The following is a 576,716-nucleotide window of genomic DNA, read 5'->3' as shown; positions in this document are numbered from 1 at the left end:
GAGGTGTGGTGGTTTGTGCTAATGCAGAATTAAAGCTCCCAGGAGATGCAGAGAGCGAGGGAGAAAAATAGAGAGAGAGAGTTAGACAGACACTGGGACTGAGACTGAGAGGGAGGAATACATCAGTGACAGATGAAACGGAGGCTTGGGGATGCCGAAGGTGCTGGTGAAGAGGTATGCTTGCGGGGGAAGAGGTACAGTAGATATTGATGATCTAGGCTCTCTGGCTGATGGATTGAAAGAGGAAGTGCAGTTTGCTGGCTGTGTGTCTGAGGTCGGGACGGGAGGAACAGCTCTCCGAGAGGATGCAGAGCTGACTGGCTGAAACCAGCCTGCAGGAGTGGAGTGGGAACATTAAAGTGATGTCGTCTCTGTCTGACATTATCTTGTCTCATCCCAGATTGACATATGAACAATATCTCCGAAGAGATGCTGATGTTTGGACACTTCCTGCTGTGGAATGTCTTTCTGGATCGTTTGTCATTTTTATGTGCCTGGGTCCACTGGGAAAGATCTTATTACTGCAGTGGTTACAGAAGGAAAAGATATTTTCTCTCAGGTGAAATACGGTGGCAGTTTCATATTTTTGCACATTAGAGAATCTCATATATTTTTGATTAGGGATATAAAAGAAAAATCTTCATGGCTCTGATTTAGAGAGCTGTTTCAATTTACAGGGTGCACTTAGCTTCCAAGATTACAAAGTAATTAAATTTTCTTTCATGCAGTCATAGTAAAAACCAAGCTTTCCAACCTCAAATAAAATTAAACATACTAGAATAGAGGTGCAAAGATTTGTCAATTAATCGATTGGTCAATCAACAGAAAATGAATCAACAATTTTGATAACAGAATAATCTTTAAAGAGAAATAATGCCAAATATTTGATGGTTCCAGCTGTTCAAATGTAAAGTTTTGCTAATTTTCTCTGTTTTATATCATTGTAAATGGATTATCTTGGATAATCTTGGACTGTTGGTCGCACAAAAGAAGACATTTGTTGACTTTCCTTTGGGCTGTAGGAAATTGTGTTGGGGATTTTTCCACATTTTTAAAAATGTTTTATAGGCCCAACAATAAATCAAGAAAATAATCAGCTGATTAATTGATGGATAATATTAAAAAATAATTGTAAGTTGCAGCTCTAAACTAGATATCTACATCTAATGTTCAGTTTGAAAATATTATTGAACAGAGAAAAGGCCCCACCCAGAACTTTGCAACCACTGAATAGGAATCTCTGCTGATCTGCTTTATAAGCTCTTAACCCAAATTACCTGCTCCACTGAATTGTTAAATATTTGAGTCAGACTGTGTGGGAGTAAATGGCTGCTGGGGTCTTGACATGTACACAGCACTTAATGAGCCTGTGACAACCCTCCAAAAGCTCTGTCTCCCTTGCTTGTCAGCAGAAATGGTGCGGTCCGCTGATTACAAATTAAAGCTCTATCTACCTGAGGTGGCTGCTTCCATTAGGCTGTCCTAGGGCCAGTTAATGGCGGCTGCAAGTCCCACTGGGAGCTGCCCCCTTCGCTGATTTTTAATCCTCCTCTCGCTATTTTCTGCTTCTCTGCCAAACCCCACCTTTATCTCCATTCCTACTCAAGCCCTCTCTCCTTTCTTACAGAATTTCACCCCCTGCCATGCTCTCACTTCCTCCTCAGGGAAGGGGTTAACAAGGCCATCAGAGAGTAGTGAGAGCTACATCTGAGAGTTGATCACATTACTGTGGCGTCTGCCAGTCTGCAGGGCAGAAAGCGAGACATAGAGAGAAAGAGAAGAAGTGAGTGAGCAGGGAATATGAGTAAGGAAGAGGATTTGGATTAATCATACTGTACACCGTACCCTACCATGGATAAGCTCTTTCACAGTAAATCTAATTTCTGGATTTGCTACTGTAGCCTGCTACAAATCATGAATCAATGTGGCACACTTCTGCTCTTCAGGCTTTGGGCCCTGGATGATGGATTATGCCACAGTATGACAGTCAGCATGCAAATCTCCACTATGAGGCAGTGTACCTTGACAGAACACAGCAGCCATGTGCAGAAGCAGAATATTTCCCAACCTGCCGTTTGATGCAGATATTTTTGCCGTTCTCCCAGCTGGGACTGCTGCTGAACTCTGGGCTCATATTACACAGTAGTAGTTGCCAAAAACACAGGAATAAAAAAGAAATCAAGGTTAGACAAGGTTGGTCGTTCTTTTCTTTTCTGTTTTTTCACCGTCCGCCCTTTGGGGCTCTTTGGAGCTCTTTACTGAGCAGGGCGCAGGTTGCCAGATACAGTTAGTTTAATTTGATGCCAGCTGAGCTTTGCTTCAGTGTTATTAACTTTTTGGACCATAAATGGACAGTCATATTGGTCTGTCATGCTATAAGCTTAACCCTTGACTATTAGGTTCTATCCATAAGCCACAGACAAAGAAGATAAGAAACAACCCAAAGATTCTCCACACAACTATCGTAAATCCTGGCTTCTTTGCTTTCTAAATGATCTGGTATTCATAAACTAATCTCAAATGTTTTTTGGTGTTAGCCACAGAATAGCTGAGAGGCAATAGGGCGTTGCTCTGGCTACATTAATAAATAATATACCAAAATGAAATGCATAGCTAATGGTGTGTGGAGAATCCTGTGGGGACGGCATCATCTTGCCTGTTAGGGAAATTAGGCCAAATAAGGACACATCCATCCTGCTCCCCTCGTGGCCACAAAATGCCTACAAAACCCAGGGAAGTTCAGCTCCACAAGACATCCTTTGATGAGGTTTTCTTTTTGGAGGACTTAATGAATAATTATTCCTCCTAAAAATCTGGATATTTACATCAAGGACCTCCTGTGGAGTTAGAAGTGGGTTAATGATTTTTCATCTTTTTGTGTGTTAGTAGGTAATGGTAATGAGATTTTCTTTATGTGCGTATGTTTTAGCAGTGCACTCAGTACTACTAAAAACAGACTTGTGCCATCAATGACCCATGGGGTCTGATGTAAAAAATAAATAAACAAATAAATAAAACCTTCAGCTACAAGCTCAACATTCGTTTCAGAACTTCTGTAAGTGTAACACACAGCCATGTTTCAATTCCTCTCCACAGCTTACAAAGAGAAGATGAAGGAGATGTCAGTTCTCTCGCTCATCTGCTCTTGTCTCTACCCCGAGACCCGCAAAAACATCATGGGTGACTTTGAAGGTAAGTGAATATTTTTTAATCTTCTTCATCAAACATGCTTGAATGAAAAGTCATATGGAGACAACAAAGGGTTTTTTAATCTGTCTTTCTCATTAAATGCGCACACATGCAGACATGGACATCAAGCCCATTAACAAGCGAGCCTCAGGCCAGGCCTTTGAGGTCATCCTGAAGCCGTCCTCCCCTGTGTCTGACGTTGCCCACTGCGTCACCAGCCCCCCAAAGAGGGAACTTTCCCTGGAGGACATCCAGAAGAAACTGGAGGCAGCTGAGGACCGAAGGAGAGTAAGGATGTTTCCAATCATTTTCATTGCACCCAGCTGCCACGCATCACTTTGCTTCAATAATTGCCAAGAGCCACAAAAGGTTGGAATAAATATTTTGTGATACCAAAGCTAAACCATTTCCGACCCTTTACAAAAGAAGCCTGGCCAAGTTTATACAATATTTCTGGTGTGCTGTCATAACTACTTTAAATTTAATTTGATGTCGGGATGTTTGGTCAGTTGTGCATCACCTTGACTACTGCAGATGCAGGGGAAGTGAGATGCAATCAGACATTGGCTGTCTCATTGATTCAAATGTCAATACAGTCAGTCCAGCAGCTGACAAATCCAGCAACCCACCAACAAATCAATAACCTAATCAATAACATAATTTGACTGATTTTTTTAACACCAGATGTCCAATACTGCAGGTCCAACATACAGTTTATTACATAAATTATAGTACATGCCAGAAGAGAATGAAAGTGGTAAGGAGAGAATTTCTCTTATATCCAGACATTTTTATGCTTAACATTATTACATGTGTGAGTTAGCTGCACCAGCTGTGACTCGTGCTTAAATTTTAAGAGCAATCAATGGGTGGAATTCAGTAAATCAGTCTCTCGCTATCGACCCTTGCTGATTCATTCTCTCTGCTGCCCATCGCCCTTCCCCCTCCAGTCCCAGGAGGCGCAGGTGCTGCGGGCCCTGGCTGAAAAGCGGGAGCACGAGCGTGACGTGCTGCTGAAGGCCATGGAGGAGAACAGCAGTTTCAGCCGCATGGCCGAGGAGAAACTCCAGTTGAAGATGGAGCAAAATGAGGAGAACCGGCAGGCTTACCTGGCCGCCATTATGGAGCGCCTGCAGGAGAGGGTAAGGAGCAGGTCACAGCCATGATTTCAGATAGACTGAGGTTATAAATCCAAGTCCACACACCCCCAGAACATTTTGACCAGAAAAGGTCTGTTAACTATCCAGTTATCTGTTTTATTACATTAACACAGGACAGTAGGTTCCAAATGTTGTTTCCAAGCCTAAATTAAAATACTGGTAACAAAATCTTTACATTTATTGGCATACATTGTGTCTAAAATATGCTACAATAATGCTAGCTTTTAATAGTGATTGCTAAAACCCCAAATCTCCAGAATGTCCTCAATTGTAGCTACGGTTCTGGATTAGGTTGCAATAGCTATTTGTAAATTCATCAATAAGTTACTACTTGCTAGTTTCATCAATAGTGATTTACTACTGTAAATTGGTTGAATCATTAAAACTTAAAATGCTAGGCTAAACTTTAGTAATGTATAATTTGGTTGCTAGAAATAATCTTCAGCATCTGTCCACTTCATAAACAGGAAGTCACTGTAACATCAAAATCTGTAACATAACTGCTGTGCTACTAACTATGATTGTTTTATTATAACATATCTAGGATAGGATTCAGAGTTAATAATATTCATTCAATTTAGAATGGAATTATCTTCTAATTATCATGGAAATACATGTCAATGTTGAAATATAAAGGAGTTAGTGTTTAACATGTAAAGAAATCAGGCATCATGTGAGCTGTGTTTCTAGCAGTGCGCTGTGCTGCTCAGGCATTCCTACAGGGAGGGGGGGCATTGTTAGGAGGGAGCCTCACTGCCTCTCTCCTGTGAGGGAGCATTCTCCTAGGCATACGCTCTGGTGAGCAAAGGTCATGATGACATCCGCTTTCTCACTGAGTTCAGCACACAAACCAAACACGCTCACTTGATTGCAACAATAATATATCTAATTGAGTGACACATGCAGTATGGCAATAAAGCTTTTATTTTTTACAATCTGCTGCAGCGATAAATACACCATCATTGCTAGGTTGAGCCAATTTGCATTGAATAGGGCAGAATAATGGTGTCAAAAGTTATAATGTAATAATAATACAGAGTTTGATCAGTTGCTCCCTGGGATTTATAATAAAACTCATATTGGATTTAACCTTTACAGTGTTTCAGTAAAGGGAATTTAACAGTGTGTGTGTGTGTGTGTGTGTGTGTGTGTGTGTGTGTGTGTGTGTGTGTGTGTGTGTGTGTGTGTGAGGACCTCAGGATATCTGGCCCAGCTAAAAGTTTCTCAACCACAGAATGAGTGGGAAATATCCAATAGTGCTAACGTATCTTACGCATTTTATTAATTAGTTTGATAATACACTTTTACACTTTAGGAGACGATATGGAAAAATAGGAAGCCTAGAGTGATTTGGAAAAGACAAAGATGCAATCTTGAGCATGGAGGATGGGAGAAAAATAATTATATGAGTAGAAAATTATGTAATTTGTCTGCAAAGGTCAAAGAAGAGAAATAGTGAAGTGAACAAGAAACAAATGCCAGGAAAGGGCCTACAGGAGAGAAAATCTTAAAAAAAAATCAATCTGTGTTTGTGTTTTCTCTAGGAGAGGCATGCTCAGGAGGTGCGCAGGAACAAGGAGTTGAGAGAAGAAGTGACAGCGTGAGAAGCCCCAACAGGTTCTACGTCCCACCCCAAACCCCCCCACTTCCCGACCCTGAGGAACACCCTTTTCCCCACCTTATCCCACATGTCCCCACCTCTCCACGCCCCCTGCCATACTCCCCCATCCTACTATGAAACTACCACAGCCTGATACGCCACCCCGAGACAGTGGGAGGTTCAAATGGGGTTGGGGGTGGACAAAAAAAAAAGCAAAAATAATTTAAAAAACGGATGAATTAATGTCTCCCACCCACTCTTCCCAAAAAAGAATGTTGTTGCTCCGTTTCAAATGAGAAGAAAAGAAAAAAATTGACAAACGACAGTGGGTATTGGTTTTTGTAAATACTTCTTTTTTTGTTATATACAGTACGATACAAGCAGCAAAAGTATTGATTGCAGTGTGCCATTTTTCTATATAAGTTTCCTCTCCTTGCATATATATGGATGTAATAATTTGTTCATTTTCATGTTTGTTCATTTCTGCCTGAGAATCATTTCAGGCGTAGGTGTTTGTTGTGAGTTTGCCAGCTAGCTGATGTTTGCTGTGACTGGCTGCGTCCTCACTAGGCCCGCATCCTGGCTCCGTTCCCACGTCCCTTCAAGTGGGCACTTACTCATTTGACACTGCCGATCTGGACACAAAATTGGATCTGTGTTTGGTCAGAGTGATTTTCCATCCAGTTTATGCCAATGTTCCAATTAGTGAGGGACATGTGCAGGAAAGTTGGCAGAAGGAAAGGGGACAGTTTGCTTTCTGTGGGGACTGCAAGCCATCGCTGCACAGCCACTCCTGTGAGGTAGATGGTGACTGTACCACAGGAGAACACTATAGCATTTAAAGAGCCCTTCCTCCTCCTCCTTCCCTCCATCTGCAACCTCTTCATCTCTCCACATACATACATACTGTAGAAGCACTCACTCACACACTCTCCACATGGGCAGGCATTTAGCCAATCATAGCACAGAGCTCAGTAGGAGTTCGTTAAATTCTGTCCATCTGGCACCGGAAAGCTCACATAACATCCCTGACTAATGGCGGACCTCTTATATTCCTCAGAAACCGGCTTCCAATCACATTTAAATCACGTGTCACCGTAATATACAACACAACTAAGGTTAAAGTGTATTTGAAGAATGCTGGAGCGCAAAAACTTCACCTGAGATAAGACTTGTTACTGTGAATCTTATATCGGAGAAAACACAAATAGATTCCACCTTTCTCCATTTCCATAGAAGCTAGAGTGGTGCTCAGCATCGTCAGCGCCTACTGGAATCATTGCACTTCACTCCAAGACACTGTATGCCACTGATAGGTCGGCACAAGAAAGATATTGAAGCCATAACCGGTATCGCTGCAACAAGTGTGATCCATGAACACAGTATTGCCATCTGTAAAGGTGTATATGAGTGTATTAAAGTATCCAAATAGTTTGTAACCAGGGGTGCTGAAGCCTGAGGTTGAACCCTGTCGAATCCACACACACAAGGTAGGCCCATAGATGTGTGTGAGTGTGCGTGTGTGTATTTCAGAAAGGGCGGGTAGAAAAAAGAATGTTTGTGCCATGTGATATTGACCCGGTAAAGTTCAAACCAACACCATTACAGTGTGTAACAGCTGCACAAGTACACCACAGAATACAGTGACTATCCTACCTGCCTCTCTCTTGATCTCTCTTTCTCTCCTCTGTCCATTTGTGTGTTTCCCCCTCTCCACATATATCTTTGTGAGCAAGCAGTGGTTAATAAAGATTTGGGGTTCAGTGAATGAAATTGGCTTTGAGAGTGACTTCTTACAGATACATTTCTATGAATTAAAAGGGATACAAATGTATTGTATTGGGCAAAAGACGGGTTAGACCCTGGACAGGTCGGCAATCCATCGCAGGGCCACACATACACAAGCAACCAGTCACACTCACGGACAATTTAGGGTCACCAATCAACCTAGTCCACATGTCTTTGGAAGCCGTAGCACCCGAAGAGAACCCACGCAGACACAGGGAGAACATGCAAAGGACGGGTTTGATCCCACAAACTTTTTGCTTAGCATAAAAATGACAGTTTCATGGCCCTGACTTTGTAGATGAGGGCTCACTGATAAAGTTTTGCACAGTTCCTGTGATTCCATCGCAGGGCCACACATAGACACAAAAGATTGGTTGATTCCATTAAATCCCTGGAGTATGTTTTACAGTGCAGTAACAGTTTATTTTGCAGATTCAAAAAAAGATCATCAGTGTACAAAATAAGACAAAGCAGCTCCCCCTTAGGAAGCTACAACATGAAAATACTACTTTCAAGTAAATGTATCAACAATAATAAAATACACATAGTAATACACCACTTTCAATTGTTTATAGGTGTCATTCTGCATTATTAGTACTAATACGCTACACGTATATTTATTCAAGTGAAATTTTTAATGCGGGACTTGTGTTATTGCTACTTTTACTTGGGAAAATAATCTCAGCCACCTGACCCTTCACAAGTCTTCCTGTTACATGGTCATTACCATTTATGGCCAGCTGGGGGAGACAAAAGACAGGTTGTCTCAACTGAATATCTACTTGACCTTGCGGTTTTGCCTGCAGTAAAGCTTGCATCACCACCGTGGGCCCTGCATCATCCTAAGTAATAAACAAAAAAGGTTAAGGAGAATGATGAGAGAGATCAAAGGAGAAAGAGAGGGTGGACATTTTGGAGGATATTTTGGCGGAGAACTAAACTTTTTGGTGCAGCAGAAGAGGGGACGGCATGTAGGAGAAGAGAACAGAAGGTGCAGCTGGTGCGAGCTGAAACGATGGCAAAGGGACAAAACTGTTCTCTGCACACTTCCTCTCTCACAGTTTTTCAGTCCCTCTTTCCTTTGATCCCCCTGTCCCATTTTTTTCTTCCCCCTTTCCCTCCATATCCCATTCTATGCTCCATCCCTCCTTCCTTTCCTTCTTCATCCTCTTCCAACCTTCCCTCCCTCCTTTTTTCCTCCTCCTCTAGTTCCCACGCAGCACATGGGGCCAGCCGGGCTGCTATTGTCCAGGATATCCCCTCCTTGTTAATGGTTTCCTGTGCACACACAGAGGGCTGCTGAGAGAAACAAGCAGTCGCATCTGATATCAGGCGTTGCCACGTACTGCGAGTGCACACAGACACACACACACACCCACACACAACTGTAGGCATCAATAAGCAAACAAACAATACATGCACACACAAATACATTCAGTCCAACATGCACACTCTCAAACACGTTTGAACAATCAGACATGCAAATAACACATAATAATGCACATAACAAAGACGCTGATAAAGCCAGGTGATTTATCTGGACTTTTATTACAGGGAAGTTGTCATTACCACCAGCAACAACTTTGAAAAGCTGAGAAATCTGATTTGTCCGTGCTTGCTTGTGCTTTGTACAACCATAAAATATACAAACTCTCACTTAGGTTCACCAGGAGACACCAACATATCAGGTGGAAAGCAGCAGTTAGTCTTTCTAAATGAAAAAGAACTGAATTGTATTGCCTTGCGTTACCGCAACTGTTGACAGACTCCCTCTTGATAATTACAGATTGATAATGTTGCTACTTTAAGCAGGTACAAGAAAATAACTTAAAAGAATTGCCCATGCATCAGTTATAACAGAAATGAAATAAATGTGGGAAAGCTGGTAGAAACTGGTTAAACATATGTGAAGCCTCAGTTGTTGACTAAATTTACTTTAGAGAGGAAACATAACTTGAGGAAGCAAGCTTAAACAATGAAGCGTCATAGGAACATTAGAGGCTGTGGGTAAATCACGGTTAAGTTTATTTCTACCAAGCTGGTAGCTAACTTCTGTTCCCGGTATTCAGGCAAACAAACACCTGGTTTCAGTTATTCCACCCCATAAAATGCTATAAAAAGCGGGTGACTCTCAGCTACCTCGAGCCCTCCTTTCACACCCCTCTCTCTGTATGTAACCAGGGCCCCCACACTGGGTGTTTCAGCGCAGGGGGAAAACAAAGAGAGGGGCAGTTTCGCCCAGGAACTTGACAGGCGGCGACTGCTTGACCATCTGGAAAAGCCATTCCTGATAGGCTTACAACTGTGGGTGAAACTTCTAAAGAGGTGGGCAGGAACCGAGATCAATCACAATAAATCACTTTTGTTGCTTTAAGTCGTAGTCTCCCTCCTCACAGTTTTTTTTATTATACAAAACACAATACATTAGCAAGAAAATAAAAAACATATAGCTAGGTGTATCCTCTGTGGGATGTCAACATCATAGAAAAAAATAGTACTTTCTTAGGTGGGAAAGTCAAAAGTCTTGTCCTTGAAAGTCCAGCTCAGCTGGGTGGGAAGTTGAGTCTAGATTTTGCTGAGGTTTTCACTTCAGTCAGAAAGCTCCTATCTCCATCCCCCAGGGTCTGTAGGGTTTGCCCACACTGGATGTAGGGGCTGGAGGGCTGATGGTGGTGGAATGGGAGATGAGGGGGAAGGCGCTGAAGTGGAAGGGAAACGCTGAGAGGGAGGACAGAAGAGGAGGGGAGAGCTTGGATGCTGATGAGGGGACCAGTGCGGGGTGCGGGACGGTGGAAGGGGCGGCAGTTGTAGGGGGAACCCGGATCGGGCCTTGATCTGAGTGGGGGGTGACGCTGCCGTGAGTCTCTGCAGCCGATGAGGACGATGAGGAAGAGGTGGAGGAAGAGGTGGATGAAGTGGATGCAGATGACAGAGGAGTTTGTGGGCTGCTGGTGGCGCTGCGTGGTAAAGGCGCCAAAGCTGCACCCTGTTGGTGCTGGAGTAGGAGGGGGTGGGTCAGATGGGCGGGAGGGGATCCAAACGCAGAGCCCCACGCCAGGTGACTCAGGCCAGAGTGAGCCTCCCTCTGACTGGCATAGTTGTTAAGGTGGGAGACCAGACGGAGACGCAGAGGGTCTGTGCTGTCCAAGCCTTCGATTATGCTCAGATAGCGGGCCGTCTCAGCCAGACACTCCCTGAAACCTAAACCACGGTAGTCCATCGCCAGGGCATGGGCGTCAAAATAACCTAAGGGGAGGCCAACAAGACAGCAGATTAGTTAAAAAGAGTCATCTGACCTGCACACTACCAAAACAAGTTTGTCCAGAACTTAAAGGGCTGTCTCTGAAATTAACCAATATACCCCTGGCTTTGGGATGGTGACAAAACAAGACAGATATAATTGGCAAACCAGCCAGACCAGTTTAGGTTTGCAATCTAGACATTTCTTTTAACAATTCATTCTTTTTTTCAAGAATGTGAACCAAATGGACAGAAACTATTCCATGTCCAGCTTTTGCCCTCTTAAGCATATCAACATGACTCTACAACAAGTAAAAGGTGTTGTAACAATGAATAGATCCCAGACAGACCTTTGCCTCCAGCTGCATGAAGCATCTTCAGATGGTCGACAGTCATCTGCAGAATCTCTGCTTTCTCCAGTTTGGCTGAGCCCTTCAGTATGGAGGAGACAGAAAGCAGCCAATTACATATACATAATCCACAAAGAGCATAAATGGACAAAGTTTCACATTTTTGGACTTCCGTATAAGTGACATTAAAGTTGCGTTGCTACCTGTTTCTCAAAGGCGCTGGGAACCAGCCTGCGGAGCTCGCTAAGGCTGTTGTTGATTCTGTCACGGCGCCGTTTCTCAATTATCTGCGGAAAGACAGAAAAGATGTTATTGGTTATTTTCAGACTGTGTGCATATGACCAAAAAAATCATTTTTTTATTAATACAAATGGACTTACTCCTCGGCGTCTTTTCCTCGCCTGCACCTGAGTTGATGTTGTTGGAGACAGAGACCCTATGGGAGAGCTGATGTTCCTTAAAAAAAAAAGATTAAATACGGAAGCTCAATCAATGTCCCAATTCATTTTTCGATTTGAATTAGGCCTATACATAGACTATTAAATTAACCTTTTGTCCATTTCGGCTCCGTTACGCTGGACGACTTTTTAAGAGGAATTTAAAAGAAAACAGGTCCCAAATGACTTACCCATTCTCGTCCGCGCTCTCCTTCTCCACCTCAATAGTCTCATCCAGCTCGCTGTCCGAGGAGCTAAAATCGTGATTCCTTTTCATTTTGACAATTGTCCACAATAGTCCTTCAGAGTGCCTGCTGTGACTGCGTCTGAAGCGCGTGTGTCCAGTTTCGCCCTGAGTTCCTGCGTTTGAAGCGCTCAGCTTTCCCACGGTGTCATTTCAACTCTGGAGCCGGCCAACTGGGGCGGGAGCTCTGGCCGAAACAGCCAATCATCACTCGGCAGTGGGTTTGAGTGACAGCGCAGTTGGCCCAAGCACATACCAGGGCGCTTTGACAAGTCAGAGAGGAGAAAAAAAAACAAGACACCTCACTCTGTGGGTGTTACGGAAGAGAGATCTGGCCTCCGATTTCTAATTTTGGCCACTCCTTAATTTTAGTAAGAGCAAACACACAAAAATAATTCGTTCTATTTTATCTTTTATATAAAACAGCAATTAAGTGGGCCTAATGACTATAGGCTACCTATCTATCCTCAATGTCTCAAGAAATGTGTCTCCAAAAATGTTGTTGAAGTTCTGTGACAGTTAGGCTATACAAAAGTAGTGTAGGCTGCAATCCCATCACAAAGTCCACTCAGTATCAATATTGCATGACCTTCCTTTGCAAATTTGTCATAAATAAATAATAATAAATAAATAAAGTATATCTTCTTCTTGTCATCCCCCTTCATCTTACCTTTTAAAGTTAAGCTTTCGGTGGCACTGACCATGTTTGTAGAAATTGGTGGAATTTTGTTTTCTGGATGTTTCTAATTGCTCAAATGGAGCTATAATATGCCACGACCAGACAAAGAAGATGAATGCATGGAGATATGTTGTGTTATTTTCCCTTAGATGTAGGCTTATTGAGCAGGTATACATCCTGCACATAATAGCCTACTACCTTCATTGGTTAAGTGAAGTCAATTTATTTGTAGTTTTAGTTCTTTTTTAATTCATTAGCTTTATATAATGTCCTCCTTCCATGTGGTTGTCACCTTGGCTTTGCTCTTCTGCTGACAAGTGAAGCGTAATGGGTTTTTGTGACTACATCGGAGTGATTCCTCTTCCACCACATAGAGGATCTTTGGAGAAACTTTGACAGTGGTCCAATGGACTTTCAGTCCGTGACTCTCACCCCACTGCCGCCCCCTCCTCCCCCATGTGTGTCCCGGTGGTGATGAGGAGTGGCTGGCCGGCTGTCAGCACGCGCTAGCCGTGGGAAAGTTCCCTAACCGGCGCTGATAACCAATCAGAGGCCGACGGCCGTCTCCGGCGCTGGAATGAATGGAGCAATTGGTCGGGGCGACGGGCGGTCTGCGAACGAGCGTGTGAACCTGTAATCCAATACTAACTCAGCCCGGGAGGAGAGACAGGGAGCACTGCCGCAACCAGAGGAAGCCACCAAGTCTAATCTTACCCCACAGAGAGACCTCATGCACGGTAAAGACGCTGTGGGGACTTCAAGGACTTCAACAAAAGACCATAGCGCAATCAAAGCCGTCCTCGTCCATTTCCCCTGGAGTTTCCACATCAGCACCACCACAAGTCTAGTGGCTCCTATAATGGTCACACTCCCCAAATAATTTGACAGAGCGGCCAGTGTGTGTTTGTATATATGGAGGGCTCATGTTGCTGCATGTGGAGCTGGAGCTCTTCAGTGGAGGGTCTCCTGTAGAGACTGGATGGTGCCATATTTAAATAACACTGCCATTCATTAGAAAAGGTCAATATTACATGGGCTTTTACATAACTTAAATCAGTAAACATATAAAACCAGTTTGTTACTTTAAAGCACCTTGCCATTTTGTTTTTAATTTGACATTATTATTATTATTATTATTATTATTATTATTATTATTATTATTATTGTCATGGGTCTCTTAAATATTTATTTGTAAAAATATGTGAAAAAGTATAATTGTTTTGTAATTATGAGAGTTTGAGTATCAGCATGTTGTGAGAACAACACAGTAATTTTAGTTCAAATAATTAAAATCTTTGCAGGAAACTGACGTTATTGTCTTTGGTGTGACATAGTAACAACATCTTATGTACATTTCAATAAAAAGTTGCACAAATATTTCATTTAAAAAGGCATTTAAAAATGAACTGATTGTGTTGTATGGGAGTTTCTGCCCATTGGTGTCTTTGTGTCGTTGTGTAATTTAAAGAAAAATTAGGTTTTAAATGGATATGTACATCTACATCTATGAATCTATTTTGCACCCTCAATTTCTTTGTAAATTTTCAGTAAGCGTGTGTGTGCATGTGGCCCATTTTAGCTCGCTGTTTTAGCAAGCTAAAAAAGTACCTAAAATTACTATTTTCAAAAAATCTAAGTTTCTTTACAAATTCGAACAATTTTTATTTGAAAGAGCTTGGGAAACATCTTTCATTACCATTTTACTTTGTTGGTAATGTTACTTTTAATTGCTGTAATGATGAGTGAAATTTACTAGGTTATGCTCATTTCTCTGATGTACTTCATGTAGGCTGTACCCCGCCCACTGTAAAATTCTCAGACCAATCAAAACTATACTTTTTGTCAACTTGTATTGTAGCAACATTCAAGATCAGTATTTGTGATTGGCTGCACATTTTTAGAGTGCTATAAAGCTCCAACCTTATTTGGCCCATTTTACCTGATTGCCCATTTTAGCTGACTTCACCATATGTGATTATTTTATAGCAGTAAGGGCGCAGTAGATTTAAAGTTATATGAGCTGTCCTGCTTTGAATGAGGTGTTTTATTTATTTTTACTGGAATAATTTGATATTTGGGCAAATACTCTTGTTTTTTTCTTTCTGGCAGAGAAGATACCCCTCTCATTTCTGTGCAGTAAATATGAAGCTAATGAAAGCAGTAGGTTAGCTTAGCTTGCAGTTTGGAAGCAGAAAACAAGAGCTTAAGACCCTCACAACTTTTTAAAGGAATACAACTTTTTAAAGGAATAATTTGACATTTTGGGAACTATGCTTATTTGCTTTCTTACCGAGACTTAGAAGATCGATACCACTCTCATGCCTGTAGCCTACAACTATCAAGCTACAGCCAGCAGCTGGTTAGCTTAGTTTAGCATAAAGATGGGAATCAGCTAGTCTGGCTCTGTTCAAATGTTACAGTAAGTGTCTACCAACGCCTTTAAAGCTCAATAATTAACATATAAAAGTGTAACAACAACATTTCGCTCTTGTAGCCTACATGATGTGCTGAACCAGCAGAGACTACCATTGGTTAGACAGAGCCAGGCTAGCTATTTCCAGTATTTATGATAAGCTAAGCTAACCACCTGTTGGCTATAGCTTCAACAGGGCCTGCTTACTGTGCAGACATAAGAGTCGTTCAATCTTCTCATATAACAGTCCACCACAATGCATATATAATAATTATATTTTACATATATACATATATATATAAGTATTTCTTCAAGTTGTTGCAGTTTTATTATGCATTTTACAATGCTGCCAAGACCTGTTATATATAATAATACAGCTATACTCTTTGCAATTTTACCTTAATTAATAAAAACAAAACATTACAGCACATTAATGATAATCTATTGAAATATCCCTTGACATAAAGTATGTTATGTCTATTTATTTAATAAATTATCACAAATGTAAAATAACTTTGTATTTCATTTCATTTTAAAATTTCATTGTAAAATCACTTACCCCACCCAAAACTGAATTTGACACCATTAACAAAATGAAAGCTTTCAGTTTTACAAACATGGACGTTGTTTGCAATCCACAATGAAACCACTTAGTACAGGCAGCATACTGACATTTCATCAAACTGCTGAACTGTCTGAAAAGAGTAACTGTGTTTAAAAATGTCAGTGAAGGTAATATTTTTAATAAATATTGCTTCTTGTGAAATATCCCCTCTAGGCAACAAAACAGAAAGGCTACGAAAGGGTGAAAGGAAATATGCACTATGATCATGTAGTGCGGAAACACAGAATCATGATTCATCAGACATGAAAATATTTCAATATGAATTAGATATACCACCATTCAATCTCTGAGTGAATATACTGTTTCTGTTTATTACCACCCCCCCCCCCCCCCCCCCCCCACACACACACACAGTAATATAGTAATCCTTATCAGTGGGAAGCAACCAAAGGCGCAATAGTCATCACAGAGAGAGGAGGGTGCCTTGTTTGGTTTATATGAATGAGAGGAAGCACTTAGGGCTGTTTTCATCTTATTGTTGTTGTACAAGGCTACACTTGTACCAGGACAGACACACAGATGCACTCCCACATTCATCGAACTGATTATTGGTGAGTTCTGTGTGTGTGTGTGTGTGTGTGTGTGTGTGTGCGTGTGTTTCGGGAGTGGGAGAATGAGAGCTGTGTTCACATGCATCCGAGTTTTCGCAACCTGAAGCCTTTGTCACAATAAACACAGGTGTGAGTCCACATTAGGTGCTGACTCTGTGTGTGTGTGTGTGTGTGTGTGTGTGTGTGTGTGTGTGTAACTAGGGGGAGTTTGGGGTGGCGGAGGAGGGGGTGAGTACTCTTGTTGTATTTCAAGTTCAGCCAGAGTTCCCACGCTGTTATTTTCTGCACGGCTGTCTTTGTTCTACCGGTCTCATCACATGTTGTGATTAGTACGGCCTTTCAGGGGCCGCCCTTTGAAGGTGAGGGCCCGCAACACAACATCATCCACCCCTCCTCCTCCTCCTCCTCCTCCTCCTCCTCCTCCTCCTCCTCCTCTCCCACTGCAAATCAGGCCACCAAACCAACTCAAACCCCGGGCCAAAATAATCAGGGTTGAAATGACGGTTCACCTCCATTGCTCTCTCCACTTTTTCTTCTCTCATGTCTAATTTCCTGATGTCACATATTTTCCTCTGTCTTGTTTTCTTGAATTGTATCCTCACTCTGTCTTCTCTCCCTCTCAATAAAGTACTTTGCTGTGAGATAGAGCTCAAAAAGGTAATTTTGTCTTTCCAAACCGTGTCTTCAGCTGCCAAATGCTGAATACACACGATACACACTTGGTTAAGGGTCAGTTCAAAGGGGAGATGTGTTTTTTAGAAATTAAATGTTGGATCGTCCTGAAATCTTGGCCAGAAAACGATGCGTTTCCATGTCCTCTGCCTGCTCGCACTGTACAATCAAAAAGGGTTTTGCATTTCAGTTTACTAGTCAGCCACAAGTGCATTTTCTTCAGCAATAACATGTCATCAGTGGAAACATAACTTGAGTCTAGACTGTTGTACCAGAAGGAAATGGTTGGAGTTATGTGTGCACACACACTTTGAAGTAGTTTTAAAGGCAGATATCACCAATAAATTCACAATATTGCACATATACTAGTGTATTCACCTTTGCTGTACATGCTCACACAATAGTCCACATATCCTCAGGTGTTTCGTTGTATGGGTTTGTTTTGGTTTGACTTCCTGCAAAAAGCCTATGTGGATCCACAAGACTTCAGTAAGTGTAAATTAAGCTGGGCTGCAGTGTTGACAGAGTGACATTGATGAATGATGTTGATATCATGTTCAGGAGCTCTCAGTTAGTTCTTAACCAAACAAAGTCATGCTAAACGGTTTACTACTTAAAATGTTCTTGACGGTGTCTGCCTCATGAGGGCGTTAATCAGTGCAAGCAAACATTTCCATTTGATGTTGAGTCACATTTCATGTCAGCTGTAATATTAATAGATACAAACATATCGCTCATTAATCGGGTCGATTATATGTATATGTACAGAATAATATATTAATTATTCTACTTGTCTTGGTCAAACTGAGGGCAAACTGTAAATCGGGTACAAAGGAAATGAATGTCTTGAGAAATAAATAGAACTGTTCAACATGTGAACAGTGAATAAGAGAGTGAATAAAAGAGAGAAATCAGCACTTAAAGTATCGGTTAAACTTACTCACTACTTCCTCCCCTTTGGTCAAATGAATAAGATCCTGAATGACTCAGCTGATATTAAAGGATAAAGCTGGTGTTTTTTTAGGTTTCAAGGTACAATGTAGTTTATTTGTCATTATACAACACAAGGTTGTATAGCGAAAGAAAGTTTGCAGTCCCTTCATGCTACACACACAGAACTTAAAAGATTAAATGTGTATCACAATATGGTAAAGTATAAAATAAAACAACATAAAACAATAAATGCACATATACAGTTATGTATACACAAATGTAGGCTATATTTTATGTGTTTGTAATCTGCCTCTCTCCTCTACATCACCATGGCATATTCTTACCATGTCCAGCATAACACATTGTGAATTCTCTTTATAGAATCACAAATTTCTCCTCAGGGCTTTACAATCTGAACAAAACCTCTATTCTTCAAACCTTTTTCATTGTAAAGGGGGAGAAACCTCATGAGGAGCAACAGAGGAGGGATGCAGATGTCATACATTCAGAGTATTTTATTTGTTTATTGATTTATATTGATTTGTTACATGTTCAATATGTCTGTAAACATAACATTTCACTGGCCAACCCTCATTATGCAATAATGACATCTGCCTGGAAACACATTTGGCCTTTTAAAGCTCATTGTCAAATACATTTTTGTCTTTTGATTTGGGTCACCATTTAGAGGTCTTTAAATGGCACAACATCCCCACAGATCCCCTCCAGACATTTCAGAAAAATATCAATAAAATTATGAACATTTTTTAAAAGCATACTTCATCTCTGACTGGAAAACCCATAATCGAGGAACATGCTTTTTCATTTTACAAGTTTAACTTCTGGACACAAGATGTCCTTGAAAAGTCCTTTCAAATGAATGTGTGCTGGAGGCTTCAAGTTTTCACATCACACTTGTGTAAGTTTCATATTGGACCATAATTGGCCTCCAGTTGTGATGCCATGAAGTCATGCTCACACACATAAACTTAGATTTAAGGTGAGCCCAGACCAATGCCAAACTTTCCTTCTTGATGAATGTAAAAACAGCCTTCCCGTGTAAAACTCTCTCTGCACAGGGAAGCTCAAACATCCAAGTGAAGCTATAATAAGCAAAATACATTTTTGAGTGGAGGGGGACATTAAATATTTTTCTGTTACATACTTACAAACCCAATACTAGAGTTTTTGAAGGTGAGTCACGGTGACACATTGAGAGCTGCGGCGTCTGCAGGTCAGCCACAGACAGATGTTCGTCCGTTGGAAACAATACGGCGAGCCGCTCTCTGCTGAAACCCCGTGGAGGGTGAGCCTTGTTATTGTTTATAAATAGAGCTGTGTGGAGGCCAACTTTGTTTCCCCTGACAGGGAGAGGAAGCGACGGCTAATTCTGCTCCAGACGTGTGTGACCGGACCATTGTGCCTTAGAGAGAGAGGGGGTGAGGGACAGAGAGAGAGAGACATTGTTTATCTGTGCGTCTTTAGGAGGGTGGGCTGTTTGTGAAGCAGGGGTGAGGGTTTGTGTGTGTGTGTGTGAGAGACACCCTAGTATTGTCCTTTAGGGGGGAGGGGGGTTGAACGTGGTTTCATTGTTTTCATTGCGCTTGTCTATCACTGACAGGCTCTCTGTGAGTTTTTTAAGGGATCCTTTCCCTCACATGGGTTATACACAGAACACATTGTGTGTGTGTGTGTGTGTGTGTGTGTGTGTGTGTGTGTGTGTGTGTATTGAGGAAGTGAAGTTGACCCACTGACACTCATCTCTGTCTTTTCTCCCCATGGGAAGTGTTTGAGTGCCTCCCTCTGTCTCCATCAGTCACACACACAGAAACACAAAGAGAGGGGAGAACCCGATTCTGAGTCGATGACACAAGACAAATGTTTTATTCTGAAGATGTAGATGTTTTGCTGCCGAAATCCTATTGGTGTTTTTTTCTCTTTCTCTTTGTGGTCTGACAGATTAATTATTATATATTTTTTTTATGTTTTAGCAGTTGTTAAAATCCATTTCAAAGTCAAATTCTTGAAAACAATGCAAAGTTTAGTATTTTCACAGGCTGGAAGAATCTTATTTCTTTCCTTTGAAACTTGACTCAAAGTTTGCTTTCTGTTACACCTGAACTTAAGCTTTTAAAAAATGTGTCTTATCATGAATTGCTTTTTAAAGCAAAGTGTAACACAATTCTGTCTCCTAGGAATAACTAAATCTGCAACAGTAAATACATTTTGAGAGAAAAGCAAAGCAATCTAAATAATGTTTTGAACAAATGTTGAACCTGTCTGCAGAGCTGCAAAATGTTCAAACAGAATGTATCCCCAAAACATTTGTTTATAGCATATTTCTTTTTTTCCTCCTTACAATATTTATATTATTATATTTATATATTCATGTTATATATTATACATGCATACAACAAAACATGGTCTTGCTCCTTGTAGACTTGCAGACACTGAAATGCATCAGCTAAAACAAAGAAAAACTGTAATGTAGCTATAGTAAGTAGAAGATAGTGAATAGCGCTGTACACTGTAAATGTAAAGGATAAAGATGGTGTATTTCTAGGTTCATATTACATGCAAATACCATCACTGAAAAACAATGTGTCATTTTGTCTCTTATAGTTCTACTTAAAAAAAGGAGGTACATTTCCTAAAACAGCTGGGTACTTTACTTGCTACATTTGTTGGGTGGAACAAATACACTACAATACCCATGTTCATTGTAGTGAAGGAACATGTCACTGAGTGTAACATCATGTCTCACTGATGTGGTTTTAATAGTATTTGGACAACAATGGAGATATATTGCACAGAGGAATAAGTTACATCATGCTTTGGTCTGTTAATGGGATTTGCTGACAAGCAGAAAAATGTCAGCCATATTCTTTCAAAACAGAATACTGTACATATAAAACATGCTGTTTGCAGTAGAGTAGCTGAGTATGACTGTACAGCTTCAGGAAAATAGCTGTTTTGAGCCTGGATGTGAGGGCTCTGAGGCACCTGTAACGTTTCCCAGACGGCAGAGTTGATGCACATATGTTGCAGGGATCATGTCTGTGATTTTTTTGGGCTACTGGATACTCCTGACCTGAACACATAATGCAATTCTCTGATCTTCTAAATGATCCGCAAATCCTCAGTCTGGTACATTTGATATCTAAATTCAACAGGTGGAAGGGAGGCAGAGTTTGGTATTTGATTCCCATTTTCTGCATATGGTCAAAAACTGTACCTGCTGGTGAATATTCGCAGGATGTCATTATCTGAACTGCCTGACTTTAATCTGGAGGTAAAGCGGGAAGTGGAGCGGCTGGTTTTGTGGGCTTTGGGTGTGACTCATGTCTAGAGTCGGTGAAACTCCTGGTGGGTGGTCACTGTGAGGAGAGTGAGAGAAAGTCATAGAGAACAAAGGCATTCATTTAACTTTCATCTCAGCTTGAGGTAATTATTCGCTTTGATTTTGACCCCGGTCACACTTTCAAACTGGCCTTGTGCCTCTGGCAAACTGTGAATTTTGTACTGTTTTGACATTTTATATAATGAAGAGTATATAGGACAGAGTGGCAGCTAAGACTTGAGAAAGGAAAAACCTGCTGGCATGCGACAGAAGTAGCGTAAGAAGTTCATGGTTTGTGCCTGAAGACTTACTCAGATTGCTCCAAATTTGATCCTTTGATATGGCCGCAGAGTGATCTGACATGAAGTTATGTCGAAATGTGAGGCAGAAAAAAAACATTGGTCTCATACAATTGCAGAATGTGCACACACACACACACACACTCCAAATGCTCACAAACGTCTAATCACTCATCTTTACTCACTAATTCGATAACGAGCCTGCACAGTTGAAACATGTTTTAACGTTTGACATTTGGCCTCAAGAAAAAAAGAAGAGAACAAAATGAGCCTCCCTTCAGTATCTTTGCAGTCTTGGGAGAGAGCAGCCCCCCTCTTCCCCCGCACTGCTGTGAGGGGTTGCTGGTCCCCTGACCCTGGTAATGACAGTGGGTCAGGAGTCAGGTTTTGTGAAGGAACCGTCTACGTCTGCAGAGCGCGTGAGGAGCGCCTGGGAACCAGAGCTCGCCGTGTGATCCTGTGAAATTGATCTCTCCAGAGGGGACCAGTGGTGTGTATTTATTTTTATGTGTGGTGGTTGTGTGTGTGCGTAGGAGGGAAGCAACCGCGACAGGAGACACACCAGCGGAAATAGTAGATCCCAGTGGTTGGCCGTGACCAGGGTGCCCTGTCTGCCTGCCTGTCTACAACAGGAATGATAGGAGAAAGTGAAGGGAAGCTTCAACTAAGTCGAAGAACTTTAATACCCAAATTAACATTTCTTATAGTTAAAATTACAAAATAAATGCAGTACAAGGGTATTAATCTCAAACAGCCAATAGAGCAGAGAGGAAAAGTTTGACATTTTGGGAAACACGCTTATTTACTTTATTTACTGAAAGTTAGATAAGAAGATTGATACCGTTCTTCTGTTATACGATAATACTGTATGTAGCTTGAGCCAGCAGCCATTTAGCTTAGCTTAGCATTCAGACTAGAAACCGAGGGAAACAGCTAACGTGGGTCTATCCAAAGGTAACACAAGCCACCCTAAAGCATCTCCTAAGCTCACAAATTAACCGTGGTTTAATAAGGGGGTTAACTTCTCTTTCCGGTAGCAGTCACTTACTGGCGGACTTCATTGCTATTGGACAGAGCCTGGCAAGCTGGTTCTCCCTGTTCTAAGCCTAAATGCTAAGCTAAGCTAACAGGCTGCTGACTGTAGCTTCGTAATGGACAAATATATGAGTGGTATCAATCTTTTCATCCAACTCTCAGCAAGAAAGTGAATAAGCAAAAACTGCCCAAATTGCTGAACTTTATTCTTTATATATATATTCCTTTAAGTAGACTTTCCTGGTACAAAACACGTACAATGACAGACATTCACGTAAGTAAATTTTTGGGTCTTTATTTATTTATTTATATGTTTTCTGTTTCAGGCTTTTTTCAACATTTCAGCCAATATAACAAAATTTAAAATCTACAATTCCATCACAACTGGGATAACAGCTGCTAAAGAAGATCATGTATATGATCAAAAGCTGTAGAACAGCTACCAATAAAACTTGTGAGATTGTTTTGTGAAATTATCTCTAATTTAACTGAAGCAAAACATCTGCGTACTTCCCCTTTCACCGTCCTGATGTACATAAGTGCATAAAACTAATAATGGATGTAGCCTTCTTTGTGCTTTAGCACTTTAAATGCATGGTCTAATCCCATTAAGCATCTTTACAGTGAGTTTACATGAAGAGTGTAAAGAGAGCAAGAGACACATGAGAAGAGTGTGTGTGTGTGTGTGTGTGTGTGTGTGTGTGTGTGTGTGTGTGCGTGTGTGTGTGTGTCTGTACTATCTGTGAGACAGACCCCTCCAGTGAAGGCCTGGCTTCACTTTCATCTTCAGCATCTGCTATTCTTCTTAGAGCTCTCGGGCCTAACCTCCACTGTCTGTCTGCTCTGCCTATTTAGATGCGACCACTTCAGTCATATCTGCAGGCTCGTTATGGCAGCTACAAAACCAATCCCTCCTTGTGCTTATTCAATCACAGAGGGATCTTGTGAGCTTTTTATTGTCTGCTCCCTCTCAGAGGCTTTGCGCAGACATTTTGAAACAATCAGATGTATTATTTGGGACTTGTTATGTCTGATCCCTCCGCTGTACATGGGACCGGCATGGAAATGCGGCACACCCCGTTCAGAAATTCCTTGAGGTTTAGCAAAAATTTGTCAGAATTCACCATATTTTTTAAGCAATGCCATAAATGTCTTTGAGAATTGATATCAACTGTGTGATGTGAAGGGTGCTGATGGTCGTCACATCAAACAGACCAACTGGGAAAGATTTGCACAGTGACTTTAAGAAACAATGCAAAGGAGGAGAAATTAGTCAGAATACAACTGTGTTTTTCTTTGTGCACAATATGATACAATTTCCTGTATATATGGGATAACAGAAATATCTTTATTGATATTGTGATACTGACTTATGCTGTGTGAGATTTAGGATAGCTGTCAAATATGGTAACTGTTGTACTGCATAATAATTTTCTCTTTTCATGTTGTTAAATTGATTTATAACAATAATATATCAAAGCATAACAAATGATGCTTTGATATATGGTTTTATTTTATGTGCATTTATTTCTTTGGTTGATTACTATAGGAGGACGGTGATTTCCATGATTTTATGGATATATAAATGTAATTTGAACTTTGACATCAATAAAATGTAATGTTTCTGTCATAACAAGTCATCTCTTGGCCTCCAATTAATGAAAAGGATTGCTTAATTAAACGAAATGACAAAACATAATGTTGATGATATAATGGAAATATTTTAATATAATAAAGATTTTATATAATCTATATATATATATCGTGTTTAGTTTGCAGATGACATGCTGTTGCGTTGTTGGCCCCACAAGTCAAATCCAGCTTTGTGGGAAGTCACACACTCAGCAGGCTGAAAGAGTATGACTTACGTGTTGTCATTACATCAGTCAGAGGCCTGATTCAAAACATTAATTAGACAGACTTCCCCGGCTTGTTTGCTTTTGGATTTGTGAGTGACGTTTGTGTGCATTTGTGTGCATACATGCGTGTGTGTATTTGGATGTGCGCACACATGCATGCTCTTCTGTGCATTGTGAGTGGTTGCTATCATTTTTGGGTTTGGGTTCGCTTACCAAGCTTTGGCTTTTCTGTGTGTGTGTGTGTGTGTGTGTGTGTTTTGTTACAGAGTGGTTAGCGCAACGCTGATTGCTGTTTATTTGGTCTGTGGGTTGACACAGAGCCTAGCAGTCAGGAGCGCCACTGACAGCTCTGTTTTTATTGGGTCCCTGTGGCCGTACCAACACTAACACTGGGGTCGCGCTCTTCCCTCTGTCCCCCGCACCCTGAGACTTCCTGTCTGTGCTTCGAAATAACATACAGTAAATCATCATGATTGCAACAAAAAAATTCTAAAAGTAATAGGGGAAAATATATATATAACAATTTTGCCCAAAAAAGAATGTTAAACTGAATCACAGTGTCACTGAGACATGTTAGACCTCGTTTCTTTAATCCCCACAAAAAACAGCTGTTGCGACCTGTTAAGGGTCTTTATGCTAAAATAATAATCAATTATGTTTTGGGCTATTTTTGCTTTTATTGAGGAAAGTACAGCTAAAAAATAGGCAGGTAATGCGTGAGAGAGAGAAAGGCAGACATAAAGCAAAAGAGCCAAGGGTCTGACTCAAACCCGGCCGCTGTGGCAAAGACTTACAGCCCTGGTACATGGTGCACAGACTCTACTGAGTGAGCTAACCCAAGTCCCTTATTAGTTAGACTAACAGACTGCTAGCTGTATCTTTAACTTTACTGTACAGATGTCACTGCATTAATCTTCTCATTGAACTCTTGGCAAAAAAGCGACTAAGCATATTTCTCAAAATGCCAAACTGTTCCTTTTAGAGTATTTTACAAAAGTAGAAAAGCCCTTATTATGTTTTTACCTGATTTAAAAAATAATGTTGAGGGGGAAAATTATTTTGTTGTGCAATCTTTTTTCATTACGTACACGTGAATGAATGCATGGATAAGTATAACATGTTGTAGTTAGACAAAACAAAACAATATTGCAGCTAAATTTAGTGAATTTAAAAAGCCACCAAAACGCGATGGCTGCAAGATGACAAATAAAGGATAAAACACAATCATGATACTGATTAAAACAGCCACATTAAAACACACAAAGTGTTCAATTTGACTTTAAATAAGTGGCTATGAATTGTTTTGTTCACAACCTGTTTGACTGTCTGGGCGCCCAACATGGACTGTTATTACAACCAAAAGGAACGATTTCGGAAACTATGAAAGCAAGAACCAGGTAGTTAAAGACTTCCATTTTCCTTTAACAATTTCGTTTGTAATTTCTAACAGTCTGCTAGTTTTGGATTGATCAAATCAGTTCCTTGATTTTCTGGCAGAAGCTTCTGTGTGCGGTGAACCATCATAGCTCATAACTTGACATGTTTCAGCCCCTGCACACACAGATGTAAGACAAACCCACTTAAACATGCTGACATGCTCAAGATGGTATATGGTACATGAACACTTAGTCAACCATGTAACGTGACCCTGTCTCAGCCAACACACACACACTTGAACACATACACACTGGTAAAGAGGTCACCGCTTTACCATCTGGTGGTTGGATCCCCATCACACACACACACACACACACAGTCATACGTCATGATATAATAACCTTCACTGTCCTACGCAATGGACCAACCTAGCCACTGACACACTCACATCTGACATCTCCCTTTACTGAGAAGAAGTGACGAGAGTACTGCAGGGAGAAGGGGTGTGGGGTGGGATGATCGAGATGGGATGGCTGTGGGTGTGTGTCCCTGCTGTAACGGCTGCTCCCGGCCGTCCACACAGCTGTCTGCTAGACACACACACACACTGAGCGGCTGTGAGAGATCCCCCCCACGACTGCTTCCCAGGCCTGTGACGGAGAGAAAAAGGAAAGGAGGGGAAGTGGCTGGAAAGGGTTACATACACAAACACACACCAAAAACCATTTGCATACATACACACGCACAAAAACATGTTATCTTAAAAATGCTTTGGTGGCAGATAGCTGAAGAACATTGAATTCCACCTGCTTAGTAAAGTTTAATCCCATTAGAGAATTTTGTCGTCTGCATTTGACCGACAGCACACCTCCTCAAAGTTAACTGGTTTACAACATTTTGGGTATTGTTTTGCCATTTTGAGTTGTATCAAAGTAATTGCTGAGGTTTGTGAAATCTGGGAACACTGCAACATCTGTATGGTGAGGGACCAAGCAAAAATAACATGTGGTCAGACAATCAGACTCGTCAATGAGTCATCAGTTATGCAAAATCACAGTTTTTGAAGGTAAAACCAGAACTGAGGGAACAACAATGGCTAATCACAAGCTGCAATGGAGTAGGAGTAACTGTAATGAGCCCAAAATCGGACATAAATACAGAGGAGTCTGTAGCGTTTCTAGATATGCTGGTTGGTTGACTAACCTGCGTAACGTGTTATCATGTGCAGTGGACGAATAGACTCTGCCAATACACGACGCACACAGCTACAGAACAGTGTGTGGCGTTTTTACTAGAGCAGCTAACAATGAGAGCTTCAGTTTACACGCTGTTAGCAAGTCAGAGAGACCCAAACAAACCCACGTTTGAGAAACCCATCTGAGAGACGCTGGACAGTGTTTGCTGCAAGATTATAATACCGCGGTTAACCGTACTTGGTTATCATGGTAAATATACATTAATAATAACCGTCATTTTACCATGGTGTTCAGTAAACGTAATCGTTTCATCTCTAGTCTGGTGTTTTTATGTTGCTGGAAAAAGAGGTTGAGGTGGATGGTCGGGCGCACTACTTTGACTTTAAGATTGGAGATCAGTGCTTCTGCTAAACATGAAGGCAATCTTTCTCTAATTATGTCCATGACCATGATCATTCATTAAATGTAGTTAAAGTTGCTTGAAGTGAACCATAGCTTTAGCATAGTGAGCGCAGATCTGAAAATGCATTTTCAAGGACAGTGACAAACAGCATATTTGTTACACTCTAAAGGAATTACCTGTCCCAATAATACCATAACACTTCAACACTTGTCGGCACAGAGCAAGCGGGGTCTCTACCACTCTGTCACCAGGAAATTGTTTATAGTTAACAAGAAACAGAACCACAGTCTCAACAGGAAGGAATGGGCAGACATATTTGGTGAAACCAAACCTCATGGGTAGCAGGTCAACTTTTAAGAAGGAAGTGTCCATTTAATGCATCTTCTTCTCAACAGATCTCAAATCACAATTCTCAAGAAAAAGTGTCAGACGGCAACATCCGCATGGGTTGTCCTGACAAGACAAACAGATTTGTTACGTAATTGGTCACATTCCTTTAAAGAGTGTTGTTTTTGCTTCTAGAAATGTTTTGATTGCAGAAACTGTGCTATTTTAGTTATTTGTTGAGGGCCTCATGGTATTTCGGACGTGCCATGTGAAAACACGCAGCGGACTCAGGAATATTCCCCATGTTTATGTTTGTATCGGGTGCTTTACGCTGTGTTTGTTATCCCTGCAGATGGAAATAGACAGAGGCTGGAGTTTCACAGGCACAGGAAAGGCTTTGTTGGCAAGCAGGGCACTCAGACCTGTCACTGCAGGCGTTAGTATCTGGAAATATGCATTAATATACTGTAGCCCGAGTCCTTGATGATGATTAGGTTCAGTCAAGAGGTTCTGCGCGTATTCAGTGGGTTTTAATGAGAGACTACTGTAAAAAACAAAAAGAAAGAAAGAGAAAAATTATCAAAGTCACTTGACAGGATGAGGCTCCATGAAAATCCAAGTTGTGACATCCCTGCAATGATCCCAGACCCCAGATTTAATGCTTGGTGTTCACCACACATATTTGCTTTGTTGCTTTGTAGCTTTTTCACGATTCTCATGAATATTTGGGAGCATGCCGTTTAGGCGACAGCGGGTTCCTCTCTGTGTATGTTTGCGTGAGTGTGGTGGGGTGCGAGCGAGCACTGTTGTGGTTATCGACGCATACTTCTTCTGAAGCACAGCATTATGAGCTGGGCAGAAGTTAAGAGGGTGGTGGTGTGTTTGTTGTGTGTGTTGAGAGTGTGGGAGCGAGACAGAGAGGAGAGACAAAGACACAGAGACAGAGGGAAAACAAGGAAGCGAGTAATAGGCTACGCAGAGAAGACTTAAAGGTTAACAGAGACAGACAAAGAACAAAGGGAGGGAGACACTCACGGCATAACATAATGATTGCATGTGTGTGATTTTGGATGGCAAATAAGAAAGTTATGAAGAAAGAAAGAAAGAAGGAAAGAAGGTTTGTGTGGAGTGGACAAAGTAAAACAAGACAGAAGGGGCATCTGCCTGTGTGTGTGTCTGTGTGTGTGCGTGATACGCTGGCAACCTAATCCAGTGGGAATGTAGAGTGAACGTGGGCTGCACAGAGCCATATACGTAACAACAGGAGACCGTACGCACAATCACTGTCTTAACCCAAACTTTGCTCAGAGGCACACATACACATTCACACATGTAACTAATGCACACGCTTTATGGAGGAAACATAATGCTGACCGGATTACTATCTTTAACATAATGAGGAAATATTATTGATAAATGTATCTGGAAAGTTGCGAAATGCTGATGTAAAATGTTGATACTGAATGAATATATATATAAAAAATTTACTTGTCAACAAATTTATATGTTTCAATATCTTCTGGTAGCAACCACAGCCTAATTAAACTTTTTTATGGTTGTGTTTAGGCACCTGCAGCACTTGGTTAAGCTAGGAAAAGATGACTGTCTGGGGTAAGTACTGATTGCACTTCTTAGCAGCAGTATTGATCATCAATTTGATCAGTCAATGAGTTTGTGGTCTATACAGTACTAAAATACAAGAGATAAAAGATTAGAGAAAAGTGCAGACATTCACACATACACAAATAGACAAAACAAATGAACCATCACCCAATCTAATCAATTTCAACCTTATACCTAACACGCATGTATTTTGGTGTTACACTGGACCAGTAATACTGGAAGGACAATTATGTTAACATGGGAAGAACATGACTCCACAGCCCCCAGTTGGGACTTGTGAGCTTTCCACCCATCCAGAACCTTATATTAAGACTAAATAAGAAACTGTTCAAGCGAAAATAAAAATAATAATCATAATCGGTTGCAAACCTAGTAAATAAACACGTGTCTCTGCTCACATAATGAGGCAGCAACAAGCGCACACTTTCCCACATTTCTCACATTGCAGATGATGTAAATTTTCATCTTGCACCCATGCAAGCATTTGGCCATGAAAGCCCATTTAAACCGTTTAAAGAAATGACGTTTGATTTACAAAATGTTATTTTAACAAAGTAGACTGTGTTGACGCTCAACTTAGTGCTCTCACTAATTTACAGTAATTTCTCTAAGTGTGTGTGTGTGTGTGTGTGTGTGTGTGTGTGTGGGTGTGTGTGTGTGGGTGTGGGATCCGTAGCAGCAGCTGGTGGATTATACAGAGCTGATGTGTCCCTCATGTCCTTCAGAAGCTGTCGTCATGCTTCCTGTATTTTGGCCAGTGGTTCATGATGTCACTTCCTGTGCTGGATAGCGTGTGTGTGTGTGTGTGTGTGTGTGTGTGTGTGTGAGGGTGTGGACCATGCAGGGAACCAGCTGCAAAGGGCTCCTAACTGTCTGTCCCAAATGAATGTACCTCACACAGAACAAAGGACAGACATCATTACAGGAATTATACACACTGAGTCATTGTTTCTCCAGCATTAGGAGATAATTGTTATCACTCGTTTGCCATGTTGACAGAAATGTGTTCCTGTCTCAAATATCCTTAGCTAATGAGAGCAGGAGGTGGATGATGGACGTCAGTTAGGCCTCATTATGCGGCATTCAGACCAAACGCAAATTTAATCCACGCAACGCTCTCCTCACTGGACATCGCTGGAGTGTTCACACACAACGCGATAACGCAAATAAACACAACTCGTCATTACTACAGCTGTATGAACCCAAAGTAAACATTTTGCTGTGATTAAATAGCAATAAACAGATCAAACTGATGCCGAAATAACTACAATATGATGCAGATTTGTTAAACATATGAATTCTTGCTTTGTCAGGTCTGTCAGCAAGACAGCAGGGCAACAACTTTTAAAATGTTTGTTTTCTGAATGGAGTTTGGATCGATCAGGGCTATGCTATGCTAACTTGGTCACAGTTAAGCACAACGATAGCTGGAATAAAGTTACAGACACATTTTTTCTGAACTCACCAGGTAGTTCAACCTCCTCGCTTTCTTTTCTCCCAGCAATATCCAGTTTTGTCCGTTTTTTATAAATATGAAGTAGTGCCAAATGACGCTAACAACTGGAACCGGATGTGCACGGAAGCTAGCTGCTGAGAAGCTCGAGTGAAGATAAATCAACACTGTAATCCCAAAAACTAAAGTAAAAAGCTAATTTAATAAAAGCAGTTTACTCTGAGCTCCTCCCTCGAGCAAACGGCTTAGTTGTCAGAGCATAATCCAGTCCGACCCCGGGTGTTTATTTGTCCAAAAGCTGGAGCGCTGCTCCCTGCTTCTCTAGCCCAAGTTTAGCAGCTCTCAGCCATCCAGCAGATTTTCAATCGCCCGCTCTGCCTCGCCCTCTCCACACAACGCTCTGAAGCTGTCGGTGACGTACGGACAATCTCAACGTTGATAGGCTATCGCGACTCAGTGTAATACCAGTTTCTCGCTTGAGTTGAAAATATTCAAGTCACGCGAATTCCTTCACGTTGCCTTCGTTTCGCGCGGCCCGACAGGAAATTGCGGCTCTACGCGTCTTTACTTTGTAAGTAAACTCACAGCCCCGAACGCTCGCTTCACTTTTGGTCTGAAAGCACCATAAGTCATCAGGCTTTTTATCCTTTAACGCCATTTATTTCAACCCCGTAAAGTCAGATTTTACCTATTTATGATACAATCATGGGGACCATTAGAGGGTCAGTGGAAGCTGGCAAAGGCCACAAAAGAAAAATCTCAACTGCAGTCAAGAGGTTTAGAGGGCATCACAGTGTACAGTTACCATCTAATCTGAGATCATATGCATATAAGACAACATTTACCACACACACCTTATATAAAAGAACTAGCAAAGGATGAAGTATTTAGCAGGGTTATGAGTATATCACAGTTTTTATGTTCTCTCTCTGTTTCAAAGGAAAAGTATACATACACTGTATACTTCTAAGATGCTGACTTGATTTAAATTTAGTTTCATATCTTTTCTCACTAAATCTTTGTGATTTGTCTTTGCCAGTGTTTTGGTTAATTTTGTAAAAAGACAAAAAGCAGAGTTTAATGTAATCTGAAGTAATGAGGTCAAAATGAAACACCAAAGTCTTGTTTACATTTTGGATTACCTTGTCATTTGCAAGTGCCTTCATCATTTCAAGGGTGTATATGTGTGCGTGTGTCTGTGTGTGTGTGTGTGTACTTTATGTCATGCCTTCTAAATGATATATTAAGTTGAGGAATATATTTTGAAAGATGCTGGAACGTATTGAAAATGTGAGGTTTGATGGTTATTTGAACGTACTGAAAATGTGAGGTTTGATCGTTATTTAAGGGTTAAGTATCAAAAAGTAATTGCACATAAAAAATGGATACAGTATACAGTATAGCATAAAGAGCAAAGAGCTGAGGAAATCAAATTACATACTGAGGTGACAAGATCCTGATGTACAGTAAGAAATGTTGCTGACTTATTATGGCAAATTAACACTAAGTACGCAGTATAATGTAATTATTAGACAAATGTTTCACAAATATGAGATGTTTGTCTGGTTTGGTAGTGATACCATGATGAAACAAAATGGCAGCTTGGTTGAATGTGACATTAGTTTATACAAAAAAGTAAAGAATGATATTCAGATTCTTAACAAGAACATTAACTGAAAACCAAACTGCTTGGATCAAAAGTCTGTGTTTATGAAGAAACTGACATTTAACATTCTCAGAAAAACTGTAAAATACCAGAATTAAAATCTGTCAGCAGTCAAACCAATTTTAACATAGTTTACAAAACTGATGGTTTATAAGGGTAAAATGAGAATTTGGAGTCAGAGGAAAACACTAACTCTAAATATTTGGAGGCAAATTTGTAATCACATTGTCAGTTCAACATTATAACAAGATGAACAATCCCCTCACTCTCTGCTGAATGTGGATTGTTGCATTGAATCTTCAATAAGCAATTACTACAGTTATTAGCTGGTCACTACTGTATGATAGTTGTAATTAAAGTTGCATTGTTGTCAAGTCTGATCTAACTTCTAAGTTTGTATTGTACATAAAGGAAGACCAGAAGTTAATTTGATATGAACAATTCAAAAGCAGATACAGGGGGATCAAGCAGGCAGTTTTTCTTTGTTTTTCGTTTTGTTTTTTTATATAAACTCAAGCTAAACCTTGAATAAAATTGTACTTTAATCACCAGAAATTGGATTATTAATGTGACCATATTCATAGTTGTGTCTGGAAACATAATGATTTCCCTTTTTATAGAAAATAGTATGATAATTCAAGATTTCTGCAAGAATATGTTGTTCTGTGAAGGAAGCAAAATGCACAAATGATCTTCTTTCCCATATGAATCCGTGTGGGGTTGTTCTTTCATTGTTTTGATTTCAAATCGAAAAATAAAAAGAAGTCGTTTTTTGGTTTTACCACAAAACTGAAAAACAGGTAAACAGAAAACAAAAAAACATACATCTGTTTTTGTTTTTCTGTTTTAAAATATGTCCAATTAGTGTAGCTTGGTGTGTTACACTTGAGAAACCTGCAGCAGATACACTTGGGCGAGGGTGGTGCCTGATTAAATAGGAGGCTCACCATTCAGTTTGTAACTCACTAGCAACTGGGACAAGAACAGGAAGTTCTTGTCTTAGACTTGTCTTAGTTCTTAGAGAACTTCTCAGAAGTTCTATAAGAATCCTCCAATTTCTTCAGTATCAAATTAATTCAGTGATAGTTGTCAGTACATCCAATGGTACACAGCAAACATGAACTGTTATTAGTTAATTCAGCGAGCTGTATATTAATTCAGCGAGCTGTATATTAATTCGGCGAGCTGTATATTGACGAATCATACACGGATCAAAAGGTTCGGGTAATTTTTGTTGAGCCTCTCTACTCTTTCGACCTGACCTTTATTTTTTGTGAGACGGAAGAGCGCTGCGGAGAGCCTCCAGCTGCAGTAACACATGGATTAGGCCATATGTAAAATCAGGAGCATCGGACTTCATTCAGCCAGAGGGAACGACCACTGACTATCCAGGGCGTTGGGTCCACTGGCAACACAACCCATAGTAGGTCTACCGGAGAGGGTGCTGGACCGTACAGGGTGAGGGAGAGGAGGTCACAAGAGCGACCTGGTGCGCTGCGGAGGGTCGGTGATCATTCCCTCTTGTTAGATAAAGCCCGACGCAGACCACGGCTGTTGCAAACAACAGGAGCACGTGTATAGGCAGCCAATTAGTTTGAAAACCAGTAGGGATACAACACTGGTCAGAGATAGAACAAAACGCAGCAGCTTTGTTTTTCCGTTTTGGTTTTAAAACTGAAGAACAAAAACAGATGTCTGTTTTTTTGTTAACCATTTTTCCATGTTCCCGTTTTGGAAAAAATAAGAACGACTTGCTTTTTATTAGTTTTTTCCAATTTGGTTTGGAAAACCATACATGTCTTGGTAGACAGTTACTGTGTTACGGGGGAGCTGTGGCGGCAGCGCCGGAGCTTTTGGACAAATAAACAGCCGTAGTCGGACTGGACCATGCTCTCAAAATCATGCAGGACGAGGTCAGAGTTAATTGCTTTTATTGAATTAACATATTACTTGTAATTTTTGGAATTAAAACGTTGATTTATCTTCACTCATGCATCTGTTTCCAACTTCCACTGTTGTTGTTAGCGTCGCTGGGTACACAGAACTCTGTAATGCTACTGGATATTTACATAAAAACCGGACAAAACTGGACATTGCTTGGTGAAAAGTTAGCAAGGAAGTTGAACTACCTGATAAGTTCAGAAAATATTTCTGTTATAGTTTCTGTTGCTTGATTCCAGCTATCGTTGTAACATTTCAAAAGTTGTTGTCCTGCTGTCTTGCTGACAAAGCTTGAATTCATATGTTTAACAAATTGGCAAACATGTTGTAGTTAATTGGCATCATTTTGATTCATTTATTGTAATTAAATCACAGCAAAATGTTTACTTTGGTTTCATACTGCTGTAGTAATTGTGTTAAAAGTGTTTATTCGCATTATTGCATTGTGTGTGAACATTTAGCAGGTATGAATACACTGTAAGTGTAATGTTGATCCATGGACCCTGGGAAGCCCAGACATTTGAGACCATCCATCCATCCATTCATCTCCCTGATCATTTCTCTTCCATCCACTTTTCCCCTCATCTATTCGTTCTTGTTAGTGTGACCCCATTTCAGAGTCTATGGTTGGCAGCCGTGCTGCTGGGACACGTGGTTCATTGACGGAGAAGGTCTGGCAACACACTCTGTCTTTGCTCACACACCATTTATTATCTGGACTGGGAGACTCCCAGGACCCAGAAGCTTGTGCTCACATGAACACTGACACACACACACACACACACACACAGAGGAATATAAGCAACATTCAGTGTGAGAACTTCAGCGAGGTCTCTTCACCCGAGTCACACAGATGTTCCTCTTGGCACCTCAGCAGGTTATGGTGGGGCGGCTCAGGGGGCCTTTCTGGGATCTGGGGGGGTGCCGAGGGCCAAACAGGGCCCCAGAGTCTGGATGAGAGCTTCCTTTGTGGGACACAAAGCATTGTCTGTGCTGGGAAAGGCCATGGGGATGGGAACACCGCCCAGAGCTGGACACTGAGCAGCGATTCTAGCTCTGTGAGTGTGTGTGTTTATGTCAGACAGACAAGGAGAGTGAGTCTGAGTGTGGGAGAGAGTACGAGAATGTGTGTCCTCACATATGACACACAGAGAGGCGGGCGCTGTGTGTCTGTGTGTGTGTGTGTGAGTGTGTGTGTGTGTGGGAGATGCTCCAGATTGCTCCATGTATGATTAAGATACATAAAGTAAAGTTGTGTGAAAATCTGTCTGAGACTGAGAAAGCAGCTGGAAGCACAACATCGAAGCGTTGCTACTACTTTTCTCTTTAGGGTCTCATCAAGGCCCAGTGGCACAGCAACATTCATCCGTGTGTCTTTGCTAGCCCCTTCCCTATTGGAGGCCTTTTAACCTCCGACCAGGCCGTCTTTGTAAATTAGAATTGGTTCTTAACTCACCTGCCTAGTTAAATAAATGTAAAATTAAATAAAAACAGCTAGCGTACTAACAGTCAAGACACTAGCCAGTTGGGAACATGCTAGCACTCAGCCACCATAGCTCCCTGCTTTGTGTCTTTTGTCTCCTCCATTCGTGCATCAGGAGTGTAGACTATATCATTTTATTCAATGAGAACTTTGTTAAAGGAGGATAAAAACTCCCTCAGCCAGCGAACTTTCTAACTGTGAGTTAGCCAAGAGCTAACTTTTAGCAGAAAGCATGTTAGTTTAACGGTTCTCCCCAAGGTTGTATACTGCAAGGTACAGACTCTAACCGGCAACCTTGCGTACAGGAGGCTGACACGCTAACGGGGAGGCTAAACCCATGGGCACCAGTGTTGATCACTAGTTCATCTTTCAAGATGTCAGGGAGTGAGGTTTACTCACTTCACAGCCATGTGGCTACCATTACATTAGCTTGGTTGCTAATGGGACAAAAAGTTCAGGCAGTTTATTCAAAAGACACATCAACATCAACTCCTGGATTTGCTGTCTGCAAACCATTCCTGTTTCGTGGAGCTGTTAAAACTTAAAGACAAAGGAGCTTACATAAAAGTGGATGGGGTAAACACATCGAATAAGCTATAGCTTCCTCCATTGTGGATTCTGACAAACCTTTGATGGCTCTCCCTTCCATCAGAGGTCAACACTGTCAAGATAGCTTGATGGCGCCAATTCACGCTAGTTCACAAATGTTGAATTTGGTACAGATTGACTTTGCCCCCACAAGCAAATCTACTGATCATGGCAAAATGGTGTATCCAGGTTTTGCTACTGGGAAGAGAAAACTACAGCAGGAAATTTTACTTTTTGTATTATCTCAAAACTGCCATCCAAAAACTCTAAACAAGAAAGAACAATGAGAATTACTGTTTATATGTTTACTGCCCTATGAGCTTTACAGCACACTGAGTGCAAAAAGATGGTCACTTGAGAAATATGGAAGCGATAAAAGGTTTTCATCAGAAACAAACATTAACATCAAATCAGCCCTGGGATAAAGCTGTTACCATAGCAACCAACAGTCTAACAAGCAGCCCCACCCACCTTTTCTTTCAAATATGATAAGATATGGTGCTGATGAAGGACCAGGAAACACAGTGGCTATTTTAAGCCAAAAGAGCAAGCTTGCATGTGTGCGTGAGTGTGAGTAACGGGGGTAGAGTGGGGGTTTTAGGGACGGTGGGAATGGATGAGGAATGTCAGAAAGCCAAAGAAGGGGAAAGAATGAAAACAAAAAAGCAAAGAAGTGGTTTATGCCCACAGAACAAAGATGGAGAGAGGGTTTTTTTTATAATTGGCCTTTTCCTTTGGGTCCCAGACTCACTGGCTGAGAGGAGGAGACAGGGGGACAGAGGAGTGCATGTAGTCTCTCTTCAACACACATACACATACACATACACACACACACACACACACACACACACACACATACACACACACACACACACACACAGACCACAAAGACAGTCGAAACTGCAGAGGACTCCAGGAACATATTAGGAGAGTTTGGGATTGAGGTGATGTGGGAACCTCGATAAACCATCACCGTCTAATTACTGTTGCCACAGCTCTTTTACTGGCCAAGTACATTACCCCAAAATCAAACACACGCACACACACACAAAGTAACTCACAAAGTACCATACACTCCTGAGATCTTACAAAAGCTTCTGAAAACACACACACAACGCTCTACTTCAGCACATGAGAACATCAGAGCAGGTTGGCTCTAGGCCCTGAAGTTCTCAGTGGGTAGCTGTGTTTTACATAAGACAAGCGTGACCCTCATGTACCATGGAGAATGTGTATGTGTGTGTGTGTGTTAGTGTGTCCACTTTGCAAACCACCCTGGAAAGCCCCGCTCCTTAAAAGCCATGTGGGTCTGCAAACCCTGCAGAGCTGCTGTCTCATAGTTTATTCAGCTATTTCTGGGAGCCCGGTTACACCAGTATGTAAGAAAACTGAGAGAGTTTGTGCAGAGGTTTACTCTCTCACAGGGAGGTTCAGGAAAGTTGAATGTTTTGGTTGTGTTTTTGTTTTTTGTTTGTTTTTTTCACAATGTTGCACCCCAGAGTTTAGAAAAGGCATAAAATATCTATTTTACTCTCGTGAAGTAGAAATCCATGTGTTTTTATCCACTGCAGCCTACTGCTCCTCCAACATAGATTCATATTCCAAAATTATGATTCTTTTCTTTTTTTTTAAAGTGTCAATAATGAAACACTTTTAAACCGTTTTAACAGTTTACAGTGTAGGAAAATCAACCTCACATTACAACCAAGAATGCATCCGTCTCTCTAAACATTCCAATTTACCTACTCTGTCTGTGGCCCCAAGCTCATTGACTGTAACTCAAATTATTCATCTTTAAAAACAGGTCCAAACAGGTCCAGGGTGGTAGTCTAAGTGACTACATGGAGCCCCCCAGGGCTTGTTGAGGCTGTACACCCCCAACTGAAACCCCAGACTTGGAGAGAAATCTATTGTGGAGACAACATTACCGTCATCAGAGTGATAACAAACAACCCTGTGTTGTAAAATGACAAATAAACTAACCTTGAACTTTGAAAATACATACTTTCATTATCAAAAAAGACAGAATTAATTTCCAAAACTGTATTCTTACCTAACGTTACTCAAACTCAATGGAGTAAAATGTGCATTTGTTGGGGACTACTTTCAGCTGTGAATTAACACAGATTTCATGCTCTATGAGTATTTAGCTGAATGGAATATGTGTGATGGACTCAAAATACACTACAGTCTTACAACACATTGTATTTTTAATATTTTTTAGACAATGAATGAGGTATATGAGACGTATATGAGAGGACTTAAAGACATACAAAACAGACATACATGTTAGCAGGATCAATTCATCATTGATTTGTTTGCTTTTGCTGTTTTTGTTGACAATAACAAAAATATAGAAAATTGCCATACTATTTACCAATAATTAAATAAAGTAAAACTTTGTGTTAATACTTCCAGTACAGGTCTACTAAAATGTAGCAATTTAAGGAGGTGTTAATGCCAATAGTGACACTAATCAACATGATGTGTCACCATTGTTATTTATTTTTGTCTTAGTTGATTTGATTTACATACACAGACTACTGGCAGCATGCCTAGACACACACACTTCCACGCACGCACACACACACACACACACACACACACACACACACACACACACACACACACAGAGCCAGTCAAACAGTAGCACAGTAGTACAGTGGATGCTGTCAGTGAGCAGGCTGCAGTAGCTCCGGTTGCGGTGTCTGGTTTCCACATGATGAGAGTGTAATCCTTGCAGGTTCCTGCCTGCTGCTTTGTTTTCTTCGCTGTCTGACTCATCCCTCCAACCTGTGGGAAGGAGGGAGAGATGGACTATGTCACTGTCATAACATGGGATTACTGTCTACAATACACATTTTCAAAGGGATTGGAAAGATGCCCTGGAGTTTCTATCCTTTTCTCTTTCTTTGTCCTCTCAGTTTTCTCAGATTGCACATTTTGATTATCTGCCGTTATCACTTTCCATTTTTTTACTGCTCTATCCTCTCCTGTCTTCCAGACTTTCCTGGCTTACATTCATATTCTAAATTACACACAATAAACCAAGGCTTTTGTCCTAAAATCTTTTTTAGCATATGCAAGTAATATCACTCAAATCCATCTGATGGTCAGTTTGTATTCTGGTACAGGGTACTTCTTCCAGTTCTTTGAGACTCACATATTAAGATTTTTTTCATTCTTTAAATCAAAAAAGACTTATCCTTTGTTTTGAATCTAGTTATCTCACTTTGTAACTTTGCATCAAAGACTTTCAACAAGTTAAGACTATCACATCCTCTAATTTAATACTTAAGGCCAAGATCATATCATCTCTAAATTCTTTGTGAGAATTTTGTGTTGCGTTACAGTTATGTCTGAGACTCAGAGTCTGTGTGATTTCTGTCACTCTTTCACCTCCCAACCCCCACCCTCCACTTTCTTATTATCTATGTGAATCCCAGGTCTTATCAGCTGACACCTGCGCCGCCGCTCAGCTTTAGCAGACTAAATCCAGCTGGATCACAGCTGAACACTGTGGGATTACAACATGGTTTAACACTGAAGCATTGAGACTTTGGCCTGAAAGCCTTTCCGAGGCTCGCCTCCCAACACGTTAACAATCGACCCGTTTTGTACCCGTCCGATTTGACGTGAGGTGTAGCTTTGTAGCCAAAAGCCACCTGTCTCTCAGTGTTTGATAACTTGATAAAGCAGCCATCTAACAATTCATATGGTTTTATTTAATGTTTTATCAAAGGGCATGTTATCGTAGGGTAATAAAGAATAATTCTTTATTCAAATACAGCCTACAGCGATACATCAGTTTTTATCAGCGTCCTCAGTTGAGTTTCAACATATTGGCGGCTCCAAAGAAAGCTATTTCAACGTGATTCAAGATCCTACATGCAGCAACAGTGGAGCCGAGGTGAGAGAGCATTTAGGTCTTGATAGTTTGCCCTTTGGGTGGAGTGGCAACATCAAAAGCTCCACACACACTGCTTTCCTGGGTGCCAAAAGAGCTTAACAAAGTACACAGAAGCGCTTAAAACTCATCTCATACAGCTCCAACATTCTGCTGTCCACCTGGCAGGAAACACAGTGCCAATAATGAAATCTCACCTGCACCTGCACTGATTATCCGACCCTTTGTTTCAAAACCATACCCAATGGAACGGAAGGTGAACTGAAAAGAGTTCTTTTTGAACTTATTTTTTCGCCCCGGGAGTGGAGATGTGGCCACCTAAACAAGGCTGGTAAGAAAAACAAATGAAGGTCGGCGTATTTTCATCTGGAAGAAAAGCAGGAAGCTTTGAATACCGAATGCCAAAAGTTCAAAGAGCTGCAGTGAACGTGTAGAGGGCTCACACACACATACACACACACACACATGAATTCATATACACACCATATGTCGTTCAATTTAAACAAACAGGAGGCCTCACAGACCCACACAAGTTCATGTTCATGGTTGCTGAGGCTACCAGTTGCCTTGCATACACACACATACATGTTTGAACAATCATTGCAACACCTAGTTTGAGTAAGTCTTTGTTGAGTTACATTCACACACGCACGCACATGCAGTCAAACGCACACAAGGCCCCTCGTTGCCTCTCCTGTTTCTGCCGCATGCAACCACTAATGCGTGCAGCCACACAGGAGAGGCCTTGTGTGCGAGGGGTCGTAACAACTGTGGCAGTAGCTGCACAGTGACCTCTAACCTCTGACAGCATGGGAAAGTGGGTGCTCTCAGCTGTCAGGACCCCAGTGGGCCAGTTACCTCCCTCAGTAATGGTTAAACAATGATTAGACATCAATGGGAAGACACCCAACGCTCAGCGAGGAATGCCGTAAATGCACATAATTGGACAAAGCGTACACAAACACACATAAAAGAAACATCTCAACATTTGATGCACACACACACACACACATAGGTACACACACTTAATGAGATCGTTGTACTGGCATGTGCTGCAATGATGAGTTAATGTTGAATATGACTGTTGTTTAATATATAATTATAATGAGACAAAAGGGGGGGGGGACTCCACTCATTGGTCTAACTGACCTTTCTCTGAAATCGTGAGCATGGGACTGTAGTCAGAGAGGTTTTTTTAGACTTTCCAAAAGACAAAAAAAAACAATGAGTGAATTTAACAGGTTGCTTATCTGCTTCTACATAAGCTGCCATCACTAGCATGTCTAGCTAACTTGTTTACTACCTACAGTACTACTATTACTTCCAAAGCCAAGGAGCACATCATTACGCTAAAATTAGCTTCTGGTTGTACCGGTTATGTAAAAAAATAAGAAGAGAAAAAAACTACTACACTGTGAACTGTAGCATTTCACCACTGTGTTGAAGATTGTCAGAGTTTTGGCTAATGTTAGAGAAGTTTGCGCTCCAGGAACTCCAGCTCATCCTAAAAGACATTTCTTGTAACATTAATAGTGACTGTTTGAAAATACCAAAATTGTGTCAGCTAAGCTTTCTGGGCTACAGGGCTATTTTAAAGAAGAAATACTTACCATACTTGAACAGGACTAGCTTACTAGTTCTAAACTACAATAAGAACAATTCTATTCTTTATTTCCAGGTCTTCTACATGGATTTTGCCTAGACATTCAGCTTTAGTCTCAGTCTTTTAGCACAATGTATAATGTATGTAGACATCAGTGCGTGTGTGTGACCCCTGATTCTTGTTTTATAACCAGACTAGAAACATTAAAAAGTCAGCCACAGACAGTGTTTTTAATCAATAAATCAATAAAAAAAACGTAAGTCTGCTCTTCTTTACCAGTGTCTAAAATCAATTTTGTTTACTTTTTTCAGTATTTTGAGTAGATCTGCCATTATTATCTATGTAAACTGCATTGTATGACAAGCGATAAAGAAATGTGGAAATGTCTTCGTCCTCGTTATCATTTGCTCACAAATTCTTTTTCTTCCACTTGATATCAACTCAAAAAGAGTCTGATATCGGCCACATCCTAAAGACTTTAAAAAAATAATGTGAACAGTCAATCAAAACAATATGAACAGTCAATCAAAAAAATCAGATGTGAGAATTAAGGCCTGCAGTGTGAATGTAGCTTTAGTGACTGGACATACATGTACACATGCATAGTAGTCAGCTGTATACTTGAAAAGTACACACAAACCGTAGCCACAGTGCTACACAAAAACAACTATATACTCACTTCTATGTAAATGTGAAGGCAAACACGTCAATATCACATTTTCATGCATCACACACACAAAAGCTGCATCAGTTTTTTTTAGCCTTTTAAGACCTAAGAATATTTCTGCCCATCTCTTTTGGTTCTCACAGTCCTCAGTCACTGCAGGAATGCTAAGTATCCAGAACCCCCCTTCCCCGGATGAGCAGCCAGTGGTTAGGCCCATGATTAAGAACAGCCCCGGTTGTTCCCATGTCTCAAGCTGTGAAAGGGGGCATGTGGAGGTACAATATATGCCACAGCCCTCTGCAGTCAGGTCTCCATATGGCTTCACGTAGTCGGAGTGTTGTTTTTTTTTTAGGTGAAGCAGAGCCGGTCACCTAGGGTAGCTCTACACCACTTCCAGGGAGCGTAACAGTGTGTTTCATGTTTTAGTCCATTAACGACAAATTGTGAACATTACTGCAAACCATTTTCCAAAGCATAGTGTAGGTTGTGCCAAATGCATTTTTCCTACCTTCCAGTCAGCTACAGGTTTCAATTCATGTCAGCACTATTTCAGTTTCAAAGTTGTTGTAGAAACTTTTTAATGTAATAAACTACTGAATTCATTTCATCTATGTTCATGTTTGCTTGCTGTTTAGCTTCTTAGTTTGACTTTGAGTCAACAAGACAAGTGACTGTATCACTTTTCAGCAGCCATCATTAATCTAGGATGTTGGAGCTCTGTCAACTTTATAGCCAGAGAAGAACTTTGATATTGGATGATTCTGCAAAAACTCTCAATTATGTTCAATGTTCAAATTTTAACGTTTTTAAATGTCTTTCTTCCATCAATGTATGCGAAAGACAACTATGGTATGGATAAGGATAGGGAAAGATAAAACACAAGAAACACAACTGTGGCTAAGGTATTGTTAAGGTAAGGCAAAATAGTTTAGGCAAGCTATGGCGGTCACAGTAAACTAACATTAATTGCAGGTTGAGATGGTAAACAAGAGCAGCACTTGCTCCACACCGATCCACCACCGTGACCTTCACACCCTTACCTTACTCATTGCTAAAGTTTGTCTGACATTGGGACTGAACATTGGCAGTGGACATTAATCTTGAGGTGTGGAATTGTCAAATATTAACGTTATTCCTGGGAATACTGGGCTGACTTTGCCACAAGGATCTGAACACCAACAAGTGTTATTACAGTACAACTACACCTGATTGAAGTATTTTATAAAACACCAATGAAAGCAGACTAGATGATATAGTGATAAATTACTCATCTCCAACATCTTTCAAGTCTCTACAAGTTTGTTTTTTAATGCCGGCATCAACTCAATCCACTGGCCTCCGGCAAGACAGGAAGAAAGGCTTCACGACTCTAAAGGCCCATGGTATGCCTTTATAAGATGGCCAGCAGTAAAGTATAGACTATGCGATTTGTGCTTAATGAGAAAAAAACATGCAAAAAGTCTGTCATGGTTAAAACAATTATCAGTTTTGAATGATTATATCTATATAAGCATGAAGTATATGGTTCATCAGAGTGTGAAAACATGGCCCTCCTTTAGAGCACAGCAGAGCCCAGATTTGACAGGGTATGGTGATGTTAGGCTTCAGTGAAGAAATAAATAATTTCTTAAATTATATTGTCTTTACTCTCATCAGGCTAGTTATAGCGGGTCACTGAACACACTGCCCTCGAGGATCATCCTTCGATTGTTATAATCCCTCAGACAGCTGGGGTCCACAGACTCACAGATGCCCAGGCGAGAGGAGTTGAGACTTATAAGGAATGGAGGGTGTGTGTGTGGTGAAGAACCTGTTACTGATATGCATGTGAATGTGTACATGTCTGTGTGATGCAGGTTTGCATTGTGTGTGTGTGTGTGTGTGTGTGTGTGTGTGTGGCATAGACGATTTCGTGCTCTGCATCCTTTCCTTGTCAGGTTGGCAGCTGACTGTGATTAATATTTCACAGCTAACAAATGGAGAGTTCAGGCAGGCCCGTGTGTGTGTGTGTGTGTGTAACCTTGCCATGACAGCAGTATAATTGACATAATTACCCACCCTCCCTAAACATCACACACACACACACACCCTGTCAGACACAGTCTCACACACACACACAGACAGCGCTCTACATCGTTCACTGTGTATGTTCACATGTCTAAACTGATGTATGTACAACAGTCACATGCAGAGGAGTGACCACATTATCCCATCCCAGTGCCCGAAACCAAACACACACACACACACACACACACACACACACACACACACACACACACGTACGCATGCACAGACTCACACACACCACTGTTTCATCATAATTTAAAATAAAAGTGTTATAAAAAGAGCTTCTAAATGTGAGTTAAACTTACTGTGAAAGTTAAACTGTCACAGTAAGTTTAACTGTGTAGTAAATAACCGGAAAATGTAATAGAACCACATTGCATTATTATTTTATAATATTAGTAGCCTTTTTTTATTAATAATGTAAAAAATTACCTAGGAAAGAAACAAAAGCAAAAAAAAACTAAATATTAACTACACATCACCTCTGATGTAGCAATAATTACAGGTAAATATAATAATATGATGTAACATTAATATTTGTTACTTTTAATTCTCAATCTGGGACATTTTTTGGACATTGTATTACATTTGATGAGACATTTTGCTGTCCATGAGCTTAAAATTATCAGTTGCTACAGACTTTGACACAACTATCATATCTGGATATCATGTGAATTTCTTTAGTCACACAAAACAGATTTTTCTTCAAAAACTCTTTTTCAGTTTATCAAATTATCAAAGCATAAATCACAAAATTGTGATTTAAATCAAGAGCTTTTTGATCAAAGAGTAATTTAACAAGACTGTCATATTTTGACACATTTTGGTGCCAAAAAAGTACAGAGATTTATATTGAGCCCTAAGATGCACTACTGTGAACTCAACATAAAGCACAGACAAATAAGAGTTAATGCGTTGAAAGAAAGTGAATAGAAAATAACAAGATATTCTCATGTCAGTTGTGCACCATGTTACAGTTAATTTAACTTTAAAGTCTCTTTCTTCTCAAGTAAGTAATCTCCTTACAAGACAAGGGCGTCACATGTTTCAAACGGCAGATAACTCATTTTGGAATGAAAATTAATGCCAAAGTTAAAACAGTTATCTTTGTTGTTTGCTGTTTTTGTGGGCTACGTGAAAACATCAAAATAAAATCTTTATCCCATGTGAAAGTCCTCCCTGATGAGACGGCTTTAATGGGGCCTTTGAAGTGGACGAGTTGTGGTAATGATGGTAATTGATAACGGTGAGCTGAATGGTAAATGGCTGTTCATCGGGGATAGGAAGTGCTGAATGGAAGCCAGACTGGATGCTGCCGAGCCTCGGGCTGTGTGATAATAAAAGGGAGGGGTTGAAACGGCGACGATAAGAAAAAGTGGAAATTGTGTGTGTCTGGGTGTGTGTTGTTGTTTCTGTGTCTATGTCACTTTGTCTGTGTGTGACAGTGTGTGTCTGTGTGCTGAAAAAGCATGTGGGTGTATCCACTTCCAGTACATGCTGTGTCCCTGAGTGTGTTTTTGTCAGTATTTCGTGCACATGCTGTGTGCTGGTGGTTGTGTCGGGCTTGTTGGGAGAGTGGGTGAAGGTCAAAGTGCATGTGTGTGTAGCAGGTGGTAGAATGGTAGAAAACCAACACACACTGTCACTCTGATTATGGGGGGAAGTGGGAAGAAAGGAATTAGGGAGGAGTACTGTAGTTCATACTTTTTTTTTGTTTAGTATACCTTCTCAATTTGTCTTTATTTAGTTTTGCTGTTGCTCTTTTTTGAGGATTGTGTGTGTGTGTGTGTGTGTGTGTGTGTGTGTGTGTGTGTGTGTGTGTGTGTGTGTGTGTGTTTTTCTCATTCAAATCTAGGGTTGAAGGATAGAGGGCATCGCATGACACACAGACCTCTGTGGCGAATTTGTGAAGTGGAGTAAAACTGACATAACTTGACTTTTTTGTTAGGGAGAGAGGAGGAGCATGGGTAGCTTGGTTGGAATGGGTAAAAAACTATTATTTTTAATTATTATTTATATTATATTTTTTATTATTATACTATTATATTATTTTTCGTGTTTCAGTGTTACAATTGAACTAACTGCCATTTTAGTATAAAAAAAGGACGTAACCAGAAAAAGAAAAACGAAAAGAACATTTGTTGGAGAACAAACAAGAAAGTAAAAAAAAAAAAAAGGGAGAAGCGGCATGACGAATAGGAGGAAAGCACATCTGGGCAGCCTTTATCTTGCCCTGTGTGTGTATCTGTGTGTGTGTTTTTGTGTATGAGACTGTGCTGCAAACTAATGGAGCCGGCAGGGCGGAATCAATTACTGACCTGCAAGGATTTTCCCACCAGCTCGAGCTGGTGGGGAAAAAAAACAGGAGCTCCTCAACATGCTGTACGTGAATATGTGTGTGTATGTGTGCGTGTGACTGCTATCGGCATGTGTGCACATGTCTACGCATTATAGTGTTTACATTTGTTTGTGTTTGTGTTGTGTGTGTGTGTGTGTGTGTGTGTGTGTGTGTGTGTGTGTGTGTGTGTGTGTGTGTGTGTGTGTGTGTGTGTGTGAGGACAGCTGGCATGGTGCAGACACTGGGAAAGGAGCCGGCGGGCCTTCAGAAGAGAAACAAGTTGACTTATAAACGAGTGACTCAGTGTTCGGTACAAACGTTGTTATGTTTTCTGTCACTCTCAGGAGGGAAAAAAACAAGTAATTGCATTACATGCGGCATTTGATTTCACTTTATAACATAAATCTTCCTCCTGTCAATGTAATTGTCTTGCAGTCTGAAACAAGTGAAGTTACAGAGTGTGAGTAAGAGTGTTTTCCAGAACATGTACCTTTAAAAGTGGGCAAATTTTTTTTTTGAAAACAAAGACTGTGCTTTGATCATGAGTGTTTTCTCTGAAAACATGTAAGCAAATGTCTGTTCCATTACACTGAGCCAACAGATCACATTTTATATATACTGTTTCGGAGTGTATGGGTTTGAGAGTGTTTGTACTATTTTGATGGATGGAGCTACCATAACAAGGCTACACCAACCATTGTCCAGCATTAAACAACTACTCCTCCCATGAGTCTTTGCCGTAAGCACACTTTCTAGACCTAATGGGAGGTGTAGTTGTAATTAAATGTTTCAGTTTAATAGACAAGTACATCTGCCAATTTGATGTTTTACATGTGTCAACTGAGAATCTGAAGATGTGGATTATGGTCCTAGAACAAAACCTCCAATCAAAGAAATAAAATTAAGAGGACAGGTTATGTTGCCAAGTCACTGTTTCAATTTCACCGCTATGTCTATAAATATTTATTTGCCTTAGTTAAATTTTTACACATGTAATTAGCAGCCTATCGCCACTGCAGCACATGACACTAAGCAAAAACTCAGCTGTGACTTTTCTGTTTGACAGAATAACCTTAGCTGGACAGGAAATTAATATTTTAACATGTTTCCTTTCTTATTATACTTTTTTTTGCAGACTGTGGGTGTTTCGATATTCACTGCAACCAATCAGATTCTGCCACAACTCAATCATCTAATCATCTTGCCGCAGTCCTGAATTTAAAACTGTACCATTTGTGGGCTGCTGTCAAAAGGCTGTCATTTCAGTTTCTGATTAATGTGACCAGCCTCCACCTTTTGAGTTCAGAAGAACCAGCCCAGGTAAATTCAGACTCGTGGTAAATTCTTATATGGGGGAAAAGTATTTGTGCACTGCTTTCTCGTTCCCAACTCCCAATGTGTCTCCTGGTGAATTATGAAAAATTATGGCAAATTATGTAAATATATGAAGAATAATAGTTTCACTTTGGAATCTGTAACTGCTAAAGACTCTTCATACTGTAGCTGTAGAGTTTTTTTCTATACTGTGCAATCTATACATTAATTTAATTTAATGTCTCTAAGTCCTTCTTTCTAATATTTCTAGTTTCTCCTGTTCAAAACGTAGGTCTTTGAGTTTCCTGTTCTTACTCAGAGGAAAAGAGCTGTAGCAAAGGCTTCAGATTATTTTTTACTCTTGCTTCTACTGTGTGTGTGTGTGTGTGTGTGTGTGTGTGTGTTGTAGGCTTTTCATGTCTCTGATTGTTCTGTTCAATAATCAACTCTGTATTGAGCTACTCAGCAACTGCAGCAGGAAGCAGTGCCATACAGGATAACACTGACCTGAATGAAGGGCTTGGTGACCCAGGGGATACACAAAAACACAAACGCACACACACACACACACAGTTGGGAGCCAATAGGGCTGGACAACAGTCTCTTGGGTGGGTCTTTTAAAAACCAATCAAGCAGACATCTTGGCTCTTGTCATTGTTGGGTGCTACAGTAACGCCGCCTCTGTGAGCAGATACAACTACTGCAAATAAAGTCTTTACAGACATACGCACAGACTCTCAGCCCTAGTTTGGAGCTGGCCAGGATACATGCATAACCATGTGGCCTGTTAAAATGTAACAGGAGCACATCTTTCTCAGAGTGGTAATGTTAACATAAGCACCATAGGCTGCTGATCATAACAGACCAAAAAGGCTGCAGCAGCAAAACCCCTGAGTGTATTCAAATAAATATATGTTTTATTGCGAAATAATTCAACTATGTATTCATGAGCAAAAGAGCATTATTTCCTTTTTACAAAGGTGACATAGTTTCACTTTAAGTGTCGTCATTAATTTTTTATCAACAGGATTCATCATTTTTGAATAATTCTGTTCTAATTTCCTAGAAGTGTCCTGGAAAGAACTATGGAATCTGGTTCTAATTGTAGGGGGAACTTTTATAATTGGTACACTTACAATTAATTAATTCAATGAAAGAGTATTTTAATGAATGCAGGTCAGGTCAGCTCAACATGCAAAAATGTGAAACTTGGAAACAGGCAAGCATACAATTCAGTCTTTATGAAAAACAGAGTTTCCAATAATTAATGAATATCTGGAATGAATGAATTAATGAATAATGGAGCTTTGCATTCAGATTTTCTGGATAATTAGTACCAAATTACATTGTCCTTTCATTGATAATTATTATCAAAAACTCCGGCAACACTTGTACTATTGAGAACAACTTTGAGGATTAAATAATAAATATTTGTAACCAACAAGTTTTATTCAAGAATAAAAGTGAAGTGAAACAAGGCCAGTGGAGAAAAGTCTGACTGTTTGCTGTTACAGTTCACTGGTCTGTGTGTGCGCAAATGTGTCAGACATTTTGTTGTGTTTGGGACAGAGAGACATCGTCTTTTATGTAACAAATGAAATGGTGTTTGTGTGTGTGTGTGTGTGTGTGTGTGTGTGTGTGTGTGTGTGTGTGTGTGTGTGTGAGAGAGAGGATTGGTGAGTTGTTAACAAGATCTACAACACCTTTGGCCACAGTTGCATGCCAGCTTCTAGGTCTGAGAGCACACACGCGCACACACACACACACTCCCACACAAGGTTAATAAGCATTCCTCGTGCCTGGTCTACCGCATGCTATTGAGTCAGTACACAATGCACACACACACATGCATGAATACAACAGTAACAAAGTGCTGAATGCACACCAGTGACTGTATAAACACTTGAATGTTAAAACTCACAAGGCACCAGCATATGCATGAACAGTGGAGCACACACACACACACACATACACACACACTTTTATTTTAACACAAACACTCCTACATGTTCTCAGCTGCTCTCAAACACACCTCCTGGCCTGCCTGATCTCTTAAGATGTTTTTTGGTTTGGTTTTTTTTTGTCCTCCAAATACACACAAACACAGACACACAGCACTCCCACACTTGCTCACATCTGTTTGGATTTGTTTTCTGTCTGAAGCAGACCCCTCCATCCTTCACTCCCTCCCTCCTGGCTTCCTTACTTTCTTTCCTCAGTAGCCACAACAGGCCAAAGGAAACTTTACACAGTTCACTCTCTCTGCTGTTGGGTACCACACATTGGTGCATATTCTAAACTTGTGCTCATCGTTTTGTGAAAAAACACAGCCCGTGGAGTGCCGTGTTTCTACTGTTAACTTTAATGTGATCATTGTGACAAAAAATAATATCGTAAGATCCTGTCTGTGAGTATTACAAACAGTCTGACAAGCCTTTAAACGGCTTTAATCTGTTACTCCATTGGACTCCATGAATTGTACTTCAGGTCTCACCAACACAGCCCCCTGGGCTGTTTTAATGCAGGACTTTTTTCTGTCTGTCTGATCGTTGCTAAGAAGACATCTCTTAAAGTGACAAAATGTCAGTTTAATACCTCTTCATCTGTCCTTTGCTCTCAGTTTGTTGGACATGCATCACATGTCACATACAAATGTACACATCACCAGTGTCCCATAACCTCTGAGATGTCTGAATGGTAGATGTAGAGTGTTCACTCCGTGTGTGTGTGTGTGTGTGTGTGTGTGTGTGTGGACATGGCTGCTGCTGCCGTCAAACTCCTGGCGTTGACACAGTAAACTGATACTATGGGGTCTGAGAGGGGAAATGTCTCCCCGCCACACACACACACACACACACACACACACACACACACACACACATATATATATATATATATATATATATATACGCTCATACACACACTCCAGAGGGAGAGGAGAGCACTGGAGGAGCGGCACTCACACGGAGATTGAGTTACAGCTGAATTAGATCTGAGCTGTGGGAACCAGCACCTTCTCTTAGACACACACACACACATACACACACACACACACGTGTTGTAACTTCTTGACACCATAGACGCGCTGGGACACACGCTGAGATGATACGGTATGTGTACACATTCTCACACACACATGCTCTCCCACACACGCACCACTTAAACAAAACACACTGTCACGAACAGATGCAGGCAGACCCTAAGGAACACACACACAAATATGACATCAAAGAAAAAAGCTATGTGATCCCACAAATAAAAAGCAACCACGAACACAGCATGACAGTGTGTGTGTGTGTGTGTGTGTGTGTGTGTGTGTGTGTGCGGCTGGATTAACAGACATAATCATAAACACAGATTCTCATCTGTAAACAGAAAGGATTAAAAACACAAACACACATTTCTGTCACCCGTTGACACCAGAGAGAGAGAGCCCGGGGCAGCAAGCTTATATCTGGCACAACGTGTTTCTGTGCATGTGTGTGTATGTGTTACCATGTGTCTGTGTGTATTGATCGTGTTGGCCTTGACTTGGAGATGGTGGCCCTAAATAAAGCGAGGCTGAAAAGAAAACGACAGAAGAGAAGCCACCACACCACAAGCCAGTAAACTCTCCTCATCTTAATTGCACTTTCGTTTTCACATGGTAATAATGCCTTTCTTCGTATGTGTGTGTGTGTGTGTGTGTGTGTGTGTGTGTGTGTGTGTGTGTGTGCGTGCCCCTGCCTGGTGCACACAGCTGAGCCCGCCAGTCCAATCCACACACACACACACACACACACACACACACACACGCACACACCACACACACACACACACACACACACACACACACACACACACACACACACACACACACACACACACACTGTGCTGCCCCATTGCACAAGCTCCATTGAACACACAGCCCGATGGAAGGATGGATGGAGCGTTACTTTCCACCCACACATACACTGGTTTTATGTCATTGGCCAATATTTTACATCAACCCCACCCCCAGCTCTGCCACTAATTCATTTAATGACATTTTAGTGATTAAAGGACCTATCTGAGTTGTTCTTTTCTTGCTTCATATGGCCATTCAGAGAGGGTCTTTCAAACAGTCTAAGTATTTTTCCATAAGTGGTGCAGGATTGAATAAACTCTTTAACCTTTGTTTTTATAGAAAGAAATTAAGAAATGAAAACCTAAAACAGTTGAAAAACTCATGCTCAGGGTATTTTGTTGTTGTTGGTTTTTTACATTCAATAGGTTAAAAGGCTACTCCAGCAATTCAGCTTTGCAAATCTTACTAGAGACACATTTTCAAAAAGAGCAGTCAAACTCAAACTTTGGAAAGCCCCCTCCAGAGTAAAATTAGTAGGGTGCCCCTTCAAAAGTGGAACAATCAAAAAGATTAGTCAGAAAGAAAAAAACAAAACATTTTCTTGTCTATGTTCAATTGTACTAAACTGTTGCTTCAAAGTCAGTTTTAAAGATGCGGTGTAAATGCAGACCACGTGCAGTGCAGTATTAAGCCGTCCTGCTGGGAGCACTTTGCACATGAGAACCAGATTTGTCTCAGCACCAGTGCAGGGTCACAGCAGGTCACAGAGGAGATAATAGCAATCAGAGAATAATCTTCTCCATTAATGTTTGCTCTCCCTTTGACCTCTGAGTGCTTCGCTGTGAAGCATCAAGCCATAACAGAGGACAGCAAAGGGCCGAGATGATGTGAAGGTCAAAACCATACACACACACACAACACACCTCATACCCACACAATAGGTGGCACTGGGGCGCCCCTGTAAAAGCTGCAGCTGTGACTACACGATTACCTGTCTTTCCACCTAAGATTTTTAATGTCCAACCCGCCACTAACACACACACACAATGTGGACAAGAGCACAAGCACTACGGGAGAGAAAGTGGTGTGCAAACAAACCCTCCCCAGGTCCCGAGCTCCGGTTTCAGCCTTCCGTCCGCCGTGGCTGGGGGGCCATGGGAACATGAAGCGCCAGGGGCCCTGTGTCAATAAGGAGCAGTGGTTCAACACAATGGGGGCCTGCCTGCAGACAACATCGCTGACAGACACCCACACAAAAGGCTCTGTGAATGGGAAGGAGGTTCATGCACACAAACACACACACGCATGCATGTGAACACACACACAGACAGAAAAGAATAGAGCAGCGAGTGGTTACCCACAAGGCCAATGTTTGGTGACAGCTTCTGAGTGTGTACAAATACACACACAGCAGCGCTAATGCCCGTGAGGAAATAAACACACTATAATAAACTGAGTCCTGTGCACAATTTAAACTTACAGTGAAAAATGTAGCTAGGCAACCACAGAAAATCAGTGTGACAAATATCAGTAGATGTTACTTTTAATGCATTCTTTGCATTGGTTTCAGTCTGTAGTTTAAAAGCCAAAACTGTAAAATGTACTGCATTCAGCCATTCAGAAAACATTAGATAAGTTGTCACAGAAAACTGTACCATCAGATACTTTCATCTTCAAACCTGCATAATGAAATTCCCAAGTGTTACCTCTGCTTTTCATGCATGCTTGGGAACAGGACGATCTAATCTGTTAATGTGGATTTCATGCCATAAATGGTTTTACAGGACTACCTGAGAAGCACAGAGGTTTTGTTGTGTACGCCTCTAATTGCTGAAAACAAGGATGCAAGACAAATGTTGTTTAGGTTTTGCCACTAAACCTTGTGTTACATTTGGTTGTCTCTACATATGCACATACTGTAGATCATCTAGCTAATTTAACTCATTCACCAACCAATAACATTTTATCTAAATCTAAGAAAGGATTAAATCACTGCTTGCACTTAAGGATTCATACATTTACAAAAATATATTACTGCCATTCAGCAAGCATTGCTCCAAATCTGTGCAGGGGGATCAGTGCATCCCCTCAGGCATAAACTCAGTCACCAGGATCAATGCATCGATCAATTCTTCCATCAGTGGAGCTGTGTGGACTGTTTGACAGCGCATGAAGAAATTTAAAGAGAAGTGCTGCCACCTGGTGTCAGCTGAGACAAAATGCCAAATGATGTTTTAATCCAGAGTCTTAACAGCAGATGGCAGCACCTTGGCTTTTAGGGGGAGGGGGAGTTCATGCTCTTCTAAAACCACTTACCCATCCATCCTCTGAAACAGAATCCAGAAATCAACAGAAACCACATTCCTGGGCCGGACTATGGAAAGAGGAAATTCGATTTAACACAATTAAGTGATGACATTTGGAAACATCAGAGGTTGTTGGATGGAGGACAATACAACTCACCACCAGTCTCTGTTATTTATTTGGAGATGTGGATAAATCTGACAAACCACTAACTAGACTGTCAATTGATCTGATCTGAAGCTATCACTTAATCTCTGGAAACATCATCCCTTCACCAAGAATGAGTTGATACTGTCTGCTGCATGTTGCCTTGTTGTTATCCTTTAACCACAGGTGTGTCTGTGTGAACTGTACCTCTGTGCAAACTGTTGGTTACAGGCAGTTGATGGACTTCAGATACTTGATCATGCTAAATCATCTCAACCTCATCTGTCCTCACTCAAAACATTTAAATAACTTCAGTCATTGCATCACTACCCCCAAAATGACATTTTCTTTTATCATTATTTAGTTCAAGACAGATCTGCAGCAAACACTGAAATTATGTTTTATTTCTCAGTAAAGATTTTCATTGAGAGTGAGACATACAGTAGGTAGAGTCAAAAGTCCTCTACAGCCAACCTAATGGAAAATCTACAGACATACTGTATGAATGCTTTCCTGCCGACATTCACTTTGTTTTCTCATAATCAGTGAAATGTATGAAACATTAATGTTTGAAAGCTCAAATATTTTGCTTGAGAACTTACACAATAACATGATGATAAACATGTCAACAACAGCCGATCAATTGAAAAAAGTGGAATCCTTTTTGATTATAAAGAAACTTAACTAACTTGAAGCATCATTTCAGCTGTGGAGATATTTTACTTCGTCATTTGAATTTTGTGTGAAAACATGAAAATCAGCTATGGATTTGAGAATTGCAAACAATCATGATTTATACTTAATTGTGTCAGAGCAATCGGGGAAAAACCTTTAACCGACGTGACATTTAAAAAGTATAGTACAATAAATGCGCATCTCCTGAGCACGGACAGGGAAGGTAGCCAGATAATTCACAGGGTTATGATAGTAATAATGAAATAATTGTTCTGGAGGATGTGGAATACAAGCAATTGGCCAAGCTGCTCTAAAGAGCAACATCAACATTAGTGCTGAGTACAATTTTATATATGAAAAGGGAAAAGGTAATCAGAACCTGGCTCATACAGTGGGGGAAATAAGTATTTGACCCCTTGCTGATTTTGCAGGTTTGCCCACTTACAAAGAATGCAACAATCTACAATTTTAATCATATGTACATTCTAACAGTGAAAGACAGAATCCCAAAGAAAATTCCAGAAAATCACATCATATGAATTTATAAAAATTGATAACCATCTGATGAGGAAAAACAAGTATATAACCCCCTACCAAACAGCAAGTATTCTGGCTCCTACAAGCCAGTTAGTCTTTCTTTAAGACACAGCCCCAATCCCAACCAATTATCTATATCAAATACACCTGCCTCACCTCGTTACCTGTATAAAAGACACCTGTCAACACCCAAACAACCAGCATCCAACATCACCACCATGGGCAAGACCAAAGAGCTTTCTACGGACATCAGGGACAAGATTGTTGATCTGCACAAGGCTGGGATGGGCTACAAGAGAATCGGAAAGCAACTTGGAGAGAAAAGATCAACTGTCGGTGCAGTTATCAGGAAATGGAAGAAGCACCACACCACCGCCAACCTCCCTCGGTCTGGGCCTCCACACAAGATCTCGCCTCGTGGGGTGTCCCTGATCATGCGAACGGTGAGGAATCATCCCAAAACCACAAGGGGGGAACTGATGAATCAACTGAAGGCAGCTGGGACCACAGTTACAAAAGAAACGGTTGGTAACACACTACGCCGTCATGGATTGAAATCCTGCAGCGCACGCAAGGTCCCCCTGCTCAAGTAGAAACATGTACAGGCCCACATGAAGTTCGCCATTCACCACCTGGACGACTCAGAAGAGGCCTGGAAGAAGGTGATGTGGTCAGATGAGACCAAAATAGAACTCTTTGGCCTCAACTCAACTCGTCGTGTTTGGAGGGAAAAGAACACCGAGTACAACCCAAAGAACACCATCCCCACCGTCAAGCATGGTGGTGGCAACATCATGCTTTGGGGGTGCTTTTCAGCCAAGGGGACGGGACAACTCCATCGTATTGAGGGGAGGATGGACGGGGCCATGTATCGTGGAATTCTGGACCAACATCTCCTTCCCTCAGTGAGAGAGCTGAAGATGGGTCGAGGATGGGTGTTTCAGCACGACAACGACCCTAAGCACACCGCCAAAGCAACAAAAGAGTGGCTGAAGAAGAAGCACATCAAGGTTCTGGAGTGGCCTAGCCAGTCTCCAGACCTGAATCCAATTGAAAATCTTTGGAGGGAGCTTAAAATTCGAGTTGCCAGGCGACAACCTCGGAACCTGAATGATTTGGAGGCTGTCTGCAGGGAGGAGTGGGCCAACATCCCTGCCGAAATGTGCACAAACCTGGTCACCAACTATAAAAACCGTTTGACATCTGTGCTGGCCAATAATGGCTTTTCTACAAAATATTAACATGCTGTTTGTCCAGGGGGTCAAATACTTGTTTTTCCTCATCAGATGGTTATCAATTTTAATAAATTCATATGATGTGATTTTTCTGGAATTTTCTTTGGGATTCTGTCTTTCATTGTTAGAATGTACATATGATTAAAATTATAGATCGTTGCATTCTTTGTAAGTGGGCAAACCTGCAAAATCAGCAAGGGGTCAAATACTTATTTCCCCCACTGTAGTCTGAGCTGCATCTGGGTTTTTTTTTGGTGCTCTGGTCTTAAATGGATATATCTTTGTTTGCTTTCCCAAACAGGGGGGAAAAAAAAGAAAACATTTGTTCTGACCATCATCACACAAGCAAAAGTCTTCCTACAGTTAAATAAATGGACAAGAAGGTTAAAGCAATATCAAAGTTTTATTCTTAAAATGTAGTATAGAGAGGAACAGTAGTACATTTCAGACAGAAAAAAGGAGAATGTAGTTCCATCTTTGAAAACCTTTGATAAAAACGTAAAAAGAGTAACCTGAATTTGCTTTGTGTTCGGAGGGCACTGAGGCGCGGCCCAAGTTTTGCATCACTGTTAAAGTTCGAGAGAAATTGAAAAATACAACCTTTTGCAACAGCGTAAAAAAATACAGCTGGGGAAAAAGAACCTCTGCTTTACATCTGTAGTGTTTTTGCTTCGTTTTTCGTGTTTTTTTTTTTTGTCCATATAACAAATACAGCATAAAATCTAAAATGATACATCATAGTTTTGATTTTCATTCATTACAGTAAAATCAGTAGGATGGTAAATAGTATCAAAAAGAACAAACAAGACAAGAGAATGGTGTGATGAACAAGCACACAGCGTGAACAGAGAGAGAAAGCGGAAGGTTAAAGTTCACGGAGATAAACCACCACGCCAGGAGGTCTGTAGCTGACTGTCAAGGTGTTCCACCACTTAAATCCACTAGTTAAATAATATTCTCAACATTATATATATATATATATATATATATCTCCTTAATATAACCCCTCCCACAGTGATGTGAAGGTAAAAGTGACACGAAGAGGCTGAATATCTCTATGATTTAAAATAGGTACACATCTTCTGTATCATTAGCACTTCAGTACATACTGTGTATTCCACTGCATATGAACAGATACTGCTGTTCCAAGGTTTCAACCCGCAAACAATCCGTGTTTCTTTAGAAAATATGTGCTTACTGAAATAACAAAAAGGAGAAAGGAAATATCTGTGGAAAAGACAAAATTAAACAAAGTATGTATCTAAAGGTAAAGTGAATGATTCTGTAGCATAAAAACATTTAAAAATCTCAACAATTACAGACACGAGCAAGGATTTTCTACACTAAGCAAGTTTTCACCTGGCTTTTCTCATACATTATATAACAATTAAAAACAAGAATTTTGGTTGGACAAATAGAAATTAACAGTCTTGATTGCATTTTGGAGTCAATATATAATATTAAATAACAAAAAACAAAAATGTCTAATAAAAAAGTTGCTCATTGGAAGAAAGACAACAGTTTTTATATAGTTCCATTCAGACCCGCTTTTGGGGAAGCAAAGAAACATAAAAGAAAATTATTTTCATGAACACAAACGTAAGTGCATGCCTATGAGGCGCCATAGAGCTTCACTTTTTGTGGAACAAAGTGTTTTTCTACCTGGCAGACTGAAAAAATAAAGTAAAAACAAACTTACATCAAATTAAACAGATGATGCGTTGTATACCTTTTACACGTGAAAAATGGAGTTCTTTCAGACTTAAAACGTCACACATCATGATTTTCTGCACACTTCTTCCCGCTAACAACCAATGTTCAAGTGATTCAAAATATATATACTGTATTTACTATATAACTCAGTACCAAATATAAACAAACGTATACAGGTATTGATGTCCACTTAGGTCCTCAAAACGTCAATTAGAAGTACTGCCGGTAGTTCTACAAAATGGTATGTGTGTGTGTGTGTGTGTGTGCGCGCACATTAAATAAAATAAAAGCTTAAAAACAATGGCAAAGCATACCTGATAGTCGCCGTAGCACAACAGTGTTCTATAGTTTGAGCTGATTACATATTTATAACTGAGTCAGTTTAAGCTTTATGATTATAAACATCATATATAGCCTGTAGGTCCAGTATTCTGCGACAAGCATTACAGCACCAAACGTTTCATCATTTGGCAAAATTCAAGCTTTAAGTGAAAGTCAAATGCTTTTGTTTAATAATAATAATAAAGTGTTACTGTGACGCCGTGATTTGTATAAAGCTAGCAATAACATTTCCCCTTGTACTTTCGCTTTTTTTTTTTTTTAAATTCATCTTTTTTCCTGCTTAAAAAACAACCTCATGTCTTTTTCTTCTTTTTTTTTTAATAAAGCATATTCAGTAGTTTTTGTTTCCTGCTAAATCTTGGTGTGCGGTCTGTTTGGCACAATATCGCAGCCCTCTTAAATTAATCATAAATATGGCTGTGATACATTAGAGTCACAAAACAGATTTTTTGGTTCCAAGATTTGTGCAGGGAAAGAAAAAAAAAATTTTTTGAAAAGAATATAATAATTTTTAGCGCATCTAAAAAGGATCTACAGAGCGAGTTAAAAATCTTCCTGTGGACAATAATGCTCTTCTTCCATGTACTTCTACAAGCACCAAGCAATATACTTTCAGATTGTGCAGAAAGCAACAGCCACTACCGTGCCTCTGCCTGCAGACAAAACAACAGAAATAAAAACTATAGCATTTGATAAGACCATAATAACCTCTCTTCATAAATTAAATAATTAACATTTTGCTTTTTTTATTTATTTTTTTTTTAGATGATTGGCCTACCCTCCAACTCCAAAACTACATCATCACCCTGCTCAACTCTCCCCCAAAAAACAGGAAATAAAAATACATCACCAAAAACCTGATTTATCATATTATTCGTCATTAGAATCTTTCTCTTGTGGGCACTGGGCCCAGAGTTGGACACATTTTAATATTAAAATCTGTACATCTGGAGTTTCCACTCTACCAAAGCTTTTTTTAATCCATCTCTTTGTCATATACTTGCACAATTAAGTAACCTCGAGGTTTGATAGCACTTTGGAGTTGATTGTTTACCAGCTAGTTTTTATACACATATATATTAAACATCAACTTTTTAAAATTTTGTTTCTCAAGCTTGTTAAAAATTCTTAGTCCTCTTCTGGGGCTGCACTGCCGTTGCCCTCACCCCAATTTGATTGGTCGTTGTCGGTGGGTTCTTCCCCCTCCAGGTCCTCCCCTTCCTCACCCTCGAAGTCTTCATCGCGAGGAAACTCCATGCCCTCCATAGCCTCCAGGCCCTCCTGAGTGGCCTGGTGCGAGTCGGCGCAGTCTGCACACACACCGTAGCGCCGAGAGCCGTGACGGATGCCAACACTGGCTGCAAGCATGAAGATCTTCTTGCACACCATGCACTTGTACTTTTTGTCCTTCTTGTGCACCTGTAAAAGGGACGGAGAGAGGGGGAGAGAGGTTGAGGAGATGAGGTTAGTTGCCATTGTTAAGTTTGGATCTGCTTGTCACTGCTAATCTGTCAATATGATATTTAAACAAATAGTTGGACGTATTTTGGAAATATTTGAAAGTTTGGCTTTTTTCTACACAAGAAATGTGACATTTCTTGCAAGTTCTACTGCCAGTGCAATGATAAAGCCTCCGGATTGCTAAACAAAATGAGATCCACTTGTTTTGCACCACTTTAGAACCACATTAGAAAACAGATATCATAGCCAAACATTTCTGCTTTTAAAAAACATCTTGCTTCGCTCACTCCCTTTGAGCACAAAGATGTGAGGGTGGCCATAACGCTGTAATATCTGGCAAAAAAATGCACATCACGTGTGGTAAAAGGAGGAGCGGATCCTGTTGTACATATGTGGACTCACCAGGGAATGTCTCTTTACGTGCTCGCGCCGTGTGAACAGCTTGCCGCAGATGTCGCAGCTGAAGGAGCGTACGCCCGAGTGGATGATCAGGTGCCTCTTAAGCGTGCGCCGGTGCTTGGCGATGTAGTTACAGTGCGGGCACTTCAGCTTATTGAGGGCTAGGTGTGAAGACTCGCCTGGTTAGAGACAAAGAAAAACACAAGGTCATCAACAAACAGATGTGCTTTGTGGTAAGATCACATTTTTTGGATTCACATCATGCAACTATGGTTTACTCTTTGAGAGAACTTTCAATCTGCAGGACAGGAAGTTACTTGAACAAACTGGAGATGGAACAAGACAATGATCATAAAAGCATTTGCCTTTATAGATCCTGTAATGAGAGGGGTGTGTCAGGAACCAATATCCTGTTTATCAAATCACAGAGTTAAGAAGCGGTAACCATTAGAGAGAATAAGAAACCGCAAACTGATGCATCACAAAAAGCTTCTTCAGTGACAGATTGCTACAGAAGTTTGTTAAACTGCTAAGATGCAGCCGATTACTGTGGCAGCCATGTAAACTTCACCATCTAGCTCAATCGCCGTTGCTAAGTAACTGGTGCTTGTCTGCACCAGCCTGCAATGATGCTGAGGTCTCACCATAGCAAGGATGGTAAAGATACAGATTCATATTAGCAGTGAATCTAAAGCAGCAAAATCTGTTGTTGTACTGGATATACATAATAATACAGTGTGTAAGATACTCAATGGCAACTCATAATTTAGTGCCTCTGCCTCATTATATTAAGAAACTGTGTCAATCTGTAGCTACATTATATATACCCTAATACTAATTACCCAGTACTACATGTTTAAAGCAATATTATGGAAAACTGCTGAAGTGCACACAGTCTTGGATATGTTCTATAATATATGATTAGCAATTTGCATCATACACCTTTAGAAAAGCTAAAAAAAAAAAAAAAAAAAAACACAATCCAAAAATGAGAAAAAACACCATCCATCAAGCTTGGCTATCATACTGTTTAAATGCTAGAGCACACGGTATCACATGTTTTATGTTTCAGTGTGTAAAAAAGAAAGAAATCAAGGTGTCCTGACGCCAGCATAGTCTTCATGAGCCCCATTTTGGGATGTTTATGCTAACAAGCCACTGAGGACAGCTGGGCTTACAAATAAAAAAGCAATCTTTTGATTTTGACAAAAAAGGCTGCAAACAGAGTGCTAGTCTTCACTGTTGAGAGAGTGGGGTAACAGGGCCAGGCCTTTTGTTTGAGCCAGGGAGCACACAACAGAGGCGTTGTCAGGGCAGGTTGCTAGGGGGAGGAGGGGAGGACGGGGGGTTGATGAGAAGCAGGTCACCTGTGTATTCCCGTTGTGTGCAGAGAAGCACCTTGTGGAAGTGCAACAAGCTGTTAATTTAAGCTTTTGAGGTTTAGGATGAAATTTAATTGTCACGATCTGTCGTTGCAGAGCAGATAACAAATAGCCTTCAGAGGGTACGAATTACAAGCACCTGACTTTTTTGAATTTACTTACAGTGAAGTTAAATGTTTTACTTTAGTTTCATAGTTTTAGATATAACCTTGCTGGCCTCTAACGTAATCTGACTGCAGCTTCCTTTCCTGTGCCTTCCTTCATGACCCTTTAGCTGCGGTCTCAACCCATGTCAATCAAACTGACTTACTGACAAAAGATTTGTAAAGATATAACTGTTTAAATTTTGTTCTCTCTGGTATTCACAAAGCTATTTTACCACCATCCACACTTATTTTAAAAAATTGTGACCAGCTCCTCTGTTTGGTTTGTGCAATGCATTGTAACGAGTATTTTTTTTTAATGGCATGCATGCTTTCATTTTTGAGTATACTTTGTTTTGACAATTGTGAACACAATTTGGATTTGAGACACAGCCTGGTGTACTGCAGACAACTGGCTTCCCCACCACCCATTTAAGGCAAATTTGTCATTTTGACTTTACACATTCATTCCCTGACATGGAGATAACTATTTTGTGTGTGCAGACTACGCATTTAACTGCAGGTTGAACATGAGTCCTTAAATACTCGAGGAGACATGCTGACTGCCCACACTCATTTAAGAAGATGCATTTTAGTTTAGATTTCAAGGTTCATTGAAGTAGCCTGCTCTAGAGAGTGCCGCGTCTTACCATTCTCCCAGGACTCCCCTTGCTGTAAGTCTTGCATGATGCTATACGGGATCTGATTGGCCAGCTCTGGGAAAGGGGGAAGGGACAAGAGAAGCAAGAGGGAGAAAGAGAGATGAGAGGTGGTTGAGAGCCTGGAAGGGCGGGGGGGGGGGGGGGGGGGGGGGTTGCACACACCTCACAACGCCTCGTGTACACAACTAACCACCCCCACATGACACAATGGAAGGTACAGTTAACACACACACACACACACACACACACACACACACACACACACACACCTCCTACTATATGTAAAGCAGTGTGCGCCCCAGGCTAGAGCAACAAACTAATGGTTTAACCAGGGCTGCAGCAGGGAAGGGGTTAATTAGAGAATGAGAGTTGATCCCTCACGCCGTCTCATCTTACACTTGGCTTTTGTAAGCACTTGTGTGTGAGCACCTGTGTGTGTGTCCTGTTCCTCCAGCATTAGCGCTTAGAGCCCATTAAAGACACGCCCCTGTGAATGTGAGCGTGTGTGTGTGTCCATTCTCCTTAGGTCAATATTTGGAATAGTGAGGACACCCCCAGTGCATTAGAATGGATTAGGGAGGGAATGGACAGACCCTGGCGGCTTTGCACCTCACAGGGATTGGGGAAGTTATTGTATGCGTGTGTGTGTGTGTGTGTGTGTGTGTGTGTGTGTGTGTGTCCATCTTCAATGGAGACTATTGTGTATGCAAAAGCATTTCACCTGCGTGTGTGTGTCTGTGTGCAGCACCCACCCTTTAAACAATCCAGCCATCTTGTTTGGAGAAGACCCAAGAATTTATTGGCCAAGTGTTGGCTGTGGGTCAGTGTGGCGAGAGCAGACAGCAATGGCAAAGTGCTTATATTGCTGAAACCACCCTTCACTTCCAACTGTTATTTTCCACAACACTAGCCTCCCTGTGACCCTGTAAATGGTCTACCTCCAACACCTGCTGTCTCTGCAGTTATATTTGTCACGGTTTTGTCTTTTTCTAAACCAGTACCAATAATTTTCAAATAAATTAATGATATAAGAAAATAAGTTTCACTTTCAGATTTTATGTTAAATAAGCATGTAAATGTGTAATAACATTTTAAAGGTGAATCTATCAATTTAGTTGAGAAACAGAAATTAGAAACTAGAGCTATTTGATAAAAACGAGCAAAATGCCATATATAGGTTGGTTTCTATCAATCATTTAAAAAAAACTGAATATTTTTGGGGGTTTGGACTGTTTGTCGGACAAAACAAGACACGTGAAAATGAAGATAGGGCTCAGGCTGTTTTCTGGCATTTTAAAGACTACATTAAATTGAGAACAAAAATCAGTAGATGAATTAATAAAGACAATGATTATCAGTTGCAGCCCTATAACATATTACCTGATGAAAAAAAAAAAAAAATGAAAGACAAACAAAGACTTAAAAAACAAGCACATATTTTGAAAGGGGGGACAAACACCAGAGATTTTTTTTAAATCCCACCATTTGGGCTACGTTGTTTCCATCCTTGGAGCATGAGCGCTCAGATCAAACTGGAGCAAAATGAGAGCCAAACGAGTGACATCACTGTGGGAAACTGGGGCAGCTAATATTGGTGGATGACTGCTCACAGGCTCAATCAGAAATATGCAAGCAAAGGGCGACTAACCATGTAAGAGGGCTGTCTGTTTTTACAGTGAGCCTCTCACAAACAAAAGACAGGTTTTTGGTGCTTAGTTGTGTCCACTAGCAAAACTGTAAACCGTTCCTAGTCTCTCCTGCAGAACTGTGTGTATATCAACAACCTCTATATAATAATCTATTAACTTTTAGTAGACTTTTGTATGCATTCTCATATTTACTTTGTAACCTAATATTTCAGCAAAGTAGAACTAACATTTGGACATCAGGTGACACAAATATCCAGAGCAAGTCACAACAAGTGAGCACTGGGCTGCAATACGAGAGTAATCAAGTCTAGAGCAGCAGAGAGAGGCTGTGGGAAACACTGACAAATTGCTTTCTGTCCATAAATGGTACTGGACCATCTCAGGAGATATGGTGAAAACTGCCAAGTATAATTTTTTAAAACCCTATTCAAAACCTGATTAATTCATTAGCTCCTCCACAATAACAACAGATTTTGTAGGTCAGCTAGTTTGTTTGTAAGACTTGAAGGCAAGGCTAAGAAGCTTTTACAGTGTGGAGAAAAATATGACCAATGTACATACGACTACATATCACATTACTGTAAACCAATAATAATAAATAATTGATTTTAAGCAACAACCAAAAAACTCTGCAAAACAAAGCAAAAAGCTATGTCAATAAAAAAAAGGCTTGGCTAAAAAGATAAGTCTTGAATCTAGATTCAACAACTGAAATGGACTTAGCACTGCAGACTGAGCTCTGTCCTCTCGTCTGTCTCACCTCACCAAATCTACAACTTTGATGTAGTTGAGCCACACACACCTTGTTTTTTTTTTTTGAACATTCCTCTTAAAAGGGAACCGAAAAACCGTTCAGAAAACACTTTTCTTACAACAGGAACTGAAAAACGCCACATACAGTCTGGAGGTCACTGATGAACAACCCACAGAAAAAGAAATGCAACTTCACAATATTGAAACTACACCAGTTTTCTATTCAATTTCTTGAAGAAAAAAAAACTCAGCAAAATAAGACCCTCCTCTCACTTTGACATCAAACAGCACATTTTTGCCTCAAATTCTTTAGACACCAGCTCACACACATGTTAAACAACAGAGCGGTCTATCAGGTCTAGACTTCAATGTTCTTCACAACAGCAATAAGGGATTTGGCTGTCAAGATTGAGGGGAGGGTTTTTTTGGATGATCCTGTCTACACAGACTAAATATTCACAGATCTACATTTCTGCTGTAAACACGCCTGTATGAATGAATTCAACCGTTTGAGGTAAATGGACTTTTGAATACAAAACTATAATTTAGGGGTAAACAGTTGCCTTGAAACCTTTTACTGTGACTAACAGCCTGCTTGAAGCCCATATCTTTATTTGGAAACGTAGTATACATTAAAAAGAGACACGGAGCTAAACAACAAAGACACACGAAGAGAAAATGGCGAGGAGTTAGCACACATGTGGACCAACTCAGTCTCTAAGTGAGCGTCTCTGTAGGCTGTTACAAAACCCTGGATCACTTCGTGCACACATTAAAAAAAAAGAGCCCTACGAGGAGTTGGAGGCACTAAGAGCACTGACGTGCATTTATGGAGGCCTGAGGGGAGAAATGTTTCCCCTGCTTCTTCACTTCCCTGCATTAGGGATGGTCTCTCTCTCTCTCTCTCCCTCTCTCTCCCCCCACACCCCGTTGGGCCTCCCACACCCCCCTCCTGCTCATCCATACCACTCCACTTAATATGTGATATCATTATGGTTACATGGAGAGTTGCGCTTAATGGAGCCAACAGAAGGCTGGAGCTGAGAGAACAGATTACTAAGAGCGCTACGCTGCATGTGGATAGGATGGATGGAGCGATGGATAGATTAAGGGACAGAAAGAAGAAGGTATCAATGGATAAAGAGAAAAAAAGACGACAAGGAGCGCCAAGGTTTTATTAAGTAAATTTGAAAATTCTGATTGAATGAGTGAAAGCCACTTATGTTTTTGCCAACCACAACAAATAGTGTGGGTTCTGAACGTTAATGTGAGACAGTGCAAATTATATATTTTTATCCCATGAAGAAATGGCTTTTAATTCTCTCTCCTACTCACTTAAAATATTGACATCTCATTTTCTTCTATAAAACATAACATAGCGATCTTAACCTTACAAAATGTTTCATTTCCTGTATAACAAATGTCAGCCGTGATGTGGCAACACATCTGTGCTTTCGCTAGCCCCCCACTCTGATGTGATTAGCAGAGATCATTGCTGGGGCGTGACTTACGCTTGATAAGCAATTACCCCTGCTGTTAGGTCCAAGTTTACTTTTTTTTTTACTTTTTTTGACGTGATCAATAATTTGATGATTATGCCAGTGTTACCCACTGTGGGTGGCCAAGGCTTCGCTTATTAGCATTGAATTACATCGATAATCATGGGTGTGACATGATTAAATATCATTCCTAAATTTGAGGTAGTGTGATACAGTGTGATGTTCCAGTTCTAGATTAAAATGGTGCAAAATTTTACGCGCTGGAAGACCGCAAACAGAGGATCAAATACTGACATCACGTGGCCTATAAGGGTTATCCTCTTCAGCCCCACTGACCCCCTGGTGGGTAATCATTACAAATGCATGGTGTGCTGACAAGCGTTGTTCAAACCTACAGAATTTCATTTTAAATACTTAAAATCTACGTAAATCTATTTGCTCAACATCGACGATATTTGATACAATGGCGCAGCCATGAAAACACAGTGTCTGGGTTTGTGTGAGCAACATTTAGCTGCAAGGAAGTGTTGGAACAAGAAGAAACTGAATGTCACGGTCATTTAAGGTTAAACCGATAGGGATGGGGGAGTGGGTGGAGCATAAGGCAGAGAGAGGCATCAAACCAGCTAATGATGCTACCTCCCTGACATAACTGGTCTCCAATTAGCAGTAGCTTTAGGTTAAGTTTGCAGACATAATCGTGATGCATCTCAAAAGCAGTATAGGGATGCACACAGTTACATAGTGCACAGGGCCTTTATGTGGTCTACTATAGGTAGCTAAAGAAGCCTCAAAAAGGGTTATCTGATTATTTATACCACTGTATTTCTCCTTTAGGATCTCCTTGCCAATGAAGAAGTTTGGCAGGATTGTTCATCATAAAAAGTTACAACCACCTCTTTTAATAACATTCTTCCTTGACCCTTGCCATGATGTTGAGCTTAATGCACTAAAGGCTACATAAACATGTAAAGCATGTTAACTGACTGCTCTACATTATATAAAATGCTACACTGAGTCCCCGTCTATTGACTTAACACAGCTTTTCATACATAATAAAAGGTAGAAAAATGTCTATTTCCAGCATGTCTTCTAGGAATAAGAAATTCAAGAGTAAAATGTGAAAGCTATGCATATATTATAGGCTACCGACTGGGACTGTGTGAGGTGTGTTGAGAGGTACAAATGTGTGTCATACCAGCATTTTCGGAGAGGGAAGAGAAGTCCTCTCTGGGGTAAGAGGCCGAGGGCTGGATGAACATCCCCTCATCAAATCCCTCTTCAGGCTCTGGTGGAAAGTTGTACACAAAACGCCGGGTGGTGGTCTGTTTTTTCCTCCGTCCGCTTCCAGCTGCAGCATCCGGTGCTTCTCGCTTTATAGCTGCGGGTGCTGCTGCAGCTCCACCCGTGGCTGGCTCGTTCCAGACGAATACCTGCACCTGGCCACTCGCCGCCCGTGTTTCATTGGTCTCTGCTGAATCAGACGAGTTGTCGTTGTGGGTCCAGTTACCAGAGGCTCCGGGGGTCACAAGGGCACAGCCCTCACCCCCAACCACTGTCACCTCTATATCGCTGGTCTCCTCCTTCACCCTGCCGCCTTCGTCTTCTTCCATTGCTTCCTTTCCTTGGTTGTTGCTGGCCTTGATCGACAGCTTTGACAGGATGCTTGTGGCCCAGAAGTTGCTCGGCTTCCGGTCCAGCCCTCTCTGTCCCTCTTTGGACACCATCTGCCTCTTGTTGTAGTCCACCACCACTGAATCAGGAGCCTCCTGCTTGATGCTTATATTCAGGGCATCCTTTATAAAAGCCCTACACGAATGTACAACTTCTGTCATCTGTAGGTAACTTGCAACAGACATCACCTCAATGGCGTTTTGGCTTGTGAGCAGCAGATTCCCGGAGTAGAGAAAGTCGAGGATTACTGAGAAGCCCTGCACCGCCGCAACATCCAGGTGCGTGACCGTGGCTTGGTCCTGGGCCTCGCTCTTGGTCAGACAGTAAAGGGTTTTGAAATAGCGGCTGCCCGCTACCAGGATGTTCTTGTGTGCACGGAACACCTGGCCCGAGACGACTATGTTGACATCACAGAGGATGCCACTTTTGCGTTGCTTGTCCAGCTCCTGGAGAAGCTGGTAACAGTAGGAGTTCTCATTGGGCTTGTTGCGGTAGTCTTCCTCTGAGGAGTTAGTGGAGGGGCTGGCATTGTCTGAGGGCCTCACCATCTCCTTTTACGTGAAAGAGAGGAAGAAAGAGAAACATTATTGCAGGAGACGTGTGCGCGCACAACTAATTTGCAAAAGCAAGCACCAATGCATGCATACACAAATATATTTTCCCTTCATGTAACTCTGTCTATACAAAACAGACACACAGACATACACCCTCGGGGTTCCTGGTGTGACACTAACACACCTGCCCTAGGGGTGAAACCGGTTTGACAGGCTTCTGTAATGGAGCCGATGGGAGAGAGGTAACGAAAAGGTGTGTTATTTTAAGGCTAGGTAGTATTACATAGCCCTACAATAAATTCATTTCCTCCATTAAACTTAAATTCCACAACTTCTAATAGAAACAGGTCACAGATTAATAAATCCCGAAAGAATGTAATTTAACATATACAGGCAATGTATTTCCCTTTGTAGATGTACATTAGGAGAGATCTACCCCATTTATTTTACAATCAGACCGCAATATTCCGTGCTTTCGACAAACGACTGTACGGTTTTGATTTGCTGAAGACTTTCCCGCTCACCTAATTATATTTTAACTAATGATTTTCTATATTTTTTTAGAATGCATTTCGACAGGCCCATACGTGCCCAAACTTTTTGCCTTCACTGACTCTGAGCTGAGGGTGCACAGCTACAGTGATAGTGGGGTAAACATTTTCAATCAAAAGTTTAAAACAACATTGACACCTCAAAAGACAGCTTATTCAGTGGGTGTTCTTTAAATCAGTGGACAAATTAGCATCACTGATCATAAGTCATTTCCTTTAAAGCGACAGTGAGAAATTTGTTTTGTCAATTTGCCATAACTCACTAGTAACACAAGAAAGTTTCTTGGTTTTCAGAAGACCTCTAGACAAAGGCAGTTTCACTTTCCAATTTACTGTAGGTTATCACCACCAAAGCTAGAATGGAAATCAGACTTGTAAGATTTAGAATTTTACACACATTTAGCTCCTATACAGTTAAATAATCTCTTTAAATTGGAAGCTGGATGTAAACCGGGCCATAATTAGACCTGGAGGAGGGCACACAAGTGTCCAAAGCAGGACACACAACGTGGCTGTGGGATGGGAGGGGAACTGGCAGAAGCATAGAACTACCCTGTAACAGCACCACTCCCCCTCCCCTGCTCCCCCTTAACAGGGCAGAGGGCCAGCCTGGTACGGAGCAGAGGAGAGGGGAGTGTATACACGTGTATGCGTATGCTTACATATGCAAAAATACATGGCTTGACTCATATGCATACATGTAAAAAATACACAGCCCAATAAAAAAAAAAACACAACCCAAAATGTATATACACCCTGCATGTACAGAAGTCAACATTACAATTTTGACACTCTACACACACCATACAACCCCAGCTCATTTTAGAATTGCACAGCAGATGTCCTAATCCAGAATAATTCACATTGCTTGAGCTCTGCATTTTTGCCCCCACCCACCACCATCTCTTCTGCGCACACACGCACGTACACACACACAAATCAAGCTGCCTACACATGCACACAGCTGGGGTTTCAGCTCGAGTAATTCAGATTAAATCCATTTCTCTGAGGTCCCCACCCCACCCCACCCAGCTCCCACCCCCACTCCCTCCACACTGCAGCTCTTGTCCAGGGCAGCCTGGGCACACAGGATAGTATAGGGGGGCTTATCATCCTCTGCCACAGCTGGAGGGGGAGAGATGGAAGAGAGATGGGATGGAATGAAATGAGAGGCAGAATGGGGGGGGGGGGGGGGATTGGACGTACTTTGCAGGCTAGAAGAAATAAAGGGAGAACAGAGGGACAGAAAATAATTGAATAATTGAAGACAAGAGAGCAGAAATGTTGAGTTCTGATGGGGGAAAAAAGTAGTAATGAAGCTGATAGAAGTGTGAAACGACGATGCAAAATGGTTGAAGCATAAAAGCGAAAGGCCTGATAACACGCGCGCAAAGAGAACGAGGGAGAGCATGAGGCGGAGATTGAGTGAGCGAGACCTTGAGCCTCGAGAAAAAAGGCGGAGGAGAAAATGTGGAGCAGAGGGAGCCGGAAAGCCAGCGCCAGAGAGAGAGCGAAGGAGTTGGGTCACCCCATTTTAGCCTTCACAATAGCCCATGTTCTCCCCGAGGCTCATTGTCCACTCACTGTGGGCCTTTGTAAAAGGGCTTGGCACTCACTCTCTTATTACACAGCATCTCCCACTCGCAAGCATAGAAAAGGAGCCAGGGTGAATGTGGGTGAGGCGGAGAGGATGGGGAGAAAAAATATTCCATGACATACACATCAAAGCCTTTTGAGGGGCTTGGCCATCATGTTGAGTACTGTGCTGGAATATATTGGTGTGGTGAAGGGCAGGAGTGCTATCACAACAAGAGGAGTTGGATTGGTGGTGGTCTCACGCGGTTTTTGCTGCTTTGTTTTTGTGTACTGCTCTCCTCTTTTGAAGTGTAAACCCAACATACTTTCAATTTGCTGGGCTAACTGGAAGATGAATAATGTTTAGTGTCCTGCAACAAAAATACATAAGATGGCGAGGATTGAACAGGGAAAAAAGAGCCAAGGTTAGAGCTTTCATAAATACACAAGTGTTCTCAGACTCCTAGTACCTGGGAATTTGTCTAACGAGTCATCCCACCCCAAAACCCCAGGACTCCCCACAGCTTTTATCCATTACACATAGCAACGAAACAGGCCAGAGAGATAAGTCTTTGTCTAGCAGTTCTGATATGAGCTGTGTGTGTGTGTGTGTGTGTGTGTGTGTGTGTGTGTGTGTGTGTGTGTGTGTGTGTGTGTGTGTGTGTGTGTGTGTGTGTGTGTGTGTGTGTGTATTGGAGTCAGACTAGGACAGCCTGGTACTGGATAAGTTGCTCCATACTGGCCTCATCAGCAGCATCATCCTTTCTCCAGATGTGCCACGTGTGAGCTGGGAGCTTAGAGAACCAGCAGACCAACCCTACATAGCAGATGCTTAAAGGCAAAAGCAGCCTGTGCCAAGAGAGAATGTGGGGACAATATCAACCTCCCCCAGTTGTGACGTGGCTAGGTTTTTATTTGAGCCAGAGATGCTAGGGGCAGAAGAACAAAAGAGGGCGCTGGGTTGCAGAAGAATCCTTTGATCTAGGTCTAACATGGATGCTTCAAAACAGACAGTGAACGGCCAATAAGAATTGATTTACAGGTGGATTAAACAAAACAAGATGGTCACAAATTTGAGTCAGTGGAGCACTGGCCACAGTCAGGCAGACCTCTTAACAGATCATGTGATACAGCACTGTTCCCATGAAACATGACACACTGGAACCAGTTTTTGTTTACCATTTACCCCTACATGTTTGCCTCCATCCCCTCATTCATCTACCCCACCCACCATCAATCCCATGACCAGCCCGACCCTGAGGCTATCTCCACCGGTCTTTCACTAACTCCCTACATCTAACTGTCTGCTTCCCTCAATCCCCCCCTCCTCATCTAACCAGTCTGTCCCCAGAAGCTGGAACAATACCGTAGTGTGCGTTTGGCCCAAGGTGTGGGAGTGCTGCACTGAGTGTGTCCCGGCCTCCTAACAATGCTCTGACAGAAGAGGCAGAGATGGGGGGTGAAAGAAAACGAGGGGAAGGAAGAGTCACTGACGGATTCAACAAGAATTCTCCCTCTGGCTCCACTCCACCCCATTCCCCTGACCTGTGGCCCCCAATAAACATCCCATCTATCTGGCAGACACCAGACAGCAATGGGTGGGTCTCCTTTCCTTTCGGGGAGACTCGCTGTTAACAATGGGTGTTGTGTTTGGGGGTGTAAAAGACTTGTATAGGTCCCCAATATCTCACTTTCCCCCGGGGATCAATAAAGTGTTGCGTTATCCTATCTTACACCCCATTCAGACAACACAGTGATGCAGGTAACATTTGTTTGGCCGTCAAACTGAATGGGGCAACATGGATCGTCTAACATGACTTCGGGAGCCTCATCCTGGCCCCGGATTGAATGCAGTTTGGATATTGAACAAGTTAAGGAAACAGGTGTCTGTATTAGTGATGAAAATTAAATTTGTTATTGACGTTGAAGCAAAGAACATACATGAGAGAGACAAGGAAGTGCAAAAGTGTGTTAGAGAGAAAGAAGCTGGATGTGGAGAGAAGTGCAACTAACTTTATGCTGCAATTATGCATTGTACCAATGTGTGTTACGATTTATATATGGAACTACAGTTGTTGAATAATCTCTAATGGTGAGGACAAGGGATTACTCTGTGACCATGAATGTCGGTCTGACATTACCTTTCATCAATTTGTGAACAAAGAATAAACTGTTACTAGACAATAAAACTGACTTATATGCGTCCCATATGTGTGATCTCATATTTGATCTAAGGGAACCGATAGTTTACTTTTGTCTCATCTTAAACTTTTACCAGTGAGCATAAGGAACAATCTGAGCACAAGACAGCCTAAGAGAATTAAGGACAACGGCCCCCTTCTCCAAGGAGACCCACATTCACCACAGCTGCCCTGGTGTGCTAGGGCTAATTGAGTTAGCTTTAACGAATGCAGAAGGGGCCTGACTAACGTCAGGAATGGGTAAATAGAACAAGACATTACCTCGCACCATAATTCCCCTTTAATGTACTACTTCACAATGCTGCCTTGCTCAACATACACTGCCGATCATTATCTCAACAGTCTTGTATATATGACAACTGTCGTTTTATAAAAAGGGCAGTTTCAAGAGAAAACCCGAATCTGAGGAATATCAACCGCAAAAAAATAATTCAGTTTTCATTTCCAATAGCGCAACAACGGGACTTTATCTTCCCACCTCTATTCTACATGAGGAAATGGTCTGGATAACCTCTCAGTAGTGTCTAGGGTCCTTGTTGCTAGGGAAAAGCCACACCAAGCCCCTAATCCACTCTTACTGCTCTCCTTACCAATTAGAGATGTGTACAAAGTTAGTGGATCACTTTAAGTCATTCTGATTAGTGATTGCGTGTGCAACGGAAGGAACTAAATGTGGTAGTGCAATCCTCTTCGCTCACAAAATTAGAGTCAAATAGCACCCCGCTCTTAATTTCCCTGACAACACAGACCATTGTCAGGATAGGAGGTCCGCTGTAACAAGGCACACGGAACAGTAAGTAACAGTAAGTTTATTTTTTCAAATATAGGTCTGACGGGAGAAATGCCCTTTGGCACCCAATTGTTCAGGCAATATGCACTCCCTGTTTTTATGAGGTCTCTGAAGGAATATCGTAGAAATGTTGCCTGCACAGCAATAAAAACAACAAACCCATAAAAAACATCTAAAACACATCAATAAAGACACAGTTCACCAAATATAAAAGTGGCTTGGTTGTTTTGAATTAAAAGCATTTAATATACGGACACTGTCAATAACTTCAAACCTGCCTCAAGCTTACCACACAGACTTTATATGCCAATGAAATAAAGAGAGGTAATTTTCCAATTAGTATGGTTTCAGTCTTGTGTATACAGGATGGGGTCTTAACCATAAAATATGCCCCAAAGATATACCACTAGAACCCAGTAATCCACAAATGTGTGGATGACCGAGTCAGGTGATGCTGTGTCCTTTTATTTCACTGACATCCTTTTCACTCATTCATGCCTATTCAATAGGCTGCATATGAACCAGGCGAGCTGTCAGGCTCCAGGCAACATGATTTACTCCTCTTCTCTTGTCCAGCCCTGCAAGTGACACCATCTATGGATTTTGGGGGGTCATTCTAACACAATGCCTCTAATTTAGCTCCCCATAGGGAGGAGGAGGTGGAGGAGGAAGAAATGCGCTCAGAGGTCACCCGGTACTGCCAGCCAGCAGAACTGCAAGAGAGGCCAAGAGGGGGGGAGGGGGTTGGGTAGGGGTGCGGTTCCTCAAAGGCTAATAGGGTCGAGCCCTTGCCATTGTGTGACCTCTAGCAAGCTAGCAATTAAGACAGCTGCTGATGCAATAAAAGGGTGTGCTGTACAGTGTACATCAACAAACAAGAAGTATTCCACAACACTGCCACTGTCCACTAATTGTTACTGATTTTTTTAGAGTTTTTCAAAATGAGTGACAGTAATTTTTCCACATGAAGTTAATCCTTCATTCAGAGAAACAGCCTCCGGTGTGATAGCAGGTGTCATACTGGTGCAGGTCTGAGCATGTCACTTGACTGATGAGTGGACAGACACTCAACATTTTACACGGCAAGTGAATCCGACAGATTCGTGTCGCTCTCATTTAGAAGTGGTTCTGTGTTTTGCCATTCTGTAACTCAGTCGACATTAGCCTCGCTAGGGGGTTTCCACCGCCGTCGCTGGTCATCTACCTCCAGATAGACAGCGAAGCTACAAGCGGCTACACGGCTAAGCTAGTTGTTAGCTCAGGTTAGCAGGCTGATGCTAGCTAATCAGCCCGGGGGAGGGATTGTGAAGCTTAGGTATTGGCCTATTTTCGCCTTCGTTGTGTTTAAAGTTGTAAAAAAAAAAAGTGTAGTTACTAGGGACAAACAAAACAAATAGTCACATGTTATCTCAAATGTGTGACAGGTAAGTTAAGTAAGGATACGTTACGTTAACGTTAAGTACCTGAGCGAAACCGTCACGGACTTGAGCTAACGTTACCTGTTTGGTGGGGTCATTTCTTCCGTGCTCAGAAGACAGGTGATGTCTCAGGAGCAAGGCCCGTTTGTAGTTGCGACTGCCTTTGACAAGCTCGTCGCTGTTTTTAGTGGCAATGTTGTGACACCACGAACAGGACATGACTCCCGTCTCCTGGCAAAATTTTAGCCATGGAAATTCTTGCAACCACGAAGCGTGGAATAGTGAATGTTTCTGAAGCAGCGTCTGCGGTCTCATCTCTACGCCAGATTTCCTGGATCCCGTCTCGCCTCCAGTCGTCGCTCCGCTTCCCGACTCTTGGCCGTCGGCGTTGTTGGGACCGTTCCCTGCTGTCAAGCTACTCCCCTCCCTGGACCCGTCCTCGTCTCCCACCGAGCCGACACGATCGTCGCCCTCCACGGCTGCCCAGCTGCCCCCTTCCGGGTCCTCTTCTTCCTCCGCCTCGGGTTCCGTGCTATCGCTGACAGATCCAGCGCCCTCCACTCTCTTCTGCGATGATCCCTTCGCCCCCAGATCCCTGTCCTCTTCTTGATCCGGCCTGTTCCCGTTAAACTGTCGGTCTTGACAGGCCGGGGCCTCCCAGCTGTTACAGTTCCCCCCACCGATACCGCTGGAACCCGTTAACCCAGCTAATCCACCTCCTCGGAAAGCCAGCGACCTGCGGTTTCTCTCACCGGACATTTTTTCTTAATATATATTATAATCTTCACTTTCTCAACAGTATCCCCCTCCGACAAAAATAATGTGTGGTAAAGGATGTATTCTTCCGAAAGAGATGGACCGTCGTCGTTTCTTTTCTCCGCTTTGGCCCTCCCGGTGAGAGTATGTAGGTTATGCGGAAATAAATAAAGGTTTTAAACGCATAATGAATTTCAGGGTTCTCGCTGCGTCCGCGCAGGCCCCGCAGAGGTCGAATGGCAACGACTTTCCTCCCCACAATGCACCTCGACCAGGGAAAGGGGGGGCTGGAGAGGGAGGGGGCGGCTTTTAAAGGAAGATGGGGGTGCTGTTGATCAGCAAGGGGTCTTTTGTGTTTGAAGGCTGCACCCATGTTCCGCATGCTTTTCATCTTTTAGCTTTGCTTGTCTTTTCCGCCCATAAATGCTAACTTGTGCCCCACTTCAGCCCTTTGCTCTGCGGGGTTACCATAATATTCTTATTGTATTTCAGTAGGTATTCTGTAAGAACTTGTAGTGGGCCTATAGTTTGTTTCAGTTTTAGTTTATTTAGGCTACAAAAGATAAATGTACAAAATAAAATATTAGTATTACAATATGGATATAAATATCTATGATGTATAATATATATATATGTACTATATAAATATGAAGGCTACATATGTCATTTAATTGTGATATTTAATTAAAATAAAAAGTACTATTCCATTACATTAGTATTAACACTTTATTACAACCTTCTTCTTTGCCCAAACCATGCAAGCATAATACTGAGTGTATGTCACTATGATTTCATAGTTTATACTATATTTACATTTCTTACCCTATAAGTAATATCCGTTACAACTTGGAATAAAGGCATGTGATGTTCGATCATTTGGATTGGCATCCTCCAGTGACCGATAAGATGTTATACTCCAGAAGTATTGTCACATATCAACATGTGTCTGAAGTCTGTTTCTGTTCCCTGTCGTTAAGAGGAAGTCCAGCAGGTGGCACTGTTTCATGTGAACCTCTTTGGGTGTATGTGTGTGTGCGCGCGAGCATTTGTGAGATGCTTGACATAGTTGGGTGTACAGTTTCAGTTCTGTCCAATTAAGGGCTTTGCACACAGTGTGTTAACAAGAGTGGGATTTAACCCAGGTTTTGATTACAAATAGGTGGGGGTTGTATATCTCACTGTAATGGTTAAATTCCCAAGGGGCTAATAAGGCATGCTGCTTACGATTAGTGTATCTATTTATTGCTCCAGCTTATACATGCATTGGCTATCAACATAACTACTGGGATGAATCTGACAAATGTAATTTCCTTGCAGGGACTAGAACAGTGTCAAAGTATTCTCTCAGATATGAAATAAATGTGCAAGCCTTGCAGGTATCAGTGATTGAGTTTCTGCCTTCAGCTAGGTAATAAATCATTGACTATATTCTGACTAGTATTACTTTTTTTTTGGAAAATGATGGTGATTTCACCTTGAGGGCATCAGTATGAACTGCCTGAGATATTGCCTTCGAGATCTAATGTTTCAATTCAAAGACATATGTTGGACTGACTACAGAGCCACTAGCTTTACTTCAGTCCAGAGGTATGTTGTGGGCAACTGCCAAAACAAAAAAAAAAGTACAAAGAAACAGATTTAGAGCAGCAGGCATTGAAATGTGAAACATATTAAATACTATCAACTCATCAAATAAACTGACACACTTTGTAGGCATATAAAAGCTGCATTCCAAACATTCTTTCCATTGATAAGGTATCTTCAGTATACAATTACAACAGGTTAATAACACTGTATCTACATATGTGGCACCCCAGTTCTTTCTTCTTAGAAAATATTTAGATTTTTCTATGATTTTAGGTTTACATAACTGATACTTGGATTTTAATTTAAGAAGATATATGTAGCTTTTTCATAGATACACTGCACATACTTAACTTATGCTGTGTTTACATGTGTAGAACTTGGATGAAGTGTAAGTATTCATTGTTTAATATATAACAATGTATAACCGAGGTATGATAGATATGCATGTTTGAGTTTGTGTGGTGCAGTAAAAAAAAAAAAAAAAAAAGCCCAAACAACGACGTGTCGTCGTCACACAGTTTTGCGTTGTTGATGGCGTAAAGCTTGATCCACGTGCTCGCCTCTGTTTACACTGCTGCGTGCTGACGTCACAGCGAACCCCACCCCGCACGGCGAACATGAGAAAGAGAGCTGGGAGATCTGCTGCCGCCAAGTGAGCAACCAGCGGACTGTGGACATAAAACGACCAGAAACAACACTCAGCCGTGCAATGGACGATGCAGAGAAAGGTAATCCATTTGCTTAAATTTCTTTCAGTGACTGTGTTGTTACCGGAAATGTTTTCAAACTACTTTTGTCTCACATGAAAGTTAATAAACTAACTTTGCGTGGTGATTAGAGTTAAGTCCAGAGTTAGTCTGTCGAGAACATATGCTACTTTTCAAACTCAAATAAAGTGCGTTTTTTAGGCAGAGATAACAAATTAGAGACTTTGGAAGAAACTAAAACCGATCAGATGGGCCTACATCAAGTGGGGTGCCATCGTTCACCAAAAATATCACGGAAGTTGTAGGCTTATAAGTATTGCACAGCATTTGTTTCAACATGTAACCAGACGTTGTTGTAATTCAATAAAAACTTTAACGAGGAAGTTGTCATTTCTGTTTACGTTAAAACTACTATTGTGCTAAAAGTATGACAGGCACTGAAAGGGACCGAGATAAAACTAAATGCTTGATGAGTTGAATTTGTATGGTTCTTTGATGTTCTGTAACTGGGAACCTAACCTATTAAGTTTGACAGCTTATCACATGTTCTCTATATGTCCCCACAACATTACCTGTTTTAGTCAAGTCACACTGTTTACATTTCAGGTCCTTTTTGAACAGAACGAGTGCATATGTTTAGTTTGAAAACCTTCTCTATATCTGTCACTGTTGGAGGTCAAACAAGCCTGAACACCCGTGTGGGACTGCCAAGCATTTTAATGTAAAGACAGGAAGCGGGTGGAGGACTGCAGGCATGCTGTGAATGCATTCTACCTGCTTCCTTTCCTCTCCTACAAATACCTACCTGAACATGTCCATTCCTGCTCAGCAGCCATCTGCTGTTTCAAACCTCTACACCACTTGCTTGTCCATACCCATCCTCCAGGTTTTGTGTTCTTGCGACAGCTGCTTCTCGGCATGTGCATGTGTTTGTGCCGCAATACAAGAAAATTAGACATTGCAACAAACACAGCTTGTATGTCAGAGTCAGTTAAGTTTATCAAAAACACTTCTTGTAATTTATGTGCACATAACAAGACCTTGTAGTTGTTGTGGAAAGAAGCAGGTGACATCTATTTATTTATCTCAAGGGGGGTGCCAGGTAAACATGGCGCAGCCTTGACCTAATTTCTCTTCAGCAAAAACAGTGTTTACCCCCTGCTGAATTGTAATTTCCTGATGTCTGCATGCTATGTTTTGTGCTTTTTTGCCTCAAGGTCAAACATATTGTAAAAGGGAAAGGCATATTTATATATTGAAATATGTCAACCTGTTAATGGTTGATTCACGCCTACAGTGTTGATGTTACCAAATTAGGTCTATGTTAGTCAGAAAAGTGTGTCTTAGTCACTGTTGTTTAGGGACTACTTGTCTTTTGACCCTGGTTCCTTTTTATTAGTGTGGGTTTCTTGTGCTTTGCATGTGCCTTTTAAGATTTCCCCAAATATTGCAATTGAAGCACCAGCAGTTAAGGCAGCAAATATCTATAGTCTTTTGTGTAACTCTATGTTGCCTTAAATGACCTTGAACATACAGTTAGCAAATCACCAAATGTCAGGCTTGTGTTAAGGCCATACTGCTATGTAGTGCTGCTGACTGGAATTCATCACAGTCACAATATGACTTACTTGTGCTGGTTTACAGTAGTCACTGTCTCAGTCAGTGCATCAAGTGAAATAGCACATTTATTGAATAATTGTTATATGCAAAACAATAAAAATAGTCAGACAAAAAGCAAACTTCATAAGCTTCACTAAACTGTCCTTTACTGCTGGGGCTAAGGTGTTTGTTTGTTCACGTCTCCCGCCTGCAGAAGTACATTTTCATCCTTCCTAGTTGTCAGTGTATCTCTTTTTTTATATTGGCATAGGAACTGATGAGTTCTCTTTTTTTATAGTCACACTGTCACGGCAACAGACAATGAAGTCCATTTTATTGTCACACTTTTATGCAGTTATCTTTGGTTGCTGTAACCTGGCACCATCTGTGTCTGCATCCTTGTTAATGCTATCCCTTGTCACTGTCACCTGTTGGATTTCAGCCTGCTCAGTCATCTGTATTTGAAACAAAAATGCTTGCCTTAAAATCAACCGATCTCCCCTATTACACCCTTTTTTGGGGGGAGGTAAATCTGTTTATTCTACTTAGTGTTTGGGTGTTCTTCTTATTTTGTATTTCAGGTGAAGCATTACAAAAAACAGGATGAAGAGGAACTAGGTTGGCAGGTTTTAGTGGGAGGGAGGTCACTGTGCGCGTGGAGTGTTGTGACTGGCATTTCTCAAAGGAACTGTGAAGGGAGTGGAGTCTGCTCTCTCGTCTGTGTGTGTGACACATAAATGACCTTTTTGATATTGAACATCTCTTTGTGCTTTCTTTTCCCTGCAGTTGAATGAGAGTTTCCATTAGTGTCTTTAGATCAGATGGGTGCTTTTATGCTTGAGTGGTTTATTTGCTTCAGTAGTTCTTGCTTTTTACTACAGTGTATGTGACTGGAGATTGTATTTGGGGGAAATCACACAGTTTGTGGGAAACTTGAAGGATTTGTTAGCATTTGTGGTGTTTGTACATTTGTGGACTTATAGTGTAACTGTCTGGATTTAAGCAACACTTTTCACTGCTCCTCTTATTCACAAATTCATTGTAGTTTTTCAGGGCCGATCCCATAGTCTCATGTTTTATTCCCTTAAAATACCACAGAATATTTCACTCCAGATGTCTCATATCACAAAATGTTGGATTTTGTAGCTCAACAAGAAAGCCATGCATGATCCAATCAACATTGACCGCTGTATCCTCTTTCTGTTTTTTTCTGCTTCCTTGATAGAAGTGTATGGCCTTGGCTCAAATCAGATGTTCAAAAATGAGTGGCAGTCAGGTTTACCCGTCTATCTGTTTTTCACTTCAGTTGCCTAATGAGATTGATAATCAGCAGTGGCCAACATTTTTGCCTTATTAGATTCCAGTGGCGCACAACTGGATGCTTTCAGCAGAGGAAGTCTGTCGCAGCATGCACCCCGCCATGTAAAGCAGACTCGTTTGAGTTTTTACGTGACTGAATATTTGGTGAACATCGTAGCTGTGAGGTTTCCTACACATTTTAAAGTTTAGACAAAAAGGCTTAAAGGGAAGCAAGCAAAAGCGCTTTTATGTAAATTTATATTTGCACTGTAAAGAATTGCAACAACTTTACACCTTCAAAGGTTTTTGCAAGATCTGTCATAATACTTTTTTGAATCATGTGAGCATTGTAGGTGAAAAACAACTCCACAACTGTCTTTCTTTTGTGGAAATGTTCCATGTAGGTGGAACCCGATCTCTGTTGGGCAAAACCGCCACAAAGTTAAAAAAAACAACAAAAAAAACCATCTGTCCTAAGTCATTTGATGGCAGCCACCGTTAAGATAAAACATACCACACAAAACTCGTAGCCTAAACAGAAAACCTGCTGTTCACAAGAGTTTGATAATGATAGTTACTTTAATGGAAGTTAGAAAATGTGGTCCTATGTTCTATATAATCGGCTGAATATTCTAGCCCTTTAAAGCTTCTGCACATGGTATTAATCTTCTCATCTAACAATAAAACCATAATAGCGTAGTTCCCAAAATGTCAAACTGCAACCATAAACAGTTATTATCTAGATGCTTGTCGACAATACTAGACAGCCTAGATTAGACAGAAACCCATTTGTGAGATGATGGAGATTGTTAAATGGTGAGGACATGGCATTCGGTATGAAGACATGTTGTTCGGTATTCAGCAAAGGGACTGTTACCTGTGTTCTGTCTGAGGTGTAGCCGCTCTTTGACCTCTACTGTTTTCCCATGATGCACATGTCATGGGAACTTTGTGGGCACTCTCGCTGTGTCCCCAGTCATCTTTGTCTCATGATTCTTGTTTTAGGCCAATCATGTGACAGGGTATGCCATGAATAGGAAAGTAAATGGATCTCATGCTGTGATTCATTAACTGCTTTAAAATGGCTGTTTGTTCCTGGTTACAGTCTGGGTGGATGGGTGCTATGGGTTGTTTTTTCTTTTTTTTGTGCACGTATCTGTCTTGGTTTATAAATCAGAAATATCCAATCCAAGAACACGCTTAAATTGTTTTGATTAGAGATTATTTTCAAAGCAAATTTGTGACTTTGATGGAATTTTTTTTATCATAATGTTTAATGTATTATCCAGTTCAAGCATACAAGTGATTTTCCTTCTAACAAATGTCACATGAATCAAATGTTGCTCATGAATCAGTGGCTTCACTGGTCAGGAGTGCTGCAGACCGGAAATTATATTGAGTATTAATTTTGTCTTAGAATAATGTAGCATCAGATGTGTCTCGCGTTTACAGTAAACAGATTTAGCTTTTTACTGTGAAAAGGGTGCCTATTGATAGAATAAGATGGAAAAGCTAGTATGCGCGTGTACACGTGTGCCTGCTTGTCCATGTAAGACTTCCTGCAGCTATAATGAGACACAATTTGGTCGCAGTCTCACATAAATTAATCAAAAAACCAACAATCCGAGGATCAAGAGAGGAAAGATGCCAACAAGTATTCATTGTCCTTCAGTGTGGGCCCATTTTAGTACATGTGTGCTTGTTGACACTTGATAGTTTGCGATGAGTGACTGTGCATGTGTCACTTCCTGGGCTGACCTTGCTGAGTGGAAGCACAGTGCAGTGAAGCCTGACCCTGAAGATCAGGGCACAGTTGCATTAATTAGCCCTGCATGACCCATATGATTTGGACTGTTGTGTGTTGTTAACCTTTCATATATTTTACATACACAGCTTAAGTTGAAAGTTGGAAACTACATTCTCTTCACTTCAACATAGTTGATTCTGGAATTTGTCCTCCAGTGCTTCAATACGTCCAGGATAGCGCCTTAATGCAAAGTATTTCCTGGAGAAGGTCACGCATACATTCTCGTCTGGTCCTTAACCACAGAGGAATGGCAGATGGGAATTCGGTTCATCTGAGTTTGCTTTAAAGTTGGCTTACAGGTGGGGAAAATTTCTGTGCTGATCAGATAATTTGTTTTGTCTTTGATATTTTTGGGTAGTTTTTGTTTGGATTAGCTGCTCTCATTAGCCATGACATGTTGACATTAGCCATTAGCCAAAACAATAGCTATAGTCATGCTGGGGAATGCATCTAATGTTGCGTTTCAAAATGCACTTGTTTCAAGTGGGAGACACTTTATTTAACATGAATTACTGACTTTCTTTCACTTTGTGGGTGCTTGCTTTGCTGTCTTTCATATTTTCCAATGAATTTTTATTTGTTAGTGTTCAACCAGAGAAAACTTTGGTGTTCTGTCCTAAGGCACACAGAAGAAGATTAATCTGAGGTCACTCTTCCAAGTCTACAGCCCCTTTTACTCCCTAGCTTTTAATCCAGCATGAGAGCTGTGTGGTCTTCTGTTGTTGTGTTTGAATTTTTCGTGAACCATTTGTTTGTGTGTTGGCTATGTTTTTATGTGTTTTATTCCTTATGCCACTCTTTGTAAACCTGGTTTTTAAAATATGCTATATAAATAAAATTGATTGGATCACAGAATCATTTTAGCATTACATTTGAATTTTAGTCATGCTTCCTACTTGGAGTATTTAACTCTCAACAATCCACTGTATCCTCACTTTCAAACTACTTCTACGTTCAAGATGAGTTTCTACCCCCATCCAAACCTCGTGCTGTTTACAGAGCAGCACTAAATCCATGGTAGCATCTCCATCTTCTGTCATAAAATTAGTGCTGAAATGTCACCAGGCTGCTTTCCCACTTCACTGCAGCCTTGAGAGTTATCAGCAAGTGTTGGCGCTCACAGAGTAGCTTGCTGTCTGTTGACGACTCCATGAATGTCTTTTAAATGAAATGAGAAACGATCTATTTCCACCTGCATATTTCCTCTCTTTGTGCAGCTTGAATATTCCTGCCTCGTATCTCTCCTTTTAAGCACTTAAGAGTCACGTGACACTGACTCCTTTCAGAATTTGTGGGGGGAAATATTTTATTGATGTTTCATGTGGTCTGGTGTTATACTATACCTTATACAGACCAAGCTTGTGCCATCTAAATATCTTCTGTATCTATACACTCAAGTACACACACAATAGCAAGTGTAGCCTCTGGCATACTCTCCCCTCCACTCTAGCTGACTAGCATTACTGCTGCTCCAATCTGGACAGGCCACCCTGGATTAGCGCTTCGCTGTAATCTGGGACACTGCAGATTATGCTTTTCATCTAATGCCCCCCCACACACTCGCATCACGTGAACAGTCCACACAAATGGGGCCTCTTTTATTTCCTCCTTGGATGACAGGCTTGATGACGGAAAGTGAGGGAGGGAGGGAATTGACAGAGAGACCTGAGAGTATTGAAACAAAGTGTCACGCAATATCACTGCAGCGTGGTCAAGAGTGGTCAGCATCTGAAAACGGCACTGTTTGCGCAAATGGATGCTTGAAGGTTGGACTGAGAAATTACCTTTGGAATTATAGGGAGAGAAGGGCAATGTGTGCGTGCCTGCTGTGACAGCTGCTTGAAGGAACAGGTAACTTGTTAACAGCAAGAAAGGGAAAACTGGCTTCACTGTCATCCTCCGACCTTCTGATCACCTGAAAACCAATGCAGAATCTCCTCCCACGTTCGCATACACACACTTGGATATTGTGTTTCTCTGTCACACACACCACAAGAGTCCAGGACGCTGTACACGAGGAATCGCAGAGCCAGCACGCGCCTGGATCACATGCAGACAATCAGCAGTTGGTTTTTACTTAGGTAGTGGTGGTAGGGAGGTGGTAGTCGCTCTGACAAACAGCACACTACAAGCTATAAACATGGAGCCCCTGGAGGAATACCACTCTCCGTTTGACTTTGAGCAAGGAGTCAACACCAGCTACCTCTACCTCTCCCCGGCCTACAGCGACACACCGCCCAGCTCGCCAGCTGTCAAAAGCAGAGGTAATCATAAGGAGGAAAGGGAGAGGCCGGGCAGAGGGGTGTGTGTGTGTGTGTGTGTGTGTGTGTGTGTGTGTGTGTGTGTGTGTGTGTGTGTGCGCTGGACAGAAAGACAAAACATAGGTTTGGTTCATTGGATGGGAAGAATTTGGGAGAACCCAAAGCTGTGTGTATGTGACCGCAGCTTTCATTTAGTTTACTTCTATCATTTCAGTCTACTTTTTTTAATTTATTTTAGAAAATCATCAATGAGATTCAATTTATGTTTCCATGGTTATGATTTTTCCACAACACAACTTTTCTCCAGTACACCAATGCTTGATTCACCATATGTTTTTATCTATCTTGCCTTTTTGCATTGGCAGTTTTCAAAACACAGTAGGCTAGAGTTGTGACGTGTTTATAGATTTGCACTGAAACTCACACTGATCCGTTGTGTGCAAGTTAGAAAATGGGGATTTCTGTGAATTCTGCGACATGGCTGGGTTTCTGCTCTAGCCTGTATCAACCCTTGTTCCATTGTCTCACAAACAAAATGTAATTTAATAATGTTAAACTTAAGGCCGACCCAGTCCAGCAAATCTGGGATAACTTAAAGGGACTGTGTGTGTTTTTCAGTGGCCTGTATCAGTGAAGTTTCAGATTACAACCAATACACAGACAATCGCAGAGCTTTGCATTTGACTTGTTATAACAAACAAAGACATAATTATGTGCTGGCAGTTTGGTGAGCCTGTTAAAATGTTCCTCTTTTCAGGTATGCTTCAGCTTTGCTTTTCTAATGTGCTGTTATGGATTTGATAGCTACAGAGAGTTTGATGGTCACAAGCAGAACATTTAGTCAAAGAGGAAATGAGCTAAAGCAGAGAGGTAGGGCGGTAATGTGGGTGGGTATGCAGTTTGGTGTAGCAAGCAACCTCTGCCAACACCCACATACAGACTTCTCTTTCTCGCTCTCTCTCCCCTTTGTGTCTGCTTTTTTCTCTCTCCTGCTTTAGGCACCTACTGATGGAAACACACCTCCATGGCATAAATATGCTGCATAGCTACCTCCACAATCAGACATACAGATCTTGCAGTGCTGCTTGCAGGAATGTATTACAAAATTTTACATGGCAGATACAGTAATTCAGGCAAGGTGTCAGCCTACAGAACTTCTTCTCACCTCGAGGAGGTGCTGGACCTTTCACTGTAATCTTACAGAACTTACAGTGTTTGAGGCAGATATAAATTCAATTCCTAAGCAGCAAAATGTAGGTAATCAAAATAAAAGTACTATTTAATTTGAAAGGCAGGGGGATTTGTCATATTAGTAACTGAAGCACAGCCGTTATAACGGGAAGTGTCCATTACACAATTCTGTCACTGTAAGCGTGACTGTGAATGGCACTGCTGTATCACCGGTAATGGGAGAAGAGGGCAAATATAAGACCAGTGAGAGATATGAGGGAGAAAAAGCTTGAAGTGCAGATGAAGTGTAAAGCTTCAGAGGAACAGTGGGGGTGGTTTCGAGGCTGAAGGCTGAAATGAGAATTTCCACCTTATTTCTTTTCACCTAATTACTGTAATGCCCACCTCTATTTCCTCTTTTAAATGATTTACACATTTTGAGTTGGAGCTCATGCATGCCTGGACATATAAATATTTTCACTTGAGACGTTACCAATCAGCATGTCTTATTCCCAAGGTATTAATTAGCGCTAAAACGAGTTATGGCACAGCACAGTCCTGAGCTTATGTTAAAAGGATGAGATTGGAAGGCAGAGAAATGTTATTTCATGAGCAGCTCTCCAGACAGTTATGTGGAAATTCCACTGTAGTCTTCGTGGGAGTGTATATATATTGCTAGGTTCTTGGGATTTCGGTATCTCTGTCCTCGACAAACACACTGTCTCTGTTAAAATGTTTTTTAAGCATTGGGAGTGTTTGGGTGTGACATGAAAGAGAGGAAGGGTGCCAAGTGTTCGGAATGAGGTGGGAGGAGAGGATGTGGGTTTTGTTGAGTGAAGAAAAAGGATATTTGAGGGTCATGGATCATAGAATGGAAAGAGAAGACTTGAGGTGGATGAAGTTGAGGTTTTACACCATTAAATACAAGCAGGGAATATCTGTTTTGGACCTTCAGTGCATGTTTAAAATGCTTTATAAAAAATTGTTAATAGAGCCAGGGTTTGTAAGCCTGATAGACCTAGGAGATTATTGGTCATTTAAAAAAAAAAGATCATTATACAGATTAATATCACCTCGACAGCCACAATGTTATTAAATGTGCAATTTCAAGTGGTTTAGTGTGAAAGATGCAGTTTTTATCAGATCTGTATCTGTAGTGTCTGGATAGTGAGTGACATTTGTTTCCTGTGCAGAATGTACCTTAAAAGAATACTGTAAAACTTTGATTAATAGCCCGGGCTTTTATTTGCCAAAATCACTGACCCTGCCTATATTTGGGACAGGCGCCCTTATGGGACAGGCCTTTAATCCCTCTTGCACAAAACTGAAAAACAGAAGTTAGCAGACAGCGAGCAATGGATTTGACAGTATTCACACCTTGGATTAATTTTTATGAAAAGCTGTTTTGATTCTTTTGATCGGTGGACCCTTATAGAGTAATGGAATAATAATCAAGGAATGGACACATTCTAAGGAGAGCTTCAAAGGTACATTACAGACAGACATGAGAGCGATCTCGTCTAACTCTCGACAAGAAAGCAAACAAGCGTAATACCCAAAATGCAAATATTTCACTCTGAATCCTTGAAATACTAGGGAAGACCAGATGAAAAAGGAAAATGACCTAAGAGACACATTTGCATTTCAGTATTTCAGCTCAGCTGTAGCCCAGAACTACCTCACTCTCTGTTGTCCTTTTGACTGACAGATCCTAACAACTTCGCTTGTGTTCTCTCACGCTGTCTGAGCCCAGGATGTCTCCATCTAGAAAGTTCTTTGTATTATTGATGCGCTGCTGCTCCTGCTGGGCACATCTCTGTCAGAGACGGCTGCATCAAAGACAAGTGTGTGTACACTGTATGCTGAATGTGTGTGTGTGTGTGTGTGTGTGTGTGTGTGTGGAGTGAAAATATGATGTGAGAAGGTGTTTTGCGCAACTGTACAGTAGGAATAAAAGCTTGTGTTTTGGATCCTAAAAAAACTCCCCCTAGACTTCCACCTATCATGAAAAAGCTTATTTAGTAGGCTTCATTTTCCTAGTGCTACTCTCTGATTATCTCTCACTGTCACACAGCAAACATGGGCACATACATGCGAATATGTTTTGTTTTTTTAAAGATGAGATTCTACAAAGATTCTTGTCTCTAACATTTTTTATTTTAACTCCCAGGTTCCCAGCAGCATCCGGACTCAGTCCCAGAGATGGGGGAAGATGCGGTGACGTCTGTGGGCCCTTCTTTGTCTCCCCCTGCCATGACAGAGGAGGAGCGGCAGGAGCTACAAGATGAGTTGGTCAAGGTCAGTCAGGGGATCAGGGATTAAAGAGGTTATGGTTCAGGGAGTCAGAATCAGGTGTTGCAAGTAGTGGAGAAGGGTTTTAAAAGCAACAATATGTGTACACCACTTTACACATTTAAAAGGTAACATCAGACTCAAAAACAGCAGTGGTGAAATGTGTGCTTTTGAGGTCACTCATAGTGCTTTTTATATGCAAAAAGCACTTTCCTTCCATAACAAGATGTTCATTCTATGTTGCTTGTTGCCCCTGATCCATCCTGCTACAGATGTTTGATTACTTGCCCAATTTGTAATTCCCATGAGAGATAATATTTCACCATGATTGTCTTGGTGGGAAACATGGGTGGGTAAATGGAGCATCGTCCTTGTTGTGATTCATTAGAGACTGACATCGGTCGGCTGTTTCTAAAAAGTTAAAACTGTGTCAAATTATAAAATTGGCAGCTTCACTTTACTTTACATGTAGAACAGGCAGTGGGATAGCTACGAAAGATTGTTTTTACAAGTTCTTAGGGTCCAAGGTTACCAAACTGCAAAGATATGTGCTTTAAAATAAAAAGCTGAAAATTTACACATTGGACAAAGGAAGTTGAATGTTTTAGTAGTTGCCGATTCATTTTCTGTCAATCAACTAATAAATTAATTGACTAATTAATTTATTGATGAACTGTTGCAGCTCTATTTGTTAATAAACATGACATTATAATCCACCTTTACACTCTGTATTTGGTTCTGTTGCTTACCTTTAGTTATTCAGTTGAATTAAAATAGATTAAGACAAGACCACAGTTAAACATGCCACATGTACATTTAAAACCTCAACGTGTGTGTGGTGTGTGTGTAGGTTGAGGATGAGATCCTGACTCTGTCCCAAGTGCTGGCAGCCAAGGAGAAGCAGTTGGCGGACATTAAGAGGAAGCTGGGCATCACACCTCTCAATGAGCTGAAACAGAACATCACCAAAACCTGGCAGGAGGTCACCACCTCCACTGCGTAAGTACTTCCCCACCACAGTATGCTGATGTGTGACCCAAGAGCGCACAATACCCAACATATGCATCATGGTGTGCTGATTCACTGCTTGTTTGATAATGTTCAATTATTTTTCTGTATCTAAATGATCTGAAAACTGTCAGCTCTGTGGAGAGAAGCTTCTTTCTCCTCTGAACAATGAGGATAAAGATGCCAGTGCTCTGGACAAGCAGCCTGTGGCCTGTGTGAAACTGTTTGAGTTTTATGTTACAGGAAATGAGCAGAATTCTGATGCTTTCAGGCGTTTTCAAATGAAAAAGACATTGAATTGTTTAGTACTGACCTTGATGCCTCTCTTCGGTCTCTTTTCATCGCTCTCATATCTTTTTGCTGCGCCTACTCTCTCTTTGTCCCCCGTCTCTCTTTCAGCTATAGGAGGACATCTGAAACACTGTCTCAGGCCAGTCTGAAGGCCACAGCGGCGTTCTCCAACGTGGGCTCAGCTATCAGCCGGAAGCTCGAGGATGTCAGGTGAGTCAGACAGGAGGCGTCCAGTTTCTTGTAAAGCAAATTATATTTTGTGAAGCAGCTCATCTTTTATGTGCGGGTTAAACAGAATGTAATGTGCTATTTAGTGAGCTTTACAGCTCTTGGTTGTCAGATTCTGTTTTACATTGGAAAGAACTAGACTAGTGGTTCCCACTGTTTCCAGTCATTGTGCTGAGCTAAGCTAACTGTCTCCTGGCTCCAGCTTTATATTTAATGGAATGCTATGAGCAGGGTCTGAAATTAGCATGCGCCAAATGCTGGTCAGTTGTTGCCGTGGCAGGTAAAATTGGCCACTTTAGCGGACAGCGAAAACGCACAACAGAAAGACACATTGAGATTAGCGTATTGTGGCGATCGCCACACGTGCCTGCATCACCTACAACATGCACACATAAGTCAGCTCAGGATCTGTGGCGGCTTTCAAACCAAACTCACCCTGACGCCCTGTCCGCCCCGAGTGCCAGCCGGTTAGCTTGACAACAGCGTACTGACAGGACTGCAGGTGGTAACTCCGGTGTTGATAGAGAATCACTAAACTTGTCTTTTCCTATACCAACTTTTGTAAACTCAAACTGAGTATTGTCTGTTTGCTTACTGGGATCTAAATGAGGAGGGTTTATACTTTAGATATACTTTATTAATCCCGCAAGGGGATTTTTGTTGAGATATGGCCCTTTGTGTGGAGATTCAAACTAAGATAAGGACCCGTTCATTCAGGGTTGGGCTTTGTATTTCTTGTCATCTGCGGAAGGCTACCTTTGACATACCTGGTTGTGATTTTTAAGTAAGGTGGAATGATTGTCACTTACTGAAAACATAGGTCATTTGTGCATGCAAACATGCATACAGTATAATGGTTTTGGGTAAATATACTGAACATTGAGTGACAACATTATTTACATTAAATGATACCTAAATGAGCAGCAAACAAGCGTATTTCTGAAAATGTTGAATTATTCCTTTAATGTACACTGACACACACAATACAGTATGTTTAATTAAGACTTACATTAAAGCACTATTAAATCTTACTCACACATAATGAATAACAAATTTTCTTAGCTGTCCTGTCAAATGCGTTTGTGGTTTAATATTTGGTGGATGTGGTATGTACATCCCATGAATATTTAGTGTCTTATCTTTCCTACTTTCTTTCCTACCATCTATTAATTATTTATCACATTCTATGGACTAAACTGCAGCCAGAGTCATGTCTAGATGTATGAACGTAGTGATAATGTGTTTGTGTACACAGTTTTGTGTCCTTGTTTTAATTTACTATCCGATTTGATGACGCCATTAAGTACCTCAGTTAATAACCAATTTTACCACTTTAAGTGCCCATTCTAATTACATTACAGTTCAGCTACCAGTTTTCTCTATTATCTTCTCCTTATTCATTAAAAAGGATATATTATGGTAGCCACAGATCTAATGGATTGATTTTCTGTCCTCAAATTCTGCTTCAAAGTGCCAAAAGCATCTACTCTAAAATCTAACAATGCATTATTATTTCCTGGTTAAACAGGGCTTAAAAAACCAAGAACAGATTGTTCCATTTGAGTGAGCGCTCCAGTTGATTCCCCTCAGATCCTAATCTGTCTTCTCCCCCGTCATCCTTCTGTCTGGATTACTGAGCTGCAAACAAGATTATTGGGCCCCTCAAAGCACTAGTGTGCTGAGAAATGCAGCCTCACAGATGAGCCTCCGCACAGAGCTGGTTTGGGGGGGGTAGTGAAGACCGACCTGAAAGGGGTGCAAGTGTGTGTGAACATGCTTTGTGGTTGTGTGTGTATGTTTGATGACAAGATATCCCCCATTTATATAGGGGATTATCACACACCCACTGTGTTAATACACAATCGATCTTAATGAGATGAAGCAGGATTTATAGGATTTATGCACTTAGAATACTCGCTCATTGAACATATATTAGAAGAAATGAGGGTGTGTGCTGTATGTTGTGCTTTCATGTCTATGTGCCTGTCTTTCTTTTCTGTTCTCTTGTTCTTTCTGTGTAAAAACTGTCTGTACTAAGATGACCACTAAAGCCCCCTTTCTTCTCCATAATGCTGCCGGATAGCATTCGCTCATTACAACACTCGGCTAGTATGCCTGCCATGAGGTAAGCTAGTTTGTGTTACTGTGACTGGCACACGTTGGTGCCCTCTGAGCTACAAGTGTTGAATAAAATATGAAAGCGATAAATGCTGCACATTTTATGTGCAACTTGTTTGACTTGTGTACTTTGTGTGTACTTTGAGGTTGCCAAGAGCGACCCTTGCTAAGAGCTACTTAATCAGCTATCAGTGAAGCTGCAGCTTTAATAATCTTGCTCAGACAGATCTCTGCTTCGTCAAAGATGTCTTGCAAAAACTTGTCAAACACACAGAGATAAAAGACGTTTTTGAAACCCGAGGTAGCCTCGATTAGCTGTGAATTTGACAACACCCCCTTTCAGAAACGGCTCTTCTGGTTAGTTTTCTTTTAGAGCTGAAATAGGTTCTGTCCAGTGTACTTTACTGGTTTGAAGAAGTATAATGACACACCGCTGTGTCTCCATCAATTTTCTAACCAACTTTTGCACTCAGTTTGACGAGGTGCAGGTCTGGATGTGTGAGATTAGAGCTGTAAGCAACCTTTATTTTCAATGTCAATGAATCTGTGGATTATTAACTAATAAATGGACTAAATAAGGAATTGTTTGGTCAATAGAATGGCAGGAAATAATGAAAAATGTTTCCTTGAACATAAGGTGATGTCTCGAAATTGCACAATATTACAATCCAAAACCCAAAATGTTCATATTTGAAACCGCTGGATTTTTTGGCATTTTATTATTTATTAAGTGATTAATTGTCTGTCAATAGGCTAATCAAATAATTGTTTCAACTCTGAGATTACCACATCAAATGTTTGTACCAGAACAGGTTTACATGGTTTCATTTTCAAAAAACACCACATTTGTTGTCATACTGCACATTGCTGCAGCTCATCTTTTCACCCATTGTGTTGAATGCTTTGTTGTAGCTACAGAGTGAGGCATCTTACTTTTATAAAATCTTTGTTGGGAGTTGCACATGTGCAGTTCCTAGTTAAGGACTACTAGTCAATCAGAAGCAGAGTAGAGCGGATCCTAACAAGCCGGTAAACATGGCTTCAGTTCAGCTGTGTATGTTCCCCTTACCAGCTTAGCAAATGGACTGGAGCAAGAGTTTCAGTGTGGTGAGTTATTAATTTGTAACAAAAGCGTCTTTCATGTAGGGCTGGGCAATAAAACAATAATGATAATTATCGCAATATATTTTTCCTCAATAACGATATAATAAATGTTCAATATATCGTCAATAAATATTTGGTTTAATTCATATGAATTATGAACACATTAGCACTTAATTTTTCTATTAAAATATTTATTTTGTTGAGGAAAAGGGACTGAAAAAAGATTTGTGAAGTCATCCACTGTGGGCAACAAGTGTTTGTGACATTCTGACCATAAAGAAAAGTTTAACCGCACAATTAACCATCTGGTTTTCACTCGGGAGCAAAAATCAGCCTTTAAACTTGGGAGAAATAATGATTTGACATATATCGTGATAATTATCGATTTCGAATGCTATAAAATGTGCATATCGTGATAACATTTTTGGCCATATTGCCCAGCCCTACTTTCATACGTAAAGTTTTAACCAAGCTCACAGTAACAACTTGATGTCCATTGACTGCCTGGAGCGTAGCTAATGTTTGGAAGGGAGAGGGGAGGCAGCAGGCGGATGTATTTTCACTGTGTGCTGCAGCTCAATGTGTTTTTGAGGGCGTGTCTGATTAGCTGCTAGGCGAGCATTATGACGCGTGTTTTCTTGTGATGTCTCAAGAAAGCAGAAGAAAAGGCTGGAGTACAAACGAGTTGTTTTCAGGCAGTTCAGAGCAGTGTTTTCTGTGGGAGATGGGAACTCCCTTTGGGCTTTTTCACTTTGCAAACCTATTACATTCACAAAAAAGATATAAACTCAAAGGAGAGGGAAAAAGCCAAAAAGCATAATATGACTTCTTTAAAGGGTACACCCAGTCTGACCTATATCTAACAAAAATATCAGAAAATGTGAGCATCCATCAAAAAGACTCTGCAGCTCTCTGTGTTTTTTCTGTAGTTTTCTAAGTCCTGCACTGTTCCTGTCATCCTGTTCATTCTGCATGCTCTTGATTATGTTTTCATGAAAAACAACATGCACATTTTCAGTAGAACCGAAGATAATGGCGAAATTTCTGCTTTGTTTGTGCTGCGTATCAGATAAGATGACCTCTAAAGGTTAGATTACAGTGGATGTCCTGCTCCTTCTTGAAGACGTGTTGTTTGCATCTCGACTTTACCAAACTAATGTCAGAGTGTACAAGCATGCAAGATAAATTCTGATCGGTGAGTCTGTGATCTTGTCACTTATGTCTTTGTCTTTCACAGGAATGCTCCAACTTTCAAGTCATTTGAGGAGAAAGTGGAGACTTTGAAGGTAAAAAGGAATGTCACTAAATTAATTTAGTGCCATTGTATTTGCGGTCATGTGTATTTTACTCAGATGTTCCCATTTAGCAGCTCAGTGAAGCCTATCAACCGATCGATTGATTTGTGCATCAGCCCAACTCCATTGTAAACTCCACAGACGCTTCATTAACTCTCTTCAGTGTCAGTAAAAAGAGGGATTCACCATTGAATGTATTTTTAATCAATGTTTAAAGTGAGACAGTAGGTGCTTTTGACTTCTGCGCAGCACTGACTTAACGTGGCGCATGGTGGATTTAAAATAAGGCATGCTGGTTAGAAATTCGGTCTGACTTTCGCCAGCGCTACAAAACGTCATCGTGTCACATGACAGTGAAACCTTGCAGGAGCAAGGCGGCTGCAGGTGCTTTTCTCCAGCTGCATAAAGTTGGAACCACAGTATTGCCTGGTCTGTATTTTTCTTTGCAAATGCCGCGAGACCAGTCATTTATCTCAGCTCACAGTACGCTCATGCACGAAGAATATGTCCGACTTGACAGCGCCGTTTTTATACCCCGCCCCGGCAGTCGCCTGCAGCTCACGTTAGACTATCAAGTCGGCAAAAGTCAGCCGCAGTAATCTCGAACGCACCTTATGTAACTTTTGCTGAACAGCGACCACTGTGGCCACTACTGACAATTACAGAATAACAGCACATTGGATTTAATTTCCCAATTTTTTCCTGTTCAGTCGCTTTAAAGACCTGACTGAACTAAAATGTTTTCTAACAGTAGCACAAATAGAGAAAATCCATGATTTCCACCATATGATGCTGGTTACACCAGACCAAATATGGCTGTAGCAGCAGAATTCCTCAGTGTATTGAATTTCATAAGGTTGCATTTAATTGCTTATAAATTAAACTTTTCATTTGTAAGAGGAAAATTGTGTTATTTCTTCCTTCAAAAGTTACTCACTCTAAATAGATTGATTTACAAAATAAATTGTAAAGACCTATTTTTTTAATTGAAGGATTTTTGTGTTAATGGATTTTTAAATTACAATCATGCATTTAAAAATTTTAGCTCTGGAAAAAGTGAACCTTGAGTTTGGATTATTTTACCACGGATTTTAATTTGAAATGTAGTGGGGGGGTTTTGATGTTATTGTTTTTTTCCTTCAGACCAAGATGACTCCATCTGTGTCCGGTAATTCCGATGACAAGGACAGCAGCAGTCTCACCACTCCTGAGTCTTTGCTCGATCAGCCTGAAGACTCACCCCCCCAGGAGACGCCAATGAACTGAGACCTGCCTAACTCCCTCCTGACCTCCCAGGGGCCCCTCCCTTGACCTTCTAACCCCTGGACCGTCAACACTCCCTCTAAACTCTTGTTTGCCAGTCTCCCTTTATTGGAAACAAATGACTTACCCCAGCCTTCCTTGTGATCTAATTGTCTGTTCTTTTTGTCTGACACGTGCGCTCACTTGTTAACCGGTGTGGAAACAGAAAGCGTGGGGTGGGTGCAGACATGTGGTCTTGTGCTGATGGTATAGTTTTGAGTCCATTCTGGCTCACTGTGGGAGAAATCCTCCCTGCTGTAGGACTTTTCTTTTCTCCTTTTACTTTTCCTGCTGCACTCCTTTCTTCGCCTATGCCTAACAGCAAAGCTCAGATGCCAAACATGCTCCTAGTTTATTTTTTCTTTATCAAATTAACAACTTTTCACATTTTACAATTTGTTTGAGTGTAGATAATTGCACAAATATAGAAGGATTTACACTTACAAAGTTGATTAGAGTAAGACTTATCCTCTTTTTATGTGACCCAGGCAGGTGTTGGCTTATTGCTTCTGCATGGCTCTTAATTTATGTTGGAGTTGTTATTATTACAATCACTTGTTTTGTCTGCCTCCATTTGGAGGACATTCTTTGTTTACTATGGGTTGCCATTTTTGGGCCAATCTGATTTCCGTTTTCTTCATTATATACATTTTAGAACACCACAATCAGAAAGTAGTCTAACACTGTGTTAAGAATATGAATGTATGTAGGTACAACACTCTGTTTAATTCAACCCACGGTACTGAGCTGCTGCTGTGTGTCATGTCCAACCCCAAAGCTGGTATTTCCAAACACACTTCAGAATAAAAACCATCCCCTTTTCCATTGTTAAGAGTCTGTCAGACAATGATCTACACGCTTAGATAGTTGCTGAAGAACGGCCAAGATCAGCATAACAGAGCAAACACGCAGGCAGGGTTCAGCCTTGACCCGAGGTGAGAGTGAAATAAACGTCTCTTTCAGAGCCAGGGTCAATATTTGAACGCTTGTCCATTGTTTCTGGGCTGGAGGTAACACCTAGCCTCCTTATCTGAAATACAGATAAAAGCAAGGCAAGAGACGACACTGGATGTTATTTTATACACTGATACAGGATAATAATGTAGAAGAGTAGGTTTACCTTAACTTTACTCTAATGTGCAATTTTCTTGTTTTAGCCATGTGGCTCTGTGGGAATTCTAATAACTTTGTGTTTACTGCTAATTAACAAATGTTAGTATGTGAACTGGCTAAGATGGTACATTCAACATGGTAAACATTGTCTGCTTACTATCGTGTTAGCATTTAGCTCAAAGCACCACAGTGCCTAAGTGCAGCCTCACAAAGCTGCTAGCATGGCAGTAGTCTACTGAGTCTTTTTGTTTTGAGGAGTTTCTAGGAAATATCACAAAATGATCAAAGTCTGCTTTTTTTATAGTCTCTGCAAACTGCAGGATTATATACAGTGTTTTCTGAAAATACTGCTTTCATACAGACCAAACACCCTTTCTAAATGAAGTTAAATATATGAATATGGGTAGTGTCAGTGGTACATTTTCAATCACAGAACAAATCTCTTGAGTTAGCTTTACAATCCCATTCTGCTTTATGATTATATCCTAGAAACTATTAAACTACTGAACAAGTTACTCTCATCTGACTAATATGCACATATCTACTGATTGAGGTTGAATAAAACTTGAAGGGCAAATGGAGCCATTCCGAACACAGCTAAGACTTCCACACACATTTCTGACACTTCCATGCTTTGGCAGTACCAGCCTGGTACAAGTCTGCTAGTGGACGACTGGCTAAACATGAATGTGAGTCATTAGTAATGGATCATGTCCTGGGAGAACACCACATGAAAATAGAGGGTTTTTTTCTGGTGTTAGGGTTGTTTTTTTTTAACCAACCATGACACAACAGTATTTCCTATTCTGAGTTAACATTAATGGATTTTTAACAGTACTCCTCATTCAACATCACTTTCCAGCCGTGATCTATTTCACTGAGAGAAGTCCTTACAGCCTTTCATCTCAGACATGAGGGTTTATTTGTATTTAGTCACACACATAACACACACACTGGATTTGTTTGTTCTTTAATTGGAACCATGGAGTGAAGAAATGTACTCAAATTAAAAATACCTCTGAAATAACCTTATTCTGAATTAACTGTCTTTCTGTAACAAGGAGGGGGTGGGAATGGGAAATCCATTCGACTGCAAGGGGAGTTCCCCAAGTGCAACATACCGATGTGTTTGAAGGATGGGACGTTTTGTGTCACTGTGTCTAAAATGGGAAAACGTATTTGAATTAACACACACATGGGCTGCTGTACCCCATTTGAACACAAGAGGGCAGCCAAGAACAGACGTAACACCTGATGGCTTTATTTTTCTCAATCCAGACCAGATCAGACCAGATTGCCTGGAGACAAGAATGACTTCTGCTGCTCAACTGACTCATATAACTGGTGCCTATTAGATTTAGTAGATAGCTCCCTAGAAGCCCAGTTCCAGGAGGATACTGAGACGAAAAGAGTCCCATAATGTTTTTTTTATCTGAGTCTACTAATTTGCCAAATTTTAAACAGTTTGGGGATTAAATCTAAACTTGAGGTAGTTGAAGGGTTGTTTGCATATGTTTTTATTTTCAACAAACTTTGTTGATTAGTTACCAACTTATATCATACTGTAAAAGAAGAGTGAGTAAGGCCTTTAGGGAAATGCCAACATCCTGTTTAAAGTGGTGACAAAAGCAGAAGTATACATTTAGATTTCAATGTAATAATGTGGTTTATTTGTGGCAGGGACAAGTCTGTTACTTGTAGTTTAACAGGGGAAGTCTTTTGTAAATCCACCATGTAATGTAGAAAAAGGTTTCTCGCGTTCATAGAGAAGAGTGGGGGGGAAATCAAACAGTTGTATTACAAAAATTGAGAACCCTTTTCCTGTAATACATTAATTCCTCTTGAAGTGTAATTTGAGTCTTAGTTTTCAACCCGATTTGTGCACTTTTATTAAGACATGAATTGTAATAGACAGAAATATTCTGTCAAAGGTACAAGTCCTGCATTGAAAATCTTACATATGTATTATCAGCAAAATATACTTAAGAGTATCAAAATAAAAGTACTCATTAGGCAACAGAATGATCTGTCTGTGTTATATTATTCTGTATTATTGGATTATGATTAATGATACATTACTATGTAAGGAGCTTGTTAACTAATTAATATACTGTTAATTCGTAAATATGCATCATCTTTTATAAACTGATCACCTGTTTTGTATATAATATCTGAAAGGTAACTACATCTGTCAAGTAAATGTTGTAGAGTAAAAAGTACAATATTTGCTTCAGAAATGTAAATAGAAGTAAAAAGTAGCAGAACATTGAAATACTCAAGTGAAGTACAAGTAACTCTAAAGTGTTCTTAAATACAGTACTGTACTTCCCATTACTGGAGAGGCTAACTTGGTACAGTCATAAGAAGAGTAACGTAAAGTAAAAGAGTGTATGTTTTAAAATGTTAGTGGGCAAAGTGTTTTTTCTTTGAACTTAACAGAGATGAGACACAGTCACAGCGGCTAACAAAAAGCTGCCAAAAAATCTTTATTCAGTTATACCTAGATGCCTCCTTCCAGTCACACAGATCACTCTGGAGAAGGTCTGGACTGCACAGTCAAACAACAACAGCACCAGAACAGAATTTGTCAGGAAACAACATTTACAACGAGAACAAAGGCAGTTTCTACACACAGAGAAGAAAAAAACTGGTACAAGAGTTAACAGTCAGTGTGTATCGATTCTTCTTCTTTGAGAAAAATCATCACATATTCATAGAATTCATTTTATTATATTGTGGAAAAGAATATAAGAAAACATCATTGGTGCAACAGAGTGTACTATTTGTGACAGAACAGATACATATTGCAAGTGCTTTGTGTGGTGTGTTGTGTTAACAATAAAGAAAGGTATACATAGACTGATTGTGTGACACTTGACAACTGTCTCGTTGTGTCATATGATTAGTGAGTAGGCCTTGTTTTATGTGCAGAAAGAGAACATTCAGTTCAAACATGGCTTTTTATGTGTGTGTGAGTTTAGAAGGCAAAAAAACGTCCCAAAATGACTTTCCACCACCCCATACAACGAGAGTGTACACACACTTTGATGTACAGTGTGTTTTTGGAATTGTTTTTATTCACTTTCTTGTCGAGAGTTAAATGAGAGTCTACTACTAACACTAGTCTTATGTACGTTAAGTATGAAGGTACAAGCAGCAGATGTTAGCTAAGTTTAGCACAAAGAGTGGAACTAGCTAACCTGGCTCTGTCCTACCAGCTCCGCTAAAGCTCACATTAATTCATTTAGCTGACCAAAGTGACTTACAATATACATGTCAGAGGTCGCACGCCTCTGGAGCAACTAGTGTCTTGCTCAGGGACACATTAGTAGATGGGTTATAGTGGGGAGTTGAACCTGGGTCTCTCACACTAAAGGCACGCGTCTTATCCATTGCGCCACCCTGTCGCCTTTATTGTTTGGTCAGGCACAGTACCTCCCTTACATTGTGCTAAACTAAGCTAACCAGCTGATGCAAGACAAATAGACCAGACTCAAAATTGTTACATTTATAGATGCCGGTAGGCCAATTTTGTTACCACTAGACAGAACCAGGCCAGCTGTTTCCCCATTTCCAGTCTTTGTGCAAAACTAATCTAATCTGCTGCTGGCTATAGCTTCATTTTTAATGTACAAAAATGAGAGTGGTACCAGACTTCTCTCAACTAACTCTCAGCAAAAAAAACACCAGATAGACCAGTTAAGAGATACTGGTAGGCAAATGTTTAAGCCAACCACATCCTTGCTGTAACTTCATATTGAACGCCCAAACACAAGAGTGGTATCTCTGCAAGAACGTGAATAAGCATATCTCCCCAAATTTCAAACCATTCATTTAAAATTCAACCCCTGTGCAAAGGGCAGGGAGTCATTTGTGACTTAATCTACAATATCGACACAAAACGAGGATCATGCAATAGTGCATTTTGCCATAATCAGTCCCCATTTCTTCTTCTGGTGAAACTTTGAACTTTGTGACCTCTGGCTTGGAAGCACTTCTGTCGTGGACAGCCAGAATCTGTCTATCCTCAAATTTGTTGGCTCTCTCAAGCCAGATCCTCCTGTTGCAGCCACAGAAATCCCCGTCTTGCATTTTTCGGAAGTAAAAAGCTATGTTGCTTGTATAAAACTGATCCATATGTGCCTCTTTCTTCCTCCCCACCCTCCCTCCTGCGTTGAACCTCCTGCAAACTCAAAGCAGAAGGAAGTCACTGATTTCATGGACGGCAACGATTCTTATCAACAGAGGTCACAGATGGAGCCTGTGTACATGTGCTGTTCCTCATCACCGTCATAAATTATTCAATGACTCGGACACACATGTACACATAAACAGCTCCCTGCTCTTCACTGAGACGGCAAACATCTTGCGTGAGCTTGACTCCCTGATGCTTTAGATTCCTCTGCACCTCAACCTGCTGCTCAAACATCTCAAAGGAGCAGCCTGGGTCAGCATGACTACAATCACTGCATCGTGACAGTGAGCTTAAACCAGATGTGACTGCGTGTTTAACATCATAAACCCTTTACTGTGAACTCACATTACATTACACATCTACATTTCATTTTGGTCATCTGATGGAGGGTATGATAACGGAGCACACAAGCTTTTGGCTAGTGTGAAAAGCAGCAGTGGGAGGTTTATTATGCCATGTCAATGTACCAGTTGATAATGCATGAGGTATGACAGCTTGCACACTGAAATGTGTACATTTATGGCTGCAGGAATGGCTTGATTAGGGAGTAGAGGTGCACACAAACCAAGCACACACACACACAAAGTAAGAACAGTAAGTATTTGTGCTCACACTTTCCTCAAACAAACACACAAACAAACAGGAGGAGGTGTAAATGCTACATTGAGCAGATGGGACATACCTCGGGCGGTCATCTGAAACACACACTCCATCATCTCACGCTGCACATACACACATTTGATGCTAACAGCGTTTGGACCAGCGGCCTGGTGAGACGCGAGCAGCTTCCACCAGCGAGCTCTTCACATCATCACAGGATGAGACCTGAAGCTACGGGGACATATGTTGAACAGCATGGGCCCATATTGCCCCAATGACATGATCTAACACATTTGGCTGTCACACCTCTTTCACTCACATTGTGCCTGAGTATGTGTTTTTATGTGTGTGTGTGCGCACAGAAGGGTCTGATTTGTGTAATACCAGTTTATGCATGAGAGCTGTCAAAGAAGTCCTGCCTCAAAGGATATTTAAGAAAAATAAAAACACAGGCGATAAATGTTTGCAGCTACGTATTAATAAGTTCCGCTTGATAAATGATGCAGACTGATGTAAATGTTGCAGTTGCTTGAAAGGTGGATGGGGGTGGGTGGGTGGGGATCACCATCTTGTCTCATTCATCCTGCAGTCATGAGACACCAGGCTCATGAAAACATACTGTCACTCCTGATGACCCAGAGGAAGTACACCTGCGGGACCCATCCTGGAGCTCATCCCATAGTTTTAAACCAGCTCCACATAAATATTCACCAAGCAGAGTGTTGAGGACAGGTCTGGGAAACAAGTATTCCTATTAGAGCTGACTGGGTTTGAGATATCACAGTACTCTGGTATTAAATAATTCCTCAACCTTCGCGAAAATGAAGCTTTGTCCTGCGGGGGTGTTGTTTCAGGATCAGAAATTTGAGGTACATGATAATGATTAGAGAAGACAAATTTAGGGAGATTTGTTTTTGCTCTTTGTAGTGCATGAAAGTGTCCTCTGGCGCCTGCCAACATCTGCAAACTGTTTCAAATATTTCCCCCTCTTGTCTCACACTGACACTTCACCTGAATGCCCCATAACAACAGTATGGAGAAAAGATAGATGAGAAGATCAATACCACTCTCATATCTGTAGAGGATATATGTAACTCGAGCCAGCAGCCAGTTAGCTTAGTGCAAAGACTGAAAAGAGGTGAAACAGCTAGCCTGGCTCTGTGACATAATTTGCCTATCACCACCTCTAAAGCTTACCAACTAACATGTTAATTATTGTTTGTTTAATCCATTTAAAATAGTGTAAAATGTATATTTTACTATTTCTTGGCTGGGACCAGTTACTTCCCGGAGTTGCCGCTAGTGTTCTAGCAACTGCTCAGAGCTAAGAAATAGTTTAGCACAATATGGTGTTGATTTTACACTTTGTTTTTTGTACGGACTAAACAAACAAGATATAATGTCTTATGTGCTTGGTAGGTGGATTAGGACAATTTGCTAAACAGTCTAGCTGTTTCCCCCAGTCTTTATGCTAAGTTAAGCTAACTAGCTACTGGCTGTGGCTTCATATTTATCGTACAGATGTGAAAGTGGTATTAATCTCATCTAACTCTCCACAAGAAAGCTAAAGTGCATTCACCCAAATGTCAAACTATTCCTTGAAACGTCCTCATGTACAAAATGTACTTTGATAGTGAACCAAAAGCTGATCTGGCCCTGTTTATGAAATGACATCTTGAGCATGGCTTCGCCTCCGCACAGAAATAGTATCCCCCTGTATCCCCTGTTTATGTCAACACCACAAGGCAGTGTTAACATTTTACAACCCACTGTGTCACCTAATACACTGTCCATGAACAGATCTGGAAAAGGACAATGTGTTGCATCTACAATTTAGTTTACAGTCTGGAAACACATATCAAACATTTACATTTAGAAGCTTCAAAAGGATATAAAACGCAACACACTTTGCCGGCCATGTCAGGGTGGAGAGCAGTCATTGCCAAGTCAAGTCTTTGTATAGGCCTACATACGTTTTTACACTAATAAGTGCTATAAAATGATTTAGTGAATTGTTTTTAAAATAATCACTGTATTTAGTGACCTTGTGGTTAGCTCTTGATAGGCCGCAACAAAGTTGTGTTATACTGCGTGTCGTATTAGCAATGCATGCTTACACAGGCTTCTCAATGTTTGACAAGTACCATGTGATTTTGGCCTCATCTGATCACACACCGATGAAAAATATCCTCTTGAAACTCAGTGGAGCTAGCAGAGGGGCCAGGGCTGCAGGTGGAAGATGCACAACTGAGACTTCGCACTTCAGACTTCTTCATAACTGCAGCTGGCACTGTTCCCATCACTGCAACACTCACTGTGAGATGCAGGGTTTAGCGCACAGCCTCTTCTAGTCTTCCACAAGCATCCTGCTAGACTCTCCCAGGACCAGCTAACTGTCAATACACACACACATACAACCAGGATGGAGAGCGCTCCACCCAGACTGTGACAAATTGGTTCGTGCCAGCAGGGAATCACAGGTACTTTCAACTCTCTTGTATAGATTTAAAAACCCCAACATAGCGTGCAGTTTAAATACAATAAAAGTATACTGAGGCAACCCGGGCTGCTCCCAACCCCTGTCATGGATGCCAAAGCACACATAGAGCACATATAATATAAAGTCATGTATCTCATAATTTCCTTATTTGCATGCACATGCGGTATTAAAAATACAGAGCATACAGTATATATAGTGTTTGAAAAAAAGAGTGTAAAAATCCAGTGCGACAGTCATTGAGTTCTTGAGGTTTACAAGATTGTAATCAGATAAAACAGCCAGTGAGATGGTCCAGTTTAAAGAGAGGGCGGCTCAGCACTCTCTGTGTTGCATATTTAAGTTCAAACTGAAGGAGCTGCGGCAGAAATACCCATTAATGTTTAGTTAGTTTAGTCATATTAAGAATAATTAAATCCAATAATAGAATTATTTATTAATTTAGCCCGATGAGTGTTTTTTCTGGCCACCTATAATTATTCACCCACCTTCACACAAAGCAAGTGATACTTTCTCAGTTTCCTGTGGAAATCTCAGCTCACTGCGCTAAAAATGGGATCATCTCACCGACAGTTTCATATGCTGTTTGCTGAATGAGGCTTCCTTGATTTCCCAAACATTTCTAGATTCACAACAGCGATTCTTCACACTGACATACATTTATGTACAAGCCCTTGTACAAAAGGGAGAGAGGAGTCATGTTTGGGAAAACAAAGACAGAAAAATAACAGACAACCCCCCACCCCAACACACTGAAACACATCATTATCATAAGTTCAGATCAAAAACTAGTTTATAAGTCATGGCAAAGAGTAGAAAAGTCACTCTTAGACCTTGCAACATCTTTCTAGAACCAAGAAAGGGCCAAAAGGGCCTCTTAACGCAGCTCAAAATGACCTTTCTTTGTATCACAAATCTTTGAATTATAGATATAGAAAGCAGAACTCGCAGACTAGCCAGCACCAGATACATTCCACAATCGCCGCTGTGGCCCTGCATATCACAGCAACACACATTACCCTATGTTTCTAGCCATAACGCGGTGACTGCTTAGGTCCACTCTAGAAACTCAAAGCTCATCAAGGCACATTCAGGACTCCTATTTTCCTCCAAAGATAACCATAATGGGGGATGAAGCAGCTCCTGGAAACAGTCTAAGGACTTAATTATTAAAGTTTGAACCCAAAAAACAAAAACAAAGTGTTTGCAGAAGCCATTTCATCCACTTTTCAACCTGTCCTTTTTCACATTCTTGAATGAATTACTGATTACTGAAGGAAGGAGGGACCCTCCTCTTTTCATTGACAACACCGCCCTGCCCTGGCTCTGGCATTGGATAGACGCATAAGCCTGCCTGTCAGCATGGTTGCCATGGAAACTAGTCCTACAGTGGTGGGATGTGGACGCTTTGAAGACACGCTGCTACTCGATCTATATTTAGGGTCATGCAAAGCTAGGACTACTCAGGTGCACTCAACAGCACACACTGTCAATTTCTGTGCTTTCAAATACAATTTAAAATAAGTCTGATAACCTTTCCAGTAATTTTCACATGGCTTCTGACTCCACAGAGTGCCACCTGCTGTCAGGCCATTGTTGAGTGGTAATACTGCAGAACACAGGAGGGTCTGCGTGAAGGAGCTGCAGGCCAGCGGGGCAGATAACAAACCATGTGGGCATCCGCTCACATGCTTTAAATCACCTGCTATAGAAATGGGTGGCCAGCTAATCTAGAAAGCGCCTCCTGACCAAAGGCAAATCTCACACTTTTACTTCTGACAGTCCAAACAGAAATGGAAATAAGAAGAAATTTTGAGAGTATTGATGTTAGAGATATCACATAAATATACTGATACACACCGATACTGTAGCTTAGATATACTGTACTGCAGCTTAATCAGTATATATTGTAGCATATATTGACCTATACTTGGATGATAACGGTATAATAAGCGTCAGCATTTTGTCACAAATAAGTCTCGTCATGTATGAAATATTGATCTCTGTAAGGATCATACATAAACCAGGGATGCTTATAAAACTGTCAACACATGAACTGCTGTTAAAGCCATCACTGCTCAGTAGCTAAGCTGGACAACCGTGCATGTGTGTGGTGTGGACATATACACTTAGGGTCCCTCATAACTCACAAGACTTGATTTTTATACCATCCGTAAGCAGAATAATCTTGTTTTATTCAGCTAATAAATCACAGCTGAACGCTCAGCCCTAATAGGTGGCGGCAGCAGAGGGGGTAAACACACTAGAGAACAAAAGCCAGAACAGCCACTGCTGCTCCATTTGAAGGTGGGGGGAAGTCCCCATATGTATTCCTATTACTCTCAGTAGAGCAACAAGACCGCCTATAGTGGCTCTTTGATACCATCTTTAATTCTGCTGTGCGAACACATTTATAATGGCAGCCCGTTTCTGAGCTTGTGTTTAGCTGCCCACTCCCCTCAGGTTGCAGGGCTGAGCGCTCACTTCTGCTCTAATATGAATAAGTTAGATGATCGCATCAGGAGGATGATGCCATATGGCATGTTTGGCATGATTAGGGTGGCAATTTGGGAGTACAAATATGAGGCTTGATCCCTTCTTTGCCTGCCAGTTTTGTCCAAAAGGAATCAAATTATCCAATATCCCTAACATCTCTACATGTTTATCCATTAGGTGCAAATTTAAAGTTCTAGACTGCTAAGAGTCTGTGCTGTCGGTCAAAACGACAATTTGTTTCATTTTTGCATCATTTTGGGTATGAATGCAACTATAGGTGACTTTGTGTCAAGCTTAAAAGCTAGTTTGTCATGTTTAATGTGGAATATAGAAAAAGAAACGGATGTTACCTGACAAAACAATCTCAACCAAGGGCTCTTTTACTCACTCCTTCTGGAGTTTTTAAGCTCATGACATGGTCTTCATCAGCAGATTGGGTTTGCTCAGTTGTAATGAAATGAATGAAATATCTAAGTTCCATGACAACTGATATAACAATCTATTGATGAAGACCCCAGTACAAGTGAGTAAATGGACCTCGAGCTGAAATAGTTCAGTCAACCACTGCTTTTAAGCTCAAGAATAAACAGTAAGTTTGAGTTTTTACAAATTTTGTTGTTTGGGGTTTAATGAAAGCACTCCTCTGGTCGCACATAAAAAATTCTTATGTTTGTAGAAATATAATAAAAAATGCACTAATTTCATATTCAGTGAATTTCATCCATTTTGCTTTTACCTACAGGGCTCAACTCGACAAATGGGGAGACAGTAATGAGCACAAGTCACCAAAACAAAGCCAAAGTCAAAACTGACGAGGAAGCAGGAGAGAGAACAGAGGCTTCAGCTAATTTGTGGCTGGACACTTGTTAGACTTGAGGCAGGGTGTTTTTATTTTCATGTTCTACAGCATAACATTGTGTACAAAATGGAGTTAATATGATCACATGGGAGAAACAGCACTGCATGGGAATATAGCACCTCCATTTCTGCCCCGCCGAGACCACAGCACCAGTATGTATAGTATGCGAAGACGGACCTGGGCTGAGTGTCTGTGAAAGCCCCTTCATGCTAAGGCCGTCTCTGTGCTGCTGGCAGTGAATGGTTCTCAGTACAACGATGCCGGCCAGGCCACAGTCCACAAACAAATCCCCTGAGTTCCTCACTGATCTACGAGGAGATGGACAGGTTTGAGAAATATGGCAGCAAAAATCATCATTTGGATTCACCCTAAACAAGGGTGTGAGATTAGCTTATTTTGGCCAAATTACATTACTAGCCATTTGATCGACGCGACACTGACCTAGAATCAGCATCAAGAGAGAGCTTCTTTTAAAATTAGCTGCCTGCAGATGCTGCCATTTAAATATCCAGTCTTGCCAAGACCTCTGAATTGTCTGAACTACTGTAGGGACTTGTTCGTGGACAGAATCTGATTGGTTGCTAGATTTTTCCATATCAATAGAGGAGACGGTCCGAACACACACATGAAGCACCGCAACGATGGAAAATTGCCAAAGTGTGTTTGTCAGGAGCCTGGCAGTGGACTCGACCTGCACACACTCTGACAGGGATATGCCACAGGACATTAGATAAAAGCTGTGTAACTTGGGGGGAGTGAGAGTGATGCTTCAGGGATAGGGGGGGGACATCGCAGAGCACCGCGCTTCAGCGGCAACCCGCATACTTTGCCTGGGGCTCCTTCACATTCACACACGGGACCATGTGACCGCTCACATGAGCGCAAACGCACCAAGATGTCAATCAAACTAATTGCTAGTGGGGCTACGTCACACCAGGAGAATTGGAAATAAGATAAAGATTTTAATCAACTGTGGTTTTCGACGTGCTTAGCAGCAGGGAGCGTGGCGTGAAGGAGCTCCAGGCGGGAGCGTGTGGGTCACACCTCACTGAAAAGAGCATAACAAGCTTGGCTTGTGGTAAGAATTATTCCCGGGCTCCCTCCTACAGTTACAATAGCAACAAACATTTCCTTCAGCAGAACATGAAAACAAAATTCATACACAGTATTTATATTCATATGAAAAAAGAAAAAAACCCCAGCCAAATCAATATCTGGTTTGCTTTGAACCTAAATTCCAACAAGTTTTTTCTTTACGTATATATAGATTTGTCTTTTCTTAAACAATAATACGTTCACATAATACAATGGCGAATCAGTTTTGAGATAATCTAAATATTTCTTACTGAAACATCAATGTAATGACATAGAAGAAGCACAATGATTTTTTCAAAAGAGTGACTTTAAGGCTATCTCTATATTCAAAACAACAGTAGCCCGACAGGTTGAACGGTACATTATGAAATGCTATACTTGAACCTGTCTTGTTCGTAAGGTGGCGGATGTAATGACCAAGGCAACTGGCCATAAACATGGAGCTTTGAGAAAATACAAGAACTACACATATATACATGAACAGACAAAGAAAAATAATAGACATAATAGAAACAGTTTAGCAAACAAAACATAGCTACGATTTTCAGGTGCGCAAGTACTGTTAAATGAGCGAGCTTGTGAGTTTATTAGCTGGTGTTGGTTTTGAATAATTCTGGTGTTAAATGATCCTGTGCGTGTGACCGAAACGACAATAAAAATTTCAGCGTGCATTTAAACAAATTTCCTAGAATGCAGAGTAAATGCAGAATCACAATGTGCCTGTTGGCAGAAACATTTGTCTCAACTTAAACTCTGGACGTTTCTATAAATTTCAGTACATTGTAATAAAGTAGGACGCAGCCCCAGGTGACAAAAGAGTTGGTTAGTTTACCACTACAAAGTGAACATCTGTAAACTATTTGGCCATGTGATTTGTTTCCTGCCTTTGAGACCAACAAGGAGGCTGGAATTCAAATGAACACATTCAAATGACAAATCAGATAACCGCATTATTTTTACCAATCACACTCTCCATACCTTGTCAGTTACAAGGTTACTTGCCGATCCCTCTTACGAAAGCTTGAGCCAAAGCTTTGCTTACATATTGCCAAGTGACTGAAGAGTCCAGTGCGGATTAAACAACAAAGTAGTGATCTAATCAAGTGCTTATACCTTATACCCTTCTCCAAAACTCTTAGAGCAAATAATGGTTCAAAAAAGGGGGAAGTGTCCACACCTGGTCAACTATTAAGATTTTTTTTTTTATAACATTTGGAAATTAAAAGGTCTAGTGGAACATAGAAACATTTTCAATTTTCTAGACGTAACCACAAATGTACCAAGTGCTTTAATACACACATGCAGTGCAAGTGCCTCACTTTTGGTTTTAAGCCCTCCCCCTTTGGTTAACATATCACCAAGATGCGGGTCACGTAATTAAACACAAATATATTTTGTTCCCTTTGGGAAGATGTAAAAGCTTGTTGAGAAGGAGGGCAATTTGTCTCTCTGTATGTGGTGAAAGATGTTACATTTATCTTTTTATGGCCTTGCACGCTGCTGACTTCATGCTTCCAGTGCTGTAAGGAAGGTCTTTTAAACACACTTTCTTTAGCAGGTAGAAGGTAAACAGTACGGAAGCTTAACGTGTTCACTTGAGGAAAAAAAAAAGTTTGCCCTGTTTTTCCTGAATTAATGAGATTATTATCTCATCTTCCAAGAAACGTTTGCATGAAAAAATAAACTCTGCTCTTTTTTTCTGAATTAACTAGTTACTTCAAAATCCTACAAGAAGCTCTCACCTGCATGGAGTATGGTTGCTGCTGCTAATCAGCATCATTTGTTTCTCCATGAAAAAAATTCTCAGAATTCTGACATAATCTCATTAAATCAGAAAAAAAAAAATATCCCCCTCAAGTGAATGCATTACACTTCCATTAAACAGTCTTGGTTTCGCAAAAACAAACAAACAAACAAAAAAAATACATCAACAACAGTAAACATGGCACCTTAACAAAAACCAAAAACATAAAGAAAAAGATAAAAAAAGTTTTTGGTTGTAAAGTTGTCATGTATAATGAAAGAGAGAAGCTATTGAGATAGTGCTGTATACAGTATAACCCCATGGTTTAGCTGCTGGTTTTTGCTTTCTTTAGAATCACATCCCTGATAAAACAAAGAAAATGAATCAACTGGATAAAAAAGTGACATGGAAAACACTTCCTGTCTGCTTTGATTGTGTGTTTGTTTGTGTGTGTGTGTAAATGCTGCTGCGGTTTTTATGTGTAATGAGACGGCCAATCTGCTTTCCCTGACTGTAAATTCTTTTTTGCATTGATCATTCACCTTGTGTGTCTCTATTCCTCCCGTTCTTTGTACATATCAACCTGCTCTTCCCGGCTCTGCCATATATTCCCATGGGGCTGTCAGGAGTGAAGAGCAGGTGAGGAACTGGGAGAGGCTGTGATGTTGGTGATAGCAGATCACCTCAAAAAAGTCCAGAAATAAAACGAGATGAACAAGTTGAAGGAAGAACAAAAACTGCAAGCTTTACCTCCATGCTTTTTCATAATGTTCTTCGAAAACTGTAGCAAAGAGGCCCATTCTTCTTTTGGATAAAAAAGTTTTTTTTCTTTTAACAAAAACTGTCAAAAAAAGCTTTAGGCTTTTTTTCTGGACCCCTTCTTTGACTTGACTTTCCGTTTAAAAACCAGAGCTTTACAAAACATAGAAAGATGCAACACTGAACCCAACATAAAAAACAGGAGGAATCTTTAGATCTTTTTCTTTACGCTGTTTAGCTGCACTGGTGTTTCCCAAAACTGGGAATGATGGGAATGGAGAGGCAGTACTGGGAATCCTGGACGGCAATCTAAAAGGTTACTCCGCTGTCCTTTGGTTCCTTCAACAGCTAGAGTGGTTCAGTGGAGCTCAGGGGGGCGGGGCAACAACAGGGGCGGAGCTTGACGGACAGTTGCAATTTTGAGCTGAAGAAAACCAAATGCATGCAAAATGATGCCCCTCTCCCCTTTCTCTGGCTAAAGGCAGCAGTGCCTGTTGGCGTGGAGCGCCGTGATGTCGGCGGAGAACGCTCAGTCGGTAAATCTCTGGCAGGCCTTTTTCCAGCGGCAGGCCGTGCACCACATGTCGCGGTTCTCCATCCCGTACACCTTACGGCACTTCTTCCCTTCACCACGAACTTTCCGACTGGGGAGGAGAGGTGGAGAATAACATATGAAATGGTCATGATGGAGAAGACTGGAAATTATTATCGGTTTTAACTATTAACAAGAGCACAAGCACTAGCAGCAAACATGCAGAAACGTGTGGAAAAAACATTCCGCAGCCACACAGCAAAACACATGTTAAAGATTCCATTAAAAAATATCCAAATAAAGAGACAGATGCACAAATAGTTGAACATTTTGGGAAAGATGCTTATTTGCTTCCTTGCAGCGAGCTAGATGAGAAGATCGATACCTTTGGACAGAGCCAGGGTAGCTGTTTACAGAAGTGAAGGATAGTTAATCGGTTGGCCAATTAATCTGGCCGATATCTGGCATTTTGAGATAATCGGCATCAGCCCTCGCCTTCACTCTCAAGGCCTATATAAAGAAAATGTTTGCAGTATAGCTGCTGTGGAACAATGTATGCGCTCCCCCTTGTGAATTTTGGGAAGATGGTGAAAAAGTTTCGTTCATCCCAAATGATAGCTAATCTAATCTAAAACCATTACTGGCTAGAGTTATATCATAGAGAATAATGAAGTTAAATGACGTCACTGAAAACTGTACCCCTGCATGGAATAATGGAATAATGTATGACATTTCTTTGCTTTGCTATCGGCATTATATAACGGCCGCCCTGCACTCTAAATATCGGCAAAAGCCCATATCGGTCGACTCACTAGTTACTTGTTTTCAGTCATTTTGCTATGCTAAGCTAACTGTCTATTTCTCAAAATGTCAAACAATTCCTCTAAGTATGGCCCTGGTGTTTTTCACAGGAACATTGTCTTTTCTAATTGTGGCTCAACCATCATCGACAGGTAACAATGACCCTCCAATATGCATTACTATCGCCCTCTCTTGATAATTCACTTTAGCTCTGATTAAGTCCAGCAGTGATCATTTGTGTCTTAATGTGGTAAACAGGAGACACCACATAAATCGTAACGTTTAAAACAGCTTGGTTTCTTATTAAGGTGCATTAGGCAAATCAGAGGCTGACCTGAACCGACTTATCATGTCTTCTTTTTAATTAAGAGTCAGTGACCTGATTTGTGAGAGTCAATATCCCATTTTTCATCTTTTACCACATGATTTAGACCCAAGGTTTAATAGTAAGGTTTAATTCAAATCATCTTGGTAATCTAATATGTGCTTTTAACTTGTTAGGCCTTTCATTAAAGCTAAAAAGGAAATGTCAGATAAGACTCAGCGGGCAGTGAAGATCCAGTACCTGAGGGCAGTGGTGGCTCTGGGAGGGGACGAGAGGACAGCGATGGTTTGTGAGCGTTGTTCACCGAAGCCCTGGCTTTTGCTGGGAGACACCTGAAGAGGGCAGACAAATCTGTGACTTTAAGAACCCAAACTGAGCTGTGTACGTAGCTGAGAATAAATGCTTGGCCTTGCATGTGCAGTGCAAGTTTCCTCACCGTGTTCCCAGTGAAAGTGACGGGCGGTGACTGCCAGGAGATGCTAAAGCTGGAGCTATTGGTGGGAGTGAAGCTTGTGGAGGCCAAGGTGGCCGAGTTACTGCTGCTAGACGGGATGGACACTGGAGCTGTAGCCTGGGGGCAGAGGTCAAAGGTCAAAATGGTAGTATTTTCAACCCAAATGGAACAATATATGCGGAACAGCAGGATTTCTATGGCCTCCCCAAAGCATCGGTCATTCATTAAGCCCTGACTTCCAAGTTACGTTTGGCCTTTTCATGTGCTTTTAATAGCTGCTTAGTTTGCTTTTTTCTTTCGATGAAAACTGTGTTTCAAATAAAATGTAATATTTTTATTATTGGTGAGGCTGAAAAGTAAACCTGGAGCTCTGTGCAATAGTATCCAGGGTTGAAAAATAGTCATGTCCTTTTAAAATAACATGTGAGCCTCAAACTTATCCCATCCTTAAAAGAAATTACTTTTGTTTTTTGCAGTAAAGATCTCAAGAAGATGTTTCGAGAGCAGTATTTCAAGTCGTAAAACCTCTTAAATTAAACAACTCATGTTGGTGGTAAAACATGTAGCTATACACATGTAGTGGTGACATTAATGTCAGGATCACAGATTAATATGATTGGTTAAGTTGGTTAAAATTGATGGATTGTGTTTTTATTCCAATTACTTGTTCAAACCTACTGCTGTGTGTTGATATACGACAACTGTTAACACAGCTGCTAACGGGGCCACAAGTCGCTGTGACATCATCCCTGCTTTTGTGAGCTGTGTGACACATGATCAGGACAATGAGGCTCCTAATAGTAATGTGTGGGAGAAAATGTGCGTTGTGTGTGTGCATGGCCTGATAAATGTGCTGTGGTGTGTATTGATCTAGAGAGTGCATGGATCCTGTATCTTCGTGTTGAGTTTGGCCGTGTGTGTGTGTTGTACATTGATCTTAATCTTGCCTGTGTCAGGGTGGGGGCGTTTATGTGTACATGTGCACACTTCCTCTGCTTTCTGCGGCCGCTCACCTGGTAGGCGTGGTCCGTGTGGACGAGGTAGAGTGCGCTGGGCGCAGAGCGGCTGAGCGGAGTGGTGCCGCCAGCATGAGGCTCCTTGGTGTCAGAGGACTGCGGAGGTCCGTGGGAGTCCGGCAGCTGGCTGAGAGAAGAGAGAGGAGAGGGGGGAGGAGGAGGGGGAGAAAGGACGGACGGGGACACTGGGGACAGGCTGCTCAGCCCATCGGCAACTGAGTCCGTGTTGAGCTTGATCTCCGTGTAATAGAAGTCCTCCTCACCATCACTGCAGTCCGAGTCACAGTTACGCCTAAAAACAGACGAAAACGATTAGGGGTGATGGAACGAGGATGGTCAGAGAGAAATAAAGACACATTTCACTACGAATGCTGATTACTCTACATGAACAGTGTAAAGCAAATAGTGTTCAATGCAATCACTCGATCAACCAACAAAACACCATCATCTGCAGTTAATAAGTGAAAGACAGACTGTCCTCTGTTTAACTGAATGTCAGTATAAATGTGTGATTTATCCAGTATCATTGTTCTTCGTCTTGCTCATTTTCCTTTCACCTGGCTCCTCCCCGCTTGCACCCAGAGCTGGAAGTGTTACCGTGGCGATAATCCATCAACCGTTAATATGCTGCTTTCACAACGAAGCTAGTTGGAGGGGTCAGAGAGAAAGTGACTCGAAAGGTGTTATGGAGGCTTGTAGCCAAGCTATGCAGTGTGTGTGTGTGTGTGTGTGTGTCATACCCCAGGTGGATGGTGCGGATGTGTCTCTGGATGCCGGCAGCGGTACTCAGCACCTTGCCACAGTTCTTCCACAGGCACTTGAACATCACCTTCATGGAGTTCTGCAGAATACACACAAAGTACAGCAGCTGTAGTCAGAAAACACAGAGGCTCACACGTTTTCATGTCAACAGAAGGACCTGTGGTTGGTTTTTGGCAAAAAGAGCAACATTTGCTGTCAAGTCATGACTCCTTATACAGTATAATGCTTGGTTGATGCTCTCATACGAAACAGCATTCCTCTACAACCACAGGGTAAATACACTGAACAAAATTATAAACGTATAAAATGTAGTGACACCTGGATTCCACCGGAGACAGCTGTATAACGTTGAGTGTGCGTCCCGGCTCTGCAAGGCTTTATACCCCACAGGGAGTGTTTCAGAAGCAGAACATTTTGCCTGCCTGATTTTGCTGACTTGTTAAGATTTTGTTGATATGGTCATTTGTCCTTGATTTTTCCACCATCAGTAATTAGGCTAGGTAGTTAAATGGTTGCTTTATTGTCTGTTTTAATTGTGTTTATTGTTGATATAACAACAAATTATAGTATTTAGATTAGATTGTTTTATTAGTCACACGACAGATGCCGGTGGAATTTGGTTTTGGTACAGTATGTTAAACTCTGCATCATGTACATACAACAAATGGACAATAGTAGACACTCCGCATAACATTCTGTAACAATACAAGAATACATTTGGTGAATGGCCATGCCAGTAGTGTGTGAGGAGGCGACTAGAGGGACGAGTTTTAAGTCCTGACGGCTATGGTGAAAAAGTTTGTGAAGTGTTTGGTCTTGGTGGAAAGTGTTTTGAAAGTATTTGATGAAAATTAGCCTGTTGAGCTAACTCTGGCTCATTTACAGTTACTTTGCTTTTGATTAATGAGCACTGTCCCTGTCAAATAAATGAAAGAAATGAAATATGCAATCAGGAGTCTACTCTACACAGGGTGTTTTATTTTGAAAATTTATTGATTTCTCTCTGCCATTTCTGTGTCTGACTTCCTGCGCGGAACGATCTGCTCCGTGCAGCTTGATGTGGCTTCCGTCAAAAATAGACTCGCCACGTATTTTCTGCAGAGCAGAGCAGAGAGCAGCTTCTGGGAGACTCCTGAAACCCCCTGCAGTGCATCACAAGCACTGTCTAGAAGGGTTAAGTTCAGCTCCAGCGGCCACGTCTCAGACAGAAGGCGACGCAGCCGTGCCCGGTGGAATCCAGCCGTCACGCATTCAATTAATCTCTATATTAGAGAACCCTCCAACTATCCACAGGTACATCATTTGCAGGTTTCTCTAATGTTTTTTCTGGCATTTTATTTTTGAAAGCACAGTAGAAAACAATGAAGGGAGAAAGAGAAGAGAGACAGCGTGGAACAAAGATTCTGGGAGTGTTGAAATTACAGCGTCAGCATCTTCAATCTCTAGGCTACCAGGACACCCTGTACTTTGTGTTGCGTTAATAAAGGTAAATTTTTTGGGAATAAACTCACTACTCATTAGTTAATTCATTGCCTTTTCATTTTCAAATCTGAAATCTAATCTGTTTTTAATTGATATATTATGATATTTTATATATATTATATATTATTATGATAACTACATTTCTCTCTGGTTGTGAGCAAGTGAGGCTGCTGTATCTTTTATTCATCAACTGTAATTACACCACCGGCCTCCAAGAGAGACTGTACATTGTTCTTCATGGAGAAAAAAACCCCATGAGCTTTCTCCCTGCCCTCCTGCCTCCCCACTCTGAGCCATTATAAATGGTCTTATAGGCCTGTCTATCAAACTATTGTTTAGAGGGCTGATTTAATTTTGACAAGATGTTTTTTTTTTTCTTACCTCCTTTCAAAAAAGCATACACACACACACACACACACACAACAATCATCGGTCCCCCGTGCATTGTTTTGTCTTTGGGGGAGAAAAGCCTGTTTTGTGTGTCAGTGAGTGTGTGTGTGTGAGTGTTAATTAAATGGTGAGCTTCAAACAGTGTTGTCTTGTCAAGAGATAAGCGAGAGCACAAGGGGAGTGTTTAGATAATTTCATGTGAAACCTTGGCATTGCACACATAGCTCATGTGTGTGTTTATGTAAGTCAGCTACATTGTAATCGAAGCTTTTAGAAAATCTGTTTCTCTCTCCACCATTCTTCATTCTCCTTCCTGTTAGTCCCGCTTTAATTCTTCATCCATAACCTTCCTTTCTCTTCCTCCTCTTTTTACCCACTCCTAAATGTCTTTCTCTCTGTCTCGTTGCCCTTCTTTGTGAACATCCCCAATGAATACAGTGCGGTGATGTGGCGCTCGCCCAAGAGTCTTTATCGATTTTTCCATGAGATGATGAGAAGACGGCAGGATCTTTATGTTTGCTATAGTCAGTATTAAAATCATTACTGCCGTTAATGTGAAGACTAAGAGGTAATTATGAAAGGCAAATGTCTGGGGAGGACACGCACATAAAGAGTGAGGGGAGAGGGGAGAAAACACGGCTGAGCGCAGGAGAGAAAGTGGGGAAGAGAGTGAAAGGAGGGATGATACTTAACAGTGAATGACAAACCAACAAGCAGGAGAGAGAGCAAAGCAATATACATTACGGATGTGATGAGCTGTCAGCAGTGTGTAGAAATGAGACGAGCTAAAATGATAAGTGAGAAAGAAACTGTGTGTGTGTGTGTGTGTGTGTGTGTGTGTGTGTGTGTGTGTGTGTTGTGCATCTGGGCAGCAAAGGCAGACCTATCACTGGACGCAAAAGGCTGCGTGTCCTTTCCTGTCCCAGTTCCATCTCTGCCAAGTCAGTCAGAGTCTACAAAAACCTCTGCATGAGCAGATACATCTTAATCTGCATTGAAGTGTGAACAGGAGAGTTTTTAAGATACAAGTTAAGAAGACAACTTTCAGTTGCCCATAACTTTCTCTGTGAATTACACTATTTTTTGTCATGGTGTGGTCTTTGTTAAGAGGAATCTTAATGCGACAGCATACAATTTTAGACAATAGTTCTTCTAGCAGTCTGTGTGTGGCCTATTTCTGTTTCAATATGACAATGCACCTATGCACAAAGCCAGCTCCAGTTCCCAGTTTGATGTGGAAGAATTTAAAAACGTGTGCAAACTTGATATCACCAGCAAATTAGCACGTAAGCTAACGGTGTGCACGCAGAGTGACGTCTTTCAAAAGCGCAAGATAGCGCCTGTTGTTCCTTTAGTACTTTTGCCTTAATGAATATGCAATTTACGTTTGAGAGGAGTGCAAACCGCCAAGTGTTACGCAGAGATGGCTTCTGTTATTGTTGCCAGAAGGAGACACAGCCGTAATGAAAGAAAATGTAAAGAAATTAACAATATTGGATAGTATTGTTCTAATATATAGAAATACAATTATTTTATTTTATTTATTTGATGAACTATATGAAAATAATTTTTTTTTGTATTTTCCTTTAGCCTTGACAATACTGTTGTATTAACATTCATATCAATATAGCAAATTCTGTTCTTCTTTTCTCCGTGAGAGGGAAGAATTTAGAAAGTTGCGTGGCGCTGCGGAGAGCCCCCAGCTGCAGTAGTGCATAGATCATGTGTAAAATTCGTCCAGCCAGAGGGAATGAACACCAACTGTTCACAGCGTGCCTGATTGTAGGTATCGAAGAGGAAACGGGGCGTTGGGGCAGACATTTAAACCCTCATTTAAATACTCCCTCCTCCATTGTGTTTGTCCTGTTGTCATCTACGCAATAATTCTTAGTAAATCACCCATAACAGGTACTAAAATTGCACGTGCAATATTTTAGAATGCACATGCAATTTAGCACTCTTTATTCGGGATGTTGGTAAATCGGGCCCTAAGTGATCATGAAGACCAGGAGTGGACAGTACGGAGGTTTAACCAGCTGAGTTTTAGTGGAGTAAGTGGACTTGACTGTCTGTTCCACTTTTTACCAAAAGCAGACCAGGCCTTTCCTTTAACCCTTTTAACACAAATGTGTATTTTCACCTTGCGCTTGCGAGGGATGGGCTCATCGAAGAGAAGGCTGCTGCCGTCCTGCTCGTCTAAGCTCGGGTCCTCAGGCCCTGCAGGCCCGGGTCCCACGCCGCCCAGACTGGGCACACGGAAGGGCTTGAAGCTGTCGGCGGAGAGCGGTGGAGAAGGTGTAGAAGGGTTGGACTGGTCACTGGGGGCAGACCAGCTCCAGTAACCCCCTGAAGAGCTGTTGCTGGATGGGGTGAAGGGGCCAGTTAAGCCGTTGTCCTTCCAGGAACCGCTCAGACCTTCTAGGAAGACGGAGGTGAATCGAATGGGGAGAGGGTGGAGGGGAGGGGAGAAAGAAGGAGAACATAAGAGAGAGGATGGGAGTGTGAGGAAGAAAGTTAGAGCATGACACATCTAACCATTAATCCAGCTACATCAGTCATATTTGTAGATGATACAACCACAACAAAACGTGTGGACATTTCTCTGTCAATGATGGGAGATCAAGACATTCAATTAAGGTCAGACAGCTTTATTTGCACTTCATACACAGCACTCAACACTATCGACTGTGACACAAGAAAATAAAGGTTACTTTCTTGTTCTACGATTCCGCTGAGACGCTTTTTTTTTAGATCAAAGAAATGGTTTTTTTGAATATAGGCTACAAAAGGCATTTCACTTTGTGAGTGTGTACATAAGTGTTTATGAGAATGTATACATGTTTTCAGGTGTGTTTGTGTGTGTTTAAGATCAGAGAGAGTAAGAGTTGAAAGATGTTTGTTTGGTTTAGTGTGGCTTCTTCTCCCCTCAGCCTACCTTTTTTCTTTATTACGTTTCACAGATAACAGAAAGTGGATGACCAGTAATAAGAAAGCAGCATTTGGTTTTGTGGTACAGAAAAGCAAATATTATGATTGAGTTAAGTAATAATATGAAGATTTTTTTTAAATGTCAAAGCAAACACAGCGTTAGGTATCACCGCAATGTGCACTATGCGTGAGTAAATGCACATTGTATGATCTCCAACACATGGGTGTGACATCTGTAATACTGCATTATTATAAACCTCTAGAGTTGGTATTTAAAATCCACTTTGTGCATGTATGCATGATATATGTGATGTACATTTAACATCTGACCGCACGTGTATGTGACCATGATAGCACGTGCATGGTGGTTGGAGGGTTGGCTGCAGGTCTGATTGGTTGAACGGGCAGTCGGTTGGTTGCACCGACTATCTAAGTGGTTGCATGTGATTGCAGTTATGGGGGAACTCTGGATTTCCGCCACTGTGTCGAGTGGCAGAGATCCAGACTCACTGTGCTTCTCTGTGGCTTTGCAGAACTCATTGATGAGAGAACCCTAAAGCACAGCAGGTGGCAGTAATTTATCAAGTAAGCTTCCATTCCACATGCATTCACAAGATAACAGCTGTGAGGGAATAAAAAGTCAGTGTACAGCAGAACATACAAATTAAGGGCTGAGGCTGAGCTACATGTAATTTTTCACAACAAATCTGTTTTATTAAAGATAGGAAGGTGGGACTGATAAAAAGCCGAAGATTTATTTGTCAAACTGCACTGTCAAAAGGACATCCTACTTAATTAGTTGTTTAAAAGTTGTGATTCTCACCGTTGACTTTTACAGGTGGACTCCTGACCAGCGGGCTGGTGGAGAGACTCGTCAGCACCATGGCAGCCGTCACCTTGTCCATGTCCACTTCCTCCTCCGACCGCCTGTCAAAACACAACAGCAACAAAAGCAAAAAGAGGATTTTACTGAGCATCTTCTGCTCCCATTATACTGAATAATTACACATTCAAAAAGACACAGTAACCCTTATGTTATTTTAAGATGAGAAACTCAAGGCACTGTATACTGTGTTTTTCGCATGCAAATGTTAACAGGCCACAATACACACACACCATACACACATAGCTGTGTAGAACACAGTCAATGTTTTCATTTCCCTCAGCAAGATGTTTTAAAAAAAGGACAAAAATCAGGCCTTCTGGTATTAAAGTCACTCCGCATTGCATTCTGCTGCAATGAATGCAATAGAAGCTGCTAATTACATTTAAGTTTGTTTTCTTGTCCTTTGTGGGTAACTGATGCAATCGCCCAGACACCATTGGAAAAATCAACAGCCAACAGCTGAAATGCTACTGTACACAATCAAAATAAAAAAAAGATAAATGTACAACTAAACTATACTGATGTGGGTCTTGTATTCAATCCCTAAAGCCTGTAACATAAGCAGTATACACACTAGCCAATCCATATAACAGACTATAACCACACACACAACATGCATTTGTCTCTTTTAATTGGCGCCCAGCTAACATGCACTAGAAGACAGGAGTCTTAATCCTCTCGCATGTATCCTTGAGAGACGCAATCCCTGCGATCAAAGAGATGTCAATAGTTTTATTACTGACAGTATACCTATGGTACATGCTCACTATCAACGTAACAAGCAGTGTGTGTGTGTGTGTGTGCGTGCGTGTGTGTGCGTGCGTGCGTGTGTGTGCGTGCGTGTGTGTGCGTGTGTTTTGTTACTCAGCAAGCGAGACTTTGATGGTGTGCGGAAGCTAAATGATCAAAGTCAATTCTATTATAATGACGAAATCTCCATGCTGTCTTGGAAGAACATGACATCAGCCATCACCAAGTTTTCCCAGCGACCGAGATCAAATGGTACGTTACATCTTAACTGGTACACATCCAGCACTGGCAACAAACTGCTGAAGTAAACAACCCGTCTTTTAACTTTCCCTAATACCTGTCAAACAACAAATAAACACCCACTTAGTAGTGAGAGGACAGAGGATTGTATAACTTGTACAAAACATGTGGGATGATGCAACATTTATTCTCCTGCATCAGCACGTATGTCTGTACTGAACACTCGTCTGCTGGTTGAACTGGTCACATCAATGCATTTTGGTCTGATCGTGGCAAATTTCAATTAGATTCTTAACATCGAGAACAATATTTATGTGATGAAAACATTTTTGACACAAATAATTAAAAAAAGTCAATGAGAAGATGCAAACAGATGTGGATTTTCTCTGCATGGTTCAAGTTGAGGCAAAGATTAATCTGCTGGGGGTGAAAGTGTTTTAACTACAGCTAAGAATTTACATTTATCCTGAGTTGTATGATTCATGAACAGTAACAACAAAAAAGAGGTAACAAAGAATATAAGAGGATTTGGATTTCCTGGTAAATTGATTACACATCTGTACAGACTGTCTCTCTTTAATGTGCACAGCAAAAACAATTTGCTCAAATAAAGCATTGAATGCGTTGAATATAAACGCCCACTGAGATAAAAGTTGTGGGCAGAATAAATCTATCAGCTCCCAAATGGTGTCCTCCCATTTCAATGACATTCCAGCTTAAACATAATTCAATAAAAAAAACAATAAAATAATATAATAACCAGGAAAGCCACCAAGAAAGAAACCACAAAGCCAAGGACCATAGAGTCTGTCACAAGAGGACTTTGGCTGTGATCACTACAAGCTGTATCTGTGTTGTAAAGCAGAAAAAACAACCTATGACCGCACACAAACTAATGCAAAAGGTTAAAAGCAAAAAGGATTAAATTAAATTAATATTGAGCTCCTCAGTCGTGTTGCCGATTACTGTCTGGTGGAACATCCCACTGCAAAGCACGACAGGGGAACTGGGAGACTGACAAAGACAAGTGATATGTAATGACTTTCCCTGCCCCTTTAACTGGAGCAACAATTTACATCCTAACAGGACCTGACCCGCAGCGTACTGTACAACCAAAACCAACAGTGGAGAAGCTTAAGAACAACAGTGTTGCCTAGTCGAAGCCCAGACATGACTTCCAATGTATTTTTAGAATGGCTTTAAGGCACAGATGCTCCCTATCCACGTTAACCGAGCTTAAGTAAATCCAGAAAAAAGAAAGTCCCAAAATCCAGATGTGCCAGACTAACACAGATGTGTTTAAGATGACTTAGAGGGCTCAAAGCTGCCAAAAGTTATGGGTCATGTTTTATCTAACCCACTTTGAATGTAGCCATGAGAGATTCTGTAGAGAATAAAAGCCAGGGAAGCTCTTACTGGTGTTGTACTGGGAACACTTCTTGACACAAGTTGCCACCTACATTTTTATACAGTGTTCATTGTTTGTACTGTAATGAGTAACTGACAGAGTGGCAAGTCAATCCAAGAGCTGATATGCACAAACTAACTGCCAAACAGCCTGTTTGTGTGCTGATGATGAGACAATATTCATTACAAATGGGTTTATTGTGGTCTTAATAGATGAAGCAACCAATTTAACATTAACCAACAGTGTTTCCACTGCTCAAAACATCATGGATGCCTGATCACTACCACACAGGTTTCTTTTATATTTCTGTGCAACTCCACACAAACTTGATGGTGTTGTTGACGGTAGTGCAGCTGTGTGTTTCTCCAGATGCAGTCAGTAAGGCCATGTTTTTGGCTCCTAGTGCCTGGTGAGGGCATGTGTTAGCAACTACAACTTAAAGAAGCTAACCGAACAAAGGGGGATTTCCAATGTGCTTTTCTAAATAAAACCAGACTTATTTTTGGGACATATCGGTTTCATAAGGTTTAAAGAGAACACAGAGCAATTCTGCACAAGTTTGATAAAAAAAGAAGTGTAGTTCACAAATTAATGCATCAATCAGTTTATACAAACACAAGACTAAGGGTCTGACATTTGTGTAAAATTGATTTATCTGTAATAGAACTGTGATCTAACCAAAATATTACACCACATATGTAAAATAGAAAAACATTCACACATTTTAACATCCATCTGAATGATCAGAGCCATGGAGCAATTAGTTTTGTTTGTGCACAACAGCACTGTAACTTTGCATCATAGTTACTATTGTTATGAACACACACTTATCAGTAATTTCATTATGAATAAATTACAGTTTCCACATTAATGTGGAAGCTATTAAAAGTGTATTTACTTCACAAGCAAAATGGAGAGATGTGAGAGGAGAAGAGTGTTAGCTAACAAAGAAAGAGCCTCAGCCTCCATTAGCTTACGTTTAATTTATTACCCTACACTGTTGAATATGATGTCATTACAGCCTCCACATAAATCAACAAATGAAGCTACACACACAACTGCCATTTTTACCCATAACCCCCCACCCAGTGTCGCCATAAAACCACTTCCTGGTCACCTTGGGAGGCCGTCATATGACTGTAGATATTATCTCCAAGGCAACCGTGACAGACAATAATTACTGGGTGCTTTGTCTATCTTGATAGATGAAAGAGTAAATCTCAGAAAAACACATTAGGAGGAGTAATAATTAAGATGTGATGTATGAGAGGGCGAGAAAGAGAGGGCGGAAAAGGGTATTTCCCAAATCGCATTTGCCATTAGTGGTCTTATCAAAGTTAGTCTTCGTCCAAATGCTTATTATTACTATAATTAACACACACAGAGTGTGTATGTGTGTGTTAAAGAGAGGCATGTTCAAATGTACGATAAACGTGGCCCAGGAGACGTGGTGGGATGGCTAATGGATTGGTAAGTGAATTCTGATAAATGAGTTTCATATGTTGGTGTATTTGTGTCTCTTATGTGCTCTTGTGTTTTAATATTCTGACTTCACTAACTTCCTCCAATATCTGACCCCTGAGGTGATCTGAAAGGAACAATAGCATGGATGTACTGCGAGAAAGTTAAGAGCTTGTTTACTAATGCAGCTGACATGAAATAAATCTATGTAATTTTCTTAATCTTATCTTAATAATCTTACTGGCTATTCATAAATGGAAAATTAGTTTATCATTAGGGGCCAAACAATCATATTTCTGTAGATGCTGCTATTGTTGTAAAAATCTTTAAATGACCTGAAAAAGGTCAGTGACTCTATATATTCTGCGCCACACTTTATTTTAAAGTTACCAGATTAGCATGTTGTTTTCTTTCTTCCAAAAAACGTGGACACTGAGTCCATATTTAAATGCTAATTAGGAAAATAGCTTTTTAATTACAAACGATAAAACTAATAGAAATATTAAGACAACTACGGCTGCAACTAATGATTATTTTCATTGTTGATTAATCTACCTATTATTTTCTCAATTAATTGATTTATTGCTTTGGTCTGTAAAATGTTGGAAAGTAGTGAAAAAGCTCCAACGCAATTTCCTAATTTCCTAATGACATGTTTTGTTCTACCACTGTTTGTGTGTGTTATATATCTGCACCTACACGCGCGCACTCTCGTGCAAGGGTTCCTGTATAGGGTTATATTTGAAAATAACGTACTCCTTGAGACTCCAAAAATATATATTCATAGAAAGGTGAAGCTCTGACATGTCTATATTAGTGCAGTAAAGTGATTGGATTCATATACACACACCTACCAACTACCATCCCTTTTTTTGTTTTTTGTTTAAATTTTTAAATTTAATTTTTATTTATTATAGTTTAATTAAACAGCTGAAATTGGGAACCATCAGGTAAAATTGTGAATGATCATTAATGTTGCTGAAACTGAATTCTTTTAAATTTAAGATACACTTCTGTCAATTGACCTACTGATTTAATAACTGATCGTGTCAGCTCTAAAGAAAATCCCACCAGAAGGCAATACACTCCTATATATTAAAACTGCATTCCCATTATAGAGTTAATATGGCCTGGTGTTTCAGGCCTCTGCCTAAACATGGTGTGGATGAGAAGACTGCCATTCTCTCTACTTTTATGTTAATGTTAATGGCAGATGAAAACAGGTTTAATTTCTGTAACTTGTCTTACATCATCTAGCAGCCGTGACCGAGCTTGACTTTGAAGATCTCAAACTAGATCACAATGCAAGCTACTACATAGCTCCTTGGCTTTTGAGAAAATCAGAAACAGATGTTGAACAGTGAAATTACAAACTAGAAATCATAGATGAGTTGGGATTCCTCCCTGTGAGAGATGCAAGTAAAACAACAGCTCCCTCTTCAGGGGTTCTGATGAGTTTGGTGGGAGATATGGCTGTTGTCAAATCTGTGTGTCTGTGTTATTGTACTTCCCTGGACAGATGTGCCAACTCCTTTTTGTAGGTACCATAAGTGTATTTAACAAAACAAAGGACCTGCATGGGAACAAGTAAGGCAGGGTGAGGGCGTGTGTGTCTGACGCCATGTCTCCCCCCATGTGGGGAACAGGCAGTGTCCAGTTTCAAACAAAACACTGGGCAGGGAGAGAGACAATAACAGGCAGTTCAAGTTACTGTGGCTATCTTAGTTTGACAGGTAGGTGTGATCCACTGAAATGTGGCCCGGGTTTCTAAGTTTAGTTTGATGTTCAGGACAGACAAAGTGCAACAGGGTGCCATTATTCTTTAAGGAAAGAAAATGTAAACCTCTTTCATCTCAGAAACAACACTGAATAATTAACGGAACTGCTATGTAACGTTGACGGTGGATGGTAAATTCAGCCCTGTGAGTTTGCCACATAACAGTAAACACCATCGCTTCTGTTTGCTTGGGTGCCGCATTATTAAGGATTTTAACAGATATTCGTTCATCCTACTCTTATTCATTTGCTTTGCTTTCCAAAACAGTTATGACTCTTATGCTCACTAACTCCTAACTGCCAGAACAGCCTGTGGAGCAGTTAGGAGTCAAGTGGACACCCCAACAGTGGCCGCATGGGGGGGTATGCCCAGAAATTCAACTCGCTAAGTCATGTTTCACTACTTCAACCATGAACAACATTTGGCAGCTTTCATAAAACACCCCTCCACTTAAAGCTAAAGAGGGAAATGTTCAGTCCAGAGCCAACAAAATAATCGCAGGTCACATTCTTCACTAGTTCAGATACAACACAGCTGAAGTTTCACATGCAGCCAAGGTGCAATACACCGTTTAAAATATGTAATGTTTTTAACAAACTCTCTCTCCAACCTAATTCAGACTAAATGGGCCAAGGTCAATTTTCATACACACACACATGCACAAACCCCTTGTAGCTTTAGTTTATAAGTTTCTATGTTACCCAAACCTATAAATCAATTCTAATGAAGGCAGCTGAAAGTTGCTCTGAGTTATAGGAATTCCCCTGAAACAAAAGCCAACGCTGCCAAACACACCCCTTACTCCTACGCTGCTACTCCATCCTCTCTCTCCTCTGCCTCCCTTCACCCCTGCTGGGCTGACTTTAAACTCTCTCTGCCTCTCTCAACCTCGCTCACTTTCTCTCCTACACTCAGAGCTTCTTCAGCTTTTGCTGCCGATCACACTTTGTGCAAAGTAAGTGAGCAGCAACAAGGAGGGTGAGTGTATGCAGGCCTGTCTCTTTGATGCTGAGCAGTGCAGGGAGGTCTACTCATTTATTATAGCCACTGGACTATGACGCCTATTTCCTCCGCAATAAACTCCTATAAATCAGAAAGCTCCTCCTCTACGATGTGCTTATCTGATCTCTCCCTCTCACACACACACACACACACACACACACACACACACACACACACACACACACACACACACACAAGGAATCTGCATATGACACAGGGCTAACATGCATGAAGGGCACAGCTTTTGATTGGCAGATGTGTATGAAGAGGCACGCAGGAATTTTTCTGACATGCTTGTGTGTATCATTCAGGCTCTAGAGATGTTACAGATAACACTGCTTTGTTAGAAAACACACATCCCCAAAACAGCATTTCAATAAAACCTGAGAAATATACAAAGAGCCATATTATAGCATTGTGTTGCCTATTCAATTTCCTGTGAAGAGATATGTATATGTGAAGTCTAGGCCTACACCTATGACACACATGAGGGTGTATGGGAGGTTGAGACAGGTGCTGTGACAGCTGCAGGCTGACGTTTGCTTTATAGACTCCGCTTTTATGGACACAACAGGAGTTTACTGCACTCAGAGGTGATGTCCAAAATAATCTTGCTCTGGTGATGTCTATTGGTTTTAATAGCCGACTGCTTCTTTATACACTGCGAATATAAGCACAGACTGTCTGCTGTTGGTGTATTTACTGGCACTGAATGGTGAACATGCACTGCAAATATGGTGCTTTCAGATGTGGTGCCAGTTTTCAAAACTGATCTCAATGTCAGTTGGTCGGTCTTCCACTTTGTTCCAGACTCAAGAACCAATCTCTGTTTGATAGATTGCTTTAGATTTTCATACAGACATTCATGTTCCTCAGAGGATGAGGCCTAATGGCTTTAGTGATCCCCTGACTTTTCCTGTAGCACCACCAGGATGTTGACTTTTTAGTGAAATGTCTCGACAACTATTGGATTAATTTCATGGAATTTGGTACATAAATATCCTCCTCCGGATGATTTATCAACTTTGGTTTATGACCAAATACTGGCAAGAATATGGTCTCAGTCTCAGTTTTACCTCACATTTAGTGCTAATTAGCTAATGTTAGCATACTAACACACTAAACTAAGATGGTGACCATGGTAAACATTATACTTGTTAAACATCAGCAAGTTAGCATTGTCATAGTGAGCTAGCAAGCATCACCGTGCCTAATGGTGTGTTCACACTGAAAGCAATTCAAGCATTTCGCGCGGCTTGATTACATACAAAGATGCAAATTCATGCGAATTCGCTCCAGGCGGTACGGAAGGTGCGTTTGTTGCGACATTCGCTGGTTCGCTCGAGTTCAGATCTTTCAACTTGAGCAAGAAATTCGCATGATGTTAAGTTGCGAAAGCCTATGAGCGGTGAGATTGTCCGGACGTCACCGACGGCTTCAGAGTGTTGTTTGGAGAGGACCAGGCAGAGCGGGGGAGTGACATGCCGCTGGCCGAAGGAGAGTTGCTAAACTACGGTGAAATGTAGGAAAAAGAGCCCATAGTAGGGCTGGATTCTAATTTTTGATCGTTGGGTACAATTAATGCCAGAATGCTCAAAATTTTATTTTGAGATTCTAATGTTGAGGATTTTTTCACGCGTCTGATCTCCGCTCACAGCAGTGAACGTAACGGTCCAGTTCACATCAAAGGGAAAAAAAATTAAGCCCACAGCTGTATGAGAGCACTTTGAACTGAATGATGACAACGGCAGTGAGGCAGTTATGGCGTTATCGACTTGTATTTGAGCACTCGGCACTTGTCCAGTGATAAAACCCCTGCGAGGAAAGTGTTGCAAGGATTAAATTAACACTGTATGTGAACACACCTTAAGTAAAGTTTTAGAGCTGTTATCAATTCAGCGCATGCATTAAGACTATACTCTTTGCAATAAAAAAGGGAACAATCTCAAGTTAACATATTACTATTGTTTTGTGTGTGTTTTCTATACTTTGGTTTATTATTGAAACCTGGATGATCATGTAATTCTCATGGTTTAAGTACTTTTTTCATTTTACTTAAAAGTTTGGTTGGCTACCAGTCCGTCAACTCAAGTGGTATCAGAGTTCAAATAAAAAGTTGGAAGAAGATGGGACAGGTACAAAAATCTAAAGCTGTAACTATATCACCCATATGCACACATACTTGAACTGCACATCTGCTCTGGAAGCCACACACCCACGTCCGCACACACACACACACACACACACACACACACAATCAAAGGACCAAGTCATATTCCTAGCCATAACAACATATGCACTGGCCTGGCAGCCAGTTCCTTGAAATAGAAGTCAGGGGCAACTTTCCCTTCACAGAGACTCTGCTTCAGCTCTTAGAGTTGAGGTGCCAAAGCTCCATCTGATTCACTGTAACTTGAGCTTTACTATGAACTGTAGCCTGGATCAGTTTTCCTCCACTGCTGAAGAAGCACACCCTTTTCTTAGAAACTCCAAGATACTCTCATTCAAAGTTGATACACTGTTTAAATATCACAACGGAAACATTCAAAAAGAAGATGGTTTTCTATTAAAACACATAATGGGACTCTAGGACTGAAAGGTAACCAGAAAACAAAGTTATCCCCTGCATGGATTTTACAATAATTTAATAACTTTCTTGTTTCTAGACTTGGAGAAACATGATCACAATGAAAAGCCAGGACTAAAATGTCAGACATAACTAGAGAAGGATAAGCTTATTTTAGGGGCAAATCTCCATTTAACCTAATAGTAAAGACCACACACTGACTTAGACTGGGTGTTTAAGTTCCTATGGCAATGCCGCACACACACTGATATTTGCCTCAAATAACCATGACTTGAATTTTACTTTTTACTCATCATATTTAGTCATGAACGCAGTTCTGTAGTAGAAAATCTCTCATTAACCATTAAAGTTATCTCATGCTGGACACATTTATAAAGATGGTCATGGCTGCTTGGTTGACATTGCTAAGAACATGATAAAGCAGTTGATTAATGGTAGTCAATGTATTTCTTCCCAAAACAGTAAGCTTGTAACATGAAAAGACAGCCGGGCCTTGAAATCCGATCAAGATAAAAAATTCTGTACTCCATGCTGATTTGCGTTGACGATACTGTATGTTTGCATCTGTGTGTGAATTTCTGAAGTGAGGGCAATGAAGACATTATTATGGTTGGTTGCTGACGTTCAAAGCTTTCAAGATCAAAGGCAGAAACAGGGCCGTGTTCAAGAAATTGCTTTGTACGATTAATATCAATCAAACCCAAAGAAACACAGACTGTTCTGCAGACATTACAAAAAATAAGACATTGGTAGATTTTACTTAATAAATTATCAAGAGGCAGAGCAAAGTGTTTTTGGTTTTCTTTGAGGAGAATGTGAAATATTTAATAGGTTATGAGTCTTACCATTATTTTTCTTCTAAAGTGGAAGTTTTCATTGGTGTCTGTGATCAATCTGTGTTTTCTGAACCACCCACTTGTACACCCCAACCACACCACCACCATCTTTAAAAGCAAAGAAAAACCTGCACACAATGTTCTAAATGTATTTTACCAAGAATGGCTTATTAAATATCTACAGCTGGTCACTTATAGAACATGATTAAGTGATTAAGACTCAACAATATTATTGCTGAGAGCCATGCCGTGTCAAATCATCTGCATTTTCTAGCAGCTAATTAGCTGATTACACATCAGCATGTTTTAGTTACCTGCTTCTCTCTCTGCCTGTCCTCTAAACACACATTCACACACACTTGGGTAAAGGATACAGAGCTATATACAGAAATTATTGTACATGAGTAAGCAGCAGTACGCGCAGATGGAAACAGACACACTGTGTCTGCTAGTTCCCCCCCTTTTTTTAAACAACACACTCTCAGTCAGACACACACTTTTTTAGTGAACACCCTCTGGTAAGAGCAAAACAGGGTGTGGCGTACATTAGCTGGGCATGAATCCAAAGACCCTCTGTGTGTGTTATATCTTCATGAGTCTAGAGACACAGTTGCACCTGTACAGTAGCTACATTGAACTATTTGCAAATCAACAGAGCATGGATTTATCTATTTATCTAGCCATGTTTTGCTTTGCCTTTGTCTGCCTCTAATGCACAAAGAGTGCATGAGATATGTTTCAAGCTGTGAAAGGGTAAAAACGTCAACAATGACCTGCTGACACACACAGCCTATAAGTCACATACAATTTTCTCAGTGTACAATTCATTACAGGTATACGCTTTCTGCAGTTCCGCCTCCCTCCCTCACTCTGTCTCGGAGTAAAGCAGATCTCACAGCAAGCATTGGGAAAAACAGCCTCCCTCCTCTGTGTTACTCTTTAGCCTAGTTATCCATCTACACTACACCGCAGGGGGACACGCACACACACACGCATACACACATAGACAAGACTTCCAGTCATGCACACACAAAATTGGAAATCAGATCATACATGTAAACCCAGACACATGCACAGGGGAGAAACAAATACTTCCACTTAGATGTTACAGTAAATACAGCAAATAATTATGGTTGTAAAAGCCCTTAGACTCCATTTTTGCCAGATTAAAACCTAACATTTCTATCATCATGTGGACCACAAAGTGTTTGAGCTGCACTGAAACACAGGCGCCAAGCCATTGGGCCTCAATAGGTATTTATTAAAATAAAAATAATAAAATAAAAACATCAAGTTATATATGCACTTTTTTTATTATATTATATTGTGGATCACCAAACCTTTGTAAAGGTGCTGCTAATTGTTTGTCTTAGAAGTTGTATTTTTATATAAGTTGATTTTTCTTTTTTTAATCTCTAAGCTAAGCAGCAGTCTGTTGACTGAATTGACTTCCAGCTAGCAGAGCTCTATAAAATGTCTGTACTCCTTATCAGTTTCTACTTCTTTCACTTTTCTAATAAAATAGAGGGCATAAAAGAGGCATGCAGAACTGGTTTGTTTTTGACCCAATTTTGTGTGAATGGATAACCTTTGATCTTGAAGGTAAACATGTAACGACAAAGGATGCAGGGATGCAGGTACTGGGAATACTTGTTTATATAGGAAAAGAGCCGCAGCTTAGACAACCAGGTCTTTAGTGAGGGAATGTGTGTGTGTGTGTGTGTGTGTCAGGTTGATGTATATAAGTCCTGATTTCTTCCCATTTCACATTCATAAACATAGAGTTAACCCCTTAAGCGACAGGGTGTTCTTCATGTGTCTGTGCTGCACTTTACCTTTTAATATGCCTTTTGATTGACACACACTGTACATGCTTCAGTAGTAAAAAAAAAGTAGCTGCCTGCTCTGCCAGCTGTCTGCTCTCATTGGCTGGATGTGGATGTTGAGTCGGTCGACTTCTCCAGATATTTGGCATGCTTAGATATCTGGCAGACGTCGGCGATGTGTCAGTGATACGTCAGGAAGCTGTTTTGATGCGTCGTTGAGTAGTTTACACTTAACGACTGCTGATCGATCGCTGATTTACCCCTGATCACAGCCCGACGGTCAGCAAGCTCGCCGACCGGCAAATTAGGCTTAAAATCGTGTAGTGTGAACTAGGCTTTAGATGCATGCAGAGAGACGATGATGAGTAAAGTACAGTGAGGAAAATAAGTATTTGAACACCCTGCTATTTTGCAAGTTCTCCCACTTAGAAATCATGGAGGGGTCTGAAATTGTCATCGTAGGTGCATGTCCACTGTGAGAGACATAATCTAAAAAAAGAAAATCCAGAAATCACAATGTATGATTTTTTAACTATTTATTTGTATGATACAGCTGCAAATAAGTATTTGAACACCTGAGAAAATCAATGTTAATATTTGGTACAGTAGCCTTTGTTTGCAATTACAGAGGTCAAACGTTTCCTGTAGTTTTTCACCAGGCTTGCACACACTGCAGGAGGGATTTTGGCCCACTCCTCCACACAGATCTTCTCTAGATCAGTCAGGTTTCTGGGCTGTCGCTGAGAAACACGGAGTTTGAGCTCCCTCCAAAGATTCTCTATTGGGTTTAGGTCTGGAGACTGGCTAGGCCACGCCAGAACCTTGATATTGCTTCTTACAGAGTCACTCCTTGGTTATCCTGGCTGTGTGCTTCGGGTCATTGTCATGTTGGAAGACCCAGCCTCGACCCATCTCCAACCCTCCTTCCCTCTAACTGAGGGAAGGAGGTTGTTCCCCAAAATCTAGCAATACATGGCCCCGGTCATCCTCTCCTTAATACAGTGCAGTCGCCCTGTCCCATGTGCAGAAAAACACCCCCAAAGCATGATGCTACCACCCCCATGCTTCACAGTAGGGATGGTGTTCTTGGGATGGTACTCATCATTCTTCTTCCTCCAAACACGGTTAGTGGAATTATGACCAAAAAGTTCTATTTTGGTCTCATCTGACCACATGACTTTCTCCCATGACTCCTCTGGATCATCCAAATGGTCATTGGCAAACTGAAGACGGGCCTTGACATGTGCTGGTTTAAGCAGGGGAACCTTCCGTGCCATGCATGATTTCAAACCATGACGTCTTAGTGTATTACCAACGGTAACCTTGGAAACGGTGGTCCCAGCTCTTTTCAGGTCATTGACCAGCTCCTCCCGTGTAGTTCTGGGCTGATTTCTCACCTTTCTTAGGATCATTGAGACCCCACGAGGTGAGATCTTGCATGGAGCCCCAGTCCGAGGGAGATTGACAGTCATGTTTAGCTTCTTCCATTTTCTAATGATTGCTCCAACAGTGGACCTTTTTTCACCAAGCTGCTTGGCAATTTCCCCGTAGCCCTTTCCAACCTTGTGGAGGTGTACAATTTTGTCTCTAGTGTCTTTGGACAGCTCTTTGGTCTTGGCCATGTTAGTAGTTGGATTCTTACTGATTGTATGGGGTGGACAGGTGTCTTTATGCAGCTAACGACCTCAAACAGGTGCATCTAATTTAGGATAATAAATGGAGTGGAGGTGGACATTTTGAAGGCAGAAAACTAACAGGTCTTTGAGAGTCAGAATTCTAGCTGATAGACAGGTGTTCAAATACTTATTTGCAGCTGTATCATACAAATAAATAGTTAAAAAATCATACATTGTGATTTCTGGATTTTCTTTTTTTAGATTATGTCTCTCACAGTGGACATGCACCTACGATGACAATTTCAGACCCCTCCATGATTTCTAAGTGGGAGAACTTGCAAAATAGCAGGGTGTTCAAATACTTATTTTCCTCACTGTAGATAAGGCAGAGAAGTTTTCTCAATTTAGCATATGGACTATTGTTTAAACAAATCTAATTTATTTTCTCTCCATCTCCCAATATGGAGTCCAGTGTCCCCACAAAGCTACATCTTATATCTGCAATACTTATTATATAATAATATATATGATTGCCTCATTATATTTTAACACCGCCTGCACTCTTGCTCTTTCCAGTTAAGATACACAGCCAGTTTTTTCTGCACTGTTTATGTTTTGATTCTTTTTTAAATGTACCTCTTGTGTCTGGATGTACTGAACTAATCCCCTGAGACAGCTCTATCATTGCATCTCAGCATGCTTTCCTCAGAGCCGAATCTACCCTTGAATCAAATAAGCACCTTGACAAACAAGTTTAAAGATACTCTGAAACATGAACAACAAATGCAATCTTGTCCTCTCTTTTAAAGCGACAGTACACCCCACAAAGTACATCAGCAGCTTAAAAAAGCAGTGATTTGGATCTGTTCGTTACATGGACTTGTGCACTCAGAAATCCTATATCTTGATGTTAGTAAGCTGCACATAATAAAGTTTGTATGTCCAAAATGTTGGGGAGCTCTCTATAGTGAAGAATGAAGCTCCCGTCTGCCAGGTATGCCACTTTTAGGCACAGAAAAAAAGAGACAAAAAAAAGGGTGTCCTAATAATAATAAAACAAAAAGTCCCCAAAATAATTTTTTTTTTTTAAACAAAAGACATTCACATCAGAGCAACAAAACTGTACAAACTTGGAAGTCAACAATATCACACAAACAAAATGATACAGCCAAAACCCTGAGGCAGAACTCCAAAAATAGATGCTCATATTTCTAAAGATACAAAGATAACAATGGGTGTAATACGAAAAATGATGACACATTTAAAATGCAAAGCATGATGATGAGGGAGATGGAAGAAGAAAGAGGGGTAGGAGGTGGGAGAGGGGATATGCCATCTTGACACACACACACACACACACACACACACACACAGTGATGGGATTTCCCTGAATTGATGTTGCTGTATGCCCTAATGAGCAAAGGGAATACACAGGATCTCACTGCTCCAAGCTACTCATTTGGCCTTGTGTGTACATGTGACTGTGTGTGTGTCTATGAGTGAGTGTAAGTAAATGTGTCACTTTCTGTGAGATGTTTAGGTTTCCGCTTGCAGGTACCTGAACGCATGCCGGCAAACATGAATGTATATGAATATATGTGTGTGTGTGTGTGTGAAAGCGAGAGAGTCTGTATGAGCAGTGAGGGGGTCGTCCAGTGATGCGAACAAAGGCAGCAGCTATGAGAGTCATGACGACCTTTAGAGTGGCTTGCTGGCAAATTCCCCCACCCCCCCCTTCACTCTTCATCCCTCTTTCCTCCTTTCCTTTCTTTCTCTCTCGTGCTCCCTATGTCCCTCTACCTCTTCCTACCATTCACCTGTCTTTCTCCATCTCCTATTTGAATATCTCTCTCAAATAGGACCAACACTGTTCATCCATTTGATGCAGTGCTGGAGTAAACAGAAGAAAAAAGGTTAGAAGAGTGAAGCATCTGAGCTCTGTGTCAGAAATGTAGTACATGAAGAGCCTAGGAGTGTGCAGCTGGGGAAAGCAAACATGACACGTGTCTTTCTCTGTCTCCGTTATGCCCTTTTCTCCTGGTGTGTTGTAGTATGATGTATTTGTGTTTTGGCAGACGTACCCGGGCCTACATCATAGTGCTGACTCTGAGTACCTATTAAACTTAACTAACTGATCCCTTCGAAACAAAACATTTTTAAACGTTCCATGTGTGATATTTAACAGTGACAGTGACAAGATCTCGTGCCACAAGATCTCACAATATTAAAACATTACTATTTTTCTTGTCGGGATGAAAAGCTGTCTCATGATATCAGCATGACGGAGTGCGAATGTGAAATTAGCATAGAATATGCTGCCGCCACAAACAATATGTATGCAACATTCAAAATGTACCTGCACTGTTTTGCATTTTGTGACTTTCAGTGAAATAAAAGACAGTTAGTATTGTCTCCTAATTAACAGTAATGAAATAATTGTCAGACATTAGCAATGGTTATTTATTATAGACCTCTATTGTGTCGTAGCTTAAGGAGAATAAATGTGGATTAACTTCTGTATAACACAATGGCTACACAGGCTGCACAGTGAAAGCAGAAAGTTAGCAGAGCTGAAGCAGCTTCAGTCCTTCATCAGTGTCTACACAGGATGCATTCAGGCACCGCACGAAAGAAAACTTAATACTGTATGATCATGATATCATTCCCATATACATTTTAATACTTGTAGAAATAAAATGCCCTTTCAGTATAATTTCTAAGCTTCTCATACACAAAAATTGTGCTTCTTACTTGCCCCATTGTTAGCACACTTGTTTACATTTAAGCAACAAGTTATTAAGTTATTAGGATTCTACTTGTTTACTGGGCATTTGTTTCATCAAATAATCTAAGCCAACAACAGCTTCATATTTGAAAATGACCTTCTAACTAAATGCCACCTAAGCCTGAGTTGAAGCGATCAAAGGTATCCTCTGTCTCCTCTCACATTTCCCTCTTTTACCCCATCTACCTTTAAAGATTGGGGGAATCTGCTCCTCCAGCTACCTTTAACCTCATCAGTGTGTGTGTGTTCAATGGTGTTTAGTGGCAAGTGCAGTGGTGATAATGGGGGTCGTAAGAGCAGCACGGGTTAGCCCCTGAGTGTTCCTTTCTCTCCACCTGCCCTCTGGACACACACACACACACACACACACACACACACCCTTTTATCGCCACTGAGTCTGATGCCCTAACCACAGCAGATGCAGACAGACACACACCCACACTTTCAAACACACCTCCAGCCCCTCAGCTCCCAGGAGAGTGATACACACACTGGAGGAAGGGGCCTCTTTCCCAATTACACCTCGGGGCGGGTGGGGAGTGTGGCTGTGTGTGTCAGTGTGCATATGAGTGTGTGTTCGCTGAAGGTGCTCATAAAAGCCCCGGAGATTGAGCTGATGGAGGGCATTATAAAAGGCCTATCAGCTGGTCCAATCGCCCCACACAGCCCCAAGGTAGGACAAAGGATCTGCCCACCACTTCAACATTTACCTAAAGGCCTTTTACTTACACCCCACCCCCCTTTACTCCCACCCACTTTCATTCTTCCGCTCTTCCTCTTCCTCCCAAGTTTAATCAGTGTTTGTGCGATTGTTAACCTTGACTTGTCCAGAAAAAGTTAACTAAGGTGTGGTTTCCCTACAATGCCCTTCTTCATACACACTGACTACAGTTTTAAAAAGGTTGTATTAACTGTGCTGCCCATTGGCACCTTAATAGTTGTTGGTGAAGGACATTAGTGGTCCAATAATCAATACAAGTCACAAGCGTGTCTCAGTGACCTTTATGATGAGTCTTTCTTTGGCGAGGGAAATTGTTTTGGAGAGGAAAAAATGTGAAACAGAAGGGGGGGAGTGAGAGAGAGTGGAAGGTTTCCATCAGGCAAACATTATCTCTGATTAATTTACTGCTGTGTGGTATGAGAATGTGACACTTGGCGTGAAGACACGGCCGTGACAAAAAAGATGAAAATACCAACGGAGGGAGGGAGGGAGGCAGCGCAACACACACACAGAGAGAGAGAGAGAGAGAGAGAGAGAGAGTCCTTCTTCCCTCTCAACCATGTCAACAAGTCCACACAAAGACTCCTCCGCTCCATTATCCCATATCTATACCGATGCATCTATATAACAAATGCTCAAACAATTTCTGTACATTCATATGAAATGAACACTCTCATTTCATAACAACAGGAGCAAACATCAGCAGTTGTATTGTATTGTTCTGGACCACCCATACCAAACTTTTTTGTTATGGATAGGGACAGAAAGATATTGCTTTTATGACTTAAATGACAAAAATCAAGCACATTAGCGCTGAACAATTGATCAAAATTTTGTCAAAATCGCAATATGGCCTACTGTAATTTTCAAATCGCAGGGGTCGCAATATTTGTTAAAGATGTCAAAATACCAGTTTAATACATGACAATGTCGTGCTGCAGAAATGCCCAGGCCTACACATCATATTCTAGAGACTTAAGAAAACATCTTTGTTTGGTACAGACCAAATTCATTTCACAAAATATTTTCATATTTTTTACATTATTATTATATTTATATTATATATTTCGAAAACAAGAATTATAATGAAAATGATCATTTCCCCTTGTTTCGCAAATCATATGGCAATTGCAATATCCATCAAAATAATTGCAATTAGATTTTTTTTTTTTTATAATTTAGCCCTAATGCACAACATCAATAAAGACTATGAAATATGGTTACTAGAGCACAGTCTTCTACTGTCTAAGCTTTTGTTCATGTAAATTCTGCCATTGTTTTTAGGACTCGGACAACATATCGTCTCCTATGAAGTAAGCCCTACCAATCGGAGAGTAAAGGCTGCCTGTATGCAGTCTGACAAGAGGCACTCCATCAAATGTGACACTTGGGGACAAAGAGGCACAAAGCGCTCACTGCTGTTCGTGTGGTTAGTTGCTGTGAGTGCAGGGTAACAGGCAACTTACCAGTGCATTTACTGTACATGTACTTGTGTAACCAGGTTAGTGTAAATCTGCATATACATGCAGCACTTCAGGAACCTAGATTTCTCCCTTACCCTCGACCAAATTTTGGTAGCATGGCAGATGAGTTTACCAGGATTTTTATCAACTCAGAGCATAAGCCAGTATGATGACACAGCTGAAACTTAGTTCAGCAATTCACAAAAACTCTTTTGTTTGGGTGGAGGCCACCAAACTCATTTGGAAAAGAAGAGTCTGCAGTGCAAATTGCCCGCCTTGTCTAAAAGATGAATACTATGTATACAGTGTATACAATGTATACTAGGGTTGCAATGGTATGAGATTTTCACAGTACAATAACTTAGAAAATATCACAGTTTCTTAAAGGAATGAAAACAGAAGGTTTATTTTGGTTGAACAAACGCATTATTTATTATTACATAATTTTACAAAATAGTGCCTGACAGTCCTGTCAAAACTTAAAAATTTTGTTTTCTTAAATGCAAGTATGTGTAAAAAACCCTCAATTTTCAAAATAAATAAAAAGACGCACAGGTGAGATTCTCCATCCAGTTACATTTCTTTTTCAATCCCGTAGATGAAGCAAATGTACCTGGTATGATAATGGTTAATGATCATACCATGGTATGCCGTGAAATCACTATACCTCTGCAACCCAAGCGTACACACTTAACTTTTGAAACACATTATGGCATGAAATTACAGAGACATGTGGTTGCAGAAACAGCAGGTGTCCTAAGAATCAATAGGCTATTCAAACAAATACAAATGCTTCACATTACAGTAGTATTAATGGTCTTTCTTTATTATGTAGGACACCAGCATTCTTCAAAGCATAGCCTGCACCTCAGTGTGCAGAGTGATTTAAACCTACAAAGGGATTTTTGAATGTGCCTCTAATTACATGCGTTACAGACCTAACAACAGGAAACTGCACAAATAAAAACCCTTAAGCCAACATAAATATGTCTGGATTCCAGAGTTGCACTCCCACCACCTGCGTATGTGTCAGTATGCCGCACACGTCTTCAGTGCGAATGCTCCGAGCAGCCGCAGGCGAGGCAACGAACTGAAGGACAGTTTCAGCCAGCTAACGTGCCAATTGTCACATAGGATTTGGGTCAATACTGCGCACCTACGCTTACAAGTGCCTTCAAAATGTAAACAAAAATAAAACAAACTTGGATTGTAAATAACATGAAACACGACTGAGTCGAGGATGCCTCTCTGCTGCCTATGATATCATAATCACTTGAAAATGTGTGATTATGCAACCATCACTAATGATTAACCCTTCCTGTGGGGGTTAAATGCAAATGATTGGCATATTTGCATACATAATCGGAAATGTGCATGTGCTGGTGTGTTTTGTGGATATAGAACCTTTATGCATGTTCACAAAACTGCAAGTGAATTTCTGATATTAATTCCAGTAAATAACTACATTTCCCTTGTGAAAACAACTGGAAGCATTTAGACAGCAGTGAAAGTCATTTCAAATTATGAGAATGCTTCAGTGCCAAAATTTGACACAGTTGTTTGTCAGAGAAAGCTCAGACAAACAACTTGTACTCGCCTCACTGTGGCAGGCGCTACTGATTTCATATGCTAGTGTAAGTTAGCCACACTGCCTATTCTCCAGCGCCAGCACACAGCTCGGCAGTGGGCTAACATCACTCTCTGTCAGTCGGAGGAAAAACACAGCCACATACACACAAAGCGGGAAGCAGAGAGGGGAGACAAAGGAAGAGAGGGAGGGCTAGAGTGTGAGAGGGTGGGAGAGACACAGATCATGGGGGAACGAAGGGGGAAATGAGCGGGAAAGCAGAGATGGATAAAGTAAAATAAAGAGAGAGAGAGAGAGAGAGAGAGAGAGAGAGAGAGAGAGAGAGAGAGAGAGAGAAAGAGAGAGAGAGAGAGAGAGAGAGAGAGAGAGAGAGAGAGAGAGAGAGAGAGAGAGGGGCAAGAAGCTAGAAAAAAGATGGAAAGCAACATTAGAAAGCTCATTCAGCCATCTGGGCAAAGGAGGTGATATGAGAGAGAGAAGGAAAGTATAAATGAGAAAGAAAAAGAACAGGACAGTAGGAGGGAAAAGTGTACTGTACGTGGGAGAAACGGACAAAGAGGGCAGAAAAGAAAGGAATAGAGGGAGAAAGAGACAAAAGAGGGCGGAAAGAAAGGAAGTGAGGGAGGAAGAGGAGGAGGTCTTCAGTTTGCTCTTTGTTTTAGTGAAAATCAGTTCTTCAATCTTACCACAGCAAGGCACAGACTCTAATCCAACATTATACATACAACATTGGCCATCAAATCTTTTAACAGCACTGGAGCAAAGTCGACAAGAGTTACACAGCTTTCCAAATTAAATCTTAATATCATTTTGCCTTGTGCTGTACATTTAATAAAAATAAAACTGTAAAGCTGTATTCGGATCAGTCAAAACTGTGGCTGTGACTAACACGCAACATGGCACAAGTCAGCAGAGGATACAAAACAATGACTTCCTTGAGATAAGTTGGTACTGGATGGAGGAGTGTGTGGTTGGAGTTGAGTATTTTACTCAACTAAACCAACTGACAAAGCTATATGCTATATGGAGGAGTATGGCTGTGTAACGAGGTTTGTGCGTACATGTATGCATGTGTGTATGTCTGTGCATTTAATGTTTGCAGACTTAAACTCTAGAAATGGCCTAATTTATGTGTGTGTGTGTCTAATGGGGGATATTATGTTTCCTTCCATAAAGGCTGGGAGCCTCAAACGCATGCAAGAGAGAAAATAAGAGAGGGATCTTTAAGAGAGAGGGAGAGAGAGAAGCCCCTGGTAAACACATCCATTTTCAGCTTGTAGTGAGGTAATGCTGCCAAAGCGATCCATGCACACACAAATACACACGTGCAAAAATACACACAAAGTTCTGCAGACAGACCTCGAGTTTGGCAGAACATTTTAGATCCACCCAGCCTGAACGCCTAAAATGATTGCACACACACAGTCCCACTCACACTGGAGTCAAGTTCGGCATGTGGAACCCAAATCAAAACAATAACAACCTCCTCTGGAGATGCCGTTAGTGCATGTGACTGAAGCCGCTGGCTCCCATTGTTTACAGGGAGGGACAGGAGAGCTGGGGAAAGAGGGAGGGAAGGAGGCGGGTGACAAATCTGTATTTCAGGAAAACTGCTGCCATGTTGATATTAAGAGCTCTATACTGGTGGGGGTGGTGTGTTGAAGAAAACAAGAGATGGTCTGAACAACCTCTCCAAATGGGGGTTGAGGGGGCAACTGTACCAGCTGTCTTCTGAATTCCAACACCACCCCTAGTGTGAACACACACACACCCACACACTATCAACCCCTAAAGCTAAAAGAGCCACTGCCTACTGTTTACCCCCTTAAAAGCTGTTCTGTACAGCGATCAGGGACAACCTGAAGATAGGCAGAACAGTGAAAACTTAGCCTTTACCTTTAGGGGGTCGTGTGTGTGTCTATGTGTTTGTGTGCATGTGTGTGTGCGTGCGCATAGTTACTATGCCACTGCTAGCCAGATTGCAGGTGAAGCTTGTGAAGCTAATGACAAATGTCTCTGAAGAACAAAGGATGGCAGAGAGAGAGAGAGAGAGAGAGAGAGAGAGACAGAGAGAGAGAGAGTTTAAAAGAAAGAAAAAAAGAGAGACTATTACACAGGACCCTTACAGAAAAGAGATGCAACAATAAAAGCTTTATCTCATTTGAAAGGTTTGGGGGTTGTGGCAAGGGCCAATTATGACTGGATACGTTTATGAAACAGCTGGGGTCCACCGTTTAAAGTTTGACAATTTTACCACCACAAAAGGAGGTTCATGCATTTCAAGACATTTAAATGTCATTATGATTTCTGAGGGAAAATCACCAGAGCCTAAGGAACAATAATAATAGGGAGTAAACAGCTTGGAATAGCACACGAGTGGCGAGTGGACGAATACATCAGGGATCAAAAGACTGCCTAAGGATGAGAGGAGTGTGTATACAATTTAACTTTTCCAAATATTAAGCAACATGCTTCAATACAAGTCAAGTCATCCCATTAGCCTCCCATTCACAGCACACATTTAAAGAAAGATAAGATGGGAAATAGCTGCTATCTCTGTGTCTCTGTTAGGCTGTACTGTATGTATATCTGGCCAAGTGCGTGAGCTGAAAACCCAACAGACGATGGATTACCTTTAAATGTTCTTTTGGAAGAGCCTAGTCTCTTATTTACAGTTCTGGTCTGCTGCCTACCCGCAGCTTTAGATCTTATTGGACACACCAAAGCCCCCCTTATTGGATTAGGAAGTAAAAGGATATTCTAATGTTGTCCTATTTGGGAACAATTTATGTAGATGGGCCCCAGCAGATGGCTGTTAGATGTCAGACTAACAAATGGCTAACTTTCAATTAACTTTATCGCTCCCTCCTCACAACATAAGGCCTTTTTGTTGAGGAAGACATCTGTCGGATAGTTTTGACTAAATGTCTGGCTTATAACTTAACTGCAGTGGATTCAACAGTATTGAGCAATATTCGGAGGATGCCTATGGTTGAAGGGCTGCATTTAAAATGGCTTTATCACTTGCAGCCTAGATGTTATTCCTGTCATTAAACATGATACTGACAAAATTTACAGTAAAATCAAGCAAATCTGTGTTGAAAGGTCCTCTGATGCACGTCGTATGTTTGTATGACTGTGGTTTGTGTGAAAAATGATCTTTTTGCTCTCTTGGAGGTGGAATTACAAGCCACACACTAAACAGATTAGAGCCTCTTCTGCGGTGTAAATATCTTTTATACATCTGTTAGTCCAGAAGGTGGATTCATATCTGTGAATTGACACCAGTACAGGCATCGTGGTTTTGATTCATTATACACTTTAGTCTACAAATCTGTTCCACCACTTTATGTGTTCTGCGGTCATGCCTTGTAAAATGTCCAGTATGTATGCTTTAATACACTACCTTTAAACATTTGCAGGAACAATAGGACCCTGACAACAACAGACAGTCATACGCTTTCACCATGGTTTCTTTTGACTGGCGTATCTGGGGATTCGATGTCAATTCTCCAGCAGGATGCCATTAGATCCTTTCCTTCCAAACTGCTAATTGGCAGGTTATTGGTGTCCCTTCATTATCAATGACTCAACTGTTATAACACTAGTACAGTCCCTATTCAGAGGACTGAAGGTGGTCAAAACATTCTTTGAGGGACTTGGAGGACACATGTGAAGATGTGAGATTTGTCAGTTTGGCTGCACAAACCAAAATTTGTTGGGAAACCAGAGACACCTATGTTCTCACCTGATATGACTCAGAGGGGGGCCAGGCTCTCAGTGTGTGAGACAGAGAGAAATGCCACTGGTAATTAATATGTCAGTGCTGATACATTAATCATATGAAATCACTACATCCATAGCACACACGTGTGTTAACATCCCTGAAAATACATAACTTAACAATAAATAAACACACACACACCGACAAACACAAGTACTCTGATAAACGGATGTACTGAACCGTACTAAACAAGCCATTATAAAACTTGTTGGCAGTCACAGTACTTCACAGCATTTTTCTGTTTCATTCCAAGTCCAGAAGACAGACTCTCATCTGAGGAAGCCTTTGGGAGGAATCACATTGTTCCCTTTTAAAATGTGCATCTGCATGAGACTAAGACAAGTTACTGATGCACACAAAAAAAGATTTTAGATCACTTAGTCTCAGTCAATTAAAAGTACATTTTAAGTGGCCCCACATTGAAAAAATGTGGCGGGTGGTAGAGATGGGAGTCAAATGTGGGATGGGAGTCAATTTCACTAATAATCATGGGATTGGGACGGGGGGAAAAAAAAGTCACGTATACAATCACACATAGTCACGAGGACTCCTCCACCCTACCTTCGTCCACCCCTTGGTTGCACAGAGCCCACTCTGCCTAACCGCGATAAAATTGATGAGCGACACTCAAATTAAAACGAGGCTACAATTATGACATCCTCATGCCGTGCTCTTAATTAGTACATCTCCATTTTAATTAATAAAGCCTGTCAACCTGACAGATATCAATAATTCAAAACAGACAGGTAAATGGAGCTTCGAAATTAATGGCCATAATTAGAAATAATGTGGGGAGGAGGCACGTCTGCAGGGCTGGGTTAGTTTTTTAATAGGTTACACTTGAGAAGCGGGTAGCCTCCCTGTTGTGTCAAAATGTCTTTGCCCCAAACCAAAACTTTGCCTGGGTCAGTACAGCAATATTAATATTGAATTATGGCACAATTATTATTCAACACTGTATATTCTTTATTCAAGATTTGTGGTTTTCATGGGCAATTTTGGGTTTAATGTCTTTATTGCTAGAACATTTATTTTATATTATGTTATATTTATATTTTGTTTTATATTCAAATACATTTTTTTAAAACAGCTTGAATACTCAAATAAACAAGAATGGCTAATTTGCCATTGCTTTATGGGAACCCATGCTAAGTGAACATTTAATAGAAACATTAAAACAAAAGCGATCAAATAAAACAACTAGGTTCAAACAATAATCTATATGCAGTTCTGTCAGCACATAATTAAAATTACTGAACATTCTGTTCTAACATTTTCAGTAAAATGTTAAAATGCTATATAATGACTTCTATATATATAAATATTTCTTGTTTGTGCCTATTTCTAGTGAATTCAAATAATTTGTGTTATGCTCAAATTTTAAAGGTCTAAGTTTAAAATTTCATTCCTTATGCTAGTGCCACACGAGCATAGGCGTATTTCGGGTGTTTTACGACTGCATCTTCCCAGTTCAACGCACAAACTGTGTGATGATAGAAGGAACCTTGTAGATTGAATTCTGAAATGATCTTCACACAGTTCTTCATCATTTTAGGAGCTCACTTTAACACATTTGCTAATTTAACTGGCCAGCTCTGGTAAAAGTCTCACTTCATGTTGAAGAGAATGGATGTTCGGTGGAAGAAACACTCATTCCGCCTCCTCAATTAGTGCTTCTGTTTAGATAGTATAAGTGACACTTAACCCACATCAATTAGTACCACCTCATATATACACCGTAGATAACCATAATGCCCGTCTGTCGATAGAATCAATTAGGGCTTTTTTTTCCTGTAGCAGTCTGTGCCATCAGTCCATTAAAGCTGGGAACTATGGATTAGTCCGAAGCAGCACAGGGCCCACAGAGCACACTGTCACATAAACGTTGGCTTTGAGGCTCTGCACAATGCATTATAGATAGCCGTCAGGGAATGATTGAACACAAAACTACCTTACAGACACAACAACAGCGATGTGGGACAAATTAGCATATTAGTGACATTTTCTGTGAGGCTTTAGATTGATTCATCTGTTGATACGTACCATTGGTGCTGTCAGGCCGACATATTTTGTCCTGCTCCTTTGACAGCCATAAAGATTGTGCAAACTCCTAAGAAGCAGCGTTATGTTTATTTACAACATCAATAACTGCAAATTGATGTTTGCTGATGGCTTCAAAATGAATGTTAAACATGATGAGTCAATTCCACTTTTAACGTCAAAGACGTTATTTAGAAATGAAGACTATGTGGATTTTATTTAAATTGCCTGCAGTGAACCTTCAATCAAAAAAAATGGTATAGATGACAATCTTTCTATTCTCAATAACTGATGCTGTAATTAGCATGCCAGATGTACGCCAATAAGCTTGCATGTAGCTCTGAAGTCTTTCACTGTTAAAGTGAATGAAAATCCTGGATTGAGTTCACAACAACACACACATTGCCTACACATGCTTGCCACGGTCCAGCGCTTTGGCAACAGATCGCAGAGAATTTAGCAACCGACGGTCTACTAATCCACGGTTAACCATTCTCCCACACACACTCACTGATATTCAGCACGCTTAATTAAAGAGCCAATTTGCATATAAATTTAAACTCACAATTCCACTCCTGCGGCATCACAGGTGGTCGTTTTCTCAGGAGCCAGAACCTGCCAAATGAGCCTCTGCAGACCAACTCGATGCAGCTCCCACCAGTGTGCCATGGATATTGACAAAGAGTGAGGGCTTTGCCTTTGATTAGTCTATGTGCAATAAATCTAAAGCCGAGTTAACAGTAGGGAGGGGTGGGTCCATGAATACTTAACAATTGTATCTGAGATTAGAGTGAGATTCAGTTCAATCAATTGAGGTAGTTTTCAAACCCTGAACAAAGCAAACTCTAGTAAAAACAGAAAGGGCCAATACACCCACTTATATGATATTCAAATGAGTCCCTGTTTAATAAGATGCTCCCTCAAGAAAATTGTTCATGCTAAAAATTGCAATGACAATCTTTGCCACACAAGGTGCTTTTTTCTGATCCGGTTTTCTCATGTGCATTTATTCTTCTCTGCAACAGAGAAGATCTAATTTTCTCCTGTAATACGGAGTTATAATAGTTATATATTACCGAGACACTAAAGATGGAAAGTGGGAGGTTAGAGAATGGATCTGATATAATGGTGCACGATAGTTAATGTGTAACCCTGACTAAAATGAGATCATATCACTCTAATTTTAGCATGTTTCCACTGGTAATCTGATACTTGCAGAATTGATTTTTAAGATTTTGCTGATCCCTTTTAAAACAAGAATGCACAAGATATGATCACAGACCTTTTAGGCTCATATAAGTCTGGGCTGGTCCCTTCTGGCTGTTCTAAAGCAGAGATTAAAAACAAAATGAAGCTTTTCCCATCAGGGCGCCTAGACAATGGAACAACCTGTAGTGATGAGCTCATGCAGGTTAAATCTGTGTAATTTAAATCCCTTAAAAACCAAGTGATATTGGTAGTTTTCACTTCAACTGTTCACTTTAGTTACTACTTTGCTCTACTTTACTTTGCAAAGAGAGTCACTATTCTGGTTTTGTACACTATATCACAGATAACAGTGTATTGGAAGGACTACGGATGTCACAAGAACTGACTTGTTTTAGACCGCTGGCATTGCTGTGTAGCCTAGCCAATTGTGTTCCATACAACATTTGCAATTGCTAACCTCTAAAGGCAAATAGCAACATACTGCTCATGTTTTTTTGTAATGTTAAATGTGTTTATTAAATTAAGGAGTGCATGCTGAAGTGCATGGGATTTATTGTTTTGTTTTTGCCGTAGTGTGTGCAATTTTGGGAACCATTATTATTAACAACAACCCTCTATTACACATGTTGAGCAATGTCGCTTTATATAAATACAAGCATTTTTTCTGCCTGATATTTTTAGCTGTGTGTAGTTAGGCCAATCTGATTAGTATTTGACTCAACACACTTTGTGTTTTGTGTTTGGTTTGGTCAAGTAACTTGTTGCAGGAAAAATCTCAATCAGATAACAGTACACTGGGTCTGGGAGAGTGAGACAGTGAATCAGAGGGAGAAAGCAACAGAGAGAGTGAGAGAAAAACAGAGCTGTCTTTTCAGATGTTAATCGCATGGTTTCTGAACTCCACTGGCATCCAAACCAGAAAAACAGTTTTCTTTGACAAACGCCGAGCATCTATCTCACTCTCTCTCACTCTCTCTCTGTCACTCACTCTCTGGAGAACCCACACTGCTCCCATGCACACATCTTCCCCTCCCTTTCTCCCATTTCGAAACCCAAACGCCCTCCTTCACCACAAACACAAAAACACATTGTGCAAAAGGAGTAATCTTGGTAACAGGGTTCCAAAAAGGTACGAAGTGACCATAAAGACAAAACAAAACCATGAGCAGAGGGAAAACAAGCAGATTATAAAGCCACGCCACTTTATCAAAAGACAAACGATAATTTGACAGTCTCTGTAGGCCTCGTATTGCACAGGATGGGGAGACTTTGGCCCTGTTCCATGTCTGAGTTGGCTGATGCACCAGGATACAAGTGTGGAACACATGGCTGGCTCAGCACAGTGAACTGGGTGATCTGCAAACACACTGATCAACAATAAAAATGATCAACAATAACAAACAGCTATGTTTTGGCATCGAAATGGGGTTTTGAAGTCAGCTCCACCCATTCCCACCAGCTTTCTTGCTTTAATTTACAGCTACGTGGAAGAAACCATAAATTAAATGAAATGTTGTCATTGTGTTGGACTTAGGTATAAAAAATGAAGGAGTTACAATATTATAAAAGGGCCAGCAAGGGGTCCAGTTATTTCCAGAAATGCGAGTAACTGACTGTTGGCAGTCAGAAGAGTAGATTTTAACCCTCAGATCTGTTGTTTTTGGAGTTTGCAATAATAAGCAGAGAGCACTCCCTTGATTTCCCCTTCAACTAAGGTTGTACTTCACTTCCCCTGCTAGCAATTAGTCTCCAGAATGCTATTTGTCAAAAGCCAAGCCATTCTTTTCCACTAGTCTGCCCCCGCCAGCTCTTGTTACAATTGACTGTTTCCTGCATGGAGAAAACATAAGCCCTTGGAGGACGGAGAAGGCCCAGCAGCTGGCTAAGGCCACAGTCTGACAATGTGTAGCAATGTCTGTCTAACATTCAGGAAAGAGAATCAGACGATAAACGTGGCATAAACAAATCAGAAATTTGCCACCGGGAGCAATTACTACCTCTGTGTTTCGAGACGTAGCACATTTATAAAACATTTCATAAAGGAAACCATTTCTTTGGACAACTGGGAGTTGGGGCAATGCAGAAAATAGGTCAATCACAGAATGACACCTATTGATTTTTGGAGCAAGATCTGTCGAAATGTGGGCAATGTAAATGTGCTGTAAACAAATATGATAAAGAAAGGAGAGCCGGACTGGCTGACAGTACCATAAAAATGTAGCTACACAAAACCCCTGAGGTCTAACATCTATATGGCACAATGTCATTTTTCCTCTATTTTCCCAATGATTGCAGACGAGGCATCGGCATACTTTAGTCACCCCCGGTGAGGTAGGAAACCTATTCTATCTGGGTTACAAGGGACCTGGAGAGCCATCAGTCAGACGTTTTCTTGGTAAATCACCAGCAAAGAGGGAACTTTTGAGAGTGCAATTAACAACCTCAAGGTCAGACTTCTCTGGAGAGTTAGCTCTGAAGAAAATCCTCAGGCATTCTTTCTCGCTCTTCTCTCTTTTGCCATTGTCCTCACAGCTACGTACTCTCTCTCTCGTCCTCCTCTGCGCACACATACATTTCTTTCACTCTTTTTCCTTGTTACTCTCTCGTCCCCTTCCCACCATCCCTCTGAGCCTCCTTCCTCCCTCCTTCTCCCTTCCTTGTCTCCATTACAGATAAACATTACTTTGTGATCGGTGGCGACACCATTTCTTCCCCAGCACCACAGTAAGGCTTAAAATCAGTCGCAGGTGTGCAGAGGATGAGAGCCATGGATCTTAATCTTGAGGCAATAATGGTTCTGTGCACTGAAGAGGTCAATATGGATATCTGAGAAAGCAGCTCACGCTCATACCTGCTCCTAAGATGGGGCAAGAATGAACTTTCCATGTTGTTGGCTGTGTGAGAGCACTTTATAAATTGGGCTGAAATGGATTTCTTAAGTCTGCTTTTGCAGTTGGCTTGATTAAGCACTTGACAAGCACAATAGATCTTTGGGTTTTGAATACCAGGCTTTGAAGTGCTATACAAAAAATAATTAGATGTCAAGTCTGTGCTGTTGGTTGGAAATTGGACATATCATTAAGAAAATAATGTATGACATTAAGAAGGGATGAACTGGTAAAACTTTAACTATGAGGATATTTCAAAGCAAGAAACAATTAACTAGATTATGGGGCATGCTCTTGTAAATATAAAACAGGTAGATGTCATGGGGGGGTCAAAATAGAGATGGGACAGCTTTATAATAACACTAGGGCTGAAACGATTAAATTCATAAAATCGATTAATAAAATGCTTCGACACAAATTCTTTGCATCGATGCTTCGTTTAATCCATGTAACTTTACAGCACAGTGTTTCGCAGGGACATTTATTACTGTCGAACATCGCGCTGATGCTGTGAACATGACGTTTGATGCCACTGTTTGCAAAGAGGAGGAAGAGAGAGAAAATAGCAAGGGACAAAGAAGAAAGTGTCCAAAGTATGGGATTATTTCAAGCTAAAAGAAAACAACCACTGTAATGTTACCGTCCATCTACCGTAAAACAAAACTTATGTCGCCTCGGCAACAGCACGACGGCACCTGATCAGAAAGCAGCCGGTGTTCTGCCAGCAGACCACAGACAAGGTAACAGTAACAGCAACTTCAGCATTTAGCTGAACTCATGATTGGTTGTTTAGATGAAGGCTCGCCAAAGTAAGCAGTCCTCAGCTGAAAATGTGCACACGTGCGTTTGTTCTCCTTTTTGGGCTGTGAGTTCACAGTCAAGAGTTAACTGGGTGTCAGGGAGCTGCACCTTTTAACTCCCCTCCAGGTCTCTCTGTAGCTAAGACAATCCCTGCTACCTGCATGTGCTAATCCATCCTTCACCCATATTCTTTGTCTTTATAACTGTTATCTTTATAATAACAAACAACAGCTGTTTCGTGTGCAGGATCGCTCATTTCACGTTTCACATTTCACGTGTTTTCTTGACAAAACATGGTTTGGAGACCAGCGTCGGGTGACACAGCCGCTGTCAGCTCCTGCAGTGTGAGTATGTCCCTGTCACCGATCTGTCACGTAGTGTGAACACCACACCGACTTCAAGACTGTTGTCATATGACGGCAAGTTGTGTGAATGATACGGCCATTGGCCGACGCTGAAAGTCATGTAGCCCGCACGAGCCTGTAGTATAGCTTTTATAGTACTCGGGTGATGTTTGTGTTTGTAAAGCAGCTGTCTGGTTGTTGGTCTGATGTTTGCTGTATGACAAACTATGAATTTCCGAAAGGACTAATAAATATTTATCACCTATAAAGCACAGCTGATCCCGTTACTGGCAGGGGGGGTGGGGGGGCAACCAAAAGTACTTCTTAAACGACGCATTGATGAATCGTTGAAATAATCTATCAAAGCTTCGAATATTAAATCATCGTTAGCTGCAGCCCTAAATAACACTTTTTGCACTGAGCACACACCATCCGGGATTTCTTTGATTGTTCCTACCTACACATGGCCTTCACATACCTACAGTTAGTTTTTTTCTTTCTTACCTGGCAGCATGACTAAATAAAAGGTCAGCTTGTGGCAGCAGAGAGCACACTAATGAAACACAATAAAAACCGAAAGCTTCTCAGCTAGTATGCCAAAGTTTCCAAAGGCATTGGATATTTTCTCATCATGGTTGCCCAAAACCCAGCACAACTGATATATATATAGACACAAGATAAACATCCAAAAGCAAATCCAAACTTTGTCTCTGGTTGTTTCTACTTATGTGGGGAGTTTGGCTGATAATTTCACACTAATGATACTTTAAAGATGCCTGGAAAGGATAAATACAAACACGGCTTTGGGAGATAACTTGGTTGTGCGTTATTGAAATGGTGTGTGTGTGCCCGCACTAATAACTGGAAAAGATTTTAAAAGGTCATAGTTTCTCATTCCCATTATATCAGGATTATTCTATGTTGAGGGTAAATGATTTATAAGACATTCCCCATGGCTTTCTTGTTGTCCGAAGGTCTCATTAAGAGGATAAACAGGAACTTGGATTATAAAGCGATCATCCCTGAGCAGAGGTAACAAGCTGATCTTGCGCAAGGGCAGTGAGATGATCAATATGCTATTCCACAATACAACCATATAAATATCAATATTGTGGCAATCCCAATGCAAGGAGATAATTATAGTGGGACAGTTATAAAACTTCTGTCTAATCCAAGGAATAGATTCAACTTAAAAAGAGATTTTTACTCTTAATGGGCGACAAGAGAGAGCTAAATCAATGACTCGTCAGCAAATAACTATTCAATTTAAAGGAGGACTCAGGATGCAGTGATAAAGCTGCCCATAGGGGCAACTTTTACTGTACTTTTGAGCAAGTTGCCATCGATTGGACAAGTAATGGGGAGTGATGTTCGATAACTGTACATTACTTTACAAGGTATTAGTGTTGCACATTTAATAATGAGAGAGTGTTGTTTCTTTATTAGATGGATCTTCACTGCCATGCACTGCTGTTTAATTGCCCTATTGTGTACCAGCTTCAGTGGTGGATTATGCTGACCTTAAAATTACATTTGCATGTGTATATGCTGTAAGAGAATCTAAATGTGTGAGGGAACCGCTCATGTATCATAACACAATTACTGTTTTCATTTGTATAGGGCTCTGTCTTACATACTGCAGGATCACATGGATTATGCTACCTCACTTTTAATAAAACATGAAAGCCACAGCTGTTCTCCACACATTTCAAGCACATGTCTTCTTATGTCTCTCTTAGCTATATGGCTACAATATGTTAAAATCAGTCGCAGGTGTGCAGAGGATGAGAGCCATGGATCTTAATCTTGAGGCAATAATGGTTCTGTGCACTGAAGAGGTCAATAGGGATATCTCAGTCCGTATTGCCTTTGCTACAGAGCAAAAAAGACATGCAGTACTATAACTGATGCCGTTTACTATGTTAGTTGACTCTCGGGGCCTTGAGACCGTGTTGCAACACTTTTACAATTTGGGAAACCACCAGATGCCATTTAAATAACCATAACCATAATTGCTTCAGCGAGTTAAGGCAACAGCATAAGATTTGCCTAAAAATGACCTTTTGTACACAACACTTCAATATGCAGGACTGGGATTAAATCTTAGACCAACTTGTATGACGGCATATGATAATATATATATGTGTGTGTGTGTGTGTGTGTGTGTGTGTGTGTGTGTGTGTGTGTGTGTGTGTGTGTGTGTGTGTGTGTGTGTCAAAAAAAGTGTAGTACTGTCAAATTACATTGCATTCACTGGTATCTGGTCCTCGGGGCGGCTGTGGCTCAGGAGATAGCGCGGGTTGGCCGTTAATCGGAAGGTCGGCGGTTCAATCCCTGGCGGTTCAATCCCTGGCTCCCCCTGGCTGCGTGTCGAAGTGTCCTTGGGCAAGATACTGTACCCCGATTTGCCCCTGGCGGCTATTCCGCCAGTGTATGAATGAGTGTGAATGCTAGTTTCTGTTTAGGCTCAGTGTATGAATGTGTATGACTGGTGAATGCAGATGTAGTGTAAAAGCGCTTTGAGTGGTCGAAAAGACTAGAAAGGCGCTATACAAGTACGGAGCATTTCATGCATGCATGAACTCAAGCCAAACTCTTGACTCACTGTCAAAGAATTCGCACGCTTGCACCACACACACACACACACACACTCCTACCTGGCATGAGGGACATCGATGCTGGAGGAGACCACTTTGCGTTTCTGCTCTAGCAGGGACACTGATCGGGTGTCAGGGTCCCGGCCAACCCGCTTGCCGTCCACCGCCCGCTGCTCCTCCACCGCTTCTGGGCTGAGGGAGCTGCCTTCTACCTTCTGGCTTTCTGAAGATCCGTTACTGGAGCTCTGCTGGAGAGGGTTGTGAAGAAGAATAAGTCAGTGTGTGGGTTAAAAAACAAAATGTACGAGAGGTAGTAACAATGATGATGAGCCATGAAAAATGAAGATGCAAAGTTATGCAGAGTACAGAAACAACGCTCCTTTGGTAAAAGGCCCAGGGTCAGGAACATGTAATTTATTTCTGATTAATGCCAAGAAATACTGCCCATTTAAATTACGTACTAAAATATCACAGAAATATTACTTGAAAACACTTATAAAACACAGCAGCAGATATAAAGTTGGGCTCTCTGCTCTGGACCTGGCTGTTGAAACCTTGCAACCCAAATTTTGCACATTTTCATGTTTACATTTCAAATGAAGGAGTTAGTACATGGCCCAGAATGGTTTAATTTTCCAGCCTCTTGAGCTTAAACAAGCCTTTCGAAAACAGATCGGATAAACTCAAAAATGCACAGTGGTCAGTTATAAAATTAGGCTGTTCTTCTTAGTTCCTGCAGACATTGCTGTTGACAAATCTATTAAAAGTGCTTTCTTGTCACGAAAAATAAATGAAACTTCACACAAAATGATGCACCTGTGACCTAAGGCCTTTCTTGATGGTGGCTCTTGAGCCATTTGTTCAAAACTTGTAAATTCAAAAACTTTACAAACTGATAATAATAAACTATTTCTAACGACACAGGGCCTTATGAGAGGAATAATCTGTGCATTACTTTAACTGTGGAGACTCTGACCACCAGTAACGTTACGGAGTGGGTCCAAGCTTTGTTTGTATTGTGCATGAACACGTGGGTGCTGCAATACATTATTTCATTGATCGGTATGTGTGGCAGTGATGCACAAAGTAGCAAAGCAAAACCAACACGGATATAAATATTAAACAATAGCTAAAAAAGCCTTTGCAATGTGAAGGAAAAGCATTCAAAACATTTGTTGTTATTTGTTAGGATACACACAATGCATTTGGGTGAGAAACACTAAATGTAAACAGAAACTATTTTAAAAGATAATTCCACAGTCCACAATTTCTAAAGTGGAAACTATATACCATAACTTATGTTACTCGCTTTTAAAAAAAATATTATTTTAATAATAACAGATAACATCATTTTTATAAATTGTTAACTGAAAAAAATATATAACCCGAGTTCTCCCTCAATTTTAGAGGATCAAAAACATTTCAGAACCTGAAATACAAGTTTCATCGTGTCCTTTTATCATTCAGAGCACATTGTTGCCAAAAAGATTGTAGCTGGTGGATGAAGTTCTAATGCAAATGGTGCTCTCTGCCATTTGAGTTCACCCTGATGTCTCTATGAAGTCACAGGGAAGCACTGCAGGTGAGCTGTTGTGTGTAGCATATCATATCCTAGGCTATTAGTGAACAGATTTAGCTGGTTTCACAGCAACTACACAGCAATTGTGCTTCTATAAATTATTTGCCTCATGTTTGATGGCTTAAAAACTGATGAGGAAGAAGTTGTCAAAGTGAGGGAATCAGAACCTATGGGTCTCTTTGTTTCAGCCCTTTGTAGTCCATCCACAAAACACACACACGGAGAACCTTGCTGCCACGAAAACCACATGCAACAACACACACAAAAACTCCATCGAGCAAGGCAGCACATGTCAACATTTTCCCATGCCATACACGCATACCAACAAAGGAAAACTATTTCTCCCATCACAGTACTCTGAAAACGCCTACCTGTAGCAGGGTTAAAAAATAAATAAATAAATAAAAAACAGCTCAACATCATCTCTTCTCTTACACAACAGCAACGAACGGCATCCTTCTGCACATGAATACCTGCTTGTACCTACGCACACACCAACACACACATCTCTGTAGGTAACCAAAGCCATCAAGCTCTTGGAAACACACTGAGAAAACGCCAAAACACAGCCAGAGGGACATGCACGACTGCCCATGCCAACGGAGCGTTCAGGAGTATGACATGATGCAGGCCAGTGTGTGTGTGTGTGTGTGTGTGTGTGTGTGTGTGTGTGTGTGTGTGTGTTCTAGATCATTTTCTCAAAGCACTGTAACACGATTAGGCTCAACTGTGGAAAAGCCAATGGCACCCTGTAGTCAGTCACTCACACGAGAAAACCAAGAGAACAATTTACTTAGATTAATAAGGTAAAAAAACATGAGAAATGAGTATCCGGTGTCCCTCATGATAGAAGCTGGTCGCACAAACACTCAGTGGTGCGCAAAACGCTCTGTGAAAACACAGACTTGAGTAAAACAACAAGATGGATTACACCGGCTCGGGGAAGATTAGGTGTTGTGTGTAGGACGGGTGTACTCCTCGGATAAAACAAACGGCAATTCCATCCTTTCGCCAGGCTTATGAATGATGGCATTTTATGGAGCCAGGAAATTGTGAAGCATATCAAATTGGTAGTGAAATTTGAGTTTCATGTGTCAAAGCTTGTAGTATGTATGTATGTATGTATGTGTGTGTGTACCTGCCTGTGCACAGAGAATATACCCTAAGTGTCCCTCATATCCCCCGCTCTTTATCTCTCCCACTCATAACGTACTTGCTTTTGGGCAGTTTGTCAAGCGTAAAGATTCTTGAACCTTTATGGGTCAAAGGTCATAATAAAGCAAGCTGACACAGACCATAAATTGAATCCCATGGACCCTGTGTCCCAACAGACAACAGTGTCTTTTAGCTTCTATTGTTCTTTGTTGCTAAGAACTGTTTGCATTAGCACATTTAGTGAAAATGGTGCGGATTAGGAATGTTAATGATTACTCTCTGGTCTCACACTGCCCTTACACAGCCTAACATTAGATTTTCTAAACCTATATGACCAAACAATCGCTCGAATGATGAAATTTTCAAATCGCAAAAACCTGCAATTTTAATTTAAACATGCATAACAAATGTTGCTGGCGAATTTACTCAGCTGTAGCTAATAACTAATTAACATTCACGCCATTAGTTGTCACTACATGAAACTCGTGTGCCGTTGACGTTAATACACTTCAAATCTAATGATTAATATCAAGCATTCTACCAATGTAATAACTTTCTAAGTATGTTTCTTTTGTAAAACTAGCTAATTTATGTCCATGTTTTTTGAATAAAAGAACCCACAACAGCAAACAACTGCATTATTCCATCGGACTGTTTTAATGTTAAAACAAGATGAATTTGTGAATTTGTTACAAACAACTTGTTCAAAACTATATACAGGCCTGGTGGTAATTTATACAAAGTAATAGCGATTTAAATTGCATTTGCAATACTCAAATTGTTCAGCCCTAACCCAGTCTCTCTTTGGTGTCATAGAAGAAGTTATTCTTAATGCAGAGGTGCAATTATGTGACTAACATTTTTAGTATGTTTGCCAATTAGAGACATTTAAATACTTCTGAGGGACACACATAAGAATAAGAAAAGGAGATTTAATGTATGTATAAATCTGTTTGTATGTTAGCACATATAACATGTACAAATACAACTCCTTTACCCTAAAAGATTACCCATACATCGTCACAAGGGAGGCATCCAGACTTGACCCTGTGGTCACTGTGCTTCATGTCGATGCTGCTCAGCCAACCAATAAGGACAGCCGACGCCGGCCTGCCTGGGATCAGCGCTTCAGAACAAAGACTCACTCAGATCCCATCAACAAGCTTGCTTCATTGACTCCCATGTCGGCGTACAATCAACACAAACAACAGCAGCAAGAACAACAAAAGCACCAGCAAAACAAAAACAAGCACCGCCTCTTCGTCAGCAGCGAGAGATCTGTGTAATATTGCGCACACAACACACACACTTGCACAAACCAACAAGTCAACAAGTGGTATCCTACTCCCCCCTTTCCAAACAGGGGGCATTCGTTTGCCATTCTGGGCAATATGCCAAGCATCCAGATTCTTTGGAGCATGCCACCCATTGCCAACCTGGGGGTGCCTGCTTTCTTGGTTGCACAGCTGCTGCTCAAACAGGGCGGCATGCCCTCCCAAACAACCACCACTCCAAAAAATTTAAAGTAGTCAGCTCTAACTCATTAAACACACAAATGCACATGTGGGAGAAATCACATTCATGCTTTATTATACACCCATGCACACAAAAAGCAACACAGACGCACATGTGAATCCATGCACACACACACACACACACACACACAGCAAACCCCTCCTCCTCATTTTACGGGGTTGTTTTCGACCTCAGTGGGAACTGAGAGCTGAAAGAGACTTGACCATTGTGCTGACAGGACTACGCTCTCAGCCCCAGCTGCACTACTCCAGCCTGCACCGGTGACTGTAGCGGTATTGTGCAGCAGCTTTTGTGAATGCAGCACTGCATACACAAATGTGCAAATGAAAAACAAGAGAACCCGGGTTTACATTGCATTCCCCATCGGTTAAAGATTTGACAATCCTCCATGCAGAGCTGCTGCATTCCTCTTTGTTAAGGTTTGATAATGCATGTGCAAAGTTAAAGAACAGTTAAAGCTTAATTTGAGATTTACAAGAATTTCAGAGTGTTGCAGCTGTATCCATAAATGTACACCCTCAGTACAGCTAAAATTTACATAAAGGAAACATGAGCTGTCCAGCAAGTGTGGCAACTAACAGTCGATGAACATTTCCGCTTTGGTTACATAAATAAGACTTTCGATTACAGACTGTTGGTTACTTCATCTATAACATCAAAACCCAACACACATGAATGCAAGGCTGCACAATACCACACCAATCAAAATACATCGAAATCAGGCCATAAACAAGCTGTTATCCAGTCACTCCCTCTCTATAAAAAGGACAGAACACACACACACACACACACACACACACACTTCCTCTATGCCAGAAACAGTGTTTTCATCCAAGAGCTGGACTGGCTTCTCTTCCTCCCACAATCTTTATCTGAGGCTGTGTGACACCAAAGTATACAAGTTGGAAGGCAATTAGGTCACTGCTAATTAGACCCATATCACAACTACAAATTTGAACATCATCGAAACTTCTTATCCTGCACCCTAATGGCTCAGGAAGCCTACACTATCTATTTTTTAACCGTTGTTAAACAATAATAGCCTTGATGTGCAGAATGAGTTCACATAAAGCCATATAACATTAAACTGGGTGACAAGTTGCACCATCTATAACTAAATGAAAATGGCCAAAATTTAATATATTCTTTTAGAGCTATTAGTGCAATTAAAGGCAGGATGCGCAAAATGGTCTGTAATAAATGAGATGTATAAATCATAAGCATATGTGTAAAACGCTGCAGTCAGAGCGTGTTTGTTTGCTTCGGCTTACCCACCCACTAGCCCACATAAACATTGCGCAGGCCCTATCAAGCCCTTTGTCCCATATATATGATGTCGCCAAATGTCATGACAGCATGTTATTTGATGCAATTCGCATTATGGCTATTGTGAATAATACAGATGTTGTCCCAGCTGGTTAAATTTGTCATCAGTGGCTGCAGCAGCGGCGGTGACACCGTTAAAGCCGCTGCGTGCAGGAAGCGGTTAAACGCTGCAAAACACCGCACAACAAAAACTGTGAAGCGCTGCCTGCCTGCCGGGGAGCTTTGCCCACACACACACCTTCAAGCTGGACTTGAGCGGTACTTTGGCCGCAGTCTGGTTGAACCCCGCGGCTATCTCCTCCTCGGAGAACTCCTTGAGGCTCCCGTCTTGCAGGAGGACGGTGTAGACGCTGCGCCGAGCTCCTGCGGCCGAGACGTCTCTGTTTTCCTGCTTGACAGCCTGGACCACTCCTGTCACCGGGGCACCGTCCCCCGTCGGACTCGGCGCATAAACGCGGCTGCCGAGGATGGACCGCTTTACCAAACGCCTCGTATGCATGTCTAAAAGTGTCTCACTGAATGCAGACTCGGCGAACCGGTGGATTTAAAACATTAAACGTCGAATTATAACCAGTAAACAACGTCGAGAAAAATACAAAACCGCAGCGGGTAGACTACGCGCTCCAACAGCCCTGATAAAATGTTAGAAAGCGGCAACATACTCGGAAGGCGACAACTCCAAACAGCGTCCCAAATGCACCACACTCAAAAGCACCGAAAACTGAAGGGGAACTACAAATTAGCACCCTGCAAGAGCCCACAACATGAAGACGATTCATTCGCCGCTAAACAACCTCCACATCCAACCGGCTACCAATCTCCCTCCGTTCGACCTGTTTGTTTTCCCCACTGCTCCCTGCGAGCTGAGGGGGCGGCGGGAAAACACGGATTACCGCCACGCTTGGGAACCGAAATGACATTTGTACACGATTTAACAAAATGGCGGCTTATGCGTAGAAAAACGACTCGGACATCGGGGAACGGAAGCTACTACGTCGAATTATTTCACCTCGCTCGGCCGTGCACGCTGCCATCCCTCCGCAGGTGTTGAACACGGTTGAAAACACGGCGGTGAGGTGACTCCAGCTCCGGCTATTGCGACTTCCAGTCCGCGTCCGGCGCCGACCGAGCAGAGCCTCTACCGGCGGAATGCTGCCTGTAAACATGTGCGGTCCGGTGGCCAAGGCGGGCTGCGATTGGTCGGAACAGTACACGCCTCCACAAGCCCCACCGCTCCCCCTACTCCTCCGACAGAAGGTAATGCAAGCCGGGAGGATGCTCCATTCAAAACAATGACGCAAGGATGCAGAGGAAACGAGAAGGGAGGGAGAACTGGCAGAAGGAAAGAAAGGGAAAGGGGGAATTTAGGCTAAGGAAAGGAAAACTTCGACCAGACAGACAGGCTTTATGCTATAACCTAGTTGTTAAAGCGTGTAGCCTACTTTCCAGGTGTCATGGGACTTCTAAATTACTATGACCTGGTTCTAAAATGGATGTTATGGGCTGCACTGGTCTGTTTTTGTGAATGTAAACACAACAGGTTCTTCAAAAAAAATTAACTTAACATGCCATTTTTATTCTACTAAAGGCACTGGCGTAAACATGCTCCAACATCAACCCTTCATAGCAGGTATCTGCCCAAATGTGAGCCAACCCACCCTTTAGCCAGGCCCATCAGATCATTTTGACAAACAGTGCTATCAAGGGTTTCATGTGCAAATAGTAAATTTAGCTAACATATATAGATATGTATGAAGGTGCAAATGTAGGCTATAATGGTGAATTTAGGTCAGCCTTGCCAGAAGTGCAAAATACCTGTATTTAATGTAATGATAACAGTAAGCCAGCAGTCATATCATACTAAAACCCTCATGTGAGCTACATCCTGTGCTAAATAAGAAACCTAAAGTGTGATCTCACAACATGGCACAAGTTCACAGTGCTTTGATAAATCAAGTTTACTAATTCATTCATCGTGATTATCTCCCCGTGTGGCAGAGAGAATATACCAAATAATGTTATCACAGTAACAAATAGCCTAATTAAAGTCAAATGTAATGTCTTTAGAAAATCATATGCAGCTTACAATCTTTCTACATGACAGTGAATAAAAAGACACAGTGACACAATTTATTATATATATATATATATATATATTTAATAGAACAATTCATGTCATAAAATATTTACATGCAGAGAATGGAAACCAGACAGAGTGGAGTGACAGATGTGGCCATAACTTCCAAAACAGGCTTTGCCCAGTGATCAAAGGCAGGTGTCACCATAGAGTTGTCTGCTGGTTGTAGGGGGAACAAATGGTCTCATTACAAAGAGTAGTGGAGCTGAAGGAGGGGCAGTGAGGGAACATCTCCAAACCTCTACCACACCATATTCCCTGAGGGGGATTGGGGGATTGTGTGCGTGTGTGTGTGTGTGTGTGTGTGTGTGTGTGTGTGTGTGTGTGTGTGTGTGTGTGTGTGTGTGTTTATATGACCAAGGAAGACAGCTAGAGAGAATAAGTGATTTTAGGTAAGTATCTATTAACTGTGTGTGTGTGTGTGTGTGTGTGTGTGTTTTGGCAATAAAACACCCCATTTGAGAGATAATTTCCTTAGAGAACATTTAAAATGTTATAATGTTCTGTGAACACCATTATATCTATGATATTATGCCACCAACCTGATACACACAGCCACATCACTCGGTAGCAACACTTAACAATTTTTTTGGGAGCTAAATAACAATGATAATTTTCTCTATATGCAGAAATGAACATCATTTGTTTGAGGACTTAATTTTCCTGTTTTCGTTCCTTAAAATACTGTGAATGGATCGCATTTCAAATCCTCTTTCACTGTAGCATTGCTGGGATGTAACAGCATTTCAAATGTCTGATATCATTTATAGAGCACGGGTTAGCTGTGTTTGTCTGAACCACCAACAAGCTCCTGCATGTCTAATGAAACATGAAGCTGGAGATACTGTAAGGCTGTAATATTTTGATGTGGGTGGAAACAGATGACACCAATTTGTCTGCAAAGACGGTAGATAATGTAGCAGTGGAAGAAATATTTACAGCAAAAAGCACTGGCCGTGTTCATTTGAAAATGAATTAAACAATAGTATTGAGACATTATTTCAGTTTTTTTTTTTTTTTTTTTTTTTAAATAAAAGTACCACACATACAGTTTCTTCAAATGCATGTACCAAAACATTGTACCATATTACTGACATTTGATTGGTTACAACTTCTCAGAACTCAAAAGCTATGTGACAACTTTGAGTAACAATACAAGGTAAAAAGCTGTTGGAAAACAGGGATTAAGTTTTCCTTAAAACAAGGCAGACATACATCAGTGCTCTTAACAGACTTATTTTAAAATGATACCACTCTGGACATTGTACAAATAAGTAATAGCTCACATAAAATTCCAGCAAGTAACAATTGGTTAAAATAGTGCTATATCTATATTTCCAAGCCTTGTTTGGCATGACGTCGGTACAAGCTACAAACAGTTATGGTTTTCTCAGAGTGCTTCTATAGTAAGTTAAAAAGCATTAGTTATTTAAATTGTGCAGCGATGTAACTGGATTGTGATAATGCTTTTGATAAGCTGTATATAAATGCCGTACCATGATATCAAACTTTGTGCTTTAAAATCATCAGGGATGGCAACTGAAGACTGTACTGTACCAAGAGTGAGCTCAAAAAACATGAAAAAAATACACTTGATCAATGGATTTGCATCAATAATGCAAGTTTGTTATTTTTATCACATTACACATCTTCTGAATTTGTTTGGACCCCATGCAATTCAACTTTTAAACAATGAATAAGAAAGTCAGAGAAAATGTACCTTTACAACTGTCATTATCTTACAGCTCACTTTCATTTTGTATCTTAATAAAAATGCTAGAAACATCTATAAAACCCTTTTTACTTTTCTCTCACAGACATTTCACAATTACACAACAACACGCATCATCAAATAAATATGAATTTCACAAAAAAATGCTGACATGGACTGTAAAACGTCTAAAAATGCTTTCAGAATGTATTGTGAAACCGCCCTCCTTCCCTTCTGCAGATGAATAGCCTCAACAAAAGAACATGCAGTTAAAAACTCGTCATTTCTATTTGATGGCGTAATCTATCGACTTCTACTGTATTTTTGCTAAGCATTTGGTCACAGATAAGACTGGCTTTTCATTTCCATACCTAGAACCCATTCACAAGAAATTCAAGCAGAGAATGCACTGTGGAGGTACTACCAACCTGCCAAAGAGTAGCCAAGAAATACATCATCTGAAGCCTCAATAAAACGTGACGCTGAGTCACCTGGATGAAGCTAGAAAGTCACTAGCAGCTGCAGAAGGGACTTGATAATGTTACCTTCATAACATTAACATTAAGTGCATGAATTTCATGATTATATGGCACTGAATTCTTGGTATCTTTGTTTGGGTTGTTTTTAAATCACAGGCACTGATAGTGTCCTCAGCTAACCCTTAAAATGCTGCAATGTGTGCTGTGATTGGATATTTATTTGATAGTTTATTTATTTGATCTTTTTCACAATCACATGTTGTTAAATGATGCGCACATATGTCAACATGACTAATGAGGAATTTAATGATGATCCAAAGTGCACTCTTCTACATGATTAATAACGACTGAGGTACTAGAGTTCATTTTCTAGTAGGCCTACCAATACCATTGACATTCACCCTGGTTGATAAATTAAAAGTTCAGATATGACAAACCGTACCCAAGCTGTAAAGAGGACACTCATGCGTTGATGATGGATGCTGATGCCGTTTTCCCCAAGTCATGCACCAAATGCATGCTATAGTGACGTCTGTAAGGTGTAAGAGAGGGAGCTCATAACAAACCGTCACAGATGAAGGGAAAACTCAGAGGCGGGACGTTTCCTGGTCCAGACCCAACTCTCCAACACTCTCGTAATCAGGCTCTGCCTTGGCAGCGTCGGTCCCCTCCGCTTCCAGCTCAGCCCTGTGGTCATCATCCGGGCTACTAGTTTTTGGGATGCGGATGGATTCGTAGCCGGGATCTGTGCACTCCGTGGCGAGATCCTCCCCCGGCTGGGGGTCGCTGGGCTGGCTGTAGATATCTCGGACAGTGGCGTAAAGGTCACTGGAGGAAGAGGTCGTGACAAGGCCTTTGATCTCTGCGATGCTACTGTAGTCGTGCTCTTTGTCGTCCTCGTTCACAGCATCATCACAGTTTGTTTTGTTGACTGTAGAGTACACTGCTGACTGAAGGACAGAGAAGAAACACATTGTTTTGGTTATTACTTGCACAAAACGGTTATAAACATACCTGCATTTATTTAGATAACAGGAATGTGAACATTGACGGATTTGTACCAAAAGAACCCTGCTAAGTTTTTCCCTCATAGCAAATTGTGTATGACTATTATACTTCTTTTTTTAATTTTTTTGGTGCTTGGAGCATTGGCATTCACAGAATAAAGTGCTGCTGTCTCGGGACTGGAAACGACAGTTTGGGGAATAAGGGAGTTTAACACACACTTACCTCACTGTCTGAAAGAATGTGGTTGTGGAACCCCGGTGCGGGAGACAGAGGGGAGTGTAACTAGAGGAGAAAAGAACAAAAGGTAGATTTAGATATGGCAGCCACTGTATCAAAAAGAAAAGACTGAGTGCAGTATCAGACATTTAAAACACGCCTAAGGCTTGTAGCCTTAGGCTTATGGCTCCTAAAAGTGGCTGTTGGGAACATTTGAGGATTCATCACACATTTTTATTTTTAAGAATTGGGTGGCACCTTCCTGTCGTAGAGTTTAATCAGTTCTCTTATAATCAAAAAAGCAGCAAGCTGTAATACTGAAATTTGATAGAGGTGTTCGAAACAACTTTGAGGGCATGCAGTTAAGATATGGTTGCATTGATCTGCATTACTTAAACATGCTGGCAAACTATTGACCAGTTCTCAAAAACGCAAACACCAATGGAAAATCTCTTTGAATGTCTAAAGAGAGTGCGTGGTGAGTGAACTTCTAAACTTTTCTCAGCAGTAGGAAAGATTTGCTTTTTTCTTCCTGTGACACATATGAAACTAATGTTGTATATGACCACCCATTCATTAAGAAAATTATTGAGTGAAAGTCAACGGGCAGTGGAAGAGAGTGTGATGTTTTTGTGCACGGCCTCTATCCACTTTGCCTTATGATCGATGAGGGAGCCATTAATCAACAAAGCACTTCTGACAGCCGCCCCAAACACCTCAGGAGTCTAACAAGAACCTCAATACCATTGCCAGCATTGACTAAATAGTTCATATCTGAAGTCTTGTGACACTAATAGGAAAACATTGCTTTTTTTGTATTATTTTCTTGACTGGATGTAGTCCTTGGTTGGCAGTATCAAGGTTAATGCACTTGTTGAGGCACAGTACTTGGAGCTTGTCAAGGGCACATGGCCACATAAGCCATGCTCTTATGTATTGAATGAACTGAGAACTGCGCACAGAGATCATCCATCACACCATCTGCCCCGGCTTTGTGTCATAGCATCCTCATGCAGATACATGTTTCTCTGGCATTTTCTCAAAGAGCATAAATCAATATGATTACTTTATGGATAACTCATGTTTGGAGACATGATTACTTTTATAGATCTGACACGCTCGGCAGCAGATGCCCTTTTCATTTCGCTTTAATTAGCCGACCAATTAGGCAGAGTGCCCCAGAGGAGTCTTCGTATGAAACATGGACGCAGGTGACTTGACCCAGTCACTGCACCTCTTGTGTGTGTTTCACAATATTTGTTCATCTAATTTTCAGCCTCCTTATTCTTGGCTCAAGTATTGTTGCAAATTAAAGCGGCATTTTCATTAAGTCAGTCACACAGTCAGCAATAAACACAGTATTTAACCTGGGTTTGATGCACATGGGCATACAATTTGAGTCTTAAAAACTTTATTTGATGCATATAAAACTAAGATAAAGACCTATAACAATACGTGGACGGTTGTTTGTTTCGTGTCAATACATGCAATGTTACATCTGAGAGATTAATATTTTGACGTATTACAATAAGACCTTGTGTGTGTGTGTGTGTGTGTGTGAGGCAGGATTATGGGAATGTGTTTATGTGTACGTAGGAGAGACAATGACACACAGAACACGCAGGTATGACAGTAAGCTGATTATAGCAGCCTCAGAAGATGGACGACTCAGGTGTCAGCGTGTCAGTAATGCTGACGTGCATGTTGACATACCGAAGCAGTATGAATACATCAGATCTGCATATATTATCTGTATTCCCTGTCTTGCACGTGCTCATTCAAGTATATAAACAACTCTCAACGAACTGTAGCTATGCAAATATAAAATATATATAAAACACATCAACACCCACTCAAATTATAACCTATAACGCACACTCATATTACATGCTCAAACTGTCTGTCTAACAATAGTTATTCCCTGTAGCAGCTCAACAGTGCTGACCAGCAGTTTACCTGTTCCCAGTTTATATCCCAGCAGCCCTCTGGCTGGGTCAAATTCATTTCCTGCACGTCACATTAAAAGCCCACAGGCGACATGTAGGCAAATGACTGCAAACAAGTGTTACTGCTCTTTATGAAAGTTCAATAACTGTACAACTACAAAGGGAGAAGCTGTGAATGAAAGGTCACAAAAAGACTGTGTGAGTGTGTGTCTGAGACAAATGTTTAACTAGAAACCAAGTGTATGTATGTATGGGAAAATGTGTGTATATGAGAAAGCCTGAATCTGTGTGTTAACAGCATTTACCGAGCTGATACCTGAGGGGATTCCTCTCAGACATTTACATACAGGCACCCCAGCATTTGCACAGATGAGTGTGAGTGTGTATGTGTGTGTGTGTATGAGGGACAGACAGAGAGTTACTATAGCCTGTATCATCCATCATGAAGCCAGACTAACTGTCATAGTGATGGTGGCCAGCTGGCGCTCACTAAGCTCAGACACACACACATGCACAAACACACACACTTGGTTTGACAAGACAAATCACTGACTGCTCCTGGTCATACACAGGCGTAAACCACGGAGAGTCGGAAACATTCTGTGTTAACCTTAAATCAGCCCCGGGGAGTCTATGTGTAGCAGAATATATGTAAACACATACATGCCATAGTATCTGTGTGTGTGTGTGTGTGTGTGTGTGTGTATAATGTGGAGGGATGGGGAGAAATAACAGAATTAATGCTGGGTCCGTCTATAAATGAGTGCATTTTTATGTGTGTGTGTGTGTGTGTGTGTGCGTGTGTGGCTGCCAGTATGCGTTGGAGATATATTGTAGTTCAGTAGATCAAGATTTCATCATAGAAACGGGGGTCAGATGAGGCCAGACTCTCCTGCTGTCCAAATGAGCAGCAGTGATTAACTAATTGCCCACAACTGCAGAGACAAAGGAATAGAGAAATGTGACAAAAAAGAGAAGAGAAATAAGGAGAGCGGGATGAAATGAACAGAGGAAACGAGAACCAAGAAGATATAGTGTATTAAAGGGTAATTCTGGTCTATTACAACCTGGGTCTTATTTTCAAAGTTTTGGCACTCATTTTGATCAGTTATGATACATCCAGCCCGGATAAGAAAGGAGCGTTCAGACAATCAGACAGGTTGTGAACAAAAGTCAGTGACACCTGAAATGTTGGTAATAATCCCTTATTGCAAAGGAAACTGCACACAACTAAGGCAAGTATGGTTGGTCAAAGTTGAACCAGGAAGCCAGTCTGTAGACTGTGATGAGTACTTACAACGGACAGTTTTTGGTAATGATTTTGCTGTTCGTCTCAGTCTTCTCTTACATATAAGTTTGGCTAACTTGAGCAACTGACTTGGTGAATAAATCTTAATATTACTGATAGGAATGATGGCCAAACCCGCAACAAGACTATGCATCTACAGCCATGCTTGTAGCTCTGTGAGACTGCACAGAGGCACAGTGGTGATTTGACCTGAATGCTAACATCAGCGTGCTAACATTGACAATGGTAACATGCTGATGTTTAGCAGGTGAAATGTTTACGCATGTCACCATTTGTGTAACATGTTAGCATGCTAATATTCACCAATTGGCCCCAAACACATAGCAGAGTTGAAAGCTGATGGGAAGCTCAAACCTTTGGGAGGTATTTGCTCATAAACCAAAGTATTGAAGGTATTAGCATTTTGACCTGATGATGGCTCTAGATAAAAGTCAGGAGATCAAAGTTATTACAATTCATCCAGAGAGAGATAAGAATGTATGTGTGTCCAAAATTCATGGCAATCCATCTACTTCAGTCCGGACCAATGTGGTGGACTGACAGACCAACCAACATAGTCACCATTAAAGTTGCACATCTAAAAATCAGATATGTTACAATAAACCATAATTATAATTTAAAATAGGAGAAGGGACAGTAATGCATAGGAACGAGGAGGAGGAAAGTAAATATGAACAGGACTTAAGAGAGGAAGAGGAAGACGGAGAGAAGAGAGAAGAGAGACAGCTGCCACTTCATGCAGCTTTGTGGTAGACCGACAATGTGATGTTTGTGTTTGTGCGCTTGTCAGCTTCTAACAGTCTTGTGATTCTTTCTGAGAGTGTGTTAGTGTATATTTTTATTGGTGTGTCTCTGTTGGAGCGTGCAGAGCAGCAACAGCAGCACCTCTGCGTGACACTGAACTGCTTCTCTTCTTTTCACCTCTCCATCCCTTTGCTTTTACTCTCCTTCCCTCTCTTCTCCTTTACATCTCCATGTCTCATCCCCTCATATTCTCTTTATCATCCTCATATCTTCTCTTTCCTCTCCTCTCCACTACAGATGGCTTCATTTGTATGCCGCTAGGCTTCTTTATTTCTCTCTATCTAAACTTGACTCTCTTTCTCTCTCACCCTTTATGCCTCCTGGTCCCCTAAGCTCTTTTCAAGTCAATCTCATATCATCTCTCTGTCACTATCTCTGTTTCATCTATTACTCTCTCCTGCTCTTCCCACCCCAGCTCCCATTTTCATTCTTTTCTTCTCCCTTCACTGCTACACCATTGCCTCTCTCTCTCTCTCTCTCTCTGAAATTTCTTCCCTTGGTCTCTCAAAGTTCTTCCCTTGGTCTGTTGCTCTTCCTAAAGCAGAGTAGGCAGGCAGCTTAGCAGATGATAACTGCAGTGGTGACACATCTCCCCTTTTCTTTGTTCTCCATGGCCTCTTTCTGAACATTATGCACATTTTAGTAGTATAGGACTAGTATAACACTCCACACACACACACACACACACACACACACACACAGCATTCTCACCTCTCCATTGTGCAGTCCAGCCCCCGCCAGCCCATTCATCACCACTGGCTGGTTGTCATTTTCATCCAGAACCTTCTCTGGTACCGGCGGAGGCAAGTCTTCTTCTGGTTCCTCCACAGGTTTATGTGGGGGAACGTTGGCATTATCGGAGCACCTTTTGGCCTCCATGTCGGCACTGTGACGGCTCTTCTTATTCAGGTCGATGGAGGCGTACTCCACCCCTATGCACAGGGGCGCCCGTTCAGTTGTGCAGGGGCTGAGGTGGCCGTTGAGAAGGACTGAGGGATGGTGGGGAGATTCATCAGGGCTCAGCTGGATGGTACCGTTGGGGAGGCCAAGCTGGGCAGGGGGGTCTTTGAGTTCCTTGACCGTCTCGTACAGGGAGTCTTCGACGCTGACGTCACGTGATGCCACCGCCATCTCCTTCACCACCTGGATGTCAAGATACATACACTGGATTCTTTAATACGCTTGTAAATGAACAAAGTACATTTAAAGCTTCTGTTCTCTAACTGAAAACTCAATCAATCCATCAGCCCAACCAATCAAAGCTTTAATATCTTGTAACAGACACAAGCACGGCTGTTGTAGGGTGACTTTAAACATAGACCTCATAGGTGCTGTCCCCTGAGGCTGGGGGTCTGTCCCCAATAAGGGCGTTGTTGGGAGGAATGCTGGGTAGCTCCCGGTCCTGAGGACACTTGGAGGACCTGAGCTCTGATTGGCTGGAGAGCATCTCCTCTGATGGCTGGGGACTGTTGTCTTGTGTGTCAGTGAGGACTGGTGGAGCACAGGGGAAAAGAATAGAAACAAGAATTAAAGAGAATTTACACAGACACATTTACTTTAAAAGTAGTTGTAATGAGTCACATTTTCCTTGCCCATCACTGCAGAATAAATCCATTACTATTTTTCTATTACTGATATTTAACAGTCACACATCTAAAAATGACTAAGAACATAGCATACAAATGGCCACGAAAAACAACAGCTGAGGTTTTGAATGAACCAAAGCTGTAAGACAACAAAGACATTGCATAACAACAGCTGCTAAGCAAATGTTATTGTCATGTAGGTAGAGCAGCAGAAACATGCTACACTTTGCCAGCAGTGACTGTAATTTCAGTATCATCGAGTTAAAATAGTTAACGAACACATGGCACGCTAAGATAATGCTACTATCTTGGCTTACTTGTACCGCTGGTAAGAGGACCATTGTGAGAGCTGCTGACGGCCACATCAGTCACTGGGCTGTCTGCTGATTGGCTGATCGTCTCTCTCTCTGACACCTGCACAACAAAGGATAAGATGTTTGTCACTGCTGGACTAAGCTCAGAGGTTGGCAGCTCAACTGACAAAGCGGAAGCATTTAATGCACATGCAACATCCAATCTCAGGTTACTTCAATGACACGTCACACACCCCCCCAAAAAAAATTTTTTCTAAAAGGGAACAGAAATAAATCTGCACTTGTCAGCTCGTACAGGGTAGATGACTTTCACACCTCGGTGCAGTCCCACAGCCACTGTCAGCAGATCGTGCTGTGTTTGGAAAAACATTTTTTAGAATCTTCAGAATTTCGGGAACTGTCATATTTGCAGCACTGATTGCAATTTCCACGCTTCCCTGTTCTTTATCTCTACTTTTCCTAGATTTTCCAATCACATTACTGATTATTTTAAGCTCGTTATCAGTATGTTACGCATGCTTAGTTAAATGTAGTGTATTTTAACCCATCAACAAAAGACATATAGAGATAGCTAGATAGAGTGTAAAAAACCAGATTTATGCCTGATGAAGAAATTATGCTGTTTATTCTTATCTACAGTTGATTGTAATTGGATTTATGACCTGGCTGAGCTGATCTGACATTCTTCTTTGATAGAAAGTGGTTTAAATGTCTTGCATGGACACGTCTCACTTTGAGTTTTTTATGTCATTTAATAAGAGACAGTAAGTCAGGAATAATAGCACAGTACAACGGAGGAGGCAACAATGATAGTGGTGTCACATGAATACAAATGAAAACCATAGAAAATGATATTTTATGGACACTCACAGGAAAATGCGTTTCCCTATTTCACCTTCCCTCCCTCAATAGTAAAGTCGAAGCTACAGCAACAACCCTGCAACACTCTTTAAACCATGCCCTCCAGTTGAAGGCTGTTTCCCTATTTGCTACATCACGTGGCAAAATCAGCAGCCGAATCAACTCTTCGAGTGAGCAAACACTTAAATCCACACTCCAAATATCAGACTGGAAAAAAACAACACAAATTAACACAGCATGTGTTGAACACCTGCCGCATTGAGGCATGATTTATTTATTTTTTCACACTTAAACATAAACCATCTTGTTTCTGTAGGCAAATATATCCCTCCGTCACTCACTATATATATATTAACGGGTGTAAGTCAAGATTCTCTTTGTTTAGGGTGGTTGTTGTCCTTCTGCGTGAGCAGAAGGTTGTGTGTTAAAAGCTCCACAACCCCATCTAGTGGTCAATTACTCTCATAACTATTGTTGTCTATGATGTAATCTTTAACTATTTTATGACCCAAACGTCTCATATTTCTTTATAGCTCACCTTATGTTATTCTTTTTTTGGTGGTTAGTTTGTCTTAGTCTCAGCCTAATTCCAGATCCATCTTTTCTCATTTTATTCCACATCCAAATCCTGATGTTGGAACGATGGATAATCTAAAAATAGTTTTAGATTTCTGGAGAATTTTGGAAACATGCTGGTGTTTGGAAGGTGAGGGACAGCGTTCCTTCATCGTGTTAGGACGCAGACACAGGGAAGAGTGACTGAGCGGGTGAGCAAGGAGAGCCAATCCACTCATCCGCATAGACAAAGACCCCATTTAACCTATCGGGCTGTGACATGGTCCCTCATTTAAATAGGCACCTCATGAAACAATTTGACTGCCCCGCAATTAGGGGTTACAGTGAAGATATCCATCAAACGCATAAATGCTCTGAGTAATGTGCACGTGCACGTGGGAGCATGTAGGCTCACACACACACACACACACACACACACACACACACACACACACACACACACATACAGAAAGCCCCAGAGGGAGTGACAGGATAAGAGAGTAAGTGGGTGTCACTTAATCTATAAAAGCCTGGCATTTGTCACACTTATATGTTGCTTGTTACTGATGCAGAAGTATTATAGGAGTTGGTTAATACTATCTATGCCCATGACATGATGTTTAAAAAGACATAGTGTCATTATGAGTAGTACATGGCTAGAAGGGGCAAAGGTCAACTATATAAATAGTGAATATTCATTTTTATTCAGATTACTGTGCCATACGTTTTACTTGATTTCATTTCAAGGACAATTTTATAATAACATTATTTGAGAAAGGCTGTCAGTGGAATTTCCCACATGTGCTCTCTTAGCAGGAGTATTCATTTCCACATCAGCCACTGCTGGCAACAACTGGAAGCAATCTCACTGGAGGCTGTCAATCAGCTGTAAGGAGGTTTTGTTTTGTATATGTTTCTGTGTCAGTGTGATAGAACTGGGTTAGGAGGTAAATGTCAGAGAATGTTTGTGTGTGTGTGTGTGTGTGTGTGTCATAGGATATCAGGGTGTAGATGTGTGTGCACTTGTTATTCAGGCGTGCAGCCAATGTGGAAGCTCTATCCACAGCTTCATATTCAAGTGGTTACACTGCCTGATTACAGACATGTCACTCACACACGCAGCGACTAACAAGGACTGTACAGTATGTGAGTGTATGTGCACGTGTGTTTCTTGCTGTGAATGCATGCTTCCAGAGAGAGCATTTAGATTTAATTGCTGATCTTTCACTGCTAGAATTGTTTTTTGAGTTTCCCAGAATTCCAAGATGTTACTGGACCCTCACCGAATCTATCTTTAAAAAACATCTATGGTTACACAAGATCATTTGCATAATGTGAGAGACCGTGTAAGAGAGCAAATTAGTATTTATGTGTGTCTATGTAAATGTGAATGTTCACACACACACATAATTACCTACTGCAAGCTGACTCAAAACACACAGCTGTTCAACTCCGCATTCAATATCAGTCACACATACCCCCCCAAATAATTCAAAAACACAGCACAACTTGAAAGCTAATCACAATTTTAGAAACTAGTTCTCAGGGACGGCTTCAAAGCCACTTCAATATTCCTTTTCTGCTGGTTGCCTCAAAGACTGACAAGACTCCAGGTAGTAAGTGGGCCTGGCCAAATAGTCAAAACCATAACCCAAAGCGTAATTTTTCAAAAGGTTTGATGTTTGTAGACACTTTCTTTTACATGGATTAAACAAATGAGAAATAGTGTGTTAACCAGTGAGCATGATAGGTGCTGGTAGGCAGATATTGCTTCCTTCAGACAGAGTCAGGTGAGCTGTTTCCACTTGTCTCCAGTCTGTATGCTAAGCTAAGCTAAGCCGTTGTCATGCGTGTACTATTGCAAGAAAAACCTTGAAGCCCAACTCACTCCATTCATGAGGTTCTGATGGTCTCCTTCTGGATGTCCATTGACTGCCTTCTTCTGACTAGAAATAGAGAGGAATGGAGGAATAGAGAGAGAGAGAGAGAGAGAGAGAGAGAGAGAGAGAGAGAGAGAGAGAGAGAGAGATATGTGGATGATTAAAAAGCACAGAGAACACCGCGTAGTCCTAAAATAGCACCTTGTGTGATATAAAGGAAAATTAAGAGGTTTCTTTCCAATAATGATGAGGCTAAAGTGCTAATACTTTCAGGTTTTGGGGTGGATTTCTAAACAACATCCTTGTTTCTGGCTTCTGTGTGCTTTCCTGTGTTATTATTAGTTGTATTCATTGCTGTACATTTTTATTGACTGTATTGTCTGTAAGCCAAATTGGCCCTTAGGGACACCACTGCTCTGTTCCTGACGTGTCAATACCAGGAAACTGTCAAATCATAACACATGTCAAACTTTCCTGCCATCTTCTAAATATGTGTGTTTCCTTGAACATCAACTCCAACAGCAACGAGTTTTTGCGTGACTGTGTGTCAGAAGGTGTGCTCACCCCTGGCAGCTAGCACAGAGCATCAGCAGCACAGAGACCAGGAGCAGGGCAGTGAGGGTGCTGAGGGTGACGGCTAGGACCAGCTGCCCACTGCCCAGCCACGACGCTATGCCTGTAGCAGCTGCCGCCCCTGACCCGGCGACACCTGCCTCCAGCCCCCACCACACTCCACTCAGCACCGGAGCCATGACGCATCACACTGTGGCAGGAGAGGACATCGGACAGGTACCGGCTGGAGAAACACAAGAAAATGAACGAAGACAAATTAAAAATGTGTCATGAATATTTTTTGCACATTGAAAACCGACAAACCAAATGATCTAATTTACCAACAATTATTTATTCTTTCTTTGAACAGAGACGCTTTGAAGTTTGAGCAAATGAAATGGAAACTCCACGTTATATTACCATACGTGACATTAAATATGCAGTGGAAGGATCTGTGTGTTTTCACTTTCTCTGCATATCCTAAATGATTATTCTTGATTGAGGATAAGTACAATTTACTGAAAGATACAATCTGCAGAACTCTGCAAACTGTGTTTTATTTGTCAAGCAAACACACTGGATTGACTTGATTTTGGTGTAGCTGTTTCATCACAGGAAACAGCGTGAATCACCTCCCAATTCTATTGCGAAACAGCAGTGAGTACTAACATGACAATTTCAATCTGACAAATACACTGGGGAAAAATACACCGGCTATGTTGGCCATTTTTTAAACATTCACTGATAAAGAACTAAAGGTTTAATAATAAAGTCAAACATACAACCTAACTAACCAGCAGCTCAACTGCATACTGTGCTCAGATGTGGCCACCAGGTGGCAGCACATAGCAGAGTCAGACTGCAGTGCAGACAGGGAGTCTGCTGCAGTGGCCCTTAACACCAGAGACTCCACAACTAGTGTCTGGGCTCTGCGCACAGCATAAGCAACCTCATCACGTCTCTGTGTAACAGCCAAAGTTGGGTTTCACTGAACTGATGGAACCCCTGATGTTATCATGGGTGATTTATGGCGCTGTGTGGTGCCGCGGGTGACTCACGGCATGGGGAGGGTGGTGGTAGGGATGAGCTTGTGTGTTACTCTAAGCCTCAGAACAAATAAACGTGGAGTAGAGGGGCTTGTATTCTAGTCTGTGTGTGTGTGTGTGTGTGTGTCTGTGTCTGTGTCTGTGTCTGTGTGTCTGTGTCTGTGTCTGTGTGTCTGTGTCTGTGTGCGTGTGTGAGGACAGTTAGCACTGCAGTGTATGATGGAGTTGGAGGGGAAGACGATGAGTAGCAGGAATGAAAATCCAAAAGAGAAGGTGACACGCAGGATGACTGACAAGGAAATACAGTGAAAAAAAAAACACACAAAGTCAGGTGCACTTTCTCTCTGGTTATCTATCCATCTGCCCTCTTTTGCATGTCCTCCTTTCAATCAGCCGACAAGACAGCTATAGCAGTCCTGGCAAGGATCGGGAGGCTGTGACAAAAATACGTCAATCTAATCTTTCCCCATCTCTTCTTCTCTGGCGTGTGCATGAGCCAAACTCCTGTCTGGAGGAATGTGTATGTGCTTGCATGTACAGAATGTGTGTAAGTGGTAAAAAAAAAATAACTCCATTGAGTTTCTCAGCTCGCTTATGCTAATGCGACTGGGGAGTGTGGGATTTGGGGAAGCGCACCTCGTCTTCTAGCAGCGAGGAAGTTTTGTGGCTAATACAACGGTGCTGCAGAACTTCTTCCTCAAAAGGACACGTGCAAATCCTGTTTTTGTTTTTTCCAGGATGAGAAATACACCCGGAGCTCATGTTGCTATCAGTGTGAGTGGCTGGTGAGAGGCAAACACAACCTTACCTTGACACCTTGGATGATTAGTCAGGTCGGCCTTGCCTGGAAGAGAGCAGATAAAAACGAGGAGGGGGGGATTACTGCTTGGTGGAGGTAAAGCACTGAGCTGAATATTATCCTTGGAGGGTAGTGTTGTTGTTGTTGTTGTTGTGTGCGTGTTAGTGGGAGAGCAGCGTGGGGATTCTGAATATGTTTGTGTTTTTTAATACCCATATCAAATACACAACAGGCTGACGCCATCCCTCAGACTACTTCTGTTCACACACACACACCTTCAGGCATGTGCAGTGTCTTCACTCCACACACACAATGCCCACTTTATTGACTAGTCTGCCCATGTAACTGAGAGGATAATAACCAGGTGACATCATCTCTGATTTGTATCATGTAACATGATATTATATGATTATATGAATAATGATATTCATTGTCTTCTCCACACTGTTTAATATCATGGACACACACACACACTTGTGTACTCCCCAAGCTTGTTTCAGTCTACAAACATCAAACCTTTGAATCCTCGCTGCTACACCAGGGGTTGTTTTACATAAAGGTAAACACACAGTCTTACTCAATGGGATTTTGACCTTGATCTGCCGATTTTGCTCGGAATGACTTAAAATCAGAGGCTATGTGTGGTCAAAATGTCGTCAGGTCTTTCACCCTTAACATGACTAACACCTGGTAAATTCTGTATTTGGTCTGGACTGAGAGGTGTCCAGGTGTCACTATCTGCCACCGTGTGCCAACACCAGGATAATTACCGGCTGCCACAGCGCTGTGTCACCATGGCAACATTCCCTTCTTCCCATCAGTGCTATTTATGGTGGTAGAGAGAGAAAGAGAGAGGGAGAAAAAAAAATCCACAGAAATGTTTTGAACGCAACTCACACTGTAGAGAAATATTAAGCTGCAGGTGGTGTGTGTGTGTGTGTGTGTGTGTGTGTGTGTGTGTTAGGGTGTGTTACTGGTTTAGTGTGCATGGTTATGTCTACACATTTGGTTTTACCATAGCCTTTGTTGTACTTGATGGATGATAATGAAGATGATGAAGTCAAAGTTCAGGGTCACCTACTAGGACTTGAATATTCTTGAAAACCTCCCCACAAAGTCCAGCTTACTTATTTCCAAAGATTTCAACCACATCTCAAGGGCTCCCTCAGCTGATAGTGTAGCCCGTTTGTCATATAGATGGTTTAGTTGTTATCACGTGACCCAAGTAGGGAATGTATAGGTCGTGTGATAACAGGTGGTCGTATATGAGGGATGTTTTAACTGCTGTCTCTGTTCAAGTATGGTCACTACCCTTTCTGATGGAGACAATCTCCATTACGACCGAGCAACCACATCTGCTGGGGAAGGCCACAAGATGTGGTTGAAAGCTTTGGAAACAACAAGTTGGACCTTGTGTTAAGACTTTTTTTTCAAGATGCTGTTTCCAAGGTCAACAATGAACCGAATTTATGTGCCACACTATAAAGTTTAGTTTAGTTTAGTTAAGTTTATGTCAGCGGGAAAGTCATTTAATCAAAAAATAACCACAAAACAACATTAATTTGAGCAGGTGAGAAAAAAAACGAATCACTAAAAACACAGGCAAATTTGCATTTCTAAATAAAGAATTAAATAATAGTGTTGTTCTTACATTAAATCCCAATGGGCAAATGAAATTACCTTGACGTGTAGAAGCTGGAAAGATTACTTTTAATTATTCATCAAGGGATGCTCAGATCTGATTCTTTCTCTATCTGATTCTGATACCTCAACTCAGAGTTACAGGTTCCAGTGTACCCATGCTAACTTTTACCCCAATTTAAAAACCGTAAATAACACTGCATAGTACTGATTAGAATAATTTTATCTAAAGTAATATGGCCAGGAATCGCTGTGGCACTAAAAACTGAGTCGTGGTCTGCGGTGAGTGCATGAATGTGTGCAACTGCAAACGGAAACACACCAGTGCTGTTGTAAATATGTAAATGTAAATATTACATGGTCTTGTTGTGAACAGAGCTGATCTGTGTTCAGAGCATCGACGCCTCACACCAAACAGACGAGAACTCACAGACAGAGTGCATGATGGGACTGAAGACGCTGCTGCTCGTCTCTCTGCTCGGCGTTCTGGCACTGGAGGTGTTGGCGGGCCTTAAAGGTGGCCCCATAGTTGGAGGTGTGACCAACATCAACAAGGACGACCAGAAGGCCCTCCTCGTCGCCACCAACTACTACAACACCCAATCAAAAGACCCCTTCCTCTACAAAATCTCCTCCGTCAGCAAGGCATGGAGTCAGGTTGTTGAAGGGACTTTGTACATCGTGGATTTGGTGATTTCCAGGACCGTCTGCCGTAAACCCCCCAGCGTCCAAAATCTGTCCAAATGCAACTTTCAGGCTCCTCGCAAGACGCTTCAGTGTCATGTTGAGGTTTTGGTGGTTCCCTGGCAGAAAAAGACCAGGACTCTGGAGTTCAGCTGTAAAGCCTCATCCCTGATCCCTCCACCTGTCTGCTCCTCAAATTTATTGTAAAATCTGCAATAAAAACACTACAAACCAATGGTAAACAAAAAAATAAAAATAAAATAATAATAATAATAATAATATTACATGGTCTTGCTTTCAAGTAGCATTAAATTTGCCCTCTGAGGCAGAGAGCTCCCGCACATTTGTTGCACTTGCAGCCATCCCCTTTCATTGTACTGTCTCCTACTCTACTATGCCACATTGTACGTCATTAAAAAAATCTCAGTCTTCACTCACTTGGTATGAAGAACCTGTTAACTACAAACACAGATCCAGATCTCAATAAGATTTCTGACATAGTTCTCTGCTAGTAGAAAATATGTGTGGAGTAAACCATCCATTCTTCCCTCTGAGGACACACTTAATTCCTAAATACCCGATAAATACTGCACATAAAAGCTCTGAGTATCTTTTTTCACAGTGGAAAGCTCCTCACAGGCCACCACCATGTGATACAAGACAAAGAGCCAAGGACTACAACTGTACTTTCTTGTGCAGTCATTCTCTTTCTCCCGGCGCGTTCATGCTTTAATGAAAGAAAACAGAAGCCTTGGAAGCAAGAGACAATCAGTGTGGCTGTCTTCTGTTTCATGCCATAGGAAATAACTGACTGGAAAAGCCATTTGAAAAGGAATGTGTTTTGGGAATTGCAGGCAGAAATCCAAAGTCTACCCTCACACAGCTGTACACACACACACACACACACACAAAGAGTAACCACAAGCCCCATCAAAGCATAACCCTCCATGCAAGAAACTAGAGCCATGGAGCCAAGGAATCCAATTTGAGCCCTCCTGCTCTACAGGAAAAGACCCTACCTGACATTGCAGTGAAGCATACCATCCAGGCAGAGCAACGTGTGTGTGTGTGGGAGTTTCATCTGTTGGACAAGCTGTTGGATAGCAGCAAAAACAGGAGAAAGAGAGAATTAACATCCACAGGCAGAGCAGTGCTTCACTTTCTGTGGATGCCTTTGTGGCTGTGTGACACCTCCCTCTGCAGGGTCCTCTGGGTGCACACAGACAGGGAAGGTTTACAGCTGGATGGCTGCTGAGAAATGAGCCCCAGGAAGCTTCTCACTGGAGAGCCAGAGGCATTTCCACAATAATAAATAATCTAGTTTTTGGGGGGGAGAAAAAGCATCGACTTTCTTTAAGCAGTCATGCTGGTGTGGAGCACAGCAGGAAGCTCAAAGCAGCAACATTTCTAAAATTAAAAAAGGGAGTTAGAAGTGATGACTCCGTTTTGTGCACTGTTTGGGGGAAATGAACCAGAAGTTATTGTTACAAAAGCGCTGTATGCAAAAGTTTACTTTGTCTAGTTTTCTGTGATCTTTCTGGGCAGCAAAAATATGAACACACACACACACCCACACAATACCAATGACATTACACTTTGCAGTTCTGCAAGGACTAAGCACAACCCAAAGACCTTATGTTCATGAACAACAACACAGTACCCTGCAAGGCTTCTGTACTGTTGAACACACCGTGTACCACATTTCAAATATATATATCCCATTGAAACAGAAAAATAACACAAAAAAAGGCTCCTCTAGAGCCCTCCGTCTCCACTTGTCATCTCCATTTCTCACCCCCAGCATGCAATATCACGCCCCAGCATCGTTAGCTAGCTAGTGTTTGTGAGAGGGGGAGTGCCTCCTTTGTTGACATTATAATTTCACCAGGGCGATGTGGGTATAACTAGGGTTAATAAGTGGTATACACAAGTGCAAACAAGTGTACATCATATATACCCAAATGCACAAATTGTTCTTAAAAAGAGCTTTGTGGGATTTCCATTGGTCACTATAAAAACAGAAAAACAATTAACACGGATGCACCACATAATATACACACCACTGACCATCTTGTGTCCTGACCGGAGGGCCATTTGGATGGTGGGGGCGGGAGACATGGGGGAGGGGAGAAGAAAGATAGGGGACTGCTGCCAAGAGAGTAGAGAAAGGATGATAAAGAGAAAAGGGGGGGGGGGGGGGGGCACAGAGGGAGGACAACTCTATAATATATACTCTATTTTATGCTTGTCAGCATTGTATTATAGTATTATTGTATCTTTTTATATTTTTTATATACTTGTAAATTTTTTCTGATCTCCTTACTTTTTATATATTTATATTACTGTTTATGTTATGTGTACTGTAAGCACCAATTCATACCATGGCAAATTCCTCGCATGTGAAAATGTACCTGGCAATAAACCCGATTCTGATTCTTATTCTGATAAGAAGTGGTAACAAAATAAAGAAAAAGAAGGGGTGAAGGAAACAATAGGAGGAAAGCAAAAAGCACACACAGGCCCAAATAGTCATAGTGACATAAACACGCATACATAGTGCACACAAACCCATCCCCAGGGAGGGTTAATGAAATACAACTCCCTACAGGCTGCAGTGCAACAGGGACACTGCCCTGACTGAGATAATGCATTAACACACACAACACACACACGGCCATATCTGTTGAATTAAATGCATCGTTACAAATAAAAGAAGCTACAAGTGTAAGTTCATAAATGAGGAGCCATGGTGCCGAGTCACTGTATATTCAACGCTAGTCAGTCTTGCACGGTCTAATTTACTAATCACTGTCCGTCTCAGCATGTGTGCGTATGTACACGTGTGGCTGTGAGCTTGTACGAGCATGAAAAACAGGTGCTTCTGATCAAGGGACATAATTCATGTTGCCATGGCAACGCTGTCCATCCTAAGGGGTTAGTGGTTTTAGCATGAGAAATTGATCTATCCTCCCTAAATGGGGAAATTGAAACTGCATAATTTAGTAAGGCTCTTCTCTTCTCTTCTCCCCCCCACCCCTCTGCCTCTCTCATATTACAGATATGGGTGTTGCAAGATACAGTCGTTATATCTCCTAGCGGCAACATTTATATCTATCTCCCACTGGGGACTTATAAGCGAAATATGAAGCATTTTCCACAAGCAGATAAACGTTTCACTCCCTGGAGTTGTTCATGATTGAAAGAGATTCAAAGGGATACAGCCGACATGCAACCAAACATCTTATCTTTCATTCACTGAAGTACACTGAACATTTGCACATATGTTTGTTCTTTTGTTTTCCTTTTCTCTGTATGCATCTTGTACTGCAATGAACACATTTTGAAGAGGTGAACTATATCCTCCACTTGTTGTACTTTATGATAAATCCTTCACAACCACATTTTATAGGACGGCAGGGTGGTCTCATGGTTAACTGGGAAATCTTGTTTCAATCTCATCTTCTCTTCTCTTGAATCCCTCCCAGCTGCGAGGCCACAGAAACAGCAACATGTGTATTCACGATAAATGACAAAGCTTCCCTCTCCCTAAGCATTTCTGTGTACTGACCTTACAGTCCACAAAGGCTCTGTGTATATGTGCAGGGTTTGTGTAAACATATGTATGTGGGCCTGGAAACTCTGCCTTTAGTTAATGTCACACAGCCCCGCGGGAAAGAAACATTTCCTGTCTTCCTCCCCCGGTTTTCGAGGACACTGATGACCATGGAGTCTTTGGAGGCCTGTTTTTGCCCACAGAGACTCTACTGAACCAGAAACTACTGTATTCTAATTGGATGAACACAGTGCTGTAACTCAATTGAGGCTGGATTGTAGATGTATAATGTTAAGCTCTGAATTTCAGGGTATTTTTGTGACAAACATGGAGGATGGCAACCTCACTTTAATATATATATAATAGGCTAATATTTTATAAGTTACACAATTGTTTAGCAAAATTTACATTTAGCATCTCAGGTAGCCCCCCCGCCTTTATCCTACTTTATCTAATCTATTAATGTCTTTTTTGTTGCCAATGCCCGGTGCGTTGCTTTGCATTTATATAATTTAGACTTGATTTTATGAGCATCCGTTCTACTAAGCTCTGCAATGTGTGACTATGAGGAAAGAATGGATCACACTCAACGGAAAGAATCCCCGCCCTCAATCACTTTGCATGTTAGTTCCACTTTTCTCCTTGCCTTCCTCCTTCTTTCGTCCAAAAACGGTTTTCTCAGGCTTGCTTAGTTCTGTCTTTCATTTTCAACTCGACTTCACATTCTCCCACAGCTCCCCCAAAAGTGGAAGTACAGTACTATCAACATTAAGAACTTCACACATCAGTAAAAACACGATCCAGAACCACCACTGCCCTCTGATCTTGACAAGCAAAAACCTTCCTGGCGCAGTGTTTATGCTCGTGTTTTTGCCACTGCTTTGCAAGCAAACATCTGTCAAATTGAAATTTAATGAGTTGGTCCAAATTCCACACAAGCTTGTTTTTTATTTTTATTCTCCACATCCTGACAAAGCACTTTCATTCCAGTTGTTCCAGTGAAAAATATGTCCTGTCACTGTCTCAAATTGATTAGCTTCGTGACAGCGCTGCCGCTCAGCTAATAATAAAATGCTAAGACACAACAGACTTCAGTAATTGTGCAGTGGAGCAATTTTCTGTGATTAAACAAACCAGCCAGCCGTGTCATTTAAATATGTAAATTATAAAGAGTGCGCGGAGCGTGACAAAAAAGAGATGGACTGTTGTAATGATTTCAGGGATTGTCACTCACATTGTAAGTGACCTTCTCTGCAAACACTAATGGAGGTTTGGAGGGGAATTGAACAGTTGAACTCTGGGAATTTGAGAACGAAGAGCATGGACAGGGCTGCAAAGTGAGGTTAACAAAGGGCGTCTGGTTGTCTATGTGTGAGCGTGTGTCTAATCATTCTGACTACCGCTCTCCAACAAAACCGATACTGAACTCGAAAAAACAGACCTTTAACTGCACTTATACAAACAGATACACCGCATATCAGGGGATCACATACCCGGAGTAGGAAACAAAAGATTTATTCAGCGCTGAACGACTGCAGGCATAAAATTTCTCCATCATTGTCACCTTGAGATGAAGATTAGCATTAGAGTGAATGAGGAGTAGATACAACCACATCATTATTCAGTGGCATTGGCCTTTATGTGTTGAATAGCCGCCAAGATAAAGGGATTATCAGGCTGGATGGAATAGGATGAAGGATGTGTGTGTGTGTGTGTGTGTGTGTGTGTGTGTGTGTGTGTGTGTGTGTGTGCGCGCGAGGTAATTCATTCCAAAAGCTGGTAATGAGATGCAACAGATGCCTAGAGACGCATGATCTCATTCTCGCTCTTGCAAATACACACGCACGAATGAAGGCGACACATGGACAACACACATCCACACTTTTCTCTTTCAAAGATGTATTAACAAGCACCAATATAATTGTTTTTTTCTTCCAAGTCTTGGAGTCACACCCCAAAGCTGTGGAGGCTGCACACCATTCTCTGAAAACTGCCTCGCAGCACTTCATTTATCTCCTCCGGTGACACCAGCCTTTTGGACAAACAGCACAGGGAAATGGAGGGTATTAATAGGCGGTGTGTGTCTGCATGTATGTGTGTGTGCGAGCAGATGAGCAACTGAAATGGAAATGTGATCCGTCTTTACAAGGCTCTAACCACAGCAGGGGTGGGTTTATTAGGCAACCCAGACGGGGCGAGTGGCAGGGGGTCGGACCCTTTCAACCCTCTGTAACGTTGGCCTATAACACACTGTGACTGTGCTTGAGAGGGAACACAAGTCTGCTTTGCTAATGAATGCGTGTGCATATTTGAGGCGAGGTTAAGGAGCAGAGAGGAGGGAGGGTGAAAAAAGTGAAGGAGTGCAGCTTCTGACCTTTCAGTATGAGCCATTTTTCAGACATACTTCTGCTGGCTTGGACTGTTTATCACACACACACACACACACACACACACACCCTCTTCCTCCCTATCTAGCTCTGGCGATGTACCTCTCCCTTGTCCTCCACTTCACATAAACCGCCAACTCTTTCACGTCTTCCCTGTCCTCGGTTGTGTCTTTTCTACAATTGATATCTCTGTTTGTGTCCTTCCTCTCATTGTCTTTGTCTATAATGCAGTCAGTTTGTTCTCCCTCCACCTCTCTCCTTCTCCTCATGCCCTCAACCTCTTGCCTCACCTTTCCCTGTGTCCTTCCAGAGCGCATAAGGATATGGTAAAATATGGAAGCCTGCAGGGACTCAAAGGGCATATCTACAATCAGAAACAGCAGCTGGGGGTGGGGGATTCCAGCCAAACATACGTGGAAACCTCTACAAGAAGTAGGAGGAGGGGGAGGATGCTGCAAGACATGGCAACTCTCAGACAGCAATCTTTGGATTTCTGGTTAAATCGGTCCAGCGCACACCTGAGCAACTCTGGAAGATTGCATGAGGCACCACCTTTTTCTCAATTCCATCTGATTCCTCATTTCACAAGCCAAAGCTTGTTCCATATTTGAAGGCAGTAAAAGTAGGAAGGGTGTTCATTGAAGAAGAGGCACTCCAGGTCAGAAGGGAGGAATCAAAACCAGCAGCAAATTTGGAGCAAATGTGCACAAGTTACAGTTTTTGTTCCTATTCTAAAGGAATAGTTCAATATTTTGAGAAGTAAAAATCTCATATCTGTACAGTAAACATGATGCTACAGTCAGCATTTGGTTAGCCTAGCTTAGCATACAGACTGGAAACAGCTACCCTGGCTCTATCCAAAGTTGACTTAATCTGTGTACCTGCACTTCTAGGTTACTAATTAGCACATTATGTATCTTGTTTGTTTGGTCTGCACAAAAACTGATGGGTTGAAAGGTCAAGTTGTGGTTATCTTACAATTTCTCAGCCGGTCACAGTTATCTGCTTCCTTGTCAACGTGAGGTTTCCACGTGGGGGGCTCCAGGAAGTCTGCAAAGAAGTAGCCTGGCACATGTACCTGTAAAACCACAACACAAGATCTATTAACGATCTATTAACCAGTGATCTTTAGAGCTGCTGGTAGGCAGGTTTGTTACCTTCAGACAGAGCCAGGCTAGCTGTTTCCTCTTGTTTGTGTTAAGCTAAGCTAATCTGACTTCTTCTCATCTAACTCATGTTAACTCAAATTTCGCATAATGTCAACCTTCTTTAAGTTGCCAATGTTTCTGACAAGCTTGTTACAGTAAAATACATTACAGCTAAGAGTTTTACCCACCTGTTGTTTGTCAGTGAAGATACCAAATAGATGCAGATGTCTCACACAACTGTAGCCAAAAACTGTATATCACTTCCTTTTTCTAGAAGCTGCTTGCTATATTCAACAACTATATGAACTAGAGGGCCTTAGCATGTATAATAAATATATAACACAGTAGAATATTTATTTACAAAGCGGCGGTGGATGCCACAGCCCTTCTCAAATCAGTTAATGGGGGCGACTCAGTGTGTCCCGAGGGAGCGCTGGAAACCAAATGAACCAACTGAATGTGCATCAGAGCAGCACACAGAAGCCTGCTGGTGGCGGAGAAAATCTGCTGTCAGTCACACACACATGTACACAATTATTTGCGCACACACGCACACTAGAGATGTGTAGACACACAAATGCAGCGAGAAAACCAACGCACATACACGCCCGCCCGCACGCCCGCCCGCACGCCCGCACGCACGCACGCACGTACGCACGCACGCACGCACGCACGCACGCACGCACGCACGCGTCATTTGAATAGAGATGAACCAATTAGCCGGCGACAGGCACCAGCGTGACAGAGAGAGATGGAGGGAGAAAGAAGGAGTGAGCCAAGTGAAAGAATAAATTAAAGCACTCAGTTGGGTAGGCAGCGGACTGAGAGGAAAATGCAACTGAGACACGTTCACACTTTCAAGGAAGCTGCGGTGGCCAGAGACAAATCCATTCTGACACAGTGGGTGGATAATGTGGCAAGATGTGTGGAGAGATCGGGACAGACAGGTGTGACACTCACTGATATTATTCACAAAGTGACACGGAGGAAGGAAAGTAAGTGGAATAGTCTCATAAAAACGAACAGTGCTGAACTGAACTGTACAGTACAGATGTGACAATTTAAAGGAAAAACCATCCGTGTCTTAAGTAACGTGTTTGGTCAAAACCAGGTTTCAGAACAGCTTCAATGTCCTTGGCATATATCCCGATATGGTAGTTTGTCCATGTCCTGGATGGACCACACTTGCAGGCCTTCCTAGCCCATCCACTACAGCCTGCTGCTGCCAATCAGCTTGCAACTCCCTTACTACAGGGGGGGTAATGTTTGTGTATATGTGTTGTGGGCGCGTTTTCCTTCCTGGCACCTGGCTCATCTCCATACCTGACTCCAATCAATTCATCAACTTCCTGCAAAAAAATACTCCAGCACTCCTGCCACCAGATTGTTCTGTCTCCTTTGTGGTACAGTGACTCTCTGCCAAACTTTTTTTTTCATGTGTTTTTGCTACCATGTGTTTTCCAACCATACTACACCATCTCCAGGCTGCCTGCCTCCTGAATTCAGTCCTACCAGCCCTTTCTACTCCAGCTCTGTGTACACATATAGCCAAGTCATTTCTTTTACTACACCTAACCAGACCTTAACCACGGGAGTGTCAGATCAGAAAAGAACAAATTATGTGTCAATTACTAATGCAATTTGTTGTTTAATCTGGAGATCGGCTGGTTGCTTTCGCCACTCAATAATTTTGCCTTTAATTTGTTGTTCTTTTACCCGCTTGTATACTCAACACTGTGCACTGCTCAGCACGCACACACACATCTGAACTCTAACCATACTCTTCCAGAGTGCTCCTTGTTATCAAGAGCCATTACACTGCAGCATTTGTAAATTACCTCTCATTGCTCCTGACCGCAAGCTCATATTAGACCATTAGCAAAGCCCTGGACACTTAACACACTTTGCACAACACACGCCACGCTGCTCTGACCCATGGAGTGCTGCTGATGGTGAAATTTCCTGTTGGTATCACCCTGGGTTAAATATGTAATGCAACATATGGCATCATATTATAATGATAATGACTTGTCCTTTCTTAAGAACTGCCTGGCAGTGTATCAGCGTCATATCAATTATTGAGTCGGGCCATCAGAGCAGACAGGATGTTGCTCGGTGTAGATTACAAGGATTTCTCCAAAGAGGAAGTCAATTAAAAGAATACGGACATGGCGTCTTTAAATAGATGCTGAGTGAAGTAAACCACCTGTTGATATTTGCCATGTCATCCTGTGTCATCCTGGAAATAAAATATATATATATATTTTAAAAACCACAAACCCCAGCTAGATTTGTGTGATTGTTGCTTAGATGAAGATTAAACAGTTACCGTCAGCTGACACAGCACACACAAGAAATCATCTCTTGAGGCGGAATTAACGGTGTGAACAGAGCCAGATAAGAGATTGCAGATTTTGTCCTAAGCTGCTTGGGCGCAAAAATGACATCTACAATCTCCTCACTTCCTACCACAAAGTTGTTGTGTAAGATTTCCTAGAAATACACAACAACATTTGGAAACTTTACTTTTGAAAATTCACTTAGTGAACACTTTCATGTACTTTATGATACATTTACTGTAGGTGTGTACCGTACACATGAACATCGCATTCCCACTCTCAACTCCAACAAGGTTAAAGAGTCCATTAGAATGTGTGTGTGTTTGTGAGGGAGTGAAGTTTGACCCGGGGTACGCTTTGGTGTGGGGACAGTTGCCAATTGTATTCCAGCGAGAAGTCTAAAAATATTCTAAACACACACACGTACACACATAAGGGCAAACAGTTTGGGAACAGAGGGTGAAGAGAGGGACTCCCGCGAGGAATCAGTGGAATGTAAACAGGCCACCCACACACATAAAATCACACACACATACACACAGAGTGCTTCATCAGAGGCCGTGAGATGACGGCCTCATCTGGAAAAATATGCCCCAGAGAACAGTGCAGTTTGTAGGGATTGTTTGCCTCCTCTGTCCTCGCACTGTCCTCCATAACGCCCCATGAGAGGCTCCAGGATTGCAGCTGCATGCTGGGAAATATGTCAACCTTCACCCTTTTGTTTTGTACCAAACGTCCTGTATACAAAAACTGACAGAATTATGGGTATAATGATGCAGCTGCACTCAGCCACACTGAAGACATTAGGCTAAAGCTAAACCAGGGGTACTAAGACTTAATCAAAAAGTCAGACAGTATTATTCATATTATCCCCCACCTCAGTAATACAGTGCCCACAGACACACACACACACACAAATACACATTACTTCGTTCTAATCCTATGCATGGCTCAGATAAGAGACCTCAGCCCTTCTCCTGTTAATGAAACCCTCTGGGTCACTCACACCGCAATTTGTGTGCTCAGATACATCATTCAGTGGCAGTTCACATACCCAAGAGGCACTGCTTTTAGACAACTGTAATCAATTACACTTGTAGCAGAGCTGAACTTCACGGTAATGTGGTGGTCAGGGGCATGAATTCGACATGGGGCTTTTATTATTACACACGGGGTTGGCCAAACCCCTGCCGTCTTTAACACGTTCTCAGCCATATGACGCCATTGTTGTGTTATTAGGCCTATGGCCCACATAACCGGCTGCTCTAGAAATGACTTTCTGGGTCGCTGGGGGATTATTGTAGGGCTAACGCCACAGCACACAGTCCTGGGGGCCACAAATGGGTCAAACACTGCCTCATTTATAAAGCAGCACAAACAATGAAACCTGAAGTAACCTTGAGAGCTCGTTCCTTAGAGATCAGAAATCCACAAGTGGGCTCTTCTCACTTAATTAGTAGGAACAAGTCTAGACAAGCACCAGTAAACAGCAGCTAATTTCCTATGTTTTGGCCTCTCCTGGCCCTTTCCTGTTGTTCGTCTTGCCACTTAGCTTAGCATAGTTAGCCTTCCTTCTGCTTTTGGCTACCACAGCTATTGTTCTGCTGACAGGCCCCGAATAAACAGCTGGTTGCACCACGTGTTTCTCGCCACAAGTGCTACAAACAAATGACTCTAGGAGTTTGAGGTTTTGAAAGGATTGATTCATTGCATTTTTTTCTTATATTTTCTTTTGTTTATATTATGTGCACAGATTTATGAAGAGATTATCGTTCTTTGGTTTTGTTGTTTGTGTCCCCATGGCAAGTTGTACCTTTTATAATCCTTTAAAACAATAAATATGTGTTTGGAAAAAAAGATTCTTTCTTCAGCATGTGTGAAACTGTTCATTTCAAATTCTTTCATAGTGTGTTTTATTTGCGATATTGGCCATGATGACAATGACACGTTTGTCTAGAAAAACTTCATGGGTAAAGGAGAAAAAAAATTGCATCATTAATAAAATATAAAAGCCACGAAATGTAAAAATGTATTTCTAACTTTCAAAAGTGACTTTAAGGTGGAAATAAGTGTGTCTCTTAATAATCTAAATTCCAAGAAAATGTAAAGAAAGGAATACTTCAGGATTTGAAGAAACAGTAAACACTTGCATGACTGGAACGTTCATTTTATAATTTTTAACAACCTCTCCTGACTACTGCATATTAAGTATCACTTAGCTTCAAAAGCACCTTCTCCTTTGACTCCTAACTTCATTAAATACAAGGAGAGAAGAGAGACAATCAATCAATATGATAAAACAACACCCTTTATGTGGTTATACTGGCCTTATATTTCACTGTATGGTCATGATGGCCCATTAAATTAGCCAGACTGTACAGTAAAACAGTAAAAGAAAAGGAGTTGAGCTGAGAGCCCTGTGAAGATCCGGAAAGGTAAAGAAAGCTATGACGTTGTCCAAAAAGCCTCATTACTATCTCTTTCATTTCTACAGGAAATACAAGAGACAGTGAAAGGGCAGTAGAAGACATGAACTGACTGCTGAAGCGCCACAAGCTGCTGGGAGACTCAATATACCCCCTCGAGACAAGTGCCGAATGTCAGGACCTTTGGAAGGCCAAAAACTGAGCTGAGATCTGTAGCTCATGTTTTACACACATACACAGTCCTAAGTGAATACAGAGGCGCTTGTTATTCACCTCAGAGAGATTCCTATGAATAATTGATCAAGGCATGGAGCTGTTGATCCATATGATGATTCAATGATGAGCTCCATAGTGCAGATCCTGGGATTGTTGAGTGGAGCATCACAGATTCAGGGAATATAGGTTGGTTGTACAGTTCGCAAAAAAAAGTGTGACATGTGACATATGCTACAACCTGGACTCAAACCCTTAACACACGTGGTGTTCATTAGGGCACTGACCCATGAAGAGAAACTGCTGACAGTGCAGTGTTTCAGTTTTGAATGCAGCTTCATGGTCCTAAAATGACAGGGGAGATCGATTTAGACATAGCTTTGTGGCATTTAAAGGCAGATTGCAGGGTCTGTCAGGAGGTGGCGGGGGGGCTGGATTGGTTTTGGATCTGATAATTAAGACACCAAACAATGAATTGTAGGATTGAGAATAATCCAATAAAGACTTCATTTTTGTTGCAACTCTAGTGTAACATGATAAGATGGTCACCAAATCAATACACCTTTCAATTATGGATTACTTTTGAAGACATTATCAAGTAAAAATGCCGACTATGTCTGCAACCATTTATTGAAAACAACATTTGCTTTGCTTGATATGCTTGATATCATTATGCTTCGACCACCATTTAACTAACAAAACAAGCATCACTTTTGGCTCTGATTTATGGTGAACATCTGTCATTATGTTTGACCATAGATTCAATTATTAATCAATTCATTTAATATATCAACAGATTCATAAATAATTTAATTAGTTGGGGCCCTACAAACAACAGAGCAGCCTATATAAATCCAGAAAGTAAATCCATCCTTTGACTGCAAAATATTAAAGTTCTCTGAGTGCCCTCTCATCAGCTGTGAATTAATTCTGAATTATGCCATCATGTGAGAGTCAGTGTGTAAGAACACATCTGTGAGAGAGTGTTTTTGTTGTATGTAACACCCGGGCATCTACAAAAGCTTGTTAACATCCCTCTGATGTTCAGAGGTCAGACACCCTCCCCGGGCCCTGTTATCGCTCGGCAGGCAGTGTCACACTAAAGGCTGCGTGTCCCAATAATAGGCTGTAAAAATGACAACGCATAACTGCGGCCTCAAAGACAGTAAGGGATGCCTCGCCAGTTATCAAGCAACCTTGAAGTGTGGCATAAGAGCACACGAGAGATGACACATTCACACAAATGTGCCCTTAAGACTAATGCAACAACTCACATTCTGCAATCATCAGTGTGTGACTGAGATTGAAAATAGCAGGACAGATGGTCACTGTCAATATCTGCTGCAGAGTTGAAATAATCCTATAATAATTCTATAGTAACCATACAGTAATTGTACAGTTATTATAAGCTAGAAACGTGTTTATCCTTCATATCCTTTCATTCCATTATTTGTCACTCACACGCCGTAAGCCGAGCAGTTCAAGGGAATAATACCTGGTAGGTTTATGTACAGTAAATAATCTATTAAACCCTATTGTCATCCTTCTTTGTAGAGCTCAGCTGAGGATTCACTCATATCCTCTTCATCGTAAAAATATATACATGTATTTAAAACGCGGCTGTGATTTAGAGCATATACCAAATCTTTTTTTTACGTGCCTGTTCATTTGGTGTGATATGGCTCCATGTCAGTGTGTGCAGGAAGTCACAGGTAGACTGTGACTAAAGCAGCACCAGCTGCTGTGAATGCCACAGTAGCGAGTCACTGGCAGCAACTGAGCAATGAACATACAATGCACACAGTCTCACTCACTCTCTCTCTCTATCACACACACACACACTATGTAGAGGGAAAAGTTGTGTGTGAGTGTGTGTGTGGGTCCTCCTGCTCATTTGTTGTAATTCTCTCATAATCCTTTACTCTGCGAAATGACACAGCTGCCAGACATATCCTCTTTGCTGGCGCCTCAAACCTCCACTCCTTTCCTATCTCTCTCTCTCACACACACACACACACACACACACACACTCTAAAATCACAACATATATTAAAACAACATCCACAGTAATGGCGCATTATGATTAGTTATGCACTAGTAATAATAAAATGAGTCAATCAACAACAGTGCACAAATACACATTCACATTTACCATCATAACAACTAAATATTTGGAAACAAACAGGGACTCCATTTATAATGTACGATTTGTCATCGGCTAATTGTGACAGAATAAAAGTGGGTTGGGCTGGAGGAAGATCAAACAGTGCGCTAGCTTCCTGTTTGCAAGGACAGAACGCACCCTGTTTATGCAGCAGTTTTATTTAACAGACGGCCAAATATTAAAAAGCACCTAAGCGCCTTGCTTCCTAAGCCCCAAATCTGCAAACTCCCTCTGGTCGAGTGCCTTTTTGAGTAGCACCTAGTGAGGAAAACTGACTTGTATGTAATAACCTCACCTCTATTTGCATGAATTCAATTTAACCAATTGAGTTTTCAAATAAAAATCTGTGACTATACATTCATGAAGGTAAAATAAAGTCACGGGCTTCTCCAGGTTCAACATGAAGGAGAGGAAAAAGAGCAGGAAATCAGAATACGCAGTGCCCACACGCCTTGTTGGCACTTTGGTGATGCCAGTCTGTCCATCCATCCCTAGCAACCCTGTAACCCGGGGCGACAGGGCCTTGACGATGAACAGACTGAACAGAACTTGGTGGTTCTCCATTTGCTTGTTGCCAAGAGCCTGATAATGCAGACCTTTCAGATCTGCGCACACAGAGACAGGCACACACCGGCATAAAAACACTGCATGTGTATGCATGAAAACACAATACAAACGCACATATTTATAAAGCACATGCAAGCTATCATGCCTGCACACAATCACAAATGGAAAGAATGAAAGACAATGTCAAGCAAAAGCTTGTAAACACTTTAATACACACACACACACACACACACACACACACACACACACACACACACACACACAAGCTTGTTCCTCTGTGCTATTATCCATTATAAGTGATTGAGTTACTGAGACAGTCAATATGGTACCTCACATTGAGAAAAGAGAAATCAATGCTGTTACACTATCCATGCAATTCATCATCAGCTAACAGCACAAGACAATACAAAAAGACTGAGTCTAGACCTATCGACAAACAAAAGCCAAAAGACAGAGCAACAAAGTAGAGACACTTCTGTCAGTAACACCGTGCTGAGGCATGCGATGTCCAAATCAATTTGGAAACTACACTACAGTATTTGCCGAGAGATCCACCAAAGGAGGAGCAGATTGTGTGTTTCGTGTACAATACTGACAAAGATTCAGCGGTGCTGCGATCTGCTTCCCTGCAAATTCTTTTTGATTGAATTTCTGCACGCTTGGCTGACAACGTCAAGCTAGTGAAGCTCTCTACTAGAATAAACGAGCGCGGTATATGCTAACTTCCAACCGTCAGCGGATGCAAAATGACAGCGTGGAAAAGAAGTGGTAAAAAAGCTGGGAGTGAACCGGCAGTGCCAACATCAGAACAAATGGGATGTGAAGTGTTAGGAGAGCACCGCAGGGGGCTTTAGGTTACAATCTCTGCACAGTTTCTGTTTATTGATAGAATGCAGAAACGCACAGTACTCCTCTGCACACATTGACTGACAGCTATTGGTGCTGTTAGTTTCATTAACTCATGGTAGAAAAACACACGCTCTCCAGAACTTTCCCTGTTAAATCCCTCTGCAAGACATCTCTGCAGAGGCAAAACAGCTGGGCAGGAGTGTTGTCTGTCTGTAGACGTTGTGTGGCTTAAGCTAGCTTTTATGGTATTAAGACTGAGAGTAATGTGTGTGTGACAGGCAATTCCGAGTCATTAGCGCTGTTGCTTTCAGTGTACAGCATGCTTAATGAGAGGGCACGGCCACGCTGTCTGAGTGATTAGTTACTGTGTAGGCTGGGGTAGACAGGCAGAAACACAAAAACCCAGATTCATTTTAAATACTCAGTTTTTAGTCTACTATCGGCCACTTTTCATGTATATGTCACAGAAACTCCCTTTTGCGTGATGTAAATGACTATAAAGCAACGTTTACTTGAAGTCAAAGTCAACAAGATACCCCAAACCCACTGAAACCTAGCCCGCAGACACCGAGCCAGGGAACTGAATTAAAAGAAAGCCAAACCCTACCCGCTTTGTTTTTTTATGAGGCATTGTGTGGCTGAGAGGAGCCTAAAAATAACCTTCATAACATGGTTGAAAAGAAGCTAATCCCCCTGCCTCATTTGTTGCTCTGAGTCAGGCTTTTAATTTACCAGTTTATGGCCGGGTGTGTGTGTGTTTATTGCCATGATTCAGTGTGTGGTGTATGTGTGTGAGCATAATGACAAGGAAAGGGGAAAGGTGCTTGTGTGGGGATGGGAGAGGAGCAAACCGACAAATAATGTACAGTGAGAGAGCTGTTGTGGAATTCCCCCATCCTGCATCTCTGCACTGCAGCAGCCACTGCAGCCTGTTTTTATCAAACACCACACAGGAGCACTGAATCGGTGCTTTTTATTGTGAGATGAAAACAGGCTTCATCAGGCCATTCTTTATTGCTCCTGACAACTTGAGAGAGAACAATTCTCTGAACATTTATTCAACTCAAAGCAAGAATGCAGCAACAAAGCACACAGTGGAAAGAGAAACACCTACAAAGCTTATATAATTAACCTTCTTGGTCCAAGTGAACCATGATAATCTTTAGTATACCTTTTAGTGCAGGTAACATTGCTAATAACTTAATTAATCAATTAGCTTATCAACAGAAAAGGAATGTGCAACTACTGTTGATAAATGATTAATCATTATTCAAGCAGATTAATACATAATTGTTACTTGCAGTATTAGCCAGTAAATGATAAACAAGACAAAAGTCTACTGCCAAGTCTCTGTAAGGTTGTACTTGCACAGCTATGCTTTTAACTAAATGCACAGCTAACACAAAATTCGCTTTCCAAGTATTCAGTCATATATATATATATATAAGTATTGGGCAAATTGAAATGTGATGATGGAGGAAATGTCGGGTGATTTTTACAGATAATTTTAACATCCATCCCGAGGGGGTTACATGCATGTTTGAACCAATTTCTTTAGACTGATTTCAGTCTGAACCAAAGTTGTGGTCAAACTGGCTGACAGACAGATTGACAACACCTTCCCTAGAGCCATGGCGCTAGTAATGCAAAAAAAACCCACACAAATATATTCAGCCGGGGTTCCAAAGATCCAATTTTCATTCAAGCACTCATTCATTGCCAAAGACATTTTACTGATGCTTTGATTTGATCTTTCAGATGATCCAATTTTTAGTCCAAGACTAATAAGGAACAGTATTAGGAAAATTGGCAAGAAGGATAACATTAGATTGGAAAATTTTACATCTGAGGGCTAAGAATGTTGTGTCTGTTATGTCTAGAGATTCAGCATCAAGTAGGTCTGATTACAACTTGGATTTCCTGCTGTCACTTCCTAGTCTGAGAGTTGCCATTGGCTCGGTTCCCCAAATTCCTCCTATCCTCAGCTCCATCCCTCCATTCCTCCATTCCTCTGGACCCAGAGATACTCCTGAATTCATCTCTGAGTGAGTCATATCAAAACCTCCACCTAAAATCCAAATAAAGTTCAACTGTTTTATTTTATTTATTTATTTCACCGTTAACTGTTATCCCCCCACATCCTCTAAGCTTGAATTTAATGTTTGAATTTCTGTTTCAGATCTCCCCAGCGTACAAAGAATGTTTGCAGAGATGCAAAAAAGTGTCCCAGAAAGTTAAAGCCCTACATTAGAAATCAGTAACATATCCCACGCATCATCCTGAACTCTGTCAACTTGAAAGAACACACCGAGAAGCACTTTTCTACACCTCATTGTGCAGGGTTCCCCTTTTTTCTCCCTGTCCTTTCTTTTCTTATTTTCCACTTCCCTCTTCTCTTCTGGTCTCCTTGCTACTCTTTTCATCTTCACCCCTCCCTTCTAATCCTCCATTTTCTTTATCTTTTCTCTCCTCCCATCATTTCCTCTCCCTTTTTTCTCCTTTCCATGGTCCCTCAGTATTTGTAGAAAGCTCAGGGGCCTGGCTCCGGTTCAAAACCTTTTTATGTCGCTGTTCACTGCAGCTCAGCAGAGCACCCTGCTGTGGTGGGTCTCTTCAAGCTCACATCTCTCTCTCTTTTAAAAAGGTCCATCTCTCTCTCTCTCTCTCTCTCTCTCTCTCTCTGGCACTCGGATCACTTCCCTTACCAGAAGCTGGAAGGTAAACAACCTTCATCCTCCCCTCCCTCTTTTTCTGCCTCTTGTCAAAGCTCTCACTCCTGCTCTCTGAGAAAAGGTGCAGCTTCCGCAACGCAACTTAAGCGTTTCAGCTTTTGTAGGCCTTTTTCAAACGTGCTACTCCCTCGACCAAGTGTGTACTCTTCACAACCTCACTGAGCTGGGAAAAAAAGATCATACAAGTCAAAGATAAGCATTTGACATAGCTTTGTGTGGATGCAGCAGTCAGGTTTGACCTCTGATGTTTCTTATACCTTCTCAGCCTCATATTCCTGTTATGCTCTGATATATTTTTGTATTAAACTGACAAAATATTTGCATTATCTTCTAATCTGATAATAGTTTTTTTGTCTAATCGATAATTGGACATCAACCAATTGCTTGTTTCGTCCAACATGTTTAAGTTACTTTCATAGACAAAAAGCAGCTAATCCTCACATTGGAGAGGCTGGAACCAGACTGGAATTTTGCCGAATTATAATGCAGCCAAATACGTCAAAGAATAAGAAAATGGTACAACTTTCTAATACGCTAAGGTTTATAAGTTCTAACTTAGCCTATAGAGCTGTTTTTCTTCTGATAAAAGGCTGCAGAGGATCTGTACTAAAATCATTTTAATAACAACTTCTTCTTCTTAATGGCTTCCTAACATTCACAACAGCATTATTACCAAATAGAAAGGATAAACCTTGGCCAAAGGAATCTTTCACAGTCTGACAACCCCAACTTTTTAGCATTAGTAAATGATGTTTTAGTCATTAATAAAGCCATTAGTTAACAACAAAGAAACCCTTTATAAGGTGTACCAAAAAGAGGAATCTGAGTAATCAGTCAAGGGCATATTTTGGAACACAGTTTGCACCAAAAAAGTCTTTTTTTTTTCTTTTTCTTTTTTTTTTGGATGATGACCTGGATACCATATTGTGCCAGACAGATTTTACTTTAACAAGAGAGTATTAATATACTCCTTTGTCTGTTTTATTTAATTATGTATTGATTTGTCACCGGGCCAGACAGGGGGGCAGACACGGGGATGGGGGGGCACAAACAGACAGCACAGAGAAAGGACAAGACCTGTAAGAGAAGGGGGATGGAAGGTGGGGACAACAGGGAAAAGCAGTGGGAAACACCAATTGCAGAAAGCACGTTCACAACCGGACCGAAACCCACCACAAGCATCCCCCCCCGCCAACCCCCACCGCCATGCCCGCCGCCCGCCCCCTCCCCCCAACCCAGACCCACACACAGGACCCACAGAGAGGCAGCCAAGCACCGAGCACCACCACATCCGCACAGCGCGCGAGTCAAAATCACCACCCGCGCACCGATACCAACAACCGCGCGACACCCAAGCAGAGTGGCTACCCACCCCGCAGCAGCGGCACGCCAAATACAGGGCAAACACCGGCCCCCCGCCCCCCCCGCCATCACCACGCCCCCCCGCCAACACCACGCCATCACCCAACATTCAAAAAAAACAAAAACGAGTCCCCCACGCCCGCACTGCGATGCATCCAAGAATCAACCCACCCCCAGACACACCTACCGGCCGCACGGGACCCTGACCAGCAAGGTAGTACACACCCAGCCCCATTAAGTGATAAAGTTGATCAAGGGGAACCAGAGAGATTGGAATTGTGTCAATTTGTTTTTTTTTATAGCAGACATTTTCTCCATGCTAATGTGATCTATAAGGTGATTCCGATATTGGGTGATACTTATATTCTTTTTGGCCTTCCAAAAAAGTATTGAGGTTTGATACAAAGCTCTAGTTGTCCAAATAATCTAAAGTCTTGCAAAAGTATCCTATAAATTCTTATTCATCAAATAAATGCCCCCTTTTCTGTTAGTACAGTGAACATGCCCAACACGTTAACCTTTTATCAGGCAATCTAAGAAAAATATCAGGGGCTGACTGTCCGGGGACTGAAAGGACCCAAACTTACCTCAACAATCAACTCTTTGTTCTTCCACTTGGCTCAAACATCTTTTCTCCAATTCTATTTACTCATTCATTCAGAACTCTCTCTCTCTCTGTCTAATTCTCTGTCTGTGTCACTCCCTCCTCATATCGTTCCCTTTTTTTCCTTCCTTCCTTTACGTTTTGCCATTGTTTACTCCTGTATGAAGCATATTTACCAGCAGCCAGCAGAGGAAAACAACCAGCCTATTCAAAGAGCTCACCAGTGACAGAGCTGGATAAAGGGAGGAGAAGGATGGAGTGGGGAGAAACAGGGGGAGACGGAGAGTAAATTCCCTGGTTAACTTGTGGATATTAGTAAGCAATCCCCTCATGTCAGAGAAAACACAACATGTGCAAACAGTCCTGGCTATAATTGCATCCTTATCAAGGTTTCTTACAATTCTCATGTTGCAAATTGTTGCACTCAGACTCGACCACACACACGCTGTCTGTCTCGCTCTCTCTCATCTTCCCACACGCACGCACACACACACACACACACACACACACACACACACACACACACACACCACGCTCTCTGGTGACATAATGTCCTATAGTCCATTAACAAATACTGTCCCGGCAGTAAACAGTCATTTGCAATCAGGCTAAAGGCTACTCTAAATGGAAAAATGGATAGAACTACCCAGCTCATTTCCTTTGCACCAGTCAGATAATAGCTTCAATCATACACTCTGAGCCTAATACAATAACCTTAACAGTTGTGATAGTTTGTTAGTGACATTTGGCTTCCACACACGCAAAGAAAATCTGAGCACATTTTTTTAACTTCGGTGAAAGTTGGCACATGAATTTGCACCAGCAGCAAGCTGTCTTTAGTGGACAGTCTAAAATAGAGCAAGTTGTTGTAGCTTGGTAGCCGAGTCACACCAACCACTTTTATTTAACTCTCTATTCTCTGTTAGAGTATAAACTGTTCCAGCACTAGCATGTTCGTGTCTGGCTAAAAAGTTAGCGGTTAATTCACCAGTTGCGGTAGTTTATCAGCCCACCCTGCGAGTAGTCCCTACGTCAAGCTTCTGGAACCCTGAAAACGAGCAGATGAAATTTGCTGTTGCAATTTCTGGTGCCACCAGGCCTTTGGTGCTGAACCAATTAGTCAGAGAGTTAATCTAGAACAATTTTAATTAACTATTCATCATCTCAGCCATTTTTCAGGCAAAGAAAGACTGCTATTAGCTGGTTCCAGCATCTCAAATATGAGGATGTGCTGCATTTCCCTGTTTTATATCTTCTTTTTTAGGGTTTTGGACTATTAGTCAGAAAAAACAATTGATAGATGACTGTGCAATTAATTGTAGAAAAGAAACTGTTGAATAATAATGAAAAATAGAACTCTGCATTGCTCCTTCCACTCCACACATACTAAACCCCAATTCACACTTATTACAATGTTTGACCTGGGAGAGCTCTATCTTTCACTTCATTTCCCACAGTTCTCGCTTTTCTTTTCTCCCCTTTCTGTATTTTCTCTCACCACATTACTACACTGGCAAGTACAAAACACTTGAAAAGGCTGGCCATTAAGTAATTTCTGCCTTGTAATATTGGATTATCAGAGTGCACGCATAGCAGAACAAATACCCACACCTTGTTTGTCTATGGCTTATATTAATACACCGGTGCCCATAGATAACAGGGGCATTTCCTATTATGAGCCTGCTTGGGAAGAGGGAGGTATGTTTTAATTGTATGTCTGTGTCTGTGTGTGTGTGTGTGTGTGTGTGTGTGTGTGTTCTAGATTGCCTATGCTCAAGATCGATGCCAGTGGCAGGGATGCAGGTTTTCAGACATTTACCGACAGAGAAAGAAAAAGTGAGACCAAGTACCCCACTGGTAAGAGAGTGCAAAGATAAAGGGTAGAGAGATGGTTGATAAATATAGAAAGGGGAATGGAAAGGAGACAGATAAAGGGGAAATGTGAATAAGGAGGTAAGAGATGGTGGGGGGGGGGGGTGGGGGGGTGGGGGGGTGTTGCAATGAGAAATGAGATAGATATATAGAGAAGGTGTAAAATGGTGTCAGCCAGCCTGAGGTCCTTGGTGATGGATGGAAGCCAATCCACTGGCCAACCAACCACCCAGAGAGCACAAAACCTCACCACTATCACCTGATGTGTTATGTGCATCGCCACTACGTCCACTTTATAGGGAACGGACTATACATGATACACACACACACTTCACTGCAATAAGTAAATATTCACACACAGAGACGTCAGAAAGCCAACCAACAATCATCTCTTTGTCTTTTCATCATGTCCCCAATGACCCTCTTTCAGCTCCAGTTATAAACTGCCCATGAACAGACATTTTGTTTCTCTCCAAACACATGACGTCAAACACCTGACCCTACAAACACATGATGACCTTACTAACATTGAAAGAAAAGTGTCTTACTGTATTGTGCATTTCTTATATTGCAAAAACAAAAGTGGACCAAATCTTTGTAGGCAAAAATGCACACACACAAATGCAGAGAAGCACCAAAGGCTTACTAATAGGGATGGGGATAATTTTTATTGATATTGATACCCTTATTGAGACTGCTTAACAATCCGATTCTTTATCGATACTTTACTATTTTTTAGTGATGGTTATTTGGTAAGACCAGACCCAACGGGCATGAGGTAGGCCTGCATGGTATGAGGGAAATATTCAATGTGCAATAATGTTATATATTGAGATGACATATCACTTGCAATAAATAAACACATATTGAAGGGTACATATTAACTGCCTGGTTGTTTTTAATTTAATATTTTAAATACAACTAAATGTTGTTTCTAGAGCAGCAACATTAATGTTTACAAACAGCAAAGTAACTCAATAACTTTATCTGACATCACAAGTAGTGAGTGACGTTCAGAAAGAACAACATCAGTCTGTATCAGTCCCTCCTCCTCTCTCGCTGGCTGCAGGTAAGTTACCAGGTAGGAGGAGGAGCGGCTGGTTTGTCTCAGCCAGCAGTTTTTAAGACTACAGATCAGTCTGTGCTCCAGACAGACAGCTTTCTATTTAGCTTGTTTTTAACATTTGGCTAATGCCAAGCTAGCGTTAGCAGTGTTTGTATAAAACATACAGGATGAGATACTGAGGACAGAGATGATTAAATTAACCATTTCTACATGTTTAACGTTACATTACAGACAGGTGTATTGATAAAGTATTGTCTTTTTACTTGCGAAGTTTTTATTGCACGTACGTACAGTAACGAGCGTCAGTGTCATCAACTAACGTTACAGTAATTTGGAGCTAACTTCACCCTCACCGTAACGTTATTCCACCGCGACGGCGCCTCTCGCTCTGCTGCCGCTGTGTATGTAGGAGCCGACAGAGAGCGGGCGTTTCAGATTAAATCAGATTTGACGCTCGAGACATAACGTTACATCATAGGACCCGCAAGTCTCGATAAGCTCGAACCTTATTGATTTTCGGGTTTTGAGAAATTTTGGAATCGGGTCCTTTTGGAACCGGGTCTCGATCCCCATCCCTACTTACTTATATGTGCAGAAAGCCACACAGGTAAGGCAGACAGAAAAATAGAAAAAACGATTCTTACACAAAGAAACCGATGTTATTCTCACAGAGAAAAGACATACAAGTAAGGAGCACAGAATATAAATAAGGCTCAGTACGTGCATAAGTTTTATGCAGACCTTTGTGTATACTGTATGTGTGTCCTTAATGTGCATTTACAGTATATGTGTATATGTGTCTGAACCAGTGCAGTGCTTTAGCCAGCAGACTGTGGGATGAGGATCCTCGCCTTGGGTAACATTATAGCATCCCAGCCCTGCAGTGTGTGACTGTGTGTGAATGTCTGCTGCATCAGCAGCACTTTACACTGAAGAGAAGGGACAGTGTATACACTCTCTGTTCACTCACCCTTGCCTCTACTGTCCCGTCACCTCAGCTCATGCACGCACTCTGCATGCGGTTGATCATTTATCCACCGTAAATTCATACTTTGTTCATACATAAGACATGCACAGCGCATTTCAGTCACTCAATGGTGTGACAAGTTGTATTTGGCAAAAATAAAAAACACACTTCCCATAAACCACACCACCTTCGGGTGCAGAGAGGGTGTTGCTACTTGTCCCCTTCCGTTCCTTGGCATCACTCCATTTGACTTCAAGAGCTAGAGGCAACAAAGCAGATAAACTACCCGTGATAGCAGTGTATATATAGGTAGGCCAAGACGAGAGTCTAACTTAAATATAGATGTGTGGGTCTGTCGGCAAAGTAAAATGGTTTTCCTGAAAAGTCCAACCTGGTGGCACACAATGTAAAAGCAGTGTAGAGTCCATCAGAGGCAGAGGCAGAGGCAGAGACATTTGAGTCAACTGACCCAGAATAACTGAAATAATGTGTCACTTTGTCTTAGTGATATATTTCTCCAAAAGTAAGACGTTTGGACGTTCTTTCTCGACACACTTTTCCAAATTTCATTTCTTTGCTTTGAGCGTCATGACAAAAATTCCCTTCACCTGCATTGTGTTGTGTTGTTGACCAGAAATCTCAGAGATCGATCTCAGCATCTCAGCAGATAAAAGCCATCTAAAAACAATCTACAGGGCTAGATACTACAAGGCAAGTAAAACTTGCTTTTAGTTAGTGAAAGATATGACATGCCTATTTGCTTTCTTGCTTTCTTTCTTCTGCATGGCAAATAAGAAGCTGCTGCCTGAAGCTGCTTCGTCTAGCTAAGCATATATAGAAACAGAAGGAAATAGCTAGCCTGGCTCTTAGCATGCTTTAGAGATTCTAGTAGGATTTTGTTACCTTTGGACTGTTTCCTCCTGTTGCCAGTCTTTATGCTAAGCTAACTGTCTCCTGGCTGCAGCTTAATATTTAGCGTACAGACATGTGAGTGGTATCAATCTTCTCATCTAACTCCCAGGCAAGACAACAAATAAATGCAAGTAGGCTATTTCCCAATAAAACTACTCCTTAAGTATGAAAGATCATTCTTGGCTTTGGAAATAGTAGTTTAACAGAACAATGCCAACTCAAGAGTAACTTACTTGCTTTTTATGTCAAGTTCTATCTTCATGACACCTAAGCAAACTCTATTTATTGATGAAGACTGTGTGATACAGTTGAAAGTTCTGAATAGAGCTTCAGTGTTTTCCTACATGTGAAGGTAAAGACAGTGTACCAGAAGGCAAGTCATTTCAAATTCCTCTCTCGGTGTAGGTTTTAACATCAGGGGCTGAATACATAATACACACATACCCACAATTCCAGGGAAGAGGAACTCTGATTTCCCATTAGATCTTCCCAGAGGCCATCTCAGTTAATCACATCCGCAGTGTTTACTTGACTTGAACACACCACGCTCTCCCTCAACACTTTCTCTCTCTCTCACTCTCTCTTTCTCTCTCTCTTGCTCTGTCACACAGCAGCACAGAGCTGAGGTCTGTTTCTGCACTGTAGCAGAGAGAGTCTGCACACAACACAATAACAGAGCTGCAGAACAGTCGAACACGCTGAAACACCCTGTTATCCTTGAGAAAATTGCTAAGGGCCACCTTGAGTTGATAACAGTGTGTAGGGTCCGTGTGCTGTATGTGTGAAAGAGGTAAACAAACTGTGTAATATGTGTGTAAGTGGAATCTGATGTGTAGGCAAGTGTGTTTGATTTAATGCGTAAGTTGTGCATGTGTCCATACAGAAGGGCTTATTTCTGTGTGTGCATGTGAGTAACATGTAGGTGCATGTGTACTGTATATCTGTTTTGGCTGGTAAGTGTGTGTGCATGTTTGTGGGCAGGATGATTCAGGATTCTAACCACTGTATGACAGGACAAACAAGTTTATAGCTTCAACAATGTGTAAGGTATTGCTTGCAAAGACACACACACACATACACACACACGTGAGATTTGGAATTCCTGAGCATGGTATGCTCACATAATAAGCTCAGCTGTTTCTTGTCTCAAAGGTGTTGGTCTTTTCTATTAGCAGTAAAGCGTGGAAAACAAAAATACAAGTCTCCATAGAATAAATTTAAGTCTATGTAATGTCCCTGAAAGAGATTTTTTCAGTATAATTGTGTATGTTTGTGTTCATGCCAATTGTCTAAAACGGAGCATGGCAATGGGCTTGGTCTATAGCAAAAAGGCGCAAGATAGCTGTGGCCACCCTATAGTAACCGCAGGTTTCTATCTATGAGGCTGAAATTTGCCATGGAGATCAAGTGTTTGTTTGATGTTGTTGCATCGCTCCCCATACTGGAATTTATTTTTATTTAATAACCGCATAGGGATGGAGCCGTAAAATGTGTATCTCTACTACAAATTCTCCTACTGGATAGTAAATCTAGTATATCTTGTCTGAATATAAGTCTGAAGCTCCACATTTTGAGATTCGGTTAGATGATAGATTAACTTGTATAATCTTTAACATTTTACTTCAGAAGAACATTCGGTAGAGTCCCTGCTATAAATAAGCTGTGAGAGCATTTCCTGGTAAGTATGATAAGTATTTGTCATCTGTCTTTCTCATGTGCTGGTTTTACTGTGGGAATTTACATTTCTGAGCCGAATGCAGCTCTAAAACCTGTTGAAGATCCATAAACTCTGTCAAGTGCACCCTTTGGATAGTGTGCACTTGTGTCCCTTCAGAAGATGAGGCACTCTGGGTGCTCTAATAACTACCATAAATGTGATTTTAAAAACAACAACAAGTAGCCTTTACACTGTACAGAACAGATGAAAAATCAATTGTGCAAGGCTCTACAATGTTGAGGAGACTGAGAGGAGCACCAGTGATAACCCAACTGTTGCGCTCTAGATCAATATCCTCTATTTTTTTTATTAGAATTGCTGTCCCCTTTTTTATTCACCTTATCTGTCATGCCCTCCGTCTAATAGCTTTTTCTTGCTCAATCACCACTTCACTCACTGACTGAATCTCTGTTTCTCTGTCCTATTTTTCCCTCTGTGCCCTCTGATCTTTACAAGCAGAGGAGACAAGGCAGTTTGAGCAGCTGCCCCTAATTCGGCTGGAGTGAAGTGCAAAGTTAACGATCGAGAAATATTCACTACATACTTGTTACATTGCAGTTCGGTGAGGCCTTAATTTACAGCACTATACAATATTGGCTTTTATGCAGGGGTGGGAATGGAGACCAAAACCCTGTCAGCTCAGCTCATGAAACTGCATATATGTGATGCTTGTTAATGTTAGCTACACAGAAACACAAATGGGTGTTTCCTTGACAACTGGCAGCTAACAAGAATCAGCCCACAGAGGCTTCCCTCAACCACAGTCTGTTTACTGATAATTGACTATGGTCTGGATCTTGAGCATTTCCTCTTTCTTAGCAAAAAACCCACACGAAAGATGAAACTCCACATCTTCCTAAAATAAACAACAAGATGTTAAAAAAGTTGGGCACTGTGAAAACAAAGCAGATGTCAACTTGAAAATGGCATTTTGGTTTTGTTATGTCCATGAAAGATGATGATGTTTTGGAGACTTAGTCTACAGCTATAACATCCCCTCCTGACCAACACAGCAGGAACTGCTTCTAAAGGGAAGATAATTGCGTTTCACTTCTGTATTTTGCTCTGTTCCAGATCAATGAAAGAAAAAAAAAACTGCAGCAACAGCACATAACAGTATTTTCCATTTTCATATTAGAGTCCTGCTCAATCCAAAGAAAGCCTGACATTTAACAAATATTCTTTGGTAGTCACAGCAACACGTGCTTCCTCCAGACTCAATCCTCAGTCTAATTCCCCGATGTGTGTGTATCATATGGACAGGGGTGTCAAAGGGCGTACAGGGTAATTGGGGTGCGGAGGCAAACACTCCACTGTTTGCCTACCGATGATGGCGATGAGGTTCTCGCTTGTTAAACCCTAAGTGAGTGTGAAATGTGTGCAAAACAACATTTTGACAGCCTATGATTAAACTCTACTTTCTCAACAGTCAGACAGAGTGCCATTTTACTTTACTCTTTCGGAAGCAGGACCAGTATGGCAACATCACTGTGTTCTCTATCATACCAGACCCATTATGACTAGTTTAATGAGTGCGGAATTACAGGCAGCTGTTCAGCCTTGCCACTCCTGAATAGGGAACAGTGCAGGTCATGCAAATGACTCTCTACTAAGTGATTTCACCACAAGGTGCTATGACTCAAAAGCCTACATCAAGGATTGAACAGGCTGGCTATGGTTAAAGAAGATTTGAATGGTTTTGCTCTGAAATACTTCCTGAAGAAACTGACAAACACTTAAAGGAATAGTTCAATACTTTGGGAAATACATTTATTTGCTTTATTGTCCAGACTTAGATGAGAGGATTGACACCCCTCCAATATCTGTCAGTTCAATATGAAGCTAGAGCCAGGAGATGGTTATTAGCTTGTGTAAAGACTGGAAACTGTTAGCCTGGCTCTTTCTGCCTATGAAACTCACTAATTCAATCATTTGTACAAGAAATATAGTGTAAAAACGTCAACTTGTGATTTTAGGGGGGGTTATGTGTCAAACTGTTTGTTGGCCAGGAGCAGTGACTTCCTAGAGTCTCCACCGGTGGTGTGGAAACCTCATGGAGAAAACAAAAAAAGCAACTTGTGTTTTTTGCTTTGGGTTTTGTGCGGATTGAACAAAATGCAATGTGTTTATTAGAGCATGTTATAGGTGCTGGTAGGCAGATCTTTTTAACCTTTGGGCAGAGCCAAGCTAGCTTTTTACTCCCCCTTCCAGTCTTTATGCTAAGCTAAGCTAACCATCTCCTGGCTCTAGCTTCATATTAAACTGACAGATATGGGAGAAACTATATCATGAGTTTGGCTGTAATAAATCACAATTTAAGCAGTGTTTTCAGACTTCAGTTGGCTCAATGTGGATGTAGTCTAAGGCTAAACCCTCCTATCCAAGCTGGACAGGAAAATGTTTGGACAGCTTGAATGTGATCCTTTCAATTAATGGATGAGTGAACAAAAGGCTATCCATATCAACCCAAAACAAACTCTCCTTGGACTCGTTGATACAGTTTAGGAAAGTCCTTGGTCCTTTTGCTCCTCACTCATCTCCTGTCTTACGTGAAACAGCTGCACATACCTAACCTCGTCTCCATCCAAATACCAGCACTGGCAGCATGGTATGAATACTCTGAACTTAAAATTGTCACAAAGCATTTGCCATGTTGCTGTCCTCTTACATTCACCACCTCAAAGTCAATGGTTTACAGAGTGACAGAGATTTAGACATACACTGACATCCAGCTCTAACCCTCTGACATGTGCATGTTATAAGCTGCAAAAGCCTGCCAGCTGCTTTCTTATAAACACAATACAATGACATGAAAACTAGAAAGGGTGGCCACATTTTTTTTTATCATTCAGCTTATTTTGCTTCCATGCTGGACTTGAACACAAAATTGTGGGGCTTAATGTGGCTGTGATGTGATGTTCTACACTCACTAGGCTCGGTTACAGATTAGGATTCAAAACATGAGTTGTGGCAAAGCGTTGTGTATTTATTTACCACGTTCCATGAAAAGATGTCAGTTGGATGAAATGCTTTTTCATTAATGTTTAGCATAACACAAGGAAGTGCAGTGAAAGCAAAGGGAAGCTAAAACAAAGTGCAAATTGTGTTTGCTTAAGTGAATGTCAACTTCTGTGAAAGCCAGCCTGCTGCAGGGTAGATGCCCTGCCAGCAGCTCCTATTCAACAACATCAACACAGACTGAGGGGAGGGGGTTTCTAATGGTGGCATTTGGCTCTATGTGCCTATGTGTGTATGCGAGAGAAAGTGGGGAGGGGGTTTGGGGAGAGCTGACAGAAAAAGTGAAAAAGGGTGTTCATTTTATTTGGCTGATTTACAATTACAGAGGAAGATGGTTGGAGAATAGCGTGTGCCTCTGTCTCACCATGCATCAGATATGCACATACAGTATGTATGTTTGTTCATGCGTGCATGCCAGCTCTACACTATAAGGAAGGAGAGGCCACCTACTTGTCAGTGTCAATAAGGACAGTGCTGTTTATGCATGTCTGAGGGCATCTAGGGTCAAGCAACATCCACACACACACACATACATGCAGTATGTGGTATGGTGTGTGTGTGCTGTGACTAAAACCACTAAGGGGGAAGTTAATTTGCATCTCAAAAACAAGCACAGGCATATTTCACACAAATGAAAATATAGTTTCCCATAGATATAATGGTAAGCCTTTAAAATCACATTCATTAATTTAATTAAGGTATGTGGTTATAGGAATGTGAAGGTAACACCAAGGTTATACAGTTAGATTTTATCAGCAATAAATTGCAATAAAGTAAAGCAAAATCATAATGAGTTTTCCCTTAAAAATGAACCTGATACATTTTAACATGGACGGGACACAAAAAACTGCAAGCCAGTTTTAAAGAAGACTAAATGAAGAAAGCAGAGCAGAGAGAGCTAGCTGTCACCACACTGTTTAATATTAACTGGAAAAGCGAATGGCTTTAGTGGAGGGCAACAAGTCTGTTCCGGTTTGACTATGACCGCTAAGTTACTCAAATTTCGCTTTACTGCGACCGCTGAGGCTGCCGCAGTCTCAACTACAGAACAGTCTCTGTCAGTGAAGTTTCCCAGTGCGTCCCTCCACACACACACACACACACACACAGACACACAAGTCCTCAGCACAGTGCAGCAGTGACAGGACAAATAAAATAAGAACACAACTTTTACATACACATGTGAAGATAGGAAACGAGCGCTTACCCTAGAGAGAGACTGAAAGAGAGAATAGGGGGGGACTCTCCAAAAAAATTAAAATCAGCATTCAGTGGCCGGTTTAAACAGAAAGTGGTTGGATATGTTCAGTGCGCGTTAATCCTCCGTCTAAACCTGCCGGCGGTACGTGAAAGAAACGAAAGCGGTGTGTTGTCTGCGGAGGCTACAGAGAGAGATGCGACTCGTTTCTTCTCCCTGCGCACATTTCTGGACGCGAGAGACACGGAGCTGTTCATCTCAGTCTGCTCTGCTCTGGGCACAACACCGGGCAGGACGCTGGTGGGAGGAGGAGTGCCTGAGAGCGGCCGCGCGAAGCTTCACGGGACATGGAGTTCACGATTAAACGAAGCTAGGCTGGGTCTTGGTAGGTTAGATTTTTAATGAAATTAGCTCTGTACTACTATACTAGTATACTATAATACTGTATTTAAATATATAGGCCTAAAATTAATGACAATAAGAAAAGAGGCGTTCGCAAAATCAGCAGACAATAATATAAAATAAGAAGTGGAATGAGAAATACAGAATAACGTAAAAAAGTGCTAACAGACACAACAGGGATTGACAGCAGCAGCTTTAAACACAATAGTCTGTCATACAAGATGTTTGATTTTCCTGATAATGATTCCATGCTTTATGACCAACATGTTTAGTTTGTAAAGAGAAGCATAAACACTGTGAGAAATATAATTCAAAGTGTGCTGCTGTTTAATTTCATATTTGGTGACAATGTGAATTGTGTCTTCTTCAAACCATCTGGGGACACCCTAAAGACTTCCTCAGGGAGACAGAATTTGAATAGTGACTGGCATAATATAGTACTACCAAAGTGCCACTGCCTTGCATACTGTGAATTATTCTCAAGGGAGAAATACCTTTTCTATAACAGTACATGCACCGGTATTTCCTAAGAAACCCCCTGACTGTCCTCATATATGTTGTTCCAATATTTCCCAAGTCATGCACTAAGGAGAAGCTTCAAGTTTAACAATCTGTCAATATCACAGCTTCTACACTCCATATTCACACCTAAACTGGTTGCCGCCCAAGGTATGACTATAGGACATGGTATATGAACTCTTAAACTAACAGTGTTGTGACACATGGAACATGTTTTACAGTTGTTAGTACGTCATACAGGTGTAAAAATGACATTTTCACTAGGAAGCAACAACAATGACAGAGTAGCATTAACAGGACACAAGCACGGCATCATAAACACCAGTGCATCATTGTAAGATCCTGTCATAATGAAAAGGACATATGCTAACTTAATATTGTGCTCTGGCTGAGAACTTAATAAATTAAATCCTGCACCAAGACAATGCCTCTTTTTTTTGTTGGAGGTCAACCGTACCCTTGAGCATTCATTGTTTCTGAGCGCCAGTTTTCCCCGCTTTCTTACTGCTGGACATACAGTACAACAGCTTAATAAGTGTACTGTGTACTGTGTGTGTGTGTGTGTGTGTGTGTGTGTGTGTGTATGTGTGTTGGGGTGGGTGTGGGTGTGTATAGGAAATGCTTCTGCCTCTCAGTAGCCGTATGTCTAAATTTAGAGCCCCGTGCCTCCACTGTCCAACTGTCACAGGCTGGGTCGCATTGTGGTGCGTTCAGGAAAGACACTTGAGGCGTGTTGAAGTTAGGATAGATTGTACAAGTGCGGGTGTGTTCATCTGAGAATAACACATTTGTTCTTCACAAGGCCCAAAAACAGCATGGCTATAAATACCCAGCTATACTAACCAGAGTTCAAGGAAGTGCAAATGCCACGCAAAATTTAGTGTGCTTTTTTTTGCAAGAGTCTTTCTCAAAACAAGTTGTTTAGTAAGAGAAAAGAAAATCTGACCACTGAAACTTCATTATCAGCCTAAACAGAAAATGTACTGAACTTACATTTACTGCAACTGCTGACAACATCTGGCCAAGAGATACACACACTATGAAAATCTAATTTGACAACCTTCCCTCGCAAAAACTGCATAATTGTTGTTTTGATTTGATGCCAAACTCCTCCATTACACACAGACACTTATTTTACAGAAGCAATTCGTGCAATGATTAAATTTGACTGGAGTGCCGACACGGTCAAAATTTAAATGCATTTCCATTTCCATGCATTTCTGTCGTGTTTTTATACCCTGACAAGCTCTTGACCTTTTTTTCATCTGCTGAATGCAGGAAGCAACAGTAGCTGGGGATAATTTCTCAGCCTCGTCTATTTGATTATAAGATGTGTCTGTTTGATTGTCTATTTGGAGAGCAGCACCTCCGTTATTGACTTAGTGCCTGACAGCCCCCCATTCGTCCTTTGCTAACGTAATTCTGTTCTGGGACATTGTTTGTCAGATTATTACAGGGAGGTGCCACAGTCGGTTTCCTTGTGAGTTTGCTTTAATAAGCTTTGTCATGTCATTGTGAAAAATATGGTGAAAAGGCTGTTAATCTACCACAGGGGTTTTCAAATTGGCCACCCTAAGGGGTCTCCAAACAGTTTCAGGGGAGGCTCAGTGAATGGAAGTGAAACAATATTACATTACTTATTGCATTAGTTATCAAAAGGAGATCACATAGCACAGCAATTGCATATGTGAGAGTTCAGAGAAACAGTAGTTTTTGGTAACTGTTTCCCCCTATCAGGGTCAGAAACTAATAAATGGCTTAGGACATACCTTTTTTTTAACTATTTGGTGTAGTCAGAGCTTTGAAAACCCCTGATCTACCACACAGTGATGTTTTTATTGTTCTTACATATACACCTGACATTATAGGAGAGAGCAGGAATGTGGTTGAACATCACTGACACCTGCAGAGGCCTCAACAGCAGTCTTACACCCAGCAACCAAAAAGGCCTCAGCAAAGGCAACACCTTCTCTAGACCCCATGTTGGGGATGCATTTACAAATAAGGTGCAGCTGTTAATGCAACAACTCCCAGAGGAAAAAGCAAGAAGCAAATCTTGTGAAGGATTTTGAAGGATTGTAAGAGAGCTCTGCCTACAGGTTAATTAAACTCTGCAGGTCAAGGGTTGAATATAAATCACTGAAAAACCAAGTAGCAGAGGATTAAAAGTAGATTAATCACAGAATCCTGCATGCATGGCTCAAATAAAATCCACTGTTCACTTGTCTGTAATGTGCCTATTAGTGACATTTTTATACCTTATGTGTATCAATTAACTTACGATCTTATTACCTTACCTTGTTGCTTGTTTTATAGTGATGTCAATTACCCAGTCGACTCCCTAACCTCCCTGGTGAGTTTTCTATCCTCTGGCGCCATCTAGTGGCTCTCGGTGAGACGCGTCAACCTCCGTCACAGCGGAGGTCACAACAGAAAACATGGCGGCTCCCAGTAAAAAAGCGACCGTGGTGTTGAAGGCTGTGAAGAGGATAGCGGTTCAGTTTTCTCCGTTTGAGTCTAATGTCCGGTCAACACGGTAAGACGTGTGTGTTTAGTGCGCTGTTGTGTCGTGTAGTCGTTTTGTGTGACTTGATATTGAATTGAAACCGTAATTTGACAACGTGGTGAGGTTAGCGACAGTGTAACGTCACTTCCAAACAGCAGTCACAACTAGAAGATTATTTATTTGCTAAACCTCAGATAGTTCAGGCTGGGTTTTGTTTAACTTAGCAGTAACTTATTAATTATTTATTATTATGTAAGTTACATATTCTTCCCTGTCATACTTAACTGTTACCTGTTAAGGGCCTATATTTTACTTCATCCAAATCCCATTGGTACCTGCCATGCTGACTAAGTAAAGTGAGTAAATTACTTTAAATTTAGAAAAAGTTGTAACTTAATTGATTTGATAAAACAGTATTGAAGGTTCCTGCAAACTCATACGGGTGTTTTCACTTAATTCTGGCTAATTAGATTGTTCAGGTTAACATTGAATTATATTAGATAACCAAACTTCATCAACCAATAGGAATAATAAAGGCGTAACCTCTGTCAGATGAGGTCTAATCAGGCAAAATAAGTTCAGACCCCTGTGCTGGTGGACCACGGGTGTGTAGAGACATTAACATCTTGATATCTTGTAGGCATCATGAATAGAACCCAAAATAGAAACGATTTGGTGAAAAATGTTATACTGATACTTGATGTAATCCGTATTTGTGAACAACCATTCTGTAATGCAGTAGAGGAAGAAGTATTCAGATCTGTTACGTAAGAGGAGGCACCAAAGATGAATAAGGTAAATAACTAATAGGTATCACCATGAAAACTTACCCAGTTGATTACTTACATTAAGACAATTAATTTTTGCAGGTCAGGTTTTCTGAAATGTTATGTTTAAAAATGCAAGTCAGGCATTATCTAATGCCAACGTTTTGTGAATTTAGGAGAAATCTACACAGACAGTGTAGTAAAAAAAACCCCAACAAACTTAAATGTGTATTTTGGGTGTTTTCTTTCCACTAGTCTGAAAGAAGACATTTTATGGAAGCAAATTAGCCCCAAACTTCAACATTGACCAGTGCGTGATAAAACAATGTTTGCCTGTAGTGTCTCCCCTTAAGTAAAAGCTGCCATACCACATTATACAGGTGCTGGTCATATATTTAGAATATCATCAAAAAGTTGATGTATTTCAGTAATTCCATTCAAAAAGTGAAACTTGGATATTATATTTATTCATTACACACAGACTGATATATTTCAAATGTTTATTTCATTTAATTGTGATGATTAAAACTGACAACTAATGAAAATACCAAATTCAGTATCTCTATATATACACCAATACAAAAAAAAGGATTTTTAGAAATGTTGGCCAACTGAAAAGTATGAACATGAAAAGTATGAGCATGTACAGCACTCAATACGCAGTTGGGGCTCCTTTTGCCTGAATTACTGCAGCAATGCGGCGTGGCATGGAGTAGATCAGTCTGTGGCACTGCTCAGGTGTTAAGAGAGCCCAGGTTGCTCTGATAGTGGCCTTCAGCTCTTCTGCGTTATTGGGTCTGGCGTATCGCGTCGTCCTCTTCACAATACCCCATAGATTTTCTATAGGGTTAAGGTCAGGCGAGTTTGCTGGCCAATTAAGAACAGAGCAGAATTATTTTTATCAAGTAAATGCTTTACACTTCTGGATAATTGTACTCAAGTACAGTACTTTCATAAGTGTACTTACTTTCCATCCCTGCTGTGCTCTTCTTGCCTTACAGGGAGTTTTTGGCCAAGGTGGGCTCAGAGAAGGCCAGAGCTACCAACATGAACTGTGAGGTGATATCCGTGGTGAAACACGACAAGTCTGAACCTGTTGTGGATATTACTTATTGTAAGTATTACCTGGCCACATTTAGATGTGTAGGAGAAGATATTTAACTGTAAGACTTTGTCGGGTGTTATGACTGAAGTTTTACATTTGCAATTCAGACTCCTGCCATCGATTTCATCCACTGAAGATATGTAGAGTCAACAGTTTTTTTTATCCCCATGAAGCCAACTTGTGTTGTAACTAGTCTGGATTCTTAATCTCACCAATCATGTTTATATGATAAATAAATTACCTGTCTATTGCTTAGTAATAATTATCTAAGACAAGATGTTGAATTTGGCAATTGTACAACCTCATTAAACACAGAAAAAGGTGGAGCTGCACATGCGGACCAACAACGCAGAGTAAATTACAATTCAGCACGTCTAGGAATTTCATGCTGTTGTTACTACATGATATTATGCTGTGACTTACACACAATAAGTCAAGAACTTACCAAAAGTAGAAATGTCTGCCATAGGTCAGCAGGACATTCTACGGATATTACTTTTGCTCAGAGTGAACTTTTCACCTCGTTGCTTCTTGTATTCCTGACATAGAGAGATCACTTATTGTATCGTCGTGAGTCACCTCATTGTGTCCTTGTTTTTCTCTACTACAGTAGATGGAGAGAGGCTGGTGATGAAGGGAGCAAAGTTGACCAGCAGCGAGATGCTGAGTGCATTTCAGTCACGGTGCACAGCCAAGGATCTACAGGCGAAACTTGCAGCAAAAAAATGATTGTCATGTAAAATATATGTGTTGATTTTCTCTGTGTTCAGCTGAGTATAATGGATGTTTATAATTAAATGATTTCATTAAAATGTTGTGGCTCTGGTGTGAAGTGACCTTTGAATCACTGAAGCAACTCTGCATTGATTGTGATGTGACGTAATTTGGACAGGCATGATTTTGAGTCAGTTGTTCCTCTTCCTCTTGAGTCACATGTTCTAAATTCTGCCACCATTTAAGGATCAAATCCTACCAGAAATTTTTGATTTGCTGTCAACATGAATTTTACTACTGTCAAAGTGAAAAAGTATTGTACCGGAAGTAGTTTTGACCTTAGCACCATCAATTGTGCTTATTTTCTTCACATTAAAAACCACATCAATTGAAATGCTTTAACTGCTAAAAATGTGCTGTGATCAATAGAGGGTCATGGTGTGTCGTTGCATAATATACCATTTTCCTGATAATAGAGACTATTCCAGTGTTTGAGAGAACATTATGCAAGCTCCAACCTTTGACACAGCAGGCTCAAATGTAATTTGGCACATAGTTTTAGATGCAGCCCCACTGAAAAGAAAAATACCTTTCACCCAGTGACCGATAACTGAAATCCTGCCCCCTCAGCTAGCTACCCTTAATGGATGTATTATTACATCCATGGCTTTCATAAAGAAAAATCATCATCACTTTTATGATCAGCCGAAGCATGTTACTGCTGTGGTTTACAATCCATAGTCTAAGATAAACAATGTTAATGTCTTTTACTGTACTAGCAAGTTACCAACCCATAACGAGTCATGTAAATAATGGCTTAAATAGTAAATCATTTAATTTATTAATGTTTTAGATCCCCTTTATGCCATTAATAAGAACACATGGATTGTGAGGTTGTTAAATCTCAATAGTTTGTGTTTATCCTTTCTATTTTATAATAATGCAGTTATAATGTTACTAATCTATTATTAAATGCTAATGGAGTTCCCATGTTTTAAAAGCCATTAAGTCTGCAATAAAGAGGATAAAGGTTTTTAACAATCAAGTCTGCAGTTTCCAATGATAAGTTGGTAATATATGGATCTTGGTCTAGATTGTTCGCAGCCCAATTGTGGAAATACGTGGTTAAACAATCTAACCAATCAAAGGGTTTTTTCTCAACCTGGCAACCCCAATGTGTTTAATGGCTTATAATTGATCTATTAAGCATTCAGACATTTTCATTCACCTTTAATCCACAGAGGTTAGAGGCGGGATCTCAGCGCGCTATTGTGTGACGTAGCGGCCCATGATTGGCTCAAACTCGTGGCTGCATGTCTGGGTGGCCCTTTAAAAAACGCTCCAAGTCTGTTGCCACAGTGGAAGAGAGTTGAATCCAGAGTCAAGCCACGCCACGGGTTGTTTTTTTGAGGATATCACATCAAGACACTGCAAACATGGTTGAGAAGTTTGTTGGGACGTGGAAGATGATTTCCAGCGAGAACTTTGACGACTACATGAAAGCAATTGGTAGGAGAGTGTGGGGTTTAAGCTAGCTGATGGAAAACCCATCAGGTTGTCATTTGTTAATTGTGAATTTACTTTAACTTATGCTAACGTCTTTAAAGGTAACGCCAGCCTTTTGTGTTGATTTCAGACAGTACTCTGCAATTTGTATATTACAAGGATGATCTGAGCTGCTTTGAAAAGTCCAGTTGTTATTAGCCTACAAATGATTGATTGGTTTAATTAAATGTAACTGTTAGCCTACTTCCAATAGACTAGTTGCAGTTGCTCATTAACACATTAAGTTTGATATATTAATGCATTTTGGTGATCTTGCCCTCCCGCTTTGCAGGTGTGGGATTTGCGACCCGGCAGGTGGGGAATCGGACCAAACCCAATTTGGTAGTGACCGTGGACGAGCAAGGGATTGTATGCATGAAGTCTCAGAGCACCTTCAAAACTACCGAAATTAAGTTCAAGCTCAACGAGCCGTTTGAAGAGACGACCGCCGACGACAGAAAGACGAGGGTTAGTGTGCTCTGAGGGACAAACGAACATGTATCTCAGCATGAGTCTTTATCGTGCTGGGAGTTAACGGCTTGTCTCTGTCCTGTGCCCTGCAGACCGTGGTGACTCTGGAGAACGGCAAACTTGTGCAGAAACAAAGCTGGGACGGCAAAGAAACTAATATCGAGAGGGAGATCGCAGATGGGAAATTGATAGCGGTAAGTGTGTTGTTTCTCCCGACTTTTTTATTTTTTTCTCTTGCGAAAACTTTTATATTTAAATGTATGCCGTACGTTAGTTTCTGCAGTGGTAAAATGTCAAAAGTCGCCCATAAAAATCTTTGCATTTTTAATAATAGACTCTTTTCACGTTTGATTTGATGATTAAATTGTAATAACTACGCTCCCAATGCAAATGTAATACGTTCATGACCAGTAATAATTAAAATGATGATTAAAATTATTTGTAAACCCTTGTTCCCACATTCCACTTAAGAGAGCAAACCTACAGTAGGATAAAAGTAGGGAATTAAAACGTCATTGTACTACATAGAATCCTTATATAATGAAGGGGAAGCAATACAATTAAGTAGGCTAGGAAGAATGCAGTTGGATCATAAGAGATTAAGAAAATCCTATAAAAAATCGTTAAACATTAGACATAGTAGAAATACTATTAGCATATAGTAATACTAGAACAACTGTAAGATTAGCTGTAGAAATGTCATACACATATTATAAAGAGATGGGTAAGAATAGCCTTTGCATGATAGCTGCAGCTGAAATTCTTCCCCAAACTCAAAACGCATTAATTCATCTTTACAAGGGCACCTCTTTTGACCTTCAGTCTTTTCCCCACAGAAATGCATAATGGGAGACGTGGTCGCGGTGAGGATGTATGTAAAGGAGGCATGAGGGAGTCCCTTCAGCCCTCTCTCGTCGGATGCATTGCTGGATGACAGGCTCAGTTCAATGAGCGTAATACCAAACTAAAGTAATGGCGTGTTCTGCTCCTCCTATTCTTTATCTTCGCTGTGTTGCCAAAAATAAATTTCCGTGCCTCTGTTCTCCAACATGACACATTTGGTTTCATTTGGAATTGTTGTGGTGATTTGAATAAAAATGAAATTTGTCAAATAGTGTCTCTGTGAGTTTATTAACTTTTAATTGTTGGTAGTTGTCAGTTTTTCTTGCTGTTTATTCATGGTGTAATGTCTAAATTCAATTATGGCATTCTTGAAAGCAGGCCAATCATTAGGGCCTGCGGAGGAGTGCTGTACAAAAAAGGGCTCGAATGGGAACATACCACCTAATCTGACAAGCTGATTTCCTGACTTTAATGTTTTTTCCCATGCTCAAATGTTACTGCACTTATTCCACATGCAATCACATTTTCCAGATACATTGGCTTGTACAGTTCTTCCAAGCTTCCTTATATTGGTCAGAAGACAAAGGCAAAAAGATCCAAACATATTCCCAGTTCAGAGGTCAAGACGTAAACCGCCAGCCATCCTGATTATGTACGATGTGTGTTGGCAGGGGTTCTTTGAGGAATTTGAACTCTTTTTAGAAGTATTACAAGTTTCATGCAGTGAGGAAATGTATCCCCTCTTCCTTTTTAGGGAGGTCAAAAATTTCCCATTGCACATGTATGGGTTGTCCCCACAGACGTCCCCACCCTTTGGCCACTGGTCAAGTCTGAGTTGGGAGGGGGGGGCGGTTCCTTTCCCATGACAAGAACAGGGGACGATAGCACTGATTGGACCTAATGGCCAAAACAGCTGAAACGGGTGGAATTGTGTGCCAACACTCTTGTTCTCTTATGCTCCGACAATTGTACTGGCAGTAGTCGAGGACGTACAGTATTTGAACTTTTGGGCGGAGGCCAAGTGGATGAGAACATAACAGCGGATAGCTAGCAAAGGTCACCAGTGTAGTGAGTTGTATAAGTGTGCCATTGGCCATGTTTGTAATGCCTCAAAGACATTTGAAATCTGTTTGAGGAGGTACGGTTTCCTTTATACACGTAACACTTAACCTGTTCCCAAACATTACCATCCATTGCAACTGCTTTAGGGCCACAGCTTTCCAGAGGCCCCCAAAAGCCCCAGGTTTACTGTGTCAATTGTATTTTGGTAATTTGATTACTCTCAAATTCACTGGAGAATGTTTACCTCTAAAAGTACAATATCTTACATTATTATGTAATCTTGTACCCTGTCATGTAGGGAGGCACTGTGCCACAAAATCTAGTTAGAACACAGACATAATTTTAGTATATTGTGCTCACATGGTGTATTTTTCCTAAACACAATTGGTTGGTTTTGGGGTCTTTAAAATAGAGTGAAGCTGCCATCTTTCAGGTGATGTGTGCTCTGTACTTGGGAACTTGGAAGGAACAGGGTTCCCTAAACAGGTTCATCTGGCCATGCAACCAACTCACCAAACATGTGAGAATGAGATTCTGTTTTGTCTTGGGAAAAAGATCTGTGCTAAAGGATATAAAGAAAAAAAAGGCTTGGCATCTGTAGTGTTTGCTGTGCCATGAATCTTACAAAGACTTGAATCATGAATATCACTTTTCAACAGTATTGCTTTTAACACAACAGTTGCTAAATTGATTTAAAAAAGTACTGTTTAATTGTTGACTATTAAACCTTCTGCCTTTATACTGTATATGCTGTGAATGCTCTGCAATCCATCTTGATCAAATTCATCTGAAGAGCTCACCGCTTAGCACTTAATGTCTGTGTGCACACTTCTCAAAATACAGGGTATTCTGTATGCACATTATAAAAGTATTCTCAAAAAACTCTAATTTTCTCACAGCCAGAGAGAGAGAAGATCACATCTGCTACGGATTGACTTACAGGTGCAGTGCTTGTGATCCACAGGCATCCCCGTCACTTTGTTTGGATAACTACGGGGAACGAGGCAGATCTCCACCTCCCTGTTTTATCTTAGACATCTTGATTTGATGGTCCACCGTGTTTTTTAATTATTCAAAACAGAACTTAAGAACTGGAGCACGGAAACGCCAAGACAGTTAAAGAAAACATCATTCACATTCTGCAAGTAGTAGCTTTTAGTATTTGAACAGGTAGGAGCTGGACAGTATAAAGGACATACAACCATAAACATTAACCACGTGCATGAGTCAAGCCATCTGAAATGATACTCTATTAGCCAAAGGCCAAACAGGATAGAAAGGAAGGTTTTCCACTGGAGAGGAAAGGTCATGATCTTCCTCTGCTGCCCACAGTTGACGGAGGCAAACTGTACAACAGTGTGGTTTCTGGTTGTAACTTAGGAAACTGTTCAGGAAGGGTAGCACGACAGTAAGAAGCCCGCTGAGAGTTGACTGGCAGAAAGGGACAGCCAAAAACAAAGGGACGGCATGATAAACTGGAGTTGTGAATTTCTGTGTTGTCGTCTTCAGGTTAGGACGTTTCTTGTAATGTCTTGTCTGAAAATACAATAAGGTATATAAATAATGTGGCATGTATATTATCTTGCTTAAAGTCATTTCCCCCCTTATTACATGCTGTTGTTTGTGTATGTGTGTGTGTGTGTGTGTGTGTGTGTTCTCATGCCTGACAGACAAAGGTATCTTGTTTACATTGGGGTTGTTTTGTGTTAAGAAAGATTGTCTTGGACTATAGAAGAATGAACTCACATCCTTTGCAAAACATCTGGAAAACTGCACTTGAGTTGTAGCGTTGACACCCTTCCTCTGCTTGTCCTCTGCTTGTCCTCAACTTGTCCTTGCCTTTAATTCTGTCACACAAACACAAAACACCGTTCGTGTTTAAGTGGATCAACAGGACTAAAGATACATGATGTATGAGCTTTAATTCTCATGCAACATGTGACTCTTGTGCTTATTTTTACTTTCTTTACTTTTCCTACTTTTTACTGTGTTGTTCTACCAAAATATATTGTGCCCCAGTTAATTCAGTGATGCTGGGGGATGCTGAGTTGGGGCATGATGAATATGAATGATAAATAGAATTTGGGCTTTTCTAACCAACCATCACAGGAAATGACTCAGGGTGAAATATTTAGATTATGTGAGACAGATTTAGTTTTAATAAGTGGGGGACAGTTTCCTTGCATGGTGAGAGAACTTTGAAATTCAGTTGTGACGCTGGAATCTAAGGTGATGTGCAGAGGAAGGTGGTGAGTTTTAAAAGTCAAGAAAAAAATCGATACAGGTGACTGATTAGCTAGAATTGACATTTTTCTGCCTTTAATGTGGGGTATGTATATTCTGGAGAAATCCAGTACCACGACATGTAACCTGATATAGAGCGAACAACAACACAGCAAGTAATGTAACCAATTAGTAAGTTTGTGGGTTAGCAAACTGAAGCTAACATGCAGAGAGGACGAGACAACACACCAGCTCCAGACAGCATTTCAACTCTCCTCTATAGCTAACATCACAACAACAGCGTATCTAGGCAAACTAGAAAGTAAGTTGAATGTCCGTGGGCAAATGATTTAACAGATTGGATTAGAATTGCAAACCCCACCTTTAAATTTTAATTCATTTTCCTTTTAATCATTCTACTCGTCAAATTAGACTATAAATCTCCAATCCAAACCCCCTGTTTCAGCCACAACATCTGTGTTAAAATGTTAAGACTCTAATTGAATATGTCAGCATTAAACCACTGACAATGTCCAGACGAACAACTTGACTTCAGCTTTTTCATTGGGAATTAATGTTGAGTTTGAACCACTTTAGTTTCAGAGAAATTAAAGAAACTCATGACAGCACAAATCCCTCTCTTTGTGTTTTTCAACTAAGGTTTCTACTCGAGGGTGGGGACAACCTTGGGTTCAACTCCCAGATTCACCTTGCTGACTCTGGGAGGGTTGCTGTGAAGTATATGCCTCCACATTAATTCAAAACATTGAACACACATCGGTTTTACCTCAGTCGTCGCCACAGGACCTATGGCACCTATGCTGACCCTAGATCAGTCTCCAAGGGCAACCAAACAGCTGGGCAGAACCATGTCAGTTGAGGCCCCATCAAAACTGTAGGGGAGGCTGGTTGCCATGAAACAAGCTTTCTTTCCGCTGAACCTTGCAATCCAGTTATACTTTGGAGTGAACTCAGATTTCATCAACACTTCTCTGAATGTTATGCAAGTTGTGCCCTGTCTGATTGCATAGAGGCAGGTTGTTCTATTATCTCCCCAAAACACTCAGAGAGATGTGTCTGGCATTCAAGGAAGGGACACTGTTTATGATCAAAGATCGCAGGTGTAGAGCGCTGGATTAAACCAATGAGTCCAAAACTTTAAAATTAGCAATTTCTCATATTTTTACACGTTTAAAAAAAATCACAAATCAGCAGCCATTAGTGCTCGGTTCTGCATTTGATGGGCAAAATTAGTAATTTCTACTATTAACATATACACAGGTAATTTATACATTCTTGCCTCCATATGGTTAAAGTCTATCGCAACAAAGTAACCAGGAAAAAAACTTCAGTTCTCTCCTCCCTCTTTGGCCTCCCACGCACAGAGGTCCAGGGTTTAGCTAAAGAATGGGGGGCCAACTAGTATGAGACATAATCTTGTGTTTAAGCATTTTAGTTGAAACCTTTGCAGTAATTCATGGTAAATGATGAGATAAATTTGAGATTGTTGGTTGATGCGTTGAGAATGTCCTTGGATGATGTTATTGATAAAAGCGGTGTTTTCAAACCCGTCTTGAAATATAACTTCTAAAGGCCTATGCACTGTATATGAGGAAATACATTTTGGCCTTTGAGGATACCTCAAAGAATCACTGTTTCTCAAGTCATCCCACCAGGAGTTCCTGTCAAAGCTAAGCTTAGAGCGAGACCCCTGTGAGTGATTGTAAAGCTCAGAGGAAGCTTGGTGGAAATCTTGAGGCTATACAAACCAGATCCTACACAATGGTTTCCCCCAGAGAGCACAGCAATCCAAACCCGACACCATGGCTTTTATGAATGAACAAGCATGTTTATCTGCCTGTTCTTTTGTCCACGTATGGTTGTGCATTTTTGTTCCAAAACAGATAAAGAAATGTCTTGGTGGACAATAAAAGGTCAGGACATGTTGGTTTTCTGCTCTGAATCTGCCACAAGTGGTCACAGTGTTAGGCTCCGCTGAGCTTATCCACTCCTCCTCCTATGACTACTGTGTGACAGGACATGTGATCTGTAATCTGGAGGGGGTGATGGGGATGGGGGAGTGAGGAGTGGAGTTATCTTTGAAATCAGTGTGTCTGTGCGTGTATGCTTGTGAGTCTTTGCTTGAATATTTGTGCGTTCGCGTTAAACCAGATGGGAAACAACATACTTTAGATGGCCTCTGTTTGTTCACATCAAGCCTTCTTTGTGCTCAACCCTCAGAAAGAACTCAGGGACTTTGTAACATGCAGAGCAGTTTATTTTATGGCCACAGCATGAAATGCGTAGATGGAACTTCCATGAAAGAAAACTAACTTCAAACACTCAATTATTACATGATCACATCGGTGAAAGATGTATGCATTTTATACTCTCAGCCCTAAGGAAGCTGCAGATTAAAGAACTAATTTGCTTATGCATTCAAATGTGTGCATATTTGAATTAAAATAAAAACATGAAAAGCAAACAACATCAACCTCACCCTTGAAAATCGTCTTTGGATATTTCAAAACTTTGATAATCATGGAGATTATCAAAGGAGAACCACTCACCTCTTGCGGCAGACAATACACCAGACTGTCTTTTGCACTCTTTGTGATAGAATTTGTTTCCAAGTTGACAAAGTAATGGAAAAGTAATGCTTTTCAGCAGTTTCTATGCACACACAGACAGGCTGACCTTCTATTGGCAGGTGCTACGGCTGAATGGTGTAGATATTTTAAAGGTCAGACTATGCTGTTTGTCTGCCCTGGTTTCAATGGCTTACAATGTCATGTAACTGCTGACAGAGGCAAAGAATGTTGAAACACGAACGACTGAAGCTCACTCTTTTTACTTCCGAACTTCAGATTTACCCCTTTGTCTTCAATACAGTATTTTTGGTGCGCGTTTGTCAGTCCTTGCGAGGATTTATTAGCCGCATAACAGTTAAAATCGTTCAAACCAACCAATTATTTCATTGGGAAGCTCACATATAAGGCCAAATGTCTCAGTTTTTTCTTTCTCTAAGGTAAGATGGAATATGCTCAGTGTGAAGTGAAACATATGGTACAAGTAGAAGCTCTAAGCGTCCTACAGTTATTACGTCATTACTAACTAATACTGCTATACATTAAATTATTGATGTTACATTTTGTTGCCGACTGAGTGAAGAAAGTTTGGACGTAGGAAACCTTTAATAAAAGAAACAATAGTTGGCTTGATGGACACTTGGAGACGTGCTGAAGGCAACAGCCACTTCCCCGCAATGCACTGGAGAGATAACCGGAGTCTCTGATAGGTGGGAGGACAACGGAAGCTATTAGTCACAGGGTGACCTTTTTCCAAGTGGCAGGCCCAAACAGAAACCTCTCTAAGAGTGAGATTTAATAAACAACCACAGAGTTTTCTTTTTATAGATTTCTTGCTACGTCTCTCGCCTATGTGACAATCGATGGATAGTCAAGCCAATGTAAGCCCCTTGTCAGCATACAGTAACAGCACTCCATAAAATCTACGAAGCAGCTAAAGCTATCTGCAAATGTATTTGTAGGACAGGATTATATTTCTTTTTTAAGCTTAACCATATAACCGTATAATCTGAGGTCTGTGGGTTAACAGCTGTTTGAGTCGACGCCTGTGTGAAACTCACCAGGAAAGAACTCAGCTGCCTTCCCTGCAATGCACAGCTGCACGTTAAACAAACAAGCACCTTCTGTGGCTCAGCTCTTTGTCTTGTCAGGCACTTTTGATTGGGGAAATGCAGAAGGGAGAGTGGAGCATGTGACTAAAAGATCCTGACACCGGTTTAATGAAATATGAAGTGGAGATGGAGGTTACAGTGAGACATGGTGAAACATCCAGGCCAAGAGTTTGCACTGATTTTGGACACCAGAACAACTCATCATTTGGACTGCAGGGCGTGGAGAAAAAAAGTTTTCTAAAGTGCTTTGCTGCTCTAGGGGGAGCAGCGGAAGCAACAGGAAGAAACTTAAACTTCATTCAAAAATAGCTTAACCTTCATGAAATGTTCTATAAGAGTGGCTGAAATGCTTTTCTAAAAGGTTTTGAACAGTTTACAACAATATAATTGCTACAAAAATCAACGTTTGATATATAATGTTATTTGATATATAAGATAAATCTCATAGTGGGGGGTGGACTTTGGTGCACATCTTTTCCCTTAAACCTGCACAAACCCAACATCTGATCACCTTACAGTTACATATTTACACTTACAGCGAACACAGATCAACTTTAGCATTCATTTGGAGTCGTGTTTGTGTCCATCTGACACATTTAAGTCCAATATTCCTTGTCCTGTTTTGACCTCCACTGTCTCTTAGGGTGAAATATCTGGCTATTTACCTGCTAAATGCTAACTTCGTCTGTCTGACATTTGGTGCTGGGCAGGTAGTGCACAGTTGGTTTATCAAAAAAAACTGCCTGCTGCTGGAAACAAGGTTGATAAGAGCAGTGACAGTGGAACAAAACAGTAAAGTTGTGCGTTGTTAAACCAAAACAATGAGTCGCTAAAAAGCTTTGTAGAGCTGAGGGGAGATGCACAGCCGGGTGATAAGTATCTGTGGGTTTGTCACTATGAGCAACAATTGTCACATTACACATAGTAATTGAATCCATTGCTAACATAAAAATAATTAGAGCAGCTTGTGAGCATACATCACTCAAAATAATTTAATCAAAAATTATTTAGACTCGTAGAGCGAACTTGAACACGTCTACATATTTTGTGCAGAATATTAATAACTGGTGTGGTGGTGCCTAATGAAGAGGAGTGAGAGAATGAGTTAGAAATAAAGTAGTAACAGGGACAGTACTACGGCTAGAGGGAGAGATGTGGTTTTGGTTAGAGGGGAGAGGAAAAGAACATGGTTTTAAAGTATGAGGAGGGTTGGTAAGAAAAGAATAAGAAGACAAGGAGAGGGATGAGGGGAATTTGCTTGAAGCAGGAGCCGGTGGGAGAGTCATACTCTTGGGTGTTCCTGTCAGGGCTCCAGAGATGCAGACATAATTCATTTAATTGGTTCTCACTGTTACACATATAACACAAAACAACGGAATCTCAGAGGGATTTTTCTCTTCTCTGGGCCAAAGGTAGCAAGAACTTCTCTCTGCTGTCTCAGCAAATGAAGTAGTTCTTCCTGTCAGTACTTTGCTCCACTCATAAATTTGCTGTGGTTTAATGCACAAAGCAGTATTTATTATCACAACCTGGTTAATTTGATGAAATGAGGTACAAGCACAAATCACACTGAAGGAATGACTGTATTAACTTTATGGACTCTTTGATCTCTGCATGAAATCAGTGAATAAATGAGGTTAATCCTGTTTGAGAACGTAAAGAACTACTTGAAACATGAAATGCTGAGGTCAAATTTTTCTTGAATATGCCACTGTTGCTCTCATTACAGCATGTTCTAGCCTATTGATGGATTTACACCATCACATAAACACTCTCAGTAACTTAGACATACAGTAAATCACATGGCAGCTCCCCACTCTCTCAAAACAGGACGTGAGTGACCCCTTTCCCCACATTCTCTCGATGACTGACTAATACTTTGTTCATTTCTTTAACCTGCGACCCACTAGGCACATTCTGACTGGGCTAAATCAGTGTGCTTTAACCTTTGTGTGCACAACAAGCTTAATCCAGTGTGTGGTTGTACAAGACACCATGCCAGTACGAAAATCACATGAGCATAATTTAAAGCCACTCTGCAGAAACCTAAATCTTGAGTTCCCACATGGCCAAGAGTGGACTGTTTCCCTGTGGGCTTTCTGACTGAACTTATCTGTATGATGAATTTGAAGATCCAGGAGTCACTGCGTTTTGTGGAGAGTTTACTAAGACCAGTGATCTGCTGTTGTCTATGGAACATTTATGTAAGCTGGCTAAATTCCACATGTCTGTGGGAGTAACTCATTTTACCCACTAAGTAAGCCTGGCAAATGCCATTTAAGGTTAATTTAACATTCCTTGTGTGCTAGTTGTATGATGAAAGTCAAAACACTTTTGTCAACATTGATAATTACAGCCCTTTTTCCTAAAAGAACTCTCTCCATAAATATATTTTAATATTTTCTTTCTGTGAAGTTCTCAGGTTGACAAAAACATTTACTAAAAACCTGCCTATATTGATAAAGGAACATTTTAGGAAATCTGCTTGTTCCCTTCACCGCTGAGAGTTAGATGAGAAGATCAGGACCGTATCTATGTTCCCAGGGTCCTAAATTCCCTTACCCCCTAACCCCTAATCCTAACCCTAGAACTGGGGAATAGGACCATTTGTCATGTTCCCATTGCGTGCCATATAAATATGGGGAAGATATGAATGACCCCAGAAGATCAATACCACTCTATTGCCTGTCCATTACATATAAGCCTACAGCCAGGAGTCGATTAGCTTAGCATAAAGAATGGAAACAGGGGGAAACAGCTAGCCTACAAAATCCTCCCACCAAAACCTCTAAAACTTCATGGGGTCCTGTTGTTACTGGGAGGTTGCCAAGCAAATCAGCAGATGTGTTTCCCCATTTCCAGTCTTTATGCTAGGCCAAGCTAATGGCCTGCTGGCCACATATTCAGCCTTCAGACATGAGAGTGGTTGATCCTCAGATTTAACACAAAGCAAAGCTTTTTAAAAATGTCTTTAGCAGAAGATAGGTTATTTGAGTGAAGCCCCTTAAATGAATCAAGGTAATGTCTGCTAGCTTCCCTAGCAGAGAAGACCAACATTTTTCAGTAAAGGACTCAACAAAAAAAGAGAGAACATAAACACTAGATCTCTGATAAAACACATTAAGACCAAATACACAGAAAATTTAGTTACTAAAGTCCCCTTCTGAGCAATTATTTGCTGACCTTGTTCTCTCAGTGTATGTCTAGGAGCATGGTACAAATCCTGTATAGACACAGCAAACTTTTTTCAAGAACTGTATGAACTGCGTGAATCTCAGGGAACGTGTCACTCACCCTCCCCTCTGTCTCACACTCCATCCAAACTACTGCATTTTTGTTTTAAGACCTTTTGCCATGTTTGCACCTCCCACCCAGACTAAAATGGCGGAAATGAAGACCTAAACGGTGAAGTTTGAAAACGCTCCCGACCCTGTTCCTCATTTAAAACTCCGGTGTAGCGTTTGCAGACAGGCAAAAACGGAGGACTTTAGAAACGATGACTTTATTCTTTCGGCAAATCTTTTGTAACTACAGAATAGACCATCTGCTTCATGTTTACACCAGCACACGCATGCCCAGTGTACGTGAACGGCCACTTGATGTGCGCTTTCAGTTGTTTTAATGTAGACGCAGATCAACTCTGATACCCAGTTAAAACGCTGGTGTGGAAGGAGATCGTATTTGTTTTAAAACTCTGTTTTAAACAAAAACGGAGTACTGTAGATGGGGCCTCAGTGGTGTGCATAGACTGGTGTGAAGGGGGCAAAGTTAAACAAATTGAATGAAAGGGCCTTTCTTCCATGCATACTCTAAGCATGCGCACTCTGTGTGCAAGCATCAGCAAAACAATTAAGTTGTAGCCTTGGTAGAAAGAAACATTTTCCTCCTGACATTAAGGAAAAATGTAGCACGCAAATGTCCCATCACAAAGCTGCTACAGATGAAAAAAGGGCGAGTGTCGTGTGCTGCTACAGTGAACTTGACCCCACCAGGGCCAGGTGCGCACTTAAATGGCCTTAGAGCCCTTCTTGTGTGGCATAAGTCATATATCCTGGTTTCAAATGTTTTCACTCAGCCATCACAAAGCAATTCTACTGCTTACACTGCATGTAAGATGGTCATCTCCTGGCATTCACTGTACTATTAAGCTATTGCCTCCTAAAGAGTAAAAGTAGATTACACATTACACACACACACACACACACACACACACACACACACACACACCTCCACAGCATTAATCCCACCAGGTTGTTGGGTTCTATGGGGGTCAGCGTTTGCCGGACGCAGCTTTTATTGGGCCCGATTACTTTTGGACACAGTCATCGTATGGCCTCTGTCGACAGGGATAACGCTCATTGGGGTCGGATTGGCATCCGCCTCACTGGCTCCATTCACTGGGCCAAGCACAATCATTTACAACTGGCAGAGCTAACACCTAACCCAGGGAGCCCAGCCCAGTCAGCAAATACAACACCCCATTCCCTCACCCCTTTAGTAATCAGAGAGGAGGGACAGTAAAATTAGAGAAAGGGTGAGACAAAGAAAGAGACGGAGAGACTGAGAGGTGGAATAAAGGAGAGAGTGGGACACATGAGTTAGCAGGTCCTGCATCTTGGAAAGAAGGATATAAAGGAAAATATAGAGGTGTGTGTGTGTGTTTGTGTGTGTGTGAAAGAGAGAGAGAGAGAGAGAGAGAGAGAGAGAGAGGGAGCAAAACATAGCTTTTCATCAGCTGACTGGCCAGCAAATCTTTTGAATCAAAGCCGTTTCCGCAGCAGCTTTTACAGAGTTGTCCGTTTTTACCCCGATGACCTCTGTTGCAAACTACAGACTTACTGAACTCAGGCTGCAGGCCGAAACTCCCACCTCCCACCCCTGGGATGTACATCTAAATGGTCAGAAACTGCATAAAACAAATTTAATGTACCTGACACAGTAAAAATGCAGCTAACAATGTTTCACATTTGCATACAGGAAGTTATACCATTGTATAACCTAATATCATTTATAATATAAAAACATACCATATATATGTATACATACACATTTGTATGTCATTAATAGAAATAACAGAAACTATTCTGATGGTATTTGATGTGTTATTCTGTTTTATCAGCTGACCTCTGCTGCGCCCTTGTGGTGCAACAGAAAGGTTGTGTTCTTTGAGTTAGGACTAAAAGGAAGGATCGATATTTAAAAATTTGAGATTGAGTGCTGTCAGTCATGTCAACTTTCAAAGGGAAGTTGCTTCCTTGTTACCCTAAAAGGTTTGTGTTATTGACCTCATATGCAAAATATGTTGAATTTCCTTCAGTTTTACACATACATATTTAACAAATACAGTAGGCCTATCAAAAATCCTATTGGTGCAATGTGGTGACAATGGGCACCTTTGTGATAAGCTCTCCCTCATATGATACTGTTCCCATGCAGAACCTGCTGAACCTTTTCAATCCCCGACAGATGAATTATTTCAGTTATTCAGTTAATTATATATATAACAGTGACATACAACAAACACTTCAAGGTGCTAGCATTTAATTATTTCTGACAAGCTGGTCACGGTGAAATGAGTGGACAATACAGAGTGTATATTTTGGAGTAACATGAAGAGGGCGATAAAAGCTCTACAAAGCCTCACATTTCTTTAAAACAAATGATTTTTTTATACCAATGGTGCAATCAATTGCCTTTGTTACCACAAGTTGCTGTGAGAAAGAGTTCTGTGCCTGATGGAGGATGCGCCTTTAAATGGCTCATACCATTAATGACAGAAGGGGGGCTGCTTTAAGCCATTTCCACAACATGATGGTATTTGACTGTTTTCTGCTGCACACATAAGGTAGACATTGTAATTCTAAATTATACAATATTGTTTAATTTAAATAGCCGACATATTCTACAATGGCATCACTCGGGAAAATAACGTGTAACGCTGAGCGATGTCGGAAATCCCTGTATTGACAAACACACTTAACTGGCGCGGTGCAAGTAGCCTACTGTGAGCTAATGAGCGGAGCAGGAGAAATATTAAAGACGTTTGAAAATAGTTTAGTGCCAAATTAGGCAAGACTGGGAAGTGGGTCAGACATGTTTGCGACTACGAAGAGTGAGAACCGCCGTGACGGCCCTGAAAGTGATGCTAAGCCTCCTCAGACCACTGCAACAACGGAATACTGTGCAAAGTTGCAGCAGTGGATGTGGCAGTATTACTGGGGGTATGCAAGCTGGCAGAGCTGGGTGACTCTGTCAGCTTTCCCTTTCCCTCCTCCGTGCAGTTTCCCCCTGCCGGGGACAAGCACCCAGACACCAGGGACACCTGCCTCGACGTCCGGCGGCGAGCAGCACGCTTTTGACACGGGAAACTGGTACAGCTACCCTTATCCCCTCAGTTTTCCTGCATCCTCTAATCATCCGGGTGGTGCCCAGACCGAGCAGCGATCAGCCACGACCCCGACACCAGCTACTGATGCCCGGCCTGCCCAGCAGCAGAATGGAAATGCACCTCAGGCAGGTATGGCTCAGTTTGACAGTGAGCTGCTGTAGTAGTCAGTGTGGCCTACCTAATCCACAATGCTGTTCAGCCTCCAGTAATGTGTGGGCTTTATTTTGTGTAAGCTAGGTCATGAGTCTAATGGGAAGCAGGCTTAAGTGTGTGGCCCTGTGGAAACAAGCTTACATGCTTAGAGTAATTCCAAAGTCTCTGTTTGTGCTCATTTAAAACCTCCTCAGACCTACAGTAAGTTTGCCAGTCAGGGATGCAAGGTCATTTATTTGTGAAATTGAAAAACATTCTCAGCAAACATGTCTTTTTTATCTGCTTCATATAGGACAGGAGTACACCATCCCCTCTCCTCTCCAGAGGTTCCTAGCTGAGACAGTAGACTTCTTCATCCTGTTTTGTGTGAAGGCCACCATCGTGCTGTGGATCATGCATCTGAGTGGTATGAAGTGAGTGAAAGTATTAAACACGAAATCCAAACGATCAGTATGTCTGCAAACACTGCGTAGCTGTGGGTCAGTTATGAAAAATACAGACTTTGTAGAACGGAAGAGTCTGCATCATTACTTAAATGCCAAGCTGTTTTCAACAATCCCCAGATCCACCCTCTCACAAGCATACTGTCTCTCCTCTTTTAAGGGACATTGCCAAATTTATTACCCACTTCATTGTGGAGGAGATCGATGAAAACACGTCCATGGAGGACCTACAGAAGATGATGGCTGTAGCTCTGGTCTACAGGGTGTTCGTGTGTGTCTATGAGGTAAATCATATTTTGCCTTGTCTTGGCAAAGGCAGGCGCCTAGGTGTTGTATGTGTAATATGCAATATTTTAGATATTGAAAAGTCACATTTCCAGCCATGTAGATTACGTTCACTTGCTTAGAATGTATGGTCATCAAACTTAATAATGGTTGTTTAACATTGATCCATTTACAACATTTAGTAACATCTTTCAAGTCTACAGGGAGGGAATGTGAGTTCTAAGAAAATCTGAGGGTGAAATAACTATTTAATGCTACTTTTACTTTAGTATTTAAAGCCAGTGTCTTTTTAATGTAACGCTGCATACATGTTTTTCCCAACTGAATGAACCAAATGACTTATTAACACATCATTTCACGTTTGGCACGAGCTGCCTCACTACCCCAATGAAGAGTCAGGCACGGTCAGAGTTCTTCTACAGCACAACATCATTTCCCAGGACAGTGATGCAATGTTGCATTCATAGTTGCCTGAGATGAAGTCATGTATCACGTCTCTTGCTCACCTTGCGCATCAGTGGCTTGTTTTCCCAGGTGGGAAGCAGCACTGGGATGTACAGGCACTGCTGCTCAGACTAATGCCATCTGGGATGTTTCCTTCTAAGCTTTTGACCTTGTCTGTGAAAACCTGAAAATGTATTATTTGCTTTTTTTACTCTGGCATGTGACAGTGTGGTAGTGGTTGTACAATGTGTTTTGCTGGCATGGTCAGGAGCCCACAGGGTTATTTATTAACGTGTGTCTCATGTTAGGCTAAAATTGCATTCAGTGTTAAACTGTGTTTGTCCTTCTTGTCCAAACAGATAATCTGTATTTGGGGTGCTGGTGGTGCCACACCAGGGAAGTTCCTGCTTGGCCTGCGGGTGGTGACATGTGATACGTCCACTCTGGTTCGACCCAACCGAGTCCTTGTAGTTCCGGCATCCAACGTTTCCCTCTCTGCGTGAGTGATTGCATTCTGGTGATTGCATTCTGGAAAAGTTACTTTTTGATTCGGAAAACCTGTTACTATTGTAAAATACCTTGGTTTGGTCTGGATTTGGCCTTACAATGAGCCTTTGACTGTCCAAGTTGGAATCTACTGTGCTGTCTAAATCACAAAGCAATGTCTCTTGTAGTCTTTAGTACATGTAGAGCATCTGTGTGGGCATTCTCAATCTAACTTCTTGTTTTCTTTTGTCTTAACTTTAACAGCTCTACAGTGCGGGCACTTAATAAGAACTTCTCCATTGCCTTCCTCTTTCCCGTCTTCATCACTCTCCTCTTCTTCCAGCACAACAGGACTGTGTATGACATTGTGGCAGGGACCATTGTTGTCCAGCGCAGAGGAGGCAGATAGTCTCTCCTCCAGCAGCAGACTCTCGTATACTTGGCAAGGTAACGACAAAGTGCTACAGGCCCGTGTGTGCCAAGGACATCTTGAAATCGGTCACAAATGAACTAACGTTGAAAAAAGCAAGGCATTGATTCACTGGATCACACAAGCTTACTTAAACTGCACTTTAAAATCGGATGCATTGAGCTTGGTACTTTGGAATCCAAAGAATCCAGCTTTACATCTTTTGGTGTAAATTTTGTTTTTACCACTGAATCACTTCAGTTCAATTTTATTTATATAGCACAATTCATAACAAATGTTATCTCATTGCACTTTTCATATAAAGCAGGGCTTGACTGTACTCTTTTGTAATATTATTAACCCATCAATTCCCACCATGAGTAAGCACTTGGCAACACAGGCTAGGAAAAACTCCCGTTTCAACCAATAAGCTGTAAGGAAACCCTCTAAAGTATTGTGATTTTTGATCACCTTGATTTTTGACCCTTTTCAGCAGAACAGAGTATGTTAAGCTCTCAAGATATCTTGATACTTTTCCTCATATGATGTGAATCTTAATATATTTCTTTTGTCATAATATATTGTTTTATTATTAGGTTCTAAGCTTTGCAGCATTTTCATATATGCAGTGTTCTTTATTCTTCAAGGTAGTGATGAATCAGATGTTTGGTTTGCTAATGATTTTTTTGTTATATTGAGATTATTCTTAAGCGCTCAGACTGAAGAAAAACAATGCCGGACTTATTTGTATCCATTCTTTGTGCCTATGGATATTTTGAAGAAGATGTATTGTTATGCTGTGTTTCCGCCACAGTGAAATGTAACAATAACCTTTTCTCCCCGGTGGACCACGTTAAAACATAAGAAATTGTGTTTGTGAATTCTCCGCTCATATTTCCTGTCTACAGACTTGTAATTCTTGTGACTCAGGGCAGCTGTTTTGCATCAAAGAACTACTGATTGTCTGAACTACGTTATTGAATATGCCACTGCTCATGACAGATTTTCAATTATTCACATTGTAAAGCTCTTCTGGTATTAAAGATTATAAATTTTTTATTCATATACTATAATGTTGGTTTAGCAGTTCACTTTACTTAAATCCACAGTATGGCTACTTATTTCACTTAATTATTAATATTATTATTTCAGAATTATTATTTTTTTATGCTAAGCAAAACCCCTTTCTGTAAAAGTACGCACATGTTGAATGTCAAACAACGCAGTCAGATTGGCAGATGAGGATTTTCAAAAATGAACACTTTCACTAACAAGACCACGCCCACGAACATAGAAGATTTAAAATGGTTTATTGCTTGTAATGGAGCCGAGATTGTACGAAAAGAACGGATCGATTGCACAGAAGGTGGGCTGAGGGATGTATGGATGGGGGAGAGGGTCGAGGTGTGAGGGGTAGGGGTCGAGGTGTGATTGATGACGGGTTGAGAGGAAGACAGGTGAGGGATGAAGGGGAGGAGTCGGATCCGCGCCGATGGATGCGTGAGTGAAGAGCAGACCGGTGTCTGCTGGCGAGAAGATGTGCGGAAACCCCCCGGTTCCTGTATGCAGACGAAGAGAGAGAAGAGAACAGATGGAAAGAGAGAGAAAATGAAAGGGATTGGGTGGGAGGGATGAGAAAGACGAGTCGAGTTTAAAACATTAAAGCGGTTATATGGGAAGTGCCCGTTATTACCTGTGGGACAATGTTAAGGCACTTTAAGACAGTAAAGAAGGACTGTTTTAGCAAAAAAAAGTTAACATAATTGACAGGATTTTCAGAAGACATTAAGAAATCATTTTCCTTTGTTCATGCCTGAGAGTGTGGGTGATGGAGCTACTGCAGCTATAGGAATACAGGATTATAGGGATTAGTTTTTACTTAAAGACCTGTAAAGGACACATTACATCTTACAGCAGGATTTCTCCACATTTGCTATGGCACTTGTTGCCACATGGAGGCGACATTAGACAACAGATCCACACAGTATGTGGCTGAGATACAGCAGATGGAAATCGACTGTAGTTACTGGATATTGGAATTATTTTCAAATATGTTTTTTGATTGTAATCAGGATGGAATGGTAAAGAGCACAGCATGTGTTTTTATAATTGATAAATACACAGCTGCTGCTATAAATGAGGGCATGCATAAACACATGCTGACTTGCAGAAAAATATATTTCTGCAGTACTTGTCTTCCTGTCCTTCCACCTGTCTGGTTGTCATGGCACAGTTCCTGTCCCCTACTGCCTTGTCAAGTACATCTCAAACAGGAACCTTGAACAGCTAATGATGTGAAAATAAATCTGCAAACTCACTACTGGAGCAAAAACATCAGTGTATGAGAAATCATTAGGTCGCAGTGAGGCAACCTGTTGATGATACTTTACTAGTGTGAATACTTTGCTTTATTAATTGCATGTCACACAGGGATTGTGTGTGTCTGTGTGTGTGTGTGTTAGTACATTTGGAACAGTTGTTTTATTGTAGATTGTACTTTATCAACTTTTAACCCAAATCTCAACTTTTTGGAACATTACATATCTATGACTAAATAACAGCATCAAAGTACAAAAAAGAGTGTGTCCTTAGTTATTATTTATTAAGTTAATTAACTCAGCTAATCTGCTTCATCGGGACTGTGTGGGTGTGGTTTGATCAGACTTCGTTTGACAGTGGCGAAACAGCTAGATTCTGATGCTGCTAAATCTTTTTTAGGCACAGATGCACGTGACATTACATTTACCCACCAATTGAAACCAATGAGAAGAGAAAATAACAAATACAGAAATAGCTGTAAAATAACCCACACTGTTCAAACATTGGCAGAAAAATGTGTGTTCGTGTGGGATCCCGTCACTTATAGTAAGATGCTGATTGAGAAAATACGTTTTCAAAGAGTGATGTTGTAGTGCACCCTCTATTGTCTGGTACTGCAGTGCAAAATTCTTCATGTTGCTGCAGTATCATGGGACTTTTTGTATTACCCCTTTTCCTTATTGATCACTACAGTGATGGTACAGTACCATGGTATTGTCACCCAGATCATCATCAGGATAATGCCTGTGAATCCCCTTTAACTGAGCAAGCCTTTTGGATGAAAGGCAAAATGTCTTCAAGAAATCTACAGCAAGTCCAGTTACCTTTGATTTAGCACCCCTACATATACCATGGTGTTGGTAAAATTTACTGTAAATGCCATTTTTATGGTATTACCACTGTAGCGACTCCTCTCACCGGTCAATAAATGTTTTGTGTTTGATTAAAGGTCACTCATATCTGAAACTAGTTGTGTTTTTCTGGGACAGTTTATAGGTGACGTGAACAAATGCATAACTTCAGCACTGGATTTTCAGTGCCAAAGTGCAGTGGAGTTGAATTTTTATGAGCCCTGTTCATGTAAGATTAGCCAGGGGCACATTTTGTCTTAGGGTCCCAGTAGGAAGACGCAACATTAGTTCGGCTCTCTCTGGTAGGTTTTTAAATAGCATCCATTAATCCTTATGAATTAGTAATCATCACCAGTCTCTTGCCAACTTTCTCACTCCAATATGCATACAAATAGAACAAAAGACACAAATCACAGCCACCATTTAAGAGTTTTTACTAGCACTGGTCTTTTAATTTCGTTCTCTTGCGACCATGTTGCTGTCATGGCGGCTGTGGTTTACCTTGGTGTCTTCATCTGCACGTTTCTTTTCTGTCTCTATTTTTTTCTAATTCCCTCCAGTGGATCCCCTTGGACCACATATGTGGTCTGATGCCAATGAGGAGTGGTGGAACATATGTAAATGCAGTGAACTGAATTATAAATGTTTAACATCTTCCATAAATTTCAAGCGTGTAGAACTTAAGAAAAAAAAGTACAAAACTCCTTAAACGGCTTTGAGGCAGTGACAAAATTAGCTCTCTGTTGTATAATCTCTGTGCGTGGTAAAAACTATCCAAACATTTTGTCAGCCATTGTGCATGATTTTAAAAGTTCATCGCAGCATTTTGTCCTTCAGTAGCAAGTTTTTGTGCTGAGAGTCATGAGTTGTTCTCTGTGCCAGGGAACTGAGAGAGGCTTAGCAATAATTACGCCTCGAGTGGCTCTAATACAAATTTCACAGGGAGACAGAGTGGAGAGAGAAAGCAACAGAAACTGTGAGACACAGAGAGGGATTAAAAGAGAGACAAAAACCCGAGAGGGAGGAAAGGATTGGAAAAGGGAGTTCAAAATGGGAAGAGAAGTGGAGGGAAAAAGAGAAGAAGAGAGAAAGAATGAGACAGAGAGAGTGTGAGAGGCTGAGGGACGCCATGCTTGAAAATTCTCTCTGATCTTTGAGCCGTGGGACCAGAGGCAATGGAATACCCCGCAGAACTCTATTAAAATTCATCCAGCCTCACTAAAGCTCTCAGTTATTATACAAGATATGCCCTGCACAGCTCAGCTTTCTCTGTTTGCTCTCTGTCGCATGCACACAGCACATGAACACGTACGCATACCCAATGCACTTAACCAAAGTTGTCTTCGCTGACAGACAAATAGTCTGGTATATACGTACGACTTTAGTAAAGACAACTTCATCAGAACTGGAGCACTAAAGGCTTCAAGGGATTTAAAAGTTTTTTTGCATACATCACTCAGTCCAATGTGACCGTTTTTTTTTTTTTAAGAATATAGTTTTGTATGCATTAAATGATGATCTGATCACTCAAGGGCAGCTTGAGCTTGAATGTTTTAACAATGAGAATCTGTTATCGGTGCAGCAGGCTGAGCTGCAGGATCACTCTCTGACAGACAGACGGGATAGGAAGAGGAAGAGAGAATGAGGAAATGATAAGGCGTGGCTCTGGAGAGTGGGAGGGAAAAGAAGGAAAATTGCACTTGCATACGTTCATATAAGTAAGATTTGTGCAAATATTTTCTAACAGTAAGGTGTCTGATTAGAGGGACAGGAAGGCAGCAGGAGCCGGGGAAGGTAACAGAATAAAAATAAACAGTTAATAGGAAAAGATTTTAGGACAAAACTGAAACTTTGAATATTAGATTACATTTTATTAACAGACAGTCGTGTCTGTGTTTAGACAAACCCGGGCATTCTCGTCTGTATTACCCAGCAGAGGGAGTTCCCTTTGAATATTCTGTCTGTCTCCTCGCTCCCCAGAGCAGGCTGTTCATTGGCTCTCCATGCCCCAGTGTCGGAGGGAGCTCAGCCAATCGGCACGCTTCTGGGCCACAAACATCTGAAGTAGTAATAATGTGGAATGTGCTGGCTCGGCATGAGCTGTCAACTAGAGCATGTAGTACTATACTATATGTGGAGAGAGGGTGGAGACAAGTAGAGAGGAGGAGGAAGTGGTAAGCACTCCATGACAGAGCAGTAGTCTTATTGTGGGGTGAGTTAGTGTGTGTGTGTGTGTGTGTGTGTGTGTGTGTGTGTGTGTGTGTGTGTGTGTGTGTGTGTCTGTCTACAAAGCAGAAAAACTGTCAGCTGTTCTACATTGCCTAACATCCATATATGCGCCCCACCCTCTGTACCTCTCCCTCTTGTGAATTCACACACACAACGCATTATTTTCCCACACATGTACACTCTTGCACAACTTGTGTCCACACAGACTTGTGAACAATTATACCAAACATTTATCTTTGTTTATATACAGTAGCTCTACAGACATCGACAGAATCAGATTGGGAATACATTCACAAGAAGTGTTCCATTTGAAAAATGTACTGCAGGAGAACAAATAGTATTTTGATAAAACGAGTTCAACAGACAGTCTTTAAGGGTTTGCAGTGTGCGTGTGCGTGTGTGTGTGTGTGTGTGTGTGTGTTTGTGTGATTAATCAGCATGCTGAACATACTGTACTGAGTTGTGCATTTAATCCTTCAGCAGACTGAGCATTTGTGTCCTCTGTGAGGCTGTGTTGATGCATAGCAGCAGGTTATACGACTGACACAGAAGTTCCTGACAGCCAAGAGTTACCGAGGATTAGTGCCTCGTCAGCAGGGCCTCAGCAGACTGACCAACCGGTTCCCCCTGGTGGAGGTATGTAGTCCAGGAGTCCCACATACTCGCATATCTAAAATAATCTTTAAGAGACTGGTGGTGTAGGTTTACTGTATGTCCAAATGTGTATATATATATATAGCATTTATGCATGTGATTGTATGCATGTTTAGACATGGTTTGAGGAGGTGGTAGGAGAATAACTACACAGAAGAGAACTAGAAAAAAGAAGTTAAAAGAATGAATAGGGACGGTGGCGCCAGTTTGAGTAAACATTTCTCATAATGTAATAAAATATATAGACACCAGAGGAAGGGGTGAGGGTGTAGGGTGATCTGAGAAACCCCCTCCCAGATGGTATAGTAACAATCTGATGGGTCATAATCTGGACTGCTGACTGACAACATGTGTTAATGCAGGGTCAGCTACTGGAGGTCTGCTATTAATAGAGTGGAAAGCAAGCACGCTCACAAACACAGGCCCGCACACACAGATATAACACATGCATGCATATCATAGTGCACAGATCAAGATAGAACGTTGAACTTTACAGGATTAATTCTTGTATCTTTTATTTGCCAAATATTATTTAGATAGCTATCAAAAAGGTATCCTTACGGAGATCAAGATCCCTTTTTTATGAGGCCTGTACACAGAACATACAGCATATAAATGCACTGAAAGGACGGCTATGACAAAGAATTTACATACTTTAATGGTCAAACAGGACAGCTGCCAATAAAGCCATAAAACTGTGAATGGTAATGAAAAATGTTTAACACAAAGGTGTTTTGGTTGTCCTTGTTTCAGTAGTGCTATTAGAACGTAGTGTGTGTCTGAACATTTTACACAAGTAAATTAACTCTAATCTTCTTCAATGCTAGCTGATTTGATCACACTTAACTTCTTTCCCAGCCCATTCCCACCAGCCATGTCTTTCTTGGCTGTCAGTGTGTTACTATTGCAATTATTTTTAGCCATTTCCTTTTTACCCTTTTTACACTGCACAGCAGTCTATCCATTCCTACGTTACAGTAATTCCCTTAAGTTTAACTCATAGAGATTGATTTCCTGTTCTCCGTCAACCAGAATTTTGGCTTCCATCGAAGTAAATCAAATCTTCTCTAATTTTCTTTATTTGTATCAATATGTATCCACAAATGTCCCATGTGTATATTAATTAACTTATTATAAGCATATGGGGACATAATGTATATCTCACTAAACCATTCATCCACGGCTAAAATCCTCGCAATGACATGCTCTCCATGTTGGTAACACACAGTGAGATGTTGATGCTTGTAATCCACAATCAGGTATGTTATATGTAAGTTATGTGAAATTGAATATGGGAAAATGGTAAATACACACTTTTGCAATCATGGCTGTGTGTTTCCATTATTGTTTGAGAGGTAATGGTTCTCGGGTTAATTGTTGTGTAGTTTGTGCAATGCTTAGAGTAGCTACTAATGCCTGCAGATTTTATCTCACGGCGGAGCAGTTTTACACATCAGTACAGTAGAACCTGTCACAAAGAAGTATTGTGTTTTGTATGTAAATAATTATCACAATAGTACAAAATGTAGGTAGTGTCACATCACTTTTGACTGGCATTTTTGCACTCAAATTACCAGTAAATCTGTACATTTACATCCTTGGGAAATGATTACCACACCATACTTAAGTGGGAACATGTTTACTGTAAAAACATAAATCCACACTCCCCCATGCACAGATAACACATAAGCATATGTGCAAACGTGAAGGTTCACTGTCATCCAGCATAAACAAACAGTGAGAACACACTCAGCCTTCATCCTGGGATTCTGCCTCACTGAGACCGCTCCTCTCTGCTTTTGACAACCACTACACATGCAGTGAGACACATCGATAAAGATTAATTGATGGTGTTGTTGAGTTTGTACAAGCACAATGTTATCAGGCCTCTTGTGGCCAGGCATCTAGGGAAGCAGTTTGTTGATGAGACAGCAATTTTATTGATTCAAATTTTTAAAAGGCCTTTGAAATTGAGCGTCTAGACGATCTGGCCTGGTGGATATTCATGTCCAATTGCACTTGAAGAGTACAGCATTCAAATAATAAAAGGGTGAGGGAAGATTACATAGTAGATAAAGCGTTCTTTTTTTGCTTCACAGTCAGGCCTCTACATTTCACTATAACAAGCACATTCTCAAGTCTTATTATTTATTTAGACCACTATTACAAGGCTCTTGTACACTTGAATTGAACTGAATGTACTCATAAAGCTGGGGAGTTGGAAGAGCGGAAGCAGTTTAAAGGACCAGTGTGTTAGATTTAGGGGGATACTGGCAGAAGTATTCATAAATATATTTCACCTGAAAATAAGATTTGTTGTGTTTTTGTTACCTTAGAATGAGGCCTTTCTGTCTACAGAGGGAGCGGGTCCTCTTCAACAGAGTCTGCCATATTGCACCGCCATGTTTTTACAGTAGCCCAGAACGAACAAATAAAACACTGGCTCTAGAGAGAGCCTTTTGTATGTTTAGTGGCCAGCATCGATTCTCCCACATGCATGGAATGGGAATGTGAGAGAAGCGTTATCAGTTGGTTGCAACCTGCAACCTCACCACTAGATGTCACTAAATCCTACACACTGCTCCTTTAAAACCTGCCCAGGCTGCAGTGAAATGACAAGTCACATACGAAAACATAACAGGAAAGAACTGATTAAGGAAAGTTAGAAGAAAGTGTGTGGGAATTTATTTACTTACTTAACTTTTATTTTATTTATTCAAGTTGGTAGATGTGTGTGATTCTACTTTATTCCTCTCATACTGTTAAATAAACAAAATTAAACTGAATTTCTGTCCCCCTACCAACTGTAGATTGTTTTCGTTGTCCATGAATCTGTTGATTATTTGATTTTGACTTAGATTTAGTCTATAAAATGTCTTTGAATTAGTTTTTTGTCTGTCAAAGAGCTCAAGATCCAAATATATTCAATTTACAGTTATATAACATGGGAAATATAGGAAATCGAGAAGATGCACCAAACAAATTGTGGTATTTCCCCTTTATAGGATAATAAAAGGAATAGTTCGACATTTTGTTACCTTTGAACAGAGCCAGGCTAGCTGTTTCCCTTGATTTCCAGTCATTGTGTTAAGCTAAGCTTATCAGAAGTAGCTTCATATTTACCATACAGACATGAAAGTGGTATCTTCTTATCTAGCTCTGACTCATTTTCTGTCAATAGACTAATCTATAAATCAAGTTATTGTTTCCAATACCTGTCTCCTTAGCACAGTTTCTATGTTTGCAAACTGGGACAAACCCAGTTCAGCCAAAACGAGATTTTTGCACGCCACATTCACAATAGATCAACGGGACATTCTGCTCTACTTTCCCTTCTTCACTCCTTTACCTCTGTTTCTGTCTCTCTCCCTCTCCTTTGTGTTGTGTGGCTCCTCAGACTGGCAGTTTCTCTCTCTGTCCCTCTAACACAGTCACACTGTCACACACAAAAAGGAAAATCAGGCACCCGGGCAGACAGGCAGGGTGGGAGGCAAGTGCTATAGATTTGTTGGCTGCCTCTTTCAAGCTCATCTATTATCCAACTGACTCCTCGCTGACCCCCGCATTGGCGACTGTGTACTGTAAAGCCTGTCCTGATATCACTTACCACTGTTTGTATGCATGTGTGTGTTTGTGTGCATACAGAAGTGTGTTGGAGAGCGTCCCCTGCCTGGTCAATAATTAAAGTCACTGGTTAGTAGGAGGAGAGTGGCTCGGGCATAACAGACATTTTTTCTACCCTTATTAAGCTAGAAAAGTTGACTGAGTAACCATCCTCATTTATGATACATGAGCATTTTCATTTTGGGGAGAAGAAAGGCTGACACCTTATGCAGAGAGAATTACAGTAAGGGTGAAAGTGGAATGAAATATTACCACTAAAATGACTTGCAGTTTGAATACTGAGTACAAAGGGTAAAAACAACAGTTTATGTGTTCCTGTAATATTGCAGTGTCATTCACAAAGACAGTAGTCTAATAATAAGTTCTTGGTCCAGAACTAAGAGCCAATTATTTTTTTTCATACTGAGGGAACTCGGCTCTGTCTCACACACACACACACACACACACACACACACACACACACACACTCCTTAATGTTTCATAATGTAATGCCATTTCTGATCTGCTGCAATACTCATAGCAACATTCAGATGTCAGATTTCTCTGTGTGCAGGCATGTGCAAGAGCAGAAATGCTGTGTGCATGTGCATGCCGGTGTGTGTGTTTAGACTGAGAAGAGAGACGGAGAGTGTGAGAATGATGTCTGAGAATATACCTACATACTGTGCACAACTTTGACTGAGCAATCTAAGTATAAGTTTCTCCATTCCAATTAGGTCTGGACTTTTTACCCAGATCACATTAAGACCCTACAGATTACTTCCCAAAATCTGCCCGTCCAAGGCAGCCTGATTCAATTGGCTGCTGTTAATACACAGATTAGGAACTCTCTTTGCATCCTAATCCTTCCTGCTTCGTTCTCCCTTGTAGTGGAATAGGGAAGGTGTGTGAGAACAGGTTAGCCGATAGCATGCATTCACTGTAGGATTACACCTGGGGCAACTTTAAGCCTAGGTAATGTGGTTGTTAAGAGAGGTGTGAAAATCATGCTATATTAGTGAGCTTGTGATTGTTATATACTGATTAAGATGCTGCAGAAGCTGGATTTGAGTTTTTTTTCATGTTTAGGATTCAATAGATATCACATGTGGTTGAGATGCATCAATACCATTGAAAAAATGAATACCAAGATATAGAATGTAGTGCAATTTTGGCATGCATACAGAAATGTTTGCGCTTATTGGCAAGTAAAATATATAGATACACTTACCATAGGTTCTTACCTTAAGGGGATATATCTGCAGTTGCTTGGGATACTGTCTTATGGCTTGTCAAGTAGCTTAATTAAAATTAAAAAAATTACTTAGCTAAAAGTAATGGATTAATGGTTAAAATACACAGCTAAACTGTATTGATAAACTGAAATTTAATAGATTGCTAGCTAATAGTCATAGACTGAAATAGCTAAAAGTATTGGATAATAGTTAAAATAGCTAAAATTAATGAATAGATAGATATTGAGTTAACAGATAAACAATTGAAATAGAGCGCTAACAGTAATGGGTAAAATGGTCGAAATAGAATAAATGGTTGAAATACATGGCAGTGTTGATAAAGGCATACTTGAATTCTCCTGATAGGGCTGTGCAGGTAAGTCTGACAATGAAGGTTGCAAACCACTATTATAAAAGGTTACTTACAAAATAATAGTGTTTCAAAAGTTATCCTCTTTTCAGTTTAAAAGTAGAGAAGTATATATTAATGTTAATTTGTTTTCCAAAGCGGATATTGCTATACAGAATAAAAACAAAATAAAGTGGAGCACTCCATTTATTCTCCTTGCAAAGTGTTTGATAATGATGCTGTCCGGTCTCTGGCCCTGAAACTTGTAAAACTTCCACATTTAAGCAAGAGGGGGAGCAGTGAGCAGCTGTAAAACACAACACCGCCTGTGCACAGAGAGAACTTCAGCAGACACTGTGGCCTTGAAATCTGAAGTGACAGCTGCTTTCAAAGCATACAGGATGAGCGTTCAACTTCTCCTCACAAAGTCTTTATTGGATTTTGCAGAGAATGTGAAGGACTGACATGTCGATGCAGTGGCCTACTCTTTCCCCTGCTTATATTTTCACACTGGCTGGTGGTAGATAAAGGATAAACTTCACATACATTTGAAAAAAATGCTGTCATCTAAATGCCTGAGGAGCTGGTGCTCAATAGCTCAGTGTACTATGTTATGTGTCATGCACTTCAGGCACTGTGCTACTCTGTTACTCTGCTGTCCAATAAAACAGAGATGTCCATGACCATTAAAATCTTTGAAAATCCCATAAGGGCTATGTCCAAAGGCTGGTGAAGATTAATTATTGATATACCTTGGTGCGTGATTTAAGTTCAGTGTGTTATTTATTCATATCCCAGGTGAAGTGTCAAATCCCTTCTTTGTATATACTTGTGTAAGTTAAGTGGATGTATGTCATTTAGTTGAATGTCCAAATAGAGTTCTGCCTTGGTTTTGTGGTTACAGACTAAGAAAGTTTGAATATATTTCATAATAGGTTGGACAGAGATGATCTCATATCTCGTAATTTCCCGTTTCTAACATTTAGTTTTGGCGTCCTTTTCCCAAAAGAAAGCTTTTTAATAGCTGCGGTTAAAGAATTGCATTGGCATTAAATATGAGTCATATGTGGGTCATTTAATCTCACAAAATAGCCATACAGGAATGCAGATTTAAACAGTCAGTCTCCATTTCTCAGGGCTCTTCCCATACGAGCCACACCTGGTACACTTTATTGTCCCTCAGTGTATACTGTTCACACCTCCTACCAAGAAAACAGGTACATCTCTAGAGAGTAACCCAACCCTCAAAGAATCTGCTCCTCCCCTAGGAGCAGTTCTTTATTATTCCTCAAGCATGCCATGGCCCTGCACCATGCACACACGCATGCATGCACACACACACACACACACACACACACACACACACACACACACACACACACACACTACAGTATGTATAATCATTATACCCTGAATGATGCAAGTCATTCAAATAAAGTCATTGGCAGATAGGCAACAGCCTAACTGACTTTTCCTACCTGTGTTGGTCCTTTCGAACTGTAAAAAAGTCAACAAGTCCTGTCCTGGAGCTTTCCATATGTATCAAAGCAAGGGAAAGCAAAGCAAAGCAACATTTTATTTATGTAGCACATTTCATTCCAGGTGGAAGCACAATATGCTGCACAGCATGAGCTACCATGGAAGTTGCAGCCACAAAAACTATGTGGATATAAGTAAACACAATTAAAACAGACACATGAATAATGCGTGTGAATTAAAAACACTGGGAACGATCAAATAAAAACAAATAAAATAAGACCAGTAAGTAAGACCAGCAACAAACCAGTAGAAATGAATAAGCCGTGAATTAAAACCATTGAAAATTAAGAATAAATTAATATTTAAGATATTTAAGATCAACTGCCAAGCTGCTTATAATAATAATAATAATGATAATAATATAATAATATAATAAGACACGTGAGTTAAAACCAATGAAATAAGTAACAATAATATAAAATATGTAGGTCCATTCATCAAATCATTGTAGAAGTCAGTAAGTGTATACCCATATAGCAAACTTATTAATAAATCACAAATCAGACTTGGTGATTCATTTAGGAACATGTTATCGCATATCCTGTGAGAGCAAGTCGTACAGTACACAATATGAGAGTGACACAACAGGAAGCACAACATGGACTTCAAGTATCAAACAGTATGCAGATAGTCTGCACAATAAATGGTTGTGAACTTAAACTCTTCATTCCTGTCGCCATTCAAATATCAAAGTCCATTCACCACCAGACGCTGTCTCTTCATTTCTATGCATCCAGGCCATGAATGTAATGTTAGCCTCCTGGCACACAGGGCAGCCTACCTCTCTGTCTCTTTGTTTGGCATACATGTGACACGAGCACAATAGAGTGCTGGACAATAGGCCACTTATTGAGTGACTGGCAGGGAGTGGGATACATCCCAGATCATCTGTCACTCTGCAGCCAGTGTGTCAGTGTCAGGTTGCACCCACCTGTGACAAAGAGGCGAAATTTGCCATATTGGAAATCTGGGAGAGGTAACAGAGGTCAGCAGTGAAAATAGATGGGAGGGGTTAACTAGGTGTTTACATGCTTCTTTAATGTTGACTTTATCAGTTGATTTTAATACTTTTTCAGCAACAGTATAATGGTGGATTTTGGTTTATCTTTTAATATTATGATAGTCTGCATTTTGGCTAGTGGTAACACATCGTGTTAAGGAAACTTTATTTGAAATTGTGAAATAAGTGACTGAGCCACAGAAAGCCGGTTGAATTTAGCAGCTTACGATGAATTAGCAATAACCAAATCATGTGAGTGAAAAAAGTCTTTCATCAACATGTTTTTTAGTAATACTCCATTATAGTGTGGATGTTTGTGGGTGTGTGTGAAAAGATAGGCTATCAGCAGCTGAGATTTTCCACCTTGTCACTGTCAGCTAACTATCAGTCATTGCCTTCAACTGAGCTAATTCTCTCTGAGATCTCGAGCTCTCTATGTCAAATGCCTGCCATGCCCTTGTGGCCTGTTGACAGCAGCTCTCTGAGAAGATGTCCGAGGTTTAATGTGCAATCACATGTGAAGATGGTATGAGTTCTCCAACATGTGATCAAACATACGACTGAGCTTGTGGAACAAACAATAGCAACTTTGTCAATTGCATCTTGAATACTCTATATGCTGACCTCACTGAGTCTGCTTTGTTTTTCAAAGAATGTTGTGTATTTGTGATATTCCAGAGTCTTGATGCACTTTATGGTAAAATTTTGCATGTGTTTATGATATTTCTTAACTTTTATTCTTTGTTTTTTGTGCCTTGCGCCTTTCGTGCAGTTTAAGGTTATCACACATATGTTCTCACACTTTTTGCTGTTTTGACTTCATTTTCTATGCATGGGATCAGTTAAGTTTACCCTCTCTTATGGAGTGGAAGAAGTATTCAGCTTAATTAAAACTACAAAAGTGGTAGTAGTAAAGTTGTAAAAGTATTCATGCTATACTAATACTATCATATTATTGGATTGTCATTACTGATGTTTTCACATGCAGCAATTAATTGTTTCATTCTACAACTTTATATAATGTTGGGTAGTTTAATGTATAGCAATGCATCACATTTCTTGAACTGATCATGTGTTATATGTACAATTTTCATTTGCAAAGGAACAACATACTGCTGTCATGTGTAGCTGAGTAAAAAATAAAATCTTGACCTCTGAAATGTAGTGGAAAAGGGAGCACAAAATGGCTTATGTTCATGTGTACTGTAAGCACCAATTTATACCAAGGCAAATTCCTCCTATGTAAATACGTACCTGGCAATAAACCTGATTCTGATACTGATTCTGATACTCAGTACCTCAAAATGACCCTTGGGGATTACAGTTGAAATGTTTATTAACATTGGAGGAAAGTTGCTGCTACTAGTGCTGCTTACTTTTTGGGGCAGGTCATAAGGAAAGCCCTATGTTATATTGGATATTTAAAATAAAATTAATTATTAAAACGCAAAACAAGCAATAACTCCTGATTGGGGCATAGGTTCCTCTGACTTTTATTTTAATAAAAATATTTATTTAAACCTCTCTCTCTCACACGCACACACACCCCTCTGGAATTTGCTATGCTAATATATCCTGACACACCAATGGCATAGCCAATGTACCTGTATTCTCACGCCCTAGTACTGTCAGTGAACTTAGAGCCTTATTCTGTCGCTGTTTGCTGTGCTCCGAGCCCTCTCATATTTTAGCACGAGTGGCTTACAAACTGCTCCATTTTTGAACTTCTCTCCCCCCTCCTCTCTCTTTCTCTCTCTGAAGGTGGGGACAGAGAGCTATAAGCTTTGCGCTGCAAACATCATTAGGAGGGGAGACGCTTTCCACCGTCAGCGCCGGAGCCGAGCTGGGGAGCCCTGGCAACAAGGAGAGACACAAACTCAGCAACCCGTTACACCATACAGTAAGTCACCCAAAACTGTTCATTCAGTACTCGTTTCACCAACCTGTCAGTGCTTTCACCATGCCACTTTTCTCTTCTGGAGATGTGAAGAGAAAATGGCTGGAAGAACTGGGTAGGGTGGCGCTGACGCGCTGGTTTACTTCAAAGCCTTGGAAAATGTTTACTTCGCTCTCTGACCTATTTTTAAGTGACCAAACGGTATAGGGGCGTGCAAAGGACGGGTGCATATACTTGTCATTTCGTAACAAAAATGCAAAGTAGTGTTTAAGTCGGGCGAAAGAGCGCGGAGGTTTGGCTGGATTCTTACCGAGCGAGGAGCGCGTCCGCCGGTCGAGCTGGTGTAGGGCAGGCGCTGCACTTCCAATAACTGCGCCACTCGACCTCGGCTCAAACATTTGCTCTTTGCAGACTAGTTCTAAGCGCGTAACATTGACATACACTGCTAAATGACGTTGCTTCAAGTCGTATACGTGTTCTTTTGAACTCTTTTCTTACTGACAAGGACTGTCAAAGGCAAACATTAATTTTTTATCTACGTTTCACCATCGCGGAAGTGCTTTCTTCACGTAAAGAGACGAAGAACAACTAACCACAGTCCACATAATTTGTCCAGCGTTTGTAAAAACGTTGTGACATGTATTTGTGTTTATTCTGTGATTATTAAAGATATTTGTTGTTGCATATGTAATATGTTACTACACAGTGTTTTACATTGCCCGCTGGTTGTAAAGGACATACGGTTTGTGATTGCTGGACTACCCGTGATGTCATTCATCCTAGCTGGCCCATTATATAACGGGACTGTAGGGAAGTCTGTGATCGCAGGCTATTTTTACTCTGTTTACACCTCGGAGTTGCACACAGTGTAGGCTATGCGTCCCAAGTGGGTAGCCTATGGTTTCACTGATATTATGAATTTAATTTTATACTTGTTATTATTTGCAATTTTGAACAACAATAACAACAACAAAAAATCGGCATTAGACCTACCTGTTGATAATGCATCTTTTCATGTTTGAATCAGCCTATTGAATTGCCCTCCCATAAGCAAAGAAATAACGATTTACCTTAAAGAGGACTGCTACTTTTCACATATCTCATCAAAAGTTATGTGCACACTTATGCCAGCATACACCCACACTTTTGAACCAAGGCTTGGAAAATATTAAGTATGATTCATCAATACAGTGGCCTACCGAATACATTAAGATTATAAACTCACTGTGTAATAAACAATTCTTATGGGAATGTTTAACTGAGTAAGTTTACAGTTTAAAGGGAAATTTCAACCAAAACTTATCATTTTTGTATCAGGTCCTCACCCTTTATCAGACTGCCACACAAAAAGTTTCTAGGCTACTTGAATCATCCATATACCTAATAAAAAATGAAGAACAGATTTCTCGTGCAGCATCTTTCAAATCTCAGGTACTGCTTATACTACTCCCCAACTCATGTAAATTTGCAAAAATATTGCTTTACAGTACAAATACAGTTACTTGAAACCTAATGACAATACAAATCAATATGTATTGAATTAAGCTGCTGGAGTTATTTAATTAGGTTTTACACAATATAGCAAACACATTATTTAACCCAACCTCTATCCAGTTCTTTATGAAAATGTGTGTCTGCCAAGACAGTATTTATATAATATATAATAATTGATACAATTGGCTCTTCTCACTGATTGCTGGCAGATGGCGTCAGTTTAGATATTACATAAAACTGCAAATTCCTGCTGCTTTCTGATTCACTCGTTCGCAACATTGTGCATTAGGAAGCAGATCACTTTTAATATAATATTTGCTGTTCAATTAAATCCCTGATCAGCTTCAACATTTGTTTTATAGTTAGGCTTTGGCTTTATCCTATTAACACTATTTTTTCTTTACACTTGATTAGACAGTTGACATGGCTAAAACATGTTCATCTTTTTTTTTTTCAATTTCTTTGGGAAAAGTGGCTGGGAGAAGGCAGTGTAATTTAGCTGCATTTGTTGTTTGCCATAGGTCTTGTGCACTTCTTCTGTGTGTTTATTTCACTATTAACATGATTGATAAAAGTTGGTTGTCTATGACCTAGCATAGATATATTTAGGAGAAGTAAGATTTAATCTGCACTACCCACTTTTTTTTTGTTAAAGTGATCTGAGTTGAAGTACTAAAAGAAATCTGTGATCTTATGTGATCATAAATTCTTAATGCTGAAATCCCCACATTGATATTTTATACAGTATAACCTCTTGAATAGTTGAATAGGTCTAGTATAGTATGTTTTGGATGAGCTGAGCAGAAATTCTAATATTTTTGTGAATACTTTCTTTTTACTTTTAATGACCTGGCCTATATATTCACAGATTAGGTGATATTTCATGTTTGATGTATGTATATAGCAATAGCTGCTTCTGTCTTTCTTCTTCAATATCTACATGGTCTAAGGTAGCCATAGTGTAAAATTTGTAGTGTAGTATTACATACCACAGTGTCATGACAGCGTAACATCAATGACACCGACAAGAATGGGGAGTGGGGCGAGTCCATGGAATAATTTTAAAGAGGTGGTATTATGCTTTTTGGCTTTTTCCCTCTCCTTTATTGAGTTATATACCTTTTCTGTGCACGTAATAGGTTTGCAAAGTGAAAAAGCCCAAAGTCCCATCTTCCACAGAAAACACTGCTCTGAACTGCTTGAAAACAGCTCGTTTGTAGTCCATCCATTTCCCTTTCATGCCGGTGACGTCACAGGCATGAAAGCTAAATGCGCCTCATATAACACTCGCCTAGCAGCTAGTCCAACACTCCCTCAAAAACACCGGTGGAAAAACACTGAGCTACAGCACACACCTCCTCTCCCTTCCAAACACTAGCTACCCTACAGGCAGTCAATGGACATAAAGTTGTTACCGTGATGTAGAGACAGAGCTCAGTTTAAACTTTATGGATGAAAGATACACTTGTTACAGATTAATAACCCACCACTCTGAAACTCTTGCTCCAGTCTATGTCGCCAAGCTGGTCAGCATCATGTACAGCTGAACCGAAGCGGTTTACCGGCTTCTAGCTGACCCGCCCTTCTCTGCTTCTGATTGGCTAGTAGTCCTTAATTAGGATCTGCGCATGTGCAACTCCCAACACAGATCATGTAGAGGTAAGATGAATCACTCCATAGCTAAAACGAAGCCTTCACACACAGCAATGTGCAGTATGACAAAAAATATGGTGTTTTTTAAAAATTAAACCATGTAAACCTGTTCTGGTACAACCCCTAAATAGAAATTTGAACCTGAAAATATGCGGTGGATTGGAGTGATGTGTTCATATCCTCAGAAAATTTGTTTAAGATTTAGTTAGGGAAATGATTAACAATCTAAACTAGTACATTTTGAAGGTCACAAGAAGGTGTTTTGTTATAACCTTGGACAGATATGTAGGATTTTTGGGTGAATTAATTTCACAGAGGCTCCATGGAAAGGGTGCTGTCAAGAATTACAGCAAGGCCTTTAACTTGTGCAGAAAACGAACTGTTATCAGTAGAGATATTTAGACCATGGTGTTTGTTGAGTTATATTTCGGAGCCAATTAAAATAGTTTCAGTTTCGTTTCGGTTTAATATGCAGAGACTTTGACACATCTGGATCTCTGTGTTGTAGAAGCTGTAGGTTGGAGAAGGGACATAGGTAGTAACCAAGGAGTAAAATGGACATTTATAGCTGAGCATGAACTCTATAAAGCCTAGTTTACATTACACGATTTTTAGCCCGATTTGCTGGTCGGCAAGCTCGGTGACCATCGGGCTGTATTCTGGGATAAATGAGTGATCGATCGGCGGTCGCCAGTCGTTATGTGTGAACTACTCAACAACGCATCAAAACGGCTCCCTGACACATTTCTGACACATTGCCGAGCCAGCCAGATATCTAGCATGCCAAATATCTAGAAGAGTTGCCGATTCTTTTTACTCACATCCAGCTCTCTCTGTAGCTCAGATGATCCCTGCTACCTGCATGTGCTAATCCATTCTTTCATCCATATTCTTTGTCTTTATAATTGCTATCTTTATAAAAACAAATAACAGCTGTTTCATGTGTAGGTTTGTAGATTTCCCAGTTTGCGTCATTTCCCGGTTTACATTTTACATTGTTTTCTTGACAAAACGTGGTTTGGAGACCAGCCGTCGGGGGACAGTGTCATTGTCACGTCGTGTAGTGTGTGACCCTCCGCGTTTGCGGTAAGAATGAAACATGTGCTGAATAAAATTGACATGAAAATATGCTAAAATATGTAGTTATTTGAGGTTTTCCAAGGACTGAGAGGGAAAAAATGTATATTAAGGGGGGCAATAGAGGGAGTACTTGTAGTTGGTCACTTGTTGAAATTCAAGCAAATTCAAATTGGAGCTGAAAGGGTTTTGATTAGGTATCTGGGTACTCCCAGACAGGTTCAATAATTTTCAGGTTTCTTAAAGCCGATGCTTTGCCTTAGTTATGATGGATGAACACCAAGGCTTTGTAATAGGGAAACACCTAACTATAGTGCTCTATTGTGCGGTCATGCCACTGTGAATCAGGCATGCTATTCCACCCACGTACCACACACACACACACACACACACGCACACACATACTTACCACTGCCACCATAGCCTTTGATTCCAACCGCCACTCACTTTCAAATGGTAATGAGAGGCAATTAGAAGCCAATGTGTCCTAATCACAAGCCATTTAACTGAGCTTGGCTCATTTGTCAGAGCCATATGTGCACACCGACCCACGCACTCAAACACACATGAATACACACATCTGCTAGATCATGCTAGAGTCTTATCTTTGTCTCTGGAATGTGCTGAAATAAACTGTGTGTCAGTGTGGACAGAGTCAGGTAATGATTGGGGCTGAAGTTTCACGGTTGAATGAATAAGTGACAGAAATGTCTCTATTCTCTAACCTGCAAATACAGGCAGAGCGAATGATGGGTAGGTGGGGCAAATGAATCGACCAATGGTTGAAACAGGTGTTTGTGGATGCGTCTGTGTGCATTTATAGAGAAATTAGTTACAACAGTACTTACTCTCAATGTTGGCTTATAGAAAAACGTTGACATGTTACACATGGCAGGCAGAGGTGTAGTGAACATTTTAAATAACTTTTACCCATATCCCCTGAGATGTTTGGAATCTACATGGGTGAATAAACTTTCTTGCTCTGTTGTGAATTTTGGTATGCGCTGTCTTCAGATCATGTGAGCACACATAAAAACAAACAAACAAACCCTGCTTTTGCTCTGAAGTCTGAAAAAGCTTTAGGTGGTGTTGGGGCAGACAAATAAGGCAGTGGTAACCAGAAAAATTAGACATGGAAATGTATGTAACTCATGCTGCATCAGATAATAATCTGTTGAATACGACACCCCTTCAATAAGAAGCCATCAGCTCTTATGCGCAGCCAAAGTTTACTACTACCACTACAGCCCTGCAAACACACATACACATGGTGGTGGTGCAAGGAGCCATGACAAACATAGACACTTGTTATAATAATCCAAACATACATAGAAAAATATTTACCTGCTCCAATTCTGTGTCCAAATGTAACTGTACACTGTACAAAAGCGACAAAGCAGCACACACAAACAAATCACACGCAAATAAGGGCTAAAGAATAAGTGTTTTCAACACAAGCCACAATTTTCAGCATATCGATTAGATATTGTTCTCCTGTTTCCTTGCTCCCTTCTCTCATTCATATAACTTGCCCATCCTTTATACCACTTTCACACACAAAATGTTTTATGTTTGATGCTGCATAATGAAAATTATGTCAACCCCTATCTGCTGCATTCACACCAGACTGCTGTCAAAGGCTAACCCATGGCCATCTCCTTTTATACAAGAAGCTACACAAGCTACACAGAGAAGAAGCACAGCTAAATGGTATGGTATTGAAGTGGGACATAAACAGAGTGTGTGAGAAAAATGATTCTGGAAAAAATAAAGGGTGGTGGGTGGGGGCAGATCAAGAGATTGAGCTGTCTGGTTGAACCATGCAGTGCGTTCAGACCTTTTCAGCTTTTCCTTTCATCCTCCTCTATTCATGAGCGCACTGAGTACACGTGCATGCACACAAGAGAAAGGACACACACAGAATACTGCTTTTAAAAGGGGATCAATGAGAGTTTTTTGTATTTTGTGTGAAAGAACATTCCACTGTGTGATCGCGTGGGCCTTTATTGCTTGTGTGTCTTAGACTGCTGTCTGAATGGGACAGCAATAACAATTCAATTGAGATGCCACAGCAGGCACTTAAATCTGCAGTTCATCTGTAAAGAGTGAATATAATATAAGGGTCAATGAGACCACTTTTTATGGTCTTGTGAATCATTGAGCTTCACTAATACACTTGTTGAAGTCCCATTAGTTATTTTTGTAAATGTATAATGCACTCAAAACATTCATTATAACATTCAGGGTTGCTGTTTTGTGTACCACCTTACAGTACCTGTGGATCTATTGTGTGTATAAATTTGCAGTCTTTGTGATCTTGTTTCTGTGCTTACCGTTTTTATTTTGAAGTGGCAATCTAATCAATACCAATCTTCTGAATGACCAAGGTAGTCCCAGTGTCTGAATAAGAGAGAGAGAGGCTGAGGTAGAGAGGACTAAAGCCATCCTACAAACTTGTGTTACACTGTCGGGTCGATAAGCCACTGCATGGCTCAATAACCATGTGAAAAAGGGAAGCTGGCTTCAGGACTTTGTTCAGCCGTGTGTTGGCTTTGGCTCTGTAATGGGTGCCAATGTGGCTGACATGATATACAATTGTCTATATGGCAGGAAGGTTGCTGTAAACAGCGAAACTGAACTGAACTCCCGGGTGCATAGTGTCTAAATGATGACATGAGTGCCCTTATGGGCCAATAACAAAAATTTAGGCTATACATTTGAGTTCCTGCACCAATTTGAATCTAAGCAACTCATGAAATTGGTCAAAATCCTCAGAGCTGTTTCAAAAACTAGAAAGATAGTTCCTGTGCCTGAGCTGTACATCAAATGTGATGGTGCATGGAAGTCATCATGCAAAAGTTAGTTCAGTATTCTCCTCCTTTGATCTCTCTGCCTTGGTTCATATTTGATCATACTCCAAGCAAAGCCTGGGTGAGAGGAAAGGGTTTTAAGCGTTGGCCTTTCGAGGGCCAAGTTAAATGAGGCGCAAACATAACTTATAACAGCTCTCTCTTTATAGGACATCCAAATGTGGAATGTGGAAATGTGAAATTATTTTCTGTGTTTAATGGTATTATATGGTTCATAACAGAGCACTGCCTCTAAGGTCTTTCAACTGTAGCTCACTTAATGACAAAGCCACAGCACCTTTTTAGGTGGTGGGTGGAATCTGGGTTTGTTGCTGAAGTGGTTATTCTCCAAGCCTCTTTTCTAAATACTATTTCTACTCATTTCCACACATCAAATTTAACATTTAACTTGTCTGATACATTTCTGCCTCTGTTGTTCTCTTCAGTCTTCCATGACTCCGTGTCTTCTTGCAACTGGGTTTTACATATTCTTCCTGTCCCGTCTCATCTCCTCTCTTCTGCTAGCGTAGTCTTCTCTGCCTTATCCTTATCAGAGGCAATAGAGGATTACAGTGGGGAGTTGACACTGACTGGCAGTCAGACAGCTCCTGCAGACTCTTCTTTTCCCCTTAGAGCTCCAGGCCTGGGACAGGGATAAGCTGACAACCTGGGACACAGCCAGATAGATAGTGATGAAGAAGAGAGATCAAAGAAGAATGCTAGGAATTGGGGTCATGTTCATATATTGGAGCACAAATGTAAGGATTTCTATTATCCGGACATTAGCATCACATTCACAGGCATTGTCTGTGTAAAGATTATGATAAAAGTTTAAGAAGAACAAATTAATTTTTATGCTGATTCAAAACTTGCCAGTCACTTTAGCCTGATTGACAAGTCACCATGGTAAAGACTTGTCAATCACAAGGTAGCCCTGCCCTAAAGAATACTCTGCTTTATCGTCTATTTTCCTCTAAATTGGACCATAATTTACTAAATGAACATCATGCTGTATTAAAAAAGACATGAAACTATCGAGTGAGACCACAAACTCATTATGAAGGTGTTTAGTAAGGTGATAAATCAGCAAAGAAGTTGGGTCATTTTACCATTCTCATATCAGGACGTCATATACCGACGATTTGAGAAAGAGTGACAAAGCGTAGTTATTTGACTTTCGGAAGCTAGTTAGTGCTAGTTAGCTAGCTACGTTCGTGATAAAGGTGTTGACAGCCACCCGAAGCTCCTACCCTTACCACAACCATCAGAAATGTTAGTACCTAAACCTAAGTCACTGACTTTATGAATGTCGACTGGCTAACCCTACAGCTGCGCACATCGGCCGTAACGTAGCAAACGGGGGCGTTTCATACGGACGCTGAAGGGTACCTTTAGCGTAAAATCCTTACGCTTTGTCACGCTGTCTGAAAGCGTCAGTTACGACGCATTGAGATGAGAATGTGTTGATTATTTCTAATGCAACCAGACTTCTTTCTGCAACCAGAAGAGTCGCCCCCTGCTGGCCGTTCGATAGAATGCAGGTTTAAGGGACATCTGCATTCGCTTCAGTTCTCAGACCCGGAGGTTCCTGCTTAGTTCCATATTAGCATTAGTGTCCAAAATCCTCTATGGACTTGATCCGAAGAAAGTGTAAATTTTACTTTGCCATTCATACTCTTACCACAGTTTCAGTAAAAGGTAGCACGGGAAGTCTGTTTTTTCGACATGGCAGTATCTTTTCAGAAAATTTGTACCAAAATGTGCCAAAATGCACGTGTAAACAAAACATGTTGCATTTCTATGACAAGAGCATAATCCTTCACTGGCTTTCCACATATGAACACAGGCATGTTGAGGCTAAAATGGAAGCATTGCTGTTTGAACCCTAATTTTTGTAGTGGTGCCTTTGTACTTTTATCATTAGATCAAGGCCAATTAATACAAAATTGCACCTTAAAATAAAATAAACTTCACCTTTATGTTGGATTAAAATGTATGCACGTGGTCCCTTTATGTGCCTGTTATACTAAATCTGTAAAAATGTACATTTCAGTTAAGAAATTACTCTTAATGTGCTATTCTATTTTTACTGGTGTTCTACCTCAATTGTTCGGAGTGAAGCCCCCAGACCCTCAGATGCAATGTGGGTATCAACAATGACTGAAGTCTGAGCCAGGAGGATATGCATTTAGAGAGAGGAATTCAATAACAGGAAAATGGCCAGTGATAGAAACAATCCCTGGAATACCAAAACCCACCCTACCCTTCACCAATGTTGCTCTTGGCACAAGCTTGATTTCCATTAATACTGTTTACTCCTTCGGATGCTGATGTCAAGGCACATCACATGGCAGAGGAGGGTTAGTACAATGCAACCTTGAACTTCTCGTTTCATTAATGGTTCGTGATGCGGCATGTGCAGCGAAGTCCTGAATTCCAGTCTGTCCGCGGCTAATTGTCACTGCCCCCCTCTTTCTGACAATGCATCGCTGTATGAAAACTCTGGTCGCCATATGGTCAGGCGCATGCATGGGTGGGCACTGGAGGACAGGTGGAGACAAGCCCGTGCAACTAAACCACAGGCAATATTTAAAACAGTGTCTGTAAGCCTGAAACTATTTCCTCTCCGACAGAGGTCTAGTGTGTCTAGTGCAAGCTGGTGTTCTCTGTCGGTCTGTCTGTATGGCTCACTTGCTGACTGGTAGTTGTGGCTTAGCCAGTTCATCTTTTTTACTGGATGTATGGCCATGGATCTGCCTCATCTGGCAGGACATTTGGCTGGATGCTTGGCTGCAGGCTAGCTAGCAGACAAGCTTTCTGAACACCCGTCTGGCTGCCTGACTGACTGGCTATTATTTCTGGCCTTTCCTTTGGCTATGTAGTAAGCACATGACATTGGGACAGGGACATTTGGCTATGACAGTCAGGGAGGTGTGCTCAAATGCTGTAGACAGAGATAAGACCTAGTGAGCCAGGATGTTCCCCACCTGCCCATGAGCACTATGAGTCCATCACCAATTACAGTATCAGGACCTCTTTAGAGAGTGTAGCTTTATCTATTTTTCTTTCACTAGCCTGGACTAGAATTTTTTTTATAATATTGTACTTTCACAAAGTCTTCCTCAGTTGTCTGCTAGCACAAGACAAATATGGCAGTGTATACCTAATGAAATTAATTTCTGTCGAGTGTTGTGTATGATACTGCGCTGATAAAATCAAGAGAATTCAATATCTTCCTGCTCTTACACTTTTAAAGTAAAAAAAATATGACAGGGCTTATTTTAAAGAAAAGCCAGCAGTAATGCCCCTCCTATTACTATAGTTATCTGTGTTTTATAATCATATGAGGTCCACTTTTATACTTTGTGTCCAGTTGCAACTCTTATTTGCTAGATTTGACTCATTGTCATAGTTAACATATAACATATTTCATTGGCTGCATAAGATTGCTGATAAGTGAGAACTTGTGTTGAGGAATATGAAAACTGGGCGAACTATGTATATTATGTACAGCTTTCAATGTTTGTTTTTATTTTATTTAACCTTTATTTTACCAGGAAAGAAATCCATTGAGATTTTTAATCTCTTTTACAAGGATGTCCTGCATGTATGCATGTATCATTGACTGTATTTTGCTGTTTGTGTGTCCACTGCAGCTCAGATGTGTTTTTACCAATGTGATCATCAGAGAGAGTGTGTGTAGTAGCAGGGTAAGGTGATGAGCTACGACACAGATAAACGAGGTTAATGTGGGGTTTCACTGTGGCCTGGCCAGGTCTGCTTTCCTGACACTGTCATCTACTATCAACTGCCACAGTGGGGGAGGTAGCTTGGCTGCAAAACAGCTCGGTGTCATCTGCCCTGAATAAGCCACATTTATACACACTCATGTTCACAAACACATAATGTCAAACCCTCACGCACATACTGTACAGCAGACAGACAAGAAAGAAATGTGTCCGTGCTTTTTTTTACATTTTGCATCATACTCACACGTAGTGGCAGACTCATACATGACTTGCATTAAATGCAGTACAGACAATCATAAAGCAGATATTTGCATGGACATAAACACACACACACACACATACACACACTCGGTGCAGCTGTGCTTATGCTAGTGTACACACCCATTACAGGGGCTTGCCCAGGGAAAATACCTGTGGTAGGAGAAGAAAGTTGACCTAATGGGAAATTTCTAGGCATCCCCATCAGACCAAAATAATTTGTACATTCCTTAACCTTAATAGTTCTTACAGGAACTTTTAAACATCTCACATGTCAGATCTCTGTAAGCCGTGATTAAAGTATCAGATGGTTCTGAAATAATCATCATCAAAGAACAAATAGGTACCTGGTACCTGGTGTCTGTGAAAGGTGCTATATAAAAAACTTTTTGCTTGCTTGCTATAGGAAGACTGCTAGCAATGTGAAAAACATGTTTTATTATACTGTGTGGGGACTAACTAGCAGCTATGTACAGCGTGCTAACTTCGACAACCCAACCCTGTATTCTAAAGTTAACATAGTTATCCTCATTAGCTAGGCTCCTTACATGGGAGTTAACTTGAATGCATTAGTTTTGGACAGATTTGTGGAGCGGTGTTCATGATACGAACCATTCAACTACGGATTGATTCAGGAATCTTCTCGGCCGGCAACAATCCTTCTGCCAGCGCATGATCATGTTGTGATTCAGACTGTGCACACAAAGAGGAGGGGCTAATCTCAGACAGATCCGTTGTCAATGTGTTTGTGAGAGAGAGCAAGTGAGTGAAGGGACGGGCAGAGCGAATCTATGCGCTTCACATAGCTTTGCAGTGACTTACGATTTTACTCATTTTAAATAGTAAAATATTGAAAATCTATATGTGGTGGTGAGCGTTAATATTGTGGCGGGCCTCCACAAATAAATCAATGAATGGGAAACACTGTACTGTGTGCATTGTGTCTCTTGGTTGACGGTTGACAGTCTACTAGAGTAACCATGCTGCTGTAGATGTGAATCACCCTGAAGTTATTAATTAGCGTGCCAAAATTATTAGCCGATATGATCTATTTGTAGATAATTCTGTATCAGTTTTTATAACTAAGAGAGATGGATTCTTCAATCATGTTATGAGTGTTGTCGTTGCATAGTTTGTCCTCCAGAGTGCACTCTGCAACTCCCCTGTTGGCAAGGGAATGCCACAAATCCACCACAGAACACAGCAATCAGCCGGCATAATCTACTGTACTTTTACTTTTTAAGTACTCTTTGTAACACTAAAAAATGTTATTTTGGTGCGGCCTCATAACTAGAAAGGATAATCTTTTAATCGTTAATTTAATGTGTTTCTGAAAAGAAGAAAAAAAAATAGTTATGACCGATAAATCCTCAAATATCAAAATAGGTCTTAAAAATCTCATTTTGGTTAGGCTCTAATTCAAACCATCGTAGTATAGGTACATCCCTTTTAAAAGTATATATTTCTTCTTCATATTGTGTATTTAATTCAAATGTTAGCTTGTTCTCTGGAGGTCTAAGGTTTCAGATGTTGCTTCCATTTTGTTAATAGTATGGGTGTTGTGAAGTGCTGTAAGACCATAAAAGCAATTAAGAAAAAATTAGCTGGACTTCACTTTTATTGCCAGTTGTTGACTTCGCTTCTGTGCTCTCCACTCTTTCCCTCTGATAGTATGCCCCATAAATGTCACAGCACTGCAACTCAGATAAAAAGAAACTGAGTTTCCAAGCCACATTTAGTACATTGTGTGACCAGGAATGTGTTTTGGAGAGTGTTAGTACAATATTTCCCATAGCACTCTCCCAAGACATAATGCATCAACACTGATTGTGAATGAGCTCCTACTACTCCTTCCTGCTTGTCACATCTGTAGTGTTAACCACTAACCTAAAAATACCTAGCAGAACTCCACGCCTCCTATCAAAGCTCTCACCGCCAATTAGCCTCAAAACCTAAGAACAGATGGTCTTTTTGAGTGAAGAGATGTTTTTCTCCCCCATCCTCTTTCAGCCCAGTGCTTTGGTTTTTGAGGCGAGTGCCCAGTCTGCTTAGTTTAATGCTACATAACGTGCCATTAGCTCTGCTAGCAATTTACCCCCACACTACCTCTAGCGTGGCTGCTTGAGATGGATAGCTGAGTGCATTTGCAACCTGACAGGACACGCTACCTAGCTGAAGACTATTGCTGAAAGGGTGGGGTGGGGGGGTGAGAGTGCATAGGTAGCTTAACCCTTTTAGGAGGCGCTTCATGGATACCATTTACACTTACTTAAAGCAAACAGACTGGTGTGTGGGGAGGGAAAAGAGAATCTGTGTGTGAATGTGGGTCAAGGATGAGGTCATTATGAGTGAGTGCATGCAAAATTAATGTTGTTTCAGCGCATCAAACTTTAACAAAATACACCTGTCATAACTGCCATCATTAATGTAGCACATGTAGACTTACTGTGTATGAATTTCAGACGAATATATATTTTTTGGAATCACACTGTACTGAGATATCAGGCAAACGACATCTCTCATACCACACCAAGGACCCTAACAGTTGATTGAGCTTAACTCTCCTGTATCTGCTGATGTCTTACTTGAACGATCAAAATTGTAAACATAGGTGTCATTTACACCGGGGACGCTGGGGACATGTCCCCACCACTTTTCAACAAAAAGCTACGCTTTGTTTGTAAATGTGCTGTTTTGAGACACAACAGTAGTTGGTTATAGACTAAATCATGTGCATGCTTTTCAAAAGGCATGCAGTATACTTTTCTGCAACGTAAATTTAACCTAGCAAGGGAATGGGAACCACAAGTTAAGAATATAATATGATGTGATATGTACTGTGAGCTCTTACTAGTATTTATTGCTGCTCTTACTAGTATGTTTTGTCTGTTGTAGATCTGTAATTGATGTTCTGTTGATGCTTGTATGTTGTTCCTCAAATGTAAGTCGCTTTGGATAAAAGCGTCTGCCAAATGAGTAAATGTAAATGTAATAATATCATTAGTTTGATTAATTTTTTTTAAAGAGTTCAAATCTTGGCTGGACCTTATTGCTAATCAATCAACAATCAAATTAATTCTACCTCTGTTGCACCCTGTGCCTTTAATTAGAGCGAAATATATCAGAAACATGACAGATACCCTGGTGTGAGAGTTTGTATTGTTTGCTATGCATCCTTATTTTTAAAATGTAGGCGCTAACAAGCATATTAGCGCAAATATGAGCATGTTTTACTTATTATCTGCTGACCTGCAACATGTCTAGGCCTTATCAGCATGACCCAGAGGCTGTATCTGTATTTCACAAAATCTTCTCTTGGAAGTGATCGTTTGTGGTGGTGCGCCTACTTTTTCTGTTTATCTGGTGATGATGTTGAAACCGAAGCACCCAATTTCAGCCGAATAATCAATCAAAAACTGGACACATCCACAAGTTCAAAGATTCATATTGCAAAAGTGGTCTTTCAATCCCCAAATCACAACAAAGAAACTCAAGTCACCTCTCCCCAAAACACCCTATTATCTAATTCTCTGAAACCTTGCACAAGGCTGCTAAGAAGCTGCTGGATTTGCAGGTTTCTGTTTGAACTTTTTGCAAAGGTTTTTTTCTCTGCAACACATGATTAAAGTCCACCAATACTAATACTGTTCAGTCCCCTCTGGTTCAGCTTTGCAGAAGAGATTTGTGGGGTTTATATTGTTGTTGTTTACGTCTAATCTTTAAGAACTGAGGCACAGTTTCATAATGCCTCGTAAAAATAGTAAGCTTGTGTCCTGTACTAATTTATACGGTTTTCTGTTTGTAAGCCCCATGAGACGTTAAAAAGAAGGGTTTTGACCAGATGGTGCACAGCTCAGACTGTATGAGTTTTTTTTTTACCTTTGGCAGTGCACACAGTTAAAGATGTGTAACTTGCACCAGTGTCACTTTTTATTTCCACTATGAAGTATCAGTTGCTTTTAACTGCATAGCTGAAATACGTTGAAGACATAATTTTTGGGTAAATGGACAAATATGTGAAGCTGTGATATAGATAAAGCATTTACTAAATGGCATAAAAACTACAGGTTTGGTTTCTGAACTGGTACATGTGGTTCATATGGAATTTAGCATTTGGGAAAATCCAGGAAATGCCAGTTTTAGTCCATTCTAAGTACAACAGCGTATTGGGGAAACCTCTTCTCGTAAAACCATTTAACTGAACATAACAGAAGTAATTTCATCCATGTCTCCCTGACCAAGGGGCTGTGCGTCAAGGAGGATTTCCAGTCTGATTCTCCACCTTTATGGATAACTCTCTGAGCTGGACTTGGCTAAAATATTTTTGCGTCTCTCCTGATATTTTAAGTTAGAGCTCTGAGGGTCCCTTGAGGACTGTCATAAAAAAGTGTGTTACCCAACACTTTAAAGCAACTCATATTTACTTTGTCCTGTCAGGTATGGAAGTAGAAACTCCACTGAATATATCAGTAATATATAAAATGACAATGTGCAAAGTCATACCAGATGTTAAATGTTGACTGTTGCCTCATTTCTGTTAGATATCTAAATAAAAAGATTTGATTTGCTTGACCAGATAATATGTTTGCGGTTCAGAGTACTGTGAAAGCAAACTGTCATCTGAATTCTGTGAGAGCTATTTTTGGCACCTACAAAGTTTACAGATGTTGTTTTCTGTGAAAAGTTCAGAGGCCACAGACAAAATGTCCAGATGATCCCTTAACAGTGGAGATTAAAAAAAAGTTAAAACGTTTGGTCTTGCACAGGATATCGTGTGAGGCAAGAGCTACTGCATAGTTTTCTAAATAACATTCTTTAATATTATTTCCAAACAACATCTCAATAATAGCATTTTGAAGTTTTGTATCAACAGTAAGCCAAGCATCATGACCACTGATTTGACTTTAATGAGGCCTTTCAATTCCCTGGGGGTATTTTTTTTATCCTTTTGAATTGATCCTTTAATTTGTGCTCAGCTGAAAAGTTGTGTGTAAGCTACTTTTGAAATATGCATTACTGTACAGTGACACCAGATTCTATTCACAGCTAACTACTTTAAATTAAGCTGATGTAGCACATGCAATTTACAAAGATTTCATGGACATATTTTGTGCAACATGAGTGTTTCTTCTTTTCCGTCTGTGGTGAGGAACGTAATATTGGAAGTGTTATAGAATGTATTCATAAAATAATAATGTCAATCATCCTGTCAAGTGCAAAACACCAGGAAAACATTAACTCAGCTGGTGGATGAATGGAAGGGAGTGGCTGATATTTAAAACAATATATCATCTCTTGGTTGGGTCTTGTGCTCCCCTCTCCCCTGCTGCTTCATTGGGGAATCACTCAATTATTGAACCAATGCTATGACTGTTGGGGACGTGTGAGTGTGTGTGTGTGTGTGTGTGTGTGTGTGTAGCCTTGCACACTTTCTGGACATAGAGCTTGTCAGATAGGAGTGTGTGTGTGTGTGTGTGTGTGTGTGTGTGTGTGTGTGTGTGTGTGTGTGTGTGTGTGTGTGTGTGTGTGTGTGTGTGTGTGTGTGGGCTGAAAAGAACTGCAGTAATTTCACAGAGCTAGAACTGCGCCTGCCCCACTTTCAGTCTTTTAATCATGTATAGACACTCAGGGCACTCCTCTGTGTCTGTGTGTGTCTGTGTGTGCGCGCACAAGTGTGTGTATCCATGTTAATCTGTGAGTGTGAGAGAGGGTTTTTGTACAGTATGTGTCAGAAGAGATTTCACTTAGAACTCCCTGACCAGAGTACCTGTGTGTGTGTGCGTGTGTGTGTGTGTAATTTCCAATGTCTTTTCTTCTACATAAAAAGGCAGAATCAGTCACTGCGCCATCCTCATTTCAACTTTTGGGTTACAACGCTTTGTTGAGTGATTCATTGGACTGAACTCTGTTTGTTAAGCTGACATTTGTTTTCTCAGATTTTGTGAAGAGTGAAAGAGTATAAGAGTTAGAATATGATATTTAAATGAATTCTGTGAATTTTAAGGGTATGGAAACATTCTTATGCCCTTATACTAAAATACAGACTTCTGCTTTGAGATAGGATGGATAAGAAAAGTCCTACAATGTATTTAGTTGGGGTCATCAGCAGCTAAGTACAATTACTATGAAATAATGTGTGTGTGTGTGCACGTGTGTGTGTGTGTGTGTGTGTGTGTGTGTGTGTGTGTGTGTGTGTGTGTGTGTGTGTGAGTGAGTGACTGCACATATTATTGGATCCTTCAACAATGTAATACCAGTATGACCTTTTAGCAGTTTGTAACCCCATGGTGCCCATCTCTGTGGCTAGTATCTATAATGCGTAAATCTATAATACATAGCTCATAGCATGCGTCAGCATGGCTCCCCTCTTTGTCTGGAGCAGTATGTTATATTATGTGATAGACCTTAAAGATCACTAGCAAAAGTGCATAACATATTTTGAATTAGATCTTTTTATTTGAGAGTGATACCGTGTCTCAGTGGTTACCATTTTCGCCTCAAGGCAGGCACAACACCCTGGAAGCATTTGAGCCATAGGTTCCCTCGCCAACATTAGAAACACTGAAAGAGGACAGGTAGTGCCTTTTCAAGATACAGTTTGATGCGAATACACAATGCACTTAGAAAATGTTCAAATATTACGTGTGGTTTGGCTAGGTTGTGGGAGGGAACTTGCTCTTACTCTGTCTTCCCTTGCATGACATATAAACAAAGCATTTGTTCATTAGCTTCCTTGTAGACACTAGTCATGGGAAAATTGTATCCACCTTATTAATTAGTTTATTACTATTTGTTATCTTTTACTACAATCTTCAATCTACAATTTTCATTTTCACATGGTTCTTTTGTGTGTAACTAAAGGGGGAGGAGAGGTCACACTAGACGTATTTAAACCTGGCCGCTAGAGCCAGGACAGCAGTGCTGTACATCTCCAACATTTCAAGTATTGACATTGTAGCTCACTATGGAATACTAACAGCCAGGCAGGGTGTGGCCATGCTGTGTTAGCTGCTCTGACCCTGAGACCTTGGTTATATAACTGATTGTCATTCTGTGGTAGGAGTGAGAGATAACAACATTTCATGATGTGTCACGTTGCCGACGTGACGTGACAATGACGTAACCTAAAGTCACAAAAACCAAATACTGCTGACCTGAAATGTCATATTACTCTCTAAGCTAATATAGTTTCAGATTTCTTAAGGAGCAAGTGTTGTTATGTTTTTTCACCACGGGCTTGATTTTGGATGATTGTGCAGATTCAAATTAGCACCTCTGTTGCGTTCATGCTTTGTCCAAGGGTATGCTATCCAAACACAACACACACACACACACACACACACACACACACACATATGCACACACACACACATATGCACATAAATATACACACAGCACTAGCAGTCAAGGTTAAACAAAGATAATCATACTTTATTTGGGTTAAGGGCAGGACAGCATGTTGGAAGTGAGCCATGACCTGACACACAGACACACACACCTACAGTACACACACCTGTCAGTGTTGCCGTCTGCTCAGTCTTCTTTCTTGTAGTCTCTCTGTGCCTTTGTCCTCTCTGTCTTGGTCATCAGACCTTGTAGCAGGATCTCAAGGGACAGCTGGTAGGGCAGTGTGAGTACCTGCACTCTGTGTGTGTTTGTGTGTGTGTGTGTGCATCTTTATGTGTGTGGTTATTTACATCAGTGGGGTTGGCAGGGGGGTATCTGAAGTGTTCTGGCCAAGTGTGCGTGTGTGTATGTGTTTATTGTGTGTTCGGTGTGTGCATGTGAGCACCTGTGCTGCCAGCAGGAACCTGCCACCACTGTGGTGTTTCATGACGTATGCTGGTGACTTCCAAAGGTCATGCTGTGAACCCCATAATAACTATTATCTTCTTAAAGTCAACTCACCGTAGTGCCCATAGAGGGATATGAAAGTATTTGGTGCATTACAGATATATGATAAATATTTTCACAAAAGCTCAAATCATTGTCTTTATCAGAACTTTCACAGTTTCAAACAGTTTTTTTATGAAAACTAATGAAATTGTGTTAAAATAGCCACAAAGAGCTTTCCTAACTAGTGTCCTAACTAGTGTATGCAAGTGTCAGCACAATGTCAGCACACCCTATATACTCCCTGCCATGTACACACTCTTCTGGCGTGTGCTTCAGGCCGCCTGAACCATCAATGGCGAGCCTGTGGACAGGCCCTAACAGATGCAGTGAACAATTAAAGACAACCACTTCACAAAACGTTTATGCTATAGCGCCTAATGCATGTTTGTAAGTGATTATAACAACTGTTATAATGTCTTATGGACGCATTATATCGTGTTATAAATATATGTATAAGTCATTATAGCGATGACCTTCATAGAAAGTGTTACCGTTTTTTCTTTGTTTTGCTTATTCCTAATGTTTCATTTTTTTAATGTTCATTCTTCTCCCACCATTTACAAAACAACTTAAACTGAAGTGAAGGAGAAGCCAGCAATTAAAAAACAAGAAGATTCAAGGTATTTCCTTCAGGTCTTTATTATGAGATATTTGCATTTCCCTCTTCAAAGTCAATCTTTTAGCCAATAGCTTAGTTTGACCCAATTTCTAGCAATCACCACTCAGTCAAGCTAACATGCAAATACGGTGTGTTTTAGAGTTGTTTTGCATCAGTGTCCTGTGGTACATGACATGTTCTTCTGAAATTTGGGTTTTGGGCCAGGCATACTGCTAAACAGAGCTTCATCTGATCTTCCCTATCACTCTCTTTGTGCTGTCTAAGAAATTAGCTTTACCTTTAAACAAAGAAGCATTTTTAATCCTGTTTTTGTTTGTAGTCTTTGAGTTTAATTTGAGTTTAATTGGTAAAGGCAATTTTGAGATTAGCCCATCTCTGATCCAAAAATATATTGATATGGTTTCGCTTTGACTTTGACATTGGTATCACTTTTCTGGTTGGTGCCACCTGAAAGTTGAGCCTTAACTTTGCCTTACATAAGCGAGCAAGCCATCAAGAAGAAACAGCTCTCTCGCCGCAGTTAAAAGCACGACAGACAAGTAAAAGAGTAGAGGTTGACTCGTCATTCAGTCCACTCTGACAGGAACGAAATTGTGGGGGCAAGTGAGACTAAACGTTTGTGTCAAGGAGTACAATGAGGTCTCATGAAACCTGCTCTTACCGTAACAACTTGTATCCCCTTGTCTAATACGGCGGTAGAACATCCGTAATCCGGCCATTATTCGTACTGTCTGCTACACTGTCAGTTACTATTGGTTATGCCTGTCGCATAAAACATTTTATATTTTAAACATTTCAATATTTATTTTTAAGTATTGGTTGGGTCATTCTTTTTGAGGGGAGTTTGGTGCACATGATGGTGTGCTCGAAAGTATGTGTATTTTGGTGAAGGACAGATGACATTGAGAGCTCTCCATATAAGTGTTTTCTGGATTTTGTGTGTAGTATTTGAGTGAGAGAGGGAGTTAAAGGATCAGAATCGGGAGATTATTACTATGCGTGCGTGGGCAGCATATAGGTCTTTTGAATGTTTGGAAAACTGTAAGTTGAATACCCCAATTTGTGTGTGCGCATGTGTACATCTTTGAAGACTCTGTGTGTTTGTTCCCTGCAGGCCCCCCTTCCAGCATATTCCCCTTATCCCAGTGTTGGGATCTAAGGGGGCCGATCAAAGCCGGGCTCCCTGCGACTTCTGCGTCTCCAGGCCCTCTGCACTAACGCAGCTCGACTGAGGGATGCTGAGTAATTCCCTCAGGTGGCAGCTTGTGCTCTGATGTTCCGCGTTCGCACACTCTGTCAGTCTCACTTACACATGGTAGCTCCCCACACTCGTGTGTGTTCACAGGTAAATACACGCACACATACGGAAGAGTAACCGAGGAATTTCTGTTTCTCTTGCTTACACATTTCTTTTCTGGCTTCTTTCGTTATATATATTTTTTATCTCTTTCACACACTTTTCTTCTCTGCAGCACACAGTGAGGAGAGTGTATGTGTGTGTGTGTGTGTGTGTGTGAGCTCTGCTCTGTATTTTATTCCCCCTTGCTCATGTATCTGTCACGTGTCATGGTGATGTTGTTATGTTGTGATGTGTTGCCCTGGAGAATGCTAGTATTAAGAGTGGAGAGATGAGGAAAGGAGAACAGATAAAAATACAAGCGGAGAGAAGAAAAGGAGAGAAGAATGTGAGACCTTGTCTACATTAAAATCTTCTGATTTAACGGCGGAGCTGCTGAAAATATTTTCTTTCTGGGGATTTACAACACCAACACTGATCTGAACTGAAGAGATGCACTTCAACTTACACTGTAACTTTTTTCTCTGTACTGAACTTTATTTTTTAAAGTTTTACTAAAGAGAAAAAGCTTGCTGTGTGACAAATACAGCCTTGATAGTGTGTCATCAAGTTGACCTTGTACATTCCTGTGTAAAGTAATGTGATCACACCATGGCATTAAACAGCTGTTATTATTTCATAAGAGGTTTAATGACATAAGGAGAGACTCAGTTAATGTCCCCACCTGTGAAGCCCTAATAAAGGGGAGTGAGAGCTTCAGCAAGTGCTTTCAAACTAAACCTCTCGAGCTTTTTTCCTTGACAGCAGGCTCCCGATGATGTCTCAATACTGTGTGTGTGCTGTCAAAATATGTGCATGAGTGTTTTCATCTTCATTTATCTCTGTACATGTACAGAGAATGAAGATGAAAATGTCACCGTCTATTTTAGCTGCACCACTACAGTATCTGTGCTGTCTCTGCGGTTGCATTGTGCATATATGCATACTGTAGTGGAGACGTGTCAGCAGGGAAAAGCGTGATCATCAGGTACACAGAAGCACATTTGGGACGCTTTTAAGTGTACTGAACCTTGACCTGCAGTGATAGTGCTGAGGGTTAGTGAGTGAGTTGCATAACCAAGAGGTAGTTCATGTTTCTGTCATTGTATGTGTTGTTCCTCTTTATTCTTTTTCTCCCTCTCACTGCTTTTCTCACTTTCATTTCATTGAGCTTTACGTGCAGAATAATTCAACAGTATTGCCAAAGCAGTTACATATAATTAATGTAGATAATAATGAGTTGGGATATTTGAACATGAGTCTGCAACAAACCTGAACACATGGAAATAAATATGCCGATATCGAGTATTATTGGAATTGTGTGTAGTGCAAATTTTATAAAAATTTATATGTTATAATATTTTGTTATATTTTGTAATATCAAAGTAATTTAGTTCAGTAAATATTTTTTCTCATCCTATGCTGATAGTCAGAATTTTATTTCACACCTTTTAATCTTGATCTGCGACACATTGTTGGACATGCAAATGTCTATTTCCGGCTCATGTGTGTAAATAGTTTCTATGTAATGTAATTTATTCGGACTAGTTTACTTTGTGCTTTATGGAGAGTCTTAAATTCATGCAGGTATGAATGAGTGTTTAATACAAACTGTCTGTTTATCTGAAAGAAATGCTTCAAGCTCGCACATGTCTTTTGTAGGTCTCTGATCACTTGGGTCCTAATTATACCCCTTCTCATACATGAAGGGATGTAGGCTGGTGCAGACTGGGCTGTGCTCAGCTAACCAGCCAATTGTTGGCCCCTTAGTTGCTGGTCTTGTTGTGTGCAGCCAGTGAGCCCAGAGCCTGCAGTGCAATCCAAGAACTTTGCAACGCTGCACTTTCCTGTTTTCCTGCTTGTTTGTTGCAGTGTATCTTTTGCAGAATAGCCAAGTAAAAGTCAGTTTTAGTGGTATTCCATTCGGAGGCCTGTTGCCTTCTGGTGCACTTGGTCCATTCCTTTTATTCAACAGTTTATTCATTTGTTCTTCATCTACATACAAAGATACAAATAAAGAACAAAGGCAGCATAAGGAAAGACAGGCTTGTGGAGCCAAACAAGCCTGCAAGGGAGCATGAAGTGCCCTCCTAGCCTCCTGAAAAAGTTTTAAATTAATTTAATCACATGAACAAGCTGATGTGACAGAAAATGTGACAGAGATGTGTTGGTAAAACTGTAAAAGAAAACAATGAAAAACATAATACAACCTGCTCTAAATAGGCAACCTATAGAATTGAGTTTCTTGTGTTCCTCTATGTCTAAAAGGTGTGGATGTTTTCGCTAACAGAAGCATTAGCCAGACAAGCTAGGTCAGGGTGTAATGCTGCAAGAAATACTGCTCTGCTCCTCAATACACACACGCACACACAAACACACACATGCACGCACACCCCACCTATGGCTTAATACTAGCATTCTCCAGGGCTATTCTTGCTGTGTCCCTGAGTGTGCACGTGTAATGTGTGTGTGCGTGCATGTGTGTATGATCCAGCCCTGTGTGCGACAGAGGGACAGCAAGCAGGGGACCAATAAAAAAGCAAACTGAAAGGGGGCAGGGCATAGTTTCATAGGTGTACATGGAGATGTTCACATCCACACCCACCCACACACACACACACACACATTCAGGCGGTATTATTGAGTGTGTTGTGCGACAGACAGGGAACAGAATTCTAGGTTGCTGATTAGGAGGAGAAGCTTTCAGTTGTGTTTGTGTGTGTGTGTGTGTGTTTATGTATTTACAAACCTGTGTACACTGTTCACAATATTCAGGCTACTCTTTTCCATGAAACAGATAAGTGAATCCAGGTGAACACTCTTTCCCCGCATTGATTCCAACTCTGAATTTGATAAAAAATAGGTGTTGATAGTCAGTGTTGTGTGTAATTGTTTCAGCATTTCTGAGTTGAGTGTTTTCTAGCTCTCTACACATTTGTACACATTTCTATGTAGGCTGTTGCTGTCATGTTAGTCTGGTTGCTCCACTATTAGCCCCTCCACATCAGCTCTCAAAGTTACGCATATTCAGTGATTGATGAACAGATCATATTGTTACATTCATTTTCCACAAATTTTACAGTAGGTAAATGCAGTTTCACAGGACTGGCGGTTAAGAGTCAGGTACTGTATGTTTACTATGATAATTAGGCTGTTAATCTGTGCTAATAGTACAGAAAGTTACTTCAGTAAAATGTTTTTAAGCCATTGTGTAAATAGAAAATCTGTCATGTAAAGAAAGCTGGCATTGGATGTCTGGTCATATTTGTAATCTTGTTTACTTATTCTTCTGCTTTGTTCTTCAGATAGTTCCTGATGCCCAGCTTTTAGTGCAAACAGCATTGTAGTGTTTTATAATGTTCTGTATTGTTGTTTGTAATGTGGAGCATGTGTTGAGCTACAGCTACTCTAATTGTGCAATTTGAATTCATATAGAATTAAATAACATGACAGTCACAAGTCAGGGAGTATGAAGCAGATCATGTGCTGAATTATCAATGTTTTCATCTTGGACTGGTGTTTGTTTGTGTCTTTGCTTGTGGAAGTGTTTCTCTAGTTGTGGGTGAGTGTATGTGACTCTAAATACTGTTGTATTTACATGTCTGTACCAGTTGTCTTACAGGTTTCACGTGCCTGCATGCTCCTGTGTGTGTATGTTTTTAGAATGTCAACTTAGTACAAACAAGAAGATGTGTGCTTTAGTATCTGTTTCTGTCCCCGGGGCCTAGTTGTCACATGATCAACTGACCTGATTTTATGTTGCCAAGGCGATGCCTTGTTTCAGGGTTCAACTTAGTGCTCAGCTCCGCCCCATGACCTTGGGACATGTCTTTGTTGCCGTGGTAACAGCCTCCAGGTTTACTGTACATGAGAAGAGTGCGCGGGATCGGTGCACCAAGCATTTTTCTCTGTACTGGTGCATCAAATTATGCACTTTACCACATTTAGGGAAGGGAAGCTTCACATGCTCCTTTTCAGGAACACTTCAACATGATCGTAAAGTTAGATTCACACCTGGATGATACATGATACAATGTGGCGTGCCCCAGGAGTAGTTTGAGATTAAGTGCTTTGCACAGTAGTTGTAAACAGAAGTTTTGGCAGTGCTGGATCTGTAAGTATTTGACCTATAGGACTTCATGGGCTTTAACACACTGTATTGAATCAGTGTGTATTTAGTCACATGTTTTGTGACTGTTTACCAGTGATTTAAAAGAAAAAGCACTCACCATTTGTAGCGTAAAATTATTTAAAGATTTTAACAACAACTCTGTCAGGCTATGACCCCAACAACAAGAAAACCAACAAACAAATGGAATTTTGTTTCCACAGAAATACTAGTTATTACCGACTTTCCATTTCACCATAATAGCTCTCAGTTTACCAGAGGCATTTGGTCAAAGTGAAACATTGTCCTCACCAGAAAGCGAGCCAAGCTCATGAAAGAGAACTAAATGCCTCCAAATAACTATGTTTTTATTAAAAAAAAGGACATATGCCTCAAACCAGTGTCTCATGCGGGTAAACAAAGCGTGGTTGCCATGCCGATGGGGCGTCAATGTATAAATAGCACTGGTGTTTGTTCTGAAAACTCCTGAGAGAGGGAGCGAGAGGGAGAGAGAGGGAGAGAGAGGGAGACAGACATCCACAGAGACAGACAGTGATAGCCAGTGTGTAAAATCACAAGCACAGACATTTACAGATGCACATAGCAGACACAAATTTGGATCTTTATGAAGGAACAGCTACTACTGCCTTTTAGGGTTCAACATAGGGCTCTGTCAATCTTGTCTGGGACTGCAGTGGCAATCAATATGCATCCAAAGTCAATAGGTTGCCCATATTAATATTTACACACATTACCATTATAGAGGAGTGTTTTGGTGTGTTGTTATAGCAACAAAATACTGCAAATAACACCACACCAGTGTTGTTTCTATATGTGTTGTTTATGTTGTTATATTTTATGTTTTTTCTTTTCACCAAAGATTAATTAATTGTCTTGCTGACTTTGAAGAGATAACTTAATAAAAATCGATACATTCGTGCTCAAGTGAGCAAATTAGTCGTCCCTACCTGTCAGAATAGTCACTATGACTTTTCTTCATGCTCCACTGTTCTGCACAACTGCCATTTAAACCGAACGCAAATCGTTTTGTGAAAAATAAGACTTGACTGAAGGTTAAGCTGATGATTGTAATTACATAGCAGTGTAATTACATAGCAGTGAATTTGGTTATTATGCAGTGATAATTGAGATAGAACAAGCAATAATCATATCAGGAAAGATAAGATTTCCTGCTGATGTGTAGAATGATGATGATGTGTAGCAAGGAACAATTTGAAAATGGTGTAAATGTTTTATCTGTGTTTCCCTGTAGGGAATGGTGAAAGCACCTACAGACAGACAGACGTGGACAGACAGCACAGGCACCAGGAACGCTTCCCTCCCATTGGTGGAGAGATCCAGACTTCGCACCAGGAACTGCAGCTCCAATCGGTTGTCAGCTCTCAACTGAGCAGCAGGCTTCACCTACTCCGCCAAAGTAGCTCTGCCTCCTCTGCTCAGGTAGGATGGAAGTGTGATGGAGTAAAGGTCTTGTCCACATGATGTGTTTGCTTGTATTCGAGCAAACTCTGGTGCATTTGTCCTTTTGGTCAAATTAGTTTGGACACCAAAGTGGAAGAAACATGGAGTTTTATGTTATGTGATATTAGCGTGATTTCAAAAGCTTTTAAACCCATCTGACTGGGAACTGTTGATAAAGCAAAAAGGAGTTAAAACTTGATGGTTTTTGCTTTTGTTCTACTTCATGAATTTCAGCATTTTTAGTTAAAAAGCCAGTGAAAGCGCAGTGACCACAGAATAACTATTCTTTTTCAGCTTGTCCTCATTATTCATTGAGCTCCAGTTTCTGTCTTGACTAATGATGCTCATGATTGATAATTTTTCCGTGAGAGTCTTCAAGTGACACGAGATGAGGTAAAAACATGAGATGCGGTAAAGTGTTGCTGTCAGTCACCAGAATTAGCTTTTTCCCATGCATGTAGTGCTGGTCATGCATGATGAAGAATCTGTTACCTGTCAGTCCATATAACTTCATGCTTACACATCCTGGTTTATTAGCAAAAAAACAGCAAGAACGCAAAACGGACCAGGAGTAAACCAACTTGGGCCAGATGAGCTGAACTACAGGTGTGAAAGCGACCTAAGCTAGCAGCCGACTTACAGCAAAATGTAGTTTTTCTTCTGTTGATAATAATAACAATTATGTGTTTTTATTTAATTACATCAATGCACTAGACTAGTGGTTCCCAACCTTTTTGGCATTGGACCCCATATAACAAATCAACTTGTAATTGCGACCTCTCTTCACAAATTAGATAAGAAGATAACCTTAAATAAAAACCTTTATTTGTCCCACAGTGGGGAAATTGCGGTTGTCTGATGGCTTTAAAGCAGATAGTAGATGGGTAACAGGGAATGACCTGATTGTCAACTAAGGCTGTGGGGGGAGGAGGGGGGAACTCTGGTGTTGTCCAGAGTTACTAAGCTTGTCTATTAAACACGAGAGGCGACACTATTTTATTTTCGTTGGCCAACTTTTGAATTGAACCTCAAACTGATTATTTTTTGTTTGCTTACTGGGATATAAAAAGATGGACTGGAGATAAGGACGCATTAATTTCTGGTTGAACTGTGGGTTTTGTATTGAACACTTACTGTGGTGAACTGTGTTTTTTCTTGTGGTCTGTAGGTAGGCCGACCTCTCATATTATTTAATGCCATGACTTTACTCAAATTATCTTTCTCATAATATTATAATTTGATATATCTTCTCCACCATTGCTCATAATAAAAATTCCATTCATCATAACACAGGCCTGACCCACAAGAAAGAACAGTGTAGTTCTATCTATCTATTGTGTTGGTCATACTACACACTGATTTACTGCATGTCCATTTTGAATAATACAGAAGGTAAAGAGCTTAAAAATGAATCGCATATTAAATTGCAATATTGGTAAAAAACAAAAGCAATTAGATTATTTTCGTTCAGCCCTACTTTCAACAAAGGGTCCTGACTGAAATCCGGTGACATTTCCATTACATGGTCAGCATCTCAAACCTTTTCGCTTAAAAGCCTGAATAGGGGGGCAAAGTGTCCAGTAGTTAACAAGAGAAAAAGCAGAAGTGTGAGAAAAGTCAGAAAAAATTCACCTTTAATTATCTTGCGTGCCCCATCTTTAAAGTCCTTATCGCTGTGGCCCAGGTTCGAGTCTGACCTGCAGCCCTTTACTGCATGTCATCCTCTGTCTCTCCCACATTTCCTGTCTGTCCTGTCATGAATAAATCTGAAAAAGAAAAAATTATTATCTTGTGTGATCCCCTGTATTTTTGATTTTCGATGTCTCTCAGTTCAATTTTACAGTCTCCTCTCCCTCCACAGACCCTCCCTCCTCTTTTCCTCCTTTCTGTATCCTCACCCTCAAATGTATCTATTGAAGCCCCTCCGTCAGTCCTTTATCTTGGTCTCACTAGCTGTGTGTTGAAGCTACATTCTCTCATGAGCAGAGTGAATAGAAGGGCTTACTGAGAACAGTGAGAAAGCCAATCCCTGCCTTTCGTCTCATTGAACACATCCCTCTCCTCTCCTCTCCTCTCCTCCTGCTGCTCACTGTTCCTACTGTCTCAGATGGGTTGTTGTTTTTATAGATGTATTTCAAGACAGGAAGGAAGGGAAAGAGATTACATATAAACACAAACAAAGTACAGACTGTGTTTTTGTACCAATTTCAATGAAACTACAGACATTCAGAAGTTTACAGTTTTTCACAATTGCTAAAACACTAAACCCCATTCTCAGAACCAAATGCTCAGTGGCCTAAATCCATTTGTCAAATCAGTCAGTCTTTTGGCAAAACCTTGAACAGGTTCAGGTAGTTAAGACTCTTTTTGCAAAACTCTAAATACATTCTCACTAACTAAAACACATTTTGCACTGTGATGCACTTGTGTTGCAAAACGGTAAATGAATGAGGCACAAGTTAAACACAAGGCTGTAAGGCTGCATCCAGCACACCTGAAGGTTTTTTTCTCCTTTGCTTAGCAAGGGACAAGGTTGCATGTGATGTGGACGAAGTCCTATGGCTGGACCCAGCACAAAGAAGTGATGGTGAGGCAGAATGACTCTCTCCTTGACTTTGATTTTGCGGCTGCACAACGATTTTGAGTGTAATAGGCTTTTCATTTAGAGTTTTCTTTGTTCTTTGGGCTTACAGTACTGTATTGTTATGCAAGTGCTGAATATACAGATATTCAATCCTGTAATACTCGTAGTACTTAAAATATGCTATATATTTACTGTACTAAGTTGTGATTACTATACTTTTTTAAAATTTGAAAATGTGTTTCCTATGTGCAAAAAACATTTTTTGTAACTACATGCTCTGGATGCTGTGTTCTCAGTTTTTTTGATGTAGTGTCTAAAGAATGCTCTGTAGTGTTTTATGTATTGACTAGCTGTGTTTATGTTTTGAAAGCAGTGTTTGATTTTGAGTACAGATTACATGGTTTTGAGGCGATTGTTTGATAATGCCACAAGAGTCAGGGGTTTTGTGAATGTATTTTAAACATTAGGTTATGTGTTTAAAGTTTAGAGAAAATGGATGAAGGTTTCAAGAAATGTGTCTTACAAATTTTGAAAAGCTGTAATTAGTGCGAAAAATCATAAGACCCAAAGAGAACTGACGTCTGAGTTTCAGTTGCAGCATACCTGCCTTTTACTAAGCAGTTTTTTGTTTATTACCCTTCAGCAATATACAGTTAGACTTGACTCACCAACAGCATCATTAGATTTTTCTGTGAGGTACTTCATTGTGCTTGGGGACTTGCTTTATAACTATACAAATATTTTTTGAAGTTCAGACTAATTAGTTTATTAAATTAATTTTGTACCAATTCAGAGAGGAGTTGCGAGGAGGGGTGTAAAATAACTAGAGTTTCTGAGAGAAAGAATTAAGGAAAGGTAAGATTTAGATCAAATAAATGCAGGAAAAGTACATAACTAAATACAAATGCTGACTACAAAGTAGTCTTATAAGTTGATTGTTTGAATTGTCTGTTTCTTTCTCAGTCACAAAGATTCAAACTCTCCCTGCTTGTCTTTCCCTCCCTCTCTCCTCCTTGTCTCCTCCTTTATTCACCCATCAGTCTTGCTGAATGGAAATTACACATTTCACTCCCAGCTTCTTTCTGCTTCCTCTCTCTTTTGTAAATTCACTGTTGACAGATGCCTTTCTCTAAGCAGAAAGCCTCAGAAATGAGCAGATGGAGGGCTGACAGTCTAGAAGCTCAAATAATGGCGCTGGGCGGCAAGTCGTGGTGATCAACACATGTCAGAAAAAGGCTGTTAATGGGGGAACCATATAGAGACTGTCAGTCACCTATAGAGGGGATGGATCCATTTTTGTTTAGCTGCCTGTAGAGGATGTAATGTCAGAATCCAGTCGCCTAACATTTGACGTTTGTGTTAAGATGTTTGGCACGTGCCTTATGTTTTATCCTGCATGACTTATTACAGTGAGTTCAACAGTAGAATAGGCTTATGTTAGTAGACAAGTTGGTGCTAATGTGGCTCCTGTTTGCTTGTGTGTGCTAAAAAACAATCACTCTTATACAGGTCCATGTTGAATCTACTGTAGCTGTTTGGAAGCACAGGCATTTAACTTTTTATTTTATTTTAATTTGTATGTTTTAAAAACTTTGGGGAAAAGACCATTTTACTTTGTGTTTAGGGCAAGGCGAAAAACAAGACATCATATTAACCAGAAAACGTTCTTTCAATATTGATTTGACTGACAAATATATATACCTTTGAAAAATCAAATGTCAGTTTGTATTATTGATGACATGATTTGGTCATGTGCATAAAATGTTATGTTACTGTAAGTAAGCACTCTGCTGCAAAGTAATGGGTTTGCCCAACTAGAATTGCAAAGAATTATGACATAAATGTATATTTAACACAATACTATGTTAAGCTATAAAAGAAAATGGGAACCCTTTACTTTAATGGCCTGTAAATTCTTCATAATTTCTTTATGGTTTCCTGGAAAGAACCGTGTACTGCAGAGTACTAAAAATGGAGACAGTGTTCAGTTGTTAAACTTCCAACTCCAATAAGTCTTTTATTCATGCACAGTAAGTCAGCTAAACATGCAAAAATGTGAAACTTACAAGCATACAATTAGTATAAAAAATAAATTTTATAACAATTAATAGTTATGTGTGTCAAAAAATGACCTTCTCTTTTGAGTAAATTCCTATGTTCACTACAATTTGTATCAAATGACATACATTCACCCAGGAAATGTCCTTAGAATTTATTAAAACTAAATAACAGACCCATGAAGTATAAAACTAGATATTACTTTCATAGGTGTCCAGTTGATCTCTACACATAATTCGCAGAAATATAAAATATAAAGTAACAAAATCAGCCTTCTGTCTGCTATTACTAAACTGGAAGCGTCACATTGATCCACTCATTAAATTTTTTACACTGCAGGTCGACTGTAACTTTAAATACAGATAAAACATGGGGCTTGTTTGCAAAATATGCTTAGCTTTGCACAACAGTTGGTGAGATATATATATATATATGCCAAGAGAGAGAGTAAACTATTTTTTGTCTTGCAGGGGAAATCTGACATCTTTATATTAACTTTATATTTTCAGAGATTTATTTATAACATTTTTTTCATTTGAAACTGAAATGACTCCCACACACTCATGGCTAGGCTCAGTGCAGCCTGCAGCAACAGCTCACAGTAATCTCAAAGATGTCAAATTACCAATTAACCCAGCAATGCTCTCTATAATAACATATAAAAAAGAGTCACAGCAGCCTTTAGATGTCTAGAAATACCAGGGTTTTCAGTCCAAATGCTTTATACAAAGTAAACTGAACCCGTCCTTGTTGTTTGACTTTAGACTGCAGTAATGTGGTCGCATGCTAACACCAAAAAACTTTATCCAGAAAAAGGGTCAAAAGTATATACATTATTTGTTTTAGCCTGCTAAAGGTTAGCATTAACACAATTTTTATGTCAGCCATACAAGAAATGAATTTAAACTTTACAGTTTCAAGTTTCCTGTAGTAAGAAACCTGTTACATTTTGTGCCAATTGCTTTCTTGAGAGGGTTAAGAAACCTGAGTAAATGGAGAGGTCGCCCCTTCTCTGTGTGTGTGTGTGTGTGTGTGTGCGTGAGAGCATGGATTTCCCCTTCTCTGTTTTCTTGTAATAGCTGCGCTCTGCTTTATTTGATCTGGGCCCTCGCTCTCATAGTAGGATTGAATTGGGTTTGGAGAGCAAGAGAAACACGCACACACACACACACATGCACACACCTGACACTGCCAACTGCTACAGCAGTTGCCCCAGAGCGAAAGAGGGAGAGACAGAGAGGAGAGGAGAGGAGAGGAGGGAGTGAGGAAGGGAGGGAGAAGAGGGGCAGCAGGAAAGTAAGATATTTAAGGATAGGGGAGGTGGTGGGAAAACAAAGGAAGAGAAATGACAACTAATAAGACAGAGGGTTGATTATTGGAATGATCCGAGATGAGGAACATTGAAATGAGAGAACTCCCTTCTAATGTGGTACTGGCCACAGACAAGGAGAAGAAATTAATAATTAAATCAAGACACATTTTATCATTGATTTATCCCATTTTCTCCGTCTCTCTCGTTTTTCTTCTCTGTCTTCTGTCTGCCTTGCTTCTTCTATCACCTCCCCCCTCCCGAGCCTCTCACTCAGTTTCAATTTTGTCCTGCTGTCTTTACTTGTCATGCCACCCGTCTCCCCACACACACATACTGTGGCTGTCTCTGCACGCTAAGCAATTAGTTAATTACCTTGCCCAGTGTCGCTGAGTTCATACCGACTGCTGTCTTTTTTTGAATTACCAACTGGAGAAGAGAGAGGTAGAGAGAAGAGGAGGCAGAGAAATGAAGAGTGGAGGCTTGAATGAAAAGAGATACATTCTCAGTTGGTAGAGCTGACCTGAGTTGTGCCTATTGTGTATGTACTAGATGCTCTTAACAAGAGAGAAGAAAAAAACACATTGAAGTACTTTTAAACAAAATGTATTTGAATGTTTCAACCAAGGCCATTCTGTTTGAAATACCTCACTAAACCGTATCATGTCTCATTAGTAAAGGAAAGGCAAGTTTATTTGTAACAACTGCTTTACATATAACATAAATGGCATCAAGAAAAAATGTAAAAGAAACACATTTTCAATATAAAAAGTTGTATAAATACAATTTAAAAGAGTTAAATGGAAAAAAATAAGATAAAATAGGAGAGTAAAATTTACAGCATAGAGTAACCCCTAAAATCCACTGACTCCGGCTACTGCGCGTTGCGGCTAAGCCGCGGTTGCTGAAGCTAATCGCAGTTATTATTATTAGAGTCAATGCTTGTGAGTCCACCAGATGCAGCCGCAGTGCGTCCCAGAAGCGTCCCAGAAGCAGGTCCTTGCTCCGCTAGGAATAGGTAGCGGGTCTATTTTTGACGCAAGCGGCATCAAGCAGCACAGAGCAGATCGAACCAGGCAGGAAGTCACGGCATAGAGAATCCGGTCAATTTTCAAAATAAAACACCCTGACGAGACCCCCGATCATAAAACAACAATAAACACGGTTAAAACGGACACAAAAAGAAATAATTTACAGTTTTTGCCAACTGCTTACACACATTTTCAAAACTATGTATCCTTTTTTCAAAACTCTACACACAATTCCCACAACTGCTCACACAAAATGCAAAATGTCTCATATGTCCTTCAAAATGAAACACTGCATTCAAAATGTCACAAACACATTCTAAAATGAAGCATTTGCATCAGATGACAAACAAGCTTTTTAAAATAGTAGTTCTTTGATATACCATTTACACACTGTTGTTCTAAATCTAAAGCACTATGTGCTTTATTATGTGTTTATTATGCTGCATTATGTATACATTTCCTTACAGTGTTGTAGAGTGAAAGTAATCTGCTGAGAGGTGAAAAGTACACTATACAACAATGCAATGTTCATCAAAATATTACAGTTGGATACAGTAGCATACAAGAAACGCAAACCATAAACATATGTAAACCAAAAGTCTAAGTTCTTTTATTGCAAAAAATATTTATTTTACCATACTATACTGCAGAAAGAATTTTTAATTTCTGAAGGTTCAAATTATGGACGCCAACGTAAAGCGACTCAAGTTGGGCTTGACTCTTGAGTCCAGCTTCTCTCATGGTCAACCTGCTGTTGATCAGATGATCAATAAGTGTGGCCTGGAACTCATCAGTGATGGCTCTCCTTCCTTTCTCTTCTTTGCCCTCGTCTTCCTCCTCCTCCTCCTCTTCCTCCTCTTCCAACTCTTCCTCCTTGAACTTGTCCTCATTGTCGTCCTCTGCCTCTCCCTCCTCCTCCCTTTGCTGTCTGTCCATTGTTGGCATCCATTGTTCAAAACAGGTAATCTGTCCTTTGACCTATGTATAGGTCTACGGTATACTAAAGCAGGGATTGGTTAGTGATCAATTAAGCAGTTAGTGTTTGCACATGTGAGGAGTGGCTGTGTGACCTGGTGAATAAGTGTAGCATTTTGATTTGTTGAGTTTTGAAAAGGAAAGCAGGTCACTTCCTGTTAGATTTTTGTGTCTTAGGTAGAGAATTGTGTGTAGTGTTTTGAAAAAAGTGTTTTACGCAATTGAAAACTGAGTGAAAGGCTGAGAAATAGCTAATGGTTTTGGACATTTGAGATGAGGTTTTGCACTTTGAGTGAGAGGTTTCAAAAATTGTGTGACATGTAAAGATTTTGTGTGTAAGCAGTTACTTACTTACTCATAGTAGAAGCACAAAATGCAAACACTGTTTACAAATGCAATTATGGAAATGCAGCCTGAAGTTGACGGAATGAAACAGGGTCACATAGAGCTGAGAAGAAGGTAGTAGAAGCACTTTGACGCCGGGCTATGGACGCATCAAAACCGTGGCGCAGCCATAACGTGCCGTAGCCGGAGTCAGTGGATTCCTGGTGTAAGACGCTGATCAAAAGCCTCAAATTAATTTAAGAAAAGGCAGCAGGAAACAGAAAAGTCTTCAGCCTTGATTTAAAGGAGAGTTGCAGCAGACGTGCAGTTTTCTGGGAGTTTGTCCCAGATATATGGTGCATAAAAACTGAAAGTTGTTCAGAGATGACTTTGGGGACAGAAAGCAGACAGGTCTGTGTAAAGACATTTGTAAGGATATTGTTCAAATTTGTATGAATGTTAGAAAATAAGAAATACTTGTCTAGAGATGGTAGAGGTATCAGTTTAGAAGAGACTGTGTTTGAACTAGACAGTCTGGGTCTGTCCTCAACTAAACATCTAACAATCTTGCTGAAAATACTAAATTTTATCAGCTGTAAGTGTGAATTTATGTGACTGACACCACACTCTACATGAGGGGAGAAAGAGCAAAAAGGAAAAATATTACATTACATATACTGGGTTTGTTTAGGTTACAAAACTTGCCTGCATTTAGACAGCTGTTTCGTTATACTTATGTTTCTATTTTTGTAATTACGGAAGCAGCAGAAAGGGATTTTACTTTATATAAAAAAAATTTATGGATTTAATGAAAGGTGTATCTAATAAATTAGCATATTAGTCTTTGAAATCTCTCAAATGTGGTCCAGTCCCAAAGAAGAACTATAGAAGATAAACTGTAGCGTAAACTTTTTACAATGTTGTAATGCTCTGTAGCACGGCAGCACAATACGTCTTACATCTTCCTCTGCCAAATACCACCCGGCAAAGCAGTTATGTTGTAGTTTTGATAAAAACAGCAATTTGTTTTCGCACAGTTGATAGAATTGTAAAAGGGAATTTCAGGAAAAAGACTGCCCGTTCTGTTCTGAGAACCACAAAATAAAAACCAGATGAAGTAGAATAAGTCTTTTACAGTAAACTTCTGCAGCAGCCGTCGTGTGTTTACATAAGAGAGATGTTGACGTCAGGTTTAATAATCATACATGGGGTCCAATGGCTTCCCCCATAGGAGCTAATGAGGGTGTGTATGTCTGCTTGGCTCAGCCGCTGTGTACCATTACTCTGTTCTGATAAACATCACTGTGTTTACTGTGTGTCATTCTGCAAGTTGTGATTTGTATATGTGGGTACATCTGCGTGTGTGTGTACTGTACATTACAATACATTTATTCATTTAGCTTTTATCCAAAGCGACTTACAATTGCTATACATGTCAGAGGTTGCACACCTCTAGAGCAACAATGGGTTAAGTGTCTTGCTCAGGGACACATTGGTGGATGGGTCACAGTGGGAATTGAATCCGGGTCTCTCACACCAAATGCATGTGTCTTACCCATTGTGCCATCACCACCCCTGTACAGTGCGTGAGTGTATGTATATTAGAGAAACAGCCTTCAGTAGTTTGTGTTTGTGCCCCATAATAATATGCTGACCGCATATGTAAGTGAAATGTCAAATGTCATTTGGAGCTGTGGGGTATCGACCGGAATTCAGCCATCAGCATGGAAAGACATGTTGCTGTAGGTCATTACTAATGAGCCATACATGTGCTGGAACATTTTGTTTGTCTGTGTGTGTGTGTGTGTGTGTGTGTGTGTGTGTGTGTGTGTGTGTTAGGAAATGGGGGTGGATGCCTGCGTCTGCATTTTTGTGGTGTGTACTGTATCATTGTGAGAATGACTTAATATATCTAAGCATTTACCCTTATACCCCTGTATTTAAGAGTTAGATAAAGTGTGCGTTTTAGGAACTTAAGAAATGTGTGTGTGTGTGTGTGTGTGTGTGCTATTATACTCTGTGTGGGTGCTATTATTCACATAAGAGTGCTTGTCTGCCTTTGGCTTGATTAATCCGCTGTCCTTCCTAACTCCGACCCACTTTTGTTGCTCTTTTCTTTGTTTGCTCTTGATTCCCTTCTGCTTTATAGCATTAAGCAATGAGTAATGATGACTGACATCATCTCTGGCTAGCCTAGTGCCGACTAATTGGCCAGAGCGATCTGATTGCATTAGATGTTATTCCTTCAGGGTATTCCTTGTCCACCACCCCCACTTTGAAAGATATCCCTCATTGTTTACATGGAGCCACATATTGCTTTTGTGCTGCATTTGTTTTGGTTTTATTGTATTCACAGTAGGAATTCACTGGTTGGTTAGGAAGCAAGTTGTAAAATGTGCACTTTTGATTTATAGGTTTTGCATTTTTACCTGAAACGTGAATAATGTTAAAACCTGTGATTGCTGTCGAGCTTTGACTGGTCTTGTTAATTGCTATCATCTAAAATGCTCAGGATACCTCAAGCATATTACAAACACACTACAGGGACACCACTAAAATGTCTTTGGTTATTGCGTGGATGCTCAGGGTGCTCGTGTGAAAAAGCAATAAAGGTTGAAAAATGAAGTCGCGCTTTAGATTTACCAACAGCCATGAGAGGCTTTTTACTCCACTCATCTCTCTTCTCTCTGACTTCTGTGTCTTCTTTCTTTCACAGCAGCCACAGTAAGAGCCACCTTTTCAAGTGAGGTAAAATGATTATAGTAATGGATGCCCCCCACCCCCCCTAACACACACACACACACACACACACACACACACACACACACACACACACACACACACACACAACTCAGCCTTTCTCTTGCTCTCCTTCTCAGTCTCACAACTCTGTACATTCTGTTCTGTACATTAGTGCGGCCCTGGGGATGCCCTTGCTCTCTGCAGCTTAATGCAATCACACCTCCAGTATAAGTGCACGAGAGAGAGAGACAATTAAGTAGAGAGGTGAGAAAGCAGGGGAGATACAGAAGCAGACTGGTGGGTGGCAACTGGCGGGAGTGATCATCACATCAGAGGATGATAATTACCTGGAGACAGGACAGAGAAGTCATGCAAATTAGATAATTTACAGGTTTCCTGTCAGTCGAGGTATCTGTATAGTTTCTTGGCACAAATGTCATCTGTACAATCATGGAACTACTAATTTTCTGTTGCCTTTACAGCAATTTCATTATGATAGCTTTGAAGGCTGGTATGAGTGGAACATCTGTGAATATCAGTCTAAACTGATGAAGCTATAAAGTTTATATGAAATATGTTTTATTAACTTATTATTTTTACTTATTTATCGAGTTTATTTAATTATATTTATAAGGTCACATTTCTAGAAAAAATAAAGACAAACATACAGTTTCAGTTCAGCTCCAAATCTACATTTTGTTTATTTTTTACACGTAAAATGATGAAACAGAAAAGAGCAGGTCGTCCCCTCAACTCAAAAGCAACAAAGCAAACTTGTATGTATTCTCAGATGCTTTTATGGATTGTATGCCTGGATGTTCTGAAATAGTCAGGAGTTCATGATGACAAACGGTTTTCCCCAGGAGCAGGTGAGTTTAGTTCAGCAACTTCAGCTTTTAGTAAGATGAATGGGGATGGCCTTTGTGGTGCCTGAGAAGTCTTTATGCTGAGACCTATAGAGAGTTTATTGCTTTTACAACTAGGTTGTATGATAAAGTGCCATCTTTCTGACCACCCACCCTCTACGACCTACCGTTTGGTCTCCTAATCTCTCTCTGTGTCACTCTGGCTCTGTGCCTCTTTGCTTCTGTTGTTTTCTTCTCCTTTTCATCAACTTTCCCTTCATTTCCCCCCACTTTCATCTTGCTCTGTGTGCTCATTTCTCTGTCACTTTCCCTCTGCTTTTCTCTGCATGGCTCTCTCTAACTTCCTGTCGTTGACTTTTCCATACTTTCCTCAGCAGACACTGAGTGGTGTTTCCAAGTGGCAAATAGGATGGCAAGTTATGCTTGTGATCTAATAATCTGATACCTGAGCAATTAGCTCCAATCACTGCCTCCCACCCTCTGTGATTATTGAATCAATAAAAGGTTTGCTGTGGGACTCCAGTTGGTTGTCTTAAAAAAATCACACCAATATTCTTGTACTGTGTAGTGCTTTATATACTAAGCTTTCCTGCATCACAAAATTGCAATGATGCTGATGCATGCCCACTTACCAGTATCCCTATATACTCTTCTTCTCAATCCTTTTATGTGTGGAGAGGTATAGGCTAATAGCCCATTGAGCTAAACTAGTTTTCCGTCACTTGGGGGAGCAGAGTGAACTTGGGGCTGATGTAGCAACCTGTGGTTTTCTGAATGGGATAACAATGGCAGAGGCTTTGGTTGAAGGGTTTTAATAGAATAGTCCTGTGTGATAGCCAGCAGACATTTTTCAACAAGGCTTCCTGAGAGATTCTGCTGAACCTTCAGTAAAAGTGCTGCTTTCCATCAGAAATCTGTGCTTTTTTTGGTGCTCTGGCTCTGTTGCTTTACAAAGTCTGTTGAAAAGAAGATTTCTCTAACGATTATTTTAATTTTTAATTATATTAAATAGGAAATTTGCAGATTTTTTTTTTCAAATAATTTCTGTATCTTTTAAGTAATAAAAGAAAAGGCCAGAAAATATTTTAAAAAATGCTGATCACAGTTTATAGAACTCATTTTCAAATTGCTTGTTTTTTAGGATAAACAAAAGCAGCATATCCTCACATTTGAGAAGCTGATGCTTCAACTAATTCATTAATAGACTAATCCAGTTCCAGAACAGACCCCTTATGCATCTGCCCAAATGAAAGTGCGCAGTATCTAATGGTTTATTTGCTAGAATACATTTTTTTACTTCTGAGGAAGTTCTACATATAGCAACAGTAAATGAATTGCACTCTGTAAAATACATCTTCCCACTCCTTTACATGTTTTATCATTTCTCCTCTAAATAAAAATACTTTGTTGGGCTGAAATCCCCAGACTTTTCATGAATGCGCAACACACCTCCCTCTCAGCAATAATTCAGTGCTGTGGTGCTACACTCTGGTGGGACTTCATACAGCATTGTGATAGTATGAGATGGGGGACGTGCTGTACACATCATAGAGCAGCACAATGCTGTGAGCCTGCCACTGTACATAACTGTAGGCTGTGTTGACTGTTGTGTGGGAGGTTATATTAACATACACAGCGAGGAAGGACGGAACTGCCATAATGTCACATTATATGTGTAAAATAAGAGTTTGTGACTGGAAAAAAGGACAGTGAATCAAGAACATATCGAATTGATGTTCTTTTACCAGACTGCTATGAATATAAATCTGACTCGTCGTTATTACCATGCAAAGCAAAACATGTTTGCTTGATATCATTTGATTTCTAAGAACACCCTAATAATGTGTCTGTGTCTGTACTGTGCATTCCTCTGAGAAAGCTTAAATGGTTTTTGGTTGTCATCCCTAAAATAATTGAAGCATTAGTATAAATGGTGATGAGAGCAGCATAACAGACCTCAGAATCATTAATTACACTAGTTAGTTATTTACCTGCTGCAGGAGGGAAGAATGCTCCTGCATTGATTGTGTTGAAATAGCATGAAGGGTTTTCTCAACACGACTTGAGAGTAGGCTCTGAGCTGTTTGAAGGCGCTAGCAGGTGTGTATGTGTGTGTGTGTGTGTATATATACAGTATGTGTGTGTGCGAGCGCATGTTCGGAGGTGTGTGTGAATGCGTTTGACAGCCAGGATTACGTAACAGAGATGCCTGCTGCTGCAGGTCATTGTGAATGACAGGAGAAGACATACACACAGGCTCACATGTAAACCCCTCCTCCTCTCTCAACTAGTCTTTTTGATCTGCAACATACATACATACATACGTACACACACATATATACATATATATATATTTCAGGAAATGGTGCTTGCTTCCCTCCAGCTGTAGTGTGTTGGCCACATTTTGGAGTGAAAATGGCACAGTTCCTGGAAAAGGTTTACCATTGGACAGTGCATGCAAATCGACTCATCACATGAGGACACATGGACAAACATGCAGACATGCAACAGGAAACACACATGCAAAGCAACATAGGCAGTCCATCTACACACACACACACACACACACACACACACGCACACACACACACACTCTCACACACACACACACACACACACACACACACACACACACAGGAGCCACGGAGTTGCAGTTATAATGTAAAGATGTAATGCAGTCTTTAGTCTCAGCCCTTTTCTCTTCTCCTCCCACTGCACCAGCCGTACTAATGAATCGACAATACTCCTTTAATAGAAATCCATGTCTGCTAGTCGGTAGAGCTGCACTCAAGACAACCCATGCACACGCAATTACGTGTCTTTACATCCTTTTGCAAGCTCTTGCACAAATGCACACAATCACAGACACACAGACAACGCACAGAGTGAGTGGGCCGCTGTGGATGATGTGCCATGTGTGGAGGTCACACGGGTCCAGTTTGGGCACTGATTCTATTCTAAATGAAGCAGGAGTTTGTAAATTATTGAAATGCCTGTCCTCTTTCTCTGGTCCCTCTCCATCTCTCCCTCTTTAGATCTCTTTTTTTCTCTCTCCATTCCTTTTCTCACACACACTCTTATCTTCCCTAAAAAGAGAAAAAAAAGGAGGAAAGATCCTTCTTTTTTTTCTCTTTTATTCCTCCATTAGATAAGCGGGAAGGAGGGTCAGATTGATTTGTGAACCAGTAGTTCAGTGTTTGTGTGTGTGTGTGTGTGTGTGTGTGTGCGCGCATTTGTGTGATTTGAGTGATGTTGGTTAATCCAGTGTTGTCCTTGGGGACAGATTTGGCCCATATTACAGTCTGCTATTACTGTCTAAATTCTCCTGTGCATTGAGACAGTCATTATTTACTGCCGTGCGTCGTCCCAACTCCCTCACTAGCATTTCTTTTCATAAGGCTCCATCCAGCTCTGCAAAAACAGATACAGAGAGACAGACAGAGAGTTGAGATTTAAAAAAATACCTTTACATTCTGTGACAGTACTCTGGCAAAACAAATGCTATCATTATGATTTAAAAAGAAAAGAGCACATTCAACTTTCCAAATCATTTTAAATATTGTTTTCTTTTATTTTACATGTATAGCTGTATTATAACAATATGTGTGTCCTCAAAGAAAAGAATCATTGACCAAGATCATCTTTCTATTTTGTTTCCTACTAAGATCATTTGCCAGTTTTTACTTGATGACTGATTTAACCGTTACATTAACTTACGTTTGTTTGAAATTTTGACACTCGCTAAATAAGTACAGACTGAGAGAGAGAAACAGGTGGTCATTTAAGACTGAACTGAAGGTATAATTAAATACAGCACTTGCATTATCTATGGCATATGACAGTAAAACATGCACACGTACTCTACATGCAGTCTGCCTCCAACCATCATCCCAAACAGACTCAACAGAGGTCAGATTACTAAACCATATACCACCCACTGATAATGACTGATCAGCAGTCACAAACATGTAGGAACCAGAGGGAGAATGCTTTAACATATATTCCTCCCTCACCCCAGTCGTTTATCACCCAGGGCTTATCGCTGACAGCAGCTGTGCCCTCTACTTTCTCCTCCTGCCTGTCACAAAGACTTCCGGATAAACGCCCACCTAGAGGATAGTTGCAGCTTTTTGTTTGTATCGACTTGGTGTCATGTATCAATAGTCGGTGCCAATTCAAATGAGTATGCGAGTGGGGTAGATGTATATTGTGGCTCGGTGTTGGCAGGAAGACAGGTCTCTGTCGTGTTTTTATGACAGGAGTTGATGAATGGTGCACTAATAACCAGTGCACTCCGCAGGGAATGCACGCCATGTTGAGCATGTCAAATAGCAGCAATTGCGTCTTTTTGCTGATGTATTATCTTTGAAGAAAGATACAAAGGATTGGAAGGTTTGCACTCAGATGATCTATGGATGACTTTGTAAAGATTGTTTTGTTAGCGCTACACACTATTCTATTTTTCTCTTTATCTGTTCTTACTCTCACTCAGATATTGTCCAACTTCTGGAATTTATCACTATGTTTGATACCCAAATATTGGTTAACCACAACTCAAACGAAGAAGCTAGTTTCTTTTATTTATTTTTGCAGGTCAGTAGGTAGACATGTAAGTAAAACTGTCCTATAAAGTGGAGCTGAAATGATTAGTCGATTAATTGATTAATTGATTGATTAATTAATCATCAGCAGTTAATTATTTAATAATTAATTAGACAACAATACTTATAATATTCTTTATGTGCTATGAGAGAAAACTCATTACCGTTGACTGTTTTAGCACAAAATAAGTGATTAAAATAAACAAAAATCAAGTCCATCAACAGCGATCCTGAATGGATCTTTGGATTGCTGGCGTGGACTCCATCACTCTCCCTCTATGTTCTGCCTCTCTCTACTGCTACCTCTCTGCTCTTCAATATTGATAGGAGCTGTCATTGGTCCAGTTATTTATGAGGCCCCTCGCTGATATTTTTCCATTGGCCCAGGCCATACAGTAAAATTCTTCTAGTCAAATCTAATCCAGAGCGGCCTGATTTTCAGTTGTACAACAGACTGGCAGAGTCAAAAACAGAATGTGCAACGGATGTAAAAAATCGAATGATGGGTTTTCACCTTATGTACATGTATGACTGTTTTACAGCCTGTTTGCTTTCTCTTGTTTTATTCTCTTGCTCCTTCACTCCCTCCTTCCTAGAATTGCAGCCAAAGACTCTTTCCCACAACCTTTTCAGACCTGTGTGTGTATGTCTGTGTGTGTTTCTGCACAGAAGCCTTAAATAAGAGACAAAACGAAAGCCACGCAAGCCTTGAACGCACACCCGCCTGTATATACACACACACTTATACACACACAAGTAGAGTAGAGGCCTCATTACACCAGGCCCCAGGGATTTGTGTTGGAGCTATTTCCTGTTTGGAGCTAGGGAGAAAGGGGAAGTAGTGAGGATGAAATTTGACATAACGTCAGCGGTGGTCTTCCTGTGTGCTCTACTAGGGCCTGGATCTTACCCAAAGTTTAGTTTTCCATGGCCATTCACTTGTACAGTGGCCCTCAGCACAGCGAATTCAGTAATCCTGGGGCCAGTTCCACAAAAGCTATTTTTTAACAGTTTTTACACACAGATCACAAATTATTGTCATTTGCAGATTGCAAATAATATATATATAATAATAAGTCTTAGAGTTCTTTTAGCTCGCGTCGCAAGTATCCTGTTAGTTTTAATGAGTGAAACGTGTCAATGTAAGCATAATGCAAATTAAAGCTTGCATGTGGCAAATTTGATGAAACGGACACCAGGTCTACTGTATCTCATAGTCCAACACACATGATGTTATGAACTTGGCCTGTCTGTTATGAGGCCGGGAGACCTTGTTGTCCTCCGCTCAAAACACTAATGCACTTACTGTCATTTCATTCATATATTAATATATGCATTAAAGTACGACTGTATGACTGGATATCAAAGCCCAATAAAAATGTGTCCATAGTAGAGAACTGCCAAATATTAAGATAATAATAAAATACTACATTAAAATCTTGATCAGATGCTTAGTCTTGTTTATTTATTATTTAATAAGATATTTAATCTAAATTGGGGAGTCAGCAAATGTTGCTTATTTTGTTTCCTACAAAGGGGCCCAACATAAAACACAGATTCAATGACAAAATTTTATTTTTATTCCTCAAATAAAGAAAGCTATTGTAATAGTCAATATTTCGAAGATTTCACATGATACCTAACCCCAGAGTTTTATGACTTGCTTAAAGCTATTACTTTTGTGTTGCAATTTAGGAACTGCGTTTTTCTTTGTCTTTCTTTGTCTGAGGCTCTTCTTTTTTCTCCTTTGTTAAGGTACGCATCTATGTGTGTGCATCTTTGCATGACAGCACATTTTTGTGCTCTAGCAATAGAGGATATGAAAAAGGCAGTGATGTTTTTTAGACACATAACATCACAATGTTGTTTTTATTCATGTTTTTAGGCTGTATATTTCCTGCTTTTCAACACCATGGGTGGTTCCTTCCTGATAAGCTGGAGGAATAAAATTTGCATCTCTAACACCTGGAACTTGGGGTTGAACATTCTTTAAAATGTGATCATTGTTATGCCATTCAAGACAGAAATAAACCTATTCTTATTCTAGTTGTATGTACATGAACTGTTTTTCAGTTGTCATTAAGACAGGTGTCCGGGGCCTTAACCACTGGTTCCCATTGAAGAGTTAATTATGAAGCAGCTGCAAATATCTTAGAGGGACTGAAAGTTTGTAGCAAAATAACCCTTGTACAATATTTTTGTAAATATGGGAAACTGAATAAATAAAATGAATTCCATTATTTCTGTTTTTCTGAAGTTGGTTGATATATTTTACACTACACACATTCAGCAAATAATTATCAGCTATGTGGTGGAGGTAATGGTTGCAAAAGAAAAGCTGGGATGCATTAATACAGAAGGCAGGATGTGAGCTCCAGTGACTTCCTCTTGAGGTGTGAAGGCACGTGCTAAGGACAGAGGCAGTGTAACACCTCACTTACTCTGGGGACTTTACACATTCAGGTTGAAACACAAAATGCAGGAACATGCACTCACTCATGTACCCACTTTTGCACATGCACAAGTTGTCCACATATGCTAACACAAGTGAACAAAGAAAGGGAACAAAAAGTTCCACAATCTCACAAAGTAAAACAAATAGGACACTGTAGTGTGATGCTTTGAGTGGAACTTTGTGTACTGAGCCTAAAAGGAACTTTTTAGCTCTTAATTGCAGTGATACTTTGTCATGGAAATTTGTATATTGATTTCTGCCATAACATACTTGACATACAGTATTATTACATATCTATAAAAGCTTTGATATTTAAAAGGAGACAGTAACCATGTGTGAGAATAGAAATAGAAAGTGTTACAGTGCTGCTGTTTACAACATGAATGCAGTGTTCATCCTAATGATGAATAATGTTGATTTGCAGTGAAAAATCTTCATTCATTAGTGTCGTGTTTAAAAAAGCATCTCACAGTTGCTATATGGTTTAGTGGCAGTGCTTGCTATCACAGTGTGTTTGACTCTGATATATGTAGTAAAAAAAAAAATTAACTCTGGTTACCTTAAAATAGACTGGAAAGCCATGATTTTCCTCTCCATAGCAACAGTTCACTGTTGAGCACTGACTTGGAGTTGATGGAGTGCATTCTCTTAGCACCTTATTTACTCTGTGTGTGTGCTACTGTGTGTGTGTGTGTGTGTGTGTGTGTGTGTGTGTGTGTGTGTGTGTGTGTGTGTGTGTGCACTGTATGTCTTCCTCTGAGTGTGTCTTTGTTTATTTGTGGACGGAGAGTTCCAAGGCGTTGTTTGTTTGGTTGAGTCCATCTCTGTGGAAACCCAGAACTAGGAGTGAAACAGCTTTGGCAGACTTTGGCTCCTGCTAAGCCAGATAATGAAGTCTTCACTTCATGTTGTCAGCTGTCAAACCCCCAGAAGACATTATTTCCACATAGGTATGAATCCCTGTATGTGTATACAATTGTTGATGCACGTATTTTCGCAGTAATACAGTTGAATTTATCAGGATAAACAAAATAATATGTGTCTTAATGTACAAGGCAAAACATGCACTCAATTACCTTCCTTTAATCTATTATGTACATGAACCCAGGAACCTAACTACTGTAGATGACGCTTTATCTATTTGTAGCTGCAGGGCAGACACAAACACACACACACACACAAAAGCGTATGCACAGACACACACACACACACACACAATGTGTAGTGTCAGGCACGGCAGGGTTTGCATCTCTCCAGATGGCGGGAGCCGCCCACACACTGCCAGTTGTTATACAATATGTATTGTATAACTGCAGAGAGCAACAGGCCCCCTCGTGGTGCATGGAGAAGCAACACACACACATTAATTCATTTGCTTACACACATACAACCAGTGAACACGTAGCTGTAGACATGTAGTCTCTCTCTCTACACACACACACACACACGCACACACAAACACGTACACAGACACTTTGTTTGCTTCTGTAGAGACACTTTTTACAGAATTCATTATTAGCCACTCAGTCAACCAGCCTGTTAGTCACCAGGCACATCAATGATCCAGGTATTTAGTCAGTAAACTTCCAGTCAGACAGCTTGATCAGTCAGCAAGACAGCTGTTCAGTAACCAGGCACCTAGCCAGTGAGATGGATAATCAGTTTGTCTGTTTGCCAGTCATACAGCTGTGCAGTGAATCAGACAGCTGTCCAGGTAACCAGGCCGTCAACCATTCAAGCAGCTGTGCAGTCAGTCAGCCAGACAGACACATATTCACTCACTTTGTGTTATGTGTAACACTAGTTTGCAGTGTTAGACAGTGGCACTGACTTTTTATGTTACAGTAACTAAGAATGCGTAAGCATGAAAAGAGAAACTTTTTAGTACAGTCATTTCTAAACAGTATTTCACCAGGTCAGAGCATAAAACATGAAATCACAGCCACAGTGTAGCAGGCATGCAGACCTAATAAATGTATACAGTTCCGTAGTGTTGTGGGGGTTTTGTCAGTTCATCTGATTCGAGCACACAAATATATGGAAGAAAGATGGGGTGAACTGAGTTTCTGTTGCTCTCTTGCTGTTGCTTTTGTCTGTTTTTTCTGTCTGCCTCTGACTCAGCTTCACACTCTGGCTTTTCTGTTTTATCTCAACCTCACATTGTTTACTTTCTGTCTGTCAGTGTCTCTTGTGTCTTAGACACGTATCTGCGTATCTTTCTTTCTTTCTTTCTTTTTCTAGGACCATTCTCGCCTCTCATTGATACACTCAGATTAATCAGACTTAATTTGTATACTGTAGATCTACTTTCAGTATACAGAAATCAGTACAGTAATTTGTGCATTTGTGTGTGTGAGCCCAGAGCATCATGTCATGATGTAATGAGAAACTGAGCAGAACAAACTATGGATTCCCCTAAACACACACATGCAGTCAAACACACATCTACTGAGGTTGTTGTACTAAGAGTGGCTGGAGCATATAGGAAAGTACATCCATTCAGACACTCTCTTCATTGGATTTACTGCAATAAATTGTTGTAGTGGCTCCCCTCTGTGCTCTAGCCAAACACACACACACACACACACACACACACACACACTGGTAACTCACATTTACCCTTTACTTTATCTCTGGGTGTGTTTCTCCCCAGCACTATAAGTCTGAATGACAGCAGTGTCAGCTTTATGATCAGACTGTTTATGCTCAAAGAGAGTGTCTGTGTGTGTGTGTGTGTGTGTGTGTGCGGTGTGTTTGTGTGTTGGGGGGGGGGGGGGGGGGGGAGGACTTTTTCACTACAACTGGGATTACCTCACCTACCGACAGACAGTAAAGGAAGTCGGGGAAGTTATGCTGTGCACATACAGGGAGGTTAAGGGCAGTGAGGGTGGTAAGAAACAGATGGGGGAAGGGAGGGAGGAAAGAAAGAAAGTAGGAAGAAGGATAAGCACAGCATTGAAAGGGAGTGAATGGGGAGAGGGGATGAGAGGGGAGGGAGAGGAAGGGAAATATTTATGCTGGGAAGGAGATAGGAGAGGAAAATTTTGAACTAGAGCTCAGGGGGGTGAAAAGAGAGAGCAACAGAGGAAAAGATGAGAAGATGACTGTTCTCTTTGTCTGACATGAATCATGAACATTTTTGGTGATACATTATCATATTATAAATTGGTATTATTATCTGTAAAAGTAACATTGTTACATTTATAATCTTGCCATTGATGATTATAGAGGTTGATATTGTCTTTGATTAAATTTTTTTGTAAGCAATATGACATTGAGAGTAGATGGAGCAAAAGAGGAGGACACATTGTGAGAGGGATGAATGTCATGTAGGTTGCAAATTAACAAGAAAAGGGGGGTGGTTGGAGAAAGATAATGATAGAGAGGAAATGGAAAGAGGGATAGAACCGGAAAGGATTTTACAGGGCCTTAAAGTCGTGTTGACTTTCATGCAGAGAAAGAGAGACTGGGTGTACATTATGTTTATGAACTGCATAAAATATCTCCACTGTCCCAAAGAAGAGGACAGGAGGCACGCACACACACAAATGCACACACACATACAGTGGTGTTCTCACACACACACACACACACACACACATACAGTGGTGTTTGTGGGCATGTGTTCTCACACATGCCCACAAACTAAGAGCTCATGGCTGCAAGCCATAATGACCTTCCATCAGCCAGCGCCCAGTCATAGTAATGATGTCATCCTTTCTCTCTCTCTCTCTCTCTCTCTCTCTGTCTCTTACACACATGCCCACACACACACACACAAATACTCACACACACACACATACACACACACACAGAAACCAATGCATTACACATATAGCACTTATGTCCACAGCATTCGACAGACCTTCAACACAACCACGCAATATCCTTTGATAAAGGGATTAACATCGTGAGAGCATCTCACTGAAAGGTTTTGTAAGGTCATTTTTATAATTGAAGTCACGCACAGTGGACGTGGGTTCAAATGGTTGTATGTATACATGTGGATTAAATTATGCACACACACTTAATTATGTCCTTTTCAGACAGCACATGTGTAATAAAACAATTAATAATGGCTGAGTTAATTGAATTTTTGCTTCAGTTTCAGGGTCCTTATATTGTGAATACTTGCTCACTGTCACGCTGTCATGGCTTAGTGGGACACTTGGAATTTAACAGTGCCATTATTACTGCAATGTTATCGGTAACACCTGTGTTTTTCATGCTATGACTAGTCAAAATGTCTGCTGTGAGAAATGCCTATTTCAGTATGTAAGCTTTCTCTCTAGCATGGCTTTATAAGGCCCTAAAAGGAATTGATGATCCAATTTATAAATTACACCTGTGCTTTACCTGCTATGACTAGTCAAAATGTATGGTAAAAGGTCTAATGTATACTGCACATAAGGTATATTTACTCTGCTGTGTGATGTTATACACATACGTACACTTAAACATACCTTGTGTACGCACACCTGCATACACACACTCGACATTAGAGCTGTTCTCTAATGTCGAGTAGGTAGCACCATACATATGTCACACAACACACACACACACACACACAACCCCCACATGCAGCAGGAACAGCACGCTCAGTATCAACCAGCATGATTGTCCACATGCCAATGTATGTGTGAGAGTGCTTATGTGTGGTCCTCTACTGTGTGTGTGTGTGTGTGTGTGTGCGTGTGTGCGCGCACATGCACAGTTCCCATGTAAATGTATCAGACTCTTCAAAAACAGCAGGATTATAAATAGATGTGGCTCAGTGTGTGACTGCTGAAAAGAACCCACACTCTTAAAGGAATATGACGCCCATTAATGTACCTCTGTGTGTTCATCTGTATTTAACATTAACTGCAAAGTGTGACTGGAGTCTGGTGCTTGCTCTATGAGGTAGATTTCAGTGGGAGTTTCCGTAAGTTGAAAAACCAACAGACTCTTTGTTTATGCTGGCTTGTTCTCATATCTGTCCCTCCTTCACTTTATTTCTCACAACCTCTTCCCCTCCCCTTCTTTCTCTTTTGAATTTGACCACTTTTTCAGTAAAAACTAGATGAAAGAGGTAAGACACTGTAGTAGACAGGTTTCATGTTCCCAATTTGCTACCATAAAATCAAACATCTTGCAATAGAATACAATAACTAAGGAAGTTAATGTATATGAGCAACATAGTAGTTTTTATCAAAAACAGCGTGCGTGCAGTTGCCAACGCTTTGTCCGTCCAGTTGAGCGTTGTATTGAGCTGTGTAAAACATCCTTGGAGTGCTCATTTGACAAGTATATTCAGTGTGCAGAAGGCCACACATGAGTTAACTGACTCGGAGGGCCACATTATGGTAGAACCTGCAAATGTGGGGAGTGGAGGGTGAGCAGGTAACAGAGAGAGGAAAGCAGGTCAAATGAGCAAGAGCAAGCTGTATAGCCTACAGCCACAGAATGAGACAAAGTGACGGAGTTTTAAAAACAACAATGAAAAGGCAGCGGGGGAAATAGGAGAATTAGGCTGTTTGTGAAAAGAAAGACAGAAACAAAGAAAATACGCGGGCGGGTGAAAGAACTGAAGGGTAACAGAGTTAACAAGGCGTGCAAGAATATTATTTCCCCAGACCAAGCAGCCCCAGTAACAACCACAGCAAATAATGAGTCCGACTTTATCAGCCGTGCAGATTGGTGATAAAGCCATGTACAGAACGCATTTTCACGGTGCCAAGTGAGAATCATCTTCTAAACTCTGAGAAGAAATACAGCGATGTTAGGTTACTTTGTGAATTTTCTCCCTGGGTAAAAGTGCACAGAAAATGCAACCTTTGTCTCCCTTGCTGTGTGGAAACGGCAGGTATTGCAATACATCTGTAATGTTTACAATGATGAATAACAGAAATTATTTTGATTATAAAAATAATGTCCATGAAAATGTAGATGGCATGAGCTTTTGGTTGCCATCATGCACTTGTCAAAACATGATGATGATATTGTTTGTCTGGGTGCATGTACACCTGTGTGCAAACATATCTGACTAGTATTTGCCTATTTTTTCTCTCTTACTCAGGCTCTTTCTCTGCCTTTATATGTCGTTCTGGATTTCTAGTTTATCATTACTTCGGTTCAGAGGAGGGTAGCACAGAGCTTGTCTCCCAGCAGGGTGTATGTGTGTGTGCGTGTCCCACCAGTGTTGGTAGCAGTGTCTCAGGAGTGCTGCCTTAGTCTTTGAACATCTTAGAATGAAAGAGAGAGGGAGGGAGACAGACACACACAGATGAATTCCTTGTACTTTTTTTATACTCTGCCTCAACTGTTTCTTCATTTCTTCTTTTGTGTTTGGTCTCTTTCTTTTATTCATTCTCTCTGTTATCACCCCACCCTCATCTGCCACTGCATTTCTGTCTCTTTTTTTAATCTGTCTTGGGTTAAAAAATACTCTGTTTTCATTCTGCAATGGCACACCGTGTTTGAGTCTGAGTTTAACTACTTTTGATGTTCTCACTTCCTGTGCAGAGAGAAAGCAAGTGGGGTTACCATGCACGTTATTAAATACTCATTGATAAAATGTGACCCACCACACAACCGATGACCTTAATTTACATTTTAGATGACACACTTATGTAAAAGAAAAGGACAAGAATGTGACTCATCTTAAGAGGGCATTGCTCTTTCACTAAAGGGCTGTTGCCATAACCCGTGACATTCCCTTATGTGGTGGTCAGTCTAACCATGAGGCTGCACTGCTGCTCCATTTATAAATTGGGCCACAAACAGCGAGAGATTCATACTATTACCTACTACTTTTTTAACTTGTAATATGTGATCTCAGTGGAAATAAAACTACTTTAACAATTGGCAATGATGTTTTATTCATTTATATACAGTATATACAGTGACTAACCCGAGGCATATACCACTTTAGATACATCAGCAGTGGCACACAGTTTTTATTTCAGCCACATATAACTAAACATCAAATCATTGTTATCATCATCAAAGCAAATTTCTTATTTCCCTGTTCTTCTAAGACAAAAGTAAGACATAGAACGGCATTTCTGTTGTAATCAGTTTTGAAAGCTAACAAAAGGAGTGCGTGTTTATGGCATTGTTGATGAGCAGGCATTCAGCCGTGGTGAGTTCTTCCTAACTCTTGGTGGCATTACTGTATATCTGGGCTCAATATCCATCCTCCAGAGGCTAAAATAATATGCTCTCTTCTACTTATATGAAGCCTGGCTATATGCAAGAAGAAATGATGAAAGAACAGATGTTTGCAGTTGGGAAACAATGGAAACTTTCACTGACACAATTATGAAAAGTACTTAAAAATATCACAGTTTAGTTATTTTATAGGAAAGCCTTTCCCGATCTTATTTGACTTTATTTTATCCCTTTTATTTTATTGTATTTTACTAATTTTATATTTATCTTAAACATGTATTTTAGTGTATTTCTATGTTTTCATGCTTTTATCTTGTATTGTTTTTGTATTATTGTCTCTTGGGTATTATTGTCTTTACACTTGTTAAAGCACTTTGTAACTTGTTTTTGAAAAGTGCTCTACAAATAAAGATTATTATTATTATTATATTTTAGCCTGTTTAGCTCCTGTTTAGTCATCTTCAGTTACCGTAAGCCTTTCAGACTTCTCATTCTGTTTGAAGTGTGCTGAAGAGCCTGATAAGGTTCGGCTGTTCATGTGACATCAGAGCAGGCCGAGCCACCATTGTGTTTTGTAACGTGGCCTACTATGTCTGATCCGTTTGCTTCTCAATACGCGTTTCGTATGTACGTGTGTATGCGTAAACTGATAGGGCACATGTGAGAGGTTGACCAGACTATGTCCTTACGAAGTTACTGTACTACAAAAAAAGAAAGAAAAAATATGCGAGAAAGAAGACTTCTTTCTTCTTCCCTTTAACTTTACCAAAAACATTCTCAGAGTCCTCAAAAATGTCCCAGACATAATCTACAGACAGTAACTAGCAAGGCAACCGATTGTATTGGGAATAGAAAGCTATGAAATTCTGGAGCAACCAGACTCCTGCCAGTAGAAGGTTTTTATGTGGAACAACAGAACCCAGAGAATGACCCGCTCCAACAGCTGGCTCACAAACACCAACTAAACTGCCTTTTATTAAAACCACCCACAGCCCCAGAACCCATACAAATGGACATCAGTAATAATCTGTGTTTATGATGATGTGTTTAATGTCACAGGAACTGGCTGCACATTCAACAACGGACCAAAGAGGTCACATCAGATGTATTTACAGAAATGTGTTTTACAAAATGAACTTAAATCTGATATTGTGCGATTTACACTGTGTAGAGCAAGTCTACCATGGGAAAATATAAACACAAATACACAGTAGATACTGCCAAATATATAAGACTAGTCAACTTTGTTGCAGCATTAGAAGCAGTGATCACATTGCTACTTAGTAGTCAAGATGAGAGCCAGACTGTCTAGCTACTGGTGTGTGTGTGTGTGTGTGTGTGTGTGTGTGTGTGTGTGTGTGTGAGAGAGAGACAGGCTGATCAGTCCATCCTGCGAGCTGCAGGACTGAAATTGCACACACAGAAACACCACCACAATTGTCTGGTTGCCGGGCAATGAGCTCACAGCAGTCAACCATAACAACCCCTCTCTCCATCAATCAGCTATCGAGTGCTCTGCTCTAGTAATGATGTCATCACACACGCACACCCACATGCATTCACACACACTTATCTCATCGTCTTTGTTTTGACCTTGGGTTGCTGGTAGATGTGTGTGTGTCTGTGCTTGTCTGAGTGCGTGTGTGTTAGTGTGTGCAGACTGTAAGAGGAATGAGGGGTTGCCTTGCAAAATATTGCAGGAGAGGATGCAATCTGCTCATGATGTCGGCTACATAAATCTCACACGCAACATGTTGCACAGAGTAGATGTTCCTCAGACAGTCTATTGCAATTGCAAATTTAACTCTGAAAGGTTATCTCAGTGTGTTTTTTATGATTAATTTCTTCTTTTTTTACCAAATGCAGAGCATTGAGACCTCAATTTGTCTTCATAGAGCCATAGAGACTTTGAGGAGTCTGAACCTTGAAATTGAACCTCCTTCAAGTGCAACACACAAACAAAAGCAAATGTGAAGTATATTTGTTTGAAACAACACCTTCCTAAACCAACATACCTGCACAGACACACACATTCTTGTGAAACAAATGACTTCAGGATGACACAAACACTACCACACACTCATGATCACATTCATTCCAGCGGTTCCTCTGCCAGGCTCTAGGGCAGGGGGCCAGCACAGTGAGGTGAAGAGAGTGGCAAGAACACTAACTGGCAAATCAGTGGCCAATTAAAAACGCTCAGCACTGTGTATGTATGTTGGTGTGTGTGTGAGTGTCCTTGTTTGACTGCCAAGGAGAGGGTTGGCACAGAAAGTACGCTTCCTATTCTCACAGCATGCCCTCTTAATGCAGAAGCTTACACACTAACACACACACACACACACATCCAGCCTAGGATTTTGTCTTACCCTATTGTCTTTATGTGGGACAAATTAATGCATGTCCTCACTCCATGTTTGTGTGTGTGCATGCATTTATTTATGTGCTCCCTGCACAAGTGGAGTTGTATAACTTCACAAAGCAAAGCTCAAACAGGACACTCTGCAGTGCCTACTTTGTTATACGGAAGGAGGCATTGTCATGAATAGAGAAGAAGAGTGTGCTTATGGGTGTTGACAGAGTGATGGTGTGAATATGTGCAACAAGTGAAAACAGAAAGTGAAGAAACCTTAAAAGCAACAGCTGCATCCTTGAGCTGATTAGTCAACTAATCAGACATTAGGTTCTAGGTTGACGAGTAAGTATCTTGTCGATCAGTTGTTTTCCTTTCCAACCTGATCCCACCCACAGCTGTTAAACTTTACTTTTATGAACTAGTAAATTGTGACAAGCTGCTGTAATGAAATTACAGTGAAGCTAAGTACAATGTGACCAATCATTGACAGTCATCTGCTGAGTTGAGCTGCGTCTTGTGATCAGTTCAGTTACCACATGATGGTGCAAACTGTTTACAGTCATCAAACACTGAACTGAAAGAATATTGGATCCTGTTAAGCAAAAGACAGCCCAGTTTTTAGCTTTGTCACAGTGCATTTTTCAGATAATCCAATGTTTAAAAAAATATTTTAATGAGCTTAATAAGTTTTTTTAAAGGAGCACTTAATCATTCAGTTTTTAAAAATGTAGTCACCAGATTTGAAGATACATTGTTTTCACCAGACCACAATGCTATTCTTCTTTTTTCCGTGAAGGTTAATGTAATGTTTCAATTAAGTGTAATCATTTCTTTATTTCAGCCTAGGCAGTGCATATCACCTATAGTATGCTGCAGGAAACCCTGTTTCTCTTCTAATTGATTGGTCTAAGATATTGGTTGACTATTGGTTGACTATGAGGGCAAAGTGTTAAGTCAAGGACAACTCTGAAGATTCCACAACATTGTTCTCCCTCTTTTGCATGTTGGCATTCAGTCAGGTTAATTTTGTCCGTGATCAGCTCCTGCACTAACAGCAGGAGTCTTGGTGTTCCAGCTTTCATCCATATTATTGCATAGTAACCGCATACCCACTGAGTCTGTCCACTTTCAATACACGTACTTTCAATACACATACATGTATCGTGTCGTAAATTAGCTCAGTTGTCAGAAGAGAAGTAAAACTATATCAAGTGTATCAGTGGGCTGTAGATCAGTAGCAGCTAGCTTGTAGCAGCAACATTCCTTGTCACGGCGTGGTTTGATTGCAGTCATCCACGAATGTCACCTGCATGAACTTCAGACCGGAGGGTTATGAAGCAGGGAATGGCTATAAATGGTGGTGTATAAATGGAAAGAGTTGGGAAGTGGAAGGAGAAAGAGAGAGAGTATTGTAAACCTGGAAATGCTGACCTTTCTTTTATGTTTGTCTTTACTGAATGATTTGTATTTGCTTCCTGGCTTTTATTCTTTCTTTCATCTTTCCTTTCTTCCAGCAGTATTTTATAAAATTGGGTATTAAAAATAGTTCTGGTCAGTAACAGGAATTTCTCTTACGGCACTGGACCTTCACTGCTGCCACGTACACACTTTCAGTAACACAGCACAAGAGTGTGGAGTGGTAGATAAAAGATGGTGATTAATAAAGGACACTGGTCTTTCCAGACATGTGTGCACCCAAGATAACATTCCTCCCAGCTCTGAGCACCTTGAACCTTCAGAGGGCTGATTCCTCACTTTTGGTATGGCAGATATGTTGGAGTCTAGGAAAATGGGGTTGTGGTTGAGAAAGGCATTTCCCTTACAATACAGTGATGGTCAGTCATTCGGTCTTCTCACACACACACACACACACACACACACACACACACACACACACACACACACACACACACACACACACACACACACACACACACACACACACACACACACACACACACACACACACACACTCTCACACACACGAAAAGACTCACTGCATTCTTCTGCCTCAACCAACCAAACAGCTGTCAGACACTACGTCAGCTACCAAAGCATTCTGTCCGTGTGTGTGTGTGTGTGATTGTTATGGTGATATTTCCAAGAAATGATGAGCTGTGTACTGAAGGACGTGTAATTGGTCTAAGCATGTAGAAAGCGAAACTGAATGCCTTTGAGATGTCCCCACACATCTCTCTATAAAGGTTAATTTAGGTGAAGCAAAAATATTCATACATACACAGATGTGTCAAGCATTTTGATTAGAAAGTCATTCATGTGCAACTGTTTTTTGTGTGTCATGTTTCTGTAACCAGTTATATTGTGACCTTTGACCTTCCATTAATCCAAGGTAGTGTTTGTCGTTCAACTCTGTATTCAGTGCAAACCTTTAGAGGCATTGTTGGGTAAATCTTTTGCTAGCCTTTGAACACAGTACTTGTGGTTCTACAGTTTACAGCCATTAAAAAAACTGCACTGTAAAGCAAAACTTGTACAGTATAGGCAAAGCATTTGACAACAGATTGTGGGCGGACAACTTTTTTTTTTACTACACTTTGGCGAAGAGAGAATGGAAAGAATGCAAGCAATTCAACTGATGAAGCGATGGAGGGTGAGCGAGTGAGTGAGTGGACGGAAGTATTCATGGTGTAATCACACCAGCATGTAGTCAAGTACAGAGAAACACTCACACAGAGAACACTTGGTAGACATGTTGAATATCATCTCCTTTTGAGCTAGGTCACCACGCGTAGTCACACACACACACACGCTCATAAATGACCAAAAATTGTGACACAATACAACAGCAAACTGTACTTTTGTGCTTTTTTAAGTGTGTAACCCACTCATTGAGTTGTTGAAGATTGGCAAAGCACCCCGAGCATGACACCAAACTAGGGCTACAACTAATGATTATTTTCATGGTCGACTGATCTGTTAATTATTTATTCGATTAGTCAGTTATTTTTGTCACTCCCATACCCTAATTAAACCATTTAACTAATTAAATGAAAAAGAGTGTTCTCTTAGCCAGCATCATCCATGCAACCTCAAAACCAAGAATGCAAAGAACTATGGAGAGGCTGCTCCAAGGTAAAAGCCAGGCTTTATAACCCAAAACAATAAGCTCACAATCCGATTTATTTCCAAGAAGGTTTTAACTTTAAAACTTTTAAACAATATTTTTACTATTTAAAATAAAAGCACATTAAAAGCAAGTACTATAAACACACCTGTACACTAACAATGTAATGTCTAGTTAGAATAATAAAGCAACAGTCCCCTTTCGTAATACTTTTGTAGCTTGTTTTTCCAAAGTGCTTATAAGTTTTATAAGTGGAGAATGTTCTGTAGGCTCCATCACAAGCCAGTTGTTTCTTGATTTACTTAAAAATATTAAACCATTACTCAGAGTACGAGAGAGTAACAGTGGTCCAAACATTGAAACTACTGCCAATATTCAAGTTCTACACAATTGATGTCTTGCCTCAAAACCTCTCAAAAGTGTATTTAGTGATGAAATAGCTTACAAAACTTGTAAAAAAAACAAACAAAACGTTCTGTTGTTAGCCTCGTTCGGCATTGCTTTCTGCTTCTCGCATGAATGCTTCAACTTCATTAGTAATGGCAGACAGTGTTAGCGTATACTGCCCCTAGCATTTCATGTAGTGCATTGCAGTTAGAAATGAACAGCCAGAAATGTTTTAAATAAGAAGATTGCTCACTGTAAGTTTCTCTTGATGACAGTGTCAAGTAGATGCTTCAATATGCATGAAACATCTCTTTAAACCCCAGCCTTTCAGTCTGAAGTAGACTTAAAAAACATACATCAAAACTGTATTTTTCTTTTGTCATCTGTGCACTTGTGCTGTGCCACTGAACGTGCTCTTGTTGTTTGTTTGGAGGTTGAATGCACTTTTTATAAGTCACTTTGGACAAAAGCATCTGGTAAATGAATGTAATGCACTGTAGTGTAGGTACAATGCAGAGAAAAACCTCAAAAGCTCACTGGCTTTGCGCTCATCCAATGACCCACACATTCATAGCAGGTGCTTGCTTCCCCACTGCGCTTTGCAATTCAATCAGCCGTTCACTTAATGTGGTTTACACTGAACCATTCCTGACTAATTTAACCTGCCTGATTTCTGGATTGGACATGATGGATTGAGACAGGTTCAGGTGTGTATGTGTGTGTGTGTGTGTGTGTGTGTGTGTGTGTGAGAGAGAGAGAGAGAGAGAGACAGACAGACAGAAAGTGTACACTGAGGGGTGGTGTGTGTTTGAGATGCTGAGAAGTATTTATATCAGCACTGAGGTCTCATTTGAGGTCACTTCATGTTTACTCTACATTCTTTTCATAAAAGAAAATGTACAACCAGTCAGGACTGGCTTTTGTCTTTTCGTCATATTTTAGAAGAACCGGAGGCCATCAAGGAACTGGAGGCAGCTTGACTCTGTCGCTAGGTTACACAAGACCCGCCCCATATCAGTAGTCTTGAGGCTCCCTCTCCCCTAGCTCCACCTTGTGTTATGTTGGAGTTTTTTTTTTTGTTAAACAAAACTAACCTTGAGTGTGCTTCCCTGGTGGTCTCAGAGCAGGGCCATAACAGGTGGTTAAACTTGACATCAAAGGCTAGCAGGTATCATAGTATTTTCCCTAATAGTTGGGAGAGTTTTGGAATGAAACCGCCACTCTCTGTCCTGCTCTGCCCTCCCTCTCACTTATCTCCCCCTCCCTTTCTCGCTGACATTTTTCAGCTTTCCATACTCCCCGCTGTGCCTCTCTGGCTGTGCCAGTGTTGTCCTCCCAGTGAGTTTCTATCTGCCTCTTCTCTGCCACCATCTGTTTCTCTCTTTGTCTCTCTTTATCTCTGCCTTCCTATTGCCTCTCTTTCTCTCTGCTGCTTTACCTCATCGTAATTTCTATTCTCTCCATCTGTCTTCTTTCCTGTTGCCTCTGGATCTCTCCTACGTTTTCTCGTCTTTTAACTTTTTTGCTATTTCTCACTCTTTGTAGCTGTCTTCTCTTTCTCTGTCTTTATCCCTTCTTCTTTTACCTCCATTCCTCTTTCTCTGTTGCCTTTTTAAAATCATATGATGGATTCCTTTACCCAGTTGGTGTCTGCTAATCCATGGCCCCAGTACACATCTATTTTTTCTTCCTCTGTTTCTTCCTTACATACACACATTACAGATTTAGTCTTTAGCACAAACCCTATGGTTTTCTGTGTGCAGCCAATTTAATTTGTGTGTGTGCTATACTATAACCAACTGTGGAAGCCTAGTGATTTTCTCCCATGTCTGCCATACCAGACATTCCTCTGTTTCTTTCTCTCGTTATGCATCTGCCTCACTGTCCCATTATCGTATCTCATTTCCACCGTAGCTCTCAATCCCCTGTAGAATAGAGTCACCATGCAAAACATAAGAAGTGGACATAGAATGATATATTTTATCATTACTAACACACAAAACCAGCCACGTACTGTAATTCCCCCCTCTGTCTTCCTTCGACCACAATAATCTGCTTTCCTACAGCTAAACAGCGCACACGCACGCACACACACACACACATACACACAATCCTATCCACCTGTTTCCTTGTCTTCAGATATGTAAGAAGTGGGTCAGTAGGATGTTTGACGTCCCCCCCCCCCCCCACACACACACACTGCAGCTGACTAACAGCAGGGAACATATTTCTCGTATCTGCCTAACATCCCCATCATTCCACCACAACCTGCCTAATTAGTCCCACAGAGTGTGTATGCACGCTGTTCTACAATCAGCCAGCCTGTCTCTTATACCAGTGTGTGGGTGTATGCTTAAGTCAGCTTGTTGTGCATTAGATGTCTTTAAAGATGCACTGAATATGGCAGGTCCTGTTGATAACGATGACCTGTATTTACATTTCAGTTTGAAATCGCTACAGAATGAAATCGCTACAGAATGAAATTGCACCATCAAAATGTCAAACATGCGCAAGGTCTAAAGTGCTGAAGGGAACAGGAAGAATGAGCAGAATTTTTTTTTTAAAGTCTATATGTATATGCAGTGTGTGTGTGGGGGGGAGAATCCCATGTTGCTGTTTATGCATATGGATCAAAGCTGAGTTACTACAAAGCTGAAACACTTTGTGTTTCTTTGTTCAATAAACCTTGCATTGCATCCTGAGTTGTGTATCCAAATACATTCTGCTGTGTGTAGTTCCTGCTGATACTTACAACACAGTATACCAGTGTGTTCTGCTATGTATGTACATATTACATTCAGAAATTGTGGGGATGATAAAAAGTTGTTTTCCAAATTTAGTTTCAACTTTGGTTGTTTTCACCCACCAGGGAGTGCAGAGTCCTTGAGTCAACACACTGCATTCTTGGATAGTCTGGAACCCTCTCCATGGGCTGTACCACCTGCTGACAAACCAGGGGGGTCTGGAGGAGTTGTGTTGAATGAGGTGAGATTATCCCTGTCCCTTCTGTTAATAAGTGCCATGCCTATATCATGGTTTTCATTTAAATAAATTGTTGTTTTTTTGCAATGTAAGCTGGCTTATGAATAGCTGGTGACCATTATCATGTTTTTACTTGCGCTTGAACTGAGGTTGTGCATGATAAGTTTGAAGACAGTGGTTCACTGCTTACAGTACTGCTGAATCATTACTGACAAACTGCTACCATGTTGGTAGCAAACTAAAAGCTGCTAGTCTGACTATCGTGTTTAATTTGATGTTATTAGTCCTGACATGAAGGACTTTTCAGCCCTGTGTTGTCTCTATAGCCAAGAGCCTTGTTTTGATGATAAACCTGTCACCCTGGCCATAGCCCAGATGTATGTTAAGTAAAGTGCATTTGATTTTAACGTGACTGAAGTGGCAGCTCATCACATGCACAGCTAGCAGTGACTGAATCAAGGTTTTGCTCTGAACCACGGCACATCGTAAATCTTTGGCTTGGTCGAAATTTGTGGCGTACTCTCCTAATCCTCATTCTCTGTCATGAAATATAATAAGAGTATCAAACCACATGGTAGATTATTGGTAGTTATTCATTCACCCATTCTTTCAAACCTTTGTATATTGGTAAGAAAAACAGTCAGAAACAAAGAAGGTGTCTTTCAGTTACTGAACTGAAGCCGGTGGGCTAACTAAGTTTGTTTACTGCCTTGCATTTTTAGGGTAAGGGAAAGCTAGTCTGCCTAGTGGCAGCAATGTATTTCCATGCATAACACCTTCAGGAACCAGTTAGTGAAGGGTCTTCCTGTGAGAATAGAAGCCTTATTGGTAGTGCTGAGAGTGTGAAAAACACCCTATAAATAATGTCTCTGTAAGGCCTGAGGAGGGGGGAAGGTATTGTAGTGTATCGCTTTGTTTATATTTATTACCTATGTGTGTGTGTTTGAGTATCTAATTTCTATACATGTTCATTGATGAATCTCTACATAAACAAATGCGTCATTCTTTAAATTGCTAGCCTACCAAAAGCTACAACCACTTAGATTTTTCTCTGAATTACTCGCAGCACAAGTGCTGTCTTTTTTGTGGTAATATTGATTCCCAGAGGAGAAATTCTCATTCTCTCTTTCCCACCTTCCAGAGGGAAGTAAGATCGCAGGGTAATTTGGAGCTGCTGGCGATTATTTTGCTCGCAGACATTTGAGCGGAGCAAATGCTTGAGGTCAAACGTTTGAACTCAGGCCTCCTGGTTGATGGATACTCTCTTTGCTCGCTAGAAGGCAGTTTTCCAGGGAGAATATCAATAGGAACAAAGATCTGAGTTTTTCAAGTTCTTTCCCTCAGAGTGCCTTGCATGTTTGAAGATATAGTTTTCCACTTTCCTCTTTCCCTGATGGACAGTCTGCTGTTATGAATAATAAACAATAATAATCATTGACATGGGTGCCTTTAATAACCAGCACTAACCGACCTCCACCAGGAGTCTGCATGCAGAGTGTAAGATTAAGGTTTAAATTTGCTAGTGTCAGTACACTAATTGGCAGGTTAAGTCTCAAGGCACCACTGATCTGTACAGTTTTGATCTACTAATACACATACACAATACACAAACTAATTAAAACATTTCATTATTGCCCAGTGCAGGCATTAAAAAGTAATATGGGATAGCCTTGAATATTGAGAAGCAACCTCAGCTATAGAGAAAGCCGGAAAATCTAGAAGCCACAGCCAATAATGTATTTGCTTGAATGAGTGATGCAATTTTATTTGGCTAGGTAGATAGGTGTGGTTTTCAAATTGGGCCCACTATGTTGTCACATAATTGCCCAATCTGGTCACAAATATTAAGGACCATTTCTTGGTTGAAATCAGATCTGGCACAGTATCCAACGAAGGTTGAGGTCAAAGGCAACTGGACTTTGTAGAAGAAAAACTAGAAGATGTTTCGTCCCTCATCCAAGACACTCTTTCAGTTCTGATCTCATGGCACAGTACTTCATTAAAGTTCTTTGTGATGCAGAATTGGAGAGAGTGATAAGTCAGTCATACTTAAAAATTGCTATTAACCAGTTTTTAGGAGAAAAATATTTATATTATTATACAGTATTTTAATGCTTTTGAAATGGAAACCATTTTGCTGCCTGTTTGCTTCTGTTGCCTCAACATTTGGCGCCTCACAATGGGAGTAAGGAGTGCGCTCTAGTCCTCTGTCTTAAACAGACATGCTTGTTTAAGTGTACACAAACATGCACATGTACGTGCACTTTCACAGACAGAGCAATCTCATTTACCACACAGGGAGCAGTCATTTTGGAATGTGCTGCAGTTTCCCTGCTGGAATGTCTGTCTGTATGTCGTATGCTCTCTCTTTTCTCCATGTCCTCCTCTCTCACTTGCTTTCTCTTTTCCACTCCTTCTCTCTGCCTCTCAGTTCATTTCAGCTCAATTCAGCGAAGCTTTATTGCCGTGACATTTTGAGCAAAAACATGTTGCCAAAGCGCATGTTTGACCAGAAAGTGAGGCTTCTGTGTTTTTTCTCTCTTGTTTCGGTCTTCTCAAATTCAAATGTGCTTTCTTGGCATGACCACATGTACAATATTTTCAAACCTTGTACAAGGTTTACAATGTAAGTATAATGTCTCAGAAACGTGCCTCTTTTTTTCTCTTTCTTTCTTTCTGTTTCTCTTTCCACTGTGCTGGTTGAAGTGTGTGAGGCACGTACTTTACCTACTTCACTCTATCACCCTCTTTCTCGTTGAATCCAAAGAGTAAAAAGTGTGAGCGCTTAAGTTTGTGTGCGTGTGGGTGAGAGAGAGAGAGAGAGAGAGAGAGTCAGTGCTATTCTTGGCTGGTTGGGGAAGTCTTGGCTCCCTGGCGTATGGGAAAAGTGCTCTTGGCAAGTCTTGAACCGAGGCATTCCTTTATGCTGTCCTCTTGAAACACTCACACAGACAGATACACAAACTTGTTTTTGTCACATAGAAGGACATTGTGTTGACTTACATTCATTCTCTAGAGACTTAACCATAAGCTCTACATGCTAAACCTAACCCTTACATTAATCAAAAGACGTTACCCTTAAATGTAATGGTGTACCTTATGGGAACAGGACCCACAGCATGAGTAGAAGAAGAACACACATGCTCACACAGTGACTGAAACTCACATTTACATGCTGCTTTAGTTGCAAACTGCTGGGTTTTTGCTGTTTTTTTTTCATTCCCTCTCTCTTTGCTTATCTCACTCTCTCGCACACACACACACAAGCAGGCCTGCACACAAACACACAAACACACACACACACGAATGTCTACATGCATGCTCTCTCACACACACACTAAGAGGAGAAAGACTAGTGCAATCTCAAAAGAGAGATTTCTAGTAGTACTACATTATGCCCCGAGGCCCAAAGCCAGAGTTTCACTGTCACTCACTCACACACAGATACACACACACACAGCATTTTGCACAATATCCTCGAATCAATTGCCTAAGGAGTGGGAGGTTGTCTGCATGACTTAAATCAGCTAATAGATCTGCTAAGTCTCTTTCTCGATGTCCCTTTTGCCTTTTTCTTTCACTCTCTCGCTTTCTATCGCTGTCCCTCTCACTGCAGTGCCACTACAAAGTGACATCACTGTCTCTCTCCATCTTTTTCCTGCTCCCCTGTCTTTTTCTTGTTATTTTATCCTGCTTTCCCTCTCCTCCTCCCTTCATCCTTCTCTCCTTTCCTCTTTTCACCTGCCCCTCCCTTCTTTGTTCCTCACCCCCCCCCCCTTTCCACTGCAAATCATTACATAAGCACTGTCAAACTATAAACACGCACAGTGTCAGTGGTCTTCTAGGCAAAAATTGGTTTTGGCATTGAAAATGGGTCAGGGTCACAGGGTTTTGTATTTTGTAAGGATACATGCCACCACCCTAAAGACAACTGTGTGTGTGTGTGTGTGTGTGTGTGTGTGTGTGTGTGTGTGTGTGTGTGTGCGTGTGCGTGTGCGTGTGTGAGACTGCCACAGCTTTTTGAAAAGGCCCATCCAGAGAATGTCAGTAAGATGGCATTTCCTTTCATCTCTGTTTGTATGTACCATTATGTTGCATTATTGTATATTATGTGGGACATGTAAGTTATGGCAACTTAGACTGATGAAAAAGCTGAGTATCGGCAAAACTACAGTAAATCTAAATTGAACGTTATGAAGCAAACAATGCCAGATCCATACTAATCTAGCTGGGTGCCCCTGCCTTGCATCACTATTGGCTATTAGAACAAATTGTTCCACATTTGCTTTGTACCGTTACATCATTTCTTGCAGGCTAAAATCAACATTTTGACACATCATCGGTACACAGAATAGTAATATGGATCATGTTTGCTGGTGAAGTGATGTGGCAAGTGATACAACTATTTTGCACAGGATAATGTTGGTAATTGGTAGGTGTTAGCTGGCAAGCTAACGTTATCTAACTTGAGCTAACTAAAACACAAAATCACAATATATTCCACATGATTTGCAGTTATGTAAGTTTACCTGTCCAATAGGATGAAAGCCAACTCTGGGTCAACAAAGCAGAGGTCTCTCCATGACTCCTTTCCGATGTCGATCCATGTTTTCAGCCAACATTGATCTGATTCTCGTTTGGCCTGAGGGCCTTCAGCACGTAAAACTTTTTCTTTGTTTTTTATCCTTATGTGGGGTTTGGCAGCATTTTTATGTATGTTTGGCTTTATTTGGCTTCAAAATTATTACAATTGCAATGATATTTATTGTTAAAAGTTGAAATTTTATCTTATATTTACTGTAATTGTCCTCTTTAAATAATGACATTTATTCTTAAGTATATTCACTCAGACTTAAATGCACAAATTCAGTCTCTGGTAGGTATCATAGTATCATCATATCTTTTTAGTTTTATTGTAATGAACCCCAAGTACAGTATCATCGTAGTGCAGGGTTACCATCCATATTTAGTTATTCATAAAGTAAAATTATTAACAAGGCAATTTGACATCTTCATTTTATGTTTCAACAGGCTTGTTGTAACATAAAACGTTGACCCTTTGCTCAACATCACACAAAGTACATGCTTTACTCCATTGAAAGTGCCCAATTTACAGGAGCCATTTTCCCTTCTGGGAGTCTGACAGCAATCAGTGTGGCTATTCAACATGATTATATACATTTGATTGTATTGAGTGAATGGACATGCATATGGGTTATGTATTTTATCAAAGCCTATTGTTGTGTACAGAACCTAGCTTTTGGCCTAAGGAGTATACACACTGCTTGGCAGCATGCAGACACCTGTGGAGTGTGTGTGTATGTGGAATTTGTTTGTTTGGTTGATGGCTGAGTTCGGTGTGGCTCCAGTGTGTACTGCATGTGTGTCCTGTTGAGTCTCAGGGGTGTAGGATATGTTTTTGTGTAGAGCGGTTGAGGCCTTTGATGATCTGTGCGAGCCTGCGTGCTCAACCAGTGCTGCTGCCTGTCTGACATTTTTTGTCCTTGTGCCTTTGAAAAGGTGGAACACATTATTCACAGACAAGGGCACATGCTGAGCTGTCGCCCACTTCTCCTTCATCTACACAATGGCCGCTGCCATGCCCATTCATGCCAATTAGTGCCAGTCTGCCTGGCTATGCCCATAATGGCGAAGCAGTTCACCTTCAGCGCACACAACAGTAGGGTTCTCTGTCCTAGATGTGGACACATGGAGGCACCATCAGTAAAAATAACAGTTCTTTTTCTTCCATTCTGACATGTAGGAGAAAAGAAAGTGTGTTTGTGTGTGTGCTGACAAGCAAATACAGCAGCATTAGTCTACAGTTGTGTGTGTTTTATCATTTGTCTCCACAGGCGTTCAGTTTAGCGTCGTGTTCCTTGCAGACCCTCGGTGTCACACATCCCACACCTGTCAGCCCGTCCTCAACCTGACTTCAGCTAAGAAATGTTCACACTCCCGTCATCTGAGTCTGGTTGCCTGCTTGTATTTCTCACCATGCGCCACCCACACAACAAGATCATAGGAGCACAAAGATGAGGTGTGATAAACGTTAAAGAGGATTTGCTTTAAATAGTGAGGAAGAATAACCCATAAAAAAACAATATGCTTTGTTAGTAACTGACACCCTATATATGGAGTGTATGCTGCAAGATCTTGTTGCCTCTCAAATTGGAATAATTGCAGCTTTTTTTTCTTCTATGAAAGTAAATTAAAGCCTCTTGAACTGTTGATCACACAAAACAGGCAAATTGAATATGTAAATTCTGACTATGATAAATTGCGCGGGCCAATTTTCACTATTTTCTGACACTTTTTACACATTTCTGACCAAATGGTTAAACGATTAAATGAGAAAATAATCATCGGATTAATCAGTAATGAACATAAAGGCTTGATTCCATCAGTCTCGGGTGTGAGGCTTTCCGGCTGCAGTCCCGCCACCGGTGTTCAATGCAGCCATTATAGACAATGCTTGTGATTCCACCTGTTGCGCCGCAGTGTGTTCCAGAAGCAGCTCTCCGCTCTGCTCTGTGGAGAATATGTGGCTGGTCTATTTTTGACAGAAGTCGCGTCAAGCTGCAGAGAGCAGATTGAACTGGGAAGTCAGACACAGAAACAGCATAGAGAATTTGGTAAATTTTCAAAATAAAACACTGTGGGCAAAATTCCAGTTGTATACTAATAATCAACGCAGGCAAAACGCTCCACTTATTTAACACCCCCGGTGGGGTATGAAGCTGAGCAAAGGTCGGAACAAAACGGGGTTACAGACGCAAAATTATAGCGCCGGGCCTCGTGGAATCAAAGCGTAACCATTAGTTGCAGCTATAGCTGAAAGAGACTGGGATTTTTAAACTTTTCTTCAGACAAAAATATATGCCATAGGAATATTGAAAAAATGATTGTTTAATCACACAGAAATTCAACACATATTGATTATAAATCTTATTTTTAAATTTAGAATCAAAAAGGAAATTAAAAAATGTCTGCAAAATAATAAATATTCCCACTCTTAAAATGACCAATGAAAAGCCAGATTAAGTCAATAAAGGAGCCACATTCTGCAGATTCTTCCCATATAGGGCCATAGTCTTGGCTTTGTAAAAGCTTGTCGAGAAATATTTCCTTGTTCTTAAATGCTAATAGAACTGTGGTAGTTCATAATAAAAGCATGCTTACAAATTCTCTATATTCCAATTTTTTAAGTATATTACATTATAAAATATGTTAGGGTCTTATGTTATAGGGTGTGCTGTACAAACAGACAATGGAGGTATGGTTGTGTGGGTAGAATGAATGAATGGATGGTGTAATGATGAATGGAGTTTGAATTGCATTTATCTGTCCCTTTTCTCTCACTCCTGTCTTCTGTCTTTTACGTTTTGTCTTTGTCCCTTTTCTCTCTGCTGCCTCCCCTCCTACATTTCTCTCTTGCTCCCTTTTGTGAAGTAGCACCCATTCTTTGAACAGGATTATACTGTATAAAGTATATTGTTCATGTCTGCGTTTGCCCTTGAATGAGTGTGTTGGACTTTTGCCTGCCTATCTCTGTGTCTGAATGTCTGCGATGACTGCTATTGTTTGTCTGTGTGGGTGTGTGCGAATACATGCTTTGTACGTGTGTGAAAATGAAAGCATGAGATCGTTGTGTGTGCATATGTACGTCTTGAATGCATGTTTTCATATTTACGCATTTGTGTGTCTGTGTGTGTTTGTGTGTGTGTACTCAGCAGGATTATACAGCAATAGAGGAGCTTAGCAGTGATTTGGCCATCCATTCCAGTCCCTCCCTAATCTTACACACACACACACACAACACACACACTAGCAGGGATCTAATACTGTGTGTGGATTAGTAGGTTTGTGAATGGGATGTGGCTTAGGCTGAAGTAGCACACTACACTGCCAGCAAGTTAACACAGCCTGGCAGCCTGGAGTTTGTGAGAGAGACAGAGAAATGAAGGGGTTTAGAAAGTGAAAGATATTTGTCGAGTGTGTAAATGGCCCACGGTTCAGAGGGCACTGTTAACGTGATTATGTAATGATTACAAAAGGTTATGAATAGTAGATCATGAGGAGAACATGGGTATGATATGATTAAGATGTTGTAATAAGGGCGTGCCTTCATAAAGCCAGCCTTGCAGTGATTTGTGTGTGTGTGTGTGTGTGTGTTTGGTACATGATCATTAGATGGCTCTGCACCTGCTGTCTCACAAGCTCCCGCACACACACAGTCACACAAACACACAGAGACAGATGGAAAAACATGGATAAACAAGAGAGCTGAGACTTTCGCCAACAGAGACGAATAGGGGGAGAGATGGGTAAAGAGGGTGTAAAGGGGTGTGTGTGTGTGTGTGGGGGGGGGGGGGTTGTAACCGTCTCGTCTGTGAAGTTTGCGGGGCTGGCTGAGAGAACGAGAGACAGTATGTGTGATGTGTGGGTGAGAGGGAGAGAGAGCAGAGAAGTCTGTGATATAGGTGTGTGTGTGTATATATAGAAGCTTTCATCAGTTCCTCTGCTGTGCTGAAAAACAGAAGACATGAAACAAGAGTGCCCTTAATATTACATGGATTCCCATAATGAGGTGATTATTGACTCAGTTTTGATATTATGGGTTAGTTTTTAAGAAGAATCCACTGCCTGTATCTTGACTTAATTTTTCACTGTGGTCAGTCCTGACAAAAGTACGACGAAGATATTACAAGAGAGAATATTACTGGATTTGTTTTCATGTATTTTTCCTGTTTATGGGGTCAGCAGAATGGCTTATGTTTACTACAAATGGATAATTAAAATTTCTTTTTATGAAAAAACAAAATAGAGCTGGGGTATCTGCATTAAAAAACACGTTACAAGCTCCCCTCATCATTCTCAAGATCCAGCTGTATGATGAAATAGCTAAGAGATCTTAGGGATTTATGTACTACATATAAAATCCATCAGTCATGAAATAGAGACGTAAATTACAGGGAGTTGACAAGTTTATAAAGATATTTTTAAGCTCAGGGAAAATAAAACATGGATTTTGCACTCGATGTTAGCAAGTTATGATCAAGTGGTGATATTCCAGACTTTTAGTGATGGTCTCCAGTTGTTCTTACATCCAACCAAAACAGGTTTCTTGGTCGAAATGGTTAGCCGACGGGGAAAATGTGAAGTAACTGGATATTTATTTTGGGTCTAGAGCAGGGGTGTCAAACTCATTTTTACCAAGGGCCACATAAGCATTATGGTTACCCTCAAAGGGCCAGTTGCAACTGGCTGTACTAAGACTGTATAAACTTAATTACTCCTTAACATATTGTTAAATAACTGTCTCTTTATTTGATTATGTATTCAATGACATTTATCAGACGTAAAAATATAGCCATAGTAAGAAAATGTGTTATTATAACATAAATAAATGAATTTATCAGATTTAAAAACCCTCATTACTCCATCAATCAAAGATCAAACATTTCAAGTAAATAACAAAGACAAATATCATCAAACATAAGCTTTTACAGTAACTTTTCACTTTTTCACAGTCCAGAGGTGCAGAAACATGGTAAAACAAATAATTGTGAGCTGCTAATAACATGAGGGACAGTGTGGCATTTGATAAAATTGCAGAGCGCATACATCCAACTAATGAGAGAGAGTTTGATTACCTGGAAAAATGCAGACATATAGGCTACTGTAGCCTAAGCCTAGGTCACTCTACACGATTTTTAGCCCGAGAGCTCGGCAACCGTCAGGCTGTGATCGGGAGTAAATCAGCAGTTGATCTGCGGTCGCCAGTCGTTATGTGTGAACTACTCAACAACACATCAAATCAGCTCCCCAACACATTTCTGAGACATCACCGACGCCAGCCAGATATCTAGCATACCAAATATCTGCAGAAGTCGGCCGACTCGACATCCACATCCAGCCAATGAGAGCAGGTAGCTACTTTTTCACCGCAAAACACATTTTACTCCCCTCCAGCTCTCTCTGTAGCTCAGACAATCCCTGCTACCTGCATGTGCTAATCCATTATTTCACCCATAGTCTTTAAACAACAGCTGTTTTGTCTGTAGGTTTGCGTCATTTCCCGTTTCACATTTCATGTGTGTTTTCTTGACAAAACATGGTTTGGAGACCTGCGTTGGGTGACATCAGTCACGTAGAGTGAACACCACAACGACACAAGATGGCAAGTTGTGTAGTGTGAACGGCACGGCCATCGGCCGACGCTGAAAGTCATGTAGTCTGCACAAGCCTTAACTAACGTTGATCCTTCATCACTGATACTGCCTCATAACACAAAAGATATAGGCCTAGCCCACCGGGTTTTCTCTTTGAAGCACAAACATGTATTCACTTTCCCACCATTCATGAAATTGCTTTCCTTCTGCATCAATTTTTCTCGTCTTGGACAATTAGGGATTGTTTGTATACATTTCTCATCTCCACTTGTCGGAAAATTACCGTAGTGGGTGTGGAAACATTGCAGTCTAGTGGCGGGATCACTTCTCGGGTCACAAAATTAACATGCATTGTGGGAGATGTAGTTTATGGCAGCATAGACTTTTATTTTAGGACAATCATGAATCTTTAAAGCTTTTGCGGGCCACATAAAATGACGTGGCGGGCTGAATTCGGCCCGCGGGCCTTGAGTTTGACACATGTGGTCTAGAGTATGGGTTTGGAGGTAGAGCATGGAGAATTGTGTGTTTTCTGAAATGATGACAGGGCGTTGACTTGTGGCCACCTTAGCTGGACTGAGAAAGTTTTAGATGTAGAGACAGAGCAGCTGAATAAAGACTTTAGAGACAGAACTAAAATCACCATTCAAAACATTTGAAATCTCTCATAACTGATTCTCTCTATTCTTATCTCTTTGACTTTTACTGCTCCTCTACACCCACTTCTCTCTCTCTCTCTCTCTCTCTCTATCTCTATCTCTCACATTGCTTTCAATTGACGGCAGACTGTAAACAAACCCACACAAATGAATTATGATTAAATGCCAAGAGGCTCCAATTAGCTGCCAAGGCAACAGGTGGGTTTTGCTGTGCTGTTGAGGTCACCTGACAAAACGGAAAAATTGTGAAACAAATACGTAGTCTGGTCTGGTTTTCTCTCAGTCTCTTCTGCTTTGGCTTTCTGTCTGTGTCTTATTCTGATGTGTTTATTTAATCTTTATCTGTCTCATTCTGTCTCTGACTTTTCTAATAGTGCACCTAAGACCCCCAAATTTCGTAAAACAAAAATATTTTTAAACAAGTACATGGTTACAAGTTTCAAAAGAGGAAGGAAATTTTGCGATTTCTGGGCACATTGCAAATCAGGAACTGTATTTTTAAAATGAGCAACAACAACTAACATCAGACCAAAAATAGAACAATATCTACAGAAAGTCAAACTGCACCAACACAAAGTCCGAGAAGACACACATCATACTGTAGCACTGCTACATTACTTCATTGAGAAATGATGTTACAAATTTAAAACATCATAGCTCTCAGGGCTTATCACCAAAAGTGCCTTCCAAAATAAAATAAAAAAGAGCATAAAGAACTCTTAGATTCCCATTTTCAATCCTCTTACCCAGCTGAGCCCCTGTGGGTACATATTGTATGTTCTTCTAGTCCTCTTTTCCCACATTAGAAGTAAACTTTGAAATGTCTCCTTCCCTGCAATAGTTAAGCATTCCATGAATATCCAATGTTGAACACCAGGATTGATATCACGCTGACAGGAAGTCCAACCAACACAAACAGGATATGTTTTTAGTGCATGTTTAGACCCACTGAGTCTCGTGGGAATCATTACATGTGCATGTGTTAACATCTTATGAGTGAGTACTCACTTCTTCCCTGTGCGTGCTACATCTCTTAGCATTGAGGAGCATATTTCATCTATATTTACTTCCAAATGGTCTTTTAACTAGGTCATCTAACTAACGGAAATAGACTGCTGAACGCTGTCAGTGTCATGACATCTAGTGGTTGAAAGTAGAAAGTGCAGCCTTGTTGAATCTGAACACTTTGTGGATCTGCAAAAAGGGGCAAATGGACAGTGGATCTGATGTTTGCTTGTGTTTATGTCATTAATGCCATTGTGTTCTTCTCAAGCCTGCGCTCGAGCATATAAACACATAGGAGTGTGCTTGCATATGTGGGATATCTCTGGTTGAAGCTTCTCAAGTGTGAGGACTTGCTGCTTTTGTTTCTGTTTTATACGTATTTGCAATTGAATAGCTGGGTTTTAAACTGTTTGGATACAAGAAACAACTTAAAAATGTCACCTTGGGCTCTGGTAAATTCGGATGGGCATTTTTCACTATTGTCTGACATCTTATAGGTCATGATTAAGCAGTCAATTGAGAAAAGAATGACAGACAGCCCTAGATACATGCATATTTGTATGTGTACATGAGTTGTCCATGTGTCACTCCCTCTCTCTCTAATCTCCACTGCTCCCTCCCTCCCTCTTTTTCTCTCCCACACTCCCCCCCGTTTGCCCTTCTCACTGAAACAACCTCCCATCCTCTCTCTCTCTCCCCCTCTTGTTCTCTTTTGCTGCTTGTAAGCGGTCTCTGGGCGTGCAGCCAGCTGGCGTGTGTGTGTTTTTTGAATGAATACCTGATGAAGTTGGCCGAGCGAACCATGGGAGGGGCCCTGTGTGTGTGTGTGTGTGTGTGTGTGTGTGTGTGTGTGTGTGTGTGTGCGTGGGGCAGACAGTGTGAGAGCTCTGGCTCACATTCAGCCCCTTGCATAATACACGTTGGAGCTCTGCATGCGGGACTCCCTCCCTGTGGGCGTGTGCAAGTGTGTGCTACTAATTTTGTGTGTGTGTGTGATCACCTGAGTGCTGTGCATCAGTGCTAGTGAGGGAGCTTCCTACCTCGCTGTCAAGATTTAGGAGAGGGCTGTTGGCTGTGTGTGAGTGTGCATGTCTGCGGCAAGTGTTTGTAAGGGGTGAGAACAGCAGCGAGCAGTTTGTAGCACAAGTACGCTGAATCTGTTTGGGATTTTCAGCTTGAGGAGGCGAGAGGGAGACAGAGAGAGACTCTGGGTGCTTTAAAAGAGACACGGCAGGACAGGAAAAGAGAGAAGTTAAGGGAGGAAAGGAATGAGAGGGGGAGAGAGAGCATGCTGCAGAAGTGGACTACTCATGCTACTTTGGTAAGTACACTTCACACAGTTGTGCTCTGAAGTGTGTGTGGGTGTGAGAGAGAGTAAGCACGCGTGTGTATGTGTGTGTGTGTCTCAAACCGTGTTTTGTTGTATCACAGTATGTCATTTGTAAGTGCGTACTGCATCTGCCCTAGTTTTTCTACAATCGTTGTCGCTTGTGTCTCCCAATCGGCCGCCGTCCTGAAGTGTTTCCCCTCCCTGCTTCTCTTCTCTTCCCTTCACTCATTTCTCTCATTCCTCTCTTTCCATTGGCTGTTTTCTTTCTCAGTCTCTCCCTGACTGTCGGTCTACTACCCCCCCCCCATACTCCTCCAACCACCAACCCAACCTCAGGGTTGTTGAGGGGTGAGAAAGTGCAAGTCATGCAACGCTGCTTAAGTGTTTGTTTTCTGAAGGAGACTCCCTATTTTTCTCACAGTCATTTGTTTCTCCCCATCTCTGTCTCTCTTTGTTTGCGCAAATCTTAACCACTTTCTCTCCCTCTTTCACTTGCTCTTGGTTCTCTTTTTCTCCGTCACTCCTCCCTCTTCTCTTCCCCTGCTTCTCTAACTCTCTGTCTCCATCTGTCCTCCATTACTCCCTCACTATCTGACCATACTCCCATGTGTGTGTGTGTGTGTGTGTGTGTGTGTGTGTTTGTTGTTGTTTGTGTGTAATCACTAACGGAGAGTGGCAGCCTTGTCAGAGTTCCCAGTCTGGCAAGGGTCCCTGTAATGTGCACACACATGCACATATGCAAACACACACACTAATGAAAAACCCATAAAGGCAAAAACAGGGACATAGAGGAAGAAATTGAGAAGTGGAGAGAGACAGAGAAGTATAAGCCTGCAGCAACACTGTACTTTCAGTTGAACTATATTTAGCAGTGAGATAACACATCACGTTGGACTTATCCCTTTGATCATGATTATGATTATGGCTGGGCAATCATGCGCATGCACACACGCACACACACACACTAACTAAAATGCAGCAGACATATGTACCCCATGCACACCAGTTTTCTAAATATTACTGTAGCATTTATCTAAATGCATTTGCAGAGAGAACTTGTTGACAAAACAACACAAAGTTACAATGTGTATGTGTATGATGAAGCATTCATTGTGTGTTTATCGTGCGACACTAACACACGAGAAGCACAAGGCACAAGTCAACACATTCTGTAACCTGCTGCCCTTTGTGGTTTACATGTTGTGGTGTTTCAATCATGCTCAGCCTGCGATCTGGGGTGCAGCTAGAAGATTTAGGCCTCCTGACGCCTCAACAAAAACTCAATAGAACTAACATTTCCAGGTCTCCTACACAACTCAGGCCCCCCAGTACCGCTCCTGCTCACTATAAATGTCACTATAGAACCTTGCATAATAATTTTTTCTTTTTTAAATACTGCAATGTATTGGCTTCTCTTAACATCCTGAGTTGAAATGCTAAGTTGAATGGAGGTTCTTGTTTTAAGGGGAGTTTATGTGGATTTTTTTTATGGAGGGGACATACCTGCATGTAATTAAAGATCATGCTGCTGCTGCTCACAACCAAAGCTGAATGCAGCAGATGTGATAGCATTAGCCAAAAATACAACAAGAGTTGCTAATGCTCCATTTGTTTAATGGAAAATGTTGAAGATGTTGGAGTGTTTCTGTCATGTGATGATGTCTCTTAACATTCCTATGGATATACTGTATAGAGGCCTATAGGGCTGATATAATAAATTCTTTAAATATATGTACAATTTATATGTCATAGTTGAAGAGCATTGTGCACATTTAGTTCAAAGAAGCTCAAAAGGTATTTTTTTAGACTTGTTTGCATTAAGTATACAGTATTGGCTGTCTCTTTGTGTCTTTGAATGTCTGTTGCTGTTTGTAATTGTTTGTAAATTACTGTATTGCTGGCCATCCTACTGCAGCTCTGGCACCAAGACCACAAAGCACTCCATTACTACTTGAGTAAACTAGAAGGATTTATAAATTATAGATTGTCATGTAAGTTAACGCATCACAGAGTATGGTTTAATGTGTATTACTTTCATTTTTAAACATAATTTATACATGAAAGATCAGTTTAATTCTGTAGCCCAGCAGGGTTTAAATCACAGACACCAGACAGGATCCAGTATCCATAAATCCATATGTTTTGGGGTTTTGGCTGGTATCACATACAGCTGCAGCATACAATGGGCCTTAATTTTATACATCGGGGAAAAAAAGACACAAAAGTACAATAGTGTCGGGGGGGAGTGACATAGACACGCCTCCTCTGTTTTGACCATAGAAGGACAATAGTATAGTGCATTAGTGCTTGAACAATTCAGGTTACTGACTCACACGCACACGCGCGCACACACACAGACACACAGACTTTGGTAAGGTGGATCTTTGTGAATGTGTGCGTGTGAGAGAGAGAGAGACTAAAGCACATGGAGGACAGACGGCTTGGGTTACAGGACATCTGATATCAACACACACATCTTCTCACACACGCACATACGCACAGACACATACACGCTGCAAACTCAGCAAGATTCAGGTGACATAGCTTTTCAGTGAATGTGTGTTTGAGTGTCAGTTTCAGTGAAGCAATACTTTCTTTCCAATGTAGGTCAGCTGAGCTTGCCTCTCTTTCTCTCTCCATGTTTCCCATTGGTCCCAAGCATTTCCTCACTTTCACACCCCATCTTCCCTGCTTTCTGCCTCTCTTTATCCCTCCCTCAAATCCCTTTGTCAATCCTTAATTTGATCTTCATTGTAGCTGTATTATTTTTGTTCAGAATACCAAAGTTTAAGGGTTAAGAAGGAGGGAATGTAGCCCTCAGTGGAGTCTGAGCTAAGCAGTTTACAGTGAGAAACTTTGTTTCTCTACTTTCACTCCTTCTTCTCCATCACTTTAAGCTCTGTCTTTTTCCATTATTTTTCTCTTTCACTCTCTCACTAATACTGCAGGATAAAATAGAAGAGAAATGACCCATGCTTCAAAGTTCAGGGTTTCCCCTAGGATTATTGTGTGTGTGTGTGTGTGTGTGTGTGTGTGTGTGTATTTTTATGTATGTATCTTACCCTCTGTTCCTGCTGCAATGTTTTAGTAAAAGCTTCTCTAATCAATGTTTTCAATGTTAACAATGACTCGAAAAAGCAGCAGAGAGACTAGCAGAACACTGGCGAACATAGTGGAGCATTTAGGGCCTTAGGATTTGGTTGAGACCAAAATACTATTCTATTGCTCTGTGTCTGCTAGATGTGTAAATAGGCAACAGTATGCTAATAAGTTTGACGACTTATGCAGTGTTGTGTTTACTGCTTGTTTCTGCTGCCTCCAAGTGGCTAAACGTGTGTTCATGCAGTTCTTATACTACTGTGTTGTATAATTTGTTGCAATAGCAGTCTTACTGTGATATGTTACTTGCCTTGGGATACACAGTTATTCCAAGTATAAGCTGCTCAGCAGCTGCAGTACCATACTACACTTATCACACATGCTGTATGTAACAGTAAAATATATTCCATTACACAATGCATATAATATTCCTCCTGGAGTTCTCACAGTCCTTTTTCACATGTCATACTGAATTGTCAGAAATTACATGCCTCGCTCTGAAGGTAAAAGCTCTCATAGATGGCAGCATGAAAAGATCTGTAGCTAGATACTGTTAGTGTTTAATGTGACAGCTGATATTAAATGTCTAACCTTGTAATGTATATCTCTTACCTCAAAGTTTTAGTTGTTGAATAAAAGAAGAGTTTGGGCTTTTTTTTTTTATCTATACAGTTTGTATTTTATGACACAGCATGAACAGTACAGTGAATGAGGTGTAGTACAGTTTCGAGACAAGCAGAAGATTAATGTGAAAGAATGTCAAGGGAGAAGAAGCAAAGACATTAGGAGACAGAAGATTAAGAACATAAAACCATTAGATGGAAGAATGATAATTGAGAATGGAGTTATAAAGAAGGAGGGGTGGGCAGGCAGGCTGAGGCAGGAGAGGAGTTGAGTGGAGGTAGAGTGAAGGAGGGAGAGGCAGAGAAGATTGCATCTGAGTGCTAAAACTTCACCGATAAACAGCACCTCTCAGCACACCTCTGAGTCATGCCTGCTTGATTGAACAGATGGTGCTTGAGGAAGTGTGCGTGTGTGTGCTCACTATCATTGAACAAAGACTGTATGTGTGTGTGTGTGCCGGTTGCTCCTGTACTGTATGTGCATGTGAATTTGCATGTGTGTTTACTCCTACGCCTGTCTCTGCAGTTGTGTAGTAGTGGCACTGCGACACTTAATCCACAGGAATCTGCTGGAGATGCAAGATGTCCCTCGTCCTACAGAACACACGCACGCACGCATAGACATAAACACAGTGGGTGCAATTAGCAGGGATTAGCAAATAAGCCTTAGGACGTCTGGTAGGTGTTGACCCAGTCATTCTGGTTGAATGATTAAATATTTTGAGGCATAGCAGCTACAGAGAGCAGATAGTCATTGCTGATACAAGAGGCTGTGTTATGGGGTTTAATGTGGGTACAGTCAGCAACAATTACAATGTTACATTCAGTGAAGTTACCAAACCAGTTGCATAAATGGCTCTTCTCTGCTTTTATATCATTCTGCTCCACATCAACAGATTCTCATTGTTTCCAAATGCACACTAATAAATGCTCAAATCTCGGGTAGTGATGTCAAGCAACTGGCTTCCATTGTTATGCCGACATAAGAAATAACAATTCCATTTTATTAGAAGATTGATATTGTACTGCCTTTCTTCTTTAAATTATTTAAAGTATCACGACATCAACTTTAGTAGATATTCCACATTTTCAGACCATTTTTGTCTTCTCTTTAGAAAGGCCTTCTATAGGTAGTTCACTATAGAAACTATAGGCTGGATTTCACATGTTGTACATGTTTGAAGACCTTTTACGTTTTTGTTTATTATATGATTGTATGATGATGAGCGAGTTTTTTGACTTTGACATGTATGTGTTAATTAACAGTAATAGATGAAAAATATTCACTTTCCTTTTGGTTCATACAGTCATTTAGGTTATCATTTTATGTATTCTTTTTGTGCTAATGCTTGTGTATTTCTGTACCTTGAAATGTGCAAGTTGAACACACTGACTTTGCAAACTCACCGCTGAGGAAATACATTGACAAACCTTGTATTGCAGTCCTGTGCTGTTGCTGTAACAACAACTATGCTATCTACGCAGTTTAGTGTGTTAGTCAACTGATACTTGGCCCTCTTTCAAGTGTGAAAATGTGAAGTCTTTATGTTAGACAAACACTTGAGGCAGTGTATGTGCTTCTGTGCACTAGTTGGTGAAAGAGGGTGTGTATTTGTGTGTGAACTTGTGCTGTGTGTCAGGAAAAGAACATGTGTCAGCATAATTGAATATGCCCAGGTGTCTGTGTTTGAGTAAGCAAGATGGCGTGTGTGTGTGTGTGGAGGGGGGGTGTGCATGTGCTTGAAATGCTTGTACATTATTTATGAGGTTCACACCAAGCTTTCCATCTTTTGCAGCAGGGGGTCCACGCTAACAGATGGCACACACACGTGTGGTACACACACTCACACATACTTTATTGAGGACGGTGCAGGCTTGTTATCAGAGGTCCATGTAGAGCAGGTGCTTCAAACTTTTTGGAATTGTATTAGATTGTTATTATTAGGGGTGGAAGCTTCTGGAAATCCATAGGAACTGCTTGGATTATTATTATTTTTATTATTTTTCAATTCTTTTGCTGGCCCGCTGTTGAGGCAACAAAAACAACATATCCACCTGGTGGCACATAACAACTAATTTTACTATGCACTACAGAAGTAGACTACAACATGTGTTTTCCTTGTAGACATTTCCACCATTTTTCATCATTTGTAACTTTGTGGAAAGCTTTTTTCACATCTATTCAGTCATCAGCAAATCTGACACTTAGCGGTGTCCCATTTACAAATTATTGAAGGGATAGGCGATATGGCCTACTCTTTCGCCAGTGGCCACAATTGTTTTGTAGTAACCACATTTAATTTACATTTTGACATACCAGATCTTAGTTTCCCCCACTGGATAATCGTACTATATTTGTCATCTGTGTTTTTTAGGTATTAGTTGACCTCCTGAATTGCTTGTTGCAGGGCGTCACCTCTTTTGTGTCCTTCAGAACATTTGAGTTCCCTTCAAGCATTGTTTGTTTTTGGAGTGCATTTGTGCATGTTGCAGCTCGTCTCATTTTTGTTGAGCTGTTTCTTGAGCTCCTGAGGTTGCTGTTGCAGGGTGTCCTTTTGTTGGCTCATGGCCTTGTCGACCTTCATGGCAGTACACATATCGCTCAATATATTCTCTTCTAGGAGCCTTTTGTTGTGCTCTTGAATGTCTTTGTGCAGCGCATCATTTTGTTGGCACTTGGGGCTCCCCTATGCCTTGTTTATCATTTCCATGGTTGCAAAACAGGATCTAGGGCAGTTTAAGTTGCTATATTGTGATTAATAACGGTTTATAACCAAATACTCAGAAGGTTAGATTTACATTTACTCTGAACACTTTTACCATAACCACAGTCAGTAACTAATAATTGATATTTTTTTTGTTTCGCTTCAGAGACAGAATATATGAGCAGTGCTCCTTTGTGACACTGTACTCTGTATCATGCAGTGTATTGGGTAACTTGTAGTGTGTCTGCTTATTTAATTTTCGTTGAAAATATATTAGCTGATGCATGTGTGCAGTGTTAGAAGGTAGGAATTTTGAGGATTGGCCTGACATTAGGTGAAAACAAACTGCACACATCCAAAAATATATACGGCCTCAAATTTGTTTGCATTTACATATTCATCTGTTTGAGATCCACACCTTTTCCTGACAGTCTGCCCATCTCTCTCTTCCACAGGATTGTGCTGGGTATTGGCGGGCTTGCTTTTGCAAGGAAATGATTCCGCATGAAGTGCGACGCACTCGGCCCCCTGTCGTCCTCGGCGGCAGCAGCAGGTGTGACGTCGTGACACTCTCCCCTACCACACTGAGCTCATCCTTCAGCCGTTAAAGATCCCTGGACCAAACAGACCGCCCTACCCCTCCCCTCTAACCACCCCTCCATATCTTCATCGCCATCTTTAATCCTTACTCACCTGTTTGTTAGGGCCTGGATTTTCTTTGTTATCAAGAAAAAGACCTGATTCAACGGCCTTGGGTGAACTGGATAGAGAGGGAAAGAGAGAAAAGATTGGGAAATTTAATTCATAGCTAATTAAAGTGAGACAAGGGACAGACTATCAAAAGTGAGAAAACGAGACAGGAAAGTTCAAAACAAAGTCAGAAAGGGAGAGAAAACAAAAAGAAAGAACAAGTCCAAAAGTTAAGGAAAGATAACATAAGTTAAGGGACAAGAGGCAAAGTCAGAATGAAGTCCAACCAGGAACGCAGTAATGAATGTCTGCCCCCAAAGAAGAGGGAGATCCCCTCGAGCACATTACCATCTGAAAATCGCTCACCCACCATACCACCTGCCAGTGAAAGTCAGCACACAGAGAACATGGCTTGGCTCGCCAGTGTGGCTGGTGGGAATGAGAGTGGTGTGGGCGTGCACTGTGGCTCCAGTCAGTCTGACGGGCCCCAGTATAAATCCCATTTCTCCACATCAGACACTTCATCCTCCTCTTCCTCACTGAGGCTAGTCTCATCTCTTCCTACAGTGTATACGTCCCCCCTATCACAGTCCACAGTTGGAGGAACTGTCCATTACACCCAACTGCCTCCCAACCTGCAGTTCATAACCTCACCCTACACTACCCCATACACTGGCTACATCTCCTCTCAACTGCTTCCACCTCCTCCTCCACCTCCTCCCCTTTCCTCCGCCTCCTCTTTTACGACACAGAGACCCTCACACACAGAGACAGTCTCTGCTCCTTCACAGGCCTCCAAACATGACCAGCAGAGAGCATCCATGGGTCGTACCTCCATGCCTCCGCCTTCTACAGATCCCGCCCCTCACCATGTTCAATTGTCAACCTCCCCACGGACTGTGCCGTCGCCTCATCACCAAGGTGGCATTCACCTTCCTCCCCAGTCACTGCATCACCACCATACTTTGGGTCATGGGATGTCCCAGGTTGTGGTGCAGTATATGGACGGACCCAACAGGAAAGAGGAAGGTGGCTCCAGACACAGAGAGCTCCACAATGGAGAGCTAGATAGGGGCCGGCGGTTTGGAACATCACCTGACTCTAGCCTCTCCAAGCTAGGGAGCAAATCAAGGGATGCCACTTCTTCTTTGTCCTCTTACGAGGCCCGCCAGCTGGTTCTGCCATCAGACTACTCTACTCGTGATCCCTCAGGGCTGAGAACCTCTTTCATGCTAATGCCCAACAGCCATGGGGACCACCAGCTGGCACCACCCAGAGCTAGCCCTGAGAAGCTGGCAACGTCTGCCCCCACACACTTGGAGAAAGGTGGCATCATCCTGGGCCAGCATGTCAATCGCACATCATCCAATACCACCTCCTCTTTCACATTTCCACCCCCATTAAGTGTCGACAGCCTGAAAGCTGCTGTCAGCACGCTGCCACCCCAGACCGTTATCCAGACCACCCACAACGCTACAGAGTCAATGTCAATGGGGCTCCCCACCACCAGTATCTACCCTCAGCCACCTATCATTGGTTACATCGCAGGGGGCAGTGGGGGCCAGCATACGCCAATCAGTTACCACACCAGCCTACAACAACACTTACTCATTCCTGGCACCCAACCGGTCATTATCCCTGTTAGCGGAGGTGGAGTCACCACATTGGAACCTGTAACATCCCACGTAACATCATCTACCCATGCCGCACCGTTTCCTACCACACTCCCACACACATACATTGCTACCACTACCCCCAAAGGAGAAACTCTGGAAACCCACAGCAGCTCGTATCACCAGTCCACTTCAGGCACAGTGGTCCAAGCCCAGCTTCATCTTCCCATTGTTCCATCGGGTCTGGTTTCTCCTTCTGCTCCTCCTCCCCCATCCAGTACGGTGGTGCCCCCCTCACTCCCTCCATATTTCATCAAGGGCTCCATCATCCAGCTGGCTGACGGGGAACTGAAACGAGTGGAGGACCTGAAGACAGAGGACTTCATCCAGAGTGCCGAGATCAGCAGTGAGCTGAAGATTGACTCATCCACAGTGGAGCGTATTGAAGGGAGCAACAGCTCACCCAACTTTGCTGTGGTTCAGTTCTCTGTTGGTGAGCACCGTGCACAGGTGAGAGAGGGCGCATCCATTATTAAAGTAACAGTTCAACTCTCACAAGAGCTACTGTAGATTGATATCACACACTCTGTATGTGCATTAACAATGAGTCAAAGAGTCAATTATATTAGCATAAACAGCAGAACCTGGAGAGAGCCTGGCTCTCTTTTTCTCCAGAGAAATACTGCTACTAGCTTCTCTAAAGATCACTAATCTCATTAATTAACAACATTTAATCTTGTTTGTTCAAATTGTACACAATTTGAAATGTAAATACAACTGGTTTTACAGGGGTTTACGAGCTGAAACTATTGCTATTGCTATTGCTATTAGTGATATAATGTGCTAATTTTTAAGCTTCATAGCAAGAAATAGTAATGTATTTCACAGTGCTGCGACCATTGTAAATACACAGATATGAGATTGGTATTGATCTTCTCGTCTAACTCCGCAAGAAAGTCAAACTTTTTTTTAATATTTGCTCTTGGTGTGATTTTACAAAGCATATTTTCTTATGGAAATGTCTATCAGGAACCATCATTATGACTAGTGCTGAAACCTAAAATTGATTTTAAAAATACAGACTTTGAATGCAGTGCCAGTCCAATCACTCCAGTTGTAATTTGCCTCTGTGAGTTTGAAACACTGCTTTTAATAAGATCTTTAAGACAGCTTTTATGTACAGTGTGTGTTACAAGTGCCGTGCTGCTCGCTTATTAATGACTCTATTATCATGAATCTCACAGAACTCTGCTATTCCCTCTGTGATTAGGTTCAATATACTAGGATGGCAGTCATGTAACAAACATGCTCTGATTACGAACTTCAGAGAAGTTCAAAGAGTTGAGTGTTGGAATCTACTCATCTGGTTTTCTTTCAAGTATCCAGTTAAGCCAGGAACATGAATGATACAGTACCACATTGCTAATGCTACATGTAATAAGTTGCATATTGAAGCCCAAAAATTTTAATTCTTTAGTATTTGTTTATTTGTCAGTTTCCTGATTAGCTGTGCCCTACAGCATATATTTTTATATGTGACTTGTTTGTCCTTGTAAAATACCTAAAGGGCTGATACAAAATGAAGCTTTGGTTGCATGCTTTATTTCCAAATAATGTTTTGTACTTGTGTTTGATGGGTCACATAAAACTCTCATTGAATCTCTCAGTAATCTCTTAACATCTAATACTACGCCACAATTTATCTTTCTGTATTCTGTCTCTGGTTCTCCCTAACTCCTTCAAACACACTTGCACACACACACACACACACACACACACACACGTCCATCCTTTTCAGTGTCTGAGGGTGTGCGTTAAAGCCAGTTAAATCTATTTCATCTGTCCATGCTGTGACTCGTCCACCCACACAGCACATCTCTAACCATCTCTCCCGCCCCCGGCTGCTCTTTGATACTGTACCCCACAAAAGCTGACAATCTTTCAAAGACTTATCTTTCTCTCTTGTACTCCATCAGCGGCTTGTCTTACTTTTTTCCCTGAGAGGTGGTAGCAGCTTTGAGTCCACACTCAGAGGACTTACTCTGAGAAGTCAAAAATTATATAATACAGGAGGGAAAATATTGCCTGACGTTTGCTTTCAGAGGGTGTTTGATATATCTTACACTTGCATTGTTCTTGACATTGTTCTCTTTCACACTCACTTCCTCACTCCTCTTGTTCAATCCATCCTCCCTTTGTAAACTGGCCTTTTCATCTCATCTCAATAACTTCCATCACTCCCACCTTCTCATTCTCACAATATTTCCGATCTTTCTTCACTTCATATTCTTTCTCCTCAGGTTTACTTTCCTCCTTGCTCTACCCATTGTGTCTCAAAGCCTCCTCCTCTGCTTCCCTCTTGTCATCTATTCATTCTGTCATACATACAAATGATAATACAGAGCTCAACCAAGCACACAGTTTAATCCAGAATTCAGACAGAAAATATTGTTCCAACCTCCTTCATTGATTTAAGATTTTGCAATATTTGAATTAGAATGTGATGATAATTGGTTACTGTCAACCAAATCTGATCAAATCACACATATGCAGTCCACATGAAGCTGATTAGCCAAGTTTCTTAATCTTATACTCTTATAATAATAATAACGATATTTTATTTAATGTTCTGCAAAACAGGTGGACGAGACAAGCTTAGATACAAGGTTTACATAAGTGTCATTGTGTTGATGTGTCTTTCTACCATTCCCTCTCATTCCTCCAGGTGAGTGTTGAGGTCTTGGTCGAGTACCCCTTCTTCGTCTTCGGCCAAGGCTGGTCTTCATGCTGCCCTGACAGAACCACCCAGCTTCTGGAGCTGCCTTGCACCAAGCTGTCTGTGGGCGATGTTTGTATTTCACTCACCCTCAAGAACCTGAGGAACGGATCTCTGAAGAAGACTCAACCCCTGGAGCTGTCCACACCTGCATCTGTCTCAGCCTCCAGCCACGGGCATGTCAAACCCCACAGAGCTGTCTCGGACGCTCCCCAATGCTGCAGTGGAGGGGGCTCCAGGCACAGCGAGCGGGAGAATGGCATCAGCCAGCGAGGAAAGGGTGGAAACGGGAATGGGAGTGGAGGGGGCGCCAATGTGGAAAATGGAGATCTCATGTTCGGGGAAAGAGGGTCAGTTTCTAAAGGTCAGGTTGCCAGCAGTGCAGAAGCTGGCTCCAGTAAGCCATCAAGAGGCAGGAAGCGAAGATGGTCTGCCCCCGAAGGTCGAAAAGTGGAAAAATCAGAGGAGGAGCCACCCTTGACCCTGCCCAAACCTTCCTTCATCCCTCATGAGGTGAAAGTCAGCATTGAGGGAAGGTCGAATATTGGCAAGTGAAGGCTAGTAGGACTGTTAAATAACCATTGGGATTTGGAAAAAAAACTAAACATAAAAGGATTCTACAAAAAAAAACACGAATGCCCATATTAATGTTTCATTTGTCTTGGTTTTAAAGTTTTGTTTTCTGTTTTTATTTTTCTATCTTGAATACTGTACTGTAGAGGTAAATTTACCCTACATGGTATCACCTTACATTAAGTCCATGTAGTTTATAACACATTTTTTTATAGATGGAATTGATATCACACAAGCAATTGGTGCCGTTTTGGTGGCTTTCATGAGATGACTTATGGTGAAGGATTTGTGAAGTGTGCTAAATGTTTATTGGTGTCTGTGCGGCACACAGGAGCAATGCTTGATGGCTCTTCTTGGCTGGCTACACGTTACAAATAATGTATATTTCAAATTGCATTAGCTCAAACTTAGCTTCTTGACAGCGATTTCACTCCCTGTGCACTGCTAGCCAGGCTGCCTGGACAAAAACACGTCCCCACCACCACTCATGCCAGTCATTTTACATGGGGCCACGGGAGTGATATAACATAAGCTGGTCCTGAGCATGAAGGATTTGTGAGTAAATCATGACATTTTTCATTAGCTACATACAAGTGGGAGTTCGAATTATTCAGCGTCATCAGGGTGTGCCAGACCTGACAAGTGATGCCATCAGGTGGTGCCAGTGTGCCACACAATAGAGAGGAACACTTACTCTGTTCAGTTTGATGACAGTGGAGTCTTTACTTTCATCTTGAGCATTTTTTTTTCTTAAACCCCTCCTCTTCTATCTCACCAGATAGTTGTTTTCGATGATTGTCAAAACTTTAATCAGGGGTCATTTAGTCCTAGATTGAACCTAGGTGGGTCAATGTTAATGTATAAATGTGAGATACCCTAACCTAATATGTACAAGTGCAAAACACACTGGGTTGGCGAACTTCACTTTAAGAAAATGTTAAGAGGAGGACTTCATTCAATCCTCATCTTTTCTTGATGAATTTTTTTAATCAAGAAAGGCTGTGTGAGTGGAACCGAGAGAATCTGCTTGTCAGTTCTGAGAGGGTCAAGATGTTTCAAAGCACTTAACACACCTGTCACACTCACCATACAGCCGGCAAATTTTTTGTTGTTTCTTTTATTTACGCAGTACTGTATGTATTTAGATTTTGTTTTATTTAGAAGGGTAGAAAGTAACAACAGCACTTTGGAAAGGTGAAGCTTTTGGAAAAGTGAAGGGGTTGGGGGAGCGGATGTGCCATGGGATCACAAAGAAAGGGATGGTTGTGACAGGTATTGGAGGAAATTCCAATCAGTAGATGGTTAAAGACAAATGTATAGTGACAGAAGGAATTAGAAATACAAAGGTTATCAGCATGTGCCCTCGTATGGCCAGCCAGCTATGCAAAAGCTATGGAAAAGTATTAGAATGTGTTGGGGAAGTTTGGGATCTAGAATAAGGATTAACGAGGAAAAGGCTTTGAATTATCCCAGTGATGTTCTGTACTAGACTGAGAGCATTGATTGGAAGCTCACGCCACAGAATTTTGAAGGGTGTCATATTTGCAATGTATGTGCGTGTGTGTGTGCTAGAGTGTGCATGATGTTGGTCTGTCTCCGTACACACACACACATGCGCGCGCTTACACAAACACAAAACAGTACAGACCATCCCTGAAACTCAATGACCTATAATATGTACTGTGTTTGTTGGTAAGCATTTAGATGAATGTAGATGTTGTCCCTCCTGCAAAGACACTAGATGACTGACATTGGATTAATGCACACTGCCAACAGAACAGAAAGTGCTCTGTGGTGTGTTTGTGTATGTGTGTGAGTTTGTGTATGACTGTATGTATACTGTGTATAGGAAAAGGATATAGTAATTTGATAGACAGTGCTAAATGTCCAGTGTTTCTACTTGGAGTCATACTTAAGAGAATCTTGCAGTTTGCACATCAGGAGGAGGGAGAAAGGTGGAGACATAATTTTTAACGGCCCTGTCCTGAAACGAGCCCTAGACCATGTAACACACTGGAGGAGACCAGGGTTTTTGTTCCTCAACAGGCACTTGTCACATTGTAGAGGAAAAAAATTGTCAACGCAGTTAAGGTCAAATTACATTTGAGTTTTTACGAACATAAACATAGCTGTAAAACAGAATTTTAACATGTGCCTGCCTACTGAATTTACTGACTTTAGTTAAAGATACACCATTTGTAGTGTCTCTGAAGGACAATTGAGACTTTTCTGTTCACTTTTTCTGCTGTTGAAGCCATGGTGTAGGGACTAGGGTTCAGTTTTAAACACTGCTTGTGCTTTCAGCCAGCTGAAACCCTATTTTTCCTAAGATGTAGCAGTTACCTCAACAGATGTGCTTGCTTGGTTGTTCCAACATTTAGAGCTTTGTAAGCAGCGCTTTGTAAGTTGACCACCCTCACAGGCTCTTTCTTGCATATGAAACCCCAAGTTCAATTCTTTTTTTTCTAAACTTTTTCTTAGTTTTAGTGGGGAAATGTGAAGTGTGTGCCACCTGATGATTATACAGCATATAAAAAGGTTTAGTCTGTATGTATTCCTCTAACATCAGTGTTACTGAAATATGCTTTCCATTTTGACATGAGTAAGTTTTTAAATCTAATAGTGATGGTGGACACTAATCCGGATTCAATGTGTTCTGATTGTATGGTGCCATCAACATGTAATTGGTTCTCTCATGCTGCAAGTAACAATACTGTGTGTACATGCACAGTAGTTTGATTAGCATATGCAGGTTGCTGGCACAACAGTGTTAAGGAGGTGGAGGAGAAGTGGCTTCCTGCAGGCATATCTGTTGAGCTTTCTACTCAGCCTCTGTATTTAGGTCTTGTTATATGGCATAAATATTTTTTCGTTGGCAGCATCGTCAGTTGCCTCAAAGAAGTGGATCAGTCGTATTTCCATCCTACTGATAATATATCTGTGTGGGGCAACGCTGTTTCAGGTGGTGGGAATTTACCAGGTTGATGGCAGGAAATATATGTGTTCAGATGGATGAGAAATGGATGGATAGGTGGTTGTGTAAATGGGCAGGTGGATGGGGTTTGTGAGTGAATGAGTAGACCCTAAATGAGATTTGAAAATGATTTATTTTTTATAAAATAGGGTTTCTCAGATCGGCACCATCGCAGTAGTGCATTTTCATTTATTCCGTTTCGAATTGAAGCATCATGATTATTAGTAGTTGAAATAGGAGTCTGCGCGTGTCTACATATTTTGCAACCTGTGTGTGTGCGTGGCTGTGTGTTTTGTAAATGTATGACCGTGTTTTTTTATTTTAATTGTCTAACCCCGCTTCCCAACAAATAAAAAAGCAGAACCACAACATCTAAACAAACCTGTCAGCCACTCAGACCATCAAAACTTTTACAGTCAGTCAGGTTACATACAAATTTTTTTTTAAGCAAAGCCAAGTGATGCTTTGGTTACTTCAGGAAGCAATAGTACGACAATATTCAGGCACTCTCCTCGCGTACGAGCGGAACGTACACACACAGAGTCATTCCACTCTAATTCTCTGCAATAAACATTTAATAATAGTCCTCTAGCATTGCAACCAAAGCAACTCCCTTTTCTCCCATAGAGAAAATATTATCTTGTCATATCCTGAAAAAACTGAACTAGGCTTCAGTTAACACTATCCCCCTTATCATAAAGTACATTTAAATCTCTAGTAATTGCAGTGGCAACAACAGTTGCTAGTTTTTCAGGGAAGTGTCTCAAATATGCAGTATCTGAACATAACCCCAAAAACCTCCACTGTCCCAGCTGGTCAGAGTTATAAACTCTGTTGTCACAGCTGTGGGTGAGCATGATATCACATGCACCTGAAGAAACAAGCAGACGTTTTGACTTCGCCCAGGTCTGCCTCTCGCCACGACTCCCGTAGTGACCTCGTTAACTTTGTTTCAGGTACCCAGTTATAGCCAGCCAGCCTCACAAGCACCTCCTCCTGGGTCAAAGCAATCGATTAACCCTCAACAACCGTTAGCTACCTTTCAGTGTGGCCTGGCCTGGATATAGCAGGGCTGGGCTGAACTGCCTGTTCCCCCCTCGTAACGTCATCTTTTGATATTTGGCCTCCTTGTCACTACTGGTTTATACAGGTTATTGTGTTTATACTTCAATGCAAATGCATTCTTAATAATAAACTATGAAACAAAGCAATCTGAAATGTAGACACATTGTGAATGCAGGAGAGGGAACAGCACAGGCAAGGTTTCAACATTTTTGAGGGTTTGGTTAGTTTTAATTTTGTTAAGATAATCCCAAATTTAACCTTTTTATCCCTTTGAAATGATCCATAATGTGCAATACTTATATTTTGTCCCTCCCCCTTTGCTGTGCCAAGTGTATGTAGCATAGTCCTACTCCAGTGTCTCATCCTTGTTAATGGCTTGTGTATGTCTGTTGATGTGTGTGTCACATCTGTAAAACAAGAGTCAGGATGTTTGTGAAGAGAAGCAAAACCAATCGAGAGTTTGTCTGTATCTCTCTTTCCCTATTGTCCTTGCGGCCTTCCTAAAATTTGAGTGTGTGAGAGACTGCGTCAGGTCTCGTTGGTGTGTGTGTGTGTGTGTGTGTGTGTGTGTGTTTGTGTGTGTGTGTTTGTGTCTGCACCATATGTTGTGTGTAGTATGTGTGCTTATGTACACCTGGTGTTAAAACGCGTGTGTAACGGAGTGTTTCCTCCTCTAATTGTCTGTGAGATCATAAACCCTGACCCTCGATGGTTCACGGTGAGACCCACAGAAAATAAAGAAACCTCATTGCTAGTGGGGACCACTTTTTGTAAAAAAGAAAAAAAACAAAGACAAAAAAAAACAACAACCAACCAACAGAGATGCACATGTAAGTAGACGTAAAAGACTTGATAATGTTTCAGCACTTTCTAATCCTAGGATGGACTTGGTCTAACCCCTCTGTCTAAGACCGATACCTTCCCTAGGGGTAACATTCATTCAAAACAGACAGAGAGAATGAGAATGAAAAAAAAGAGGGTTAGTAAGGATGAAAAAGAGAGATGGCTCAGTTTAAGTTTTTGCACATCACCTAGCCGTAACCTTGTGTTGATCTGTCTGTGCTCCATCTCGCTTGGCGCCCGGCGCGTTCTTGGGTCCAACGGGCCGAGGTGTTAGGTGGTTCCTTGGTTCTTTTCTAGGAAAACCTTTTCTCATGGAATGCATCCCTTCTTTTGTTGTGTGTCTTTGGAATCTTTTCCACCCTACACCAACCAGGCTGCACCGTTAATTAGGTTTTTTTAATTCACATTTTGAGTTCTAATTTGGCGGATACATTTGTAAGGAGCAGCTTGGTTTGGTCGCGTGGTGTGAAAACGGTGCGTACAAACCTTTGCTTTGTTTTGCATTATCTTTGGTGCAGGAGCTTTTTCTGTGTTTTGGGTCTCCTTGTAGCACTCAATATAATGTCAGGAGACTTAAAACTATGTAGAGAATGTGTTATTGTTGAATTTTTATGACAAGCTTCCTCACTCGAGGAACACTGCTAATGTTGTCTTTTTTTTTTAAAAATTGGCTTCTTGCACAATTTTACAAATAAAATGAATGTTGGTGTGTGAGCTTTGACTTTTCGATCAGAAAAAAGGCATGCGTGCTCTTTGTTTCTTGATGTTTGTACTTTCATTTTGCAAAAAGGATGTGTTTTTGGCACTTTGTTGTGTTTTAAAAGTGAACAGAATTCGATCAGGATTCCTTTTTTCTTTTGTCTTTTTTTGTATGACGTCATCAATGTCCATAGCGCTGGATAACCAACTCAGGCAGAAAGAAAAAAAAACTTGTAGAGGCCCACTTAACAGTTTAGTTTCACCCCAATCAATTTACATAGTGGGCTGTTTCATATGGGTTATAAGATATGTAAATGTATTACATATAATTTGATATGATTAACAAATGTCATTATTGACAATTAACTATGAATTATTATTATGATATTATGTGTATTATGCCGGAGATGGCTTGGATTACTCTTCAGTGTACTGAACGTCTTTGTTTTGCCTCTCTTGTGCAAGGCAACAAACACTTCAGCAGGGGACAGGCTGTATGGTTCATGACCTCTGACCCTGCCCACTGCCACAGGGGGGGAGGGTGGAGCTTATCTGTCAGCTGTGGCTCATTTGATTCCTCCCCTTTTCTGAACACTCAGCCTGAGGCTAGCAACCGGTCTGTCTAGATGTTTCTCTGCTAACCTGTGACACCAAGTACTGAACTGAAACTCTTTGGCCCATGAGACGGTGGCAGAGAACCAGACATCAGCACAGACCTCCACAGACAGTCTGGCCTGCAGGGGGCTGCAATAGTTCCCAGCCAACTTGTCTGTACTATATTGTACTCACCAAGTCCCTGTGTCTCACCACCCCTTTCCTGTATAGCAATGGAGAAACCCTGTTGGTGTATGTATTTGACATCTGTACAAATGCACCTCTTTGAAAAAGAAAATGAAACCTTGACATATCTGGAATAAATAGGCGACCTGTGTCTTTATTTGAATACACTAACAAACACTAACACTGCTTTAAAAACATTCAAAACCTCAGTCATCAGATATGAAATTTTTCCTCAATGGATTTGGCTAAGTGCTAAAAATGGAGCAGAAAACAGCTCCCTCTAGTGTACAAACGGCTGCCTGACATCCCCACCACCTAAAATGTCAAACACCAACCATGAATTCTATGTTGCACTTAAAATAATTTCCCTGTTCTTTCCCTGTCCCTGTCTTTGACAGTCTTGCTCTGCTGCCCACTCATGTGTGTTACACAAATAAAAACAGAGGAAATAGAGAATACACTTTACCAAAGCCATTGTCATTATAAAGGGCAGAATAGTAAAATTATGAAGATCCTCCAGATATTCTAAATAAAAATCCATAATCTGAAATCTTGTCACTTGAGTGCAAGAAAACAGCCCTTTTTTTTTTACTCCCAAGAACACCCCCAAACATTTTGTTTCTATAATTTTCTAGATCCATTTTGCACTACAGACATTATGTGAGTTTCAAATAAAACAATTTTTTTATTTAAAAAAATATATTTTACCACAGTTCCTGTGTGAAAATCGTCATTTCTGCTTCTAAGACTTGTATTACTACAGCCAAAACATGTTGTATTAGGTAAGAATGAACACTGCAGACATTAAAACAGCAGGTGGCTTATGTAATTAATGTGACAGAATAGTCCTAATTGTTTGCCCTACATAGAGGTCATGGTGCAAAGTCAACTAGAGCTGTACCGCCCTTGTTTCAGTATACCTATTGACACTTGCTGCCAGGCAACCACTAACGCAACAACTCAGATGACAGAAGATATTTACTGACTCTCATATTCTGTATTTTATGTTTGATCCATTCTCAATATGCCTATATCAGTGCTTGTTATAATACGCCGCCTCTCACTGAAAGCAAGTGGGAAAAGAATGAACTCAAAGTTAGTTGTCTTAGATAGATAGCAACTTTGTCCTACATTGTCCCAAAACCCTGATATTTAAAAAAGTTTTGACTAAAAAACAAAATATGCTGTTTCTTGTCCATAAAGAAGAATCACGCTGATCATTCTCTGATCATTTTGGGTTTATTAATACAATGTCTGTCTGTAATTGTCATTTAAAAGTGTTTGTGTCATCACTCTACATGACTTTACCCTGAAGTTCTGATTTAAAATGTCAGGCACAGTGGAATCCATGAAGGAAGACTTAAACATCATACAATACATGCGCACAGACACTAAGGAGAGATTATTAACTATTATGTTGTCTGTCATCAGCAATATGATTTGCACAGTCTGGAGAAAATTCACATAATGATCAACACCACTGAGGAAAGTAGCAGAAGGCCCTGCATGCAGTTTATTGCAACATGATTTCTCCAGTGACAGTTAAAGGGTGACTCCACATCTTGCATATTGATTCTTGCATTTCCAACATAAAGCTACACAGTTTCCCCAAATTATCTTAGCACGTGTAACAGCCTCCTCCTGCTGAGTGTGTTTACATATACCCGTGTATTTCACATAGCTCACAGTCTTGTTTATTCTCGATATGCTGTTAATCTAGAAACATCCCGACTTCTCTATATACCCAAGCTAAAAGAGTATTTTGAAAGATTAGATCTGAGAATTTATCCAAGCTTTATTAACTGGGACATCTGCATGCGCCCATTCAAAAATGAAATCCAGTACATTCAATGATGGCATATTATTGTGTCTGTAAGCATGTAAATGCCCTCACTGTAGGATTAAGTTGATTAGAGTGCTGTGATTCTTCTGGGATAGTGTTACCAAGTAAAACTCTTGCGTTTATTTTAATCACAACCTGCAGGAGACTAACAGCTTTCTGACAGATATCCTGAGAGGAACAGGTTGGGTGATGATGTAGAAGTGTCTGTGCGGGATTCTGCTGGATGTGTCATACCACTGTCCTGCTATTGCATGTTTAAGCTGCACAGTAAATGTACAATGCATATCATGCAACCTGTGTGTGCGGACATGTGTGCGCCCTTCTAAGTGAACATCTGGCTGGACTGCTGTGTGACACGGATGAAGGTGGTTCTCCTGCTCAGCTCTTTGAGCTTGGCGGCACCCACGTAGGTGCAGGTGGAGCGGAGGCCCCCCAACACATCAAGGATGGTGTTCTCCACATCTCCTCTATAGGGAACCTCCACTGTCCTCCCCTCAGATGCCCTGAGAGCAGAGGAGAAAGGAGAACATAGGAATGAGGACATTTTTTAGTTAAAACAGGAATCATTTTCATTGCTAAAACTATATGAGATTATTCATCTCTTACACCTGTTTACATGCATGGAAAGCTAAATTCTCTGTAGCTGCCATGAACACATGACCAAAGTTCAAAATGGACTGATTAACATGTCATGGTTTTACAATGAGTATTGTGCAGTTTTCTTTTTTTAAAGTGAACAATTTTAGTATCTTACACTTTCTTAAATTATAGCATCTCAACTAGCTAAATACTACAATTCTGTGTATCCAGGTTTTGAGTCATGTGGAGTGTCTACATGTGGCACAACACAAAAAACACATCTGAGTTATAAACTGAATCCATATCAAAAGTTATATCAAGGAGAACAGGAATCTTATTAAGCTTATTGGTTGCGAGATTTATGAAGTCAGTAAGTATAATGCCTCTCCTGATATCTCACATGTCTCTCACCTATACTCAGCAACTCCACCGACATATTTCTTCATGGCTGTGTCGGAGCTCATACCATAGAAGAGTTTGTATTTCTTGCCGTTCTTCTCAATGAGCTCCCCAGAGCACTGGTCATGGCCTGCAAGCATCCCTCCCATCATTACAAAGTCAGCACCTGCGCCTGAGGAGCAAAGGCAGAGAAGTCACAGTGGTTAGATTTGTGGAACAGCACAGCACAGCCACACATGACCCAAACTGTGACTTGCTTGAGTATGAAAAGAACAAAATTGGGTTAAATACTTACCAAAGGCCTTAGCTACATCTCCTGGGCAACTGCAGCCACCGTCCTGAACAGAGAAAAATGACACATCTGTCATATGGCATGAAGTCATTCACAGTTCCAAAAGGTTTACTTAATATCCTACCAGGCTTGGAAGACAGAGGATGCAATCCACTACTATTGTTATCAACATTGGAAACTATTAGAACTTTCATGCAACAGCATATTATGGATGTGTGTTAAATTCAAAAGCAAATAATGCTCTTTGACTCACTGAGCATCCATAATGACAATTATTACTCAGGCCATCTGAACATTTGCAAAGAATAAAACCCTTAAAAGACATCTGGATTGGACTCTTTATTTCAGAAGACTCACTAAAGGACATATTTCCATTACAACAGACTGTTCAGTAGCTTGGCATGAAAAGAGCTAATTTTCTCTTTTCTCTTTTTCTGTTTTATTGTTTGTCATATTTATTTCTCTATATCTGGAGCATATTTTGCTGCTGAGTCAAATTGATCCATGCCAGGCCCTTTTTCTGACCTTTGAAGAATTGCCTTTTGCCTAACTTCACCATAGTTGATTACATATTTGTTGGACTGATGAGAGGAACTGAGACAGTAACTCCTCTCCACAGGCAGAAAAAGACAGCTGGGATAAGTACAGTACGCTTAATATATACTCTACAGAATACTGACTTACAGAGATAATGTGTCCTTTGAGTCCATGGGCTGAGTCTGCACACTCTATCACAGCACTGAGTTGCGGGTAGCCCACTCCTGTCTTGATCCTTGTCGTGCACACAGACCCTGCAACACACAGTTCACGGTGCACACGTTAGGGAAGTCCATCTTCATGGATCTATACCCGTCAGTGTTTAATTGCTGCTGCTCTAGCTACGGGAACCCGCTGTCTTTCAGATCTGGTGCTGTCAGTTTAGGTGGCTATTGTATAGGCTGGAGACAAAAGTAAAGTAAGTATCTAAATGCCAGGCCTTAAGGAGATTTAGCAATAATATCATTTAATTAAATAATTCACACTACAGTTCTTTCTTCTCATTAAAAAGTTGTAATTTTATAATGGTTCTGCTGCATTAACAAAGGCTAATCTACAAGCAATAAAACCATTCACTCAAATACTGCAAGTGGACCATACAGCACTGGCTCTATATGAAGGACACATACCTTGCTGTTTACGCAGCATGTCTCTTTCTTTCTGGCTAATGTGTCTGTATTTGTATATGAGGCCCGTGCAGTTTTGTGTTTACTCAGAGGGAGCAATTCCTCAGACAATTAGCAGACAGACTCACACAGTCGTACCCACCCACCTGGCCCGATGCCGACTTTGATGATGTCAGCACCGGAGAGGATGAGCTCCTCCACCATCTCCCCTGTTACTACGTTACCAGCCTGCAAGGCAAACAGCATTAGCCCTAAGACACAATCTCACAGCACTTCCCCATAAGTCCCAATCAGCCAAGGGGGTGAACTATCGCTCTTACCATGATGGTGTGTTTGGGGAACTTTCCTCTGACCGTCTTGACAAACTCCACAAAGTACTCAGAGTAGCCGTTGGCCACATCCAGACAGATGTACTTGAGAGCAGGGACGGCCTCCAAGATGGCACACAGCTTCTCCAGATCTGCAGTGCCGCTGCCTGAGCTGGCAGCTACATGCTGGGGAAAAAACGTACATTTTCATTCTAGGAGGAAACCCTTGTTTGTTGTTGCACAGGAACAACTAACTTTGAAAAGAAAGGCAAACATTGGTGATATTACCTCTAAGCAGTCAGGATGAGTAGCAGCAAAGTTTTTCCAGTCTTCTACCGAGTAGTGTTTATGAATGGCTGTGAAGAGGGTGTGCTAGAAAAGAAAGAAAGAAATGATTTAGACATTAAAGCAAATTTAACAAGCATAAAAGTTCTAGAATGTGGATATCGACATGCCAATTTTTGTCTTTTTATTTGTGATATCTTTTCTATTACTCATCATGGTTTCCCGTATCCAGTCTTATTTCAAATATTAAAAAAAAGATTTATTTTGGCTGTTTACATGAAAAAAACAATATGTCATCAATTCAATCAATCATGACTTTTTATATAAAGATCACAGACACTTTGAGTCAATAGCGGTTACAAAAGAAAAGAACATCCCACAAGCTAGCACATGTCTAACAGCTTCTAGGACAATGTTGCTAATTCATGTTTTTCCCAAGGCCCCACACTGCATCTTGATTTTTGTTTCATGATACCTGCAGAGAAATCTCAGTGGAAGGGCACATAGAGACAATGATGCTGTTATGTTTTTTTTTGTCAACCATTCAGTTTTGCGAACTCACTTTGCTGAGGACCCGTGCCATCTCAAACGTTCCTGTGGTGTCCATGTTGGCAGCGATGATGGGGATGCCAGTGTAGGTCTGTTTGGAGTTGCGGAATGTGAACGTCCTCTTAAGGTCCACCTGTGGGGGAGAGAATATTAATCATGGCCAACTAGGAAAGTGTTTTATGTGACTGATGAATCATTTTTTCTCTAAAGCTGACTGAGGGACACTGCAGATTTCCTTGAAAATGGGGGCAGCTCATGTCACTCTGTGTGGTCCTAATGGGGATGCACTGAATCATTTAGATCCAGTGGTCCGCTTAGACAGTATTGCTGTAATGTAAGCTGCATGAAGCAAGTGGGGCTCATTGTGATACACTAGCGCTCCCTTTACAGGAAAGTATTTATCTGTACTGATGATGGAAGTCATTGCTAAGATTCCTTTCAAAAAGATCAGCTATAAATACAGCTTGTTCCAGTGAGTTAACATGATTTAACCACTGGACTGTTAGCTGCTCGGTATGAGTGGTGTTTACTCATTCATGTGGTATGTTCCTTTAAATAGACTCACAAAGAAGAAGTACAGTGACTTTGTGACTCTCTTCTTATTGTATGCAAAACTACTGCAGCAGTGGAAATAGGCAAAGGATGCCATAACATTCACAGTGGAATAATTTTCAAAGCCACAGCAAAATATGAGACTATAAATCATAATGCTGGGAGGAAAGTGGTGAAAGATGTGTGGATGAGAAGGAAAGACTTTCCAGTCATGCGTATCCATTGCCTTGCTACAGCAAATCAATGTCTTCTCTTTGTGCAAAACACTGACTCAGCTGTATTTTCCAGTCTAGTCACTAGTAAATCATCACCAAGTATGACACATGGATCCAGCAGGCCTCAGTTATAAAACATTATTAGGATTTATGCTATCAGTCTGACCATTTAATAGAACAGGAGCGCTAAAATCGAATTGCATTCATCTGTGTCAGATATTTACTGAAGAAATGTTCACTATCGCAAATATCTCAAAATATCTGGCTAAGCTAACGCACATGTGCTGCCATACAATTTGAAGGACCTAAATATGTTTGTTGCCGTGTTGCTGGTGTTTTTTTGTTAATTCCAGTGGTGCAGCCTACATTCACATCAGAGGTGCGAGCATCTGCAAATATCTGCTCAGTGGTTGTGCATAACCATGCGGTTATGAATGCAGTTTATCCTTCATGATGTTCATATACCCTCCCTCCTCTAAACCTCATGGTAAGCTTAGCTTTGGCAGGGGGATTTCTGCTCCCACTAAATGCAGCAATAATTCAAACAAGAGCAGTCAGAATGTCAACAAATGGATACTGCTACTGCATATTTGGCTGCATTATATGCTGAAATCAAGTCACGATATGTAAACTATTCACATCTAAAACCATGTCAATAACTTTAGGTGTGTTCTTTATTATTTAGTTAATGTAGAAAAAGTTGATTTGATGGAATGTAAAGAATGAAGAGAGGTGTTCAATAAATGTGACAAAACATTGAAATGTTTTTTACTGCACTGATTGTAGTAAAAACAAATGCTCAAGTAGCAACTAGATGTTCTCTGTGCTGTTATCTGTGTCAGTGTATATGTATATAATGGCGTCCTGATAGCTCAGTGGCATTTGGAATGTGTTCTGGTTGACTGTAACACACAGTACTATTTTTAAACAGGGTTTCTGAGAAGTCTCCTGTGCCTAGTGTTGCTTGCCACCTGTCAGAAGCCAACTCCCAGCCACTTCCACCTTCCACCCCAGATCTTGTGCCACCACACCAGCATCGTGATCTTGGGTCAGTACCAGTCACTGATCTAGTGACACATAGCTAAGTCGGAAGTTGTGAAGATAAAACAACAAGGAGAGGGTTGCATTGTCCCAGAGAGCCAAATCAGTGGGTGCTAGATACACTGTGGCATGTTATACCTGCTTGTAATGAAGAGTTATGACAAAATCAAGTCCATTTAAGTTCAAAATTATTCTCAGACTCTCCTCTTTTTCATTTGTTGTTTTCTCTGTTTTTAGACAGTTATTGTTAATAGCTTCTGTCTGGTACAGGCTAGCCTTGTTTTCTGTCACCTTTAAGAAGGTCACTACGCTGTTACATGCTCGTTCAGGGTAGCTTTCTTGCTCACCAAAGTACAAAGGCAGTGTACACATACTGACTACTTACACAAAGCAACACAACAAGGAGAGGCCCAACTGATGATATCAGTGTAGCAAGTGGGGTAAGAAGGTCCCCAAATGACTGGCCCACCTGGCATCCACCCCATATACATACATACATATGTCTGTTGTAAGTAAACAGTAAACAGATTGCACTCCTCCTGAGAAGTCTGATAGGTGATTGAACTGTAGCTGTAATATTTGGATTACATTATCAAAGTACAAGTAATTAATAGCACTGACCTCTGAGCGACTCTTGAGGCTGCTCCTCTTGGGTCTGAAGAGGACATCCTTAAAGTCCAGCTTGAGGTCTATGTCCACGCGAGGCATCTTGGATGCCCAGAACACTGATGACCAGGATGAGGATGATGAGTACCGCCTGAGGAAGGCTGCAGCAGCAGTGGCGGTTGCTGGTCCCAAGCCCCAACCACCAAACCCGAACCTCCAGGCGGCCAGGGTATTTATAGCAAAAGGGGGCCTAGCCTGGCCCCGGCCCCCATGGCTTTATTTGGGCCTGGACTTCCTCTCTCTCTCCCTGTCTGACTATCCCCCGTCCTCTCTTTCTCCCTCCACTCCGCCAGCGTTCTCTCTCTCCCCCCTGTCTTTCAGCAGAGTGGCAGCAGCAGCAGTGGCCAGGCTGGAAGGAACGCCTGACGCATATACACAAGCACACACACACACAGACATAGTAGCACTGCAGTAGGTTGTATGCTGCAGTGCTAAAGAGCACACCTGCTGTCCAGTTGGGGCATTGCTCCCTAAGATATTGGCAGACCCCACAGAGACAGAGGGGCAGACAGACAGAGGGAGAATGACAGCAAAGAAAAAGAGAGGGAGGGATGTGGAGACACAGAGGAGGACACACTAAAGGAGAACAATGTTTGTGAATTGACACAGTAAAATGGGAAAGTAATTTATTAGTAATGGTGTACAGTGTGCAACAGGGAACATACTTTGTTGTTTCTTTGTACATGTGTTTTTATCTTTCCTTGATCTATTGTGTTTCTTTTAAATTGTTAATGCATCTATTGATGTGCCTTTTGTTCAGCTTAGTATGCATCTCAAAGTAAAGAATCTAAATTTTGGAATACTATAATATACAAAAATTAACCTTTGATGCAAAACAACTCTGATCCCTTCTGTTGAATAAAGTCTAAGAATGTGTTTAGAATGCATCACATGGTCTATTATTGTAATATGCATTGTATTAAAGATCCCCTCCACTTAATGTGTTTTGCTTATTTTTTTACTTTTTACGTCACTTGGATGTTTGACCTTCACTGTGCAGAATGTTGTAAGTTCAGAATTTGGCACTAGAAAGATGTGTTCACATGAATTTGCTGAAGGGAGGCAAGGTTCTTTGTGCTCACCTTAAATCTCATTTTAAGGGTTAGTAAATACAAGCACGATTTTGTGACATCATAACTAGTTGTTACGCCAATCCTGGTCCCATATGCAACTTATACAGTATGATGTGGAAACTTGAAAATGGAAAATTCTGCAGTGCGCATACACTGTGAATGGACTTTTCAGTGAAGTTGGAGAAATCTTGTATCCAGCAGTTAAACAATATTTGCTTATTCATAAGGATTTTTCAAAGAGGCTGTAATTTTAAGAATTATTAATTAGATAAACTTATTTTGTGCAAAAAACACATCATACACAAATGATTATTCAAAGCAGAGTATTTAAATGTTTATTAAGCATTAAATATCATATTAAGTCTTTGCTATTTCCTGCATTATATAAGCAACTTCTAAATTGTCCTAAATGCAAATAAAGTAAACCTTAACAATTACATAAATACAGTACTAAAACAAATACTAAATACTAAAATGAAAATATTCAACTGTATCCCAGAATAATTAATTGATATATCAGAGGTCAGTGTTTTTAAGTATTTTGTAATTATCTTCATCCAAACAACCAATTTCCCAGCATTTATGACTGTTATTTGTAAGTGAGACCAGTAGATGTCAGCATAGCTGAAGAAAACAGCTGCTAAAAAGCAGAAAGCCACCAAGGTCAAAACTCTGGTTGAGGTGTTTCCTGGCAACAAGAGGTGCCTTTATGATGTTTATGTGTCTAGCTTTGTCACCTTTGCCTTTACAGCAAGGTTATATTGTTTCTAACCAGAGTATCTTTGTATTTGGTCCATGGAGGAAGCAGTTATTCCTGAAAGCATAAAAACTGAAAATTAACTTTCCACAAACAGATATGCTGCACTGTCAGCCTGCAATAAAAATTAAAGTGAACGGGGTTCATTCATCACACCATTTCAGTGTCAGCTCTGCATTTCCATATAAATAAAGGAATCAAGTGAAGAAAAATAATTTGACATTACTGAATTTGTGACAAATTTACTGAACTGAAATGATTACTTATTGGTGGAAGTAAACGTATGAAACAGAACAAAGCTTGAACTGTATTATTATTTTTTGGATCCACGGAACCTTCGCTTCTCTCCTCATTATTGTACAATCTATAGCTATGATGTAAAGCAGTTGCAGTTGCTATGAACCCACTGCTCTTTAACCCCTTGTGTGCGTCACACTAAACTGCATTGATAAGAAGGTGCTGAGTAAGGTCAGCCTTTTAAAGCAGGGCAATAAAACTGAAGAAAAGAAAAGAACAGTCTGGCTTTATCTCTGTTTTCTCCATGTTTTCTTTGTCAGCTTGTCATGGTCACAGCTGGAGTCTCAGATGTTCATCTGAGTCATCTGGGTCACTCTGTTGTATACAACACCTGTAATATTTGACTTAATGTCTAGAAAGTGCTTTTTATAAAAGTTGAGGGTCCCACAACATGTGTTATTTTGTATAAATCAGCTGGCTACAGAGCTTTTGCATACCGTGCTCCCTATTTGTGGAATGACATTCCATTATATGTAAGGGAAGCACGTTCAGTGGATAACTTTAAGTCAAGACTGAAAACCTACTTGTACTCACGTCACTACAGCCTCTCCTAGAATCCGTATTGGGTCAAGGACTTTTTAACAACTTCTTAATCTGATATTTTTAAATGTAGCTGCTTTGTCTTCTTTATCATTCGTTTTTTTTGCTGTTTTTGCCCTTATGTGTTATCTTGTGTATTTTATCTTGTGTCTTCTGTATTTTATCCTGTGTAATGCAATTTTACTCTTTTGTATTTTATCCTTTAGTCCAGATTGAAATATCTGGCTGGATTGTTATGAAATTTTGAATCATTTTTCCTAGACAATGAATCCCAATGAAACCTTTTTTTCCCCAATGAAACCTTTTCCTGTAGCACCATCATCATGTTCACATTTGTGATGGATTTTGGAATCAATTTGGTACAGGCACTCGTGTCACCCTCAGGAGAAATTGTTCTAAACTTAAATTTTTCATCTTGATTTATGACCAAACAGGCTACCTGCAAGACTAATAACGTTCCCATCAGCCTTGCTAGCACTTTGTGCATACTAGCATGCAAAACTAACATGGTGGACATAGTAAATATCATATCTAACCTGGTGAATATCATCATGTCAGCATTGCCATTGTGAACATGTTACCAAGCTGCCGTTAGCATTTAGATCAAAGCACTGCTGTGAGTAAGGACAGTCTCATGGAGCCGCTAGCATGTATTTGATAATTAACCATTTTCTCTACCCATGCATGATGCAGGTTTACAGGCACTGGGCAGAATCACAAGAAAACACATCTTACTCACAAGAAATTGGTATCTTGCATTATAATGTTTTTTTGCTGGCTTTTATTTGCTCAGGTGTGCAAATACTAAATAATAATAAATACTAAAAACAAATTATTTTATCCTATGGATACACTTTTTTAGTATCACTCTAAATAGTAGTACTTGTTGTCTGCAGATTAAAGACTAGATAGTTTGATTAAGGAAATGATAATGATTTTGAAATAAGTGATAAAAACAATATTGTCTCTTCATTTTAAATTTGAAAAATGTTCAGGTATACACAGGTAAGGTAGGGCCATTAGCTCCAGACGTCACTAACACGTTAAATTGGACAATTAAATTCACTGCATGCAGAACATTGTGTATCCCTGCTGCTGGCATGCCGTTTACACTTGTCTAAAACTTCTGTGAGAACTCGCAGGCATGCACACACCCACACACACACATACTAGACTGGCCCACCCTGTATCCAGTTACCAGCTGATGATGCCATCCAGAGGTGGGCTCTGTTTGCCTCCAGAAAACTTAAAACTCAACTCTCAAATGCATTCAGAGGAGCTGCGTTTCCCTTGGCAGTATGTCATTGGGCCAAGCAGATGTGAAAACCACATGGCAGTGGGTGGGCAAAGTTGGTGAGAATCTTTGATGTGCTTTTCCTGGCATGAGTTGAAGTGATACAAACTTAAAAATTCTATTTGTTTTTTTTATATGAGTCGCCCATATGCAGGTAACGAGGATGAAGAGAAGAATCTTTTCCATCAGGGAGTATGGGCTGCTTTGTGTTTGAAGTCATGAACTAGAATTTTAATCCAGGAGACGACACTGAGCAAAAAGTGAAGCACTTCCTCTTTCTCAGTAGGCCATGGCTTCTGCATGGACATACACAAGACGTAGGTGTAAAAATAATAGTAATGAGCTCAAACTCTAGAGAAGTATGTCAAATGCCGTTCTGGGTTAACCGGAAAGCATGGTAAGTCTTCAGAGACATGCAGAGGAATGGAGCAGACTTGCTTACTTGTAGAGCTAATTTTCATATTAGCTCTCCTCTCCTTTCTGCTTTTAAGTATACTGTTTAAATAAATATTATATAATTGAACATAATTCTAAAGTATGTTTCTCCAGTCATAAACCAGCTCCTCCTTAACCATCATGCAGTAAGTGTTGGTGAAGGCACAAGCTTGAGGTGGCCTGTCACCACATATCTTTATGTCAGTCAATTCTGTCTGAATTTGTAGAAACTGAGAGTGAAATTGTGAGGTGCACTCTTTTCCAAATTATTCTCTCATTCTTTGTCATTGGGTTCTGGCATGTGGAGTAAACAATGTCCAAGTAGCCAAGTCAGTCATAAATGTGGCACATGTTTCTGTGAGAAGCGCACAGAAAGTGACATTCGCTCTCAGCATGCAACTGTGAAGTAATTCAACACTGATAGCGGCAGTGCAAAGCCAGAGGAACACCTCTCTGCCAGGGCTTGGCATAGAGGAAATGTACAGTACAAGTCAGTAAACACACGGGGAGCCAACAGCGCAGACTGCTAGATATGAATCTGTTGGGGTTTCATAAATTAAAACATTTACAAAAGGGGATTTATTTAAAGGAAATGGCTGATAGAGCCTGCGTCATCACTACATTCTCCTTCCAGCTACAAATCACATCCCACCTGAAACACCTTCCTGTGTTTCTCTAGCCTGGGCCAATTTTACCAGTAGTTTCAACTGTGAGAAACTCAATCCTGCACCCTTTCAACCAAACTATACTGTAGCTCCCAGTTTAGTACCGTCAGACATGTCTATACATTCTACTGATAAATATGGGTCACAAACTTGCCACTATCAGGTTTTTATTGACTATTGCTCTTGGCTACATCTACACTAGTAAAGGGACATTTGCAAAATAAAGTCTATAAAATCTGATACAGTACGAATGTAAAGACATATCTAAATCTTCTGTGAGCTTTTTGGTTTTAAAAAGGAGATTTACAAATGATGTTTACCTATCCATTAATTTCAACAAAAAATTAAAAGGGCTGTAAATGTCTCACATGCCAGGGGCATTTTATTGAAACACGATTCTTGTAGAACATAAATATGCAATAGATTAGGCAAATCCAAAATCCACAGTCTTCAATGAAACCACTAAGCCTTTTTAGTGTTCTCTTTCTATTTTTCTCTGACTTTCTCTCTCTACATGTCACCTCCCACTGCAAAATCCATATATTGTTGGAAATTTCTCAACAAGAGATTACTGCAGTAGTGTGTGGTATTAGATACATTTTGGATTAGCGTGACAAAAGAGAACATTCTCAGATTTTCACATTTCAAAGAGCTTAACATCTCTGCAGTCTTCCGATGTTTTTTATTCCACTGCTTTCTTTAGCAATAGATCCTAATACCATAAGCATGGTTTCTTGTTTGTGCCTCAACTACATGTCACTGGGTCACAGCAAAGTGTCAGTGCAGAAGCTGTGACATGACCAGCTTGGCATGCATCCATGTGCTTGCGTGAGAATTTGTGTCAGGAATGCAAAGATGTATCACTGTTCTGAGGTTGCTGCATGTTTGTTATTTTTCTTGATCGCATCTTAAGGTTTAAAAAGTTTAACTTCCCAGTCAGACTGCTACTCACAGTGTTGTTTGTTTCCATCCTGCAATGATACTGGAGTTCTGCATGGCTGACTGACAAGAAATCACAGCACTCTTCCTCATACATCTCTCCCACCCTGCTGTCATCGGTGTCCTTGGAGTTTGTTTAATGGCAGTGATGCCTGAGAGCAAAAAAAAAAAAATGAGAAAGGGACGAGAAACATTCTCAACCAGAGGGTCATGGAAAGACAGGAGTTCAGAGAGGGATGTTAGAGGTCAGACTAATCAATAGCTGCTGTACTCACTGTACTTATAATCACAGCCCAGTGGAGCTTGTCATTCCTCATCAACATAGAGAGCTTCATTGCCCCACTGACTGCGCAACTCTCAAATCCCTTTCCTATTCTGACAATGACAAAGGACGTGTTGGCCTTTAAGTGCTCAATACACCTGGGGTGCTGCAGAAGTGAGGACTAAAGTCATGGGAGGCATTTGCTCCACACAGAGCAGGACACAAGACAACCCTTTTTGGCCTTTCTTTTCTCACCATGTCTCACTGGAAACCTCTGGGGCCTGACCATTTCAAGACAGCAGGTCCCCTGATTTAACTCGATAACTCTGCAGAGTAAAACAAAAAACAGGCCTCATGAATGAGGTTAGCAAGAGTTCAATTTAAGGGAATTCCTGGTTTTACTATGTATCAGTAAATCTACTTCTTGGAACAGAGGCATGATATAAATCGAAAATTGTCCTGACAGAGATGACTACAACTGATTGTTGTTGCTAGGTTACCCCTCATAAATCACGGCATTAGAGGACATGATTTGAGACAAACAAACAGCGAGAAGTTTCTCCTTTTCTGATATGTGCTGTTTGGCAGGCAAAAGTATCAAGTGTTTAACAACAAAAAAAAAGAAGAAAAAAAAAAAAGAGATTTAGGGAAATAGTTTTTTTTCTTATCTCTTTAATCAGAGGACCACTCAAATTTACTTCCAGACCTTTGGGTGTTCCCAGCCTCCAGGTTGGAAACCAATGGCCTAGTGGCACCCACTGAAATAATTAGTGCACCTTTACAGCATACAGTCAATCCAACATACAGTGCAATCTCAGTGTTAATTCCTTAAGTCTGTTATATTTCTGGTTTTACTGGTGTCCTCTGGATGTTCTGAATTGTGTGCCACGTGTACGTAAGTGCTTTCAGATAACATACAAAACTGTAACACATTTCCCACAAATCCAGTTTGTTTTTTAAAAACAACTTTATTAATACTTTTGTTAAAAACAGAATATATAAAAATGGTTTAATTTTAAGAGTTATTTTACAGAGCATAGTGGCTTTTGCTTCAGAAAACAGAAACAAATCGCTACCTGTATAATGTGAAAAAGTAAAGAAATAATGTTTTCCTTTTCTAGTCTGTGGAAAGTTTATTATAAACACGGCGTTGCTGCTACATTAAGGCCAACCCTCTACAGACATGGAAAACTTCCTTGGTAAAGTGACAATGTCATTTGTTTTGTTTATTTAAAATATAGTCTTTGAAATTAAATAAAACTTAAATGAAAAGCTTTTCAAAAAGCAAGCAAGTATTGCACGGACATATCTCCTAGTACCCTTCAAAAATATCAAAAAGGAACTCACTAGTACAACCCAGAGAAGAAAATTACAGCTGAGGTTTTCAAAAGCAGCTGCTGCTGGACAAATTCCTATTTTTTAGCCTTGTGGTTAAGTGTCTAGTAGAAGAGCTTTTTGTGCTCTTAATGTCTAACTTCATTGGCATGGACATAAAAATGTTAAAGGTGCAGCAGACTATGAAACTGGGCTTGTTGCTGTGGACAAGCGGCGGTTAATCATAAAGACCCGTTTCGAGGTGAAGGAAATTGTGAGTGTGTCAGCAAGATACTGCATTTCATGTTGATGGGCAGAGTTGTGGTGGGCTAAAAGAACTTCCACAAGAGTAGTGCCATGGTGGTCTTTGTGCCTGGTGTGTCTAAAAAGTATGCAGTGCTATACCCTGCGCACTGCTGCTTAGCCTCTAAACTCCCACTAATTGTTTATCATTTTTTCCATGCCAAACATAAAAATAAAAAATAAAAAATGCGTTTCACTCCGTAACACCATAAAACTCAGTTATCAAATCAAAACAGATAAGCTTTAAAATGTCCGGGCAGCCAGTGGAAGACCATTATGTACAGTGTAAGGGCTTTTCTGAAACACAAGTTCATTATATGGTTAGGGTTCTGGGGCTAGGAGCTTGATATGGAGCAAAGAAAAACAACCAACAGACAATTCAAAGCATAATTCAAAAACAAAAGAATGTTTCTATTCTGGATCAGGTCAACTGATGCAATAATTTAAGGATGAATAAGAGCCCAATTTAAAAATCAGGTAGTGGCAGGGGATAATGGTGTTTAAAACATACATTTGAACAGAATGACACACAAACAATACCAAAAATACTAAGAACCGACCAGACAAACCAACAGTCCAAAAAGACAAGGGAAATAGTAAAAACACACACACACAAACACACACTAGCTGAGGGAGTGGTTTGAGTGTGTTGATCTTTGATTACGCTCAGGAGTTTCTATATGTTTGGTAATTCAAGGAGTCCAGGCAGGAAACATAGAAGGATGAGAAATGTTGCTTCTTTGTGAAACCTTAATCTGGCTGGTACAGCTTCAAAAGTGGAGAAAAAGCATGGAGTTGTCTTTATGTGTGATAGAGCTTGTGGTCGTACTCCGTGGCAGAGCAACTGTGAGAAGCCATTTCTCTGTGAATGGTTGCAGGGATGCCGCTGCGGTGTTGGTGGTTGTCGGTCAGCGTCAGGTTGAGCAGGCTGGTGCACGTGGGTAGGAAGATGTGCTGCACATGCTCCACCTCCGACCGACAGACAGGACACAACTGAGGGGAAAAAAGGAAAAGTGTTTTAAGCACAAAGTATTGTTGATTTATTAACAGTGAGCTTGTGTCTTGAGTGGAATCTTTCTCATTATGTGCTCATCAAGTAAGACCCCACACAACCACATAATATCTTAAAAGTCGCCACATCTCATTTTGTTAAGAAAAACACACACGAAAAGACCAGAGTGAGTGAAACTATACCAACTTAACAAATGCACCAGTCTTGTAATTTGTGACGGGTTAACGGACAAGTTGCTAGTAAACTGTGAACAAAGAGGCGTCAAAGCCAGCAAAAGAGAAAGTACAAGCTAAGAGAACATGCAACCACAATCAGACAGCATCATGAGTCACCTGCTCACACATAAAATGAGATGGGGAGAGTATTGCCTTGAAGGCAACCAATGTGTCAGCACTCAGGTCAACTGACCAATATCAGAGTCATAATCTGAAAACTTCACAATCATGCTGAAAGCAGTGGAACTTTCTTTCTCTCGTCATAAGTTTCTACTGACTCATTCACATGTCTGTTAGCTGGGTCACGTTCCTTAGTTGAGTTAATTGAAGTAAGATTTGCCTGGCTGCTATAATCCCTTTATAAGAGACACACACACACACACACACACAAAATCTGTTTCCACAAAGATGGGCAACATTTAGCTGATTAAGTGGGGGGACAATCAGGTCAGCAGAGTGTAAGCAAGGCTTTGGATGTTGTTTAAAGGACCATAAAAAAGGATGAGAAGTTGGAACTAAAGTATAATTAAAGAGCTTTTGGTATAGCTAGAAACTCAAAGTATGCTGATGTGCCTCGAATCAAGAAACAAACAAAACAAAGTAAAACTTAATCGGCTGGTCAAGCTTTTGCATTGTTGTCCAATTAACTTGTATTAAGTAATACTTCTAAGGAAGTGTTGACATCAGATTTGGCAGTATAGCAAATACCAATGGTAGCACTTCTGTATGTTTGACTTAAGAAAATGCCACTGTGGCTGATAAACTCATGAGTCTTCCGTAGAAAAGACATTTTCACAAATGAGTGAAGAGTCTCACCTGAAGCTGACTCGCGCAGTTCTGGCAGCACACCATATGTCCGCAGGGGCAGAACGCAGAATCTATCTCCTCCTCGCAGCATAGCATGCACAGCAGAGCCTCTCTGAGCTTCTGCAGCTGCTCCTGTAGGGCTCGGCTCTGCTGGCAGCTGCCACAGTCCAACCCTTCGTCCTGCTGCTCATCACTGCTCGGCGAGCGTGAAGGAGAGGAGCGCTCGCCGCTGCCAGAGCGGGACACCAGGTCCACGATGCCAGAGTTGTAGAGGGCGCGGCGGGCGTGGTCGTACACTTCTTTGGAGGTACGTCTGATGTCAAACACGTACTTCTTGCCCAGGTTGATGTTTTCATTGAGGAAAAGTGAAGCTAGGTGGCCTTTAAAGTCTCTGCTGTACTGCATCATCACTGCATTAGTAACTGTGTCACACCTAGAAATGAAAATAAGATGAGACATGATTACTAATATCCCCCCAGCACTGCCTACTCTGATACCACATCCACCACTGTGAGATAAACACCATAACACTACAACGTTTCTGAGCAAGCAGGATGAAGACATGCCTGCAAAAACATCTGTAGACTCTCAGCTAAAAACCCATCCCTGAAACAAAAGGACAGGGCTGTCTTTTGTACGTTTGTACTGTTGTGACTGACAACAATTTCATAGCTCAGCCATTTGAATAGTTACCACACACACAAAAAAATAAATTCCATCTCTGCTCAGTGAAGATTGTCCTGTGCGGTCTAGGTTTCTATACACACCCATTCGGGTCAAGGACATGTTTTACATGTCTGTGTCTCCCACTTTGAGGGCATTTATACCATTAAAAAAAACAAACAAACAAAAAAACACAGGGTTAAAAAGGGAACAGGAGCAAACTTAGTCGATGTGTACAAATGTGGGAGAGTGCATCGCATGCCAAATAGAGCAGAACAAGTCTTTACAGAGCACATTGTAGGTCAGGCTTTCCCCCTCACCTCTCTCATAATCTGCTAGTCTTTAGTTAAGGATGGTGAACGATAAACTGCTCTATATCATCAAAACATGCTATAGTGATTAGCAACATTGTTTTAAAACAGGTCAGATGATTTGTGACTTGCAGGAAAGACTGTTGACAGAAAGTTTCCATATAGAAACAGAGTAATGCAGCAGAGCTTAAAATTTATTTGAATCAATATCTTGGCTCAGCACATGAGGTGAGCTACAGTCTATAGTAGAGTCTAACTTGCCTCTAATAATTAAAGGCAGTACTGACTTTGTGGACCAAGTTATGAAACGGACTGAATCTACTTCTATTAAAACCCGACTGCACAGATATGTAGTTTCCGAGTGTATGTGCGAGTCATTGATGTGGACTGTCTTTAGCTCTCACCTGTAGAAGGCGTGGGTCTCTGTAATGGCCCGGTACAGGCCACTGGCTGCCCGGTTACTGATCAGCTTGAACATAAGCACCACGCTGTCACTTGTGTCCTTGGTAACTGTCAGGTATACACTTTTCCCCGACTGAGTGGCAATCTGGATGACTGGATAGCTTACTCTAAGATGAGACAAAAAGCGAAGAAACAGTTACATATTGAATATTGGTCAAGGCAGATATGTAAAGTACCACTGGTGGATTAAAAGTGCTCTCTTGAATTCCACTTTCGTAAATAACACAAGACAATATGCCTGCTATGGTGATCCAGTGTGCTAGAAAATGTGATACAGTGCCCAAACGGCCGCCCTTCAATAAAAAAACCCCTGTAATGTAGTGCCCTCTACTAGGGTGCCCCTTTGTGTGAGGAAAGACTGTAAAGTGCCCTCCAAGGTGCCTTTGGGCCCGTGTCCACCAGCTGAGGGTACATTTTGGAGGCGCAGTGTTTTTTTCCGAGACGCTGTGGTTGCTATGATACATAATTTCCATGGAGGCGATGTGTTGCAAGTAGGGTAGCCTACTTAATTTTACTGAATGTAAAAATGTCCGTGGGTTCATGAGATTTTGCGGGCGAGGAAACACCTCGGTGAGTAGGCACATCGTTTCATTCAAGATCGGATGTGCTCGGTGTTTGTCCCGCCCATCCTGCACTGTGACTGGACGGCTGGGTAAAAAGTGACAGTGACGAGCGCAGCGTTTTTCCCCCAAAGTTGAACATTTTTCAACTCTCGGCGACTGAAAAAAAAAAAAACGCTTGAAAAAATGAGGCGCTCCCATTACAATGAATTGAAAAAGAAAAAAAAAAGACGCTGGCGTCAGAAAAAAAAAACACTTTGGTGGACACAGGCCCTACATGGGCGAACAATGTGAGGGGAAGTGCCCCCTAGGATGTCCCAACGTTCGAGAAAATGCAAAACAGTGTTACAATGGGCACACTTTCAATGAACAAATTGTCATGCAGTGCCCTCTAGGGTGCCCCTTTCTGCAAAAAAAAAAAAAAAAACATGAAGGGCCCTCTGCATGGACAGATTACTGCATGTGCCCAGGGCACATCGTTTCCGGGGGCGCTTGAGAATACTGATTGTCTATGCTAGCTTTTGTGGCTGCTTGAATAGCATGAACGCACATCGTTCAATTTCTGTGCCTTGTAGCCCCACCACATGAAGCTGGTGCCCCGTTTGTTTTTTTTTTCGCCTCTGCCCCTCAGACAGTCTGAGTCTGCCCCTGTAAGGTACCACCAATATAAGAATATAAACAGCTATTTGCAGATGTGTAGGCGGAGCATACCTGTTGACTAAGCTGAAGTCCTCCTTGCAAATGGCAATCCCTTCAGGGCCGACTCCTATCGCCAACCGTTGGCCATTTGCATCGCGAACCCAGTGCCACTCCACACCGTAATGTTCCAGAGAGGAGACCAGCTGCAGAGCCTGATACTCCACTGAGGCCTGACTCAAACCTTCCAGGGCCTTGTGTCTGGATATGATACTGCAGAAGGGGTAAGTTTAGGAGAGAGGAGGGAACAAAAGACAACCATTTAAGTTTATTTTGCTGGAAAGCAAGGTTGGAAATGACATTTTCTGACACAAGCCTTATCATACAGATAATATTATATTAAGGAACACCCACTGTGACTGGTGTACTACACAAGCAGGATAAGTATCACTATAGTGTGTTTTAGCTGTCAAAGACCCTCCGGCAGTAAGCTCTGATGTTTTGTTCTGACAACTATACTTATGAGATCAATGCTTAGACAGCATAGCTGAATGCTTCTTTTAGCCTGTGAAAGCAAACTGTACAGACTGTGGTTAAAAACAAACAAACAAAAAAAAAGCCTGATGGCCAGGGGTGGGAGTAACAAATTATATTTACTCTCATCACTCTAACAAAGTTGTTTTTTGTGTAATTGTATTTGGCCATTTTTTTAAATCTGTAATTTTACATGTGCTTTGTATGTCTTACTTGTATTTCACATTGTACCATGCTACATTTTAAGTCGTATCTGCTCGAGAATTGAAAAACAAAAAAGTCACATGAAAAATTATTTCGTTTATCACGACTTAAAGGAAAAGAGTCAAATGAGCAGCTGCAGCAGAGAAGTAGCATTCTGCATTTGGCAACATTTGTGGGCTGTAGCTGATGTGGAATTTAAATTGTTTATGCATCTCAGTTGTCTGCCTTGGATCCTTCTGCCTGGTGCTTTATTTAAAAGTAGCAGGTTATTTAAGTAGCTTAATAATGCTTTTTGTACATCTATATAAAATTAATTTATTGTTGGTTTAGACATAAGGGGTCTGTCATGCAGTTCCCACCCAAGAGAGGCAATGTGATGTCCTTCTGTACATGTTAATGCACTTTATTTTGTAGTCAAAATTGCTTGATAATGTACAATTCAAGAGCATGTGAGAAACAGTGCCATGTACACAACAAATGTTAGTAGGCACTCTAAAGGCTCCAATTACAAAATGGACACTGCAGTAATTACTGGATACATTCCCAACAGTTGCAGGTGGGGCAGGCATTGCTGTGGATAGTGTGGTCTGTTGTGTTGTTTATACAGTGGGATCCTTGTTCTTGCGAGAGTGAAACTTTGTCAACAAACATTCAAGATGTACTGTCAGTGCAAACACATGCTACATGATCTGTCAGCTGCTCTGTGTGATCTGTTTGGCTGTTCTGTGTGTGTTAGCTGTCTAAGAGCCTACGTGCACGCTGTGTGTGATGTGCTCTTATCTGAAGTCTTTCACCTCAGATAGATAAAGTTACTTTGGCTGAAAATAAAGACAGTGATTTATAAAAATGCTGCAAAATAGAAAAGACGGCACTATCAGTTCTACTCAGTGTGGTTTGGTACTTTTTGCTTAAGATAGCATTTTGATTTATTACAGTTCATTTCATTTTAACACCCGTGGCTCATTGCCAAGACCCATTATTTATTTATTATTATTTTTCATCATGTCTTTATGCGGTGGACTCCTACCTCCCTTACAGATAGTGAGGGGACGGAGCTTCAGGAGAGCTGACAGAAGAAAGGTCAACAGCTTTCAATGATTGGCCATAGCTTGTTCACTTGTATGTATTAGGCTACTAAAATGTCATTTAAAAACTATTTTTTATTACAGTTAAATGTAGAGAGAAAACAATTCTGGGCCTGTACAGAATAAAACCTATTTTGTGCATGCTATGTATTCATAATTAAACAGTCTCTTCTCAGACAATCAAGAACATTTCAATTTCCTGCTCCTCTTGAAACCTATGTTGGGCTGATAAAAAGTAGTGCTGTACCTGTTGATAGTGGCAGTGGTGGGCTCCTCTCCACACAGCTCTGAGTACCAGTACTTGGCTGTGTTTTGGTTGTAGTCACCAAACTCGGCCTGTGCCAGGAGTGCACTCAGCTCCTCTGCTTGTTCTGAGCCCATGCGTAGGTGACCGTTATGGAGGTCCTCTTTCACGTGCATGAAGAAGACGTGTCTGGAGGAAGAAAACAGAACAGTGGTCAAATGGGAAATCTTTCAATTGCCAATGTGATGTCGCAATCAAGGGTCTGTCTTTATGTCTGCCATTGGGAGCATTATCACAAACTGTTCCCACTTTCGTTGTTCAACTGACTTTCAGGTGTTATCATTGAGGAGTCAGGACATCACACACACACACACACACACACACACACACACACACACACACACACGTCAGAGCAGGTGGTCATTGTAGGGCTTGAATTTCACCACAGACAGCAGATGTTTGTGGAAAAAGCAACTGTGCCATTTGTTTACGAGTTACTATGACTCACTTTCTCTTTTTCAATTGCTTCCTCAAAACACACTATTAGAACTTCCTTTAAGTGTAAATTCACTAGAGGCTCTAAATGTGGAAGTACAGAGAGGGGAAAAAGTTGCAGAATTGAATGTTGTTTTGTCCTGTAGAGGAAGTACTTTTACTTGGTGACTCAGTGGGCAGCTGTGCTGTACTGTACTGTATCTGCTGGGCCAGTGTGTGGTCACCACATTGTGTAGTTAAGCAATAAATCTGAATGGTGAATACAAAAACAGGATTCAAAATGAGTTACAATGGCCTGCATACTGTCTGCGTCTCTTGCTCTGTGGCTTGATGTCAAAAATGTGTTTAAATAACACCACACAATATGGGCAATATGCCCATTTAAAGGGCAAAAGGGAAAGTTAACACTAATCTTGTTTTGCCAGACAGGGGAATTCTTGTTCGAAATGAGGTGGGTTTATAAAGTGGCAGTCCTGAAAAAAGTTCTAAGATTAACAGTGGTCAAAAACAACAATTGTTATTGTTAGGGCTGAACCATTAGATGAGAACACACAGTTCTGGTGTGGCCAAGGAAAACAGCTATATTCTCCCAACATGAGCCATGGCAGGTCCTTTCCATTGTTTTTACCAGAAGATGTGAGGAATTCTTTCCTTCTAGCAGCAGGAGACGAGACGTTAAGAAGGAGCAACACCCTGAGTAACTCAATCCTTCAATCATGAAGAAAGTTGAACTGAAGTAACTTAAACAGATCCCTCCTTGAGCTTACCAAAAGGCACAGTAACCTTGAGAAGATTGCATGGGCACCAACATACTTTCAGTCACCTGCTTCTGTAACCACTGGCCAGTTGAAAGCTGTCCAACTGGTTTATGTTGTTGATTAGCTGGGATCCTGTTAGTGTTGCCTGGTGCCTTGAGCTCTTTCATTTGTGATGTCTTGCCTTTGCCATCTGTCATTTTTCCTCCCCATGTATCCATCCACATTAAACAAAATTCACATCCCATTTCTCACTTGACACTACCAGAAATGAAAGCATGACTTTGGCCTCCTGTGCCTATGTCTGTCTGAATATTTTGGCTGTGGTATGTGATAGAGTAAAAGCATACTGCGCCTGAAATTGCTTGTTATTTCTGCAAAAAAACAAAACAAAATCTCCCTTGGGCTAGGGTTCTCTTTGAAGCACGATGCAAAGAGAGACATTTTTCACTTGTACAAATCAGGTCACACTATGACTTGAGGATATTTGAGAGGGTTTAGAGGGGCACTGAGTGGAGGGGGAAGGTAGCGCTCATCATCCCTTTATTAAGTTTAAATAAACCCATTGCGTTTTGTTTATTAGATGATACATCCGGCTGAGGTTTCTCGTGGGACCAACAGATGACACTGTAATGAGCTGGAGTGACGTTTCCTCTATCATCTTATGGGACTAAAAACCAGACTCTTGAGGGAGCAGCGCACAAATGGCGGAAAAGAATATGCGCACTTGTGTCCTGCTAACCGCTTCAGTATGCAGCAACACAGACACACCTCGTCCGACGCACATTCACGGTGCTTCCGAGGAGTAACAACAGTAGCGAAAGCAGCTGTGAGGCACACAAACAAAGCCAGCCACCCCTGATAAAGCCAGACCACAACAACGAATCCCCATAGATGACTAGCCTCAGGCATAACAAACAGTGCTTTGATATGGTGTTAAACATCCCATTCCCTCCAACGCATACACACACAAACACTGCACTCTATTGTGTCAGGCACAGCAGGCATCATGTGATGGAGCGCTGGTAGTTAGCTACCTGCCTGACGCAAACAATAGGGCTGATTTGACTGGGAGTTTACTACAGTGTGCCGACAAAGGTTTACTATAGGGCAGGCCGCGGAGGTTACTATAGTTCAGGCGGGGATTGGCAAGAGGTTAATAGCGGTCACCGTGCCAGTGAGCAAGACATTTAATATTTATAAAGCTTCCTTCAGCACATGTCTGAGCCGGTTAGTCTGGTGTTGTGACACCCACAGTATGACTCCACATTGTTACTTATTCTGCGTTCAACCTCAGCATTGTTTCGCTTAACCAACCATATGTGACAATGTGGACTATGGTATGTATCTTTTGGCGACTGGGCTGCTGAGTAAGGAATCTGACTCAAGCATTTCCCGGTGCTGTGATCCCCATGTGTAAACAGGTGAACGTAATTTGCTGAGCTCAGGTCAAAATTCCAATTATCATTTGGAAGAAAACACCTATAAAAACAATAAATAAAGTTGTATTACTATCATCATCAGTCACAAACAGGCTGTGCAACAGAGGTAACTACAGTTCACCAATGCAGTTTCTGCTCGACTTCCCTGAGGCATCAAATATGCAATCTGCCAAATACCACAGAAACAACTAAAATCGCCGACACACAGCGGCTTCACACGCAGGTAGCAATTTCTCTCATGGAGGCCACTGTGAAGCTATACTGCTTATCTGCTGCTCTAAACACCAGCTTTGCACAGAAATGAGAATGCACTACATAACTCTTGTTATGATAACAAGGGCAGATGTTTTGTACAGAATGCCCTAAATATAGGCTGGTTATTGTATAAACTATTTGAGAAAACAACAACAAGTATCTATATTTCCATGGCCTCTCCATTAAGTAGCTTCTCAGCAGGATCAATCTGTTCGAGAGGCGTAGTGCTGCTTCAGCACCTGTCAATGTCCATCCTAAACTAAGTTCAGAGCATGGGAGAGACTATAACCCATAATTCATCTCCCAACATGGTGTTCGAGGCTGACTGGTTGAGATGGACTTTAAAAGCCTTCTGTGTTTGCCTTTTTTGAAAAGGTTTCCTGAGTGGGCACACCATCTGAGACCTACTGATGTGAAGTGACTGCATGTGTCTGGACACGCGCACAAACAAAAGATGTTATTCCATTACAAGTACAAAACCCTCAATCAGGTTTACACAGGGCTGTAACCAAGGTGACAAGACAAGAGACAACAGAACGGATAAATGCATTCTCAACTAAACGGGCATCCGAGCAGATGACAGGGAGTTTAAGTTGCTGTGCCTCCCTTGAGAGTGACTTGGCTAGAACCACGGGACTAGAATCTGTGTCTTACTGGGATGCCAGGCTGCATCGGACTCACATGAGAAGACACTGTATCAGTAGTTAGACCTCGCCTCTGTACGCTTCAGTTTGATAAACCATGTCAAGGACCAACACACTTTACTATACAGAGACATCTGCGCGCACACACACACACACACACACACACGTTATCGCAGAGTTGTCCGTGAAGCGCTGCAGCCATCATTGCAGCATTGCCTTGTTCTTTAGACTCACTAACCCACAAGACACAGACTGAATGCCAGGAAGTCTGTGCTGGGACCAAAATTTCCTGGCCAAATTTTACTTTATATCCCTCACCGTTGTTTTGTCCTTCATAGAGAAAACCCATAATCACTGTCTTAAGACACGTACTAATTTACAGTTATAATACCCCTGAGAATGCTAACAGCATAGGAGAAAATGAATGCTACTCAAAATAGGGGTGTGGGAGAAGGGGAGGTGCTGCAGGAACGTTTGAATACTTGATTGCCTGACTGGAATAATTCAATTAAAGCAGCCTGAACCCTGAGAAATAATATTTGAAATTAGGTCACTGGCTACAGAGCTGAGCTATGGGGATGAGGATGACATAATTAACGTTTTTCAGCTGATATCTTCTGCCCAGTATTGGAGTCGTGTATGTAAAACATTATAAAATCCAAAAATACAATGTTTGTGCATTTTAAGAAACTCAATGTTGAACCATTTGGAACTTTTATAAGAGGACTTTTGAACTATTTACAAGTTTTTATATGTACTCTGGTGCCAGAGAGAAGAAATCGGACGCTCATTACCAAGTCAACTAACCTCTCCAGTCTGCTCCGCACATCTATAAAACCATTGTCTCATTTTAGTGTTTTCTGCCCCAATCCCAGTGTCTGTTCACCAGTATGCAGAATGTCAGCCGCGTCACCACACAGAAGAACAAAGAGTCCCAGCAAACTGAAACCTAACACCTCTGCCTAGAGACTGCATCGCATCTAGCCAATCACCAGTAGAGTTCCTCTCATCGGTTGGTGCTCTCAACCATGCGGTTTGTAAGCTAGTCAAATAACACACTGCCTGGAGCTGTGTGCTGCGGGGTCACCAGCAGTCAATGAACTTTAGTAAACTCTGCTCAACATCATCTCCCAAGGTATGAGATGAATGGAAAGTCAAACACTTAAACGCTTATTGAAGCGTTCATTTACAAGGAAGCTGCAACACAGTTATTTCAAGCACTAAATGTAAACACATACGCTTTGCTCCATGCAGAGTTGAATTGAAAGCTACACACCAATAAAACAATGAAGCTGTTTGTATGCTAAAAGCCTTGGGTTACAAGGCTGGCGCTCTGTACTAGATGGTAAAACAGTGATTAAAGCCCAGCATCAATCCTAAATTCAGGCGCCAAACAAATATAACCATTCTGTCGTTCTTGGGAAAGGAGCTAATGTTATGACTTCAAACAAGACAAACAAGGGCGAGGTTACTTGAGTGCACAACAAACGGAGGAGGAAATAAGCTCACAGGGAGAGTATAAGCAACTTATCACTGATGGTGGAGCATGCTGATAAAAAAATAAAAAAATAAAACTTGGTGGTATTTTTGGAGACCCACAGGCATCTTGTGTGATCTTTGGCTTGACCGTCTCCGCAGCCTGCCACAGTGAGCAAGAAATGATAACTTGTGCGGGACCTGAATAAATTACCACAAAAATTGTTTGTGCAGAACATTCAGTTAGAGGCAATGCAGGAATTTTGTCTGAGAGATATTTGCTCTTGTCTCAGATTTAATGGTGAATTAATGTAAGATAAAACTGCCATTTAATTTATTTATACAAAGCTGTAGCTTGCAGAATATAAAGTGTAGTGGAGTTAAACCTTTTCGTCAAGCACTGCGTTTACGCTCAGGCACACAAAATTGTGGGAATGTTTCTCAATGATTATTAATGTAAATGTTGTACATCCATGCAAAGTCCTTTCCTAGTTGATACAGTCTACAAATGCAATGCAAAATATATTGAGGTGTAATTATTAAAGACATAATGCCTCCTCCTTAGTTAAAACTCATTTGGTTTGGATTTACTAGAGTTAAAAAGGTAAGCCCAACACCAGCGAGGTTAATGATCAGGACCTCTGTTAAAGCCTGCGCTAATAGCTGTGCCCTTTCAGGATATCCAATGTTTGCCTGATCAGAATGTTAAATACGAGGGTTAATGAAGGGGAAACATTCGCATATTTAAACCAGAAACACCCCCTAGCAAGTGGTGCTTAATGATGCAGATAACACAGGTTGTTGTTGAGGCCCTTGGGTCAGCGTCCCTAAAAACGAGCTGTATGTGACATTCACTGCCACTAAATGTCGCACTACAGCACCAGCATCTCAGACCAAAACAAATTAGCTCTAACGCCCACCAGACACCATTTACAATAACAGTAGTTTTACCTTGCAGATCACTGTAAAACACAGTTCATTTTAACTGGACAGAAACAAAATTAAACTCACCAATGACACAGCTGCAAAACGGGCTGCAATGGCTGCTGGGGACAAATGCGCTACTAAAGTGCTTGTTTTTGCCACCGACAGCCTCAGATTGTTACTCTAAGTATCTGACAACATTATGGAAAGGATCCCTACAGAGAAACTAGATTTATAAAAAAATAAATATAAAAAAAAAGTCTGGGAGAGATGGGGCAAATGGAGGATTTCAATGTAATGATCAACGAAAGAAAACAGGTTAAGAAGAAGTCTCAGAAGTTGACTCTGGATAGTACATTTTCCAGCATGAGAGAAAAATTAATTAACGCAAAGTACCCAGATAGTCAGCAACATGTGAGCATGAACACAGTGACCTGCTAGGCTTTACGTGGCAGTGCACACAGCAGCTTATATAAGCAGCTCTGTGCGTGCTCAATCCAGCGCAGGTTACGTAATAAGGCCTATAAGAAGGGCGTAGAAAAAGAGGCCCACCCCTCAGTTCAGCAGTGAGATACGGTTACGATACAGGCCCTTTTGCTTTGTCCATATGCTGCTGAGAATATTTACTCCAGCTCACATACACTGGCTATGAAGCTACTGAAACCTGCTGTGTGGTTATAAAGTGCCATGTGGCTAATGTTCACTGTCTAACATCGTTTGACTGTTTTGACAGTAAATACAGCAAACTGTATGCCATACATTGTCTGTAGCCATGGGAGTAACAAAAATGTGCAACAGAGGAAAGTCTGTTTGCCATGACAAGGAATGCTGCATGCCTGCACTCAGTTGTGTGGAGATAACTGTGGTAGCTTAAGTAGGTCAAAGTTCAAAGCACAAAAAATATGTTACATGGGGCCCCACCTGGTCCTCAAATCACTAATTCACTATGTATGAACATATTATCCAATTCAAGTTAGAATTTTTTCAATACAAGTAAAAAAACAAAACAGAAAAACAATACATTTAATATAGTTGATGAGTGACAGTAATTAACAGAAATCACACATATACTGACATGGCCCTTGGAAATGAAGTGTAGCAGTTTCCCCAGAGCTGTGTAGGTCCCCAAAATGACAACACCTTGGCCTTAACTCTAAAACTGATGCCAGTGTTTGCAAATTATATCAAATTTGAGCAGATGGATGGCATGAAGGTGCCGCCAAAATATAACACACAACGTGACAGCATGTTGATGTGCGCCGTGTGTGAGTATTTATTAGCAGCAATCCCACGTCCCCTTGCCTGCCATCTCACATCTTTATCTCACCTTTTTTCACAACCACATGACCCCCACCCGACGGCAGCCATCTGTTGATAACCCCTGCTAATCTAGTGGAGGTCATAGCGCTGGCAGCCAAGAGTCCGCCGTGCTCATGCTCTCTCCCCCGACCCTCCACACTACCTTTCACTTTCTTCTTCAAAAAGGTTGCCAAATATGGGACAGAGTTTAGGAAGCAAGAAGAGAGCAAAGTTGATATCTTTATATTTGATGCAGCAGGGCGGGAGGGAAGGAGTGAGAAACAGCTGAACGCGGGGCAGTGAGTGAACTGGAAAGAAACTGAGAGCTTACTGGAATGCCAGACAAATCCTGGCCAAGGCAGATACATGACAGTTTAATGAACAGCTCTAGTGGCATGCTGTGTGTGCGCGCAAGTGAGAGGGCAAGAGCAGCGTGGTGGAGCTTAAAACGACACCAAACAAATGTCCCCTCAAGCCTGCCCTCCCTTCCAACCCTGCAGTATCAGACACTCACGGCAGCGCCTGGGGTGAATAGAACATCCACGGTATCAAACTTGATACAGTGTGTAAAATGTCTTTTGGACAGGATTCTGGGGGCTGCCAATGCACAAGCTATTTATAACTTGAAATGAAAATGTGGCTGGATAATACTGAGTCAGGAGGATCTAGACTTGTCCAGGCTTGTTACTTTGTTCTGCCTGGTGTTTCTTCTTTAAACTAATCTGGCAGAGAGGAGAGATTGTAGGGGGAGATATGACTCCAATACGTTATATGCTGTAGCAAGTTGTTTGCTGGCTTTGTGTTTCTTAGATGAAAACATCCCATTTCAGGCACAGGTGATTAAAAATCTTACGTTTATATTAAATGTATATCCTGCTTCTTTCAAAAACTACTGCAAATATCACTATGAAACCCAGCTGCAGTGCTGACACGAAATAATGGTTTATTTCTGTGGAAACAAAAGTTATGAGGAAAACACCCTACACTGGCATGTCGCAGAGTTTCCAAACAGCATCTGCAGAAATGTCAAATGGAGAGCTGTGCTTTTGTTCAGACAAAAATGGCCACAAACAATTGAAACAAAAAAAGTTATTTTGAGTTGAATGGGGGCAGTGACAGAGGTCCTGGCTGTCACACAGAGGGTCCCTAGGGGCAGGCACAGAGCTGCAGGATCACATTTCCTGCTTAGTGCGCCACCAAAAATGACCTATAGTAACCCCGGAAGAGCTCACAGAAGAGGTTATTACAGGGCGTTTCACTGTACTGCAAGGAAAGTGATCACATTGCGCTCTGGGAACTTACAAACAATAGTTTTGTTTTTTCCAGCAGGTGCTCCTCATTGCAATCATAAAGAAATCAAAGTATATTTTAATGACAAACCCAAAGACGGTGACATGCTAATTTGCATGAAGTATGTGACAAAGGTTTCGGTTATCATATCTGTTCATATGCCCAAAAAGTTTCATGTGGCAGATTTGTCTATGCAGCACGCGAGCTGGTAAACATACCTCGTCTGTTCCTGCAGAATGAGATGGGGCTCCACAAAGAACTTGACCCGCAGCCTCAATCGACAGGGCGTCACATTATCCATCTGCTGGCAGATGCGGTTCCTCAGATTTAGCCACAGGTTCTCTCCTTTGCTGCCGGTGAACTGCAGCCCAAAGTAGTCCACTTCAATTATGCCCAACTTTCTGCAAACCTGGGATGAGATGAAAGAAATGGGTCACAAATGTGGATTGTGGACAAGGAAATTCAAAGAGGAGCCTAAAACCAACTGTGTGGGAAAGAGTGTGGAATCATTTGGACAGAGGAAGATTTAGTTTCTTTAAAAGCTGGCAGTGTCTTTTCACAGCACGATGGACATATAGCATGTTGAGCTTTGTGTTGTGCCAGCAGGCTAAAATGTCATTGAATAGGACAATCCATATTGGATTTTCCCAGTGGAGGGTGGCAAAAATCAACAGAATTCCCCAACAGGAATCAAAGTTTCACAAGGCCTGCAGGAGGCTAAGCAAAGAAGAGTGCTTTTATCACTTTGTTCATTAGGGTTTCAGCTACCACGGTGCTACTCTCACACAGATAAAACCCATCAATATTCTACAGGTCGGGATAGGGTGGAAGCAAACTTGGAGGCTCTCCCGGGATAAAGGAGGCTCATGAAACCCACAATCCCACGCCCCTTGAGCGTCGGCGACGGCCATGGGGTATTACATAATTGCTGGTGTACGTCTGCACGGACCCCGGGGGCTGAGATAAAACTCATTCATACACCACGCAAATTGGGATTGTGCCATGCTTATGAAGTTGATTTACATTTTATTAGCGGAAAAATCTACTTGAGGGTTCTGATGAAAGGAAAAGTTTGCATGCTTCCTGTCCCCATGGGAGGCAACCTTAACAACTTAAAGTTTCGGTTTGAGCGGAGTGAGAAAGCCAAGTGCATGCAAAGGCAGAAGAATGAACTCTAGTAACCTCGACAAAGCCATCTGCCTCCGACTAATCCAGGTAGAGGCGACAGCCAGTTTAAGCCCATGGTGTCGAAACTTTCCTCTTGTAGATTAAGTCATACGTTTCAACTATAAATCGACATTTTAAAGGTTTTATTGTTACGTGTAACGTTTTTTTGCACGTTGCGCGCAGCAGAACATTTTGTTTCAGCCGCCCTTACGTGCAGCAACTGAGAAAAGACGTTTCCATAGTTTTGTTGTTGTTGTTTACAAATTAAGTTTACAGTGGATATAATGTCAAGCAGCGTATACAGTTTACTGAAGTAGGCTACGCATCGTCGTGCAGAGATCATCTTATTTACAAGAATATTTAAGTCACACATAGGATAAGCGACGAGTCGATCAAGCTTAAGTTCAGGGAAAGGGGACGTTTGAAGTTTCGCAAGAAAACACTGCCGCCCTGCCTGAAAATGACACTGTGTTTTAAAATGGTATCATAATAAGAAAACGTGATGTGTATTCCACACCAGCCTACCTTATTCAGACAGTCTTCACCGTTCGCCTTCCCGTCAACTTCCACTTCCATCACCACCGAATCCGGGCGAGTAACGTGGCAGAGCATTTTGGCTGTGTACTCTCTAAATCTTTGGCGTGCCACGCTTTAAAATAATAAAAACACTTCTCGAGCCCTCTTGAAACCCCACTACATCAAGCCTTCGTCACTTTCTCAGCCCTTCCACTTCGTGTGGCGGATTGAGACACCAGCTGTAGGGCTATATCAATGAAAAGCCACGCACAGCGCCGCCTACTTCCAGCTGTCCAATGACCGCCAGCTTGACACAATCGCTGCGAAATCTTAACCAATAGGAAGTTGTGTTACATCAGCACGCTGCTTTGGCTCGAGCTTGCCTCCCGTGCCTGGATGTGTGAGGAGCCCACTGCGCCCTCATCTGGCTCGCCTGTTGCAGGGGCCTTTCAAGTGGCTTTCAAGTCACCTGCTCCTAATGAATTAGACATTTCAGCGAACTTCAGGTTTTCAGCAGTCCTCGGGGTGAGTTTAATGGCTTGTGTACGGTTCCCCGCTCGTCTTTTGTGAATAATGTATGACAGTGCAGTCCAGAAATAGCTGAGATAACGGGAAAACATCCCGCTTTGCTAGTCTGCTGTCCACAACGTTTATGGATTTTTCATGATGGCGGCCCTGTTGTGTTTCCAAAACTTCTTCATAGTCTTCCTTGCTTGTGTAACACGTAGACCAACGTTTTACTTTTGTCCTTGACCCGAACACACGTTTGCTAAAATGACCAGTGACCTCCCTGTCTTCAATGCTGATAGGAGGCGTAAACAAATCATAATGACATTGCTGTGATGGAAGTTGTTTGCATCTATTTAGACACATTTGTAGAAACTGACTTTAATTTAAAATCTTTTCACACAGGTTACTGAAATACTGCTGTGTGGTTTAGTTCCTGCCTTAATGCATTTTCTCCACTGACTTATAGTAATGTAGTAATATAATTAAATGTTAATTCAGCCTAATCTGTTCCACAATACATACTCCTTAATGATATATTATTATTATTCCACAGTGGGAGACAGCCTGGGCCAGAAGACAGACAGACAGACACAGTCGCGCACACACACACTCTCATACTGAAACTAGAGAGGCATGGTTTTCAGCCAAGCCCCGTACTCGTCTGCCAGGGGACATTTTACAGTAAAGCCGGTGTGCCTCTCCATATTTTTGTACTCTCCCACGACAGCATTCCTGATATAGAAGATACAATAGACCCAGAAGGATCTCAAACACGCAATCATTTCCTCATTCTGTTGTTATTTTCATATATTTTTACTTTAGAATGAGGATGAGTTTCAAAATTCACATACTGAAGATGCATTATGTGTGTATCTGTTTCTGTGTGTTCTTATCTGGATGCTTTTCAGTTGGCCAAGATAAAAAGAATGCAGATAAGAGCTATAAAAAGTGGTTATCTGCAATAGTAACAGTTTGTTTGTTATATACGTATCAGATCCTTCAATGGAAAGTGGAAATCCAGTTTAGTTTTTTATATTGAGTTTAAATAACTTAATAACTAACATTATGCATTCATTTATCACATCCTAAAAACGAGTGATTTGGTATTTTTATTTTGCTACTAAGCTGTGGTTAATGATATCTTGCCAAACCTGTGAGCACCAGCAACTTGGCCACACCATGTTTACTGAGAAAGATGGAAGAAAATCCACTGCAAATATTTTTACCAAAATTTGAGGGCATGCCATCCTCAAGATTTAAGGCTTATTTTGTCATCATGTTGTTTGCATCTGATGTTGTTGGTAACTACTTGTATCAGTGCGTCAAATGCAACTGCTCAGGATTTGGGATGGTTTCAGTAAGTTTCTCAGTAACATGCAGCTCCCTACAATCAAAAACTGACTCAACAGATTTTATCAGCTACAACATGTGTGTGTGTCTTTCTGTGTGTGACATGGGCAGCCCGTCTGAGTGTCCATGGCTAGTGTCCTTTTGCCCCCGAGGTGATGCAAGAAGGTGAGCAGGGAATGAACAGAGAGACGTGCAGTCTGAGCAGCCATCATAACCATAAATGGAAAAGCAAGGAAGATAGCGAGTGACCTAACATCCACTGTTGACATGGGAACTGGAGGTACTCACTGAGCAGGCACACACATACAGCCGCACACACATACAGCCACACACACATGTACTCTACTGCAGCAGCACCTGCGGGTACACAGCTGGTGGGCGTCTGTTTTTGGTTTTGTCTCTCTGACTTTCTCTCTTTCTGTCTCATCCAAAACACAACAACAGACATCCATGCAAAAGTAAATTGATAAATAAACACAGAAATTCTTTGTGATAAATTAACAAACATCTGTTGTGGCTAACAATTTCAGTGGTCATACTATAGATTTATAACACTATTTGTGCACACTAATAGATTATTAATTATTAACATTTGGAATTGAATACCAATACAACAATAAGTGCAAGAAGAACTAAAATAAGGTGAACAGGGACCAAACAACAACAACAACATTTATCTATTAAGACTCCCCTTTTGCACATTTAGGTCAATATTTTGGAGTGGGGATCTTTTTTTTTACCATCTGAGGTCTCACACAAACACAGACCATTTGCAGACTCCTGGTTCGCGGCTAGTTATGACATCATGCAATGTGGCATCACTTCCCTCTGAGGCAAGTCACCGCTCACTAGACTGGAGCGTGAACACATAGCCGTGCAGTGGTGTGTGTGTGTGTGTGTGTGTGTGTGTGTGTGTGTGTGTGCACGCTAGTGGGCACATGACATCACAGCGTCATCACTGCCCATCTCCATAGCTAAAGCTGTGCCTCTTGATGCAGAGATTATGTCAGAAAGTGCCATGCTAGCAGAGCTGCTGCAGCTGTTGTTGGGGTGGCTTTGATTACGTTATTTTATTCTCGTAAGCTCAAATAAGAGCAGGCGGCTAACTGATTAGTCGAAAGGAGGGATTTGTTTGCCCAAGTATGAGGAAAGGCCAGAGGGCAAGCAGCTCCTCTGAGTCCGAAGAGAATCAACGGCCACAGTTAAAGGATTCCAAAGATCAGCCGTCACCACGTGGATGCTCATCAGATGAAGATTCACAGTCGGATTCAGATGTGGAGGCAGAACGTGTGATGAAGAGGAGCCAGAGATTCAGCAGCTCTTTCAGCTTCGGAGAAGATCACCAGCTACAGTCAAAGAACGGGAACAGAGAAGAACAACTGTCTCCAAAGAACTCTAATGAAATACCCCTCACAGAGCAGGTGGAGGCAGAATTAGCTGGATGCATGCCACGTGAGAAACAAGACACTTTTTGTGACACAACTCAACCTGCAAGGTCAGGTTTATTCAGGCCTCAGGAATTATGGCTGGCAATGACGAGATGTCTCTCCCTCCGATGGCCTCCTTGTCTGTCCATCAACAGACAAAGCAACAGGAAATTAGCTTATCAAGTGGACCTTGACCAACCAGAGGACACGCAGTCGTCCGTCAGCTCTGAATCAACCAATGAAAGCTCTTCAAGTACATCTAACTCAGATGAAAGAGATGTGACACTGGTGAAGGAAGAAGAAGTCAGAAACAGAGGGGTTAAAAGCTTTCAACCCTCTTGTCGCGGGGTTTCTCGTTCCTCCCCGAGATTGCCAAGATCCAGGCAAGCTGCAGACTCGGTTTTAGCTTCAATGATCTTGGAGAAAGAAATCTTCCTGAGGATTGAGCTAGTAGATTCAGGGGATGAGAGGGAGGATTTACGCTACCGGGCAGAATGGAAGCTGTCAGAGAGAACTAAGGAACTGGCTGAGGGAGTTTGGCTCTCTCAAAGCCAAAAATTGATGGATTGACCTATCAAGTTAGGGGTTTGGTTGCCTTTCATGGGGTCGTCTTTTATATTATTCACCCATCAAGTTAGATTGGTTATTGCAACCATGAGTAAATTGGTTATTATAATCATCTAATCTTAGATTGTGTGACAGCTGATTAGTGGTCTAGATTTCGATGAATAATCAGTAAGATTGGTTTTGCATGATGGCTGTGTAAACTGCTGTGTGCTGATACAAATGCAGGGACTGTGGCTAACTAATTTGAAAGGCTATTTTCAGAAATGCAGCACAGTTAGACTTAATGTTTGCTTTTCCGCCTTTCTGGTTCTCTCAGAGAACATTTTATACATGGCTGGTTCCATGTGTGGGAGGCAAAGGGGACCTAATAGAATATGTCATGTATTTATGAATCAAAGCCTTATTGTAATATGGGTTTTATTTTCTTATTAAGAAATTATACTATTATGAAGCCAGCTAAATTGTATGTAGATTGTAATTAGTGATGTTAGAAGGGCCACCCTCATTGTCAGACTGTGCTCAAATTTCCCACAATGGAACACTAATTTTGTTTCTCTTGGTCTGTCTGTATGCTTCAACAATTTAATGAACCTATTTTGAATTTTACAGCAAAGTGTGATTTATAGTCAATGTGCACCATAACAATAAAATAAAAGCAATGTGTTCTTATATAGATACCAAAGAAATTCAACACAGATTACAGTCCAAATCCAAATTAAAATCTCATGGTCAGTGCCTGCCAGCAGTCTTTAGTAAATAGACAAATTTTTTTTAAATTAATTTGGTCATTTGTGTTTTAAAAGTCTCAGACAGCATATTAAATGTATGGGGGGGTTATGTGATTAATACATAAATAATGTAGTCTTCTCATTCTGACAGTCAAACCTTTTGAGGCCATCACATACAATATGGCAATGTGTGGCTGCACAATTTAGATTTTACATGACCAGTGCTATTATTATTGCTGCTTTTCCAAATAGGAGCATCCCTCAGTATTTCGATGCATAGCTGGAACCTATTTTCAACATGCACCCACAAGCTTACCTATCTTTTACATACCAGAGCTATACTTTTTGAGGTTTAAGGTTATGAATAGGGGTATGCATAGGATGTGTACAGTGTAGCTCCTTAAGTAGTAGTATTACATTTGACTATTTGTCTATTGATAAAAAAAAAATATAATAATATAAATACATCATACCAACTCCCGACTGCAAGTGTACACAATTGTTTTAATGAACATCTTTCCCAAATGCCAACTGTACGTCAGCTGTATATATATACGATAGCAGTCTCACTGTCGTTCATGTTTGCATTTTATGGCTTGTCATGTTTTCATTTCTACTTCACTTACATCCTGTTTCAGTATACACATTCATAGCTGGCCCGGCAGTACATCATGCAAATGATATCTCGTAACAGAACACATTCAACAAATTGTTCTCTCAATGGACTAGTGTTTTCTGTTTTTCTCGGGCTTGTGACTGATTGTAACTGTACAGAAACGGAGCATATTTGCATTGAGGAGCTGGCATGGAGACCCATAGTGTGGAAGATGGGGAAATAAACAAACAGAAAGAGAGAATAAAAGTGTCTGTTAAAGAAGTGCGTGCATGTATGAAAAGCATGAGGAAACGGGGAAAAAAGTAGTCTCATCTGTTGTGAGCCAGGAGTGTTTCATCCCTAAAGCCACAAAACATGCAACCCATCATCACTAATGACTGCCTCATTAGGCAAATGATACATGTACCAAAGACGATGATGCAGTATTGTGGCGAGTATTCAATAATAACTCGATTCCTCTTGGGTAAAGTATTAAATAAATGCTGAATGTGTTACTCCTCATCTCCCAGTCATTATAGAGCATTGAAATGAGGGAAAAATATAATCTGGAAGTCGAATAAGTAATCACACTGCATCTTTTTAAGATTTTACAACTTTATTCACTGTAAGTATTTGATGTATGTGAATTAATTCATGCAAATATTACTTTAAGGTTTCGCCAGATCCATTAATTCTAAGTTATCCAAAAAGCGTAAGCTTATACTCCTTAGCTTTCAGCCAAGTTTTAGGTTTGTCATGACACACTGAGTAATCCAAGCTCCTGAAAGCCATTTAACAATTTAAAATGATCTAATCCTCCTAGAGTATGAAATTGTGTCAGACAGCATCCAAAAGAAATAGTTAATGAAATTTCTTTCTTGGGTTGGCAGTGCGACAAAAGTCATGAAACACACAGATACATGTATTTTACATTCTTCATAAGTAATCAGTAATATTCATATTTTTTGCAATTATTGTTGTCTTATGCTGTGACACTTTAGTATTAAAAAAAGTGAAATCGATGTGCATAAGGCAGATATATATGTATAGCTAATGATCTCTAGAACATCACTATTTAACATGTGGTTGCTTCACAATGTAAGATCACCTTTCCCTAAGCAAAGATTAGTTTTTACAGTGTCAATTTTCCTCTGTCTTTTCCTTTGACTGCACTCACCAGCCTTTTTCTCACCAGTTTTTACTTTTGAACAAAAAGTGTTTCATGACTTTGTCTTCTTTGGTCGGCTATTCCAGAAACTATCAACAACCTGACCTCCTCTGGCAGGAAGCACTCAAGATTGTATTGGCACCATCAGACCCTGGCAATCGCCAAGATTGTCAACGAGAGCGTGAAATAAGTATAGAATGGCGAGTTCCTCTTTCACGGTTTATCCTCTCCGTCATACAAGTGTGTTTGTAAACTGTGCTGGAAGGAACCGTCCCCAAAGATAGTTACATAACGTAGTGATGGGCTGCAAATCCCAGCAGAGGACACACGTTCCAGTCGCCAAAGGACAAATGTGACTTCATGGAATTTTGAGGTCTTAGGAGGCTAGCCAGACAGTAATTGCTTTATCTCCTTGGCCTTTTAGTTAGATTCTATTAGATTTAAAGCTTTTTAGAATAACCATTATGGTTCTCTACCCTCTAATGTAAGCCCACTGCTGCTTTACAAATGCATTTAGACTTAACACTTATTACTCTGTCTTAGATTATCTAATGATAATGCAATACGTAGGAAAAGCAAAGACATCAGCCAACTTACATAATGTTTCTGGGCCTCTGCTGAAATCCTAACTTCTTTAGGAATATAGAACTGAGGAACTTTGTCTCTCTTGACAGGCTTCAATCAAATTATATAGGATTACGGTATGTCACGCTTTGTGTGACTACACAAAGTGTATTTGTATCGCTCAGGGTATTTTCCATCCCATGTAAACTCTGTTAGGCTTTGCTGTCCTCAGTAAGAATAAGTAGTGTTGCCAATTATAAGCAAAGTGTTGTCAACAGCAATTGTTTTCTCACCCAATTGTGTAAAGATTTCCTTCCACTTGCCATTTTTGGATGTATTTCCACATCACTACTGCATTTTGATACAATGTTAACACCATGCAAGAAGGAAGGAAACAATGTTGAAAATGAGGATGTAGACAGAATGAAGACATTTTTGAATTTGGAAACCACACACACTTGCATGCACATTTTTCACATTTGTAGTATAAGCCCAGGTATCCCATGCAGGTATATTTGTATACATACGTACATAGGTGTGTGTATGGGGGGAGGGGTTAAAAGCTGTGTTCCCAATTGGGGAACAGATTTTAAGGGTCAGTTGTTATGGTTAGGTTAAGGTTTCAGTTTTAACAGCCCAGGAGCAGACAAAGGCCCGCAGCTGGATGTTAAGATAAAGTCTTTTAATGACAAAAAACTGTAATGCTGAGGAAAAAGGGAGTGTGTGGCTGACGATGGCAGGAGGCAGGCAGGCAGATGAGTGGTGAGGATGGCTGAACGATAGCTAGTGGTCTGAGTTTAGGCAGAGTTGAATGGCTGATAGCACGGGAGCCACTGGCAACAGGGTTTTGGAGCACAGGAAAATAAACATGTTGACTAGAATTACTTAGACAAAAAGCACAAGAGATCTCCAGAAAGGTTCTTTGGCCGAGAATTAGTACCACTGTAAAGACGTAATGAATGGAGTGTGTAGGATTTTCTTCAAAAGGATGCATATGGACAAAACACAGAAAGCGCTTAGGTACAGAAATATCCTGATTTATTACAGGATTTGCCTTTTATAAATCACAATCATCCTGAAAGTTGGCACAAGTGAGCTGGGTTCTTGTCCCACCCTTTTAACATCTGTAGTTGCCTTTAAATATCAGTGAAAAGACCCTAATTAATACATACAGACTGCATGAAAATAAGGCATAGGAAATTTAGAAAAGCTAAAAGACATTTCAAGACTGAGACTGAAGTTCTTGTTGGTGAGGTTGAAACAAGAGAATAAACGCGCACACACACAGATAGAATGTTTGTGGACTGGAGGAAAGGAGACACCAGAGCTCGACCCCCTTCATGAGCGACTTGCAGCAATGCTAGTGAGTTGTGGTGGAAGGGGACGCAGATATGCAAAACACACTGGATGATCCAGGTACATAAATAATATTCCCTTGTTTGAAAAGAGAGTAAATCAAATGCATTCAAGTTGTGTTTTTTAGCATTCATTTACACAAACACTCAATTTACGAGGCTGCCAAGGAGTAAAACGAAATATGACTTGTTTTATGTGACATAAGCTGTACACTGAAAGGTTTACATTTACATTAACTCATTTGGCAGATGCTTTTATCCAAAGCAACTTACATTCGGGGAACAACATACATCAATAAAGCATCAATACAGTAAGAGATCTACAAGTGACAATAGATCCTACTAAGAGTACCAATAAATACCAGTAAGAGCTCTTAGCTCATACAGCATTGATGGGCTAAATACCTAGGGACAGGTATTTGTTATATGTTTTAGAATGGCTGTTTTCTGTTTTGCAGATGAACTCGATATAAGTTTTATATGATACTCTGAGATGATATTCCATTTCAAACCATTTCATCCTTCTGCCACCTCAGTCACAGTTTCCCATTTCTCCAGTGCCTACTCATGGGTCATGGGTAAAATACTACCTACAGTGACACAGAGGGGCAAAGGGGACACTTGGCAAGTCGAACACCTGACTCAGGATGATGAATTGCAGGAGTTGCTGGTGTGTGTGTGTTTTTTCGTGTGTGGTGTGTCTGTGGAGGACAAAGAAGAGTGTGATGGATGATTCCAGCAGGGCATTTGTGATGCTGGCCAAGATTAGTCAGCCCTGGACACACACACGTGCACACTCTCGCCAACAGGCTTTGCAGATGGCCAGAAGTACTCTGGTGACATCACTACTGACTGTGATTCTTATGAGATGTGTTTGTCCTTGTGAGTTTGTAGTCTGCTGCGTGCTGACTCTGTGTGTGTGTGCGTATGCATATGTGTGCTTGGAATACCAAGGTGGCATTATGCTACAGCACAGGGCTGGTTGACTGTGTGATAAATGACTTTGATCATGAGACCCTTCATTATTCCGTCCTTTTGTCACCTGCACACACACACACACATACGGTCTCCTGTGACAGCATGCCAGTAGTGTAGATGGCACACAAGCATTTCTGACAGTGGTGCAGTGGGTATTTTTCTGCTTTCTATATAGTACTTGGAAGATGCATAATGCTGGTTGGTTGGTTGGTTAACATCACTGAGCTGCAGTCATCACCTGAACTTCACTCACACTGTTGGACAAAGCTTCAGTTGGGGATTATGTGCTTTAAAACCATATTGGCAATTGCTGCTGAGAGAGATGGGCATGGCTAATTGTCTCTAATAATTTCTATTAATAACGCCCTTCCCCCATCCTCACCAATAAAATCCAGAAAGCCTTATGCAACTGGATTTGCTGTGTAGTAAGACATTTAATTTCTCCTTATCTGTGAGACTTCATTGTACTTTCTTCATCTGAGCTAATAAAATCTTTTTAGATTATATATTCATGAACTAGATGACAAAGAAGCTTTTCATTTTCACTTCCAATTGATTAGGTGATGGAGTTAAATGGAACTTGCTTAAAACCTGTCTGCTTGAATGGTTGGCTGGAATCATTGACCAAACAGACCAGAATTAACTTTTTCTTTAAATCTGAAATGAATAACTTTTCACATTTTCGCTTATGTCATCTCCCTCTCCTCATCACCCGTTCCTTTGTCTAGGAGAGTAAAAATCTGTGGCCATTCATGTCACTTAAATGCAAACACATGATTGATTAAAAGTGACTGTGATTGATATTTTTGTTATAATAATGAATCAAATGTCCATTTAAATGGATGGGGAAATAATCAGCTTCTTTTCAGATGTAATGTTAAAAATGTTCTGGACAATATAAGGCTAAAATAAAATCTAGTGCAGTTAACAGTGCAGCATGTACTGTACATGTAGTCCGCTTATGTAATCTGTTCCTGTATCTGTTTACCCAACAATTTTGTAGTTTTAATTATATTACAACTTTTGATGAGCAGACCAAAAACTGACAATGGAGAAAAATAGTATGCAACTACATGGGAAGCTGTTTGACTACATTGACCACAGAGATGGCTAAAGATTGATTTCAGCAGTTTACCAAGTTAATCTTACTGTAAACCAAATCTCTAAATAAATAAAGATGTGTACAAAAGCTAGAAGACTAGGTGATTGTCCCCAATTCAATGGTGGGAAAATTCATTGAAATTCATACTTAATTTTAATAATGTTTAATTCATAATATCTTAATAAAGAGCTGGAAGATTGAGCTGTTCTGATGAGAGAAGGTCAGAACTCAATACCAGTCATTGATCTGAGACTGTTTACGGACAACAGACTATATAAGTACAACCAAAAACAAAGTGTGGAGGGAAACTTCTATAAAACACCACTGCGAAACCATCATTTAGTACAATGTGAGTGAGCAGCATGGATATAAATTTTATTTCTGACTATATTTTGAAGAGATCATACATGTTTTTAATATAATATACAGTATGGCAAGTTTCCTTCCATCCATCCATCGTCAACCACTTATCCTGCGTAAAGGGTCGCGGGATGGCAAGTTTCATGGACTTTCATATTGTATACCATTTTCATAGATGAGGATCTTCTACCTAGCGTTTATCTTTTAGAAATATTATATATTTTTAAGAGAAACAAACTGTGATGTAATAGAAACTGTGAACTGTCAGCCATTCTTAATTTTAAAGGGTCAAAAATCCCTGTAGGAATCCTATTTTTTGGCTCAGTGCGACATGAGTCAAGCCATGACGATCGATTCTGGTTAGTAGCTCAAAGAAAGCCTTTTTGCAAGAGACCCATTTACAATGATGTGCTTGGGTGATCATTTACAGAGTGCAGAGTGCAGACTGCTATCGGGCAGTAGCCACACTTTTCTTAGAAATGCCTCAAGAGGGTTTCCATTTTCACAAGAAGTTCCAGTGAAAAATCAGTGTGTTACACTGTGATATTCCACATGTTGGAAGGGACATACATTGTTAGACATTACTGAACCTTTGCAAAAATGTTCCAAAATGCATGAAACATAATAAGCACCTTGTTATAAGGTTCAACTTTTTTTTATTGGCTTAGGCAGAACAGTGATTACATATCCATAGAAGTTTTTGCTGTCAGAACTAATCAGATAGAAATTTGCCATCATAGCAATCCTTGCAGTGAATTTTCTGATGATTAATGTTTTACTCTCCTTTTAGCATGTGTCTATCTTTCCTTCAGTTTTCCTTGTGTAAACCACACTCATACCATTGATTACTATAATTGGTTGACCTCTGGTCTGGTCAAGATGAAGAAAAGACGTTGTCACAGAACAGATTATTTGTAATGTAAATTAATTCAGATTATACATAACATTAAATACGTTTCTCATATGGTTACAGCCATTTCAGACCACTTACTAAGTTTTTCATTATATGATCAAGATGGGAGAAATAGGTCAATGAAGGACAGACCATTTGCAAATGGTTACAGATTATACTGATACATACATAAATTACACATCACATGGTTACAGAAATAGCAGATCTTGAGTCAGTGTTCTGTGCTTTCCTGATGCTCATTGTTTAGTTTGTTAGTTGAGAATTGAGTATGCTCCCAGATAAGCCATTATAGTTTCCCAGCATGCAGTAGTTAAAACTTTTGTTAGCTCTGCAGCTGTCAATATTTAATAAATAAACATTTACACCTGTAAAGAAACCTCATGTAACTTGCATATTTGCATGTAAAAGCAAATAGCAATACATTAAATGATAAGGAAAGCATGGATGCTAAGGAGTGGTACATGTTTGAGACAGGATGTTTTATTAAATAAGAAGAGATTTTTCTTTTTTTGGTTTTGTATATATATTTCTGGAAATAATGTTTCCTAAAACAGTGGTGTTTTGCAATCATATGTATCATTGGCCAGGTGTTTGGGATGACAGAGAAATAAAAACTCAGACTCTAATATGACACAATAAATAAAACATTAACTAACTTGTTAGTGCTGTTTAGTGCTGTTTTTATGTCTCTAGTAAACATGCTACATGTAATAAGGCTGTCTTGAGCACACAATCAAATTTGTCTTCTGAAGGTAAAGAAACGTGACTTGACAGAAAGAAAATATGTATTTTTAAATGTTTACAGGCCTTAGGTTATTCAGTTATTTCTTCTCTGTTTCAAATATAGTCTGTGGTTTAAGGCCTGCCTGTACCTTTCAGTGAACTTGACTAGTGGTTACAGGATAATAGCACATTGTATTTACATACATTACATACATAAAAGCAACTCGTCAGTTGCTTTTAATGAGTGCGTGGAAGGGGGACATGTTCTCTAACAAGGTGCTGTGTGTTTATTTCTGTGATTACTTAATATTGAAAATAAGTCGAGTCAATGCGGACCGTAAGCTCTGTGATTGGTCGGCTGGGTAGCCTCGCAATGCTTCCGAGCCGACCGGAAGTACCCCGCGCTTTAAAGTAACATTTACTAGCGGCTAAAACGGCGGCTGTAACACAGTGAATCAATATATTTGACCGTCGCAACCCGAGCGAAATGACTTGTTTCGCTATCAGAATCTGTATCAGAACGGTAACATTTGAAAAGGCTACACCAGCCGTACATTTACAATTTTACCCCCCATTTACATTAGCGGAGCGCTAAACCGGAAGTTAGCCTGCTCCGGCCGGCAAAAGTCAACACAGTGGACACTGTAGCGCTACTGCCGACTAGCGTTTGGGGGTGTAATTGCAGAATGACGGACAGATCTACGCACAAGTATAAATGCATCTGAGCTGCAGACATAGTTCAGTTTAATCCAAAACCACTTAATAATAATGATTCTGTTAAACAGCATTGAAAACACATGTTTCAGATGATTATGTAAGGACAAACTTGACTGTAAATTGTGTGGGAGGGTGGATATTATTTTTAGGCTGAGTTGTGTAATGTCTTGTCTCTCTCATTAGGACACCAAGGATCAAATGACAGAGGAGGGCTGGAGTGATAGAACATGTGGATGTCCTCAAGTGAAGAGAGGAAGGAGACCAGATGGGGCCAAATGGCCTGGCAGATTTAATCAGCCTTATTCCATAATTACATAGCTGCCTTCTACAAGGACATGGTCAACAGAGGTGTGGTCTTCAGACACCCGGACAGGACTAGACAAGTAGGTTTAACCTGCACGTTATAGTATGTTAACTATCATGTTAGACAGACTGAGGCACTGGGTGGTGATCTCTGGTACTGCCCTAGAATGGTTTTCATCCTACCTGTCAAATAGGAAGTTTTGTGTGTCTGTAAACAACTATGTCTCCTCATTCTGTCCAGTTAAATATGGTGTGCCCCAGGGGTCGGTCTTAGGACCCATTTTGTTTTCCTTGTATCTGCTTCCCCTTGGACATATTATCCATAAACATGGCATTTCTTTTCATATTTATGCTGATGACACACAAATATACTTGCCGTCAGATCCACAGACCCTGGAATGCTGAGTTCACTTAACAACTGCCTTTGTGAAGTTAAAAAATGGATGTCAAATAATTTCCTCCAGCTGAACTCAGACAAAACAGAAATCCTGGTCATCGGGTCTCAGCAGATGGCATCTGCTGGTTCCCTAGTAAATCACATTAAGCCTGTGGCAAAGAACCTTGGTGTTTGGTTTGATAGTAATTTAAATTTTGAGCAGCACACCACAAAGCTTGTTCAATCATGTTTTTATCAACTTAGAAATATAGCTAAAATTCGATCTATTTAACTTTTAAGGACACAGACCATTTTACACACCTTCATCTCATCACGCCTGGATTATTGCAACAGCCTTTTCACCTGTTTAACTCAAAAATCTATTGATCGACTCCAGACTATCCAGAACTCAGCTGCCAGGCTTTTAACCAGAACAAAGAAATATGACCACATTACTCCTATTTTAGCTTCATTACACTGGCTCCCAGTATGTTTTAGAATTGACTTTAAAATTCTATTGATCACTTTTAAAGCTCTTCATGGCCTCTCGCCTTGTTATATTTCTGACCTTTTAGTCCCATACGCACCAGCACGTACCTTGAGATCCTCGGGCAGAGGTCTGCTGTCTGTTCCAGAGTCTCGACTGAAAACTAAAGGGGACAGAGCGTTTGCTGTCGGGGCCCCGAGGCTCTAGAACAGCCTGCCCGAGGTAATCAGGTCGGCTGAGTCAGTGAACTCTTTTAAGTCCCTTCTTAAAACATACTTTTATAGGAGAGCCTTTCCCGATCTTATTTGACTTTATTTTATCCCTTTTATTTTATTGTATTTTACTAATTTTATATTAATTTTTCATGCTCTTATCTTGTTTTTTTGTATTATTCTTTACACTTGTTAAAGCACTTTGTAACTTGTTTTTGAAAAGTGCTCTACAAATAAGGATTATTATTATTATTATGTACATCCCAAATAAAGCTATTTACATATTATTTACTGTAGCATCACCAAGAGGTAAAACTCAGGCTTTCTTTCTGAAGGTTTATGTTATAGGGTGTCCGCGGGGTCTTAAAAAGTCTTAAATCAATCAATTTTGCAAAAATTAAGGCCATTAAAAAGTATTAAAGCCTTTTTGTCCAAAGTATGGACATTTGTATGGTAAAAGTCTGGGTGAACGTATTTATTTATATTGCATAGCCAAAATTACTAGACAGGCAGAACGTAGAGAGTTGTTATTCTGTGTGACGTTAGCCGCAGGGGTCTAGGATCTACCGTGCGAGCCTTTCACTCTCATACGCCCCTAAAAATAGATCCGTGCGAACCGGAAAACTGATTTACGAGCACAACCGACCATAACCTTCCACCACGCCGGATCCCCAATGCTAATTGTTCAAAACATGGTCGGACTGAGCTCTGTGGCCGCTTGAACAGCCCCTTTACTCAAAAACAAGAGCAAGATGCGCTGTCAGCAGGTGAAGCGGTAAGACAGCAGACAACAGGGAAAATATAAGCAGCATATCGGTTTGGCTAACGTTAGCTGGCTATTTAGCTACATCTGTGCCTTTTTATTGAAACACGTTCAACTTTTCAGAAAGCCGATGCGCTCGTCATTGTCGTCATTTTTAAAAAAAAGTTTGATGTGCTACAGCAAACTTTCCAAATGTTGAACTAATCGTTCTGCCTAAATAGTTATGATTATTGACGAGTTAGTAGCCAGTAGCCAGTTAGAGACTAACTAATTGTAGAATATTTTTCTTGCACAAAGTTAATGAATAAAAACCAACCCCAAAATGAAACAGCTGTAACTGGAATTAATATTATAATAGTGGCAAGCTATATACTATACTATTATAGAATATAGATTATAATGATTATAATTATAATGAATATAGTAACAAAATATAATTAACATATTAATATAAAACTAACAGTTTACTATTATATTGTACTTTTAATATAATGTTATAATATTATATTAATACACTAATTTTTACTAGTTCCTCCTCCAGGTTGTGAGTTAGACTTAGCCAGAGCCAGGATGCCATTGTGCCAATATGTGCTGCTTCTAGCCTCCTCCTCCTCCTGAGAGCAACATGTTCCCCTTGTTCTATTTTACATCTGTTTTACTAAAGTTTACACAAATCAGCTTTAGGATGCAGACAGCAGCTGTTGATCGCAAATGTCTGTGCTAAACTGCCTACTCTACCAACGTTATCCATCACTCAGTTTATTCTCTTCACCCTTCTGACCTATTTGAATTATGTTGTATTGATACAATGGTCGATGAAAGTTATCACAAAAAGAGTGTTCCTCTTTTAAAGTCTCAAAATCTATTTATAGTAAATGTAAGTTAAAGGTGGGCTGTGTGGTTTTTAGTGGCTTCTAGCAATAAGGTTTCAGATTGCAACCAACAGCATACGCTTTACATATTTGTTACTGAAAATAAGTTACAACTATGTCAGGTAGTTATCAACCGGTCGGCGTTTGCAGGCAAGCTAACGTTATCTAGTTTGAACCAACTAAAACACAAAATCACACTGTTTCACATGTTTTGCAGTGATGTTGCGCACATAAACATCACAGCCTGTGTAAGACAATGGATTTTTGCAGGAAATCCGACGAGTCCAAGTGAGAAAGTTGGTGAAATGCGTCAATTTTTAGGTGAGGTTACAACGTAGTCACGTATGGACAATGAAATGTTATAAATATGTTTAAATTCCTTTTAAAAACTCCACAATTCCCCTTTTAAAGGTGTGAGGCTGACTTAACCGATTACAGCGCAAAGTGGCACGGCAGTCTTAAATTATGTTGAAAAGGTCTTGAAAAAGGTCTTCAAAGGTATTGAATTTCACTTCTGGATTCCTGTATATACCCTGCTGTTACCAAATGGGTTGTGATGTTTCACTTGTAAGATGACCGGCCTGTAAACACACATGCGCTGGGTTAAAGATAAATAGATTTACGGAATTTCCATTTCTCTATTATAAATGATTTTAATATTTTATAATTCATGGGATGTATTTACTATTGACCAGTGACACATTCTTCTCAACTGGATAAGTTAATAAGAACTACCCTAAAAAACATTACAAACATGTAGCTGAAACGTGATGATTCACTAGAAGTATGAAACTATGAAAACACTGATTTATACACAATACAATTGCTTTCAATTGTACAAACAAACAAAATAAACACCAAGGTGAAAATAAAAGGTCAAGCGGCAAGATTATCAATGCCCAAAACACCTACTATAACACTCATAAACTTGGCTTGATGCCTATAATATATAATATAGCATTTAAGTTGCTACAGCTAAAAATGTTATATTTTAAAATTCTGTTAAGGACAGTTGCCACATTACCCCATGTGAAGGCACAATAATTCAATTAATTATAAGTAACTTTGATATTTCCTGTTCCAGCAGTTATAACACATCCCTTAGCAGTATTAGTGTATGTGATTGATAAATGTGGCTGAAATATCTTTTGCATGTGCTGACACATTATCTTGCTTACACAGTCTAGTAAGCGACATGTTCAGGTGGGCAGTTGAAGATGGCTAGTGTACTTGTGTAAAATACCTGTGTGCCACCAAAATAAATGGGCTGTCACCACAACAAGTTGGATACTGTCAGCTAAGCAGCGGTATGCTTAAGGCTGAGAAATGCTGGAGGTAGGCAAATCAATCCATATTTTTGTGTTGTTCCCTACGTATTTTTGCCCATATAGAACACATTGGAAACTACACATGTACAGTCATTGGAAAACTTTTGGAAAAGCAGCAGACTGGCTGTCACAGAAGGTAAGACTGGACTCTGTGAACTACAAAGATAGATTTAAACATGCAAGCAAAAGTAAGGCACGCTTTATGCTGACTTCAAAACTCGCATGCGACAGCTTTCATGGAACTTATAAGAAAGGGAAATCTCTAAGAGATAGCAGGGCTGTTTATCTCTAAAGGCAGCCATGGTCCAGGCCCAAAGGCTCTGGGGGAAATCAGTCACTAGTGTGTGTGTGTGTGTGTGTGTGTGTGTGTGTGTGTGTGTGTGTGTGTGTGTGTGTGTGTAAAATCTGTGTCACAAAGTCGTCAGAAGTTTTTCTTCCTGCTATCTTTTCCACTCTGACGTGCTCTTCCTCTCTTGCTTCAATCAGACTAATCGTTTTCCTTGTTGTTAATTGCTTCTTTACCCCGCAGAGCTGTCATGTCTCAGACTGTGAGGAGAAAAGTGACTTTTAGGATCTGATGTGTTTTGTGCTACACCTGTTCCAATTTACCAACATGTATCCTGATGAATTGTTCACATTTACCAGTAGCTGAGGGCATATTATGATGGGGTCCTTGGCATGGAAAAAAATTATAGGTTTGAAATTTGTACCAGTTCTAAAACTAAAGTAAAATGTAATGCGTCAAGCAGCTCCCGGCAGCGACACTCACAGCTCCCCTGCTGCTAACGCTACAGCTAACATCCCAACATCAGCGTGTCTTGTTGAACTATAAAGTAAGCTGTATGTCCGTGGGCAAGTCATTAAACGTTACCTGACTGACACACACATAATGGCTGGCATTGCTGGATAGTGATGTGTGGCTCATCCATTATATTTAATGCAATTTCTTCTCCGTAACACCGGCATATGTGGAAGAACGGACAGCGGTGAAGTTACTTTCAAGTTGGATATTCATGGTTTTAAGTTGGACATTCAATAGATGTTGAATTCCAATGCTTAAAGCTAACTTCACAGTGGTGCATAGCACCCCTCATCAAAATATTACGGTAAAGTGTGGAATTTGCGACACAACTATATAAAACATAATTGTAAACGATAGAAGTTTTTCTATCGTCAAACGATAGATATCGTCATATCGCACAGCCCTACATAGCATAGGTATCAAATCTTTTTTCTAGATGTATTTGGGATTTAAGCTTTTATTAGATAGAACAGCTGAAGAGAGAAACAGGAAACATGGGAGAGAGAGAGTGTGGATGACAGAAAGCAATGGAATCAAACCCGGGCCGCTGCGCGTGCTCTACCAGGAGAGCAAACCGGCGCCTCCAGTAATCAAATCTTTTGTTATATAACTATCCCACTCATGTTCGTATTGTCCGTGTGCGGTTACCCTTGATAGATAAAGTGGTGTCAGTGGCACATTGACGATTTCCATGTCATTAGTGATGACTTATATAACAAAATCTGGGGTCGAGCCATAGTCCCTGATAAATGTTAAATCCTGCTAAACTGAGTATATTAATAAGTTTGCATGCATGTGCATCTCTATCTCCTGATTATACATTTGACCTACATACGATGATAATGATTAAATACTAGAAAGTTACATGATGTCTACAGTGCAGATAGCTCACTAGCAACAGTGTATAGCTTCTTGAAGTGAAACAATGATTCATTTCACTTTAAATAGTTCAGATGATGAGTCAGTATTAGTGTTGGTAGGTGTTTTTGCACCATTATCACCTTATTCCATCTCCAGACAGAAATCCCTTTTTAAACTGCTTTTCAAAAGAGGTTTATTGATCAACAGAAATCCATAGAAGCACATTAGCTAAAGCTGGGATAGTGTAAACCAAGTGTGGATTATTGCGAGAGTGTGAATGGTGGAACCAACTTGTCACTGCCAAAATAGCATCATTGCTAAAATCTAGAGACAGCAAGGTTGTAGAAGCCAAATTCTCAGCTCTGTCTGTGTTTTAGACAATCCTCTTTTCACTGCAAATTTAAGGATAGCCAGTATATATCACTATTGATGCAGACAAATACTGGGACTGTAAAAAATAGATAAATATAGGCCTTAATAGACAACACAACAGAAGTGTAACATTTGTCCATAAAAGATCTGAGATGAATCTGTGACTAAAGCACACTCTTGTAAAATCAAAAAATGTTTGATGGTTACATTTACACTTTTAGCCATTTAGCTGACACTGTTAGTTCAGTGTGTGAGCAGGTAGCAGGTCAGTGTATTGCCCAAGGATCCTGTCACATCACATTAGTTGATGTCAGGATTTAGCCTGAGACCTTTCAGTAACAGATTCTTTTTTTTTTTTATCCAGCAGCAGGATCAGGAGACAGGCACACATCTGCATGAGCGCTGCCAAGACACTGGGTAAGGTGCAAAGACACTTGGGGAAATCTTTGATATGAACCTCTCCCTTACAGCCAAACAAGACATCACCGTCATATCTCACCCATTTTATCTCTCACCCCTCTCTTGCTTCTTTTCACATGCCCTAAGTATTTCTCAAGTCGACTGTCAGTCCTTGCTTTGTTGTCTACACGCTTCCTCATAGATCTTTGGTGCACAGAATCAATTTAGGATAAGAGTTCTCTAACGCTGACTGATGGGCTGAAAAGATGGTCAGACAAGTATAGTTCAAGTCTGACGAGCTGTGTCTGGATACACGTTAAAGCTTATTCAGAGCTTTCTATGTTACCTTGCCTTAGGACACAGTGAGAGTGAAAGAGAGAGAGGCAGAGAGATATTCATGATTGGATGAGCATCAGGGAGAAATGGAGCAGGAATTAGAAATGGGTGAAAAGGGCAGTGCATGTCCTCCACACTCCCACAAGACGTTTTATCTATAACAAATTTCATTATAGTTACATGCATTTGTTTTGTTGTTTTTTGTTTTAAAACCAGGACACCATTTGGCTGATTAGTCACTGTGCTATCGGTGCTTATATGTTGGTCTCAACAACACCAATCATATTTTGATTGTAAGCACCACAAGACAGTAAAATTGTTATAGTCTGAGCACATGGCCACACTAAAAAGTGGAACAGTGAAATTCAAATATGTATGTCAGAGGCTTAAATCCAAAGCACCAAGTTATAAATGCTGGCATGACCAAGCTCCTAATGGTAATGCCTTAAAATAGATGTCAGTAGGATTTTGTATCTGGCTTTTACACTAAATTTTCTGCAGCATCCTTCAACCTTGTATTTTCTTACAGTGGGGACTGTCAGCTTTGGCATTACTGGCATATAAAAACACAGAGGCTCTGCTTGTTACCACTTGTGTCGTTGCAGGCAGTCTTTGTTTCCTGAGGAATCTGAAAGTACAAGAGATGAGAGGAATACTGGATCAGTAATATATGGAAATGAACAGTTCACTCTGCTTCTGAGATGGCATATTTCAGATTTCTTTAAGAATGTGAATGAAAATGTTCAAGGACTATGACTATGCATAGCAGTGTGATATTTGTTTATAATGTAATTATCATAGGTACTGCTGCCAATCTTCATGAAGCGTGAATTGACAACAGCTTAAATGAACAAAATATCTAATTTGTGTGCCCACATAATACGCTTCACTACATTTTTCTTCTTCCTTGAGAATATTTGTAACAATTATTAATCAATTAATTAATCAAATTTCCCTGTAAAGCCCAGGTCAGTTGCAGTATTACAAGCTTTCATAAAGCCGATATTCCTAATTATGCATTCCAAGCAAATTATTTATGCTACGGGATAGTGAAATTTTGTGTTTGCAGGAAGTAACACAGTAAGTAACTGTGCTGTGCTTGTCTAATGAGTTGGGTTGGCTCGGCTCAGGTCCAAATTGGCACACCTCCTGGTGACTATGACAGCTGCCAACACTGCTGCCCATAGGGGTATGCATATGTTATACAATGGATGGACTTAAACAAAGCATAAGTCCACATATCAATCTTTTCACATTATGTTAAAGTCCCAAAGCATGTCTCCCCCACAGACCACCACTATTTGGCATATTACAGCTACAAATTATAGTGGAAAGGCTATGGTAATTCGCTGGCAACTAAAGAATGAATTAGATTTTCAGACTGACGGCTGTACAACTGAAAATGTTTAGACCTAACTGACTATGTGAGCCCAGCAGTGAACTGTGTATATTTTCCATTCCCCAGTGCATCCTGGGATAGTCCCCATAGGTATAGAAAATTGACAGGTAGATCATGGAATATTATATCAAGATCAAGAGTGTGTGTGATGAAGAAACTAGTTGGAGTGCACTAGCCAACCAGAGTTTCATAGCTGCTAAACTATTGATATGTCAAATTTATTTTTCTACACATGCTGTAAAAAGATGTAAAAACACATTTCAAAGGGAAAGCGTGTTACATACCTGTGATCCCTCTGAGTCCGGAACCCGCATCCTGTCCCTAAAGGTTAATATGTAACATTTCAGTTAATGAACGGGGCAAATTCAGTATGACAACAATCACAGATTTGCAATTTCTCTTGACTTTTAATCAAAGATTTTGCATTTCAATAATATCAGTTATATTTGTGATAAGTGAAGTCATTTTTTTCCTGTTTGATTTCAAGTAATTGAGCATAATCAGCACTTGCCACCTAACTATTTAAAACATGTCATGACTGGCCGCAGCAAAGCAACCAGCGGTTCTGATCTTTGTATCCACACCAAACATTTCATACTTTGATACTGGGCCTCTCCAGTACCATCCTCGCTATTACTGTCGAAACGTTCTCTTTTCAAAATGTAATTGCAGCTGAGCAGTTACACCTGCCCCACATTCCCCAGAATGAACACCAAACACGAGTGCTTTCCGACAGATATGGAGTAAGCTTCACTTTAGATCTGAATTCACTGAGTCAGGAGGATATTTCTAGGTCAGTGAAACAGACAAGCAGTAGTATACATTTCAGATGTACTGTAGATTTCACCCCTCTCTCAGAGACAGACAGAGTGTGTTATGCTTTATTCAGCTAGGTAGTGCCCGTTCATTGGAGCAAATTTGGCCTTGTTTCATGTTTAATGTCTTATTCATGACTAAACCAACATGCCCGTGGTAAATGTTTAATTCTGTAAATGAGGAATTCAGAATGAGCTCTATTTTTAGCCAGGGTGAGACAGTTAAACAGAGAACTCAATGTTCTTCAAAATCAGCTCATGCTTGAATATGTATTTCATGTAGTGAGTGAGATGTAGATTTTTGTGGATTTATAACATTGCAGGTCACCACACCTTTAAATTTACTCTTGCCAGAATAACTGTAGTTCATTTCATTTAATAACATACACACCAGCAGACAATACTTCATCAAATATCAACTACTACTACTATAACTACTTGGAGTGAGCTGCATTTATTCTGCCAGGCATTTTAACACATCACATATAAGATAACTTTAAAAATGTATGGCTTACGGCTGCATTAACACACATTGCAGTATAATGTCACTACATTTTGTGCAAATAGTAAATATTTTTCAAAGTAGTGCTCACACAGGAACTGGCTTCAAAAATCAGAAGAATGTGGACTGCTTGTTTTTATTTCCAGGGCCAAACCACTGGACCAATCAGTCTGTCTTTACTAACTTCTGTTAGCCAAAAACTAACCATAATGGATCCAGGCATAAACATGGCATGTTTATGTCTGAATAATATACCTGTATTATATCTGGAAGTGAGAGAGAGGTGGATGTGCTTGTAAATGTGGCCTGTGGAGAGTGAAGAGTCACCCTCTGCTGGTACGGTTGTTACCTCCAGAGAGAAATAGCTTGAATTCCTCCTATGAAACTGTATTTAATGAACGCTCAGTCAATATTGCAGTATTTTTATATTTATGGTTTACTGAAATGTGTTGTGTGTATTCATGAGGCCTAACAAACGTGTTGAATGTATTTCCTTTCTCATTAGACATTTGCAAAGCCGATTCTTTTTTTTTGGATACTTGCATTGTTTACATCCATGCTTACTTGTTAGCAGTCTTTGCTGGAACATTGCTACATTCCTTGGTGCTTTATAGCCACATGTAGATCAGTAGAACAATGTGAATCCATTGGCAGAACTGTATCGATACACATTCATGCAAACAAAATGAGGACAGGATCATACAAACATATAGCTTTGTAGCACCATTACTGGTCAAAAACTCCACAAGACACCTTTGATTTAGGCTTAGAATCTGCATAGTTGTGCAGTAACTTTTTGTAGTTAATGTCTGTTCCTGTGATTCCCATGAGCCTGTGATTGAATAACTGGTGGTGTGATCATGAAACCTTTTATTCCTGAAAATTTGCCACTAGATATGACTCAGCCATCAAAGTAAAAAGGGTAACACATTGTGTGCAAGAACAAGTGTACCGAAAGTTCACAGGGCTCTTCTCACAATAGAGATCCATCAGACACAGCAAGCTACAGTAGGTGGAGCCGCTTCCTGCAGTACATTTTCTGTACTTTTTTCTGTCTTCAGATTCAGTTGTTTGATTGCTTGTTAAAATACTTCAATTTAGATCAAGAAGTTATGGCATGCTTTATTTTTTTCTTTTGTTTTTACATTTCTATAGTGCCTTTTTAAAATAATTTGCTCTTGCTGAATAAATAAAATACACACAGAGCTTTTAATCTGTGTTTTAGTGCCATGGCTAATATGAGTGTAGTTAAGATTTATAAGACAAGGTAAAGTTTTCCACAGAAGACAAAATTAACCCCTGTTCAAACAAATCAAGTTGTTAGACCTTTGCTGCTTGAAACGTGACAAAAACCCCTCTTACTACAACATCAAACCACTAGATGGAGACATTGACCTATATAAATCCAGTGATCCAGCATAATTTAGTCTTTTATTATAGTCAGTGGGGGTCTTGTCAGTCTGACTCAGAATCACTGCTAAAAGCACCCGGAAATATGCTAATTACCATTTTGGGCTCAAGTCTTAGCTCATGCAGGTAGTGTCACAAATAATGTTTAGGTATGTGCTGACTTGTTTTATTTTCCCCATGTACAGTTGAAATTGAATTGATGAAATTAAGTAGAATTTGTCAAGTGCTCGAACTTTAGCTGAAACTTTTCATGCTCCTCCCTCTCTATCATCTAGATATTATTTATTTTGTTTAATAAAGATAGGGAAACGAATAGCTTAATTAGGAAGATAAGTGATGACAGGGCTCAAACACAAAAGGATATTAGACAAAATTAGAATATGAGAATATAATCAGGTTTCCCTGCAAGAATGTAACTTTCTGTCATTATGTCCAATACTGATATTGCATTTTCCTAATGAAATTGTCAGATATGAATATATATCTCTAGAAGGATAGGTGAACTATGGATTGAATGAACTCTCTTCCACTTCTGGAGATGTGCGAGTCTCAAAATCCCATTAGGTATTTTTAGAAAGAAAAAAATGGTAAATGGAAAAAGATGTAACATTGCACACAGAAGTATCAGATATTCGACTGATACTGACACTTTTCCTGATGTTTACATCACAATATAAACTGCTCAAAAAAATAAATAAATAAGGAAACACTTAATCATCACAGTATAACATTATGTCAGTAACACATCAGGGATATCAGTCTGTTCAGTTAGGAATAAGTGATTGGGAATCAGTGTGACTTATTTTGGTGCAAATGAAAGTGACAACAGGTGCACTGGAGACTCAACAGCAAGACAACCCCCAAAAGGGAATGGTTTTGCAGGTGGTGGCCACAAACAATCGCTCTCTTCTTCTCTCCTTATCCTTGCTGAGTGATTGTTCTCTAGTTTTGCATTTTGCCCGTGTCCTTGTCATTACGTGTAGCATTAGTATCTGCAGCCCAAGGTTGCACAGGTAATACAGCTCCTCCTGGATTTCACATCTATATGTACTGTGGCAAGAAGGTTTGCTGTGTCTCACAGCACAGTCTCAAGAGCATAATAATCATGCTGCGTGTGCTTATGCATCCCCAAACCACTTTCCTTTCCCTTTCTCTTACAGGCACCTTTGTGCCTGTTAGTGCGTGTGTGGGACATTGGGTTTTGATTCAGATGGTGGCAGGGCAGTCTCAGTGGAATACACTGTGACAGTCTCTGGCTGAAGAAAAGATGTGGTGTGCTTGCACAGAGAGCCGTGAGGGACAACTTTTTTTCTGACTCACTCCACTTTTTTTTCACTGCTTTTTTGCTTTGTCATATAGCTCACGTACTCTGCTGGAGTCTGTTGAATATCACGTTCTCTCCTCTTCTAATATAAGAGCAGACACAGACAGACAGAAAGAGACACACACACACACACACACACACTCTCCTGCTTTGATCACTGACTTTATCCCATCTGACTGAGTGAATCTTTATACAGCCTCTCTACACAGTCTGTGGGGATGGTAATAGGAAAGAGTAGGCTTCCCTATGAGCTTTCTTCGGCAATAGGCGAGGTGAGTGAAGAATGTGCTGCCTGTGGATGTAATGCTTCAATAAGCTGAGGACATGAATATAGGGATCTGTTACCGTGCCTCCTGCTTTTTCACTATTTCCCTGTTCCTCTTTTCTGCTTGCATTTTGGCTTTTGCCAAGACTGTTCATACATGTATCCTTTTGAAATGGGTTGGGAATTACTTTTCTTTATTCTTTGTCTATACCATTCAGCTTCACACTGACTCAGTTGGATAGTGGAAGTGGCAGCTATCCAAGGAAGTTTTCTCCTGTTGCTGAGGGAGTTTAGGCGTTAAATGTCTTGCTAAAGAGCACCTTCAAGAGGAAGTGTTACTCATTCATGTTATTTTAATGTATGGTAATTTTTCCACCAGTTGGTTTTTCAGTTTACATTAGTAATTTTCAGGCCAGTGAGGACCTATTTAACTACAACCCTGTGTCTCAATGTGCAAGCTATTTCTTACTTTTAACCAGTGAAATAAAATCCTTTCAGTGTAAATACAAAAAGGGGTCAAAAACACAAGACAGAGAGAAATACAACATCATATTTAATCAGCACATGGCAATAAAACACTAGATGTTAGGCTGTCCTTGGATCAAATTGGATCGACCATCAAAGCATCCAGAGGATATTAAGTGCAACTGTCATTGTGTGCAGTGGAGGCATGCAGCTTCTTGATGTGGGCAGTGCATATAACCAGCAACATCTGACTGACACCAGATTTGACGCATCACATGCCACACACAAAAACAATGTCATACATTTTGACATGTTCTTCTGTCAAATGGAGAGGCAGAAATAGAACAGATTACTGTGGTTTCGGTTTGTCTGGCAAGAACTCACTGTCATTTCTGAATTCATAAAAATAAACGTGTAGTTCCAGTTCAGAAGTAAATGCACGCCTCTGTCTACACCTGCAAACTGCTGCACATCAGTAGGCCGGCCTCCACTGTATGCCTTGCTGTAGGAATCTTACATTGTCCGTAGCACTAAATATATGAGGTGCTGGTGCCCACGCAAGACTTAATAGACTATTCTGATGAAATCCCTGATTGGATAGCACAGTGCCTCAAAACTTGTCAAATTCACTTGAATATCAAACAGAAGATAGCTGCTCCAGTTTAATGACCCTTACATTACAGATACATTTCAGATAATTCATGTAATCTTGTCAGGGGAGAATATCTGTATAGATTAGATCTTATGTTAGATATGTCTAGTGCAGCTCCAGACACAGAGCAAACTTGCAGTGTGTATCTCAATGGTGGAGCTAGACTACAGAAGTAATTTATATGAAAATATTGGGGAAAAGATAAAGAGCTGTATACCCAAAACTCATTAAAGTTGCTCTGAGGCCAGAAAGCCAGTCATTATCTAATCCTCTTTTTTATTTATTTATTTTTTTTTGTTGTTGACTGAGCTACTGGCAACTTTGCATGAATGACAATGCTGCATTTCAAGACAGCAGCAGGGAGAGTTTTGTATTCATGCCACCTCTTCCCACAATTGTCTCTCTTGCTGTTGGCATCTTCTGCCAAGCGATATTCTGTTCTCATCGCAGTCTTATTTAACAGTTTCAGGGTAAATTGTTAAAATCCGTTCAAGATTTCCTCCTGTATTGTATAACATATAGTATAAAATACTACATATCTGATTTCTAAATTTACTTCAGATATCCTATGGATATCACAGCATATGGATCTTTTTCACAATAATTGAGGCCCAATCAGGGAAATACAGAGAAGTTACACCCTACCCTTCATTAATGTTGAATTATTTTGTTTTTCTTACACTAGATGTGGCTATCCTGACAAAAAGTATCACAGGATAGCCAGGTAACATGTAGGGTTTGTTATCACTTTTAAACTGATTCACTCAACTCAAGATTGTTTTGCAAAACTGACATTGTCCAAAGTATACCAGATGTTTGACTGTTTCATTTACTATTCATGCAGCTAAGGGGTTTTCTTCATTTCATTATGGTTTGAAAATCAACTTACAGGAACTTAATTTATGTTTGCAAATAGAAACAGTGAATATTCCTGTCTACTTTTTTAAGTTAACCCTTTATTGTTGTCATGCAGCCTAGAATTTACAGCCTGGTATAAAAACAGTTTTGGTCTCTATAGCAAATTTCCCCCTTCTTGACAACTGTGCAGCTGGTAAATTTTGATGTAACTTACCTGTTTAATTTATGTTAAAGCTATGTATAATTAAGAATGTGGTTGCTTTGAGTGACAGGTCTGTGCTCCCTCAGGTGTCTACCCACTGGGTGGGAAACCAGGCTTCATTTGGCTCGCCTCAGCTCTACCTCTTTAACCATCTGTAGATTAGCTAGAGTCAGAGACTGCCAAAATGGCAAAGGCCGGAGCCGCCAGGAACCACCCACATTGAACTTCACAACGTTTCTTAAAAAACCTATGGGTGAAGTCCATGTTTTATACAGTCTATGGTTATCATATTTGTACTCCAAGAGGACCTCACAGCGTTGGAACAAAGAAAACACTGGCTCCAGTTGTAAAATCGCTGAGCTCCACAGGCCCATCATCTCCTCAGCATGAGACATTTCCATTCCACTTAGACACACGCAGCCTCCTCTATGTTGTGTGTGTGTGTGGCTCCAGTGTGATATTACCAAACCTGATAGGAAAAGCAAAATACTACACATTGCCTACCAATTTACTGCCATTAATCCAGGGCTTTCTGTACATGTCCTCCAGAATTGATGACATTAACTTCTAATTAAACATGTTCAGTGGTTGTGCAAGTCAGAAGACATGTAAACAGGTAGGAGGATGGGCCACCCAAGAACAGATTGAGCAAAGCAGACTCCTGTTAGATGTGTACTGGAGGTCAAAGTATTTTTGGGTAGAGTCACTGAAGCATAAGGAACATGTGGAGTAATTAAGTGAGGTAATCCTCACATTCTGTTTTTCAGTGGAAACCTTAAAATTTGCCGTAGACCTCGAGGGCTCATTTTCGCAAAGCGCAGTGAGCTGTGCAATGAGAATAATTACCAAGTGCCTTTTTTTTCTTTTCTTATTCGTTCTTGACCCTGGGACCTGTGTTGAAGAGCAAATTTTATGGTATCATGCAACATTGTTTGGATTGTGGTGTTTGATTATTTAATTTGCCTATTCAGGTTTTATCAGCTGTCGGGATGAAGACAAATGCAACTCATGCATTTTACATGGGCTATTGTCATTCTCTCACATTATAGAGTAACATTTTTCACTGCTATCTGTATATATTTAAAACAAATTCAGGGTTAACTATGGATAGCTCTTTGTGTTGTGTGTAATTTAAAACACTTTCAGATAAGGCACCTGGCTAAGTTGCAGCTCTGTGTTGAAAGTCACCTTTCTAAGCTGACAAGCAGGACAATTTTGGTCATAATGTGATAGATTGTTGGTCTTTGCTTGTTTGGAAGGAAAAAATTTATGTTTTTGTGTGTTTTTATTTCCAATTGGTTCTTTTGACAACAGTAAAAATGTCACATGTGATTTTGATATTGTTTATCACACCTGCAGTGCATATACTGTCAGGGTTATCCAGCTATTTCTATGGTCTAATGTAGTCTATCAAATAGGCTCCCTGTGGCATGAAATGGGAAAAATACATAGTGATAACAAGGGTAGTGGCACAGGTCAGTCATTGCCTGTAGCAGTTGTGGTAGGTAGCAGAACAGAGAGATGGGAGGTCACTGTACTTTAAAAACACAAGAGGAAGAAATTAGAGTGGGATAGAGTTTAGGATGTGGTTTTGCAGGGACATGGCAGCAGGCTTGTGAAGGGAGGTGTTGAGTGGGAGCAACTAACATGTGAAAAACTCTAAACTTTAATGCCGGCATGTTCAATTGGCAAACCATGAGGCCAGGAAGACAGTTGCAAATATCATTTTTGCAAGACACCAGAATTCAAGTCGCCTTCACTTCATTCACAGAGCAGGTTCAATAACTAAACAAACCTCTGAAAACAGTATGACATAGACTGACAGTTATGTGCAGTTATGTGAAGCTTTACCTTCTCCAGGTGTGCAATGCTAATGTATTTGGATGAGCTCCAATCAGTCAATCAAAATTTCAGGCAACCAGTAGTGCTTTAAGTAAGGGCCAAAATTACAGTTATAGTTAATTATAGTGTCTGCAAATCTTGAAGCGTGTCGGATGAAGAAATCAGTGTTAGCGGTATCCTTTAGTACACTTTCATTTCACTGTGTTGCTGCACAACTCAAATGGAAATGCAAAATAAAAAGTCAGATCCCTTTTATGAAAAACTTGAATGAATGAAGTGGGGCTAATAATGTTACAGTGTGGTGTAGTATAGTGTGTGAATGTTAGCTTTTTGTATATTTTATGAATTCCTGAAAACCTTCTTCACAGTCTATCCCACTGTTCTGAAAATGGCCTATAAAATGTTGCTTTCTTGAACAGATTGTGAAGAACAAACTGTCCCCACTTCCCCGTTGCCCAGTGGCTCATTTTCAATGGAAATGACGAAGGCTGATGATTAACATGGGAGCCATATTGCATCCTTAATGATTCCTGAGTTTGTGTCTCCTCGAATTGGCCAATGCAAGAGCAGATGGCCCCACGGGTGGAATCCAGACACGGTCACTGTGCCTGTGACAACTTTGAAAAGTGTGCATGTGAGTCAGTTTGTCTGAACATTTGTGTGTATGTGAATGTGTGTTCAGAGTGTGAGATGTATTTCTTTTCCAACATTTGCTCCTGCAGGCCATTGCTCTAAATACGAATGTACTCTTAGTCAGCCAGTGTGGTTACATAAGAATAAGAAAAACCAGTATGTCTTGAATACTTTTTTTTTATTCTTCTGCCTGTATGCCTTGCCGCTGTTAAACACATGTCTGTGGAGTTTAGCTTGGGTCTTGGGAGGATATGCACACTTCCTGTCAGTAGATTTTCTTCCGTCTACATCAAATGCAAATGAACAAGCACAGGGGTCTCTGTCTATATCACTTCCTCTGCTTGTTTTTTTGCTTTCTGCTAGCCGCTCTCCTGTGTGTTAGGTGTTGTACAATGTGTCATTCTGGCCTCTAGCATTCACAAAAAATTACAGTCAACTCATCCAAAGGGTAGGTATGTTTTCAAATGTAAATTGAGGCCAAAAAGACACAGTAGTGCAAGCCCAGAGCAGATTTTCGAGTGGCCTTTTATTGTGGCCAGCCTAAGGCCACACCTGTGCAACACCCATGCTGTCTGATCAGCATCTTGATATGCCACACCTGTGAGGTGGATGGATTAACACCGATTTTGTCAGATTTGTGAACAATATTTGAGAGAAATAGGCCTTTTGTGTACATAGAGAAAGTCTTAAATCTAGATGAATGGAGGCAAAAACAAAAGTGTTGTGTTTATAATTTTGTTCACTGTACGTTGGTGAAAAAAGGCAGTCCTTGAAATTTGCTTAATGTGAGAGTCAGTCAGTCATGTTATCAAAAATAACTCACAGAATCCTCACAGTGGTGCTGGAGGCCAGGGTGATACCATCCAGAGTAACTATTGTCACGGAGGTGCTTGGGGCCCCAGTGCAATAACTTCAGTTTTATCTGACTACAGTGTAATAAGTAAATAGATGCAAAAGTCAAGAACATCTTTCAGGGAAGGTGAGATTATGTGATTATATTGTATCACAAAAAGCAGAACTCGGCAGGAAAATGTTGATAGAATTTGTGTTAATACTGACTCATTACCTGCAAAATCAAACTCTGGAAAGTTGTTCTCTAATATGACCTTGTTTCCCTGTTTATAAAATGTTCTTTGATGTTCACATGCTGTACTTTTTAAATAGAATAGTAATATTTTGCACCCCAAATGTGATCCAAATTGTAATGTATACGTAAATTCTCACATTTGTTTCATTTGAATGCTTTTAAAGAGTCTATAAAGATTCTGTCCTTGACTTTTCCTTGTATCCTTCACTTTTCTGTCACTTCTCTTATCTCTCCCTGTCTTCAGGTCCCTTGTTCCACCCACCTTTCCCCACAGTCCTTGCCAACCTCCCTGGCATCTACCCTGTAAATCCTCTTTTTTTTTTTTTTATCTTTGACTTCACTGACAATAACTTACTCTGTGACTATGAACCAGAATAAAACTACTCTTATTTTGTGGCAATGTCAAAGAAAGTCTGATCCAACAGGGGGAGGGAAAAAAAGGAAAATAAAGAGAACTGCCTGAGGTAGAGAGTTGCCTGGCAACAACTTCCCACCTTTGTGTGAGAGCTGGCCTTCATCAGATTGCAGCAAAGACATTTAGAAACACTCCAGTATAAAAGTTGGTTTCCGCACACTGGTTGAGAGGTATGAACAAGAGAAAAAGAGAAGGAGTAGGAGAAAAGGAACTGCCGAAGAATAGTGTGTTACCACATGCCGTGAACCAACTTTGAATGTCTGGGCCCGGGCATAGAGCGGTGGCTTTCATGTTTACATCTTCTTGTCAGTTTATTTTCTCATTCATCTGACTGGATTTCATATCATGGCATTTTATTGTGCCTTTTTTAAAGTCTCACAGATGAGTGTATTGGATGCTATTCCATTTGCTGGAGTGCCTGTTGTAGTTTCTTGCTGTCGAAGGGCCTCCTGATGCTTCTGTTTTTCTGCTTGAAGCTGCAGGACAGACTCGTCCCCAAGAGAGTCAATACTCACTTGGGTCACAAGCCAACCTGCTGTGTCCTGGGGAAGATATTCTTTCTTTTTTTAACCCCCAGAAGAGAAGGCCGTATAGTTTTGACTAACTTCTCTATTAACCCCCACCTATGATCTCTTTTAACCTCTATTAAAAGCTTTTAGAGACTCATGTAATAAAAGACACAACACTCACACAGATTCTCACATTTTCATAAATTAGGGATGAAAAATGTCAAAGAGATGCACCACACTGTTAATTCAAGCCCAAAAAGTGACCCATTTTGTACCAGAATGTGACTCGATACAATTATAAGGGATGACATGTTTGCTGTTTTTGCATGACCTAAATATCCTTTAACAAGAAACATCCCCTGCATTCTGTTGGCAAGAAGTGACGTTAATGTTTGGCAGACTTAAAGTATTTACCTGTTTATTTGCTGTACCCTTTCAGAACATTTAGATGGTACAAAGATCCACAATTGCTGCCATGATATATCTGATGCATTCCTCCTGTAATCATGAGCCTTTTTCAGGCTGGTTCTAACAACACCCACACAAGCAGCTGCAAAAACTAATAATAAATGATCTGCTTGGCAAATTTTGGAGAAAAAATTTTGAGGTCACAGAATGCAAGGTTGTTGTGTCACATGAGGTCACCAGTATCAATGGATAAATATTTTCTCACGATTTCTGAACAGAGATAACACTGATAATCTGCAATTGCAACAACATCATTAGGTATGCAGGTTTTATGTAACTACATTTATGGCATAAAATCATCTCCTTATACAGTGGGTTAAATTCTACGAACACATTACAATATAAAATTCAGTTAATACTAAAAACATGTAAACTATGAGTGTATTAAGAAGATATACGTAAATGTCTGTAATGCTGTCGTATTGGGATATATCTGGGTGTCATGCTTTTCATAAAACTGCAATTCACCTTCCACAAAATATACGTTCTGTAATGTGTACACAAGTTGTGTGTTTGTACACAGTCCACGCTGTAATGACTTCATAGATTCATATATGGTTATCCAGCTGTCCAGGCTAACTTAAATCAACACTCAACAAATATGATACAGATTACCCTCAGGTCTTGGAACCACATCAACCTGCTTCTTTCAATGTACAACACAAAAGTCCTCCTAGATTGCTGAACATTGCCCTATGACAAAAATTGGCTTTGGAACATCGTATAGACCACTTGCATCAGTAAGCTTAAATCTTGGCCACTAAATCTGCAGTTTTTTTCTTGTAACCACAGCTTACAATGCCAGCATTTCTGTACTTACTGTAAGTAGTGTCAGTAATAGTGTTTTCTGCCCTTGCCTCAGTGGGCCCCGCACCCAACCTCTGGCTCTTGGAGTCATGTTTCAGGTGGTGAGCTCATAAGCAGATTATAAAGCAGAATACTGACATCAGCTGCCATCAAGTAACACATTGCAGCCAGTATTCACCTGTTGGCTGCCCTGACTGTAGTCATGTCAGGTCATTCAGATTTAATTACGAGCAACTCGGATGCTGTTCATGTCGGCCTCCGAGTTGTAATTCCAAGTCAGAGATATCAGGAATTTCTTTCTCAACAGACAGCTGGAAAAATACCAGCAAAGCTGCCATCACTGGCACTTACATCTACATATAATATATAATAAATATGATCCAATATAATACTTAATATAATTGATTCAGCTAATTTTAATGAATCTATAACGCTGTTTGTATCTTGGATCACCTGTTAACAAACAGCTACAATTATGTAACACAACAATAATCGCCCATGTAGGCTAATTAAATGGTGCGACTACAAGGCTTGTAATGGGGGTAACCATTTTTGGAATCGTGTGAACAGACCCGAGTCGGAATAACAGAAACTTTTTTTTTCAGAGCTACAAAATAGAGTATTTTTTCTTTTTAAGCATTATTTATCCAGTTTAGGTGTCCTGTAAGCATACACTCTGTCAGTGCTGCCCCGTTTCATATTTATATAAAGACACACATTCACACGGGGTGTCCAATATAATCACTGATTCCACAGATTCTATTTTTTAATAGGCAGATTCACGGAGGCAATTCAGGTTGATTTGCCTTGTTCAAGTGCACCTTAGTGGTCGTTCATCCACTTTCACAGCAGTCTAGAAAATCAAAGCAGTGGCTTTCTGGTCATAAACCCACCTTTGGCTTTCAAGCTGCCACTGCTGATTTACACTTATTATTTAAAGGCAGCACCTCCAGCTGTAACATTAGCCTGACGGCAATTAGATCATGTTTAGATTGAAGTTCTGTGCAGCGTATTTATCTCTCTATCTACTATCTGTTTTATTTATCATTCACTGACACAGAGCAGTCACCTGTCAACCAATCACTGTAGACTCACAGTGAGTAAGTTCATTCAAAAACATGATGTCATCCGTAGCAACAGAGTCAGCCCCACCCCTTCTCTTAAGCTGATGATACACGGTGCAACTTTTAGAGCAATCGTGCTGGGCAACGTTGCCGTCAATGGTAATGAGTAAAGATTACTACTGTAATCGCCTTCCCCCACCACCCGCCCCGCACCGCCACTATCCGTTCAAAACATAGTCGGAAGATTGCCCAGCAACATTGCTCAAAAAGTTGCCCTGTGTATCATCAGCTTTAGATTAGGAGTTTTTGTGTTTTGTGAAAAGGTCTTGAGGAAACTTTTAGCATGATTTAACAGGATTCCGTGTAAGATGAAATCTTTTTGATTACGGCTTCATGATCAGTACCAAGAACAGGTTTTGAGATGGGATAGAAATTTGATCAACCTCAAAATGGAGGTTAGTAGGGAACAAAAAAAAAGCACAGATTAATCACACATGTTGTAACTATTCTTACTTTGGTATTAGTGTTTGGAGAGATGAATATTATTCTATATTTGTTTGTTTCCCATTGGGTGAACTCCCCAGGCAATTATATGACATCAATAATATGATGCAATGTTCCTCTCGTAACTTTTATTATGTATTTTGGACAAAAGAGTTGAAAAGTTTATGGATGGCCTGGAGAATTTGGCATGTCTCCTCATAGATTACATAAAGCTAGATTGCAGAATGTCAGTTTCCAAGGCAACTGTAATTTTGCTCTCATTCTCATCCGTCAGTTCTCTCAGTACACTTGGCAGTTTTTGTGAATTGAGGGCTCTGTGTGTTTGTAAGCTTTAGTAATGGTTGGTTAAGTGTCAAATGGAGAAACGTGTTAACAAAGGCTGTGATTGCACAGGAAGAAATGAAAAAGTGAAGAGGCAGAAATGAGTTCTCATTGTGTGTGTGTGTGAACATAAAAGAATTGATGCACAGAAACGGATGGAAAGAGAGAGAGGAGGAGAAGATGTTTAATTGCCTTCCTATTTTGCTATACACTGTGTTTCTACTTTGTGTACTGGCCCTATTAGGTATTAGTTATGAACAGATTGCTGGAAAATCTCAATTTCTGCCAAACAACGCTGCTTAATAACTTCTATATCTGTGTCACTCTCCGAATTAAAGAGATTTAAAGGAACTGTCGCTCAGCAACCCCATACAATGTTTACTGCAAGCACTGAAAACTCGCAGATAGTGGTTGCTGCTATACTATGCAATTCCTAATGCAACTGAAGTCTGAAACATTGCTATCAGAGGCCTTAAACAACTCTTTTGCAACTTGTACGTCTTTTAATCCGATTTAATTTTATTATTTAATATCTTTGTGTGGCGCATGTTATATTGCATTTTAAATTTAAGGCATTAAGCTGACACATTTCTACCTTAACATCTGCATCATGCAAAAAACAATGTGAATTTTACAGTCTAGATCACCAACATTATAACCAATATTTAAAAAGTGCACAGAATATTCTGCGACCACTGAATGATGATGATGTAAGAGTGATTAGAGAGGGGTACTATATGCAGGAGGAGAGGGACATTTGAGATGCGTAATATGTGCAAACAGATCTGCAGACAACATAAATATTAGCATGGCTGTGTAGTGATTTAACATTATGAGATATAAGTCACATCTTTAGTTACTTTCATAGCACTTAGCACTATATACACAATTTAGTTACATATACAAGTTTACAATGCGGTACAGTTTCTCTGTACACTCTTACCACAAAGAGTGTTGTCAGCCTCCTTTCAGTTGAAAGTAAATTGTAAATATGAAATGTGTAAAAATGTGAATGGTTGAGGATTGTTTGTACCTTTCACAGCAACTGAAATGTTTTTATTGGCATGGTTATTTTCCCTTTCTATTGAGTATTTTAGTGAAGCATCAGCACTGGAGTGTCAAGGGTCCTTTCCTCCACATTGCTGCACTGTAAACAGTGAGATATGGTAGAAGATGCTCCTAGATGGTACTATCAATCCCAGACCACTTGGCAAGCAAATATGAAGGGTTACTCTCCTGGGAAATTAGCTTCTCTCCCCCTCATAACTGTCAGACACAGCTTTAAATGATTTTTATAATGTAGGCACACTTCACCTCTGCTGTCTGCAGTCTGAAAATGACTTTTATAAATTTCTCCCAGTGATTACTGGTATAGCATTTGGATTTCTCACCTAGTGCTGTGAGAAATACAAATGTTTGACTTTTCTAATTAATCTTTTTGTAAGACTAGATAAAGTGCTTTGAGGTCCAATCCCATGGATGTTGAATCATAGATTTGCCAACCACGTCCTCGCTGGACAACGATTTATGTTACGCACGGGTTAACATTTTTGTACTTGTAAGCCCAAAGCATTATCATTTAGTCAATAGTTGGGAGTGCTGGAGATAATTGGACTTGGATGTGTGCTGCCATCTCTCACATTTCAGTGTTTGTAAGTAGTAAAAGGAGTGCTGTAACCTCTGTCACATTCATTGAGATTCAGACAGTGAATGTATAAAGTGTCGTCATGGTCAGAAGTTGCAGAGTTTGTGAGAGATACTGTATGTAAGAATTCCTTGGTTAAAATGTTATAATATATTTTAGTCCAATCTCCCATGTTTCCATATCTCAGGCATACAACACAATTGGCCACACATTCCAAAGTCTCTGCTGGCTTTACTGTTGTCAGTGGTAAAATACAGTAAGCAGTCAGGATATTGGATATTTTCATAACATGTACATTTTCAAACCTTCAGGTTTCAATGCATTACAATGCTACAAAAGCCAAAACAGCAACCTACCAATGTACTCCATCCATCCATCCATCTATCTATCCATCTATCCCTCCATCGTCAACCGCTTATCCTGTGTACAGGGTCGTGGGGGGCTGGAGCCTGTCCCAGCTGACATTGGGCGAAAGGCGGGGTACACCCTGGACAGGTCGCCAGTCCATCGCAGCCTACCAATGTACTAAATTACTTAATTGTTTTTTTATAAAATAATTACTTCTTCAACAGCAGCCAATCGAAGTAGTTGCCAAGCAACATGTACTTGTGGTGGTATTATTGATTAGTGCAGTTTTTTCTGAATTAACTGTTAGCTGTAGTCATGTCTTTTAAGTATTTTTCTCTGGTTCTTAATGTGAGCTGAGGGCTTCAATTATCTGTTTAATAATTTGTCTTCTTGTACAGCATGATGTAATGTTCCAGGAATCCAGTCTAAAGTCCAGCCGGTGCAATTTTCACCCGTCCCACAGCTCATTCTGTTGCGTAGTTATAATCACCCATAGCTAATTAAAGAGCTTATGATATTTCCGTTGAGTTCCCTGCAGTGTGACTTGTGCAGCTGTATCCAAATGCTATTGATTGTGGCTGCTGGTGTTTTGTATCTTATTTTTCCTGCACAATAGCCCCTCAGGCATTGAGGGCTATGATGTGTCATAAAGATGAAGACTAGAGTTGACATAATGTGGATTTGGTGAGTGTGTGTTTGTGTGTGCGTGTGTTTGTTTATGTGTGTGTGCTTAAGCTTGAGGGTTTAATCTCTCTTCAGAATGACTCACTACCCTTTTTTGACTTTTAAGTCATATGCTGTTTGATGGTAGATTCTTTGGGCCTATTTGCAGTTAATACTTCTCCACTGAACTGATTTTAACATTAACAACATTGATACAGAAAACAGTGATACTTCACTGGCAAGAACATAGTTGCAGAAGCCATGCTTCCAAGAAATGTGTCTTTAGTGGTTCCCATCAATTGCACTTAACATACATTGAAAATGAGGAGACATCTCAGAGGGGAAAAAGGAGAGGGGAGGAGTTAGGGAAGAACATAAGAGAAGGAGACAGCGCATGGTGGAACTGTGATGCTCTTCACAGCATCATGCTAATGAGGAGGATTATTATTTCCCCCCTTAGGCAGTGGAGGCACACCGAGTGGGTGTGGGCGCAAGTGTGTTTCGCATTTGATGGTGTGATTTGTGTGTAAGGCTGTGTATGTGCATGATAAAAGCAGAAAACCAAAACCTAACCTTTTGAAAGTGATTCTATTTTGTTGCCTTGACATCTTCACTCTGAATCCACTTTATTAGGTACTCATCCCTATTTATGAAAATAGCTTGCTCTTCCAGCCAATGAGTCACATAAACAAAGAAGGTGTATAAAGTACACAGACTGAGTTAAGAAGCATAACCGTGTGTTCAAAGGTCAGAGGCAAATGTGTTCATGGGTTATAGAAACACACATCATACACAAACAGACATGCACAAACTCATAATCGTCTATGCTCCTTATTTGCCTTTCTCTTTACGAACACACCCTCTCTCCCACCCCCCCCTCTTCATCCTTTCTACTCTGCCCCGGTCCCCCTCCCTTGCTCAGCGGCAGCCAGTGGTATGCTCCACTCGTCTTGGCTCCCCTCTCCCTCTGTCTCTCTCTCCACTCTCAGCCTCAGCAGTCTCCACAACGGAGCCAGACACTGGTGCAGCGTCGATCCATACATTCACATGTGTGTTTCACGGGTACCGGGTTCTTAAAGAACGCTCACAATTTTGAGTGTGTGTAAGTGCAAGTTTATTTGCGTGAGAATGTCCGTGTGAGAATTTCTGGAGTATCTTTTTGTATGGAGGAGCATGTGTGCATAGTGAGAGACAGCGTGAGGAAGCGTGGTGGGCAGGTGTTGTTGTGATCGGTGGAGTTTTCGGTGTACTACCGTTGTGCTGCCTGCCTCCCCCTCCCTCTCATTTGGTTGTCTTGTGAGGGCAAAAATCATCCTGCTGGGATGTCCACCTCGCCTGGTGCAACAGACGGGAGCCAAAGGAACTCTTGTAAGTGACTTTTTTTCCTTCTTTTGTAATTGGGAGTGATGGTCTGTGTGTGTTTCAGCATGTCAAATGTCTTTCTGGCATAGGCTTGGTTTGGAACCAGTCTTCTTTTTGTCCATCAAATAGAGGGTCTTTATTTATTTTTATAGAATGGCAATGTCACATAAAACACGAAATATAAGAAATAAAGAAGGTGCATTTTATTGGTAGTAGGAATGTGAAGTCTATTATGCGTGTGTGTCTATCTGTGTACAGCAAAAAGATGGAGTGAAGATGCCAAGTGTTTGATTGTGTAACACTGTACATTATGTATAAGGGGAAGATGTACAGTAGTAAAAGCACAGCAGGTAATGTGGTAATGTGGGAGTGTGTGGGAACATGCATGAGAGTGTTTATATATTCCCTGGAGCGCCTCCAGCTGTTTATGCATTGGAAAGGTGCTGTGCATCGATTGACAATTAAGCCAGATGTATCTTTTAAGGAAGAGGAACAGCCCAGATGACTTGCTGGTGCCATTCACTACTGTCAAATTGAGGATCATTTCACTGTCTGAGTCTGTCTTGGGTTTTACAATAACCAGGATTCTATTTTACATTTCTATGTTTTCTGTTTAGCTAAAGTAATGATTGAGTAAGAGTGAAATATAGTAGTGGCTGCCTTTGTTAAGTGTGTGGGTATCTACTGTATGTTTGTACTGTATCTGTAGCGGTAGCTTTGCAGGACAGTACAGGGATTATGATAAAGGAAAATTACTATAACATTATAGCGTGAAGTGTATCACTTTTTCAGTGGTTTAAAGTGTGTGGGACTGCTCTGCAGTTTTAATGTTTGACTTCATTCTGGCCTCAAGCAACACACACACACACACACACACACAGACACGCACACAAAACCAAAGGATTGCTGTACTGTAAGTGGGTGATTGATAAAATGATGTGACTCATTTTGACTCATCTGAGAGCTCAGTGGGTACATATACACAGAAAATCTCCCTTTTTTCGCACGCGCACACACACACACACACACACACACACACACACACACATTGACTGCCTTGACTGAGGCACAGATCACATCTGGGAAAATGGGTCTCCTTTTATTGCTTTCATTGTTATTGCACCATCCCCCTCTTCTCACTTTCATTCCCCTTCTCCCCCCTGTTATTTTCTGGATTCTGGTTATTTACTGCCCAACCCTGCATATAACTCGCCTGGAAACCTTTTGTGTGTCTGGGTGATGTGTTAATGATCACACACTAATACGCCCACCCACACTAGACACCTATTGTGTGTTTATAACTGTGTGTGTTTTGTTTGTGTATGTTTAATTATTTGGCTGATTAATATGCTTATTGTTGAGGCACTCCCATTTCACTCTCACATGTTTAGCTTGAGTTCTTAGCTGCTTTTGCTTTGCACTTGACCAGTTTGTTCCTTGTCAAGACACATCCATCACATTACCTTCTTATAAAGCAGTGCCTTCAAATGGAAACATCAAGTGGCCGCAGGCTACATTCACTGATTTGCCAACCATAATGTTACATAACCACGTTTGGGATTTGTGGGAAGTAAATTCTTTCAGCTGCACAACAGATTTTAATAAAAGATTGTGATTAGAGGAGTTGAAGATTGAATAAATGAAGAAATTATAGAAACATTTTTTAATATTTCCATTCCACGAGTTGTAAATAGTCATTAAATATCAAGTGAATATGCCCAGACAATGCCACATTAGTTAGAATAATAAATAAATATTACCACCATTAGATATAAAGATAGAAAGCCATTACAATATCAAACAAAAGTCTTACTGTGCTTATTTTGCTGATTTAAAATTGGAACAAATAAGATACTGGAATTACATAACGATACACCAACTGATAGAAAAATAGTCTTGGTTATGGACTATTTATGGACTAATGTTTAAAGCCCCTCTATTTGTAAGGCAGTAATATTTTTATATATGATAATATATATATATATCAGTGCATTTTTTTTTTAAATCTCTGTTCCGCCAGCCTGACTCAGTGTGGTATTATCACAGTGTAATGCTGCTGCAGAGGTCTCTCTCTCCCTGTTACTTTGTGTCCTCTGTAAAGGAGCAACAGCAGGCACCTGCCACCAAGATGGATGTGCTGTGTCATCACTTCTCCTGCCAAATGATGGCTTGCCTCACCTCTCCTCTCCTCTCTTCTCCTCGTCTACTCTCCCTTCCCATCCCTTCCTCTCCCCCTTCCCCTGTCCCCAGCTTTCTTTCTCTTTGCACCTGGTTGCTGTACACATCTGCTGTACACATCTCTTCTCTGCTGGTGTCTCATCTGTTCCTTAATCCCCTCAACTCTGTATCCCACAGCAGTCCCTCCTCCTCCTCCTCTCCCCTCTGCTCTTCATCCTCCTCTCTCATCCTTCTCTTCTCTGCTCCCCTCCTGTCTAGTTTATCTGGGTTCACATAAAACTTTAATTGCATGTAAATCAAAGCGCTGCAGATGTGATTAGTCTTTTGTGCTGCTTTAATGAGTGGGGTCTGGACTATTGAAATATGGTACAGTAGCTAGCTCCTACACTGTCTCTGATGGCTCAAGCCACGGGCAAACTTTTAATGCTGCCAGAAGAAACCCTTTTTTCTTGAAGAAAGTAAAATTTTGAGGCATACAGTGTGAAAGAAATTGTTGAGAAGATCTTGGAAAAAAATCTGAATGTGCTCACTCTTTATGGTTTATTGGTCTTGCAGTTCTGCTCACTATATTACAATCTGTATAAACAGTCAGCTCCATTCAGAAAAAAAGAATTTACAAAAAGAATTTACAACAGTATTTAATGGGGTTTAAAAGGGTCCATTACAACAATATAAATTGTACTGTATATATGCGTTTGCAGGCTAATGATATGTCAAGAGAATTGTGTTTGGCTGACATTTTAAAATGGTAATTAGCATTCAGGCTACTCATTCTGATAAGAAATTGGGAAGTAATTGAGTAATAGAAAATGTTTTCTGAGATGTGACATTTAGCAGGCGGCAGCACAGAAGGTGCTTAAGTTTTTTATGTTCAATTAAATATTTGCTTGTGCTGAAAAGTTTAAACACTTACTGTAAGTGACACAGTTGCTGCCAAGTAAAAGTGTTTGAATCCTGGACTTTTTTATTGTCTGATAGTGTCTGATTGTGATAGACTGTGTGTGTGTGTTAGAGCTGCAACAAATAGATTATTTGATTAGTCGGTTGAATGAATATTTATCGACTATTTTGATATTAAAATAGATAAATTATATCGTTTCAAACATTTTTTAAAGTAAAAATGTGAAAAATTTCTTTGCTGCTATTCTTTGTCATTTATGACAGTAAATGAAGAGTCTTTGGGTTTTGGACTGTTGGTTGGACCAACGAAGCAATTTGAAGACGTCACTTTGGGCTCTGGAAAATTGTGATGGACATTTTTGACAATTTCTTGACATTTTATTGACGATGATTTGTCGATTAATCGTGAAAATAGTCGGCAGATTAGTTGATAATGAAAATAATCCTTAGTTGCACCCCTAGTGTGAGTGTGTGTGCATACTTTCATGCTTTCATGTGTGCATACAAGCATTTCACAGTGCACCTCAAACCCACGTAACCAAAATGCAGTCAGCTTGCTAATTAGCGTATTCACACAGCACATTAACACAGGCGCTATAGACGCAAGCAGACATGTCTTAATTTGTCTGCTTTGACTTTGAGGAAGTCACGATCCTTTTGAAGCTACTGAAGAAGTTTAAGACTGTGAGTGATGGTATTAATTGTCTTTAAAGATGGATTTTTTTCAATAGATGAAAGAATCTGTGCTGTCAAAGGATAAAGTCAAGGACAGAGCATGGCTTGATTTTCATAAAACATAATAATCCCATTTTAACCTTACTTACCTTAAGCTGACTTCACTTTTTTTTTCTTTTTGTGGTAACATGAAAAAGTGCTTATATCTGTCAGCTTAAGTGTCAATGTTTCAGCGCCATGTGAAAATTTTGTCTTTGAATAGGATGCTCCCACTGTTGCATAACTGATGCATGTGTGCAGTTGCATAAATGTCAAGTTTTTTTTTTCATGTACATGACCACAAATATGCACATACAGCTGCAAACACAGAACCTGCACATAAAACATAACTACAATGGTATGTTACACTTATCCTTCAGGTTGCAGGAAAGTCAGCCTTGAGCCAGGAATTGTGTTTTGGGATGGATGACACATTATCTCTCACTTCTATATTGTTTTTTGTTATTGTCCTCGCCTCCCCTCTCTTGCTTGAGCTTGCTTCTGCCTCTTTTCCTTCCATTCTATGTTGCCATCCGTGTCCACCTGGCTTAACAGGTGTTGTTGGCAAACCTTGAGCATGTTGTCTCCCCTCTCAACACTCATATTGTTTACTCAACTGCACTACTGCCCGGTTTTCCTAGCAGTCTTTGCACTAAGATCATCCTTGTTCAATTAAATTAGGAGGAGCAGTCTCACAGCAAAGATGCTTTTGGGATTCAGCATGTTACAAAGAGTGCCACAGAAGGAGAAAGAAAGACAGGAGACAAAGGGAGGAATATGAGCGATAAAAGACGGGGAGAGACAAGTTAGAGAGAGAGTAAAACAGGCCACAAAATTAAAAGATGAACAATGAACTGGGAAAGAGAATGACGGAGAGAAGAAAAGACAGCAGAGGAAGAAGAGCGCAGTGCAGGAGAGGAGGGTTAAAATAAAGAAGGCAAAGATAACAGGTGTAGGGTGAAGGAGAGTGGGTGAAGAGACAGGATGAGAGTGACTCGAGAATAATAAAAAGAGTATTTGTAAAGAGGAGGAATTAAAAAGATTGAGCCAAACCAAAAAGCACCTTAAAGATAATGAAAAAGAATAATAAGAAGACGTAGGAGAGTAAGACAGGCCTCCACACTATCTGGGAGTCTGCTAATTGGTGGTACGGAGGTTGCACAGAGATCACAGACTGTAGGAATGGAGAGTCTCCATCCTCTACTATCTGGAGGACAGGAATGTTTTATTCTTTAAAATATTTAATCACAGTGGAAACTGAAAAAGTAGGAACTTGTCACATACAATACTGTGAGTGGTATGATTATTTCAGCTGTAACATATTGTTTGAGGTTTTGTCCCAATGCACTCAATTAGGGTTTAAGCACAGATTAACACTTTTAAAATAGTGGGATTTTCAGCCCCACAGCTTTTATTACATGTTCAATATGTTTGTTGGCAAATTTACTGCATAATAGCAATTCTTACATATTGATTTAATAATACTCACACCACATTTTTAATTTAATATAATCTACTGTACTAGATATTTGATCTTAACCTTTAAGAGGAAATATTGGAACTTACTATTGGCTAAACCCCCTCCGAACAGCTTATTTTTCCAGTCATAGCTTAACAACCTTATAGTGACTAAATGTACTGCAAAACACTGGAGAGTGATTGAGCTGATTTATTTATTTATGTTTTTGCCTGGGGCCTGTTTGCTTTAGCCTCCGTTTTCTAGCACGATATCATGCATGTATACCATCAAGTACATATTTATGACACCTTTTTTCGGTGTTTCCGCTGCATCATGAGTCATTAGAAAACACAAGTAAAGCTACAGGGGGCGGGGCTTAGCAAACTGTCTTTTTCTTGATTATCATAATCGGAATAAGGTCATAGTCAGGGTTCGCGTATCTGGGCAAACCAGGATTCCTGCTAAGTCGTTGGAAATACTGATGCATCCAAACACCGTAGTGAGATATATGTTTATTTTGTTCAAAATGTGCATGTCAGAGATCATCTGATAGGCTACACTTTCTTCCATCCATCAGTTAATATCACTGTAATGGTGAAGTTGTAGAATCTATGTGTTATCCGTTTTTCCAGTATCACTGGTATAAATAAGCTCCCACTGCTCATCATGCTGAGAAATTATACTCTGAGCTGTGCGGCATGACAAAAGAATAAATACTTGGACAGATCCACAAGGAGCATAATGATTGTAATTAAAGGGACAATAGCGACTGTACATAATTTTACACACAGAGTTATGGCAGTTGTTTTGTTTATACAGGCATGCCCCAGTTACTTCAGTGGTGAAGTACGAGTGAGAGGGATGAATCTGAATTTAAGTCTGTCAGATGATTTCAAACACCCCCTCAAATGTGCCTGGGGATGTTGTAAAACGGGAGGACCAAGATGACAGACTGTCTTAAATTATATGGCACACAAAGACATAAAGAAGTACACTCACAAATGCACACACACACACAAAGGAACAAAGACCACCATGCATTCTCATACAGACATCGCAAGACAAAATCTATTTTCTAGTAAAAAAAAAAAGAAGCAGATAGAATCTGTGTTTTTGTCTCAAATCCTGGTCACAGATGGTTTAGAAATTGCATTTTCCATCCCTGTGTGATGTACCTCAGCAGGTGGGTTATCACTTTTTTCTCTCCTCCCACTCCTCTGGGAAATGGAGAAAGAGAGGACCGAAGAAGAAGTAATAGCATGGTCAGACAGCCAGAGAGTTGCTCTAATTAGGTCCATGGCTGAACGGACAGTATTTACAGACTTGGACAGTCTGTTACAGAGTTTATACTGTCAGCTCCTGGGAGTTTAATGTGTTTGCATGTACACACTCCTTTGCATGTATGCTTCTGTCACCTTCATGCTTATGTGTCTGTCTGCCTGTATGCACTGTAAAGTGAGTTTTTTTGTTCTCTGTGCTGAGGCCATCGGTACTTGTGTGTGTTGCTGCTCAGGCTTCTTCTTTCCAAGGCTTTTTTTCTGCCTGCACTCTCCCTCTGTCCTCTAACCCCCCGCCTGCTGGCTTATGTAAGGGTAAATAACTCAGGTCAGGTAGAGACAGATAAACCCCTCAAGGACTTCTCATTTGGACTGGGGTCATAGAACACATCTTTCCTCTGTCCTCTCACTCTCATTGACTCTCCATTCCTCCCTCTGCCTCTGTGACTCTCTGTACCTTACTCTGCAGAAAAGAAAGCGATCATGTGCACATGCATAAGTACATGAGGATATCAGTGAATGTGTCTGTTTTATGCCCGGTATTGTGTATTCACAGATTTGTTAGCGGTGTGTGAACGAACAAAAGGAGACAGCAAGGCAGGTTGCTGTGGGGGAGGGAAGGCTTTCCCGCTGTGTGCCAGGTGACTGTGTGTGGCCCAACTAGAAGTCCGATACGACAAAACAACAGATGGATTGACAATACAGCACCGTATCTGGGCTGCTAATCAAGTGTTTCATCCCAGGGTGTGATGCTAGTGCTAAAGCCTACTCACCTTGAGGAAAGAAAACATATACACTATCTCACACTGACTGTTATAAAATATTGGATAGATTGCATCACCTCTACAGTATGAGAAGGAAGATAAATATTAAAATGTTTAACAACCTTTGTCCCTTTCTTTAAATAAAACGTCACATTAACAAGGTCTAACTGTAAATCAGTAATATATAATTCTTTATAAGGAATAAGTAGTTGCCACATTTCTTTCCTGAATTCTGGCTCTAAGGTTTTAACTGCAAGATATTGTGTGCGTAGCCTAATGAAAAATTGCTTTTGATTCAGAGGTGAGAATCTCTATAATAGCATATGTGTATATATATTCAGACAACAGAATTGAAAAACATGATCATGCTGCAGCAGTTGTTACATACATACATACAGTACTAAGTACACACAAGGATATTAGAAAGATAGGTAGTAGAGTAACACATGCCCTGGGTTCTGTGAATGAGTGTGTACATGTCCTCTTGTGTGTGATGTTGCCTCATCTCTGTGTGAATGCTCTTTGCAATATTCACTCCCCTGGCCAATATTAGGCTTTTCACAATTTATGCTGGAACTGACATGAGGGCACACTTTGACTGCAGATAAATGAGGGGGTAAAAGAGGGAGAAAAGCAACAAAAGAAGGATGAAGAGAATATGCGAGAAATCCGCAGTGACAGCGGAGAGAAGTGGAGCTTGGCAAGACAAAGAGACTTTGCTGATAGCTTTTGATATCTCTGTCAGGGTCTAACAAAAGCACCTTTGAAATATTTACGTGAAGCCTTCAGCACAAATGAGAAAACAAGCTCTCTGCCCGATAGTTCGCCCGGAGAGCTGAAAACGTTGCATTTTCAGACAGCGTTTGTTCGACTCATTTTTAGAAATCACTACCATGACACCTCAATGTCAGTAACTGGTGAAATACAGTATAACTGTTTCAAGAAAAACAATCTATCAGGCTGAACAACAAATGTTTTGCGTAGTAACATAACCAATTTATTGTTTATGGGCTCGCTTACATGGCCTGTTTGCAGTAACATCAAAATACCACTGAAATGGAAACTGTAGTGAAGTGCATCTAAATGCTTTCTACAGTACAAGTAGAGTATCACACTTTACCATGGCAACCTCAGCAACAAAACTCAACTACTTGACATCATTATCTTACAGATCCACAGCATGTTGCCAAGTTCATTATGGCAGCATCTAGTGAAATTAAGCTTACATTGAAGTAGGTGAGATTAGTCCCAGAATTATCTCTGAAGTTGACAGTTTGCTCAATCTTAACATGAGGGTGTGGTATAGGTTTTGTGGATATTTCAGCCATATGGGTATTGTTGTGAACATCCTGACAGCCTCCCCTTAAGGTGGTCTGTTAAATTGATGTATCGGAAATGTGCAGGACATTGGATGTCACACTCTGCCTGTCTGCCATGCCGTGTTTTGCACTTTTGTGTTTAGTTAGCGTTATTTTGGTCTGTTGGGTTTTGGGGGTCTGTCTTGTCTGTCGTCTAGTGTTCGGTAACCCTTGTCATGTCTGTTACCCCAGTGATCCCTCTGCATGTCTGTCTCTGTTTTCCCCTGCTCTCTCTCTCCCTGCCTGTGCCTCGTTAGCCTCATGTCTTTCACCTGTGTTGCTCCTGCCCTGCTCGTTATTCCCTGTGTGTATATATATTCTTTCTTGTCCTTGTCGGGTCATTGTATGTTGTCACCCTGTGTAGCAGTGTGTTTCTCGTGTCGTCAGCCTCCCTGTTTCCCTGCCCGTTATTGGATTTTGTATGTTGGATTTCTGTTGGACAACCTTTGTTTTTGGACTCTGTCATCAGCCACTCAGTTTGTAATTGTGCTCACCTTTTGTTTAATTAAAACCACCAAACTATACCTGCTCCGCTCTGTGTACTGCGTTTGGGTCCTCCAACCTGCTTCACCACACAAATCCCTGACATTGGAGGCATAAAAGTTATTCTCATGTTCCTTGAACCACCTGGAAGAGTTGCATTTCCCAGCAGGTGGTAGCAATTTCATAAGAAATATTCTAATCCCAGGAGAGGATCACCTGATTTGTAACAATATTTAGCTTTACTGTGGCACTGATGCTGTGCTTTTGACACCAGGCTGGATGGATCCTCGTGGCCTTTCCCTTGACACGTTTCAAAATCAGTCAGGAATATGTTATTTTTATACTGGCAACCTTTACTGAATGGATCTTCTATTTGGTATCCTTTACCCTGTCTCCTAAATGAGACATTTTCACCCACAAGACTGCAACAGACTGGATATTTTCATCTGTTTTGCATAATTGTTTTGTAAACTGTAATATTTAAAAGACGCATGAACTTGCATGCCAATGATCACACTTAGTAGTTGTAGCTTAAGTTATGCAGCATGGCTATTGTAATGTGTCCTTCAACAGTAACAAGGAATAGTAATTGAAGGAGGAGCAAGGGGAGCTGTCTGCATAAACTTAGATATCTGAACTGTGTAATAAAGTGGATTTATCAAGGTCATGGACTACAAGTTGGAGAAATAACCATTTTCTTGCTGCTGCCTCACTTACACAGAGACACACACAGAATATCTCGGTCTCTCCCTCCCGTTAACTTGGTCAGCACAGGATGATAGTAGTCCAGCTCATAGGGATGTGAAGGAATCACATTTGTAGATTCATACAATAGTTCCATTATCCCACTTGGCTGCCTCTTAACCTCTAAGTCTCTCACGCATTCCCTCCAGACATGTGTAGCTGGAAGCTTCTCTATTGTTGTTCAGTCATGGAAGTAGGAAATTAGGTTTCTCAATGAAGGCAAAGGTTAGGGATGGAATGGGCCCAAGAAAGAGACAAAATTTAATGTTTCCCCTGTGACAGTAGAGCAAACATGAAGAATAACCAGTAGTCGTAAAAAAAGAAGAAAAGTATATTATGTAGGCTTGTAGTTGCCAAATTGATCAGGATTTTAATAAAAATGATAAATTGTGAAATTTTATACTCCCTCAATTTTGCACCCAGCGCTCACAAGAAGTCTTTGGTTCCTTTCAAAACCTTAAAACACCATCTCTTTGAGACTCTGAGTCTCCACTCTTTTGAGATTATTGTAAAATTATAGTCATTAAAGTCGAGTAAACCTAGTTAAGAAATGAATAATTCCGATGTTGACTGTCAGTTTAACAGTTCAAAGAAATATAATTCTTTGTGGCTGGTGGGCCAAAATCATTACGAATGACTTAAGATAACGATATGTGTCTGTGACCTCAGTTAAATGTGGGATCCATCTGTAGTTTGTTGAAATGTTGTTTGTCTTGTCCTCTATCTACCTGTAACAGTTTAAAATATAGAAATATAATGTATAAAAGAATTCAAAGCAGCATACTGTCACCACAGATTTTAGCATTAATTCCCGCCCGTCCTCAAAGGCCTTTTGGCTTGTTCCAGGTGATTCCAGAAAAATACATTTGTTGCCAACCAACCTACCTGATAAATTTAACTTTAAATAATAAAACAACCATATTGCACACATGTGCGAACACCTGCTTGAGATTTTTTACTCTGGTTCAGCAAGAGGCTTTGCATGTAAACTAATCTATTATTTATCAGCTTCTCTAAATGAGAAGACCTGCATACAGTACTTGTACAACCGCTTCAACATGAGTTCTGATGAAAGACTGATCAAAGGGAACATGTGTGCGGGCTTGTTACACATGGTGTGGTTACTGTACGGTGTTTAAAAACACATGCTCGTATCTGAGATGATGGGACATTATTAAATGAAATGTCACCTATCAAGTTATATTAGCTGTAGGCATTTTAAAGACAGGAAACATTTAACTTTGTCAAGGTTATTAAAATATGAACTGGTTCTATTTGAGACTTTCAACAGCTCTTTCCAAGGAGATTGTATCCTTTTTCATCTTTTTCCCACAATATGCATACACTTCACAGGACTTATGCTGTCTTTAATATTCTTGTGTAACCCCAAAGTGCTCCACTGTCTCTTACTTGAATGATAAAAAACTTGCTGTAATAGTGTATATGTGGCCAGGCCAGGAATGATGAGGCCAAACACACAATAAATTTTATGGGTTTTTTCCCCCCGACTGGACTCAAATGAGAACAGTGTTAATCATGTAAAGTCGAGGGTTTAAGGTGGTTATACAAAACACAGGAATAACTTTCTTACTCGTCCTTTGCTTATTGCATCTGATCTCAACTATGTGACTTAACAGTACTCTATAGTATCCCTTTACCATACCACAATATGTAAACAGCTGCCATAAACTAGTTTACACTCACTTTGGTAGACTTCAGTTACTTCTAAACAGGAACTCTAGACCTAAATTCACAACAACCAAAGCTGTAAAACAGCAAATATCTTGACAACATCAAAATCTAGACATCTAGATTAGATAACGCCACTCTAGAGTCAATGTTGAAATGAGGGAGCCGAGAGTTCTACACTGTTGGAATAAATGAATAAATACATTCACAGCCACATAATGCATTGGGTTCATAAACATAAAAAGATCCATCCATCGTCAACCGCTTATCCTGCATACAGGGGGGCTGGAGCCAATCCCAGCTGACATCGGGCAAAAGGCAGGGTACACCCTGGACAGGTCACCAGTCCATCACAGGGCAAACATAAAAAGGTGAAATATTTAAATATTAAATTTACCATAAAACATAAAATACATTAATTCACAGAATACAATTTGCCCAGCACTTTGTACAGAAACTCAGAATTAACATTTTATGAATGAAATCAGTAACTCACTGTTCTACTGTGCAGTGTGCGTCCTCAGGACACGCCCACACACACACACACACACCAAGAACTCTGCACATGTATCTCCCCTCTAAGTCAGCTGAAAAATATGAAATAAACATTTACAGCTTCAGTGTACACTAATATAATGTGATTTTGTTTGTTAATATACTTCATTGTCACTCACGCTGTCGCCGCTGGTCAGATTCTCTTCCCCTCGTGGCGAAGATACGCACGCACGCACACACACACTCATTCGACTATCAATTGTCAGGAATCAGCTGGGACACCCAGGTCTTCATGCATCTACCTTGGTCCGCTAGTTAGTTAACTCTGACGTCTGCCGATCTTACGGATTATTACTGTACTTTACCATGGGTTATGGAGATATCCTCCGTGTCGATAAACCAAAGTACATCCCTTGCTGTTTCTCTACACCACGGGACCCAACACTTCCGTTTTTTCCTGTGTCCCGTCGGAAACTCTACCCTCTTGCACGAGCCGTCCCATGTAGTACTCTTAAAGTGATGGGGCCATTAAATACAGAGGACAGTTATCGCTGCAGTAATCCCACCAGCAACTACATAACATTATAACCAACAGAACACTATTTAACTCTGTACCCCTGGTTCACCTAGCTACATATAGGACTACCAACAAGGTGATGTTCCAGAGCCCCAAACCCGATCTTTAATAATTTGTTGTATAGTGAGCACAGCAGAGCTCAGTTATTATTTATCACATACAGTATACAAATACTTTCTGGTCTACTTGTGTCAATGTTGAAATGAGGGAGCAGAGTTGTTGGATGTTTAAGTTTATTTCACCAGCCTCAGAAGCATTTCATCCCACATCTTGGTCTCCTGTATCTCTCTCTTCACTTTCCTCTGCTTAATAAAATAAAATATATATAAAGGAAAGAGTGAATAGATCCTTCTTGAGGGGCATCTTTGCTGAGAGCTTGCAGTGGGTTTTGCTGATGCAAGGCTTTATTTGTTGCGGTAGGGAGAAAAGAGGAGATTCCTGCATAATGCATCAAAGCCTGTGTCTAGAAATCTAAAATATTCACACAATTTTATCCCCGAAAATAGTGTATGCATGTCTCGAATACATGTGCATACTGGATGTGAATATCTTCATGCTTGCAGCTCCTCATTTGCAAACATCATGTTCACTTACAAATAACCTACGTGCTTTTCAAGACCATTTTTCTGACTGTGTTTGTTGTGTTTTTCAGCCACTGCCTCCTTGCTGTGAGGATCAGATTGGCCAGGTTTCCTAAATTAGAACTAACACACAGTCATTACTACGTTACCCAACTCTAAACAAGACATCACCCTTATCTGTGTGAGTAAAGTTCCCTTCAAGGCAAGCAATTAACCTGTTAGAAAAAGCCTCTCCTCCTCCTTTCACCTCATCGTTCAGCCTCCATTAACAGTTCACAGAGGTTATGGTGAACATTTTTTCTTGTCTCCAATGGGAGAAGGCTAATTTTTAAATCTGTTTCGAGCAGTACAGCATGACACAGATGTACTGTATGTGCATATGGGTAAGGCCTTTGTGAAGGTCATAAATTGTATCCAGCTCTGCCATAGTTCGATTCCTTGTTGTCAGGTGCTTAGAGCCCATTGGTTGAACGCTGATTTATTCGGCAGTTCAGGATTATTTTTCTACCATATTTATCTCTGAGTACAGGGGGAAGAGTAGAGGAAATTTAATTTTTCATTATTCATTTAAGACACATTTAATCCCTGTTTGAAAGGATGGGTTTAGCTGCATTTGAATGGCAAATGAAGCAGGACTGGAACTGCAAAATTTTGATTAGCCCAAGAATTCAATTTCCACATATTAGGTAACATCATTTATCACCCATGCCTCAAACATTAGTTACAGTGGGCTCTCAATATAAAAGTGCATGGTATGTTTGGTATCCTTTAAAAGAATCAAAAGAATCAAGTGTGCAGCCAGAAGCAGTCTGCTAAAACGACATCAGTGAACATGAAGAGGGTTCAACATGGGCAGTACATTTTGTTGGCAAACGAGAGAGTCGTATTTTGAGCCAACTGTGTAAGGTGGGCCGTTTGACAGACTTGTGAAGAGCTGGGAGACCTCCGAGAACGTGTCGAGCTCCCCTTTCCTCCTCTCTTGGCTTGATGGATGGGCCCTCTGTTTGACAGTGTACTGTCAGGTGCTGTCAGATAACACAACCTACTTTCTGTGTCTTTCTCTGTCACCAGTTATCAAGATACCCATTCAAGGCCACAGAACCATGTTAGACACGAGCATTATGTGGAATAATTTGCACATGATTTAAGATCACAAGGCGACTATTCTGTCATCAGGAATTAAGCATGTAACTGGTTTAAATTGGTTTAGTTATACAAAGCCACTCTGAGAAATCCAAAGTGGCCTTTCGTCAAACTTTTTTCCTAATGTGAATTTCCTGGGTGTTAATATACAGTACATACATATAACCAGCTAATACATAATCTCGATATGTTCCATACCCTTTATCTCCTCTGCTACTGACCTTTCTAACCATTTGTCCCTGTGCTGGTGTAACCGGCTGCCCCCGGAGAACGTACTGCATGGTCGTGACTCGAACCGGTGACCTCGGATACACGCTGACGAGGAGGCTAAGACGCATGGCCACTAGCGTTAGTTGCCAGTGCATCTCTTAAGGTGTTGGGCTCAAAAAGGATGACTATCTCAGATCATTTGGATCATGAGACAGTTTCTCTTTTTTCCCTGCTGTGTCAAATCACATTAAAAGTGAATGTAAAAATAACAAATGCACCTTGAGATCTGGGATGCAGTTATTCTCATCATAATGTGTCATATTGTGTAACTTTGGGCTGTGTGCAGTGACATGTGTTTGCATTGTTATTCAACTAACAAGCCTTTGTTACAGCGTTTACACCATTGAATTTTCACTTTCTTAACAAAACCTTTTACATAATCTGTCAGGTATGTCACAGAGTGCACATGTGGTTAGATTACATTTTCTTTGACTAAAGTTGCTGTGGTCATTTCAGAATCAGGTCATGACTTTACTTTTTCTTCACCTAAGCTGTGTTTATTTTCTACCTCATATGGCCCAAATAGATATTGCTGGCGCTTTGATTACTTTAGAGGCGAAATGCTCTGTTAGCCGCCGAGGTTTTATCAAATCTGGCTTTAAGCTCTTTAGATGATACAGACTGGGGCTGCATTTAAATCCCCTGCAGTGCATTCACTATAAAATTGCCAGAATCTCCCCAGTGTTCAAGCATCAGCAACATTAGAGCCGAGAAGAGGCTGGGGCAATATAGACAAGCACAAATGTTTTATCACTGGGCTAATGAACGAGGGTCTGATGTTGTGATGACTCTGAGAAGAAGTTTGGGGAATTGTGAAAGTTATTCTACTTATTGTACTTGTAGCATTCATTTGACTCATTTGTAGTATAAATGCTCAACCAGACAACATAGTAGAATCACACAAAGTTTTAAATTATATAATAATTTTCTAGATTAGCTCAGTACATGTTCATGCTCATCCAGACATGGTAAGGTCCCTAGCCTCACACTGTAACCTTCACCCCTCTCACATCTAATTGGTATATTTCTAATACCACTGTAGAGCCATCTACTGTGAATGGCTGGGCTGCTAGCTGACACCTCTGATTTGCTGCTAAGCGTAGTCGTGACGCATCCACTCGATTAATGTGTGCGTGTGTTTCTGCACATGTTGCAGTCTGTCTAAGCAATTTATGTCTTTATATCCATCTGTTCTTTTTTGAGTGACTAATTGGCAGACAGTAAACCAGGTAAATAACAGTGACAGCTTGCTGTTTTGGCACATTAGTTAAAATTGTTCATATGAGGGATCAGTCAATAGGAATTCATCAGATCATTCAGAGCTGTGTAATGGGCTATTATATTTTGTGTGGGGTCTCTGAAGCAGTACTGTATCTTTTAACATATAATAAGTCATGATTTGTGATGAAAAATGTTCTGTCCTCTGGTGGTGCTCAGACTGTGAATGACTTGGCAGATAGAATCTCTCCCACTGAGCTTTGCCTTACATGTTGGTGTGCAGTTGCCTGGTTACATGTGTAGTTAGCAAAACTGGTTTAATGTGTGTTTGTACTCCCACTCAAATTAGATGATGGTTAGTGACAGAAGAGGAGAGAAACCTTGATGTATACAGTCATGAAATCATGTGCACCATGTAAATATTTAACAAGCTCCTGACTTTATTCCTCATTCAAGTGAAGTGCACTGTGCCCACATCTTAATCTTCAAATTACAGCTTCAAGCATAAAGAGATTTAGAGTTAAAGATGTCATATTATGTTTTTGGCTTTTTACCTTTCCTATGTTTAGTTATATCATTTTTGTGCATGTAATAGGTTTGCAAAGTGAAAAAGCCAAAAACCCCAAATGGAGTTACCAATCTCCACTACTCCTGAATTACCACCCTGAAGCTCTTGCTCCTGTCTAGGTTGCAAAGCTGGTTTGGGAACATTTACTGCTGTACCGAAGCCGTGGTTACAGGTTTGTCAGGACCCGCTGATTGGCTAGTAATTCTTAACTAGGTAAAAAAAGATCAAATAAAAGTGAGATGCTTCACTCCATAACTAAAATGGAGCGGTCAACACACAGGGTGAAAAGAGGTGCTGAAGCAATGTGCAGTATGACAAAAATACGGTGTTTTTTTTCAAAAGGAAGCAATGTAAACCTGTTCTGGTACAACTCCTAAATTAAATTATGAACCTAAAAATGAGCTTAAAAGGACCATCTTAATGTAACTGAACATCGCCACTCACGAACATAATTCCAGACAGCAATATGACTCATTAATATTTTATATTCAATCATATAGATCAGCAGAAGTCACAGTGAATGTACAACTCTGCATGTGTATTTTCCGTGTTTTATTGTATTAATTTCGTCTCAGTGAGGCCCCACATTAGATACCCAAAGTGCAAACACTCATTTGATTACAAACCAGAGAAAACTAGTTTCTGCATGCTTGCCAGCTGTGAATGCTTGGCATACATAAAGTAACCATTGTTTGGACATGACTATACTGCCACTTAAGTAGGCACAAATTCACTATAAATGAAATGTCTGTCCTGGAGACTTGTGTTTTAGTATGGAGAAGGAGACAACTGGAAATTAGATTTCTGCTCTAACACTGACTAGATGCATTATAGTAAGCTATTCTAGGGATTTTATTTTTTGTTTTGTGGTTATATTTCCATTTGATACAATACTCACAGCTGAAAAGCACTCACTCCAAGTTTTTTGCACCTCCAATGAAGATATTAAGTATACTGTAAGTAGGTATACAACTGATCCTCATTACAAATACCGATCTGCTGTCTGTGTACACAGTATACAGTGGGTACGGAAAGTATTCAGTATTCAGTTTCTTTGCAGCCATTTTCCAAAAATCAAAAAAGTTCATTTTATTTCTCAGTAATGTACACTCAGCACCCCATCTTGACAGAAAAAAACAGAAATGTAGAAATTTTTGCAAATTTATTAAAAAAGAAAAACTGAAATATCACATGGTCATAAGTATTCAGACCCTTTGCCGTGACACTCATATTTAACTCAGGTGCTGTCGATTTCTTCTGATCATCCTAGAGATGGTTCTACACCTTCATTTGAGTCCAGCTGTGTTTGATTATACTGATTGGACTTGATTAGGAAAGCCACACACCTGTCTATATAAGACCTTACAGCTCACAGTGCATGTCAGAGCAAATGAGAATGATGAGGTCAAAGGAACTGCCTGAAGAGCTCAGAGACAGAATTGTGGCAAGGCACAGATCTGGCCAAGGTTACAAAAAAATTTCTGCTACACTTAAGGTTCCTAAGAGCCCAGTGGCCTCCATAATCCTCAAATGGAAGACGTTTGGGACGACCAGAACCCTTCCTAGAGCTGGCCGTCCGGCCAAACTGAGCTATCGGGGGAGAAGAGCCTTGGTGAGAGAGGTAAAGAAGAACCCAAAGGTCACTGTGGCTGAGCTCCAGAGATGCAGTCGGGAGATGGGAGAAAGTTGTAGTAAGTCAACCATCACTGCAGCAATCCACCAGTCGGGGCTTTATGGCAGAGTGGCCCGACGGAAGCCTCTCCTCAGTGCAAGACACATGAAAGCCCGCATGGAGTTTGCTAAAAAACACCTGAAGGACTCCAAGATGGTGATAAATAAGATCCTCTGGTCTGATGAGACCAAGATAGAACTTTTTGGCCTTAATTCTAAGCGGTATGTGTGGAGAACACCAGGCACTGCTCATCACCTGTCCAATACAGTCTCAACAGTGAAGCATGGTGGTGGCAGCATCATGCTGTGGGGGTGTTTTTCAGCTGCAGGGACAGGACGACTGGTTGCAATCGAGGAAAGATGAATGCGGCCAAGTACAGGGATATCCTGGACGAAAACCTTTTCCAGAGTGCTCTGGACCTCAGACTGGGCCGACGGTTTACCTTCCAACAAGACAATGACCCTAAGCACACCGCTAAAATAACGAAGGAGTGGCTTCACAACAACTCCGTGGCTGTTCTTGAATGGCCCAGCCAGAGCCCTGACTTAAACCCAATTGAGCATCTCTGGAGAGACCTGAAAATGGCTGTCCACCAACGTTTACCATCCAACCTGACAGAACTGGAGAGGATCTGCAAGGAGGAATGGCAGAGGATACCCAAATCCAGATGTGAAAAACTTGTTGCATCTTTCCCAAAACGACTCATGGCTGTATTAGATCAAAGTGGTTCTACTAAATACTGAGCAAAGGGTCTGAATACTTATGACCATGTGATATTTCAGTTTTTCTTTTTTAATAAATTTGCAAAAATTTCTACATTTCTGTTTTTTTCTGTCAAGATGGGGTGCTGAGTGTACATTACTGAGAAATAAAATGAACTTTTTTGATTTTTGGAAAATGGCTGCAATGAAACAAAGAGTGAAAAATTTAAAGGGGTCTGAATACTTTCCGTACCCACTGTATATACTGGCACAACTTATATTCATGTTTATTGTCTCTATATACTTAAAATGTATAACTATAATATTTTTTTCTGATAACAAGGTTGGGAAAATAAATAAATAAAAACACAAAGAAATCAATTGCCCTCTGTTGTTGAAAGATCAAGGAAAACACTCAAACTATGTGGCAATCTCTGTTCGACACCCACACTGCATGTAGTACACAATGTAGCTCACTCTGCATTGCAGCCCTCTACTGTATCTTAAATGCTGCAGTCTCAAACACAACTGACAAACTATTTCAAAAGCAACAGTAATGTCTACATAGTAAGTACAAATGTTGATGTTTCACAACAGCCACATATTGTAAATCACATTCTATTCAGTTTTATACTCCATTTACCCTGAGTGATAATCGGATGGGCCACACACATAACTGCCATATTCCTCTGTCTGCACTTGGTCTTTAGGGGCCTTCAGTTAACCAGAAATCGCTCATTTAATTCATACATGATGTCATACTGAATCAGAATTTTACAAGAAAGCTCACAAAGATTTCTTGTTTCCATATAAATTAGAACAATGTAAAGCCAGCAGTAACATCTTTTTCAATAGTGCAGAAACCTTAGGTTTTGTTCTTGAAAATGTTACTGTATTCAATATAGAGATAATTAATATATGTAAAATTATGGTGGTGGTTTCAATCTTGGATTATCAAGGTTCTTACAAAGTAGAACAATGACACTGAAGTGCTGGAAGGCTGTTGGAGGCTTAAAATTAGATTTAAAATGTGCTAGCGACATGCAAGGCAGCTAAAAATACAGAAGCTTATTGATTTTGTCTTTCTTGAGCTAAATATTCATTCAGATGACACCATGTTTTTCTTTTTTTAAACAGTGTTTCAGCTTCACGTGCGTTCGTGAGTGATTGTGTGAGTGCATGAACTCAGCAGCTGACGTTTTGCAGATGGAAAAGACTGGACAGAAACCTCATGAAACGGCCACCGCTGCAGTTCAACACACAGAGTGAAAACAGAGGTGTTATCAACAGGAAAGAAGAAGAGATAGACCGTAAAACGAGAACAGCAGAAAGCCCTGTGTATATGTGGGAGAAGTTTTGAGGTGCGAATGTGTACTGTATGTGGTGTGTGTGTATGTGAGCCACAGAGCGTGAGGATGATCGGTTTGAAGATGAGTGTGAAGTCACTGTAAGGCCAGCAGAGTGTGAGTGCATACATGTTTTAGTAGTTATATGCACATTTACTAGTTAGTATTCAGGTATACAGATAAATGGCTGGATGGTTCATTCTGCACAATACACTGTTAAGTCACTCTTCAACCACACCAATGACTCACTCATCTGTTTTTGTGTGTAATGTGCCTTTGTCACCTGCACATGCTGAACTGCGCTATTCGCACACAGAAGGTTCATCCAGGCCCTCTTGAATACACACTTATATATCGTGCATATTGTGTCTCTTAACATGTGAGTAATTTTGACGGGTGTGTGCGACAGAGAGTAAGAGGTGATTGTGTGTGTGTTATTTACAGCATGGGGGCTGCCTTTTGGCGGAAACCTGAGCACTTCAGAGATATAGCGAGGCGGACAGAATCTAAAAATACCACGGCTGAGTGAGCAGGGCTTAAGAAGAAGAAGCAGTGGCTGTCTCCACTGTCAAGCCTGCCTCTTGGTCTTCAGGCTGTGCGCTCCTGTCTCGGAATGAAATATTAGGGCTTTATAAGCAAACGGAAACAAATCCATCTGGGACCAGACAGCTAATTTAAAGTGACTGCTAGAACAAGGGGGATTTTATATCAGATATTGAATGTTTGATCTGTTTGGCGAGTCAGTGTGATGTAAAGTGTATGAAACAGCTATAATGAGACTGTGGATGGATTGTTTGAGCGTTAATCAAAATGGGGAGGGAGAGAGATCATTTGAGCTCATGAGGCATGAGTATTGGAGTTTCATGCTTGCTTTAAAAATGCCACAGTTTTTTGTTTGGTAATTAAGATATTGAGCAGGGGTTTTGGGCTCAGAGTAGATTCGAAGCAACACAGACCTTTGCATCACAGAAAGTACCACATTTCACAGTCTTTAAAATGTTGTGACCTCTTCAGCCTTGACCTCAAGGTCACACCCAGTAGCCACATCCCTTTCCTCTTGTCATCTCTTTCTTAGAGAATGACACATGGATGATAACATTTACAATCCTTACACATCCTGCATCCCAACCTCCATCTCACTTCCTGTCTTTCTGTGCATCCTTCTGTACGTCTATCCCACATGCACAGACAGCCTGAGAGTACCATTACATGTCTAATACCATCTGCGCACACAAAAACTGGCTCTAGTCCCGGGGCCTGTGGCAGGCATTAAAGGCAAACTAGCCAGCAAGTCCACTTACACTTTTATGTGTCTGCCCGACCTTCCATTCATTTGTCCACTGAGGCTTCAAACATAACCTTCTCTCTATTGGCACAGCCTATGGCAGCACCTGATATGTGAAGTACCCTACAAAGTGTAAACGACTGTGGACCGGCTCAGCGGTGACTTGAATTGGCTTGTGATGACTCATAAAAAGATATATTTCAATTTGAAAAGGGGGCTGTTCGTGTAACTTGCTGTTTACGGTCACTTAAATGGAGTCTGTCTGTGCTCTAACTCAATATTCTTTATACCTTACTAAACAAAATTCTGAAAGAGCTCTAATTAAGATTAGGGCTTCAAAAATCTAGTTGAAAGGGAGTCTCAAATGTCCTTGAAGAAATAAAACAAGTTCCTTTTGCAAGTGAGCCCAAATTAGCATTGCCTGTACAAAAGGGATGTGGTGACCAAGCTTGTATGATGAACACTTAACGCTAAGATTTGCATTTTTGAACTGTGAGCCAAGCTGTGAGAAAATGACTCCATTTAGTCAAATCTAAAGGCTTGAGTTGAATCCTAAAGACTTGAATTGCCCTTGATGGCATGTTTCCTCTCTTCCTTTCAGCTGCAGTTTGTAGCTACTTCTCTCACTATACAATAGCTCCACAAAAAGGTTTGGTCTCTGCGCTTTGTGCGCTCTGTGCTATATATGGACACACATTTACATGCCGCATAAAAGAACATTCGCAGTTCTGCTTCAGTCACAGACATGTAAACACGAAGCAAATGTAATACAGACTGCATCCTTATGAGAGAGAGTAAGTATCGAAGTGAATCAGCAGGTAAATGGTTCTCTTGGTTATTATGTATATGAAATGATTAAACACAGGTGCATGATTACCCACACTTGCATATGAGAAAGCAACCAACCACGCACATGTGCATGCTGTCACGCGCACACCCTGACATACCAGCCTTTTTCCTGTGGGTTCTGCTTCCTGCGTTTGTAGAGCACATACCAGATGATTTTTTTATTCTACTGCTGAAAACCGATACATGTGTGATTACATTAAAAAGCCTCATCTCATATTGATCCATCGGCGCAAATAGCCATCTGAACAAGCAGAAGAAGATTATTTAATGCAATTTGTGTTATTTTTTTAATTTCCCCTGGGTTTTGGGTCACGCAGCAGAGAGGTGTGAAGGAGAGCAGACAACACTTTGAGTGCACAGTGTATACTTAAGAGCAGAAGAAACAGCCTGTGAAGGGACCGTATCACTTTTTTTGACCTGCATGATGATTGCAAGAACAGACGTACCAAGTAACACAGCAAGTACAAACGCAGGTACACCAGAATTTTCAGTTCATGTGTTTCTTGTAGGGGTTTTCAGTTGAAGATGTTTCGTTTTCATTTTGAAAAGCAGAAATATTACGGGAAAGTCAGAGACTTTGTGACGTATTGATTTTATATTTTTCTCATGAAGGAAATTCCTCTTGTGCTCATTGCAGGTGATTCCGTTTTAGATTGGAGCACCTATTCTACATGAGCCACGTGCCATTAAAAAACATTTGTAGTTGAATAAAATGATTTTATTGGACATCATCTGCTGTGACTAACAAAATGCAATTGCCTTAGCTCCTATGAATCATCACCAGATGTGTATGTCTGTGTGAGCGTGCATTCACCATTGTACATAATGAATCATGTCGCAGGAGTATGGAATAGACCATTTTGTGAAGCTGTGTGAGCATTTACATGAATCAGAAGGTATGTATGTACAAAATATATACATGTATAAAAGAGTATGTGCAGCATAGCCTGGAAGGATAGTATTTGTCGGACTTAATGACTTCTGCACTTACACTAAAGTCATCAGCGCAAACTTAATACTACGGGCTAAATATGAGCAGAGCTAAAAATAGTCCCCCGTAGCAGTAACATGCGTAGCAGGATATGGTTGTCTGGTAGATGATAATGAAGAAAAGACGAAAAGAAGGAAGGGGGAGATTTGTAAGTAAAGACATTTATATAATGGGTGATTTTCTGTTATAAAGAAGCCTGGAAAGCTCATCATTAAACATAGAAAATGACATGTTTGAGGGGAATACTGACAAGCCACTATCTATACTTAATGTCTTGCTTTGGTTTGGAAGTGGTTTGGTTTGATAATAAACAAAGCTGTTTGTAGATTTGATGGAGAAAGGAAGGGCAGATTTAGACATACACACTAACAGACAGACAAAGAAATGGGCACAAACTCAGTAGGTACCTTTATGGTCTAAATAAATAGATGGCTCAGGCTAATAATGGATTGAGAATCTGATTAGAGACGGGCAGATAAAAGGACATGATCCAGCTCTATCATTAATGCTGTCTGTCCGCAAACCCTAATTATAACTAAATGCCTTCCCCTCACTCTCGCTCCATCCCCTGTTACTAACCCCACACAAAGCCTGACAATCTGAACAAAGCTTCCCTGAGGCCCCTAATCTAATAGAGCAGTCTATACAAGACAGACACACACACCAGCCAACAGAGAGGGAAGGACATAGTCAGGAGGGAAAGATGAGGGTGTGATGGAAAAAAGAGGACAAGGATTCAGATAAAGGAGATAAATTGGACACTGAGTGAGAAATGACAGAGAGCTTTTCTTTTCCAAGTCTCCGAGGACTGTTGGTGTGATGTTTATCATGAGGGAGCTCTGGTGGGACCACATTGTTCCCTTCTTTGTGTCCATCTGCTGCGAGCTCCTTTTGGGCCCAGCCTATTTTATCAGGACTCTGGTCTGTGTGAGGGTGTCCTCTCTGATCCTTGCAGTAGAGTTAACACTCCTGAAGCAGCCTATTGATTCGAGGTGTGTAAGACAAGCAGCACAATGTGGCCCACTATGTAAACGCAAACAGTCACGAGGAGGTACTGTTCAAATTGCACCAGACAGATGCCCCCAATCAGTGCGTGTGTGGCATTGTTTTTAAGATCAAGTAAGGAAATTAAGTTTGTTTTTACTTTTATTAATGTTGCAGGAGAAAAAAGGTTAATTGGTAACAACAGGAAGAAGAGCAGGTTATTGCATTTACATACAGCATGTACAAGTAGTTGTTTACCAAAGCAAGATTTTAGTTAGTACTTCAAATATGATGATTAAAGTCTTTCCAGTGGAGGATACAATCACAGTGAAGTTATAAAAGGTACATTTTAATTCATGTTCTATTGCAGCTTTTGGCACTGCAGTGGACACAATTGTAATTGACCACCTCACGTTCTGTGTTGGCATCAAGACATGTAATTGGTTCACCTCCTCCTCCTACATGGAATCTTCAACATCACATTTGGCCTATTGCTTGCTCAGCTGCTCAAGTTTGAATGGTCTGTTTTCTGTTCTCCATGTTTTCTACAGTTTTCATCTGAAAACCCAGTATTTCTTGTCATTTTGTCAGTAATAACATATGTTTATATGTCACAACTGAATAACAGGCACCTTAAGTAATTCTATATGGACTTACAGGAAGCTTTGAAGAGTGGAAGAGTATGCATCATTCCTGAATCATTTTATTGAGGACATTTGATGTCATAGAGAAAATAAACAGATAAATTCAAATTGGCAAAGCATCTTTTTAACCAATCATTCCCTTTAATTGGATGGGGTTTTTTTGGTCCGCATTAAAACATCAAAGATGTGGGACACATCAGACATTTTATATGTAATGGACTGGCTATTGCTACTGTAGTTAGTGTCAGCGAGTGCGAGTTATATAATGCTGCCGTCCATCAGAGGGAGACAAGAAAACTAAAGAGACAGCATGTCAGAGTCCAGGCTGCAGCCATGCCCCGAGACACACACACACACACACACACACACACACAGTATTCCTCTGTCCGCAGGTTCATGCTTTCTATTACCCTGTGTTAATATGCTCCTCTCTTTCCTGCCCTGGCCACACAGACTGCCCAGATGTCTAGGCCAGGCACATTTAGAATCAGTGTTCAGCATGTTAAATCATCCCCTTATTTTTGACATGCTACCAATGGATGTTTTGCAAAGTTGTGCAAAATAATTGCATGTTTTAAATGGGAGAAATTACAAGGCCAATGCAAAGACAAACATTCAATCTCTAACAGACTCCTAGTGTATGTCAAACAAATGGCATGGCAATTTTTAAATTCAAGAATGACTACAATAAACATAGCAGTCAAATGTTTTCCTAGACAGCAGTGATAAACCTCCCCTTTAATCCTACAGCATGACGAAGGAGATAAGTCTTGGTTTACTGAAGTGTGTGCAGCAACCTACTGAAGGGTTGCATGCAGTGAGTGTGGTCCCTCCTGTGAAACTCACAGGAGACTCACAGAGTATTGAGTTACACAGGGTTTGGTGAAAATCGCAGAATATGTGAATGCCGTGAAGCGCTGAGCTCTCTCGTTCTGCGTCAGTAAATATTTTACTCCTGCGCCATATACGAAAATTGTTGCAGGAGAAGGCAACAGCGCTCCTCTGTCCACCATGCTTACTTGACTGGTTGGAAAATCCCCAGCTCTACCACTACTGCTTCTAAATAACCAGCAGGAGGCATTTCAGTACACTAATTTGCTATACAGTGAACATCTTCTCAATAGAGGGTACTACACTAACCACAAACTTCAAAAACTTTCTTCTCTCTTTTTCCTAGTGGAGCTGGATGCAGAGCATGCACAGAGAGTCCCTGGGGCAGAACAGGGAGGGGTCCCACCCACGCAGGTCAAGCTGAAAGAGAGGCAGAAGTTCTTTGAGGAGGCCTTCCAGCAAGACATGGAGCAGTACCTGTCTACTGGCTACCTGCAGATCGCTGAGAGGAGAGGTGAGAAGGAGGAGCCGTGAGGTCAGAAGTTTTTCTCCAAAAACAGCTTGAAATTGAGCATTTCTTGTGGTCTGAGGCCTGCAAAGGAAAATGTTGAGTTAAAGTTTTAGGCATTGGTGTCTGTAACTCATTTGAGGGTGATTGCAAAAACCAGCCATCATTCAAATGAATTAATTCCAAAGTCCTGATAGCATCAGCCAAAACCTTCACACTTCAACTGCATATCACAAGATTGAGCCATAATAGCTTTCTGCACTGAGGCTCCACTCTCTGAGTGCCTGTTGCTAAACACACAAGTAGAGCCATTACTTTGAAAAATGCCACCGCACCATATAAATGTAGTCTTCTACTGGGATTGTAATAGAATCCTGCTGCAGTTTACCCCATGTATTACTGCCAAATGTCTGTGCTAAAATACCCAAAGGATGTGCTGAAATGAGGGACTGCATGAGATATGCCTCCTGCGCTGAAAGATGTATTGGACTCTACTGGCCCAGAGTTTGTAATGTGATTTTTTTTCTTCTTCTTTTACTCATCTATCCTGCTCCCTTAATCCACTGGAAATAGGTTATTAGAGAGGATTGTGAAGTAGTAAGGATGGAGGAAAGATGGGGCGAATGGAAATAGACTTAAGGATAGCAGAGGGAGAGAATGTGAGAGACTTGTTTTCACTGTCATTTAAAACAGCTTTTTTTTAATCAGTGCAGGGTTTTTTAAGGGAATGGACCTCCATGACAAAAACAACCACTAAAGCCAGGTTTGAGGTACAGTGAGTGAAATATTCACAGCTCGTTTTTCAAAGACTGGTCAGAATCATGTGTAGTCTACATTCATTCATGCTGGAAAGACAGAGGAGATGTTTACATTTAGATTTCACACTTCAAACGATGTGATTCACAGTACAAAGGCAAGCATGTGGGCTGCTCGACAAAAATCCACAACAGCCGAATTAGAATCAGCCAGCCGTAATTGCTATAAGAATATTTGCAATCAGTTACAGAGGAGGCTCACATCATAATGCTGGCAAATCAGATCTGAAAATAAGGCTACGGTGTGAGAGCTGAACAACACAGCACACTCCAGCTCATTATATTTCACGCAGCTGCAAATCCCTACAGCAGGGCGGCGCCACTGAAAAGCGAAGATACAGCTGGAGACACTGAGAAAGACGGGGGTAGAGATACAGAGAATGAACTGAAAGGAGATAATCAAGAAAAAGAGAGAAAGGACTGCAGATGTCATAAGCCCCTGAGCCATCAAAAGGCAGTCTCAAGGATGTTATATACACACACACACAAACACAAACACACACACACATACATGTATATATACACTCTGCAATCTCACTGCAGGCAAAAACAGTCTTTCCCAGCAGGGGAACCTTTTAGGCAAGGTCACAGTATGGCTAAAAGAAGAACATGTTAGAGGCAGTCACATGGAAAGGATGTTCTCAACGCAGCTTTCTGGATCAAGACTTTCACAACATAGCCATAGTCTTGGTTCGTGTGTGTGTGTGTGTGTGTGTGTGTGTGTGTGTGTGTGTACTTTTGTTTATTTTTGTTCATGTGCGGAAAGATGGCCCTATTTGGGACTGAAACTGAATCAGCATCCTCCATACTATGGGCCTGATTTATTAACATCCCGAATAAAGAGAACTAGATTGCGTGTGTCTTCTAAAATATTAGTACCTGCTATGGGGGATCAACTAAGAATTATTGCGGCGATGACAACAGGTGCAAAGACAATGGAGGTGGGAGTATTTAAATGGGGGTTTCGTGTTTTAATGGTTTCCGCCATAGAGACTCGGGAGGGAAAGCAGCCACCGTGTAAAAACTTTGGTTTGTTTCATTCAGTGCATCCCGAGTATGTGGAAATCATATGTACCTTCTCATCCTGCATAAGATTGCACTAAGTACTTGGGACAGCACACCTGAAAAACTGCTTTGGGAAACCCCAGCAGAAACAGATACAGTATGCAGGAATGACCCAGATGCCAGGAAATGCCAGCAGATCGTGTTTCATCCAGCCAGACGGAACAATCACAGACCGTTCTGCACCGTGCCCGGTCGCTCCGCGATCTCCTGTCCCTGTCCCTGTACACCCCAACGCCCCATTCCCTCTCCGATACCTACAATGGGTTGTGTCGCTATGAACAGTTAGAGCTCATTCCCTCTGGCTGGATGAATTTTACACATGATCCATGCAAAATCACGGAGAAAAGAAGTCAGGTCGAAATGAAATTTGCTTCATTGGCATGGATGTTGATACAACAGTATTGTCAAGGCTAAAGGAAAATACAAAAAAACAATTCAATTCATATAGTTCATCAAATAAATAATTTTATTTCTATAAATTGGATATACAATAATATTATCTAATGTTAATTTCTCTATGTCTTCTTTCATTATGGCTGTGTATCCTTCTCGCAACGATAACAGCAGCCATCTCTGCGCAACACTTGGCGGATTGTACCTTCCTTTCAAAAGTATTAAATACAGAGGCTGTTGCACTCACATGAAATTGCTTTTAGGCTTGTTAAATTACTCTGCGTGCAGTAAATAAATGCATTTGCATGTTACCCTCCCATTACTTTGCACAATAAAACTGAAACGCCCCAAATTGCATATTCATTAAGGCAAAAGTACTAAATGAACAACAGGTGCTATCTTGCACTTTTGAAAGACTTCGTTCTGCGTGCACACCGTTAGTAGATCAGCTTACTTGTTAATTTGCTGATGATAAATTGAAAATTGAATATCAAATTTGCACACGTTTTTACTCACGCAAACCTTAAAGTAAATCAGGGCCTATGTTTTATGAGGCTGAATAGCTGCTATGTGGTGGTAATTGCGTTGCTGACAGGCGTGATGTGGAAATGCACATTAGAAGAGGATCCATACTGAGAATTCATTAGCAAGCATTAGACCTTAGTTCCTCTAAGATGTGTCACAGAAAACACTGCTGTCTCCAGAGTGAAAGAGAGAGAAGGAGAAAAATGACTATATTACTGGATTGGTGTATAAAATGTGGAGTGATTTGGTGTGTGTATGTTTAAATAATACACAACATGTGTGTGTGTTTGTGTGTCTTTGTGTATATGCATTAAATCTATCTAGGTTTGTAGAGTCAGTTTGTATAAAGTACATTTGTAGACATTCCCATGAATTAAAGTTGAGTGATCTGAAATTATGACACTCACACATGCGTGTGTGTGATCTTTTGTACCTGTGTTGTAATTTAAAGGACAGGGAGACGTTTGGGGCAGTCTCCATGGGAAGTAACTTTCCCCTTCTTTCTCTCTTTCTTCACTGTTCTGCTCTCCCTCCCTGTGCCGCCCTCCTCTGCTCTCCTCATTTCCTTGAGGTACGGTAGCCAATGGCATCTTGTCTCACTGCTGTGCACCGACCAATAATATACCTTCTTTGTCTTGCTCGCTACACTACTCCATCCCCACCATCCCTACTGTGCACTGACTGGCTGATTGTGACGCATGCAGCACATCGTGTCAGTGATCGGGGGGGCGTGGGGGGGGGGTTGAAGTTAGAGTAGTATCTGGTGTGTAAGATGAGTTTCCCCTGATTTTGTTGTCGACAGCTTATTAAACCACAATGTAGTTTGCCAGTTTAACAGGTGATTCAACCACTATTGTTGTGCCTTAGATGAAGATCAAATCACATTTTATGACCACTTTATGCTGAAATCCAGATAATTCCAATTCCAAACAATTGTACATTGTGTTTATTAATTTGTTCATTGTACATAATTTAATTTTGAGGTGTTTCACCCAGCCCTGAAATATACATGTACCTACGACTAAGAGGATTAGCATTATTCAGGGTTGATCCCAATAACTTCAACTGGTACAAATGGATATGAACATTTGAATTCTCTTTCAGGAGCCTCTTTGCTTCTGACCCAATGAAATCTATCTGCCTGAAGAATAGGTTCATGTTCAAGTCTGCCTTAAAACAATACTCACATGCCCATATGTACGTTAACAAAAATGTATTTAAAAAGATAGCCAAAGTTAATATGAAGCTTCAGAAGTTATTTGAATCAAGTCTGTATCTTCTATAGTATTTTAAGCATAGAAGCAAGAAAGAAACAAGAAAACCCTGGGGAATTTTTTACTAAAATGACATTTCCTTTGGAAGATACCCACTTCATTTGTACAAACGAGCATGTGAGTATTAGGATAAAACTTAATTATATTGTAGGTGTTGCTTGTCGCCTTCGTATACAGCTTGCTACATACAGTGACACCTGCCAATCCATTATTTGTGGTAATGCTTCAGAAGGTAAACAAACTGTTCCATGAATACAACTTACCCATTTCAAATGCCATCTAGCTTGAATGTGCTCCCATTTGCTTCTGCTTGGCAAATTTTGGAAAACAAAACATCCTCAAAGCGCCTCTCGTCTTGGACTCAGCCCCTTGCTGCTGCACTCTGAATGCATCAATCTTGTGTAAGGCTAATATCTTTATGTCGCGTGTCATGTCCAGGGCCAATAGGAAGTATGTCATCCATGGAGGTGAACGTGGACATGTTGGAGCAGATGGATTTGATGGACATGTCTGACCACGAAGCCCTTGATGTGTTCCTGCACTCTGGGGGAGAGGACAACAGTGCTGCCTCACCTGGCACAGGTAGGTGGCCATAAACACACACACAAGATAGGTGTTCCACAACTAAATTAATTGAAACTATAACAATTCATACAACACTCAATCTCTGAAGTCTACAGCTAATCTATATCAAAACATTAGCTGAAGCTGAAATGTGTCTCATAAGATTGACAAGAATAATGTTTAGGCATGATGCACAAACACCATCTGTCCACATCTGCTTGGGAAATTTCTTGTCAGAGTGAACAACCTACAGCATCTAACTGACAGCTTGTCTTCGTCTAAAAATAGTATGATACAAGAAACTCTGCTACATTTTATGTCTGTAGGCAACTGAGCAACTAGCGAGTTTAAACAAAACCTTAAGAAAACAAATAAAACAGTGCCTTCTTTTTATTTGCAGCTGCTGGTCTAGGAGAGCAAATAAATAATACATAATGATAAATAATAGATTGATTGGGTTTTATTTTAAAAGAAAGGGATGACTTGTACAAACACTGAAAGGAAGTTCACCAGTTTCAAACTGGAGGATCTGATGGTACCACTGCTGCCTTACTTACCCACCTCTACCTAGTACCTTCCCCACCTATCCTAATATGTATCTTTTTAAAACAAAATCTGCAGTTATTTAAGTGACTCCTCTGCCTTCCAGGTCCAGACGTTGAGTCTTTCACCACAGAGATCAGTCTCCAGGTTCCCACCCAGGCTGAGCTACGCCATAAGCTTTCTTCCCTTTCGTCCACCTGCACCGACTCAGCCAGCCAGGACACAGAGGCGGGGGAGGAGGATGAAGAAGAAGAGGAGGAGGAGACTGAGCAAGGAGGAGGAGGTGGCGTTGGAGGATCAGGGGGAGGAGGAAGGCGAGCAAGGGCATCTGTGGTGGTGACAGTTGATGAAGAGGAGGTGCCCCCCGATACAGCTTTGGTAGACCATGAGGACCAGACCAGCAAAGACTGTGAGGAGAGCAGGCTGAAGGTTTGAGGAGAGATGGATTTAAACATATACATAAACAATATTGGCTTCCTTCTCAAATTCCTTTCATACTGAAGAAAGAACATATGAAAGAAAGTAAATATGTTGCACTAACTGCCACATGGCCTTGCCTTAAAAGAACAGAGTTTTCAATTCTAATTAAATCCTGTAAAATATCTTTGAGTTCCCTTTAGCATAATAGCACTGAATGGTTTAACATGCACATAAATAGTTTGACATTAATTAGAGGATGCTCTAATATTCTCTTTCGGTGTTAGTGCATGCTGAGACCAGGAGAGGCCTGTTACTAATAAGTGATGGGGACATAGAGAAGCATACACTAAAATCATCCATGTGTCTCTCTGCAGTTTTTCACGCTCTGTGCTAACACTTGAGCATTCACTCTGCTGACAGACTGCAGCTGATGAGCATTAATGTGTGTTGAACGTTGGTGAAACCTTTGCAGGATAAAAATATATTTGTACCAAATACTTGCCAATTGTAAAAGGCTATCATCAGATCTGTCAGGTTTATGACATTTTATTTTTAAATCACTAAAAGTAAGTCTTCTTTTTGTTTGTATGTATGTATCACATGGGGGGGGGGGTCATCTCACTGACCTCTCGTGGTATCTAGCCATGGTTTTCTTTGCTCAGGTAGTGACTTTTGTGTTGAAAAATGACAATTATTTTAATGGCAACTTGTCTTTTGAGAAATCCTTCCTGGTTAAGCTTAAAAAGTCACATACCTCTCTGTCAACAGTTGTCACAGGAATTTTGCTTTGATATCTCAAAAGCTGGGCATATACATCCTAGCACAAACCTTTTAAAAAAGCAAATGCTAAATTCTTAGCACAGAGCACTTGACAAATGATCTACAAGAGGCACATGGATGAATTTTCATGTCTTTATAGATAAGCTGAGGCCCAAAAGCTAGTTGTATTTCTTTAACTAGTTTATAAGCTAGATTCTGCAATATTTTAAGCGTAAACAACCAATTAGAAAATACTTTTGTGCCAAACATGACATAATAACTGGCAGTCAGCTGGAAGTGGGTTATATACTGCAAAGCTGACAGACTTGTGGAGTTCAGGTACCAGGGTATCAATGATTTAACACACACAAATACACACATTAAGGAGATTTACCCATTGCCATTCCTTTAATCAATACTACTTGGGTGAACTTCTCCTTTTGAACGAGGACCAAATCCCTGTTTGGACTGTGCGCTATGCGCTGGACGACACCCAGAAGGTTTAAATGTATCCAGATTTTTTTGTACAGAAATGTTGACATTTGTGCAATGTGACAGCATTAATCCTTCCTTTCTTTTCCCCTGCCTACAATTTCTGACTTGTTGGTAATAAATGTTTCTCCCCTAGTATTGTTTAATTTCCATCTAAGCATTTCAGGAACAAGTTAAAGAATGAAATGTGAGCAGGATTCAGGGTTTGAACATGTTAACAGCCCCTGTGCGCTCACTACTTGATTTACAGTCCTGCCTGAGCTCTTTACAAATGGAAAGCTGACACGGTGAGGGAATGGATAGATTTATAGTGTGTTCTGTAGGAGAGGGACAGGGTTTTGAAATACAGGGGTTGTCTGTTGGGAAGGGATATTTTACCTTGCATCTATTCATTATTACAGTGAAATGTTTTTCAACTGAAAAATAAGGAAGAGCAATACTAGTTATGCTGAGAGTGAATGACATCTGAAGGCTGAGAGTGGATGTGTTCACTGGGAATAGTAAATAGCTGGTGTCGATGCGTGACAGTCACTCCAGTGCACTTTAATTAAGGTTATCAAACTACAGGACCCTCCAACTGTACAATGTGTGGCATGTGAATAGAGTGATAAGCTCAGTGTTTAATGAACATAAGAGCACTTCTAATATATCCCACACCTGTTGCTGCGTACTATGGAATTTGATGTCATGGTACGGCCTTTGTATTTGTATTGTAGTGAACCAAATTACATCAAACTTCTGTTTAATTTTTTCTCACTTACCTCTAGTGTCTATCTAGCAATGCAGAGAGTTTGGGAAGTACAGATGCTGCTGGTTGCACCACACCCTAGTACAATGAAGGTGCTTGGACATTTGTTTCTGGTGCTCATAGCATTAAAAAAAAGGAGATTTAACAGTAATGGTTCTTTCCAAAAACAACATAATTCCTCAACAACCCACAGGCCTCACTGTCAACAGTTTTAGCTGGAACAATGTTCTACCAAATAAGTAGTTCCAGCAAAGGTTATATACTGTCTGGATACACTGCATGGCTAAATTAGGGCTGCAGCTAAGCTTTTATTTTTATTGTTGATTAAATCAGTCAGTTAATTAGTCTCTGATAGAGGTTTTCAAAGTGGGAGGCGGGCCTCCCCAGGGGGGCTCCAAACAGTTTCGGGGGTACCTCAGTCAATGGGAGTGAAAATACTACATTAGTTATCAGGACATGACATAGAATAACCAACTTCCACATTAAAAGGTAAAGGGAGATAGTTCAGAGATGCAGTATTTTTAGGGAGGTTTATCTTTCCCAGAGTCATAAACTAATAACTGCCTTAGGACAGACCTTTATGTATTTGGTTTAGTCTGAAGTTATGTCAACAAGCAATATTAGGCTATTAGGCTCAATTGTTGAGTGTCTATGGGATATCAAATTATATAATCGCGATACCGTGAGCATCCAGGAAATGAGTGAAACTTTGCAAGTAAACTAAGTGGGGGTGAGGGGCCTTTTTCCAAGCTTTGTCTGAGGGGAGGCCCAGTCTGACTCTGAAAACCCATGGTCTATACTATGCAAAAACATTAAAACAAGTCCATCACAAGTTCCCATAGCCCAAGGGTTTTTTTTTTTTTTTTTTTTTTTTTAGATGGAACCATCAAATCTTGGCATTTTTGCTGTAAAATGACAAGAGTAATCACGTATCAAAAGAATTGCTGATTAACTTTCTGTCAAGTGACTCATCGATTTAATTTAACCAATCATTTCAGCTCTTGGCCAGATACCGCTAGAGGTACGGGGGGAAATTATTTTGTAAACTGGCTGAAACGGCCCGTTAATGTTAGCAGATGCAACCAGATACCAGCTTGAAATCTAAATTATGATGCTGTTAAAATCATTCCTTCTTGCAGTCATGTCAAAATTCGGCACAAAAAGAGACACAAGCAGATTGGAAAGAAATGACAGTGAATTGTCTGTAAGTTTTTATTAAACCTTAAGTACAAACTGCAAAAGTAAAAAACTGTCAATATAACCAACATGAGACTCTCTTTCCGAGTGGAGGGAAAGGCCGAGATACGGCACTAATAAATTAAGTCACCAGAGACCCCACCGTGAGCAAGTAGTTTATACTGTAGAAAATGGAAGAAACAAACAGACAGAACTGAAAAACAAACAAAAAATCCCATCTGAATAAAATATATTGTAAGGCCATAAAAACTTGACAACCACTTTATTATGTTGAAAACACCCGACTTGGTATTTCATTAAATAGTCCTAAAACAGTTCAGTCTTCTGCGAGGGACGACAACCAACAAACTGGATTATAGGATTTTTCCTTGACAGTCACCACTGGCAAGCTCAGTGCAACATGAGTAGCTACTACATTTTTGTTGAATTTTCAGTAATGAAAATGTAAAAACCCACTTTTTTATGAACATCTCTTTTTTTCCCTTTTCTTTAAAAAAGTAAAGCTAAACAAACAAAACTAGGTTGGGGGGGCAGTCGTTGGCTACTCAATATCTTCTTTCTTAGTGATATAAGCAGCACTTAAAATTTTTTATACACGTTTACCAGAGCAACCCTGTAAGCGTCAAACTCACATGGATGAAGAAAGGGAAATGTAAGGCTTTTTCTTCATCAACCACTCTCCTCTGGAACTTTTTCTCTCTTCCTTCTTTTCTTTCTTCCTTAACCCCAGAAAAAGGCTCAAGTATTTAAAGAAATTTACAGGATTATGTACAAAAAAAAGTTGATGTTTTGTTTGTGTTGGACTTTTTCCTCTCTCTAAAAATCACTCATATCTGGAAAAGGGAAAAAAATGCAAAAGCCAAAAAAAACAAGACAGTTTTAAAAAAAAAACAAAAAAAACTCAGATTTCATATTTCACATTTTACACTCTTTGACTAGTGGCTCTACTTGAGATAACACATCAGATCAACAAAAGTAAAAAACACAAAATAATTATAATAATATAATATAATAATTAATGTTTACTGGTACAGATGAAACAAGAGGACTGGAAGAATGGAATGTTAACACGATTGCACATCTAGAACCAGAAAAGCCTGAAAGCCTTTCTGCCCTGTGGGGTGGGGGTGAGCTAGCTGTTAGCTGATAGCAGACGCTAACCCCCAGATTTTTAATTTGTGTTGTTATACAGTAATTATAACCAACAGCACCAATAAAATGGATCTCCTCGCTAAGTATCAGGCACCATTTTCACTTGCTCGCAAAGGAAGGATCCCTCCATACTACCAGGAAGTCAGGTGAGCGGTGACCTTCACAGGTCAAGCAGCTGTAGCTCTGCCCCCTCTCACATCCACCAACGAACAGAAACACCCACAATGACCAAAAAAAAAAATACACAGAAGACTTCTTGCAAAAAAACCTAGCAAAAAACAAAGCTAAAATTCAAAACAGAACTTTAAAAAAAACAAAAAACATAGCCAACCAACAATAAACCAACATAGTCTGTCTTTCAAGTTTTTACCTCGCGCCACCAACCCCTCCCCCCTTTTTCTTTTAAAAACCAATGCAGGAGCTGCATCAAGAAAGAATAAAATCAATTAAAAAAAGGACTCCTCTTCCTCAAAACAAGGACAGAGAGAAACTTTGGGTAACTACTTACTTGATGTCATTTTCATTTCAGAAAACTGGGGAGGAAAAAAAAGGCCGCCTTTTCATTTGTCCCATGTTCACACAGTTGAGTGACACATGATGAGAAGGGATGGGGGGGTTCAGTCTCAGGGCCGAGATGAGGGCGGGAAAGAGTGATGCAAGGAGAAGGTAACAAATGTAACCCATTTCAGTTAAGGGAGGATGGTGGTGGAGGTAAAAGGGTATAACAGGGTCCATCAAGTCTTCTTGTGAACGTTACACTTAATGCTTGTAATGTTGTAAAGGGCGACTTAAGGAGGGACGGGGGATTCTAAAATCATCCAGAACAAAAACAAATTCTTCTTTCACACTAGTGCAAAAAAGACATCTTGCTTTTCTTTTTTTTCCTTTTCTTTTTTATAAACAAGACTGTCATACTAAGGGGGGAGGTGAATATTTTTTTTGGGGGGGGGGGGGGGGGGGGCTGAGGTCAGGTGAGGGGAATTTCAAAGCTCAAAAACAATCAATCTTAAATATTAGGTGTTGGAGGAGGGATTAATAGTGATCCTGCTTTATGTGAGGAAAAAAAACAAAAACAAACAAAACACAGGAGTTTGGGAGGGTCAGAGCAGGATGTGGGAACAGCGCACCGGGTGGCGATGTCGAGGCGCCCCCTCAGGACACAGCAGCGGCCTTGGGTATGTGGCTGGAGGACAGGCGTGCCAAGGACACCTCCACGGTGGCGCGCTTTCTGGGGCCTCGCTTCGCCGGTGATGCTTTGGCTGGGCTTAACCCGTGGCAGGGGTCCCCTACTCCATTGATGACGACAGCACCGCCGCCGCCTCCATTCTTTAACATGGCCCGGCCACACACCTGGTTCACCAAACTGTTGATTTGCTCCTGATTAGAAGGCCAGAAAAAAAAGATTAAAACCTGAATCATTTAACAATGAACATTTTAGATTTATTTTACAATATACTTCTCTAACTTAATTTTGTTCATCTATAATTTATTCAGACACAGTAGGAATTACAGTATTGACACAAGAAAATAGAGCACATGAACACAGACATGCTGAACAATCTAATCTCTGGAGCAGTGTAAACCTAGCTTATGTCTCCCCCATCTGGACAGACAGAGAACTGAATCACAGCAACAATCAAACGGGCAGCTCACCTCATCATATCGATACATCATCTTAAGGCCTCTGCAGGACTTGTGCTTCTCCACATAGCGCAGGGCACACTCCAGACAGAAGACCACATTGTCAGTCTCCTGAACCACCTGCACAGACAGAAACCGAGACAGAGACATTACTGTAGAAACCAGACACTCAACTCAAGACTTCTCTTATTACTGAGATGTTGGGAAACCTGATAAATCATTTAAATGTCTCCACTCTGTCTGTATTATGCCACTGGTAAGTTTGCATATATTACAACATTCAATTTGCTAACATTGTTATAAAACACATTATTTATTTATATATATACACACACACACACACACACACACATACATGTACGTATGTATATACATATACACACACCTCTCTCTCTCGATATATATATAGCTTTCTTGAAGGACATCCTTGATTGAGAAGCTAGCACTATAGCATTTTAGAATTTAAGTCCGTATATCTTATTGCGTTAAACTGCTGCTCTCACCATGGACAGGTAGCAGAGATGCTGACAGATCTGGCAGCGTCTCTCCGAGGACTCCAGTGCCAGCCATTTCCCGCGGGGCTTTTTGCGTCCCTCACCGGGCCCCAGGCTGCTGTCATGGGTGCCGTAGCGAGCAGAGGAGAGCAAACCTGCCTTGTAAAGTTCCTGCCGTTGGCGCATCTCTATGTTCCTATTGGACAAGAAAGATGCTCACTAAGTTGGATGTTAGGGGAGAAGAATATTTTTTAAGGTCAAATAAATAGAAGATTCAGTACCCTTAATGCAACATTTGACTGATTCATTAAATAGTGGAAATGACAGTTTGATCATTTTAAAGTTTTCACTTGCATATAAAATTCTACCTTTTAGAATAGTAACCGCATATGTAGCGTATGTGTATGTTTGAAGACTGAGAGTATGTGCGCATTTAGGACCCCTGCTCCATCCTACCTGAGGTCTTTGAGTAGGGCAGAGATGGTGGTGAGGAGAAGGCCATTATCCCTCTTGGATTCAGCTGTAGCAATCTGGTACAGTAGCTTCTCCATGGAGAAGGGTTTGGCTATGCGACGACATTTCAGGTCCTGCACACAAATTCAGAATAGATTACAAATTATGATTCTCATTGAATCAGTAGCAGACTGTTGATGTGTTCTGTGGTGTACATTTTTATGTCTCAAAATAAAAGACACCACTCCCCCCCCCCCATTGGTAATTTATTCAACCTGTTTTGTTTCCTTTTTTTCCCCCCAGAGGTTTACACACATTCAAATACAGATATTTTAACTAGGTAAAGTGAGAGTAAAGCAAGTAGACTGGTAAGCTCCAACAATGTTGATAATGTTGTTGATAACCATTTGCAGTGTAACCACAGACTCTGTACACTCAGATAAATATTTTGTAAGTACAAATTGTCTACCATTTGGAAGAAAATGTTTCAGGCAGTGCACCAAATACAGTACATTGTATGAATGTCAAATTACCCTTGAGAGCAATCTTTGCTGTGGCTATGAATACGATGGTATTGCTGAAGGTATACGTACTTCCATCACTATAATGTCCATAATGACAGTAAGGAACATTTTCTTCTCTTTTACTGCCTTAATGAGGTCCAACGGCTTCCTCATGATGACAGAAAAAATCTAAATACACTCCCCCAGGAGACTTACAGCTGCAATTACCCCTCAAAGTTCAGCACACTGGCTGATTAGAGAATCAAGCTCTAGGTTCTAAGTTCATTTATTCATTTCAGTTTCAATCAACTTTACATAAATCAGAGCTTTAACTGCCACTGTCCACAGGGGGCCAGTGTTGTGAGGTATTACAAACCAGGAGTGAAACAAAATAACATATCTGTAATACACATAACACAGGCAAAATATTAATTCCAGAGACATTTTGATTCTATATTTCATATTTAAAGAAAACATGTTGCCCTTATTGCACATTTTGTTTTCCCATATACAGTATGTGCCATTTAGTCATTTAACATGGCCCTTGTACTGATATGCCGCCCCAGATTCAGGATCATATGCTGACCTTTGCAGCTTGGTAACCCAGGTTCATCCAGTGGGGTGTAGCAAAATGCACCGTCTCTGACACGCTGTAGCCACAGCACACTTTAGAGACAAAGGCTCCGGGAAAGCACACCACAAACTGGCCGCTCCTCTGGACCGTGCGGTGAACCTTGATGCCTTCACGGCACAGCACCTCTGGAGAGATCTGGAAGTTCAAAGAGGAGTAAAGGAGAGAAAGAAAAAAGTGTTACATTTCTGAAACTGTATCTTTTCAGTAATGAAGTGCCTTTAGAAAGTACTATGACTGATGAAAGACTGCAAAGGTTTCTAACGTGATTATTGCATTACAAAGAAACAGGGCAAAATATTTCAGTTCGCATCGACACAAAACACTGACCATGATGTTCTTCTCCAACATTTCCAGTCCCGGGGTGCCATTGGCCTGAAGCAGTGTATGGACCACCTTGTCCATCTTAGCCTTCTCCTCAGCAGGGACAGAATACCTGTGGGAGAAACACACCGAGACAGAGACATACTAAATATTCCTTCAGGAAAAGGATCAGTTGACTTTACCTCACTTTCAGAGAACTGTGTACAGAGGGGAGACTTTTCCCCAACGGGTTTCCTTGCTACTTTTACATATGTTTAAAAATTTACAGTATTAGAATTTGGTGTTGAGTGGGATTGGGTACACAATACACCAGGAACAATGAGGAGAAGTGCCCAGTGCATACTTACCAAATGCAATCAGCACCAGTGTGTAAGTAATCAATATATGGAAGGCGATTTTGGTCTCGAGACCAGCATGAGGTAGAAAAGACCATGCCAATGTTAAGCCAGGGAATGGTCACCCCTGGGGAGACAGAGGGGTTTAAAGAGAGAGCATAGGTTATTATTTACTGCAAAGTACTCAAACAATAGCACAGAATTTGTAGCGATGCAGCAAAAAAGTAATTTACTCCCTATATATATGACATGGGAGCATTATGCAACTTTGTCTTGCGCAGAGTATGCTATTGAGCAGCTACAGCCTTTATGCGGTGTACAGAACTGTTTTTACATTCCCTTACCAGGCACAGCACCCAGATGCCTCAGAATGGATCCAGAATTATTGGGGAGGACAGTGAGGTTCCATCCATGTCTGAGGAAAGAATAAGAGAAAATGATGATTTGTGCATTTTTTTTCCCCAAGGTTACCTAAAGAATACCTTGGTAAGATTGCTCAAGGGCGCCTCCATGGTCACTCTCGAGGAAGCGGGCAGTGTTACTCTTTAGGTTTCTCAGCACCGATTCACCATCTGAGATTCATATAGTCTTGCAACACGGGCAGAATACCCTGTCCAAACTTTCAATTGAGTAAGGTCTGAGTAAAGGTCCGTAAGTGTTACTTACTTTGAAAATGGCTCTGACTTTCCTGTGGGGAAACCACTGCCATGTGTACTGGTGTCCACCTTCCCACAATGCACCGTCACATGGGTATCTCTCTGCTCCACAATCCTCCAGTACTCTTGCTGCAAGGAAAGGAAGAAAGGCCGATCAGTGGAAGAATGCATGAAGCAGGGTGCAGGTTTCAGGTGTGCCTCAGTCAATTATGTCAACTAACTGAACAGGTGCTGCTAGCGGAGGTCTTTGAGAAACTCCTGTTTGAATGATTTTCTTATAGTTAAACATTTGTTCAATGCTTTGAACTGGCAGCTTAACTGGCAGCAACTAAATGTTTCATTAAAAAAAAAGCTTTTGTATACAATACCGTTAACATTGAATACAAGTAGTTTAATCAAGATGTTAACATGCTAACCTCAACTTCAGCAGCTCCTGGTTCCTTGTTAAAGCACATGGTCATGGTGTTCCGGGCTATCCTGAAGAAGTTAGTCAAAGACACAGATTTCCCCTGAAACAAAGAGGCATTAAAACATGAGTCACAGCATGCTAAAGGGGTCTGAGGAAAAAAATAAAAAAAGCCAGACTCACACCATATATTCATGGTCTTTGGTCATGTGAGAAAAAGCAAGCGTGAATAAACCACGAGCAAAGAAAATACTGCTGGATGTCAATGAACTGCAAGCTCTTCTCTTTCCCACTATATGTTTGTATGAGTCAAAACGTCATCAGGAAAGCATTATGTTTAAAAGAATGCATGTACTGTATGTCCATGGACAAATGTATCAACTGTACATGTCTCTGTAAGGCTGTGCCTTGGTGCTTCACCTACAAGTCCCAGATAAATTCCCCTGGACTTGACCCAGTCTCCCATGGACGCTCCTTCTACAGAGAAGCTTTGAAGGTTACCATAAATCTGCCGGCCCCGGGCCTAGAGATGTACAGACCCTGCTGAAAGATGACCTTGCGGATTCTTTATCCTCACTGTGACAGTTTGTCTTTGTCTTTTCCCTCCTTAGGTGTCTAGATGCTTTCAAAAAGTAACTGGCCTTATTGCAACCTATTTTATTACAATAGCTACAGAGCTGTGAAATAATGCAGTTGAATAACACAGTACAGTAGTGACCTAGTAAGCGCTGACAAGACTACGTTTGGGGCGAGTCAGTAGCAGCACTTATCCAAGCCTTTCCTGGTGTAATTTGAGTTAATTATACCCCTGACATGCACTTTGTTCTCTTGATAGAAAAAGTGAAATATAACCTTCTCTTGGGGGCCGCTCGTGATGAAAAATGCATACAAATCTGAGCTGTGGAGAAAAGTGATGGGTCATATTTAGACAAGTCTGTCCTATCAGGATGGTGACAGCCATTCACATGCCACCATGCTGAATAGTACTTCTATAATTCAGAGGTCTTTGGATTGTACTGGGTCAAGTCTCTTGACAATATCTCAGTTCTTCAGAGGGAGGTCATATGGAGGGATTTAGTTACCAAAGGAACAGGGAGGGAAAAATATCAAATGCAATCCACATTGAGGATTACACACGGTGAGAGTGAGTGTGAGAGAGACACACAAATTTAAGTTATCTTAATTACAGAAATAATTACTGTTTCACCGTATCAAGATGCCAAATATGTGCACACACAAGCTTTTTGAAAATAAATATTTCAATAATAACAACAACAACAATGTGTTTGCACATGTGTATTTCTACACACAAAAAAACTGCTACCCTTTGCATTGATGTACATGTTTAGGTGTGTGTATGGGGTGGGGGCTTGGCAAAGGTATTGGCAAGAGGACAAGGCACGATAGAGAAAGACGGTCGGCGAGAGGACCGGAGATTTGGGGAAATAGCTTAGAGCAAGGGCATGGTCTGAAGGAGAGAAGCCATGCAGAAAGGGCTGGATTAAAGGAGCGGAGAGAGCTCGGGGGGGGGGGGGGGGGCAGGCGTGAGGGACGGGCTGCTTTGGGGGCTGCCTTCTCTCTGACCTACATTTCAGCCAGCCAGAATCAACACAGCTGCCAGCAGGCTGGGGAGGTGGGGATACATCCAATGTGTGTGAGTGCACCAACAAGCAAGACTACTGACCACCTTACACACACACACACACACACACACACACACACACACACACACACACAGCTGCACAGAAATCTTTAACAAAACCACAGGACATGCAAGGTACAAAAAACCCTGTCCCTCAACCACACACCCAAAAAACAGGCCTTGACAATACATGACACATTTACATGTACTGCTGCATGTAAGCAGGTGTGCAAACCTCTTATGTTTGCTTTTATGAACCACAAACTCAGTTAACAGCATGATAATGTTAACAGTGATTAAGAATTTCAAAAGGCATTAACACCTTTGCAGTTCACACCACAGTAACAGCCTCCCTATAAGACAAACCCAGTCATAGAATGTTGTGACAATTTATAGCACAGCTTAGCTCCTTCTGAAGATAGGGTGCATATTTTGTCACTTAAGAACTGGCACAGTGATATCGAAACACTCAAATGTTAGTGGTGATACTATGAAAGGCGTAGGTTGTTTACACCTCATGTGTGACATTAGTCTTGATTCAGACAGTAGTGAGATGGCAGACACCTGGCTGAGCAATAATGTGGCCTTTGAAGACTGCTCAGTCGCTGATAACGAGCTACAAAAGGTCTGACATTTACCATCTCAACAATGTGTATACCATTTTTGATTTTAGTTCAGGCATGCCATTTAACAGTGTGGACTTTAGGACGCCAACATACTAATAAACAATATCAAACAATCTATAACAGTTGGCTATATATATATATATATATATATATTTATAGATAGGAACTTAAAAGCTTCTTCTATTTTAAATAAAGTTAGACGCAGGAGATTTGTTAGGTGTCTTTGTGTTGAGTAATCTTTTCTGGGACAAAAATGAAAACCATGGCAACCATTATAAGGAGACGGGTAGGCCAATAAGGAGGTGACATCCAGAAACGTTTCTATGCCTTAGCACTAAGTGCTTATACAAAAGATGTAATGAACAACTTACCCAGAAACAGTTAACAGTTGTTAACAGCACTTAACAACCAAAAGAAACATTTCTGTGCTTCTTATATCTATGCTTCAAATATCTGGTATAAAACATAAACAGCTAATGTCTTCTTCATCCTCACCTTGTTAATACATTTGTGCTGGTCACTGAGAACGCCCCTGTCCTCCTCCTCCTCCTGCTGCTGCTGCTGCTCCTGCTGCTCTTCTCCATGCTGCCTGTCCTCTTTGCCTTGTTTTTCCTGAGTGAAGAGCCGGCGTCGGCCCGCTTTGACCTGAGCCTCCAGCTCTTTCAGACGGTGATACACTCCATTGGTGCGGTGATGCCCTGTCGCCCCTCCCACTATCCCACCTACTAGCCCGTTCTTGGGCTCATAGCGTGGCAGCACCAGTGCACTAGGTGCTGAGGAGTCCGAAAGACCCTCCAGAGGGCCCCGGCGCGACTCCAGGTTCTTTTTCTCATGCAGCACTTCGGCCTGCAGTCTGAGGCGCTCCTCGGCGCTGAGCGAGTCATAAGATAGGATGTACTGGAGGTACGCCTCCTGCAGCTTGGCCAGCCGGTCCTGCGCGGACTTAGGGATGCGCAGGAGGTCGGCCAGCTTGGTCCACTTCTTCAGGTCCATCACCTGCTGCATGCCGCCCATGTCATTGATGAGCTGGAAAAAACGTGACAGGTCCACTTCACAGCCACCTGCGTGGAGCAGAAGGACAAAGAGAAGGTTAATTGAGAGAAAAAGAATGAGGAGTAAGCTTGGTTGTTGTTGCTATTTCAATAACAGAAATTGTGGCCCACCCAATAATGCGGTGTGTACACAGGGAAGTTGCCCATTTTCACTTGTTTAAACTCAGGTTTTGAAAAGAACAACACAGAAATCAAATCAAAAAGACTATCATCTTGGAGCATCTGCTCCTTTGGCTAAACATGCCGTTCCGTCAAGCCCATTTCATTTTATTTGAAACAGCAAATTGAGCTATCACCTTTCAAAATGATCTGAACCATCATTGTGCCAAACAGAGACACACATTCTGTTAATGTAGAACTGATCTGCTGGGCACAGTAAAGGAAGTCATTTGGAACCAGGGCATCCTGGCTGGCTGAAGCCATTCCACTGTGGCTCACTGGCTGCCAGGTCTCTCTGGCTAACAGCCGCATACCAACTGTACTCACACTGGGCTAATCTGAATACAGCTGTATACAAAAGCAACAGCGCATGTGCAACACAAACCAGTACAAGTCTAATATGTGCAAGTCTGTACTGCACTGTATTGTAATGCACATACAGAAAAGTCTAAAAGCTAATAAAACATTTATGTCATTGTGAAAAATGGAAGGTGACGGGACAATCTGGGGAAATGCGGATTTTCATGGTCAGTCAGGCCCCTTACCAAGTTGTTCCACATTATGATTGTCACTAGTAAACGAGAAGACAAATTACATTGTACATTTCATACATTATCTTCCTTTGATGTACTGTATCTAGTTCATCACTTTCTTCTCTTTACATTCAATAAAAGCTGGAGAAACAACCAGAGACGGGGCTGAGAGAAGGCCTCAGTTTGGAATGGGGTGTCTGGGTTTAAATTGTGTACATTCACATATACATGTGCGTTTGTCTCACTTACCAATGACAGGTGGCTCATCCATGGTAATGCCCTGAGATTTGAGGTGCTTGCGGATGCAGGCCAGCCGCTGCACGTTGGGGCCCCAGCGACGGCCCAGCATGTGGACCCTCTGCACCTGTGTAACAAACCGCATCTCCTCGCTCAGCTTGCACTCTGGCCGCCAGTCTGGGGGCGGGACCACGCGGCACATGCCAGCCTCCTCAGCCTGTTCCCTCACCGCATCCAAGTATACCAGGGGGTCCTGGAACTCCCTTGGCACTGGCCGAAAGACAGGGACTTCACCTAGTGCTGCCCAGCCCTCTGGCCTGCTCCGTTGGCGCTCCCACTCCTTCTCCTGCTCACGTTCCTTCTGGCGTGCCATCTCTTTCTCATACTCCCACTCCTTGTCACGGTCAGTGGTCCGCAATGCTGCTGGTTTGAGCTGTCCGGGGTTGTTGGTGGAAGTAAGCAGAGAGGAGGTCATGGAGGAGGACACAGAGGTTTGTTGGGGGTCTGAGGTAGTGCTGGCACGACTGGGGTTCTGTGGGTGATTCTGGCCTGATGATGGGGAGGAAGAGGAGGAGCTCCGACCATGAGACCTGCTCTGCTGCTGCTGTGCTTGTCGAATCAACATCAGCTTGCCAGCCGATGCCCGCTTGGGTCGCTGGTTCACCGGCTCTGCATTGGCTGCTGGTGTAGGAGGCGGGGTTTGTTGAGGAGGGGAAGTAGGACGTAGGGTAACAGGTGGAGTTTGTCTAGGAGAAGGGGCTGTTTCTGATTCATGTCCATTAGAAACTGGAGTGGTAGGGGTGATGGTTTGCGTGGCAGCTTTCTCTTGATTGGCCACTTTCTTGCTGCTGCTGCGTGTCTCCAGAGGCGTGGGTTGAAGCTTGGCCTTCTTGGCCTCAGTGCCAGTGGTTTTGGCTTTCTGCTCCACAACTCCTGTACCCACTGAGTTGAGCACCACCTCCAGACGCCGCTTGGAGTTACGCAGTCCCTCTCGACCTGGGCACTCCCCCTGGCCCTGCTGGAACGGTCTTTCCTTGGCCAGGGTGTTGTGCCGCTGCCCATTTAACCTGCCGTTGAGGCGGGCGCCGGCAGCCACATTGTGCAGCCCATTGGATAGTAGCACCTGTTTGCGGGTTTTTGCATTGCTGTGGTGGGCTGGTGCCGCTGCTTTTCCTGAGTTGGCCAGCCCATTGCTGGCTGCTAGCTGGCTGTGCTGATTGTGATTGTTCGCTGACGATGGTGCCGAGGCGGCGCTGTTGTGTTTGTTGCTGCTGCTGAGTTTGGTTTTCTTGCCCAGTTCTTTCTGTTTGGCTTTGGTGTAGGTGACGTGGCCCTTGGACACGGTAGCTGTGTACTTCTTCACAGTTTTGGACGGCAGTCGGAAATCGCGGCTCTTTTTGGCACTACTGATAGCTTGTGCCGAGCCCGCCCGCGTCAGCCCATTCACTTTAGAGACCTGAGATCAACAGAAAAAGGAGATGAAAAGGACATGGTGCACATTAGATGAATAGGATAACAAATCTTATAATAATGCTGTGCATAAATCATGTAAATTAAGTAATATATCTCTTGGAAAACTTTGATGGGGTGGTTATGTTTATAAGCTATGTTATGTTAGGTTATGTTAAGCTTAAATCTCTGTAAGAATCCCATTTGATCAGATCTCTAAATGTTGTACACATGCATGTGAAAGTTAAAAATACTACTGCGTCAAAGATAGCAAAAATGCAGGAAAAAAAAAATAAAAAATGAACCCACACACGGATAAGATTCTATAATCAGAAAGCACGACAAGACACATGCAGGGGCGTGGGCACATCCACACTCCACAATGAAGAGACCAGACATTCAGATGCTAGCACTGCAGTAAAACATTTGGCTGGTCAGACCAAAGCTATTTGTGGAAACCTACACTATTCATTAGAGAACTAATCAAGTGTCTTGATTACTATACTTTCAAATACAGTGCACTTTTGTAAACTGCAGCTCAAACTGCTGTCAACACAAAGGCTGAGATTTGGAAAAGGATATGTGCAAACCAAAACCACTACATCCCGAGATAAACAACAGTTTAGAAGGGGTAGGGAAAAAAAGAGATGGTAGACACGAGAGGGGGAGCACGGATGGCTCCATGGTTTCTGCTAGCAGATGGCTGGACAGTATGAGGTAGTAGTCATTGGGTTGGAATAAAAGCCCATCCAGGCACATAAAAACAGCCATTTATTTTCTATGGGTTTCCTTAAATGCTATAATTCAATTTTTGCGTTATGAATAAAAGGTCCTGCATGTGTGTTTGTGCATGTGTGAGACCGAGAAAAGGAGTGAGTGTGTATGTCCACATGGGTTAGTGAAGTCTTTGAGGCCCCCAGCTGTAGATCAGAGGTTTGGTACTGTGGTGTCTGGTTCCATGGCTGGCTCACTGGCTACAGCTGTGGGAAGAAGCATGGTCACCCTCTCCCTTTGTACAAAGAGCTTTACAGCTGGGCCAGTACATGTTAAAATCCATTGTGTAAAATTAAATTGCGTATAGCACTCTGAAAGACCTACACAATCACTCTTTCACTCCATTACTTCATTCCCCACATCTCCTTTCTTCCACTTATATCTCCCCTGTATGCATTTCTAAGAATATCCACTTTTCTCTCTCTTCCTCTCCCTCCTCGTCTGTGTTTTCATGGCCCACTTTCAGTGCTGCCAGGAGTTTCTCATTCCCCTTTTCCCCCTTCTCTCTCGGATTGGTGTGTATGTGAGTGTTTGAGTGAGCGAATGAGTGAGAGAGAGAGAGAGAAGCACACTATTCTTTGTTTTTGTTCTCAAATATCTATAAATGCAAATTTGTGTCTAACCCTACATTACATGCATTGTTTAATCATATTTCACTGCCAGACATCTACAGTATCTGTGTGTCTCTCTGTCCAGACCAGCTGGAAGTGAACCACAGAAGAAAGAAAGGAGGAGGGATGGGAGAGATGAAGTTATCAATCACAGTCAGGGCACCACAGGAGGGAGGTGGCAGCCGGCCCATTGACAGGTTTGCCTTTGAAGGGCTCTCGTGTCACATTTGTGTGTGTGTGTGTGTGTGTGTGTGTGTGTGTGTGTGTGTGTGTGTATATATACGCGCATGTATTGTATTGGGTTTGTCTCAGGTGGCGGGGGGCTGACACAAAGACCAGGCCATTAAAAGATAAGGGGGGACTGAAACTTAACCCTGCCTCCGTCAATCATTCCCCCAACACACACACACACACACACACTCCTCCTCACAATGGAAAAACACAGGGTGACAAGGCGAGAGGGAGAAAAGAAGGGGTGTTGAGAAGGAGTGAGGGAAAGGGATAAAGGAAGACTGGAAGAGAATTCAGAAACAATGTGAGTAGATGAAGGAAAGCTGCAAAGCAAGTGCTGCAACACTCACAAAAAAAGCTGTACAGTCTCATTGTGGCTTGTTATTTAACAATGAATTTCCAATCTGACGCACAATCTCAGAAAGTTAAGACTTATTTGTATTGTTTAATTAGCCAAATCAATCCAGATGTCAATGTGACAGTTTATTTTGTCATACACTGAAATAGTAACTAAGTGCTAAAGCAGCAGTTGTCCAGATAGCTACTATATTTGTCCAGCCACAGTTTGCTGACAAAGCACTGAATCTGAGACACACACTGTCATGACTGCTTCCTGCCACAGGAGGGCTCAGCGGACCGACTCTCTTCAGGGGGGGTGCTTGGCAAGTGTCCCTCACTTTTCTCTCTTTAATTATTTGGTCTGGTGTAAAAGGAGGATGGCAATAGAGTGATGATGAGGGAAGAACATATGAGGCAGGAGCTAGTTTAGATACTTAGAAAGACTGAAATAAAGAAAGACCAAGAAAGAAAGCAATATTTTAAAAAGGACATGGAAGTTCACTACCGTTAACAACCACCGGCAGAGAGAATTTGAAAAGAAATGAGAAGGACTATGAACAGAACAAGAAAGACAATGAAGCCACAGGGGAAAAATAGAACACACACAGCCGGAGACTCTACTGGAGTGTTCAGTTGCACGTGAGCGGGGAAGGGGAGGGAGAAGGAGGTGGGTCTAGATGACATCATGTGTTGCTATAGCCCAGCTGAGGCCTTGCAGGAAGATTTTTAACAGGCAACATCTGCAGGAGCCAGCCCTGGGAAGAATAGGGGGGGGGGGGGGGGGGGGGGGGGGGGGGGGGGGGGACAGACAGCTAGACAAGGCCAGCCAGAAGAAAGTTTAACCCTTGCAAAGCCCTGCCGACTGACAAAAGAAGGGGGATGAAGAAGAGGTTGGTCATGCAGCCCTACATACAACATTATTGTGTTCGTCACACTTTTACACACATTTTAACTGCATATGGTCAAAGCCTGATTTATACTTGTTCATCAGGATTTTGCAGAATCTCCAATAGTACCAATACTGCTGACAGGCACCTCCTTAAAAACATAACTACACTATCAGGGCAATAAAAGATGCCACGTGGGGACCACAAGAACTGTGATTGGTCAGCTTTGGCTACGTTTCTTTTTTCTTCCAACACGTTTTCCTGATGCTGGCAGAGATGGTTGATGTGAAGACAACATGGGGCAAGTTGAAGAAGTGATGAAGCAAAACCTTTTCCAGTGCAAATATCTCTGTCACCAGGATAATTTAAAAAAATGTAAACACTATAACTGTATAATGAATGCATGACACAGCTCGATAGTGTGCGACACATCCATCAAGCGTTACAGTGGTGCGATGACAATCAACGGGTTAAATCTTATGCTAAACCATAAATCAATTCCTATGCCGGAGTCATTTACGCTGCGACTGCCGGAACACCTTGACGGCGAGTCATAAATCCGGCTTAAGCTTTCTTTCCCCTCTGCTGTCTTATTAGGGCGCAATGCGGCCCTGGGCAGGTTGACTTTTAAGCAGCTAGAGAAAGGTCACTACAGCCTGGGACTAATAACAAACACAACGCAAACTAACCCCTTTTATAAACAAACAGGGAGAGATGTACATACAGGATCTTCAGTAAGCATTTTATTCATATTGGTTTGTTATCTATTTTTTATTTTTCACAGGTAGTTGTATTATGAGGGAGGTTAGTTGAGGATGGGATGAGGACAAAGACAAACAACTAAACAAGAAAGTGCACACATTTCAAATGATGCAGAATCGGCTAAATGGTTTGGCCCTGCACACCCCACCTGCGCTAGCTGCTGCTTGCAGCTGCTTTGCTGACATCCCCACTTTTGTTATTTAATTAAAATGGATAGAATCATATTGTTTTATAAAAAGGTCCTGTTACTGCACATGTATTTTGTTGATACAAGCTGCTATTAAATTAGGGAGAACTGAATCATGGTGAATTGAATTATGATAATGCCTTTACCCTCTGGTTTTACACACACAACCCCTAGTTCGTTTTACGGCTACATAATCACTTAACCTTTTATATGGCTTAGCCTGTATTTTCGCAGTTGGCCGTGTGTATAAATGTGTGCGGGTGTGTCTTCAACACACATGGTTAAACGCACATACTGTTCATGCTAATTGAAGGGAGAGCAAAGAGGAGAAAAAAAAAGCACTAATCCTTCCAAATGATTGGAGCCATGTTGTCAAGGGCAAGATCCGTCTGTTTGACACAGGAGCAGAGAGAGAGAGGGGCTGAGAGAGAGAGAGGCATAGGGACATAAAGAGAGAGAGGGAGGAGCATGAAGAGAAAATGAGTGAAAGAGAGCTGGAGATAGAACGAGTGAGGTTGAATGAGAGCGCAGGAGGAAAAACTAAACACTATTCGAGGAGATGAGAGGAGTCAAAAGAATCACGGAGGGTGCCAACAGTGAATTGAAAAAGAAAGAAAGTAGAGGAAGAGCCAGAGACTAGTGAGTAAGTGAGGTTGAAGTTTGCCTTGGCAGGCGGTCACTCTCATTGAGATTCGTTGTTGGTTTTACTGGACATTTCCAGCATTTGCCTGAGTCTGCATCAACAGCAGCACATTGCAACAACATTGCATTCAACAAGAATGGAAATACAGAGGAGGAATAGGAAAAGCAAAGGACAGAAAGGAAGCAAGGAAGCAAATGAGAGAGAAAGGGAGAATGAAATGTGGTGCCTCAGCAGACAACTGCTTCTGACTAGCCGCTCCTCGTAAGATTTTTTTTCTGACTAATGCCACCCCTACCCCATCTCCTCCTCCTCTTTCACTTTGTGGGGTTCCTTGAAACCTGCTTAGTGCCACAGAGAGGGAGGCAGGCTTTCACAGCCCCTAGCCAGCACTACTAAATATAGCTGCAGTCACGACAGGCCAAAACACAATCATTACTCTCCCAGACACAATGGATAGAGGAGAGGATGAGGGAGAGGGGAGAGGCGAGAGGAGAGGGTAAAAGGAAGAGCATGGAGAAGGCCAGGCAAAGGAGGAAACCAGCAATAAAAAGAAAGTATGGGAGGGAGACAACAAAGGCACAGGAGTGGTTAGGAGAAATCATTGAGAGGAAGATAAAAAGAGGATGTGGCAGATGGATAAATGAAAAGAAGAGAGGGGAGGATTTCAAATGGGTATAAATAGCCCAAACAAGCACGCTGCACCTCGAGCCTGTTAATGCGGAATATTCCATGGTACCGCCACTTATAACACCGCTAATGCAAACCATTCACCCCGCATAGAAGTTTCCCTATAAGAGAATACTTTCCCTTCATGCTACGGTCACATTTTCCAAGCTCTCCTGAGGAAGCTATAGAAATGCTTTCATCCTTTCTGTGTGATATTTAGCATGTCATTGCTTTGTCATCCATTTCAAAGTCCTATACTGGTCACTCCCGTCCATCAGTACCTGTTTGCGTAGCTCCTCAGAAGCTCTCCTCGACGGCAGCCCATTGGCTGAGCCTCGAATGCTGGCCATAGCCTGCTGCTCCCTCGCATGCTCTCGTGCCTCAGCCCGCTCACTGCGCTCCCTCAGTAGGGGCGGAGGGGGAGGCGGAGGAGGCGGCAGTGGCGGGGCGGGCGCATCCCTGCCATGGGTTCCCGTCTTGGGCCTCGGACTCTCCCTGGTCCCTACTTTACCATGGCTGTTGAATACTGAAAGGGAGAAAGAGAGGAGTCAGGTATGTGGCTTTTGGGTTTCTTAATTAAAATGGAAGAGGATAAAAAAAAACACGTTAAGGACAGATCTCTTATAAGCTGAAAGTGGCAACTCACATATATACACACTTGTAAAAGCTGTATGGGGCAGCAAGAGTTGAAATGAGCTGAAATGACACTTACTCAATTTAGCAAGGTATTAGTTATATTGTACTGTCTCTTGACCAGTGATCATTGATTAAACTAACTGGCTAGTTGTATATCTGCTCCAGTATATGAAACCGGCATGCCTTCATATACTTCATGAAGAGACCTTTGGGTTCCTGTTATATTTAGGGCTCTATGATTGTTTTGCACAATTCACTGTTACATGTGTTAAATGTGTACATATGTACACATTTCTTTACAAGTTCTGCAACCTACTATAAATTCCTAATGTGCACAAGTCACAAGCAAATAAATAAAATAAATTAAGCTCCTGTAAAGAAAACAAGACACTGCTTGTTAGGCTACCATCTGCCTATGCCAATATGTGGACGTACTGCGAGTCTCAATACACCCCCTGTAGTGTAGAATGGCCCACACAAACATTGGAGCGACAGACTTTTGGCTGACATATAGCCCCCAATCAGTAAAATATGCATGATTTAAGGTGTGTATGAAAACGTCTTTATACTACATGTCAATGAACCTGTTCAAAATGGACGCAGAGTACATCAGCCCCCGGGGGATGATGCTAAACGGGTCGAACAGGAGCGGGGCAATTAACATACACATTCAATAGCTCTCTCTTCAGCTTTTATGGGCCTCAATTTAAAGTTTCATGGCATCTTAATATCAACAGGCTGTATGGAAAGAATGACAGAAGGCCACAGTACAAACACTCAGAGCATTTACAGCACACGTGCAACACACAATATACAGTATACTATGAAAAGCAAGGCATGTATTGTTAGACGATATACATGTACAGTTTTGAGCATCGGTGCATGTTTCTGTCTGTCAAACTGTGTGTGTGTTGTACTGTATGTGTGTATCCACTCAAAACCACAAGTGAGCGTCTGCGGGTCTCTTGGGCCCCTGGCTCACTGAAAAATGAGAGAAATCCTGACATTTTGAGAAGTGAGCTAAGCAAAAAACTGAGCCCAATAAAAGCTGTTTAATTTAGCTATGTCAACATGGCACATGGCCCAGCGCAAGAGAGCAGCAGAGAGACGAGGCGCTGATGAATGGCATACAATGTAGGGCCTTTCCGGTCTCTCTTTACCTCCCAGAATAAAATGTTTCTCTCTCCTTCACTAACCATTTCTTCTTCTTTTCCCCCCTCATCTTCTCTTCCCTGCTTCCTCTCTTCCCCTCCCACCCTAAGAGCCCATATAACCCTGCTCTTGCTGGAGAGTGGCCCAAGTGGCATATTAAAGTGTCACATTTGACACCACTCTTAATACTGCAAAATGTACTGAGGTGTGTGTTTGTCTGTGTGCCTGATACCCAAACACAGCATAAACACTGTCTAAACACTAGAGCGATGACCCAGTCTTGACTGTGTGTGCACACCTACGTATGTAATCGTCTGTTTCAGTGTCCTTACCCCCCTCATCTCCATTGTCCCCTACAAATCTGCCTATTTCCCTCTTATCTATTTATTTAGCATATCACAGCGAAGGCGCCAAGCTGCTTTACAAACAGTGTTGGTATATGAGATAAGAAAGGAGACTAAGCTGTCCTCCTGCACAAAACAAGCCTGGAGTTGTTCAAACAGGTTTCACTCTCCTACTGTTGGTGCTCCTTATGCAGATCTGTGCATATGTACAGTTCATGTTTCAAGCTGAGGCTACAGATGCACTTGAAAGAACGAGAGGAAAGTGTATGTATCTCTATGTGTGTTGGGGAGTAGACACCGACCGTGAACTATACAAAGGCAGTGCACAGTTCTCAAAGAGTTCAGTGCAAGCAAATCTATGGACCTCTCTCTCTTTCTCTCTTAATCCCACCAGTCTCTCTCCTCCTCCACATTCCACTTGAGAAGATGACAGAGGAAGGAGCTGAGCAAAGCGTTCACCTTTTGAACCTTTCTGGCGGCAACTCTACAGACGGAGGAGGAGGGAGAGAGTCAGGAAGGGTGAAAGGGAGGAACTATGAAATCCATTCCCCAATTCATGGGGAAACGCCTGGCCGGAAGGATTGTATGTCTCCAAAGTCTGCCAGAGAGGGAGGGCCTCCCGGTTAAAATTGTTTCTTTATTGCTCTGTAAAAAAAATATTGCATGTTGAAAACTAAAAGATAGATATAACAAACACATGATGTGCCACTGGCACAAAGGGCATTCTATGAAATTAGTACATATTTTTACCTTATAGACTGTGTACACACACACACACACACACAATATATATATGAGTGAGGAAAATAAGTATTTGAACACCCTGCTATTTTGCAAGTTAGCACTTAGAAATCATGGAGGGGCCTGAAATTGTCATCGTAGGTGCATGTCCACTGTGAGACATAATCTAAAAAAAGAAAATCCAGAAATCACAATGTATGATTTTTTTAACTATTTATTTGTATGATACAGCTGCAAATAAGTATTTGAACACCTGTCTATCAGCTAGAATTCTGACTCTCAAAGACCTGTTAGTTTTCTGCCTTCAAAATGTCCACCTCCACTCCATTTATTATCCTAAATTAGATGCACCTGTTTGAGGTCGTTAGCTGCATAAAGACACCTGTCCACCCCATACAATAAGTAAGAATCCAACTACTAACATGTCCAAGACCAAAGAGCTGTCCAAAGACACTAGAGACAAAATTGTACACCTCCACAAGGCTGGAAAGGGCTACGGGGAAATTGCCAAGCAGCTTGGTGAAAAAAGGTCCACTGTTGGAGCAATCATTAGAAAATGGAAGAAGCTAAACATGACTGTCAATCTCCCTCGGACTGGGGCTCCATGCAAGTTCTCACCTCGTGGGGTCTCAATGATCCCAAGAAAGGTGAGAAATCAGCCCAGAACTACACGGGAGGAGCTGGTCAATGACCTGAAAAGAGCTGGGACCACCGTTTCCAAGGTTACGTTGGTAATACACTAAGACGTCATGGTTTGAAATCATGCATGGCACGGAAGGTTCCCCTGCTTAAACCAGCACATGTCAGGGCCCGTCTTCAGTTTGCCAATGACCATTTGGATGATCCAGAGGAGTCATGGGAGAAAGTCATGTGGTCAGATGAGACCAAAATAGAACTTTTTGGTCATAATTCCACTAACCGTGTTTGGAGGAAGAAGAATGATGAGTACCATCCCAAGAACACCATCCCTACTGTGAAGCATGGGGGTGGTAGCATCATGCTTTGGGGGTGTTTTTCTGCACATGGGACAGGGCGACTGCACTGTATTAAGGAGAGCATTACCGGGGCCATGTATTGCTAGATTTTGGGGAACAACCTCCTTCCCTCAGAGCATTGAAGATGGGTCGAGGCTGGGTCTTCCAACATGACAATAACCCGAAGCACACAGCCAGGATAACCAAGGAGTGACTCTGTAAGAAGCATATCAAGGTTCTGGCGTGGCCTAGCCAGTCTCCAGACCTAAACCCAATAGAGAATCTTTGGAGGGAGCTCAAACTCCGTGTTTCTCAGCGACAGCCCAGAAACCTGACTGATCTAGAGAAGATCTGTGTGGAGGAGTGGGCCAAAATCCCTCCTGCAGTGTGTGCAAACCTGGTGAAAAACTACAGGAAACGTTTGACCTCTATAATTGCAAACAAAGGCTACTGTACCAAATATTAACATTGATTTTCTCAGGTGTTCAAATACTTATTTGCAGCTGTATCATACAAATAAATAGTTAAAAAAATCATACATTGTGAGTTCTGGATTTTCTTTTTTTAGATTATGTCTCTCACAGTGGACATGCACCTACGATGACAATTTCAGACCCCTCCATGATTTCTAAGTGGGAGAACTTGCAAAATAGCAGGGTGTTCAAATACTTATTTCCTCAGAGAGTGAGTGTGTGTGTGTGTGTGTGTGTGTGTGTGTGTGTGTGTGTGTGTGTGTGTGTGTGTGTGTGTGTGTGTGTGTGTGTGTATTTTTTATTATTTATCATTGTGCCCTTGTGGTAGTCAGATTTCTTGCCCGTGTTATTTTTCTACACATTAGAGAAAAAAATAAATAAATAAACTTTATTGTACTTGTTTTTATAGTCATCAGTGTTGGGAATCTGAGTAAGCCGGTTCCCATGGGCAATTCCTAAATGTTGTGCACAAGTGTGTGTATGTGTATTCATCCAAATGTCTAAGTACCCCAAGGGATGTATGTATGCAGTCACTTCATTGCGCGCGTGCGCGCGTCGAGGGCCCCGGCCAGCTGCTGCAGTGCATGCATTAACACCTTGTTATGGCTTAGCGAGTTAAGTGTTAATTGGGGTGGAAAACGTTGATATGCTGCTCTCCTATCCCAAATGGCTTACCCTGTCTCTGCAGAAGAAAACAGGAGTGCAAACTTAGGAAACTGCTCACGTTCACACACATGCACACAAACACGCACGAGCACTACTACTCGGTCTCCTGTCTCATGACTCATTCGGTACCCGTTTGGCCCAAGTTTTTCCTCTTTTGCTGCTGCATTATTTCACTCTCTCCGAATCTTTTCCCAAATTGGATCTTTCCAATCCTCTCTAGTTTTTCTGCTGGTGCATCATCCTTCACTTTCCTACTTTTTCCTCTCCCCTCACCTCCCTCTTCATCACTCCCCTCCAGAGTGCCTTCTTTTTCTCATCTTCACTCACTTTTATCCCCTTCACGACACCCCTGCACATCGTCTCTTTGATTTTTATTTTTTCTCTCCTCCGTTAAATCTTCCTCCTCATCCCCTTCTCAGACCGTAAACACTGGCAGGATCTCTGTGGCCCATTAGACCAACTGAAGACATTCTGTCTCTTCCACAAACGTGCTCCTGTTCATGAATGACTGCACTTCCCATCAAGCTCTGGGAATATGTAGAAAAGGAGTTAACTATACTCTATATCACATGTGTCAAACTCTGAACCCCCTCCGTGGGCCGAATCCGGCCACTACAGTAGTTTTCCGTTCACACTACACAACTTACCGTCTTGTGATGGGAGTCTTGAAGTCTTTGTGGCCTTCACACTACGTGACTGATCGGTGACAGGGGGTCACACACTACATGAGTTGACAGCGGCTGTGTCACCTGACACTGGTCACCAAACCATGTTTTGTCAAGAAAACGGAAAATGACGCGAACCTACAGACCTGTTGTTTGTTATTATAAAAACAGCAATAACAACAACAAAAAATATGGGTGAAAGAATGGATTAGCACACGCAGGTAGCAGGGATCATCTGAGCTACAGAGAGAGCTGGAGGGGAGTAAAAAGTGTTTTGCGGAGAAAAAGTAGCTGCCTGCTCTCAGTGGCTGGATGTGGATGTCGAGTCGGTCGACTCTTCCAGATATTTGGCATGCTAGATATCTGGCTGACATCCGTGATGTGTCAGAAATGTGTCGGGGAGCCATTTTGATGCGTTGCTGACTGCAGATCAACCGCTGATTTACTTACGATCACAGCCCAACGGTCACCGAGAGGAAAATCGGGCTAAAAATCGTGTAGAGTGACCTAGGCTTAGGCTACAGTAGCCTATACGTCTGCATTTTCCCAGGTAATCAAACTCTCATTGGTTGGATGTATGTCCTCTGCAAGGCTGTGTGCAGCTGGACTATTTGTTTTATCAAATGCCACATCTGTCCCTCATGTTATTAGCAGCTCACAATTATTTTTGTTTTACCATGGTTCTGCACCTCTGGACTGTGAAAAAGTGAAAAAGTTACTGTAAAAGCTTATGTTTGATATTTCTCTGTTATTTACTTGAAATGTTTGATATTTCTCTGTTATTTACTTGAAATGTTTGATCTTTGATTGATAAATTATGTTATGTTAAATTATGTTATGTTATGTGGTTATGTGGACCTTGGTGAAAGTGAGTTTGACACCCCTGCTCTATATTGTTGTAAAACGGAGAGTGTGTCAAGATAAAAGTAGTGTGTTAGTTAAAAATATGGTAAGTTTGTTAAATGCTAATTTCTACGCTCTAGTCCCGTCCTTACCATGCCCATTGAGTGGCTGCCTAGCGGGGAGCTTGCCCTTGCGGGGTGTCGAGTGGCAGGAGGACGAAGCAGAGGCTTGGCTGCTGCTTCCCCCACCATGAGAGTGGATCCCACTGCCGTTCTTCACCACCTCCTCCTCCTCCTCCTCCTCATCCTCCTCCAGGTCCTCCTCCTCCTGGGAGCTTCCGAAGTAGGCCATGTTGCTAGGCAGGGCTGATGAACCTGAGTGCAGAGAGGTGGAGAAAAGAGAGGAGAAAGGGGCACAGAGAGGGGGATGAATAATAGAGGTAGGTTGGGTGCGGAGAGCAGAGAGAGAAAGGAAAAGAAGAGAACATTTAAAAATTCAAGTAAGAAAAAGGCACTGAAAAGAGAAACACTATTTGCACACAATACACCTTCTTTTGGGACCCCCCAGCTGTCCATGTATGGGAAAAACATTTTTTCATTCCAATCTCTGACATTACAGATGAATCAACATCAGTATGCAAGTGGTGAAATATTAATGTAAAAACAGAAGTTGCTCAAGCGTTTGTGAATAAATGGCGATTGGGCTGCTGTTTTTTCATCTGTTATTATCCCAGTTGGTGGCCTATTGATGCTTTGTAAACTGCTCTGCACATAACCGCTCCATTGTCTCTCGCACACACACACACACACGGACGGACGGACATGCACAGCAGAATGTTCAAATTATTTGCAAATCCATGACAGATTCACTTTACCAGCGATTTTACTGTGTCTATACTGAACCTCTTCCAAAATCACTTCTTAAATCATGACGTCTGCGTCTATGGATTTACCATTCATCTTGCCTGACCTTGACCTTTGTTCTGGTGTTTCTCGTCTTTTAACAATGTTTTGCAAATGCCGCTGCGAGACATCACTAGTAGTTGTGGTGGTTCAAGCAATATGAGCGGTATTACAATTTACAGGGAAGGGAGGGGATGACTTGCAACATATTCTGATAACTAGGACTAAAGCCTAAAGAGGTTGTAACAGGCCGTCTTTCCACAGAGACTCTCCATGTTGACAGTTTTATTGAGACATATATACTGTACATGTGCTCAAATATCCAACTCTGTATAAGAGTTACTTTAGAAACCAAAGAGTTGCTGCTGAGCTAATCCCAAATCTGTCGCTTTCACTCTTCCAAACAGGATTACTGTCAATCTCTCCCCCTATTGCAGAAGAAAACTGATGTTCTCTCTTCTGTCACACTCAATCACTTTCATTGTCATCTCTGAGAAATCTCGCTCAACATGTGCTGGAAGGTGGTAAATGGTGTTTGGCAGTCGGTAGCCTATAACGTTACCTCAGTTAGTTGAATGTAGACAGAAACACACACACAAAAAGGTCATAAAGCCCAAAGCTATGTTATTAAATCTCATAATGTTGCACTCGTAAATCAGTGCGCAAACAGCTGGTTCAGTCATACAGATGTAGGAAAAAAACACTAAGGCTAGCTTGTAGAGTATAGTAGAAGTGACTGGCACAATAATATTTGGACAGAAATATAAAACATATACAGAGGCATAGATGTAAATCCTTTTTTCATTTTTCTGCATCATGCTTCCCGTGTGTGTCCAGAAACATCATAAAAAGCTTTACAGCAATATGCTGATCTTTGCCATAAACTGACCAGTAGAACACTTTATTGCGCGCAAGTATGTTTGTTTGTACGGACGGCTTCTGAATTGACATCCTACGGAACCCTTGCACCTCCCACTGCCCTTCTATCAAAAAGGCCTGCTCCCCCCATCTTTAACTTTAAGAGGCTTGCTTCGGTCCATTTTTCAATTTGTACTGTCTGACTGTGTCTTTGTTGATTTATAGTTAACTGGAATGTGGAATGTATGCAAGATCCTCAGATTTGATTGGGTGCCTGGGCGTTTATGAGCAGGAAAAACAGATTTCAAGAATTTGTGGGTCCTTCGTAAACTGATTGCAAAGCATGAGCAACTACTGTTTTTATCATTCTTTTAGGGGCCACCGTGTTTAAAGGGCATTAAATGGGGAAGAAATGTGTGATTATATCAATTAAAATGATGTTAAGCCTCTGAAAAATGGGCTGAATTTAACTAGCCTGCATTACGCTATGCAGGGTACTTAAAATCACACAGTGAATTAAGAATTATCCAAGCCAATTATTTAATTAGTGCTCTTATTTTGGAGGGTGCTTAATACTTATCTTAGATTTTACACATTCAATACATTAAGTGGCTTCATAAAAATATAGAGATAAAACAAGTACGAGGACACCAAAATAATTACATTTTCTAATAGACTCACACAAGGGATTTATCTTACACATATTAGAACAAGTCAGAAATGAGCAGCAAAAAGGCACGAGGACTTCACGAGGTCTCTAGTTTGACGAGTTAGTTTGAGTTAGATGAAAAAGAATATGCTCAATCATTAGCTCATTATTGATTCATGTAGTATAACCCTGCACTGGAGCGGCTATGGACTGCTGAGTAACTGTTTAGTCACCTGCCTTTTGTAATCCATGTGTGTGCAATATGACACACAAACACATTTACACTGTAAGTGGACAATGGAGCTCGGCTTGGAAACACTAAACATTTGAGTGCGAGTGTGTTTGTGAGGATATACCCTGACACCCTAACTAAGCCTGGGCTTTCCAAAAGACAAAGGAGAGGACATGGTGCAAGGCTTAACTGGTGCTAACCAGTACCATGCAGACCGCAGTACTAAAGGATTCTCCTTTCAATAGCCTTCACTGCAGAATGAAATAAGGGTCCTTAGGGGACCTACGGTTATCACACGTCACATCACATTTAGTTTGAAAGTTTCAATTTTATACTCATATCAAAACTTTTCCAAACAGTAAAAACAGAGAGCCTGGTAATAATAAATCTTGTTGTGCCTTGGATCACACTTTTCACACAGCATCTCTGCCAGTTTCTAATTATCTCCTCAGAGAGAGGGAGAGAAAATAAAATCTGAAGTGGCAGCAGATTTCCTGAACAGATAATATTGGAAATTTACCTGCACCTTTTGACTTCTAAAGCAGGTATGTAGGGCACAAAGTAACTGTTCAACAAGAGTGAAATATAGCTTCTACACAAACCAAAATGACCCACATGGTGAGGCCTTTTTCTCTGCAAACAGGGGTGGATTCTCAAAGAAGCACTCACAACCCATGCCCGGTGTGTGTTTATGTTGTGGTTTCTTGGCATACAGCATCTGGAGTGGAATACAGACAATTGTAGGTGGCTGAACCCGTGCAGCAATGCCACTTTGTAACAAAGTACAATTTTCTGGCTTTCAACCAGTGGATCAGGCATCAAATGTTGGGTGACTACAGCACACATCCCAGCCAACAGATACAGAACGCCACACACATGCACCTAATGACACACACTCACACACACAAATGAACAAACACACCGCGCAGAGACCTCGTTTATCTTGGCCACAGAGCAAACGCTCCTCTTAGACCAAACAAACACGCACAGGCTGCACACACAGGCCCAATCAGCTTCTAATGACTTGCTTCATTAGCTAAATGGCTGTAATTTACTGCCCTGAACAGAGGTCAGAGGGCCACTGACCACAGGGGCGCCCAGGGACAGAAATAGAGGGGGGAGTTTGGGTTTGTTTGGGGGTGCAGGAAAGTGGAGACAAACTAGTGAAAATGTTCAATACAGCAGAGTGAGTATGTGTGTGCGCGCCTTTATAGTACTTACAGCCCCCTCCAAAAGTAAAAGGACATACCACCCTTTGGATTAGACCACAGTATTCTTAGGTGAGCAAAAGTAAAGGAACAAATAACCTTAAAGTAAATAACATTTTAATATTTAGTGCATAACCCTTGCTTGCAATAACTGCCTCAAGTCTGCGACCCATCGACATCAACCAACCTGTTGCATTCTTCATTTGTGATGCTATTCCAGGCTTTTACCACAGCTTCTTTCAGTTCTTGTTTGTTTCGGGGTGTTTCTCCCTTCAGTCTCCTCTTAAGGAGGTGAAATGCATTTTCTATTGGGTTAAGGTCAGGTGATTGACTTGGCCTGTCTAAAATTCCACTTTTCCACCCTGATGAAGTCCTTTGTTTTGTTGGCAGTGTGCTTTGGGTCATTGTCCTGCTGCACGATAAACTTCCTCCCGATTAGTTTCAATGCATTTCTCCGTAAATTGACAGACAAATGTTTCTGTAGACTTCTGAATTCATTCTGCTGCTACCATCATCAGTTACATCATCAATAAATATTAATGAGCCTGTTCCAGAAGCAGCCATGCACGCCTAAGCCATGACTTTACCTCCACCATGCTTCACAGATGAGCTTGTATGCTTCGGATCATAAGCAGTTCCTTTCTTTCTCCACACTTTGGCCTTTCCATCACTTTGCTAGAGATTAATCTTGGTCTCATCAAATCCATAAGATTGTGCTCCAGAACTTTTGTGGCTCATCTCTGTACCTCTTTGCAAATTTTAATCTGGCCTTCTGATTCTTACTGCTGATGAGTGGTTTGCATCTTGTGGTGTGGCCTCTATATTTCTGCTCTCTGAGTCTTCTTCCAACAGTGGATTGTGAGACCTTCACCCCTGCACTGTGGAGGTCGTTGTCGATGTCACTTACTGATATTTTGGGGGTTTTCTTCACAGCTCTCACTATATTTCTGTCATCAACTACTGTTGTTTTCCTTGGCCGACCTGTTCGACGTCTGTTGCTCAGTAAACCAGTAGTTTCTTTCTTTTTCAGGACATTCCAAATGGTTGTGCTTGCTGTGCCCAATGTTTGTCCAATGGCTCTGGTTGATTTTCCTCCTTTTCTCAGCTTGACAATGGCTTGCTTTTCTCCCATAGACAGCTCTCTGGTCTTCATGTTGGTTTATCCTCTTTAACAGGAAATGCAGTCTTTATAGGTTTGAACCAAGGATGAAAACTTAGACTAGTCATGCAGAGCAATTTAATGTTTGGACAATCAACCTAAAAGGCAACACCTGGGCAACAAGGACATCACATGTTAGTTAATACTTTTGCTCACTTGAAAAATGGGTGGGTTCAAACAAAGGGTGGTATGTCCTGAGTTGTTTAACACATCTAGATGTGAATACCACGAAATGAGAGCTGAAATTCTGAACTCTTGTCTCATACTCATCTTTTGATCTTTAACCCAAATGTCTTCAGTGAACAACAAAAACAAAAGGAATTTGCCATACCATTCCAATACTTTTGGAGGGGACTGTATATGAACCGGTTTAACAGGATAAGGTTCCAGATCTGGGAATAAATTTAATTCATTTATTTTAAGTTTCTCAGAGGTATGGTATGACTATTCAGTTTCTACTCGTATCAACAAAAGAGGAAGAGAGACTTTAAAGCAGAAAGAAGCAGGCTGGTAGAAACCAAGGGACAGACATCAGACCAATGTAACAGTACAACTGTATCCTCTAATATATTCAATATCCCCAAAATAAGACTGTCTAGGATATTGAAGTGAAGGAGCTAGCCTGCCAAATGGATATAGTGGCCCAACACTGACCACTGGCATCCTGACTATGGGAGCGGCTGCAATACCAAGAGACCCCGAATCCATCGGCTCCTAGAAACACACACATGAATACACATACATATACACAGAAACATGATGAAACACAACTCTGTCCTTCTCCAGGATCTCCAAAAGGGCTTTGAGCCCAATCCCCCAATTACATCTGCTTTTCATCCACCTCATTCCGACTGCAGACAAATCATAATTAGGTCTGAAAGAGTCTATTAGGATTGTCATTTTTAACAGGGCTCTTGGGGAAGGGGGACATAATTACAAACCCTCTTTTCTCTGGCTACCCTTCTTTTGTCCCTTTAACTGGAACTGAAACAATGAGGACAATTTAAATAGTCAATCAGGAGGGTTTAGCAGCCATCAGGACATGTGGACGTGCTGACTTAAGTGCCACATGTGTGCACAGGAAGTATGAGTGCTGGTTTTAAGGGAAGGTCAGATAGGAGAGACAAATCTAGGTTCTCTGGCAGGGAGAGGAAAAGTTATCTCCTACAGCTGAGCTCTGCCAAAACTGTTCAGTCACTAGAGGAGAAACAGAGAGAGAGACTGAGAGGATTAGGGATTACGTCTCCAATTGACATTCCTTGATGTCAGCAAAACCATTAACCCCACAAACAGTGGCTCTGCTCTTGGAGGAGAATGCAGAATCAGTCAGTGTTGCTGCACCGACTTCTGCACGACATCATGAGTGACAAGAAAGTCACAGCTCTACGCAAACAGTTTCCATGCTTTAATCCAATGGAAATCATACATTAGAGAGAGAGAGAGAGAAAAGTACCTTATCCCAGAGGGAAATTCAGTTGTCACAGCAGCAATGCACTTGAGAGACACATGAGTGGCTGTCGGACTTGAAATCCTACTCCCAGGAGTGAAAATGTGCTTCTAGTTAAGCAGGATTCTTAGACAATAAAAATATCATCAAACAAAATCAAATCTAACAATCTAGCTACAAAGATAGAGGTCCCAAGCACAATTCCCAGGATTGGCAGATTTTTCTTCTGATGTGAAAAGTTCACATTTGTCTCACGTGTAAGCACATACTAGGAATCGGAGGTCTTTGGTTCACTAGGTCACGGCTGGGAGGTTATGCAAGCAGAGCAGAGAAACTGGCCTCACTGAACCGGAGGGGGGGGGGGGGGGGGGGGGAGAGAGAGAGAGAGAGAGAGAGAGAGAGAGAGAGAGAGAGAGAGAGAGAGAGAGAGAGAGAGAGAGAGAGAGAGAGAGAGAGAGAGAGAGAGAGAGAGAGAGAGAGAGACTATGCTGCTGCTGGCAGGCATGGAAGGCAGCCCAGAGGGTCAAGAGGTAAACACAGCAGTGGTGCACACATATACTGCAAAACTGGCACACAGACACCTCACATGAAAACAAATCCGGGGGGGGTGTCACAGTCCTGGAAATGAGTCTTATGTAACAGACACATTTCCAGGAGTATATGTGCACACAGTTATTAATTTACTCCCTAATCTATTCTTATCTCATCTATGTCAATGTGTATGCTGTGCGTGTGTGGGTGTGTGCATGTATGTGTGTATTTGTACCTCACTGAGAAACGCTCAAATGACAATAACTGACAATTCCTGATATCTAATGTTGAATATTTTAAAGATGAATGCTTGCTCAGAAATGTAAATATCAGAGAGCAACCTGTGCAGTTTATGTCCATGACAGTAATCATTCCTGAAAAACTGTGCTATTTACTGAAATTGGGGGATATCTCAATTTGAAATGAAACCCTTGGATGACTTGGAAAACCTGGAGCAGGCCAACAGCGAGTACTTTTATCTAAATATATTCTACCATTTCATTCTGCTTCTCTCAGTGCTGCCCCCACCCTGCCAACAACCGCACTACACCCTCCAGGTTACCAGAGGCAGACAGAGCCAGAGGCAGACTGTCTGGCTACTACCCAAATGGCTTTCTCCATGGATATAAACAGCCCAACTACAGGCCTGGACCACACATAAACACCATTCTGAGAACACAGGCAAGGAGTGAGCACTCAGTTATGTGTGCGAGTGCGTCTGTGTTTGCAGGAGAAAGATGAGCAGTGAGATAAATACAGAATACAGGCCCTAGACAGTGTGGGTGGTGAGCATACATGGTGTGCATCCTTCTATACAGTAGACAGAAATCGTGTTTTTCACTTCTCTGTCCGGTTACTCCCACGTTGCATCAGAATAATCGGGCACCCCTGCTCCCCCCCGGAGGAATTAAAAATAACTTTGTTGTCGGATACAGCAACAACACCACCACCACAAGCAGCCAGCCAATTCATTATCGTGGAGAAAAAGAATCCCAACAGAATAAGATGTTGTCAGTTACGAGCTCTGATTGGATTCAAAAGGTAACATGAGTAACATGCAGAATGATTGAAATCACAACTAAGTTTTCCAAGTACAGACTGACACAAGATCCCTGCTTTCACAACATTGTTTCTATTCCCCCCCACTTTGCCGCTTCAAACCCTTCATGTTTTAACTGCTTTTATGTGGCTGTCAGAATGAGTGATGGATAGAAGCCTTTTGGGTGGATGTGTAATGTTTACCAGATAAGAACAGCAAACACTGCAGTGGGTGTGTGTGTGTGGGGGGGGGGGGGGGGGGGGGTGTATGGATGTGTGTTTACACACTGAACGTTTGACCTGGGACGAATCCAGAAATCACCACTGATGTGGTTTTAGGTAGAAAAGACACCAGATGTCCCCTTATAACTTAAAAAATAAGTCAAAATCAAATTGAAAAGAAAAAATTAGGGAGATAGTGGATATGCAATTTCCATTATAGAGAGATCCTGTCAGAGGCATTTTGGTAGCAGACTTGAAGCAGCCTAATGTGTGTGGTGGTCAGACCACCAGTGAGACTTGTATCTGAATCTTAAAGGGGATTGGGGTTTTCAGACAATATCAAAGACTTGACTCCCTTTGAAAAGATTAACACGGTTGTCCTTGTGGGCTGTTTCTCGTCATATACCCTGGATGCCGCATGTGCGCAGATATACACACACGATGGCAGGGCACAAAGGAGATGAGCAGAACAGGCAACATCAGTGGTGAGCATGGATTTGCCCTCGCGCACACGCTTGAACACACACCCACAACCTCAAGGGCTCTGCTGACATTCTCCCATGTCCCTCTCTTGGTAAGGGTCCCTGCATATGGGTCATATGAGAGGCCAAGGGGAAAAACAGTAGAAGAAGCCCGACACAGGAAAATGTCATCCTTGCTGCATGGATGCCACACACACACACACACACACACACACACACACACACACAGCTAAACTGGGTCTATAAATACAGCGGTAAAGCAGGGAGCGGCAGAGTGGAAAAAGCCCAGTGGAAAACCATTCAATCGTTAGCTTAGCAGGCTAGCTCTAAAATTAGCCTTAGTAGTGCGGTAGTGCACAGCAGACCTTGCGCGCACACACACATACAGACTAGAAATGAGCTTGCAAAGCACCATTCTTAACCTTAATTACAAAAAGGAAGAAAGCAGCAAAAATGAGTCAGGACCAGCCACCTCCACCTCATTAGTCTACTACTCCACATGTAAGGGTGGGGTTAGCTTAGCACCCAGAGCTCAGAATAATCTCAACTTCAAAGTATATAGGACATTATATCATTAGCCTATGTACCATCCTGGCCTATATATGCAAATCAAAGCCCCTCTTACCGGAAAGCTTCAGTCAGTTTTAGCAACCTCCAATTATACATTCTTGAATGAGCCCTGTAAGGTTAAAATGACATCCCATAATGGGAGTAATCTCATCGGAATAGCAATGTATAGCCATCACATCCCAACAGACTTGAATCTAAATGTGCCTCTCCTGAGTCTTTAGCCTACTTTGTGAGATGGGCAGAGGTTAATAATAATGATAACTGTAAATTAATCTAAAGTGATTCGGTTCTGTCTTCAAAATGACTTAATTCTAGTTGTGAGCACATGGTGGGTGGAATATTTGACAAAGGTTAAACGATAGCGAGAAGCCACGGCCAAGGTTATTTAAGAAGATGGACCTTAACTTTTTAATTGCATCACTCCCTCTCCTGAAGAAAATGGATTATTTAAGACAGACATGAAAGTAAGGTAAAGCGTATGATTTATTGAAGTGTATAAGGGTCATTGTACTTCCTTACATCTCATGTACACCACTGTACCCTCACTGTTTCTTACTGACTGAAGAGCAGTTTTGCAGCCATTTTTTATGGATGTTTTATAAATTTTGAATCTTAAATATAAGTTTTCTGCATGCTCAGATTTAGAAATTACAGTGTTTTGAGGTGCTGAAACGTGGGTCTTTGTCTTGTTAAATTATGTAGAACTTTCTGTAGCAGAAACTTGCAGTGACCTGGCAGTGTACTCTCCTTCTCTGTTGGCCAGTGGAGCATAGCTCAAAAGTAACATGAATCCCTAACTAACTCTGGAGGAAAATAGAAGTTCTTGAGTTAGTGTGAGTGTCATTAGTTAACTTGGTTTACTGTATACAGGCTTTATATGCGTTTGTGATAGTGTCTTTGTGCCTCCATTTGACCCATATTGTTTTCCCTGTTAAGACATTCCCAGTAAACAATGCCGCTTTGTCTGGCATGGCAGAGCTGCATGCACACACACAAACTCTAACTCTGCTGCTAATTACTCTGCCTTGGCTTTAACAGTTCATTTGACATCGAAGGTGCTACATAGTGTCAATGAACCTGTGTAGTGTTTGTACTTTAGGGTGTGTGTCTGTGTGAGTACTATATGCACAAGCAGCTGTTGTGGTGGAAGGTGATGGGCAGGGTGTTAAAGAGACAGATCGTTGTTGAAAGGTAGGAGGGGGAGATGTGTAAGCTGATGAAATGCAGGATAATCTTAGCCTTGGGCGAGTACACAGTTATTTGCAGCATGTGTGTGGTTTTGTGTGTGTGTGTGTATTGAGTGAGTGGGAGTGATCAAAACCTGATAAAATCTAATATATGTGCTCTTGAATTGCTTAAATATGCATCTTTATATGCACGTGTGAGGGTCTAAAATAAAAGATCAGAGCAAAGTGTTTAACTACAGCTCAGGTTTCCCTTTAGACCTTTATATGAGAGGAATACTGGGCTGCACATACTGTATGACAGGTCTTGGAAATGCTTGATCCTGATATTTAGCAGTTATTGTGTGTATTCATAAATTTGCTATTAGAAGCCTACATAGTGCAGGCCTATACAAAGACAGCTTAACAGTAGCAAAACATTGTCCAGACTCAGAGGTAATCTGTAGCTTGGCTTTCTAGCATAAACCTGTGTCCTGGACCCGTATAAAAATATTTTTCAAAAACTAATATTACAGGAAGTCATATCTGCAGCTTTCTTGTACACCCTCCACGTGTACCACTGGTTACCACATGTAATTATGTCTCCATCCACTCCGTTCTACTGTGTCTTACCTCTGAGGCAGAGGAAGGTGAGGAAGTCCTCCGTCTTGGGCTTGCGCCTGGACAGGTCCTGAATGGAAGAGGACAGAGATGAAGCGGAGAGCGATGAGAGGGATGAGGAGGGCACAGTGGCCAGGCCCGTGTTCAGGCTGCCTGGGTCTGCAACTTTGACAGGCGTAGTGCTGGGCGAGTTGGGCTGCGACTGGGCAAACTTCCTTTGGGCCTGGAGCCGAGGTCTGACAGGGAGAGCACAAGAAGGAAAGGAGAGAGTAAGTTACTGATATGTATTATTTAATTACAATTGAGCACACACGCATCTACTCCACAACAGCAGGCCACCACAACAAGGAGGCAGGCATGACTGTTTGAGATAGTAGGAAAGTTAATACATATATACACACACACACACACCTCAGCAAAAGACAAAGCTGATTTAAAGAAACACACTTTTGCTCTTTTACATAGATGCACAAACACACATGCACAGTCTCTCTATGGCTGTTATCTCTCTTTGTAGATAGGATTGCTAAAACAATTACCCTGTAGTGAAGAACTGATCACCTTTGTTCAGTGAGTGGGTGTCCATCCAGTCCATCATGATAACTTGGATGTGCTGACACCCACACACTTACAGGCTGTCATGGTCATTCAGTGAGTGTCATTTAATTTTTTTACATGAGTAAATTATACAGTGTGCGTAGTACCAGCCACACACACACAGTTCCTATTTTATTCCTGCTGAGAGTGAAAGATTATTAAAGCAGAACCAGTGGTGCCAAGTGATAATAACCAAATATACAGGAACTGCCTGTGAAAACAACCACACACTGCCAGAGATCAACTTAAGTTTCTTTCCATCTTTCTCGTTTATTTCTTTCTCACTTTCCACAATCTTCCTGCTTTTTTCCTTCCCTCCGCCTCTATTTTGAGCTTACTTTCTTATGTGGTGCACAGAACCTTTGAGATGTGTCTCTCATTTTTCCTCTCTGCTTGTATCTTTTCTCTCTTTATTTCACAGTGTGTGTCAGTGGGCGCGAGGGAAGAGGAGAATATTAAAGAAGTGGATATCTGAGAGAAGGCGATGGACTTGCTTGTCACACCGCCTCCCTCATACGCAACACACACACACACACACACACACACACACACACAAAGAGGCCACATGAACCAGCAAGTGGCCTCAATCGATTTGGGTGTGTATGTGTGTGCGAGAAAGTGCGCTATGCTAGAAATGTTGTGGAGTAGTGAAAGAAGCAATGTGATATCCTGGTATTATTTGTCAATTTGCCGCAGACCGGATTGAAGTAAGGGAAGATAGGATCATGTCTGGAGAACACCCACAATGCATTTGGTGCACTGAAAGGTGCTGAGTCCCGATTACACTTCAATCAGAGAACAGCACGGTGTCAAAACGTGTCAATTTCCTGCCATGAAATGGGTGTAAGCTCAATATGTGGGAAATTGAGAGATGATTGCACGCACATTGCTAAAGCGGCGCATTTGGACGTAAGGTGTGAGAAAACTGAACAAACGTTCGCACACGCCCAGTTTGTTTACAGTCGAACACTAAGTAAACAAAAGCCTATGACTGTCATTGGCAATCTATACGCTGGAATTCAATAGTACACAAGAGTGATTTACAGCATTTACACAAATATAATTTGGCTTTGTTTTAGAATTTCCAAAATGTCCATCATACTCGATTTAAAGCATTTTCTCCCTGCACACACAAAATGCAGACTTTTAGTCTGCAAACATATGTGGCAGTGAAGAGTTTAAATCACTAATTTCACTAAGGTCTTCTAGTGCTGCCTTACTTTAACCTTCAGTTAAAAGCTAGGTGCGTACAGGAGGTACTGTTTTCCCCTGGTATTACTGAACAAAGAACATGACTATTCAATACGCAAAACAACACAATGGGGACAGGTGTCGCTTCACACAAGGCTGTGATTTACTTGCAAAATAATGAGAAAAAAAGAGATAGCGAAGGAAGGTGGTACATGGGTGAAAGAACTGAGATACAATCAAAGAACGGAAGAGAGAAAGAAAGAACTGATAAGGGAGAAGCTGAGAAACTGTATCTGGTTGCCAACCTGTTTAAATGCAGGATATAGTAGTATAGGGTAGTTAATGAAAGAGAGAGAAAGGGTCATAGAATATGAATGGGCACGACAAAGAATGACAAGTATATGGAGATGGAAAAAGGAAGATCAGAAAAATGATCAAGAAGAGGAAGTGCAGTGAATGAACCGATGAAAGGAGAAAAAAAAACAAAAACAATCAAAGCCCATTCAAGGCCAGTTACAGCAAAAGAGTGTGATAAACAGCTGTGAGAGGTAAAGCACGATCCTGTGCTTCACACGTCCACATCATCTACTCTACACTTCCACATACACACACATGCAAAGACAGAAAATACATACACTTGCCTCATGAAACATTTACCTGCTCAGTCTGCACACACGCCAAAATAAAACTCCTCTTTAGTTGTGACCAATAGGGATGGAGACTGCAGGGCACATTGACAGAGGCAAGTATAAGTAAGGTAAGTAAAGGGACGAGGCCAAAGCCAGAGAGTGAGATGAAGTGATGGTAGAGTGGGCAGAAAGGGCCGGTGGGAGGGTGATGTGCAGAGGGAGGTTTGAAGGGGGGGAGGTTCGCATGACTGCAAGACTGGGTAATGTACAGTGTGAGATGATAAGATAAGTTGGGTAGAGGAAGGAAATGGAGAGACGAGACACACACAGTATACACTGAGATAAATGCAATCATAGTTGGGTATACTTAACCACAAATACGCGACTACATCCATTTTGGAATTTCAACATAGTGCATGCTGTACAGACAGACACATATACATATATAGGACTATCTTGCACATAAGCAGAGACCTAACGCAGCATTCAAGTTAAAAGTATAACTGAAAATTACAATAAAAAGGTTGACACAACTTCAAACCAAGTGCAGGGATATTATATTGTAGTTACAAGTTACTGTACTGTAACAAGGTGTAACTAGGATTTAAACTTTCAATTCAACTTTTTTATTATTGTGTGGTCAGTGTATTTTTGTAAAATTTCAGAACAGTTCTTTGTTTTTAGTACAAAGCTATAAACAAAAAGATTGCCAAGACTTCACGGCCTGTTCGCTGTAAAGTCTGTTACCCAACACGCCTGGCCAAATACAGAGCCAGGAAGCTTTTCTATATCTTGTTTTATATATTGGCACAGCCTATAATTGACAGCACTTCTGATTCTAATTGATATACTGGTTCAAGTGCATTCTCCGTTGTTCATCCATGGTCTTTCCTTTCTAATATCCTTTTCATATATTTCACATAACATCCTCCTTTTTTCCTACCCTATCTATTGATTCTTTTGCCCACCCCTCTCTGCAAAGCTTGCAGTGTCAGTGTGAATGTACTGCATGAGTACACGCATGCTTGTACACTTTAATGGGCCTTTAAGGGACAACTGTTTGTTATACCCACTTGTTATCACACTCTCCTCACACCTTCATATCAATAGTAATTTTATATCAATAACATTTCTTAATGCGCGCAATGCTTTCACACAGACACGACCATGGCCGTGTGTGAACACTTGTATGCTGTGAAGCTGCCGCTGTGCTAATCCACTGTCACCCAAACCTGTCCCGACATCTTATAAATTCAATCGCCTGCTATCTAATATCGCAGAGGAGGGAGCAACTCAGACTAAGCTGTGCTATGAACACTTTCTAAATAGTAAGCGGAGAAGCAATTGAGCTCTCCACAAAAGCCTATTTGGTAAGCTAAACCCTGGATAGGTTCATAACTTAACCCTTCGATGAATAGGATCCTATTCAACTGTTTAGAAAGTGGGAGAGGGGGAATAACTGACACACAGGCAGCATGACAACAGAAATGAAGCACGAGCAACTGTGCCAAAGAATGGGGACAGAGAAAGACGAGCTAATAAAGCAATGTGCTTACTACATCCTGTCTAGACAGTCAACCAGTGCCTGTTTAGACAAGCCTCAGGTTTTCCTGGGACGATCCTCAGTTATCTGTTACCCATTAACTAACATGGGAGCAATGCTGGGGGTGCGGGGGCGACCAAATCTCTACTAACTGCACAAAGGTCTCTGTAATTTACATTTCTCTAAGCATTATCAACTGCTGCTTCTTTCTATATTGCTAGAGTGAAAGCAAAGACATTGCTAATAAAAAGGTAATAAAAACTGATGCAAAAACAGTAACAATTATTTGTATTGACAGAAGGTTTTCTTTTCGGAAATAGTGTTCAGGTGGCAAAACAGAAGTACCGTTATTATCACTGATTTAGAGTATGAAAAACTATTTATACTAACATCTAAGAAATTCATCCAGAGTCCTCTGAAATTAACACAAACACACACACACACACACGAGTACCAAGGACCAGGTAAATATTGAGAAATCAGCATGGGAACAATTTGCAATGACATGAGTGTTTTTGTAAGTGCTGCCACGGCACAACGGCTGAGTGGTAACACAAGCCTCTGATTTAGCCCTCCGTCTGCCCAGAGGGCTGTCTGTGTGTGCAAGCCAGGGTACACTATGTTCCCGATGCGTCTTGAACTATAGGATACTCATTGGTATGGTGCAATGGTACATAAGTGAGGCTTTAAGTAAGTTAAAAATTAGACTGATTAACCTGATTGAAGGAGAGTGAGAGGAGAGCTGGAGAGATGCGGGGAAATGAAAAGAGGAAACAGAGATCCAATAGCAGGAGAAAAAGCAAAAGAGATTACAGCAGGATGTTCCCATTCATCCCTTTCTAATCCACCTTTCATCCATCCCTTCCTCCCTCCATCCCTTCCTGCTACCCCCAAGCCATTCACCCTTCAAAGGGCTGCTCTAATGTCTAATATTACACATACCACCGTAGCTGCTAGAGCAGTGATTATCTATGAGGGAGACGGAGTGAGAAAACTTGACGATAGCGTCAGCTAGAAATCCTGGGAAAGACTACGTGTCAGACGAAGAAGAAAGGGAGAGGATAAATGGCCATTTGTGATTTCCCTCTAAAACATAAAATTAAGTTAGATTAAAAAATAGGAAGGAGGTAGTGATGAAGGGACAGAGGGACTTGGACAAAGAGAAAGATCAGCTAGTTTAACGTACTTTACCACTGTGGTCTGGCTTTCTGGTCTCACTGTTCACGTAGCACAGCTGTGACAGTTGACACACATCCCACACATGCACATGGACCCTGTCAATCAAAGACGGTGCAACCTCTAGCTCTCTTCTTCAGTCTCCATCTTATCAACACCCCTCCAGTGAAGGCTGTTTCCACACTGACTGCACTCTCTACCAGCCCCAGGGACGTTTATCAGTAGTAACTGACCCTCACCTCTGATCTCTCCCAGTGGAGGGAAGCCAGCAAAAACAGAATTTATCCTTCACAGTCTATCAATAACTCAATAACCCTCAGAGCAGGAGAAGAGTATCAACAAATAGAAACCTCCAATCCCAATTGGCTCCATATATCATCACCGTCAGCCAAAGCACAGAGTGCAGAGTGTAAGAAACTAAATGACTAAGCATGTGTGTGTATGGAGCTGACAACTGATTTATAAAACCGCATATCAACTAATTTGTGCAGAAAAGACTTATAATAGATGCAAAGGGAGATACTTTAAATGCCAGTAAGGCAGGAAAAAAAGTAGACTGAAAAAGCAGTCTCCCATGCATCTTTGATTTATTAAATAAGCTGTTGACTCAGCATATCAGCATGTTTCAATTCTTTATGTACATTAAATATTGATGAATGGAGACCAATTTGTACAAGTACAAGCAGAGGGGACAAACAAAGAGATACAAACACTGTTGAGACTTGAACTTACATACGTAACTTACAGTAGGTTCTGGGTGACTCTGTTTTAATTGCCCTTGGAAAAACACTTAGTGTGAAATCTAGCTGGAACAAGTAACCAACACCAGGTTCCAAGACTGTTTTGGATTCTAAAGTTAGACATGAAGCCTGATACTCAGGTGTCAATTCTCTGATTATACAGGCATTTAAACTCAGATTCTGCTTCTCTATTAGTTTTACATTTTTCACCAATATAGCATCAGAACTAAATCATTTAATTCATTACGGGATAGAATCACACACCGAATAACTGAGCACTTTAATGTAAGCTGGCATTTAATCACATGTGTGTCGTGGTCCCGAGGTCACATACTGTACACTACGTCCCTTGTAGACGTTGCCTGGGGGCTTTACAGCGGAGTCTTGGCTGTTACAATGTGTGCTGCAGTCACTGTGCGGTTTAGTTTCAGACCTTTGCTGTACCACTTTAACCTGATATTTGGATAAGGCCAGCAAGTGGAACATGAGCTAGTAGTCCCTGTGTTGATGTGTGCAAATGTGTCAGCCTCTGACTTTTAAAGCACTCTGCACTCTTAATACTGTGAAGTTCTTAGGATGTGAGTAGTCACCAGCGATGCCAGAAATGCAACATTAAATTGGAAAATAAGTGTATCTTAATTGCATCCATTCCAAAACTCCACACATACAGTGAGAACAAGACCGACTGAAAGAAAGGCAAATAGCAAGGAAAGAAACAACCGATTCAAACAGCTAAACAATTATTCTCTGCATTTAATTTCCTTCAACTTTAACTGTTAGACTGAAATAAACTGCCAAAGGATACTACAAACATATATTGAACATATATTTGTTTGAATAATTGTTTATTTGTATATTTTGAGTGTTCTTCGGAAATCTGAACTATTTCAGGAAGTCAGAAACTACTTCTATACCACTGTAAGTAATCCTCAAGCTATATCGTTTCAAAATCTGGCTACTATTTCTCAGTCTTTGAATCAAGCTGAGTCTTGAGCTTGTCCACAGCGTGTCCAAAGGGTTTGATGGATGCTGGCATGAGGCTGGGCTCGAGTCAGACTGTGTGTCCCCCCCCCCATGGTAAAGGTTATTGTGTGAGGAGAAGAGCACTGATCCAGAGTCTGTATCTTTGGGGCTTGTATGAATTGGCTCCAGATGGCCCACATGGTCCTGATAAAAGACTACCTCGCTGCAGCTGGCTCTCTTGAGTGTATGTGTGCGTTTGTCGTTATGCTTGCGTGCATGAGTCCATTTTGTCCAAATCAGACCAACATAAATGTACATGTTTATGTGAATAAGAATGAAAAGTAAATGGATGTTTATTTGCAAGGATGAAGCTTCACAAAATGTGTTTAATCAATGTCTCTGCCCACTCATCTGTGTGTGTGTTAGTTATCTGTCTGTTCAGATAAAATCCATCAGCAGATAAATAAGTGAAAATAAAGTGTGTGGACGCACGATGACCACAATGTAAATGACATCATGTGTATGTGTGAATATGAGCATTAAAGCATGTGTATTATATCTTGTGTTGCATTTAACAAGCAGCCCAACTGTTAATTCACTGTGTACCTTTTAGTTTGACACATTACAAACTAAAAAGCTCTAAGCCTGTATATCAAATGAAGAAAATGTATCAGGTGGCCTGTACTGACGTTACTTCTTAGCCTGTAGGGAGCAACTACCAGGGTTGAAAGTGCATCATAATATATTCAACCTGAGTTTGCGAAACCCAACACACACCCTAAAAATGTATGATGTGTGGTTAGTGTAAACAGCTGTAACGGAACGCTCACCTTGCTCAATGTGTTTATTGCTTTTCTGTCTCCATGCATTTAGGGGAGGGATGGCACTGCAGTGAACTGACCCACTGACCTTCACATATGCCAACAGCCCCTGTATAGGCCCCAGTCACATATACACTGAGCATGAGCGCACCAAACACAAATAAACACAATCATTAGTCAATGAGCCAAGGCTGCTGAGTGGACAAATACGCACAGGAGTCCACTCATTGCTATATTTGACTGAAAAGTACACACATGGTGGTCCACTGGAACAGGCCTTAATAACCATGATAGCAATATATATACTAAAGTATTTCTGTATATTTTGGCAGCAAGTGGTTTTAACGCTCAACTGCTGTGTTGTTGACATCAAGATAAATGTGAGTGTGTTATTCAGAGGTGTGATAGAGTGTGTGTCTGCGTGTGTGTGTCCCAGTTCAGCTGTGACAGCTATATGCTTCAAGCAGTCACAAGAACGCTAATATTCATTTGAGATTAAAGATATAGCAGGGCCTGTGTACATATTTAAATATAACCTTGGCTTTTCACTTGCCCCTCTCTCGTTTTGTTTTTTAACTGAAACAATGAGGGGGGAGATGGTCTGATAGGCAGATGTGGAGAGAAAAAGACATCTTGACAATAGATCAAGCTTTGCTGTATTTGTGTGAATATATAAATGTTATATTAGGTCAGACGGAAGTCTGCCATTGTCCCCTTTTTCACCTTAACTGCAGAAGTGGCACCACACTTAAGCTAAATGCCGAACACTCTAAAATAACATTAGATAACACCAATAGAGCTTCACCCACATGTAGCCAGAGGTTCTGAGTTTGTGGTAAATTACATGGAAGAAAAAAAAAAAAAGTAAAAATCTTTGTTAAACAGTATTTCCTGCTCTGCTTCCTTTTCAGTCATGGCCAGAGAAAAAAATAAAACACCTCACTTAAATGTAGGCTTTGTTAGCAGTCAAGGTCCACTGCTTAGGGCTATGTTACACCCAACCACGCCCCTAAACCTTCACAACACATGCTGAAACCCCATGATCTCTGACCTTGCAGTCCTCCTTAAATCACCCCTGGGAGAGACTGACCACAACCACTGTCACTACGGTTCAGTATGCTCTGTGACTGTCATACCAACGAGCCTGGCTCTTTGGCGTTGCGGTCAAGTTGCATGTTTGGTACCCTGGGTTACTGCTCTTGCCTTTCCGTCACAGACTTGAGGCCTTGGGGCTAGAGACAAACAAAAGATCTGGGAGAAGTGGTGTATAGCAGGGCTCTTTAAAGTATCCGGGTATCCTGTGGTAGCCCTTTTAGAACTAAGCAGACAGATTTGAAAGAAGTTGAAGTACAAATGTACAAAAAAGCATGGCGACTTAAGCACTAAACACACACAGCTCCCAACTAATCAAGCCCTCACTGATGTGTATCCAATTTACAGAGGATTCCCAGGTTGAGACGATAACACTGACCCTGCCAATGGGTCACTGCACTCTGCAGCGGAGCTCCTCTTGCTACACTTTTGTAACTTGTTTTTCTTTTCATGCCTTTAATAGCACAGCAGTGTGTAATGTAGGCTGCCTTTGGCTTTGTCCAGCTATATTTAAAAAGGAATACTTTCTGGCGTTTACTGGAATCGCATAACTTGACATACAAGGTTTATGCTTCTCTTTGAGAGGTGCTATCTCATTCTAAAAACAAACAAATTTTAATATACTGGTACAGTATTCTGAGTTATCTTAAGAGCATGGTTTACAATAGATATTTCTGCAGCTAAAAAACAAACTATTAAAAGACTTTTCTGACTTTAGGATGACTGCCCCAACTGCTCCGGATACAAAAGAATAACAGTGACAGTAAATCCTGTGAACCATTTAGATTTTGTTGTATTATGCCACAAAAAGCACCGTGCCAACCAGTTTTAACATGGTTAATCTGTGCGGCAATCACAGCGCTTGCACTTGTATTTGACAGTGATTATGGAAGTGAGTTTTTGCGCTGAGTGACATTATGCACTGTGGTGGATGGTTAATACTGCTTCAGCCTGCCATTTCAATGGAGCGGAAGGCTTTAATAAAGCTGCAGCGAGGCAGCGACAATGAGAGGAGAGTTTAGAGGAGCTTTTGGAGGCTGACATGCTGACATGCAGGGGTGAGTCACTGACAGAGGAAGAGAGAGGCAAACAAAGCCACAATTTGACTGCAGAATCAAAAGATGCTATTCTAGTTGGCTGGCTAAAGCACACTGACTATCTGTCTAGCTTTTTAATATGCTCAATGTATGCCTATTTGTTTCTGTATGCGAGTACTCCACTGTCTGTGAATACAAGATTAGGTGTTAGTAGTACAGCTGCATACAGGTTCCCTCACAGTAACATTTAAAGTAAATCAATAGACACATTATGGCCCTCTATTAAAACACACACATTTGCAGTGTGTGCGTGCAGACTTACGCGCACATGCATGTAATCCTTCATAAATGGAAATGGTGATTATACATTACTGACAAGAGTCCTTGGTTACGCTAGACAAGACAAGTGTGTGTGTGTGTGTGTACACACTTGGCATTCATTAAGTCGAAACAAAACTAGCGGCAGCAGCTGAGTGTGAGAGTGTGTGTCTTGGCTGCAACAACAGACAGAACAGATTCAAAGACAGCCAAAAGTGGGGTTCAGTGAAGAGAGAGGGGGGAAGAAAAAGAAAAGAGGAACAGAGAAAGAGAGAACAGAGAAATGAAGTTGAGGTCTGTTTAAGAAGGCCACTCAACTTCTGATCCACACACACACACACACACACACACACACGTTTGCAGTGCTTCATGAGTTTGTATTCAGTTTTTTTTTTTTATAAAACTCACAGTTGAACTAATAGCTGAGTCGCCGGGGGCAACGCCATGAAAACCTCTTGTAAGCATTAATCAGACGAGCTGAAACAAGATGCATCATGATCTAATTTTTCAGGTTTATAAGATAATAAAAATTCTTGATTCTTAAATAAAGATGAAGTGCTCAAGATTTTTTAGAGGCCATAAAATGACCAGATTTAGCACAAATTAAAAACCAGAATTCCATGCCTACATGCTTCAAAGTATAAACTATCACAGCACAAGAATTTCCTGATCATTGAAAAGAAAACCGCACAGGATTTATGTTTACATTGTACCTGTGAGAGCAGTAACACTAAATTAAAATACTTAATACCTAATAAATCATTTGCTCATTTCATTTATGACTTTACAAGATTTACCAGATGCTGACTAAATGCCAAAACCATGACAGCTTATTGGAGAAGGCACTTCTATAACTCAACTAAGACTTCCTTCAGGGACATCACAAACATATTCTATTCAACTGCAAAACAAAGGAGGACAACTGTAAACAACAACAAAAAAAAACATTTCAAATCATAAGCAAAGAATAAGGCCGTAGTCTTAGCTAAGAAAACAACTTTATGGTAAAGACCATTTAAAAGCCTGTTCTGAGACTTGTCCTGACACCTTAGAGACTGGCAAATACACAACAGTCTTCAACCTAAATGTGGGAGAGGAAAAGAGGTGCAGGCGTATAACTAGGTCAGTAAACCATGGCAGTGAAGATGAGACTGTGCTGGGCTGTGAGTATAAGTTTGTGTGTGTGTGTGTGTGTGTGTGTGTGTGTGTGAGAGTGTAAGCAGGGCCCACGTTTGGCAGGGGAACCCCATTTGGAGAATATAGTCATGCTGGTAGGAGAGGGCTACAATGAGCTGGCATGTTTGAGGGGATGTGCTGCCAGTCTCTCCAACAATCTCAGGAGCATGGGAAGGCAAACACAGAGTTGATCTCAAAGACTTCTAAAGGGGACCGCTTCCTGCCAAAAATCACTAGCACCTGTCCTTCTGTCTCTGCCTCCCTTCCTCTCGCACTCTTGTTTTTTCTGCTGCTCCTCCCAGTCTTCCCCTCTCTGTCTACGCTGTCTCCCTTCATCCTCTCTCTACAGTGTGAAACTTTTTCTTCACTCAAAAATTGGAAGCAGCTCCGCCAGCGCTACTCCCCCTCTGTTTTGGCCAGTGCCAGGTGTAAAAGCTCCTGGCATCATCTCAGTTAGTCCTGTTCAAGAACAGTGCAGGGCCGCCATGCCAGGGCACTGGAGTCATCCTTCACACATGAAGCATGCATACACACACACACACACACACACACACACACACACACACACAAAAAAGCTTTTTAAAGAGGGCATGAGGCATTGCCAAGCACTGGCTAGGCTTGTGTTTCATTAGCATCAGATGGAGAGGCTTTCTTCATTCAGTCCTGCCGTGTGTATTTGTGTGTGTATGTGTGGAGTGGACTAATCAAAAACTACGGAGCAAGCTGGCCTCCAACTGAACTCAACTCACAGCAGCACTACAGGCCATCAGAGCAAGAGAGAATAAAAGTAAGAATGTCCTTGTTATACGTTATTCCTTAAGTGCTTTTCTTTCTCTGTTGGTAGAGAGCAGAGAGTGTTTATGGTTTGCCATAATATAAGCCAGAGGGTCAGTTTAACTTTCATTTCCATTAAACACTTGCTGTTGTCAGTTAGGCAGTACAATTATTCTCTCAGTGTACACTACAAAGTCCTTTATCCTGTCTGACTTCAAGATCACCTATTACTAGCATTCATTTTTACAACTTGCAAAGAAAGAACTTTTTTTTATTTATTTATTTTTTATTTGAATGTCTACAAGATCTCTAACGTTTACATCACTGTAACAGCCTCCTGAAAAACTTTCATTTCTTTTTATCAGCTGCTTCAGAAGCCAGGTAGATGAAAGCTTGTAATGGCTGAGCTCAGATTTGGAGGTTACAGTATCGAATGACAGCTAGGATGACTTAGGCAGGTGTTTGACACGCAGTGAATGGAGCCTGTATGGGCTGCTCATTACAGAAGGACATCTGCTGCTGTCCAGCCCCCAGACTCCGCCCCCAGCTTTACACTGATGCTTTGATGCGTGCGTGCGTGCGTGTGTGTGTGTGTGAGAGAGTGAGTGAGAGAGAGACCAGCGGCAGAACAAAAACACACAGGCATGCACCCACGCTCACACACACCTGCCATCTACAGTAGAATGAGAAGTAAAAAGAATAAAATGAGAAAAAACAAACCAAAAAGATTTATGCTTGCTGGTTTGCAACACAAAAATATAAGCGTGAACGTAATACTGCACTGTGTTCTGTATTATGTTTGTGTGAGCATGTGGTTTTGTGGCAGAGGAAAAACATCACACCAGCCATTCTAATCTGCTGTACACTCTATAGAGCATAATTATTTGTAAATCATATTTTACAGCTTGTGATTTCAAAATCTGCTTCATACTAAACGCATTAGAATCACATTTTCCAAAGAACCTTTATTCCATTTTCCAAGAACATCTGTCTTAGAGGGAGAAATGTTTTGTACCAATCTCTCTAAAGAATGACTTTTTTCCCCCCCTACAGACAACATCCATTTCAATAATTCACTTGTGACATAAATACCTCCTTTAAAAAAATGACGCCGTCCGGAAATTGACAGCTTATTGTAGTCCGCTATTAAAAAAAATTTAAATTAATTTTAATTTGATTCATTTGGAAATGCATGGCAACATTCCTTTAAATGTTTAATTATACAGTAAATGATTGAAATGGCATGGTGGTGGTGGGGGGCTCATTAAAAGACCTCTGCGCCCTTTACACAGTGGTACTATTTACACTTCTGTTGACTACCATCTTTTACTACAGAACTAATGGGCAACTTGCTCTTCTCCAAACATTTTACTGTGCACACTTGAGTGTGGAAAGAAGGGAGAGAAAAGAAATAAGAGGGACAAGAAAGAAAGAAATGACAAAGAGGGCATGCACTACGTTTATAAATCAATGCAATGAACAAAGTAGCACTGAAAGATTTTGAATTGATTTTGCCGGGGTTGCTGCTAGAGGGGATACATGGGAAGCACAGAGAGGCAGAGAGAATGAATTACACAGAGAGAAATGGAGCAAATGAGGGAGAGAAAAAAAAAAGAGGAAGAGTGTGTGTGTGTGTGTGTGTGTGTGTGTGTGTGTGTGTGTGTGTGTGTGTGTGTGTGTGTGTGTGTGTGTGTGTGTGTGTGTGTGTGTGTGTGTGTGTGTGTAAAAACAGTGTAGAGAACTTGAAAGCAGCTGGTATCATGTAGCAGCTTCGTAACCCTCAGAGCTCAGGAAATTCATCACAACTAAGCGGCACTTACAGTCAGTACCGTGTGCAAAGTTTCTCATCACTCTCACACACCCTTGCGATATCAGCAGCAGCCGCCGCCACCATTGGTATAGACTGGCATATACAGACCCCAACAGGCTCACAATTCTACTCCAATACAAGATTCAAGGCTCTATAAAGCTGTTTGATGACCCTCACAAACAGGATTAGGAAGCTTACACACACACACACACCCCCCCCCCCTCACCTCTTCTTTGCAGGACCGTCCTCACCGTACTTGCTGCTCCCATCCAAGCCCTGAGAGCGCCCATCTTCTTTGTGGCTGCCCTTTGAACCACAGCCTTTCAGCTGCCCGTTAGCTAGGGAACCTGAGGAGAGAAGCACCAAAAGGATTAACTAGCAAATATTTTTCCGACCACCTGTGAGAAACCTTCCAACACCGGCATGGTCCTTTGTGAATATTTTATGACCCGGGGAGCTTAATATTGCGTAAAAATATAGTCACTGGGGAATAAACTATGTTTCCATCTGACAGTGTTGATAAAGCCCACGGTTTTTGATTTGATGCAGTGGAGAGGGCTGAAGGCAGAGTAGATACATTTCTTTTGATAACATTATCGTAGGTCTGCTTTATCTGACAGCGTGGAATGCTCAGAACATGGAAAACAGAAGAGAGAAGGGGATGAATACAGAGGAAACACAAATTACTCAAGCATCTCAAGTGTACAAACACGCTGAGCCCCTGAGCCGAAAACAATGCGAAGATATTGACACATCCAGTCTATCCAGCGAATGTGACAAACTCACACACAGTCCTTCACATCATGTATTGCCACATCTATTGCAGCATCACAGGGGCTAGTTTTGGAGTGAGGGGAGTGTCACTTATTAATTTTCCTGTCCACATTTTCCCTTGTCAAATGTAGCTGCTGTTCTCCGCTGATGTATGCCCTTCAAAAAGGATTAAAAAAAAACAAAACAAGCCCGAGGCAGAGAGAGAAGTGAGCAGATATTGCTGGACTTGACATTCTTAGTGAGCCCAATTGACAGAGCCCTAATTAAATATTTAGTAAGCAACGGAGACAAACAAAATAAGCCCCCAGACAGATTCTTAAATCAAAAGAAACAACAGGCACCGAGAATTCAAATTAGGTCAAACAGAGGAGTGGAAGTCAATAGTAATTAAGAGAGACAACCAAATTAAATAGATATCACAAGGCTTGATTTCCTCATGGGCAGTTCTTGCAATTCTTGGAACGTGTCATACAGGCTTTGCCTGATTCAACAATAGCTTGTGAATAAGCAAACTTATCAGGGAAACAACTGGGGAAGTTTAAAGCTTTGCAGAGTTATTAAAAAAAGAAAAATGAAGAAAAGAATGCGGGAGCTGCCAAGGAGACTGTAACCGAACGGAGACAGAGAGGCAGTCGCATGTTTAAAACTGCACCGCGCTTGCCAGTTGAAATATCACTTTGCAGAGTTGAAAGCTGAAGATGTTTATCAGAGAGTGAGCAATGCGCCAATCAAACATTTGACATTGACAATAATTAATCACATTTTATCCGTTTTGACAAGTATTCGTGCCTGACTGGACTTTGGTATGGCAGATGGTTAAATTAATCACATTCATTTTTGCAAAAACAAATGATGACTCACTGATCATTTAAGCTGCCAGTGGTTTGTTTAACCAAGACCACTAGTAAAATCCTTTCATTCACCTTTCCAGTGGTATGTAATTTTCTCATTGGCTGAGGGATTCTTAGTTCATTGCCTTCCCTGCACACCCAGTGAAATTCCATTTGCCTGACGCTTTGGTAGTATATGTCACTCACCCTGCACCGCAAACTCATAATAGTGGGTGTCAAAAGGAAAATAAATTAAGATAATAATGATGAGTGGCGCACAGGCTAGGATAAGTGGAAACGTGAACGATACCCTGTTAGCGAGGAGGCTACTGTTGAACAAGCCCAGGCATTGTGTCATCTAACAGATAGGATGGGAAGGGGAGAAGTAAGATCAAATGACAGTGTAGGAGACAGGATGAAGATGAGCATTTGTGGAGCAGGTAAAAGGAGTTTCCAAACATATGTTTTAAGTGAGATTTATAAATGTGCTTTGGGCTGAATGAGCACACGCAGTCACACTTTATCATTATTGCATAAAGACAGGCTGCAGGTTTTTCTCCCACACGCAGGCAGGTCAATACCTGAAAGCGGAGGTACAGTCAGACATGTATCGTTGTGGTCAGAAAGTTACAAGCGTCGGCGTGATGAGTAAGGCCATTACACTGCTGGCAATGCTTTATGTTGCCATTGGAGTGCCTCCAAGTCTATAGGCCAGGGGTGAATCACTGCCTTACAATGTCATGGTTAGCACGAAGGTCTTACATAAGTGTGGCTTGAATCAACCAAGAGGTTCACTTAAAACCCTTTCAAGTTTCCTCTTTCAAGCAAACGTACAATTTCATAAAATTAAAAACACTTCATATGGCAAGAGAGGATTCAATTAATCTGCATCTGTGACAGATGTTCGACCTTTTTAGGATAAATTCCAAAGATTGAATACAGATTAAGCAATTTGTTTTCAGTACTTAATTTGTAACCATGAAAAATAAATTGTTTAATGGAGACATTTGGATGAACGGATTAAATTAATTTAAAATTAGTTGAGGCACTACAAGGAGGAAATGGTGCAAAGAGTCTGATCACTTGGACGATATGTTTTGCCAGTGAAACTTGCACCAGACCAAAAAAAAACAAACAAAAAAGAAATAGCTCATTAACTTTAATTGTGCTCAAAATGACTGACGCATGATGTCCCCACAGAATGCAAACAAACAGGCAGAGGCCCATTTCACAGCCCCCTCCCCCCTCCCTCCCTCCACCCCGCATCAATTCTCCCCCATTCCTCCAAAGAGCTGTTTGACATACGCTGGTCGCAGATGAATGCCCATCTGAGGGGCAGAGCTGGGAATCCAGGGAAGGCAGAGGGCTGGGTATGGGTGGCTCTGGCAGACAGGCATGGAGCCAAAGGTGGGTGCCTAAACTCAAGCTCATCGTACCGGCGGAGGCCTACGACAAGAGGCTGGAGTAGAGGAGGAAGTTAATACTGGAATGAGATGGGGCAACGATGAGGGGAATGCTAGTTTGCCGATGCTCCTATGGGGAAGTTTCTAATCAGATTTATGCGTGCTTAACTAAGCTCATCGCAATGTTCACCTCAAAGTCTCGAGAGTGCAGGAGGGAGTGAGCAGAGGTCCATAGCGCAACATGGCATATCACAAGGCTGAGGAGCCCATTAGTGTGAGCCGCCGTAATAAGTGGAACTACAGCCGAGCAGTCATGCCACAAGAAAGAATTTTCGTGGGGGCAGAGACTGCCCTTACAAACACAGGCTTAATGTGAAAATGACTTCAATGCCATAACTTATATACAGGGAACTGTATGAAAGATAAAAGGCTCACTTGTTCTTACATCAGCACATATGTGGTAGTTATTTGTCTTTTGACTTCCTCCTCATAAATTAACAATTCTGTGCAATTTGCAGTTGAAATTCTAATGTTATACAAGACTTTATTCTCCCTTTCCCTCTTGTTTACAAGAGCACTATAATGCTATTTCATGCCCTTTGTTCAAGAAATCGTTTGTGCCTGTATACAATTAAAATCGCGGGATAATATAAAAAGAAACAATGGGTAGTTTTATTTTAGGGAAACTCCCCATGGTATCCATTCCCAGACGTTTTTCAGAGCAGATACTAAAATTGACTGCCTGGCAAGAGGATTTTAAACAGCCCCAAATATACTGCTCTTCCTTCCAAAATTGGACCTAACAACAATGCATGACACTTACCACAAGCCAGAACAAAAGCATACAACAATGTGCCATTCAGAAACATAGCATCTGCTTTGTGTAGTTCAAGGCTGTAAATCTGAAACTTCAAAAGGGAAGGATGGGATTCTGTAATGGCTTCAGACGTGTGAAAAGAGCAGGTGAGGATAGAATATACGCAATCTTTCTCACTCACTTGATTCAATACCTAAACCTCTCCTCCTTCGGCTACTCTTATTCATCTGCTCCCAACCCACCCTCTATCCTTCTCTCTACTGGTATTCCAGAGAAAGAATAGAGGGCCCACACAGTGTTTTAGCTGCCACGGCTGCCATTCTGGTTGTGCAAGGGGCTGGTGGCATGGGAAATACAGATAGACAGCAGAGTGACAGCGGAGTAAGCGCTGAAGGAAATGGGACGACATGCATAAAAACGGGTAAGAACGGCAGGTCCTGAGACTGGCAGACAGACAGGAAGAAAAAGAGAGGGGACAGTCAGAGAAACGGGCAAACAGCGAGCCCTCTCTTCAGCCCCTACTGGTTTTTGGCCAGCTGCCAGCTCCTCCATCAATAGCACTCAGGGAAATGGAGAGGGAGGAATGGATGGCAGGGAATTGGACGGGCAGCGTAGCGTAGGGAGATGGCGTAGGTAAGGAGGTACAGGAAGGAGATGCAGCTTCAACAATTCGGCAAACAGGCGAGGGAGGGTGGGAAACAGGACAGAGGGAACGGAAGGGAGGGGTGGTGATGGAGGAAGAATGGAAAAAGAAGGAGGGAGGGTTTGCATGACAGATACTATAGATAGTTAAGACAGACAGGGCAGAGGACAGGAAGGACAAAGCGGAAAAGAGGGAGATTGTGAGAAAACGGGAGACAGAGATGGATGGAGGGAACAGGAGAGAGAAAGAGGCTATGGTAAGGAGGGTGATGCGGTGGGGGGGGGGGTGGAGATACATAACCGAGGAGATTGAGCAGCGGGAGGTAGAGAGGAGACACGAGCTTGCGGAGAAGGCAGTAACCAGAGTCCTATTGATGTGTAATGAAACCTTGCATCCGGGGAGAGACAACCGGAAGGACAGACGGACGGAGGGAGATAGGGATGAGAAAAGGAGAAGACAAGGAAGAATGTGGCTACGATGGAGTGGGAGACGGGGGAGTAGGTGAGCAAGCGGAAGCCGGGACACAGAAGGGCATAATGTCATTTGTTAAATAATGCAAGCAGCAAGCGGGAGAAGCAGGAAGTGTGATGGACACCGAGATGGACGGCTGCCAACAGTGAGAGGTAAAGTGGCTAGGGAGATGGCATAATTGCTGGCTATGGGAAGGGAGAAGGCTGGGTGGGTGGGGAGATTGAGAGAGACACAAAAACACACACACGGACACACATGCAGGTGACTGACAGACTGCCACACCCCCTTTAAAACAGATAGCCACCACTGTCACGCAGTGACTGCGAAAGGGGGAGGGAGAGAGCTGGAGTTTGAGGAATGGATGGAGGTACGTGGGAAGGGAGAGATGGAGAGACACGTGCCTAGGGAGGGGGACGGGTGCCGTTTTACAGAGCCTTACAGCCAGGTATTGCTGTAACCTCCTTCCACCAGATGACACTGATTTCCCAAAATGGTGGATGCTTATCTCAAAATATACTGAAAGAGAGAGGGCGCTGCCTTTATTTGGACCAGATCCTGTGTATAGAGTAGGGCTCAGACCAAAATATGTTTTCATTATTCTTTCAATCAGAGCTGAAACGATTAATCATGTAATCGATCAGAGAATTAGTGTGCAACTATTTCGATAATCAAAGCCATTTAAGCAAAAATGGAAAATATTCCCCAGTACAAGCTTCCATGTTTTGAGTTTTTTTTGTCTACGACTCTAATGTAAATTTCTCAAAACAAGGTCCAAGGTGATGCCTTAAAATAATTTATCATATCCAACCTACAACCCAAAAAGTTCATAATTATTTCAAAGAGAAATACAATAACTGTTTGATATTTTTACTTAATTATACAATTTGAAATAAAATTTCACCATTATTAATTTTCTGTCAATCAAGTAATCCATTAACCCACTAATCATTTATATGAGACACATTTTCTCTAATCCATGATGTTCTCGAACTCTATCTCTGACGTATTAATGATCATGTTCATGCATGGTCTGGCTCTCCAAAATGGCTGATAGTTTCACAATAATGCTTGTGTTTGACTGAAAACTGTGGAACATGCCTGGCTCCAACATAAGACTAGACTATCTAACCCACAGTCCTCTAAAACAGCAGGGGCTGCCCATTCAGGATGTAGCACACGCTGAGTGTGATCCTCCAAAATGGCTGACAGTTTCACCACAACGTCTATGCAAGACTGGAAACTGTGCCACTCGTACAACCTCCAAAGCCTTGCTAACCCATGGTGCTCTAAAACAGCAGGGCCCGTCTATTCAGCCAGGCTCCCTTTTGTGTCAGTGCGGGCTGCTGTCGTTACCCCCAGCACGACGGGCCGCCAATGCTTTCTAATGAGTCATTTTTATTCAGGCGATAAGGTCAGCTACCCGCAGCGGCTTAAAAGGCCCTGAGGAGCTCTGGAGTGGCAGCTATGAGATGCCAGACAGACAGAGATACACTAGCTACGGGGAGGGGAGGGGAGGGGAGGGGACACTCAGCACAGACAGAGAGGGGAGAAATGAAGGTGTGGAAAAATAAATAACAAAGAAGAATAAGGAAGGGAAGCTATAAAACGTAAGCTACTAGATAAGCTATTTCAAAAGAGACTTCCTCCTGTCTGCCTGTCTCCCTCTCTGACTTTCCTTTCTTTCAGTGTCTGGGTTGTGTTAATGTCAGCTGAGAATAGTTTCTGAGGCACGTGTGAAGTTCAAATCTCCGCTGTTGGCTGGCTGAGGGCTTTTTTGTACAGGAGCACAGTGTCAAACAAAGACACGGTGGCAGCTTGGTTCAAAACAAGCTGTTCATACCCCCTGTGCTCTCACTCTTTGTGTTCTTTCAGGTTTACACGGCACAACAGCAAAATCCCTCAACTGTAACTGTAGCTGGCTTCCACCTGGAATTGGATTTCTTCCTAACTAAGCAAGTATTAATTCATGTCAGGGTTTCTATTAGTCTGTGTTTTAATGAGCCTGGACACAAGGGTGAGTGTTAATGCCTAAGCTGGAAAAGATTACCAACACTTCTACACGTTTTTCTTGTGCGAGGCCACAGTGGAAGACCCCATCATAGTCCCTCTGTTTGATGCGTAAACAACATTTGAAAACAAATGGGGAAAACTTTCAGTTCAAGGGTTCCTTTGAGGATGTGACACTGAACCAGCATAGTGAAAGACTGCAGCTCGCTGACACACAACAAAAGGCAAATGAAAGTCCTTGATCATCAGCTCTCACTGGATTCTCTCCATTTTAAGTTAAATCAGGCTTCGTTTAAAGAAAACATGCTTAGTCTTTACATAAAAACGGACTAAACTGTTGCCCGCAATTAAGAGAATGAAGAGCTAGACTGAGACGCTAATGTCAACCAAGCCAGACAAAATTGGCAACTCTGACATTTACGCCACAAAATGCCAGTGCAGCCATTTCTTTGTTTCTGTCATTTTGTCAAAACAAACTGGACTCTTTCAACACGTCAAATTGCAACATTTGAAGATATCCTTTAATTGTTGCAGGGCTGTTTACAGTACATCCAGAGAAATGAAATTCATTTTATTCCATTTAAATTCAACCTCTTTGAAAACTCCTAATTTTAGCTAAATAAAGATTTCCAAGTACGGGATGAGTGACAAATCTATACTTTATCATAAAGTCAGTCTAAGCAGGAAAAAATAGTAAATTAAACTTGTAATTAGACTGGCATGCAGTTGTACTCTATGTTCAAACCTACTATGGCTTCAGTCTTGTAGGATAAGTCAGAATAAGTTGAAAGATGGGAAACATGATACAGGTCCCTTACATTAAGGACATGGATATGATCTTACCATTGGAGTTTGTGGTTCCATCACCATCCAGCTGCCGTTTCTGTGCACTCCTAAACTCCTTTAGGGAGAGGTAAAGCACCTTTCGCATAACCCGCTCCTCAGACCACGGGATCCCATCACTGTCATCCTGTGGAAACATCCACACAGAGACAGAGAGAGTCAGTACAAACTATTGTCACGGATATAAAACATGGGATCTTTGCACAATTTTCTATTTTGCTGTGGGACAGTACATTTCCAATACTTAGCTAAAAGACAGTTCTGAATGTTAACTCAAATTTGACAGACCGATTAACAAAGGCTTCATCTTTTTTTGTTGTCAGACAACAGCATGCCCATTAAAGTGTGACTTACAGGCTACTGTAGAGATGTCCAGGACAAAACAAAAAAAACTAACAAGCTAATGTCGACACAGACTGTCCATTTCCACCTTCTTAAGCCAATTAGATTATCTTTTTTGCACTATGGAAACGCAATGAAAACAGCCTAGGACATATATTTGATTAGCCTACATCAAGAATAGACAGTGGCTGAAGCCAGTGAGCATTTTAGTCGTCTCAGGAATGTGGAATTGATTTTTATATTACACGTGTCTATCAAAATAACAAAATACAGGGAACAATAATGTTGTATTCAGTGTGGAAATGCATTAAAAGTTATGACAGCTTTACAAAGTTTTTGTATAATGGGAAATCTCCTTGCATATTGTTCCAGTTGCAGTTTTCTCGCTCCATCGTGACATTAGCATGACACAGCATTAGCATAACATAGCATTAGCTTGCAGCTAGACATAGGGCCACACATTATCATAAGAATGCCACGAAGGACTGCATCTCACCACAATGCCATGATGGGAGAGTGTTGTGACGATGAATAGGTAGGAAGCAAATGAAAAAAGCATCATGGGACTGTGAGTTCATGTGTTGCTAATCTCTCCGAGACAGAAGATTGTTATTGCCGAAGGTCACCAGAAGTCACACACACCACAACCTTTTTTCAATACATGGCCACCCCCCCACTCTGTTTCAATGCGAGCAAAAAAAAACCAAACATCAAAGACGCAGTTTGTTCAAAACACTATATTGCTGATATTGAGCATTTTAACAGCAATGAGCGTTGTTAAAAGGGTCTTTAGTGAGTGTCCAACAGCAATAACCATACTTCTCCCCCACCCCCTCGCTCCCCTACACTCATTGCTCTGGCAGCTGTGTTTGATGTCGAACAACGCTAATGACTAAAGGAAATGAGATTAGGACATGAGCAACAACAAAGAGGTATTAATAAATAATGGAAACTGGAAACAGCGTTTCTCTAGTCAAGCCATCGGGCAAGTGGATTTCAGCTGTAAGGTTTGAGAAAGAAAAAACTTCCTGCCTTTGCGGGAAAGGATAATGTATGCTAATTATTTGAATTTTAAAAAAGCATTTCTGATCCTCTCGGCAATGAGTGGCAGATGTCAAAAGCAACGTGTGTGGGATCATTCAGTGGACTCATGATCATTTGAGTTGGCTCATCAGTGACACCAGCACAGGTTGTATTAAAATCTCCACCTCACACAAAAACAATTACTCCAAGATGTTTTATTGCTGCAGTAATAAGACAACAGTCAGAGCATTTCGTTAAGAATGAGTGCGCTCTCAAAAAAATAAAACAAGGAATGCAGACGACTGTGGCCGTGGTAACACAGAAACTGAGTCAATGTGTCAGCCTGTATTTCTGTCTGAGTATGTGAAAGGGAGAAAGTTAATCTCATCCTAATATTATGCTTCCTCCCACAGCCAGTGAATAAAAGGCTACTGAAATGACTACTGCTCATAAATGTCCTTTCAGTGCAGCAGTCCCAGGTCTAGCATATTCTATTCAGGTTCATTCACACACAAGATATTAGAGATGCTGCGATAGATAAAATGTGCCTACCGATCTGTCACTGCTAACTATAGCAGCATCGCAACAGGGTGTGATGCAAATGTGTCTGTGTTTACTTCAAAGTTCACCAAGACGACACTTCTGAGCCTTTACAATACATACATTTTATTGGATGGGTGTAAACTCCGCTCTGCATCATGCAACAGCTCCCTGTCTTGTCACTCGCCACACCTTATAGTGTCCAATTCTACAGAAAGCCAAGTATGGTCAACACAGTGCTTGCTTGTGGGTTACTTAAAAGCCACAGGTGGGTCATGAGAGAAGTTTGCAAGTGAAGAACTACTTAGGAATTGGTGAACATGGTTTATCATCTCCATGTAATTAATAACTTCCTGTTATTAGAACAAAAATGTAATGGCCTCATTCACTCACTTGAGTCATTTCAGAACTCTTAATATTTTTTGACAAAACTGACAAGTTTGCTTGTTTATCGTGTGTGTGTGTGTGTGTGTGTGTGTGTGTGTGTGTGTGTGTGTGTGTGTGTGTGTGTGTGTGTGTGTGTGTGTGTTAAAAATAAGCTTTTTGCAGAGTTCTGTTTTGATTTCCCAGGTCTGCTCAGGGGCCTTGGGGACAAGGCCTCAGCAGAGCTAGTGCGGCGGCGGGGGGGGGGGGGGGGGGGGGGGGGGTTTAAAAGCTGGGTGTCTGCACATGATGGAGCTGATGGGTGACAGCCTCATCTCCCTGCATACAGTACGCATGCTGGCACATGCACACACAGAAGCGAACAGACCACCCAGTGCAGCGATGGTTTGCAGCCTCTGACAGAGGTTGATAGGGTGTGTTTTGTGTGTAGCGTGCAGTTCCTCATTACGCTGTCACAGGTGAGCGCGTGCGCGCGCACACACACACACACACACACACACACACACAGCAGAGAAAGTTAGTGCACATATTCAATTATGCCATTTTCTCCTGTACTTAATGCAATCTAATCCATTCTCTCTGTATATGTGCGCACAAAAGCCTGCCAGGTAAGCACCAATTACCCAGACAGCTCGCTGGCACTCTTTCCCTCCTGGTGTGTCACAAGGCCAAATGTACACAGACACACATGAAGCATTGACAGTATATCTCAGGGTTACAAGAAGTCTCACATATACAGCTTCTATGGTGTCCATGTCTCGTCCTGACTCAAAGAAACACAACACACAAGAGGGAAAAAAAAAAAATTTGACCTTAAAGTTCATCTGCATTTCTTTTTCTCTCACTTTCTCTCTGGTTTCTGCACAGTTGCTGGCAGTGAGCCACAGATATTTCCTGCGCTGTGTACACATAGCAACAAGCTCTGGAGGGGAAAAAAAAGGGGGGGGGGGGGGGGGGGATGTTGACTGACTTCTCATCAGCTGGTGTGTGTTTGGAGGGGTAGGGTGGGGGTGGGGGGGGTCGTGCTCTGCTGTATTACAGCTGCTGTTCCCTGAAACCTCACTAATAATTCTTCATAACCTCAGATCATCGGTTAAATGGGTTTTCACAACCTGTGCTCAACTGCAGGTTAACGATTTGTCTGACCTGAGTGGTGGTTTCCCATCAGCTTCAGTCCAAGGCTGCTTTCAGGGCTGGATTTTCAGTCACAAAAGCCAGCTCCTGCCTGTGTTTTCCAGGTGTAAATTAAAGAAGTGATGGGCAGAAACAGCAAATGAAAAATCCCTCCATTCACACTGCCTGCCAGAGGGTGAGTGTAGCATGACTGAGGAGGGGAACCTCAAATAAGCAATAAAACCAAATTGTGTTGCACCTCAGTTTCTCAGTCAGGCTTGTGTGTGTGTGTGTGTGTGTGTGTGTGTGTGTGTGTGTGTGTGTGTGTGTGTGTGTGTGTGTGTGTGTGTGTGTGTGTGTGTGTGTGTGTGTGTGTGTGTGTGTCAGAGCGGTTTAGAGACAGCTCTTACACAGAGGAATGCCAGATGAGTATTACCTGGCACTGACACACACATCTACACCTAGACCAGCTCCCATCAGGGTAGTGGAATTCCACTAATGAGCGCATGGACCTTTTTGTGCACTTGCACGTGTGTGGGTTACCAAGTCAGGAACGCTGTGTGTGCCTACTGTCACCCGGCAAACCCCACCCCCAACTCCTTTGGAATACACAGGTAATGACCGGCAAAAACCACACAAATACACAGACCGACACCTTTAAGACATCCATAGGGATACTCGCAGAATGAATGCATGCCTCTTCCTCTCTCGCTCTGTCACACACACACACAAAAATGAGATAGTGCTTGGAAGTACACCAACATAATACTTTCCCGCTGGGCTTCTTTAAACATTTTACCCCAATAAACTTCTCCATAATATTAAATCCAAGGGGAGAAAATATCAGTTAACACACACACACACACACACACACACACACTTGAGAAGCAGCTTGTAATTCTTGTTATTTTCCTGACAAGATTCTGGAGCATAACAAGGCTTTTATGCTTCAAAATATAATATTATCTCCGGCTAGAATTTGTGTTTATTACTTTCTTAACCAGCAGTTTTTGTTGTAAGATTATACTAAGATTATATATTGAGGATATGCACGTTTAAATTCATTAGAGCGAGAAAATAAATGCTCGGGAAACATCTTCGCTAGACAGAGTTTTGCCAACAAATCACGACCAACATGAGCGACTAAAATTAATTTTGTGTTCTGTTCCAGGAATTGAGAAAATGTTAAAAAGCTTGGAGCGGCATGCCAATGATAAGTCAAGAGTCTGAGAGGGATTAATCTATCACTGCATCTGTATCGGTTCATCTAACTGGATGAAAAGTGGAGCTGGTTCAACTTCATAACCCCAGCCTTACTCAACAATTCTCTCCACGGCAGGCAAATCCAATAACTCTGATAGTTGATGAGGAAACAAGTGGATTGTACTGGCTGTGTGGAATAGTGGATGCTGAAAAAAAACCCACCCTGGATGTAGCATTAGATAGAAGTGGGGGTCCGTGTGCGCAAGTGTGACAGAAAGCCAAGCCACACTAACTTCAGCTCCACAGCTAGGACGTGCCTGTGCTTACTGTACGGATACCAGATTTAAAAGAGGTGATTCTAACATTTGGTTCCTAAGTGTTTCAGTTCTAATTCATCAAGCACATTATATATGAATTTCATATTTAGACACTAAGGTAACAAAAAGGTACAATTCAGTCAAAATGATGGTACGCATTCAACACTACTAACTCACAAAGAGTAAAACAAAACCTTCAAGCTAAAGTGTGTGTACATTAACACACTTGGAAATCTGCATATACACGTACATTTCTCTGTGTGTGTGTTCTCACTAGCTATTCTAAAAATAGCACTGTGCTGCTGCCGACTGTGTGGATGTCATGGCAGAGGAATGTGGGCCATGCGCCAGCTGCGATCTGCTCTACAAAACCAGCCCAAAATCTGTTATTCTAACACACATTTCCCTTTACAGGAGAGATGGAGAGATGGATGGGTCCATGTGTGGCAGGGAAATGTTATTATAACAAAGCCTGGGTTATTGTATCCAGTAGTCAGGACAGTCTTTCCCCACTACTACCCTCGGTCTTCCTTTCTCCTCCTTCCACATATTGAGCTCTTTCTTACTCTTTCACCAACACATGGGCCCCAGATGACTGTGCTGCAAAGGATGTGACTGCTCAGGGTTCACAAGTGGTGCAGATGACAGCGATAACAATTATCTAATTCCCAAATACATCCCTGTAACCTCTCTCAGGGTCATGGCCAACCATTTGTGGATTAGAAATATCTGAGGCACGTTGATTATGACCCTGTGGAAAAACAACAACAACTGCAAAGCATTAAAGAAAGCCCAGGCAAGGGGTCCAAATCATGCCACCACAATAATGGAGGGCTCTTGTGAGTGAAAGATGCAAATAAGAGCGTCTAAGTAGCATGTTTGAGAAGAAGGGACTCCTTAAAAAAAAAAAAACTGACAGTTCAAGTATTTTCAAGCCCACTGCCAACTTCTGATGCAGATGGTGGTTATGGTTTCCCCAAAAGGCACCATGGTACCTACTAACAAAATGTGACAAATGCTTTTCAGCAATTCTAACATCAGCATGATTTGCAAACAACTGAGGCGGTCGCTAAAGCCAGGCTGACTTCCTCGACGACGAAGCACTTGTTTGCTCAGTAAACTCACATTCCAATCCTAACTACATCCTGGTCCCCATGTCCCTCATGGCTTCGAGTAGACCGGATGCTTAGCTCAGAGAATAGGCGAGTGGAACAAGGTTGTGGGGTTGCCAGGGGATGAGAGGCCCTATATAATCGCCTCATTACACCCAAAGCTCACTGCATAGGAATGCATGTGCGAGTGTAGCCATTCGGACTTCCCTTTAAACTAGCCTTGCTGGGATAGCCCCAACATTCAGAGGAGAGGCATCCTGAACATTTCCATCTGCAGGAGAGGAGAGGAGATAAATGTTACAAGGGCTGGAGATGCCTCTCTCTCTCCTGTAATGTAAATGGACTTAAACCCCAGTTTGTCCATAAGCAGAAATGCTATTGACCACAACTTCCTTGAGCAACAACAATATAACAGAACTATAAAAATATAGATAATAATGCAATATCAACTGGAACCAGACAGACACTTTCTGGATACTCAGTGTAATAAGAGACATTTTCAATAGTCCACATGCAAGAAAGCAGGTGTGTGACCACATTCCATCTCCACCTTTTATCCCCGTACCTACATATGCAGCAGATGAAAGGTTTCTCCCTCAGAACAATGCCTTCTGTTTGAAGCCTGGCCTTGATGGTCTCCCCTGCTGAGTTCATTGTCACACACACAAACATCCCGCGTCTCCACTGTCAATCATATCAGCTGTCTGCATTTGCACACTGATGCACGCGCGCGCACACACACACAGTCTGAATCTGTCTGAGCATACATAAGTGACAGACTGCCAGCGCCATTCAGCCCTGTCAAGCATAAAACGCTATCAGGCTGGTAAAAAGTAGAGCACCGAGAGAGAGAGCGCTTTTACATACAGACTGTGACCGAGTTTATTTTGACTGAAAGAAATAAATGTCACAGTGCTTTAAGGACTGTGTATGTGCGCGTGCGCACAAGAGGCCTTACCGGCTGCATATTAAGGGGTTTAAATGTTATGTTATGTGACCAACTGACCGCTGTTCTGACCCTTAAGCCTAAAAACACAAACGTATGCAAACCTTCACCAACATTGCTCAGATCTCCAATTAGTGGATCTGTATTTCATGAATTTGTGAACCGAATTTCATGAACTGTATTTTTTGTCATCAAGACTTGATTTTAGAAAAATAAATGAAAAGCTGGTTAGCCGTTACATTGGAAAGTCCCAGCTGTCTGATCTTTTTACTCCCACATGAATGCATACATGCCACTTTTGACTAAAAATGCAGTTGTTTGACTGCAAATATCCCTGATCCACCGCACAACCAAAATGGAATCAATTGATAAATTGGACCACCTGTTCACCAGACTTTAAGAGATTCAGGCATTCATCAAAAAAAAAAACTGGTTTGTTTTTCCACATTCCTGGAAAAGTGACTGTTAGAGCAGTTTTGACAGATTATCTAACAGTACATCGAAGAAGTTGATTTGAGTTCTGGTCTCAGAATACCTTGCACACAGCACCAGAGGAGCATTGCAGTAAAGAGCCGGGGCAGAAAGCAACTGTTTCCTGGGCATTCAGTGCCACAAAGCCGAAAAAAGGATGGTGGAATTGTTGCTGTGGGAATTTTAAGTGTCTCTCATAAAGTGAAATGTTAAAGTAACAGTATAATATCAGCTTTACAATGGTGTCTGTCAGTTTCACAGTCTGCCATGGGTTTTAGAGCTCAGCTGAGGAAAATTCTTCATATTCTTAAGTTACATTTGGCAGTCTGAGAGTGCTGACTGTTCAGGCAGAGGGACCGGGCTACCTTACAATAGACTAAAATACTATAAATGTGTGGTAAACATAGTATAAAGCAACCTGTGTGTATGCGTGTGTGCCAGTATTGTATAAAAAAAAATGGCAGCCTCAGAACAGCCTCACTCAACATACTCATATCACATATCCCTTTCACTTTGGCTACTTGCCGCTGACCAGAGGTTTGACTCAATCCTTTTCACTATGGGCACATGCACATAAACACAAGCTCACTAACTGTGGTCATGTGGACAGTAAGTTCAGATCAACGGCGCTCCCCAACATGCTGTCATTCATCATGGTAGCAGCCGTAATGGCTCCTGCGCCTCCCTGCTATTCCCTCTGGAGCCTTGGAAGGCTCTTCTGCTGATCCCTCTTAACACTGCTAACCTTCTCTCCTCCTCATAGAGAAACACAGAAATATGAGGTATGACAGCTAACATCAATAGTTTATTTCTTTAGATTCATAGAGCCAAAGGAATGTGCTCTTCATTGTTTGACACCAGGCACCACTCATCTCTGGCGTTAAGAAAATACTTCCACATCAGAAAAGTCCTATCAGGATGTTTATTTACTTAGATGTCAAATGTTGTTCAAGTGTAATAAAAAGGTCACAAAATGTGTATTTACATGATGAATACGTATAATCATGTCCAGCAAATTGCCTAAGGCTATGGCAGTGCTATCGGAAAATTCTTTAACAATTTCTCCATTTACAAGGAAGGTCACATTTCTGCCGCTACACCTCTAAAAACACCACAAGGTCACAATTTATCTGCTGCTGGCCCTCTCAAACACTGGGTTAAAGGAAATAAACATAGAAGAATCTTATTTTACAAAGTGGAAACACATTTGACAGTGCATTTTGATTGTTGTAATCTTTGGGTAGGTGGATTTAATGCACTCTGGGGTCATACAACTAAATAATGTAGAAATGCTGAGGGGCATTTGCTTGAATCATCAAGTGACTTCCTCAGTTTATTTCATAAGACAGCAGTGATATATATTACCAAAAACTAGGCTATTTTTTAGGGGTTTTTTTGCCTGCCAGCTTGCCAGGTTTGGCCTTTAAATGTGGCAACACTTGACACACTCTGTTGTATCTGGAGGAGTATTGTGTGTGTCGGTCCCATCACATGACTGGAACATCTTATGATACTGCCTGGCCCGACATAGTGTAGCTAAATACTTACAGAAGTATGGCGTGCGCATACATCCACACACACACAAACACAGACTATGTTTGCAAGCATATGCAAGTTATGTTACAGTGGGTAGACCTATCGTGCCACAGAGCTGAAGCCCTCCCACTCCTACAAACATAAGGAGGGGACAGGAAGGCAGAAACAGGAAACAGAGTAACCTCATTAGTCTCATGCGTTGTCTGACAGGAACAGCCTGCAGGCCAACAGGCTTATACGAATATACAGAGAACCACCGGCCTCTGGTCAGATAATGCAGCATCTGTGTGCTACTAGTGGAAGATGCCATTTGTATTGGAGCAAGCTGATGTGAGGGTAACGCCTGAGGGGGTACCTCTAGAGAGTTGTCAGAAAGACCGTAGGATTACATCTGGAATCCAGTTAGGTGAGGCTGTAAACAATCAGACAGGAAGAAACACACAAGCACCAACACACACACACACACACGAACAACAACTCATGGCCTGAGGCCTTAAACTCATTTACCCTCGCAGAACTTTGCACGAGCTCAGGCAAGCTGCTTTACTAGAAAGACTCATTAATTCCCCTTTCCACGAGCAGGACATAAAAACATATTGAGCGTGTGAGAAAGGCTGCCGCTTGCCCACACAAGTGAAGAGCTAAATGACGAAGATGAAAGTTAGATAACTGCAAAAGGAGTTCATTTGTGAAGAAAAAAGAAAAAAAAAAGCCACTTCAGAAGCTTCTCCCACTCTTTGTAGCGATGCCTAAAATGTTGTCATCACCGGCTATTTGAATCCCACTTGCATCTCCGTTTAGATTTAACAAATGCAGAGGAAAAGAAAAACAGATGGCCTCTGCACCTCCCTATACAATCTCTCGAGCCCTTCTAGCACAGCTTCCAACCAAAAGAAGTTCAATATCGGCACAGGCATTTTTAGAAACGCTGAACTGGTGGTGTATGTTGATGTGAGTGTGATTAAGTCTTTAGAAGATCAATAAGCACCTGTGTGTGCTGTAACGGTGCTCTTGTAGTAGACTCGGTCAGGTCTCTGAATTAAGTTACTTTTTTCTGTTTTTGTTGCCGCAAAATAACCTCTTTCTTCATACCCTCAACTCTCTCAACACACACACACACAGAATCTGATACCATTGTGGATTGCGCCTGCACCTCAATAATTTACAAAAGCAGCTATGTCAGTATGAAACATTTACTTCAAATGTTTGCAAAGTTTTGTAGAAACCAAGCTCTTTATTGATGCCAGAGTTTTAGTGGTTCTGACAGCGGTTTCAAGTGCCTTAGCTCATCAATAAACCCTAAAATCACCATATGTTTGAATTGTAAAACTACAATAGTACTATAACTACTAAAAATTTTTTTTAAACAATGTGACATTTTATCCAATGATGCAACACCTTCCAAACTGAGAACAACCTCAGAAAATGTTTTTCTAAAATTTTGTTAACAAAAAAAAAAAAAAAAAACACCATCTGTGCACTTTTGCTTTTAGCTTCTTTGTTACATTGGGTGTTGGGCCAGACCTCAGTGCTACATCCTTATCCGTTCAGTCTGTCACAGAGGACCACAGACATTATGTGTTGATGACATGCTGTGGGTGCGTGTACCATTGGATCCTCCGCAAACCTCTGAGTACTGCTTGCCTTGAAACCCCCTGTCAGCAACCCTAGGCAAAGACATTACCCTCTATTTTCACGACAGCATGCATCAGCATTAACACACATACCACCAAAAGGCTACTGCTTTACCTTTTCTTAACCTGAAGACTCTGAAAGTCTGTGGTCTTATCTTTGATGGTAACAGCTGCCATGAGAGCACAACTGACTCTGATGCAACAAGAGAAGCACCACATCTCCATGACAACGGAGGCAATAATACAGCATGACATTGTGGTTTTAGAGAAACAGATGTGAGAACAATGACACGGCAGAAAAACAAACAGCATCTTGGTGAGACAGAGAGAAACATTGTAAGGAAAGATAAGTGACTGAACAAGTAAAAGGACCAACAAGGAAGGCCTTCCTCTCTGTTAGCCCATAATGCACCACTCCAATGAGCAGTCCCTCCAGGATTTCGAGGATCTTTTTGTGATTGTTGTGGCTTAAAATGCGGCAGCTTTTCTAAAAATAATTGATGTTTTGGGGCGTTTTTATGCGATGAAATTGTGGGAATAAGTGAGAACTGCAAAGGTATGTGATTCTTTTTTTACTTTAGAATTATAGTTGAATCAAACAGTCCATCCAGTATTTTGCGTGCCTAACCCTTAAAAAAAGCTGCATAAACGGGAAAACAGTGTCAAGAGAAGAGGAGCACACAGTGGCTCCTGTGTGGCCACTCTGGGCCTGGTGCCGGTTGGCACTGGTTGGCATCACCCCCTCTGCAGCTGGTGGCAATATTAACCCGCCTGTTGGCATAAGGCTGGTGGGGGCACACAGGCAACAACTAGCCAGGCTGGAGGTGGGGCAGCACTCTGTGTGTCCCGAGATGCCCTCTGTTGGCCCTGATGTGCGTGCACACTTGTTGGTAAGTCTTGAGGGTTAGTCTGACTTTGTGTGTGCAACTGTGCGCACATGCCCTGGGTCTGTCTCAGTGTGTGGGTGCGTGTGTGTGAGTCGACATGCAGCTGCTTGTAGTGGTAGATGGCATGAGGATCCAGACCATAAACAAACCAAAATGAGCTGAGATGAGAGCATGAAAATATTGGCTAGCACTCCTAAATCCCATTTGGAAATCCCGTTTAAACAGTGCAAAATCCAGGCCTGTGGATAACCTTGGAGTGGAACAAACTCCTAAAAAGGTTCAGGCCCCTGAGCTCGACCTCCACTTCAGAATAACACACGTCTTTCACATCTGAATAACTTTTTTAGCGGAAGGCTGTGTAAGGTTTTGTATCTGACAGGAATGTGCAAATACCTCTTTTTCATTGCAGATACAACTTCACTGCAGTATGCTGTCATTAAAGCTGGGGTAGGCAATTAATTTCAGAGGCATTTTTGTTACAATTGTTCAAATTCTCTTTACATCCACACAGCAATCAATAAGTCGAATGCTTTGACACAAAAAGGAAAACAATCTGCTATCTGTGGCTGTTGCAGGACTGTCAAACATGGCCAATCCTTTCATTTGGTCTGAATGAAATTATGGTCTACTTACCTATCCATCTACCTTGGCGCACTCTGCCCGTGTACTCAGTGTGCATGGAAATGCATTTTGGAGGAGTGGCTAAGAGGGGAGGCATAAAGGCAGGGGGTGGGATTTTTTTCCCGGTTGGATTCTTTTGCTAGTTTGCCTACCCTGGTTTTAGCAAGGTTCCTCATGGGTAAATAAACAAAAGTTTATTTGTCTTAATGATAGCTGTAACATTTGTAAAATTGGATACAAAGTGAAATAAAATTTTGCAATTTAGCCAGACCTCCCACACCAGTGACACAATTGATGTGATGCTAAAAAACCAAAATAAATGTCTTTGCTAGGACTGTTTTGCAAAGCAAAGAGACCCATTTTCCACTAGTGTGACTGGGGCTGATGACAGTAACAACAGAGTAGCTTGTACAGACCATGTAAGGTCAAGTTTCTCTCTGGCTGACAATCTCACTAACAAGCGCGTCACAACACGGCACTCTTTCTACACTGTACACACGCATATACACATAGATACACAAGGCCGTCTCTGAAGGGCTTAAAAGCTCACACTGCACAAGTGCTTGTCTGGATCATTACTGGCAGACTGTGTACTGTTATGTACACATACACACAGTCAGGGCCAAGAGGTGCATATCCATCCCTTCTCTTAGCAGCTGTTTCTGACGAGCAAGTCAATGCTGTCTGTGTGTTTGTGTATGTCTCAATGTATAGGCACACGTACAATCGCGGGTTGCTAATTGTACACCTTCAAATGTAGCTTATGAATCAAAGAAACCGCCTGGAAACAGTCCCTCCTACACGTTATCCATTCAACTGCAACAAACAGGAATAGATCTAAAAACCCACCTTCAAAATGTATCTCATCCACCAAGATAGCTGCAACTAGGAAAATACTACATAGTAAGCTCATTCAGAATATATGGTGAGTATTTATTGCACAGAATTGGTCCACAGCAGTTGAAATGTTTGATGCTACTAGCAATACTCTGTGTGCAATTTTTCATGTAACTTGCAAGTCAAACGAGACCATTCCAACAAAGCAATAATTAGGCAACATAACTATTATTTCATAGACATCATCATTATTTCGCAGTCTCCCATCGCTTAACAGGAGGGAAAATGAATCAAACTGTTGTGAACAAGCCACAAATATCACTTGGGTGACAAGTTAATTACCCAATTTAACAAAGCAAATAATTACCCTCCAGGCTCTGTGTCTAGTGAACTATTTTCCTTATGGAAATGAGACTTCATGTGCACACGGAGGCTTGCATTGCATGGCAGGGAGCTGACATCAGCAGAGTTCTTTGGGAAGGAGCTATGTGGAAGCTCTGGGGTGGGTCAATAGTTAAGGCCTGTTATTTCTTTGTTGTCCTGGTCAATGAGGTAATTCAATATCAAAGAGAAGAGATAAGGAGGAGGGGGGGGTGAGGGAGTGTGTGAGGTCGTAAAGCTTTTTTGTTTCTTCTGGCCCACACTTTGAGGAATATGGGAGGTACATACAATGTTTTTTTACCCCGTCTTAAAACTTGTATGCACTTGCCATTTATCTTGGACACATACATACATTCAACTACATGAGTACACACACACACACACAGTTATAATCCCAGACCTACATGTGCTGGCATTAATCCAGAACAACAAAGGGTCACAATAAACATGTGTCAGAGATGACACACTACTGCAGAGCTAAGGTTTTTTTCTGCTGCATGCACACTTCACCACGTATATGCAGACACATGACCAAGTGTATTGTTCAACAAAATGGCTGCTTTGTGGCCTCCGTAACATACATCCTGTTACATACCAAGTTTTTCTTAGAAATTGGTAAACAAAGACCAACTTATGTCTTCTCAGTTATTAGCCTTAGGGAAAAGGCAGCTGTGACTGGTGTGCAAAATTTCAAATGAGTGGCAATATTCAGGAGTCGGCTAAAGTGGACCAGAGCCCACCAAAAAATACCTCATCAACTTCTTGCCCCCCACACACACACACACACACCCACCCCTAAAATGTTTTTATTTACTGCACCATTTAAAGGTTGAGCTAGTCCACAAGTGAAGTGCTAGACAAGCATTCTGTAATAAATCTATAACCGTTCATGGGGGAATGGAAAAAGCAACCTTTACAGCGCACCCTCTTATTCACACACCCTCTTGCCATTTCACTCTCTTTATTGCAGTCCAGATGCATTCTGTTTATTTACCCTGACACCGTGGCCCAATTTAGCCCGAATGAGGAAAATTAAATCAGGCCTTGTGAAATCGCTACACTTCCCAGCCCTCGTTTCGTCCATTAAATTGTCATTGTTGGCCAGCCATTTACGAGACACAGCAAAACAAATGTAAGGAGCAAGGAGCAGAGCAGAAAGCCATAGGACACGGCGGAAATTGCAGCACACCGGGTGGGTGGGAGGTGAGGTACATGGGCTAAATGAGAAATCATTTGCTGAGACATTCAATGAGATGGATCAGAGTTTGTATTGCTTTAAGATGGACCGAAAGGGGAAGAGAAGGAAATGGAAAACGATGATTTCAACTACATATCATACTGTATAATGGTCAATGTATTTATGGAAAAAATACAGATAAACACTCAAAATACACAAAACAAAAAGGTTACTTGCAAAATTACCACCTAATTTCTAATATGGCCACGTGTTTAAAGCTCTAGATCAACATGGTTTTTCCACGGACAAGTCCAGCCAAAGGTCAAGGGTCAGGAGCAAGCAGGTGGCGGGAGGGGTCAAAGTTGACCTCCCGGAGGGACACATCAGTGGGCGGGCCTAAGGCACTCTACTCAAAAGGACCAGTCAATCACACTCGCTCATTTATCATGCGTCAATCTCTGTTGGCCCCAGGGATCTAGCTTGCCATTTCTCTCCAGCCTCTTTACCCCCAACCAGAGCCAGATAAGGGCCTCTTTACATGACAAAGTGCTGTGGAAGACCCAGGCAGAGAAAAGAAAGAGGTTCCTTTCAATTGCCAGTGGGGAGTAAATCCTCTGCCCACTAGAGGTTATGGTCACATGGTTCTAATTTAAAACTCAAAAGGTGAAATGAGAACTTTGGATCCCCTGGCCCAACATCATATCAAGTATCGAACACCAGCTTGATCTCAAATTAAAGTTAAGCTGCCATGGCCATGATGTCCAAGATCACTGCTTCTAATCTTTTTAAGCTTAGAAAATAATGTCCTAAAAGCTAGTCTTTTATTTCTTTAGTTTCCGGCCAGCCAGGACATAATAAGCATTCTTTTAAAGTCAGACTTTGTCGTTGTAAACAGCAAACATTCTGCACACTAGAAACCAATTCGACCAGGTTGCTGTGAGCGCTAAAACCCTGAGTGACTCCTCTACAGCATGTGTTATAACTTTTGCTCGCAGCTGTAAGCTCACTCACCTCACACTGAACCTCATCCTCAATAATGATGTGCAATGTGCTGAAGTTATCGCTGCTTAAAAGAGACAAGAAGGCAGAAGCAAGCCTTCTCCCTTTTGTCTTCAAATGAGCTTGGATTCAGAGAGATGTTTGGCAAGTGAAAGCAAACGTTTTTTGAAAGAGAGAAACGAGATGTGAAAAAGGGGAAGCCTGGTTTCCATGGTTTATAAAAATTGGCAGATAAACAAGGTGTCTGTTATGAGGAAAATTTGGGGGTGGGAGGGATTTTTTATATATATATATAATTATTATTATGATGAAGATGGAGGATTTGGGGTTTGATTTTGTTTTGAGTCTGGGCTGGAGACACTCCAGATCAAGCCATCTGCCTGTGTGAAAAAAAATCTGAGGAGTCAGACAGCTTCTGCCAGCAAAAAGGAAAAGAGGAAAAGAAGGGCTGCCACAGGGGAGTTGGTAGGTGGAAGAGAGGGAGGGAGGACAGGTAGGCATTGTGTCTCGAGTTCCCCTTTCTATTCATTCGCCCTGGTTCCTTTTTGGCCTCGTGGGGGGATGGTAACTAAAGAGGGTGTTAGAAATGTCTTGCTGCGCAGAGGCTGTCATCTGTGGACAGAGGGAAGTTTTGTGATGAAGGAATTCAATCAACTGACAACAGAGCCCACTGAATATCAATGGCATTAGGATTTTAAAGAAACATGTCACACATTTGCAGCTGAATGTATGTTGCAGCAAGCCTCAAATGCAGCAACAATGCCAGTCAAGACAATGGTGTTAGAGGGAAATTTTGATTAGCCTGTAATGTGAATGGGAAACTACTGACATGAAATTAAGCAACGGCAATCTCAGAGTGATGTAATCAATGTGAATTTCTCAAAAGCTGAATACATAGGAAGACTGAAATTCCTCTACACACGCAGCATCCACACACCACTGGTTTCTCTGGCACACAAACAATTTACACCCCAAGAAAAATAACAGTTTACAATCCTACAGAGGTATTAAAATGGTGATTGCTGAGTTACTACAGCACTATAGGGGGCATTTAATTTGAGACCGGGGAAGGTACGATGACAGGTCGTCCCATAGGCCCGCTGGTATTTCTCCTTGGGGAAGTTGATTTTAAAACAACCCCCTCCCCTCGCTCTCAACCATATTTCACACAGACTTTTCAAATGCATGCAAATCTTCATCCATCACTGACAGCATGGCAAAATAAACAATCATACCGTAGATCAATCACTGTCTGTTTAATGCCGAGCAGCGCCGAGGCTGCAAGGTGGGGATGTTTAACACTGTGGCGCAGTGGCATGTGCGCTCACATACATTCATTGTGTTTTTGTGCAGTATGTATATTGTTTGCGAGTGTGTGAGCAAGAGGAAGCTAAACACCACAAAGCAAACGCCATTTCTCTCTGTGACCGAGTTCCATGGACATTCAGCATCACTGAAAACACCGGGGCCTCACTCTCGGCAAATGACAAATAGGGCAAGACGGTAAACTGGTTTGATTAGTCAAACTAGTCTTCTCCCCATCATATTGTGTTTTACTGAAGTTCATCACCTCTGAAAGCAGCAAACAAGTAACATTCAAACCAAAGATTCTGCCGGACAAAGAAATCTCAAACGTCCATTGATAGCCAGGGGTGAAACATTAACCACTACTGTAAATATGGCCACAGACAAGTGCATCGTGTGGTGATATCAGTGCTGCCAGGACTGATCCTGTCTTTAATCTAAACCTTAGATCCGGACTCTCCATCACCATGTCTGCTTTAGAACCAAAGTCTACTGGGCTGTCATCACCTGGCCTTCCCCCCTCTCATCTAACACTTCATAAAGACCATTCATCCCACCATCCTTTCATCCATCTATACCAGGAGCCTTGTTAATCCTCCTCTCCATCCTGACCCTGTACCACTCTACTGGAATTGGGACAAACTTCAAAGGGGGGAGGGGGGGGGGGGGTAAAAAAAGAGAGCGAGAGAGAGAGCGTTGTGCTTGGCCTACACCACAAAACCTTTAGAGGACAAGGGCCCACACACACCCCCACCCACCCAGCTACTCTTCAACATCCTCTTTAGTCGCGCAGTAGTTAATCTCTAAAGAAAGTGAGTGAGTAGGCATAGTAAAAACCTGACCACTTTACCCTAAACCAGCATAGTACATGGCAAAATATTTGGGCAGCCTGCAACTAATGTCTATTTTAAGTGCTTCCAATCAGAGCTATCAAATAACAAGGGCACATCATCTTCCCACAATCAATAGAATTACAACATACTGAGCTCTGATCAACAGCAGTTAACTGGACTGGTACAAAGCGTGCTGCCCGGCCCCATATGTGCTCGCAATGAACCTAGGAAGGGGCACTAACACAGAATGCTTTGACAGACAAGCCCCAGCTAAAAGTGACAGCCTGTGTTGGAAACAGACTCACACACATGCATCAAATGACCCCCCTCCCACCACACACACACACGGCTGATGACAGCTAAGGGAGTCTGACATGCCTGCCATTGCCACTGGTGGATGTATGTTTATTTTATTAACCTGCCACAGACTTGCAGGGAGGGGGGGGGGGAAAGAAGGAGGAAAAGCAAAATGTCTGTATGCATGCTGTGACCTGTAAATGTATAATAACTGTATGTGTAAACGTATAACTTCATACACATCCATTTATATGAATTATTTTTAGGTTGTTTACTAATTTGTATTTCTTAGATTTTAAAAGGATTTCCCCTCTTCAGAGCCCACGGCGCTACATCAAGTGCATGTTTTTCCCACGACGAAGGGGTTTCAGACATTTTATTTTGTGTCTGTGTGACCTATTGTGTCCAGATAAAAAATAATAATAATAATAATAACATCAATATGCACAACAAAAACTACGTCGTGTTACAACTGGGCCCTGACTCTGTTGTGTAACAAAAGGATAAAACCTGTGAAAATGATGGGAACAAAACAGAACATGGCGCACAACTGGGATTTAGTTTGCCAACATGTTTCCTTTATGCCTTTCACAGGGACCGCGGTAACACTTTTGTAGCATGTTCTTGAAACTCCTTAATGCTAACACTGATAAAGCACTTCTTCAGGGAGTTCACAATAACTTCTCAAAAGATAAATTCCTTATGTATAAATTAGTCATTCCTGCATCACCTGGTCAACTTGCCAAACCTCTATGACACAGCGTCATGGTATCGACCACAACTGCCTCACTTATCACCGGACAGGCTGGTAACCGACACCCAGCCATGCATGGCACGCCCTGTCTTGATACTAGCCAACCGTGCTCTGCTTAGTATTGACACTGGCTCCTTTCCTGGCAAGATTCTACATAGGGGTAAGAGTGCTTGTGCCCCACAGCACCATGGCTCTTGATTGATTCATGTGCTTTAATAAAAAGCTCAAACTCTACCCTGCCCGGAGGAATGCACCTGTCACACAAAATCACCGGAAGATAGTGAAAACGTGGGGCTTTTAAAAAGGGGCCCTGTGCAGCAGCAACACAGACGCACAGCAAAACACCACCACAGCGCATGTTAGACAGACAGTTGCAGCTGATGCGGGTTTGCATGTGAAAATTCTGTAGAAAACAGTGCCCCTCTCGAACTGCAGGGAATGAGAGGAGGAAAGTGTGCGTCGCTCTTTGTGAGCTGTGTGTGGGTCAGCTGTTGCTCTTGGCCCAGTTTACCCGCACAGCCTGGTGGCTTTGCGGCACAGTGACACCCTGTCCTCACGTCCCTATTTCTCTTGCTCTCACAAACGCAGCTTATGATATAATGGCCTATTCACCGTGACAACAGTAGAAACATACTTGCGTTATAAGGCTCCTTTCAACAATGCGCAGAGTCTATATAAAAAAAAAGGAAAAAAAAAAAAAAAAAAAAAAAGCTAAGCTGAGACCATTAAGATCGCTTTTCCATCTACCACTAGCGCTTTTACAAGAAATAAGGTGCCATCAGTATAAGTACCTTTAATTGTGCCCAAAGTACCATTTAAAGCAAAGCTGGTGTTTTTACATGTCAAACTGAGTTGCGTGATTTACACAGCTCTCATAAAATGTGCCATTTAATTTAAGCTGATGTTCTGTTAGAAAATGCTCACAATCGTTTTCCTGTATTAGCTCAGTGAGGAGACTTCGACGGTTTTATTTCTTCTCTGTCGTTTATAACTGGGGATTGGAAAAAACGAAGAGGAAGTGAGTAAGGGGAGAGCACAGCAAAGGAAATACAAGGGCATAAGTGAACACCACTTGCAATCAACTTGAATTCTGCTTTTGTGCTACTTAAAAAACAGAAAATAAGTGCTAAAGACATCAGAAATATGGAATCAAATAAACATGCAACATTCCCCCCCCCCCCCCCCACCCCTACTAGCCCCCTTTTTTGTTGGAGTAATCTTACATTAAAGAAGGATTAAAATCAAGAAGAGGTGGAATGGTTAAAACAAAAAAAACATTCGTTTATTTGAAGAAAAAGATGGGGGGTGGAACTGTTGCACACTTAGTGTGGTGGTTTGGGCTATCATGGATAAGTAAAAGCAAAGTTGTGTTCTGTATATGGCTTAGGTAAACCTGGGTATTCATTAGATTTGATGGGTATAAGGCATCACCATTTCTCTGCACTATTCTGAAAAACTTAACTTGAAGACTTGATTTCCTGCAATTGCATGTCCGGCAGAAACTTTCTATATGAAAACGTTACATTCACATCTATATACAGACTTTTTAAATTGTTGGCACAACTGAAACTATTTCTACACATAGAGAACACCACCAGCTGTCAGTTACAATCAAACATTAAAGAAACCAAATAAACAAAAAAGGGCTATACGTGTCAGTTTCATCAGCGATTAAACATTCAGCAATAAAAACATTACCTCTGATCATTCAAAACACATTACAACCGCTGTTTGAATGTGGCCCAATTAGCAGAGTGTTAAAAACTACAACACAAGGGGCGTTCTGAGCCCAGACACGGCAGCCAGAGACTTGTTTGCCAAATAACAAATGCTTGTTCAATTACTCTCACCTGCCAAAAAATGGTCATAAATATTGCTGTAGGCAGGCGAGGCTGGCAGGGGAACAGCCTGAAGCTCTTGGGCCAAATAGGCTGCTGGCCCTCAGAGTCGGGTTGTTTCTCCTCACCCTTTCCAATCCCGAAACATGCCCTACCCTACCTGACTGCACTCAGCTTTGCCCCTCTTCAACATGCCCTGTGGCAGACAAAAAAGGCTTATACGCCATGCTACGTAAGAATGCATCAAAATGGTCAAGACGTTTAAGTCAGTTCAAAATGCGGCAAGACATTTTCATCTATTGCCAAACTCCTGACTATGACCTTTGCCCCCCTGGATTCAGGAGACGCAGGGGACTCCAGTTTCCTACAATTTCCTGTCCAAATGGTCCAAGTGTACGTACAGTCTCAGACACACATACTCAAAGTCTGCCAGGCTGGCGCCCGCTGCCTCAGCTAGGGGTGAAGAAGCAGAGGAACAGCGAGAAAAGGAGATAGACAAACTGAACATTCAGGAGGCGCCGCCAACAAAGGGCTCCTAAAGTGAGGTCATATTTTTCCACTGGTTGTCACTTCTAACCATATCTCAGTTGGCCCCACCGTCCCTTTAATGACCTACGCCTATTCCCACTCAGCACATCAAGATAATACCAGCTAAATATAAGCAAAGAAGATTCCTGATGAGGCTCAGCTTTAAAAAAAAAAAAAAAAAAAAAAAAAAAAAAAAAAAGAGCCTACTTGTCTTTCTCAAAGCTGGAAACACTAGTACTACCCCCTGTGGGGGACCTCCGCTGCTTAATGAGATTGGGAATGCTGGAGGAAATGAATGAGCTGTAAAGCCAAAGCGACCAACCATTTTGGCTTCAATAAACTCCTTTTGCTTTCGAATATTTTAGCCTTGGGTTCTTGATAAGTGAAGTGTCGGGGCAGCCGCTGGTGGTATTTCCTGTGTGGCGGAAAAAGAAATATTCAGCAAATTCAGAAATTAACCTTTCCGGAGCAGGCTCTTGGTTGTGGATTTTTAAAGGTCACGTCCAACACATGGCCAACTCTTGCTTGCAGTAGAATTTTTAAGCCATTTTCGCGAATGCCCTCGTAATTTCCATCTTTGTCCAACACACCAAACACTCTTCTCATCACAAGGATTGGACACCAATCTTAACTTCGGACAGATATTTATCATACTGGTAGATAAACAAAAGTTAATAGGAACTTGTGAAGCGACAACGCTCCCATGCAAACATATACACATGACGCCGAGATAAAGAGCTTGGGGCCTCTAGCAGGTAAAGTGGCCGCTATGCTTCATTAAGCATGCTGCGATTCCCTTGGCCCTGCTACGTTTCCCAATTTAAACAGGAAATGACATTGTGCTATCGAGCAGAGGGAGGGAGGAGTGTTGAAGAGAGAGAAAGGGAGAGACCACAGGGGGAGAGAGAAGAACAGACTAGAAGTAAGACTGATTAGATTAAGAACATACAAAATGGTCTACCATAAAGAGAGGGACTGGTAAAGTGAATTAGTGAATTAGCCCACAGCAGAGGTGCACAGAAAAGAACCCCAGCATGGCACTACCTCAGCTACAGCAGCAAAGAGAGGAAGACGGGTTAGACAGAGGGAAAAAAAGTGAAAGAGGGACAGAACGACAAAGGAAATAGCATGAGGGAAGCAGGCACAAAAGCCTAATTGCATTAACACTGACTGGAGGAAGGATGGAGGGAGGACAGAGAGAGCAGAGTGCTGTAAGACAAACCCATATTAGAAATCAAGTCTCGTTTTGTGAGCTAAAAGGTCAGTGTGGTCACAGCGCGCATGTGTGTGTGTGCGCGCCTGTGTACTTAACAGGTTGAGGCCACTGGAGAGCCCAAGGTCTGCAAAGTAGGAAAGAGGTCGATAGTGCATTACTGAGACAGAAAGAGAGACGGCTGTGGTGGGTGGGTGTGGGGGTGTGTGTGCGCCCCGTCTGTCCATTTGTACACCGCAGCAGTAGCAGAAACAGTATCTCCACTGGGAGTCAACACCCGCTGCAGCAGAATGTGTATGCATGGGTTTGATGGAAGAAGCAGAATGAATAGACAAGCTAAGCAGCACTCACAAAGTAGCTCCAAAGAGATATTTACATCTATATCAACTTCCCCAAAATATCAGCTATAGTCGCAATAAGGAACAAAAAACCCCCCAAAAAAACCAAAACACATCCTTTAAGATTCAGACACGTGGTCTCACAGCTTTAGTGGGCTTGTCGTTGCTCTGGCAGACATTACATCACGAGGCGTGGCCTGAGAATGATCTGGGAACGATTCTCACATCGTGTCCGGCCCTCGTCCAAATCCCAAATTCCTATCCTTCCACTTCAGCAAAAACAACAACCCACATGGATTAAGCTGCGACACGAAGTCGTGCTAATGAAGGCGATATGGAGAATGTTGCAATTAAACCCTCATTTGCCTCTATGACGGCGAAAGGGCGGGTGGAAAAAAGGAGGCGAGGGAGGGGGAGGAATGGTGAGAAAGCAGAAGTGTGGGAGTGTAGTCACAAACTGACTGGCAGTCCTGCTGAGGAAAGCAGGAAGTGCACACGTGCGTGCACACGCACACTTATTCACGCAAACACACTTGCACACATGCAGAGTGGGCCACGGCATCTGTGCTGGCGACCCGTGTGATTCAGGCCTACGAGATGACGAGCAGACAGACAGAGAGGAATCAGGACTGAGCGAGGGAGAAGTGATCTTGATGTGCAGCCAGCAAATGTGGCTTCATCACAACAGAGCTGAGCAAGTACATTACTTGTCAGACAGATACACTCACTGGAACATACACACACACACACGATGTATTAGCAGAAGGTCAAAACTCAAGCAGAAGCAGATTTATCTCTGTCTGATAAAAGTATTACTTTTTGCACTTGTACACCTCAGTGCAGCACGCTTGGGACACTCTCTCCCTACCACACAGCCTCACTCAAATATATGCAGAAAGACAGAGATGGCTCCCTCTGAAATTCTATTCTTTTATTGGTCTATTTCATGAGATCTTTTGGCAACACTATAAAACAGCTTCATATCATGCGGTACAGACTGTCACAGCTGTAAATTTGGGGAGCAGCTGCACGTTTGCCATTCTACACACACGCGCCTTTTTTTGTCATGGTCGCATTCTCCTTTAAAAAAAAAAAAAAAAAAAAAAAAACACTGAGCGACAATATTCTCTTATTACTATTTCCAATGGCTACCCTGATTTACCATCTTTAAAAGAGAGGCACCAGTTTTTGGAGGACACCCCAAACTCCCCTGTGACCCAAACATTTTACATTTCCAAAGCCAAAAAAGCTTTGAAATAATCCTCCCCCGCTGCACTCAAAGCTCCCCTGCCTGCTATAAATCCATATAAGACCATCAGCGTTCCTGCATCGTGGTGTAAACTGCATTCCAGTGCTGCCCTCAGAGTGTCCCCACTTTAAAAAAGATGGACAAGACACTCTTCTGGCTGCTGCCATCCACTCCCATTTGCTCCCCAGTAGGGGTTCAGTGTCAAATGTCAGATTTATTTTTTCTTCTTATGATAGTCTATTGGGAAGGGCATATGTATTCCCTTCACTACACATCTGGACTGCTGAAACAGGTTTCCAAATGCTATCATCCAATGGCTAAACACCATCCCCTTCAAATCCCGTAGACAGAAATGCATGCTCACACACTCTTGCACATACACAAAGACAACTTCCTCGACCAAACTCTGTGACCCTTTGTTTAATCGTCGGCCATGTGCAGGGGGTGGGGGTAGGGTTCACTTGCCAGGATCAAAGCAAGCTCAAAGACAGACCTAAAGAACCTGAGGAGCATGGTCAGGTGAGCTATGTGTAAGGGGGTGGGGATAAAGGGAGGGAACTAGCAACAGAGACCAGCAAGTTTAAACTCAAGGCTGTCTGCGCATGGTCATAAAAACACTTCATATAGCATTCCAACCACATTAAACCCCTTCGATTTATAGGCCGGCCACTTTATTGGGCCTCCAAAATGACTCCAGCCAAATGGGCTCTTAATGAAACAGACGACCAGCGAGAGAGACCTATGCAATGTATGCAGTGTCACTGGTGAGTAAGACGAGGCTGTGCTTTGATATGGCGGAGAGAAACACCAGCAGGGGAGAGGAGAGGAGGGGGAGCTTTGTGCTTCGTCAACTAACCCGGTTTTGGAATCTTTCCAAGTGTGTTTAATAGCTGGTGGCATCGCTGTCTTACAGTCTGACAGAAAGTGTTGCTGTGACTCAGACAAGCTACAAGACACAGAAGCACTCTGAACCACAAATGAGATTTTGATATTCACCACAGACCAAGCAGTAACAATCTGTTTAATATCACCAAAAATCCTTGGCTGTGCGTCGTCCTTTCAGTGCAGTTCTATCCCATTTTGGCCATTGTGGTGCGCCCACCCAATGATAGGCCTTTTCTGGCCATAATTACTGTCTGTCTTTAAGCTGAGGAACTGTATACTCAAAAAGATGGGTCAAACCACAATGACAAACCACAGAGCTAATAATAATGAAAACAGAACACACATTTTAACCAAGGCAAAGTTTCGTGTTTATCTCCAAAAAAATTAAATAAAAAATAAAACTTTCTGTCCGGCCACGTCACAGCTGTTGCCATTCGGTCACCGTGTCGTGTCTGGGAAATACCTCCAGGGGTTTCCTTGTGTTTGTCTCAGGAAAATGACGCAGCTACAGCAACCACAACAAAGTCTGAGGTCTTCATCGCGGATAAGCAGCACAGGAGCCGCTGCTCACATGCAGGAAATCATTTAGCTGACTCAAATGTGTGTGTCAGTGACATGGCGCAGTGACCCGCTCCAGTTATAATAATAAAAAAATAAATAAATAAAAAAATCACACACAGAAAATGACTTGTGGTGATGCAAGTCTGGGGGAAGGGAGAGAGGGAGGTTTAGTGGAGGTGAATATAGGTCTGAGTCAGAATCCCCTGAATCACTCTGTCATGTCAGCGTCATTTAATGAAACCCAGAGGAGGTTTTTCATGAGGAAACATTTGTGTGCGGCGGGAAAGTAAGGTATGCTGGAATCAGCAAAGAGACTCGAAAAGAACAGTTTCAAGTGTGCTTGGGGAAAAAGTTGTGCTAATGGTGGCTGTGTGGGCATGTTGTTATTAAGCTTTGAGAAATAGAGTTGACAGGTTTTGTCCAAAAAAAGAAAAAAAAAAAGAAAGAAAGCTGTTCCATTGGTCATGCATGCTGTTGCCAGCTTTTCAAAGCTGCCCTCGTTGCTTCAACATTAAGACAAGGCAAAAACCACAGTATCCCAATATGCTAATACATTCTGACAGATTTTAGAGCATTTAGAGACCCACAGGAATCTTTGATGCAATCCAACTTCATCCTACCCTCCACCAACATTAAGAAAAAGAGACTTGAATCTTCTATTTAACCCGGCAATGACCTCCCCCATCCTCATGATTGTTGTCTTCCTTATCAGAAGAGGAAACTCTTGCCTTTCAGTCCTTTCTTATATCTTCTTCCTTGTTATAATCAAGACTCTTTTCCCCTCTTCATCTCTCTCACACACACACACACACACACACACACACACCACAACACACACACACACAGTGGACAAGTGCCAGAGAACCAAGGAGCACATTTAAGTATGGTACAGAACGTTTAGGGCTTCATTTAAACAGATCTTCCACTCAAATGTCACTTGCACTGGCCTCGAATACTGATTGTTGTTCAAAGATTTCACCCGCAACAGGAGCCAAGAGCATGTAAAGACAATCAAATATGCACCTGTGTGTGTTTCGGCATGTTTATCCTTATCTTGGCTGAGCAGGAGGAACGAGTTCAAAATGATTTGCGATGCATTTATCCTCCCCTAAAAGCTTACCACCCGTATGCCCTGTGTCTACAAGCTCACTTCTTTCTCTCTCTTTTTTAGCCCTAGACAAAGGGTCACTGAAAGCAATCAATCATAGTGTGGCACAGAAGAAAAATGTTCACATTCGTCTCTGCAAAAATAATCAATCTTAATCTATCGTGTCCCTTTCATTTCACATTGACAGAGGGAGTGGGAGGAAAACTAAATCAATAGGCGAGGAATGTGCTGTGGCGACAATGACGTGGCATTAGGTGTCTACACGTACATTCCTGGGATTGCTGAGGCTAAGTGTTTCGTTTAACCTGAGAAACCTGAAAGAAAGGGAGAGAATGTTTTTCACGAGATGGCAGGAAATTAAAAGGAAAAAGGGCACACTGGCACATTAACAAACTTTGTCACACACTGGCATCAGTATTGTAACACTAAGCTCGGTGTAATGTTGCTAGGCTGTGTGTGAACTCTACACGCCCTCCAAGTTGGGGGTAAGGGGGAGGGTTGTGGGGCACTGCGACACTGGCCCTATAAAACCACAACTCCCAGGAGGCTCTGGGGATTTATTGACCACAGGGGCAGTCTGGGAGTCTGGAGCTAACATAGCCTCTACCCAGACCAACTGGGAAAAGAAACAGAATTAGTACAGGAAAGGCCATAGGGGTGTGGGTGTGTGTGTGTGTGTGCGCGCACACACAGAGAAGTGTTCCTGTGCACTGGAGACAGGTTAACTGCCAGTGTCTGCACACAGCGGAAGACAGGCCAGATAGCTGCCGCCCCAAACATCCGTTGTTTTTTTTGTTTTTTAGGGAACAGCCATTGATCTCTCCCTTTCTTCCTTGCCTCCTCTTGCACTCTTTCTACATCTGCTCTCTTTCCCCGTCGCTCACACCTGCTCCCTCTCTGTCTCTCTGTCTCTCTCTCTCTCTCCTTCTCCCCTCTGTCTCCCTTTCCCCATCACTTATTCTGGCATCCCTCCCTCTCTCCCTCCCTGCATTTCTCTCTTTGCCAAGCTACAGCGGTCAGCAGCTCGACCACCACAAAAAAATAAATAAATAAATAAATTATCACTCTACACTGAATTAAAAGTTCTCTTATTTCCTTGCCTTTCTCGGTCCCTCTGTAACTAGTGAGTCTGTGCGGCAGGGCTGATTCGACTCAGGATCTCCTGATAGCCACTGAAACCGCATGTACAACATGAAAAAGACCCAGGGACGACACGACCCCCCCCCCCCCCAACTTCCCAAGATTGTTTTCCCACACAATCAATTCCCTTGCGTTCCTGCAGCATGATGTGAATCGCAGGAGAGCTGTGTTTTATTCGCCATACAAACACCGAGTGGGAGATTCAGGAATTTTGACGACTGACAGGGTTTCCCCCCCAGTTTGCAATCACTCACTATTTGGGCTCCCTTTCCCACTAAAGCTGCAGAGTGTGTGGGGGAGGGATGTTATCCTGTCATAAAGATCCAGGAATTATTTGTGTGAGAACTGAGTACAGTGGGGACTCAGTGAGGAGAGAGGCCGGTACACTGAAGCCATTGTAAGCTAGCCACCCACACGTGGTGCTAGGCTAGCAGATACAGATACACTCATGACTGGAGGGACAAGAGCTGTGTCCAATATCCACACTATAAACTAGACACTGTGTGAGCATGCCGTTTTGTCAGTTGGTATCCATAGAGATTCACTTTGCTTTCCATTAGATGTCAAACTTTGAAGCAAAGCTGCCAATTAAACTTAAAGAGAAAGCAACTGGATTTTACAAGGACTTTTCACTTATGTTTTGTTTGCCAAGAAGTTAAATTTTTTTCCAGCTTTTATTGATTTTCTTCATTTCCTTTGTGCACTGCATTCTGGAACAACAATGTCCACCAACAGCACACTCAAAAATATTTGAGCAGGAATTCGGTCACTTGTTTAGTGAATGCACTACATACATACGCAACCCTTGCTTAGAACAACTAAGTTTAATGGAATTTGGGTTACAGCTAAGCACTCTCACTCACTCATCAAAGTAGTCAAACTAAGATGCGATAGTCTAAGTTGGGTGTTGTGTTTTGTCTGTGTTTAGCACCCCCCCCCCCCCACACACACACACACACACGCTTCTCTGGTGAGACTACCGAGCTTTTCATTTCATCAGTATAGCTCATTACAATGGAGGAGTATGTGTGAGTGTGTGGCTTTGCATCAGCTCAGCTTTGCTCATCACAATGGAGGAGTATGTGTCAGTGAATTTACGTGTATATTAACTTGCACTCCCTCTTGTTCCCACACCTTCCATTTACCACCTAGGTCACATCTGCTACTTTCCCGGTAAAGTGAATTGCTCCTATGTCGATGGAAAGCCTATACAGTAAAAGCAAATGTGGCCTGCCGTTTCAAACAAACGCTACTTCCCTGCTTGCACACACCTACACACACCGTCACTCGTGTTGTCTCGCATACACAAGAGTTCTCTGAAATTACCATCTACAAGACATAATGATGTAGCTTGCCATATAGACACAGCACGGTGCCATTTCTCTTTTGTTATCCATGGATAAGTAGGATCAAAGACAGTAGCACCATACTGGGGCAAATGTCAGGTTCTGTTACTAACTACTGCTATAAAACAGTGTGACCATGTACGGCACTGTATCATAAAAGTCACACTGTGTGAAGCTAATTTACTGGATAAGAGCTGTGCCAATGGGGCTCAAATCTAAAGTTACGTGGAATCTGTTTCCTGGCAATCGTGTGTGGCACCGGAGAGTGGAGTGGACCAAATGTAAGAGGTTGTGGATGTGACTACTTTTTGGAAAACCAGTGGTGACGTAACAGATTTTCCCCTCTCTCAGCTCTTGGTGTTTATTGGTGATGGAGGGAGGCTTTTCTTGCAAGTTGTGTCATAATGAAACTAATCTGAAATCAGGTTATCTTCCTGTCAGTGCAGCCGAGGAGGAGGTGGTGCAGGGGAAAGTGTAAAAATGATGACTAAGATTTATTTATAATTATCTAAAAATGTTTTGTGCAAGAGCATCTGACTGAAGCTGAAGATGCGGTAGCTTTTCCATTTATCTTGGAAAACACATTAAAAAAGCCAAACTGATAATGTTGTCTGGTACAAGGACAGTGTACAACATGTGCATTGATGTTTAAAGTAAAGTAAGTACTTCTACCACAGTTGCCAACACTACTATGCAAAGTATTTTGCATGACCAAACCCCAAGGAGGCCGAGCAGGAGGCCCCTGCACTATCCCTGGGGAAACCCTGTGCATGTTTGCGTGCCAGGCATCTCTCCCGCTGGTTTGAATAATTAACTTGGGGCCTGTTTATCCTCTGGGCTTATTCAGAGTTGCTGGACCGTTGACTCGTCCTTTTTAATTCCTTTAGGTTTCGGCTAAATTTGGGGAGACGGTGTTGGCTCTTATGGGAGTGCGCTTAAACACACAACACACTTTCTCCTCTTCAGGGTGTGAAAGTTTGTGGTTTGTGGCGGCCAAGTCATTTCAGAAAGAAAACAAAAAGAGAAAAGACTCCTCTGCAAGACAAGATGATACAGAGCTTCTCTGATCTGTTCCCAGTTACCCAAAACACGGGGATTTCTGCTACTTTTCTGTGTATGTACTTTTGAGTGAAGTCTGTAGGCACAAAGTATAATACAGATATGATGAGAAATGGGTATGAATAAGAGTGACCGTAATGGAAAACCTTGTAGTTATGAGAACAGTCACAATGTATTGTTACAACGTAAAGGAACACACTGTTTTTCATAGTTTTCTACACATGCATCTCTGAGATGTGTTAAAACCGTATTAATGTTGACTAGATTTTTGACAGACACAACCTAACACTGAAGGTTTCAGTGTAGCTGACAGTCTGGGTAAAGGTCAGTATAGTTACCAGTTCTATATAGAATGCTATATAACCTCTCTCCCTAATCTCTCTCTCTCTCTCCCTCCATCCATCTATATACATACTCAACAAAATGCCTGCATTTCATGAATCAATGTTTTATTGACGTGACTGGTAGCGAGCAGCAGATTTGATTGTATTTGGCAAGCAACTGATTTGAACACGCGCTGATCTCTCCACTCATATATATTCATTTGGACGCTTAAGGCATCTTAAAGAGACCGGGGTAGAAAGGGTGCTAGTGGTCAGAGGTACAGACACACAATAAATGAAAGAAAATGAACGACCATGTTCAGAATCGCTCGGAGGAACACTCCATATGCATGTTGTACTAACATTTAACAGCATGTTGTTAACACATAGCTTTACTGTGTGTGCGTTCAGTCAACCGACACTTCTACAAAAAACACGAATCAATAAATGGAGCTTGGAGAGACAAAAATGAAGCTTGTACACTTTCAACTTGCATTTGAAGAGTGATATAGATATCAAATTTTTGTTGTGCTTTTACAAACTCTGATAAATATGCAAACATAGTTCAACAAAATGCTGCTCTTGTATAGTATACAACATACCCAAGGACAAAGCTCAGCAGCCATTACGGAGAATTCTCCAGCTCTGGTTTCACTTCCCATTAGCCATTCAGAGCAATGACAATACCCAGGGGGGAGACCGTGCAGCCCTGGCTTTTCCCCTCGGCAAAGGCCCTCACATTAGTCAGTTCTCTCTCGATATACCCCGTCAACTCTTCCAGATGTACTGTGTTTTACAAGATGACATTTTTCACTAATTGTTAGACTAAAATAGTCTACCTTCTTTCTCTTGCCGTAGTAAAGGGAAGAGTGTGAGAGGCAGTCAACCTCTGACCTTAGCTATCCTAAGAGGCATCAAAGACACAGAGGTCATGTTTTGAGAGGGAAGTTGTGCCATGCTGTGCATACAGTACAATGTGTGCCATAGTTACATGTTGCATTATGTGTGTCCAGAGTGATTAGTATCTCATTCCAAACGTGACCAGTGTTAAGCATTACTTGCCAATATGTTTAAACTTTAAAGAATTCCATTAGCAAAATGTAATCTGCAATCAGGTAGTCAGTGTTTGTGACTGACCTGTTAGTGCTTTAAAATAATCAAGAAAGAAAAAAAGAAGAAATATGGAAATTCAATCTTGCACATTTGGAGTAGTGTACTGTAATGTGATTGCACTGCATTGATCTTATTGTTGCCCTTTATCCCTGTCCCAGTGGCCAAGTCTTACCTTACCTGTGCCCCTGCCCCTTGTTCACCCTCCTCTGGTCCCAGATTACAAATCAATCCAATTTTATTCCACTGGCTCAAACCGCCCACCAATCAGACTACAGGATTGGGAGGAATATGATAGTAGATTGGCGCGTGTGCAGGGCTCAGCCATCCCCTAACAACAGCAGCATGCTGTGAAATGAAAATTCACTCGTCCACCTCCCTCTGCTGTCAGTCTGCTTATGACTGCTGACTCTGTTGCTCACAGCGACATTGAACAGAGCTCTGCCGGGGCTTCAGCCATCTCACACACACACACACACACACACACACACACACTGCTGTGGAAGCCAGAGGAGGTCAGGCTGGTTCCTGGCGGAAGGAAACAAATTACACACCGTGCTACACATGCCCACACACAAGTGCATATGTGCATGCATACATACAAGCACTTACACACACACGCGCGCGCTCAGCTCGGGTTGAACAGGGTCTCTTTGCTGACCTACTTTGCTATCACTCAGAGGGAAACACTGATTGTGGACACTGGGCACACTCAACAAACTCTACAATATAGCCGTTTGCATGATGTGAATATTTAGGACCAAGGTGGGGCTCCAACCTCAGTCCCCCCCGCTTTCTTTCCTGTGGTGAAGAGACGGCAACAAAAAGAGGCCCCCTTCTGTAGACCAGAGGTGTTAACAGCCGGCTACAGCCTGAAGCAGCCATCTTGTCTGTTTGTTAGTGTGCGTGAGAATAACAGAACGAGTGTAAAATCGAGAAGCAGAAAGATGTGCGTTATCGCACAGGTGCCTTTTAAATACTTTATATACCCACTATGACTTGTCATCATTTTTAAAGATCACATCTTTCCTTCTGTCCTATCCTCTTATGATATTGAGATATCATTTTTCCATCACAGCTATGGACAGCTCACTACATCTCCATTCAGACTGCCAAAAAACGACCTTAACATGCTTTCTCTGCCGCCTTACTTGAAGAGGTGGTATTATGCTTTTTGGCTTTTCCCCTCCTTTATTGATTATATATATTTTTTTGCGTGTAATAGGATTGCAAAGTGAAAGAGCCCAGTCCAGCCCAAAGGGAGTTCCCATCTCCCACAGAAAGCACTTCTCTGAACCGCTTGAAAACAGCTTGTTTGTAGTCCAGCCATTTGCTTCCTTTAACTTGTGACGTCACAATGAAAACATGTCATAAAGCTTGCCAAGTGGCTAGCGGGGTCAGGCACGCCCTCAAACCAAGCTAGTCTGAGCGGAGGCCCTTTGGCTCGACTCGCCTTTGTTTGGTTTTCCACAGTAGAAATGTTGTACCTGTACCTGCTTCCAGGTACTTTTTATCATATCACCTCACCTACATGAGGTTCCAAGCGAGCTGGGGGATACTAAAATGTAACAAAAACATGACAGACTGCTGATTGGTCAGAGAGAATATTCACTGTTCACTGCATCATCATTGCGTGCACCAGACAGAGGTCAGCCAAAGAAAGTTTTATATTTTGTTTGTAATTTCATCACTAAATCCACTTCTGAGAAGTTTTGAGGTGAGAAATCAGCTGTGTAGATTTCGAATATTGACAGTTTTACGAGAAGTGATGGCGGAACAAGAATGTGCTTGAATATTTTCGGAGTTGAGGAGCTCCGCAAGTGGCTGCGGGGGAAGCCTGTGCCAACCCGCGGGAGGAGCGTGTGAGGCCGGCCAGCCGCCCGCTCACAGAGCCCTCTGCTCCCGCCGTCACACAGACCGCTGCAGGAACAACGGCAGAGGAAAACACAGCTGGAAGGTTTTCATACCGCTTATCTGTCTTTACATTCTGAGTAATGTTGAAACGTTTTAACTTAAAAAAAAGAGAAAGCTGTGTGGATCGCTGGTGTGTGTGTTGCATTGAACATTACATCGCGGCAGTTGTGTGTGGCGTCGCTATGACGACCAGCTACGTACTATCTCTGGGTACTATCTGCAACGGAAAACGGAGTAGGGCCGAGTAGAGTCGAGTCTATCGATTTGCGCTATGGTAGCATTTTTCGACAAGGCAGCATAGATCGTCAGAACACCGGCAACAGTTCAACGTTTAGTCCTAAAAGATGATGCAACTCCGACTCTGTTTGGGCCTGGAAATTCACAATCACATATAAATATAATGCTAATGTTACACCATGTGAAAGCTACTGAGCACACGTTCAAATTGTTTAGCCAATTTTTATGTAAAATTGATTTGAAATATGGTGATTTTTGTAGTGGTTTATGGTAAGATCAAGAACAATGGTGATGTGTGGTTGTGGACTTGAGAAACTTAACAGTCTGCACTGTACCACTTGTTTGTTTGCAGGTTATTACTAGCACCTGAAAACTGAACTTTAATTATTGTGTAAATGGTCTTTCAACACACAGTTCAGCCATGGGTCAAATACCAGTCAGTCAAGATAAGCAACTCCTGGCACAAACGTTCACCAACACTTCATACACTTCATTTTTGTTTAGGAAGTCCTGCATGGACACAAGTTCAAAACTTCAGCTAAAGCTAAATTCAGAGTTTCAGGTGGTTTCCAGATAGAACTTGATATATCTGAAGTCTCCGGCAAAATCAATGCAGTGTAACAATACCAAGCAGCTGTGGTGTATAATTTTTGAGCGGCGTTGTGGTTTGCCACGGTCATAGATTCATGATGTTCTTAACCGTTTGTGCCATAACACCTGCAGCTAAAAACAGGTGCCTATAAGAGAGGTGCTTCCCAGACACACAAATGTCTTATCACAGACCTCCAACCAATGCACACATACAACACAGGAAGACAACAGAGGGAGAAGCATGTGCCCATTGTCAGGGGGTCTCATGAGCCCCCCTGCTCTTTTAGCCCCGACAATAGCTGCATTGATAACACCTACCAGCCAGAGAGATACAAAAGGAGGGGGATAAAGGCACAGAAAAGGGACAAAGACAAATAAAAGGAAAAGGGCATTGCAGCCTGTGAATGGAAACTCACTCACTTCCTTGCCATGCAGTACAATTTTCCCCATAAGGAAAGTGAAGTCTTGAGTGAAAGCAACTTTTTCTCCTCTCATTAGACAAAAAAACAAAAACAGTCTACTCCTAAAAAAAAAAAAAAAAAAAAAAAAGCTGAGCTACAGTGAGTTGAACGGACAAAGGAAAGCAGCAGATGTAGATACAACTCGAAAAACCTTCCATTGGTTATCAGTCAGCCAGTCATTCAATCCGACAGTAAGTTCGCCACTGATGGGCAAGGTTGGGCACACTCAGAATAAACTCTACCAGTGAGTGACAGCCGCCTCCATAAATCAATCCATTTGACAAGTTATTCATACATCAACACCCTTGTTTATGGAAATAATATGCAAACTCGCTGTCGAGCACTAGATGCATTTACAAGGTACTTATCCAATTCCCCCACAAGATCATTTGGTGTTCTTGCAGTGTGAAAGAAAAGATTTTTTAATGGCAAGCTTCTCACTAATGAGGGGAGAGATATTGCTAGCGCTAGCTTGGAGATCTGCAATTTAAAAAATACATCTTAGTAAATAAGTAGGAAAATAGAATAAAATCTAAAAAGTTTCAACATTCAAGTTTGTGCAAATCTACTGAAATATGACTCTTCACCGCAGCAGTTGGAGAAAATTTGATTTAAACACGATCCTGATCGTGCAACCACAGGCACAGCTAGGAATTCAGGGTCTCTTGTCAACAGCTCACTCCAGGCCTGAAACAATAAATATCTAATCCCTGTCATGTTACAGGGCCCCTGTGCAGCTCCGGGCCGCCTAAATCGATCAGCCCCCACATCAACCCCCCCATCCATATGGTGCCCCCTGCCTTTGACACAAGTGAAGGCAGTAATCAATGGGATTTAGCATGTGCTACAGAAACAATGACAAGACCAGTGAATAAAAAGATTTAGAGCTGTGTGAATGTTAATTTGTATGGTTTGTGTGGACGGATGTTTGACAAAAGCTCAGTGTCATGCTATAATTCGAGGCTGAACTGCCCTGTTGAATCCTGTACGTAATGATTCAGGGTCAACAAGTCTAACCTGAGTAAAAACCCGCTCCTGTGATGACCTCAACAACCTCTTGTATTTCCCAGTAATGATACCACAATGAGGTTTCTGTGTTAACCTTAAAAACAAAACCTTGACTCGTCACATTTAACTATACTAATTCAATCCAGTGGAGGCACCAAACAATTATCCTGTTCCAACATTACTGATCAGGAGAAATGGAATGTCATACAAGCTGAAGTCAACACAGAGATTAAAAATTCAATATAGGCCAAGTCACTCGATATCGCAACAATCATATTTCAGCCGCGCTAATCAAATTCACAAGCATGACCTCTGGGGTATATTAAATGTGTATATAACATGTGTCATGTCTCAAATGTTTTGCAGGGGAGATATCCATCTACACTGGTAAATATGGTGTAAAAAGGTGAGCCAGCAGCAGTCGCAGTAGCTACAACACATTCGCTCCCCGTAAAAATGAGCAGAAGACAGATTTCAGCATGCAGCCTGCCAGAACCACGGGAGGGAGACTAAATGATTATGTTACAACAACAATGCGCCAGCTCTCCGAAAACAATCACAGTCTAGGTAGGATATTGTGGCCGAGTAAAATTAAAGGGAAGTGGGAGCGAGACAGACTGAGGGAGGGAGAGTGGGAGACAGATTTTATGGAGATCAGGGGCTGTGTGACTGTGCTGCAGAGCAAGAGGAGTCGAGCAAGTAGCAAGTAGCCTGCTCTGAAATTCACACATCTTTTTTTATGAGTTGACAGAAGGAGGAGGCAATAGAGAGATAAGCTCCCATGTCCAAGCAGCTATGAGACTGATGCTATGCAGAATATCACCCATCAATCAAACTCTGTTTGGGCCTTTTCAACAAGCCAAAGTTGAAATCCCAAAAGACAACACTTCCTCTCAACGCAAAGTGTTGCACCACTGGGGACGAAAGCAAAACTACGCTTTTGCTTTGGCTTGTAAAGGGTTAACCGGCAGCAGGCTGGGCCTAATGCAGATTGTCAGGAAGATAAGATTACCAGTTAGTGTGGTGGTTAATGGAAGCCACCACAGCCCTCCACTGACAGTTGACAGGAGAGGCAGGAACGGGGCCTGACCACGGTCACACAAATATCCCTTTCAGATAGACAGTGACGAGGGTTCAGCCGCTCTCCATGGTCAACACACATCATCCAAACGGGCTTCACAACCTTCCTCCTGGCCTGGATTAAACATGAGTCAGAATCCAATGCTCTGATTAGATGTAAGGCTTTAATGTTACAGATGGTTAAATAACATTAAGTGAGTTCCTGACTTGTGCAGACTGTTGCAGATCAGTCTCTGAACCACAACAGCCGAAAATGAACTGTGATATAAGATTTAATTTAAATGGGTCAAACGTGCTGAGCGCACATTCACTAAGATACACAAGGAAGTTTGAAAGGAAAGCTTTCAAACAAAGCAAAATGTGGCTTCTCAGTTTCAATTTCTCTTTTTCTACACTTGATTCCAGCTTTACACTAGCACATCCCCATGTTTAAACAGACATAAAATTGATTCAAAACCAGATTATACTTGTCCGCGTAAAGAAAAAAAATATCTCTCTCTCTCACACACACACACACACACACGGGAGACCATAAAAGATAGGACCATTTTTATCTTACAAAATAAGCCTGCAGCTCCTAGTCAGATAAACTGCAATAAGTGAGCCAATGTGAGATGAAAAGCACAACACAAAAGCTACAAGCTCAAACTGTTCACAAATGTTAGTCAGGATCCCAGACAATGTTGAAAATAGAGTTAGGCAGTTGGACGAACATGTCGATGATTTGTGATTTGATGTGGGAGATTTTATTTTGCTAATTTAATGGCTGGGCTGACGGTGGCCGGTTATAAAATTTTAACATAATCGCCCAATCCTAATTTAAATTTATGGTGCAAAGATTCCAATTGCTAAACAACATTGAGCACGTACCATGCTTCACACTGAAGTAGACATAGTTTTCAAATGCTGCATTTACAACTCACCTAGACCACATAGAGCTACAGCCAAAGCCTATTTTCTCTGTATTCTTCTTTGTCCAACATGTTAAGCCTTTTTATAGCCTGTGTGTGTGTGTTACTGTATGACCATAGATTACACACAAAGTGCAGCCAGAGAACATTATGAAACAAAGCCAGGGCTTAGACAAGGGAGTTCCTTTGCTTAGGGAGTTGTAGCGCAGGCCCAGGAGTCCATTCCCTGGCACAACCGCTGGCACAAAAAAGACAAGAGGCAATTAAGAAATGATTTTCACCTCAAAGCCCTCACACCTCACCCCACGCTCCACTCACTCCACTATTGAACACAAAAGGGAAAGTCTCCGAGGCCTAAGAGACCCAGAGAAAGGGCGGAGGGGGCGACAGAGTACGGTGGGGGGGGGAGAGAGAGATGGAGTATATGAATAGTGAGACAAGTTAAAGGAATGATGGTGTGCGCGAAAGCAATAGAACATGCTGTGTAGATGGAGGTGGAGTGGAAAGAGTGTGAGAAGGCAGTGAATAATGGCGTTGGTACAGTGGGGATGAGGAATGAAGGTGATGCATGAGAGGCGATTAGATTGAGTCAGTGTAGCTAGTAACCCACAGTGGAGAGAGAGAGGGGCGGCCACACATGTAGTGCGGACTCTATCACTAGTAATTGACCTCAAAGGGAGTCTGGACAGGAAGTGAAATAAACAAATTTAAGTCCAGGCACACATAAAAGAGGAGTTTCTCACACACTGTGTCAAAGTCAGACCACCCTGGTTGTGACCAGTGTTACTAGTTGCACCTTCCTGAAGAGAATTGCCATTTCGGTCATGACCATAATTTTCCAACCTGTATGAATATTATGGATAAACCTTTATTGTCTTGGCAACACGCATGGTTTATATTTCTTAAATTCAGGCATTTACATTGTGGGTTTAGTAGTTTAGCTCATGTACTTACAGGTTTGACACACACACCTACAGTGGTATAAGGCTGTGCATTTGATATAGGCTATTCGTCAGTGTGATTTCTGCAGCCACCCCAAAAAGAAGGTGAATAGAAACTTTATTGTGCCAAGAACTGAACGTTTATATCAAAAAACGTAACAGCAGTGTTTATGTACACAAATAATCTTCAGACTTGCTGGACAAGTTTTTGGGGACTATTTCTTCAGTGGAAGGACATAGTCCCAATGAAGCCCCCGCGGATAAAAATGAAAATGTCTGCACAGCTTAGATATCAGTAAGGGTGGGTACGATTTTTTTTGATATAGGGTGAAGTGAACCTTCTATATCATTTAGCTGCAAGTTGTTTAGAGCCAACTAACACGCACAAGACATTCTGACTGAAAACTCCACATAAAGATGCAAGTCACAGCTGCTGTTATGAATACAGCCTTTTATTACAGACATTAGAAACATTAGGCACATTGCAAGGATCAATTATTATGATGGAACACACTATAATAGCATAAGAAGATCTATACCTGATACTCCTCACTTTTTTTGTCATATTTGTTTAGTATTTTATTCTGTGCATGAATAAGCCGTTCATGCATCACTTCTCCACATCAGGAACACAACAGGAATTAAAAACAACTGTCATATCGGACTGAATGGTATGAGTAATGTGAAATTCCACTCTTGATTTCTGAACGGTGGGGGGTTTAGTGAAAAAGAAAATGACTGTCGATAAGGGTAAAATAACTGATCTACTGTCAGGAAATGGGCCATCATAAATTGTGAAAGCTGACCAGTTTCTTATGACTACTGAAATACTACTGAAGTACTGCATAGGCGTCACAACAGCTGGGTAATACAAGAAAAGCAGATGACTAAACAGTATTAAAATGGACATTTTCTATTCTATGAAAGGGCTATACAAACAATTATCAAAAACAAAAGCCCATTTACTCTTCTCTTATTCTTATCAGTTTTACCATGTGCCTTAGGAAGAAGTCTCAAATTTGTAAATTTCTAACCTACTTTTATACATAACATATCCCTCCTAAGCTACATTTTCTGAGTTTCATGGCTACATTCTTGATTTCTCTGACTCACACAATTGCAACAAGACAGATCTAGTAACTTCCCCAGAATGCAGCCAGGAACCAGATGCTCCAACAGCCGCCTAACTTAACTCCTCAGCTAGTTCCACACCCTTATGGGTTAGAGAAAGATTTTTGACTTGCTCAGGATCCTTGTTAGACTGACAGTTTCTGTAGAAACGTGGGGGGGTACAAGCCCATCCCGCACACACATCCACAACAGAGGCATAGACAATAAAGTGCTGGAGGGGTTACTGTAGTCACCATGGTAACTTCCTGCTAGTTGTCTTACAAATTATGTTTACCCAGAGTTTGTTTCGATTTTCTCTTAAGTGCTAACCAACAGCTGCATTACTCATTTCAAATGTGTGAAAGTGAGTGTACATCTACGACAGTCAGGTTTGGATTCAACCAGTGGTTATCTCATTTCCTATCCACATTCTCAAACAATTATATCTAAAAACAGAGAGGGCTTTGCGTGAGCCTTTGTGATGTGTATGTGCTATTTCAGGAGCTGCATTTTAAAGAGAGTTATTTTTGACAGATCAGCGTACAGGTCTCGCCTTTACTGCAGTCACTGTGGATATTCCAGCTAGATGGTGCCTAATTTGATTATTTCTATCCTCTTGGATTTCTTTTCCTTGACGATCACAGGTTGTGATTTACAGGGCTGCCCCTCCCTCCTCCCTTCCCCGGGCCTTGTGATGTTTGATCTAGGGCCAGGGGAGGCCGGCCAGACATTCAGCCCAGACTCTGGCGCCCTTCCCTCAGTGTACCATGCACTCTAGCTCCCTGCTGTGAGGCCTGGAGGAAATCACGCAGCCAGGAGAATTATAAAAGCCCTCATCTATTGAGCAGGTTAAAAACAGGGGGAACAATACCTTTGAGTCACACTCTGCTTCTCTGTGGAAAAACTTAAAGCACCTATTGCTAAAAAAGAAAAATCAATAGGCAAAACCACCACCAAAAAAAACAAAACAAACAAAAAAAACCCACAATATTCCTGTACTGACTCTTGTCAAGTTCATACTCTTTTTCCATACTGCTTTTCATTTATGGAAATAAGAACAACCCCAAGGACGCCCCCAAAGTGTAAGTGCACGGGATTACAATGAAGAAAGATTTATTACAGCAAATATAAACAATCCACTATAAATAGAAATGTTTGGTAAGAGCACAAGACAGACATTAAACAATAAAAATGTATTCCAACAGCTCTTAAAATCAAATTCTTGCGAAGGCATTACAGCCAGGACAAGTGCAGAAATTACAACCCCAGAGGGCCTGTGTGTGTGTGTGTGTGTGTGTGTGTGTGTGTGTGTGTGTGTGTGTGTGTGTGTGTGTGTGTGTGTGTGTGTTGGAGGGGGTTAATTCACACAGCTGTGTAAGATCAAACTGGAGAGGATTCCAAAGTTTCCTTTGGCAGACCAAATCAAAACAAAACGGATGGAAGAATGCAAGATGCCGACTGAGTGGGAGACTGAGAGGAGAGAGCTGCAAAACCGCCAACAACCCAATCTGTAAAATTTTAACTAAGTGCATAGACAAGGGAACCGATCCGGCTGATCGTGCATTTGCTCCTCCTCTGCAACTGCGAGGCAATTCTGCAACTACACAAGGAGAAAATACCCCCGCTTCTTCCGTCCTCTCTCCAGCGCTATCCCACAGAAAGCTCCCAACGCCTCTTTCCTCAGTAGCTGCGCTGAGTAATAGAGAGAACGAGTTGAGAGGGAGGAGGTGAGAGAGATAGAGTGGAACAGAGAAAAAAAAAAAAAAAAAAAAAAATCCACTCAGTATACTATTACAAGACAAGATGGGGGGAAAGTAATGCGTTTCTCATGGCGGTTGGAGGATGGGGGTGTAGGATAGACGCAAACTGAATGAATGTTTATATATTGACCTGTGAATCAAATAAACCGTTTCTTCTGCCTATTACAGCCCTCAACCACCCACTATCACTACCTCCTCATTCCTTCCATTTCCTCACACGAGAGCTGACACGGGAACCAGCACATCCGACAACTCAGCAGCATTGATGCCCTTCCACCAACCACGTTTCAGTATTAACACGCTCTTGTCCATCCTCCAAATACAGTTTGGCGGGTGGAATTGGTTCCAGTGTGGGCCAGATGCAGTTAACATCTTTTCTGTAACTTGTAATTTTCCTCTAAAAATCAGAAACCACAAGATATACAACTACTATTCTGCCTTGAATCAAGGAGCTTTGAATAAAACCCTCTTTGCACCACGCCACCTTCACCACATATATTTTATATTTTATTTAGCAAGGGCAGAAAAGGAGAGATTAGGCAGTAACAGTGGCCACAGAGCCACTTTGCTCCACTGGCTCATTACTGTCCTGGTTAGGGTGGGCTGCCATCCTGAATTAAGGCCTCCCTCGCAAGGGGCCAAATTCTTGGTGAGAAGGGCTGCATTCGAGAGCACTTTAACAGAAGGGAGGTCACCGTTCCACAACTAGCCATGCATGTTTGAGAGCCACAAATGACTGTCGTGAAAAAGTAAGATAATGATAGTCAAATATTTTTAAAAAGTTGTCACAGGAAAATACCCTTGTGAGAGATTAAATGAGAGCGCGATTCATCGGCCAAGGCAACGCTGTGCCAAAGAGGACCTGAATAGAGTGGCCAGTGGCTTGTTGGCAGGAAGAAACAAACTGCTCCATCATAAAAAGAATGATTCATAGATTACTGCACTTGGTGGAAAGCTTGTGAGACCGTAAGGCATAACAAGAACAGTTATGAATGTACACTGAATGGTAAAACAGAACAGTATTCCCGGACTGAAATCTGATGACCATGTACAGCCAGCTATCTTCACAGAAAATATTAATAGTCAGCATATAGCATTTTCTTAGTAAAGCTTGAGGATTTCCTGATCTTAGAGTCACCACAACACATTTTATGTTGTTGCCTACTGAGTCTTACTGGCATATGTTTGACGGTGAAACTGGTATTCCGGGCAGAAAGAAAGGGAGTAATGGAGGATCGATACCGACTGAGCCTCTGCTCTGTTGCTTCATCCCCCGAGGCTTAATTCACTGGATGTGTAAAGACGACGGTGTCACAATAGGGGATCAGATGGGATTGACCACAGGATGAAAATGTAAGGAGTGTTTATTAAACTGATGTAGCTGAGATGAAGAGCAGGGAGAGGGTGAGCAGGGATCGGTCAAGAGGTTGTCTGAGAGATGTACATGATGGTCATTAAAAGCTAATGTCAGACTAAGCTACAATAGCTTGGTGATTCAAAAACGGATGAAAAACAACCTAATGCCTCCTATTTCAGCTTTACAGAGCTTAAAAGGGAAGCCCAGGGCTAAGCTGAAATTTGAACTACAAACAAAGTCACCTGAAGATTTTAAGATTATTTTTGTATTTAAAAAAATAAATTAAGAAAAGTGTATTTGACAATGCCTGCAGAAAGACTTAAAATAAAATAAAAACAAGATTATTTTCTTTTCATTCTACTATTGCTGAATGTCCTTCATGGGCCCCCATAAAGCCTGCAAGGCCAAACCAAAGACAAAGCTAAAGTGTTGATTCAGCTTCATAGGGATCCTGAATGGATAAGCTGTGGCAACCACTCACACACACACACACACACACACACACTCTCAGGGCCTGACCAGCTGTCTCCCCCCCACCCCCATCTCCATCCAAACCCACAGGAGCAGGAGGATATAAATCACTCGGCAGAATGAAGACACGCACGGAGGGAACGCACGTGGTGTACGTGAGACACACACACACACACACACACCCCGGCTTGCATTGGCTGTCCACAACTGCACTGTGTCCAACCATGCCTCGAGTCCAACTATTGGAACATATGCTGTAAAACACACCTACACAAGCATAGGCATACACTGCTCATAACCGAAACACACATACCATATAACAAAGACTGTCACGCCCAGTTTTATGTCATCACTCTGGAAATAGCCTACTCTGCTGATATCCACAAGACACCTTCAAGGCCCAAGAACCGGTTTCTCTCACCTACTGACTGCAGGTGCACACCTAAAGACCTTTGCCTGCGTGATTGTGTGCGTGAGTGCACTGGAGCCAGCAAAGAGCCGGAGATTGTGCTCAATGTCAACAGCTGATAAGAGAAAAGGTCATATTGCATAACGGGAGTTTGTGTGACATAATGCTGTTGAAAACCAACGTGAGAGAAGAATGGAGGAGGCAGAGACAGTAACGGGTAAAGAGCAAGAGAGAGAGTCTGTATTTATGTCGTAGAAAAGAGCTGAGTGGCGATGCATTTGGCCGCTGAACATCCATCAGCGGTCCAAATTAAAGCCAGCAGCTCACAGAGCCCATAATGATGGAAAAGCAGACTTTAATTATAAAAAGGGGAAAAAGGCTCCCTTCTCCTCATTTCAGCACAAAATTACTAAAAACTAGTAAATAATTATGGCTGAATTTAAAAAAGAAAAGAAGTCAGACAAATAGTCCGCAGGCTCTGCAAGAGGAGAGATGAGGCTAAAGGGACATGAGGCTGCGCCTGCAGCACGAGGAGGACTGCTTTTTCCCCTGCTTTAACACATGAGGCAATGTTCACCTGACATTCCCTGACAAATTTAAGCGCAACAGAAATGTAATTGTGTCTAAGACAAAGAGAGAGACGGCTGCAGACCGCGTCTGGTTACGTGCTATGCATTTCCTGTTTCCTAGAAATGATGTGAAGTATATAGTATGCTTTATGTTTTCTGTGCACCGTGCGAATGACACACAAACTCCTGGTTTGTTTCAGTAATTGTTCACTGTGTGTAAATTGCTGGCAGACTTCATGAGGGCTTTTTATATTCGTGGCAGTTATTTATGCCACACTGATACAGTTTGGCAACATAATCAAAGTAGCTCTGCTTTGATCCCCCCCCCGTTGTCGAATAAAAACAAAGCAGGGTGATGTTACTTTCAAATTAAAAAGTATTATCCCCTGTTGCCTTTTGTTTCTCCCTGCCACATGCTGCTGGTTTCAAACTTTACCCATGCAGAAAAATAAAGTGATGAGTGTTTATACAATCATAGAAAAACCAAACCAAAAAAATAAATTAAATGTATTGACAAAAGCGATGCTGACAAAATGAACTAGCATTGTAGCGCCTTTCAAAGGTGCCACGTGGATCGTAACCATAGCAAACATGGTCAAATAAACAGGCAGTAAAACGTTGCTTTTGCCACAGTACACTTTGGTTTGCCCTGGTAGCCATAGTGACGAGGAGGTTGCAAAGTGAACCCTGCCATGTTGCACACGTGAGGAGAAGGGGGTTTATGAAAGAATAATTTGCATTGAAACATAAGGTTAAATGAAGCGCATGGAGGCTCCGGCACGGTGAAAAAACAACCCTGGGACCCTCTCTTAGTGGTCCTACATGGAGGCCCACATTTCATTTGGACAGCCCAAGAACCAGAGAGCGAGACAGGGAGATAAAGAGAGGAAAAGGAGGAGAGGAGGGGGAGAGTCTGTGCCTTTGCACTCCCCATTCTGCCCCCGCTCTCTATTTTTGTTTCCTCTTTTTGTGCACGCTCAACGCACACACTCACAGTGCAATGGATTTTCAACTTGGCCCTCATCAGTTTTGCGCCTGATGAAACAAACACTGACAGCCTCTTTACATTTGTAAAGGCCCCTGCAGCAGCTGTGCTTGTCCCACACACACACACACACACCCCCTTTGAATCAGAGGCCTAGCCCCAGCTGGGGCCTACAGGAAGAGCCGACTCTGCACAAAATGGCCCTGGCTGCACTCTGCCGTGTACTCCTGCTATTCTCGCTTACAAACGTTCACAAACACACACACACACACTGTGTGTCATGTTTCGTTAGACAGAACAACACTGCCACACATTAGCCCTTTCTACCTCAGTCATTACACAGCACCTACCCTCAACCACTGGCTTGAAAGGAACCAACAAATTAAGAGAATGAACCAACAAAACAAAATTATTTCAATTTTAATGGAAACCGAGAGAAAGAGTACTCTCTTGCTCCTGCAGTGTCACTCAACCTGACGAAGCATGTTGGGGGGGGGGGGGGGGGGGGGGGGGACTGACAGGGCAATTTGACTTTTCTTTTTAGTTCCGTTGACATTGGCAGCCATAAATTCTAGTAGAAAATGGTAATTGCCATGTTTGCTTTCATTAAGGACTCATCCCATTTTATGACTGATGAATTTTAATATCATTCGCAGATAGTGCCTGTTTGTTGGGAGCAGCGAATGGGGGTGGAGGGGTAACAACTCACACTCGTGTTTCAGGGGAAATGGTTAAGCCAAGCATGTATAATTGTCTTACGCTAATTAAAGTGGGGGAGGGGGGGGGGGGGGGGGATCAGTAGGGGCCAAGAGTCCTGTCTCAAAGCCTGGAGGGGGGCTTGGGGAGCTGGACTCCTCCAGGTTGTTGTAGAAATGCACATTTGTGAGCCTTATTTGGTCCGGACCAGACTTTATGCATTAACTGCAGCTGCTGAAAATACATGACTCACATGCATACTACAGAAACATAGGTCCTGCAGTCGTGCACACATATAAACCATTTCCCTAGCCCTGAGGTTCTTATAAATAGTTAGTTATGAATAGACCAAATGAAAAAAAAATGAAACAGCCTATCCAATTTTAGACTGTGACACTGTTGGTCATCATAGTCTGGCTTAATTTTAAGAGGGGACTTTTGTTTCAGTTAGTCATCAATTCTATGCCACATTCTGTTTCCTCAATTCAGACACAGGCTTAATAAGATCTTCATAAAATCCAAAACTTTTCTTCACAAAATTTAACCCACTTTCTCCAAAACACAAGGCAATTAAAGTATGGTCAAGATAATGTTAAAGTACTTGGTCTTTAGAAGCAAAAAGTCACTTTTAGGGTTGAATATCTAAAAAGTCAGCTCCAAGTATGGCAAAGGACACTATAGGATGTTGATCATCTGCTACAAGTGTTATACACAAGAGGACTGAGGTGCGATGCACCATCTTAGATTTACTTTTTCCATTTTAAACATACATCCGCCTTCTTTGGGTTCACTCACATTTGGGTTGCGTTTCAACAAATAATTGTTTAGGCCCATACATTTCAGTGTTATTAGTGATGATGTGTTGAACAGTAACAGAAATTTGTGTTGCCCATAAGACATAAAGATGTGTTAATAAAATAATTTTTAGGCTATGCAGTGGACTTGATCATAGAAACCATCCCAGGTGGTTTAAATAATAGATTGCTGATCCTCGGCTGGAACAAATTTTTCTTGATGCCATATCTATATGTTCATACTAAACATACCAGGTACATAGATATGTACAATTATGAGGTGGCAGAAACCACATGGTCACTTGTAAAACTATAAATACAGCCATAAAACTGAAGAGTTCTTGAGAAAATTCTATTAGTCTATAGTTGCAGAAATTCTCTGACTACACTTCAATTGATTACAAATGTATGTAATACAAATATATTTAAATTCTCCACACACACACACAATACAGAAAAATGCCCAGGTGAATTAAGCTGTACGAAATAACGCATGGAAACAATCCTTTTTGTATGTGGTCTAATTGTTTGCTTGCTCCTACAAACCTGTTGCTCAGTTTGGCCTTTAGCAATATATATATTTGTTAACTGCACAATAGAAATGTGAGAAATTGTTGAGTTTTTATTTGATTTAGCAACCAAACCGCTTGCAGGAGTTAACAAACTTTTTAAAAGACACTCCACGTGTTGTTTGGACGGGGGTGGGGCGGTTTGCTCTGCTGACTTCAGCTCCAGAGCCTTAACAGACATGATATGCCCAGTGCAATTAAACGCAACACTGTGTCAAGTGACGAGTATTCACAGCAACAATCTATAAATGCATCAGAGAAGTGCAACAAACTTCAAAGCCCAGCCACAGAGGCCCGGCCAGCGAGTGTAGTCTTCGTGAAAAATGATACATTGTAACTTAGGCGGCTGATATGTTGAGCCATTCACACACACTTTGCAAGATTAAAACTCTTTGTTTCATTGATGAAGGAGGACACGTAGTGTTCGCCAGACCAACGCCTAAACCAACACTACAATTTAAGCCTAAATTAGGCTGTTTTTATTTCACAGCCCCTTCCCCATAAATCCACCAGTGTTACTTGCAGAAAGAAAATGGTTGCTTCTTGGTATCGCTTCATACATGAGCCTCTGCAATGCGACTGATACAGGCTCTTAAAAAGATTGGCTCATTCAGAAACCTTGTGCTCGACCACATCGACCACGTAATGTGCAGTCTAATGCGAATTCGGTAGCAGAGGACGAGACCCAAACGCTTGTAAGCTAATCCCCAGTAGTATTTCAAAAATGGAGTTATCCCTAAGCGGGCTGCTGCAATATTTGCTCGCTCACAGAGGTCACACGGAGACCTGCAAAATGACTGATACCCTGCCGGACTTTTCGTTCATAGTAGGGCTAATAGCGAAGACAACCGCATAACAACGACGCCAGGAGAGTCCCGGCACCGTTTCAACTGTTGGAAATTGAACGAATATGCTGAATTGCATGACCCCCTTTCCTCCTGTTCTCCCTCACTCTTTATGGGGAAAATTAAAGAGCCACAACAGTCCGCGAAACATGTCGGTTTGCCAGCCCTACACACAGCAACACACAGCGCCGACATACCCAACGTTGCCTTTAACATTTAAACCACATAGGCTACATAAGCTGCCGCATGAGAATGGTTTTACATTCACGAGGTAAGAGCTCCGTTTAAAGCGGAGATACAAAAAAAAATGCTCAGGATGGGACGAAATGGAAGCCGAAATAGCTGAGCCATGGCCGACAGGCTCGTCTTCACGGCTCGGAATAGGAAGACATAGGGAGCGAACAAAAGCCTTTTCTGGGAACAGTTTGCCAAGTCCTTTAATTTTACAACCTTTTATAGCTTTATCACGTAGCCAAGACACACCATGCACCCCCACCACGCGTTTAAACAAGTCAAAATGAGCGAAGCAATCCTCCAAACCCCCCCGATGTTCAAATACCCTAAAACATGTCTGATGTCGAAGAAACGCTGCAACACAGACACTGAATAAACATTGCTGTCTCTTTAAATAAAAATCATGTAATTGTTAACACGCTAAGGTAACTCATAGCCGTTACCTTATAAAGGGTATTTGACCCAAATAGCACACCAGCTGCCTGGTGGTAACCTTCACAGTCCGTGATGAAAGTTTATGCATTTTCATCAAGACGAGCAAGGCAAACTTGAATAGAGCGACTGCATTTGTGAGCAATTTCAGAGAATAAAGGGGGCGTTTTTACTTACATATTTCTTTTGAATGATATTCCTCTTAGGTCTTTCCTTGCTCATTATGCAATCCCCAAAAAATGTTTGGCTATAGAGAGAATGGCCACATGAATTTCTTTCTTTGACTCTCGCCTCTCTCGGAGCACCACCAAATGACGATTTAAATCCCCGGCTCTGTAGGAAAAGCTTGCTGGCTTTGCAGAATCCTCCTTCGGTGTTTCCCTTAAACTATTCGGATATAAATCCCAAAATTCAAGGGTCGACGACGGACAGAGACGGACTGAAGCCAAACTCACTGGGGGATAACATAGTCAAAACAAATGCACAACAATAAGTTCCATTCGCCAAAACAGCTCGGCTTCTCCTCTCTGCGCACTCGCTCCCGGCTCTTTTCAAATACATGAATATACTTGAGGTGATGTCAACAAGTTACATCTTGTTCGAGGTGACAATACGACGAGAAATTAATAAATAAAATTTAAAATAAAACGTTAAGTGTCACGTCGTTCTTTCTTGTTTTTTTAGCTGGAGCCTGCAGTCGACGAGAGAGCTCTCCAGCGGCACTGCTCTACTGACTGAGAGCAGCTCCTTTCTTCCCCAGCCTCAGCCTCTCAGCCTATCACATCCTTTATCATTCAGCGGCAACTTCAAAATCCCAATGAGACAACCCTAAACACCAAACACTGCCAAATTGTCCTATACCACGTTATTTTATGGACTTATAGACAGTTTAATGTGATCTTACACCATGTGGTGCGTTTTAACTCCTATACTAGTAGTTTAGAAGCATTACAAGGAGAAGGGGTGGTCACAAGTTTATACTTCCCCTATGCTGGTAGTATTTGAAATCCTATGTTATCATAATATTACTATGGATGTATTGTGTCTGTAGCCTAAACTCATTGAGAAGTGACTTTAAATTAGATTAGATTTTCTAACATGCTCTCACGAGGAACAATGTTATGTTTTGTGATATGTATTGATATACTGTATTCATGGTATCTGTGGTTGTTTTGATTTGTTGGGTCACATTTCAAGCTAAAAGGAGAATTCCCAAAAGGGGCTAGAGGACAAAAAAGTAGTGGATCCTAAATGTTTATGTAAATTACAGCACATAACCCCCCCCCCCCACAAAGTTAAATGTTAGGGCATAGACTTGCATTTTATAAAATGAAGTGCTTTCAGGAACTTTTATTGAGACAAAATTAGTATGGGGAATCCTCACCTCCAGGTGTGGAGCGGAGTGTTGTCAATGTTCAAATAAGTCGTTTTTTCACTTTGTTTCCTGGGTTCATAGTAAAACACATTAGCAACCAGATTAAGCTCTCCCCTGTTACCTGTAATTCTGACTTTAACATGTTGATGCCCCAGCTCAGCCACATGATATCCAACAAAAAAATGATTATTAGAACACACTGTTGGCCTTATTTACTTTTTCCTGACAGCATAAAGTGGCTGCATATTTTTTAAGATTATCCCTCCAATATGCATGCACCAATTTTCAAAGCTTTCACCAAAATGTGTGTGTCTCTGATCTCATGCATATTTGTTCAGGTAATATTCATACTTTTGTGTTATCCACTCTGCTATGTTAACTGCCTGGGTGTCCTCATCCCCCTCACTAGAAGTGGGCTTGCTGTGTCATTATTCAAATATACTGAGTGGGACGGTTGCTCTCTATGAACCCATGAGGTAATGTGTGTGTGTGTGTGTGTGTGTGTGTGTGGTGTTACAAAAAGACACAGTTACATTTGATGTCTCCAAGTTAAGACATTGAAGAAGTCTAAATGTAGAATAATGATGTTGTTTCAGTTAGTCAGCTATGACCAAGATTGGTTAACTTAAAACTGCAATAGGGCGGTCATACTGAAATATCTCAACAACTATTGGTTGAATTGCCATTAAAATTTGTTACAGATGTTTGTGGTCTCTAGTGGATAAGTCCTACTGAATTTGGTGACCCCCTTTTGTTTTTCTCTAATGCCACCAAGAGGTTGACATTTTTAATTTTAGTTCAATGTTTCTACAATATTCAGTTAGTCAACATTTCAGTTAGTCAGCTATGACCATGGTTGACTTAAAACTGCACTATAGGGCGGTCAGTCGGTCCGCTACTTTGGTCCAGACTGAAATATCTCAACAACTCTTCGATGAATTGCCATTAAAATTTGTTTCAGATGTTTGTGGTCTCTTTTGGTACAGATGTCAACCGCGCTATTGACTTTGGTAATCCCTTAATTTTTCCTCTAGCACCATCAGCAGGTCAGAGTTTTCACTTATTCTGTGAAATATCTGAACATCTACTGGATGGACAACATTTTGTACAGGCATTCATGGTACCCAGAGACTGAATCTTACTGACTCTGGTGATCCCTGACTTTACCTGCAGTGCCACCATGAGGTTCAAAGTTGTGATTTTCAGTTAAATGTCTCAACAACCACTGGATGGATTGCCATTAAGTTTGATATAGACATTCATATTCCCCTCACAATGAAGTAGTGATGAAGTTACATCAGCGGTACTTTGTTTTGTACAAATTAGCAAACATTAGCATGCTAATCTAAGACTGTGGACATGGACCTAACCCACCCATTCAAACTCACATTCACAATTACAGGCAAGTTTGAGTCATTTTACCTGCATGTCTGTGCACTGTGCGAAGAAACCAGTGTACAGGTATGATCAAAAAATGTTAAAAGCAGGTTCAGCATCTCCCTGAACCCCTCAAAGCTGAATTACAATCAATCACCAGCATCCGTGCCATCATGTGGATTTCATTATCACTCATGTAACGAGGAAGAGCTATCGATTCCTCTTCTATGTTTGATGTAGATTTAGCATAACGTTCCAAATGATCAAAGCACTGAACTTACCCATGAATGCATGAACAAAGACACCAAATCAATAGCTGACAGGTCAATAATTCTAAGCAAGGCTCGTGGATGACATGATATTTATATAACCCCCCCATAAAATTAGGTTGTGTGTAATATATAAACAGAGTGTGAAAGAAATATTGAAGGATCAGTAGGTATCCAGAAAATTATATTTAGGGAAGTGATAATGGTATGTGATTTAAATAAAAGCTGATCATAAGCAAGTTTATTGTGTAGTAAAATAAATCCCAATCCTTTATATTCAGGTAAAGCCATTGAAAGTACATGTCAGAAAATATTGTAAATCTTATCTATCTATCTTTAGTAAATGTATATGTGGACATAATATTCTTTTAGCTCCCAATCAATGATGTCTTGTCCTTTGACAGCGTTAGAGTCAAGCAGGCTATTTTGAGACGAGGCTGTGGAACACACTGCCTTTAGCCCCCATCACCCTGCACTCTCGGGGGGTTTACCAGGGTCCACTGCCCTGCTGGTGCTGACATTTAGGACCACATGAATCAATGAGACAGGCTGCAGAGGGATGCCTGAATTTCACAGCAATCCCCCACATAGTTCACATTTAGCCCACGCCATGTACAGGCAGAAGGGTTGGAAGGTCTTAGAGACATTTTTAGCATGACTTTCTCTGTGTGCAGAAGGCTTGGCAATAATGGGACAAAATCTGATCATTTATGATCCAGATCAAAATGATCTGGCTTACAGAGTCCTTTGAAATCCTATTCTATCCTATATTGAGTCCTATTCTTAAATGTAAATTAAAAAGCTTTAGTTTAGGGGTAAAATGTGCTATCAGTTACTCCAGTGTGCTAATGTCATGTGTATATGTTAGAGTCTGGTGGTATCAGAGTAAAGTCTGTTGTGAAGTAAGTGCATGATGCGATGGCCGATTAAACTCTAATCTTATTTGATATTGGTCAAAGGCAGGAAAGGATTTAGATGACTCATCTGTTTCTATTCATATTTAGGTAGCACATGAAACTGAGAGTGTGTTTGTGTCTGTGTTTTGTTGTGTGCATCCTTGGAAGAACAGCGGGTTTCAGAAGTGCTGTTTGGACTGCTCTGCACTTGTATAAATGGCGACATTTACACCAATGCATTTAGAAGTGTGTGTATGTGTGTTTTGTGTGTCTATATATGTGTGTGATGGAGAAGGCCAGGGATTGATTAGAGCTTTCACTCTCAATGTGGTTAATTGCCCAGTGAGGCTTAGCAGACGGTGCTGGCTAGATTGATGTCCAATAGCCAAGAAGGGGGGGAGTAAGGCTGTGTTTGTGTGTGTGTGTGTGTGTGTGTGTGTGTGTGTGTGTGTGTGTGTGTGTGTGTGTGTGTGTGTGTGTGTGTGTGTGTGATGGAGGGGTTTGGAGGGGGGATTGAATGGTTAAATATTGCACACAGTGGAAATAAACCCAAAGGAGTTTCCTTCAAAAGAAAGGAAAACTCAAGCGATTGTAATCACATCTGCTGAAAATAAAGGAAGATGCATTGAAATAAAGAAAAGGAAAACACTGAGCCATGTCACCTTTTGTTTTGGTAATTAAAAGGGTTTGGTTTTTTTTACAGTGAGTACGGCCTCCCCTTTTAGAAGAGGCTTTCTGTTGGGTTTAATTTAACAATGACCTGATGTTTTCATCTATCCTCAGTTCCCCTGATCTTACTCAATTTATTTGTGTGCTTTTGCCATAAGTACTATGACAGTTCAAAGAGACGTCCTTTTTAATTTTGCAGTCAAAAGTTCCTAGAAGTTCAAATGTTTCTATAAACACAAGTATTGCAGCGCAACAAAATAACATCTCAAATGAAGACGAATGGCATTTTCAGGAGCAATAGTGTATGCCACTCATGGTCTTTTATTCTTCTGTACTTATCGTCCAGGGTCATAACATGATGTTTATTGTTCAATAAGTGGGGTAGGGAAAGGGAAGTATGTATGTGAGGGGAGGGTTGGTATTAACTCTCTGAGAGTGATACTATGGTACAGTAACAAGTGAGCCACAGTGTTGGCAGGGGGTTGGGTTGATGAGGAAGCAATAAAATCCTGCCTCGTACAATTCTCTCCTTTTCACACAGACTGCTAAAACTAAGTAATACAAGACCAGGGATATTGAATACTATATATAAAATAAGAGAGACAGAGAAGGAATGAAATGAGTAGTTAGATGTATTTTGATATCAGACTTTCACTCTTTTCTTTATTCTGAGAGGTTGCATTAATGTTAGTGTGTGTGTGTGTGTGTGTGTGTGTGTGTGTGTGTATGTGTCTGTGTGTCTGTGTGTGTTGGGCAATTAGGCTAATTTGGTGAAATGCACATCCAGGATGGCAGCCAGAAAAGGAAAAAGTGTACATTAGGAGCTACTTTACAATCTTTACCTTACTTTATCGAGTAAAAGTGCAAGTGATGTAAAGTAAAAGGTTTTCCTCACTGTTCACATGACATGCATCAATGTGTTGTTTTTTAAGGTAACACAAGAAGCCCGACCATGTAGGAACTCAGACACAGGAGGAGAGGCTGGTGAAGGGTAAAAAATAAAATCCCTTTATGGTTGTGTTGGCTACTATATCTATGAATAAACGCTGTAGATGACATGAAATCAAAAGCATCCAACAAGTTAAATAATCTGCCAATGTGGCTTATTTGAACATATTTCCATTAGAAAATGTAATGTATCAAGAATTTTCAAGAATTAACAAGACATAATAAGGATGTACTAGTGTAAAAAAGACTTGTTTCTTAAAAATTGTTACCTTAAGACGAAATGCACAAATCTCTGCTCATGTTACAAACATTTGGTGTAGCTCTTTGCTGCCAGACAAAGAGGAATTCATGTCTAATTTCAAGGTCTTTTGATTTGTTTTGTTTTTTTAAGTAATTAAAGCCTTTTAAAGCCTTAACGCAGCTGAGTGAAAAGACAAATAATCAAATTTTTGTAACATTTAATTTTTAAGTTGAATTGCTTGTATGAAGTTTAAAATTTTAACATTTTACAGTGGTTTTGCATACAGGTTGGATTTTTATCCTGGTTTCAAGTAATCTTATCAAGTAATTTTTGTTTAGGAGGGAATTGTTTTGCATTGTTGTGTGCCCCAGTGCTGATGATGGTAGACAGACTGGAGGTCATGGTGGCTTTGAATTACTTTGAAATTTGAATCCTATAAGAACTCTCATTAAAGTGAGGTTAACCTTCTCCACAGCCACCCCACCTCACACCCACCTCTCCTTTTTCACTGTTCAGGGACTCGTTGAGATCACAAACACAATTTATTTTTCGACAACCCCCCCGACACACACACCTCCCCTTCGGTGGGGACTTGAGAGTCCCCACTCTCCCACCATGGATAATTGGACACCTTCAGCATGAGAAATCCCCTGCAGAAACAAAGCACCAGCGGTGTAGACTTGTATCAGGTTTGTCAAATATACGTACAACAGTGAGGATGAAGCAGAGGCAGAGGCTAAGTTGAACCTTGACTACAAGCTACATTTGAAAAAACCCTTTTGCAGGATCAACAGGAGGAATATCCACACCCCCAGGCTCCAGGTTGAAGATATCCTCAGGGCACCTAAATAGGATCAGCATGGTCTATATTGTGCCCTTAGTTGACCCATCTGAAAGCTTAATGCAAAACTGCCTGAAGATCACAGCCAAGGGATGACCTGCCCTTATTTGTAACCCCAAGGCTGTTGTTGTGTTTCACTAATGAGGCAGATCTCTCCGAGCTCACCTGGCAACCGCAATCCCAGATTGTCTAACCTGCAGACTTTGGAGAACAGATACATGTTAAAATGGTCTGGATGTTACTGTACGTTTTGAAAATGCTTAAACAGCCTCAGCAGTGGACAGTTTCATGGATTTGTCTATGTCTTTATAATCACCCATCATGCATTCTGGTAATGTTGCTACATCGATGCCAAGGAACCAGTCAGAAACATTTCCCCATGCAAACGGGATATCATTGTATTGCCAGACATTTGCGTGTCATGTCTATGCATTTTAAGCTTTCGCCGTGTCATTTAAAGATTTAGTGTGTAATATTTAGAAGGATCTATTGACAGAAATGCTACTATGTAACTATGTTTTCAATGGTGTGTAAAGACCATACATAATGAACCATTATATTTTTATTAGCTTAAAATGAGTAATTTCTATCTACATACACCGTGGGTTCCCTTACACGTAAGTTGCCATATTGCGGTGCCATGTTTCTACAGAACTACTCTATGGAGCGTGTTTTGTCACTATGTTGAAGACATACGAAGAAGAAGGAAGAAGTAGTAGTCGTCTGGTTTGTTAAAAGTAAAAAAAGAAGTGAAATTTGGACAAAAAGAGGACCACACATTTATTTAACACAAGAGCAGATAGAGTGTGTCGGCCACTGTAGCTTCTCCTCCAAAGGGAGGGATGAGTGGTGACTGCATTCATGTGGTATCAGAATAATCAGATATATTTTTCAGAAGTATACAGAACAGTATACAAATGTACAAAAAATAAAAACTTTGCCAGGGGTAGTTTATATTATATAAAGATATTGAAAGAGGACCATATGTTGAAAGTTTTCAGCCTTTATGTTGTTGAATTTAGAAATTAAATTTATGTAATGTACAAAGATAGAAAAGGTACAAAGTTAGGTGTTTTCCTGCTGAATTTACAATTGCTATTATAATTAATACATTCATTAGAAAGTATGTATTTCGTCCAAGGAGCAAGTGAATGCACAGTGAGCCATTTGTTGTAATTCACAACCCTCACCAATAGATAACACTAAAACTTACACACTGAACCTTTAACGCCGTCACAGATGGCACATTTCATGAGTTTTGGACGGGCAGGAAAGGACAAAGTCAGGTGACCTTTGTCATGGTAACACGTTTGGTTAGGCACCAAAACGTCTTGGTCAGGTTACATGTGTAAGTTACGTAATTGACATAAGTGACATAAACAAGCTGATTTCTCATTAACAATTAACATGACCAAAGAACTTTTCTCATTTGAATTACTTCTGAAACGTAACAATGGCACCATGTGGCCCCCACTAATCTTCTGCCATCTCACCTGTTCCACTTTATGTCCAGTTTCTCCACTCATTTTGACATAATTCAACACCCCCGTTTCCCTCTTACCTTAAACCAGTCTGGACTGGAGTAGGCCTACTGTGTGGATGAGTAGCTAAGCATGAATCACTCATGAGGAACAAGCAGCGTTGTAGCGTTGCCAGGTCCCTTGTGTGTATCTAGCCACACAGAGAGTAATAGCGTTCAGGCACAAAGGTTCTATAGCCCAGGAGTGACTGGCTGACTCATGTGGGTTAAGACCTGCCACAGGTGGGGGAGCCCAGGCTGAATAACTTCCCCCCCAACGGTAGGCAGCCACAGCCTCTGCGCCCCTTTTCACCCACACGGGACACCTGCACTGGACACAAAAGCCATCCCTCTCTGATTCTTTGAGGGCATGAGCAGAGAGAGGAAAAGGACATGGTGAGGAACAGAGCAAGGGAGAAAGAAATGGGGTTGGATGGGTGGGGGCTGCCTCAGTCATAGCCATGCAGAAACAAAGTAACACAAACTCAAGCCACAGCAGGGGAACAGCTGGAGCGCACAGGGATGGCTGTCTGGGTGGTCTGAGAGCGAGAGAGAAAGAGAGGGTGTGAGCTTGGAGGAGAAACGAGCAAGAATGAAAGACACAGAAAAGGTTTGGGTCAGGACAGAGATTAGGGGAGACAGTCAATTAAATAGAGGTGGCACAGAGAAAGAAAATGAGAAAGGGAAAAACAGCTGAGGAAAAGCATCTACTTGTGGGTTTCCCCTTTATCCCTGCAATTATGGCAAATCAATACACATCAATATCTAATTATTCAAAGAAGCCCTTCCACCAGTAGCCCCATTAGAGGCAGGAGTGTAATTCAAAGTGCAGGAGAAGCTACTTTTGTACAGAAACAAATTATTGCGTACTTGAAATCCATTACAAATGTCTTAAACAACAGCTCAAGATGGAATGATAATTATGATAAGTATGGCTTTTGCTTGGTGAGGACAGAGCGATTAATATTCCTACGCACCGCATGCTGCAGTAAACCAAACAATTTCACAACCTCTCTTCACCTTTCACAGTGACCATTTTAAAGGTGTTTTAATCCAGCTGCTGTTATCAGAACAATTTAATTAATCCTTTGGCATTAGCAAAGTTTAAGTGTTGGTTATTAGGAAAGCATTTGATAACCCTTCTGACAAAAGAGAAGCAGTCACTCGCACACAGTGAGCCAATATCCCTGTGCTTTTCCATACAAGGCTTATCACACCAACATGGTTTGCATGATAAAAAAAGAAGGTAAGTCATGCGGGAGGTCCTGCATATTTGCATATCCCCTGGGTGCAGGGTGTAATTTAGCTACGTATGTCCCTTCCCTAATAGGCTGGAGTTGGCCTAACGTGAGGCTTGTGTTTTTGGAAGCGACCTTGCTTGATTGTCTATTCGGATTCGCAGCTCTGCTCTGATTTGCAATTGAAAGGCACGTAATTGTACTTCAGCTAACTGAATAACTATAGGTTTTTTAAAGAGGGTGTGTGATGTAGAAAGGTGTTTTTTTGTATGCCGCATTCAAGCTTGTCATCCCTGAGTGCAATCTTCTTCATGGGATATCATTCACATGACAGAACCTCTCCTTGTACACAGTGGCGGTCGTGGAATATGGTGAAAAAAAGTGCACGTGACTGTGAAGTTAGCCTGATTGCTAACGCCACCATTTCAGCCCGTATCACATTCCACAGAATTCATAATGTCACTAATCAGCCGCCATGTTTCCCATGGTAATACATAATATATCTGACTCAAACAAATGGAAATATATTCATGATATGCATTCACTTATTCTGCATTAAGTTAGACATTCGCCTTTTGAATCCACAGAGACTCAGACAACATTAGTACAGCAGATACATCACCAACCAGAAGCCACTATAAATTGAGAACGTATTTTGTTCCTGGTCATAGCCCGCTGCTTATCTCCCATATTTGACTACCATAATTTGCCTCTCAAATGCTCTGCTGTGTGCTGCCTATGTCTGAAAATGCATATTCCACTGATGCAGAGGAGTCTCGTGTGTGTTAATCCCAACTTGTTACCCATGACATCAAACCCAATTTATCCAGATTTAACATCAATTTTCAGTTCGACGGAGAGGAAAAGCACCCGAATATGAATTACTGTTATTTTTTAAAAATCTTTCTAAATAATAACCCAGCCACTCCTGCAAAACACTTACCACTTTTCTCTCTCCCTGATATTAAACAAGATTAGGATAGCTAAAAGGTTAATGAGATTCCCTTCTTTTGAACAAACTGTGCCTTATTTCTCCCTTTCAGAGGAAGCCATAAACATCCTCCCTGTAATAACGAATGGTGATTATGCCGATGATATTAATTATCATTACTTTCAATTACTACACCCAGCCAGGCCCTGTCGGTTATGAGGGCAGCTCCCTGTGGAGGAGCCGCCACCCGCCGTCGTACATTCATTAGCTGAGCTGAGTGATTGTGTGACTCTCTGTCTATCTCCTTCTGTTTTTCTTCATCGCTTTCTTCCTCCTCTCGTGGCCTTTGTGTCATCCTTTCTATTTTTCTCGGTCCTTTCTCTCCCTCTTGCTGGTGTCAATGAGTCCATGAAGCTCCACATACTGTCAACGGTAGGCCGATGAATGAATGAGGTGAGGTGGAAGTTAATTGTGGAGAGATCTGAGATGAGCTGTGAGGGAATCCATGGCACAGATTGTACAGATTCCACAATTCCCTTTCTCTTTCTCTCTGCCTAACCCCTCCTCCTATTTTATTTTTCTTCTCTTTTTCCCTCCCATCTCGTTTCTATGCTTTAGCCCTTGTCACTGGTCCCCCGCTCAATCTTGTTGCTTTGTCTCTCACCCCTTTCCTCTCTCCCTCACTCCTGACATGAAACATCCATTTCTGGCCCATGAAATATGGAGAGGGTCCTCATGAATTGTTTACAGGTTAGCAGCATGTATGCCAATGGCAGCAGGGGACAGGCTCGGGTTTTCAGGCAGGGTGTAGTGGGCAAAGTGTGGCAATGGCAGGGTGGACTGGCCCCACCAAATAGACTCTGTAGGGTCTGTTTATCCTGGCCTGCGGCGTATTATGAGAGTGTTTTGAAAAATTCCGTATAGTTACAAATAAGTTGTCACACATGTTATGTGTATCTTAGATCTAAAACTTCATATTTAACCTGATAAGGTTTGTTAAATTTGATGCACAAAAAAATCAATGATATAGGGATGACATTGACATGTAAACTTAAGTTCAGGCGGCTCGTGCACTTCTACCTGAGAGAGATAAATCATAGTCATCGACTGAGCCACACTTTTTTACATACTGAGCCCTGTTTCATGACCCTGGAGTGGAAATGTCAAAAAATTCAGCAGCACCCAAAACCAATACAATAAATGGAAGATGGGCAGCAGTCTACTCAAGTCTTAACATCTCTTTTCACCAGAGCTACACCTAAAGTTGAATTTGAATTCCCCTCACTTTACCTTAAAGGCGATTGTGCATATTTTACCAATTTTTAAAAGAGGAGAAATGTTTTAAGCCACAGAGAAATAGAAGGGGTACTTCAATCACAGGCGCAAATAAGCAATGGCTTACATCACCCCCTCAAGCTGGTAGACTGCTTGCGTGGCCGTTGGAATGGAAGTAATATATATATAATTTCTGTTTGACTTTACGGTCAGTACATCACACTTGTGTGGCACAAACTGTCCAGTAAGGTAGACTGTTGAGATTGTACACCAACAACCCCTGTAGCACTCAAGTGTTCACTTTTATAAATGCCCCAGAGGAATCAAGAAGGGAGTAAGAGGAAGTGGGCTAGGTGTTGTAATGTGATCAGTCAGATGGTTCAGGATATTTATTTACTTGGTCTCACTGGACGAAACATGGCCCATTGAGTTGGTTAATTTCCTTCTGATGGACTTGTAGATCACGTCAGCACTGCACCACAGGGATATGAAGGATGGATATGGAGGCATCAATTAAGATGTACTTTGGTGAGGGTTTTTATCAGTTGTGGCTTTTTTCCTCGGGCCTGATAGCTTGTGATTGATAGCGATGAACTTGAGCACGAGGGTGTGCATTTCAGATGGACAGATAGAGCATTTTGAGGGCTTGCTGACTAAAGTGCTTTACTGCAGCTTCTGCACTTGTGGCTGGAAAGGAGTGCTTGGGAGCCCCAGCACTTGAGAGATTGTGTGGATATATTATTAATCTGTTCCCTGTGCCACTGCTGTATAGCGCTGAACCGTGGGCCTGGCAGAGAGAACACTGCTGTGGCGCCATCCTCCCCTTATCTGTCTATTTCTCCCTGTCTCGCTCACTCTCTTTCAGCTTCTATCCTCTCGCCTGCCTTTGTCACTCAACCTTGTCCTCTGAGGACTGTCTGAGGAAAGGAGCTAGATCTAGAAGAAGGGAGGAAGAGATGATCAGATCAACATTCCCCTCAGGAAACAAGCCTCCTCTCTCTGTCTCTCTCCTGTCGGTCTTTTGTGAAGGCAGCTTGTCTGACCACACCATTGGAGCATCGTGGCCAATTTGACAAGTAAACCAGATAAGCAGCCTTACTCAACATGTCACAGACTATGTGACAAACTTGACACGCACTTCCCATATAAATGGGGTGGGGAGTGGGGGAAGTGATAGAATGATATAGATAAAGAAAGTAGGAGTTGTGGTTGATAAAGAAGAAGACCGTGGACAACTGTTTCTCAATCTCATGACTAAGTTACACGGTTATAGCTGCCTAACAAAACTTATGTCTTCATACATACTCAAATACGGTGTTTTCAACCACGATGTAGGTCACCTCCCTAAATTACAAGCTCTTGTACTGTGTCTGTGTTTTTAAAGGTAAGTAATATTTAACTTTGGCTTACATTTCTATGTATGCGAGCTGTCATTGCTCTCTACAACATAAATCATGACTGATTTAACCAATTGATTGAACCAATCCACCAAAAAGATAAAACTGTCAGGCGTTTACTGTAAAAAGTAAACTTAATGCACTTCAGTATACTTAAGGTTTCTTCAGTGAATTGCCTGCATGTCCTGTTTTTCCAGGGCTTTCAGAGCAAACTTCTTTCAGAGACGTATACCATAATTTTCCCACATTAAACACACTTTGTTGTACTGTAATATGCTGACATTTTCATCAAATTGGCTTTTTTGCAGTTTAAAGGGACAGTGGGAAATTAAAGGCATTATTGAAAGGTGGTTAAGAATAAACGACAACAGAGGCACAGTGCTTTGGGCACATTGTGTTTATTTCCTACTAGAATTGCACGTCACGTTAAACACAGCTCACTGGTGGCGACCATTGTTTCATTACAGTCACTTTTTCCTCGTCACAGAACTCTTTGAATTCTCCCTCTTCTCTGACCTTTCTCTTCTCACTGGCTGCAGAGCCGTTTCCAAATTCCTAGGTAAGTAATAATTTACTGTCAAGCACTGTTCTGTGTTTTGACTGTTGAGGCGATGAAGCTGTAACCACAAATTGTGTCAGCTGGAACACCACGAGGATGTCAGGGCCGGTAATGGCTCGTAAACTGCATTAGTATTATATCATGGAAAGCATGTCGTTTGTCAGATGTTTGTGGTGTAAGGTCACAGGGAAATGACCAAAATGATCACAGGGAATCTATGTTACAGATTATTTCCCACACTGGGTTGTTTCACCCAGTGTGTGTGTGTGTGTGTGTGTGTGTGTGTGTGTGTGTGTGTGTGTGTGTGTGTGTGTGTAAAAACAGTAGTGAGAGAAGAGGAAGAGATTGTGTGTAACAACAGGAAAGGTGGGTGGTGTAGAAGAGACTACATTTGTGTGTGTCTGTGTGTGCAGATAGGGAGGAAGTTTCCACTGCAACCATGATCTGGCACTGCTGTGAGTGTAGATTGGTGGTCCCATCTCTCTCTCTCTCTCTCTCTCTCTCTCTCTCTCTCTCTCTCTCTCTCTCTCTCTCTCACACACACACACACACACACACACACACACACACACACACACACATTGTTTTCTATCTCACGGACCTGCTTCCCCACAGAGGGGTGTGGCTGTGTCGTTGACCACTGTCCAATCAGGCGTGACCTAGCAATGACAACCAGCCAACCAGCACACCCAGATTCTGCTGGTCTGCCAAAGGGGCGTCACATGATGGGACCAACTGTCACCACACATGGTCTCTCTCTCTCACAAATCTGTCCATTTGTGTCTGAGAAACAATCCATCCATTTATCCTTGTTATCTGGGGGGGGGGGTGTCTCCTGTTTTTCTACACTTTTTGAAATTCATTCAAACCTGCCTTTCCTCCAGTTAGTAAGTTCAATAGAAGAGGAATGATCTTCTTCCTTTTGTATCCTGCATTTACATTTTGTGCGTTCACAATGTTAAGGACACACATTGTGCTCAGCAGTGTTGTGAAAGTTCACACTTCAGTTGAGCTAGCTCAAAGTTCAGTTCACACAGATTAAAATGAACTACAAAATGCCTGCTGTGAGCTTGACTTGGGTGGAGGAACTTTGAGGCTGTTGGCTTGTGGTTTTACCCTTAGTTAAGGATTTCTTGTGATTATCATTCACTCACCGATATTTCCCAACACTGGTCAAATGCTTCAACTCAATGTGTCATTTCAAATTTGTTGCCGAACACCGGCATGCTGGGGGGAACTCATGTTCATGGTCATCAGTTGCAAATGGAGACATTCATTTCACCGTTCACCATGAGCATGTTCAGTGAGCGTGCTCTTTTAGCACAACACTGGTGCTCGGATAGTTAAGTGGTTCAATCCACTACTTCTGGAGCTGCACAAACTCCCCTGATGGCAATGGATCTTGCCAGAACTCTGCTTTCCAACAGTCTGAAAAAAAAAGATGAAAGCGAGAGGACTTCCCACTCTCTTTTTTTCCACAGAATTGAGAACACACTGTGTTCCTAACAAAAGATTTTCAACAGGTGCATAAACATTATCACTTTCTTTGTAGCAGCCCACACTGACCCCGACTGATGACTTGTTTTTTGTATCTACAGCACCTGGCCATTTTCAGCTTCATTTGATTCTAAATACAGAGATTCTGCTTTGGATATTCACAGTACATTAACTTTCCCAGGAACGACAAACACCGTGTTTGTTTTGGACATAAAGAAAAGGACATCTCTGCTTCAGTTGGATCACTTTGGATAAAATATCACTATTCAAGGTGAACCTGCAACGCTTTGTTCCAAATCACACAGCCAGCTGTTAGCAACAATAAGGTCCTTTGCGGTTCCTTGAATGTAACCTCTCCTGATCTTTGTTTGCATGACTTACCTGACTTTCAGTGAGGTTAGATTGTAGCCACTGAGGATTATGTTTATACCTTGCATCCTGCGCAGGTTCAACGTACACAAAACATGCTGAGGGAATAGAAAACACAGTGTTTGCACAGTAAGTTGTGTGAAAGCACAAAAGAAAGCACAGTCCTTTATATTCTCTTCATAGTGTCCTACACATGTTTGCACTAGCAGTCTGGAATTTATCCTACAATTAAATGTGCTTTAATGTTTGATTTGCTCAAGGTACACTTGCAATTGAGGCTTTAGCTAAAAAAAAAAAACTCAGTCTCTCTGTGTCTCTCGCTCTATGTCTCCCTCTGGAAATGATTAGGGCTGTTCGGGCAGCCTGAAACCATTACTGATGTACACTGATGAAGTCCCATTTGTTTGAAGTGCAAGCAGTCTGTCTAAGCTCTCGTGCATGTGTGTTCTGTGTGTGTGTGTGTGTGAGCGAGCAAGCCTGCATACATCTGTCTGTCCCTGTGTGTGAAATCTCCCTTTCTCCCTCAGCCAAGCCCACACCACTAAAAACTCATTGCAGAGAGGAACTGGAAATAAACTTGTGAGGAAACTTGATCCCTTTGAAGTGTCAGGCTCATAGTTCAAACCGTTGCCGGTCATCAAATATTTGTCATCAACCCCCAATTTACGCATGAAACGCTTCTCTTGGCAGACACGTTTCACCATTGTTGCATGGCCCCCGCGCTTTGACAAGACAACACAACAGCTTTTTCCTGCCCATGACATTATTTTTGCCACAGTACGTCAGTCTATAAGAGCCAGGTTCCTGGTGCAGTGGAGAATTACTTAAATGTCTCTACACATGTTGTAGGCTTTTGGACAAATGATCAGAATCTGGAGTATATTGTCCAGGCGTGGATGTGATTCTGTGCAATTGTTCTTTCAAACAAAGGGCCACATATTGGTCTTTTTTCATATGTAGTTAAAGACAGCTGTGTACTCTCTGGCGATGTAAAACATTTGCCCTTGAAGTGTAAAAATTCAGGATCTGTGAAAAGAAAAAAATTCCCCACATAGAATATAACTCGGAGCAGGGTTTCTCTAGAATTGTTTGATTCTACTGATGTTCGGCGTTTTACTGTTCACTCTCTTAACCTCACATCTCGTTTGTTCAATCTATGCAAAAACCAAAGTGTCACATCATTGTTTAATGGGGATAATGTGACTATTGACTATTTCTTGGCTGGGTGCAGTTTTCGGTGACAACAAGGCTCCAGGAGGTCTCCCTCCAGGGGCCGACTAATTGTAAAACCACAACGTGTCATTTTTACACAAGAAAGCAAGTGTTTCTGAAGTGTTGAATTCTTCTTTTTTTTTTTTTACTCATATTGTGTTTTTTAGATTGATTTCCTATCGTCTTTGCAGCCAATTGCTGAGGGGTGAAACTGGCTTGACTGTAGACAACCTTTCACAAGTTATGTAAGTTAAGCAGTTGTGTATACAGGGGCCATTTTGAAATCTCTGTCTGCAATCAAGTATCCTCCAATAAACATGGATTTATAGCTGGCTGCTGTAGAACAACTTTTGTAATGTCTATGAAGATTCTCAGTCATCCAGGTCATAGTTATCCAACGATAACTATGAATAACTTTTGTAATGCAAGAAATGAGCTTAATCTATATCTTTCAGAACATCCATTTTTCTCATCATTTGTATTCTGGCTTTTTATTGTCATAATTATTATTCAGCTTTTCTTTGATAAAAAAGGTTGTTCATTGTAATGGATTAACTCTATCTCCAGCAAGTTTTTAGTAGATCAATGTAAGGTTAAAGTCAGTAATAATATGATTTGTTTTGGGCAAAAACATGTAAAACCCCCAATATAGCACTATAACTGTCAAAGCTTGGGCTTCAAGTTCTTAAGAGACTACTGTTTAATTCTGCCAGGCCAGGTTAATTATTTTCATACATTCTAATATTAAGTGAGCAAAGTGGGGGAAAAATCTGAATAAGGTTTGTAATAATTTTCTCATTGTTGTCCTGTCATCTGCCTAACAAAGCCAGAAAGTGAGACAGCACGGGCGAGACAGAGCAAAGGGTTATTTAAAGGAGACCTAAGGATGTCCTCACTAATGGATGATGCACTTTACTCACCAGTGCACAATACTGTACACTTCTATTTAAATTCAAATTACGCCATTTGAGGTTGGTGTGTGTGTGTGTGTGTGTGTGTGTGTGTGTGTGTGTGTGTGTGTGTGTGTGTGTGTGTGTGTGTGTGTGTGTGTGTGTGGCGGGGTGGGGGGTGTCAAGGGAGGGCCGTGGTAAGTCCCTTTTGTAGTGTTTATTGTCGACAATGAGGTTGAACCCCTCTTAAAATGCAAGACAAAGGCAGAGAGGTGGTAAGGGGCAGAACACAGCTCGCCACTTCTCTTCCATTTCCTTCAGCATACACACACACAAAGCACACACACACACACACTCTGCGCTAATTACATGTGCTGCCACCATAGATGCAGTGCTCTAATTGTGGAACCACAAGTGGCTGTGGCTATAAATAGATTGACTTATTATGTCAGTGTCAATTATGGAGTCTATGCTATAAATGTAATCTCTAAATGATTGTTGGATGCCATCTATTCTATCTTTTATTCTACCTTTTATTTTATTACTTGTCACTTTCAAGCCATGTCTGATCGGTGCAGCACTTAGCACTGTCTTTGCTATATACCAGCAATGGCTATATTATGAGTGCTTGAAATTTGTTCTATTGACATCCTTATTCTACTGACAGCGAGCTATAGCTTTTTCACCTTTTTTCTGACATATGTAGTTATTTTAAGTCGCTCTGGACAGAAGCGTCTGCTAAGTGCCCCAAATGTAAATGTAAATTACTAAAAATGCACATCTATCTTTAAAGGTGTCAGCAACAAGGTCAGTGGTGTGAAAGTATGCAAGAGTGTAAAGCAGGGTGTTGCTGAACAAAAGCATGCATGCTCAACCCATTCTCAAGATAAAGAAATATAAAATAAAAAAGGAAAAACTGCATGGCTTTCATGATTAAGTAAACACAAATCAGGTTTTTAGTGGATGTTGGATATTCCTTACTGGTGAATGACGGACTAGAGTATCATAAAGATTAATATCATGATTATCAAAATAGTTGTAAGATGCTTAAGTCATTAAAAACATACACACAAACACACAAATAGAGGCACATATAATCATGTCACAGTGCAAGATGCATAGAAATACAGCAGTTCAAGCCTGATTTCATTCAGTGAAGGTGAAACTTAAAATAATTTTTTTTTTAAACTACTATACTACATTTCTTTTACACATGTTACTGACTGAGAAATGAGGGAGGCTTGTGAATGGGTCAAAACAACTAAATGTGCAAAATTCAAATGAGCATTATATTATCAGCAAATTTGTTTTAAATATAGATGATAAGCAAAGGTTGAGAAGGTGTAGTTGGTTAGTAACATTTAAATGGGCCAATACTTAAAAAAAAACGTAAGGGAAAAGAACTCCTGATCAGTAGATTATTTTTCTTCTCACTGTCAAAACTGTGTTGATAAGTATATGTGGAGTTACATTTTAATTTCTGTTTTAATAGATGGCATCCAACAATGTTTGTTTTGAATATGTGGATACAGTAATTGCAAAAAGATATCTT

The 576,716-nt window shown here is 41.1% G+C and overlaps 15 protein-coding genes across 36 annotated transcripts in view; 8 read left to right on the top strand and 7 right to left on the bottom strand.

The window, feature by feature from the left end:
- The window catches only part of stmn2b (stathmin 2b), a 10,679-nt gene extending 2,957 nt beyond the window's left edge, over positions 1–7,722 (top strand). The window contains exons 2-5 of one of the 2 annotated variants that reach the window (XM_038725824.1): positions 3,097–3,192; positions 3,305–3,477; positions 4,140–4,331; positions 5,894–7,722. In XM_038725824.1, coding sequence (XP_038581752.1) covers positions 3,097–3,192; positions 3,305–3,477; positions 4,140–4,331; positions 5,894–5,953 — 521 coding nt within the window. In that variant the 3' untranslated portion in view covers positions 5,954–7,722. Of the gene's footprint in view, positions 1–3,074; positions 3,193–3,304; positions 3,478–4,139; positions 4,332–5,893 lie in introns of those variants that run through there. The other variant, XM_038725823.1, reaches the window with a different exon arrangement.
- Positions 7,723–9,261: 1,539 nt separating this feature from the next.
- Positions 9,262–12,149, bottom strand: hey1 (hes-related family bHLH transcription factor with YRPW motif 1). Its single transcript, XM_038725513.1, has 5 exons — positions 11,956–12,149; positions 11,708–11,783; positions 11,531–11,614; positions 11,328–11,409; positions 9,262–10,983 (listed from the first exon to the last, which is right to left on the bottom strand). The coding sequence occupies exons 1-5, from the start codon at positions 12,039–12,041 to the stop codon at positions 10,331–10,333; spliced, it is 981 nt and encodes a 326-aa protein (XP_038581441.1). The 5' UTR covers positions 12,042–12,149; the 3' UTR covers positions 9,262–10,330.
- Positions 12,150–57,475: 45,326 nt separating this feature from the next.
- On the bottom strand, positions 57,476–77,016 carry zbtb10 (zinc finger and BTB domain containing 10). Of its 2 annotated transcripts, XM_038725912.1 has the most exons (5): positions 75,939–77,015; positions 68,293–69,319; positions 63,182–63,247; positions 61,010–61,185; positions 57,476–60,565 (listed from the first exon to the last, which is right to left on the bottom strand). In XM_038725912.1, exons 1-5 carry the CDS (start codon positions 76,614–76,616, stop codon positions 60,275–60,277), a joined length of 2,238 nt encoding a protein of 745 aa, XP_038581840.1. In that variant the 5' UTR covers positions 76,617–77,015; the 3' UTR covers positions 57,476–60,274. The 2 variants fall into 2 exon arrangements, with proteins under 2 accessions (XP_038581840.1, XP_038581841.1); XM_038725913.1 differs by lacking the exon at positions 63,182–63,247 and having other exon boundaries at positions 75,939–77,016.
- A 1,751-nt stretch (positions 77,017–78,767) lies between these two features.
- On the top strand, positions 78,768–98,826 carry tpd52 (tumor protein D52). Of its 4 annotated transcripts, none has more exons than XM_038725925.1 (7): positions 78,768–78,928; positions 89,214–89,341; positions 90,186–90,334; positions 90,743–90,844; positions 92,946–92,987; positions 95,322–95,370; positions 96,523–98,826. In XM_038725925.1, the coding sequence occupies exons 1-7, from the start codon at positions 78,910–78,912 to the stop codon at positions 96,643–96,645; spliced, it is 612 nt and encodes a 203-aa protein (XP_038581853.1). In that variant the 5' UTR covers positions 78,768–78,909; the 3' UTR covers positions 96,646–98,826. The 4 variants fall into 4 exon arrangements, with proteins under 4 accessions (XP_038581853.1, XP_038581852.1, XP_038581850.1 ...); XM_038725922.1 differs by lacking the exon at positions 78,768–78,928 and adding an exon at positions 85,627–85,876; XM_038725923.1 differs by lacking the exons at positions 78,768–78,928; positions 92,946–92,987 and adding an exon at positions 85,674–85,876.
- Positions 98,827–100,256: 1,430 nt separating this feature from the next.
- On the bottom strand, positions 100,257–162,056 carry znf704 (zinc finger protein 704). 3 transcript variants are annotated; one of them, XM_038725918.1, is made up of 9 exons: positions 161,173–162,056; positions 155,399–155,583; positions 121,553–121,656; positions 119,942–120,219; positions 115,908–116,008; positions 115,165–115,459; positions 114,134–114,268; positions 113,938–114,029; positions 100,257–112,683 (listed from the first exon to the last, which is right to left on the bottom strand). In XM_038725918.1, the coding sequence occupies exons 1-9, from the start codon at positions 161,431–161,433 to the stop codon at positions 112,569–112,571; spliced, it is 1,566 nt and encodes a 521-aa protein (XP_038581846.1). In that variant the 5' UTR covers positions 161,434–162,056; the 3' UTR covers positions 100,257–112,568. The 3 variants fall into 3 exon arrangements, with proteins under 3 accessions (XP_038581846.1, XP_038581843.1, XP_038581842.1); XM_038725915.1 differs by having other exon boundaries at positions 119,942–120,216; positions 155,399–155,586; positions 161,173–162,055; XM_038725914.1 differs by having other exon boundaries at positions 155,399–155,586; positions 161,173–162,054.
- A 2,020-nt stretch (positions 162,057–164,076) lies between these two features.
- On the bottom strand, positions 164,077–211,838 carry pag1 (phosphoprotein membrane anchor with glycosphingolipid microdomains 1). 3 transcript variants are annotated; one of them, XM_038725920.1, is made up of 11 exons: positions 211,566–211,838; positions 187,381–187,480; positions 181,482–181,555; positions 178,147–178,182; positions 176,305–176,536; positions 175,749–175,806; positions 172,448–172,544; positions 171,866–172,035; positions 171,256–171,687; positions 166,492–166,551; positions 164,077–166,211 (listed from the first exon to the last, which is right to left on the bottom strand). In XM_038725920.1, the coding sequence occupies exons 5-11, from the start codon at positions 176,490–176,492 to the stop codon at positions 165,849–165,851; spliced, it is 1,368 nt and encodes a 455-aa protein (XP_038581848.1). In that variant the 5' UTR covers positions 176,493–176,536; positions 178,147–178,182; positions 181,482–181,555; positions 187,381–187,480; positions 211,566–211,838; the 3' UTR covers positions 164,077–165,848. The 3 variants fall into 3 exon arrangements, with proteins under 3 accessions (XP_038581848.1, XP_038581847.1, XP_038581849.1); XM_038725919.1 differs by lacking the exon at positions 181,482–181,555; XM_038725921.1 differs by lacking the exons at positions 181,482–181,555; positions 187,381–187,480.
- Positions 176,491–180,669, top strand: LOC119907775 (cystatin-C-like). Its single transcript, XM_038725461.1, has 2 exons — positions 176,491–176,529; positions 180,172–180,669. The coding sequence occupies exons 1-2, from the start codon at positions 176,491–176,493 to the stop codon at positions 180,667–180,669; spliced, it is 537 nt and encodes a 178-aa protein (XP_038581389.1).
- A 3,021-nt stretch (positions 211,839–214,859) lies between the features above and the next one.
- Positions 214,860–217,687, top strand: mrpl53 (mitochondrial ribosomal protein L53). The gene is made up of 3 exons (XM_038725208.1): positions 214,860–215,013; positions 216,752–216,864; positions 217,466–217,687. Exons 1-3 carry the CDS (start codon positions 214,916–214,918, stop codon positions 217,582–217,584), a joined length of 330 nt encoding a protein of 109 aa, XP_038581136.1. The 5' UTR covers positions 214,860–214,915; the 3' UTR covers positions 217,585–217,687.
- Positions 217,688–218,925: 1,238 nt separating this feature from the next.
- Positions 218,926–220,697, top strand: fabp4a (fatty acid binding protein 4a). The gene is made up of 4 exons (XM_038725207.1): positions 218,926–219,078; positions 219,407–219,582; positions 219,678–219,779; positions 220,422–220,697. Exons 1-4 carry the CDS (start codon positions 219,006–219,008, stop codon positions 220,473–220,475), a joined length of 405 nt encoding a protein of 134 aa, XP_038581135.1. The 5' UTR covers positions 218,926–219,005; the 3' UTR covers positions 220,476–220,697.
- A 12,538-nt stretch (positions 220,698–233,235) lies between these two features.
- Positions 233,236–237,091, top strand: fam8a1a (family with sequence similarity 8 member A1a). The gene is made up of 5 exons (XM_038725644.1): positions 233,236–233,930; positions 234,247–234,367; positions 234,558–234,681; positions 235,486–235,625; positions 235,877–237,091. The coding sequence occupies exons 1-5, from the start codon at positions 233,507–233,509 to the stop codon at positions 236,019–236,021; spliced, it is 954 nt and encodes a 317-aa protein (XP_038581572.1). The 5' UTR covers positions 233,236–233,506; the 3' UTR covers positions 236,022–237,091.
- A 14,472-nt stretch (positions 237,092–251,563) lies between these two features.
- atxn1a (ataxin 1a) lies at positions 251,564–344,877 on the top strand. Of its 3 annotated transcripts, XM_038725608.1 has the most exons (6): positions 251,575–251,700; positions 272,407–272,637; positions 278,010–278,197; positions 313,013–313,128; positions 333,177–335,534; positions 337,750–344,872. In XM_038725608.1, exons 5-6 carry the CDS (start codon positions 333,687–333,689, stop codon positions 338,353–338,355), a joined length of 2,454 nt encoding a protein of 817 aa, XP_038581536.1. In that variant the 5' UTR covers positions 251,575–251,700; positions 272,407–272,637; positions 278,010–278,197; positions 313,013–313,128; positions 333,177–333,686; the 3' UTR covers positions 338,356–344,872. The 3 variants fall into 3 exon arrangements, with proteins under 3 accessions (XP_038581535.1, XP_038581536.1, XP_038581538.1); XM_038725607.1 differs by lacking the exon at positions 272,407–272,637 and having other exon boundaries at positions 251,564–251,700; XM_038725610.1 differs by lacking the exons at positions 251,575–251,700; positions 272,407–272,637; positions 278,010–278,197; positions 313,013–313,128 and adding an exon at positions 325,942–326,285 and having other exon boundaries at positions 337,750–344,877.
- A 1,082-nt stretch (positions 344,878–345,959) lies between these two features.
- Positions 345,960–353,345, bottom strand: gmpr (guanosine monophosphate reductase). The gene is made up of 9 exons (XM_038725611.1): positions 352,582–353,345; positions 350,166–350,285; positions 349,607–349,690; positions 349,331–349,504; positions 349,157–349,238; positions 348,532–348,638; positions 347,851–347,893; positions 347,568–347,727; positions 345,960–347,080 (listed from the first exon to the last, which is right to left on the bottom strand). The coding sequence occupies exons 1-9, from the start codon at positions 352,666–352,668 to the stop codon at positions 346,900–346,902; spliced, it is 1,038 nt and encodes a 345-aa protein (XP_038581539.1). The 5' UTR covers positions 352,669–353,345; the 3' UTR covers positions 345,960–346,899.
- Positions 353,346–359,836: 6,491 nt separating this feature from the next.
- Positions 359,837–377,732, bottom strand: mylipa (myosin regulatory light chain interacting protein a). The gene is made up of 7 exons (XM_038723981.1): positions 377,511–377,732; positions 376,037–376,227; positions 367,242–367,427; positions 365,247–365,444; positions 363,918–364,082; positions 362,549–362,972; positions 359,837–361,498 (listed from the first exon to the last, which is right to left on the bottom strand). The coding sequence occupies exons 1-7, from the start codon at positions 377,595–377,597 to the stop codon at positions 361,307–361,309; spliced, it is 1,443 nt and encodes a 480-aa protein (XP_038579909.1). The 5' UTR covers positions 377,598–377,732; the 3' UTR covers positions 359,837–361,306.
- Positions 377,733–377,896: 164 nt separating this feature from the next.
- Positions 377,897–450,443, top strand: dtnbp1b (dystrobrevin binding protein 1b). Of its 11 annotated transcripts, XM_038723990.1 has the most exons (8): positions 377,897–378,026; positions 379,473–379,641; positions 390,742–390,941; positions 394,963–395,035; positions 397,299–397,351; positions 443,297–443,464; positions 447,969–448,112; positions 448,744–450,443. In XM_038723990.1, exons 5-8 carry the CDS (start codon positions 397,330–397,332, stop codon positions 449,070–449,072), a joined length of 663 nt encoding a protein of 220 aa, XP_038579918.1. In that variant the 5' UTR covers positions 377,897–378,026; positions 379,473–379,641; positions 390,742–390,941; positions 394,963–395,035; positions 397,299–397,329; the 3' UTR covers positions 449,073–450,443. The 11 variants fall into 11 exon arrangements, with proteins under 11 accessions (XP_038579918.1, XP_038579919.1, XP_038579915.1 ...); XM_038723991.1 differs by lacking the exon at positions 394,963–395,035 and having other exon boundaries at positions 397,302–397,351; XM_038723987.1 differs by lacking the exon at positions 394,963–395,035.
- Positions 450,444–452,233: 1,790 nt separating this feature from the next.
- Positions 452,234–558,402, bottom strand: jarid2b (jumonji, AT rich interactive domain 2b). Its single transcript, XM_038723980.1, has 18 exons — positions 557,839–558,402; positions 508,878–509,004; positions 501,316–501,436; positions 487,235–487,458; positions 476,293–476,514; positions 469,928–470,172; positions 463,110–464,553; positions 461,612–462,177; positions 458,859–458,951; positions 458,453–458,571; positions 458,131–458,201; positions 457,799–457,913; positions 457,458–457,563; positions 457,083–457,265; positions 455,997–456,127; positions 455,550–455,736; positions 455,059–455,166; positions 452,234–454,782 (listed from the first exon to the last, which is right to left on the bottom strand). The coding sequence occupies exons 1-18, from the start codon at positions 557,881–557,883 to the stop codon at positions 454,558–454,560; spliced, it is 4,332 nt and encodes a 1,443-aa protein (XP_038579908.1). The 5' UTR covers positions 557,884–558,402; the 3' UTR covers positions 452,234–454,557.
- Between the last annotated feature and the right edge of the window lie 18,314 nt (positions 558,403–576,716).

This window comes from Micropterus salmoides, unplaced genomic scaffold (genome assembly GCF_014851395.1).
Source record: "Micropterus salmoides isolate LMB-PRFRI ecotype aquatic unplaced genomic scaffold, ASM1485139v1 Ms_hic_scaffold_17, whole genome shotgun sequence".
NCBI lineage: Eukaryota > Metazoa > Chordata > Actinopteri > Centrarchiformes > Centrarchidae > Micropterus > Micropterus salmoides.
This window is presented reverse-complemented; position numbering and strand designations above follow the sequence as displayed.

Bases quoted from the DNA above. Each gene is read 5' to 3' on its own strand.
- atxn1a (XM_038725610.1), top strand. From the start codon at position 333,687: ATGAAGTCCAACCAGGAACGCAGTAATGAATGTCTGCCCCCAAAGAAG. The intron at 335,535-337,749 runs GTGAGAGAGGGC...TCATTCCTCCAG, and splicing joins TTGGTGAGCACCGTGCACAG to GTGAGTGTTGAGGTCTTGGT.
- fam8a1a (XM_038725644.1), top strand. From the start codon at position 233,507: ATGTTTGCGACTACGAAGAGTGAGAACCGCCGTGACGGCCCTGAAAGT. The intron at 234,368-234,557 runs GTGAGTGAAAGT...TCCTCTTTTAAG, and splicing joins ATGCATCTGAGTGGTATGAA to GGACATTGCCAAATTTATTA. The intron at 234,682-235,485 runs GTAAATCATATT...TTGTCCAAACAG, and splicing joins TGTTCGTGTGTGTCTATGAG to ATAATCTGTATTTGGGGTGC.
- tpd52 (XM_038725922.1), top strand. From the start codon at position 85,753: ATGGAGCCCCTGGAGGAATACCACTCTCCGTTTGACTTTGAGCAAGGA. The intron at 85,877-89,213 runs GTAATCATAAGG...TTTAACTCCCAG, and splicing joins GCCAGCTGTCAAAAGCAGAG to GTTCCCAGCAGCATCCGGAC. The intron at 89,342-90,185 runs GTCAGTCAGGGG...GTGTGTGTGTAG, and splicing joins TACAAGATGAGTTGGTCAAG to GTTGAGGATGAGATCCTGAC.
- mrpl53 (XM_038725208.1), top strand. From the start codon at position 214,916: ATGGCGGCTCCCAGTAAAAAAGCGACCGTGGTGTTGAAGGCTGTGAAG. The intron at 215,014-216,751 runs GTAAGACGTGTG...CTTGCCTTACAG, and splicing joins TCTAATGTCCGGTCAACACG to GGAGTTTTTGGCCAAGGTGG. The intron at 216,865-217,465 runs GTAAGTATTACC...TCTCTACTACAG, and splicing joins TGTTGTGGATATTACTTATT to TAGATGGAGAGAGGCTGGTG.
- zbtb10 (XM_038725912.1), bottom strand. From the start codon at position 76,616: ATGTCCGGTGAGAGAAACCGCAGGTCGCTGGCTTTCCGAGGAGGTGGA. The intron at 69,320-75,938 runs GTAACGTTAGCT...TTCACGTAAAAG, and splicing joins GAAATGACCCCACCAAACAG to GAGATGGTGAGGCCCTCAGA. The intron at 61,186-63,181 runs GTAAGACGCGGC...GTCTCTAACCAG, and splicing joins AGGGGAGTCCTGGGAGAATG to GCGAGTCTTCACACCTAGCC.
- gmpr (XM_038725611.1), bottom strand. From the start codon at position 352,668: ATGCCTCGCGTGGACATAGACCTCAAGCTGGACTTTAAGGATGTCCTC. The intron at 349,239-349,330 runs GTAAGAGCGATA...TTTGCCTTGCAG, and splicing joins TCCCCAAACACACCATCATG to GCTGGTAACGTAGTAACAGG. The intron at 348,639-349,156 runs GTGGGTGGGTAC...TGTGTGTTGCAG, and splicing joins CAAAGTCGGCATCGGGCCAG to GGTCTGTGTGCACGACAAGG.
- mylipa (XM_038723981.1), bottom strand. From the start codon at position 377,597: ATGCTCTGCCACGTTACTCGCCCGGATTCGGTGGTGATGGAAGTGGAA. The intron at 376,228-377,510 runs GTAGGCTGGTGT...ATCTCATCCCAG, and splicing joins GTGAAGACTGTCTGAATAAG to GTTTGCAGAAAGTTGGGCAT. The intron at 362,973-363,917 runs GTGAGAGCTAAA...TTTCATTTCTAG, and splicing joins GAGACCCACGCCTTCTACAG to GTGTGACACAGTTACTAATG.
- hey1 (XM_038725513.1), bottom strand. From the start codon at position 12,041: ATGAAAAGGAATCACGATTTTAGCTCCTCGGACAGCGAGCTGGATGAG. The intron at 11,615-11,707 runs GTAAGTCCATTT...GTCTTTCCGCAG, and splicing joins CGAGGAAAAGACGCCGAGGA to ATAATTGAGAAACGGCGCCG. The intron at 10,984-11,327 runs GTCTGTCTGGGA...GCCTCCCCTTAG, and splicing joins TCATGCAGCTGGAGGCAAAG to GTTATTTTGACGCCCATGCC.
- jarid2b (XM_038723980.1), bottom strand. From the start codon at position 557,883: ATGAGCAAGGAAAGACCTAAGAGGAATATCATTCAAAAGAAATAT. The intron at 476,515-487,234 runs GTAAGACACAGT...CTCTGCACTCAG, and splicing joins CACCTTCCTCTGCCTCAGAG to GTTCATCAGCCCTGCCTAGC. The intron at 457,266-457,457 runs GTCAGTGTTTTG...TTGAACTTCCAG, and splicing joins TGTTGGAGAAGAACATCATG to ATCTCTCCAGAGGTGCTGTG.
- znf704 (XM_038725914.1), bottom strand. From the start codon at position 161,433: ATGCATACGAGGCGTTTGGTAAAGCGGTCCATCCTCGGCAGCCGCGTT. The intron at 121,657-155,398 runs GTAGGAGTGTGT...GTGTTTTGACAG, and splicing joins ATCGATGTCCCTCATGCCAG to GCGGTCGGAGGAGGAAGTGG. The intron at 120,220-121,552 runs GTGAGAATCACA...CCGTCTTCCTAG, and splicing joins TCCACCTGTAAAAGTCAACG to AAGGTCTGAGCGGTTCCTGG.
- dtnbp1b (XM_038723983.1), top strand. From the start codon at position 392,689: ATGCGCTGTCAGCAGGTGAAGCG. The intron at 397,352-443,296 runs GTAAGGTGCAAA...TCTTTTTCCTAG, and splicing joins GAGCGCTGCCAAGACACTGG to TGGAGCTGGATGCAGAGCAT. The intron at 448,113-448,743 runs GTAGGTGGCCAT...TCTGCCTTCCAG, and splicing joins TGCTGCCTCACCTGGCACAG to GTCCAGACGTTGAGTCTTTC.
- fabp4a (XM_038725207.1), top strand. From the start codon at position 219,006: ATGGTTGAGAAGTTTGTTGGGACGTGGAAGATGATTTCCAGCGAGAAC. The intron at 219,583-219,677 runs GTTAGTGTGCTC...TGTGCCCTGCAG, and splicing joins CCGACGACAGAAAGACGAGG to ACCGTGGTGACTCTGGAGAA. The intron at 219,780-220,421 runs GTAAGTGTGTTG...TTTTCCCCACAG, and splicing joins CAGATGGGAAATTGATAGCG to AAATGCATAATGGGAGACGT.
- LOC119907775 (XM_038725461.1), top strand. From the start codon at position 176,491: ATGACGCATCACACTGTGGCAGGAGAGGACATCGGACAG. The intron at 176,530-180,171 runs GTACCGGCTGGA...ATCTGTGTTCAG, and splicing joins CAGGAGAGGACATCGGACAG to AGCATCGACGCCTCACACCA.
- pag1 (XM_038725920.1), bottom strand. From the start codon at position 176,492: ATGGCTCCGGTGCTGAGTGGAGTGTGGTGGGGGCTGGAGGCAGGTGTC. The intron at 172,036-172,447 runs GTAAGCCAAGAT...GTGCTCCACCAG, and splicing joins TCCTCTTACCAGCGGTACAA to TCCTCACTGACACACAAGAC. The intron at 166,552-171,255 runs GTGAGAATGCTG...TTTCTCCTCTAG, and splicing joins CTGGACTGCACAATGGAGAG to TTACACTCCCCTCTGTCTCC.